Raw genomic sequence first — 576716 nt, 5'->3', positions numbered from 1 at the left:
CAAAATACTCTCAGAATCTTGGACTCAGTGCTAAAAGAATTTTGAGAATACCTTTAGTACAACTTAATTAGTGATTTGCAAGTTAGTAATTATTGAATTTAATTGAATGTCAGGATGTTCTTTAACTTAATGTAGCAACTTTGTTAGCACATTTCAGTGTTTCTAAGTGTTTTACCGACTGTGGGGACCACTTTCAGTGTGTAATGAGAATGTTAATTCTCATAACAGGTATATGGAAAGCATCTCATTACTTGAGGGAAGGTTTCCCGAAAGGAGTAGTTTGTTCCTCCTCCTTATCTGTGGATGGGTTTGGGAAGTCTGTGTTTCCTACCCTTCCATGGTAAAGTTTTGAGATGCAAATACTTCTAGGTATGTTTTAGGAAGAATATTCACACTGTCCACTGGCTTTACAAAGAATTCTATGAATCCTCCTAAGATAAAGGTAAGGGAAAAGTTAATTCATTTTTATTTGGCATCTACTATGTGCGACACTGTACCATGCATTTAAATCCCTGGTTGCATTTATTTAGTCTTCACAGTTTGAAGAAATAATGTTACCTAGCTCTGATCTGTCTGACTTACCTTCCTGATCTGCTTCAGCAAGTTCTTAACCTCTTAACCCTCAGAGTTATTGCTAGTGGATTCTAGAGTTAATCAGGTAAATCTATGTATTAGATAGTAAGTAGTTATTTTATTTATTTTACAAATCCTTATTGTTCAGTTTGCTTCCTTGGATTTGTCATTGTTTACCCACAGTGTTTTATAGGATATTGCCATTTTCTATCAGGAGCTCCCTTGGGCAAAAACATATATTCACCTAAATAAGTGAAGCATCTATCTGTATATGAAGGTAAAATATTATGCAGACTTTTTGTAACTGGCCTATGAAATGAACATGTAGAATTCTTTATGAAAATGGCCAGTTTTCCCTTGGAGTGTTCAGATTTTGGATTTCTTTTTTTTAATGGGTGAAATATGTGGCTGTAGTTTTCCAACAGTCATTTGAAGGCTTTTGTCTGGACACAAAAATCAATAAAAACATTTACTGTAGTTTGACTTGAGGTTTTCATCAAGTGAGCTGATGAGAAGGCAGGTGGTTACAATGAAGCAAGACAAGCCTTAGATTGCTACAGGCATGACTCACTATGAAATACAAGTGAGCAATATATGAAAGCAGCAAAGGATTGAAAGGATGGAATAATTTCATATTTCAACACAAAAGATTGCCTGGGATTTTTTCCTATTCAAAAGGGGAAATATGACCTTCTGTCCTGGCTTGTAAACAAATCTATGCAACATTTTTCAGCATGCCTGCTCTTTCCTACATCATTGAAAAGGTATCCCCCAGCCTCCAGAGAACCCAGCAAGCTTATACCTGGCAAATACATTAATCCCTCCCTAGCCATTTGAGAAGAACCTGAGATCCCAAAGTTCTACTCTTGTTACTGAAGCAGTTTTCAAAACCCAACTGAAAGCAGCTGGATTTTTTTACAAGAAAAACAGAAGGTGAACTGAGTGAGATATGGGCACAGAGATGGATTTTCATGCTCTTAATATGCCTGAGAAACTGTGAGGCAGAGAGTAGGAATATAAGTACCCGTGGTGAATTGAGTTACATCTTTGAATGTCAGGCCATTGAATTCTTTGTGGTGTTTAAGTCCCTTCATAATGAGTTAGGTCATTAGGGAAATATGCTATCCTAATTACCTTTATAATCTTATTGACCTTTACAGATTTATGGGTGCATCATCTTTATTCTGTAGAAATTCTCATGTGATATGGCATAGGATAGTGTTTCAAGGCAAGGGCTTTGGAGCTAGAAGATCTAAATTCACATGTGGCTCTACTACTTCCTAGTTGGTAACTTGTAATTTCCTTGTGTCCCAGTTTCTTCATGGATAAGATTAGAATTGTAACAGCAATTGCCTTTTTAAGGTTATTTGCCAGGACTGCATGAATTAATGGATGTAAAGTTCCCAGCACAGGACCTTGCAACTAGGAAGCACTCTGCATTTTAGTTCTTATTAGGAGGCTGTTCTGTTAGTTACAGGAAGAGGCCAGTACTGGGACAAGTCCTGGCATCCTGATTCTGCCAGATGCTGCCCAAGATGTCAAGGCAATTAACTTCTCTCAATTTAGAATTTTCATCTGGCACAGTGAAGGGAGTGACTGGATATAGCTTATATGACCAATAAAGAAGGGTTTAATGAATTGTAGGATAATAATCACTAACATTTATTGGTTACTGTTTTAAGTGATTTACATACATCAATTCATTTAATTCTTATAATAACCCTATGAGATAAGGACTATTTTTTCACTTCCCATTTTATAGATGAAGAAATTAAAATACAGAGAGCTTAGGTAATTTAACACACAGCTAGTAAGTGGCAGATCTGGGATTAAGTGGGTTAAAAAATAGTGTATATAATATTATCCCATTTTGGGGAAAAGCATTATATATATCAACTGTATTATATATACAAACTGTATTTTTAATATATAAACTGTATTATATATGTATATATTTATATGTGTGTATATATACACACACACATACACACACATATGCACACACACATGCACACCATGTCCAAAAGAAAATTAAGAGAGTTTCACATGATATGAATATTTTATTGGGTGAGAAACATATTGCTGGTGAACAGGGAGACTTCAAACCCAAAAGTGGTATGAAGCTCAGAGGCATGATATTATAGGGTGTCTTATAAAGAAAGAATGAGGAAGTTGTTTAACCTTTACAGTGATTGATTATTACAATGGGGGTTTCGAGACAGAAGAGAATTGGTTAAAAGAGATTATCTTGTACCATGTTAAGAAGACATCTTAGGTTTTATTTATGACTATCAGAGCATTTATAAGAAATAACCTAAGTTAAATTTCATTTACATTCATGGAATAAACAAGATTAAATTTTGCTTATGTGGCTGAACTGGTTTTGTCTGCTCAGGAGTCTTCAAGCCTGTTCTCCTTTTTATTTTATTTTAACAATTCCCTCCTTCTGGTCATTCTCTCAGCGAGCTGTTACTCTTGGATACCACTGTTGAGGTAGTCACTCGGATGGATGGATGGTCATATAGTCACTATTACCAAGGGATATTCTCCAGATTGTTAAAATGTTAAAAGGAAATATACCTAGGAGGTGAAATTTAGGGCAACCTTACATTTCTTCATTTTGCTGATGATGTTTTTAATCCTTGTATAATTGTATTCCTTGAATAATAAAATAAATTTTAAGCAAAAATAAATATGTGGGTTGGACTAGATGAACTTTCAGGTCCTGCCTGAAAATTATATTCTGTGATTCTACATACCAAATTAACACAGCAGCAGGGAGTTTTTGCTGTAGGAAGGTGGACAGTACCTCACCTGCCACTTGGGTTTGAGAGATTCCAGGGATACACCTATGTGGGGAGTGTCACCATTGCCCATGCTGCTGGCGTCAGGAGAATTGCTGATATGGAAAGCCTACGACTCTGTTGTGATTAAAGCAACCAGAGGCTCACTCTTGCTTCCTCTTTACTGTTTTCCAAAGCAGCAGTGGAGTGACAGAAAGGCCTAGGGGAAGCAGTATGTGTGGTGTGTATGGAAGTCATTATTTAGTGACACACAGTTCCTTTCCATCTGAATGGCAAAGTATGTTTATATTAGGTAATTCAAATGTTTCTTTTAAAATGATTGCTAATTAAAATATTCAAGAAGATGGGGAAAACTGAGATATAGATTAACTGCTAGGGTCTGGTTCTACTGCAGTGTTAATGTTTGAGACATTTTCACTCTGAGACACCCAAGAGGCAGGTCAAGGTTGTATGTAGGGCTCAGCAAACAAAAACACCAAATCTGTTCTCAAAATAATTTTATATATGATATTTTAAAAAACAAAGTAACTGGGAAAAATCAGAAACTTGTTGCAATTTCTAAGACTTATTTTATGGTTCTGTACCAGTCATTGTTTAAATGTGTATGAGATGTGTTATCTTAACAGTATTTAGGGTCTCTAAAGGTCTTAAACTAGCTTTAGCATCATCACACCATGTGATTAAAATGACTCTTGGAGACAGAATACAGAATAATGACTGGATGAGCAAAATGTGGGCAGTTGCAAATAATTCTAAGCTGATGGCTGGGATGTTTACTCAAGTATAAGTCACTGATTACTGATCACTGCATATAGCTCTTTACCAAAGGTCAATGCCCTTTTCCTATGGGCCTCACTCCTTGTTTCTGGAACAGGAAAGATAAATGTACCTGAAAGTAAGATTTTTTATATATAACTGAATAAATCTTAAAGTTTCTCTCCTTCAGACGTGAGTAAAGAGGGAAGATATACCTCGTGGGGATTAAAGTTATTCGACTATTCAGTTACCATTTTAAGCTCTCCTGTGACCCTCTTCTTTACCATCAGAGGATAATCTAAACTAGAAGAGGCAAAGGGGGTTGTCTTAGGTTGTTTTTGAGAAAAATGTATCTTTCCTAATTATGTACTTGAAACACAGAGCATTCCTCTTTATTAACTAAATACATTAATTTTCAATTTGGTATGCAAAAATTAAATTTTTCCCATCTGAATGATGGTTGGTCTCTGCATGCTATGTACCATCTGCTTCAATTGTTTAACAAAATAAGCATGAGATATCTATTTCTTTTTTAGAAGAAAAAGAAGGCAAGAGTCAAGAGACATTTTGAAGCAGGATTCTATGGAAGAACAGGATCCTTAGTTTAGAAGAAAAGGAGTTGGATTCAGTTTTCCTATTTTTTCCTCCGGTCTAATATGCAGGAAGCCAAAAATCAAGGAGCAAGTATGTGCTAGGAGAAACGGGCTTGATCTAGGAGATCTAGATTATGAATAATAGCTGGTGAGACACTCGACGAATGTGTAAGGGTTAATAAATAATGACAAAAATGGAAATCAATTAACTGTTTTAATTTGTACCTTGATGAATGATTTGCATACACTTTGGAGCAAGAGACTCAGCTCAGCATTCCCCTGGTCTCCTTTTCATTTTCACTCCTTGGAATAGCAGCTGAGTCAAGTCGGGAAGCATAGAAGTCTTGCTTGCTGGAGAGAGTGCCCTCTAATCACTGTATCCTAACCCTACCAGGATTTAGAAAGAATAAATTTAAAACTGCTTAGAGGGAGATTTAAAGAGTTGACAGAGCAAAGCCAATTAAGGTAAATGGACTTGCTCTGTCAGTGATGCTTGTGATTGTTTATTTCATAATGGAATTAAGCCCTAACATGGCAATACCAGAGCACCAGACCTTTATGTTGTAGATAAGAGTATCGAGGTCTCAGTCTGTGGTTGTTAGCAAATCTTTGGCACTCCCCATGTGAAAACGCATCTTCTTAAAATTTTGAAAAAATATCACCATATAACTCATTCATTTGATAAGTGTTTGCAGGTACTTCCTATATGCCAGGTAAACCGGTTTTCTCTAATAAAGGATCCGGAAAAAATTAGTGAGATTAATAAGTCTCCAGATATGGGGACATAAATCATTCCTTCTCTCTAATTTTGAGAAACATCTCTGATTGGACTTTTTAAAATTTGCCTGATTGTTGCCTGCCCAATTAAGTTATAAAGATACAACAATTTTTCTCAATTCTTGACTCTGATATAACACAGGAATCTCTCAAGTTTTTTCAAGTATCCATTATCGATTGAATATGATTGTGATTTTCTTCTAAGAAACTGAAAAATTCACTGAATAAGTAAGTGTCCCAGAAATGGGATGCTCTGCAGTTGGTTCACGAAGTAAGATTAATGACACCATGGAGTTGGTGATGCCAAGGCCATGTGGAGCAGTCATGGGAGATTAGGTTGTAACCATCTGTTTTCCATGTGATGTCTTAATAAACACCACCCCCTGCACTGACGTGTTATTACAGTTGGCCTCCTGGGTATTTGTAGATCAGGGTACTTGGGCACAAGGAAGGAATTGTTGCATCTCCTTGAATTACCATAAGGAATGTTTGTGGTGTATATTAAAACAGTGGTCCCATTTTAAGGTTTTTGTCTTTCTCTGTCTGACTTACTTCACTTATGATAATCTCTAGGTCCATCCATGTTGCTGCAGATGGTGTTTTCTTAAATACAGACAGCATTATGACAGCTTTGATCAGATGCAGATTAGAAGGGAAAAGCTCACAGGGGGAAGAAAAGGAAAGGAGACAGAGTGAGAGCAGTAAGTGAGAGCAAACAGTCAAAAGGAAGAGAAAATGATTAAAATAGTCACAATAAAAAAGTCAATCTTGACCCATTTAGTTTAGGCGTAAAGATCTTGCCTACCTCAAGTGTAGTAGTATTTTTTTTCAGTAGTAGTATTTTTTTCAGCATCTATAACTGCTGCTTTTTAAAAAAAAATTATTTATTTATTTATTTATTTATGGCTGCGTTGGGTCTTCATTGCTGCACGCAGGCTTTCTCTAGTTGTGACGAGCGGGGGCTACTCTGGTGCGTGGGCTTCTCATTGTGATGGTTTGTCTTGCTGCAGAGTATGGGCTCTAGGTACACGGACTTCACTAGTTGTGGCATGCAGGCTCAGTAGTTGTGGCTCACGGGCTCTAGAGCTCAGGCTCAGTAGTTCTGGCACACGAGCTTAGTTGCTCCGTGGCATGTGGGATCTTCCCAGACCAGGAATCGAACCCGTGTCCCCTGCATTGGCACGCAGATTCTTAACCACTGCGGCACCAGGGAAGCCCCATAACTGCTGCTTTTAATAATGAATTTCAGCTACCACAAATGTTGTTAGGTTTATTTGTTTAGTAAGGCAGGAAATGTGTAATCATTTTAGCCATATTTCCAGCTAAAATTGTGAAGAAAAATTAAAAGCTTGGCTTGAAAACTATTTGTGAACTTTGCTTTTTTGAGAAAATCTTATCTTTGACTCTGCAAGGTAAATGAGTTTTTACTATGCAATAGTTAATCTTTAAAACAAACTCAAACACTGTTCTTTTGTAGCCTGTCTTATTCTTTCAGATTAAATGACTTTTAGATGCCATGAATTCAGACTTGATTTTGCTAGCACACGAAAGGCAGGTCTCCTTTTGGAGATTACTGTAAGAAAATTCTATGTTTGTGAGATCCTAGTGTGGACAGAAAGTATTGCCTGCTTTTTCAGTAAACAAAGAATATTGCCTGCCATCAAGCCCTCAGCTGCTGCAGCTACCCCTTATCATGCTCCCTTAGGGGAATTCAGGATGGAGAAAAACAGGATACTGGCCCTAGATAGTTAAGATGCATATCAAAGGAATACTTTCATTGAGCCCAGACTCTTGCATCTTCCCATACATAGAAGAGCACTAAAATTATTAGCTTGAGATGTCTGTTTTTTTTGTGATAAGCAGTAATCTTTTGATGTTCAACTACTTGTTTTTTTTCTTTTTCTTTTTCTTTTTTTTCCCTTTCAAAAAATCCCATGTATCATGGCTCCTCCCTTCCCTCTTTGGAACAGCCCTTAGAGCTCTCTGAGAGGCTGTCTCCCAGGCTATAGTCCTCAGTAAGTTCCCCAAATAAAACATAACTCGCACTTTTAGGTTGAGCATTTTTTTTTTCAGTCAACACTGAATTTGGAGATGCTGCAGTTTCATGCAGGTGGCCAATGACGTTTACCACTTTCTGTTCTAAAAGTCCATTTCAAATGGGGAGTGCAAGGCGAGGCCAGTGAGAAGCAGAAATGTTGCTGCATCACCACCTGTGTTTACAGACATCCTCTACTCGTTGTAAGCCACCTTGCTTTTAGCAACTTCATAGTTATACACCTCCCTGGCATTTTTCTACTCAATTTGATATCATTTGGTCTTTGCTCTAACTCAATACAGTGCTCTTAAAATGCTTCAGGTCCATTGTTTGAAAGGACACACTAAAGTAACTCATGTCCCAATACGAAAATGCTAAATTCTTTGCTGCCTTTCTGGACATTGCATTCCACATTTCTTTGCAGGCAAGAAAACAGAGCCTAAAGCCTGAAGCTCATTTAGGGGATTGAGAGAATGAAATTTCCTTCTTGATTAACAGTTGACTAATGATGAGTTCCTGTTTTGCCTGGAGGGATATAGCCACTGTTTGAGCTTTTATAAACTCTTAAGTATCTATGTTCCTTTTCGAAAAACCTCATCCAAATTCCAATGAAATCTCCTCCTCTATTAGTTCACTGCCCAGATTTTTTAAATGGGAAAAGGCAAAAGCAAAAGCAAACCAACCAACTGGAAAAAGATTCAGTGAGTGCCTTGAGGCTTTGAGATAAGCTAGAAATAGATCCACACCCTGCTATCCATGTGCATGATACACAGGAAAAATTAGAACAATTAAAAATTTTTGAGTCTTTTTCCTTTGAAAATTTGATTTGTATTCTAAGTTCATAAGGCATGATAAATACTGGGAAGGGAAGTTCTGTGTGTGTGTGTGTGGGGGGGTGGGTGTTTTCTTTTTCCATGTAGTTTCCTGAAAGGCTTTGGAAGTAAACTGGCTTGCTTTGCTGTTTGTGTTGTCACAATTGCTTTCTTGGAAAGATAAGCCACAGGTCCGTTTGAGAAATGGGTAACCATGTTATTGGCATTTACACAGAGGCTTCTGCAAGGATGTTGGCAACCTCAGCTGAAAACCTGACTTTTGTGCTGAAAGGGGTGCTATCAAGTCCTATGGAATTGCCGCAGCCTTTGCTAAGATTTTAGTTCCTCTTATTATTTTCACACTTTTCTACTAGAATACAATTCATGGTACTTGTAAAGCATTAGAATATTAACCCTCTCTAAAAAGACAGAAAGAGACCTGATCCTATTAAAAATAGTTCTCAAATTCAAAATGCCAGGAAAGCCTACTTGTCATTCTCCTTATGAAGTTATTTCAATAAATAAAACTCATTGTGCTTTCCGATATATAATTCAAAGTACCTCATTTATGGTATTTTTAAAAAAACGGGTTTGGGCATATTGTGAAGCAAAGGTATTAATGGCTCAGCATCTCTAAAATCTGAAATCATTTCCAAAATAAAGTTTGAAATATTCCTACTGGTTTGGTGTTCTAAGAAATAGCAAATAAGAACTACAATTCCAACTTTATTTTTCAATTATTGGGATTCGTTAGAAATAATTGTGCGGTGTTGATTACCAAAAACTATAAAACATCTTGATTTTTTCATTATAATAATTTGTAATAAAATGCCATGAGTTTTATTTTTCAATGCACCATATGGTTTTTAGTTCTGAAGTTTCAGCAAGATATAATTCAACAGCAAGTAGTAAAAACAGGCCATTTTAATAACCATTTCAAACAAGTTATTTACTTTCAAAAATGATTGGCCCTAAAATGTTCTCCCTTGAATATTATAAACATAAAATGTAAGCAGAACTTTATATTTTAAAAAAGTGAGCAAAAGTAAATCAATAGTGATGAAAATCATGAAAAATAAAATATTTGGCTTTATTGTGTTATTGCAAACTTTAGAGAATATCCCAAGTTCTGAGTCAATTGCTTATTAAAACAATTATAATTGTCATGAAGTATTTAAGTAGGTATTATGTGTATGGCTTGTAATAGAAACTTTGTGTCTATGCCTCTGAGCTCACATTGTAGTAGAAAAAAGAACAAATCGAAGATCACCATTTATTTTCCCCCAAATGTTATATTGAACCCAGTCCTGTAGACTGTTAAAGTTATAAAACTAAAGAGTTCTATGGTGAAGTACACTTTGGAAATTCTGTGTAAAATTTAAACTTGTCCTTTAATATAAAGCTTCTCAGTTCTATTGCTATGTTAAAGTGAACTCTGGGTCTACAACAGAATGATCATTTATCAAATTTGTTTGACAATTGTATTAGGGTTCTCCAGAGTAACAGAACCAGTAGGAGATATCTGTCTATATATCTATCAATCAATCAATTTATTTTAAGGGATTGGCTCACCTGAATGTGGAGACTGAGAAGTCCCGCAATCTGCTCTTTGCAAGTTGGAGGTGCAGGAGAGCTGATGATGTTGCTCCAGTCCAAACCCAAAGGCTTGAGAACTAGGGGAGCCAATAGTGGGAATCATAACTGTGGAGTATCCCAGGACCCACGAACCAGAGGGCCTACGGTGTAGATACTGGTCTAAATCTGAAGGCCTGAGAACCAGGAGTGCCAACATCTGAGGGCAGGAAAAGGTGGATGCTCTGCTCAAGTAGAGAGCAAATTTGTCCTTCCTGTGCCATTTTGTTCTATTCAGCCTCTCATTGGATTGGATGATGCCCACCTGCGTTGGTGACTGGAGGTCTTTTTTTACTCAGTTTACTGATTCAAATGCTGGTATCTTCCCAAAACACCCTCACAGACATACCCAAAAATAATGTTTTACCAGCTATCTGGCATCTCTCAGCCAAGTCAGGATGCCACATAAAATTAACCATAACAACTTTAGAACTCTTTTCTCCTGACATATTCATGGAATTCCCTGGATGTTCTTTATAAGCTGCTGACTTATACCATATATATATATATATATATAAATATATATAAATATATATATATATATATATATATATATATATATATATATATATATATATATATATAAAGCTGATCCTTGAACAATGCAGAGGTTAGGGGCACCAACCCTCACGCAGTCTAAAGTCTGAGTATAACTTTATAGTCAGCCCTCCATATCTTCAGTTTCACAGCCATGGAGTCAACCAACTGTGGAACATGTAGTACTATAGTATGCAGTTATTGAAAAAACTTCATGTGTAACTGAATTCATGTGTAACTGGACCTGCACAGTTCAAACTTGGGTTGTTCAAGGGTCAACTGTATGAAGGAGCTAAACTTTGCCATTAAAATGGTAGAAGTATTTCAAGGATGAAATTTTTAGATAACTAAATTAAAAAAATATATATCTCCCTCATTTTTAATAGGATATTTTTATTTTATTTTATTTCATAAGATGTCTTTTCTTTCCACAATTGTTGATCATTTATCTAAACTTAGACCATTTAAACTTGACCAAGATGTCAAAGTATATTTTCCTATGATAGTGTAACTCATGAAACCAATAGAATAATGTATTGAACTGGCAAAAGACCTATTCTTGTTAGGGTGAATACCAATTTGACTGAGTCTTAGTGGGAAAGGAGACCATCTACAGCAACAAGACAGAGCTATTAGCACTAAGAACTAAATGATCTGTGCCAGCCTGACTTCATTCCAATAAATATTTGCTCTAAAAAGATAAGACTGCAAACCAGTAAATACTTCCACTGTTTGTTTTAGGAAATTCACGTAACTCATTTTTATCTGAGATAACAATCTGCTTATCTGGAAAAATAGCTCATTTATCAAATAGCAATTTACGTATGAAGACTTACTTCAAGATCTTCATCTTACTGTATTCACCAACACCAAACTATTATGAACTTTGCCCATTCCCATTTTATTCCTCTCCCTACAAAAACTTGAAAGACCCACCTTAAAACCACTTGAGCTCAGAAACCAAAACTCTATAAATCTCACCCTCTGGCTTCTCTCTTCTAGGACACAGCTAACATGGTATTCTGCTTTACTGTAGTGAGTTCTAATAACTTCAGCTTTATTGATTCTTTGCTTGGTGATATTTTTTTTTATTTGTCAATAACATTTATTTCACCAAATATATAATAAAATTAAACAGAGGAAAGATTTTACACTCTTTTGTTTTTACATCTTTATTGGAGTATAATTGCTTTATAATGGTGTGTTAGTTTCTGCTTTATAACAAAGTGAATCCGTAATACATATACATATGTTCCCATATCTCTTCCTTCTTGCGTCTCCCTCCCTCACACCCTCCCTATCCCAGCCCTCTAGGTGGTCACAAAGCACAGAGCTGATCTCCCTGTGCTATGCGGCTTCTTCCCACTAGCTATATATTTTACGTATGGTAGTGTATATATGTCCATGCCACTCTCTCACTTTGTCACAGCTTACCCTTCCCCCTCCCCATATCCTCAAGTCCATTCTCAAGTAGGTCAGTGTCTTTATTCCTGTCTTACCCCTAGGTTCTTCTGGACTTTTTTTTTTCTTAGATTCCATATATATGTGTTAGCATACGGTATTTGTCTTTCTCTTTCTGACTTACTTCACTCTGTATGACAGACTCTAGGTCCATCATCTCACTACAAATAACTCAATTTCATTTCTTTTTATGGCTGAGTACTATTCCATTGTATATATGTGCCACATCTTCTTTATCCATTCATCCAATGATGGACACTTAGGTTGCTTCCATCTCCTGGCTATTGTAAATAGAGCTGCAATGAACATTTTGGTACATGACGCTTTTTGAATTATGGTTTGCTCAGGGTATATGCCCAGTAATGGGGTTGCTGGGTCATATGGTAGTTCTATTTTTAGTTTTTAAAGGAACCTCCATACTGTTCTCCATAGTGGCTGCACCAATTCACATTCCCACCAACAGTGCAAGAGGGTTCCCTTTTCTCCACACCCTCTCCAGCATTTATTGTTTGTAGATTTTTTGATGATGGCCATTCTGACTGGTGTGAGATGATATCTCATTGTAGTTTTGATTTGCATTTCTCTAATGGTTAATGATATTCAGCATTCTTTCATGTGTTTGTTGGCAATCTGTATACCTTCTTTGGAGAAATGTCTGTTTAGGTCTTCTGCCCATTTTTGGATTGGGTTCTTTGTTTTTTGATATTGAGCTGCATGAGCTGCTTGTAAATTTTGGAGATTAATCCTTTGTCAGTTGCTTCATTTGCAAATATTTTCTGCTATTCTGAGGGTTGTCTTTTGGTCTTGTTTATGGTTTCCTTTGCTGTGCAAAAGCTTTTAAGTTTCATTAAGTCCCATTTGTTTATTTTTGTCTTTATTTCCATTTCTCTGGGAGGTGGGTCAAAAGGATCTTGCTGTGATTTATGTCATAGAGTGTTCTGCCTAAGTTTTCCTCTAAGAGTTTGATAGTGTCTGGCCTTACATTTAGGTCTTTAATCCATTTGGAGTTTATTTTTGTGTATGGTGTTACGGAGTGTTCTAATCTCATATTTTTACATGTACCTGTCCAGTTTTCCCAGCACCACTTATTGAAGAGGCTGTCCTTTCTCCACTGTACATTCCTGCCTCCTTTATCAAAGATAAGGTGACCATATGTGCGTGGGTTTATCTCTGGGCTTTCTATCCTGTTCCATTGATCTATCTTTCTGTTTTTGTGCCAGTACCATACTATCTTGATTACTGTAGTTTTGTAGTATAGTCTGAAGTCAGGGAGCCTGATTCCTCCAGCTCCATTTTTCGTTCTCAAGATTGCTTTGGCTATTCGGGGTCTTTTGTGTTTCCATACAAACTGAAATTTTTTGTTCTAGTTCTGTGAAAAATGCCAGTGGTAGTTTGATAGGGATTGCATTGAATCTGTAGATTGCTTTGGCTAGTAGAGTCATTTTCATACTGTTGATTCTTCCAATCCAACAGCATGGTATATCTCTCCATCTATTTGTATCATCTTTAATTTCTTTCATCAGTGTCTTATAATTTTCTGCATACAGGTCTTTTGTCTCCTTAGGTAGGTTTATTCCTAGGTATTTTATTCTTTTTGTGGCAATGGTAAATGGGAGTGTTTTCTTAATTTCACTTTCAGATTTTTCATCATTAGTGTATAGGAATGCCAGAGATTTCTGTGCATTAATTTTGTATCCTGCTACTTTACCAAATTCATTGATTAGCTCCTAGTAGTTTTCTGGTAGCATCTTTAGGATTCTCTATGTATAGTATCATGTCACCTGCAAACAGTGACAGTTTTACTTCTTCTTTTCTGATTTGGATTCCTTTTGTTTCCTTTCCTTTTCTGATTGCTGTGGCTAAAACTTCCAAAACTAGGTTGAATAAGAGTGGTGAGAGTGGGCAACCTTGTCTTGTTCCTGATCTTAGTGGAAATGGTTTCAGTTTTTCACCATTGAGGATGATGTTGGCTGTGGGTTTGTCACATACGGCCTTTATTATGTTGAGGAAAGTTCCCTCTATGCCTACTTTCTGCAGGGTTTTTATCATAAATGGGTGTTGAATTTTGTCGAAAGCTTTCTGTGCGTCTATTGAGGTGATCATATGGTTTTTCTCCTTCAATTTGTTAATATGGTGTATCACGTTGATTGATTTGCGTATATTGAAAAATCCTTGCAATCCTGGAATAAACCCCACTTGATCATGGTGTATGATCCTTTTAATATGCTGTTGGATTCTGTTTGCTAGTATTTTGTTGAGGATTTTTGCATCTATGTTCATCAGTGATATTGGCCTGTAGTTTTCTTTCTTTGTGACATCCTTGTCTGGTTTTGGTATCGGGGTGATGGTGGCCTCGTAGAATGAGTTTGGGAGTATTCCTCCCTCTGCTATATTTTGGAAGAGTTTGAGAAGGATAGGTATTAGCTCTTCTCTAAATATTTGATAGAATTCGCCTGTGAAGCCATCTGGTCCTGGGCTTTTGTTTGTTGGAAGATTTTTAATCACAGTTTCAATTTCAGTGCTTGTGATTGGTCTGTTCATATTTTCTATTTCTTCCTGATTCAATCTTAGCAGGTTGTGCAATTCTTAGAATTTGTCCATTTCTTCCAGGTTGTCCATTTTCTTGGCATAGAGTTGCTTGTAGTAATCTCTCATGATCTTTTGTATTTCTGCAGTGTCAGTTGTTACTTCTCCTTTTTCATTTCTAATTCTATTGATTTGAGTCTTCTCCCTTTTTTTCTTGATGAGGCTGGCTAATGGTTTATCAATTTGGTTTATCTTCTCAAAGAGCCAACATTTAGTTTTATTGATCTTTGCTCTCATTTCCTTCATTTCTTTTTCATTTATTTCTGATCTGATCTTTAGGATTTCTATCCTCCTGCTAACTTTGGGGTTTTTTTGTTCTTCTTTCTCTAATTGCTTTAGGTGCAAGGTTAGGTTGTTTATTTGAGATGTTTCCTGTTTCTTAAGGTAGGATTGTTTTGGTATAAACTTCCCTCTAGAAACTGCTTTTGCTGCATCCCGTAGGTTTTGGGTCGTTGTGTCTCCATTGCCATTTGTTTCTAGGTGTTTTTTGATTTCCTCTTGATTTCTTCAGTGATCATTTCGTTATTGAGTAGTGTATTGTTTAGCCTCCATGTGTTTATATTTTTTACAGATCTTTTCCTGTAATTGATATGTAGTCTCATAGCATTGTGGTCAGAAAAAAATACTTGATACGATTTCAATTTTCTTTGTGGCCCAAGATATGATCTATCCTGGAGAATGTTCCATGAGCACTTGAGAAGAATGTGTGTTCTGTTGTTTTTGGATGGAATGTCCTATAAATATCAAGTAAGTCCATCTTGTTTAATGCATCATTTAAAGCTGTGTTTCCTTATTTATTTTCATTTTGGATGATCTGTCCATTGGTGAAAGTGGGGTGTTAAAGTCCCCGACTATGATTGTGTTACTGTCGATTTCCTGTTTTATGGCTGTTAGTATATGCCTTATGTATTGAGGTGCTCCTATGTTGGGTGCATAAATGTTTACAATTGTTATATCTTCTTCTTGGATTGATCCCTTGATCATTATGTAGTGTCCTTCTCTGTCTCTTATAATAGTCTTTATTTTAAAGTCTATTTTGTCTGATATGAGAATTGCTACTCCAGCTTTCTTCTGATTTCCATTTGCATGGAATATCTTTTTCCATCCCCTCACTTTCAGTCTGTATGTGTCCCTAGGTCTGAAGTGAGTCTCTTGTAGACAGCATATATACGGGTCTTCTCTTTGTATCCATTCAGCCAGTCTGTGTCTTTTGTTGGGAGCATTTAATCCACTTACATTTAAGGTAATTATCAATATGTATGTTCCTAGTCCCATTTTCTTAATTGTTTTGGGTTTGTTATTGTAGGTCTTTTCCTTCTCTTGTGTTTCCTGCCTAGAGAAGTTCCTTTACCATTTGTTGTAATGCTGGTTTGGTGGTGCTGAACTTTCTTAGCTTTTGCTTGCCTGTAAAGGTTTTCATTTCTCCATCAAATATGAATGAGAGATCCTTGGGTAGAGTAATCTTGGTTGTAGGTTTTTCTCCTTCATCACTTTAAATATGTCCTGCCACTCCCTTCTGGCTTGCAGAGTTTCTACTGAAAGATCAGGTGTTAACCTTATGGGAATTCCCTTGTGTGTTATTTGTTGTTTTTCCCTTGCTGCTTTTAATATGTTTTCTTTGTATTTAATTTTTTAGTTTGATTAATATGTGTCTTGGCATGTTTCTACTTGGATTTATCGTGTATTGGACTCTCTGTGCTTCCTGGACTTGATTAACTATTTCCTTTCCTATATTAGGGAAGTTTTCAACTATAATCTCTTCAAATATTTTCTCAGTCCCTTTCTTTTTCTCTTTTTCTTCTGGGACCCCTATAATTCGAAGGTTGGTGCCTTTAATGTTGTCCCAGTGGTCTCTGAGACTGTCCTCAGTTCTTTTCATTCTTCTTTCTTTCTTCTGCTCTGCAGTAGTTATTTCCACTATTTTATCTTCCAGGTCACTTATCCATTCTTCTGCCTCAGTTATTCTGCTATTGATCCCTTCTAGAGAATTTTTAATTTCATTTATTGTGTTGTTCATTATTGCTTGTTTCCTCTTTAGTTCTTCTAGGTCCTTGTTAAATGTTTCTTGCATTTTCTCTATTCTATTTCCAAGATTTTGGATCATCCTTACTATCATTATTCTGAATTCTTTTTCAGGTAGACTGCCTATTTCCTCTTCATTTGTTAGGTCTGGTGGGTTTTTACCTTGCTCCTTCATCTGCTGTGTGTTTTTCTGTCTTTTCATTTTGCTTATCTTACTGTGTTTGGGGTCTCCTTTTCGCAGGCTGCAGGTTCATTGTTCCTGTTGCTTTTGGTGTCTGTCCCCAGTGGCTAAGGTTGGTTCAGTGGGTTGTGTAGGTTTCCTGGTGGAGGGGAGTCATGCCTGTGTTCTGGTGGGTGAGGCTGGATCTTGTGTTTCTGGTGGGCAGGTCCACGTCTGGTGGTGTGTTTTGGGGTGTCTGTGGCCTTATTATGATTTTAGGCAGCCTCTCTGCTATTGGGTGGGGTTGTGTTCCTGTCTTGCTAGCTGTTTGGCATAGGGTGTGCAGCACTGTAGCTTGCTGGTCGTTGAGTGAAGCTTGGTCTTGGTTTTGAGATGGAGATCTTTGGGAGTTTTTTGGCGTTTGATATTACATGGAGCAGGGAGGTCTCCTCTGGACCAGTGTCCTGAAGTTGGCTCTCCCACTTCAGAGGCAGAGCCCTGATGCCTGGCTGGAGCACCAAGAGCCTGTCCTCCACACGGGTCAGAATAAAAGGGAGAAAAAATAGAAGGAAAGAAAGAAAGAGGATAAAATAAAATAAAGTTATTAAAATAAAAAGTAATTTTGAAGAAAAAAAATTTTTTTAAGTAAAAAAAAAAAAAGAAGAAGAAAAAGAAAAAAACCCTAGACGGTCAGAACCCTAGGGTAAATGTTGAAAGCAAAGCTATACAGACAAAATCTCACACAGAAGCATACACATACACACTCACAAAAAGAGGAAAAGGGGAAAAAAATAATATATCTTGCTCCCAAAGTCCACCTCCTCTATTTGGGATGATTCGTTATCTATTCAGGTGCAGATGCAGGGCACATCAAGTTTATTGTGGAGATTTAATTCGCTGCTCCTGAGGCTGCTGGGAGAGATTTCCCTTTCTCTTCTTTGTTCGCACAGCTCCCGGGGTTCAGCTTTGGATTTGGCCCCGCCTCTGCGTGTGCCTCGCCTGAGGGTGTCTGTTTTTGGCTCAGACAGGATGGGGTTAAAGGAGCAGCTGATTCGGGGGCTCTGGCTCACTCAGGCCGGGGGCAGGGAGGGGCACGGAGGGCGGGGCGAGACTGCGGCGGCAGACGCACACCGGCGTGACGTTTCACCACCCCGAGGCGCGCCGTGCGCTCTCCCGGGGAAGTTGTTCCTGGATCACGGTACCCTGGCAGTGGCGGGCTGCACAGGCTCCAGGGAGGTGAGGAGAGTGACCTGTGCTTGCATACAGGCTTCTTGGTGGCGGCAGCAGCAGCCTTAGCGTCTCATGCCCGTCTCTGTGGTCCGCACTGATAGCGACAGCCTGCGCCCGTCTCTGGAGCTCCTTTAAGCAGCGCTCTGATTCCTCTCTCCTTGCGCAGCGGGAAACAAAGAGACAAGAAAAAGTCTCTGGTCTGTTCGGCAGCTCCAGACCTTTTTCCGGACTCCCTCCCGGCTAGCTGCGGTGCAGTAGCCCCTCCTGGCTGTGTTCACGCCGCCAGCCCCAGTCCTCTCCCTGCGCTCCGACCGAAGCCCGAGCCTCAGCTCCCAGCCCCGCCCGCCCCGGAGGGCGAGCAGAAAAGCCTCTCGGCCTGGTGAGTGCTGGTCAGTACCGATCCTCCGTGTGGGAATCTCTCCTCTTTGCCCTTCGCACCCCTGTTGCTGCGCTCTCCTCCGCAGCTCCGAAGCTTCCCCACTCCGCCACCCACAGTCTCCGCCCGCGAAGGGGCTTCCTAGTGTGTGGAAACCTTTCCTCCTTCACGGCTCCCTCCCACTGGTGCAGGTCCCATCCCTATTCTTTTGTCTCTGTTATTTCTTTTTTCTTTTGCCCTACCCGGGTACGTGGGGGAGTTTCTAACCTTTTGGGAGGTCTGAGGTCTTCTGCCAGCGTTCAGTAGGTGTTCTGTAGGAGTTGTTCCACGTGTAGATGTATTTCTGTTGTATTTGTGGGGAGGAAGGTGATCTCCGCGTCTTACTCTTCCGCCATCTTCTCCCTAAACTCTGCTTGGTGATATTTTGAAGAATTCAACAGTGGGATCTAAAAATGGGGGAAATTAAGAATATTTTTAGGGTTTTAGATTCTGAGTAGGGTGATTTTAGGGACTGGGCAGAGTTTACATGTATTAAGTTTGTACTGGTGAGGATAGCAAAGCAAGGTTTTGAAGCAAATCTTGATGAGCAAACTGTAACACTAGTTTTAATACATATGCTCTTTTCATTGGCTTATAAGAGCAAATACATTTCATTGAGCAGGCAGATAATTGTTTTTAACTTGGTCTTAGAGTTGTTTAATATAGGGACAGAGAAGTATGCCTCATCCTTGTGTTTAACAAAAGGACTGAAAATTATGTTTGTTTTAGTTCTCACTCGTGCAGATAGAGAATGAACATGTATTTGTTCATTGAAATAACTCGTCACAAAAGCATTTAAAGATTAAATTAAAATAAGATAGCTAAGTTAGCTATAAAAATTGCTAATATCCTATGGGACTGTAACACTATAACCTTTCAGATTATCTTTTCTACTGAACAGAAATCATGTAATTTCTGTCAACTGAAAGAAAAATGCACAATATAAGAGCTGTAAGTTGAGTTGTGTCTTGCTGAGGACTGTAGCCTGGGAGACAACCTCTCAGATAGCTCTGAGAAACTGCTCTGAAGAGGTAGGGTGAGGCCAGTATATATGTGATTTTGGCTAAGGAGTATGTGCCATCCAGCATACATTGCAGTAGAAGGCTACTGCTAGTTAGAAGAGCAGATATCTTAGTTAATGATTTCAGTTAATGAATATTTTTTTCTAATAGGAAGATGCAAGAATCTGGGTTCATGTAATTTTTTTTTTTTTGAAATATAACTATCTGAGGGCCTATTTTGCCTGTTTACCCAAAGCACAGAGTGCATCATTCTGCTCTCTACACTGAATTCCTTTCGGGTGTACTGTAGGTCAGCGACTGCTGTGGCTAATGACTTAATCCTTGTAGAACTGGATATCAGCAACATTCTTTGTTTTATGCTTCACAATAACTGAATTTTTATCCATATATAAATAGCAATTTAAACAAAGGTACATTCGCCTAGATAACCTAATAGTCCTTGGTTGGGCCTTTTTAAAAAATGTTTCAGTATGACATTAAAAGGGTATGCTACCATTACTTGACTTATTTCAAGTTTTAGATAATTTTAAAATATTGATGTTGTGTCATTGCAAAAAAAAATAAATCCCCTTATTTAACTACCCACTCCACAAAGCCAAGGGTTGTGTCTCATTAAAAGTTTTAGACTACTGCACATAGCACATGCTCAAGGAATTCCTGCTGAATTGCCTTCCTTTCAGTCTCTAAAATTCTGCGGTCCAATGTATTTAAATGTAGCCCTATTGATTTTGAGCTTTATGATTCAAAGTATTTACTATATACTATCTCGTTTCGTGCTTTGCTTTTCTTCTTCCCAGTGACTGCCATTGTAGTTAAGCAGAATGCTTTAGCATCAAGTTAAAGAGAGATGAATGAATCCTAACGGTGCCTAAATGAAGTAATTTTCCTAATTTCGTCTGAATAACTAAAATATAATTTTAAATAGGGAAGACTGCAAACTAAGTGTATAGTTATCTAAATATTTTAAATTGAGAAGAAACACTCATAGTTTTATTTTTTTCAGGGTATAACCATCCCTGGGATGGGTACAAAGTTTAAGGTATGGCTAACAGCTGTTAAACAAACTAGCAAGAGAGTGAAGCAATAGAGGTGAAAATGGTTTCAAGCCAGAGATACTTGTTTTGGATTGGATTTTGATATGTGATTTTAGTCTGAAGAAAACAATTATAAAAAACTGAAGACAACACTGAGCATGGGATGTTTGTGTATGATGGTGGTAGGAGGGGAATATTGGGCAAAAATTGGGGGGAAGTGGTGAGAAAACATAACTGGAGAGAATTTTATATTTCAAAACAATGAAAGTTTGGAGAAGTAAGTGAAACTGCTTTTTTCATAAACTAAAAAGCCAGAATGAGAAATTTGATTTGATTTTACAATGTAACTGTTGCAAATAGGACTGTCACATATTAGAAAAGTAAACTGAACACAGTATTCAGGACATAGAAGGAAAGAGAGCCTTCTTTGACCAGTTGAGAAGCCACGGCAATAACTCAGACAAGAAGCTATGAGAGTTTGGGTTAAAATTAAAGGACACATCTTAGACATTTTGATGGATATGTTTTCAGAATTTGATGACTGATTGGATATAAGAAATGAAAAGAAGATAAGAATCAAAAATAAATCTAGGATTTTTAATATCCATCTCTGAAATGAGCAGTTTGGGCTGTGGAATGGGAACAGAATTGTAAATCCAATTTAGACATAGTAGGTTCATAGTTTGGGACATTCATGTTGTGAGATGGATGCTAGGGGTCTGGGGAAGGCTCAAATTTCACATAGAAATCAGAGCTTAAGATAGAGATTTGAGAATCAGGCATCATTCAACCTGTGAATGTGGGTGATGTTTCTCATGGAAATAATAAATAGCACAGAAACATAAGAGCAAATGGCAAAGTTTGAGGCCACAAGAAAAGATGGAGGATCAAGAACAGACATTAGTTTATTATAAGGAAGAACAGAAGAACAGGTACTGAGGAAAGAATATTAGATTTTGTGAGAAGAAAGCCATTCTTGGCCTTAGAAGTTTCACTTAGAGAAAGTAGCTTCCAAATGAGTTCCCTCAGCAGTAAGGAAAGAGTAGGACCTGGATAATAGAATTAATTTTAGAGAAAACATATTATTTCTCAAACTAGATGGAAAGATGAGAATCAATACAAACTTGTACATTGATGATATATACCATGTATATGGTATCTGAGAAAAAAATTATGTAGATTGTGCTTAGGTAAGACAGGGTGTGCACTTTGGAGTTACGCCATATTAGGGAGATGAAAGGAAGTGTGAAGAAAAGAGTTTTTTTTAATAGCGAGAGTGTATTTGAATATATTTAGTAAATCAGCATGGAGAGGTGACCCGATGCCCTTTCTTCCTGCTCATTGCTATGGGGAACTGGTGGTTCTTGGTGAAAAGCTACAAAGCTTTGTTTTATGAGCATAGAGGTCTTTGGGACAGGAAGGGGTCAAGACCTGAAGTACTTTGTTGTAAAGTGAAAAGTTATCAAAAAGTTTTGAATAGATCAGGAATATTTTAACAAGGTTGTATGGTGAAGAAAGTAATAAGACAGAGAAACACTGGGCTGGTGCCTGAACTGAAAGTTGGAAGGCTGAAGGTCTCTTAGGTGGTTACAGTGGTTACCTGCTTTGACCCGCTGTCCTGCTGGCCACCTAATGTGCTAAGGAGGAACCATGCAAATAAGTAAGTAAAAATCCAAGTTATAAAGACTCTGGGGCTAGATCTATGGGACACTTGTTGCTGAGCATACAATTGAAGAGAGGTGTATCCTCCTTAGCACCTGAGAGAACACTGCAAGACCAGCAGTTGCACTGAAAGGGCCTCCCACCAAACCGCTGGACTATCCTAGGTTTATCAATGACACCAGCCCTACTCCTTACAAGTATTAGAGCTCCATTGTGAGGAACTGAGGTAGGCCAGCAGGGGGCACTGGTCTAAATGTCAGGTCTGACAGAGAGTGGTCTCAATGGGTACATCTGATTTAGTGCAATAGGTAATAAGCCCTAGAAGAATATGTTCGAATGATTAGTTGGGGAGGAGGGGTGTCTTTATGAATCCTTGGAGAGGAACTCAGCAAAAGATTGTTCTTCCTGCCAGTTTGGGCATATAAAGCGGAGTTTTTATAAATTCAACATCAGAACACTTGTGACCTCATTTTGTATCTCATCCTGGAGAAGTGGAACAATGATACAGGCGTTTGTACTGTTACAACAAAAAGCTTGTATATATGCCTGATGTTTAGAACACAGGCTTTGTTTTGACAGATTATACTTAAATTCTGGCTCTACTATAAACTAAAAAGTTGTGTGCTTTTATGTGAATTATTTAAACTCTATGAGAGATTACATGAGAAAAATAATACCTGCTCTGAGATATTTTACTAAGTAACATAGATAGAGGATACAGGTCAACGCCTGACTCAGTGTCTGGAAGTGTGATTGTCATGATGGCGATTATTGTTATGGTTAATTCTAACCACGTCAATCATCTACCATACTGAGTAAATTTCTATTTCTCATAGCTTGCAAATTTTGGAGTTGAACAGGTAATTTTTTGGGGTAACTTGTCTATGTTCATTAACTAAAGTATGTGTCCCAATCAGGGGTTAGTACGTATGTCAGTTTTTGGTGAGGGAGTATTTCTTTCCTACCCTTGATGGTCTCCTTTAATGTGGAGAGATCTTTAACAGTGGAATTCTCCTGGTCTCTCTCCACTCCCTCGCATGCTTTTCTTTATAGAGGATGATTTAATGACTTAATTTGATGGGTGAGTTTGATAACAGGAATTGTTTATGCATTATCTCCCCCACTTCTGCTCACTGGCATGTGAACTGCATGCGAGGATCATGCATTTCCCTCATACAGCATTTCCCATGCTGTATGTACATACAACATTTCCCATGCTGTATGTACATTCTGTGGATAGCCCTGCAGGTGAGGAGGTCAGGACCAGTGTCGGAGGGACTGAGTGGGCAGTCTATCTGATTCTGGAGGTCCATTTTTACATAGCCCACTTGCCCACACATTTAAACCAGATTTTTCACTTTTTCTTGCTCATAGAAATTTTAATTTCCTCTTGGAAGTATTCACCATCCCATGGAACAGGTGGTTAGTTATCAAAGATTCACATATTTTGGAAATGAGGAAAATTTGAAAAAGCTACCACTGAGAGGGAAACCAAGGATTTTGAAAGCAGCCCAGCCATAAATGTTTCTCCCAAACGAAAGCACTTTAGACCTAATCGTGTGTCTCATGTAATAGCAGCTAAAACTCCAGCCAAGGGCAATCTTATGCTTCTATCATTGCTAACATTTTAGAATTTGCAAAGTAGGTCCATAACAGGTTATGTCTTTGAACATTAACCATATTAGTTTTGAAGAGGCACGGGTAATGAAAATGATAAGTGACTTATTAGCTATTGTTTTACATGCAATATCTCTAATTTCCATAAAAATTCTGCAAGTTAAATAGTATGGATCCCATTTTGCAGATGTGGAAGCTAAGGCTTGGAAAGGTTAAGTAACTTCATTAAGATAACAGATTAGTAGGTGTTCAGGTGAGGAGTTTTTCAGCTCAAACCAGGCTTGTGTTCCAAAACTCATGTTCTTTCTATTGTATCATACTTTCTCTTTAAAATATATTTAATATATTGTGAATTCAAGTCCCATTCTACTCTCATTATTTTGCTTAAGGTATTGAGTTAGTTTTCATATTAGTGACATGTGTTTACTTTAATCTGATAGTACCTACAGAGTTATTGCGATTCTTTTTCTAATTTTAACTTCAAAGAATGGAAACAAGAAATGCTCAACTATCTTCATTTCCTCAGCTAATAAGTTTGTGTTGCATAGACCACAATGCTGAACACACCAAATCTGAGGATCAAAAGAATTTTAAATCCTACATTATTTAAAAGTATGCTTTATTTTAAACTCCTAGTGTTGTTCATGTGGTTAGCAGCATGACTAAGTGCAGAGGGCTGTTTTAATGGCTACAGTTGGTCCTTAATGAGGTGGGAAATGTGTGCAAGAGAGAGAAATTATTTTCTAAGAGAATTATCAAAAGAGGAGTATGAACTAATGGCCCAAATAAAATTTGGGATGAATCTGGGTCTGCATGGGGTTAGTTTCATAAAAGGACCGTAGAGACTACACACAACATTGTTCTGAGCCCTAAATGTAAACTGCACACGAGAATAAACAAAAATGATATTTAACCATTTTTTAAAACTTTTCAGAACACTGTCACTTTTACTATCACTGTCACTTTCTAGTATCTTACAAGAAATGAATAAAATTTTAACTGTCCAGGTTTGGTGAAATATTTTGAAAAATTTTCCAAGGAGAAATCTGATAGGTTGATTATCCTTGCTCTTATAAAACTGGCTATTCCCTTGCAGATAGTAACTTTTACTGTTTAATTTGGATAGCTTTGCCTGGGGGAGATGGTCTTGAATAGCTTATGAAACAAGTTTATAGAATAAGGATGATTTTTCTTAAAATGGGCATGATTGTTTCTGTTTCTTGAAAAACAGAACTACATCTTGAATGAGACGAGTTGAACACAGGCAGGGAGACATTGGAGCATCATTTCTGAGAGGACAGGCCATGGCTCAGTTCAGGTGCCAGCTCTCTTGCTAGTGACTGTACAACCTCAACAAATTCCTTCTGATCTGTGAATCTTGTTCCTCACCTGTAAAATGAAAACAATGATATTACCTATTTGTTATATATATAGTTATTATCAAGAATAAATTAAACAGTGTTTTTAACACCTCAGGCACATGGTAATGACTCAAACATGTTGGATATTAGGATAGTGCTATTGGCTATGTTGTTTAACATTGCCATTAAAACTATGTTATAATTTATCAAGCTTTTAGGAAAACTGAAAAAACTGGGTATTGCTCAAAGTAATCATATACTTACTGTAGGGCCAACTAAGCTTACACAGCCTATTCTACATCCTTCAGATATTTTAAATTTAAAAAAAATTAACTATTGTTAGAAATTCCATTTCTCTATTGTTTTAACAATTTAGCTCTCTTAGAGGTTAATTTGACAGTTGTCTAAGATAAATTTTGAAATTTTGTTTTACTATTTAATTGGAATGTATTGTTTTTAAATAAAGTATTTTAAATAAAAAATTCATTTCAAAGAAAAAAGTAATCATTAACTTTTACCAATTTATCATGATTGCCATTCTTATGTATAATCCTCAATTAGAATTGACTTTTTTAATTTTTAGTTTTTAATTTTCTTTAGTTTTTTATTGAAGTACAGTTGATTTACAATATCGTGTTAGTTTCAGGTGTACAGCACAGCAATTCAGTTATATATATATATACACACATACATACACACACGCACATATATATAAATATATATCCTTTTTCTGATTCTTATCCCTTACAGGTTATTACAAAATATTGAGTAGAGTTCCCCGTGCTATACAGTAGATGCTTGTTGGTTATCTATTTTATATATAGTAGTATGTATATGTTAATCCTAACCTCCTAATTTATCCCTTCCCTCAACCCCCTTTCCCTTTTGGTAACCGTAAGTTTGTTTCCTATGTCTGTGAGTCTCTTTCTGTTTTGGAAATAAGTTCATTTGTTTTTTTTTTGTTTTTTTTAGATTCCACGTATAAGTGATATCATATGGTATTTCTTTCTCTGTCTGACTTACTCGGTTTAGTATGATAATCTCTAGGTCCATCCATGTTGCTGCAAATGACATTATTTCATTCTTTTTATGGTTGAGTAATATTCCATTATATATATATATATATATATATATATATACACATATATATACCACGTCTTCTTTATACATTCATCTGTTGAAGGACTTTTTGGTTGCTTCCATGTCTTGGCTATTGTAAATAGTGCTGCAACGAACATTGGGGTGCATGTATCTTTTCAAATTATGATTTTCTCTGGATATAAGCCCAGGAGTGGGATTGCTGGATCATATGGTAGCTCTATTTTTAGTTTTTTAAGGAGCCTCCATACTGTTCTCCATAGTGGAGTGGTTGTTCCAATTCACATTCCCACCAACAGTGTAGGGGGTTCCCTTTTCTCCACACCCTCTCCAGCATTTATTGTTTGTAGATTTTTTATGATGGCCATTCTGACCAGTGTGAGTTGGTAACTCATTGTAGTTTTGATTTGCATTTCTCTAATAATTAGCAACGTTGAGCATCTTTTCATGTGCTTTTTGGCCATCCATATGTCTTCTTTGGAGAGATATCTATTTAGATCTTCTGCCTATATTTTGATTGAGTTGTTTGTTTTTTTATTATCGAGTTGTATGAACTGTTTGTATATTTTAGAGATTAATCCCTTGTCAGTTGCATCATTTGCAAATATTTTCTCCCATTCTGTAGGTTGTCTCTTCATTTTGTTCATGGTTTCCTTTGCTGTTCAAATGCTTTTAAGTTTAATTAGGTCCCATTTGTTTACTTTTGTTTTTGTTTCCATTTCTTTAGGAGACAGATCCAAAAAGATACTGCTGTGATTTATGTCAAAGAATGTCCTGCCTATGTTTTCCTCTAGGAGTTTTATAGTATCCAGTCTTACATTTAGGACTGTAGTCCATTTTGAGTTTATTTTTGTGTATGGTGTTAGAGAATGTTTTAATTTAATTCTTTACAATAGAATTTACTTTTATTAACCACAGGATTTGGCTGTTATTTGGGTGTTTCTACCTAACAGAGGAAATACTTTCATTTGAATCAACTTCACAGCTTTCTGCTTTTTTCTTTCCCAAGGGTATAAAAGACCTTGTGGTGGCATATAGTGATGCTACTGAAAAGACAAAACTCTAGGACCGTTTTCCCCAGCACAGATTTCTTGGCTACTTTTCTTGCTGGAAGATGTGAGAGATGTTACTGTGTTCCCACCTTAGCTTTGTCTTCTTTAGCTTGAAATTTGCAATGGAGAAACTCACTGGAACTGGCTCATTTGTCCAGCTGCCCTCAAGGTCAGGATCTGAATGAAGGCCTGGGACTCTAAGAGGCTTTGCCAAGTTCATACAGCCAGTTGGGGCAGAGCTAAGACACAGCTCTCCTGACTCTCAATCTAGTGCAAGTCTCACTAATTCCCTGAGGCCTCTCAGCTGGCTTCCCAGCTGTCATTCTTCTCCCAGTTTTGGCCTAGGTGCAAACTTTTCTGTTAAAATGAAACAAGCCAAAAATGAAACTCTGACTTTTTCACAAACAGTATTTTTCCTAGCCATCCCCTCTCTGTTTATACCACTGCTTACTGGATGAGAACGTGAGTGGAGATGTAGATCTTGAAAGTAGAGCTACTCGCTGCTCTTCCAAAAACCTGTAAATTAGGAATTTTAGGGATGCAAATATAAGTGCATGCTATGGCTCTGAGAAAGTTGTTGGATAGATTACGTTCTCCTCTTTCTCTGATAAGATCCCTTAGAGTCTTGGCTTTCATCCTCCTTTTCTTTGCTCTAAGAATCTTTTAAGTCATTGATCAGGAGAAATTCTCCCAACCTAGTCCAATTAATTAAGAGAAATTCCTGCACATGTATTTGGAAGGAAAGGAAAGTTTGATGTTCAAATAATACATTTGGGGGCTTTGGATCCAAATGTATTTTTTAAGGAAAAATATTTTATGAAAAGGACCTCTGGTCATCCTAGCCTTAAACTTTTTTTTTTTTTTTTTTTTTGGAAACTTTAGTTCTTTATAGTCTGTGTAAAAATGAATTAGCAAAAACAGATTGCTCAAAGTTAATGACATTTTGAACTCAACTTTGACATATTGGTATGGGTAGTTAAATTTTCTAAACCAACTTTCTGAGTCAGAGGTGGAGGGCGTCATTTCCCAATTCTGGTTTACGAAGTGTCATCCTCATAATGTCTTCCTTCAGAAAGGGAGGCTACTCAAAACGAATAGGAGGGAGGAGTATTGAGTGGAAATGATGATTCATTACCACAACTCCCAACAGTAGAGTCATCCATTCCCATAGTTCATGGTCATCTGTTTTTCTGTGCCATTATGCTAATGAATCACTGCTGTTTACCGTTTGGGGAGTAGCACCTTTCAACACCTGTAAGAAAGAAACACTGTTTGAAAGCTGGCTTCCTGGTTAGAATGCCAAAAAGTTTTGTGACATGCTCTGGTTCCCAAAACCTAGGAGTAGAAAGGACTACATTCATATTCTAAATGTGCAGAAACCGTGCTTCTCTTAGGGAGGGACCAGGTCCTTCCTGCAAGTATCTCACTGGAATGAGAATCTGAACGTGCTTGCATCACTGTCACTGTCAGCAACACAGACTTAATCTGTAATTTGTCCATGTTGACTCTGGCTTGTTAAAAATAGACAAGGACAAATAAGGAGCTGTAATGCTGTGTTTGCATCTTAAAGAGTATTTGTTATGTTTTGCATTTACTCTCTTGGCTTTAAACTTCCCAAGAAGTTTTGGGTCAAGGTAGTAGTTACCTCTTCTCCCAGTTAATTTTGGTCTGCACATTCAGACTTTTGAAATGAACTCTAAAAGCAGTTGATTTTAAAAACATGTTGGAAAATAAAATAATTTAATTTCTGGGGATATCACATTTAACTGTACTAACCTAGAATTGTTTTGCTCAGATGTTTTGTTCAATCATTTTTTTCCTAATGCTGGTATGATGGGGAATAACATACTCCATGTTCAAGTCCTTTGGAGTTGATGGATGAGGTACTTTGCCTCACTACTTTGAATGTTTATGAGTATGGTAATTCATTTTTTGCTTCTCTAATAATGTATATTATTATTGCCTCAGCTGAGCTTCCTGGTCTATTATCTTTCAGTCTGTTGTCATTTAGAGATTTGAAAATTCCATCTCTATGAAGGTACCTTTGAGTGATGGGATTCACTTTGAGAGTAGGATGCAGTCTTTGCAAAAGAAATAGAGAAGATTAGAATATAAAATGGGAGACTAGAACAGACATTGTGCTTCTCTAACAATGCTAGCGTAGCTGAGTAGTCCTAGGATTCTGGCTTCCCAAGTCCCACAACCAGCAGAAACAACTCCCCAGAGAGAATCAGTTTCCAGTCGGAACTGTAAAAGCGTAAGTAATACAATGAAATTGTTAGGGATTAAATGGCAGCTCAGATAATCTCTTTCCTTTTAGGTTGAGTACATTTGTTTTCTAAACAAATGGAAAATGGGTCTTAGAAATATTATTTTAGTTAATGTGGCATTTTTACTTAAAAACCACTTTAAGCCTAGTCATAGTTCCAGATGGTCAGAATGAAAATCACTTAACTCACTATAGAGGTTAAACTAAGATTGATAGCTGTGAATTTACCAGGATTTTGTTGTATTCTAGAAATTCAGAACATTTTAGAACCTCTTATATGTCTGAATATGGGGTGAAGATATAGTAAGTAGGCCTGATATGGCTATACTATGACAAAAGCAATTTTATGTAAGACATTCATTGTCAAGTGACATAAGTATGAAAGATGTCAGCCACATCAACACTTGGTCACCCATAATTCAAGTGGATTCTGTGGCAACATAAATTTTTCATTCATGCTTGCTGGGGAAGATTCATTCTTTCAGAGAGTATTTGTAACAAAGTAACAAAAGGTAGAAATACTGACCATTTCCATGGGGATATTACTTCCTAATCTATTGCTGTGGACTGTTGCTCCAGGGCTGATAAAAATCTATGGAATTTTGTGGTTCTTGCTGTTTGCTGAAAATCAGTATGACATGGCAGCACATCTCAAATTGCAATAGTTTATATAAATCTTTTTCTTGGGGGCTGACGTGTGTCTAAATTTCCCATAATTATTTATCATTCCAAGATATATTAAGGCATCTAATGAATTACCTTGTGGATTGCTTTCAGTCAAAATATAATGTTCCTGCACAGGATGAAGTTTGATTTCATTGAACTGAATAAATATTTATGTAGTGGTAAATACATAGCAGGTATTTTCCAGGTGCTGAAGACACCACCTAGGTCTCAGTAGTCCTCGTGAACTTACTAGAGTAGAAATGAGGGAGGACAAAAGGCTTTTGTGTCTTCAGAATAGATGTCCTCGTGGGGGTTAAAGGGATGCACAAAGTCTCTGAAATATCTTTGAACTATGGGCTTTTTAGCTTTGTAAACTATGGAATATTATGTTCCTTCTCTGAGCCTCATGTCTATGTGAAAGTGGAGGTAACACCTACATTAAATGGTGGTTCTGAGGATTAAACTGAAAATATATAAAGCACTCTGTACTAACTGGCAGAGAGGATGCTCTGTGAAAGGCATTTATTCCTATTATTACTCTAATGTTCTTAGGAGGACCATGTTCATATAAGAAACACTAGGAATTTAGAAAAGAGCATCATGGTTTTGATTTGCTTAGGAATCTTCGTGCTAACTGAGTTAGATTATGAAAGATCTGGGTGGCAGAAAGGACCCTGGCTCCAGCCCACATCTCTTACAAAAAGAAAGGGGGATGAAGGTTTCCTAAATTCTTTTGGAGGTTGAATCACTGAATAGGGAGACCCCTGCTGAGGTAGAGAAGATGCAAAGCGCTGTGCTTCCCTTTGGAGGATTCAGTGAAGAAGCTCTGCTGATACCAAATGGGAGAGTACATACTTTGCCTCTCAGCCACCTCCTGAAGAATCATGCATCAAGCATCCATTCTGTGAATACGTATTTATTGCATGAGTACTGTGTACTGGACACTGAGTGCTGAAAATAGAGAAGTGAAAAGGTAATTGATAAAAATCACTGTTCTTATCATGGAACTTACCTTGTAAAGGGAAGAAGACAATAAACATGGTCTATAAATAATGCATGAGGTATGTTAGAAGGTGATAAGTGCTAGTGAGAAGAATAAATCTGAGAAGAGGGTAAGGAGTGCTGGCAGCGGTTGCAGCTGTCAGTGGAGTGGCCAAAGTAGGCTTCAGTGAGAATGTCTCCTCTGAGGAAGTTTTTGGAAGAAATAACAGGAATGAGCAAGGCAGACAATCAAAGTGAAGAGTATTGGAGGGGAGGGAGCAGGCCTGGTGTGAAGACTCTAGGGTGGGAGCATGTTAGTGAGTTCAGCATCAGGGTCTCAGACAAAGAGATGAGAGCGGAGTAAGCAAACGAGAAGACAGTTGGGAAGGACAGTAAGAAACCTGATCCCACAGGACTGTGCAGACCTTCATAAGAAAGTGGCTTTCATTCCCACTCATGCACGGAGCCAGTGGTGGACTTTGAGCAGATGAACATCATGCTTTGACTTAATTGTTTTAAAGTCTTACACAAACTACTGGATGACAGTAGACTTTGGGGGCGGGAGGCAGGTACACAGTGGGGTAATGAGCAGTAGTAAGGCACACTCTTGGGAAGCTCTTTCTGTTCAGGCAATTGAACACCATAGTAGTTGGGTTATCTTGATGATCAGTATCTCATAGGTCAGGCCATTCAAGGTCAGCAGGAAACCTATTCTACTTGAGCAAGGGAGTGGCGACTTGCAGGAAACACGACAGCCATCCTGTTTGGAGTTCTGATGGGCCACAGTGAGCAACAATGGTAGCAGTGCTTCCAGAACTAAACAGTCGCTGTTCAGTTGGTTCTGGGGAGCAGAAGCACTGGTACAGCCCCTGTGGGATTGTGCATCATTCAGCAGGGAGTTGGGGGGTGATGTCTAAAGGAAAGCATGTCTACAAGTGCTCACCGGGTAGCCCGAGTACCAGAGTAGCCTCCTGTTTGGATGTATCACTATGGATGGGAGCAGGCATTATGGCAGGGTGATATCTTTTGTAATATTAACCAGTAATTTAGGCATCTAGAATATGCAGCATATGTCAAGGCCACTCTCTCACTTTGTCCCAGCTTCCCCTTCCCCCTCCCTGTGTCCTCAAGTCCATTCTCTACATCTGCATCTTTATTCCTGTCCTGCCCCTAGGTTCTTCAGAACCTTTTCGTTTTTGTTTTTTAGATTCCATGTATAAGTGTTAGCATAAGGTATTTGTTTTTCTCTTTCTGACTTACTTCACTCTGTATCACAGATTCTAGGTTCATCCACCACACTACAAATAACTCAATTTCATTTCCGTTTATGGCTGAGTAATATTCCATTGTATATATGTGCCACATCTTCTTTATCCATTCATCTGTTGATGGACACTTAGGTTGCTTCCATGTCCTGGCTATTGTAAATAGAGCTGCAATGAACACTGTGGTACATGACTCTTTTTGAATTATGGTTTTCTCAGGGTATATGTCCAGTAGTGGGATTGGTGGGTCATATGGTAGTTCTATTTTTAGTTTTTTAAGGAACCTCCATACTGTTCTCTATACTGGCTGTATCCATTTACATTCCCACCAACAGTGTAGGAGGGTTCCCTTATCTCCAAACCCTCTCCAGCATTTACTGTTTGTAGATTTTTTGGATAATGGCCATTCTGACCGGTGTGAGGTGATACCTCATTGTAGTTTTGATTTGCATTTATCTAATGATTAGTGGTGTTGAGCATCCTTTCATGTGTTTGTTGGCAGTCTGTATAGCTTCTTTAGGAGAAATGTCTATTTAGGTCTTCTGCCCATTTTTGGATTGGGATGTTTGTTTTTTTGATATTGAGCTGAATGAGCTGCTTGTATATTTTGGAGATTAATCCTTTGCCAGTTGCTTCATTTGCAAATATTTTCTCCCATTCTGAGGGTTGTCTTTTCATCTTGTTTATGGTTTCCTTTGCTGTGCAAAAGCTTTTAAGTTTCATTTGGTCCCATTTGTTTATTTTTGTTTTTATTTCCATTTCTCTAGGAGGTGGGTCAAAAAGGATCTTGCTGTGATTTATGTCATAGAGTGTTCTGCCTATGTTTTCCTCTAAGAGTTTGATAGTGTCTGGCCTTACATTAAGTCTTTAATCCATTTTGAGTTTTTTTTTGTGTATGGTGTTAGGGGGTGTTCTAATTTCATTCATTTACATGTAGATGTCCAGTTTTCCCAGCACCACTTATTGAAGAAGCTGTCTTTTCTCCATTGTATATTCTTGCCTCCTTTGTCAAAGATAAGGTGACCATATGTGCATGGGTTTATCACTGGGCTTTCTATCCTGTTCCACTGGTCTATATTTCTGTTTCTGTGGCAGCACTATACTGTTTTGATTATTGTAGCCCTGTAGTATTGTCCAAAGTCCGGGAACCTGATTCCTTCAGCTCCGCTTTTCTTTCACAAGACTGCTTTGGCTCTTCGGGATCTTTTGTGTTAGCACACAAATTGTGAAATTTTTTGTTCTAGTTCTGTGAAAAATGCCATTGGTAGTTTGATAAGGATTGCACTGAAAGTGGAGATTGCTTTGAATAGTATAATCATTTTCATAATGTTGATCCTTCCAGTCCAAGAACATGGTATATCTCTCCATCTTTTTGTATCATCTTTAATTTCTTTCATCAGTGTCTTATAGTTTTCTGCATACAGGTCTTTTGTCTCCTTAGGTAGGTTTATTCCTAGGTATTTTATTCTTTTTGTTGCAATGGTAAATGGGAGTATTTCCTTAATTTCTTTTTCAGGTTTTTCATCATTGGTGTATAAGAATGCAAGAGATTTCTCTGCATTACTTTTGTATCCCGCTACTTTACCAAATTCATTGATTAGCTCTAGTAGTTTTCTGGCAGCATCTTTAGGATTCTCTATGTATAGTATCATGTCTTCTGCAAACAGTGACAGCTTTACTTCTTTTTTTCTGATTTGGATTCCTTTTATTTCCTTTTCTTCTCTGATTGCTGTGGCTAAAACTTCCAAAAGTATGTTGAATAATAGTGGGGAGAGTGGGAAACCTTGTCTTGTTCCTCATCTTAGTGGAAATGGTTTCAGTTTTTCATCACTGAGAAAGATGTTGGCTGTGAGTTTGTCATATATGGCTTTTATTATGTTGAGGTAGGTTCCCTCTATGCCTACTTTCTGGAGAGTTTTTATCATAAATGGGTGGTGAATTTTGTCGAAAGCTTTTTCTGTATATATTGAGATTATCATATGGTTTTTCTCCTTCAATTTGTTAATATGGTGTATCACATTGATTGGTTTGCATATATTGAAGAACCCTTACATTCCTGGAATAAACCTCACTTGATCATGGTGTATGATCCTTTGAATATGCTGTTGGATTCTGTTTGCTAGTATTTTGTTATGGTTTTTTTTCATCTATGTTCATCAGTGATATTGGCCTGTAGTTTTCTTCCTCTGTGACATCCTTGTCTGGTTTTGGTATCAGGGTGATGGTGGCCTTGTAGAATGAGTTTGGGAGTATTCCTCCCTCTGCTATATTTTGGAAGAGTTTGAGAAGGATAGGTGTTAGCTCTTCTCTAAATGTTTGATAGAATTTGCCTGTGAAGCTTCAGGTCCTGGGCTTTTGTTTGTTGGAAGATTTTTAATCACAGTTTCAATTTCAGTGCTTGTGATATGTCTGTTTATATTTTCTGTTTCTCTTGTAGTCTCTGAAGGTTGTGCTTTTCTAAGAATTTGTCCATTTCTTCTAGGTTGTCCATTTTATTGGCATATAATTGCTTGTAGGAATCTCTCATGATCCTTTGTATTTCTGCAGCGTCAGTTGTTACTTCTCCTTTTTTCATTTCTGATTCTGTTGATTTGAGCCTTCTCCCTTTTTTTCCTGATGAGTCTGGCTAATGGTTTGTCAATTTTGTTTATCTTCTCAAAGAACCAGCTTTTAGTTTTACTGATCTTTGCCATAGTTTCCTTCATTTCTTTTTCATTTATTTCTGATCTGATTTTTATGATTTCTTTCCTTATGCTAACTTTGGGTTTTTTTTGTTCTTCTTTCTCTAATTGCTTTAGGTGTAAGGTTAGTTTGTTTATTTGGGACATTTCTTGTTTCTTGAAGTAGGATAGTATTGCTGTAAACTTCCCTATTAGAACTGCTTTTGCCTCATCCCATGTGTTTCGGGTCATCGTGTTTTCATTGTCATTTGTTTCTAGGTATTTTTTGATTTCCTCTTTGATTTCTTCAGTGATCTCTTGGTTATTTAGTTGCATATTGTTTAGCCTCCATGTGTTTGTATTTTTTACAGTTTTTTTCCTGTAATTGATATCTAGTCTCATAGCGTTGTTGTCAGAAAATATACTTGATACAATTTCAATTTTCTTAAATTTACCAAGGCTTGATGTGTGACCCGAGATATGATCTATCCTGGAGAATGTTCCATGAGCAATTGTGAAGAACTTTATTCTATTGTTTTTGGATGGAATGTCCGATAAATATCAATTAAGTCCATCTTGTCTAATGTATCATTTAAAGCTTGTGTTTCCTTATTTATTTTAATTTTGTTTGATCTGTCCATTGGTGAAAGTGGGGTGTTAATGTCCCCTACTATGATTGTGTTACTGTCGATTTCCCGTTATGGCTGTTAGCGTTTGCCTTATGTATTGAGGAGTTCCTATGTTGGGTGCATAAATATTTACAATTGTAATATCTTCGTCTCGGATGGATCCCTTGATCATTATGTAGTGTCCTTCTTTGTCTCTTGTAATAGTCTTTGTTTTAAAGTCTATTTTGTCTGACATGAGAATTGCTACTCCAGTTGTCTTTTGATTTCCATTTGCATGGAATATCTTTTTCCATCCCCTTACTTTCTGTCTGTATGTGTCCCTAGGTCTGAAGTGGGTCTCCTGTACACAGCATATATATGGGTCTTATTTCTGTATCCATTCAGGCAGCCTGTGTCTTTTGTTGGAGCATTTAATCTATTTACGTTGAAGGTAATTATCGATATTTATGTTCCCATTACCATTTTCCTAATTGTTTTTGGTTTGTTATTGTAGATCTTTCCTTCTCTTGTGTTTTCTGCCTAGAGAAGTTCCTTTACCATTTGTTGTAAAGGTGGTTTGGTGGTGCTGAATTCTCTTAGCTTTTGCTTGCCTGTAAAGTTTGTAATTTCTCTGTCAAATCTTAATGAGATCCTTGCTGTGTAGAGTAATCTTGTTTGTAGGTTCTTGTCCTTCATCACTTTAAATATGTCCTGCCACTCCCTTCTGGCTTGCAGAGTTTCTGCTGAAAGATCAGCTGTTATCCTTATGGGGATTCCCTTGTGTGTTATTTGTTGCTTTTCTCCTGCTGCTTTCAATATTTTTTCTTTGTACTTAAGTTTTGGTAGTTTGATTAATATGTGTCTTGGCGTGTTTCTCCTTGGATTTGTCCTGTATGGGACTCCCTGTGCTTCCTCGACTTGATTGACTATTTCCTTTCCCATATTAGGGAAGTTTTCAACTATAATCTCTTCAAATATTTTCTCAGTCCCTTTCTTTTTCTCTTCTTCTCTTGGGACCCCTATAATTCGAAGGTTGGTGCATTTAATGTTGTACCAGAGGTCTCTGAGACTATCCTCAGTTCTTTTCATTCTTTTTTCGTTATTCTTCCCTGCAGTAGTTATTTCCACTATTTTATCTTCCAGGTCACTTATCCTTCTGACTCAGTTATTCTTCTATTGATCCCTTCTAGAGAATTTTTAATTTCATTTATTGTGTTGTTCATAATTGTTTTTTGCTCTTTAGTTTTTCTAGGTCCTTGTTAAATGCTTCTTGTATTTTCTCCATTCTATTTCCAAGATTTTGGATCATCTTTACTATCATTATTCTGAATTCTTTTTCAGGTAGACTGCCTATTTCCTCTTCATTTGTTTGGTCTGGTGGGTTTTTACCTTGCTCCTTCATCTGTTGTGTGTTTCTCTGTCTTCTCATTTTGCTTAACTTACTGTGTTTGGGGTCTCCTTTTCGCAGGTTGCAGCTTCGTAGTTCCTGTTGTTTTTGGTGTCTGTCCCCAAGTGGCTTTGGTTGCCCCTCTGCCCCAGTGGCTAAGGTTGGTTCAATGAGTTGTGTACGCTTCCTATTGGAGGGGACTGTTGCTTGTGTTCTGGTGGATGAGGCTGGATCTTCTCTTTCTGGTGGGCAGGACTGTGTCCAGTGTTCTGTTTTGGGGTGTCTGTGAACTTATTGTGATTTTAGGCAGCCTCTCTGCTAATGGGTGGGGTTGTGTTCCTGTCTTGCTAGTTGGTTGGCATGGGGTGTCCAGCACTGGAGCTTGCTGGTCGTTGTGTGGACCTGGGTCTTAGCATTGAGACAGAGGTCTCTGTGAGAGCTCTCACCGATTGATATTATGTGCGGCTGGGAGTTCTCTGCTGGTCCAATACCCTGAACTCGTCTCTCCCACCGCAGAGCCTCAGGCCTGACCCCCAGCCGGAGCACCAAGACCCTTTCAGCCACACGGCCAGGTCCGTGAGGAGTTTCTTGCCTTTTGGGAAGTCTGAGGTCTTCTGCCAGTGTCCAGTCGTGTTCTGTAGGAGTTATTCCACGTTTAGATGGATTTTTGATGTGTTTCTCGGGAGAAAGCTGATCTCCACGTCTTACTCTTCTGCCATCTTGAAAGTCGTCTTCAGAGAAAGTTTGATGAATCAGAACAAGCCTTCCAGCCCCCTGAGGCTTCAGGTTTGGGGGTTGGTGAGGAGAAGAGGCAGGGGCAAAGCAAGAAGGGTCATTGCTGTTGGTGTCTGAGAGACGAGAGACCTAGTCCCTGCCCCACGCAAGCTGACGTGCAGCAGTGGTGATCAAACCCTGGAGAAATCCGGGGAGATGTGGTAGCAGAAGTTACTTGTGCCTCTTTGGCCAGGTAGACCCAAGGAGAGGACAAGATCCCTGAGAGGAAAGGCCTGCTTAGTTTGTCTAGGCAGATGTGTGTGCCATAGTCACGAGTTGTCTGTACTGCAGCATGGGGCAGGCGCAGAATGAATGTCAGAGTTTCAAGGGAACCAGCAGACACAGAATTGGTGGGGTGACTGTGTGGAGAGCCCTGATGAGTTCTAGCGAGGCTTATTGGGCCCTTTAGATTGAAATGAGGAAGAATGCATCTGTGACCCACATGAGATAATCACCGAGGTCCATTTTGGATGATGGACATCTCAGAAAGTGGTAACTAATGGTCTGATTTCCCCCGCTCCTTAAAACACAGAAACAACCCCGCTAAAAATGGAACTGCATGGGGCTGTGGTGAATGTCAGGGATTTGTTGAACTAGACATAGAATTTCTTGAACAATTCAATTTTTGAATTGAGGCTTGTATTTGTGATATATTTGTAGAGCCCACCTTCATTTTGACCCTCAGGGTTAAGAAATATGGAAGTAGGGAATTTATTTTTCCCGGTTGTTTATATCCACTCCACAGAAACCCAAAGTGGCTTTTATTAAAAATAAACAAACAGCATACAACAATATTGGGTGGATGCTTTAGGCAAAAGATTTCTTAGATTATAACTTAGGCTCTTGATATTTACTTTTTTTCAGAAGTGAAAAAAGAGAGTAGAGGGATGTGGGAAGAAAGTGTGACTCTGTTAAAGATGGAGGTGCAGGAAGCACTTGGATAAGGGAAGATGAAGATGCCAGTGAGGAGAGTGAAATGAAGGCCCAGAATGACCCAAATTAGGGAGGAGCTGGCTGACTAGAATTAGAGTGATGGAATGAGGAGAGCAAATGAGGGAATTAGTGATGGATGCACCCTTCTATTTGCTAAAGCAGGAGTCAAACCATCTGCCATGGGAGGGGGTGGAGAGAGGTGGACTGGGAAGAGTGGGACGGGGACCTAAGGAAAGCAGAAGTGTTAAAACAGCCATTCTGGAGAGTGTATTATGAAATCAGCAAGGAAACATGATTTACCAAGAAGCAGCAGTGAAACCTCCGTTGAAATTAGATGACATGAGTCTGTAATATGCCAAGGTAGATGTTTGTCTCTTTATTTCCTTAATTAAATTTTGCTTTATTCTAATGGTAGTTCTTTAACTTGTTTTACCACATGAGGAAAAGATGGGTCATTTTTTTCTTTATAAAATATACTTTCTGGTTCTGTAAGAATCTTAAAACCAAATTAGGTTTTAATTCATGGCAAGAGTGTAAAATGTAAGCCTTAGGAACTTTTCATGTAGGTTTATTGGCTTCTGTGTATAATAGATTTATATAGATCCCTTTTATCTTTTAAATATATTTGGCATGTTATCTAATGTTAGTAGTGCTGCAGAAGCCTGGGACAAGAAAGAATGAAAGAAAGAAGAAAGAAAAGAAAGAAAGAGAGGGAGGGAGGAAGGAAGGAAGGAAGGAGGAAAGAAAGAAAGAAAGAGAGAGAGGGAGGAGGGAGGGAGGGAGAGAGAGAGAAGGAGAGAGGAAGGAAGAAGGGAAAGAGGGAAGGAGGGAGAGAGGGAAGGAGGCAGGAAAGGAAAAGAAGAGGAAGGGAAGGAGGGGAGAAAAAGGGGGGAAAATAACAAAGGGAAGGACGGAGAAGTAGCATGGTCTAGGAATTTGGGGCATCCTCCTCACAACTTTTCTCTTGGATATACAAATATTCATCCACAGTTTAAATGGTTGAAGAATTCCTGAGTGAAGAAGTGTCTTTAATTTTATGCTGCTCCTGTACAGGTTTACAGCTTAAACCTATAACCTGTAAGAAAATATTAACCAAAAGTAGCACATGCTGTTCAAGAGCAGGAGCAGGGCATTTGGACTTGGATGGACCTGAGGTTGGCATATAACAGGCTCTCAATAAATAACTATTATTAGTCATTTTTAACAGTTTTCCAGGCCCTCTCGTTTGAGGCCAATTCTTGTATATAGTAGGAGTGGAGGTGAAGGGGAGGAGTAGGAAGAGGCTGTTGAATATTACGTGGTCTGAGTACCACTCTGTGACTACTAGGACATATCAGGGGCTGGTCCCTCTTCCTGTAAAAGGGACACGTAGATGCATTAGCTAGAGCTGTGGGATGAGAAAGGTGAGTGGATGCTCAGATCAATGCTAGGCAAAATAATGAAGAAAACAGAATTTATTACTGATAGATTTTTTGTCACAACAAAACCTCTCTGTCAAAAAAAAAATTTTTTTTTCATCCTTAGCCACTCTTCTGTTGTTGCCTTCACCCCATCCTACACACAGAATCCACAGACTCTTGCCTTTCACTTCTCCAATTTCCAGCCAAACAGACTCAACGGCAACTAAGATTTTCATGTCATAGCAGCATATTGACAGAGAACACCAGCCTGTAGCTTGGACTGCTTTCCTCCCTCACCTTGCCCAGTGCATCACTTTGATTTTGTTTCCAGGGCCTGATTTAGGACAATTTGGCTTATCTTTACTCATAGTTTTAAGGATGGAGGGAGAGAGGTTTCATGCCATTTTACAACCTTCCTCTTTGAATCATATTTGCTTTAGAAAGATAGGAAGGTGGCCTAGACGGCTGATCCTTACACGTAGGAGTTTAATATTCCCTATTTCTTTGTGCTCACCCCTCCTCTACTCACTTCACAGTCCAGCCAAGTCCTGCATCTTCCTGCAACATGCTTTCGTTTGAAGGCAAAATAGATCCTGCAGCTCAGTTTCTAGCAACACATGACTAGACAAAGGAGGCCATTGGGCTGGGAAATTCATCACCCCTATTTGGTTTCTAAAAGTCGCTGGAAGCTTGACAGGGAAGAGTACAGGCCAGTAGAAACTTTACTGGAAACAAAACTCAGTTTCTTACTAGAGCCTTCTTTTGTGAAAAGAAGTCTGAAAAACACCTTGTGAGCACACACTAATGTCTAGTATGTAAATAAAGTATACGTAATAAGTTCTCAAAAGGCTATTAGCTTCTCTCCAATCCAATAAAAGATGCCTCATTCTTGCACTGGACACAAAAGATGATGTTCCTTGGAAATTTTCCAGGTAAACTAGTTTGGAATTATGGGAAGGGCTTTCATGGCGTTAATAATACCTCCTGTTGGGCTGCCCTCGTGGTGCAGTGGTTGAGAGTCCGCCTGCCGATGCAGGGGACACGGGTTCGTGCCCCGGTCTGGGAAGATCCCACATGCCGCAGAGCGGCTGGGCCCGTGAGCCATGGCCGCTGAGCCTGCGCGTCCGGAGCCTGTGCTCTGCAACGGGAGAGGCCACAACAGTGAGAGGCCCGTGTACTGCAAAAAATAATAATAATAAATAAATAAAAATAAATAAATAATAATAATAATACCTCCTGTTAATTCCAGGAAAGACACATTTCCCAGCTACCTCTCACCTGGCTCATCTCAAGAACATTTTTTTTTCCTGAATGTCTAATTTAAGTAATATCTTTCAAATATTTGTATGCAGCACATACAAATGCTTATGATAGGGACTTCCCTGGTGGTCCAGCAGTTAAGACTCCATGCTCCCAGTGCAGGGAGCCCGGGTTCGATTCCTGGTCAGGGAACTAGATCCCACATCCCACAACTGAGAGCCTGCATGCTGCAACTAAAGATCCTGTGTGCCGCATATAAGACCCAGCACAGCCAAATAAATAAATATATATATATATATATATTTAAATGCTTATGTTATAGTAGTGAAAGAAAAATAAAATTCAGTCTCTGCTATGATTTCAGGTTATTTACAATTCTGCCTGAATAAGGATTAAAAGGACTAAAAGGGAGCATGGCAAGTCCCCTGGGATATAGGAGGTTATCAGTAAACATTGATGAGTGAACTATTAATGCACACAAAAAAAGAAACAATGGTAAATTGACTATACTTCAATAAAACATATATATATATACACACATAATGGTTAGAGTGGTGATATTGTTGATAAAATTATTCAATTTTCTTTTAAATATTATATTCATAAGTTAAAAATCAATTGGTTGGATGACACCATTATTAAAACCCTTTATCTTCTTTATAACTTCACACTTTTCCACACCAGAGCTGTTTTTATCCCTTTTATGGACAGTCTCTAGTGATAGAAAAGCAGATCCAAGCACTGGAAATGTGAGAGGTGTTCAGCTGATGGACAGAATACCACATATATATCACTGCATTCTCAAATTCAATATTGGCCAATAGGATGGCCTAATTAAGGGACTATGTGATATGTTTCCAAAGAATTTTAGTCCCCCCAAATACCTGTAATTTAAAACTGCTGCTTAAATTTTATAGATCTGTTCAATTATTTAAGGCTTGGCCCCCAATGAATGCAAATACCTGGAGAAATAATACTTCAAGCATTCTTGGTCTTTGGAACGTCAGTGTAAATCATTTGGGTAAAGGAGAGAAAGAGAGCATGAGGATTCTGGGGGTGGATATGTTGAAGGGAGGAAGTGGTGAAGGAAGGAGAGGAGGAGGAAGGCTAAGTGCTACTCTTCCCAGATTCTTCCCAGAGTTCACTCTGCTTCCAAGAAGAGAGAGTTTTATGCCTGGGTTGCTGCTGGGACCTGGAAAGGTGTTGCCACCGTAGTTCAGTTGGTTGAGAATATGATCAGGGTTTTACAGTGTGGATGCAGCTGTGATTGGGGGTGAAAATGGTCATGTCCAAAATGCCTCCTGGTCTGTGAGATTCCTGAGCCAGTAGTGAGTCCATCGAGGGATTAGGACTTTATACATTTTCAGATGGGATTTGCAGTCATAATATGAAGGCAGGATCACAGCACAGCTGTTAAGAGAGGACTAGGAGAATAGTAAGATCAAATGTCAGGGCTTTTAATACCATTTTCTGCTACAGATTATGAATCTACAAATTCCTAACCCTTCCTTCTCAATAACAAAAGAAATATCTTTGGTATTGATTGCAAGGTTTTGACTGTGCATTACTACACAGTCTCAAAGCAATCCAAATTGTTTTCTTCTGGTGATCATTAATCTGGACTTCCTTTTTAATGATAAACATTTTACTATTAAACAGAAACAGTATGTTGGCTTTCCTTGTGAGAAGTTTATACTTACCTGCTTAATGAATTATGTAACTGACCCTTGTTTGAAGTAATCAAAAATGAGACACAGATAGAACTCACACACCAAGGGGCCTGTCATAGTTGTGTTCCTGGGTTTAAAGGAAGTGAGTGAATGTGTGTGTGTGCGCGCGCGAGAGAGAGAGCGCATGCATACACATATGCATGCATAAGTGTGGCTACTAGGGTGAGAAAACAAGACAGGTGTAATACATAGTAACATTTTTAAGTGTTTACCATGTGCCAGACATTGTTAGGTAAGTACCATTATTTTTTCTATTTCATAGCTTATGAAACTGAACAGTTAAGTCACATGAAAAAATATATATAGATTTTAAACTATAGAAAATGAGAGATTAAAACAAGAGAAATAGGGCTTCCCTGGTGGCGCAGTGGTCGAGAGTCCGCCTGCCGATGCAGGGGGCGCGGGTTCGTGTCCCGGTCCAGGAGGATCCTGCATGCCGTGGAGAGGCTGGACCCGTGAGCCATGGCCGCTGAGCCTGCGCGTCCGGAGCCTGTGCTCCGCAACGGGAGAGACCGCGGCGATGAGAGGCCCGCGTACCGCAAAACAAACAAACAAGCAAACAACCCAAAAAAGAACAAGAGAAATAAGAAGGGAAAGTGAGCAGCAATTCTGTCATGTCCTGTCTTTTTCAGAACTGTGTTTAAGCATGATAAAATGAAAGCAGACAGATTTTCTGGGAGCAGTAACCCTTCCCATGGTCAATATTGAAAAATTAGGTGAGCTATAAATGGATTTTGAATTGCAGGTTGACTTCTTTATCCATTTTATTTGAATCTCACAAATTGATTGATGGTTGTTTATTTTCTTTGTAGTAGAGGTATTGTTATGACATGACGTTGAAATCCGTACCAACTGAGAATGTTGTTTATAATCATGATATTTTTTAATAGAAATAGTCCAAAAAGAGTCTGAAATAAGGGACATATTGCTTTTATAGGCAAAAGAGCACCGTATATTAACGTAGAGCTACATTAAAAAATTATACCCCCAGACTTTGTGTCAGGTCCGAAAATGGGGCATTCAGTGAATAAATTTTGCTATTCATTATCAAACAAGCAAGTACATAATCAGTTTGATTCCATTTCACATGCACAACACATAGCGTACACACACACACACCCACACATCTGCAAAAAAGACTATACCAAAAAATACTAAGTGGTTATTGCTGAGTGGTGTATTGATTTTTTCCCCTCTTTTTGATTGACTTTTTACAACTGTCCACAAAAAAAACAGGCCCCCATTTGCAATAAGAAAACTTATAGAAGTCAGTTTTAACCAATGTTTATCACACTGCTGTCAAGTAAATGGTATTGTACTCGGATCTTTGTAGAAGATACAATAGTGTGTTTGGGAGGCTCCTGACCTCTAGAAATTATTTATTGTGGAGGTAGGTAGGCGTAAAAAATGAAGACAGTATGCCGGTGTCACAGATACTGACTTCTTAACAGGAGAGCAATCCCTAAGGGTTGTGTTGTTCAGGGGAGACTGAAAAGAGAAATAAAGAGATCAGACTGGCATTAAAAGCTAGGTCCAGTCCAAGGGGACACGTGAATAGGAGGCCAGAAATTCCTGCGGGATGTAATGGCTTCCATAAAAACATAGAGATTAGAAAGTACTATATTTATTTGAAGCTCAGAGGTGAGATTAGTGGTGAAGATAAACAGTAAGATTGGTCCCCATATGGTAGCCCTTGAACATCAGATTAATATCTTCTCAGGGCAACCTCTGTAAGTACTTCTAACAGGCCCTTTTCAGAGGGCACAGAAACCACATAAGGCAATCCCAAAGTCTCAGAAGAGATTCCATGCTCCATTCCCCCATTCATTTTGAATTTTGTCCTTCATCCTATCTTTTTGCCATGCCGTTTGATATTAACGTCTTGATTTCAAATTGTCTAATTTGTTTTCATCTATAACTTCTTCAAGATACTGTTTCTTGAAACCTAAAGGCACCACAGGTTAGCAATGCCATGCCCTCAGGACTATAACATACTGTGTGCCAGCCGAAGCCTCGCTTTGTCCTGGCATGCACTTGCCAAAGGAAGAAGATAAGAAAATTTGTTATTTTTTGCTATGTAATAAAATACTCCAAGGCTTAGGAGCTTAAAACAACAAACATTTATTATGACACCAGTTTCGGGGGGTCAGGAATCCGGGAGTGTCTCGGCTGCATCGTTGTGGCTCAGGTCTCGTAGGCTGCAGGTGTTGACTGCTGTCTCTGAGGACTTCGACGAGGGCTGAAGGATCTGCTTTCAAGCCCGTTCAAGTGGCCGTTGGCAGGAGCTTCATTTCTTTGCTATGTGAGCCTCTTTCTGAGGCTGCTCACAAGTTGATGCCCCCCAAAACAAATGATCCAAGCGTGAGAGAAAAAAAGCCACCAAGGTGAAAGCCACAATGTCTTTTACAACCTAATCTCAGAATTGACATATTATCACTTCTGTCTTTTTCTGTGGGTCACAAATCCCTGGAACAACATAGAAGGGAACTACACAAGACTGTGAATACCTGGAGGTGAGGATCATTGGGGACCATCATGGAGTCTGGCTACTATGGATAGTTAGGTAATTTTTCTGAATCATATTATGGTATAAACAGACTATTTATGAAGATGAGTTTGACAGCTACATGCACCATATTTGTGCATTTAACATGATGAAATGGGACCTTTAAAAAAAAACAGATCTGGTCTCTTTGGCATTATTTAGTTACACTGAGAGAAACATACTTCCTTGAAATACCCATTTCCAAAAGAATGGCACAGTGCTATAGGCAGAAATGCCAATTATGAAGCAAGACCTACACTGTGAAGTCTTTGTGAGCAGAGAGCTCTTCAGTGCCCCTGAGGTTGGGCAGACTTTCTTGGGAACATGGAGCAGAAGTGTGGGGTTGCTGCATAGCCCCTGGGAGCATGCACTACTTCAGAGCTCCAAGCCAGGGGTCCAGACTCTCCACTGCTGTGCGACTCTTAAGTCACCCTTTCTGGCTATCTGATAAGTAGCTTGACTGCATTGGAGTAGATAAAACATTTTAATTCTCTAACAGCTTGGGATGTTTTCCCTCTCTTCTCATCTAATGGTCTTTGAGGCAGAAGATTGGTCCCTGCAGAGTTTTGGCGACACAATAATGCACGCTGGAGAGCTGATACCAGTGATTAGCCTGCCTTAGTTATTCTTTTGGCTGATGAGTTTAATCATGGAAGTGGAAACTGAAAATTGAAGAAATAAGAAATTGAGGCTCAGGAAGATTCAAATAAGGCAACCTTTGAATTTCAAAATTTTAAAGCAAAAAAGGACTACAGATAGTTTACACACAAAGAAATAAGTCTATTCGATCATAAGTAACCAGGAAGTTATTTCTAGTGAATTTTTGAAAGCTCAGAATCCACTTGCATAAATAATATATATATTTCAATATAATTCCCAAGAAATAATGGTGTCATCATAATTTCTACCACATATTTATAACCTAGAATTCTTTGATCAAAATGAGTCACCATATGGGGTCAGGTTTTCTTTAATATTTGTAAAAATATCATTCATGGTCCTATTCCATTCCTCATTGGAAAGCCACTATCTTTTCTATGATTTCTGGAAATTTTCAAGGATGTATGCATCCCAATCCAATTCCCAATTCCCACCTCAATCTGATTAGCATGTTCTTCTGTGACTGGGTTGATCCCTACATCCAAGATCAGCACAGAGATGGACCAAAAGTTCTTTTCTGTGATTCCCCCAAAGCCTACAGGACAAGCAGTATGCAACATGTAGTTTTCAGGAGGTTATTTAATGGGGCAGGGGAACAGGTGCTACTGTCAGCTATCACAGAGCAGAGAAGACAACTTAAGATGTACAATTTTTCTTAAAGAATTCTGCAGGGATTTCTACTACTAAGGATACTCTGACCGCAGTCTCCTACCATGTTGCTGGGCTTATTTTCTTTCCAACTGTGGCACCATTCTCACTTCTGCTTTACCTGTTGTTATTATTCTAAAGTTATTGATGCTTCATCCCCTCCCCTCCCCCCCACCCCACATTCATTTTACTTTTATTCTATATTCTCCTTCAAGACAATGCAAGGAAGACTTCTTTCATACCCAAAGCAGCCACAAGTTTTTTTTTTCCTAAACAAAAGGCCATTTCTTCTCATATGAACTAGAGCATTCCCTAGTGTGCGGAAATCCAATACAATCCACACTTGTATTACAGATCAAATTTTCTTCATTCCCAAATGCAATATAAAAGCATGAAATTACAGGCAAAATATTAAGATAAATATGGTTATTGCTCCGTTATTTCTGACACTGGTACTTAAATGCTATTATTTTATTTTATTAATAATAATGTATTTAAACTACTCAAGTTCATTGGAGGTATAACATTTTAAACATTGTACCTGGTTTGTGTGATAAAAATAAGCCTTTCTAACAGTTGACAACTCATGTAACTGCAAGTACCTAACAACTTATTCCTGTTTTGAATAATCATGCATTATTACTTTAAATACAGTGAAAGTCACTCAAAAGGAGGTAATAGGCAGTGAAATGTCATAGTACAGGTTTTTATTATTTGTTACAATAATTCTTTTAAATGTGCAGTCACCTGTTAATATATAGCATTTATTCAGTACATTTCATTTTCAAAATACTTCATCCATATGAATTAATTTATTTCCATAAGCACTTCAGTGAAACAGATGAGAAATATCCTCCAGGTGGGAGTTATGAAAGAGATAAACTGCCCAACATCATACAAAGAGAGAATTAGGACAAAGATATAAGACTTTCTACTGTCTTCTAACCTCGCTTATTATAATATCTATGTCGTTTTCTTTTGAAAGAAAAGAGAAGTTGAGTCTGGAGATTACAGCTTTTCTCAGAGACAGTGATGTTGGCTTGACTCTGTGGTACTTCCTTGGATCTTTTTGGTGATATTCCTTACCCCAACCTTCACTTTGCCTCTGTTTTATTAATGTGGAAGAGAGTGACAGTTTTAGCTTCTCATGCCAAAATACCTGTACAGATAAACGTAAAGAAGCAAAAGCCAAGTTTAGTTATATTTTAAAGCTTCCAAAAGCATCATGGGAGACTCCCCATGCATCAAGAACTCATCAAACCAGATGAGCCCCAAACCAGAGGGGCCCTAAAGTCCAGGCTGTCATAGCTGTGTTTCTACAGAGTATGTTTTGGGTCACTGAAAATTCTCTCTTTATTTAAATGTAGATAATTCTCCAACTATCAAAATTTAATTTTTATTGTATAAGTAAGTGACTTGAGTGAGATGAAAGCTTATAATTCTTTTACTCAGGTAGCTAATAATTGATGATTGTTTTGAACATTTGATATATTTTTAATATTTTAAGTCAGATTACCTCATTCTTCTCTTCAGAATCCTCTGATGACTTTCCATTCCACCCAGAATAAAATGTATGCTTTTATCACAGCCTGTGAAGCCCTCCTACAGCTCTCCCTCTGCCTCTGCCTTTATTCCAGCCACACAGGTCTTCCTGCCCTTTCGTAGAAATGGGAGCACACCTTTCCTCCCCATCCTGCTTAGGGCCTGCATACTTGTTTTCCCCTCTGCTGTGCTTCTCCAGAGGCTGGCTGGCTTTTGGGTACTCTGAACTCTCCAGAGTGAGCCTGCTTTAAATGCACATTGAGCCTTGTTTCTTGACAAAAACTTCTAATACATAGTCCTTACTTTAACAATTACACTCATGTTTGAATGTCTAAAGGTAAGGCTGTGGGTTCTTAGTGTGAACATTCATCTGGAAAGGGTAGCATTCCCATCTAGCACTGAAAATTATATCCTTCTTAAAATTGAAAAAAGACACCCAAATTCTATAAACAGTTTTCTGTGTAAAACATCTTTTGACACTTTTGTCATAAAAATACTCTAAGGGGCTTCCTAGTTTGTCTCCAAATTCCATGAAACCTTTGCAACTGGATCAATCAATCTCCAGCTACAAATCAGAATATTTATTGAGCTACTACTTATGTTCAGAGTGAAGAAATAAAAGTCACAGGTCTGCCTTCAATGTCTATCCTCGTTTCAAGTTACTGTCTCTTTGGAGACATAACATCATAAAAACATAAACAATCAAGCAAACTTCTACCTTTCCCAATGATAAATAATGTCCCAGTATTTTTTTTTTTTTTTTTTTTTTTTTTTTTTTTTGCGGTACGCGGGCCTCTCACTGTTATGGCCTCTCCCGTTGCAGAGCACAGGCTCCGGACGCACAGGCTCAGCGGCCATGGCTCACGGGCCCAGCCGTTCCGCGGCATGTGGGATCTTCCCGGACCGGGGCACGAACCCACGTCCCCTGCGTCGGCAGGCGGACTCTCAACCACTGCGCCACCAGGGAAGCCCTATCGCAGTATTCTTAAAGGTTGACTTCGTCTCTGAATACCTATTAGGAATAAAGTTTACCTATGTTTACACATTCAAGTGTTTGGGGCTAAAACTATTTGATACAGATTTAATGACCTTTAATAAAAATGTATTTAATCTGAATGTTTGCCTCCAGATATGGTGGTTACATTCTATCAGTGTATAAATGTATGATATTCTGAAAATGGGAATGCAACATGGTAAAAATAGGAATATCAATTACCACATGCTCTAACTACACAACACATGGTATGTGGACAAATGACTAGCACAGATACTTAGAAAATTTGAGCTTGCAATAGTGATAGAGTCTTATTCAGTCTTGCAAATCCCTAGGGATGCTGTAGCTGAAAACCATTTCAAGTAATGTAATGCTGCTCCACCCTTTCCTCGAAATGACTGCTGCAATAGACCCATTAACACTACAGGTATTTATATACTGCTTTTCAGAGGACAGGCTCAGGAGACTTGTGCCAAGAGCTCACTGAATGAAATTCTACTGAGCAGCATCTTCCAGGAATTTGAGAATGTCCATTGCAGTGTGATGGATTTCATTGTTGAGCAAAGTGGAAGTGCTTGCTTGGTTAATGATGTCTCTTTAAAGCAGGGCCAGATTATTGTGGAATATTTCCAGGAAACCCACCTTTAGAAACAGAAGGAAAATTCTGATGCTATTAATTAACGAGAGGAGGAGTATTCAGCTTTAATGTCTTGAGCAATTAATCCATTACAGTTAGATCTCTCAACCTTTGTTTTTCCCATTGGGACCTTTAATCAGATCCTAGATACATCAGTAAACTGGGATTAAGAAGATGGGCTCAGACAGCCAGACTCAGTGATAACTCTGTTATGGTCTTCTCTGAAGAGCTGAAAAATGGAAATATTGGTATTTATTGGGTCATGCAGATAATAATGCCAGGAATCTGTTCTATAATTCATAGGTTACAAATTAAATAAACTTGTGTCTGAAACAGTAGAGCACAGCATTTGTAAAGATAACAGTGGTAACCAAATTCCTCTTCTCAGGGAATCTAGAAATCTGGTTTTCTTAGGCTTTTCTTCTGAACAAAGTTTTTCTCTAAAACCAAAGGAATGATTCTTTTTCTAGTAAATAGTTGTAGTTGATTTTAATAGTACTGCCTATATTTATTTTATAAAGACATTTGCTTAATAAATCAAAATGAAATTGACTTAACGATGAGTTTTGCATTGAAGACCTGCATCTGATAGGGTTTCTGCTACTTCAGGATATAGTAAGACATCTGTCTGTGATTTGATATGACCCTGGCATGAGAATATCACGGAGATTTTGGAGGTCTTATGATTGTGCTGAATGGCCATGGGGAAGAGATGACGGTTAGGTAATTGAATGGCAAATCCAATTGGAGGGATGTCTGTAGCATAGTTTCACCATCATTCCTAGGCATTAGTTGATGCACAGCATGCGTGAAGTTTAGCAATGTGATGACAGAAATGGGAGAGTGAAACAAAGGCTCAGGAAAAGTCCTAGAGCTATTTCTGTGAAATTTTATCATTTGCTCCAGGGTTCCATTTATGTGGTCCTCACATCCTTCATTGAGTTGGGCCTCTTAAAGAGAATGGCCAGTGTAGGCAAATCCATATCTTGCGGGGGCATCTCACACAGTCTAGGAGAGAGCCAAGTTTCTTAGGTTTTTCCTAGTGAGGCATGCTGTGGTGACTCGGGATCCCAGTTGAGCTTCAACCCATAGCTGCCGCTCAATCAGATATTTCATTTGAATTCTACAATACCAAGAAAACAAATAATATTTAGTATTCCAACTTTGTTTCCTTGAAAGACAGAATGGGCCATAGGCATGTATTAGGATGCTTTCAGCTTCAAGTAACAGGAGATATATGTAACAATAAGGAAACTATAATGAAAATCTATTATGATATGGAAGGTTTGGGGTATGGCATTTTTAATGTTGGTTAAGCTAGTAGCTTAATGACAATATCAAAGATCCAGGATTTTTCCCCCCATTTTTTCTTTTCTGCTCTGTCACTTTTAGTGTGTCATCTACTTCCGTCATGGTTGCAAGGCAGTTCTACCAGTTCAGGAATGACATCCTGCACAATACTGAAAGGCCAGAAGAGAACACAGTGCCTCCCCTTTTTTTTTTTTTTTTTTTTTAAGAGTAAGGGAGGTTTCCCCGGAAGCCTCTCAGCATTTATATTGACATATCTCATTTGACAGAATTGCACTTTTCTTCTAGTCATAAACTGCAGCAAGAGAAAAAAAAAAGGGTATAACTTGCTTAGACTAATCAAAGGGCCCAGAACCCACTGAAGCTGGTCTGAGGGATGAATGGATATTGTGTAGGCTGACAGGTGGCAGTTTTGTTTGTACTCAGCTTAACAAAGAATACAGTGAGGGGTTTCTCAATCCTGGCACTTATTGACATTTTGGGCCAGATTGTTCTTTATTGTGCTAGCTGTCCTGTGCATTGGGGGATATTTAACCATACCCCTGGCCTCTACTCAATAGATGCCAATAGCAACACACCTCCCAACTTGTGACAACCAAATTGTATCCTCAGACAGGTGGGAGGAGGGGGTCAAAATAACCTCTCACTGAGAATGTAAATTGGTGCAGCCACTATGGGGAACAGTATGGAGGTTCCTTAAAAAAATTAAAAATAGAATTGCCATATGATCCAGCAATCCCACTCCTGTACAAATATCTGGAAAAGATGAAAACTCTAATTTGAAAAGCTACATGCACCCCAGTGTTCATAGCACCATTATTTACAATAGCCAAGACATGGAAGCAACCTAAATGTCCATGAAGTCATAAAGAAGATGTAAGATATATAATCTTATATATATGTGTGTGTGTATGTATCATATATATATATATATATATATACATATATACATATAAATAGAATATTACTCAGCCATAGAAAAGAATGAAATAATGCCATTTGCAGTGGTATGGATGGATCTAGAGATTTTCATACTAAGTGAAGTAAGTCAGACAGAGGAAGACAGATATCATATGATATCACTTATAAGTGGAATCTAAAAAATGATACGAATGAACTTACTTACAAAACAGAAATAGACTCACAGACATAGAAAACAAACTAATGGTTATCAAAGGGGAATGGAGGGGAGGGATAGATTAGGCGTATGTGATTAACAGATACACACTACTATATACATATAACAGATAACAAGGACCTAGTGTATAGCACAGGGAACTATATTCTATATCCTGTAATAACCTAGAATGGAAAAGAATGTGAAAAAGAAGCCACACACACACACACACACACACACACACACAACAGAATCACTTTGCTGTATACCTGAAAATCAACTGTATGCCTGAAAATTGTAAATCAACTATATTTCAGTTAAAAAAAGTGAAAAAAAATCACCTCCCACTGAGATGCACTGCTATAGTGGGAGGGCATGAGAGAGGAAAATTGCCAGTCAGTAGGCTATAGAGTGATGATTTTAGTCTTGAGCCTGATCATATGCTGGGCTAGGTTTTGCATGAGTGACTTGAGGCCAAGTATGTCTTCTCCTGAAGGCTTCTGCCTAAGGTATGGAGCTTGCTGGTCACAGATTTGAAGCTTCCCTTGACTCTCCGCAAGATGACCTGTGAGCCCTCTTGTGTATGGAAATCCTCCAGGTACTGGTCAAAGGCAGGGAAGGTGCTGGTTCAGGGTTCAGTGGGGAAAAAGCAGAGGCTGAAATCATGATTTCAGTGAGAAAAAAACATACTCTGCGTGGGAATGTGAACTGAGTTGATATGATGTAATTTCATTTGGCCTGCTTACCATACAAATGTCCTAGTACTTGATGAATTCTCCTAGCAAATGGTTTAAATGCTGTGGAAGGGGTGCACCTGAACTAAGGAACTTGAAAAATGGTCCTCCGAAATCAGGGCACAACCTAGAGCCCTTGGTTTGAGATACACTTAACTGGAATTGGTAGAGTTTAAAAGTTCACATTTCTTGAGCCTGAAGGTGAAAATAGTCTCCATATTAGATAAACTGAATAGCTAAAATTAGCCAGTTATTTAGAGAGTGTTACTTCAAACTAAAGTAATTCTGTCTGCTTAGGATCCTCTCTCTCTTTATTATATTTTCTCTCTCATTTCTGTAAAGGAAAGCAGTTTAAACTTGACAAAATTATGGCAAATTCGAAAGAGAGACAATTTGGGGATAGAAATAAGCAAAGATATCCCTGGAGGGGAGATAAAATGGTGAAAAGGAAGTGAGGCACAAAAAATGAATAGTCAGAAGGAAGGAGAGAAGACATATGGACAGAGAGATACCAATGGAGTATACCAACAGAGTACCAATGGTACCATCCTGTGCATGATTTTTTCAGTTAATTCACAGATTTTTTAAAATGTTGGTATTTATATTTTACAAATGATAATCCACTACATGTTTTGTGCATTGACAGTTCGGTTGATTGCTCTGTGATTTTAACATTCAATTCCGTATGGCACAGTGGATAAGAGTAGGAGTGTGAAGCAGTAACATCATCACTTAACAACTGTGTGACATTGGGAAATTATCAAATTACATAACATCTCTGTACCTCAAATCCTGTAAAGTGAGGCTGCTAACAGAACCTAGTCCACGGGGCAGTTGTGGGCATTTTCCGAGTTATTTCAGGGTAAATTACTTATCATTCTGGCTGGCATAGAGAAAATGTTTAACAATTGTTGTTGCTGTTTTTAAAATAGTTTTGTTTCTTTTTTTTCTTATTTTATTTTTGGCTGCGGCTGGGTCTTCTTTGCTGTGTGCGGGCTTTCTCTAGTTGTGGCTAGTGGAGGCTACTCTTTGTTGCGGTGTGTGGACTTCTCATTGTGGTGGCCTCTCTTCCTGAGGAGCACGGGCTCTAGGCATGTGGGCTTCAGTAGTTGCAGCACGCTGGCTCAACTGTTGCGTCAGGCGGGCCCTAGAGTACAGGCTCATTAGTTGTGGTGCAAGGGCTTAGTTCCTCCACCACATGTGGGATCTTCCCAGACCAGGGATCAAACCCGTGTCCCCTGAATTGGCAGGCAGATTCTTCACCACTGCACCACCAGGGAAGTCCCCTAAAATATTTTCTTGATTTCTCTCTATCCAACTGATCTTGGTACTTTTCTCAGTTTAACCACTAAATTGAACCGGCTAAAGGTGTCAATTCCCCACTAATTGAACACATGCTTAGTGCTTCTCATTCTAATTCAAAACAGTGGAGAGCAATGTTGTAGTGAAAATGTCTAGATAGGAAACACTGAAAAGTTACAGAATCTACAATGATTAAATTTTGGGGTATTCAGATGTGAAGAGATAACAGAAGCTCAAGAAGAAAAACAAAATTCTGCTAATTATTTTGATAATTGAAACTGACTTTGTTCAATTATAAAAGTTTATATATAAAAATTATATAATGAATGAATATATATATATATTCATAAAACCTAGTAAAACAAGTATCCATGCCCTCATGATACCTTTAAAAAATAAAACATGCAGTGTTGTTCAAGACTCCTCTGTGCCTCTTACTAAATTTTGTGTTTATCATTCTGTTGTTTTGCTTTATAAATGTACAGTATATTAGTAATCCCTAAGCAACACAGTTGTTTGGTTGTACTTTTATTTGAACTTCATATAATAGTATCTGCCCTCTATATTTTTCTGAGACTTGCTTTTTGTTAAGAATCAGCATTGTGAGCATTATGTTTTTGACATTCATCCAGGTGGGCATACAGAGATGTAGTTCATTTATTATCTTTGCTGTAAATATTTTATTGTATGACTTACCATTTCCTATTTATTTACCATTCAATGGTCATTTGGGTTCTTTCTAGCTGTTTGCTTTCACAAAGATGCTGCAATGTATGTGTCTTTTGGAGCACATGGGCAAGAATTTTTGGAGTAGAATTACTCGGTCAAAGAATTTAAATATCTTTGTGGTTACAAGATAATGTCAATTGTTTTCCAAAGTGAGTACACTAATTTATATTCCCACCAGTAGTGTATAAAACTTTCACTTGCTCTGTATTCTTACCAACCCTTGATATTGTGAGACTTTTTAAGTTTTACAAATATGAGGTGTGATGTGCTGTCTTATTTTAGGTTTCTCTGCAGCAAATTTGAGCATTTCTAATTTTTAATTGCACTTTCATCCTTTTTTTCCTGTAAAATGCCTCTTCCTATGTTTTGCCCATTTTAAATCACATCATTAGTCTTCTTATTGGTTTGTATGATATGTTTTTATATTTGGGAGGCTAATGCATTGCCAGTTATATGTAGATGACTAGATATCTTCACCCAAATTTTGACTTGCTTTTGATATGGCTTAAGCTATCTGTGGTTGATAGGAATATTGGTGCCAGTTCTTCACCCACCTGTAATAGGGTGATATGTTCACAGCCTTTGTCCTGTAGCCATGCTTTCCCACTCCAGTAGGGTTATGACACCCAATGAGATATGAGCAGATATGATACAAGCAGAGGCATTAACTGTGCCTGTGTGGTTCAGCCTCTTGCCTTCTTGTGTTCCTGCCATTCTCAACAAGAAGAGCATGCCCTGGTTTAGCTACTGGTCCAAGGAAGATACCTGGAGCAAACGCAACCCAATCCCAAGTCTGGAATCAAGCCCAAGGGATATGTAGCTTACCTGCAGACCCACATACAAGAAAAAGAATGCTTGTAGTTATGACATTTGATTTGACATGATTTATTACACTTCATTACTACAACAACAGCTGAGTCAGAGCTAATGGTCAAAGTCATTAATTTAATATTGCTGAATTGATCATTCCTTTCCTTTAGAGTTTGCATATTTTATGTCTTGTTTAAATCTCATTTCTTCCAAAGTCATAAACATGTTCTTTGTGTGTTGCTCAGAAACATCTTTGCTGTCCCAAGTTTATCAAGATAATCTATTATATGTGCATTTAAGCCTATTTATAGTGGGGATTGATTTTGTGTTATGTGTGAAGTAGCGCTCAAATTTACTTATTTTTTAACCTGAATACCACAGTTGCTTTGGCACAATTTATCCATTCTCCACGATATACAGTGCTGTCTTGTTTCCACATAGAGTTATTTATACCTGTGCCAGTATCACACTGTCTTGATACCTGGAGCTCTTTAGTATGTCTTGACATCAGGTAGGGCAAGTCTTACCTTCTTCCTATTATAGGAAGTTTTAGCTATATTTCTTCCTTCATTTATCATATACATATTACAATCAGCTTGTCAAATTCCTTGAAAACCCAGATTCATATTGGATCTATAGGTAAACTTGGAAACATTGGACAATTTTGCAACATTGTTTCATTATCCAAAAAATCATTTTTTAATCTATATTTTATTTAATGTCTCATAAAGTTTTATTATTTAATTCGTCAAAGTCTTGCACATTTTCAAAAAGAATTATTCTTGGTTGCTTTTAATTTTGTCACTATTTTGCAGGTATTTAAAAAAACTACATTTTCTAAGTGTTTGTAGCTATTGTATAGAAATGCAACTGAGTTGTGTATAAAGAATTTTTTACTCAACAACCAGATTAAAATCCATGATTAAATCTAATAATTTATCTGTATAATACTTTGAGTTTTCTAGCTAGAAAATTTGATTTGCTAATATTTTTTGAGAATTTTTGCATCTTTATTCTTGAGATATATTGGTCTGCAGTTTTCCTATAATGTTTTGTCTGGTTTTGGTATAAGAGTAATGCTGGCCTCATGGAATGATTTAGGAAGTATCCCCTTTCTTCTCTCTCCTGGAAGAGATTATAGAAAATTGGTATAATTTCTTTCTTAAATGTTTGGTAGAATTCACCAGTGAACCCAACTAGACATGATGCTATCTGTTTTTGAAGGATATTAATTTTTGGTTCAATGTCTTTAACAGATATAGGCCTATTCAAATGGTTTTTTCTTCTTGTGTGAGTTCTGGGAAATTGTGTCTTTCGAGGAGTTGCTTCATTTCAACTTGTGTATCAAACTTGTGTGCATAGAGTTGTTCATAAGATTTCTCTTTTATCCTTTTAATGTGATGTTCCCTCTTTCATTTATGATATTAGTAGTTTTTTTCTTCGTTAGCCTGGCTAGTGCTACCAATCTAATTGATTTTTTTAAAGAAACAGGTTTGATTTGGTTGATTTTCTTGATTGATTCCCTGTTTCCAATTTCATTTATTTCTGCTCTAATTTTTATTATTTCTTTTTTTCTGCTTACTTTGGATTTAATTTGATCTTCTTTTTCTAGTTTTATAAGGTGAAAACTTAGACTGTTGATTTTAGATCTTTCTTCTTCTCTAATATATGCATTCAATGCTGTAAATTTCCCTCTAAGCACTGCTTTCACTGCATCCCACACATTTTCATAAGTTGTGTTCTCATTTTCATTAAGTTCAAAGTATTTTTAAATTTCTCTTGAGACTTTTTTCTTGGACCCATGTGATATTTAGAAGTGTGTTGTTTGAACTCCAAGTATTTTGGGATTTTCAAGCAGTCTTTCTGTTATTGATTTCTAGTTTAATTCCATTGTGGTCTGAGAAGAGACATTATTCAATTTCTATTTTTTAAATTTGTTAAATTGTATCCCTCCATTCATTTATTTTTAATATATATGTGTCTTTATATTTATAGTGGGTTTCTTGTAGACAAAATATAGTTGGGTCATGTTTTTTGATCCAGTCTGGCAATCTTTCTTTTTTAATTGGTGCATTTAGACCACTGACATTCAAAGAGATTATTGATATAGTTGGATTAGTATCTACCATATTTGTTACTGTTTTCTGTTTGTGGCCCTTGTTCTTTTTTTCCTATTTTTGTTTTCTGCTCTTTTCTACCATTTGTGGTTTTAGCTGAGCATTCTCTATGTTTCCATTTTTTTCCTTTCTTGGCATACTAATTATACTTCATTTTTTAAACCTTTTTTAGTGGTTTCCCTGGAGTTTGCAATATACATTTACAGCTAATACAAGTCTATATTCAGATAACACTATACCATTCACAGGTAGTGTTAGTACCTTATAATAAAATAATCCTAATTCTTCCTCTGTGGTATCATTACTGTCATTCATTTCACTTATATGTAAATATATATATATATATATATATATATATACACACACACACACACACACACACAAGATATATACATAAGCACACATAATCAAATACATTTTTACTATTATTATTTTGAAAAAACTGTTGTACTTAAATTAAGAGCAAAAAACCCATAAGTTTTTATTTTACCTTCACTTATTCCTTCTCCAGGGCTCTTCTCTTCTTTATGTAGATCTGAGTTTCTGACATATATTATTTTCCTTCTCTCTAAAGAACTTCTTTTAACATTTCTTTCAAGGCTGGTCTGCTATAAACAAATTATCCTAATTTTTATCCTAACTTTTCTGAGAATTTTGTATATTCCTCCTTCACTTTTGGAGGAAAGTCTGTAGGGACAGAATTCTGGGTTTATTTCTCTTACATTTTAAGTATTTCACTTCACTCTTTTCTCTTGCCTTGTTTCTGGTGGAAAATTAGAGATAATTCTTTTTTTTTTTTTTTTTTTTTTTTTTGCTGTACGCGGGCCTCTCACTGTTGTGGCCTCTCCCCTTGCGGAGCACAGGCTCCGGACGCACAGGCTCAGCGGCCATGGCTCACGGGCCCAGCTGCTCCACGGCATATGGGATCCTCCCAGACCGGGGCACGAACCCGTATCCCCTGCATCGGCAGGCGGACTCTCAACCACTGCGCCACCAGGGAGGCCCTAGAGATAATTCTTATCTTTGCTCCTCTATATGTAAGATATTTTTTTCCTGTGGTTTCTTTCGACATTTTCTCTATATCTTTGATTTTCTGCAGTTTGAGTATCATATACCTAAATGGTTTGTTTGTTTGTTTTTGAATTTACCCTGCTTGGTGTTCCTGGATATTTAATTTGATGTCTGACATTAATTTTGGGAAATTCTGTTATTATTCTTATCTCTCTTTCATCTTCTTCTGGTATTGCCTTTACATGTATGTTATACCTTTTGTAGTTGCCCCACAGTCCTTGGATATTATGTTCTATTCTTTTCCTCTTTTTTCTTCTGTTTTGAAAGTTTCTGTTGATATATCATCAAGGTCAAAGATTCTTTCCATATTCCTGTTCAGTCTGCTAATGAGCCCATCAAAGCATTCTTCATTTATCCTCTAGATTTCCTTTTTGATTCTTTTTAAAAATTTCCATCTCTCTGATTACATTTCTCATGTGTTCTTGATGCTGTCTATTTTATCCATTAGTACCCATAGCATATTAATCATAGTTTTCAAAAAAATTTTTTTCTTGTCTGATAATTCCAACATCTATACCATATCTGAGTCTGATTCTGATACATGTTGTGTCTCTTCAAACTCTTGATTTTGCCTTTTAGTACACTTGTGATTTTTTTCCTGATAGCTCTGCATGATTTATTGGGTAAAAGGAACTGTGATAAATAGGCCTCTAGCAATGTAGTAGTAAGGTGTAGGAGGAAGAGAGTCATTCTGTAGTTCTGTGAGTAGATGGCAATCTGCCAGTCTTTTAGTGGGTCTGTGTCTCTGAACTATAAACTACGCAAGTGTCTCTCAGCTCTCCCTCTCCCCCTACATGGAGCGAGATGACCACAGTGGGCTGGAGTTAAGTATTTCCCTTCCCCTGGTCACTTAGGTCTTCATAAAACCCCAGTAGTATAAGCTCTGGTAAAATTGTTTCTCTTGAGAGCAGTCTTTGTTTAGGAAAACAGAATTCTCTGGTGTATTTCAAAATAGTTCTTTTTCCCTTCCCCTTGCCAGAATCACAAGGGGACTTTTCTCTGATATTAACTAGGAGAATCTGGTTGAGTTCCTGGAGGTAAAAATCACAGAGTGCGGGCGCACTTCTCTGTCTGGGTCGCCCTGGAGTTTTTACCTCTCTGACTTGTCTACATGGAGCTTCCATCAGTTTATCAACTATAATTCAGTTTTCCCAAGCACTGGTTCCTATGAGAGTTTTTCCTTGGGGTTCTCTGCTCGGGTAAGTTGTGATTATTTGTATTTGCTTGTCAGTTACTCCAGCTTTATTGTAGATGCAGTGGTTTGCCCTGTGACATCACTCCTATGATGGATCCAAGAAAAGCTATTGATTTCTCAAGTTGTTCACCTTTTTACTTATTATTAGGATGGAGTGACAACTTCCAGGCTTCTTACATGTTGGTCCAGAAGCCTGCAACTCTCTCCATCCGGTACATTTTACATTTCATATTGTTTTATTTCTACAATTTCTATTTCATCTCATCCCAAATTTTCCTGCTGAACGCCTATGATATTTTTTATTGCCTCTATTATTTTGTTATACATCATAAGTATACTTATATTGTTTTCTACCTTTAATAATTCTGAAAGTTTGAAATATTTATGGGTCTAATTCTATTTCTTTATTCTACTTATCCTTGCTCGTGTATTCTTGTCATCTTGTGGTTTTACAAAAATCTCATTGTGAGCCTGTGTTTGTTGAAACTTTATTTGTGAGGAGTTGTGAGGCTTAGTTCGAGGGTATATATTCCTGCAGAGACGATTTGCTTTAATTTCTGCCAGCCACACGGAATCCCTTTGATAACTGAGCCACCGTAATTTCTTTTCTTGGTGTTTTCGTTTTCATTGTACAAGTACTGTAGTTTCAGACCCACAATTACTACATAATGACTGACTTCTACTTATAATTTTCAGGGACTATTTCAGCCATCCAACCCCCACTCTCCCCTCACATACCAAGAGGCAAGATTACACTAGACAACTTTCCTTGCTGAGTTCTCTTGCAAAGCGGTTTTCTTCTCGTTCATCATTTCCCGGGGGATATAGCACATTAGGGCTCCTAGATTAATGGATGGGTGTCCAAAACAACAACTATCCAAATGCCCTGTCTTTTATCTCCCATGTGGTTTTGGAAGTTACAACTCCATGTTGCTGGAGATTGGCAGATACTACCTGGAAGCTTCTGGCTTCAGCCCCTCTTTTCCTCTCTAGAGTCATAGGGCTGCCTCATGTTTTAGCCTTAGTGAAGGAGTTTCTTCATTTTCTTTCACATATATAGTTCAGATATGTACCCAAAATAATTTAAAGTATATTTTGTATACCAATTTTAGATATTTTGTAGTGAACTGCTTTTTAGGTATGTAACTACGTATTTAACTGGAAAGGAAAACTCCTGGACAATTTAATTTTGATATTGTGTATTTCTTTTTCATTATTTTTCCGCTTCACATTAAAAATTAAGTCATTCTGTAGAGCAGGTATTTTAACTGAGTCACACTCCCTATGTACCAATAGTTTGGGGTTATTTTTTATTTCCTTTTCATTTACTTCCTGTGTATTTAACTGATTGTGTCTTTCATGCAAAACACACACACACACACACAAACACACTTAGTTTGTTTTGTGTTTGAGTTAAGGCACAGTACTACTGAACTGCGCAGAGTCAGCTTTTTGACCTGCATCTGTTTTGCACAATAGTGCTGCTGCTTTCATATCCTTATATCTCTAGTGCAAAATTAGAAACATTGAAAAATATTATGTACTAAGTACTCACTTAAATGTGTTGAACTGTTGAACTAAAAGCCTTTAGTGTTGAACACAGGAAAAATTATGGATATGGAGTACTCCTATGCCTCTAAACATTTAAATAAAATAAGTAGATCTCTTAAAATATAGGTATGTAATATTTTGTCTAACTTTTTTTTTGGTCTTAATTAGTTTGATGTCTATGAGGTTTAATGTGTGTGGGAGGAATTCTGTGGATATTTGTTGTAGAAGCAACAGCACAAAATAGCAATATTTAGGTGGGAAAGGGAGGGGTTAACCCTGGTTAATGTAGAAGCAAGTAGTAAAATTTTCATGGAAATATAATTGTAAAAGAGCAGAAACTGTCCCTTCCTTAAAATTCATTAAAAGTTCTGTAATATATATGATTAAGGACTATCAAGGAATTTTTTTAAAGAAACTAATTATTTTCAATGCAGGCAAGGTTAGTGACATCCTGTTTAAAAAATCTTCATTTTGCACATTTTTAAGAAATGCACTACATTGACCATTCAGTGTTTGATCATGTGTTAGGCATTCACCAATGTCAATTTCTCTTCTATTTCCTTGCCCTGGGAGATTTTACTTCCTCATCCTCTTAAATTTATGCCAGGCAGCGTGACTTGCTTTGGCCAGTTAAACGTGAACAGGAGTGATACGTGTCACTTCCAGGCAGAAGGATTTCATGGTGAGTCTTCTGGTCTTTGAGCCTCTTCCCTGTCCTGGTGTTCATAAAAGCATGGGGTGATTTGCAGCTATCTTGAGTCTGATGCAGCCCAGAAATCCGAATCAACACAACACAGCTGCCCCAAGAGTTGCCCAGATCTGCAGATTTGCATGTGAAAAAAATTGAACTTTTGTTATGTAACAGCCCTAAGATTTGGAGTTCTTTTTAATTGCTCTATAACCTAACCTGCTCTGGCTAATACAGGTGGTAAAATATGAAATACTTTAAACAAATACAAAGAGAACACTTAACAAATGCAAGCAAAAAGAGAACAATTGAGATGACATATTTCATATTAGGAAGCACTATCCCTGTTTTAAAACACACCAAGATTTTCAGATAAAATTAACTTTTTAAGAGTGCTTATAAAAACAAGTTGAAATCTAATTCACCCCATTTTCTCAAATTTTTGAGTTTAAAATATGTTTTGGTATATTGTAATATTTTATCCTGAGGTAAGACCTTTGAGTATGTACTAAAATATTTTTCTATGCTAGTATTCTTTGTGAAGTACTATCATTAATTACTGAATTTTATTAGTTTGGTCTATTACTTGTATCTTAGTCTTCCCAGTCCTGGGGTTAGCACTGGAACAAACTTCAGCTGAAATTTTGGAGGGGGTATGATAGGGAACAATATGATTTCGTAATTATAAGTGGAGAAGACCTTCATTTTTGTTTTGTTTTGTTTGTTTTATATTTGCTTGTTTGGCTGGTTGGCATTAGAACTCCCTGTCCATGTTGGGAACTTTTTTCCTGTTTATGTCTTGCTGGGGAAGATTTACTGGCTGATGTAACCCAGTGCTGGCCGTGGATTCCAGTGGCTAACAGTGGGACAATAGGGTTCTCTCCAGACCTTTCCCATAGTAGGAAGTTGGCCATTGTTTCCCAGTTTTGCTGCCTTGACTTCATTTGCCACTTATTTTTCAAGCCAGGTTCTCCAGACATGTAAATGGTTTTGGAAGGCTGTAAGTCCCTAATTTAAGGAATTTAAATAAATTCCTCTTCGTAAATGAGTCAGTCACTGTCTGTCTCTTTTAACTAAGAACACTGATAAAAACCTTTGGCTATGGATGCTGCTTCTTTTTTTTCAGGCACACATTTCTTAGCTCATTTATTCATTCATCTATGTATTCATTAAAGAACTATGCATTAAATGCCTTATAAATATCTTTTTACTGAGATTAAAATTGGAAGCAAGATAGATAGGCAGGAATGTATGAGTTCTTTCACATTCTTAAATCTGCTATTTTCTGTCCTGTATCAGAGCCTGTTCAGATGCTGCTCCTTCTATTTGACTGTCTCTGCACACCACTGCTCTTCTTACATGTAGGCCTGTAATGCTTTCTGGCCACTGCTTCTGTTCTTGTACATATCTAGTAAACTCCTTTTCATCCATCAAATCTTAGCACTAAAGGAAACCATCCCTAATGGTTCATTATGCTCTGTAAATTTCATTCATGCATTTTATACATTCCTTAGTTCTATACATGTGGACTCTTTTCTGTTCCTCTCCATGTTTCCTTTTGCTCATAATGTTATCCTCCCGACCTAGTAAAACTATCCCTTTCATGCCATAGTTACTCAAAACATATTTGCCCAGAGAATGAAGGAAGTAGACAATCAAACAGTGTGCTACATGGTACAATTGGATTAACTACAGAGTGCTGTAAGCTGATGAGGTGGGTGATCTAACCCAGCCTTGGGGGATCAGTGATGTGTAAACTGAGATCTAAATGCAAATCAGCTAGGTGAAGCTGTTGGGGGTGAGAAGAGGGAGAAAAGGGGAACTGAAAGTGTGCTCTAGGTAAAAGAAACAACACATAGGAAAGCCAGGAAGCAAGATATCTGGAATTCCGTGGAACCCCACAGAACATACCACATTTGGTCGCCTGGGACACACTCAGGGCACATGCTCATCGGGAGAGGGTGAGCTCACATGCCCAACATAGAGTTCACATTCCGTCTCAGTGCAGAGTGAAGACAAGTATCCTAGGTCAATCCCAGCAAAGTTTCTGTGGTTTTCTCCTTGCAACGGTTGGTTTTCCTTTTCTCTGATCTTTCCATCCCATCAAGAAGAGGCAGCTATGAAATTGGTATCATAAGTGCACACCTGGCTAGTCCTCTTCAAAGTGAATAGGGGATGCCTGCTATAACCCTCCAGGGTTACATGATGATTAAGCTGACATATGTTTTATCCTGCAGCTCTTCACTCACTCGGAGGCAGGCCCAAGCGCCCAGGTGTGTAGGCTACGCACATGAACCATGGTTGATCCTGGTCTCAATCACCTCTTCTGTTGGAAATTCTGCATTTATTTTCAGTTTAATTTCTTCCATGTATCTATATATTTTGCTACAGTTGTGTATCAGTATTTGTGGTTCACTTATTAATAGTGACTTTTCACTTTGAATTTCTTTTTTCTAAATTGAAGTATTACATATCCAGTACTGATAGTACGATTTCTTTCTTTCTTCCTTCTTTTCTCTCTTTCTTTCTCTTTCTCTCTCTCCCTTCCTTCCTTCCTTCCTTTCTTTCTTTCTTTCTTTCATCAAACATCTTACATCTTTCCTGTTAACTTATTAACCGTAATAAACGTCCATGCTACAAATCAGCAAGCTGGGAGTTGATTCAGAGTGTGCAGACAGTGGTTTCCTAGTGAAGAAGAGGCAGCTGGGTTTTCAGTGTGGGAAGCCAAATCCTTTACCTATTGACATCCTTTACCTGGTGTTCTGAAGTTTATTAATGCCCTCCAGATGCATGGTGAATTTTTCATTTTATTTTATATATTTGGAGACAGTGTTGGATGGCAGAATGAATAGTGAGAAGACTTGTTTTAAAATCTTATTCATGCAGAGACAGTGCAGTTGCTGGAGGGTATCTGCTAGGAGCCTCAGTGGCCTTCTCGGCAGAAGGAGACTAACAGTCCTCACCCCATGGGTGTCATAAGGATTAAATGAGATACTAGCTCAAAACAGGGGTTTTAGTTCATAGTAGGTTTGTAACTAACTTGTTGCTTTCTTTATCTCAGTTATTAACATCATGTTGATTAATTCACATATATGGTTTACCAATATGGGCATTCATTTTTGTAGAAAATTTTGATAAATTCACCATGAAATAAATTTCCAGACTTTCACACTTTAATTATGAAGTTCCTAAGGCTCATAAGTAGGAGACTCATTGTTTAACAATAGACTCGCTTGGTCTCAATTTCCCTGGAATAAGGTTCTGCTACTTTGGGTATTATTTTTTTACCCTCCCACTTTTTTTTTTGCACTGTTTTCTATGATTCATTTTCATTACTTTAAAGGCCAAATATTCAAAGAAAGTGCCACTTTTACCCTTATATTTCTTTAAAGCTGATCCTGATTGGCAAATACCTGTGACAGTGAAAATATGCATTCTCCCTGAGAAAGGACACCTCATTTTAATCAGTTATTCTTCTGTAAATAATAGCAAATGGAAAAGAGTTTGGGGGTCAGAAGATGTTTGTTTTAGCCCTCTCTGAACTTCATTTTTCTTCTCTGTATATTTAGAACTCATACAATTATTTTTAAGCAAAATGATATATGTCAGAACTTTATAACTTAGGAATGACTACATAAATGTTATTTTTTTGTTACAAAAATAAGAATTGGCCCATGTTGCTAGGACAAAATGAAAGTAGAAAAAGACCTAATTAGTCTTTTGTTTGATTAGGATGCTCTTCCAATCAGAATTGAGAAAGCAAGCCCACTGAGTAATTTATTGCCCACTTTGTTTTCCTCTGTTTATTTAATTTAATTTTTTATTTAGTTTTAACAGAACCTGGATATTGTATTTTGGAGAGGACAAGGTCAACCTCAATACCTCTGTTAAGACTGATAAAGTTTAAGACCAGGGCCTTCAATCTCTGTTTCTTTTTAGTTTGTCTGCCTTGGAATACTTGTATTTTTAGTGCACTTTGGACCATCAGGGTTTTCCACTCTGGCACTTTAACTGAAACCATGTAGTTTCTCTCCTCCTTAGGCCAATCAAAGTTAACCTTTTTATTTGCGAATTGAGAACTGGTGCAGAAAATTATTCTGTTGAATGTCAAGGTGTTAAGACAGTCTCAGGCTAGGGATATAGGAGGAACAGCATTGGATACAGAAAGTTAAGTCCTATAGGAGGGTAGATGTGACTAATATTGGTAAATATGATTAAGGTTCATGGGGGATGTGTTGAGACCTAGCATTTTTAAAGGTAGAATTGTATTTGAAAATAATTTAACATTCTTAATATTAAATGTTACACTTGCCAGTTGTGAGGATGTTGAAAAAAGCTATTTTCTTGGTAGAAAGTACCAGACAGTATTATTTTTTGTTTGTTTGTTTTTTGTTTTTTTGTTTGTTTTTTTATACAGCAGGTTCTTATTAAGTCATCAATTTTATACACATCAGTGTATACATGTCAATCCCAATCGCCCAATTCAGCACACCGCCATCCCCACCCCACCGCGGTTTTCCCCCCTTGGTGTCCATACGTTTGTTCTCTACATCTGTGTCTCAACTTCTGCCCTGCAAACTGGTTCATCTGTACCATTTTTCTAGGTTCCACATACATGCGTTAATATATAATATTTGTTTTTCTCTTTCTGACTTACTTCACTCTGTATGACAGTCTCTAGATCCATCCACGTCTCAACAAATGACTCAATTTTGTTCCTTTTATGGCTGAGTAATATTCCATTGTATACATGTACCACATCTTCTTTATCCATTCTCCAGACAGTATTATTGAGACTACAGCATCACTGAGAAGATGTTTTGCTAATCCCCCCCTCAGGGTAGAAGCTGAACCTGCAGAGTTTTAATATAGACTGAACTCTTTTGCTTGAGCCCAGGGTAATGGTTTACTTGCTATCTGGAAGAAAGAAGAGAAAAGCTGAAAAAAGTGGGAAGGGAGCTAGTGAAGTAGTAAAAGGCCAAACTCTACATCAGGTCATAGCAAGTTACTAAAGTCACAAAAAGTAATTTTTTGAGAGTAAGAGTAAACATAGAGCCTGGGCTGATCTGAGGCATCATGTCCTAAGGAAAAATGTGATTCAGAGAGAAAGTAAGCGGCTGAGAACTCACAGAAATCAAAGGCCAAGCTCTGGACCAATAAGAGCCCATGCTAAATTTCACCAGGCCATAGGGAGCTAGGGGACCCCTAGATAGTATCTAAGCTAATAGTAGAAGTTATTTCTGCTTATCCCTTTCTGAGTTCCCTTTCATGGGAAACCAGTGTTCCTATATACTAAAACTCTTCACCGGATACTTTTTTCCATCTCCTGCCTTGACTGACTACTCATTTCCCTTATACTTTTCAATCCACTACAACTTGCCTTCTACCCCTAATAATTCTGCTGGAACCATTCTTATAAGAATGGGAGCATTTGCAATATAAACCCACAACAATTCTGTGATTTAGGTACCATTATTATTCTCATCTGTATCATGGGGATAATAATAGAACTGACTACATAGAGTTAGTTGACCCTCAAATATGCAGTTAGTTTTCAACAGACACTTGCTATTGTTGTTATTATGTTATTGTTGTTGTCATCTGTTCCCTTCTTCAGGAAATGCTGTTTTTCTTAGTTGCTGGGACAGGCTTCTTTCTGGATTTTCAGTCTTCTTGCCTGGACACTTCCTGTATCTCCCTTGCAGCTCCTCTTCCTTTACCAATCCTTGAAAAATTAGTGTTCTTTGAGGCTCTTCCTGAGTGATGAGCCATAAGCGGTAGCTTATCTTCCCACCATTTCAACTATAACTACTTGTCATTTTTTTTCAAATCTTTAGCTCCATGCTAACTCCACAAGATCTAGAATCATGAGTGCAATCACTAAGTCTATTTTCCCAGCTCAGTGAATGGCAATGCCTGCTAGTTGCCCAAGCCAAAAACTGGGTGTCATCAGTGAGACTCTTCCATATTCAATCAATAATTGGACTGGCCAATTCTGTCTTCTGAATATTTCTGGAATCTGTCTACCTTGCTTCAACCTCTGTGTCACTGACATTTCAGGATTGCATAGTCTCCTAATTGGTCTCCCTTTCTCCAGTAAAGAGCCTTTTAAATCCATTCTCTGTGTCACAATGAACTTATCACCAATTGACCCCAGATTAATCTCCTACCACTTTCTCCTTAAATGGGTCCAGCCCTGTCCCTCAAGATGTCCGATTCCCAGTTTAACTCAGGGCTTTGCACATTCTTTTCCTTCTGCCTGGAAAACTACTTCCTTTCCCTGTACCCTTCATTTGGTTGATTCCTTCTCATTCTTCAGGTTTTAGCTCAGATGTTACTTCCTCTAGAAACCCTTTCCTGCATCAGTCAAACTCTGAATGAGATCTTTCTGCCCTGTGCACCTAGAGTGCCTGTTGCAGCTCTCACTACAGTGCCCTGTGATTGCCAAGATACCTGTCTCTCCCACTAGCCTATAAGCACCCTTCAGTACAGAAATTGTATTTTATTATTGTATCTCTAGAAACCAGTGCAGCATCCAGCATATAATAAGTACTTAAGGAATGTGTGTCAAAAGCATAAGAATGGGGAATAAAAACTCATTTACCATTTAAATACATTTTCTAATAATGCATCCCTATAATGGAAGCACATCCTAATTAAAGTATACAGAAGTATATAGTGTAACAAGTCACTCTGTTTCTCAAGTTGCTCAATCTGTAAAATGAAGAGGCTGGATAAGTGTATATATATATATATATATATATATATATATATATATATATATATATATAAATACACCCTTTTCAGCTCTAACATTGTATTATTTTCTAAAGACTCCTCAATGAGAAACTAACAATAATACCACCAAAGAAACCCATTCAATGCTACCTTCCTAGATACTGAATGTAGAACAACTGTCTAATTCCAGATATTCTAGGGTACTTTCAAGTCAAAGATCTATAAGGAACATTCTAGACTGAAGTGTATACCATTCTAAAATAACCAGGACCATGTGCATTTTTGAATCCTGGTTTTATACTATTAGTGGTTTAATGCTGAGCCAATATTACAAGTTTTGTGTCTTTACTTGAAAGTTACAGCAGATGTAGCATAGAGCAGTGAGTCGGGAGTCAGACTGCCTGGACACGATCACTGCTTCTCCAGGTACTCACTGTGACTTTGGCAAATCTCAGTTTTCTCATTTGCAAATTAGAATAACAGTGGTAACTAACATGGTATTTTGTGAAGATTAATGCATTAAGAGATGCAAAATTATTAAGACAGTGTTTGGTGTATAGCATATGAAGTCAACGAATGTTATCTATGGCTGTAGTATTAACTTACCATTATTTAAATTACTTTCTTGCTGACTTAACTTTCAGTTAAGGGGATTTTCAAGATGAGAGGGTCTCCTGCTCTCTGTGATCTCTTTCCACCTGCCTTTGCAGAACAACCCCCTCACTGGACCACCAGATGTCACTGTTTCTGACAGTTTCCAACTTCTTGGCCATCTTAAGATGTTATGCTATTTTGAAGGAGAGATGTGTGAAGTTTCGAAGAGAGAAAAAGTTTTCATATTATGGAACTTTTAATAAAAGTTCCCTAAAACCATATATAACCATCTTTAAAGCATTTTTTCATGTATTATTCAAGGAGTTCATATTACACTCGCCACAGCTGAGATGATGATAATGAGAACCTGAGAATGACTTCTAAATGGATCACTTGGGGTTTATTCATTATTAAACCATTCAACGAAAAACATTTTCATAAGTAGTTATGTTTAAGATAACTTGATAGAAAACGAAATTAAATTGGACATGGATACTACCACTAGATAGAAGCTAATAACAGAGACAAGAGTTACAAATAGCTTAAACCAGGTTAAGAGTGATAAATGCTATTTAAACAAGGAGAAATATTATGCTAGGAAAGGACAGCAAAGGAAAAGATGTCTCTTGGTCGGGCACTAGGGACAGTAATAGGGAGGAGAAGTATTTGAGTGAGATCTTAAAGAACAATTAGGATTTGACCTAGGGAAATGGGCTGGGGATGATTTGTATGTGCAAAGATATGAATATAGGAAAGTACAGAAAATATATGTAGACCAGTAAGAGGTTCATTTAATCTCACAGGTAGGGCATATAATAGAGAGTGATAAGAAAAAAAAATAGTGAAAATATACCTTGGGATCAGATTGTGAAGGCCCCTGGGTGCGAGGAAATAAGATTTAGAAGTGCAGCAAAATAAAGTAGAGCATTGGGGATGTACATAGGTGAGTCTGAATCCTGGTTTAGGCTCTTAACTATTTAAACTCACACCAGAGAACCTCCCAGCCCCACACTGAAGAGGGGGGAGGGATAGAAAGAGCAAGGTATCGGGGGTGGGGGGTAGGGGCTCCCTGAACTGCAGTCAGTTTCTTGACTGGGAAATCTGGGCAAATAACACTGTTGGGCAGTTGGGAAGATGGAGGATAATGCACTGTAGGCACTTGGAACCTGTAAGCTGTTACTGTAGTACTTTGTAGATGATGGTTCCTCTGTTATCAGAAAGAGTATTTCTATATTTAGTGGATAGTAAGAGATAATTGAAATAAAGGTGCCTAAGAACAGATTCTCCCCTCTTCCCTGACAGCATGTAGAGACCTGCCTTGGGACACCCTGTGTCTGTGGTTGAACGAGGTATTTGTATAAATGGAACAAGTGGCCCTGTGACTCTTGATACATTCTCAGAGGTGCTTAAGGATTTGTTGAGATGCTTAACCTGCAATGGTCAGGCTTAAGCCACAGGTACCCCTGCCATGTCCACAGAGGGTGTTAGAACTCTGTTAGGCTCCAAAAGAGACTGCTCCTGTTACAGTTATTAGGCCCTTTACCACTTCCACAAGCTCAGAAAGTGTGCCCTGTTTTGAGAGTTTTCAGAAGTCTGCTTATTTTGTTTTTAAGAATGAAAACCAGTTCATTATTATTTGCTTTCCTTTAGAGAGATCCTATGGTTACATGTTTTGTCTTTTCAATTAAAAAAATAATTATTACAGATCATGTGAACCAAACAGTCATACCAATTGGAGGCTGGAAAAGAGAAAATCTTCACCCTCCTTTTGGTATAGTATGGCTGCTCTAATATTGCCTTTAATGTTTTGCAATGATTCACTTTTCCATTGTCCTGAGTTTTGCCTGACTTCTTTTCAGAGACTATTCTGGAATATTGTAACCGAACTACTAACTCATTTTTTCTCTCTCTGGGGTATTTCTCCTGACAGACTAAATTTTCTTTTCTGAATTTCATATCTACCTCTATTCCCTTGAACCCAGCTAAACAATTCATTTCTTCCCCATTTTGGCTTTTTATAACACATAACCTGTTATTCTACTCCGAGTTTCCTCTGCTTTAACCAAACTGCCCACATTTAGGGGCTTGAATCTTCCCTTATTTCCCTCATCATTTTACTCTTAATTTTGTTACTTGTGCCACTGGAATATCTACAGTAAAAAAGGCACAAAGAGTTCTCTGAGTTCGAAAATTACTTTTGTAGCTATTGTTGCCAAGGAAACCACTTCCACTGTATCTTAGTTTTACTTAGCACATAGAATCCTTTATGTGCTAGATTTTGAGGAATCACTGTTAGATTTCTTTGTCTCCCTATCTTTTTCTGTTAGAAAGCTGGACATCAGTTTCAAAAAGAAGTAGAGGAAAGCAGTAACTGCCCTAAGCATCAACTTCGAACACACAGAGCTTACAAAACACCCAGAGGTAGGCGAAGACACTTGCTGGTGAAATATTTGGAATAAGAGCTGGGGGACTCATATTTCTCACTGAATTTCTGAGTGAGCCCGAAGGATTTAACCTTTATTAATATTATTTAAGTTTCATTTTTCAACATGGCCTGTCTCACCAAATTATTCTTCATAATGCTATCCATTCTTCGGCATGATAGCGGAATATCCTCCCCCATAAATACATGCTTTATGTTACTGTATCCTAGGACATGTTATACAATTATGAAAATGCTATGCAATTATATATTTGCATATTTATATTAACCCATGTCTCTTCCCTCTTGCGTCTCCCTCCCTCCCACCCTCCCTATCCCACCCCTCTAGGTGGTCACAAAGCACCGAGCTGATCTCCTGTGCTATGCGGCTGCTTTCCACTAGCTATCTGTTTTACATTTGGTAGTGTATATATGTCCATGCCACTCTCTCACTTTGTCCCAGCTTCCCCTTCCCCCTCCTCACGTCCTCAAGTCCATTCTCTATATCCGCGTCTTTATTCCTGCCTTGCCACTAGGTTCATCAGTACCGTTTTTTTAAGATTCCATATACGTACACACATTCATTTAAAATTTACCTTGTTTGGTTTTCAGTTAATTCAGTTCACTGACCAGACTCTGGGTTTTGTTTTGGTTTTTTTCTGTCAAATTCTTTAGGAGAAAACTACAGAAACCTAAGAAGTATATCTAACACTTGAAAAAAATAGATATTTGTTGATTGCAGTGCCTTCTTATGAAACAAATCACTACTTTCAGCCTTTAGCTGCCAGATTTTTAATATATCTGCTTCAAATAGCCAGAGGCAGACAAGATTAAAAACAAATGAAATAAGCCTTCTTCGGTTATCACCAATTATGAGTAGGTGTTCACCACGGGCAGGCGGCTACGTGCAGGGCGGAAGTTCCTTCCGGCATCCTCATCACACTTCCCACCCTTTATTATTCCTGTCTATAGGCTTGCATGCTCAGCAGGCAGGGGTGTGGGTATTTCTGCTCACAGGATCTATTTGTTTTTGCACGGATGAGTATTTAGATAAACTGGCAGTTCCTTGTTAAAACTGCAAAGGAGTTGAGAGCGGTCCAGTTCAGCCTGCTCCGAGGCATCTGGGCACACCCATCCACCCTCTTTACATGGCCTGCTGCCAACCTCTCCCCGCCCCAAACACCTCACATTGTGCTTGTCATGGAGCCACACCATACAGTACACTTACACTAGCGTGCATTTGCCTTCATTTACATTTTTACTTTTCAATTCCAGAAAAATTCCATTTCACTTGCTGCTTTGAACTTCATTCTGTCTGAGTCTTTCGTGTCCATTAACGTAGCGGTGAGATGATGAAAAAATGGTTTATCTCCATGAAAAAAATCACTTTTCTGAAATCTTTTTTCGGAGGCTAGCATATGTGTGCACCCAGAGAAACAGTTTTCTGCTTCTCTCCCCACCCCGACTCTGAAATGGGAGACTCTAAATGTTTGGGTGGTTTGTGGGAAAAGGCACCTTCCTAACTGCTTTTGCTTTAGTTTTCTTTGAAGTTGCACAGGGGTGAATAATGTTCTCTCAGCCCCGCCCCACTCCTGGTCCCTCCCTAACCATACCCAGGGAATGAGAAACCCCAGATGTGGTTGTGTATGGCTCATTTCCCAGAGCTGATAGATACAGAGGAATATGTCTCAGCATCTAGTCTTTAAGTATTTTACCTGGCCTGGCCCTTCTGTTATCCCTTAAACTCCCTATTCCCTGTTATACACCAGCTCCCCTGCTTTCCATCCTCTCTGCAGACATCTAGCAGCACTTAACTACAGTCTTGCTTCAGGCACTGTGCTGAGCATTGGCATAAGGACAAAAAAAATTTGGTCCCATCCCTTATGAAAGTGACAGTATAATTGGAGACAGGGACATAAATAGGTATTTGCAATGTGCTGTACAACAATAGGACTAAGTTCAGAGTGTTATGGAAGCTGACTTGAAATGAGTCATGGAGAGTAAATTAGAGCTAGCCAGGAAAAGTGGGGACTTGGTCAGGAATGACCTGTGAAGAGGGAACAGCAAGTGCAAAGGCCCAGGGGTGAGCCAGTGGGAGCCAATGGGCAAATTGGTCAGGAGCTAGAGGTATTTCACTATGGCCAGGCTTTTCTGTTCACCATGAGAAATGCTTATGATTAACTTAGTTGCATTATAATTTTATTACAGTTATAAACTCTACATTCACACTTATTTTCAAGATGGAGTATTTATGGGGCACAGTTACTTGTTCACCCTCAATTACTTCTCTTCTCCAATTGAAGTGGTTATAAAATAATCATCAATTATAGAGCTTCTTTTGTTTTGGGTTGTTCCTATTCCAGTGTTGTCCATGTAATTTGGATAGCTGACATAATGCTCCCAAGTTTGCAGTGCGATATGGACCATGAATTACCAAAATGAATCTGTACAAGTATAGTATAGTGAGAATCCATAAAATGCAATTCTGAAATTAATCAGTCCATTGGAGGGCTTTATAATGAAAGAAGCAGCGTTTGCATTATTTAAGCATTATTGTTGGCAGAGGGACCACACTGTGCTTTAAACAGGACTCACCCTAATAGAATAAGATTAACCATTTATTGAAATAGTAAGGATTGCACTAGAGCAAAGCAAATGGAAAAAAATCTCAAGAGAAACCAAATGGGTATTATATGGGCCAATACCACAAGTTAATCCTCCCTCTTTTCAATCCTCAAACGCAAATGGCAAGTTGTTTTAAGGCAGAGTCTAATCTCTTTTGCATCTGTTCTCTAAAGCCTTGTGTTAGACAGATATTTCGCTACAGAGCTGGCATCCAAACAGGTTCAGGAAAATGAAAATCTAACAGTAGAATTAAACCAAAGGATTGTGAAATTGTTAATCATTTTTTCCCCATTTTTGTATTTCTGATTTCAATTTCCTGAATTGAGGAAGCAAGACTGCAGGAAAGCCGCCCGTTGTCATTAATGGACAATGTTTCATTCTTGCAAGGCCTTTTTCTCAGTAACAATATATTGGACACCTACGGAGAGGAACACAGATCCTGAAATACAGACTACCTGAGTAGCAGGTCCATATCCTTGACTCACCACAGACCACAGTGTGCAGTCCCAAAGTCAAAAAATACATACACAAGATGAAGGAAGACCGGAGTAATCTTTAACACTCCATTGCTAGATGGGACATTACTCCAAACCCTAATTTAGTTTCCTAGAAAGCTAGGCTGAACCGTGTGAAAACTTCTCTTTGCTTTGACATAGATGCCTTTTACCTAAAACTAAATTTCTTCAAAGGGACTTTGTGTCTCACTTCAGCTCATTCTGAATCTTGGCTCTTCACATTGTCACTGTGAGGAAAAGCTGGCCTAGAAAGATGAAATCAGTAGGAAGAGGAAGCCCGAAGAACTGCAGAGGAGCTGGGACAGAGAGGCTAGGACTCGTTTCAAGTGTTAATTTCCTGTAAGATACCAGGGCTCTACCCTTCTGGAAGGAAGAGCATTCAAAGAGCCAGAAAGACACATTTATCCTCACGCAGGTTTGCTTATATCTATAGTACTTTTGTCGGCAAAGTACCCTTAGCCCCTGACCGGGACCACCCTCAGGGCAAGAAGCACAGCAAATCCTTGATCTCTCTCCCCTCAAGACTACTGGAGTACAAGGTGAGGATAGCAAGCTAGGATTAGTGGGTATCAAGCTCTCAGTGACATGCTTAGGTTTGCAGAAAAGCTAGCATAGACTCAGCATCTGGTGTGCGGGCCTGTGAACCACTCTTACCCACCTACTTACTTCTGGAATTAGAATCAGAGGTTCACAGCATGTCAGAGTTGGAAGGGGCCCTACAAGGTAGTCTAGCTAATGAAATGCTTGCATCCCTTTTACTCCATTCTTGCAAGTTATCATTTCTCCTTGAATACTTCTTGAAGAGTGAATGAAGACAGGAAAGATGGAAGGAAAAGGACATTAGCTGGTACTAGAGAGCAGGCTCTGTGCTGAATGTTGTATATATTTTACCATTTAAAACGTGTATCATTTCTGTGAGTTATTGTTGTAGTCAATAAAAATCAACATATATGAAAAACTCAGCTTGCCTAGAGGTACAAGCATAGGCAGTCATGCTGGGATTAGATATCCAGTATTTCTGGACCCCAAATCTCATCCTTGGTACACAGCAACTTTTACATTTTAATCCATGGAACACTCATACTTGACATATTTAAAGGTATTACTGAAAAGGGGTGGTAAAGCAGTTTGGGGAAACACTGAGGTGAATAACTTGAATACATTCTTTTTACTGCAGGAATTCAGTCTTTAATGTGTTGATGTGCTCTGTTACTCTCAAGTGTGATAAAAACATTCTGAATTTATTGCCTTTTTATTTAACATTCACAACAGCCCTGTGATCAGGTGGTGTTATCCCCATTCTACATATACAGGAACAAGGGGAGATTGCTTTGCCTAGAGTCACCAGTTGGTAATGGTAAAGCTGTGATTTTGAACCTGGAGAGTGAGACTCAGGAATCTGAACTCTTATCTAGTACATGGTACTTAGTCCTCTCTATGGCATTTGATGTGTCCTTAGTTTACTTATCACAAACATCACGAGGAACCACCATTCCTAACGACAGCTCAGTGCCCAGTGCAATTCCAGAGAAATCTTGAAGGATAGGAAATGTACCAATGTATTCAATAAATTCCATATAGGTGAACAGAGGCTGTGTAGCAGATGCTCATTATTTAATCTTTTATCAAGTAGCTGACCATTTTGGCCATAAAGTATGTTAATAGTTACATTTTCAGAAGATACAAAAATATTATGGTAAACATTAAAGAGAGAAAGTTTAATGTAATGATTGTTTAAGGAAGCAAATATTTCACTAATAGCCTATTCTTTTTCCTGTGGTTAAGAACTTTTAATTTTAATAAAAGTGGAGGCAACTTTTAATTGAAACTTTTAAAACTATTTTTTTTCCGTAAAAAGTGATAGAAGTTCATTTTATAAAGTTAAAAAAAACGGTTCCTACTTCTACAATCTAAAGGCATCTGTTTCAAATCTACTTTTATTTAAAACATAATTAATCACATTAGAGCAGCGATTATATATGTATATAACTACATGGCAATTATTATTGAGCTCTTGCTAGGTACAAAGCACAGTGGAAGCAGCTTTCAGAGAATCTCTATGATGTTGATGTTTTATGTCTGTTTTGCAGATGAGGTACCAGGCCAAAGATTTCTGTGTTTTGTTTTTAAAAATAAGAAAGAGGAAGAACTGGGAATCAAATCTAGATTTCTTTGAGAGAAAGCTGAAATTAGTCTACCTAAGGAAAATTCACAGCCTAAATGAAGTCATAATAGTAGGTGAAGTGTATGTGTATGTATGCGTATGTGTATACGTATATGTGTGTGTATATATATGTAAACACACACACATACGTAAAATATATATGTATATATATACACATACATACACATATATGTATATGTATACAAATATATAAAAACATAAAGAACATATATATGTGTGTATATATATGACAGCTTACAGGATCATCACTAGGATCTATTAATAGACTTGGTGAATTGGGATGAGGAGAGAAAGGAGTTTAACTTAACTGGGGATAAGGCAGTAGGTTTATGAGTGGAGGGTGCTAAATTTAGTTCTAAATACAGTGTGTTTGTGGTTTCTATGAAATTTACTGATGGAGATGTTTGGTGGGCAACTGAAATGTGAATCTTGGTTTAGAGGTTGCTTGCGGAGTGCTCAGCATATAGACAATGGCTAAAACCATCAATTTAATTGCATCATGAGAAGTGAGGAGAGAGGAATGAAGATTGGACACTAGCAAGAAAGAACTCATTAGATATTATAATTTCTTCTGGAATTATTGACACGTAGTACTGCATATAGATAATGCACAATCAAAGGGATATTTGTTACAGTATGCAATTCATGTTACATAAATGTTACATAATTTTTTATTCACAGTAAAAATATGCTAAAGAAAGAAATCATATGGGGTTTTTATCCTCACATCCAATAAATCTTCAATGAAAGCATAAAATGATAAAACCTCAATATCTTTAATTCATTCACAACAAAATATATATAATCAAAGTAAGAACTTAAGTCTAGTTACAGCAACCATGAACAGGAAATATGACTTTTAAAAAATATTTCCCACCAACCCTGGAGTGAGATGAACCGAAAGAAAGAGGAACCTAACATACAATATTTTTAGTGTTAAATGCAAATGATAAAATAGCAGAACCTCTGCTTGAGTGTAGCCTAATCTCAACACAGTATCCAAGAGTGACGCATTAAAACTTAAGTAAGCTTTTCTCACTCATCTCAGATCCTTTAGTGGCTCTTCTGGCTTTATCCAGAATAAAAGCCAAAGTCTTTACATGCACCTCTAAGGCCTCACCTGAGCAGACTCCCATGAATCCACTGCCTTCCACTCTTTCTCTCCTTCTTGCTAGGTGTGCTCCAGCCACCAGGGCCGGGGAGCTACTATGGAAGATGCCAGGCATGTTTCTTCTTAAGGACCTCTCACTAGCTGTTCTCTCTGGCTGCAGTGCTCTTCTTTTCAAGTATCTGCTTAGCTGCCTCCCTCCCTCACACCTTCAAGGCTTTGCTCAAATATCACCTTTTTTTTTTAACATCTTTATTTGAGTATAATTGCTTTACAATGGTGTGCTAATTTCTGCTTTATAACAAAGTGAATCAGTTATACATATACATATATCCCCATATCTCCTCCTTCTTGCATGTCCCTCCCTCCCACCCTCCCTATCCCACCCCTCTAGGTGGTCACAAAGCACCGAGCTGATCTCCCTGTGCTATGCGGCTGCTTCCCACTAGCTAGCTATTTTATGTTTGGTAGTGTATATATGTCCATGCCACTCTCTCACTTTGTCCTAGCTTCCCGTTCCCCGGCCCTGTATCCTCAAGTCCATTCTCTAGTAGGTCTGCGTCTTTATTCCCGTCTTGTCCCTAGGTTCTTCATGACTATATATATATATTTTTTTTTCTTTAGATTCCATATATATGTGTTAGCATGCGGTATTTGTTTTTCTTTTTCTGACTTACTTCACTCTGTATCACAGACTCTAGGTTCATCCACCTCACTGCAAATAACTCAGTTTCATTTCCTTTTATGGCTGAGTAATATTCCATTGTATATATGTGCCATATCTTCTTTATCCATTCATCTGTCGATGGACACTTAGGTTGCTTCCATGTCCTGGCTATTGTAAATAGAGCTGCCATGAACATTGTGGTACATGACTCTTTTTGAATTATGGTTGTCTCAGGGTATATGCCCAGTAGTGGGATCGCTGGGTTGTATGGTAGTTCTATTTTTAGTTTTTTAAGGAACCTCTGTACTGTTCTCCATAGTGGCTGTATCAATTTACATTCTCACCAACAATGTAGGAGGGTTCCCTTTTCTCCACACTCTCTCCAGCATTTATTGTTTGTAGATTTTTTGATGATGGCCATTCTGACCGGTGTGAGATGATATCTCATTGTAGTTTTGATTAGGATTTCTCTGATGATTAATGATGTTGAGCATTCTTTCATGTGTTTGTTGGCAATCTGTATATCTTCTTTGGAGACATGTCTATCTATGTCTTCTGCCCATTTTTGGATTGGGTTGTTTGTTTTTTTGTTACTGAGCTGCATGAGCTGCTTGTAAATTTTGGAGATTAACTCTTTGTCAGTTGCTTCATTTGGTAATATTTTCTCCCATTCTGAGGGTTGTCTTTTCGTTTTGTTTATGGTTTCCTTTGCTGTGCAAAAGCTTTTAAGTTTCATTTGGTCCCATTTGTTTATTTTTGTTTTTATTTCCATTTCTCTAGGAGGTGGGTCAAAAAGGATCTTGCTGTGATTTATGTCATAGAGTGTTCTGCCTAAGTTTTCCTCTAAGAGTTTGATAGTGTCTGGCCTTATATTTAGGTCTTTAATCCATTTTGAGCTTATTTTTGTGTATGGTGTTAGGGAGTGATCTAATTTCATTCTTTTACATGTAGCTGTCCAGTTTTCCCAGCACCACTTATTGAAGAGGCTGTCTTTTCTCCCTTCTATATTCTTGCCTCCTTTATCAAAGATAAGGTGACCATATGTGTGTGGGTTTATCTCTGGGCTTTCTATCCTGTTCCATTGAAATATCACCATTTTAATAAGTCAGGGCATGGCCTGCCCAGACCATTCTAGTTAATATTGCCATCTGCTCCCTCCCACCTACCCCCAGCCTGGATCCCCCTTACTTTGCCAACTTTTTTTCCCCAAACCACTTATGTCTTCCAATACACTATATAATTTTTATAATGAGCAAATTTAAGAATCAACAACATTAAGATGTACCATTTTTTAATGTATGACTAAGAAGGAAGAAACGCTGCCAATGAAACCATGATTTGCCATCAACAAACCATGATGTGTCAACTGTTAGATGTACCCAGATATTACAGTTGCTAAAAATGTGAAAAAATTTCTGTCTCAGACTTAATGAAATGCGTATTTATTATGTCTAGTTCTTTTTTTTTTTTCCATCTCCCTATGCCAGGATACAAGGTTATAGCAGCAAAGATCTTTATATGGTTTCTTCACTGATATACTCCAGGTGCTTAGAACAATGCTTGGCAAGTAATTGGTTCTCAATAGATGTTTGTAAAATCAATTGTTAAGTTTATCATTTAGAGAATGGTCACCCTGGACTAAGTAAAGATTAAATCCAGAGGTATAATGGATGTCACCCAGAGATTATAAACTGGCAGCAAAGTAGCTCAAATATATTATCTCTGGATGAAGAATCAGTTCATGACTTCAGATGGTCACCTTATAAGTTTGGGGATGAGCATATTTGCAGTTGTACATGGGATAAGTAGATCATATTATGTACATTAGTTATCGCTGTGTACCAGCTTGCCTCCAAACTTAACAACTTAAGATAACACACATCTATTGTCCCATATCTTCTGTGAGTTAGGAATCTGAGCACAGCTTAGCTGGGCCTCTGTTTCAGGATCTCTCGCAGGCTGCAATCAAGGTATTGCCTGACCGTAGTCATCTCAGAGTTTGACTGGGGAAGGATCTGCTCTCAAGCTCATGTGACTTTTGGCAGGATTCAGTTTCTCACGGATCATTGGACTGAGAGCCTCAGTTCCTTGCTGGTTATTGGCCAGAGGTTACCCCTCAGTTTCTCACCAATTGGGCCTCTCCAATATTGCACCTTGCTTCATCAAAGTGTGCAAATCAAGAAGGCAGTAGAAAGAAACTCCTGGCAATACTGAAGTCAAAATCTTTTGTAATTTAATCACAGAAGTGAGATACCATCACCTTTGCCATATTCTATTGGTTAGAAGAAAGTCACTACACTCAAGGGGGATAGATTATACAAGGACAAGAATATCAGGAGGTGAAAATCATTGGGGACCATCTTAGAAGTCTGCCTGCAACATTATGTGAAGGCATCTTTGGAATTACTTGTCTAGGAAGAAGGGTGTATTTGCCTATGAAGGAACAGAGGAGGATGCTTTAGTAGACACATTCCAGAGTGTATATTAAAAGGTGTTTTTAAGTGGGCTTCCCCTCCCTCACTTTCCATCGTAGTGATGGGTTTCTGTTAATAATACCTTTCTGACCATAGCTGATTGGTTAAAGGGTAGACACCTGACTCAAGCCAATTAAATTCTACTCTGTAATTTTTGATTTTGGACTAACAGACTCTAGTTCAGTGTTGCTTTGAGAGATTGTATAATCTTAGGAACTGTGACTTGATCATCATATATAGGACGAAATGGGAAGCCAGAAAAAAGATCTGCAGAGAAGAAAGGACAAAGATGTTTAGGGAACCACCGAGACAAAAACAGAGTGTCTGATGGTTTTTCTGTTCACATTTCCAGGCATTTCTGTAATAACCTTTCATGAGCCTCTTCTATAACGTTAAAAATTTCCACTTTTTTTTTTAACTAAAGCAAGCTCAAGTTGTTTTGGCAACTTACAACCAGAGTCCTTACTAATTATCTCTTCATGAAGACCTTCAAAGTACCTTTGTTACTGTGACTACGAATATGACATATGGTGATGACATTTTCTAACAAAGACATAGGGAAAACTTGAAGAGAATGAAAGAAGGCCTTGAGCCTTCAGTCCAAATTACAACACAATTTAAATTTTTGGCAAAGTGGTTATTATTTCACTACTTCAATCTTTATAAGATTTTAAACGAATACATGTCAAGTAGGGATAGGTTTATAAGACCCCTTGTGGAACTAAAGAGGCAGGAGTCTGCATGGTGAGCGTTGTCTCAAAGCACATCTAAAACATAATGGCTTCTGTCTAGTCATCTCTTATTCATGGTAATACATTTGTTTACTCAAAAACCTGAAACAAAAGAAAAATAGCAAGGTATAACACTAGGTTCTTAAAATATTGGCTGAAACTAACAAAATAATATTATTATGGTTGAATGCTAACTTTATCTGTTACCATGTTTTTGTAAAGGTTTTTCAGTTTTGCTGCAATGCAGAAGAAAAAAATCACAGCATGTTCTAGGAATCTGGAAATACTTAGACTATAAAAGAATGAGTAATAGATGAAGTGTTGTCTGTATTACCACTTCCTCCATTTGAGTTGTTTAATCAGCCTCTAATCTTATTTTGAGTCACCATTAGACACCCAGTCACCTCTTAAAGCAGTGCTGAGCCAAGGGCTGAGTTTGGACCTTTTTAGTGAAGTGTCGGTTCTCTTTCTTTTCGTTCTTGTCTTGGCTTGAACAGGGTTTATGTGTGTGGCTCCTGTTTCATGCTCAGTTCTCTAATACACAGTGAGTACCTAGATCCACATGCAGTAATCTTCCAGGTCTTTAGTCAGTGACTTCTCAGTGGATGGTCGCTGCATAGAATTGACTTGTTTTCCCATTGTTGACTCAAAGTAGACTTCAACAGGTGAGATCACATGCCAAGCTAAAGTAACATATTAAAAGAAGGAATAAAACCCCCAAATGGAACACTTTCAGAACTCAGTGAGTTAGTTATGTTAGAAAGCTTTTCCCTTTGTTCACATTCTCAACTAGAACAAATGTGTTGTCCTGTTTGCTGGAAGGGCTCTGCCAGGCCAAGAGCGCAAGTTTCGGTTAACAGATTTGCACTAACTGTGTGTTCCTGAGCAAGTCACTTCGGGACAAAGGTTTCCTAAGAAAAAGCTCTGGGCTTCTTTCACTGATGATTGACATAATCACATTTGAGGGGAAAACTGGCCATCTGTGAGTGGCATCCGCTGGGATGTGTAGGTGTAAGTGGGCTGCACCCGAGCCTCCTGGGCAAATTTCTGCCAAGCTGTCCTCAGCTCAGAGGCTAAATAGAGATGAAAAACTGCCATGCGATATTGAGATAGAGCCATTGCAAGACCAGAAAATATTGTTAGCTTCATCATAAATCAGAATTGTTATGGAACATGGCAATAACACTTTAATACAGTAATGTCCTGAAGCAAAGTCTGCAAATTCACAATTTTCTCTCAACTTCCAATGCTACCACCTTAGTTTCAGATAATTTCATGTGTCGATCACTAGAGACATTCTAGTGGTTGTACCCAACTGCAGTTCCTAGTACTTCTAACTCAGATTGCAAGGTTCTGCCAGATTAGTCTACATTTATGAAAGCTGTTGCGCAATTTGGGGCCACAGTTTACTTCCAAAGAATGTTGATGGCATCACACACAGGGCTCTTCTGTGTCAACCCCACGGCCCTCTTCCTCCTTCCCATTTATTTCACTTTCTTTTTCTTCACTGCTCATTTCCCCCCTCCCCTCCCTAGTAGGTAAACACACCCTATTACCTTTATAAAATCTGGGGGAAAAAAATCTGAGTTCTAAAAGACATCTGGCCTGGAGGGTTTTGGATGATAGATTTGAGACCTGTACAGCTTTTACTATTATTACTTCTATTTCTAAAGCTGCCACTGCTTTCTCTTTTCCATTAACATGTTACATTTTTGTCCAAATGTCCTTCTCAAAAACTCTTTGCGCTTTCTTTTCAGAAAAGTTTTATGTTTGAAAATTAATAGCATCTCCCCACAAACGTAAAGGGAAAACCACCTACAATCCTACAACATTTTAACAAAATAAGAAATAAAAAGACAAGTCTCTGTCCCCTCTATCCAGCGCTATTCACCAGAATAATTACTATAAGAATTTTGGGTGTAGCATTCTATTTTCTTCATATTTACATAAACATGTGTCTATGCATTATAAATACTCTAAAATATACATATATTTATGAAAATTAAAACATAACTTTGCTACTTACCTTTTTGATTTGACATTCTATTATGATCATCTTTTCAGTTTACCACCAACAGATCTACTCAGTTCTTTTCCATGACTGCCCAGTATTCCAATATTGCATTTGTGGCGTCATTTATTTCATTGTTTTCCCACGGATAAACAAAATAAGCTGCGTAAACAACCTTAAACATGTATTTTTAACTGATAAGGATAGATTTATAAACGTCAAACTGCTTGGTCAAAAATATGTACATTTTAAATGTTAATTTAAAATTACATTTTAAGAGATTATATCAATTTGCATTCTCACAAATAATATTTTAGAGGGCCTACCTCCTTGCCAGAACTTGATGTTATAAAACTTTTTATCCCTTGCCAATCTGATAAGTGGAAGAAGATGTCTCATCCTTGTTTATGTTTACATTTTCCTGATTAGTGCTCTGGCAGACCATATTTTTTTTTTCTGCTCCTATCTCATTCCTCCTCCTCCTTTTTCTTGAATTTCTGGTTTCTTCTTTAAGGAGTTCACTTTTCATTTCCTTTTCTTATTAATTTTTAGGAACACACTGTAAAGTACTAACATCAACTCTTCTATCTTTTGTAAAGTAAAATTCCTGTAGATTTTCCATGGCCTCTTAACGTTCTTTATGTTCACCACAGACACTTTCTTGTGACTAACACAGTCAGCTCTCTCTATTTTCCACTATTTATGGCATATGGATACCCTGTTTTATTTAGGAAAGCCACTTCTATTAAGCGTATGTGTAATTATTCTCCTATATTTTATTCAAATATTTTTAGTTTAATTTTTTAATTTAGGTTTTTAATTTGTCTTGAATTTAACTTTTTCAAATAGTGCAAGGGTTTAGTTTTTAACAGCAGCATAAGGTGTCAGCCAATGGTGCGGGAACAACTGGACATCCACACATGAATTAATCTAGACACAGACTTTACACCCTTCACAAAAATTACCTCAAAATGAATCATAGACCTAAATGTAAAACACTAAACTATAAAATACCTAGAAGATACCATCGGAGAAAATCTAGATGACTTTGCATATGGTGATGACTTCTTAGATACACCATCAAGACACGACCCATGAAAGAAATAATGATAAGCTGAACTTCATTAAAATTAAAAACTTTTGATCTGTTAAGGACAATGTCAAGAGAATGAGAAGATAAGTCACAGACTGAAAGAACATATTTGCAAAAGATACATCTGGTAAAGGACTGCTGTCTGAAATACAGTAAGAACTCTTAAAACTCAACATGAAACAGCCCAATTAAAAATAGAGGGCTTCCCTGGTGGCGCAGTGGTTGAGAGTCCACCTGCCGATGCAGGGGACACGGGTTCGTGCCCCAGTCCGGGAAGATCCCACATGCCGCGGAGCGGCTGGGCCCGTGAGCCATGGCCACTGAGCCTGCACGTCCGGAGCCTGTGCTCCACAACGGGAGAGGCCACAACAGTGAGAGGCCTGTGTACCACAAAAATTAAAAAAAAAAAAAAAAGAAAAAGATCTGAACAGACACCTTTCCAAAGAAGATATAGAGCTGGCAAACAAGCATACGTAAAGATGCTTCACATCCTATGTCATCAGGAAAATGCAAATTAAAACAACAGTGAGATACCACTACACACCTATTAGAATGGCCAAAATCTAAAACATTTAAAATACCAAATGCTGGTGAGGATGTGGAACAACAGAAAGTCTCATTGCTGGTGGGAATGCAAAATGGTACAGCCACTTTGGAAGACAGTTCAGCAGATTCTTACAAAACTAAACATACTCTTAACAAACAATCCAGCAATCACATGCCGTGGTATGTATCCAAAGGAGTCGAAAACTTTATGTCCACACAAAACCTACCATGGATGTTTACAGCAGCTTCTGTCATAATTACCAAAACTTGGAAGCAACCAAGATGTCCTTCAGTATGTGAACGGTTAACTTCCAGACAAGGGAATATTATTCAGTGCTAACAAGAAATGAGTTATTAAGTAATGAAAAGACGTGGATGAATCTTAAATGCATATTACTAAGTGAAAGAAGCCAATCTGAAAAGGCTACATTCTGTTTGATATCAACTATGTGACATTCTGGAAAATGCAAAACTATAGAGACAGTAAAAATGTCAGTGGTTGCCAGGGGTTAGGGGAGGGATAAGTAGATGCATCACAGAGGATTTTCAAGGCAGTGAAAATACTCTATATGATACCATAATGACAGATACATGTCATTTTAGATTTGTTCAAATTCATGGAATGCACAGCACCAAAACAAAACTTAATGTAAACTATGGACTTTGGGTGACTATGATGTGTCAGTGTAGGTTCATCAGTTGTAGCAGATGTATCAGTCTTGTGGGGGGATGTTGATAATGGGGAGGCTATGCTTACATGGGAACAGGGGATGTATGGGAAATCTCTGTACTTTCCTCTTAATTTTGCTGTGAACCTGAAACAGCTCTTTAAAGTGTCCTGAAAAAAAACAAGTATGCTATGAAAAGGGGAACCTTGGACATTCATTTATTTATTCAGCATATAAACATTAGATGAATGCATACTGTGTGTCAGACACAGAGAATAAGGTGCATAATAACAATCTTTGCTATAAAACATCTTACCATCTAACAGGGTTTAGAAAATTAGTGCCCCAAAATAAAGTAGTGTGGTTCAACCCACATACAGAACTGATATAGTACAATGAGTGCTATTCCCATCAAAGGTGAAATCTGGGGAAATTACAAATTTATTGCTGGGATGCTGCTATTTCCACAAAGCATTTTGAGAAATCTTCTGGAACTTCCTTCAGAGCCTTTGACACATCGTAAACATTTTCAGTGGGATAAATTTACAGCTTTAGAATGAATGAATGATATGACTTTTCAAAATAGTCATGTGGATCTATTAGTTCAAATACTTCCCTACTTTTTGCTATTAATTTTCCTTTAGAGACAGTGTTACATTTCTATGCTATGACTGTAGATGCTTTCTGTTTATTTTCCCTTTATATATTCCCAGACTATGTTATTGGTACCATGCAACTTCATGTTTACTACAGATTCTTGAAGAGTTAAATCATCATATTGTATACCTGAACTTACACAGTGTTATACGTCAGTTATATCTCAGTAAAGCTGAGAAAAAATTATTGATGGATTATCTCCTTTATTGCTGTGAAATATCCCTCTCTCTCCCTTTTAAGGCTTAACTTGTTTTGTATTTATTAATTAGTATTGTATGCCCACAACCATGGATTCAAACAACTGCGGGTCAAAAATATTTGGAAAAAAATTCTCAGAAAGTTCCAAAAAGCAAAACTTGAATTTGCTGAGTGCCAGCAACTATTTACGTAACATTTATATTATATTAGGTATTATAAGCAATCTAGTGATGATTTAAAATGTAAGGAAGAAACAAGGTAGAAATTGTTGCCTTAAAAATACTGCCTAGATAATAATGTAAGATGTTAACAATAGGGGAAACTGGGTAAGGGATATATGGGAACTTTTGGTACTGTCTTTGCAAGTTTTTTGTCAATGTGAAACTATTCTAAAATTAAAGTTTATTTAAATAAAACAGAAAAAAATAAAGTATATGGGAGGGTGTATATAGGTTATATGCAAATACTACACCATTTTATATAAAGGACTTGGCCATCCACAAATTTTTTTTTTTTTTTTTTTTTTTGTGGTATGCAGGCCTCTCACTGTTGTGGCCTCTGCCGTTGTGGGGCACAGGCTCCGGACGCGCAGGCCCAGCGGCCATGGCGCACGGGCCTAGCCGCTCCACAGCATATGGGATCTTCCCGGACTGGGGCGCGAACCTGTGTCCCTTCCATTGGCAGGCGGACTCTCAACCACTGTGCCACCAGGGAAGCCCACCATCCACAAACTTTGACATCTGTAGGGGATCCTGGAACCAATCCCCCATGGATACTGAGGGATGACTGTATATATATATAATTATAACCCCTTGTTTTATATTTGCCTTTTACAAATAGCCATAGCTGGATTTTACACTTCTTATTTAGCTGTAGAGTTGCTGTCTTTTAACTGGGGGTTTTAGCCCATGTGAATTTAATGTTTTTTATCTAATTATCTACAATTTTATTTTGTGCTTTATATTTGCCGTATTTTCTCTCGTATTTTTTTCTTTATTCTCTTTGTTTCTCCTCTTACCGTCACATTAATTATACAGAATATTATCATTGTTTTACTAGTTACCCCTAACTTTTATAGTATAAATATTTAAATTGATATTTTCCTACCCAAATCTAAAGTTTTGAAATATAAAGTTTAAGATTAAAAATATAAAGTTTAGAAATAATACACCTTAGCAATAAAGTTTTGGGATTTTAAATTGAGACATCTCTGAAGAATCATCTCAGCTTCCACGTTTTGGGGCATTGACTGAATTTGCATGGCTGTTGCAATTGCATCTCAGCCCAGCTTCCTCCTCTGCTCAGTCCTGCTTCCATTGCTTCCTCATAGCACTCCACAAAAACCGTCCAGAACACAAATCTTAGCAACTCAGAATGTGCTCCTGGAGAAGCCAACCCACAACACTTAGGTTGTCCTCACTCTGAGCAGTTTTATACTGTCTTATAATGGTTTGCACCTATTTTAGCATTTGAGTGGAGTCTTTACATAATTGACCGTCCCTCAGTTTAATTTGACATAAATTCTCCCTTCAGATTTGATGGTCTTACAACATGAACGCAAAACAATAAAAGTCCAATTTTAAATGCCTAGATTTCCAAGAGATTGTTTAAAGATTAAGTTCATTTTTGTGTTTAACATTATTTACAAAGATTTCATGCTCTGTATAAAGTATACATAGCAAGGGCAAATCAGCAAGGATGCAGGATGAAATAATTTGATTTACAATAATAACAGACAGTGGCCACCTGCTGTTTGTGTTAAATATGGATCATGTTCAGTAATGCCATCATTTATGAAACTAGTGATAGTCTCCTATTTTCTATTTCTAATACGCAGAATAGGCATAAATGAATAAAGACATGACAGGTTTGGTGATTAAAAGAGGGACAGAGTTCCAAATTCACCACCTTAGTGAGTTCATTATAAGTTGTTACTTTGTAGCCTAGTGATACAAGGACAGTCAATATGGATTAAACATGGTTATGTACAGTTACCATCCTTTTGACATAAGGGCTACCTAGTGGGATAACACCTGCTTGACTTTACTAAAGAAAATGTAGGGCTTCCCTAGTGGCACAGTGGTTGAGAGTCTGCCTACCGATGCACAGGACACGGGTTCGTGCCCCGGTCCGGGAAGATCCCACATGCCATGGAGTGGCTAGGCCCGTGAGCCGTGGCCACTGAGCCTGCACGTCCAGAGCCTGTGCTCCGCAACGGGAGAGGCCACAACAGTGAGAGGCCCGCGTACCGCAAAAAAATAAAAATAAAAAAAATAAAGTGTAAATATGAGTTTGTACTAGGAGAGATTCCCTGGAACTTGTGGCAGATGAAACCCTTTTATAGAGTGTCTGTGGCCCTGCTCATAGGTGGAAGGGAATGGGCTGCTAAGTGATCCTACAGTTCATAGCAGGTCAAGAGTGACACTTCTCTGGATCTTCTTGCGGGCAGTAGGCTTCATTTCTAATGGCAAAGTGTGTTTTGACCACTAACTATGATTTTCAGTCAGTTTCACATGACTGTACATATAAATACAGAGGGAGAGAGAGACACAGAGACAGACACAGAGAGAGGCTGATGTATTGCAAGGAACTGGCTCATGCAATTACAGGAGCTGGCAATCTGGAATTTGTAGGGTAGGCCCGTAGGCTAGAAGCTCTCCAGCAGGAGTTGATGCTACAGTCTTGAGACAGAATTTCTTCTCCTCTGGGAAACCTCAGTTTTTGCCTAGAAAGCCTGTCAACTGATTGGATGAGACCCACCCAGACTGTTGAGTGTAATTTCCCTTACTTAAAGTCAGCTGATGTAGATGTTAACAGCATCTACGGAATACCTTCACAAGAACACTTATATTAGTGTTTGGTTAAATAACTGGTGCCATAGCCTACCTAAGTTGACACATAAAATTGTCACAGTTCACCTCTTGTCAACTTGGCACCCATACACATATCCTTAAACCAATAAAATCTCCTGTTAGAGAAACACAGCCATACTCCTGCCCGACATGATCCAACTATCCTGCATACAACGCCAAACACACTTTTTTCCCAGAAAAGGATATAAAGTCCTTGGATGATGTTCCTTCTTCTCAATATCTTGTAACTTTATGCTGTGATGGTAAGTTTATTATTAATACATCTTTCATTATATGATAAGGGGACAAGGGAGGGAAAGAAAACAGCCTATGTATGCGTCAACAGTGGATAAGATCTCATATTCATGTAAATCTGATTTGGCAATCCAATACTTTGTGTGAGCTCAAATATTAATCTTAACCTGTGGCCAGACATGTTATTTCATTTCCTGATTAATTAAGTAATAAGACTCTATTGTCAGGTTTTTCTTTCCAGAGTAGTTTGCATACTGTATATCAAACAGAAAATTGCAGTCAATTAAAACATGCAGCAGTAAATAGTAATTCGGTCTCCAGAATTTAAGCAGAGCCCAGCATCATGAGATGTGAAAAAGTAAGACAGTAACAACCAAGGATATAACATTGGACAAGATAGTTGTGGTCTTGTGAAGTTCTACCTAGAGGTTGGGGATAGAGCAGGGTCCCCAATCCCCGGGCCGCGGACCGCTACCAGCCCATGGCCTGTTAGGACCTGGGCCACACAGCAGGAGGTGAGCAGCAAGCAGGAAGCGAAGCTTCTTCTGCCACTCCCCATCGCTCTCATTACTGGCAGAACCATCCCCCCGGCTCTGTCGGTGGAAAAATTGTCTTCCAGGAAACCGGTCCCTGGTGCCAAAAAGGTTGGGGACCACTGGGATAGAGAGCTTTTCGGAGCTCATGTAGATAAAGAAAAGGCACGAGTCTTGGGGGCAAATTAAATCTTGTTAATATCACAACCATTGTTTGTTAGCCTGACTCTTACTGGTTGTGTTTATTTTTCTTTGGCAGTCCGTTGGAGGTTATAATGTTCAGAATATTCCAGAATTTTTCAGAGGTGCCAAATGTATGAGTTTATTCATGATTAGACTGGAGATGGAGCATCACACACCATGAGACTCGGGGTCATGGGGGTAGCAATAATCACAGTAAGAAACTACCCATGTTCAGAAATAGAATGAGATTAGGTTACTCTCTGAGTGAGCACACAGTGGACACATTTGTGTGAGATTTATTCCAGGAATGTTACAAGAAGGAATGAGTTGGCTATTACCAGAAAAAGTGAATTCTGAGGCCATTTTTTAAAGAGGTATGTGTATTACTGAAAAGGAAGGGACTTCCCTGGTGGCGCAGTGGTTAAGAATCCACCTGACAATGCAGGGGACACAGATTCGAGCCCTGGTACGGGAAGATCCTACATGCCCTTGCACCACAACTACTAAGCCTGCACTCTAGAGCCCGTGAGCCACAACTACTGAAGCCCACCTGCCTGGAGCCCTGCTCCGCAACAAGAGAAGCCACTTCAATGAGAAGCCTGCACACCGCAAGGAAGAGTAGACCCCACTCTCTGCAACTAGACAGAGCCCGCGCGCAGCAACGAGGACCCGACAGAGCCGAAAATAAATAAATGTTAAAAGAAAAAAAAGTAACTTAATTAAAAGAAAAAAAAAGGACTTCCTTGGTGGCGCAGTGGTTAAGAATCTGCCTGCCGATGCAGGGGACATGGGTTTGAGCCCTGGTCCAGGAAGATCCCACCTGGTGCGGAGCAACTAAGCCCGTGCGCCACAGCTACTGAGCCTGCGCTCTAGAGCCTGTGAGCCACAACTACTGACCCCGCGCGCCACAGCTACTGAAGCCCACCCGCCTAGAGCCCATGCTCTGCAACAAGAGAAGCCACCGCAATGAGAAGCCCGCGCACCGCAAACGAAGAGTAGCCCCTGCTTGCCGCATTTAGAGAAAGCCTGCATGCAGCAATGAAGACCCAATGCAGCCAAAAATAAATAAATAAATAGGGAAAAAAATGGTGGTCAAAGGTCTTCAGCCATCATGAATGTGATAAAAGGCCACTTCGTTGCCTATAAAATGTAATCCCCACTGTTAAGATTCATTGCAGCTGAGATACCATGATGTATTTTTCAATGTAGATCTGATCTTTATTTTTTAATTAATAATACATGGCAGCAATGTGGGAGAGCCGATCTGTTATTTATATATCTCTTTCAAAGAGTGATTCGTTTATTATATATTCAGACAGAAAATTTCTTTTATTTTATCTGAAGTTAGTTTCTAATAGAAAATATATTTAGATGTTATCATATACCCTGCAAAGGAAAATAGGTATGCTGAAATTCACAGTTCTCCCAGATGTGTGCACGCCCTGCATACTGATAGTTAACAGCAGTTAAATGGTCTAGACTGAACTTTTTCTTAATGCTAAAGATTTTTATTTAAAGATAAGTGGCTGTTCCATGCATCTATTTAGAGCTAGAAACAATAATTAAGGAAGAATGAAGACAGATTTTTAAAAAATTTATTTCCCTAAGTTATTTGTGTACTTTTCCAGCGAAAACTAATATGATTACCCAAACACTGTGCAATTGTAAAAAATGTTTTAACAAGGCATTCTGTAAAAGTTCAATTCAAATTGTGTTTTCTACACTTAAAATGTGAAATACCCTCACCCAATTTTGTCAATACACAAAGAAAGCATCTGCCAGTCTCTTCAATAACTTATAACTTTCTTTAAACAATCATGTAGCACTATTATTAACTTCTTTTCTTATCAGATCTTCTCAGTAACAATAGAAGTTAAATTAGGAACAAACATAAAACTGAAAACTGGAGTACAACAGTGGGAAAAGTATGCTGAGAGAGAGAGAAGAACTTAGCAAGTACTAATCTTCATATGCCTGAAACTGTGTCGTTCATTCAACAACTTTTATGTAGCCCGGCTATGGGCAAGTTACTACTCTAGACAGTCAGGCTACATCCTTGAACAAAACAACATCCACCTATCTCAGAGCTTTCGTTCTATTTCCATATAGTTGGAACTTTTAAGAAGAGCAATAAAAACAAAAAGAAAATCAGGAAATCTTTAGTTCTAATATAGGTGGTAGGACAATGTTGAGTGTCTTTTGTAATCATTGTAATTACTTATTGAAAGATTATTGAACAGAAGCTTTTCAGAAAGTGTTATATAGTAAACATCTTGCATTTCCCCTACAAAATTAAGAGGAAGCCTTATTTTGATTGAGACATTTCCAATGAGTAAGCTCTTCTTTTAACACTGTCTCTACAACACCAAACATCAGATCGAAAATGGAAGTATTCAATTAGTTATTCAGACATTTCTTAGATTCAAATCAACTACAAGAGCGATAGTTTCCTTCATTATTTTCAGTCATAGTGGAGCAGTTGGTAAATTACTTTTTGGGTTGTTGAAGAAGCCCTAAATGACATTAAACAAAATAAAGACTTTTTTTCACATGTATTTCCTTTTTTATTTTTTTATTTTTCTATATGAGCAGAGAGTGAGTTAGTCTTCTGATGTTTCATAGAGAAAAATTGTCTTTTTTAAAAATACCCTTATGTTTAAAATTTGTGCCATTTCTTTCTTTGAGTGGATCTTAATCTATATTTAAATTATTCAATCAAAATAACATTTACCCTTAATTACTGAAGTAATATGTGTTCAAATCAGAAAATTCGGAAAATACTGAAACTCAGAGAAGAAGAGAAAACTCTGAATGTCTCATAAACACTGTTAGGAGTTTTGGTGTGTGTCTTTTTTTCTATTACACTTTTTGTCATAATTGCATATATAATTTCATATTATATCATATAGCATATATAGTTTCAAACTCTTTCTAGTTTGCTTTTTTCCTTTTTCCTTAGCAGTCACAAACATCTTACTATGTCAATAAATATTCATCTATTTGTAGCATTTAGATTTTTCCAGAAGTATAAAAATGCATTGAAATGTGTAAAAATACTGTAGATACTTCTATTTTCTAAGTGTAAATTACTGAAATTGGGAGTTGTGGACAAATAGTATGCTCAGCGTAAAGGTTTTGTGTGTGTGTGCACGTGTGCACGCATTGTGCATGTGTCTTTTCCTAAATTATTCTCCAGAAAGCCATCCATTGCTTCACTGCTGTCTCATCCCCCCCAGGTCTATGACCCTCCATTGTCTTTCTATACCTTCAAAACTTATGTCAAGTTTTTTTTTTTCTACTCATTTCATTTAACATTATCCTGCCTTCCCTCTCACAGAGGAAACAGAAGCCATTAGGAAAACTCCCTCAACTTCACTTCCTCATCTGCAAAGTTATTTATTTATTTGCCTATTAATTTTCCTCCTTGCTCAGAAGAGTTTTCTCTATTGCTTCTGTGAGTGATTTTTCCTTATGCTCTATATCCTATCACCATAGTATCATATCTGAGACTATGTGCCAGCATTTACCAAGGACTTTTTTCATTTTACCTACCTGATTGTATTTCTTGGCAAAAAGTTTTTTTTTTTTTTTTTTTTTTTTTTTTTTTTTTTTTTTGCTGTACGCGGGCCTCTCACTGTTGTGGCCTCTCCCGTTGCGGAGCACAGGCTCCGGACGCACAGGCTCAGCGGCCATGGCTCACGGGCCCAGCCGCTCCGCGGCATATGGGATCCTCCCAGACCGGGGCACGAACCCGTATCCCCTGCATCGGCAGGCGGACTCTCAACCACTGCGCCACCAGGGAGGCCCTTGGCAAAAAGTTTTTTACATTACATTTTTACTGTTATGTAAATATTGATAGAATCACTAATGATATTGCTTTTTTAACTCCTGAAATTAGTAATTTATGTTCTTTAATTTTCTCCTTCCTCTCTTATGCTAAGAATTTATCTGTTTTAGTAGTTGTTTGAAAGAACTAATATTTGGTTTGAAAAGTTTTCCTTTCATAATTTTGTTTTTTGCTTTAATTGATTTCTGTTCTTATCACTGTTATTTCCTGTTTTATATATTCTTTGGATTTAATTTGCTGTTTTTGTTTCTTGAAATAGATACTTGAATTACTAAATTTCAGCTCTTGTTAATTTCTAATATATACATTTAAGGTTATAAGTTTTCCTCTAAGCAAATCTTTAGCTGCATCCCACAAGGTTTTTTTTTCTTTCCCTGTCTTTTTATTTATTCTTTAAATTTATTTAAAAAATTTTTTATTGGGGTAAGTTGCTTTACAATGTGTTAGTTTCTGCTGTACAATATATTGTATTTTCATTTTCTTTCAGTTTGAAATATTTTCTAATTACTTTTGTGATTTTTCATTTACCCACATGTTATTTATATGTGTGTTGCTAAATTTCCCCCAAATTTGGGGGGTTTGCTCTACTTACTGCCTCTCATTCATTTTTAGCTTAACTCCACCGTTGTCGGAGAAAAGTCTCTGAATTATGTAAGTCCACTGATATTTTTTGAAATTTGCTTTATGGCCAGCACATTCTCCATTTTGGTAAATGATCCATGTGGGTTTGAAAAGGCAGTGTGTTCTGCAGCTCCTTGGTTTATATTGGATTTATGTAAATTAGGTCAAAATTGTGTTTCTGTTAATTGTGTTTTTCAAAAATTTTATATTCTTAGTGATTTTTGATTTGCTTATGCCATCAGTAACGAGAGAGGTACTCAAACCTCTTGTGTTTATTGATTTGACTATCTCTCCTTTGAGTTCTGCCCATTTTGCTTTATATATTTTGCTAGAAATACATAGAAAAAATATAGGAAAAAACCTAGAAAATTCCGTGTAAACAAATTTAAGGTTGTTATATCATCCTGCTCTACTGACCCTATTGTTCTTATGAAATATCCTTCTTGATCTTGTATAGTACTTCTTTCTTTAAGGGCAACTTTGTGAGGTATTAGTACTAGATATTAAACACTTTCCTTTTGTTAGTGTTTGCATGGTATTTATATTTCCGTCCTTTTATTTTCAATCTACCTGTGTCCTCAGATATAATGTGAATCAGTTGTAATTAACAAAAATGTTGGTATTTTAAGATACAGTCTAACAATTTTTATTTCTTTGGGATATTATGCAATTTACATTTAAACACATTTAAAGCACAACCATTTGTGTTTAAATCTAAATTTTTATTTCTTATTTTTTGCATCCCATCTGCTTTTTAAATTAATTTAAAAAAATATTCTATTTCCTCCCCTTATTTGGTTTATAGTTAAACATGCTACACAATTTTTGCTATTTTTTCAGTAAATGCTTTCAACCAGGGGTCATCAAACTATGGCCCATGGCCCAAGTCAACATGAAGCACTTATTCATCATAGTCTATCTTAAGTTAGTAACAGCACTCCATGGACAAGGCAAGGTTATCAGGACATTTTAATCCTATTTATCTTCTCTTGTTTTTTGTATTACCTTTTTATGTGTTTTATTTTCATACATGTTTGAAACTTCAAATATATTATAATTACTATTTTACATACTCATTTAGATTTACATAAATAATTACACTTTCTACTCATCTTTTTTTACCTTCCTGCATTGCTATGGTTTTATCTAGGATAATTTTCTTTCTCCCTATGGAAATTTCTTTAGAATATATTTTATTGTGGGTCTACTGGTGATAAAATCAGGATTTTTCTTTTTTGCCTGAAGATATTTTTATTTGCCTTTATTTTTGAATGATATTTTTGTTAATTATATTGTTCTGGAATGACAAAAATGTCTATTATCATTTAAAAGATGATATTTCATTATCCTCAAGCTTCCATATTTTCTGTTGTATAACCCACTGTTGAAATATAGGTGTTCTTTTGGAAGTATTGTGTCTTTTTTTTTCCTCTGGCTGCTTTTGTGTTTTGTTTCAAGCAATTTTTCCCATGATGTGGCTCTGAGTAATTTTTTTCTTTGTTTTTCATGATTGGTTTTATAGAAGTTCTTGAATTTGTGGTTTGATATCTTTCATTTGTTTTGGAAAATTCTCAACCATCATTATCTTCTCAAATATTATGTCTTTTCTTTCCTCTCTTTTGTCATTTCCTGGGACTCCATTGGCTTTTAGGAAGTTTTATCATCACTATGTCTCCACCACCCCTTTTTTCTGTCTATTTTTCAATCAGTTTTATATAAACCTATTTTCTTTCTATTTGCTGAAACCTTAATCTGTAGTTAAATCTATTTAATTATTAATTTCAGATAATTTTTGAGCTTTAAGGTTTAACATTTTTCAGCTTTAAGATTTTTATTTTATTTATTTTATTTTACAGAGATGCAGTTATTCTGAGGAAAATTTTTATTTATTAATTTTTTTAACATATTAATTATAGGTACTTAAAGGTCCAAGTCTATAACTCAAATTTAACGAGATTAACCTAGCATGTTTTCCTATTGCCTTGCACGTGTGTGTTTTCTCTTGGTTTTGGACATTTGTTCCTATTTCTTGATAAGACTGTTAAACTTTATTAAATACTGGATATTGCTTACAAAAAAATTGTAGAGGTTCTGGTTGACACTGTCTTCCAATGGGTAGAATTTAGGGGTTTTGTTTGTTTGTTTGTTTTTTTAGTAGTCAAACTGAGTAAGGTCAGTGTATCTTGAACTAGTTAAGGCTATTTCCAAGCTGCATTTAGTTAAAGGAAATAGCTTTTCTGGATTCTCAGTGTAAAGCCTGAGGTGTTTCTCATGGCTTCTTTTCTCCTGCAGACGCTGAACTCTAATTTTTATCTCCTCAGTACTTGGCGACCATGAGAATTCCTGCTTAAAGTTTTGCCACTTAGCAGCCACTTTCTGCTTGGTTTCTGAACATAAAGTTCTGTGCATTCAGTTTAGAAATCTGTAAATGTATCTAGGAAAAATTGTGATCTGTGATCTGTCTGTTGGATTCATTTTTCTGTGACTTGAATCTTCTGAAATTTTAGCCATCAGTCTTAGTAACCTTGATAATCTTGAACTTTGAATTCTGTTTCCCAGGCCCAGTGAGATGGCTGCAAGCTCTAACTTACTTCCTGCTCTTCTGCACCTATACTGTATGGTGAAAAAAAACAAGTCCCCAAGGGGGTGTGTGGCATCTAATATAGAGCTTACTGCTCTCCTGCTATTCTATTCTCCTAAGGATTTGGTTCCTCATGTACATATTGTCCTATTCTCCAATGTCCTGAAAACCAAACCAAACCAACCAACCAAACAAACAAAAAACAGCGTTTAAAGTACTTATTTAGATTTGCAGTTGTAATTAGTAGGGGTGTAGGGGTTAGTCTGATTCAGCTACTATGACATGGCTAGAGGTGGTATTCCTACCTCAGTAATTTTTACTTTAATTTTAAACTTCATCACTTCTGCTTTTTGAGGTTCATTTTCTTGCTCTTTTTCTGACTCATTACCTTGAAAGCTCTCTTCATCTATTTGCATTCTTTCTTGTATTTTTTTTTAAGACTACACCTCTTCTTCTCAGCTTCACTTTAGCTGTATTCCACAGGTTGTGGTTTCTGGTTTGTACCTCCCCCACAACCTTCCTGAATGTTCTGGAATTTCCCTTTGGGTTTCTTATTTAAACCAAGATAAGAAAAATTGTATTGTTTCAAAACCTCTAGATGCTAGACTGTTTTTGATTTCTGGTTTTGTTAATAATTTCCAATTTTATTATATCCCACATAATGAATACATTATTTACATTTTGGAATTTGTTGAGGCTTCTTTTTCAGTCTAAGATACGAATTTTAGTGAGTGTTTTCATGCCACTTGAAAAGAAAGTGTATTCTCTGTTTTCAAATTACTAACCTCCCACCTCCCGACCCCATCTCTCTCTCTCTGTCTCTGTCCATTTCTCTGTCTCATTGACTGTTTTCTGGCTTGAATTCAACATTGTTATGATCCTTAACTTTCATTTTGTTTGCTCTTATACTTTGTCCAGTATTTTATTTTTAATCTTTCCAAATCAGATTTTTTTCATTGCTTCTTGTATATAGCGCACAATTTTATTTTTCATTGTATTACAATATTTAACTTTAAAGAAGTTAGGCCACTTACTTTCATTGATATTTTAGAGAAATTTGAGTTTAATTTGGCACATTATTTTATACTATGCCTCTGTTTATATAACTTTGCTTTTTAAAAATCTTTCACTCTGTAGTGATTTGCATTGTTTCCTCTGAAAAAAAGATTTTTTATTGTATCTATAAGTTTATATATTACTTTTATACACTGCATATTTAGATTGCATTACTTCTGTATTAGTAACAATAATACAATTTCCATGTCCTCCCTTTTTTTTTTTTTCGGTACACGGGCCTCTCACTGTTGTGGCCTCTCCCATTGCGGGGCACAGGCTCCGGACGTGCAGGCTCAGCGTTCATGGCTCACGGACCCTGCCGCTCCGCGGCATGTGGGATCCTCCTGGACCGGGGCACGAACCCGTGTCCCCTGCATCAGCAGGTGGACTCTCAACCACTGCGCCACCAGGGAAGCCCCATGTCCTCCCTTCTTAACCTTCTCCCAATCTAACAAATTGAGTTTACTATATTATTTTTGGTTTTAGCTACCTTTGTACTACTATATTTACATTTTAAAAATCAACATTAAGTGATATTATTTGACTTCCAGGTACTATAAATTAGGAAATAATTGCATGCACGTACATGCCAAGAACAAACACGTGTAACTCCTTGCCTGTGGACTTTTTCTGATCTGTTGGCAAAATCTGGCTGCCAGAAGTGACTGCTTTTATTTTGAAAAATATTTTTGTATTGCATTTATATTAAAGGACAGTTTGGCTGTGTATGACATTCTTGGGTGAAAATTAAATATATAACACCCTTGTCTTCTTGCGTTTAATATTGCTGAGGAAAAATGTGAAGGCAGCCTGATATTTCCACCACCCCTTTTACATGTACTAAACTTTAAAGGAATACTTTCTATCTTTTAAGTTTAGAAACTTTATTCCAATATATCTAGTGTTTTTTTAAATTTAAGTATGGTTGATTTACAATGTGTTAATTTCTGCTGTATGGCAAAGTGATTCAGTTATACATATATATACATTATTTTTAATATTCTTTTCCATTATGGTTTATCATAGGATACTGAATGTAGTGCCCTGTGCTATACAGTGGACCTTGCTGTTTATCCATCCCATATATTATAGTTTACATCTGCTCCTCCAACCCCTCTCCCTTGGCAACCACAAGTCTGTTCTCTATGTCCATGAGTCTGTTTCTGTTTTGTAGATAGGTTCATTTGTGTCACATTTTAGATTCCACATATAAGTGATATCATATGGTATTTGTCTTTTCTTTCTGGCTTACTTCACTTAGTATGATAATAAACAAATGAGACCTATGTATGATACCTAGTACAATAATAAAGAAATGGGACCTTAGTATGATAATAAACGAGACCTAATCAAACTTACAAGCTTTTGCACAGCAAAGGAAACCATTAAAAAAAAAAAAAAAGACAACCTACAGAATGGGAGAAAATACTTGCAAATGATGTGACTGACAAGGGCTTAATTTCCAAAATATACAAACACCTCATAGAACTCAACAACAAAAAAGCAAACAACCCAATCGAAAAATGGGCAGAAGACCTAAATAGACATTTCTCCAGAGAAGAAATGCAAATGGCCAATAGGCACATGAAAAGATGTTTAACATCACTAATTATTAGAGAAATGCAAGTCACAGCTACAATGAGGTACCACCTCATGCCAATCAGAATGGCCATAATCAAAAACTCTACAAATAAATGCTGGAGAGGATGTGGAGAAAAGGGAACACTTCTACACTGTTGGTGGGAATGTAAATTGGTGCAGCCACTGTGGAAAACAGTATGGAGGTTCCTCAGAAAACGAAAAACAGAATTTCTATATGATCCAGCAATCCCACTCCTGGGCATATATCCAGACTACACTCTAATCCAAAAGGACACACACACCCTTATGTTCATATCAGCACTATTCACAATAGCCAAGACATGGAAACAACCTAAATGTCTATTGACAGATGAATAGATATATTCATATGAATAGAATCTATTCATATGAATAGATATATGTGTATATATATATACACATATACACAATGGAATACTACTCAGCCATAGAAAAGAACAAAATAATGCCATTTGCGGCAACATGGATACAACTATAATATATCTAGTTTAGATTATTCTCAGATATGGTATGCCATTTCAACATGCAGTTCCAATGATATCTGGAAATTTTTCTTCAATGAATCTTTAAATATTTATTTGTTCATTTACTTTGGGACTCTAATTATGCCTATATTGAATATTTTTCTTCTGGCTTTCCTAACTAAAGTTTTCCTTCTGTATTTTAACTCTTCATTTCCATTCTTTTCGGTTTGTTTTACTTATTCCTGTTCTCTATGTACCGTACATATTTTCAGCAGCTTTTATTTTTTTATATTGCTTCCAGTTTTACTTTTATTTCAGTTATGATTTAATTTTTTCCTTTTACTTCTTTCCTTAACATAGATAATCTATGTTTTATCTTTTCCTCATATCTTAATATCTTTTCTGAAGTCTTGTGTCCATGTTTTATATTCCTAATTAACAGGAGGATTACTACATTAAGATTCTGGAATATTAATTCCAAGATATTTTGTTTCAATTTTCATTGTTTCTTGGCAATATTTTTCTGGTGAGTTTTCATTATCTGTCTTGCTTTCTATTCCTTTTCTCCTGTTTTACTCATTATTTTTGTATGTATGCATCCTTATGTGAGGTGATTTTTCTTGTTCATATATTTGAGGAATTTCACTTGGGAAGGGACCTGTGATTTGATCTGGGTTAATGATTACTGTACATATAATACAAAAGTAGTCTTTATTTCTCCCAATCCAATACACAGGAGATATTTTGGCAGATGTTTTTATAGTGCAAAAGGCTTATCTGCCCCTACTCCTATTTACCCTGTGGACAGACTGTTTCTTCTCAGTGGGACTTTCTAACTAATTCTTCGTTTGACCCTGTGTTCTCTGCTTCTCAAATATATGACATATTCATGTCAGAGAAAATTTTGTTGCCAGCCTTTTCTCCTCTGCCCAACGGTTGCAAACAAGAGTTGTTTATATTCAGTGTACTCTTTTTACCATAAAAATATCATCTTATGGTTTTTTTGGGGGGACCAACTGCTGTAAATACCCTACCTCTAGTTTTTTCTCCACAGCTTATTTGTGGTTTTGGGTTTTGCTGACACATAATTTATTTGAAGCTGGGCTTTGCCTGTTTCTTACTTTCTTTGATGCATTGGTTGATATTTAACTGGAGAAGGGGAAACTGTTAACTTTTCATCATCAATTTCAAATTGGATGTCTGACCTACATTTCAATCTTTGATTTTAAGAGCCTAAAGGAAACAGAGAAAACTCCTGGTCCAAGCATCTCATTTTGCAGAAGGTGAAATTCAGGCTAAAGTAAAATGATTCCAAAGGCCAATACCAAACTTATTATAAATAGCAAAATAAAAAGCCCTCCCAGATCTCCTAATTGTCAATCCAATTCCATTTAAGCTACACAAACTATTGCATTTCAAAACTTCTGGTGAAACATGTCTCAAAGTAAGTAACTTGCTAGCAAGTTAGGAAAATATTTGCAAAAATTGGAAATATGGATGAATTTTCTCAATAAGCAAGTGCCAACTTTCATCTAACATTTCCACTAGAATAAAAAAAGATATTTTGATATGGGTCCAAATTAAATATTAAAGTAGTTTTAGGGATTAATGGTGTGATGATCTCAGGTTTTTGAAATGATGGTCAGATTATTACTATTGAACACTGTGCTGGTCAGTGGACGGAGAATGCCTGATTCTGTACTGCCGGATTTATCACTCTTCCTCAGGAGTTATCTGAAGGAAGCAAAATCAAGGGCACTTAATTATTATCTGACGCTTTGCTCAAGAAACCCATGGATTTATTCTGGACTTCTGGGCTACTGTGTGTTTTAGAATAAAACCTCATTTTTCTTTCTGAACCCAAATTTTAATATATTAATTCATCAGTCTATATTTGTGCTAGATGCAGTTCTATGCACTGGGTAGGGAGTGATTGAAAAAAAAAGAAAAAATCTCTGCCTTCATAGAGCTAATGCTTTGATACGGGAGACAGACAGTAATCATATTCATAGGTCAATAGATTGATAGACAAATAACTGATTGTTGCCATAAAAAAATGAAATGAAGCAGTGAGTGAATGTGTCTCCTTCGTGTCCCTCCTGTTACTAAGAGGTGAGCCCATGTTTGAAGAGCTCTGGAGGCTCTAAGGGAATAGGTTTAAGGATTGTAGAACTGCAGGCTCACCTATATACCATTTCAGGTTGGAGGTAGGTGGTATTTTAGCACTTAAAGGTCTACCTTATTAGGATAACCTGAACTTCATCTTGCCTTATGGTTATATACTTTAAAATTTATTTCATAATGTATTTCTGTGCCACTGGGTCCAATTAAGGAACCAGTTCAATTAGACTTCCCATGAGGTACTACAGAGAGTGACAGGGGTGGGAACAACAATATAATGGAAAAAAAGAAACTTCTGTAGTGACATTTGAGTTGAAATTTAATTGATGAGAAAATGAAGACTTGCAGAGACTTCAATGTGGAGTGTAGGAATAACAGGCTTGACATGTTTGAGGCGTAGAAAGGAGGATAGTGTAGCCAGAGTGTTAAAAAGGAAACAGAGAGTGTTGAAAGATTAAATTTTGGTGATGGGCAGGACTCAAATCACAGAGGTGCTTGAAGTCCTGGAAGGTCTGTGGACCTTTTACTTTCTCTATAATAGGAAGCCGTTGGTGGTTTTTCATTTGTTTGCTTGCTTAGTAAAAGAGAAACAGGACTGGTTATGTTTAGCTAATGTGTAGAGAATTAATTGTAAAGGACAGGATGGAAGCAGCAAGATCAGTTACAAGCCTTTCGTAGTAATCCAGGCTTGTGCTCATGGGATAGCAGTGGATATGGAGCCATGTAGATATACACAGGATATTCAGAGATTTCAAAATATCTGAAAACATAGGGGAAGCACTTCATTATTTTTATTACACATTTTTCAGGTTAGTCGTTGTATGTATGACTTTAAGAAGTTTTTCACCTGAAGATTTCTCTAGAGGTTGAAGGAAACTGTTCCCTGATGAGGGAAATTTGGCTCTGGCTTGAATTCTTCCACAGGCCCCCACCCTTAGCTCCTGCCACAACCCATAGACTTTTATTACTGGGGTCTATCATTTCGTGGGCATCTCTTCTGAGGAATACTGGAAAGATGGTTCAATGTTACCCAGGTCTATGGTGACCACCCGACTTCTGCAAACTTTTAGATGCATTTGTATGAAAAACGTAGGGTGTTCAGGATGCTCTCCTGCCACCTCTTCTCCACTCTGCCATCAGTCTTTTTAAAATTATTTATTTATTTCGTTTTACTGGGGTATAGTTGTTTTACAATGTTGTGTTCCTATCTACAGTACAGCAAAGTGAAGTAGAGTTCCCTGTGCTATACAGCAGGTTCTCATTAGCTATCTATTTCATACATATTTGTGTATATATGTCAATCCCAGTCTCCCAATTCATCCCACCCCCCCCTTTCCCCCCTTGGTTTCCATATGTTTGTTCTCTACAACTGTGTCTCTATTTCTGCCTTGCAAACTGGTTCACCTGTACTATTTTTCTAGATTCCACATATATGTGTTAATATACCACATTTGTCTTTCTCTTTCTGCCTTACTTCACTCTGTATGACAGTATCTAGGACCATCTACATCTCTATAAATATCCCAATTTTGTTCCTTTTTATGGCTGAATAATATTCCATTGTGTGTGTGTGTGTGTGTGTGTGTGTGTGTGTGTGTGTATATATATATATATATATATATATATACACACCACATCTTCTTTATCCATGCATCTGTCCATGGACATTTAGGTTTCTTCCATGACCTGGCTATTGTAAATAGTGCTGCAATGAATATTGGGGTGCATGTGTCTTTTTTTTTTATTAATTAATTAATTTATTTTTGCTGTGTTGGGTCTTCATTTCTGTGCGAGGGCTATCTCTAGTTGTGGCAAGTGGGGGCCACTCTTCATCGTGGTGCACGGGCCTCTCACTGTCGCGGCCTCTCTTGTTGCGGAGCACAGGCTCCAGACGCGCAGGCTCAGTAGCTGTGGCTCACAGGCCTAGTTGCTCCGTGGCATGTGGGGTCCTCCCAGACCAGGGCTCGAACCCGTGTCCCCTGCATTAGCAGGCAGATTCTCAACCACTGCACCACCAGGGAAGCCTGCATGTCTCTTTTTGAATTATGGTTTTCTCAGGGTATATGCCCAGCAGTGGGATTGCTGGCTCGTATGGCAGTTCTATGTTTAGTTTTTTAAGGAACCTCCATACTGTTCTCCATAGTGGCTGCCGTCATTCTGATGCCTCCTTATCTACAGCACAGCTTAGCAGCATAAGTTGCTCTGCAGGTTGAATGGTGAGCCAAATTTCAGAGGTAAGATAGACATTTGCCTTGACCTAGTAGAGGATGAAAATGATCAGGGTTTTCACTTAATATCTGGTAGGAGATGCACCCCATGGGAAAAAGTAAGTGAAGGAAAAACAGCTATGTTCTCTGTCTCTCCCAGCTCTCTTTTATTGACTGAAGTCGTAGTGAGGTGGTAATGAGGATGATTTTTGGTGGTGGGGCCAGTTCTCTGCCCAGCAGGGCCTCTTTCTCAATGTTCAATTATGAATTCAACAAATATTTATTGAATATCTACTTTATTTTAGATACTGCAGGAGGTGCTAAGGCCACAGAAATGAAAAGACAACCATAGTCCCTACCCTCAATGTCTGAAAACATCAGCTGCTTTAGTTTATAGTATAAACTTTCATTTCTTATTGTTTCTACCGGAAATCAAATGTTTTAACTTTTTAATGATTGTATATGCTTATGTGGGTTAAATAATTGGAATATGAAAGTGAATTATTTCTTTTTCTATGATTCTATTTTCTTGTTATCGATAATCATATTTACCCTATTTATTCAGTTTAACTTCTCCTCTTTTATCCCAATTCCTTGGCCAATACAAATCTTATCATCTTTTTAATGGAATTTTAACTCAGGACATTGAATAAATGATGGCTGTGATCTTCTTATACATGGGAACTTGCTCATTTTATAGCTCAGTTCCCTGGAAGCCTATGCTATATTTTAAGTTAGGCTGGGAATTAAGCACTATGCTTAAATCACTCGAGTCTGTCAGTAACCAACTATGTTATTTTCTGTGCCTGCACTATCCACAGATCTTTATAAAAGCGTTTGAATTATTTATTGCTGCATAAACAAACGACCTCAAATTTTAGTGGCTTAAAATTTGTTATTTCTCACTATTCTGCGATCTGAGCTGGGCTTAGGTGGGTGGTTCTTCTGTTCCAAATGGTGACTACTGTTGCTTGAATATCCAGAATGGCTTCTTTACTCCTGTCTCCCTCCTTAGCTGTGATGGATGGAATAACTAGGGATTGGCTGGATATTTCTCTTGATCACATGGTCTATCTATCAGGGTAGCTGGATCTCTTTAAGTAGTAGCTCAGGGTTTCAAGGGAGAGCATTACAGTGCAAACCCCAATATGCAAGCCTTTATTAAGCCTCTGCTTGTATTTAGTTTGTTAATGTTCCATTGGTCCAAGATAGTTAAATGGCCAACCCCTGAGTCAATGTCAAAAAGAACTAAATGAGGGCATGTATACTAGGAGGGCTGGTGCATTAGTGGGCCACCAATATAACAGCTACCATAGGTGTCCCTCTGGCCTCTGATGATTCATATTCCCCTAACATGAAAAATATATTCAGTGCTTCCTAAGATCTGCAGTGTCACTCCATGACAGCCTCAGACATAGGCCTGAAACTGAGGCTTCATGTTCAGAATATCATCAACTAAACTGAGTCCAAGTATGGCTGAGGCTCCTGGTGTGACATCCCTCAGATAACTTTTTAAGTGCCTTATCTTTTTTTTTTTTTTTTTTTTTGGTACGAGGGCCTTGCACTGTTGTGGCCTCTCCCGTTGCGGAGCACAGGCTCCGGACGTGCAGGCTCAGCGGCCATAGCTCAGGGGCCCAGCCGCTCCGCGGCATGTGGGATCCTCCTGGACTGGGGCCCGAACCCGTGTCCCCTGCATCGGCAGGCGGAGTCTCAACCACTGCGCCACCAGGGAAGCCCTTTAAGTGCCTTATCTTGATTACAGAGCACCGTAAAGTAAAAATTATCTGCTTCCTCCACCCACCCCAACCCCAAAGCAAACATACAATCATGATATAGGAGCAGGATAATTTAAATTAATACTTCTATTCAAGGGTGGTGGTGGTGTGTGTACAGCATAGCAGTCATTGGTGCATAGCAATTCTGAAATCCACCTGGGCAAATATTTTCAGTTCCCCCTCCTCTGAGATTTAGAGGAAAATCTACTCTCATATCCAAGGAAGAAATCCCATTTAGCTTCTGATGAACACATGTAATGTTTAAATCAGTGGTAGCCTGCATTGCATGTGAGTTCAGTAGAACTCTCAAGAATTTCTCCAGCACACAATACCTAAGTACATGGCTAGAGGATAATTTGGACAAGGACTAGGGGAATCATTACCATGAAAACTTGATTTGATGATACAGGGTTCTTCCTTCTAGGTATCTCTTTCATTCAGTGGTTTCCAAATCTGTGAAATGGCTCAGGTCTGAAAGCTATTTTTCTTCAATATAGTTTGAACAATGTATAGATTGAACAGTATCTTGGTTGGCTGCCAAGTTTTTTCATCCCAGGAGCTCTGTGTTCTATTAGTCATCTCCATAGGTCTCTGAAGGTCAGGCTCCCCCATTTGTCATGCCAGTCTTGCTGCTAATTACATTTATTGTGTCCATTTTGTTTCTGGTGGTTAAAATATTGGATTCATTATTTTGGGATTTTATCATCCCCTTTACTTCCTGGGATCCTCCTTATGTAAAAGCCCTGGCCTTCGGAGGACAACTGCTACTAAGCTTCTTAACAATTCTGGTTCCCCCCTCAGTAACGCATTCTTTTATCACTTTGATAAACAGAGTGTCCCTTGGGCCTCTCTATAAAACATAGTCCTCTCATGAGTGTCTGTCTGCTGTAATATTTTCTCTCTAGCAAGCCTATCTTAAGCACCTTGTTCTACCATTTGTCATAGCAGTTCTACTTCATGTAACAAGAGCCTTCAATTTTTCCAAGCTTCAGAGTTCCAATTAAGCAGTGTGGTAGCACCATCTCCATCTCCCGAGGCTCTCCAGAATGTTAAATACTAAATCACAAGAAGATGAACCCATATTGAAACACCCTCCATTATCCAGCTTTATGTTTCACTTGACTTCATTCATCTCCTTTAGGATCCAGTCCTGAATCTTGCTGGCATATGTTGGCTAGGTCTTCCAGCTCCTTTGACTTATAGACCCTTTCTTCCTTTAGGGGGCCCACCTCTTCCTTTACCTGGTTATGTTGTAGCTAGACCCTGCTTATTAATATGGTGGCCAAGAGAGGAGTGGAGATGAAACATGAGAAGGAATCTTACCTTCTAAGGCACAAGCTTGTGTATTATTGTCAAGCAAGGAGGAAGTGCTGGCCTTTATCTTGAGAAGTGGTGTACTTCTCTGGGCACAGAGAGTTCAGAGGAATCCAGAGATTAACATTTTCTAGGTGCATCAACCCAGAGACTCAGATATCACCATCTCAAGTTTCAGGGTCCATTCCTTCCCAATTAAAGCCCTGATCTTGGCATAGCCGACTTGTTGGGATTGAGAATTCAAACTTCTCTGGAGTTCTGCTACTCATAAAATTAAGTGTGGGCCCTGATCCTAAGCCTTCTCTGACCTTCCGGTACAGCAGATGAGAATCTCTTTATTCTTTATGTGCTGCCCAGGAGGCCCTCTGTCTTTCACAATTTGTTTTATATTGGTGATTAATCACCCTCAGCCTTTGTTTTCTTCTTTCAATGCACCAATGGCTCTTTCTGCAGCTATCCAATTCCATGGTCCTTATCATTACTATTTTTCCCAAACCTCTCATGTGCCTGAGGTACTGTACTCATCAATTCATCCTTTCCACTGGCATCCCATCCCAGTTGACCACTGAAAAAAAAAAAATTAGCAATTACACTGAAACCACATGCCAGGAGCTCTCGGGGCCAGTGATGAAGTCCTCAGGCCTGGAGTGAGATCCAGCTCCAAATTTTACTTTTAGGTCTGCTTCCTAGGGCCATTCCTGGTACCAACTGTCACAGGTTCTCTTGGGAATAATTCTGATATTTACATGCAGGAGGTTTGTTGAGAAATAGTCCTAGGAACAATACATACAAGTGGTAAGGGAAGTACGACTGGGCAAAGAAAGAAGCTGAACAAAGAAGCAGTTGCAACAGAGACCTCAGGCCATACTTCAGGGAGTTCTCATGCTAGATGACCCTTCAAAGTTTTCCCACTTGGGTAAGGAGTCCAGCCCTTGCACTTCCACATTGAACTTCCACTGGAGCTCTTGTACTCCTGGATACAGGTGGTCTTGTAGGCAAGATGAGTAACCTTGAGCAAGGCAACTTCTTTTTGCTAAGGGCAATTCCTGGAGAGCACACAGTTGTGAGTTGTCCTTAGCCCATACTCCCAGAGGTTGAGAGGTGAGTGCCATAGAATTAAGAAGTGTATGCCACAGCATGCAGTAACTGGGCCAACTGCTAAAGTCACTAGGTTTTTCAAGCTGATCTTTTATAGTAGACATTTATTTTTTAATCTACCCACATTCCTTCTTTCCTCCGCTGGGGATACTGTCTACCTTTTCCTGGGAAATGGTTTTCTCTAATCCAACCATGTGCTCTGAATTTGTGTGACCCTCTTTTAACAGATCCTAACTCCTCCTCCAACTATTGTTGGTGGTCTCAAAGACAGGCCCCTGACCTCAGGAAGATGAATCAGCATGCTCCACACCTCCCTCCCTAACTGCAAAGATTAGCTCTGGAATTAATTTAGGTCTTGAATTAATTTAATTACATTAAAGCTCTTCTTTATGAATTTTTTATCATAGTTTTATTGAGATATAATTCACATACCATAAAATTCACCCTTTTAAAGAGTATAATCCAGTCATTATTAGTATATTCACAGAGTCCCACAATCACTTCTGATATCTAATTTTAGAATAATTTACATCACCCTGAAAAAAAACCCTGGACTCAGCGTTCACTCTCCATCTGCCCCTAACCCCACCCCCTTGGCAATCACTAATCTACTTTTTGTCCCTAAGGACTTGCCTATTCTGGACATTCCGTATAAATAGAATGATAACAGCATGTGGTCTTTGGCGAGTGGCTTCTTTAACTTGACATAATGATTCCCTGTTATAGTATGTATCAGTACTTCATTCTTTATATTGCAGGGTGATATTCCATTGTATGTTATACCACAGTTTTCTAATCCATTCATCAGTTGATGGACATTTGGATTGTTTCCACTTTTTGACTCTTATGGATAATGCTGCTGTGAACATCTGTGCCTCATGATTTTCTAAACCTGATACCAGAGAGCAACTCTCAATCCTACTCATTTTGCCTCAGCTGAGCAGGTTTTCAACATTTTGAGGCAGCTATTCTAGAATGAGAGAAAAGAAGTAGAGGGAGAGAGAACAGTCCCTTATTTCAGTTTTCCGCAAGGCCCAGGTACACCTCTCCTCTTCCCACAGTTTGGTCACATGATCTGATAAAATGTTCCATTTTACAAAACCTGATTTGGGCTGGGATTCTATCATGTTCATACAAAAGAGTTCAGGGTAATACATGACTTCTGATAAAACCTTAAAGTGTGCTACCAGCAATGAAGCTGTTTAAATAATAAAAGTCCAAAGTTTAGAAGTAACTCACAGCTGCTCCCTCATTGTACCTCTGTCATCTCTTTGTGGAAATAAGCTGCCTGTGGAAATAAACCCCAATCTTACTGCGCCAAACTCCAAAACTTACTTTGCTCAGAAGTCTTCCTAGTGATATTTAATCACCTCTTCCATTTCAGGCTTAAACAATTTGTTTGTACCTTTATTTAGGGTTTACTTCTATGTGAATTAAATTATCATTAGTTTACGTATCTGCCTTCATTAGGCTGTAAGCTCTTTGAGACCTGGGACTCTTCTTGTTCAACTATGTGTTTCTAATAATTCTCACAGTAATTAATTCAGCAAACACATTAATTTTTACATTATCAGTCACCTATTCTATGCTTAGAACTATGATAGTCCTAGGGATAGAAAAATGAATAAGATCCTTTGAGGGGCTTACATTTTATTATAGGAAGGATATATTAAAATCAGTAAGAATAAACTGTATAAGTGTTGTTATGGTAAAAATGAGAATAAGCACAGGGGACAGGAAGTCACAGGAAGGTGTAGTCCATTCTATCAGATCATATAATCAGGTTTATAGGCGAATCCACTCTTAAGCCCAAGGAGGGAATCCCCTTTAGCTTCTGACAAACAGATGTAATGGTTAAATCAGGGTTAATATGTACCGTAGGTGAGTTCACTAATGAGCTTATTTCAGAGTCACGAAGTGGCCACAAGTCTTCAACTGATCTGTATTGTGATTTCTAGTTCACTGGGACATATATCAGACAGTGGATCTCTTCTCCCCTTGTGTCTGAATAGGAATTAGGTAGCTAGGCCTCCTCCATGGAATAGAAAGCATCCTAAGAGACTCCTACTAGACCATTCTCAGTGGTTTTCTTGTGTGGGAGGGAACCACCGTACCCTTGTGTAATATGTACTTCTGCAAAGGATGAAAAAAAATAACACGCCTACCTCATATGTAGCTTCACTCTTTCCTCTTTAAGGCAGTATTTTTGATGAAAAAAGAAGTTGGTGGCAAGATAAATTGCATTCTACCAGTTAGTCACTGAAATCAGATCCCATTTTACTAAGTACGAAAGGTATAAAAGGGGAAACTGTCAACACTGTTGGTACCTGTCCACTTCATTCAGAGTTTCAAGAGAAGACTGAAAAAAAATTACCACTTGCTAAAGGTATTGTAATAATGAATAAGTTACAGTAGATTTAGAAAAAAAGTGACATTTAGCTCTATGGTACAGTAGCTTTACTGATCTATTATAATTTTTTGTTTGTTTTGGTGTAGGTTGGAATTCACTTGTGAAAATAGTTTCAGTGCACCAAGGAGCACTTGCCTTTTCCTGAATTGAGCTTACCTTTGAGATTATATTTTAATTATTTTAAATCGGTCAGGCATAGGGATAATTGATCCTCAGGGAGAGTTTTCCTCACTATAAGGCTAAGCTAACCTTCCTATGCATGCCCTAATCTTCTAAATATCCCAAATAACCTAGTGCCTGCTCTATAATAATATTATATTTTCTCTATTATAATGTTGGAATACTCTATACTTTATTACAATTTCTATTATTTGTCTTATGGAACACACTCTAAGAATAGAAATTACGACACATAGTAGGTACTCAATATATAGTTGCTGACTGACTGGATAATAATCCATTATAATTGTTTTGAATATTCACTTTTTTTTTTCAAATTCCTTGGTGCTATTTCATGACAAGTATTCATTGTGCCTATAAAACAAAATTCTTTTATTTTTAAGTTGAATTTTTGTTAACGTAATTATTATACTATTAGGATAATTTTATGAATTATATATTTTAGCATATGAAATGTCCATCATTTATATATCATTATTAGAATATTATACATATAGAAAATGCTCAGTATGTATTTATAGAGTGAAAAGTAACTTATTTTTAATCTTAAATTTTTAAATTTATTTTCTTCTATTTGAGTTACTTGCAATATTACTTTCAGTAATTTCCAAAATAAACAGCAGATTTTTTTTTCAGTAGGAAACAAATGTAAGAAAAGTTATGCAAAATATTTGCAGTGGCACAAGACTAAATATATTTCTTAGATCCCTCAGCAAAATTTTTCAAAGTGCTCTCCCATTCACATCTCTAGCCATTAGACAAATTTATCATACCCCTAACTTCCTCTGTTTCTGTGGGTATTCAAGCAACCTCCAGGGAGGTAGCTATACCCGTGACTTAAACTCTTATCTATCTTCTCTCAATATAGTTTTCAACATCCCTCTCCTATGTATATTTGACCTAGAGTCACAAAGAAATCACCCCTTAATAATGTCTTCTCTTTCCTTCAAAAGCATACACGATGTTTTTGATTCCAGGAGATCTTAATGAAGAAATATTTTTCATTGATCCCAATAATGATGGCCTGAGATTTCCCATAGCTATTCTCAAAGGCTTGGGATCCATGAACTCTACTTGAGGTCTAGTAAGAGAATGTAGAGCCTGTGACATTGAGAGCCCTTTGTCCTGAAATCTCAGATGACTCATGAGGGCAGAAGTCCTCCATGGCTGTCCTCTTAAAAAGACGAATTGGGACCACACAGCTGGTCTCTCGGGAGGTGGGGAATGCACTAGCCACAGGAAAGGAGCAAAATGAACTCTCATGGCACCAACATTTCTGTTATTTGCTTTTGGAAAATGAAAACTCAATTTTTTGGTTAGAATTCTCACCATAAAATGCCATTTTCTGTTCTGATATCCCTTTTTAGCTCTTTGTAGAGTCAGTTATGTTAACTGCTTTTTCTTCTCTGAATGAGTGTTTCAGACATTGATTGCAATGACTTGCTTTTCACATCATAATCCAAGATGATAGGGACTTTAGCAGGAAACTTACTTCACTTCCCTCAAATAAATGTCTGCATTATCTTCTCTTCTAAACTGTTAACAGGCTATTCACTGCCTTTTGAAATTGTGTGGTAGATGTGGGAAATACCTTCTATATGCTCTTCTAATTTTTGGACAGTGTCAAGGGGCACAATTCTTAGAACCTGCTGCCTAAGCACACTAATAGCTAGTTACACCATTGGTTGAAACATTATCTTTGCTTCTCTTCCTGTTGAAATTTGCTTTCAAACCACTTCCTGTTGTTGTCTTCTAGTTCCAAACTCCCAAATTCAATGTTTCTTTACTATGATTTATTTATAACAGAAAGTGCCCCAATAATCACATTACTTACAAGAATATCCTTGACCCATCCAATTGTCCAAAGGTATTTTTCAATTACTATAGAACCATTTAGTATTACTTTATCTGGTACAACTCTCCACAAAAACTGAAGCACAGTATCTAGAAGGCAGAGTTTTCGGAAGCAAGGGCTGTATCTTTTCATCACTGTATGTCCAGTGTCCAGCACTGTATCTTGGATATGGTAAGCACTTACAAAAATCTCTTTGAACGACTTAATAAATGAATAAATAAATGAATAATGAAAATGTGAAGAGCAATGTCTCCTTTTATCAATCCTGTAGATTGAAGCTAACAGGTTCAGCTATTGAGAGACCTGTGGTGAGTTAGGTGCTAAGGAAAACATTATAAGTAGGGTATGGAGTGGGACTGAAAACCTTATCTAATCAATATTATAGGGTAAACACAGAAGCAAATTATCAGAGTTCTCAAAGAAAGCCAAAACGAGCAAAAAGAGAAATAGAGAGTTTTTGATTTTTTTACTTTTAAACATTTTATAGTATTGTTTCTTAAAACTCAGATATAGTAATCAAGCTCCGTTCCAGCAGACTCACTTTCACTTGTTAGCACAGGCAGGGGTGAGGATGGGCGGCAGTGGGTGTGGTGGTATCAGCTATGGTACAAGCAGAAAACAACTTGGTTAGTTCCACAAGTCATCCTCAATTGAACAGAAAAGTGAAGACTGAGCACATCTACTCAACCAAGAAAAGAAACGAGTACATGATGCAAACAGCCCTGCAGGAAGGCATATCATAGAGCTACCACATCCACCAATTAACAGTGAAATATTACTCGATAGGGACTTAGCAAATTAATGCTAAAGGGAATTGTATATTCTTTAATATATGTTCATTTAGAAGAATGTAAAATTTTTTCCTTATTAATGAATGTCTCCAAACACTCAATTTATCGCCATAGGTTGGTGTCAGCTTTCTGTTGCTACTCTAACAAATTACCACAAACTTAGTAGCTTAAAACAACACTAATTTATTATCCTACAGTTTGGGAGGTCAGAAGTTCAAAATCAGTCTCACTGGGCTTAAAGACAGGCATCAGCAGAGCTGGTTCCTTTTGGAGTCTCTGTAGGGGAATCTATTTCCTTGTCTTTTCCAGCTTCTAGAGGAGACCTATATTCCTGGCTGTGGCCCCTTCCTCACGTTATTCAAAGCACATTACTCCAATCTCTGCTTCCTCATCCTGTCTCTTCTCTGACTTTTCCTGCTTCCATCTTATAAGTGCTCTTGTAATTACATTGGCTCACCTGGGTAATCCAGGCTGCTCTTCCCATCTCAATATCCTTAACTTAATTCCACCTTCCATGGAATGTAAGGTAATAAATACACAGGTTCTGGGGATTAATATGTGGACATCTTTAGGAGGCCCATCACACAATTAGATTAGTATGAAAGAAGTCAGTTAAATGTGAGGAAGGATAAGAAAATGAAGAAAGCCTCCCAGTAACAACAACAAAGAAAGTATTATTGCTAAGAAATTCCTTCGTACTGTCCTAGTATTCGGTCTAGTTTTGAACTAGAAAATAAGATGTATAATAACACTCTATAAGAATAATGTAATTCAGTGTCTAAAGATCTGGACATGTCCTTCAAGAGAAAAATTCTCCAATAATATATAGCCATGAAGAATCAAAGTACTCTTTCACTTTTACAATAGTTTGCTGCATTAGGAAAGAACCTGTTTTGTCCTTTAAAGGGATCCAGAACCTAAAAGTAGAAATAAAACCAGCAGAATTAGCAAAAGCATCCAGTCTGCAAGGGCACCAGAAATCAGCCAACGGCAATTGCAACAGGGCAACAGCCAAAACAGCCTCAGACATCCAGTTATTGGTGTGAGACCCTTATAATTTCTACCGAGTAGAGTAATAATACAGAGGCTGTCAATATGCTGCTAGAGAAAAAGAATGCAAGGGAAGAAAATCAATGGATCCAAGAGTTTGATATATTGAGAAACTAGAAACCAACTGTGGCTAGCATTTTTTGTCATTGTGTAACAGAGGAAAAATCAGAAACCTGCGATTACACGCTGCTGGTAGCATTCTGCCTGAAAAAGCATCTCAGTGTGAGAATTACTAAGTGCCTCTTCCCTGAGAACAAGTGTGAACCAAGAGATAACCCAGCATTTCAGACAGTATCATTTCCTTAGGGGAGAAAGTAGGGGAAAATAAAGTCAACCGTGACTAAAGATGTGTTTGACACTAAGAAACAAGACCAAAATGAGTGAAAACATTTCTAAAATATCTTTTTGTAAATGCATAGGCAAAGTTAGAATACATGTAAGACCTAGGTCACGGCCTCTGTGTGTGTGATCTCCACACATTTTCTTTTCTTTCTGGAAACAGTGCTACCTAGTCTCAACCAATAGTGCCAATATTGTAAAGAATTATGAGTACGGTTCATGCCTATTTTTAAGGAGATAGATGCTCATTTCTATGAGATTTTTGCTCTGTGGGAAAGTGAGTAGGAAAACAAAAGCAATTTTTTGATATGTATATGTATAACCTTGCTTATGATGTCCATGTAATTTTTAACAATAACTTTATGTGACCTTAAAAGGAAGAGAAGGCTTCTAACTAAGAGGGAAGGCTATAGGGTCAGATGTGGGATTGAATTCCAGCTCTGTCACTTAAAACTTTTAACCAAATGACATGAACACTGTGCAACGCTTACATAGTGCTTGGCACATAGAATACTTAAAACAGAGTAGCTGTGAACAGCAACATTAATAAAACAAGAGTGAACGAATACGTAAAGGGGCTAAGCTGTTACCTCATAACTTTTGAACAAGAGCTGTGTTCTCATTCCATACCTGAAACAAAAACAAACCTAGAATAATTTTTGAATAATTTTTGAATAATTTTAGAAGATTTTTACAGATTTTCTAGCACAAAGTCTTAACCAGTGAAGTAGTTTTAAAAAACAGCCCATGATTTTAAACACATGTTTGTTTTTATTTTTCCATTTACCAGGATCGTATGGATATAAATTGTGGAAGTGAGCATCTGAAAACACACTTAATTGTCCTATGTACTGTAAGTCTTCTATGTGTATTAGAAGAGACGGTGTCATAAAATTGTATAGCTGGCAGAGACTCAAATATAATTATTCCAATTTCCTCATTTAGCTGAGATTATGCAAGGCTCAGAAATATTGAGAGTTGCCCCGGTTGCCCAGATAGTGAGGTGGAGAGTCAAGATGGTATCCGTAGCCTTCTGACTTCCGGTCCGGGTTCTTCAGACATGTGACAGATACAGTTTGCTATCTAAAGCCTGTCCTTCTTTGCAAATCTTTGTGTGCAGGGAGGGAATGAGCATTGTGTATTTCTGTAGAACAAACTGGGATGCCTTTGAAGATGTGGACACTTAATAGGGGAGCGGGAGCTGAAATGTGTATATCACTTTCTCCTCAAAATTTTTGTCAGGGCTTCCCTGGTGGCGCAGTGGTTGAGAGTCCACCTGCCGAGGCAGGGGACATGGGTTCGTGCCCCGGTTGGGGAAGATCCCACGTGCTGCGGAGCGGCTGGGCCCGTCAGCCAGTATCTTTTGTGAAGAAGATACATCACTTAGGGCATTGTCTCCCCAGTGGATTGGTTTAAGAAGACTTATGCTTTCCTGGAACTCTTGACTGAGAGTTTATATGCACCCTGCAATCCAAACCCTCTGTCTTTACCTTATTGTACTGTGGTCTGTTGGTAAACAGGCATTTGTAGAAGACAGTAAACTTGTCAATATGATATTATTTCATAAATTAGATAATATCTTTTGCTCCATTATTTCAAATACAGGAAATCAACTTAAAGTTAATAATGAGGTTAAAGGAACAATTGGAAAGCGGATAAAGATACCTATGATAGTTTTCAAAATTTGCTGACATTTCTCCAAGTTTACTTCATTATGGTATAAAATGTAAAAAAGTAGAGTTATGTGACAGAAAAGTTTAACATTTTGATACTTTGATAGTTGATTTTCTAAAAAAGACTTTGTGAGATAAATAATTGCTACACAAGCCTCCCTCCTAGGTTTCTTTTCTAAAAAGAGAGGGACATTTAGGCGTGAACGATTACCAAAACTTCAAATTGATCTTCAAAAATATTTTTAACTTCAGAACGTAAATTAGTAATTTAGAGATCCTTGAGAGAAGAAGGGACATTTATTTTAAGGCTCTAGGGGAAACTCTTGAGTATTTCACAGTCTTTAAAGCAAACAAGCAAACAAACAAACAAAGGACCTATTTAGATCCATAACATTATTTTTTTTTACTAGGCCCGGTTCTGACTTGGAGCAGGAGTAGGAAATAAATTTTTAGGATTTAAAAATCATTTTATAATTTATGGCTCTAGCTTAAAATTTCTGGGCAAAATGCAATATCAGAAACAAACAGTAAACCAACCCAAAAAACCCTCCAAACAAACAAACAAAAAACCCAACTACGTATCTACATCTTTACACCTTTACTGATACATCCATATCTGTATGTCTATATCTCTTAGTCCCTTTTTGCAGCAAGTGTCTACTTCTGGTATCCCTGTTCCTGGAAGTGGCAGCGTCGTGGAAGCCCTTGAATGGGACAAGAAGGGCTACAGGAACAGGTAACCTAGCTCTAAAAACGTCCTGAGTGAAAAGGTGAGGCGGGAACAGGACCAGAGAGTGTTAGGAGAAACCAAAGCGTCCGAAAAAGGAGGCCCGAGCAAGCCCTTGAGTAGTTTCACTTCCGCGGGGCGCCCAGCGAGGCGAGCCCTCGCCCTGAGGCCCGCGCCCCGGGGCTGCGTTTCCGGACCTCGGCCGCAGCCGCCGCAGTGGGAAGCGGGCTGAGGACGGTCGGGGGCCCGGAGACCAGCTCGCGGAGAACCTCAGACCGGGAGAGGCCGGGCTCGGCGGGCACCTGTCCAGGCGCCCGGGCTTCAGCGGCCGCGATGCTGCCAGCAGCGCCGGGCCGGGCGGGCGGGAGTCGGGAATGGCCCGCAGGCGGCCCAGCGCCCCGAGGTGGGTGTGCGCGCGGCCGGGTGGCCGGAGGGAGGCCGGCCCGCCCCGGGGTCCCGCGGAGACTGTGCGCCTCGAGGCCGCGGGACCACGGCTGCCGCTCCGCCGCGCAGCCGGCTTCTGTCGCGGGCTCCTCGCCGGGGGAATCGGGACGCGACGCGGTGGCAGCGCTCCTTGAGTCTGGGCGGCGTGCCACCGCCGGTGCCGCAGCTTCTGAGTAGCTGGAACTTTCCAGAGCACCCGGGACAGGCTCCTCTAGTTTCTAAAATCAGCTTGGAACGTATTTTAAAGTTATGCATCAGCCTAAAACTTCTGTCAACATGGCAAACGTGCCCTTTGGTAGCATCGCCCGTTTACCTGCCGGGTCTCCCAAAATGCAATCCGGTAAATTTGGCCTGTGACCTGCTAATCAGACAGGTTACTTTCTGTAAAAACTCCTCGAAACACAGATTTTCTTAACTTGTTGGAAGGAAAAGCAGTCCGTTTGGTTGAATACATAAATGCATTTACGGGTCAAACAGAAGTTAAGGCACTTGTTTTCATTCCTTTTTGAAGTATGTCAAATGCATTTGTGAATCGTACAATGATTATAAAAAGTGTTCAGTTTTGAAAATGAAAAAGAAAAGGCTTCACTTGGATATTAAGATTCCTGGAGATGTTCACACTGAGAAGTGCGATAAGAAAATCTGAGTGAAATTCTATTAATTTGCTGAATGGAGTTTCTCATAGCTTATTAGCATTTTGTTAAGTAATGAAATTATGGCTTTAGCTGTTTCTCTTGGCAAGTGTTTTTTTTTTATATATAAATTTTAAAAGACTGCTTTTCAGTTAAAGTGGGGGTATTTATGGCAATGGAAATGACAAGAAAGGAATTATATCTTAATATGTTAACTTTCTAAATGTTAAACATTATTCTGAAAACTGTGGTCTGATGGACTGCATCTGTGCTTGGTTCAGTAAATAAACCAGCCTTGTCTTTTGAACCTTGAGCAGGTTAGCTCTTTTGTAATTTCAATTGAACAATTTAGTTAAATAGAATCAGCTACAATTTGTTTCAAACTTCTAGATGGAGCACTTTAGCCAGAACATGACTATTATTTCACTTAATACTCAAGTAATATTTTGAGGTATTTGCTATTGTGAATAATGCTGGAATGACGTGAACCAACTTTTGTCTCATCCTGAGTATTCCTGTTCCTCCCATGCGTTTCCCCCCATCTCCTTTGGTCCTTCCAATATGGTATTTATTACTTGCTTCATTTGTCTCCTCATCTGGCTCAGGTAATGATACTTTTCTTATACTGAGCTATCTTTTTGTTATAAACCCATGCCATTCCTAGATATGAAGAGTATTCTAAAAGAACTATTTCTGATTAATCCTTTTTTAAAAATTGTATACCTTTCCGTGTGACCTCTGTCTCTGCTTTGGGCAAGTGTCTCCGCGGCATCTTAGACTTTGGCTTAATGTGACACATTAAGGGTCAGTTAGTCCAACTGCCTCATTTTAGACATGAGAAAACTGAGACTCAGGGAGTGATTTGCCCACAGTCCCATAACCAATAACTATTTGAAGATCCCGTTCATCATGTCACCAACAATCTTTACCTACCCACCCCCAAGACTTGTGTAGTGATATGAGTGTAAAATGGGCAAACACAGTTTAAAGTGGTAAATACAGTTTCACGTCTATGAAGATTATATTTCTAGCATTAGGTGTATTGTGTATTTGTAATGACAATATCTTGTGTTTACTGCCATCAGAGAAATCTATGAGTGTCCAGCTTGTCCTTTAATGGAAGCAGAAAAGATTTGATACCCAGAACTAAGACAGTGTGAAAATGATGCACAGTGATGAAAATTCCACTTAGACTTTATTTTCTGGCTTATGTTTAACTAGATACTGTCCACTAGTGTCCAAAAGAGAAATTCCTTCCTTGTTTTATTCCAAAACTAATGATTGTTTAAATTTAAACTGCTACCTTCAATAAGGACTGTTTATTAAAGCACAGCTTGCTCCTACCCCGTAGTTTTTGTATATTTTATTAATATTATTTGATGCCGCTGATGAAGAGAGAGATCAGTTGTTAAGTTAAAAGCAGAAAGCATCTGTCCTGTCTCACAGCTTAATATGTTAACCTTCTAAATGTTGAACATTAACATTCTGAAAACTGTGGTCTGATGGACTGCATCTTTGCTTGTGAGAAACATGGTTTGTCTAAGTCTTTCCTTTGTGTCCTAAAGTTCTTGAAGATTTGAAGCTTTTTACTCTGACTGCAGTCTTCCAACATAGCCAACAAGGTAGATTTCTCCTACTAGGGAAATACCCTATTTAACTCTAGTGGCTGGTAAAACTTGCTTTCTTCAGACCAGCGAGAAAGGTTCTGATAAGCTTACTTATGCTGAGATTTTAAAGAGAGGTAGCTCTCTCAGGGCCTTCTTACTTTAATATGGGATAATTCTGTAATATTTACTTGCTTAGGATTTCAGGCATACACAACAGCATACTGGGCGTCATACTTGGGGTAGCAGAGGGACCTTTTTTGCCACATGTATCTGAACATGTGCTTTAGGTGATCATACCCTACTTATGATGGCCTCTGGGCTCAGACTGCTTCAAATCCAGTCCAGCTTCATTGCATATCTGCTTTGTGATCTTGGATAAATAAATCAATCTGTCATTATCCCAACTGGTCCAGTAAAAAAGCAAAAGTGGGTACAAAGCAACATTTATTTGAAAGAATGTTTTTGAGGATTAAAGGAGAAAATGCATGTGAAGTGCTTTTCAGGGTGCCATAGCAAAGAGTAATTGCTTGATACGTGTTAGTTTTACTTCCTTGGTCATTGGTCAATAGTGTCATATTTACATGTAAAAGATAGAGTTCTTATTGAGAAACTGCCTCATGCTGACTTGGGGAAAAACTTAAAAGAATGAAGCCATCAAACTCCCACACCAAAAAAAATTGGGGAGTATGACTTCCTGTAGTAAGATATTGTCATAATCTTGGGGAAATAGTGTGGTTAATAGTTCTGAGAGGAGAAAAAGAAGGAATCCACAATGAGAATAACTAAGGATAGATGGATTAAAAGGGTTTAAACTAGGGCAGTTACAGGAAAGAATAAAATGGGAATTTAAGAGGACAAAATGAGAGTGTGTTTTATTTCCCCATATCACAGAGTACCAATTGTGACCCAATTAAAAAATAATAAATGTATGTGAAAAAAATAAGCATCAAACATAAAATTGTGGGATACTTCATCAAATTATAAGAAGATGGAAGATCTATTTTACCAAAATATTTACTGTTGGGTTAAAAAAAAATCCAATGTAAAGAATATCATTCCTACCAAATATAAATCACATGTTTTGAGAATTTAAATGGCTGTTACCCGATCATCTAAGTTACAGTTGCTATTTTATTACTTTCTTTGTAAATTATAGAATATCTTATAGTAATTTTGGAGACAACTATGAAATAAGAATAGGAAGGACAAACATTCCGGAAGTTATTATTTAAAAATAAGTTATTATATGGCCTTGTAATTCTTTCCTGTTTTAAATGTAAAGAATAGTATCTAAGTTTTACTGCAGACACTGAAATAGTCCAGGTGGTGAAAATAACAGATATTGTATGGAATTATACCCTCCTGTATTTATTTTTGACTCAGAGAAAAATAATGAGCCTTTTAGACCTTTACCACTGAATAGAAATATCATTGTTGCTTCCAAGTGCTCCAAATTGAGATAATCCAGAAAGACCACTTCCCCTTGTAATCATGAGAAGTGGTTCATCATTGCCTTGTGGTCTTTTATAAGATTTTCTTTGCTCCAGTTTATTAAAATCAGTTTTGTTTTATCATATTAAGTTTGTGCCATATTTTCCTTTCTTTTAAGCTCCTGTACCTCTTTTCCATATTAGTAATTCTCATTGCTTCATGTTTTATGTGTTCCATTTTATAAGGAAGACATCCTGAAAAGTGTAAGAACAGTTCCTGACTTGGAATTTCATTTGCCTGATTTCGTTTGGTCATGATCTACACTGAGGTGTAAACTTCATCCTTTGGTCGGGATCAATATCCTCATTCCCTTTTTGTTTGAATTTATCCGTAGGATCATGTCTAACTTTCAGAAGAAAACATAGTGTCAGACCACTTGAAATTTTGGCCTTCTTTTAATAGCTACCATTTATTACGTTTCTACTTTGAATTCATGTTATATGGATATCACATTACCTTGATAGTTGAGAGCATCAGAGGATTAGCACCTACTTTGGACAAGAAGTTATATTGTTCCATATAATCATATGAAAACATTTAATAATTCATTGTGTTCTTTCATTTCCTAAAAAACTTTTAATTTTTTTTTTAGGGGCTGGGGTGGAGGGTGAAGCACCAACATCAAAGATATGGAGAAACAAATCATATCAAAGTGGTAGGATTCTATAAAATCATGGAACTGGAATGACACATTGTAGAGCAGGGCTCCCCAACCCCCAGGCCGTGGACCATTAGTGGTCCGGAGCCTGTTAGGAACTGGGCCACACAGCAGGAGGTGAGCAAGGGACACTTCACTGCCACTCCCCATCGCTTGTATTACCGCCTGGACCACCCCGCCCCCCGCCCAGCCAGCAGAAAAATTGCCTTCCACGAAACCGGTCCCTGGTGCCAAAAAGGTTGGGGACCACTGTTGTAGAGTATTTCTTGTGACGGTATGAAGAATCCCTAAAATTTATACGTTTTCTACATTGGTCAATCACATTTTATTTAGATTTAGTAGACCCATGTAATTAAAAAATCTCAGGAGACAACTACAGTTTTAATACCATTCATGAACTATTGGGTCACAGTTGGGAAAGTGAGTGAGATAAAACTGAAGCAAAAATCTACTTTGATTTCAATTAAGGAGATAATTTCCTTAACTTCCTCATTACTTTTCAGTAAGAGTTTAGAACTTTCACTACTCCAGGCACTTCTCTGTAGACCAGAGGACCAGAAACCCTTCCTTTATCATATCCTGTCCATCCATACCTATGTAAAATGGGTAGAACCATGGATAGCCCAGATTCCAGAAACAGTTACTGTGGCCAAGAATAGACACTTGATTCAAAGGCAGCCAGTCCATGGACTGCTTAGTGACCAGTGATGTGTGTTGCCTGGCACACACATTTAAAGATTTGTTGGACTCAACCAAGCCCTTCTTTCAAACAAGAGATAATGAGACTGTTGTCAGTGGAAGGTCGATGTTTGATGATATACAGTAGAGGATGGCAGCTAGTTGACTCATGTGCAAGGTAATTAGAAAGAAGACGAGAAGAGAGAATTAAGGAGCACTGAAAGACAGAGGGAGGAGTTTTAGTTTCTGACTCCCCATTTCCAGGCCAAGTAAGACCCAGCTGCACTTGTTGTTCTGATATTGTCTGTTCATGAAATGACTGTGGCATCCTTGCAATGACCTTCTCTTTACGTGGACTAATTTGAATGAGTTTCTCTTCTTTGGAGGAAAAAAAGAGTTTGGGTTAGAATAACTTTATTTCTCAAACACTGCCAATCCTGTTCACATAGCTTCTTCTCTTTTAGAAAGTTGTTATTATTGTTAAAGTGATGTCTTCTATGCATCTTCCATTGAAAGTTAAACAATCTGAGAATTAGGTCTATTTTATGTGCTGAAAGTAGGGTGCCTTATGAGTAAGTCTTGTGGTCCTCTAGATAAGAATATTTGGAGTTTTCTAGCTTTATTGTTGATATTTGAAGAAACTGAATGCAGTTATTTTTGTCTCTAAACTTGAAGTCTCTATAGTTGGTGAGGAAATACTTCATTCAAAGTCAATATAATAAGAGTTAAGCACTGTTAAGAAGTCTAGAGTTTTGCATTATGTACTATAGCTACAGAATTATGTTAATTATAAAATATAGCAGTAGACTTTTTATGTTTTGTTAATTCTATGTTTTTATTTATCTGAAAAATTTACAGCATACTGTTTCTGACAAATTTTTAAAATGTATTTAAATTGAGGCACACAGAGAGGATGCTTATGACATTTATCTTTATAAAAAAGGAAGAGAAGATACAAAAGCAGCGTAATTTACTGGCTATTATCACAATCCCCCAGTATATGATGAAAAATAGCATCACTGACAGGCAATTGTGAAAACTGTATACACACTATCAGTGGATTAATATCAATCTGAGGCAGTGTAATCAGCATTGTACTTCAGAGATTGGTCCTTGATTGAGATTTGTTTTAGTAATAGAGTAGAAAGTTTAGTATCCTCATTAAGTTACAGATGATATGTTAATAATGGGGTTAATGATCATCTTGGAAAACAAGATTAAATTCAGTGTGCTCTTGCCAAACTGGGGAGAGAGGCACAAATTAATGAAGTTCAGGTGTGATCAATTAAGTGTAGTGATGTAGATGAAGGAATTAGGCTCAGAATGATAAAAGATTTTCAAGTTTTGACAAGGGTACATTCACAGTCTTATAATGAGCAACGGGGAGAGTTGCAGAAGAAGAAGCTGGAAAAGTAAAGGGAAACTAAATTACATAAATCTGTGAGAAAAGTCTCCTAAGTAAATATAATGAGTAGCTACTGAAGAGTTTTAAAACAGAAGCATAACATCACTAGATTTTGGTTTTTAGAAGATCACATGAAAGGTTCTTCTTCTTCTGAATCACCTTCTAAATTAATGAAGGTGAAAATAAAAAGAGAATTTCTAACCTAAAAAAAAAGAAGATCATGTAAGCTGCTTTTGGTACAACAAATTGGAAGAGGTCAACAATGGAAGGGTTTTGAACAATTGGGAGTTTATCAACCAGTAAAATATAGGGAGAAGTGGACATGTCTTTTAAGAACTATTACTTACATACTTTTTGTGGTATAGTAGGAGATATAGAACCTGAGGGGGAAAGAGATGTGAAGAATCAATCTTAGGTTTGTGGCATGGAAAACTTGGAGGGTCATAAAGCTGTCATTTACTCCAGTGGAAAAGATTGAAAGAGCAGGAGGAAACAGTAAGGGCATGAGAACATCCAATTTCAATTTTGCGTATATTATCATTTGGGATATCTGGATATATTCAAGTAGCGATGTCAAGTAAACATTTGATATTATGATCTGGAGCTCAGAAAGACAGTTCAGGCTGAATATATAAAATTGGGGAAAATACAGTCTTTAAAACTGCATCAGTAAATAAGATAACAGAAAAAAAAAAAAAACGTTTAGAGTACAAAGAAAAGATGACCCAAGATAAAGAACCATGTAAAGCAAACATTTAAAGCATTGATAGAGCAAGAGGAGTTACCCAATATGATTGAGGAGAGGCTAAAAAGAAAGGGAGGAAAATAAGAGTAAAATGGCAAGAATTCAAGAATAAAATGTTTGGGGAAGGCAAGATGGTGAACTGACTCAAATTCTTTGAATAGGTCAGGTAGATTGAGGACTGAAATTTAGCCAGTGGATCTGGCACCATGAAACTTAAGATGACCTTAGAGAGAGAAGTAAGTAGCTTTAGTAGAGGGGATGAGAGTTGAAGGGTGTAGGCAGATGAGGATGTGGACGCCATGTAGACAGCTTTTTAAAGCGTGGCTGCCAGAGCGTAGAAAGAAAGTAGCCACTGCAGGAGACGTGGGTCAAGGAAAGAATTTTATTTATGTATTTATTTTTTGTTTCAAGATCTGTGCTGCGATAATGATTTATTCATACTCAAAAGCTGATAGCACTACACCAAAGGGGACTTTCTCCTGTGAAAACTTTCAAAGACAAGTTCCGTAAATTCCATTAGGAACACATTTTAATGTACAGATTTTCTTATGTGTTTAAATATTCTGTTTCATTTTTTCCCTTGCTTCTTTCCTTCTTTTTTTCCATGTTTCCAGAGTGCTTCCTCCTCCTCCTCTCCTCCCCTTCCTTCTCCTCCTTCATTCGTTTTCCCTCTCCCCACCTCCTTCTCTCCCTAAGCATCAATGTTAATGGAAAAGAACATATTTCTTTTTATAGAAATTTTGTTTCAATGCTAGATTATTCCATAGCTTAATTTTTTTATTGATCATCCCGTCCTTTTTATCCAAATTGGAATCAACGTATCACTATTACAATCATATCTTTGCATATGCTTCAACTCCCACCCACCTCTTTTTGTCATACCCGCTTGATAAAACAGCAACCCTACATAAGTCTATCCAACTGTATTCGTCTTGTCTGAATCCACGTAACTGAATGTTGCTGAATAAAAGCACATTCAAGCAGGTTGGTATAGTTACACATTTTGACAGTTCTTGTTACGTGTTAGTTGTGTCACAGAAGATTTTGATAATAAATGACAGTGAGCTCAAAATTGCATTCCCTGACCAGGGTGTAGAATGCAGATTTGTTCTGTGATGTCAGATCAGTGAAATCTTACATACTTTCTGTCTGCTGATGGGCAAAAAACACTGTACCATGCTGCCTAACACTGTATACACTAGATAATGTGGCTCTTCAGTGCTTGAAATACAGCTGGTTCAAACTGAGATGTGCTGTAAATCTAAAAACACACACTAGTTTTCAAAGATTTAGTACAAAAAAGTAGAATATAAAATCTCTCAGTCATTTTTATATGGATTACATGTTGAAAAATACATTGCATTTATTGGATTAAATTAAATATATTACTATAATTAATTTTACCTGTTTTTATTTTTGAAATGTAGCTGTTACAAAATTTAAATTACATACGTGGTTAGCATTTGTGACTTGTATTTTCTGTTGGATAGCAGTGCTCTAAGCTTTCAAAAAAACCCCAGTGAAATCCATTAAAGGTTTGATTTCTCCCTTATAAAATATTGTTATATAAATATTACCAGATACCTGTCATAAAAATGGTAACATAATTCACAGTCCCTCCAGCAGTTTAAAGAGACTCTCTTCCCATTCAGGCCCACCCACAGAAGGTATTTTAATAGTGACATTTCATTATTATTTTAACGCTAGATAAAATTTAACTAGCATTTTTTCATATCATTTACTCATATTTCTATTATGTCTTCTGTCTTAATAATTTGTAAGACCACATTGTAAGATCATATTATATACTTTATCTTATGGATCACAGATACTTTTCTTAATCTATCTTAGTCTTTCTAAATGATTTAGATTATGGTGTTTGTTGCCACTGAATATATTTTAATGCTCATTGGTTCAAATATGCTTATATTTTCTTTCCTAGTTCTGTTTCCTGTCTTGGCTGGAGGAGTCTTATAAACCCCTAAATGACCAATGTCACTTTCTACATTTTTTTTCTAGGATTTGAAGTTTTATAGTTGCATGTAGTATGCTTGGGATTTATTTTTGTTTACAGCATGAGGCTGAAATCCAACTTAAGTTTTTCTTTTTTTTTTTTAAATAAGGGCAGCCAATTGAGAAATCAACATTTATTAAAGGAACCCTACTCTTCCAAATGAATTGAAATACCACCACTGCCATACAGCACATTTTCATATATCCTGGCATTTGCATTCGGAGTGTTCTGTTCTACTAACGTATTTGTTTCTTCCCAAGCCAATATCTGCGAAGGAAAGTTCTCCCAAGAAATTTCCTTTTCCTTTATTTTCTTGGCTATTAATAGATATTTATTCTTCTATTTTTCCACTTGCATTTAAAGATTATTTTGTCCACTTCTCCTTCCCATGAAACAATTGGGATGCTGTGTAACACGTAGTTTAGAAGCATTTAATAGAAAATAATGTAGCAGTTTTAAGCAGAAAGAACTTTAAGATAGGGAATTGAGTTTTTACATAATTGATGTAAGGAGTTTGGAAATAGGCTGGGACAATTTTCCTAAGTGTCCCGCTTGGGTGGGGGGCTGGAGTGGGGGGTAGGGGTGAATGGGGTGGTGACGACTTTCTTATCACCATCAGGAAGCTAGGGAATCTGGAAGGCACTGAACCAGATGTTGGCACCTGAAACGCACTGGCGTCAGGACCCTAAGAATTTCTGGCTTATAAGCCATCTCCTGTTTGCTGGATCTGCACTAACAAAAACAGATGCCTTTCAGTTCTTTGGAATTGCATTACATGTATATACTGATTTGGGGAGAATCAACTTTAAATTCTATTAAGTATTCTATTGGATTAATTTGGGAAGAAAATTCTGTGTGAAAAAGGTCCTAGGTTTCAGAAGTATATAGTAACTCGGGTTACTTAAATCAATTGACAAAGTTGGAAACTTTCCACTCACTCATGTTACAACCACGTGAAGGTTGAACTTTCCTGATGTGCTTCTGTGAACAAATGTAACAAGACATTACTTTCTATATTTGAAATGTCTTTCCAGGTAATATTTTATCACAGACTTAGTTCCTTGAATCATTAATTGGAAAAATGTGACCTCTGCATTGAAATTATGAGAAGGAAAATATCTGAAATTTTATTAGTATTAAACTGTATAAGATATTAAAATTAAAAAAAAACACACAATGCCTTTTAAAAAGGAATTTAAGATAGATCTTTGGATATGCCTACAGAATATTAGTTTACAATTTATCAAAACTTTTATTTGTATTATAGACGAAACTAATTTCCTAATCTCTTGGCTGTTTCCTATACATTTTTCCAATTTAACATTGATAAATGTTATTTTACATGATAACTAAGGCTACAAGTTGTGTTCACCTTTGTGAGTTGATTATCTGTACTGATATCTATGTCTTATCTACATCAACTCAGATATGGGATCTGTCACTTGTGTGACTTTGAACAGATTACTTATCTAGGATCCAATTCTTTTATATCTGGAATGGGTAACACCCTATTTTATAGGATTATGATGATTAAATATAATTCTGTGTGTAAAGTGCCTGGAGCATTCATAACAGGTGCTTAGCAAAAGGCAAATATTATTACATTCAGCATAAGCTGGTATTCAGCTTTCACTTTTATTAGAAGAAATGTGTTTACATGGCTCATTCCCTGCACTTCTGGTGTCACATACATATGAATCTCAGGATTGAGAGCCTCATGTAAATGTTCTTTCAGTTCTCCTGTTTAATTTTTCTCAACACTACATTAAACACTGTAATATCTCAAACACATGATTCTCTGCATATTCACTACAAACTGAACTTGATGAAGCCTGTGATCTGTTATGAAAACAAATGTTGTGGTTCTATATGTGAATTGTGTGTTGTCTTCAGGAAAAATAGTTAATGGGTAAAGAACATTTTTCTCATTTTGAGAATTTAATTCTGTTTAAGCATCATATTTTCAAAAATAAAAATGTAGTTAATGTTCATTGCTTTATTCTTGGAGGAGACTTGGTCCACAACTATATCACAGATTATACCCCCCCACTCCCCGGCCCCATGAAGAAAAAACAACACACAGAAAAACTGGATCGTAGTGTAGTTGACTCTTAACTTTTGTGATAAAGGCTCTTCTAATATCATCATATAGTTAAATAATAGTTGATATAGTTGTATAGGTAAAGCTTTAGTGATATATTTGAAATTGTTTAAATTATGTCTGAGCAGTGTATTCCTTATAGGGTATAAATCTATACAGTGTTTCACCTAGACCTCTAAGGGTGAGGAGAATAACAGAAAGGGGCCCCTAAGCAAATTTCTAGTTTTAAGTAACCTACATTTCCTATAATTATGGAAAGAAAGGGACAGCTTTTCTGGTTTTTTTTTTTTTTATGAGAGCCAGTCTTCTGAGAAGTTAGCAATTAACACACATTTCATTTCTGCCTCTCCTTGGGAAAATATAGAAGATTCGTTAGAAAGTATGCTCATATGTAGTACTTTATTATATGACCTCTGAGAATAATTTTCTGATCTGGTGCATATGAAAATCTAGGCTTAGGTTCCTCATTCTGAGTTTAAAGCCTACCTGAATCACCTAGTAGTTAGTCATATGGCCTTAGGTAACTGTTACAGGACCTCTCTGTACCTCACCAAGAAATGAGGAAAGACCGTTCAGTAATACTTGCAGCAGCGTAGTGCTCTGTAATTGATGGCCGTCGTGGCTGCTGCGAGGTGAGTAGGTGAGTGGCCATGTGAGACATCATGAAGCGTGACTCATACTTCTCTTACCTGATGGTCAGTACCTCAAAAACCTGAGTTCATACTTCCAGGGCTTTATTCCTTTAATACTGTGTTGCCCATATTGCTCTATAGCATATATATTCCTTGGAAAAAAGTTGTCTATGGTGGAAAAAGTTTTGAATATACATATTAGAACATTAAAATGACCTGAGAAATTCTGCAATAAACAATGTCTCTTCAATTCCCTTGAAGCTGTTGTTTCACAAATATAGTTAACCGTGGGATGCTTTGTCATCTCCACACTGGTAGAGAAGTAAGTCCTTTTGCACAAAGTTATCATCCCTGTTAACTTGAGAGGATGGCTCTTTCAACCAGAGACTGGTTGCACTCCTTTTAGCTGTTTTCCTCGGTCTCTTCATTCCACTGTGTAAGTGAAGTTCCGACCCTTTGATGTTGACCACATTTTGAATGAGTGGGAGGGAGGGAGGCTTATAATAGAAATAAAAGCAGAAGGAGCTATACAGTAGGGAAATGACATTGGTAGACTGAGTAGTGCACACACAATTTGCCGATTTCTTTCATTCTCTTATTTTTAATTCTGACCATTCAGGTGGGACCTTTGATTACAGGATGTGCTAGAGAAAATGGGAGGAAACTCAGAAGGTGATTCTCTGTTAGGGAAAGGAAAGTGTATGAATGAAATGGAACTGAGAAAGTACACAGGGAATTCTAATATAATAATATTTGGGGATGTATTTATGAGGTTGATATTTAAATAACATGTGCATCTTAACTGAGCAAATGATTTTACAGATATTTTCACATGTTATATCTGTAAACCTACCACTATCTCAGTAATCATGTAAGCTATGTAGGTGCCTTCACATTGTTTAACTATTGGGATTTCATTCATCAGAACATTCTAAAATTAAGAGCATCTTGACTACATGGCCATAAACAGATTACTTCATGTAAGAAATGTCTGTCAATGAAACACATGTTTGATGCAAACGTGTGGGCTATTAAGAGTCACCCAAATAAATTTTTGTTGAAATATTTTTCAACCTAAAACAACAGAAACTGATATAAATGCAAATAATTTAGACAGAGAATGAATTTTATGTCTTGGAGATTGACTAACTTAACAGCCCACATAGAAAGCATTGTTAATATGACAATGACTTTTATTACTGAAATAGATTGGATGCTATCTAAAGGAAGGGGTAACCTCTGGCATCCATTCAGCAGAGAAAAACACATTAATAGATGCTTCCTGATTTGCTAGTACAAAGTGTGACATTACAGTAGCCAATTAAGTTTATGAAAAAGGATAAATAAAGGTGAAGCCATTTCTGAATGCCCTGTTTCTGAATATCCTCAGAGTCCTATATCTACCCTTAGATAACCACCCTGCTTTCCAAATTCTTTCTCAATTGTTTGGTTTGCATATGAGCTGCCTTTGATCGTGAAAAACAGTCTTAAAAATTCACAGAACTATTTATTTTTTATAAATTTTTCAATTAAAAAAATTTTTGGCTGCATTGGGTCTTCATTGCTGCACGCGGGCTTTCTCTAGTTGTGGCGAGCAGGGGCTACTCTTCGTTGTGGTGTGCTGGCTTCTTATTGCGGTGGCTTCTCTCATTGCGGAGCACAGGCTCTAGGGTGCGCAGGCTTCAGTAGTTGTGGCACACGGGCTCAGTAGTTGTGGCTCACGGGCTCTAGAACGCAGGCTCAGTAATTGTGGCGCACAGGCTTAGTTGCTTCGCGGCATGTGGGCTCTTCCTGGACCAGGGCTCGAACCTGTGCCCCTTGCATTGGCAGGCGGATTCTTAACCACTGTGCCACCAGGGAAGTCCTCACAGAATTTTTTACACAAAGATAATTTTAAGGCATTTCTCGATATTATATTAACTTTTTAAATCTGGTAACTAATAGTTTAGTTATTTTTACTAAGATTTCTATAACCATTTAATATAACTAAGAATATTTAATTAAAATATATTCTGGGGCAAATAGAAAGAATATGATTATGGTCTAAAAGTAAATGAAATTTAATATCCTCCATGTATGTCTAGAAGATTAAATCATTGTGCTTCATTATTTTTTCTAAAATAATACATGCACATAATTGAAAATATGTAACAAAGACTGAAAAAGTAGAAAAAAAGCAGTGTATGTACTTCTAGTTTTTATTTTTCTATGTTTACTTTTAATAGTTTTACTCGTTTAGCATTGTAGCTTTAATATATTTACTATTTGTGTATGCACTTTAAAATTACATTTGTATAACTATTTGGTGATATGACATTTGTAAATATGTCAGCTGTGCTCTCTCCTCATATAAATCTGTTGTACAATGTTTTAAAACAAAAGAAAACAGAATATAAAGAAGAAAATCCACAATGATTTATTGGATAAAAGAATAGATCATTGTCCATACAAGATTATTTTAATTAATTTAAAGAAAGACTGAGAAAGACAAATTTGGTATGATTTCACTTTTATAAAAAACAAAACAAATTAAGCAGCATAACAAAACCGAAACAGAGTCATAGGTACAGGGAACAAACAGGTGGTTGCCATAGAGAAGGAGGGTGAGGGGATGAGTGATTGGTGAGATAGATTAATAAGAGGTACAGACTTTCAGTTACAAAATAAATGAGTCATAGGGGTGAAATGTACAGCAAGGGGAATACAGTCAATAATATTGTAATAAGTTTGTATGGTGACAGATGGTAACTAGACTTATGGTGATCATTTTGTAATGTACAGAAATATCAAATCACTATGTTGTACACCTGGAACTAACATAGTATTGTAGGTCAATTATATTTCAATTAAAAACTATGTATACTCTCTTAGTCAATTGTAAGTATACAGTATGGTATTGTTCCCTATAGTCACCATGTTACCTTTAGTCACCATGCTGTACATTGCTTAAGTTTTAACTCTCATTTAAATTATGATTATAAATGAGAATTATAATTTAACCTTCATTTAAATCATGATTCTCTTTCCCAGACGTTTTTCTTAGGATTTCATAAGTTATATTGCCAGTGTTCTCAGACATTTTCCAATGCTTATGTCACTTTAGTCCCTTGAATGTATCATGATACAGTGGAAAGAGCACAGTTTTAATATTTGGAAAGGGTTTTATAGCCAAGCATGTCCCTAGTGTTGTCAGCCATATTGTTTTTTAAACATTGACAATGTAAATTAACACTTCCAAGATGCTTATGGGCCCTGCAAGAACAACAAAAAAATTTAACTTTATTAACTCTTCTAAGACATATTGGGGATGGTTTTGATTGTAGAAAATTTGGGAAATATAAGGAAGAAACATAAAATTCCATTTCAGTGTACTGCCCAGACTTCATCCTGTTTACGTATCGGTACATTTTTTTTAACCTGTATGTATATAACATTTTTAAAAGCAAAATTAGACCTAAAAATAATAAAGAAATAAAACAATACTTTTTAGGAACATAGGAAATTTTTTTTATAGCACTTTATTTGAAGTCAGATAAGCACAGGATCAAATCCTGGCTCTGTCACTGACGGACTTTCCTCTTTTGCAAGCTATGCAACCTCTCTGATGCCCAGGAGGCATTATGTATATTGATGATAATATCAGTTATTCAGGAGAATGATTGGCTCATAACAGTAATTCAGTTAGTATCTCTTATTTTAAAAGAAAAACACGACAGAAATTAAAGTTGGTTTCTCTAGGCACTTGGGAGTGAGGATATTTGTCAAGAAAGAGTGGACTAATGCCTTTATATTCTTGTGTAGGAGTAATTATCCTTCATTTATTCTGCATCTCCTGTGCTAGGGTCCAGGGATATACACAAAGTTGGCTCCAGCCCTCAGGGACTGTATTTAAGTGAAATAGGTTGGGACAAGCTGAATAGCTCTATTTCTTTTTATCTTCACTCTAATTCAACATCAGGTGACTCAAAACCCCTCAGCCTGCATAGATCTGAATAATCCAGTCATGAGAACCAGTTAGCAGGCCGAGAAATGGCTAAGAGTGTTTTCTCTGACTATTCAGGGTGATTCCTGATGCATACCTGCTGTTCCAGAAAGTCACCACTCATTTTAGAATGCAGTCATGAGTACCGTCTCTAGGGACAGAGTTTTGCAAATTTCAGTCATAAGGTCATAAGACCTTCCCCAGTTTTTGGCTATACTACTAATCTTCCCTTTTAAGAAAAAACTTTTCTTTAGGCTAAATTTTTTTAGCTTAAGTATGATATATTTTTAAAAATTATATCACTACCGTAAATGAAAAATCATTATCACTTGCCGTAAGTAGAAGGTGACCATACAAATAAACAGATTGAAAATCAAGTAATTTTGAAAAATTGTAGCTAAGGATAAGCTCTGGGCACTTGGGTCACTCTGTCTTTGATCATGTTCATGAAGTCACAGGAGCTCCAAACTGAGACATAGCCCTTGAAGGAGTCAGGATTGGAGAAGTACTCTAAAGGGAATGACTTTCCCTCTATGACTTCCTGTCACAGTGTCCCAGAAGTTTGCATCCCACCCACTGGCAAATGCTGTCTCGAAAGACAGATTTCACTTTCCAGTAGATTGAAAGGAAGTTTTATTTAGAGCTGACAGGCGTCAGGCACTATGATAAATGCTCCACATACTTCATCTCATTTAATTCTCACAACAACCGATTTCATAAGTGGTATTATCCAAATGTTACAAGTGGGGAAACCAAGCTCAGAGATGTTAATTATTTGCCGAATTTGGCCTCATGACAGCCTTACCCCAAAGCTTGGCCTCTTGACCACTGTATGCCTCTCTGAAGTAAACTCATTTCATTCTCACACAAACCCATATATATATCCATGTCAGGCAGATATTCCTCCCATGTGAACATTTCCCATTTTTTAATCAATAAAGTAGCCATGTATATAGAAAGTCATCTTAATAGAAACATGTAGGACATAGAAGATATCATTACTTATTAGTAGATCCACTTAGAAACATTCTTTACAAGAGATCGAATGGACAACCACAGTTTCCAACTGATGATCATAAAAATTTAGAAAGTTTTGCTACTTTCAAGGTCCTTGGAGATGAATGAACTAATAGGAAGTGAAATATTACAATGAAATGCTAGAAAAAATGTCTTTAATGAAGGCTGTCGGGGTATTTAAAATAATGAAAGCTGTAATACATATGTGATTAAAACATTGTAAAATGCCTGCAGTAGAGTACTTTAAGAAAGCAAGGCTAATAATTTGCCTCTGCCTAATGCTTTGCATCCTCAAAGGAATTTTCAAACCCCTGCTAATTGACTCTTAGAAAATTCTTCTAATGTATCATTTGCTTTGACTCAATAAGAAATTTAAACAATGATCTTTTAAGCTTTTTAATCAAGGTTATCCTACAAACACTGGGTGAGGAGAAGCAGAAAGTATACCTGCACATACATCTATCTGTTTTACTTCAGAAGGCTTTGGGAAAGGGAGGGATGGAACCAGAGCTGAAAGCAGTGTTCAGATGTTGTGGACAGAGTAATGGCACCCAAAGATATCTACATCCTAATCCTCGGACCTGTGAATATGGTATTCACCTGGCAAAAAGGATTAAGGTTGAAGATGAAATTAAGATTACTAATCAGTTTACCTTGAGAGGGGGAGAGTGTCATGGATTATCCAGGTGGGTTCAGTATATTCACTAGGGTCCTTACAAGTGAAAGAGCAAGGCGGCATGTCTCTTGCTGCTGGAGACACGTACTGTATTCTGTAACATCTTATGGAGAAACCCGAACGAACTTTTTGGGCAACCCAATAGCATGAGAAGGACTCAGCCCAATGTTGCTGGCTTGAAGATGGAGGAATGGGGCAAGAGCCAAGCACTGTGGATTGCTTCTAGAGCTGTAAAATGCAAAAGAATGGATTCTTCTCTGGGCCTCCAGAAGGAACATAGCCCTGCCTATGTCTTGATTTTAGCCTAGTGAGACCCATTTCAGACTTCTAACTTCCAGTACTGTCAGATAATAAATTTCTGTGGCTTTTAAGTCACTAAGTCTGTGGTAATTTTTTCCAGCAACAATAGGAAACTAATACAGATTTCTAAACACAGGTGGACTCAACAGGAGCAAAGAATTGCATTCTTTGCATGAATACCACAGATAAGACCCTATCCATCAAACATTCATACACCATCAGCCTAGTTAAAACACTGGATGTAACCATGAAAAAATTAGCTGTTATAAAACATGATATCAGTGTAACCCTTTAGTAGTCATCCTTGGTAAGTTAGATACTTATTCATTATTGAAACATCTCTCTGGAATTCACTGTTGTTTTAATAGAGAAACAGAAAAAGAAAGCTCCATTATTATTTGTTCCCATTCGATGTTTTTACCAGTTTAATAATCCTTGTTGTTAATGCTACTGGCTACTGCTGCTATTACAGTTTTCACTAGTACAGATATGTGAACTTCTGCAAGGTGTTTACTTTTTCAGTGCCTCAGCCACCACAAGTGCAAAATGAGGTAAGAAGAGCGCTTGGTTCACAGGGGTGCAATGAGGTTAAAAGAAATCAGTGCTTGTAAAACACCAGAACAGTCGTTGGCACATATTAGGCACTCACTACATTTTGGTAGCCTTAATTATAATTATAATTATCATCATCATCGTCATCATCCACTGCCATGCATATCAGTGACTGCTGGATGCCAGGCCTGAACCCGGCATTCAGCTTTAGTATTTTATCTCTAGGAATTTGGGGTCAGTATCTCCACGTTTTCAGGTAAAGAAATGGAAATAATTTAACTAAGAAACAACCTAACCAGGTTGAAGAACTTTAAAATGACGGAGTGTGGACTGTTCCTGAAATACTTCGCTAAACTTCTGCTAGGCTTGGTTCTAGATGCCTTCTACTTTCAATACGTAAAGCTCTATTCCATCTCAACCCCTCAGAGGACAAATACAGACTGAAAGACAACTGATTTAGATGGGCGCTCCTTGTAAAAGGTCCCTAATGTTATTCTATGCTCCCACTTTGTTTTAATATCCGAGAACATGAACCGCTTTTTAACACTAGTAGGGAATTATTTTGATGCCATTTTCTCCTAATGATAAAAATCGGGTTGGTGTCAGGCTATTTTGCCATGAAAGGAACCATATGGAATAGTTTTAGGGGTATTCTCTTGTAAAAGTAAATTGTAGAACATTTGAAAAATAGAGAATAAGATAAGAATAAAATTATAGTGTACCACAGCCCTTCACTAAGAAATAAGTATTGATAATATTTGCCTGGAATTGTAAGTTCGTGTGTACATATGTGAAAGAGCTCACATTTTATGTATGGTTTTATACTGTTCACAGTGGTTTGCATATTGATTCATGATACATTTTCAGATTTTTTTTTTATGTCAGAGACTTTGTAAAATTTAGATTTTTTTTGGATGTGTAAATTGTTCAATCCTGCATTTTATGATACTTAAGGATTTATTGGCACTTTGTTTCCAAGACTGTGTTTCTAATTAACCCTAGGACAAATAAGAAGATTCTTCAGCCACAAGTCTTAATGAAATACTAAAATAAACTACCTTGTATTAAGGTAACTTGTAAAGATCCATTTCCTTTTTTTAGTACATAAATCCCATTAAGGGTAGGAATTATGCTTCATAATCTTTATATTTCTTAAAATCTGAACAATTTTAAAAAAAATTTATTTGGCTGCGCCAGGTCTCAGTTTTGGCATGTGGGATCTTTAGTTGTGGCATATGGGATCTTTAGTTGTGGCATATGGGATCTAGTTCCCTGACGAGGGATCGAACCTGGGCCCCCTGCATTGGGAGTGCGGAGTCTTAGCCACTGGACCATCAGGGAAGCCCCTGAACAATTGTTTTTTAGAATAATCATTAAATGATTTTTAAGTAAACATATAAAAAGTATAAATGATTAGGGAATTGATATTGAGGCATTTTAAATCAACATTATGGTACTTATGGATAATAGTGGTAAATTAGCCTGTTGAATTTCAAAATAGCTGATCTGAAAATCCAGGTGATGAGAGAGAACTATAAAATGTTAGAGTAGTGAGGATCAGGATCATTGAGGGGTAAGGATGATGTCTTGTTAAATATGACTGTCCAGAAGTACTACGAATTTCCAGTGAAAGAACTGTACCCTCCAACTGTGTCTATATTTTCAAGTATCTGTTGCTGATTTTCAACTTTGCTTACAGTTTTAAGCTATATTAATATACAGGAATTCCTCAAGTTCAACTGGTAAAATTTTTAGATACTAATATTATCTTACTCTTACAAGCTCAGAGAAAAAATATAAGGGAAAATTCAGTATTTGAATAGCTTTTTCTCTACACTATATTTAAGTGTAAGTAATTAAGCAACCAGATTCAATACATAAAATAGATTACTAAAATTGTTTAAGAATAAATGTAAAACATTTATATTCATATATTCTTGACATAGCTCTGTGTTTAAAACTTTTATATGATATAGAGCTTCAGTTTTTGATGGACAAGTATCCTTATACATTTTAATGAGAGAAGAAATATAGAAAAAATTGTAATAATTCTTCCCAGTTCTTCATTTTCTAAAATCATCTTTCCTTGTCTAGTAGTTTACATTTTTATAAGAATTTATACATAGATCTTATTATATTATACACTTCCAAATGTTGAATATTAATGAAAGCAGTTCCATCAGGAATTCTCAATGCTTCATTATTTCAGTTCAGAAAAGAGTTTAGAATTCAATCTTGTACAAAATGTTAGCCATAGGTAAAGTAATTGGACATTAATTTTTTAAATGTTAGCTTTTGTAACCTGGTTAGTGCCTGAGTTCTAGGCTGTTAATTTTCCTAATATGACACCTGGTACATGAGAATTAATAACGGTAAAATAGCAATTTTTATAAAAGTATGAAGTAGAATACTCTTAAAATTGCTTTTACTTAACCACACATTATTATAAAATCTGCCCCGATCACTATCTATATTACTTTTTATAGTTTTGGATAAACATCATAAACACCATGTTCATTTCAGAATTGCAATCTAAATTTTAGATACGTAATTTCAAATATTGTGTTCTTTGTTTGGAAATAAGTGATTTGGCCCTCATATGACAAACAAAAATCATTTGGGTAAAATAAGACAGATTTTGAGCAAACGAGTTAATGATTTGAGTGAATTGAATTACGCACATGCATTTAGTTCCTTAGTAAATAACATTATAAGCCACTTGGATTTTTTTTTTCCTCATTAGGAAAGGCTAAAATCTTCATTTTCTTTTTTTACATCAGCAAAACTCGAGTTGGAATTATCAAGTATGGTACTAGAAATACTAACAGCATAAAAAAGACTCTACAGCAATTTTCAAACTTGAGTGGACATAAGAATTTCCCCAGTGTTTAGCTGCACAATGGATGATTCTTTCCTGGGTACCAGTCCCAGGAAATAATGATTTTATCAAACTCCCAAAGTGGATCTGAGGCAAGTAGGCCCTTGACCACATGATGAGAAAAGAATGAAGTTGCAATGGGACAGTGTGGCTGTTACTAAGTGCTGTAATGGAGTTGAGGACTTCTACAGAGGCCCCCCAGTATTTTGATCACTTGCAATTGTTTGATCTCTATACAGAACTCATGTTTACTGTGAGCATATGCCCCGATAGACCTTGGATCGCTTCTGCAGGTGGTAGGAGACATACTTTGCTCTGTCTGCTATTTCCCTTCTGGTCAAGAATGGTCACAGGAGGATGCAGACATCAGGAAGGGGTGGGGGACTATATGCTTGCTGGTATTGCTTTCAGCGAATGAGCAGAAATTCATTCTCCTCTTTGTTTCAGTATGTCCATGTATTCTAGTTTTCTAGCCATTTCTAAGATATTTTACAATGCCCACAGAAGAATGTGAATTTTAAGATAAACTTTCCACAGAGGGTTTTGCTAAAGGTATGTTCTTACTCAGTTATATTCTTATATTGTGACCTCATATGTAATTCTGCACATAATAAAACTGTTGAAAGACATTAGTGTCTTTCTGATAAACACTTGCCAGTATAATTAAGTTGCACGATTCCACTAAAGATTGAGGACATGGAGTGTATTTACTGTGTTCTTGGTTTATATACTTCACTAATAGTGACAAAAACGCATTCATTTTCATGAAAGGAATTCAGAAAGAAAATTATAAACTATTTGGTCATTGCTCTCAAGCCATGATTAGCCATGGCTAATTAATCATGGCTCTTTTTTCCTACCATTGCCACCATCCTGTGTTTTGTAAAGAAGAGGTAGAGATGGGAAGTGAGGGAGACAAAGAAACAAGGGAATGCCAACACAGTTTTCTCCTGCTCAGAACGAGGACAGCAAAATTAGATTTGCCAGTGAAACTGAAGTCAATTCTCTTTTTAATCTGATCAACTGATCATGTGCTTCTGTCCACTGAAAAGCCCAAGGAAAGGACTGCAGTTTTATTTCATTTTCTCAGTAACATTGCCTGCAGTGTGCTTTGATACCCAAACCAGAGTTGGCAGTAGATGATGTGGATTTAAGCCCGCCTCTGTGACCTACCATTAGTGTGACCTTGGGCAACTCTCTCAAACTTTCTAACTTGTGTCTTCTCAAAAACAAGTTTAAAATTTTGTTTTTGACTTAAATTGAGTTGAAATACTTTTCTTAAAACTGTAACACTATAAATAGCAAAAAACATAATATTCATGTGAATGCACTTTGTATATTATTACAATTGAATGGAATTTCAGTGTACGTTACTTTGAAATGTGGCACATTTACAATCAAGCGTTGTTACCTGATTAGTTGCGAGGCTCCCCTGTAGCTGCCTTGAAGCCCCTCTGGCTTGGGTCAGCGAATTCTTTCCTGCTCGGGTTCCAGCTGCCAATAACGAAACTGAGTTTGGTGCGAGCAAGACAAGCTTTTTTTTTTTTAACATCTTTATTGGAGTATAATTGCTTTACAATGGTGTGTTAGTTTCTGCTTTATAACAAAGTGAATCAGTTATACATATGTTCCCATATCTCTTCCCTCTTGCATCTTTTATTCAATGGCTTGAATGGGAACGGAGAAGGGGAGCTCATGCTCTAAAGGCACCTTCTCCCCTTTAGAGAGAGGGGAGGGGAGTCAGGGAATTTTAAGGGGTAGGAGGCAGACAGGTCATCAGGGCTTTAGAAAAGGGGTGGAGATTTCCTGGGGGTAGCTGGGGGCCGCTGGGCGCGCACAGGCTTCCAAGTTACTTCCGTGTGTAAACACGGCATCTGTTGTGCCTGGCAGAGCACAAATCCCTCCTTTGGGCAGAGATCGTAGCATGGTAATGAAGCAAAGGTAACTTTCAGACACCTTCAGGTTCCATCTGTGCAGGCACGGCCCTGTGGTCAAGTCAGAGCTGGTTCCGGGCGGTTGACCACTGTATATCTCTCAAAGCATATATCTCTCAACGTACAGCTGCAAAACATCTCTGCCAAACACCAGGTACTTTTGAAACAAACACAGAGGTAAATCAGGGAAAGTGTCCTTTAGCTCTCAGGGGTTGGTATGGAAACACAGAGAGAAATGAAGTCTAGGAAAGCAGTGACTTGCAGCCTGCTTTGCCCACTATATTGAATCTAGCCAGTTCAGTCTGGTTTTGTCACTGGTCTTTGTGGCATCCTGTTGATAAAACACAACTAGACTGTATGGTTAAAAACAGTTTCTGCGCTTGGGGGCTGGGTTGCTTAACATGGGTGACAAAGCCACTTTTCAGTAAAAAAACGTCAGGGACTTGTATTGAGGATGGAGTTGGGGATGGAACAGTAAATATCCTTCTTCAATGCTTAAGTTATTACACAACTGAGAAATAAGACAAAAGGAATAAAGCAGGGCCTCCCTGGTGGCGCAGTGGTTGAGAGTCCGCCTGCCGATGCAGGGGATACGGGTTCGTGCCCCGGTCTGGGAGGATCCCATATGCCGCGGAGCGGCTGGGCCCGTGAGCCATGGCCGCTGAGCCTGCGCGTCCGGAGCCTGTGCTCCGCAACGGGAGAGGCCACAACAGTGAGAGGCCCGCGTACGGAAAAAAAAAAAAAAAAAAAAAAAGAATAAAGCAGAGGGGAAATCGAATATTGTCTTTATTATTGATAAAATTTGCATTGGCTAATGTGGTGTATATCTAACTTGCTTTTGTATAAGCCACAAAGAATATAAGGATATCACTGCATGGAGAAAAAGTAACTTGTAGTCTCATGTTTCCAAGATATATTTTCTTAATTAGTAACCTAGTTAGGGTTAATGAAATGAGCATATTCTTTTCTACTCTTTCTTCTTTTACTCAAAGTAGATCCATAGTTCAGGCCTTTTCTTCAAAGCAACTGGACAGTGAGAGATACTGCCCAAAGTTCTGCCATCTGGGAGAATTTCCTTTCACCATTCTCTTCCAGGGACGACCATGGGTTCCAGGGTTGTAATGCAATAACCATTCACTTTGGCCTAGTGCTGATATATTTTCAGACCCAAGGCACGTAGTATTTGGTTTAGTTTACTATTTTGAGGTTTAACAGTTCCAGAGACATACTTTTTCCCTTCCTCCCAAAATATCCTCATTCTCTGTAAGGATTCTGCCATTTGCTATGTATATGTATTGCCACATACATTCCAGGCTTTAAAAACCCACAGGATATCTCTATGGGCCCACTGGAACCATGATTAGATACACCCCCAAGGCAAGAAGTTATTTATCATTACACCTGACTTCCATAAATTCCCTTTTACCAGTGTGCTGTTGGGCATTTTGGGTCCATGAAAATGGTAGTATACATGGCTGCAAGTCTCTGGGGAATGCTTGGGAAAAGATTTGTTGTATACATGTTTAGCAGCACAGAAGAAGAATCCTTTCTCACAGGGACTTGGTCTTCCCTAAGTTAAAGGGCTCTGAGTCTATAAACCAGATAGGAGGCTGTGAATCTCCACAATTGCAACTTAAGTCAGTTTCTGCACTCAAACCTAGAATGGTTTTGTTTATAAAGGTGAAATCGAACCTTCATAGGCTATGCAGATATTTTATTCCTAAGGACCCTCAGATCAATTAGTTACCATAACAGATCCCTGCAGTGAAAAACGCTTTGGTTACTTAAATTGCCTGTAATAATGAAGTGCTGCCATTTATTCTCTACCAATCCAGACTTCATTATTCCCCCACTGACATCAAAAAGTTCAATCTGGAGGTCCAGTTCTCATCATTGTCTACAGGCTACAGAGGACAGACAGTACAGAGCTTCTCGTGATTGAATTTCTTAATGCTTAGTGAAGGGAATGTCAGAATACTCTAGAGCAAGGGTCAGCAAACTATAGCCAACACGCAGAATCCAGCTGGTGGCATATTTGTGTAGAGCCTGTAAGCTAAGGATAGTTTTTACACTTTAAAGAGTTATAAGAAAAGAAAAAGAAGAGGAGGAGAAGAAAAAGAAGGAAGAAAAGAAGGAAGGAAGGAAGAGGGAGAAAGAAAGAAGAGGTGAAAGAAGAAAGAAAGGAAGGAAGAAAGAAAGGGACAAAGAAAGAAAGTGAAGATATCCTATGTGGCCCACAAAGCCTAAAGTATTTATTATCTAGCCCTTTACAGAAAAAATATGCCTCCTTGACCTCTTCTCACCATCATGGTAGGCAAGTTCTAGCATTGTCATCACATTGATTGTAGGCCATTACAGAGTCCAAGCTTTAATTATACATTCTATCGACTGTTAATGCCACTCAGGTACTTGAGATAACACATTACATTCTGACTCCTGTATGAATATTGATATTCATATATCAATATGAATATTGATATATCAATATATAAATATATCAAATATCAATATGAATATCAATATTCATATTGATGAGTTCAGTTGGATTCAGTCCTCTGTTTTGCCCTCCTTGGTCTAATAACTCTTAAAATCCATTCCATACATACTTTCCAGACTCATGCTGATATATATTGGCAAGGCCCTGTAATAATTTCTGTGTTTGAAATAGTTTCTCTAGAATATTCCTTTCATTTATGGGATCTAACTTTAGTTACTGATATTAAAGGCAATCAGTGAGGGATGCTGGCATGGTTACTGAGAAAAGTTGACATAGCTTGTAAGGCAATTGCCTCAAGTGAAGTTCCGGAAAACTTTTAATTTTATTTTGTTTTTGTTTATTTGTTTTTACAAGGAGTACAGGTTCACTTGGTTAAAAAAGATCCAGGGACATTTGGAGGGTTTTGCCTGCTACTGGAATTGTAGCTCTGTCTTTGTGTGAATGCATGCTCTCTAGGACAGAGACGCCAAATACCAGCCCCCTCCATACCTGTAATCCCTATTGCCACCACAGACACTCTATCTCCTAAAACTTTCCCCTCCATTGACACTCCATCCAATTATACCATTATATCATTGTGGTGCTTTTGCATGCCATAAATTGCCAGCGTACTGTTTTCCCTTGATGAGGGCTTGCTTGTGTTCTCCACAACTAGGAAAGCAATCCAATTCCAAAATCCATCTTATAGAGTCTGTTTCCTGCGGTCACTCCTAGTACCTGTATTTATTAGGATCCCAGCAAGAAACAGTGCCACCATCAAAGATTTTTTAACTGAAAAAATTTAATAAAGTGATTATTTATTAAGATGTGCAGGGCTGAAGAACCCAAAGAGGGATAGTGAAGCATTTGAAGAATAAGCAAGGAGTCCTTTACTCTGCCAGTGAGGGAAGTGGAGGAAAGATGGTTGCTAGAGATGCATGAAAATTGGAACCACGGAAGAAAGGCCATGGAAGAGCCACAAAAGAAAATGGCCACTGCTAAAATTAGAATGGGGGAGTGAGTGACAGGACCAATAAATAACCCTATCATTCCTTTCTCTCACCTTCTGGTGTTCTGATGGTGCTTTCCATTGGAGTGGGCATGGGAGCCTGGGTGATGGAATCCATAGGGAAGAAATCAGTCTGGAGAGATCACAGAAAATATTCAGGTCCTAAGGAGATCATTCTTTTTTTTTGCAATATTTTTTTAAATAAATTTATTTATTTTTGGCTGCGTTGGGTCTTCGTTGCTGCATGCGGGCTTTCTCCAGTTGCGGCAAGAGGGGCCCACTCTTCACTGCGGTGTGCGGGTCTCTCATTGCGGTGGCTTCTCTTGTTGCGGAGCATGGGCTCTAGGCGCGCGGGCCTCAGTAGTTGTGGCACGTGGGCTCAGCAGCTGTAGCTCGCGGAGCCTCCAGAGCGCAGGCTCAGCAGTTGTGGTGCACGGGCCTAGTTGTTCTGTGGCATGCGGCATGTGGGATCCTCCCGGACCTGGGCTCAAATCTGTGTCCCCTGCATTGGCAGGTGGATTCCTAACCACTGAGCCACCAGGGAAGTCCCAGGAGATCATTCTTGAGTGTGAATTGGAGAAATGAGAAGCCCCTAAGATACTGTGTGAGATGATACTACTCCCATATTTAATTGATTCTGATAATGTGTTTTTGTTTTAGGCTAGTCAAATTCTCTGAAATCAGAATTCATCTTACAATTTGTAATATATCATAGTTTATTTGATCACAGTATTCTTTTCTTAGAGGAATATCAAAAAATAGGCTGCCTTATGGTCAGTGTTGTCCAATTCAGTAATCTATAATGGCAGTAAAAGGAGGGAGAGGGTATGGACATTGCAGAAATAGAGTTCCATAAATTTGAACTAAGTAAGTTTGAAACATATTAAAACCTCCTTACAGATCTAGTATCTTTTATGTTTATAATTCTTTAAATGAACTATTAACAATTTGTATTAGTGATAAAAAGTGATAGAGGTGGGAGCTGAACATTTGTAGTTTATATATGAAGGTGTAGGAGGTCTTTGCAAAATAATCCTGTAACAGTTCACGCCATGCTTTCTCTACAGAAAAGAAGAAAAAAAAATTCTCTTTCAAGGTTGTTCTGTGAAGCATAGAAGCATTTATTTGCATCTGAAAAGGAAAAAGAAAGGGGAAGGTCTGCATTTGTATAAAAATAATTTTTGCTGGTCGTTGTTCTTCACCGTAGCTGAAAAGTGTAATCTTAAAATGTGTTGGTACCTTCCTGTATTTGAAAAGAAGAACTAAGTTAATTAACATGTATGTTTATAGAGATTTCCCCTAAAGAAGACCCTAAGAAATGGACATGAGTACAAGCAGTTTATTTAAAGATGAGTCCATGAAGCACTAGTGACAGAATTGGGAATGTGAGACAAGAAAGGGAGAAAAGCCGATACTGTGTATTTTAATAAGCAGAATAATGTGATGAGCAGTTATAATTCAATACCACTGGGAATCCTCTAATTACTGTGTAGAACAAACCTCAGAATTGTCCCACTGAGGGATGGGGAAGCTGACCTGTTTACACTTTGACTTCCATCCCTCATTGACTGAGGGTTGCCTCCCAGCCCTCCGTGCACTAAATCCCCAGCACTTCTGAGCTGCCAGGCAGACACACGGGCTGAGGAAGCTCCCTCAGCTCCAGAGAAAGTCCTCAGGCAGCAGAGCAGAGGTTGGAAGTGGTCAGCGTGCTTAATAGCTGAGCATCAAGCTGAAGCTAGTGGGCCAGGAAGATGTGGGTTGTGTATCAGCAGTATCTGCTACACAGAAATATACAGAAAACACCTGGTACTTTTTGCCACTATGAATAAGTGAAATTAATCAACTTTCCTGGAGGAGAAATATGAGTTATAGTGTATTATGCTCCCTTAATACCTTTGGAAAATCCTCAGTTTTGTTCCCCTGTTGTACTAGTTAGAGTACAAATTAGAGTGTAAGACCAATTCAGTTATATTTACTATATAATTTGAGTAATGATATATATTTGTGTGTGATTAGATGAAGATTAATGTTCATGTTTTCACTACTGAGTCCGTTATGGCTATAACTCATTTCTTTGTAATTTTGTTTCTTCTGCACTTTGGTTACCAGTTGGCAAAATATAATATTGAAAACGTGCATCATGCCATCTTTCTCCATTATGCACAAACATGGGTAAGAGGTGGGATCTTATTCAAAAAGAAGAAAATCTGCCAATCTGAGCTGTGCATATATAATAGGAAGGATTTGGATATATGGCCAGTCTCATTCTTTTGGCAATATGTAGTATAATTCATTCTCAGAGCAAAAACAGTTCTTGATATCAGTTATTAATACACATTTTCTTCAAGCTTGGAGATTTGTTCAGTATTTTGTAAGATAAATAAATAAGGCATCATTATGGAATCTGAAAGAACACTTTATAGTAGTTAGATCTATTTTGCTCCTACCATTGTAGTATAAGCTGTCCTTTACGTTGCTAGACTTGAGATTTACATTGTAAATAATTTATTTGCAGACCTTAATGGCATCTTTAATAACGATTTCCCTTGATCTTGATGACGCTTTCCAGGAATGAACATTCCGTGCTTCTATATTTCAGGTTCTTCCTTTATTGTTTCATTTCACAGCCTATAAAATCTGGCCAACATTAATGACAGTAACCCTCCTTAAACAAGCAGAATAATGATTTAGGTTTGATTTAGTTTAAGTGTATAAAGCAAGTGCATTGCAAGGCCAGTAGGCTCCTCTTGAGAAATCATAGAGAACTATTGTTGAGTCTACAATGTAAATGTTACTCAAGGCCAAGCCATTTTCTAGAATAAGGCCCCTTTATTAATTTTTTGTATTTTGACCCAACATGCTTTCATACAAAAAGATTGGAAGGTAACATAAAGACTAATTACTATCTTCATAACCGTGACAAGTTAATCAATGTGATCATCAGTAAAATAAAAATAACAAGGCCAACTCCATACAGTTTTATGAATATTAAATGAAGTAGTGCATGTTAAGTGCTTAGGAACATACCTGGTACATGGAACATCTCAATAAATAATATCTGAGAAAATTAAAGAGTAAAAGCCTGAGATCATTTAATCCATAGAAAAGAAAGGGCTGACATTTAATGCTAGTCTTAGTTTCTGAAAACTGTCAGAGTTTACTAAGTACAAGTCAAATATAAATTTTAAAGGAAGGCACAATTTCAGCACAAGAAAAAATGGCCATAGAGTATGTGAGAGACTTCCTGTCTAATTTTCTTGGGAAGTTTTGAAAGATAGGTTATGATTGTCTTTAGAATTGATTTCCTATGGTTGTCTTCCTATGGTAGTGTGATATCCAACCATATAATGTGGCAGTATTCATCCTGTACTTCAATACATCCTCATAGCCTAATGTATAATTTTATTGATTTAAGTTTTAGAGTCAGGAAGGAAGTTCTGTGAGTTCTTCATAGACAATGATACTCTTGGAGTATATGGTTTATTTCCTCTTTTTTCCTTGATGGGAAACCAGAGTCCTAGTGAGCTTTCACATACTTTGCATACTTGATATTAACTCGTAGGCTGCTTCATAGAGACTAATCTAGTTCATATCACTGCAAAGAATCTATTTTAATCTTTTAGATAATGTTACTGTGGCCTCTACTGTTAAAGGTTAAAAGTACAGACTGTAGGGTCAGACTGCCTGCGTTGGAGTCCTGATTCCGGTACTGATTCAGTTTTCCCATCTGTAAAATAAGAGTAACATTAGTACCTTAAAAGGGTAAATTTTGAGAATTAAGTGAAATAATATGTATAAAACAACAAGAGTCCTAGTTTATTTTAAGCACTCAATAGTTTATTATTAGTTTTATATTTACCCTAATTATTTTATGACTAAACAGCAGCTTACTCTGGCTGTATGGAATATAAGGAAAACTCTTCCTCTGTTGTTCCTCAAACATAAAAATACTGAATTATGACACTATATTTGTGTTTGTTCAATAACTATTTATTTAGCATTGAAGCTAGGTGAAACACTACATAGAGAATAGCAGAAATATGCTGATGATTCCTACACAACTCGTGTATGATTCCCATATGTTTTCTGCCAGATATTTTTTTCTCATTCTGTATATGTAAATCTATTTTTAAATTTTTGTTGAATATCTGTTCAAAAAATTGTGCTAGGCATTGTGTAGGAATCAGTGAGTTGAAAGAGGCAGCATCTTCCTTGGGGATATTATTTATATCATGAGAAAAGATATAGATAATTCAATAAAAATGAAAAAGCTCTCAAAATCATTGTGGTGGTAATTGGTACATCAGTGGTCTAGAAAATATATGCTCTATATCCAGAGTGAGAAAGATAAGTGTGGAATATAAGAGTTTTGGTGTTTTGTTCTTTGTACTCATGATAATACCTTACAAACTAAATTTTTAAGAATGATTACTTTGTTTTATACAGTAATACAATTTTACAACAAAAATATAAGCTGTATGGAAGAGTAAGAAAAAGGAAATCATACCTCTCTCAAAATTTTATCTCTCATATACAACTGTTGCTAACAGTCAATGGAACTATGGTGTATTTTCAGTAGATGGGCAGGGTTATTTAAAAGTGAGAAATACTCTATGTGCTCTTTTTTTAATAACATAACTTATTTTAAAGTAATATAAAGTAAAACCAAAGGACGTTCATTTTCAGATAAAAATTTTTTTACTCGGAATACTTTCCAAGTTTATTATTGCTTAAGAAAAATGATGATACAAAAAATAGTAGAAGAATTGAGTCACTTTTTATTCAAATTTAGGCAGTGTTAAATAGCTGAATTCTATGAGAGATGATGTTAGTGTTTTATACTTTCTCCTCCACAAATACTCAGTTTTCCCATTCTATGGATACTTTCATTTCATCAAGATTTTTAACATTTGCATTTTGTAGTGCCATCATAATCCCCTTGATTCTTAGTCTTTGATCCATATGTATATGTATTCAACTTACCATGTGTTCTTTTTTCCAAAGTTTTTACATTTTCATTTTGCTTACTTTGGTTCTTCTATTTGCTGACTGGGTTTTTTTTCTTTATTTAAATTTTGATTATAGTTACACAGGCATATTGAACAATGATAAAACACCTATAATGAAAAGCAGCAGTTCTCTGCTCCCCCCCTCCCCAAACACAATTCCATTCCCTATGGGAACCTTAAGAACCTCATTATTTCAAATTTTGTTGTTGTTCTATTCCATGTTTCTAAAAGATGCATTTATACTACTATCTCTTGATTTACTAATTCTATTACCTGTTGTTTTCTGTAATATGCTGGATAAAGATTTCAATCTATTAGTCTATCAGACTCTTTCCTTATTCTCTAGTATATTTAAATCTCAACTTGTAGTTAAATCATTAGTCATATTTTACATTATTATGATTGTCTTAGTCCATTTAGGCTGCTTTAACAGGATACCATAGACTTGGTGGCCTAAACAATAAAATATTTATTTCTCACAGTTCTGGAAGCTGAGGTCACAGTGCCAGCAGGTCAAATTCTGGTGAGGTCCCTCTTCTGGGTTGCAGATTGCTGACTTCCTTCTGTGACCTCACGTGGCAGGAAGTGCAAGGGACCTCTCTGGAGCCTCTTTTATAGGGGCACTAGTTCCATTCACGAGGGCTCCACCTTCATGACCTCATCACCTCCCATTGGCCCACCTCCTAATACCATCACACTGGAGGTTATGATTTCAACATATGGAATTTGGGGGAGGACATAAATATCCAGTCCATACAATGATTATGTACACATTCACACTGTTGATCCAAATAGTATATAATGCTCCTGCTTTCTTTTTTGTTTTGTTTTGCTTTGTTTTTCTGCAATTAATTTTTCTTCTTTCTTTTGTATTTTACATGTAAAAGATTATAATGTACCTATCTTTAATTTTTTTCAAAATGTCCAGTCAGAACTGTCAAACTTCTGTTAGCATTTTTTCTCAAATTTTCAAATATATGATACAATCTTACGATTGTTTTATTTTCTCTGGATCTCCCTCCCAAAATGCTCTGTTCATCTATTATAAGTCCCTATGCCTCTTGAATAGCTACCATCCTTAAACTTCCTTTTTTCTTCTGCTATTTTAATTTACTTTTTAATTGCCATATAATTTACATGCACAATCTAAGTTATACAGATGAACAGATTTTTATATATGTATACTTTGTGTAACAACCACTCAGATCAAGATATAGAACATTTTCAGAACCTCAGCAGGCTCCCTTTTATCTGCTTCCATTCATTAATCCCACTCCCAAATATTCTGATCTGTATTGCCATGAATTATTTTTCTATTTTTGAACTTTTAATAAATACAGTCCTTCAGTATATACTTTTTCTTCTTTCAGTCAACATTATATCTTTGGATTCATCCATGTTGCATGTAGCAGTGGTTCATTCTTTTTTTATTGCTGTGCAATATTCTGTAGTATGAATACACTATAAAATTATTTTTGTAAGAGCGGTTTTATAATTTATTATAATATGCCTTTGAAAGTGCTCTGAAAAAATCTACCAACCTAGTATTTTTCTCCTCTTGAATGACTTGCTTTTCTTTCCTAGATATATGTAGAGGTTTTATAATAATCGTTAAACCAAGTGAAATTTAATCAAGATGTTTTCTCTAACAATTTTTCCATAGAATTGCTTCATTTTTCTTCTGTATTTTAAGGATTTTAAAAATTATATTTTAAAACTTTTAATGCATCTTTTGTTCTCTTCTACTTCAGGTTTTTGGATTATCTTTATATTGAATCTTTTCCTTTTTTGGCTCTTACCCATATATATCAGATTTTTCACCAATTGCTTTAATTTTGTTCTCTCTTTTTGTGTTTACTATGAAAATATGAAGCTTTACTTTGAGGCCAGAAATGAAAATATTATCTGTGTCTAATCTAGTCATTGCTTTTTCTAATTTATTATCTGAGCAATGGTATTGCTTTGGCTCTCAACTTGTCTTTTTATCTATTTGTTATACCCTTTCAAATGATTCTTTTAAAAATATCAAATCAATATGTCTTTAAACTTTGGTTTTATTTAATCAGTGGTTTTTTAATACTGTGAAGGACTGTTCTTGTGTTTTTCTTCCCTGCTTATGATTTCTGCTAGTCTTTTCATGCTGTGTAACTTTCATTATTATGATGATCATATTATTATTGTTAATTTTGTCATCATCATCTCTTTCAATAACTATGAATTTGTATTGCTAATCCTTTCATCTTGCTCATGATTCTCTTAGCTCAGTCTAGGCTTTCTATTTGCTTAATATTGTGTGGGTAAATTATTCCTTAAATTCCCCTCCCTAATGCTACTTTTAATTTTCCATCCAAGCTATAGTTTGAGAGACAAAATCTACATTCCAGTCAGTTTTTATGGCCTGAGAGAAAAGAGGAGGAGAAGAAGATCTGTCCGTGTGACTCTCAAGTTGGAGGTGGTGGATTGTAGTCTCTAATGAGACCCTGTCCGCAAGGCCCCTCTCCAATGCCTAGGGATGCTCTTGAGTTCCTGTGCAATTTGACTGGCTTTACTGACTCAGCTTTGAGCCTTGGCTTGTTTAGGATTCAGCCTTTCCTGCTTCTGCAGACACCCCCGATCAGTTTCCAGCTGGGGAAGAGATTCATGACCACCCTGGTGGTTTTGGTGGTTTAAAAGTTTTTCATCAGTGCTGGTTTAGGGTGTGAGATAGGTTTAGGATTAGTACTGCCTCACCAGAACCTCCGATTTATTTCATCAACAACAACTTTTTAGTTTATGGCATGAGATGATACCCCCTTTATTTGGTTTTTGCTATTGAATTTTTTTCTTTAAAAATTTTTTTATTTTGGTGGTTTTCTGGGCATGGAGTTATGTAATCTCTCTTGATGTACCCATCTTTACCTGGAAGAAGGATTTTAAAGTCATTTAATGTAAATTGTCTTATTTCTTCTCAGAATAATCCGATTCATTAGGTAGGGCTTATTTTTTTTTTAAACCTTCATTTAGTTGGTGAAGAAATGATGGCTGAAAGGAATTAAGTACCATAATCTAGGTAAAATTTTGTGGTTACTGGCAGAGCCATGCCTAGTAGCCCAGCATCCCTAATCCCACAGAATATTCTTTCCATTCTATCTCAAGGTCTCTGATTTATTTCTGTTGAGCTTCCTAGATTAACATTTGTGCATTGAGCACAGTGTACCCTTGCACAGAGCATGAACTCTGTGTTGCATCTGAAGGATTACTTTACTCCCATAAGATTCTGATGGGGACAATATGAATTATATTATTGGTCTCTGGTATCAGCAAATTAATGTATTCCCTAAAGAGTACATTTAATTCTTTGAAAAATAATAATATAACCTGCTGTTAGCATGTCAAATATAAGAAAATTAATTTATTATTTTCTCCTTTCCAGAAAATGCAAAAGACATCATCATGATATATGAAGAAGATGCTGAAGAATGGGCTTTGTACTTGAGAGAGGTTTTTTCACATGTTGTGAAAAGGGAAGCAATCCTGTTATATCACTTGGAGAATTATTCTCTTCGGGATTTGGAATTGCTAAGTTTAAACTCTTACAAGTGTAAACTTTTGATATTATCAAATAGCCTGCTTCAAAACCTATCTTCAAAGAAATGTCAGTTTCTAGAAAACATACTGCATTCACCAGAAAGTGTGGTTACTCTGCTGTGTGGGATGAAGAGTTCAGATCATCTTTACAAATTATTAAATATCTCTGGAGGCAGATGGGAGATCTCAACTGAGCAGGAGCCTGAAGACTACATCTCTGTAATCCAGAGTATCATATTCAGAGGTAGTGTTGCCAAACCTTATTTGTTTGTTTTTATTTACTTATTTTTATAATTAGAAATCTGAAGTTTTTTGAATCAATGAATATCTGATGTTGGGATTAACAAAAGAAAAATGAAAGCCAACTTTATTTAATGGTATGTTACACTTTCCTCAAAATGCATGAAGGTTCTTAATTTTTAGCTTTATTCCAGTCAAGGCTTATCAGTTGTTCAAAAAATGGTTTAAAATTATATTTCTTAGGGCAACCTGTATGAGATCATACTTGGTAGAACAAATATGGTATGCTAGGTTATATGTCAGTTTGGTTCTGGAAGCTGATTTCTTAGTTAAGTAGTGAGGCTTGAGTCAATGTTGTCTACCCTACTATTGGTACCACTCAGTAGCAGTCCAAGGTTTGAAGGTCTGAGTTATTATAGAACTGTAGAATTTCCCTTGTGCTGATAATTGTATGATATCATTACTGTGGTATGATATACTGTTATTTTCATTAATTTTAAATAACAAATTTAGTTTTAATCATTGAAGCATTGCGTTAAAGGGCAGAACACAGGGACCTGTTCATTAATTAATTAGTTTCATGTAATAGTCAAAACTCTGAAGCTTCCTAGTGTTAAAGCTTTTCCCTCCCCCAGGGCTTCAGCCTTGGTGTGGGAGGGGTGCTGTGCTCAGCTGCTTGCCTGGTTTTCTCACCTTGCCTCTTGCCTTTAACTTCCAGTGTTCCAGCTAGGGTTTCCTCTCCCACAGAAAAGAGGTGGAGTTCTTAGCTTCTCCTGGCCACATCACATATTAAGTGCTGGCTCTTTTTCTTGGAGCATATTTCTGGGCTCTGTGGAGATCCCTCATTCCCTGGGGGTGTCTCACCTGCAGTTCCTTAATGAGACAAACGTTTCCTGTCCTCTAAGATCCTAGTTGTGGTGGCCCACCCCATATAGAGCCTTAATATTAATTTCTACAGCTTCTTCATATGTTTCTTTTGGTCAAAGTCACTGAGATATCTCCCTGCTGGCCCTTTCTCACACCTGGCCTACATCTGTCTGTAAAATCATTCGTTTTTCTTCTGCCGTAACAAACTCTGGGCACACAAGACAATCCAAATAGAGCCACCACCATCCTGCCCTCAGAGCAGCAATGCATCACAGCCTCTTGCCTTTAGTCATTTCCAAGCATGGGTCTAGCACGAGTCTTGGTGTCCTGTAAAGCCAGAGATCACCTGTCAGTCCCAAAGGCTCTACTAGAAACCCTTGTCCCTCTGCTTGAGGATGACGATATCCCTCAGTCTTCCCTGTGGAGGATGGTGGGACTCACAGCACATCAGCAACTCTCTTTAAAAAATCCTCTCCCTATTCTCCAGCATTCCAGCCTCTTCAAATTCAATACTTCTTAAGCCTTGTTTTGGTTCTCTGTTGTTGCATAACAAGTTACCTTAAACTTTAGCAACTTCAGACAATGATGCTGTCACAGTGTCTATGGCTGAGGAATCTAAGAGCAGCTTAGCTGGGAGGTTCTGGATCAGGGTATCTCCAGAGGTTGTGGTCAAGCTGTCTGGAGCTATAATCCCCTGAAGGTTCCAGTGTTCACTTGGGGAGGATTTGCTTCCAACAGGAGCTTACATTGCTGTCAAGTTTGTTATTGTTTTTTAACCAACTCTTGGATGAAAGTCACCGCTAGTAGATTCCTGAGGAAAAGCAATGTTTCTGAAATCTTGCATCTTCCAAAGTGTTTGTCTCTTGTCTTATACTTGAAGTGCAGTTTGACCATGTTGCTCTTCTTCCTTCTAGCATTGTAGAATTTAGGGAATTCTTATTTTCCTGGCAGACTAAAGGATTCTTCATTTATATGTGAAGACTAGTGACTTCACTAGAGTGTTATCCTTGTGCTGACTGTTCGGGACCGTTTTGCCCAGGGATGTGGTTACTTTTTGTCTTTATTTTCCTTTCTTTTGAGGGGGTCTTTGCCCCAAGATGTAGATTCAATATTCTTTTATTTCAGGAACAATTTCTTGACTCATATCATTAAATGTTTGCTCTATCTTATTATTATGGTTTTCTTTTTCAGGGATTCCTTTTACATGTATGTTGGATTTATTTTTGTCTGTGATATACCCTACAATTTCTCTCTAATTCTTTTTGATTCTTTATCAATATCCATTTGCTTAGCTTGTATTTATCATTTCAATTCTTGCTACTTTCTTGTGCTTTCAGTACTCTCTCTTCCCTTGTATTATTTCAAATTTCTCCTTCATTTTTATGTTGCTTTTACTTTTTTTGTTGTAACATTTGGTTGAGCCCTGGAAACTTACAATGCATTTCTTGCTCTTATCTTACCAACCTCACCTTGACACCCTGTATTTCTGCACTACATAATTGCTTTAAAAAGGTGATTGCAATTCATTACATTTTAAAAATTCACGGTGAAATGTTTGGTCACAATTTTCCACTCCTTTTATGGCAATATGTTTTTAGTATGTGATTCTCTATGTGTAATTGATTTTCTCTCTTTCTCTCTCGTAGCATCTTTATATAGATCCTGTGCTGGTCCAGTTTTTCTTTTGTATCACTGAACAAAGTGAGTTTTTCTTGGTCTAGCTAAGGGAGATAGAAAATGTGGGTTTTGTTGTTTGTTCTTTTTTTTTCTCCCCCTCACAATGAAAGACTTTACTTCTCTGTTTGTTTTCACAGATATAGACTACTTTCTACACATATGTCTTTTCTATATAGTTCCTCATTTAGCCTCACTTTTTCTGCTTTTTGGAACCAAACCACTTCCATAGATGCTTCTACCTGAAACTATTGCATCATGTCTACAATATAAAAAGGCATGGCCCCTAGCCTTAGTGAAAGCTATGTTTGTTAGTTCTTTTTGAAATCTGATTTTGGAACCATTCTTTTTTTTTTTTTTTGCGGTACACAGGCCTCTCACTGTTGTGGCCTCTCCTGTTGTGGAGCATAGGCTCCGGATGTGCAGGCTCAACGGCCATGGCTCACGGGCCTAGCCGCTCCGTGGCATGTGGGATCTTCCCGGACCGGGGCATGAACCCTTGTCTCCTGCATCAGCAGACAGACTCTCAACCACTGAGCCACCAGGGAAGCCCTACTGTGGTATTCTTGTCAAAATTACATAATCTGAAATTTGGGAGGGTTCAAGATAGCAGTGTAGGAATATCCTAAACTAATTTTTCCCATGAACCCAACAAATCTACAACTATATATGGAATAATTCCTTAAGAAAGGGACCTGAAAACTGGATGAACAGAGCCTCTACAACAAAGGGTAAAAGGACAGTACACTTGGCTCAACAGGGAATATGTCCAAGAAAACTGTTGAACTGTAGGAAACAGAAAACCTGCTCATAAAGGGCTCCCAAACCATGCACTCGACATGAAAACCAGTGCAAAAATACCAGATCGAAAAGCTCACTTACTAATGGAGAGGCCATTAGTGGAGTGGAGAGGGTACCCACTTACTAATCTTAAAGCATCTGAAGCATTTGCCAGAGAGGCAGGAACCAGTTTGGATGCTCCACAGAGACTAAGACACTGGCAGGAGCTTTTTTTTTTTTTTCATCTCAGGCTACCTGTCTAATGCTGGCACTGGTGGTTGCCATTTTTGAATTCTCCTGACCTGTTACCACCAGTGGGCACACCCTGCTGAGAGCCACACCTACCCCTGTACCTCAGCTAGTCCTTAAAGCCAGGCCAGGGCTAGCCCTGCCCACGAGTGTGCTGTAGCAGTGTGGCTCTGCCACAACAAGAAGGTGTACAAAGCCCACACAGGGGCATCTCTTGAGCACGTGGCTCTCTTGGCAAAGAAAGACTATGTCTAAGCCCCACAGGACGTCTCCTCAGTAAGGCCACTCCTTCTAGACTGGGAGAGATAGCTAATTTACCTATTACATAGAAACACAGAGAATTAGGCAAAATGAGGAAAAAGAGGAGTATGTTCCAATCAAAAGGATGAGACAGGGCTTCTCTGGTGGCGCAGTGGTTGAGAGTCCGCCTGCCGATGCAGGGGACACGGGCTTATGCCCCAGATCCCACATGCCGCGGAGCGGCTAGGCCCGTGAGCCATGGCCGCTGAGCCTGCGCGTCCGGAGCCTGTGCTCTGCAACGGGAGAGGCCACAACAGTGAGAGGCCCACGTACCGCAAAAAAAAAAAAAGGATGAGACAAACTTCAAAAAAAGATCTAAATGAGATGGAAATAAGCTATATTTGATAATGAGCTCAAAGTTATGGTCATAAAGATGCTTACTGAACTCAGGGGAAGATAGGAGGAACACAGTGAGAACTTCAACAAAGAGAGAGAAAATATAAGAAAGTACCAAACAGAAGTTATAACTGAACTGAAAAATAAACTGGAGGGTTCAACAGTAGACTGGATGAGGTAGAAGAATGAATCAGTGAGCTGGAAGACAAAACAATGACACTCACCCAGGTAGGGCAGCAAAATGAAAAAAGAATTTTAAAAAGTGAAGATACCTTAAGGGACCTTTGGGACAACATCAAGAAGATGAATATTGATATTTGCATTATAGGAAACCCAGAAGGAGAAGAGAGAGAGAAAGGGCCCAAAAATTTATTTGAAGAAATGGTGGCTGAAACACTTCCCTAATCTGGAGAAGGAAACAGACAACCAGGCCTAGGAAATCCAGAGAGTTTCAAATAAGGGAAATACAAAGGAACTCATACCAAAAGACACATTACAATTAAAATGGTAAAAATTAAGGGTAAAGAGAGAATTCTAAAAGCAGCAGGAGAAAAACAACTTGTTTCATACAAGGGAATTCCATAAGGCTATCAGCAGACTTTTCAGCACAAACTTTACAGGACAGAAGGGAGAATGGCATGACATTCAAAGTGCTGAAAGGAGAAAACTCCCATCCAGGAATTCTCTACCTAGCAACATTATCATTCAGAATGGAAGGAAAGATTAAGAGTTTCCCAGATAGGGGCTTCCCTGGTGGTGCAGTGGTTGAGGGCCTGCTTGCCGATGCAGGGGACTCAGGTTCATGCCCCGGTCCGGGAGGATCCCACGTGCCGCGGAGTGGCTAGGCCCGTGAGCCATGGCCACTGAGCCTGCACGTCCGGAGCCTGTGCTCCACAATGGGAGAGGCCATAACAGTGAGAGGCCTGCGTACCGCAAAAAAAAAAAAAAAGAGTTTCCCAGATAAACAAAAGCTAAAGGAGTTCATCACCACTAAATGAACCCTATAAGAAATATTAAAGAGACTTATTTAGGCTGACAAGAAATGGCATTAATTAATAATAAGAAAACATGCAAAAATAAAATTCTCACTGGAAAAGGTAAATATAAAATAAAGGTAGTGGATCAATCACATAAAAAAAAAAAGAATGAGGGTTAAAAGACAAAAGTAGGAAAATTAACTAAATTTGCAATAATTAGTTAAGGGATGCATAAAATAAAATGATGTAAAATGTGTCATCAAAAGTATTAAGTGTGTTGGGATTTGGAAGGCCATTTTTCTTTCAGTAATAAACCATTATCTTGTCACAGTGGAAAAAAAAAGTATTAAGTGTGTGTTGGGGGGGTGGATAAAGAGATAAAGCTTTAGAATGTGTTCAAATTGCGGTTGCTAGCAACTTAAAAAGGCACCTACTTAGAATTTTATATGTGAACCTCACAGTAATAGCAAGGAAAAAAGAGTAAATACACAAAAGAAATGACAAATGAATCTAAGCATAACACCAAAGAAAACTACCAAACACAAGGAAAGAGAGAAAGAGGAGAAGAAAGGAAGTTAGAGGAACTACACAAACATACAGAAAACAATGAACAAAATGGCAATAAGTACATGCCTATCAATAATTATTTTAAATGTAAATAGACTAAATTTGCCAATCAAAAGGCACAGAGTGCTTGAATGGATATAAAAAAAGATTCACCTATATGTTGCCTACAAGAGGCTCACTTCAGAAGAAAGGACAGACACATACTAAAAGTAAAGGAATGGAATAAGATAATCCATGCAAATGGAAATGAAAAGAAAGCTGCAGTAGCTATATTCATATCAGACAAAATAGACTTTAAAACAAAGACTGTGATATAAGATAAAGAAGGGCATTGCATAATGCTAAAGGCGTCAATCCAGCAAGAAGATACAACGTTTGTAAATGTATATGCATCCAACAGAGGAGTAACAAGATATATAAAGCAAATATTAATGGACTTAAAGAGAGAAATTGAAAGAAATACAGTAACAGTAGGGGACTTTCACACTGCACTTACATCGATGGATAGATCATCTAGACAGAAAAAGAAATAAGGAAACACTTTCCTTAAATGACCCATTAGACCAGATTGACTTAATAGATATATATATTGAACATTCCATTCAAAAGCAGCAGAATTAACGTTTTTTTTCAAGAGCACATGGAACATTCTCCAGGATGGATTACATGTTAGGTCACAAAATAAGTTTCAGTAAGTTCAAGAAGAATGAAACCATATCAAGCAGCTTCTCCAATCATAATAGTATGAAACTAGAAATCAATCACAAGAAAGAAAAATGAGAAAAAATCCCCCAAAACCTGGAGATTAAACAACATGCTATTGAACAACCAATGGGTCATCAAAGAAATCAAAGGAGAAATAAAAAATACCTAGAGATAAATGAAAACAGAAATAGAATGTATCAAAATCTGTGGGATACAGCAAAAATGCTTCTAAGAAGGAAGTTTATAGCAATATAGGCCTACATCAGGAAACAAGAAAAATCCCCAATAAATGAGCTAACTTTACACCTAAAAGGAACTAGAAAAGGAGGAACAAATAAAGCCCAAAATTAGTAAAGGGAAGGAAATAATAAATATCAGAGAAATATATTAGAGACAAAAACAATAGAAAAGATCAATGAGGGCTTCCCTGGTGGCGCAGTGGTTGAGAGTCCGCCTGCCAATGCAGGGGATGCGGGTTCGTGCCCCGGTCCGGGAAGATCCCACATGCCACGGAGCGGCTGGGCCTGTGAGCCATGGCCGCTGAGCCTGCGCTTCCGGAGCCTGTGCTCTGCAACAGTGAGAGGCCACAACAGTGAGAGGCCTGCGTACCGCAAAAAAAATAAATAAATAAAGATCAATGAAACTAAGAACTGTTCTTTGAAACAATAAAATCGAAAAATTTTAGGTAGACTAACCAAGGAAAAAAGAGAGAACTCAAATAAATAAGATCAGAAATGAAAGAGAAGTTACAGGTGATACCACAGAAATACAAAGGATCATGGGACTACCACTAAAAATTATACGCCAACAAATTGGACAACCTAAAAGAAATGGATAAATTCCTAGAAACATACAATCTTTCAAGACTAAGTCATAAAGAAATAGAAAATCTGAATAGACTGATTAGTAGTAAGGAGATTGAAACTATTAAAAAAAAACCCAGGACCAGACAGCTCCACTGGTGAATTCTACAGAACATTCAAAGAAGATTTAATACCTATGCTTTTCAAGCTCTTACAAAAAATTATAGAGGTGAGAAACCTTCAAAACATCTTTTACAAAGCCAGCATTATCTTGATACAAAAACCAGACAAGGACACCACAAAAAAAGAGAAAATTACAGGCCAATATCCTTGATGAACATAGATGCAAAAATTCTCAACAAAACCGTTAGCAAGATTAATTCAACAATAAATTAAAAGGATGATACACCATGATCAAGAGGGATTTATTCTAGGAATACAAGGATTGTCCAATATCTGCAAATTAATTAGCATGGTACATCACATTAACAAAATGAAGGGTAAAATTCATATTATTTCAATGCGTACAGAAAAAAATTGACAAAATTCAAAATATATTTATGATAAAAACTCTAAACAAAGTGGGTAGAGAGAGAGCATACCTCAACATAATAAAGGCCATATATGATAAACTTGTAGCTAACATCATACTCAACAGTGAAAATCTGAAATCTTTTCCTCTAAGATTAGGAACAAGACAGATATGCCTCTTTTGCCACTTTTATTCAACATAGTACTGGAAATTCTAGCCACATATTTAGGCAAGAAAAAGAAATAAAAGATATCCAAAGCAGAAAGGGAGAAGTAAAACTGTCACTATTTGCAGATGACATAATGCTATATATAGAAAACCCTAAAAACTCCACCAAAAAAATTCTAGAACTAATAAATTAATTCAGTAAATTTGCAGGATACTAAATCAATATACATAGATCTGTGGTGTTTCTATTCACTAATAAAGAAATAGCAGAAATACAAAATTAAGAAAGCAATTCCATTTATAGTTGCATCAAAAAGAATAAAATTCCTAGTAATAAATTTAACCAAGAAGGTGAAATACCTATACACTGAAAATTATAAGACACTGATGAAAGAAATTGAGGAGGACACAAATATATGGAAAAATGTTCTGTACTCATGGATTGAAAGAATTAATATTGTAAAAATGTCCATACTACCCAAAGCAATCTACAGATTCATTGCAATCCCTATCAAAATACCAATGACATATTTCACAGAACTAGAACAAATAATTCGAAAATTTGAATGGAACAACCAAACATCCCAAATAGCTAAAACAATACTGAGAAAGAAGAACAAAGATAGAGGTATCACACTTCCTGATTTCAAGCTATACTACAAAGCTATAGTAATCAAACCAGTGTGATACTGGCCCAAAATAGGCACAGATCAATAAAACAGAATTGAGAGCTCAGAAATGAACCTACATATATATGGACAATTAACTTATGGTAAGGAGCAAAGAACATACAATGGAGAAAAATATTATCTTCAATAAATGGTGTTGGTAAAACTGGATAGCCACATGCAAAAGAATGAAATTATCAATAGATCACTGTCTTACACCATACACAAAAGTTAAATAAAATGGATTGGAAACTTGAATATAAGACATGAAACCATAAAATTCCTAGAAGAAAACATAGGCAGTAACATCATTGACATCTGTCTAGGCAATGTTTTTTTTCCATTTTTTTTAACAGCTTTATTGGAGTATAATTGCTTTACAATGTTGTGTTAGTTTCTGCTGTTCAACAAAGTGAATCAGCTATACATATACATATATCCCCATATCCCCTCCCTCTTGCGTCTCCCTCCCTCCCACCCTCCCTATCCCACCCCTCTAGGTGGTCACAAAGCACCAAGCTGATCTCCCTGTGCCATGTGGCTGCTTCCCACTAGCTATGTTTTATGCATCTGACTCTAAAGGCAAGGGAAACAAAAGCAAAAATAAGTAGGATTACATCAAATTAAAACACTTCTGCACAGTGAAGGAAACCATCATCAAAACTAAAAGGCAGCCTATTAAATGGGATAAGATAATTGTAAATTATATATCCAAAGAGGGATTACTATCCAAAATATATAAAGTAACCATACAAGTCAATAAAAATACAAATAACTCAGTTAAAAATGGGGAGAGGATCTGGATAGACATTATTCCCAAAAAGACATACTGATGGCCAACAGGCACATGAAAAGTTGTTCAGCATCCCTAACTATTTGGAAAATGCAAATAAAAACCGCAATGATATATTACCTAACACCTGTTAGAATGTCTATTATCAAAAAGACAAGAAATAACAAATGTTGTAGAAGATGTGGAGAAAATGGAACTCTTGTACACTGTTGGTGGGACTGTTAATTGGTACAGCCAGTATAAAAAACAGTATAGAGATTCCTCAAAAAGTTAACAATAGAACTGCCATCTGACCCACCTGTTCCACTTCTGGATTTTTATCCAAAAAATACAAAAACACTAAATGAAAGATACATTCACCCATATGTTCATTGCAGCATTTTTTACAATAGCTAAGATATGGAAACAACCTAAATGTCCATCTGTGCATGAGTGGATAAAGAAGATGTGGTATATTCACAATGGAATACTACTCAGCCATAAAAAGGAGTGAAATTCTGTCATTTGTAACAACATGGGTGGACTTGAAGGTATTAATCTAAGTGAAATCAATCAAACAGAGAAAAACAAATACCACATAATCTCAATCATATGTGGAATCTAAAATAAAAACCTAACAAAATAAATCCAAAACAAACTTGTAGATACAGAGATCAGATTAGTGGTTACCAAAGAGGAAGACAGGGTTGGAGGTAGGTGAAATGACTGAAGAAAGTCAACTATATAGTGGTGGATGGTAACTGGACTTGCTGTGGTGATCACTTTGTGGTGTATACACATCATGTTATAATGCTGTACACCCGGAACTTATATAATAATAAAAAAACTGAATCTAATCATAAGGAAATATCAGACAAACTCAAACTAAAAGGAATTCCACAAGATTATTTCTTTGTACTCTTCAAAATATTAAGTTCAAGTACCTAGGAATAAACCTACCTAAGGAGGCAAAAGACCTGTACTAAGGAAACTATAAGACACTGATGAAAGAAATCAAATGTGACACAAACAGATGGAGAGATATACCATGTTCTTGGGTTGGAAGAATCAATACTGTCAAAAAGATTATGCTACCCAAAGTAATCTACAGAGTCAATGCAATCCTTATCTAATTACCAAAACCATTTTTCACAGAATTAGAACAAAAAATTCTACAATTAGTATGGAAACACAAAAGACCCCAAAGAGCCAAAGCAATCTTGAGAAAGAAAAGTGGAGCTGGAGGAACCAGTCTTCCTGACTTCAGACTATACTACAAAGCTACAGTAATCAAAACAGTATGGTACTGGCACAAAAACAGAAATATAGATCAATGGAACAGGATAGAAAGTCCAGAGATAAACCCACATAATTATGGTCACCTAATCTATGACAAAGGAAGCAAGAATATACAATGGAGAAAAGACAGTCTCTTCAGTAAGTTGTGCTGAGAAAACTGGAGAGCTACATGTTAAAGAATGAAATTAGAACATTCTCTAACACTGTACACAAAAATAAACTTAAAATGTATTAAAGACCTAAATGTAAGACCAGACACCATAAAACTCTTATAGGAAAACATAGGCAGAACATTCTCTGACAAAAATCGCAGCAAGATCTTTTTTGATCCACTTCCTAGAGTAATGAAAACAGAAACAAAAATAAACAAATGGGACCTAATTAAACTTAAAAGCCTTTGCACAGCAAAGGAAACCATAAACAAAACGAAAAGACAACCCTCAGAATGGGAGAAAATACTTGCAAATGAAACAACCAACAAGGGATTAATCTCCAAAATATATAATGCAAACAGCTCATGCAGCTCAATATCAAAAAACAAACAACCCAATCAAAAAATGGGTGGAAGATCTAAATAGACATTTCTCCAAAGAAGACATACAGATGGCCAAAAAGCACATGAAAAGATGCTCAATATCACTAATTATCAGAGAAATGCAAATCTAAACTACAATAAGGTATCAGCTCACCTGAGTCAGAATGGCCATCATCAAAAAGTCTACAAACAGTACGTGCTGGAGAGAGTGTGGAGAAAAGGGAACCCTCCTACACTGTTGGTGGGAATGTAAGTTGGTACAACCACTATGGAGAACAGTATGGAGGTTCCTTAAAAAACTAAAAACAGAGCTACCATATGATCCGGCAATCCCATTCCTAAGTGTATACCTGGAGAAAACCATAATTCTAAAAGATACATGCACCCCAATGTTCGTTGCAGCACTATTTACAGCAGCCAAGACATGGAAGCAACCTAAATGTCCATCGACAGAGGAACGGCTAAGGAAGATGTGGTACATATATACAATGGAATATTACTCAGCTATGAAAAATAATGAAATAATGCCATTTGCTGTAATGTGGATGGACCTAGAGATTGTCTTAGTGAAGTAAGTAAGTCAGACAGAGAAAGACAAATATCGTATGATATCGCTTATATGTGAAATCTAAAAAAATGGTACAAATGAACTTATTTACAAAACAGAAATAGAGCCACAGATGTAGAAAACAAACATGATTACCAAGGTGGGGAGAGGGGAGAGGGATAAATTTGGAGATTGGGACTGACATATACACACTACTATAAATAAAATAGATAACTAATAAAAACCTACTGTATAGCATATGGAACTCAACTCAATACACTGTAATGACCCATATGGGAAAAGAATCTAAAAAAGGGTGGATATATGTATATGTAAAACTGATTCACTTTGCTGTACAGCAGAAACTAACAAAACATTGTAAATCAACCATTCTCTAATAAAAATGAATTTAAAAAACCCTAAAGGATGAGTTATTGTTCCAGATGAAAGGAATCTAAAGTTACATGAAAACTATATACAGTGAATAATCCTGACTTGAATGCCGAACTAGGAAATAAGGAAATTAATAAGACAATTGATGAAATTTGATTATGGACTATATATTAGATAGCAGCATTGCACAATGTTCAGTTCTCAGAGTTTTAAATTGTTAGATGATATGCAAGAGAATATCCCTGTTTTTAGGAAATACACATTGAAATGTTTAGGAGTAATGGGGCGTGATGTCAACTGTCATGCATACACACAACACACACACACACACACAGACAAAATCATCTATTTGCAAAGACATGTATGTATACAAATGTGTGTGTATGATTATTGGCTAAATATCCTGAGTTATCTCCTACACATATCTGTAGTTCTAAGAGATGAACAAAAAGCAAAATAAGCACATTCTTGTGATACGTGCTGATAGTTGTGCATATTTGAGAGGTGGTGGCTTTTGAAGGAGGACATAGTTCAGTGCATGCACTGTGACACTAGACCTAATTACCCTGTGGTTGGCATTCATGGAGCCTCCAAATGTCTATTTTGTATGTAATGATATAGCCATTCTTACTGTGGGATGGGGGAGGGGGGTCATCTGGCATGAGAAGTCATGTTCACTCTGTATTGTTTACTGATACTTTTCTTCTACATAATATTTTAGCCCTTTATGTCAAGTACCATGTCTTATGTCTTATACTCTGGTTTATTGTGTACTGTGTTTCTTAGTTGAGTAGTTCAAAACCATAAGATGATGATTAGGAATCATAAACTCATACTGAGTTTCTCCCCCAAATTTCCTGCGTTAGGGTGAATGTTTAAAGGAAAAACTTATTATTTTCCATTAAACAAATGTTAAATAAATATATTTCCCACAGAAACCCTATTACTTGCCTTTGAGTCTAGAATAATAGGCATAGCTAAGAGCTGACTTAATTAATAATACTTTTCACCTGATATTATTGTGATGATTCAATTATTTAATACATTTAAAGTACTTACAAGAGTTCCTCGCAGAGAATCCGTGCTCAATAAATATAAACTAGTTTTATTACTTTTCTGTCTATACATTAATTTAGAGGATGGGAGGGAGGAAGGGAGAAATAGAGGGAGAGAGGAAGGACAAAAGAGGAGAGGGGAAATAAGGGAGGAGGAGGAGAGGGGAGGAAGCATCTGAGAGTGGGGGAGAGATGCAGAAGGAGAGAGACAGGTACTCTAGGACTGCAGATAGAGGCCAAGGTGTTATTGATTGGGCAAGTAAGAGAAATCAGAGTTGTGAATGGAAAGCTCAAGGTTGAAAGAATATCAAGGAAAGAAGTGAGTCAAATACCAGGTAAACCGTAAAAAATCTAGGAGAGGTTAGAGTTCAGGAAACAGAAAACAGGTGGGAATTGAAGTAGGATGAAATAGGAAGAGGAGAATTGATTTAAGTCACCAAGGCAGATAACAAAGAATAGCTTCATTTATTTTGGAATTTACACCTACTCCTTGGGTGGGCCCAAGCCAATCAGCAGGTGAGGGCCTGAAGGCTTTGGACCCGCTCAGAAAAAAATACCTTCAGGGAGTAAGAAGGAGGAGATTGGAGAGAAATGACGTTTCTGTTTCTGTAACTGGTCAGTTAGATAACAGCTTGTTTTTCTCACTAGCTAGATGTGGTAAATATGGACAAAAGGATATATACGTTAACGGCAAGCAGGAAGTCTGTTTTCTAGTGGTTCTAGTTGTTCATTTTCACAATTTGACCTGTTTGGGCTTTCTGTAATAAGATGGACGGATTAGAACCACACTCCTCCTAGTTTATTGTTTGTAGTTTTCAAAGTTTAACTTTTTTTGGTAAGAACTTACAAATGTTAAATTAAGGGTTCTGGTTTTATGAAGTAAAGGAAGTCTTCTCAAATTATTGCATGAAGTGAAGGGAGCCTTCCTACCTTGTTCCAACTTTGTGTACTAACAAGAGAAATAAATACACATCATTATTCACTGTGTGGGTCTCTGTACATCTCCATCAGATTCTTCAGAGTAGTGGGGAGGGGGCTGTGGCCAAAACCTCAGATACCTGGCTCCCTCTAGTTCCTCTGAGTAAAATCTCTGGGAGTGAGTTGTGAAGAGCAAGTAGCAGAGGCCATGGAAGTAAACAATAAATGAGTGCCCCTGTGGCTAGTGCACTCTGAAGCTTAAGAACCACTGATCTGGACTAATTGTCTCATGAATATAATCCTTGTTGATGGATAATTAGGTATCACTCAAAGAATTAGAAACAGTGGCTTTGTGCATTTAAAATCAGTATCTCTCCTCTGTTGTTTGAAATAGTTGGAATGCACCTCAATTTATGAGTTTTATTATCCACATAAATTGTGACGACCTATAGAGGTTTTTGGTTTGGGTTTTGTTCAATTAATGTGATTGCAAGTGTTGTTGTATGAACATTTTTTGCACAGGTGTTATTCTGGGGGCATAGGTCCAGGAAGAAAGTTGTGGTCACAGGGTTTGTGCATATAAAAGTTAATGCAAATTGTCTCCCCAAGGCAGTTGTACCAACTTACTTGATAGCAGTATAAGTCCTCAATGCTTCCCATCCTCTTCAATATTTGGTACGCTCAGAATTTTTAGTTTCCAATTTAGTGGATGTGAAAGTGTATTTCATCATAGATTTAACTTGCATTTCCTGGTTACTAGTGAGCATTTTCTCATATATTTACACATTTATATTTTCATATACTTCAGTCTCTAATTTTGTTCTGTGAAATGTTTCCTCATGTCTTTTACTCACTTTGTCTTTTGGTTTATTGGATACTTTAAAAATATTCGGTTATATAGCTTACAAATATCTTCTCGGACTTTGAGTTTGTGGCTTAAGTTTTTAACTTTCATATTTTTGATAAAAAAGTTCTTTATCTAGTTAAGTGTATCAATATTTTTCTTTTAGCTTACTATTTATTATATCCTAAGAAATCTTTGCCTCTTAGATCGTACAGATATCTTCTAAAAATTGGAAACTTCCGACATTCTCATTAAATGACATCCATCTCCATCTGGAATTAATTCTGTGTGCAATGTGAGGTTGGACTCCAGATTATTTTTTCCATTGTGAATTAATTACCTGTTCTTTGAATGTTTCAGTTAAATATATTTTAAGAGTATTACAGTCATTCAGGTTTTCTGAGTCATTTTTGTTGTTTTATTTTTCTAAGAATTTGCTGATCTCACTTGTTTTCAAACTTCACCATTATAAAATTGTTCATAACATTCCTTTATTTTTAGTGTCTGCTCTATATAAAATTGTGTGCTCTCTTTATTTTTAAGATCATTTATTTCTGTTTCCTTTTGTTTTATATCAGTTAATCTTCCCAGAAGTTTGTCAATTTCATTTGTCCTTTCAAAGGACAACCTTTTAAATTTAAAATATTATTTTCTATTATATATTTTTCTATTTTAGTTATTTTTTTATTTTATATTTAATATTTCTTTTTTCTACTTTCTCTCAATTTTTGGAATACTTAGCTCATGGATACGTAACCTTTTTGTTTTTCTATGATAAACATTTAAGGCTATAATTTCTCTCCAAGTACTTCTTCATCTATACCCAACAAGTTCTTACAGTGCTTTTCATTACTGTTCAGTTCCATATGTTTTCTAATTTTATTTTGATATCTTCTTTAGAAGTATTATAAATAAACAGAAGTACGAGTTTTAATTTATCTTCTTGTCATTTATTTCTAAATTTTGTTGTGTGATCAGAGAATGTGGTCTCTATTATTCAGGTAGTTTGAAATTTATTGAGTTCTATTTATGGCCTGGTATTTGACTAATTTTTTTAAAAATTCCATATGTGCTTGTAAAGAATGCTTATCTCTATATTTGGTATGCACTGTAATTTATGGCCATTAGACCAAACTTGTTATGTATATGGTATAGCTTCTTACATTCTTTTATTTTGTGCTATCTTTATATCTGTGCTCTGTCTTTATATATTAGGTGTATATTTTATAAATGATGCCTAGCTGGATTTTAAAAATTCAGCCTTAGAATCTTAGTCTTTTAATGTATAACAATAAATTTATATTTATTGTGATACCTGATGATATGGATTCAATTCTACCATCTTATTTATTGCTTTCTATTTGTTCCATTTTTTCATGTTTCTTTTCTTTCATCTTTTTTTGCCTTTTTTTGGCTTGAGTCCCTCCCCATTCCATCTGCATGCTACTTTATTCTTTCAGTGATATTCTAGAAATTTCAAGATGTATACTTTACAATTAAGTTATTTTTTTAAAATAATTTTTATTGGAGTATAGTTGCTTTATAGTGTTGTGTTAGTTTCTGCTGTACAGGAAAATGAATCAACTATACATATATATATATATATCCCCTCTTTTCTGGATTTCCTTCCCATTTAGGTCACCACAGAGAATTAAGTTATTATTAATAATTATTTTTAACTACTAACTATTGTCTTTATTATCTTTCCTTTCCACTGAAAAATAAAAGCACCATTTGTAATGTTCTAACTGTAATCATCTCCATTTCCAGCTTTTCAGGATAATTATTCTTTCCTAGTTTTTTCCACATTTTTGATGTTTATAGAATCAATATTTGTTTAACTTGAACCATCGATTTACAATTTTCTTTCTATGCCATTATTTCTTGCATCTTAAACTATCTTCCTGGTATCATTTTTTCCCCCATAAAGTATATCTTTAAAGCTTCTCTTTAGTGAGCTCTGTTGGCAATAAACCATCTCAATTTCAATTTGTGCAAAAATGTCAGATTTGCATCATTATTGAAGATAGTCTCACTGGATATAGAAGTTCGGTTATTTTCTGTCAGTTCCTGAAAATATTATTCTACTCTCATTTCACATCCATTTTGCTGTTGAGAAGTTGGTTATCTAACAACTGTTCATCTGTAGGCAATCTATTTTTCTCAATAGCCAACTGTTAAAACCTTCTTGTTGTATTTGAGTTTCTTCAGTTTTATACTGATGTGTCTAGATAATACCATTTTTACTTATCCTGTATGTAATTATTCGAGCTTCTTAGATCTGAGATTCCCTGTCTCATCATAATCTGATAAAGCCTTTACACCTTCAAGTATCTTCCCTCTTCTCCATTCCTCCAGTTATCTCCTGCAACCTGATTAAGCACACGTATGACCTTCTCATTCTCTGTGTGTCTCTTCACCACCCTTTCACATCTGCCCTCACTCTGTTCCTCTTGCTTCATTCTACTTAATTTCTTCAAATTTATCTTTTGGATAACAGATTCTTCAGCTGTTTCTCATCTGCCTTTGAAAATCTTCATTGAGTTTTTAATTTCAGTTATTATATGCCATTACATTTTTCATTTCTTAGAGTTCCATTTGGGTGTTTGATCACAGCCTGGCCCATATTAATAGTCTTTGATTTCTTTACAGCCTCATTTTCTTTTTAAAATTTCTTTTATTAACACTTTTTTTTTTTCCTGAAAATAGTAATATGTGGATTGCTGGCCTGGTTCCCTAAGACTTTTCTTCTTTAAATATTTTTTTCATTGTAATTGTTGTAACATGGAACTTTATCTATATAAATCCACTGAGCCCTGATTCTAATGTATTTTGCTAAGAAAAAAAGATTTAGGTCTGTTTCTGCCGGGAAGTTGTATTTCCACCTGGGATTACTTTAAACTAAATTTTTGGCTTGCAGTTTTTTGGCAGTTTTTAAGGTAGACTCTATCCAGGTCCTAAACCCACGTGAATGCTCTTAGTTTGGAAAATCTCAAGAAATAATATTTCTACTTTTCTATTCCACCCAGGACCAAGGCTGAAAAAGAAAATTGAGTGTCTCAACTTATAAGAAGATTCCTGGTCTGATCTCTTTCTTTCCTCATGCCTTGACTTTGTCTCCTTTGCAATGAGTATGGTGTTCCTTAGAACACAGTACCGCAGGGATCGGCAGAAAAACTCAGAGAAAATATGGGTTCCTGTGTATTCCCTTAACACTATGAATTTGTGCCTATTTATTGTTTTGGCCTCTGAGAAATTTTCTTATCTTACATTCAGCCATTCATGAATGAAAGATTATTGTTATTATTAATATTATTATTTGAAGTGTTTGAAGTAGGTTTGGCATACAGGGGTTGATAGAGATTGAATCTCTAATCTGTTATATCTCTGTAAACAGATTACTAGAAACACTATTTAAAATTGAAAAAATAAATTATCAGTTACAAGTATAACAAGGAGTGTGAACAATTAGAAATTTCAACTAAGATTTCTGCCATGCATCTTGAGACATGGCCTCCAGGAGCCTTTGAACCAAACCCCTAAAACTGCCTTCTTTCCTTGGTTTACCTTTACATGTTTCATTTTCATTGTCAAAATCCACCCATGAAATAAAAAATCTGTAAAGCTTCAGTGGATCAATAGTGAGAAAATTTTAGACATTCCAATTTAAGAGGAAAAACATGTTCTTAGTGATTCTAAAAGGCTGTATATAAAAATTATTTTAAAAAACTCCAGTGAAACAGGAAGTTGTACTTAAATATGTGAGATAGGGATTCCTTAGAAACAGTTGAGATTTAATCAATTTTCAAAATAAACCATACAGGGTTCTTTAACTGAAAAGTAAAAAAATATTTTAATAAATAATGACTGTGTTCTACTTCTCCCATCATACACCAGTTACCAAAGATAATAAGTAGGCACATATCATTATAGAAAAGATGTGATTTAATTAATTTTCATGTTTTGTTGGCATGCATGACCCTGGATTAGGTGTTTGAATTCAGAGTCATATCAAAGAAAAGACTAATTTTTTTAGTGGACTTCATGGTGTAAGAAAACTTACTGATTTATGTTTATAATAACAGCAAATTAGAAATAACTTTGGTATGGCACATTAATTAAATTGAAACATTTGAATTATGGTTCCTTTGCAGATTCATACTCTGGGGATACCTTTTGTGGGAGCTTCTTTTATTAGAAACTATGGTGTTCTGTATTCCCAGTAATAAACCCCCTGGAAAAGATGTCCATTAACTGTGCTTCTTTGTGCTGGCCTTTGGTCAGATGTGGTTAGGGAAAATGTGGCATAAAATCTACTTTTGGCTTTACTGGGTGTTCTTCCTTCTAATGCCTTCTCCTTCAATTTAGTGAGTCATAAAGGGGTTGGGACAGGAGAGGCCATATTATGAAATAAAAGCATAGCCGAAAAAGCATGTTGTAGATAAATCCATCAACCTTAGATTATGTCAGTTACATAAATAGTAACAATGAAGTTCATTACCTCAGTCCATTACAACTTTTCAGTCAATTGCAATGATCAGAAAATGTAAACCTTATATAGGGTGATTGTTTTTCAGCCATTTAATCACCCCATTCAGATGATTTCCGATCAGGTTTATTGTTGCATAATTGCTTGCTAGCTTAGAAAGAAAGCCTTTGAGTAACTCTTGTCTAGTCACATATTTATAATAATGTCTGTTACTCATAAATATAGGGTGATAAAAATGACGAGAAAAGCCCAATTACTTTTATTTATTTAAACTCTTCCATTTGGGGTGTATGTGACAACATGGACAAGTACTGTGAGGCTAGTGAAAATCTGTTTCACTGAGAAAACTCCATGTAGCTTTGAATGACAAAAATTCATGTGTCTGTGTTCTTGTGTAATGAGGCTGGAGAGATAGCCTGAGCTAGATGCAGTCTGAACGGCTTTCTCATACTTCTGTGGAGTTTGAATTTTAACTGCTAGGCACTGTTTTCAAATCCCTTTCAAATGTGGATAAGATATAACCAGACTAGGGTGTTAGAAGAATTATTCTGGCAGTGTGGTATACAGGTAAGAGCTACAATGACTAGGCAAGAAGATACTGTAATGGTATAGGAGAGAAATGATGAGGGCCTGAATTAAGGAATTAATGGGGATATGGATCCGAGAGGACAAATTAAAATGCTACTTAAAGGATAAAATAAACACGTCTTAAGGACAAATTGGATGAAGGACAAATTGGATGTACAGACATTTGAGCGACAGTAGGAAGGTGAGGGTATTGCTCAGATTTCTGTCCTTGGCCCTTTTAGCTCTCCCCAAATGTGGCTTAAAACAGTTTCTCTAAGCTAAGGACATATATGTATGTATGTCCAAATATATATATATATGATTCTAGGCTAGAGATTGTTAAACTTTTAGTTCTCAAGAAACTTTATATTCTTTATATTCTTTGAGAACCCCAAAGAGCTTTTGTTTATGTAAGTTAAATTCATTGATTTTTATTATGTCAGAAATTAAAATGTAGAATTAAGAATACAGATTCATTTTAAAATAATAAATTCATTACATGTTAACATAAATAACATTTCTATAAAATATTTTGAAAAAAATTGAGAGAAGTGGCATTGCTTTACATTTTTGCAACATTCTAACGTCTAGTTTAATAGAAGTCATTTAGATTATCATGCTGGCTTTGGCAACATGCTGTATTTGAAAAAAATTGTCTCCAATTTTTAGTTAGAAAAGAGAGGAGTTATTATTCTTTAATACTACACTCAAACTTTTTTTTAAAAATAAATTTATTTATTTTATTTATTTATTTTTGGCTGCATTGGGTCTTCCGTTGCTGTGCGCTGGCTTTCTCTAGTTGCAGCGAGCAGGGACTACTCTTCGTTGTTGTGCAAGGGCTTTTCATTGCAATGGCTTCTCTTGTGGAGCACAGGCTCTAGGCACGCAGGCTTCCATAGTCGTGGCACATGGGATTCAGTAGTTGTGGCTTACGGGCTCAAGAGCGCAGGCTCAGTAGTTGTGGCACACGGGCTTAGTTACTCTGTGGCATGTGGGATCTTCCCGGACCAGGGCTCAAACCCGTGTCCCCTGCATTGGCAGGCAGATTCTTAACCACTGTGCCACCAGGGAAGCCCTACACTCAAACTTGACAAGTGATAGTTTCTTAAAGCTTAGTTGCAATGTGGACTCAAAATCTTATCAGTGGACTTTTGTACTCTGTTGAATGTACTCAGTTCTTTGTCCTGTCTTGCACCTTAAATGCCTCTTCTATCCATGCATGATTTTGTAACATTATACACTGGTCACATAGAAAGTATTGATTTACTTAGCTACAGATCTTCTAAGTATTGGCATATTTCATTATAAAGTATCCCTAAATCACATCCATTAATATCACCATTGATCTAATCAGAAGAGTATTAAGTATTGGGAAGCTCTCAAGTTCATGGTGTGGATATAAGTTTTCTAATGTTCTATATGTTGCTGAAGTACAAATTTTTTGCTCGAAGTGCAAATTTCTCATTGCCAACCATATTGTCAATGAGTTTTCCTTGAAGTGACAAGTTCACTTCATTGACTTTCAAGAAAATGTCTGCTAGTGGTCAAGTCTGGATAACCATTGTTTGTCTGTTGGTTGTTCTTTCAAGTACAACCGTTGTTTCATTGGGAAGAAGGGGGAGCCTATTGACTTTTTTAGCAGCAAATCGAATCACACAGACACTTTTCCTTAAGATAACTACTGAACTTCAATATGTAGCAGAAGTGCAGTATACATTTTGCCACACAGAATTGTAAAAAGACATGTACTGGACTTTCCCTTCTCACCAAAGGCAGTAATTAGGATCCAGTATGGCTAAACAAAATGGACAACATATATGAAACAACCATTTTCAGATATTGGATGGGAGGCCATTCCGGAATATCAATGCTGAGAGGGGAAACAGTAAGGTGAGTCCTATAATTGCTCCAGCTTTACTACCTGGAGAAAGTTTCCAGGCCACAACAGGGGAAGGGGTAACCCAGGTGGAGTCATTGGTTTCCTAGAGTTCAGGAGATGGAGGTGGGAGTACAGGGAGGCTGAAGCATCTCGAGTTCACTAGGCAGAGTACTGAAGTGTAGAGAGCTGTGCAGAGGGGAGCTTTGGAGAGCTGCAGAGGATTGAAGCTGCTTGAATCTTCAGCTGAATACTAATCAGGCCATGCTTGCAAGGAAACTACTCAAGACTGAAGAACCATCCTGAGGGAGCAGGGGAACCTCTCAGGAGTTCACTCAGATCTGGGAATTGCTTGTGTATCCACCACCAAGAGTGGAAAAACCTTATAGTCCAAGAAACATCAGGGAAGACACTTAACAAGGTATTGCCTGGCCAGTGAGGGCAAAATCAGCCCTCAATGAAAGACTGTTCTGGTCATGCCTAACAAAATTTAAAAGCAAATCTTAAAATATCAAACTGTTTTCAAGTAATGTAGCTGCATCCTAGAACAAAGTTCAAGTATATCTATAGGAACACAGCACCCAAGAAGATAAAGTTCATAATATCAAATCAAAAATATGGATTTTTGATTAATTTGATTTTTAATTAATATCAATATCAAAATAGTGATATTCAACAGCAAATCAAAAACTATCTGGCATGCAAGGAAGCAGGGAAGCTTTATGCATAATCAGTAGAAAAATCAATCATAAAGGACTTCTATCTAGAATATATAGAGAACTCTTAAAATACAGTAATAAGAAAACAAACAATCCAATGAAAAAACTGGGCAAAAGATTTAAGTGGATACTTGACTAAAAGAGATATCGGGATGGCAAGCAAGCACATTAAAAGATGCTCAACGTCATAAGTCATTGTGGCACAAACCACATAACTATTTTCTAAAGTGGTTATACCATTTTACGTTCCCGCCAGCAGTGTTGAGGGTTCCAGTTGCTCACCACCCTTACCAACGCTTGGTCAGTCTTTTCCATGTCAGCCATTCTGATCATTATGTTGTGGTATCTTACTGTTTTTTTTTCTTATACAAAATTAACATTTATTTTAAGAACAAGTGTGTTGTGGTTAATAGCACAATTTGGTGCCACTGCCTTTATTATTCATGCTTAGGCAAGAGTTGTCTTACTCTCCATTACTTTTGCACCATCTTAGGCAAACTGTATCTTAGTATTATTATGAAAATTGTTTTGACCTCGTGGACCCCTTGAATCACGGTTCTAGTCTGCACTTTTCACCCAGACTTCACATTGTTAATATATGTTCCATCCTCAGATTTGCTAAAATCAATATTTTCTTCTGTCTTCTCAACAGCAACAAAAAATTTGGCCCTATTCATGTGTTTCCTATCCTAGTTAAAAGCATCACTACTACCCCTAACACGCCAGGCCTATCACAGAGCCCTCTCTTTCTCCCACATTCAATGAACTTCTCTGCCTCAGAAATGTCTTTGCTTCCCCATTCTCCATCCCCATCGGCCTGGATGATCATCTTCTCTTTTACAGGCTGCTGCTGGCCTGTCTCCTCGCTGTCTTTCTAGAATTCACACTTCATTATGGGGCTCTACATTGCCTATAGAATAAAGTCAGAATGCCTTAGAGTAGCTGACAAGGTTGTTCAAAATCCTACATTATGTAAATTTTTTAAAATCAGCAGCATGATTTAAAACACCGACACTGATTGGCCACTAATTTAGACAATAATTAATTCTAACAGTAAATGTGTAATGACAACAGTACGTTTAGGACAAAGGCCAGTAGAACTGTTTTTGTACTTCTAGAATGTATTAAAGTTTGAAAAATTATTAGCTGCCAACCTTTAGATTCAAGGATTGGATATCTGCTTTTTTTCTTTCTCTAAGAAACTAATAGTTCATTATAACTTCAGAATTCCAATTAAAATGATGGATTGTTTGAAAAGTACACTACTCAAAAAGTCTGAATTATAAATGTGAGTTCAGGTATGTGATGCTTTACACAAGGGTTTTATTTTGTCCCAAAGAGCTTCTGTGACTTGCATGATTTAATAAAGCAGCTCAAATTATTTCTGAGGCTGCAGAGACTAAGGCTTCAAAGTGTTTTCCTCAACTTATGATACATATTGAACTTCTCTTTGAAGAAGTTAATCTTTTTTATTTTAATCAGTTTATCTTTTTGAATTCTATTTGTCATTATTATATTATATTTTACTTTGTTTGCTAAATATCATTTTTTGTCATTCTTATGTATATTGAAGAATGAAACTCAAACAGCAAATTGTTAGTAGAAGCATATTAGTCTTAGACCCTAGAGTGTAATTACAAGTTATTTATTGCTAATGAAATAAGATAAAGGCATTTGGTCAGGATATTTTTAGTTGTACTGGTAATGGCATTTTGAGTAGCTTTTTACCGTATTCATGAGTGTAATGCCCCCATTCCAGATTTTTGCCACGTCCCTTTTTGTATCAAAACTAAGGTGTGCTGTTCTGTATTACTCAGGATCATTATGCTGCTAACCACATAATAGCTAGCTTATGTCATTCCTTGCTGCTTCAAAATATCCCACCTCCCCTTAGATGATTTTCCCTTCATTTTTGCTAAAAGCTGGTCTTCTTTTTCATGTTTCAGTTCCTCATGGGAAATGGTCATCTGCTGCACTGACAGCACCATTCAGAGGCATCTCTGAACATTAACTCTAGTGTTAAAAGGAAGAAAGAGCCCATGAAAAAGCAAAATACCACTGTGTCTTATTGAGTAAAATATCTAGCTCTGAAATCTATGTCAGTACAATCAATATCCTGAAGCCTATGTATCTGAGGTCCATAGAACTCCATCCTCAAGTGATCTTCATCAAATTTGGAAGGAAATGTTACTAATGAGCTGTGTTTGACTTAAACACCCCTTACTCTAGCTAGTAACCAAACATTTCCTAGTCTCAATAATTATTTTTCTAGATAGACACTTTAAATTTTATTTTCTTAACATCAGTAACATTTTCTCATTCATACTTAGGTTTATGCTAGAAGATAAAAAAAATAAGATCATATCAGATCAACAAACAGCTTGATACAAAATGATGCCTCTAACACTAATTTACCATCTGTTTATATTTCACATAGGGAATAGAGCAAGATGCCCTTATATTTTAATTCTTAATTCTTCTCTGAGAAACACAATAGGCAGTTTAAATTATATGGAGAAATAAGTAAAGATTTAAGAAGTCAGACATTTTATGTTACCACCAAATGGGAATTCACTTACATTCATATATTTAGGATATATAATTTTCACTTTAAGTTTGCATAAGACATTTCAGATTACTCTTACTAGTGTCTTAATATTCCTATATATTGGGAGAGTTGAATTTTTTTAAATCCCCATTTACAAATTGCATGATAGCAGAGTTGGAATTACATTTGTTCCCAGGAACTATATTTATTTGTTAAATTTTTATGATTGTACTATTTACTAGGCAATTATGGTTTTCTTTTGAACTGTAATAGGAATGCAGGGAGCAGGTGGAAATTGACACAAGTTCATCTTGTATCCATAATTTTTTTTTATTCTTAATAGTATCATAGTGCTATAAAATGTATTTGTAGGGATATAAATAATGCTCATCAATTTCTTTAGTAGCTTCCCATACGAAGAAGCTTAGCTTTTATTCAACTTTTTGTTAATTCAACTTTTCCTTTTATTCAGGTACCTCAACAGGAATTCTCTTTGACTAATGTTATGGTAATTGAGAACATTAAATTTTCAGCTCTACTAGAATGCCACCCAGTACCCTAACAAGTACTTTATCATTCCTTCCTCTAGTCCCGAGCTTCTTAAGCAAGGGGAATTTTCTCAATCATTGTTCCATTAGTCAAAATGACTAGAACCATACACAATAATTTTCTTATTCAGTTGGCCAAGTTCTTTACAACGCATTGAAATTCTTTTAAAATATGAGAAACTGTGGTTTATATCTAATCTGTAATTGTTAGTCTTTCAAAGATATTTAGAAGTTAGGAAAAAGGAGCTATACAATTTTTTTTCCTACTTTCTTTCTTAAGAAAGATACTATATGATTTCAAATATTTAATTTTATAGATTATTTGATCTCAACAAATATATGAAACCAACTTTGAATTATGGATAAGAATTTTTAAATCCAATTAAAAATATTTTTTAAATTAAAAATTTTTCTCTAGTTATGAAAATAAGATATGCTCATTATAAAATGTCTAAATTGTACAGAAAATATAAAAGAAGCCAGAAAAATATGTCACTCAGAATGACAATACCTGGAGGCAATCACTGTTGACATTTATTTTTCTTTTTGATTGCTTTTAATCTTAGATAGCATTTGAAACTGTAAAATTTTTTAAAATTAATTTTTATTGGAGTATAGTTCCTTTACAATGTTGTGTTAGTTTCTACTGTACAGCAAAGTGAATCAGCCATATGTATACCTATATCTCCTCTTTTTTGGATTTCCTTCCCATTTAGGTCACCACAGAGCACTGAGTTCCCTGAGCTCTACAGTAGGTTCTCATTAGCTATCTAGTTTACTGTTAACATTTTGACATTTTCATTCCAAAGATAAATTCTTATAAGTGTAGAATACAGGCTGTTTAATAGTTGAGAAAGTACTTGCCAAATATGTATGTAGAATCACTTTAAAACAAAATCATAGTTTACGTTAGAGGAAAAGGCGAAGTGTAAGTGGCAAATATCTGACTATACTGCTGAATGAATGTGGGAATAAAATTTCTTAAAACTCTGAAATGATAACCCAGGATGTCAAATTTTGCCATTGGCTCAGGAATGATATGTTAATAACTGTTCCATGAGAAAATGAAAATCTCGCCAAAATCAATGTCACACTCTAATGAAAGATTCTAATATGGGCCAAATACCTCAAAACAATCACACAAAATATTAATATATGGAAGCATAGATTTAAATGGTAATGATAATCTTAGTTACACAGAATTGGGCAAAATATTGATGTAGGGAGAAGCAAAAATAAGCTATAAACAGATGAACTATTAGAAAAATGGAAGAAGATACAAATTTATAATGAAGATTTTTCTGGTACTTCCTATAAAGAATTATTTTAAAAATCCTCATAAAGAAATCATTGACTAGTTCTAGAGTTAAAAATGGTCTCAATATCTTGTCCAACATTGTTATTTGACAGATGATATAATTGAGACCTTGAGACATTACGTTGTTTATGTAGTACCCGTAGTATGCAAGTGGGCAGGAGTCTGGGAACATCTGTGCTGAGTCAGGGTGCTGACTCCTTCCCTCTGAATTCCAGTTCTCCAGTGGCACTAGTGCTTGCACAGAAAGCATATTACTTCTCTTCCATTATTTGTTCATGACTGATCCAGTCCTTTACGCCTTACATTTTAAAAGTACTTATTTTCTAATAGTCAATGAATTTCTATGAGTTATGAGCTTCTGTGAGTCAAGCACTGTTACAAGAACCTTATGCACATTTTAAATTTAATCCACACAAAAACAGTGAGGTCTGGGTACTAGTACCATTCTGATTCTTAAGTAAAAATACAAACATGGGAGGGTAGGCAACTAGGAAATGACAGAGCTGGAATGTGGATCAGATACGTTCAGCACCCAATTTTAAATACATAACTACTGAACAAATTTTTGTTTAATTTGTAAAAATTATTTTTAGGGTCTTTTGGGGGTACCAGCCCATTTTTAACTTCTTAGATGGTTACATAGTCTCAAGTCTAATCAGCGTGTTCTTAAAATTGTCAAGGATTTTCTATTTCAGAGTCTGAGATGAAAACCTGAGGTGGCAATAATTGGAGTGAGCTTTGCTGAGGATAGTGCTGCCACAGGCAGTGAATCCTCTTCTTCTCCATCATCATCATCATTTGTAGAAAGATTTTAGGCTTTCATAGAACACCTCCACATTCTAGATTTAACAGGAGGGTCACACTTGAACATATTTTACATCTTAGGCCATGTGTCTTAATTTACATGTACAAACTTGCAATATATTTTATTTGAAGACAATATTATACAGTCTTTCCATTCCGTTACTTTCTCATACTAAGTGAAATTCTAGAGTTTTCCTCTCTGGAATAGTATAGCAATACTTAAAAACTTAAAACTTTTAAAGTAAATAAGTTTCTGAGTTTTCCATTTGAAACATTTCCTTTTTTATCCAAAATGTATTCTTTTTCATTTTAGGCATCATATTTCAAAATTGCAACCAAAAATCACTATTCTCTTGTCCTGATCTATCATCTTTCCAGTATGCATGCCTCTTTTATTGGAGTTTGTTTTCATGTTTCCTTGGCAGTATTACCTCCCTATTTTGTGCTTTTTATGATAAATGTTCTATGATATTAACCTTGATTTAATAACATAAAATGATACCCCATAGTGTCTTCTTCATCAGCATTTTAGTCATACCAGATTACTCTGATCTTCATGAATGTAGACACATTTTTCATATTAGCCTTTTGATCGCTAGGATATATTTTCACGTTGTTAATTGAAGCATTTTATCATTTTCCTCCTTTATTGTTACATTCAGATATTAGGAATGCTTTTTTTCCCCACAGTCCTGAAACATTTAGATATTAGGAGTGCTTTTTCCATAACCCCCCAAATTCATATACTCCATGTCTAATATGTTTCCCCAGTTCCCATGGTAGTTAGTGCCATATCTGTATAATTTATTTTTCCCCATTATTCAACTTTGCATAATTTTCTTTTGAAATATATGTATTGGCTATAAGGAACAATTACCTTCCTTTGGAATACATGGTTTTTTCTTTGTCTTAGTTCAGTTTCCACTAAATAATGGCTTTAGCCAACTGACATTTATTGAGCTTCTACTTTGCGGCAGGCTTAGAGTTGAGGTGGAAACAAAGATCATCAGCTTCTGCTATCAAGAGCTCACTATCTAATGAAAGAGAGAGGAAAACAAATAACTTGTAAATAATATGATCCATGTGACACTTTCTAATGAAGTGTAGTACATCCAAAAAGCTATGATCATAGGTAAGTTGGAAAAGGTCTTCCACCAGGAGCAACTGTATGATGGGAGTGTTGAAAATTAATTAGGAGGAGAAATGGGACTAGGCACAGCAGACAAAGGAAAAGAGCATACATGAACGAATCTGAAAGACAATGGTTACGTGCAGGGGCTGGGAGATTGGAATGGCTACAATGGGAGTGGAGCATCCTCACAGATAAAGCAAACAAAGTGAATCATTAGCGCCCTTCTCCAGTCTTAACAGAGGCGGGTCTGCCGATGAGGCAAACTTGCTAGAACTTTTTGTGTGTGAGACTGGGGACCCGCGGGGTGTATGTGGACCAGCCAAAGGACTTTTACCTTCAGTGAAAAGTATACCTCTGTGGCAAGAGCACAGGATTTGGAGTTGGATACTCCTGGATTTGAGCCCAGCTCTGTGACCTATGGCAATTTATTTAACTTTTTAAAAACTCCATTTCTTTATCAGTGAAATGAGAAAATAATAGTATGCATTTTAAGACAATTGTGAGGATTAAATGCTATTATGTGTAGAAATCTCTACCTAGGGCACTTGAGACTTAATCTGAACTCAATACATATTACCTCTTATTTTTACCCCAACCTAAATAGCTTCTTTTAGGGTCCTATCTATCAGTAAGGCGAGCCCCAAGGCAAACTTTCCTAGGCTTAACTGCAGAGTCCTCTCATATTAGTAGATCTCACTGAATAAAAGGGAAAGAAAAAACCACCCAAACCTACTTCGGCCCCAAAGATGTACAGACTCAGTTTCTATAATTTTTATTCAAGTTGAAAAAAAGTTATGCTTATATACACTATTTCTGAGAGAGTGAAAGAAAATGAAAGTATTCTTTAAAAGGTTGCTTTTATATGGAAGCAGGCAATTTCAAAGTCATTTTGTCTAGTCACATGAAAATCTGGCACTAAAAACTATAATACATACTAAAATTATTTACATTTTATTTAATTTAGAAATTAAAATCCTCACGTACAGAGTCCTTGGTATTTTATGGAAATAGTCTTGGATTACAGTTTAAGATGCTGATTACTATTTAAAATGTGTAAAATGCTGGGGGACATTTTTTTAAAAAACATACCGAAGAAAGTCTGCTGTCAAAGTTCATGTTCTACTCTAGATGATTGTAAAGAATTTGAAGATACTTGAAGGAAAAAAAAAATCAGAACTGTATCTGCTCCTTCAAATCCAATTTGGAGAAGAATCATCATTACCTACTGATAATGATTCCACATGTTTGGCAGTATAAAAAGAGTCATTTTCTCTGGCAGTGAGAGTCAATCCAACAACATACAGACCTCCCCTGGGAATTCTTTGTAATGTAAAACATCCTTGTGAGATAGTTCAGTGAGCAACAAGACTGGTAAACATATACACTCACATATAAATTGCCCTTTCTATGTAAATTAAGGATCATCAATTTAATGTCAAATGGAATATAATCTTACACTATCACAGGAATTAATGCCTTAGACATTTTCACTGGAGTTTTGGGCCATATGTTGTTTTTAACAGCTCTGAAAATTGTGCATCTTTGATTCTATCAGATCATTCCCCGTGATAAACTGACTGTCATATGCAGGGATTTAACTGTGGGGGGCGAAACAGTATAGTGTAGTGATTATGGGTCTTGGAAGTCTGACTAGCTAGTCCTCTTTGATTTCAGCAATAACTAGCTGTGTGGCCTTGGGAGAGTTCATTTATTGCTCAGAGCCTTATTTTCCTCATTCAAAACATCACCTCCCTCCCTACCTCCCTGAACTCCCTACCAGCCTTCCTGGCTTTAATTACCTTCCCAGCACTTGCCAGCATTGCTACACTCCATATTTTATGCCTGTATTTTTTGCCTCCACCCCTTTAGCTTGCAAGTGCTTGGAAGGAAGGCTCACCTCGGCTCCCTGTATATCATCTGGTACTTAGTTGGTGCTTCATAAATATCTATTCAAAGAATAAATGAATGAATCTATAAAATGAGGATAATATTAGCACCTACCTCATGGAATCTTAGACATTAGAGCACATTAATTGTGTGTTAATGTATGCAAAGCACTAAAACAGTACTTAGCACTTGGTCAATGTTCAGTAGTTTTAGCTGTTATTCATTAATATTCCCGAGGAAGTTTGTTAATAAGTTTGTTAATAAAATCATGAGTATTCGTTTCAGAACAAATCTGTATTTGAAATTCTTTTCCTTTTAGCCCATGAATTGATTATAGCATCCCTTTTCATTTGCTAAACTAGAAGACATCATCACTAAAAACTTTCCAGCTTCCTGATAGTAACTTGTGGCTGACTTTGCTACATTGGGAGTGGAGAGGTCAGGAGTTAGATCCACTTGTTAAAATAATGTAGTCACCCACTGAGGGTTGAACAGAAACTCAAGTCCAGTGGCGAGGGCCAGGGGTTTGAAGTGAAGGGTAGTCTTTCATGCTTTTATTATTTAATTAAATTATTCATTCACAGGAGTTTAAAAGTATCCTATTGTTATTTAAATTTAGGTGATTCAAACATGAAGCCTCTTTTTCTTATTCTTTCCAAGGGCAGAGGTCTCTCACTAGGCATTCTGGGATCCTGCTCTCATCCTTCTAGTATCTTCTCTCCTTTCCTTTCAGCCACTGAGTCATTCACCAAGTCTAGCTACTCCATTAGCTGATGCCCTCCTCCACTGAGCCGTTGAGGAGATTAGATTAGACACACATGCCTTGTTCTTGCTTCCCTGTACTTACCACTCTGGATTCTCCTGAAACGCTAGGATCTGTAGCCACGTCTAAGTTTTTCATTAAAGGAATAATCAAAAGTATGATGGTCAGTTTTTGTTTGCAATTTTGTTCAATAGATATTGATTTTATTTCATTCTGGATAATCTGTTGAAAGTGATTATCATCATACATCTTGAACTTCTTTAGAGAGGACGTAATTAGGGTTTGTTTCATTAAGTGACATTTCAATTCTTTCATCTAAGTGCTTTGTGTATGCAGATGCAGGAAATAACTGTTGACAGCATAGGTAATGCTAATATTGCCTTAGCAACTCTCAGAAAAAGTAAACAATGAAAATGTGTAGGAGAGCAAGAGGCAAGCTTCGTGCTTTCTAAGCTTTGGTGATTTTCTCTAGCTCTGTTCTTTGTTCTGTCTTTAGGGTTATACTGATTGAAGTACAGATGTACTTCCTTAAGACAGTCAGGCAAAGACTGTGGTAGATAGAACAAATTACTGTGCTTCAGATACAAGCCACTCCTCCCCCAGCCAAAAAAAAAGAAGCTAGGTATGGATTTATTCAATCATTAAGTCAGGCAACAAACATTTACATCTGAGATGTATATGAATACACAACATATTATTATGTGTACTCACATAAATATTGAGCATCTACTATGTTAAAAGCCCTGTTGTATGCATCAGAGATAGAGGGGGAAAAAAGAACTAATTACTTGACCTCAAAAACTTGCATTCTAGATGGATGGACAAGAAACAAGGAAACATAAATATTTACATGATATGATTTCAGTTACTGGCTTATGCTGTGATAATGTTATGGAAAGTTAATCACATCAAGGTACACGTTGTTACGCCACACTGCTTCTCAAACTTCAGCATGTATTCAAATCACTTGGGATCCTTTTAAAAAGCAGATTCTGATTCAGTGGGTCTAGCGTGGTGGCTAGGAGTGTGCATTTCTAATAAGCTGCTGGTCTGAAGACAACTTGAGCTGCAAGATATAGTACCATTTCTGTGTAGCAAGTTTGACTAAGAGGTTGGTAGGAAAAGGTAGCTTGAAGAGTGGGTAATGGGTGATGGAATAGAAGGGGAAAAGGTAGGAAAAAGGAGAAAATATAATAAACAGAATGGAAAGGGAAATGCAGGTAAAAGTGGAACACACAGGCCACCAAAAACAGCATCTCCTTACATATACTCTGCCTTGGAACTATTCCTGCATGTTATGAACTAAAATTAAAAGGCTAAAGTACCAAGAGTAAAATATAAATATACATTGATGCTAACGTTTGAGAGAACTTTAGCTGGTAGAGTTTGTGCAGTTACAGTGCCAGGATGAATGTGGGTGTTTCAAACAAAGAGGATTTATCTTATTATTGGAAGCCAACATTTGCTTGGCTATATTGAGTATGTTCATTTTTATATATATTTGTTAGGTAAGAAGTTTTATTATGACCATTATTATTTTTCTTTGGACGTAGCCTTAAATGAAATATTCCTTATTTTGTGCCCCTTATAATGTACCACAGACAACAAAGGTTGTTTAAGAAAGTTGAGGACTAGACTAAATGGTTGGTAAAAATTACATCTTTTTGTTCAGTTTATTTGTTTTCTTTACCTCTTGGAGAAATACCTGTTTAACTTACCTGAGTGTTGCAGAGTGCTGTAGTCTTTGGTATGACATTAAAACTCCAGGAAAGCACGCTAGAATCTGTACTGCCTCAAGCATACTTAATAAAATCAGCTACATTGTGATTATAGAATCATTTACTAAATTATAAATTTGACAAAAACAAAGATGTTCAGTGTTGAAATTCCACGGGTATGTTGCAGTCCTTTCTGAATCATAGTTGGCTATACAAACTGAGAAAGATGGATTTATGATCTTTTGGTTTTTGTTTTGTTTTTGCGGTACGCAGGCCTCTCACTGTTGTGGCCTCTCCCGTTGAGGAGCACAGGCTCTGGATGCGCAGGCTCAGTGGCCATGGCTCACGGGCCCAGCCGCTCCGCGGCATGTGGGATCTTCCCAGACTGGGGCACGAACTCGTGTCCTGTGCATCGGCAGGCGGACTCTCAACCACTGCGCCACCAGGGAAGCCCTGATCTTTTGAAAATAAAAAAAACATTGCTTTTATTCAATTTGATACCAGAAATTAGAAAAGAGAAGGAAACTAATATTGAGTGCCTATCCTAGGCCTGACACATTATACATATTATTAAATGTAATCAAAACAATGCAACAAGGAAGTCATATTTACCCCATTAAATAACTGAGGAGATTGAAGCTTAGAGTGCACAGTACTTTTTCCAAGGTTGCATGAGAAGACAGGAAGTTTCTTTTTTAGCAGGAGACATGTATCTCCTAGATTATTGTTTGTCTATCTCTCTTTCTCTGTTTCCAATTCATTTATGATGAAAGCTGAAACCTGCTTTGTCTGTTAACTATTGATAGGTTTGAAGGGTCATTGGGCATTGAGGAATAACTTTTCATCAAATCACTATAATGAAAGCAGTTCAAGTGTGATAGCAATAAAAGATCCTTTTTTCAGTCTTCACCTAGTTTTGTTAATTATCAGAAAACCTGTCCTCATGCCAAATGAGGATTAATCCATTGAAAAACAAATAAAAACAAAGTATAAAAAAATCTACACTAAAATTATATTTTTTTGGAAAAACAGTATTAAAAAGTTTTGATTTTGAAAAGCATACGGCATGCTTTAAAAATTAAATATATAACAGATTTTGCAACTTAATTCATAAAGGAAAATTTATTTTCTAATGCTTAACTATTTTATTATTTTACTCAGCTTACAATGTAATTTGATTGGTTGCTAAAAATATTACACAAAATTATCTTGCCTTAGGATATCTATGATTTTTTCCCCCTAGCATTATATTTATTTTACAAGAGGAAAGACACCTTTATTCCGGGTGATATTTTTGGAGATTGCTTAGATCACCTGAACATGAGGTGATTTGTGATAAGCTGGTTTATTTCACATATTATCTGCAGAGCAGTGCTTCCTAACAATTTTTACATCATGATACATAAAGAAAATAATCTTTTCTGTAATTTCATTTGCATGTTGTAGAGGAGGGGTAAGGACACATGTGCTCAGTCTGTAAACTTGATCAATTCATTCCTCTATTTGAGAAATGTATATAGTTCAATCTGTAAAACAAATATATTTTCATTATAGAAAACCAGAATAAATATTATATTATATATTAATAATAACTGATATTATTAGTAATACATATAGATATAATAAAATTACTCATAACTCCACCAGCCAGAAATAACCACTCTTGCTATTTTGGGTTTATATAGCTAGTCTGTTCTTATGCATTCAGTAATATGTCTTGAATTTCTACCGCATAGTTCTGTATATGTATACTTTTAAAAAGACTGTTTTTTAGAGCAGTTTTAGGTTAACAGCAAAACTGAGAGGGAGATAACAGAGATTTCCCGTACACTCTCTCCCTCCCGCCCCCAACAGTGTGTGTAGCCACCCCAACTATCAACATCGCTCATCACAATGCTACTTTTTTTTTTTTTACCGTTTAAGGATGAACCTACTTTAACACATCATAATCCCCCAAAGTCCATAGTTTACCTTAGGGTACACTCTTGCTATTGTATAATCTATGGGTTTGGACAAATGTATAATGACATGTACCCATCATTAATGGTATCATACAGAGTATTTTCACTGCCCCCCCAAATTATCTGTGCTCTGCCTTTTCATCCATTCCCCTTCCACCCCAGACCCCAGCAACACCAGATCTTTTCACTGTCTCTACAGTTTTGCCTTTTCCAGAATGTCATATAGTTGGAATCATACAATGTGTAGCCTTTTCAGATTGGCTTCTTTCACTTAGTAATATGCATTTAAGTTTTTTCCATGTCTTTTCATTGTTTAATATCTTATTGCATTTTAGTGCTGAATAATATTTCATTGTGTAGATGTACCACAGTTTGTTCGTTCACCTGCTGAAGGACATCTTGATTGCTCCCAAGTTTTTATGAATTATGAGTAAAGCTGCTCTAAATATCTATGTGTAGATTCTTGTGTGGACATAAGTTTTCAGCTCATTTGGATAAATACCAAGGAGTGCATTTGTTGGATTGAATGTTAAGAGTATGTTTAGTTTTGTCAAAAACCACCAAACTGTCTTCCAAAATAGCCATACCATTTGTATTTCCACCAGTAATTGATGAGAGTTCTTGTTGCTCCACATCCTTGGTAACATTCAGTATTGTCAGTGTTCCAGATTTTGGCCATTCTGATAGGTGTGTAGTACTATTTCATTGTTGTTTTAATTTGCATTTCCCTGATAACATAAGGTGGAGCATCTTTTCATATGCCTATTTGTTACCTGTATATCTTCTTTGGTGAGGTATTTGTTAAGAACTTTGGCTGATTTTTAAATTGATTTGGTCATTTTCTTATTGTTGAGTTTGAGTTCTTTATAAATTTTGGAAAACAGTCCTTTACTAAAAGTGTATTTTGCAAATATTTTCTCCCAATCTATGGCTTATCTTCTAATTCTCTAGATATTGTCTTTTGCATACATAAGTTTTTGATTTTAATGAAGTCCAGCTTATCAATTATTTCTTTCATGGATCATGACTTTGGTGTTGTGTCTAATAATGTATCATCATACCCAAGGTCATCTATGTTTTTCCCTTACATTATCTTCTAGGAGTTTTATAGTTTCGTATTATACATTTAGGACTATGATCCATTTTCAGTTAATTTTTGTGATGGTTGTAAGGTTTTGTGGTGGTTGTAAGGTATCTAGACGCATTTTTTGCATGTGAATGTTTAGTTGTTCCATCACCATTTGTTGAAGAGACTGTTTTTGCCCCATTGTATTGTTTTTGCTCCTTGGTCAAAGATTAATTAACTATGTTTATGTGATTCTGTTTCTTGGCTCTTACTCTCTTCCACTGACCTATCTGATTATTCTTTTGCCAAGACCTCACTATCTTGATTACTGCAGCTTTATAGTAGGTATTAAAGTAGGGTAGTGTCAGTCCTCCAACTTTCTTCACCTTCAATATTAAGCTGCCTAGTCTGGGTCTCTTGCCTCTCAATATAAACTTTAGAATCAGTTTGTCCATATCTATAAAGTAACTTGCTGAGATTTTGATTGTGATTGCATTGAATCTATAGATCAAGTTGGGAAGAACAGACTTCTTGACACTATTGAGTTTTTCTATCCATGAACATAGAATATCTTTCCATTTATTTAGTTCTTATTTGATTTTGTTTATCAGAGTTTTGTGCTTTTCCTCATATAGATATTGTACATATTTTGTTAGATTTATACCTAAGTATTTCATTTTGAGGGGGTACTATTGTAAATGGTATTCCATTTTTAATTTCCAATTCCATGTATTTATTGTTAGTATACAGGAAAGCAGTTGCCTTTTGTATATTAGCTATAGTCACTTCCAGGAATTTCTTTGTTGATACCTTTGGATTTACTAGACAGTCATGTCATCCCAACAAAGTCAGGTTTATTTCTTCCTCCCAGTATGTGTAACTTTTCTTTTTCTTGCCTTAATTGCATTAATAAGGACTTCCAGTATGATAATGAAAAGGGATGGTGAGAGTTACATCCTTGCCTTGAACATGATCCTAGTGGGAAAGCTTTAAGTTTTTCACATTAAGAATGATGTTAGCTAAAGGGTTTTGATAGATAGTGTTTATCAAGCTGAGAAAATTCCCCTTTATTCCTAGTTTACTAAGAGTTTTTATTATGACTTTGTGTTGGATTTTGTCAAATGCTTTTTCTGCATCTATTGATATGATGATATTATTGTTTTTATTCTTTTTTTGGCTTTGATTTGCTAATATTTTGTGAGGATTTTTGCATCTATTTTTATGAGTGATATTGTTCCATAGTTTTCTTGTAATGTCTTTGTCTGGATTTGGTATTAGGGTAATGCTGGCCTCATAGAATGAGTTAGGAAATATTCCTTCTGCTTCTATCCTCTGAAAGAGATTATAGAGAATTGGTATAATTTCTTCCTTAACTGTTTGGTATAATTCACCAGTGAACCTGTCTGAGCCTGGTGCTTTCTATTTTGGAAGGTTATTAATTCTTGATTCAATCTTTAATAGAAATAGGCTTTAGGCCTATTCATATTGTCTATTTCTTCCTCTGTGAGTTTTAGCAGATTGTGTGTTTCAAGGAATTGGCCCATTTTATTTAGGTTATCAAATTTGTGGCATTGGCTTGTTCATAGTATTCCTTTATTATCCATTTAACATCCATGGGATCTAGAGATCTAGAGTGATGTCCCCGTCTTTCATTTCTCATATTATTAATTTGTGTCTTCTGCTTGTTCACATGCTCGCTTGCTCTCTGTCTCTCTCCCTCTCTCTCTCTTCCCCTTCTGTTAGCTTGGCTAGAGGCTTATGAATTTTACTGATCATTTTGGAGAACCAACTTTTGGTTTCATTGTTTTTTTTTTCTTTTTTCTCCAATTTTCAATTTCATTGATTTCTGTTCTAATTCTTATTTCTTTTCTTCTGCTTACTTTGAATTTAATTGGCTCTTCATTTTTAGTTACCTAAGGTGGAAACTTAAATTTGGTTTTAGATCTTGCTTCTTTTCTAATACATGCACTCAATGCTAACAATTTCCCTCTAAGCACTACTTCTGCTGCAGCTCACACATTTTGCTGTTATATTTTTATTTTCATTCAGTTCAAAATATTTTTTTAATTTCTTTTGAGATTTCTTCTTTGACCCATGTATTATTTAGAAGTATGTTGTTTAATCTCCACATATTTGGGGATTTCTCAGTTATCTTTCTGTTACTGATTTCTAGTTTAATTTTATTATGGTCTGAGAGCAGACATTGTTCAATTTCTTTTCTTTTAAATTTGTTAAGGTGTGTTTTATGGCTCAGAATGAGTTCTATCTTAGTGAATGTTCCATGTGAGCTTGCAAAAAAATGTATATTCTGTTTTTGTTGGATGAAGCAGTCTATAAATGTCAATTATATGCAGTTTATTAATGGTGTTGTTGAGTTCAATTACATCCTTACTGATTTTCTGCCTGCTGTTTCTGTCCATTTCTGAGACAGAGGTGTTGAGGTTTCTAACTGTAATAGTGGATTCATCTATTTCTTTTTGAAGTTCTATTAGTTTTTGCATCGCATAGTTTCACACTCTGTTGCTAGGTGTATGCACATTAAGAATTGTCATGTCTTCTTGGAGAATTGACCCCTTTATCATTATGTAATGTCCTTCTTTATCCCTGATAACTTTTCTTACTTTAAAGTCTGCTCTGTCTGAAATTAATATAGCTTCTGTTGCTTTCCTTTGTTTAGTATTAGCATGGTGTATTTTTCCATCCATTTACTTTTAATCATTATATGTTTCTATATTTAAAGTGGGTTTCTTGTAAACAACATATAGGTGGGTCTTGTTATTTGATCCACTGTGATAATCTCTGTTTTTTCATTGGTGCATTTAGACCTTGACATTCAAAATGATTACTGATAGAGTTGGATGAATATCTACCATATTCATTACTGTTTTCTGTTTTGCTCCCCTTGTTCTCTATTCCTATTTTTGTATTCTACTCTTTTTCTGCCATTTGTGATTTTAATTGAGCATTTTATATGATTCCATTTTTCTGCTTTTTTAGCATATCAGTTATGCTTAAAAACATAATTTTTTTTAGGGTTTATCCTAGAGTTTGCAGTATGCATTTACAACTAATGCAAGTCTACTTTCAAGTAACACTGTATTACTTCATAGGTAGTATTATTACCTTATAATAAAATGATCCTAATTCTTCCTTTCTAGACTTTATATCATTGCTTTCATTTATTTTATTTATATATAAACATACACAAGCATATATATGTAAATATTTATATAAGATATGTACATAAGCATACATTATTGAATATATTGTTGCTATTATTATCTTGAACAAACTGTTATCTTCTAGATCAATCACAAATAAGAAAAATATTTATTTTACCTTCAGTTATTCCTTCTTCGATGCTCTCCCTTCATTATGCAGATCTGAATTTCTGATCTATATTATTTTTCTTCTCACTAAAGAACTTCTTTTTTCTTTCAGGCAGGTCCACTGATAATAAATTATCTCAATATTTGTTTGTCTGAGAAAATCTCTATTTTTCCTTCAGCTTTAAAAGATAATTTCACAGGGTACAGAATTCTGAGTGAGTGATTTATTTCCCTTATACTTTTAAGTATTTCAGTCCACTCTCTTGCTTGCATGGTTTCTGAGGATAAGTCAGATATAATTCTTACCTTTGTTCCTCTATAGGTAAGGATTTTTTTCCTCTAGCTTTTTCTCAAATTTTGTTTATTTTTGATTTTCTGCAGTTTGAAGATGATATCCCTAGGTATATCCCATTTTGGGGGGGATTTTCCTAGTTGGTGTTCTCTGAACTTCCTGGATCTGTGTTTTAGTGTCTGACATTAATTTGGGGAAATTCTCAGTCATTACTTTTTGAAATATTTCTTCTGTTCCTTTCTCACTTTCTTCTACTTCTGGTATTCCCATTATGCATATGTTACACTTTTCATAGTTGTCCCACAGTCCTTGGATATTCTGTCAATTTTTTTTCTTTAGTCTTTGTTCTCTTTGCTCTTCAGTTTTCAAGGATTCTATTGCTATATCCTCTAGCTCAGAGATTCTTTCCTCAGTCATGTCCAGTCTTTACTAATAAATCCATCAAAGACATTCTCTGTTTCTATTACAGTGTTTTTAATCTCTAGAACTTTTTTATGGCTCTTCTTAGGATTTCCAACTCTGTGCTTACATTGCCTATCTGTTCTTGCATTCTGTCTAATTTTTTTTTAAACATCTTTATTGGAGTATGATTGCTTTAGAATGGTGTATTAGTTTCTGCTGTATAACAAAATGAATCAGCTATACATAAACATATATCCCCATATCTCCTCCCTCTTGCATCTCCCTCCCACCCTCCCTATCCCACCCCTCTAGGTGGACACAAAGCACTGAGCTGATCTCCCTGTGCTATGCGGCTCCTTCCCACTAGCTATCTATTTCACGTTTGGTAGTGTATATATGTCCATGCCACATTATAGCCCTTAGCATTCTAATCAGTGTTGTTTTAAGTTCCCAGTCTGATAATTCCAACATCCCTGCCATGTCTGATTCTAGTGCTTTCCCTGGTCTCTTCAAATTGTATTTTCTACCTTTTGGTATGCCTTGTAATTTTTCTTGATAACTAGACATAATATACTCTATAAAAAGAACTGCTGTAAATAGGTCTTTAGTAATGCGGTGGTGAGGTGTTGGCAGAGAGGAGGCTTTCTAGAGTTCTGTGATTAGGTTTCAGTCCTTTAGTGAGCCTGTGCCTCTGGACTGTGAACCTCACAAGAGTTTCTCAGTTTTTTTTCTCCCCTTTGGATGGGAGAGGATTATTCCAGTGGGCTGCAGTTGGGTATTTCTCTTCCTCTGGTCAGTTAGAATGTGGTAATATCCCAGTAGATTTGGCTCTAATTAACTAGTTTCTGCCCAGGGCAGGCCTTGTTAAGAAGAACAGAGTGTCCTGGAGTACTTAAAGATGTTTCCGGTTCCACTGAAGCAGGAGGGCATGTTCCCCAGTATTTGCTGTGGGAATCTTATCAAGCTCCTAGAGGTAAATTTCAGAGTATTGTGTTCCCCCCACCTTTGGGCTGAATTCCCCTGGAGTTTTTAACTCTCAGACTTGTCCTCATTGAGTGTCCGGCAATTTGTCAACTACGGTTCAGGTTTCTCTACCCTGGCACTGGCTGCTGGGGCCATTTCCACTCCTGAGTTTCTGCTGTGGTAAGCTGAGACTCTCTATCCACCTGCCTGTCTCTCCAGCCTTGGGGGCAGCAGTTTGTGCTGTGTCCACGCCTCTCTGAAGAATCAAAGAAAAGTTATTGATTTTTTAGTCTGTTCAACTTTTTGTTTGTTAGGTTGGAGTGGCAACTTCCAAAGCTCCTTAAATATGGAACCCGCAGGAAGTCCTATGCTTCTTATTTTACTAAAACGGGAACCTACAAAATTGACAATTTTGTAACTTGATTTTTTTTCATTTATATCATAAACTTGTTCCTTGTTGTTAAATATTCTTTGATGGAATTTTAATTAGTGACAGTATCTTTTATCACATTACACATTTTTTATCTGGTCCCTTGTTGCTTAAACTGCTCCCAGTTTTCTGCATTATAAACAGTGCTTCTGTGAATATTCATAGAGTTAAATCTTTTGTACATCCATGATTGTGTCCTCAGGGTAAAGAAAATAGCTCTTCTTAACCTAATACCAGAGATGAATTAGCAGAAAACATCCTAGATACTGCTGCAGTGGAACAACTTACACCTTTTAAGATATATAAAATGAGATCAGTTTCCTTGTTCTTTCATCAGTTCACAAAGTGATTGAGCCAGTTCTATACCACCTTTCACTAATTTGGTGTGTGTGTGTGTATGTGTATGAGAGAGAAAGAGAGAGTGAGAGAGAGTGAGACTGCTTATGGAAGTGTTTAAAATTGTTAGAAAAATAAAGGCTGTTTTTCATTTCATTTCAAGCAAGACTAGTACTGGGAGAATCTGGAAATCCCAGGTGCTTTTGTACTTTTATTCTGTAACTTCCGTAAGACAGAAAAAAAAAAAAACCCAAAACAAAACTCTCTCCTTCTTAGATATGACATGGAGACAGCTCCTCTCCAGAGGACATCACTTTTGTTACTCTGCTTTTCTGATAGAATTACCTTATGAAACTGCTGACTTCACTTTCTGGATGCAGTGAAACCAGAATTCTAGCCAACTCCATCTATATTGCCTTGACTCTTCTTCCTTTTTATCCTGTCAGTTCCCTTTTGCCAAAGACTACTAGGACACACCTGTCCTTGAACTATTTTTTTTTTGCTAGCTGCAATGAAGAGAAGGCCACCATGGAGAACCATGGGACACCTCAGGAAGACTGTATTAAGAAAAGACTCATTGTAGGATTTAGGGTTGCATTTAATGATTTGAGGAAGGATTCATGGAAGCACGGCTTTGCTATAGTTTGCTTGCTGTCAAAAAGCACATGTAATTTTATGGTTTTGTGTATTAACGACTTATTGAGAAGCAGGGTAACCAGCTATACCAGTATACTTGAAACTGAGGGGGTTTCTGGGACACAGCATTTTCAGTGCCCAAACCAAAAATATCCCAAGCAAACTGGGAGGAGCTGGTTACCCTACCTGGAAGGCGAGAGAAGCGAAAAGAGGCTGAGACTGGAATTGGTAAAGAAGCAACATCACTCACAGGAGCCAGGATTCAGGATGTTTGGTTATTTTGTGGTTTGGACAGTATTCGTGTTTTTGCCTGGATTCAGACATGATTACAAAGTGGTCTGTTCTCTGACTTGATCCGTCATGGTGACAGGTGGCCTTGTCCGATGGTGATGTTCTGCAAAATTGTTGATGTTCCGTAGGAGAACAGGAGGCCACCTCCTAGCAACACCAAGGCCTTCACACAGTATCAGGCCAGTATCTAGCTGTCAGGAGCTGTTTTCCTTTTCTCCAATTCCCTTCTTTGAGGATTTGAGAGATACATTTGAGGTTGGCCTAAGATGACAGTTGTGAGAGTCTCTAGTGGTGAGAGCCTTGGTTCCAGTCATGTTGGTTCTGTGCCCTAATGAAATGCTCTGGGCTTTGAAACATTGAGTAATAAAAGTATTATCCATCTCTCTTAACACAACTCTTCTTCAATAGAGAAAAGTGTCTTAATGATTGAGACGATGCTAAGTTAATAATGTTAAATGTTTTAAAAATCAAATACTCTTTTCCCTTCTTTGAGATTCAAAATTCACATTAGCATATTTTAGTGTTCTTACTGCCATAAAGAAACCCAACTTATTTAATTTAGGACACTTTTTTCACAGAACACATTAACATTTTGATGAACACTAATATTTCACTATTAAACTAGTGTATCATAGAAATACTAGTTTATTTAGTGATTGTCTCCTAGTTATGCTTTTTGTTTTTAAAATTAGAAATATATGTGAAGGGTAAATAATTGTTCTGATTTAAAATGAATAAATTTTCTTAATTATAGGCATTGAAAAATAGTTTCATGTATTTCAGATTTATTGGTTTAATATTAAGAGACAGTATTAAATGGTGGTTGGATTTTTTTGGGGAAAATACTTAACTAGTGGATGAAAATATTATTATGTATTTGATTTAGTTTAGTAGCTTAAGGTTATAATACTAGTTAAATTATGAAGCATTATTTTAATTCTTAACATTGGTTCATTTCCTTTAGCTGTCTTAAACTCAGTTTGGTTGTCCCACATATTAATTGTTTAGCAATTATAAATAAATCAATTGTTTAGCAATTAGTTTTTATAACAATGGAGGAAATAATATGGCCTTAGCTATATTGTAATCTACATTCATGAACTTTCCTCTAGGTTCTGAGGACTACCTTGAGGTCATTATTCCAACAGACCCAAGAGTGGAACATCCTGGGCAAATAAGTGAGAGAAAGGAAATTGAAGAATTATCAGAAGCTTCAAGAAGCACCATATCACAGGCAGTGGTGCTTCCCGCTGAGATTCCATGTGAGGTCAGTAAAGACACCTTGTTATTTAAGTGACTGCATTATTTTAATGGATACTGCATTTCACTAGAATGTAACTAACACTAAAAGCTACAACATAGAGGCATTTTCGTCTACTCTGTTCATGGCCATGTCCTCAGAACCCAGAACAATATCTGGTAGTTAGTAGGCATTTGATACATATTTGTTGAATAATAAAGTATTGAAACATATATGAAAGCATCATTTTATTAAATGTTACTTGACGCGTTACAGACAGATTTACAATTGCTATATATATCAAGCTATTTAAAAGAAAGTTGGATTCATATTAACCAGATCAAGGATTTTATTTTCATAAAAGGAAATACATTCTTGAGTAGACTTTGAAAATACTTATGTTTTATGACCACTGATTTTTAAATTATAAAACATATATCAAAGGCCTACATTATGAAGTGGAACTATCATAGAGCTAGTCCTTTGGGGAATAAAAGTATAATGTTAGAGGGAGTGGATTTCTCAGGAGGTGACTATATGAACACATGTTGCCAACATTTCTTCCTTCTAAGTCTTCATTGGACTGAGCCACTAAAATAAGCCTACTGCTAGAGCTTGACCAAAACTTGGGCTACGTAATCTCCAGACAATAAAAAGATGCTGGTCCTCAGTGTCTATGGTATGCTTGACCAGGAAGAGCAAAAGATACAGGACGACCTTGAGAGCTGCATGAGAGGGTCCTTCAGGTGGACGCCAGTAGGTTAATGTGATAGGAGCTGCACTTGTCTGCTTACTGGGAGGCATATTTTGGGAGAGAATCCCCTGATCCTGATGATACCAGCAGCCCTGGGAGAAGCAGAACGTTCTGTGCAGTTTGGGAAAGCTTAATTCCCTCACCTCCAGACCCCACGCCCAAGCAGGAGAATCGCTGTTTTATTATGTTATCAGTTCCAGAGGAACAAAATCTTCTTTGACACTCCCTTAAAGACCCCAGGAACTGAAACTGTACAGGTTTGAGGGAACTGAGATAGAGGATCAGGCAAAGAACAATTACAACCTACTTGAGGAAGGGAGATCAGGCCAAACAAGCAGAACCAGTGGCTCCTATTGAGTCAGAAATAATGGAAGAGACAGAAATAAATAGAAGAGACTATAAAATGGAAATCAGAACTGTTCTCAAGTAGGTAAAGTCAAAGCAAAAAAAGCAAAAAAAAAAAAAAAAAAAGCCCTCTGGAACTAAAAATTGCTCACCAGGAATTATGCAATGAGTCTAAATAGCTGCTTTCAAAAATATCTGCAAGAGTAAAATTTGAACAATATAAAACCTTTCCATTATTAAATTGCAGAGAAATCAAAATCCAAAAATTAAACCCCACTGCCCTCCAAGCAGAGATAGCTCACTCAGATAGCTGAGCAGGATGAGGGTTCTTTCGGTAACAGAACTGTGGGCTTTTACTGACATGGATACAATTCTTTCAGACCCTCTGCAGTTACATTATTTCAATTCCAAACCTCTCTTGGGTACCCCACTTTTTAAACAGTCCTAAGAGTTGAAAGGTCATATAAGATTATTTTAGCATCAGACCTACACATTAAAAAATTGAAATAAACAAATCCCTGGACCAAAAATAGTCATCCCAGTCAAAACCTTGTATTCTCAGAACCTAGATCTTAGTAGAGTCTGAATCCAAGTCCCAATTTCCAAGCACCACAGGAAAGATTATGTATATCCAAATGAGTGAAAATCATGTTTCAGATTTGCCAGGATAACGTTCAGTCTATGCCAATTGTCTGAAAGCACAACCTTTGAACATTTCTGAGAAGTCTTTGAATTATTGGGTAAGTAGAGACCACTTAAGGATATGGCCTCCTTTCTCTGGAAGTGATATTTTGAGACTTCCCTGCCATCGTATAAAAATCTAGAAATTTACAAGACTATCCTTGCCAGTCACCAGGTCATATTTGAGATGTGCCTCTTTCTCACCCAGTATCTTCAATATCTATGAATTTCCCCTTATCGTTTTATGTTTCCAGCATGCCAGTGCTGAGTTGACTGGTTCAATCTAATGGCACCGTCTTCATTCTCTCTGATGACCAGAGAATTAGCTTTAATCTCACCTGTTGCCTCTTGCTGCAGAACTGCTTGGGTCTGTGGACCTGCTCCTGGAGAAGTGCTCTCCCTGTTCCCTCCTCCGCTCTGGAGAAGCAGCATAAGTAGATAGTTTAACTGAGGCTGCTGTTGCTTTTGACCCCAGGAGCCTGGCAGTATTTTTTTTTTGTGCGTGTGTGTGTGTTAGTTTCTGCTTTATAACAAAATGAATCAGCTATACACATACATATGTTCCCATATCCCCTCCCTCTTGTGTCTCCCTCCCACCCTCCCTATCCCACCCCTCCAGGCGGTCACAAAGCACCGAGCTGATCTCCCTGTGCTATGCGGCTGCTTCCCACTAGCTATCTACCTTACGTTTGATAGTGTATATATGTCCATGCCTCTCTTTCGCCTTGTCACAGCTTACCCTTCCCCCTCCCCATATCCTCAAGTCCATTCTCAAGTAGGTCTGTGTCTTTATTCCTGTCTTACCCCTAGGTTCTTCAGGACTTTTTTTTTTCTTCTTAAATTCCATATATATGTGTTAGCATACGGTATTTGTCTTTCTCTTTCTGACTTACTTCACTCTGTATGACAGACTCTAGGTCTATCCACTTCATTACAAATAGCTCAATTTCGTATCTTTTTATGGCTGACTAATATTCCATTGTATATATGTACCACATCTTCTTTATCCATTCATCTGATGATGGACACGTAGGTTGTTTCCATCTCTGGGCTATTGTAAATAGGGCTGCAATGAACATTTTGGTACATGTCTCTTTTTGAATTATGGTTTTCTCAGGGTATATGCCCAGTAGTGGGATTGCTGGGTCATATGGTAGTTCTATTTGTAGTTTTTTAAGGAACCTCCATACTGTTCTCCATAGTGGCTGTACCAATTCCCATTCCCACCAGCAGTGCAAGAGTGTTCCCTTTTCTCCACACCCTCTCCAGCATTTATTGTTTCTAGATTTTTTGATGATAGCCATTCTGACTGGTGTGAGATGATATCTCATTGTAGTTTTGATTTGCATTTCTCTAATGATTAAAGATGTTGAGCATTCTTTCATGTGTTTGTTGGCAGTCTGTATATCTTCTGTGGAGAAATGTCTATTTAGGTCTTCTGCCCATTTTTGGATTGGGTTGTTTGTTTTATTGTTATTGAGCTGCATGAGCTGCTTATAAATTTTGGAGATTAATCCTTTGTCAGTTGCTTCATTTGCAAATATTTTCTCCCATTCTCAGGGTTGTCTTTTGGTCTTGTTTATGGTTTCCTTTGCTGTGCAAAAGCTTTGAAGTTTCATTAGGTCCCATGTGTTTATTTTTGTCTTTATTTCCATTTCTCTAGGAGGTGGGTCAAAAAGGATCTTGCTGTGATTTATGTCATAGAGTGTTCTGCCTATGTTTTCCTCAAAGAGTTTGATAGTTTCTGGCATTACATTTAGGTCTTTAATCCATTTTGAGCTTATTTTTGTGTATGGTGTTAGGGAGTGATCTAATCTCATACTTTTACATGTCCCTGTCCAGTTTTCCCAGCACCGCTTATTGAAGAGGCTGTCCTTTCTCCACTGTACATTCCTGCCTCCTTTATCAAAGATAAGGTGACCATATGTGCGTGGGTTTACCTCTGGGCTTTCTATCCTGTTCCATTGATCTATCTTTCTGTTTTTGTGCCAGTACCATACTGTCTTTTATTTATTTATTTTTTTGCGTTACGCGGGCCTCTCACTGTTGTGGCCTCTCCCGTTGCGGAGCACAGGCTCCGGACGCGCAGGCTCAGCAGCCATGGCTCACGGGCCCAGCCACTCCGTGGCATGTGGGATCCTCCCGGACAGGGGCACGAACCCGCATCCCTCGCATTGGCAGGCAGACTCTCAACCACTGCACCACCAGGGAAGCCCCATACTGTCTTGATTACAGTAGCTTTGTAGTATAGTCTGAAGTCAGGGAGCCTGATTCCTCCGGCTCCATTTTTCGTTCTCAAGATTGCTTTGGCTATTCGGGGTCTTTTGTGTTTCCATACAAATTGTGAATTTTTTTGTTCTAGTTCTGTGAAAAATGCCAGTGGTAGTTTGATAGGGATTGCATTGAATCTTTAGATTGCTTTGGGTAGTAGAGTCATTTTCACCATGTTGATTCTTCCAATCCAACAACATGGTATATCTCTCCATCTATTTGTATCATCTTTAATTTCTTTCATCAGTGTCTTATAGTTTTCTGCATACAGGTCTTTTGTCTCCTTAGATAGGTTTATTCCTAGATATTTTATTCTTTTTGTGGCAATGGTAAATGGGAGTGTTTTCTTGATTTTACTTTCAGATTTTTCATCATTAGTATATAGGAATGCCAGAGATTTCTGTGCATTCATTTTGTATCCTGCTACTTTACCAAATTCATTGATTATCTCTAGTAGTTTTCTGGTAGCATCTTTAGGATTCTCTATGTATAGTATCATGTCATCTGCAAAGAGTGACAGCTTTACTTCTTCTTTTCCAATTTGGATTCCTTTTATTTCCTTTTCTTCTCTGATTGCTGTGGCTAAAACTTCCAAAACTATGTTGAATAAGAGTGGTGAGAGTGGGCAGCCTTGTCTTGTTCCTGATCTTAGTGGAAATGGTTTCAGTTTTTCACCATTGAGGACAATGTTGGCTGTGGGTTTGTCATATATGGCCTTTATTATGTTGAGGAAAGTTCCCTCTATGCCTACTTTCTGCAGGGTTTTTATCATAAATGGTTGTTGAATTTTGTCGAAAGCTTTCTGTGCATCTACTGAGGTGATCATATGGTTTTTCTCTTTCAGTTTGTTAATATGGTGTATCACGTTGATTGATTTGCATATATTGAAGAATCCTTGCATTCCTGGAATAAAACCCACTTGATCATGGTGTATGATCCTTTTAATGCGCTTTTGGATTCTGTTTGCTAGTATTTTGTTGAGGATTTTTGCATGTATGTTCATCAGTGATATTGGCCTGTAGTTTTCTTTCTTTGTGACATCCTTGTCTGGTTTTCGTATGAAGGTGATGGTGGCCTCGTAGAATGAGTTTAGGAGTGTTCCTCCCTCTGCTATATTTTGGAAGAGTTTGAGAAGGAGAGGTGTTAGCTCTTCTCTAAGTGTTTGATAGAATTCGCCGGTGAAGCCATCTGGTCCTGAGCTTTTGTTTGTTGGAAGATTTTTAATCACAGTTTCAATTTCAGTGCTTGTGATTGGTCTGTTCATATTTTCTATTTCTTCCTGATTCAGTCTTGGCAGGTTGTGCATTTCTAAGAATTTGTCCATTTCTTCCAGGTTGTCCATTTTATTGGCATAGAGTTTCTTGTAGTAATCTCTCATGATCTTTTGTATTTCTGCAGTGTCAGTTGTTACTTCTCCTTTTTCATTTCTAACTCTATTGATTTGAGTCTTCTCCCTGTTTTTCTTGATGAGTCTGGCTAATGATTTATCAAATTTGTTTATTGTCCCAAAGAACCAGCTTTTAGTTTTATTGATCTTTGCTATCGTTTCCTTCATTTCTTTTTCATTTATTTCTGATCTGATTTTTATGATTTCTTTCCTTCTGCTAACTTTGGGGTGTTTTTGTTCTTCTTTCTCTAATTGCTTTAGGTGCAATGTTAGGTTGCTTATTTGAGATGTTTCCTGTTTCTTAAGGTGGGATTGTATTGCTATAAACTTCCCTCTTAGAACTGCTTTTGCTGCATCCCATAGGTTTTGGGTCGTCGTGTCTCCATTGTCATTTCTTTCTAGGTATTTTTTGATTTCCTCTTTGATTTCTTTAGTGACCACTTCGTTATTATGTAGTGTATTGTTTAGCCTCCATGTGTTTGTATTTTTTACAGATCTTTTTATGTAATTGATATCTAGTCTCATAGCGTTGTGGTCGGAAAAGATACTTGATACAATTTGATTTTTCTTAAATTTACCAAGGCTTGATTTGTGACCCACGATATGATCTATCCTGGAGAATGTTCCATGAGCACTTGAGTAAAATGTGTATTCTGTTGTTTTTGGATGGAATGTCCTATAAATATCATTTAAGTCCATCTTGTTTAATGTATCATTTAAAGCTTGTGTTTCCTTATTTATTTTCATTTTGGATGATCTGTCCATTGCTGAAAGTGGGGTGTTAAAGTCCCCTACTATGAATGTGTTACTGTCGATTTCCCCTTTTATGGCCGTTAGTATTTGCCTTATGTATTGAGGTGCTCCTATGTTGGGTGCATAAATATTTACAATTGGTATATCTTCTTCTTGGATCGATCCCTTGATCATTATGTAGTGTCCTTCTTTGTCTCTTCTAATAGCCTTTATTTTAAAGTCTATTTTGTCTGATATGAGAATTGCTACTCCAGCTTTCTTTTGGTTTCCATTTGCATGGAATATCTTTTTCCATCCCCTTACTTTGAGTCTGTATGTGTCTCTAGGTCTGAAGTGGGTCTCTTGTAGACATAGCATATATATGGGTCTTGTTTTTGTATCCATTCAGACAATCTGTGTCTTTTGGTGGGAGCATTTAATCCATTTACATTTAAGGTAATTATCAATATGTATGTTCCTATTCCCATTTTCTTAATTGTTTTGGGTTCGTTATGGTAGGTATTTTCCTTCTGTTGTGTTTCTTGCCTAGAGAAGTTCCTTTAGCATTTGTTGTAAAGCTAGTTTGGTGGTGCTGAACTCTCTCAGCTTTTGCTTGTCTGTAAATGTTTTAATTTCTCCATCAAATCTGAATGAGATCCTTGCTGGGTAGAGTAATCTTAGTTGCAGGTTTTTCTCCTTCATCACTTTAAGTATGTCCTGCCACTCCCTTCTGGCTTGCAGAGTTTCTGCTGAAAGATAGCTGTTAACCTTATGGGGATTCCCTTGTGTGTTATTTGTTGTTTTTCCCTTGCTGCTTTTAATATGTTTTCTTTGTATTTAATTTTTGACAGTTTGATTAATATGTGCCTTGGTGTATTTCTCCTTGGATTTATTCTGTATGGGACTCTCTGTGCTTCCTGGACTTGATTAACTGTTTCCTTTCCCATATTAGGGAAGTTTTCAACTATAATCTCTTCAAATATTTTCTCAGTCCCTTTCTTTTTCTCTTCTTCTTCTGGAACCCCTATAATTCGAATGTTGGTGCGTTTAATGTTGTCCCAGAGGTCTCTGAGACTGTCCTCAGTTCTTTTCATTCTTTTTTCTTTCTTCTGCTCTGCAGTAGTTATTTCCCTTATTTTATTTTCCATATCACTTATCCGTTCTTCTGCCTCAGTTAATCTGCTATTGATCCCATCTAGAGTATTTTTTTTTTTTTGGTGGTACACGGGCCTCTCACTGTTGTGGCCTCCCCCGTTGCGGAGCACAGGCTCCAGACGCGCAGGCTCAGCAGCCATGGCTCATGGGCCTAGCCGTTCCGCAGCATGTGGGATCTTCCCAGACTGGGCACGAACCCGTGTCCCCTGCATCGGCAGGTGGACTCTCAACCACTGCGCCACCAGGGAAGCCCCCATCTAGAGTATTTTTAATTTCATTTATTGTGTTGTTCATCGTTGCTTGTTTCATCTTTAGCTCTTCTAAGTCCTTGTTAACTGTTTCTTGCATTTTGTCTATTCCGTTTCCAAGATTTTTGATCATCTTTACTATCATTATTCTGAATTCTTTTTCAGGTAGACTGCCTATTTCCTCTTCATTTGTTAGGTCTGGTGGGTTTTTATCTTGCTCCTTCTCCTGCTGTGTGTTTTTCTGTCTTCTCATTTTGCTTATCTTACTGTGTTTGGGGTCTCCTTTTTGCAGGCTGCAGGTTCGTAGTTCCCGTTGTTTTTGGTGTCTGTCCCCAGTGGCCTAGGTTGGTTCAGTAGGTTGTGTAGGCTTCCTGGTGGAGGGGACTAGTGCCTGTGTTCTGGTGGATGAGGCTGGATCTTGTGTTTCTGGTGGGCAGGTCCACATGTGGTGGTGTGTTTTGGGGTGTCTGGGGACTTTTTATGATTTTAGGCAGCCTCTCTGCTAATGGGTGGCGTTGTGTTCCTGTGTTGCTAGTTGTTTGGCATAGGGTGTCCAGCACTGTAGCTTGCTGGTCGTTGAGTGAAGCTGGGTGCTGGTGTTGAGATGGAGATCTCTGGAAGATTTTCGCTGTTTGATATTATGTGGAGCTGGGAAGTCTCTTTTGGACCAGTGTCCTGAAGTTGGCTCTCCCACCTCAGAGACACAGCATTGACTCCTGGCTGCAGCACCAAGAACATTTCATCCACACGGCTCCTCAGTTTGGGATGATTCGTTGTCTATTCATGTATTCCACAGATGCAGGGTACATCAAGTTGATTGTGGAGCTTTAATCCGCTGCTTCTCAGGCTGCTGGGAGAGATTTCCCTTTCTCTTCTTTGTTCTCACACCTCCCGGGTCTCAGCTTTGGAGTTGGCCCCGCCTCTGTGTGTAGATCGCTGGAGGGCGTCTGTTCTTCGATTGGACAGGACGGGGTTAAAGGAGCAGCTGCTTCGGGGACTCTGGCTCACTCAGTCCGGGAGGGAAGGAGGTGCACGGAGGGCGGGGCGAGCCTGCGGCGGCAGACGCCGGCATGACGTTGCACCAGCCCGTGGCGCGCCGTGTGCTCTCCCGGGGAAGCTGGCTCTGGATCCCGGGACCCCGGCAGTGGCGGGCTGCACAGGCTCACCGGATGGTAGGTGTGGATAGTGACCTACGCTCGCACACAAGCTTCTTGGCGGCGGCAGCAGTAGCCCCAGCGTCCCACGCCCGTCTCTGGGGTCCGCGCTTTTAGCCGCGGTTCGGCCCGTCTGTGGAGCCCCTTTAAGCAGTGCTCTTAATCCCCTCTCCTTGCGCACCAGGAAACAGAGGGAAGAAAAAGTCTCTTGCCTCTTCGGCAGGTCCAGACTTCTTCCTGGACTCCCTCCTGGCTAAGCCTGGCAGTATTGATCCCTCTGCTGAGTTATCTTTCCCAGCATTGTTCCTTTCCATGGATTTTGGATTTCCTGGACCTTGAAATTTTGTGCTCCTTCAAAAACAGCAGAAAAAAGGTTTTTTTCTTCGTTTTTTTCATGCACTAGTGAAGATGTGCCTCCAGTGTTATATTTATGTAAGTTATTTCCTATCTTTTAAAGAAATACCTAAATGAGTTTTAACAGTTTAATTCTGCTGCTTAATATTGCTTCTTTTCTAGGATTAGCAATATTTGTTCTATTTTAGTATGTGTTAATTTTTTTTCGTTGGTATGGGCCAGGATATTTGCTCTTCTAGCATATTCTTCCTGATTTTGTCTTGTATAGGGTAATTGATCATGAGAGATATGAAATCAGTGAATTCTAGTCCTGCTAATAATAAGCACATCCATTGTTCAAATGAATCTTATCCAGTTTTTGTCCTTGATGAATAATCCACCTGGGAGGCGTTCTTCCATTGGCATAACATCTAAATCAGAACTGGACCTGGTCTATGATTTGCTAGCTTCTTTTCCCTTTGCTGTGTATTTACTCCAAAGTCCTAATTTCATTACTTTCTCAGGCAAATTCCTTCAGAGTAGTGGTTCATATCTGGGACTGATTTGGCTGTCTCTCCCAAAGGGATATTTGGCAAAGTCTGCAGTCAGATTTGTTGTCATAACTGGGGGGTTGCTGCTGGCATCTGGTGGGTAGAAGCCAGGGATGCTGCTAAACATCCTACAGTGCACAGGGCAGCCCCCACAGCAATGACTTCTCTGGTTCAAACATGTCAGTACTGCCAAGGTTAAATCGTGCCCCAGAGCACAGGAAATACATTCGTGCCTCTTAATAATAGGTCACCTTCACATCACCTCGTAATGGCGTCAAGGAGGCAGTGCTCTTCCTCAGAGGCTTGTCTGCAGTCCTGTCAGTTGTTCTATGATCACTTGTTAGAGCTGCATCATCTCTCAAAAGTGATTCAGTCACTGGATTTTTTTTTTAATGGATTTGACCTGAATCTTTAAGAGAGAGCCTATGAATGTTTTCCTCAATGGCCCTCTCGGAAGTACTGTCGTTTGCTCCCAGATGCCTCTTGCCTCTCCTGTGATTTCTCTGAGCCCCAGTCACGGGTCAGTAATGGCCTCTCTATTGCTTCTTCAGTAGCACCATTCTAAAGAGCAGTCAAGAGTGAGCTTATTTTTTCTATCTTGTTTTACCTGTGTAGGCAGGACTTCAATATGTCATTCTCCCTTCCTTTTGATAGAATCTGCTGCAATCGCAGCTTTTCTCCATCCCAAACCTCTTACTTCCTTTGGTATAATTAACTGATATTTCTTTATGTTATTCTCCCACTGCTACTGTTCTGATAAGACTGGAATATGCTTTTAAAAGTAGTCTGGTCACTTGTTGATTTCTTGAGCAAATTTAGTTCTTAAAGTTATAGCATAACCAGAAAAGGCCTTTTAAGGGGACTTACCAGCATTTGGATCTCTATTAATTTCATTGAATCCTTTTCTATCTGAATCCTAGAACATGGCATATTCCCTAATAAAGACCTTCATTTTCTTTGACCTTCACTGATGTTTAGCTTTGTGGCTGCAACCATAATATGAGACTCCAAACCTAAATCTGTATAGACCACAGATTATATAACCAGTGACTCTAGAGAAACTCTGAGAATATATAAAGGGGTGTGACTTGTAGAAGGGCCCACAGGCAAACTACAAAAACTTCAGAGATTAGCTCCTACCTGTTCACTCCTTGGCACTGAATACAGTTTAAAACAATACACAGAAGCTAACAGCACTGCCCCCTTATTTCTGACACCAAGTCACACACTAGTCCTTGGTAGCCAACCTTAACTTAAAGTCAAGTCCTGTGATTTAATTGAAAAATACAGTTAAAGCAGCAAAAGATTATTGTGTGTATCAATGCCTAAAATGTCTATGTTGTGAAGTATTACCCCTTTCGAGATAAGGTTTTACGATGACAAAAGATGTTTTTTCCCTGTAACCAAGTGGTTCTCAAACTAAGCAGCATATAGAGATTACTAGGGGAGGTTTTAAAAAGTAATAATGTCTGAATCCTACCCCCAGAGGTTCAGATGTAAATGGTCTGAGTTACGGCCTGGAGATTGGGAGTTTTAAAAGCTTCCCAGGTGATTCTGAAGGTGAGAATTAGCAGCTAACTCTGGAACCGTTGCCATAACCTAATCCTTGCTCTGCTGTCATGGGTCAGATTAGGGTCAGCTGCAGGGACTTGCACAGCGCTGGCTTAATGAGGCCCCTGCACCTGTGCCTGTAGAGCTAGTGCCTATTAATTATGAATATGAAAGGAGCCATTTGTCTGTGTGCAAGTCATAGTAAGCTGATACGATCCACTAGGATCAAAATCCTTTGTTACCGGTACTTAATGACTCATTAAAGCCTAAAGACACCCATCCTGACAGTCTAGAAACTCCACTACCTGTGTTATATTGTAGACAGAGTTCCAGCCCTTTTGGTGAGGTCTCAAGGGTTGTGACCATTGCAGCGAATCTGTAGAGTTTGGAAGTGATCATTATTATAACTCTTTCTCTTTCTGGATGGTCAGAGCCAAATAAGGGATAAACAGAGAAGTCAGAAAGATTGAGAGCAAAATAACAGCTTCATAACTGATAACACTCAATTGATGACCATTTGAGTGTCCTAATATTTCCTCCATTGAGTTAAATGTGCCCAAATAATTATATCTTTAATTAAGATGCCCATAATAGTTAAAGACAGGGCTGGACGAGTGCAGGCCTTCCCTCCTCCGAAGCCCCCTTCGTGCATGGAGATGCAGGAAGCAGATGAAGCTGTGAGTCCTGAGGGGGATAAGGGGTAGAGCTTGCTCAGTGTAAAACATGTCCTGTTTTTATAGAGGTATTCTATCTGAATTGAAAAATACATACAGATCATCTCTTATGTACCTAATTCTTACAAGATGCCGCAACGATATGAAAAAATAAAAATACCTTCGGGATGTTTAAAATCTATCTGGGAAGCCTAGACACAGGCATGAAAAGCGTATTAAGACCAGAGGGCGTGGCTTAGAAGGGGGTCAAATGAGGAGTACAGGTGCGAAATGTTTCATGATTCCTTCGGAAGTTGTGCGCGAAACCTGAGTTGGACCTCGATGGAGAGGATACATGTGGGGAGATGGAGGGAGAGGAGGAACTCAAGGGCATGCCAGCGTACGTACAAACAGGACCAGCTACCTAATGAGCAGGGCCCGGTGCAAAATGAAAAGGTAGGGACCTCTGTTCAAATTCTTAAGCATTTCAAGCTGCAACAGCAGAACATTAAGGCAAGTGCAGCGCTCTTCCAAGTGCAGGGCCTGTGAAGCTGCAGAGGTTGCATGCCCATGAAGCTGGTCCCTGGTACAAATGAGGTGTCAGCGCCTCCTTGGGGGTGGTCTGTGTGCTTGTCTTTTGTTGAGAACTCTTCTCTGGAAATGGTTGAAAGGTGGAGTCCTGCCCTCTATTAGGGAGAGAATCTGATGCATGAGAAGCAGCCTGTGTGAGCCCTCGTGAATGAGAATGAGTTCTCTAGGTGAATAAACACTGGGAGAGGATATCCGCTAAGGCTCACTAAGTTTGGAAAGCGAGAGGTCAAAGTTGTACAAGAAGAGATGTACTAGGGAAGAGAACTCCGAAGAAGTTTGAAGCCGAGGATCTTGGGATCTGAGCCAAAGTGAAGTGGGAAGCCATTAAAGCTTCAGAGTAAGGGGTGAGATGTGAGCAATGGAGGAATTGAAGAACTGCGCTGGCAGTGAGGTCCTGTGAAGAGGAGGCGGCAGACGTGAGCACCAGGAGGGCTCCCATTCCTGACCTCAGCCCTCAGATGAAGCAGTGCGTGGGGAGGCACAAGCAAAGAAACAGAGAAGTGTTTTCCGACATGTAGGGTGTGTGAGGCCAGGGCAATAGGTGGAATTGGGGGATCTTTTCTCGATGAGCAATTTACTCAGTGTGGAGAAATTTAGTGCAAAATAATCTGTGGACAAATACTGGAGAGTGCTAGACTCCGATGGAGAAATGCCTGAAGTGGATGTGTATCAACTGAAATGATTTTTTTAACATCAGCATATTTGTAGAAACACTTTTTTTTCAGAGCTTTAAAAATGTAAGTTTTATTGGTGGGATTTATGCTTAGGGAGAGAATATTTAATAAGAGAACTTTGAAATTAATGACTTTTGGATAAACACAATTTTATAAGAGCATGTAACTGAGTTTTCTGTTTATTTTGTGAAGGACTGAAATTTAGTTTGACTTTGAAGAAAGACTTTGAAGGGTGATATCTGAGATAACCATAAAAATATATTTCATTTTAGTTATTTTGAAGGGTTTAAACAGCAAGATGTAAAGAGTAGTACAGATTTTAAATTTAGATAGTTCTGGTTGATCTTCAGAATGTAACTCTCTGTATTAGTTACCCTATTTGTAAAAGAGAAAATGATAGCCTTCCATTTTGGTTTTGGGGTATGTGTGTATGTTTGTGTGTATAGGTATGTGTGTGTTTGTTTTGGTTAGGATTAAAGGAAATGGCTTTATATAAAAAGCATAATTCCTAGTATAAAACAGATGCTCAATATAAGTGTTTATTCCTTCTTTTTTTCTATATTAATTCTAATCTTCTTATCCTTAATTTTCTTTCTGGATTGTTTTCAGAAAAGGTTTTCAGTAACCCTTTATATCTTATGTATATAGATTTAGCTTTTCCACCTTAATAAAATCTTGAAATTTTTAGATTTATAACCGTTGTCAACTCAATAGCCTTCACTGATACTCATTGTAAAGAGTAACCAGAGAACCTCTATTAGGTAAGATTAAAACTACACTTGACCCTTGAACAACAGGGGTTTTGAACTGCATGTGTCTACTTAAACATGGATTTTTTTGTTTTTAACATCTTTGTTGGACTATAATTGCTTTACAATGGTGTGTTAGTTTCTGCTTTATAACAAAGTGAAGCAGCTATACATATACATATGTTCCCATATCTCTTCCCTCTTGCATCTCCCTCCCTCCCACCCTCCCTATCCCACCCCTCTAGGTGGTCACAAAGCACCAAGCTGATCTCCCTGTGCTATGCGGCTGCTTCCCACTAGCTATCTATTTTACATTTGTTAGTGTATACATGTCCATGCTACTCTCTCACTTCGTCCCAGCGTACCCTTCCCCCTCCCCGTGTCCTCAAGTCCATTCTCTACATCTGCATCTTTATTCCTGTCCTGCCCCTAGGTTCTTCAGAACCTTTTTTTCTTTTTTTTAGATTACATATATATGTGTTAGCATACAGTATTTGTTGTGAACAGGGGTTTTGGACTGTATGGGTCCACTTAAACATGGAGTTTTTTCAATAGTAAATACCCCAGTACAACATGATCTGTAGTTGGTTGAATTGCGGAGGGCCTAATATCAATTATACGTGGGTTTTCCACTGTGCATAGGGTCGGTGCTCCTATGTTGTTCAAGGGTCAACTGTATTAGACATTTAAAACAATTCATCATAATTAAATTATAAGAGGTCTTAAAGCTAAACCTGTTCAGTCCTCTCATATATAGATAAATACACCAAGTTCTGGAAAGGTAAAGGAAAGGGATTTGGAAAAAAAGATTTGGTTAGCAGCTGAATTACATTCCTTGGAGGTCTGTGAACTGATGCTCATCACCCTCAGATAGAACCTCACACACAGGGATGAGGTGAGAGGAAAGGGAGCTGCTCTGTCCTCACTGTCTTTTCAGTTGCAAAATCTGGTGTTGGGGAAAAAAAATTGAGTATTCAATAGACATCAAGTGGATACACTTAAAATGCTGTGAGAATCACCTTTATATATTTCATTTCTGAATATGGCTGAAACTACGGACACAATGGAGATATATAATTATCATGTGCGACCTTTATCGTTAATAAATGCACTGGGTTCTTTGGTTAATGAAAACTTTTTAAAATGCCTAATTGGGTTCTATTTTTCATTTTATAGAATCCTGGTGAAATATTTATTATTTTGAGAGATGAAGTAATTGGTGATTCTGTGGAGGTTGAATTTACGTCAAATAGTAAATGCATTAGAACACGGCCAGCCCTCTGGAATAAGACAGTCTGGTGTATGAAAGCTTTAGGTAAGAAATTTTTTTATGCTTTAATAAATATAAAACATCATTCTGAGTTTCTTTCAATAAATTTATGGTAAATGGTTTCAGTTCTCTACAGAAACTAATATTGTTCTGCAGGTGTTTCCTGTGTTTAGCTTTCACATACCCATAGCTGTTATTATTAATTTGGATTCGCAAAAGCACAAATGTGTAAATTATGAGAACTTACCATGAGAATTTTACCATGTGGTAAAATGACAGCCAGTAACATCACATACTTTATGTCAGCAGAGAACACTTTAATATGTCAGCTATTAAATATGGAACTAAAATTATTTGCTTTATTTTAACAGGATTAGCAGACTTTTGGATTTTCATTCATGATTTTCTTTTTTCTTCTTTACTTTTTTTGCCATGCAAAAAAAGTATATTTTTTGAGTATATTTTTGTTTTGGAAAGCATAGTTCTTTTTCACTATTTTATCATCATGGTACCATTTCTATATACAATCTTCCCTCTTTTCCTTATTTAAATTATGAACTTAACCATTTTATTATCCAACTTTGCTTCAGCATGATAAGTTGCATTGGATTTAAAATTCCAGATGGAATAGACACACTTGCTGTGATAACTGTACTAAAATCAAAATTTAATATATTAATTTCTGAATGTTTTGATATAAATGCAGGACTACTTGGTTTTTGAATTTATGGTGTCCTTTTATAATTAGAGAATAAAATTACCTAACTTTATAAATGTGGATTTCATAAAATATTTTAAAGTACAAAGATATTCAATCTTATTATAAATTTGGAAATGTAGTAAAAATATTTAAAATTAAAGAATATATCAAGTGCATCCTGAGCTTTTTTGTTTTCTTTTTAGACTGTAGCTATAATGAAATCCATTTACAGCGCATTTACAAATCTTTTCTATTGTGTTGTGTGAAGCATGTGTCCCCTCTATGGATTTCCTTGCACAGCTTAGGTCAGAGTTGGATTATAGAAGGAAAGACTTTACACCGATCATTTATAAATGTCTTAGACACTGCTTCCTGTCATGGACAAGGATATGCAAAAGTGAGATAAGAAAGAATTCTTTTTGTTTCTTTTCCTTTTCTTCCAAAGCCCCTTACTTCCTTATGCCACATTTTTAAATGATTTAATGAGGAATAATTTTTAACTAATTAGAAGTTAAACTAAATCTAGTTAGACTAAATCACTACAGAAAAATCAATATTACAAATTAAGAAGTACTTAGATAATACTTCCCAAATAGCAAATCAAAATGTCAAATAAAATTGTTCACATTAAGATTTTATGTTCAGTTTACCTAGTAGCTAAGAGCAGCGCAAAGAATAAAATGTCAAAGTTCAGTTGTTTTTCAGAAAAGGAGGAAACTGTAATTCCAAATTTTCCAATATATACCAGGCCATAATATTATCCATGTGGTTGAACAGAAAATTTGTAGTAAAAATAAACCAACCAACCAACCATTATTTACCAGTTATGCTAATTAAACCTTTCTAACTCTTTTTTTTTCAACTGGTGTATTATCTAAGTTAATGACAGATTGTCTTACAAAATGTTCGCTGCTATGTAGCAATATACAGGATAGTTCCATGAATAATTATGGGAATACGTATGGGACATGCCTCAGCAGAAATGGTCTTACTTTCTCTGTCTCAAGGCACAGTTTCTTGAAATTTTTTGAACCCTAGCAAGAACTACATTTTACATTATGACCCAGTACATATTCATGAAAACATAATGAAAACAAAAGTTTTAAAAGCAATACTTAGACTTAGCCCTGACATATAAACAGCTTGGAAGTTGCCACTCCCATCCTTACAACAAGAAAAAGCCGAACAAACTGAAAATCAGTGGCTTTTCTTGAAGTCATTGGAGAACTAAGGTTGTAGGGTAAACAACCATCCCAAAATCTGGAGAGAAAGGTAAATCAAGACTGACATCTAAGATCTGCTTACCTGGAGCAGAGGTCACTGGAGCCATAAACTGGTAGGAGCACTTAAATGGTAATTCTGATGAATTGCTGGAAGCTGAGTGTGGACTAGCTTGAAAGTAAGAAACTCCTGGGGGATGTAGTCTTAAGAGGCACCTATAATTTTGTGGAATTTACCACCAGGAACCTCATCAGGTTCACACAGTGAAGATCTGAGAAAGATCCCCTGAAGGGCTCTGCTAGATCAGAAGAAGACTAATGGTGAAATACTCCCAGTATGTTCTCCATAACAAAGGTCTACTTTTCAGGGGAAACCACTTTACCAGAGCCTCATCCCAGCTGAGGAAGGGCATCCATCCTGTTGTAACCCCCTCTAGCCCTCAAGTCTCACTTAAGGTGGGGAAGGGAAAGCTATGCCACAGCAGAAACACCTGTGACGGTCACAGCTGAAAGACACAGGCCCACTAAAAGACTGATTTAATCATAAGATTAGACTGCTTCCCCTTCCCCCAACCTGACCATCACCACAGCAGGGTTCCAGTGTAATGACAGTGGATTACAGTTGAAAGTATGCAAGATGCAGAATCTTTCTGAGGAGGAGTACTTACGGAAGCACAAGGTTAGGAGGGAAGACAAGGACAAGGACTGTAGAGGAATTTGAAGACTCTGGTACCCACAGCTACAGCAAACAGTAAATACAGCCTAACTCCTAGACAGATTACTCTCAGTACACACTTACCTGTTTCATTTCTTATATCTGATACAGCATGTCTAGTTTTCAACAAAAAAGTTACAAAACATGCCAAGAAGCCAGGAAAAAACATAGTCTAGAGAGATGAAACACACATCAGACCAGACAGATGTGACACAGATGTCGGAATTATCAGACAGGGAATTTTATATAACTATGATTAATATGTTAAGGGCTATAATGAAAAGTAGACAACATGCAGGAGCATTTGGGTAATATAAGTAGAGAGAAAGTTATTTTATTTCTTTTCATTTTTTCAATGTTAGAACCTACTAAATTGATGTCGTGATGAACCAATGGGTCACAAACCACAGCTGGAGAAACTACTCTTTGGAACCGCACTGCCCAATATGATAGCCATTGGCCACATCTGGTTATTTAAACTTCGTTATAATTCAATGAAATTTAAAATTCAGTTGCACTATCCATATTTTAGGTGCTTCATTGGAACATATCCAATGAACATATCTCAGGAAGTTTGATTGGACAGGACTGACCATACAGTAGAGTTCCTTTTTCTCTACACCAATTACAGAGTAAGAGGGCGTGCCCAGTGTGCTCTTCCAGGCTAGTGGTCTGTGCAGAATCTGCAGTGTAGTTAAGGAAACACTTAATTGGTGGCCAAGAGGGCTGTTTTTATTCTGTATTGAACCATTTACTGGATAACTTTAGACAAGTCTCTTGATCTTTCTGTGCCTCAGTTTTCTTACGGATAAAAAAGCTTCTCTACTTAACATTTTAAGTCCTCCTTTATAGGATGTTAGGAGATAAGGGAGACAATGTATAAGACAACACTGAACATCCAACTGAGGAACAAAGTGTCAGTCTCTCCCTCTAGCAAATCCCTTACACATGAGTGGCTTTTCTGGAATAACTCACATTCAGCTTCTGAATGGGGTGTGATAAACCATTTCAAAACTTCCTTCTCTTCCTTTTGGGGAAAAGAATTGAGGGCACCGTCTTTCTCTATAAATACTATACTCCTCATTTTGCCCCCCTCTCTCCTCCTAGTCTTCTGTTTACATCTCTTGATATAAAATTTGTCCCTTTTCATTCTTGGGCAGTCATGCTCAGGAGCATTCCTAATTCTGTGTCATCTCATGTATAGTCCCTGTACCCAATGGTGACTTCCAGGACAGGAAATGATCTCAGTCAGTATCTCAGACCATCTAATAATAGTCTATAAAGATTTAAGCCTTTAAAATTTGTTTGTGCTACTTCTTTGAATACAAATTAAAATGGAGGATCTAACCCTAAAGTGGAAACATACCAGGGACCCTTCCCCACTCTCAGGGTTCTTTGGAAGAATATTGATGCCTCAGGTTCAGGAGATGGCCTCCATCTGGCAGTCTCTTTCCAGTCTAGGAAAACTGCTCATGTGACTTCATTTCTGATCACCTGGCTCGTGGCTTAATCAGTCACATTACTTAAAATGTGGTTTGCTCTCTGTAAGTGTTCTCTTGTGCTATACCCAGAGCTTCCTGTACTGAGTCTAGCTGGTGTTGAGGGCTGGTAGGGCAACTTCACAATACTGTCCCAGATGCAGGCTTATTTCTAGTCATCATTCCATAGTCCCTAGGGTGTGGTCACAATCATCATGGAACAAGAGGACCTCTAAGCCTCTTGCTATCACACCTATATTCCAAGCAATGTGATGAAGCTAGGTGTGCTGGAACCATTGCATTTCAGGTTGCAAAATGCAATTCTACACACCTCTTCCCTACTTCACATTCAGTAATATTCCTTTGTGCACTAGTATTCTTGGGCTGCCATAATAAAATAGTGGCCACCTTCTTGCTCTGTCCTCACATGGCCTTTTCTCTGTGCACATGCACTTCTGGTGTTTCTTCTCATAAGTCCTTATTAGATAAGGACCCCATCATTATGACCACAGTTTAACCTTAATTACCTCCTTAAAGGCCTTATCTCCAAATACAGTCATATTGGGGGTTAAGGCTTCAGCATATGAATTTGGGGGAAACACAGTTCTGTCCATAACACCTTGGTAGCTTGAAATTGGCCATGGTGGGAATATTTATACCACAGAAGTTGGCAAAACTATGCATCAGTGCTTTTTTTTTTTTTCTGAGAATCCATTTGTCAGCGCACCACTGGGATAAAGAAATGGAGAGGGCCTCATTAAACTAAGAAGGTTTCTGTAAGATATATCTGCTGGTATTTCATTAGTCAGAACTTAATCCCAAGGTCATATATAGCTGAAAGGAAGAATAGAAAAGCTAGTCTTTTTAGTTGATCAGCAATGTGCCTAGCAAAAAATAAAATCAGAATTCTGTTTCTAAAAGGAAGACATTGGGGTAGGCAGCTAGCATTTTCTGTTAGAGAAGGATACCCGTCTAAGACCAACTAGAATTCTTTACTTCTTTGGAGACCTCCTCTTAACCATTATAAATAAGTGTGTATGTGTGTGTGTTAACAGACTTTCAGCATTGAGGTATATCAAATACTCTGAGGTCTTCTTTTTATCGTTCTCAGAACTCAAAATTTTCTCTACTCAACCCAACATTTTGCCATACTAATATACTTTTTAAATGTATATCTCTTTTTAGCTTGGTAACAATTCAAAGAAAAACAAAATTATGTTGAAGTACAATTATGCCGACCAAGATATCAGGAATAAATAAGTTTATTCTCATGTTAACTTCTAAAGAAATTAGAATATTTTAAGTATCGTATATCAAAGAAGTACCAAGCAAATATTCTCACCATATATCTTTCATGATTTATCACCTGACTTTCTTTCAGAAGGTTAACATCCCATCATAAAACTCCTAATCTCTTTTCTGATAAACAAAGTCAATATTTTCTTTCAAAATCATCTTTATGAAATCTACTGAAATTGATTTCATTTCACTCCAGTAACTCCAGAACCCCCTTTACTATGTATACACAGCTGTAGCTGATGAGGTGGACTTTACAACTTTCAGTTTTTTTGAGATTTCTCTTACATTCTCTATTGGATGAATACTTACTTTTGGAAGAGAGAACTTTTCTACATATATTTCTTTATAATACAGGTTAAGTGTCTAGTCAAGCAATATGAGAGGAGGAAATTTTAGCTTCTTGATCTAGTTAAATATAAGATTGTTATGTTGGCTTTAAATTTTCCTGAGCAATATTATAAGAGGTCCTTTATCCTCTTCAGGAGATAAAGTAAAATTAATGCTTAAACCTTAAGAACTTTTAAATATTCAACATTTCATCAGGTGGTTTCATCAGGTGCCTTGTACTTAATGGCTTATTCCAAACCCCAGATGTTTGCATGACAGTTTTCCAGGAGAATTTGGGAAATATCTCTGTGACAAAGAGTGAAAGTTTTTAAGTGTGTTCTGTGAATGAATTTAAAGAGCTAAATTTTCTTTAATTTTGTTAAAATAAAACACAACCTTTCCATTGAAGTGATTATTTAGTGTTATTCTTTCACAGAGAGCACAACAGTCTCGGGTAACTTTAACTTTCTTGATGTGTTACAGCAACATTTACAATGGGGTATATCAGTCACCTTGAACAACTTGTTCACAAAAAGGATGAATGGGTGGGGTAAATAGTACTTAAATAACAGGGCATTAAACCTTGCCTTCCCAAGGGTTTTTCATTGTTATCAATTGAATAAAAGTTCTATAATTTCAATCAACTCTCCTCTTTCTTTTTCCAAACAATTTTAAGAAACTTTCCTGTAATTAATGGGAACTTTCTTCCTCAGATTAACAACAAATACTTAACTTTTAATGAATGACTTTACTGTTGTAAATTCAAAGTATTACATAGAGATGATTATAGATTACTCCAAAAAATGGAGGTTAGAAGATAAGGAGAAAAGATTTAGTGTTTTGCTTTTATTATAATTTTAACATGTTTTAATCCTTTAAGTTTTTTTAAACAATTAAGTGCAAAATTACATATTCTATTTTGTGGTTTCTAACTACTAAGGATAAAAAAAGAAAACAATTAAGTGTTAAAAGCTAGTAAAATTGTTATGAATTCTTAAAGCCTGACTTCATATTCTCTAAGAGATATAATACTGTGGTACGTGCATTTATAGACTCAGCTCCTAACTCTCTCTTTGTGTTTTATAAGATTTTCCTGCTGGCTCTGTCAATGCCATTGTCTACTGTGATGGGATCATTAGGGCCACAGCAGAGATTAAATACTATTCAACCCCAAAGTCTATGAAATGCCTATTGGGAGCAGCAGGTCCAGGAGATGGTGTGTACCAGGTAAATCGATCTTTCCATGAAGTCGACAATAAGCTAAAGAGCTAATGTGGAATAAACGAATGCATACTTTGGTATAAAGTCTGAATGTTGGTTGAATAAGAATGAATTACTGATCATTAGGAAAGGAAGAAATTGACCTATGTGATGCAGAAATGTAGATGAATTAGTTTGTGTAAGTCAAGTCATTCCAGATAATGTCATTGGGAGACAGGTTATCCATTACACAATAGCTGTTGTCATGGGCTCATTTTCAAGCTGTTGCAGACCAGATAAAGAAAGACAGAAGGATTAAAGAGAACTCTTAAACAATGAATTTCCTCTTTATCCAGATGTGGGCAATACAAGATAAAAGAAGGTTTGAGGTTAAGCACTCAGAAAAAACAAGAGTACCACCAAAAAGGAAGTGTGTGGTGTTAATCTAGTAATTGTTATTTTCATGAGGAAATTTCCAAGCTCAGTGTATGTTTTTCTTAGTTTCATTTATCATTGTTGTCTGACAGTGAAAGTTATTCCTTTAAATTAACAACATTTATTTGGAATTCCAGAAATGCTAAACTTTTCTGAGAACTCTGCAAAGTGGCATTGCAGGTTTTTTTCTCTAGTGTGACAAAGTAGTCCTCAGCAAGGATGACTTGGTGAGAAGTTTCTAACCCTCTCCAAGGCCCTGAGTTTGGACCTTCTCCAGTGAGTGACAGATGATGTGAGTGCCCTGCCCTAAGGGACTCATGGACTTAGAATGTCAAAAGTGCATTTTGATCGACTGTAAGCCATTAGTTTAATTTCTGAATTCTGTTTTATTTTTTGTTACCTGACCTACTTTCAGTGGAGAGAAAGCTTGCTTAATGTGGAACTTCTTTATGTGCTTATTACATCAGATTTTCAGAGTGAAATAAATGTCATTTCTTTTAATAGCTGCTTGATAATTAGAATTATAACTTTGCTTAATGGCCTTAGTTTTTCTGTGGGCATGGGAGGAGACCAGAGGAGAGGCGAAGAAAGAGGTAGTTGAATTGAACATGCGATCTTCAGATTTACCACAAAACACTGCATAAGACTTGTAACAGAACCATCAATGATAGGAATGTTGACAGGTTGTCGTGAAGCCTTATTGTTTAAACCAGTTTGGAACTGGAGGCTTTGTTATTTATTTTGTGTGACATATTTTTCTATTAGAGTTCTCCTTTGTGAATGATACATTTTAGAACAATAGAAAAGGTAAAAATGTCTTAGAGAAGGACAGGGAGTAAAATACCATTTGTCAAACTGAGGAGTCTGAGGACATTCGACAAAATATCTATATTGTAACTGCAAAGCAAGAATAAAAGTAACACATTGAAATACAGATCGTTTCACTTTCCTGTGACACATCTACCTTATCCTCTACTTAAAAAACTTTATTCATTACACAAAGACTAATAACAGCATTATATTGCATTATCAGTATTCAGTCAGCATAGAAGTAAAGTAGCCCCCAAAACACATTTTTGTGTTGGTTTTGCCTTTGGGGAGGAAAAAAATCTTTGTTTATAGTGAAAATTAAATGTAATTTTTGACTCAAACAGTTTTTCAGAATGTTGTAACATGTAAGTCATGATTTCTTCTACAGCTTTGAATGAATAAAAACTTTTTTGAGTAGTTTTTAGGTAACTAGAAAATGTTTTGTTTCATTTTTACCCTCAGTGTCAGAAATGAGAGGTGAGGAAGGGTTTCTCCCCTCCACTGAGCCTTGGTTCCTATAGTAAAAGGAAGATCGTTGGACAGTCACAGCTTGATTCAGACTTTGACTCTCAGGAAAGAGGCACTTTAAACCTGAGGTTTGAGTATGGAGAGGTAGAATTATTCTAAGCTGGTAACAGCAGACCACAGCTTGGTAAGATGCATTAAGAGATTTGGTTTAATATATACAATTTAAGATGGGTTTAGAGGTTTTGCTATTGTCATGAGGGGACCTACACATATTGTGGAATTAGATTAAACAAATTCTGAGTCTGAGATCTCAGACCCGGCAGAGCTACACCATCACAATCCTGACACACATGGAAAAGGCTGCAATTCACTCAGTCGCCATCACATCTTGGACTAGGTATGACACGGGGTTCGTCTCATCCACTGGCATCTGGACCACATGAGGCTTCCCTACCTTGAATTTACCAAGATGGTGAAAGTTGGACTCCACCCTTGATTAAAAAGAAGGATCTGGGCTTTCCTGGTGGCGCAGTGGTTGAGAGTCCGCCTGCCGATGCAGGGGACACGGGTTCGTGCCCCGGTCCGGGAGGATCCCACATGCCACAGAGCAGCTGGACCCGTGAGCCATGGCCGCTGAGCCTGCGCATCCAGAGCCTGTGCTCCGCAACGGGAGAGGCCACAACAGTGAGAGGCCCGCGTACCGCAAAAAAAAAAAAAGAAGGATCTGCAGGGACACAAAGGAACCTTGTTGTGTTTTAGGGTTACTTGGCCTCAATGGTGGTGTCCCAGCCCACACTGTGCTTCTCCTTGTTGGCATTTGGTGGTTCCTTTGACATTTGGCTTTACTCTCGTGTACATTACATTTTAAAAGTTGTCTAAAAACCTGTGCTTTTCCTCTCCAGCATACAACACTGCAGTAATTGTTTCCTTCATGTGCTTCTCTACTACTTTAATTGGGCAATTTGGATATGTTGCACATAGTCCGATGAACATCTCTATTCAAATAACAATGTGCGTTGTAATTTTATTCACCATATTTATTGTGTATTTGTCAGGACATATACGAGCAGATTTAAGGTTGTGTGTGTTTTTTTTTTTTTTTTTTTTTTTTTTGCGGTATGCGGGCCTCTCACTGTTGTGGCCTCTCCCGTTGCGGAGCACAGGCTCCGGACGCGCAGGCCCAGCAGCCATGGCTCACGGGCCCAGCCGCTCCACGGCATGTGGGATCTTCCCAGACTGGGGCACGAACCCATGTCCCCTGCATCGGCAAGCAGACTCTCAACCACTGCGCCACCAGGGAAGCCCTCTCTTTTTTAATATATGTATTTTGTGCTATAAAATATTCTCTCAGCCCTGCTTTAGCTGTGTTTCACAAATTTTTATATGTTATATTTCACTTTCATTGAGTTTAATCTACTTTTTCATTTCCCTTGAGATTTATTATTTGATTCTGGATTATTTAGAAGTATTGTTTGCCTTCCAAATGTTTGGAGACTTTCCCATTATCTTTATGTTATGGATTTCTACTTAGATTTCATGTAGTCAGAAAACATTTATGATTTAAATTGTTTTAAATTTGTTGAGATTTTTTTATATCCCAGGAGATGCTCTATCATCCTTTATGTTCCACAGGCACTTGGAGAGAATGTGTATTCTGCTATTGTTGGATGGAATGTTCTAAAAATGTTGTTTAGTTCCTTGTTGGTTAGATCATTGGATGATAGTGTATTGAGTTTGTCTATATTCTTGCTAATTTTCTGTCCATTTGTTCTATCCATTTTTGAAAGACATATTTATGTCTCCAACTACAGTTATAAGTTTGTCTGTTTCTCCTATCAGTTCTGTCAGCTTTTACCTCACATATTTTTGCAGCTTTGGTGCATACACGTTTAGGATTATTATGTCTTCTTGGTGGATTGATCCTTTTATCAGTATATAATGTCTCTTTCTGTTTTTGGTAATCTTCTTTGCTATAGTGTCTACTTTATCTAAAATTAATATAGCTACTCATGCTTTCCTTTGTCATGAGTCCATGATCTATATTTTTTTTATCCTTTCACTTTTATCTGTCCATACTGGTGATTTGAAGTAAGTTTCTTAAAGAGAGCGTGTCACTAGGTCATGTTTTTAATCCACCCTACAAATCACTGTCTTAATTGGTATGTTTAGACCATTTACATTTAATGTAATAATTGGTATGTTAGGGCTTTAGTCTGCCATTTAATTTTTTGGTTTTAGTTTGCTCTCTGCTTTTTATTTATCTAGGGTTTTTCTTGCCTTACTGTGTTTTACTTAAAATTTTTTTAAAGATTTCTATTTTGATGTATCTCTTGTGTTTTGAGTACATCTCTTTGCACATCTCTTTTAGTGGTTGCTCTAGACAGTGTTACATATACATAACTTATCACAGTCTACATATGTCCTCATTTTACCTGTTTGAGTGAAGTATTGAAATCATCTCCCTTTCTTTCCCTCTACCCCTACCCCATTTATGATATAAAAGCCTTAGATATTCCATCTACATACATTTAGAACCACATCAGATAGTATTTTAGTTTTTGCTTCAAACACTGAACATAATTTAGAAAACTCAAGAGGAGAAGGAAAGCCTATTGTATTTACCTATTTTTTTAATTTACTGTGTTCTTTCTTCCTTACCCCTGTTCCATGATTCTTTTTTTTTTTATCATACCCTTACTGTTTAGAGAATTTGTTTATTTCTTGTTTTAGGGTGTATCCGCTGGCAACAAATTTCCTAAGTTTTCCTTCATCTGAGAATGTCCTAATTTCCGCTTCATTACTGAAGGATGTTTTTGCTAGGCATAAGACTCTTGGTTGAGAGTTCTTTTTCTTTTAGCACTTGACAAATACTGTGCCTCTTCTTTCCTACATCGATGGTTACTACTGTGTTTCTAATTGTTTTTACCCTGTAAGTAAGGTTTTGTTTCTTTCTCCCTTATTTCAAATTTTTTTCTTTGTCCTTAATTGTTGAAGTAACTTATGATGTCTCTCAGCATGTAATTCTTCGGGTTTAACCTGTTTGTGGTTTGCTCAGTTTCTTGAATCTGTATGTTTGTCTCTTGCTAAATTCAGGATGTCTTCAGTCATTATTTCTTTGTGTACTTTTTCATCCCTACCCTCTTTCTCCTCTCCTCCTTGGACTCTAAATTACATGAATGTTAAATTTTTTTGTTATACTCTCACAAGTACCTCAAATGCTATTTATTTTTTTCAGTCTATTTTCTCTCTGTTATACAGGTTGAGTATTTTTTATTGTTCTAGCTTTAAGTTTACTGATTCTTTCCTCTATCCTTTCCATTCTGCTGTTGAGCCCATCCACTGAGGTTTTATTTTGATTATTACATTTTTCAGTTCTAAAATTACAAATTGGTTATTTTTTATACCTTCTCTTTCCTTGTTGAGGCTTTCTATTTCCTTGCTGAGACCTTCTATTTTTTATTTATTTATTTCAAGAATGAGTGTTATTGCTTGTTGAAACATTTTTATCATGGCTGTTTTAAAATCTTTGTCAGATAATTACAAAATTCTTCTCATCTGGTTTTGGCCTTTATTGATTGTCTCTTCATTTAGTTATGAGATCTTTCTGATTCTTGTTTCTTGTATGATAATTGATTTTCTATTGAAATCTGACCATTTCCATTGCATTTAAGGAGAAGAAAAGGAGAAAGTGTAACTCTTCCATCTTCCCAGAAGTAAAAGTCCATAATTCTAATATCTTTTAAAATAGATACGTTATGTATTTTTCTCTCTTAGGAAGAAATACTCATTATAATAAAGTTGCTTATAGAAATAAGTATATATGTATATAACATCTTCATATTCAAATGGAATTGTGATCTATAAATATATATGCAAATTACTTTTTAAGTACATTCATTAATCCCACATTCCATCACAGGGCACTGAAAAAATTCCCTTGGAAAAAGTCATATGTTTACTTCATTATTTTGTAATTATTATTCTGTCTATTTAATTTTTTTGTCTATTTCGTATATTAGTTTTTCTGCTTTCTTTTTCTCATATTCTTGATAAATAGAGATCTATGTGTGCATGCTTATGTATATATGTTTATATTATTTATGTATATTTAATTTTTCCTAAAACCAAACACTATTGCCAATATAATTTTATCATTTTATTCTGCTCTTATTTTTGTATCAAGTTGCTCATTTATAACTAATGTCTTAGGTTGGTTGTGAATTTTGCTGAACAAATATTAAACTACTCCATTTTAATTTTTCTGCTTGGAGAACAGTTGTGCCAACCTCATCAAGTATTCTTAGGGTTGCACAATTTATTTGAAGGAGAGAAAAATTTATGGCATTTTCCAATTTCGATGCCAGTGTTTAGAAATGATGCCTATTTTCATCCTTGAAATTTAAAAAGAAGCGTAACTACTCAAATCAGGTTTTTCTAGTTAGGGTATCTTCTGGGGAGAAATTCTTTGGGGATTATGTTAGTAACCATTTCTGTGACTTTTCACACCTTTGTTTTGTGTTCTGTACAGTTTATTTATATGCAGGTATAATACTAGTAGCATGATTATGAAATTGAAAACAGAAATGATTCAGCTAGTTATCATAGGCTAGAATATTAAATGGTATCTGCACTCTTTCTTAATTAATTAAATATCCCTTTCTGCATAGTGAGAGCTTTTGTTCTGATTCTAAGAACGCTGCTACTTCATTTTAAAAGTTCAATGATATAAGCTGTAGCATTTCTCACATTAAAGTGTCGTAGTTCCTCTGTGTGAGAAATTGTACTTCTAAGATTCCTCCTGGGAACTCATGCTCTTTTGAATTCTCTATATCTCAGAATTTCAGAGCTGAAGGAACCTGAGAGGTTATCTTATGCCTAAATTATACAAGAGTGTAGTAACTGTATTGACACACTAATCTCTACTCATTAAATCTTGTACACTTTGGGGAAGAAATAGTAAGTTTATCTCTTTATTTTAAAATGTCAAGGACAAGATAATAGCCTATGCAGAACTCTCATGGCCATTGACACAAGTTTGTTTGTTTGTTTGTTTGTTTGTTTTCTAAATTATCTTGACTTTTTTTTATAGTGTTTATTTTTACTTGTTGACAGTTTGCTTTATTTATTTATTTATTTTTGGCTGTGTTGGGTCTTCGTTTCTGTGCGAGGGCTTTCTCTAGTTGTGGAGAGCGGGGGCCACTCTTCATCGCGGTGCGCGGGCCTCTCACTATTGCGGCCTCTCTTGTTGCGGAGCACAGGCTCCAGACGCGCAGGCTCAGTAATTTTGGCTCACGGGCCCAGTTGCTCCGCGGCATGTGGGATCTTCCCAGACCGGGGCACGAACCCGTGTCCCCTGCGTCGGCAGGCAGACTCTCAACCACTGCACCACCAGGGAAGCCCGACACAAGTTTTTTTTTTTTTTTTTTTTTTTTTTTTTTCTTTTTGCGGTATGCGGGCCTCTCACTGTTGTGGCCTCTCCCGCTGCGGAGCACAGGCTCCGGACGCGCAGGCCCAGCGGCCATGGCTCACGGGCCCAGCCGCTCCGCGGCATATGGGATCCTCCCAGACCGGGGCACGAACCCGTATCCCCTGCATCGGCAGGCGGACTCTCAACCACTGCGCCACCAGGGAGGCCCCCGACACAAGTTTTTAAGAAACTTTATAAACTAATGTTAGGGTTTTTATAATTTCTTAATTCCTTTTATCAAGTCCTATAGCTAAGACATATTCTTTTTGAGCTTTAGCATAAAGAATGTGCAAATACATTGCCAGTAATGTTTTGCCCCACTGTTCCTATCAAAGACTTCCTGAAAAGACTGAGTAATAATTACTCTAATATAAAGTTTTCACAACATTATTAATAGAATAGGTCCCACTCATATCAATATTCAACCGCATAAGCAGTCATAGTTATGCTGATACTTAAATAAGCTTAATTTAATCCACATAACAAACATATCCATGTTACGTATTATAAGCCTTAAACAACTCCTTGTTGCTTGATGAATTAAAATCTTTTTGTCAGACATACAAGGCACTTTTTTGAAATGCCCACTTCCTCTCTCTCATTCTTCTGCAGTCTTATGGAAATTCCTGAAATCCTTAACCAGGTCATGCTCCATGACACCTCCCTGACTATATGCAATTTGTGCCTTTAGTCCAGAGCTCCTTATTTGCATAGCAATCTCAACTTTGGTCATCTCTTCCATAGAGCCTTTCCTGACTGTTTCTTCCTCTGTGGAATTGAGCCACTTCCCTTTTTGCCTGCCCTGTACCTGACCTGTAGAGATTTTGTATAATAGTACCTAGAACTCAGTTCATTGCCCCAAAACAATGACAAGTCCCTGAATGTCTTGATGGCAGAGCTTGTTGTCTCATCTCCCCTCCATCTGCTTTTTTGTTTTTTTTTTATAAATGATCTGGATGAAAGGGCTTCACATAGTTCATAGCATTAAGTCGATTAATGTTGGGTTTTGCTTTGCATTCCATAGCTATAGGTTGAGAAAAAGACTTTCATCCTTTCTCTCCACTTCTAGGTAGGACTTTTAGAAAATCCAGAAAGACCTGAACCACTTTATTATTTGAGGTGCCCAGATTATTGAAAAATGAAGAAATAGAGTAACATCTTTTTTTTTTCAATCCAGTCATTTAATTTCCGTGACTCCGTATTGGCGATATGTATAATTTATTTGGAAATCATTTCAAACGTCTTTATTGGACACTTTTGTTTCACAGTTCTCTCTCCACCCCATGGCTTTGTTGATTGGCCCACTTCCTCAGCTTTAATCAACTATGTCACACGTCGATTTGGTCCCAGACATTGCTTCACAAAACTCAGTTCAAAAGAACGGTGGCCTTTGCAATAGGTTATGTCATTGGTAGTAGAACACTTGGATTCTGCATGGCTCCTCCCAAAATGTTCAGATTAGGGAAATAAAGTTGATATATAGTTATTTTATAGTTAAAGGGGAAAAATAGGCCAAGATGAATATTCTCCCTCACTTTGACACAGAAATAAAATAATCTATTTAAGACTATTCCATTGCTAACCCTTAAGGTAAAGAATCAGACTCATCATTTTATTATTTCATTTATTAAAATGTAACATGTATTTTAACAGAATTTATTATTGAAACAAATTTCAGTGTTATCATTGACCTCCTGTTATGCTCTTCTAAAATTAGTGAGTATTTAAGTAAATTAACTCATCCAAAAGCAAAGACTTATTTCTTGCATCCGTTCTTCTATTATTCTAATAATTGGCTTTTAGGCAAGTCCCTGATGTTTTGTATTATTCTTTAAAAAAAAGGTGTAAGTATTATTAAAGATTACTCAGTATTTCCTCCAGTCAATAATTTTCTATTATATTACACTAAGATGAGTTTCTCTGTATATACCTGAACTAAGAAAAAATTTCCTTTTCATTTGAAAACAGAATGACATTGATGAACTTGATCATATTCTCACATCAACATTCAAACAGGAGATACCATATTATGAGTTCCAATCACTCCAAACTGAAATCTACCCTCAAAAAGAATGTGAGTATTTTCCAAATGCATCAATTATTCTATTTGTCACATTTCAGTGTATGTAACTACTTAATAAATATTATAGCAATATTTATAATATAAATATTATAGCATTGCTGATGAAATGTTTTGACAATCCCCATCCCTGGTGAGAGAAGTGGTTTTTATTCTAAGGAAATATTTAGATAATGTGTGATGAAAATTGTTCATCATAACATTATTTATAGTTACCAAAAATGGAAATAACTTCCAAAGATAGGTAACTGATCAAATAAATTTTGGTGCATCTGTTAATGCAACCATCATAAACAAATTTTATCATAAATTGATTTGCTGGCTGGAGTGATGCTTTGATATATATTTAATCAAATAAAAGCAGGGTATACAGCAGTAGATAGAGTGTGATCCTGTTTTAAAAAGTATATATGTTTAATAGCATATGTTTATATATATGTATATATATATATACATATATATATATAAATTGATGGTCTGGACAGATATGCCTCTGCTAACAGTTATGTTTGGGTTGTGCAGTTTCGGAGATTATGTTTTTTTAGTTTGCTTTATCTGTATTTTGTACAATGACTACATATTATTTTTATCATATAAATATATATATACATATATAAAGAAAAGCATATATAGGAGATACTATAAAAAAATCATACTTTAAATTTTATCACGAGCTCAGTAGCATACTTTCTATATTAGTTTGTTTCTGCATAATTGGTTGACACATTGTTTATAGTACGTTTATATGCCCAGTATGTGCCAATCACTATGATGGAGATGTAATGGTGAGTAAGATAGGCATGGAGCAAAAGGATATTAGAGGTCTCCTGTAGGCATACTGTAGGACTAATGAGCAGAGATTTTTTTCTGTGCTATTTGAAGCAGTTTTATCATCAGGCTGGCAGGCCTGAGGGAAGCAGGAAGAAAAGAATAGGAGCCTTAAGGCACAGCCGACTGTGATTCACCCAGATGTGCTAGAACCTGCATTATGTATGGTGAGGTTACATTATGGGGAAAGGTCAATGGTAGGCTAGTTTTGAATAACTAATTTGTGATAGTAGTGCAAACTTATTTTTATTTCCCATATACATTTTAACAACACAATTCACTACAAAGTTTAGACATTAGGTTGGGATAGAAAAGGAACATGACATGATCTCTCACTTAAGACACTCATCATTTAACTGGAGAAACAAGATCATATATATGTAATAATAGAAAGAAACAAGGTGCTACACTTCATGAAATTCATTATACTGACAAAAGAATTTTAGAGAAAAGCTGGATTATTCTTCAGGCTATGCTTCCTAAAGGAGGTGGGATTTTACCTAGGTCTTGAATTATGTGTCTCAGTGAGAAAAGAGAAAGGAAACAGGAATTCTAAGGAAGAGAAAGTGTATCCAAAGGTATGAAGATGGAGTTATTACACAACTTTACAAATTCCCTCAGCATTATATTTGTTTAGGGTTGTGGAATGAGAATTGTGGGGTTGGAGAGGAGAGGATGGCTGTGGTCTCTCATTTTATAGATAAAGAATTCAAGGTGGGATTGAAAGTGCTTCTCAGTGTCTCATTTAGGTTGTAGGATACGAATTTTAGAATTGGAAAGGATGGAATAGACTTGGTCCTTTATTTTTATAGAAAAGGAATTCTGGATTGGTTAAATTGGAGCACCTGATCATGTGGATCTGATTCAGTAGGTATGGGGGTACAGTCAAGCTTCTGCTTTTCAAACAAACTTCAAGGTAAAGCTGATGCCGCTCGTGCTCAGACCTTTCACTGAGTATCAAGGGTTTAGAGCAGTGGTTCTCCAACTTGGTGCATATTATAATTAGCTGCAGAGCCTTCAGAATATCCCATGCCTAGGCCACACCCCCCAAATTAATGAAGAATCTGGGAGTGGGTTCCAGCTATCAGTACTTTTTAAAGTTTCCCAGATGATTCCAGTGGGCAGCCAAGTTTATCGATCCCTAATGGCTTCATATTACTCTCTCTTTACAAAGGTTAGAAAGTTAACAGCATATGAAAATTTTGAACCATTCTTAGAAAGTAATGATTATTCTGTATTTGAAAAACTATTTTTATAAAAAATTGCATTTTTAAAAAGAAGCTAAAAATGGAAAGTTCAATATAATCTAGGTGATTCATTCAGAAACCATATTGCTGGGTATTGCTAGATGGCAGATGCTATTAAACCCATAACAAGCAAATAACATAACATTAGGTTCTAATTCGTAGTGGAAGTGCAAAATAACATAACACAAATTACATAATAAAATATGCAAGATAGACATGAATATGGCTGAACTCATGTTTTGCTTGCCTCCTTGGCCCTGTAATCTTGGATCAATGTCAGCCTCAGAATATCTGGTCTTTAAGACCTTGCACCTATATTTTCATAATGTTTAAGTTGAATTGATGATAAGATTTGAGAAGCCTTTATACATAAAGTGGAATTAATGGTAGGTTATTGAAGAACTTCTCTAGAAACACCACTAGAGATATTCTGAGAGGCAAATTCAGCAAACAATGAATTGGGTATATTTCCAAATGTCTGTCCCTGAAGACAGTTCTCCAATTATTTGGTGAAATGTTTCATTTATTAAACATTTATTTATTACTCTATATTTTAGCTGAAATAAATTGGAGGTTAGGACATTGTGAGGGGAAATAATCATAAGGAACTGACAGAGCATACTTTAGTATTGACCTGTCCTAAGGAGGAGACATGGAACTACCCTCAGATACCTATTGTTCTTTAAAAATATGAAATTAAATGCTATGTTAATCAAAACTATTTATCTTATTATTATTCCATCCTCTTTTCTTTTCCAAGTTGATTCTGGTAAATTCTGGATTTAGTCCCTGTCACTTCATTTATAATAAGTAAACTGCTATCCATGCCACTATGTCTTGGTCATTTTCACTTCTGTCTAGCCAATAAACTTCCTCATTTACTTTTTTTTCCCTTAGTCAGGCAAAGTTGAGGGGGGGTGGGAGTATTGCAGAGATAAGATAGAAAGTGTACAGGAAATCAAATCTGCTTTAATGTTCTCTTACCCTGTAATGCTTCATTATTGAATTAAAAATACCATTTTCCATTGATAAGAATTTTCCACTGAAAAAGTTCTCCCTGGAAGTAGAATATAATAAAAGGTTTCCAAATGAACTTGATATATTAATGCAATGTATCATACATGCACTTTGAACATAATAGTCATAGAAATAATTCCTAACAACTTTCTAGTGTGTGAATCATCAGGGCTTGTGAAATCAATATAGGAGATCATAACAGACAATGTTTCTGATATATAAGACACTAGAATAGAAGATATCAGAGTGCATCCCTTAAAATAAGAGTATCGCTGTGAGCAGCTTCCATTTTGGTTGTAGTTGTCTGTATAAACACACATGGTCTGAGCCACCAGGAGATCAGGTTGAATGACTTGACTTGGTGTAGTGGTGAGGTAGAACAGCACACCTGGACTAACACAATTGCTTTAGTCCTTCTGTAGCTCTCCCCTATCTTGAGTTTCAAGCCATATTCCAGAGTCTTATAAGTCTTAAGCTGCAGCAGGTATGTGAATTTCCCTAACTTCTCTTCCAAACCCTTTCAAAGGCTGGGTAATGCTGAGGATCTCTTGTTATTGATAGGAAAAAATAAGTTGTATCGCTTGTTTTTAAAAGTGGCTGGAGTTGCAGGTTAAATCTCCGGAAGTAACAGTCTGGGGAAAAGGAAACTAGGTTACTTTGAGGCAGATCATGTACCTTCATCCAGAAAGGAGAATGGTTTAACAAAGCCCATGCCAGTTTCTAGAAAAGCATGTCAAAATGTTTAACCATTTACAAAAAGTGGTAATATCTTAATCTGAAACAGGACAGCGTGTGATCACCAGCGACATGTGGAAATATTAATTCAGTATATTATCTCCTAAAATGTCTGTGAAATGAGGAGCATGTAACTGGATATTCAGTACACATGTAGTAGTCACTGTGGCCCTAGGATTTATCTTGGACTTGTAATATCTTTAGGTTCACAGAAAATAGCTCATTTGCTATCTGAGTAGAGGAGAACTGAATGTCACTGAGCTGTTTCTTTTTATATCATCAAATAATTTAAACATGCAGAAAAATACAGAAAATAATATAAACAACACCTGTACCTGTCATTTAGGATTGCCAGATCTTAACATTTTGTCACATTTGCTTCAGATCTTTTTTTATAAGAAGTAAAATTCTACAGATATAGTCAAATTTTTCTGTTTCCCTTTGTGATTCCATACACTTGAAAAGTAACCATTACTTTAATTAAACTTATTGATGACCATTCCCTTGCAGTTCTTCATTCTTTTACTACATACATTTGTTTCCTTAATTCATATACAGTCATGTGCAATTTTGTAGATTTTGTGTAAATGATAATCATACTTTTTCTTCAATGTACTATTTTTGCCCAGTGTTAATTTTTTTATATTTATACATGTCTTTATGTAGATCTAGGTCATTCATTTGAAATATTCTATAGCATTGGATTGTTTGACTATACCACAGTATGTATCTGTTCTCCATTATTACCCATTATTATTAATGGGTAATAATGTTTTCAAATGTTTTATTGTTGCAATCAATTCTATCATGAACATTCTTACATATGAATTCCTATGCATATATGTTATAATTCCTCAGGAGATACAATTACCAATAGAATTTCTGAGTTAAACAGGTATGTACTTATTCTGTAGTGCTAGATATTTTCAAATTTCTGTGGAAGATACTTTTACTAATTTATAAATAATTCTACCAGCAGTATTGTGCCATTGTTCCACATCTTATCTATGTTAAGAACTGTAAGTTAAATATATTTTTTGCAGTCTAACAGGCGGGAAGTGGTATCTCACTTTTTTTTTTTTTTTTTTTTTTTTTTTTTTTTTTTTTTTTTTTTTTTGCGGTATGCGGGCCTCTCACTGTTGTGGCCTCCCCCGTTGCGGAGCACAGGCTCCGGACGCGCAGGCCCAGCGGCCATGGCTCACGGGCCCAGCCGCTCCGCGGCATATGGGATCCTCCCAGACCGGGGCACGAACCCGTATCCCCTGCATCGGCAGGCGGACTCTCAACCACTGCGCCACCAGGGAGGCCCTCACTTTTTAATTGACATTGTCATTACAGATATAGTTGAGCATTTTTCTTCTGTTTATTTACATTTCATTTTTCCTCAGTGAATTTACATTTAATAGTCTTCATTTATTTATGTTGGTTATTTTTTTCTTACTGAATTTTGGGAGATTTCTCTCTCTCTGTCTATATATATATATATATATATATATATGTATATATATATATATATATATATATATATATATATATATATATATACTGGATAGTAACATTTGTCAGTTTTATACATTACAAATGCCTATTTAATTCATAGCTTGTCTTTTAATTTATATGTTATATTATGAAGCATATAATTAAATTCATCATAAAACTTGGTATCAGAGCTGATCCCCACCTCATTCTTGAAATTATTTTTGCTCTCCTTATTCCTTTAGTTGCCCTAAAGTTTAGTTGTCCTTTAGTTGTCCTATATTTAGAATCGATTTGTCAAATTCCATGAAATACTCTAATAAAATTGAAAGAACATTGTAGATTAATTTAGTAAAAACTGTCATTTTTATTATACTTAACTCTCTGTGTCATAAGCATGATATTTATTTGGGTTTTTTAACATCTTTCCAAAAAATATTTTTTGAAATTCTTAAAAACCGTTGTTAGCTTTATTTCTGTTTATTTCATGGTTTTGTTAACATCAAAACTATTATTTTAAAACTATTTGTGACTACTCCTTTTCTTGATACCTATGGGATTGAGCCAGGGATCTTCTAAATGTAGCATTGTTCTACATGGAAAGAAAAGTTTTTGAAAATGAGGAATTACTAATCTTATTCCCTGAAAAGAAAATTAGGAACAGATGGAAGCAATTATCAAGGATATTTTACAAAAAACAATTTTTAATGTCTTCCCAAAATATGAATTTCACAATGCATGAAGTTGTGTGGACCTTTCTAGTTTTCATTTTAAACCACTGGAGAAGAAAATTGGGGCAATGAAGAAATCAATGCAAAAGAAAAGAAATGGTGAAGATTATTTCGCATTCTGACATGAGAAGTAATAGATGATAGGAAAAAATGTAGTCATGTAAACTCACTTCAAATTAGTAACAAACACATCACTGTTGGTAAATACACAAAATTAGGAACAGATTCACACATAACACATTATCAAAACTTGTAGAGCTTGAGTGAATTGGAGCTTTGGCATGTAAATTGACTGTAAAATGATGGATTCTTCCACTTCATTTTTTTTGATAACACAACCTACCAGTACAGATTTTCACATATCCTACCAAGGATATTTTTAGCATATTTTCAAGTTAATTTCATGAATTGATGGTTTAATTTGTATTAAATAATAATAAAATTAAACAACCACTTTGAATCCTGCAAAATGATTTTTTACTTGATTAACCAAAAAAAAACCACCCATTTTTTTCAGTATTATACTGCTATTATTCACTTTTACAGTGTTTCTTCAAGGAGTCTGTATTTCTCCAGATGTGAAGTTTGAAAATGAATGCTTATAAACATGACTATGGTTTAAGGATATAAGTAAAAATTAGGGAAGGAGGTGGGGGGAAAGGAAGAAAAATTTATATCGGAGCTAGAATTTGGCTTTCTCTATATTTGAGTTATTCCTCAGACCAGGAAGCACCTCTGACCTTGAGTCTACTGGGAACGTAGGGAAGACAGAGCAATATGTCTTGCAGAATCAAAGAAACTTCCCTGGTCTCAGGCTGCATTGTAACACTGTAGAGATAGGCCATGTGCCATCCTGAGTCCAACAAGCATTGAGGCCAACCCTTGACCACTTTGACCAATGAGTGGTTAACCTTCTCCACCTCTCAACAACATTCATAATTCGTTTCGCATTCTGCTCATTGCCATCACTGTAACATCACATAATTGTGTTGTTACAGTAAGGGAACAGTTGTGTAATAATTGAGGGCTCTGTAGTTATAGATGAAGAAGGTGAGTCTGCAAATGTAATATTTTCTCTCAGTTAAGAAAACTTTGATCAAAAAAGATTCTGTTAAGCGGTCTTATTTATTCATTTATATTACAAGTGTAAGCAAAGTGTCAGACACTCTTCTAGGCACTCCAGACACAGGGGACCATTATAGAAAAATCTATTTTTATGGAGTTTTATTTTAGTGAGGGCAGCAGAAAAACAATAACAAAATAAGCAGTTTTATTTCAAAAGGGATACTGGTAATGACAAAAATACAGTTAAGTGAGAGTATAGGGAGTTAGGAGGTGATGAAAAGTCATGCAAAGATTTTTAAATGGTTTGGTATCATCTAATTTACATTTTAAAAATTGTTGCTATAGAGAACAGATTACAGGTGTATGAGAATGGAAGCAGAGAAACCAGATAGGAGGCCATAGTGGTCTCAGGGAGACATGATGGTGGCTGTCACCTGGTGTTGGCAGTGGAGATGTTGACACTTGCTCTTACTTGGTAGATATTTGAAAGGGACGATGGTGACATATTGTCAAAAGCCCAGGAAGGAGGTCATATGTGGTATTCACAGCCATGGACTGGATGAGATCATTCGATAGAAAAGTATAGTTCAGAGCAAAAGTCTGAGTCCTGGGCAATGCAGTATTTAGAGATCTGGAAGAAAAGTTTCCATAAAAGGAGACTGACAGCAGGAATGCCGGCTGAAGTAGGAGTATGGTGTCTTAAGAGACAAGTGAAGAAAATGCTTCTGAGGGAAGAAAGTGATCAACCATGTCACATCCTACTTCAGAGAGTAAGAGTGGAAAATGCCACAAAATAATTTGTGATTTACAAAACTATTCATTAATACCAAAAATGCCCCCCAGTGGATCCAGGTGTTCCCCAAATCTTTGTGCCAAGAATACCATGTAGATCTTTTGGTTTCTCCTTAAAGTCTGTATCAATGGATAGTGTCTCTAAAGCAAATATTGCGAAGATAAAGAAGTATAGTTCTGATTAACTGCTCCCCAAGACCCCCCAGATTCTGTAAAATATCTAAAAGTAATTGAATATTCAGACCGATTGAGAGCATGCAAGATGTTAACAAGTGAAAAAAAAAAAAAGCACTATCCAGAAGAAACAGAGGAGAGGATTATGTCAAGTTTCTATTAACTGCCATTTGGACTCATTTTCTTTGTAGTGAACCTAAATTTCATTTGGTATATACCTTCCTTCATTTTAAGCATCTCCAAAGTTGAAGACTGAGTTTAGGTATATAGATATTTGGATAAGGAATGAATAGAAGCCTACAGGACAGATTATGAACAGGGCAGTATAAAATACAAGGACCAGGATAGCAGAAGAGGAAAAAAAATGTAACAAATTAGTCTGAGAATCCAAAGTGTGTGATAACAGCAGGATTAACAGCACACGATAAAGAACAAGCTTTCAAGTTCAAGCACTTTGCTCCATTGTCTCAGTTACTTTCACATCATTCCTATCTAGCTGAGAACCAGTTTCTGACTGGAGTCATCCTGGAAGCCAGAAAGATGAGCTTTCTCACAGAAAGTTGAGAATTGCACTTTTACAGAAGAAATTCTTGGCAGTAATGGCAATCTGGGAAATAAGCATGACCTCTGCCCATGATATTTGACTGACTATAAGAAATTGTATCCTCCATGATCATTATCAACAGAATCCAAATGAAGATTCCTTCTGTAAGAATATAATGTGTGATGTTTGGTTGAAATATTGTTTCTAACAATGCTTTACTTCTCACAGTGCTGTCAGATTGTGTTTCTCTAAGAAATAATTAAGGGAAATATCTTTTAGCATTAAACTGTCTGTTCTATTTGAATCTTTTCTGTTTACTACCCATGAGAAGATATTTTTAAAAATGTAAACCATGATAAAAGAGGGACACCCTTAGAGAAACTGAATAGAATGGAGAGAAAGTCTAGTCCAGACATACTTTGTATCCTTTGCAGTTTTATTTCACTCTCTATTAGGTTAATCTCAATTTTATTGGCTATCTACTCTTGCTTATTTATGCAAACCAAGCCCCATTCTTTTTTGTATTGATACTTTTGCTCTCAAACTTTAGTGGGCATCCGAATCGCTTGGAAGGTTTGTTAAAACTCGGATTGCTAGGCCCCATTTAGAATTTCTGATACCACAGATCTGGGGTGGGCCAAAGAATTTTACATTTTTCACAAATTCATAGATGATGCGGATGCTATCGGTCTGTGAATCACCAGGAAACCATTGATTGAACACAGCAGTAAAGGGTGGTACAATTTCTTTTCTGTTCTTTCCTTTCCTTTTCTTTCCTTTTCTATTCCTTTCTTTTCTTTTCTTTGATAAGTTAAGTACCTGAATAAAATTGACATGAATAACATTAAAGTCAAGATAGCAGATTTTTTTAATTCAATCACTCCATGTCCCAGGACTAAAAATCATGGATACAGAATGAAGTAGTCTTAGAGTGATTGTTTATCTCAAAAATGCATTTTTTTGAGTATCATTATTAAAAATAAAAATAAACCCTCATGAATTCTTAGAAGTTTAACACACTTGGCTTCAAACTAGATACTCTTCTAGATACTGAGGGAAGATAGAGGAATGTGAGATAAATAAAATAAATAAAACCCATACACTCAGCAGGCACCCAAGAAGAGGGAAGAGAAAATAAAATCACAAAGATAAGTCTCACTAATGTAGTGTGTGCTGTACTAATAAGAACCAACACTTGCATTTTGTGTACTCTGTGTCAAGAATAATTCTAAGCACCTTACTTACTTTATCTCATTTAATCCCTCTCAACAAACCCATGGTAGGTAATATTTTAAACTCTGATTTACAGATGAGGCATTGAGAGTTTATATCATTTGCTCAAATGGTGGCAGGCCTGGGACTTGGATCCAGTCAGCCCGGCTGAGGTTATTGACCACTCCTCGCCACTGCAGCCCTATACATTGTAAGGAGGTATAGCTCCAGGGGGTCACAGGAGCCCAGAGAAAGAGGGACAGTTGGAGGAAGCTTCCCAGGAAGATAATCTTACATTTAGAGGAAAGGTTATGAATTATTTCCGCTAAATTATTTAAAATTAGTACTTTAATGAATAATTTATAAAGGCAAGTTTGAAATTATCTCAGATACTCTTTATGTTATTTTTTGCAGTCCCAGAAACATGGTGATTTTTGTTTCACAGTGCGTGATTTCCTTCAAATCACCACTTTTGCCTCTATGGGCAAATACTGTCCTTCAGGAAGGAGCCCTGTCTCTTTTTCTCACGGATTTATTCCTAGCGCCTAGGAGAGTTTCTAGCACTCAATAAATATTTACCACATTAATTTGATAATGGCAGCAAAGTTAACCATAGACTAAAATCATTGAAACCCTGGTAGGCATCAGGTATTAGACTAGTATTATTTGAGCTCCAAAAATAAAAGAGCTCTTCTTTGTAGGAATATAAGGCAGCTATACATAATGTCACTTTCTTTTCTTTTCTTTTTCTTTCCTTTCTTTACTTTCTACCTCTTATCTATGGCATCTGCCATTAACAGAATGAAACATTGGCATATGAGCCTTTTGAATGTGCTGCACTGAACTGTGTGCAGTGAATGAGACACAGATGCTCACCTCCTCTGGGTTGACACAAAAAAATGTAGGTTTTTCAAGGTCAAAAGTAATAAGTTTAAATCTATAAGTTTATCATAGGGTTAGGGAAAAAACATAAATAGTGTCCATTACTAACTGATAACAGGAAATAGTCTCTGTAATATTCACTCTTTTTTTTTTTTTTACATCTTTATTGGAGTATGATTGCTTAACAATGGTGTCTTACTTTCTGCTTTATAACAAAATGAATCAGCTATACATATACATATGTTCCCATATCCCCTCCCTATTGCGTCTCCCTCCCACCCTCCCTATCCCACCCCTCCAGGCGGTCACAAAGCACCAAGCTGATCTCCCTGTGCTATGCGGCTGCTTCCCACTAGCTATCTACCTTACGTTTGATAGTGTATATATGTCCATGCCTCTCTTTCGCTTTGACACAGCTTCCCCTTCCCCCTCCCCATATCCTCAAGTCCATTCTCTAGTAGGTCTGTGTCTTTATTCCTGTCTTACCCCTAGGTTCTCCAGGACATTTTTTTTCTTCTTAAATTCCATATATATGTGTTAGCATACGGTATTTGTCTTTCTCTTTCTGACTTACTTCACTCTGTATGACAGACTCTAGGGCTATCCACCTCATTACAAATAGCTCAATTTTGTTTCCTTTCATGGCTGAGTAATATTCCATTGTATATATGTACCACATCTTCTTTATCCATTCATCTAATGATGGACACTTAGGTTGTTTCCATCTCTGGGCTATTGTAAATAGGGCTGCTATGAACATTTTGGTACATGACTCTTTTTGAATTATGGTTTTCTCAGGGTATATGCCCAGTAGTGGGATTGCTGGGTCAAATGGTAGTTCTATTTGTAGTTTTTTAAGGAACCTCCATACCATTCTCCATAGTGGCTGTACCAATTCCCATTCCCACCAGCAGTGCAAGAGTGTTCCCTTTTTTCCACACCCTCTCCAGCATTTATTGTTTCTAGATTTTTTTTTTTAATTTTATTTTATTTTATTTTTTTGCTTTATAACAAATTTAATCAGTTATACATATACATATGTTTCCATATCCCCTCCCTTTTGCGTCTCCCTCCCACCCTCCCTATCCCACCCCTCCAGGCGGTCACAAAGTACCGAGCTGATCTCCCTGTGCTATACGGCTGCTTCCCACTAGCTATCTACCTCACGTTTGGTAGTGTATATATGTCCATGCCGCTCTTTCACTTTGTCACAGCTTACCCTTCCCCCTCCCCATATCCTCAAGTCCATTCTCTAGTAGGTCTGTGTCTTTATTCCTGTCTTACCCCTATGTTCTTCATGACATTTTTTTTTTCTTAAATTCCATATATATGTGTTAGCATACAGTATTTGTCTTTCTCTTTCTGACTTACTTCACTCTGTATGACAGACTCTAGGTCTATCCACCTCATTACAAATAGCTCAATTTCATTTCTTTTTATGGCTGAGTAATATTCCATTGTATATATGTGCCACATCTTCTTTATCCATTCATCCGATGATGGACACTTAGGTTGTTTCCATCTCCGGGCTATTGTAAATAGGGCTGCTATGAACATTTTGGTACATGTCTCTTTTTGAATTATGGTTTTCTCAGGGTATATGCCCAGTAGTGGGATTGCTGGGTCATATGGTAGTTCTATTTGTAGTTTTTTAAGGAACCTCCATACCGTTCTCCATAGCGGCTGTACCAATTCACATTCCCACCAGCAGTGCAAGAGTGTTCCCTTTTTTCCACACCCTCTCCAGCATTTATTGTTTCTAGATTTCTTGATGATGGCCATTCTGACTGGTGTGAGATGATATCTCATTGTAGTTTTGATTTGCATTTCTCTAATGAGTAAAGATGTTGAGCATCCTTTCATGTGTTTGTTGGCAGTCTGTATATCTTCTGTGGAGAAATGTCTATTTAGGTCTTCTGCCCATTTTTGGACTGGGTTGTTTGTTTTTTTGTTATTGAGCTGCATGAGCTGCTTATAAATTTTGGAGATTAATCCTTTGTCAGTTGCTTCATTTGCAAATATTTTCTCCCATTCTGAGGGTTGTCTTTTGGTCTTGTTTATGGTTTCCTTTGCTGTGCAAAAGCTTTGAAGTTTCATTAGGTCCCATGTGTTTATTTTTGTCTTTATTTCCATTTCTCTAGGAGGTGGGTCAAAAAGGATCTTGCTGTGATTTATGTCATAGAGTGTTCTGCCTATGTTTTCCTCTAAGAGTTTGATAGTGTCTGGCCTTACATTTAGGTCTTTAATCCATTTTGAGCTTATTTTTGTGTATGGTGTTAGGGAATGATCTAATCTCATACTTTTACATGTCCCTGTCCAGTTTTCCCAGCACCACTTATTGAAGAGACTGTCCTTTCTCCACTGTACATTCCTGCCTCCTTTATCAAAGATAAGGTGACCATATGTCCGTGGGTTTAACTCTGGGCTTTCTATCCTGTTCCATTGATCTATCTTTCTGTTTTTGTGCCAGTACCATACTGTCTTGATTACTGTAGCTTTGTAGTATAGTCTGAAGTCAGGGAGCCTGATTCCTCCAGCTCCATTTTTCGTTCTCAAGATTGTTTTGGCTATTCGGGGTCTTTTGTGTTTCCATACAAATTGTGAAATTTTTTGTTCTAGTTCTGTGAAAAATGCCAGTGGTAGTTTGATAGGGATTGCATTGAATCTGTAGATTGCTTTGGGTAGTAGAGTCATTTTCACAATGTTGATTCTTCCAATCCAAGAACATGGTACATCTCTCCATCTATTTGTATCATCTTTAATTTCTTTCATCAGTGTCTTATAATTTTCTGCATACAGGTCTTTTGTCTCCTTAGGTAGGTTTATTCCAAGATATTTTATTCTTTTTGTTGCAATGGTAAATGGGAGTGTTTCCTTGATTTCACTTTCAGATTTTTCATCATCAGTATATAGGAATGCCAGAGATTTCTGTGCATTAATTTTGTATCCTGCAACTTTACCAAAGTCATTGATTAACTCTAGTAGTTTTCTGGTAGCATCTTTAGGATTCTCTATGTATAGTATCATGTCATCTGCAAACAGTGACAGCTTTACTTCTTCTTTTCCAATTTGGATTCCTTTTATTTCCTTTTCTTCTCTGATTGCTGTGGCTAAAACTTCCAAAACTAGGTTGAATAAGAGTGGTGAAAGTGGGCAACCTTGTCTAGTTCCTGATCTTAGTGGAAATGGTTTCAGTTTTTCACCATTGAGGACGATGCTGGCTGTGGGTTTGTCATATATGGCCTTTATTATGTTGAGGAAAGTTCCCTCTATGCCTACTTTCTGCAGGGTTTTTATCATAAATGGGTGTTGAATTTTGTCGAAAGCTTTCTCTGCATCTATTGAGATGATCATATGGTTTTTCTCCTTCAGTTTGTTAATATGGTGTATCACGTTGATTGATTTGCGTATATTGAAGAATCCTTGCATTCCTGGAATAAACCCCACTTGATCATGGTGTATGATCCTTTTAATGTGCTGTTGGATTCTGTTTGCTAGTAGTTTGTTGAGGATTTTTGCATCTATGTTCATCAGTGATATTGGCCTGTAGTTTTCTTTCTTTGTGACATCCTTGCCTGGTTTTGGTATCAAGGTGATGGTGGCCTCGTAGAATGAGTTTGGGAGTGTTCCTCCCTCTGCTATATTTTGGAAGAGTTTCAGAAGGATAGGTGTTAGCTCTTCTCTAAATGCTTGATAGAATTCGCCTGTGAAGCCATCTGGTCCTGGGCTTTTGTTTGTTGGAAGATTTTTTATCACAGTTTCAATTTCAGTGCTTGTGATTGGTCTGTTCATATTTTCTATTTCTTCCTGATTCAGTCTTGGCAGGTTGTGCATTTCTAAGAATTTGTCCATTTCTTCCAGGTTGTCCATTTTATTGGCATAGAGTTGCTTATAGTAATCTCTCATGATCTTTTGTATTTCTGTAGTGTCAGTTGTTACTTCTCCTTTTTCATTTCTAATTCTATTGAGTTGAGTCTTCTCCCTTTTTTTCTTGATGAGTCTGGCTAATGGTTTATCAATTTTGTTTATCTTCTCAAAGAACCAGCTTTTAGTTTTATTGATCTTTGCTATCGTTTCCTTCATTTCTTTTTCATTTATTTCTGATCTGATTTTTATGATTTCTTTCCTTCTGCTAACTTTGGGATGTTTTTGTTCTTCTTTCTCTAATTGCTTTAGGTGCAAGGTTAGGTTGTTTATTCGAGATGTTTCCTGTTTCTTAAGGTGGGATTGTATTGCTATAAACTTCCCTCTTAGAACTGCTTTTGCTGCATCCCATAGGTTTTGGGTCGTCGTGTCTCCATTGTCATTTGTTTCTAGGTATTTTTTAATTTCCTCTTTGATTTCTTCAGTGATCACTTCGTTATTAAGTAGTGTATTGTTTAGCCTCCATGTGTTTGTATTTTTTACAGCTCTTTTCCTGTAATTGATATCTAGTCTCATAGCATTGTGGTCGGAAAAGATACTTGATACAATTTCAATTTTCTTAAATTTACCAAGGCTTGATTTGTGACCCAAGATATGATCTATCCTGGAGAATGTTCCATGAGCACTTGAGAAAAATGTGTATTCTGTTGTTTTTGGATGGAATGTCCTATAAATATCAATTAAGTCCATCTTGTTTAATGTATCATTTAAAGCTTGTGTTTCCTTATTTATTTTCATTTTGGATGATCTGTCCATTGGTGAAAGTGGGGTGTTAAAGTCCCCTACTATGAGTGTGTTACTGTCGATTTCTCCTTTTATGGCTGTTAGTATTTGCCTTATGTATTGAGGTGCTCCTATGTTGGGTGCATAAATATTTACAATTGTTATATCTTCTTCTTGGATCGATCCCTTGATCATTATGTAGTGTCCTTCTTTGTCTCTTCTAGTAGTCCTTATTTTAAAGTCTATTTTGTCTGATATGAGAATTGCTACTCCAGCTTTCTTTTGGTTTCCATTTGCATGGAATATCTTTTTCCATCCCCTTACTTTCAGTCTGTATGTGTCTCTAGGTCTGAAGTGGGTCTCTTGTAGACAGCATATAGATGGGTCTTGTTTTTGTATCCATTCAGCCACTCTGTGTCTTTTGGTGGGAGCATTTAGTCCATTTATGTTTAAGGTAATTATCGATATGTATGTTCCTATTCCCATTTTCTTAATTGTTTTGGGTTCGTTATTGTAGGTCTTTTCCTTCTGTTGTGTTTCTTGCCTAGAGAAGTTCCTTTAGCATTTGTTGTAAAGCTGGTTTGGTGGTGCTGAACTCTCTCAGCTTTTGCTTGTCTGTAAACGTTTTAATTTCTCCATCAAATCTGAATGAGATCCTTGCTGGGTAGAGTAATCTTGGTTGCAGGTTTTTCTCCTTCATCACTTTAAGTATGTCCTGCCACTCCCTTCTGGCTTGTAGAGTTTCTGCTGAGAGATCAGCTGTTATCCTGATGGGGATTCCCTTGTGTGTTATTTGTTGTTTTTGCCTTGCTGCTTTTAATATGATTTCTTTGTGTTTAATTTTTGACAGTTTGATTAATATGTGTCTTGGCGTATTTCTCCTTGGATTTTTTTCTGTATGGGACTCTCTGTGCCTCCTGGACTTGATTAACTATTTCCTTTCCCATATTAGGGAAGTTTTCAACTATAATCTCTTCAAATATTTTCTCAGTCCCTTTCTTTTTCTCTTCTTCTTCTGGAACCCCTATAATTCAAATGTTGGTGCGTTTAATGTTGTCCCAGAGGTCTCTGAGACTGTCCTCTGTTCTTTTCATTCTTTTTTCTTTATTTTGCTCTGCAGCAGTTATTTCCACTATTTTATCTTCCACCTCACTTATCCGTTCTTCTGCCTCAGTTATTCTGCTATTGATCCCATCTAGAGTATTTTTTATTTCATGTATTGTGTTTTTAATCGATGCTTGATTCATCTTTAGTTCTTCTAGGTCCTTGTTAACTGTTTCTTGCATTTTGTCTATTCTATTTCCAAGATTTTGTATCTGGGAAATAGAATCTTGGATCATCTTTACCATCATTATTCTGAATTCTTTTTCAGGTAGAGTGCCTATTACCTCTTCATTTGTTAGGTCTGGTGGGTTTTTATCTTGCTCCTTCTCCTGCTGTGTGTTTTTCTGTCTTCTCATTTTGCTTATGTTACTGTGTTTGGGGTCTCCTTTTTGCAGGCTGCAGGTTCGTAGTTCCTATTGTTTTTGGTGTCTGTCCCCAGTGGCTAAGGTTGGTTTAGTGGGTTGTGTAGGCTTCCTGGTGGAGGGGACTAGTGCCTGTGTTCTGGTGGATGAGGCTGGATCTTGTCTTTCTGGTGGGCAGGTCCACGTCTGGTGGTGTGTTTTGGGGTGTCTGTGGACTTTTTATGATTTTAGGCCACCTCTCTGCTAATGGGTGGCGTTGTGTTCCTGTCTTGCTAGTTGTTTGGCTTAGGGTGTCCAGCACTGTAGCCTGCTGGTCGTTGAGTGAAGCTGGGTGCTGGTGTTGAGATGGAGATCTCTGGAAGATTTTCGCCGTTTGATATTATGTGGAGCTGGGAGGTCTCTTGTGGACCAGTGTCCTGAAGTTGGCTCTCCCACCTCAGAGGCACAGCACTGACTCCGGGCTCCTCAATTTGGGATGATGTGTTGTCTATTCATGTATTCCACAGATGCAGGGTACATCAAGTTGATTGTGGAGCTTTAATCCGCTGCTTCTGAGGCTGCTGGGAGAGGTTTCCCTTTCTCTTCTTTGTTCTCACAGCTCCTAGGTCTCAGCTTTGGATTTGGCCCCGCCTCTGCGTGTAGGTCGCCGGAGGGCGTCTGTTCTTCGCTCAGATAGGACAGGGTTAAAGGAGCAGCCTCTTCGGGGACTCTGGCTCACTCAGGCCGGGAGGGAGGGAGGGGCACGGAGTGCGGGGCGAGCCTGCAGCGGCAGAGGTCGGCGTGACGTTGCACCAGCCCGAGGCGCGCTGTGCGTTCTCCCAGGGAAGCCGCCCCTGGATCCCGGGACCCCGGCAGTGGCGGGCTGCACAGGCTCCTGGAAGGGCGGTGTGGGCAGTGACCTGCGCTCGCACACAGGCTTCTTGGCAGCGGCAGCAGCAACCCCAGCGTCCCACGCCTGTCACTGGGCTCCGCGCTTTCAGTCGCGACTCGCGCCCGTCCGTGGAGCCCCTTTAAGCAGCGCTCTTAATCCCCTCTCCTCACGCACCAGGAAACCAAGAGGGAAGAAAAAGTCTCTTGCCTCTTCGGCAGCTCCAGAGTTTTCCCGGACTCCCTCCCGGCTAGCTGTGGCACATTAGCCCCCTTCAGGCTGAGTTCTCGCCACCAGCCCCAGTCCTCTCCTTGCGCTCTGACCGAAGCCCGAGCCTCAGCTTCCAGCGCTGCGTGCCCCGGCGGGCGAGCAGACAAGCCTCTCGGGCTGGTGAGTGCCGCTCGGCACCGATCCTCTGTGTGCGGATCTCTCCGCTATGCCCTACCCAGGTATGTGGGGAGTTTCTTGCCTTTTGGGATGTCTGGGGTCTTCTGCCAGCGTTCAGTAGGTGTTCTGTAGGAGTTGTTCCACGTGTAGCTGTATTTCTGGTGTATCCGTGGGGAGGAAGGTGATCTCCGCGTCTTACTCTTCCGCCATCTTACCCGGAAGTCCTCTGTTTCTAGATTTTTTGATGATGGCCATTCTGACTGGTATGAGATGATATCTCATTGTAGTTTTGATTTGCATTTCTCTAATGATTAAAGATGTTGAGCATTCTTTCATATGTTTGTTGGCAGTCTGTATATCTTCTGTGCAGAAATGTCTATTTAGGTCTTCTGCCCATTTTTGGATTGGGTTGTTTGCTTTTTTGTTATTGAGCTGCATGAGCTGCTTATAAATTTTGGAGATTAATCCTTTGTCAGTTGCTTCATTTGCAAATATTTTCTCCCATTCTGAGGGTTGTCTTTTGGTCTTGTTTATGGTTTCCTTTGCTGTGCAAAAGCTTTGAAGTTTCATTAGGTCCCATGTGTTTATTTTTGTCTTTATTTCCATTTCTCTAGGAGGTGGGTCAAAAAGGATCTTGCTGTGATTTATGTCGTAGAGTGTTCTGCCTATGTTTTCCTCAAAGAGTTTGATAGTTTCTGGCCTTACATTTAGGTCTTTAATCCATTTTGAGCTTATTTTTGTGTATGGTGTTAGGGAATGATCTAATCTCATACTTTTACATGTCCCTGTCCAGTTTTCCCAGCACCACTTATTGAAGAGGCTGTCCTTTCTCCACTGTACATTCCTGCCTCCTTTATCAAAGATAAGGTGACCATATGAGCGTGGGTTTACCTCTGGGCTTTCTATCCTGTTCCATTGATTTATCTTTCTGTTTTTGTGCCAGTACCATACTGTCTTGATTACTGTAGCTTTGTAGTATAGTCTGAAGTCAGGGAGCCTGATTCCTCTACCTCCATTTTTCGTTCTCAAGATTGCTTTGGCTCTTCGGGGTCTTTTGTGTTTCCATACAAATTGTGAATTTTTTTGTTCTAGTTCTGTGAAAAATGCCAGTGGTAGTTTGATAGGGATTGCACTGAATCTGTAGATTGCTTTGGCTAGTAGAGTCATTTTCACAATGTTGATTCTTCCAATCCAACAACATGGTATATCTCTCCATTTATTTGTATCATCTTTAATTTCTTTCATCAGTGTCTTATAGTTTTCTGCATACAGGTCTTTTGTCTCCTTAGGTAGGTTTATTCCTAGATATTTTATTCTTTTTGTTGCAATGGTAAATGGGAGTGTTTTCTTGATTTCACTTTCAGATTTTTCATCATTAGTATATAGGAATGCCAGAGATTTCTGTGCATTAATTTTGTATCCTGCTACTTTACCAAATCCATTGATTAACTCTAGTAGTTTTCTGGTAGCATCTTTAGGATTCTCTATGTATAGTATCATGTCATCTGCAAACAGTGACAGCTTTACTTCTTCTTTTCCAATTTGGATTCCTTTTATTTCCTTTTTTTCTCTGATTGCTGTGGCTAAAACTTCCAAAACTATGTTAAATAAGAGTGGTGAGAGTGGGCAACCTTGTCTTGTTCCTGATCTTAGTGGAAATGGTTTCAGTTTTTCACCATTGAGGACGATGTTGGCTGTGGGTTTGTCATATATGGCCTTTATTATGTTGAGGAAAGTTCCCTCTGTGCCTACTTTCTGCAAGGTTTTTATCATAAATGGGTGTTGAATTTTGTCAAAAGCTTTCTCTGCATTGATTTAGATGATCATATGGTTTTTCTCCTTCAGTTTGTTAATATGGTGTATCACGTTGACTGATTTGCGTATATTGAAGAATCCTTGCATTCCTGGAATAAGCCCCACTTGATCATGGTGTATGATCCTTTTAATGTGCTTTTGGATTCTGTTTTCTAGTATTTTGTTGAGCATTTTTGCATCTATGTTCATCAGTGATATTGGCCTGTAGTTTTCTTTCTTTGTGACATCCTTGTCTGGTTTTGGTATCAAGGTGATGGTGGCCTCGTAAAATGAGTTTGGGAGTGTTCCTCCCTCTGCTATATTTTGGAAGAGTTTGAGAAGGAAAGGTGTTAGCTCTTCTCTAAATGTTTGATAGAATTCGCCTGTGAAGCCATCTGGTCCTGGGCTTTTGTTTGTTGGAAGATTTTTTATCACAGTTTCAATTTCAGTGCTTGTGATTGGTCTGTTCATATTTTCTATTTTTTCCTGATTCAGTCTTGGCAGGTTGTGCATTTCTAAGAATTTGTCCATTTCTTCCAGGTTGTCCATTTTATTGGCATAGAGTTGCTTGTAGTAATCTGTCATGATCTTTTGCATTTCTGCAGCGTCAGTTGTTACTTTTCCTTCTTCATTTTTAATTCTATTGATTTGAGTCTCCTCCCTTTTTTTCTTGATGTGTCTGGCTAATGGTTTATCAATTTTGTTTATCTTCTCAAAGAACCAGCTTTTAGTTTTATTGATCTTTGCTATTGTTTCCTTCATTTCTTTTTCATTTATTTCTGATCTGATTTTTATGATTTCTTTCCTTCTGCTAACTTTGGGGGTGTTTTGTTCTTCTTTCTCTAATTGCTTTAGGTGTAAGGGTACGTTGGTTATTTGAGATTTTTCCCGTTTCTTGCGGTAGGATTATACTGCTCTAAACTTCCTTCTTAGAACTGCTTTTGCTGCATCCCATAGGTTTTGGGTCGTCGTGTCTCCATTGTCATTTCTTTCTAGGTATTTTTTGATTTCCTCTTTGATATCTTCAGTGACCACTTCGTTATTAAGTAGTGTATTGTTTAGCTTCCATGTGTTTGTATTTTTTACAGATCTTTTCCTGTAATTGATAACTAGTCTCATAGCATTGTGGTCAGAAAAGATACTTGTTACAATTTCAATTTTCTTAAATTTACCAAGGCTTGATTTGTGACCCAAGATATGATCTATCCTGGAGAATGTTCCATGACCACTTGAGAAAAATGTGTATTCTGTTGTTTTTGGATGGAATGTCCTATAAATATCAATTAAGTCCATCTTGTTTAATGTATCATTTAAAGCTTGTGTTTCCTTATTTATTTTAATTTTGGATGATCTGTCTATTGGTGAAAGTGGGGTGTTAAAGTCCCCTACTATGGATGTGTTACTGTCGATTTACCCTTTTATGGCTGTTAGTATTTGCCTTATGTATTGAGGTGCTCCTATGTTGGGTGCATAAATATTTACAATTGTTATATCTTCTTCTTGGATCGATCCCTTGATCATTATGTAGTGTCCTTCTTTGTCTCTTCTAGTAGTCTTTATTTTAAAGTCTATTTTTTCTGATACGAGAATTGCTACTCCAGCTTTCTTTTGGTTTCCATTTGCATAGAATATCTTTTTCCATCCTCTTACTTTGAGTCTGTATGTGTCTCTAGGTCTGAAGTGGGTCTCTTGTAGACATAGCATATATATGGGTCTTGTTTTTGTATCCATTCAGCCACTCTGTGTCTTTTGGTGGGAGCATTTAGTCCATTTACATTTAAGGTAATTATCGATATGTATGTTCCTAATCCCATTTTCTTAATTGTTTTGGGTCATTATTGTAGGTCTTTTCCTTCTGCTGTGTTTCTTGCCTAGAGAAGTTCCTTTAGCATTTGTTGTAAAGCTGGTTTGGTGGTGCTGAACTCTCTCAGCTTTTGCTTGTCTGTAAACGTTTTAATTTCTCCATCAAATGTGAATGAGATCCTTGCTGGGTAGAGTAATCTTGGTTGCAGGTTTTTCTCCTTCATCACTTTAAATATGTCCTGCCACTCCCTTCTGGCTTGCAGAGTTTCTGCTGAAAGATCAGCTGTTATCCTTATGGGGATTCCCTTGTGTGTTATTTGTTGTTTTTCCCTTGCTGATTTTAATATGTTTTCTTTGTATTTAATTTTTGACAGTTTGATTAATATGTGTCTTGGCGTATTTCTCCTTGGATTTATCCTGTATGGGACTCTCTGTACCTCCTGGACTTGATTAATTATTTCCTTTCCCATATTAGGGAAGTTTTCAACTATAATCTCTTCAAATATTTTCTCAGTCCCTTTCTTTTTCTCTTCTTCTTCTGAAACCCCTATAATTCGAATGTTGGTGCATTTAATGTTGTCCCAGAGGTCTCTGAGACTGTCCTCAGTTCTTTTCATTCTTTTTTCTGTCTTCTGCTTTGCAGTAGTTATTTCCACTATTTTATCTTCCACATCACTTATCCGTTCTTCTGCCTCAGTTATTCTACTATTGATCCCATCTAGAGTATTTTTAATTTCATTTATTATGTTTCTAATCGTTGCTTGATTCATCTGTAGTTCTTCTAGGTCCTTGTTAACAGTTTCTTTTATTTTGTCTATTCTGTTTCCAAGATTTGAATCATCTTTACTATCATTATTCTGAATTCTTTTCAGGTAGACTGCCTATTTACTCTTCATTTGTTAGGTCTGGTGGGTTTTTATCTTGCTCCTTCTCCTGCTGTGTGTTTTTCTGTCTTCTCATTTTGCTTATCTTACTGTGTTTGGGGTCTCCTTTTTGCAGGCTGCAGGTTCGTAGTTCCCGTTGTTTTTGGTGTCTGTCCCCAGTGGCTAAGGTTGTTGTTTCAGTGGGTTGTGTAGGCTTCCTGGTGGAGGGGACTAGTGCCTGTGTTCTGGTGGATGAGGCTGGATCTTGTCTTTCTGGTGGGCAGGTCCACGTGTGGTGGTGTGTTTTGGGGTGTCTGTGGACTTTTTATGATTTTAGGCAGCCTCTCTGCTAATGGGTGGCGTTGTGTTCCTGTGTTGCTAGTTGTTTGGCATAGGGTGTCCAGCACTGTAGCTTGCTGGTCGTTGAGTGAAGCTGGGTGCTGGTGTTGAGATGGAGATCTCTGGAAAATTTTCGCCGTTTGATATTATGTGGAGCTGGGAGGTCTCTTGTGGACCAGTGTCCTGAAGTTGGCTCTCCCACCTCAGAGGCACAGCACTGACTCCTGGCTGCAGCACCAAGAACCTTTCATCCACAGAGCTCCTCAATTTGGGATGATTCGTTGCCTGTTCATGTATTCCACAGATGCAGGGTACATCAAGTTGATTGTGGAGCTTTAATCCGCTGCTTCTCAGGCTGCTGGGAGAGATTTCCCTTTCTCTTCTTTGTTCGCACCCCTCCCGGGTCTCAGCTTTGGATCTGACCCCGCCTCTGCGTGTAGATCGCCGGAGGGCGTCTGTTCTTTGATCGGACAGGATGGGGTTAAAGGAGCAGCCGCTTCGGGGACTCTGGCTCACTCAAGCCGCGGGGGAGGGAGGGGCACGGAGGCGGGGCGAGCCTGCGGCGGCAGACGCCGGCGTGACGTTGCACCAGCCCGAGGCGCTTCGTGCGCTCTCCCGGGAAGCCGTCTCTGGATCCCGGGACCCCGGCAGTGGCAGGCTGGACAGGCTCTCCGGAAGGTAGGTGTGGATAGTGACCTGCGCTCGCACACAGGCTTCTTGGCGGCGGCAGCAGCAGCCCCAGCGTCCCACGCCCGTCTCTGGGGTCCGCGGTTTTAGCCGCGAGTCGCGCCCGTCTCTGGAGCTCCTTTAAGCAGCGCTCTTAATCCCCTCTCCTCGCGCACCGGGAAACAAAGAGGGAAGAAAAAGTCCCTTTCCTCTTAGGCAGCTCCAGACTTTTCCCCGGACTCCCTCCTGGCCAGCCATGGCACACTAACCCCCTGCAGGCTGTGTTCATGCCTCCAACCCCAGTCCTCTCCCTGCGCTCCGACCGAAGCCCGAGCCTCAGCTCCCAGCCCCGCCTGCCCCGACGGGCGAGCTGACAAGCGTCTCGGGCTGGTGAGTGCTGGTCGGCACCGATCCTCTGTGTGGGAGTGTCTCCGCTTTGCCCTACCCAGGTACGTGGGGAGTTTCTTGCCTTTTGGGAGTTCTGAGGCCTTCTTGCAGCGTTCAGTAGGTGTTCTGTAGGAGTTGTTCCACATGTAGCTGTATTTCTGGTGTACCTGTGGGGAGGAAGGTGATCTCCGCGTCTTACTCTTCCGCCATCTTCCTAAAGTTACTTCACTCATTTTGTAAAGAAAAATGCAAGCAAGGGTTAGCTTCAGTCACACACACACACACATGCACAGAAACTTGCTTTTTTTAATTGTAAATTGAATAAATTAATCCTTAAGGAACTCCCTCTTACTTTTGCAGCCGTTGTGCATGATAATTTTCAAACCTAGAGTGTCTATCCTCTGAAACTCTTGACAGGTCCAGAACCCCCCACCCCCATACTACCCAGTCACTACCCTACCTGCAAGCCATCTCCCTGTGCTTCCTAAAGGGAGTCCTTTGCTCTCTGGATTATGCCATTACCAGATAGTTACAGAATATCTTTTTAGTGTCGGTGCAGGTGTAAAGATTCACTGCATGACTCTGGGAAGAATAGGAACTCAAAAATGTAAAAGAACTTGGTTTTTTATGTCTTGTTATGGTTTACCAAAAACACCACAGTCATTTTCCTCACTGAATTAGTCAAGATTCTCCAGAGAAATGGAATGAAGAGAATAGACTGAGAGAAAAAGACAGAGAGAGGTTTACTTTAAGGAACTGGCTCACGGGATTGTGAGGCTGGCAATTCTGAAACCTGCAGGGCGGACCAACAAGCTGACAGGTCCAGCAGAAGTTGATGTTACAGCCTTGAGTCCAAAGGCAGTCTGGAAACTGAATTCCTTCCTCTCTGGTGAACCTCAGTCTTTTCTCCTAGGGCCTTCAACTGATTGGGTGAGGCTTTCCCACATTATGGAGGGTAATTGGGTTGGTCACATTCTACTTACTTAAATATTAATCACATCTAAAAAAATGCTTTCACAGTAACATCCAGGCTGGTGTTTGACCAAACAACTGGGCACCATAACCAAGACAGTTGACACATAAAATGAACCATCACACTCCCCATCATCCTATTGTTCAGATGTCAGCAGCCCTAAACAACTGTAATCCACCCACACACATTTTGGGATCCCCAGCAATCAGTTTGAAAAATGCTGGTCAATAGATTTGCAAAGCAACTGTAACCCAGTGGATAGAAAAATCTCTCAAAGTAACCTATCCTGGTTTACAGACTTGAGGCAGTGTGGATGGTGTGGTAACAGCTGCAGTTTGGGTCATGTACATACTATAAACTCTTGGTCAAGGAACAGTAGATATTGACTCCAGTGTTGTTACCACGTTTTGCTTAGTGTAGAAAACTAAATAATTGCCTCCTAAAGATAGATATTATCCACATCCTAGTTCCTAGATCTATGACTTTGTTACCTTACATGGCAAAAGGAGCTCGGCAGCCCTATTTCAGAATACGTCCTCTTCCACAAAACAAGTGTTCTGTGGTGATTATTAATGTTTAGTGACACAGGAGCTACGTTCATAACTAATGTGCTCTACTCGAAGACACACATGTCTCGTTTGATTTAGCGCTCTGTAATCGTGTTGCCAGCAGCCACCCCATCAACACCCCCACCTGTGCTGCTCCGTGACAGTGGTCTGTCCCCTTCTCTAATGAATACTCTTTCTCTTCTACCTTGTAACTTTGTAGCCATAAACCTGAATGGTATCTTAAACCACCTCTTTCCTTCAGAGCTATAAAGTCAATCATCTAGTCCCGTTAACTTTTCTTTGGAAATGTCTGGCATCTCTGTCCTTGTCCATTTTTACCGCCACCACTCTCATTCAGGCCTTCCTCCTGAACAAGCTTTCTAGGAGGTTTCCCTAACATGCTTCACCTTTCTTTCCAACCATCCTACACTTAGGTGCTTCCCAAATCACTCTCAGATTCCATCTGTCCCTATATTACATATGCTGGTGTTCCCAAAGCTCTCTCTCCAGCCCCTTTATTGCCCAAAAAAATTTCCCAGATTTTTTCCTGCCTTAGTTCACGTTTATTATCAAAATTATTTACTATTGGGCTTCCCTGGTGGCACAGTGGTTGAGAGTCCGCCTGCCGCTGCAGGGGACACGGGTTCGTGCCCCGGTCCGGAAAGATCCCACATGCCACGGAGCGGCTGGGCCCGTGAGCCATGGCCACTGAGCCTGCGCGTCCGGAGCCTGCGCTCCGCAACGGGAGAGGCCACGGCAGTGAGAGCCCCGCGTACCGAAAGAAAAAAAATTATTTAATATTTTTTAAAGAATAAATCAGGTTCTCAAGACTCCAAGAAGTCCTTTAAAAATGCCAAATACGCCTTACTAATGAAATCACGCATCTCTGCCAGATAAGTTGATTTACTGCTTGGTGGTATTACATTCCTTGGCTTTCCATGTGAAACGCATACAAGGACATTGGGTAGCTTTCTACCTGTAAGGCATGGCCTGGTGGTAGTCAGCCATCTGATCCCAACCCAGGCCCAAGTTGTTTCCACACTCTTGCTGTTCCAGGTTTCCTGGGTCTTTCTAGGCTCTTTCCTGGCTTCTTTCTAGGTTCTTGGTCCCTTTGCTGTTAAGAATCAGAAGAGACAAAATTGGTAATTTTCAAAAGGTATTTTTTAAATGAACACAGAGGAACACAGTACAATCACACATGGATATACATAAGGTTTCTAGAGATTTCTTATTTTAACCAGAGGTTAGCCACAGATTGGGCTGGTTAAACGTGGATCAGCTCCACTCTTTATTTCCTCATCGCTGTCTGGGTTCGGTAGTGGAAAGTGGACTATAAACAACCCTATTCAAATGCTGTGAGATTTAAATTTAATTAATACCAATTCCAAGAACTGCTAATTAGAAATGCACTTGCCTCTTTGCTTCCTCACATTACCTCCAGACATGGACTCCAAGCTTCCCACTCTTATATTTTTTGTAATATGAGAGATAACAAATTGCACCAAAGGCCTTTAATGGACCATTATTTCCCATGTGCATTTAATTTACAGTATCAAGATTTTAGAAATACGATAATCTTGGTAGTATTTTTGGTTGCTTGAAATTCTAAATAGGATTAAATGTCTACTCTTTCAACAGACGGGAAGAGTGACACCTCACATGTTGTATGTGTGCTTCTCCTGTCACAGAGCAATCAGATTCATAAACCCAGCAATGCTCTGTCTTACAGATCCACAGAAATACTAACATTTCATCAGACTCCAAATCCTGTGATGAAAGGAATGAAAATCATTACCTTTCTTCAACCTTCACAAATATCATCCTTACTCCTTTAGTTGGTATCTGATTAGCATCAGGGAAAATTACCCTAAAACCATCTGTGGCATGGCCTCTAGCTCAGAAGAATGTCCTAAATCCTACAATTCTGTAGGAATCCAACCTTATAATTTTATAAATGAAGAAACTGAGGTGCAGGGAAATGAAAGAACTTTCACAAGCACCATGTAGTTGCTGGGATTAGAATGCAGATCTCCTGACTTTTTATCTTCTCTTTTTTGTGTGCTTCATTGTTTTGTCCTATAGTGGCCACCTGGTCCTCATACATTGAGTGAATAAAGATTTACTATTCCAGATAGTGATTTAAGAGAACAGTGGATTACATGGTCATGCACTTCCAGTTTGCATACTCATCTTACTTAAAAAATTTTAAAGCTAACCCAGGACATATTCCCATTTTATTATTCTGGTGAGCTAGGTTAATGTTTTGGAAGCTTGGTTTGATAACTTCAATCTAATTATTGGCCGTCGTTTATAGGGATTATATGCAACTGTTGGAAATGGCTCAGCCCAAACAAACATTTCTTTACTAGGTTCTAGCTCATCTGTTTATTTTTATTTGCAAAAACTAGTGAAATTGGATTTTCATTGAAAAATTCCCCTGCCAGACACTTAATTCTGTTCCTCTGAAATTACCATTTGACAGACATTGGCTGAAACAACTGAAAACTGAAAATTTATTTTGTCCGGAAAAAAAGTCAAAAGCAAATTGGTCACACCTTAGTGTGAGTTATGACTTCTTTATTCACACCTTGATAACAGAAACAGATGTAAAGAATTATATCTTCATTAATTAAATGAAAATTGCCGTGAAATGAAGCAGATGTTATACTGCAGATTAAACACATTCTAAAAAGTTTTTTTTAAATATCTTCTTAAGGAATCTATTATTTTAATCTAATAGGTAAGATTAACAAACCTTGCAAAAGAAATGCTGTGAGTTTAAGAAAATAACTAAATGGTCTTTAGGTCTCATAGGACTTCTGCTTCTGATTAAGATGTACAACATCATAAGAGTCTGTTGTTCTTATTGTAATAGTAAGAAACAAGCAAGATGATCTTCAAAATCACAGTTTCTTTTTTAAATACAGCAGAAAATGAATGACGAAAGAAATCTAAATGAACTAAATTCCAGAAAGGGAAAAGTCCTTCACAAAAGAGAAGAAACTCATGACTTCTTTCATCCCTTACAAAGCAGGAGGATAAGAACTCACTATAGATGAGGAGTAAAGAGAAACCACCTGAACATTTAGCAAACATTTAATGGCTATACTTAGGCTACTGTGATGGATGAAAATCCCAAAGAATCCCTGTTACAGAGTGGGTCTGTATCACCCACTAACTCTCTTTTGTAGGCTGTCATAAGTGCACAGAGCTAGTATACCAATGGCTGGACAAGGGCAGTAAGGTTGAGAGGTATCCTTAAAATCCCTGAGGACCACTAGTGGCTGCTAAAGAGTGAGAGTGGGACAGGGTTGCTGAGACAAATCCCATCAAAGCTTTTGCCATATGGAAAGCAGCAGCAGACAGATTCTAAATACAAAGAGGCATAAAAGTGGAAAAAACACCTCCAAGCTATTGGGATAATAAGTGTCTGCCTTAACTGAGTGTATACAGAGGCCCCCCCCAAAATCTGAGCAAGATATTCTTTAAAAAATTTTTTTTTATTTTTAACATCTTTATTGGAGTATAATTGCTTTACAGTGGTGTGTTAGTTTCTGCTTTATAACAAAGTGAATCAGCTATACATATATCTCTTCCCTCTTGCGTCTCCCTCCCACCCTCCCTATCCCACCCCTCTAGGTGGTACAAACCACTGAGCTGATCTCCCTGTGCTATGCGGCTGCTTCCCACTAGCTATCTATTTTACGTTTGGTAGTGTATATATGTCCATGCCACTCTCTCACTTTGTCCCAGCTTACCCTTCCCCCTCCCCATATCCTCAAGTCCATTCTCTAGTAGGTCTGTGTCTTTATTCCCATCCTGAGCAAGATTTTCTGATGTGAAAAATTCTGGAGGCAGAACTGGAGAGAAAAAAAAGAGCCATCCTGTGACCCAAAGGCTGGCAGCCAGTCTGTAGAGCAACAGAGATTTCTTGAGTCTCACCAAAGCTCAGATCCCAAGCTGTGCTGAAGAAAGTTATGATTCTGCCCTCAAAATATTTGAAGCCAGTGGTTAACTAAATCGAAGTAAAGCCTCAGAAAATGACCAAGTTCTGCTCACTTACAGATTAATTTGAATCAGCTTCCAAGTCTAGTTGTCTGACTGAAGAAAGGGTATGCCTTATTCTGGGGGTAAATATTATTTATTTCAGTCCTTGAGTACAATGTTCAGCATGCAATATAAAATTACAAGGAACACAAAGAAGGAATGAAAGATGACCTGTGGTCAAGAAAAGAGACAGTCATTAGAGGCAAACACAGAAATGTCCAGATGGTGAAATAATTCGGATAAGAACATTAAAATAACTATGATAAATATGTTACAGAATCTATTGTAAAAGTTGCACAACATGCATAAAGAGATGGAAATTTCATCAGAGCATTGGAAATTATAATAAAAAACAAAAGGAAGTGCTAGAAACATAAAATATCAGAAAATTTTTAGATATTTCATGGGCCTAATTGTAGAAAGAACAGAAGAGAAAAGAATCAGTTTACTTGAAGACAGTCAAAGTATTCAAGCTGATAAAGAGAGGAAAAATCCAGAGTCTAAGTAAAGCCTTAAAAAAAGAACAAGCTCAGCTCATCTACATATTAATTTGGCTCAGTTTTGACTCAAGATCTATGAGATAATACTACATGATCAAACATGTATAATTGAATTCTCAAAGTAAAGATGAGAGAGAATGAGGCAGAAAAATATTTGAAGAAATAATGGCTGAGAATGATCCAAAATTGAGGAATGACATTAACCCACAGATTTAATAAGCTCTGCAACCCCTAGTAGAATATATACAAAAATATTATACCTACACATACCATAGTTAAAGGTGTGTATAGGTATAACATTTTTGTATATATTCTACTAGGGGTGAAAATCAAAGATAAAGAGAAAATTTTAAAAGTGCCTGTGGTAGGGGTGGGGATGAGGATGCGTGTGTTGAGGAAAGCACATACCATACAGAAAACAATTATAAGAATTACGTCTGACTTCTCATTAGAAATAGAGGGCAGAGGACAATGGAATACAAGCGTATATACTGTATGATTCCATTTGTATGAAATACAAGATGAAATAAAATTTATCTGTGTTGATAGAAATTACACAGTAGTTGCCTCTGAAATGGGGAATTGACTCGAATGGAGCAGGAGGGAACTTGTGATGGTGATAGAAGTTTCTTTAGCTTGTTTTGGGTGATGGTTACATGGGTGTATACAACTGTCGAAATGCATGAAACCCATGATCAGTGTATTTTTAAATATAAATTATACTTCTATATTTTCTTCAGAAGCCAATTGAAACATCAGTATCTTTTAGCAAAAACGTTAGTGATCATGTGATCTAGAATGAAATTAAGCACTGAAGAATAGCAAGGGACAGCATGTAATACTCCCCTGGGTCACAGACACATTATTTGATCAGCACTCCTTCTCTGACACTGAGTCTATGCCCATAAGAGAGTATAGCCTCCCCCAGCAAGTTTTTATTTTTTAAGATAAAGAACTTCCTTATCTTATGCTGTTACAAACATGCTTGTTCCCCACACAGAGCAATCCATTCATATCTCAAATTCTCATAATAATCCAATCAAGGCTAAAATATAAAAGGTATGATTTTATAAAAAAGCAGCATACTGAAAAACCCAAACTATTTCTTAGCATAATCATACTTCTGTTGATATGAATACCTTTATTCATATATAAATTTCATATGTATAGTAATATAATAACATATGTACATACTGAGTGTATTTAATTTGATGTTCTGGAAAAAACAGTGCTAGAGATCACAATCTAATTAGTATTAAAATAATTAATACAGCTCCAATGAATCATTTAATTTTTTGAAATGTTAACTCTGTCATATACTAATATAAAAAATACCTTAAATTAGAAATTTTCTAGTTATTGGTCATGTATATTAGCAAGCTGAGCATCTCCTACATAATGAAGATAAGCAGGCAGAATAACCTCATCCAAGAAACTGAAAGGTACTGCTGTAGTGATGACATTGGGGCAGGTTTGAAATGGATTCATCAATTTGTAGAAGACCAACTATTCCGGGGTCAGTCTCTCAGGATGGTAACTACTTTGGAATAATGAAAAGAATGAGTGATCATAAGCTTGGGGCAAAGGTGAGTTAGGACAAGGATGCTTTAAACTATTTGATGCAGAAGAAGGAGAAGGAAACTAATAATTTATTGAATACCTGTTATGTTTCAGACACCTTTCTGGGCACTTTTTATATGTTGTCATTTAATTATCTCAGTAGCCCTACAAATGTGGATGAGAAAGCTGGGCTCAGATACTGAGTGTCTTGCTGAAACTTCACATAGTGAATACATGGCAAAGCCAACTAACTCTAAGCCCGTGCTTTTATAACTGTCATATTCTGTATTTCCCAAAGGATATAAAGATATGGTAATTTAGAGGAAATTTCACCTCAACAGAAGTAATAATGTCTAATGATAAAACACTCTATCATTAGAGTTATGCCAGCAGTAACTAGAAGGTCATCTTTTATAAACTCTAGGAATGGAATTCTGTTACTGGGTAGGAAACTGGAAAAATGTCCTCCAAAACTCTTTCATGTCTCTGACTTCACAAAGCATTCTAGAAGATTAATGGCTTTTCAGCTACAACTAAAAATGAAATAAAGAAATGGAAATTGAAGGAGCCAGCCTTCAAACCTGTACTCCCTTTTAGTATCAGCAGCATAATCTTAAATCAGCAGAACTTCTTGGTTTTTTGTGCTAGAAAGCATGGTTCAGAGTATCAAAACTGTTAAGAAGTGAGCCCTGGAAAACCACGTCCACTTGGTTCTTTTTATTCTTCCTGGTGTACAAAAATAGAGAGACTTTTAATGAAGTTTATTGTAGTTGTTTCTAATATTATATTACCTTAAACTTGAGGAATTTACTGACAGGGGAAATTGGTGAGGTTAGAAGGTGAATGTATTCCTATAATGATTAAACACTTATGTAATGAAAATATATTTTAAGGTGCATCAAGAGTGATTTCAAAGTACAACAGAATAACAATGTGCAAGAACAATGCATAAGGCATTTATTGGCAGGTGATGATGTTTTTTGTATATTGTATGGTATGACAAAGAGAAAGATGACCAAGGGCATGTAAAAATCTGACATTATCATGCAAATATTTTTTCTTTATTAACTTTGGTTTGGTTTAATTGTAGCAGAAATTATTTTATAATTCATTTAAATGAAAATAAATAGATTATATCTTAATTCCTTTTGGAGAAAATACATTATTTTTATTTTGAAAATTGGTACCTACCTTGAACAGTTTCAGCTTCTATAAGCTCATCTTCATAAAATATTTGATAATTTTTTAGTCACTGCTCACCATATAAGAAGGGACAAGTGCATTTATCATTGAAATACTATCCTAGATTTACCTACAGTCATTTAAGTTCTAACACATTTTGAAGGATAAAATATTTCCTTACTATAAGTTCTTAACATGTCCTGAAGGTTTTTGTTTTGTTTTGTTATGTTTCCTGTTAAAACATACAAACTAACAAACTAGATAATTTATTCAGCCCTGAAACACCCAAGTGAATTGAAAACTCCAGGTTTAAATCCCTTCTCTTTTCCTTTTTTTTTTTTTTTCTCTTGGTCTACAAAACAGCAAAGAAGTAAATGAGGCCAGATTCACAGTTTTCCAAAACATTATGAGGTGGCTGTTTTCATTGCTTTAGAATTTTGCTGGAAGACAATTGACTTTTGCTTTGATGCCTTTGTTTCTGTTGCTCTAAGTCTTCACATTGCTTGCTTCTAATAATGCCAGAGCTATTAAAGTAAGCTGGTGTGTAATTTCTATAACACAGTTTTTCCAGCTAGGTGTGAAAGTGTAGAATAATAACAAACCACCACTCATCGGGGTGTGTGTGTGTGTGTGTGTGTTTTGGCATTGTGATAGCAGTATACATTCATCGTTTTATAGTTACGCATAATTAATACACGTCTTCTAACTAATAGCTAACATGTAATTAGGAAATTCAAATTCCAGAACATTGATATGAAACCTGTAAAATCCTGATGGAAATTTCCATATTGAAGATTTGTATAAAAGTGCCTATTTGCTGTTGCAGTTACTTTTTGAAAGAAAAATTTCACATAAAAATCTAACATAACCCACACCCCGAGGAATTTCATGTTCACTTCAACTTCAAAGAGAAGCAAACTAGGCATGGCAGTTGAAAACACAAAAAGTTGTATAGATGATTTTATTTGTTATTTAGTGTTTGGTTAATGTTGCAGTACATTGAAAGAGGAGTTATTACAATGTAATGTTTTTGTTTTGTTTTACATTTAGGAGGTCCATATGCCTTTCTAAATTAAACCTACCCAACACATAAGGGGGAGGCACTAATGCTAGTGAGAATATTAGTTTATATTTGCTTTAAGATGAGAAATAGAAAGAGGGAGAGTCTGCATTGCTAAAACCACTGACAGTTTCTTATTTGCAAAATCACACTAAAAGTCTGCTCTGCTTTGTGGGAATTACTTTTAGGAGTAGATTGTGTTTGACTTTTTCTTATGTGGTTCGAGATAGATAAAAAATTATCCTATTCTTATGCTTATAGATTCTTATTTCAAAGAACTTCCAACTCTTCTCCACTGTGCAGCAAAATTTGGCCTAAAGAACTTGGCTACTCATTTGCTTCAATGTTCAGGAGCAACTTGGGCATCTAAGATAAAAAATTCGGAGGGTTCAGATCCGGCACGTATTGCTGAAAGGCGTGGTCACAGAGAGCTCAAGAAAATCTTCGAAGACTTTTCAGTAAGTTTTTTTTCCATTTTATCTCTAAAACTCTTTTTATAAAATTAATATGTATGTATGTGTGTGTGGGTACCTTCACATTGCTCTTGAAAATGATGCTACTATACAGCTCGTTTTTAGCGTCTGTTGGCCCTGAGTCACTCCTTGTCTTAAGCATTTTGCAAGATTATTCAACTTGTTTTCATATGCCATAAACCAGCTCTGACTCCACACTCCCACCCCTAAATAGCCTCTTTGAAACTTATCTGGTCTTTCTGGCTTCTAAATAGCCTGTTCAGTATTGGATAGGAGATGTTAGGAAGGAAATGAAAACCTATTACTTTTCATCTTTTGTTCAAAAGTCTAAGTAAGGCGCTGTTAGGCACGTAAAATGAGATAAATATTTACTAGGTTAAAGGAATATATTTTGATAATTATTCAAAAAGTCTACCCAATGAAAAGCTAATTCATGTTGTTTAACTTTGTTTCTGATATGTGATTGATTCCCTTTCTCTCTCTGTTAAGTCCCAGTTCTTTATTGTGTGTGTTGAAACTCCAAATTTCAGAACGCCCTTTGAAGGATATTAGTTCTGTAAGAATGCAACCAAGGGACGATTGAAGGAGGGGATACTACCTTAGTACATAAAACACACTTTGTGTTTCCATAATCAACCTTAGAAAAGCAATTATTTTCTGTTTGTAACAAAGGTATGCACATTTTGCTCGAGAAAGTGAATTATACTTCTGATGACTCTTAGGAAAATATAATAGGCAATTATTGTGTTGGTGAATATGTCAGAATTTGTCGTTGGATTCTCAGAAGATAATTTTATTGCCAAAGAACGGTTAATATAGAACATTGAAATGCTTCTGGTCATTTTAGCATATATTCCGATTATTAGGTTAAGTAAATGTAATATTGGACTTCTAAAAACCATCGGTATTTCTGATTTCCAGAGAACAAAATGACAACCAATCTAACTTTTTTCTCCACTTTTAAGAAATAGCAAATAGTTATCAGAAGAGCATGGGTATCATCCACCATCTGGAACTACTTGTATTTAAAATACAAGTATTTATTTTATTTACAATAAATACAGAAATTAAGTTTTGTAATAAAATTAATAAACTACTTTTTTATATTCTATGTCCTTCAAATGAGGAATAAGCATAATTTTTATTCATGGAAAGGTTTTAGATAGTGATTGTCATATATCTGATGAATGTGTTCATTTTCGTTATTATCCACTGTACATAGTCATTGACCAATGCAACATGGCATCTATCTCAGGTAAGTCGATGAATCAATTCAGCCTTGTAAGTTGTCCCACAATAGTCCTATTATTCCTACATCCTGGGTACTCAATTCTCTACAACCTTATTCTCGAATTTTTAACCACTGGTGAACTGAAGTTAAAATTTCCCCTAGAAGTCTTCAACATCCAGGGTTACTTTCCAAGATGATCCCTGATTTTCAGAGAGTGACGCTTCCACTTACGGTTCTCCAATGAGGACTCAGCTTTTAACAGATGCAGCCCCTTGCAAAACTGCACATACTTCATAAATAACATAGTACTAAATAATAATGACAGTAGATAAGAAAGCAACTATGAGGGTAGGATTTGATGGATGTGGGAAATGATTTTTTTTCTCTCATCCTCTGGGTATTTATACCTTTACTCCTGCAATAATAGCATTGATACAAGTAGATTGGTATCACTGTCTTTAGGTGACTCTTCTTTCATAGTGGTTGCCTTCTAATTTTGCAGTTGTACTTGATAATTATTCTATGAAATTTGTTAAATTATTTCATGTATTCTGTCTCGTCGTGAGCTGTTACCTTTTGCCCGCATGTCTATAGTAGACATCGACATTATAGGTAGGACGACAGATCAATTATTTTGCAGATGTTCTGCTGTCACTAAGGAAGTGACTATGGAAGTGTGTCAGATGAACACGTGTTGAGACTTTATAGTATAAATCATAGCAGCTATGTCTTTTTAAAATTATATCTAAACTTAATAGAGAAAAAATGTGCAATCTATTTGCATTGCTGAAATACTTTATTGTTTCTTTCATAACATTTACATAGCTTTAATGTTATAACCACATTCTGATAAATCTCAGATTTGTCACATATGCATTCAAATTTTCCATGAACTATTTTTCAGAATTGTTGAAAGGAATAGATATTCTTTCAGTTTGCAGTTTATAATCCACCAATTGACCATACTTCTGTACTGAAGAAATATATATACTTTTAAATTCAGACATACCCCCCAACTGATTTACTGATTTCTTCATTTCTTCCTAATCCTCCATCAGTGAAACATTGTTCATTTTAGAATCTCACGGGGAGTTACAACACAGTGAGTTTGGTCATTGATGAATAAAATGGGTAGGTAGAAGGAAAAAGTCGCTCATGACTTTTTAAAATAAAGATAAAAAGAGAATCATTAGCAAGCATTCATAAACGAACAAGTGCCATCCATATCTTATGTTAGCTAGATGAATAAGGAGAAAGAAGGAGGAGCCTCAAATCACATTCTTGATATTTCTTCATGGCGTTTTTTACTTTGAAAGGTTAATAATTTATATACAATCTATGAATAGAGACTTTTGATTATGAATGAGTAGCTTTCATGTTTTGATAGTTATCTAATTAACAACTACACTTGTTTCATGTTTTCAGTACTATTATAGATAATAATACCATACATTTCTATAACCCATAAAGTCTTTCAAATAAACTACTCAATTTTCAGTTTCTGACAATGCCTTCTAGAAGAATTAATATGAAAGGCGGATGGACAAAGAGCAACAGGATTGGTGTTTAATTCCACAATTGAGTGTGAACCACAGTTTGCTTCATAGAATTCTTGAGGAAATCTCAGACTATTTCACATAACAAGTAGGAATACTGACAACTAATGCAGTCCTCTAAAAACTTACCTTTTAAGTCAGAAATACCTGAGAATTTGCAACTAAACTGGAACTTGGCCACAAATTACAAGATACTTTGTGATTTAAGATAAAGTGTACAGCAACAATTAGAATGTGTTTTAAGCAAAATAATATGTGATATTTCTTTGTGTTATCTTGAGTATGTCACCCAGTTTACCTCCATCAGTTTTAAACACTTCAGAAAATGATTAGATCACGTGTAAGTACACAGGGAAATACATCCTCCTCTGGGCCGGCTATGGAATTGGAGAACCAACAGATGTTTACTAGGAACAGTATCCACTTAGTATCTTTTCTCTTCCACCATAGTGTTCACTCGTATAGTTTGGTGTATATATTAATAAGATCTTAATCATACTTAATCTTCACGAAAATTTCGGAAATAGAAAGTCACTTTCTCTAGCTGACTTTTCAGGAGGACTCCTAACTGGGAATGTTTCTGTTGCTCACGTCTGTGATGGGATTCTTGTGACAGCCTGCTCTCATTGACTTAGCCTGACACTGCTGTTTGACCCTGTGGACGGTGGGCTAGTGTGGGCTAGTGTGGGCTAGTGTGTGTGTGGGTGTGTGTGCGTGCGCGCATGCGCACCAGAGAGAGAGAGAGAGAGAGAGAGAGAGAGAGAGCACGAGGTTGATTCTGTCGCCCTCTAGTGTCTGCCTGATAGACAGTGACCCTGATCCTTTTCAAATGGTCAAGCGTTTGGAATGACAGTACAGGAGAGGTAGATGTTGAAGCACCGGGAGTATCCCTAATATAGAGCAAAGACTGACTGATTGGTGTGGGAACCCCTTACTCGGAAGTTAGGCTTTATGCTTAGACCAGTGAACATTCACCTTTCTTGGCCCATTATTTCTCTCAGTCTTGGCTTTGCTCATTTGGTACTTCCTCTAGAGCAGCGGTCCCCAACCTTTTTGGCCCCAGGGACTGGTTTCGAAGACAGTTTTTCCATGGACGGGGTGCGGGGGAGGGAGGGGGGACGGCGGAAGGTTCAGGCAGTAACGTGAGCGATGCGGCGCGGCAGACGAAGCTTCACTGGCTCTCCTGCGCCGCTCGCCTCCTGCTGTGCGGCCCGGCTCCTAACAGGCCCGGACTGGTACCGGTCCACAGCCCGGGGGTTGGGGAGCCCTGCTCTAGTGGATTATTCCATTTAATTTAGTAAATATTAGTATATGCTAATTCCCTCTAAATGGCCGCATACCCTACTTTGCCTATGTAGTTTTTCTTTCTCGTAAGTCTAGAAGCTAATGATGAGTAGTGGGCTCCCTTCCCCTCCCACCATCAGGTGCCCACGAGGTGCTCAGCATGTATTTACTCATTGATGGGACGGAAGGCAAGTGTCACATTTAAGGACTTGTTTGATCTCACTTACCCAGTAATATGCTTAACTGGATCCCATGTTTTTAAACAATATTGCTCATATTCTTTCTATATTCAGGATATTTTTTAAGTTTAGGTTTAGTATATTCACAGACAAATAACACAACTGCTATCTTCAGCATTTATTTTTAATACACCAGCCTACAATGAATTTTAGAAGTCTGGCCTTTGTTCAATACTGATGTTCTGTTAGAACTGAAGAAACTGGAACAAGTCACATAACTGCACTTGAGTGCATGCATTACAAATTCATGTCTCAGTTATGCTTTTGGAGCTACTTAGCAACCTCTTTCTAAAATCCCATTAAATGCACCATAGCGGTGCATTACAGAAGTTTATTCTTCCCCAAGTCCTCAAACTCAGTTTTGATGCCCAACTCTGCAGCTCTAAACATCCTGTTAAAACTCCCTCACCTCCTTCCTCTTCTTTTTTCCTCTAGTCATGGGGTCTTGGGATTCAGCCACATTGGATTTGAATCCTAACTTCATCACATACCACATTTGCATCCTTGGGCAACCTCTTTGTTTTCTCTCAGCTTCAGTTTCTTTATTTGCAAATAGGAAAAATAATTCCTTGAAGGATGTTTTTAGGACTTGATGACATAAATATGAAAACATTAAAAGTATAGTAGATCCATAATAAATGATATTGCATTCACCTTATTTTCTTTTGATTTATTGTTATTCATATCAACTTGAGACCTCACCATCAATCATATCCTCTCTTTCTCCTGCATCATTAATCTCTCCCATTATACTGACTCTTCCCTGAACAAGCATGTTCAAATACACACACATGCACACACACACGCTCCCAACAACCCTGCCTTCTCTTTGATCTCTTTTTCAGTACCAGAACTAACTGAAAGAATGACTTTTCGTTTCACTCATTTCTTTCCTCCTAACAATCCAAGCTTTGCATTCAGCCCACTACTGAAGCTGCTCTGCCAAAGGCCATTAATAAGCTACCGTAGATCAGACCCATTGGATTCCTCTCAGATGTTCTTTGGCTCAAGCTTTGGCACTGGATTCCCTGACCCTGTCCTCTTCCTAAATCTCCACTCACCCTTTGTGACTTCCTTCTCTTACCCCATCAGTTAAATTTCTTTCTACATAGTCTTCTCTGGTGATTGATAGCTAAATCATTGTCTTTAACCTGGACCTTCCTCCTGACTTAAAGTTCCAGTTTTAGTTGCAAGCTGAATGTGTCCACATGGATATGTTACAGGCCTCTAGAGCTCAACAGACCCAAATGATCTTTTTCTTTTCTCCTGGCTAATGGCATAATTATCTGCCATATTTACTTGGCCAAAATTTGAAAGTCATTTTCAACTCCTGATTAGACAGCCACAAATGCATATACTATTCCCCATTTTTCAGATGAGGAAACAGATTTATAGAGATAAAGTACCTTGCCCAAAGTCACCCTGCTAAAAATATGTCTGAGTTAACCCTGAATCCATTCTCATAGCCTCCCTCTCCCTCATACAACCCTGATCCACACCATCCATTCAGTTACCATATCTTAACAGTTGTACTTGCACATCATCTATCACATCTGTTCCCTCTTTTTCCTTCTCTCTGTGGCTCCCTTGGTTTGTACCTTCATTATCTCTCTTCTGGTCAGCTGTGCTAAAAAGCCCCCTAGGAGGTCTTTCCTTCCCAGTCTTTTTGGCCTCAAACCATCCCATATCAGGCCGCATACTGAGGACCCACCACAGCATAGCCCAGCTTACTATTTTAGCCTCATCCTTAATTGCACATCTCAGCTGCCAAAGTCCATTTGTCCTTCCTTCATTTCATTATTTCAAGCTATTCCCTTTACCTAGAAGTCCCTTCCTCCTTAACAAAATACCCTGATCTCTTAACCATGCCCCAATCTCAGCTCAAACACCACCTATTCCAGGAAACTTTCATAGAAAGAGGCTGTAGGTGTGTACTTCCACTGTCTAACTTTAATCTCCATCACAAATTTTAGCCTAATCGAGGAACATTATGTGCTAGAGTCTGAGAGCCACCTATCTGAGATCGGTGGCTCTGGAGCCACCTGAGTCTAAATACTGACTCTGCTACTTTCCAGCCATGTGCCCTGAGTAAATCACTTAATCTCTCCTTGCTTCAGTTTCCTCATCTCTAAAATGGAGATGAACACCTTTTTTGGTACAATTGTTATGCTAAATAAATATAAATACGTGTAAAACATGTACAAGAATACCTGACAAGTAATAAGCACTCTAAAAGTTATATGTAATTATGTATTGTTCTCCTGTTGTTCTGTTTCTGAGGACCCATTCTTTTGTGGGACTTTTGATAGTTTAAAGTATTAATAAGTACTGGTGAACGGTTATTTATTTTTATTTACTTGTTTGTTTTGCATGTCTGTCTCTCCAATACATTATGAATTCCATGAGGGCAAGGACAGTTTTATCTCTTTTACCGCAGTTTCCCTAATATCTAACACAATTTTTGTCCAACACTATGGGTTCACTACATAAGTGTTGAATGAATTAATTAATCAATCAGTGTTGATTACATTAACTTTCCAGTTCCTGGAGGCAAGTTTCATGCTCCGTTTATTCCATATTCCCCACAGCATCTAATATAGTGTCTTCTAGGTTGTAGATAATAAATGTTTATTGAATAATAACAATAGTAAAGGCTCTTACCCTAAGGAGAATTGCTGTATGCGGGCTTCTCACTGTTGTGGCCTCTCCCGTTGCGGAGCACAGGCTCCGGACGTGCAGGCTCAGCGGCCATGGCTCACGGGCCCAGCCGCTCCGCGGCATGCGGGTTCCTCCCAGACCGGGGCACAAACCTGTGTCCCCCGCATCGGCAGGCGGACTCCCAACCACTGCGCCACCAGGGAAGCCCCCTAAGGAGAATTTTTTTAAGTGTTATTTGGATAATTTTATCCAAGATGAGAAATAAATATTATTTTCTTGTAGTTCTTTAAGACAAGTGACTATGGGGAAAAAAATCCGGATAGAAGAAAAATAAACCAAAAAAAAAAATTCTTGTAGCCTCCAGGAACTTACCATTAGTGAAAGAGACATTTAAAGCTGTTCATTATCACAGTACAAGTGGTTTTGATCTTGGTAAATATTCCAGTGTTTTAGTGTTAATACCCACACTTAATCTTCTTGAGTCTCTCTTCAGATCCTACACAAACAACTTTTGTCCTTTAAGAACTAGATTCAGGCCAATGCAATACATTAAAACATTATCCACCACATTTATCATCTTTTATCTAAACATCTAGAGGTATTTTGTGATTTTATTTCTATATTGTTCTTACTAAAATTTATTTTCTTAGGAATAGAATATCTAGATATTCCAGTTTTCTAATTTGTAAACTATCTGCCCTAGCAACAGTAGGCATTTACATGGCAAGGACCACCTGATAAATTATGTGATTGTTATTTTATTGCAAATGAAAAGAGAGGGAAAGAGATCATATGCTTCTCTTGTGAATATGAGAGAAGTAAGCAGTTTCATTTTATATTTGTTATTGTCAGTTTAATAAAGTATGTAGTTAATGAACAATTACTAAGCATGAGGATACTATTCATTGCATTCGTTAAGTAGTGGCATAATTATTGTGAATGACTTTAATGAATGCCTTTTGAATAATGGAATTATAAATACCATTGGTTTGGGGGAAGTCGTAAAGAACATTCACATGAGAATACACAACTATGAAAATACACAAGATCAGAATAGAGGTCGTTTTGACTTTTCTTGATTGTGAACATGTGCCATGAAATTACGAATTGGCTGTTCATATTAAGTGTACTGATTTAAGATGCATGATATTAGTGGCCTTGTTTCTATAACATAACCTGAAATGTGTCTTAAAGTTCATGCAGTGCAAGCTCATTCTTTTTGTTCCATATAGATCTGACTCAAGAAAGGAAGGGAAAGAAGAGAAAACAAGCTAGCCTTTATTGAGTACTTCTGTGTCAAGCATTATGCTTGGTGCTTCCACATTAGATCAGTGTACTAATCTGTGTGAATTAGACATTTTTACTCCCATTTTACAGATCAGGAAATTAAGGCTGTTGATTGGGGATGTGCACTAATCTGGCAGAGCTGTATTTCTCATCTAAGCCCAAATAAGTTCCATTTAATGATTTTTTAAACTACTGCTTATCTCTTTCTTCCTTAAAATCAAATACTACCAATGTATTACCTTTTATTTTTCATCTTTAGTATTTATATTCTGGTAATACACAAGTAGACTGATGACTCTGTTGAACTTTATATGAAAAAAAATAAATGATGGTAAGCATTGGAGCCTAGGAACCAAAGAGGAGAGAAAACTGTCCCTACGGGAAAGGGATTAAATTCAATTGGGAAATTATTTAAATTGTGGTTTTAAACGTTTTTGTTTCACTATTTTGATTTTTAAAAGTGACTTTTTAAAACAAATATTAAGACTTTTTCCTTCAAAGCAATTATGTAAGAAGTAAATTGATATTTATCCTGTATTATAGTGTATTGTATTTAAGTGAAAACAGTGTCTAATGGAGCAGGGTGTAGGCATTTCTGCTTGGAGTTAGAGGACTTGTCTGGAAAGAAGCAATTATGGGATTTGTAGGGAAACACACAAATTCAGCTCCCGATTATAATTACATTTTCACTTAACAGGAAAAGGATATTTCTTTGTAAAAGGAAAAATTGTGCAATAATCTCACTCCGTAAATCATGAATGCTTAAGGCTGAAGCCCCTTGGTGGCAGGGTGCTCAATGAGCAAAGTACCTCAGGCAAAAGAAAGTCTCACTGGTGCTGAAATTGCTCATGACAAATAAAGTGATAGCTAGTGTCCCAGAACATGATGAAATAGATGAACATAAAAATGTCCAAAACATCTTCATAAATATTAAAGACCCTGAAATGGCAGGATGGTAATTGGAACAGTTGAAATCACATGGAATTTTTCCTAAGAATATAAATCATGAACAGAATTTTAAATAAGGAGCATTTAATGGAGAAACATGAAGGATGCATCTGGGTGAAAGGAATGGAATGTACAATTGTGGGGAGAAGGCAGAGCACATGTAACCTCTGAGTTCTTGGACCAGAAAACAGTCATTTTATGTGATTTTTTTCATGGAATACATATTCTCCTTTGCCTTGCGTACAATAATGACCTAGGTAGGACCATAGATCTTTTTTTAAAAAAAAATCTTTAACATTTAATATGGGATTTTAATAAAATATATAATAAGGAATCCTGTTTTTAGAGCCTAAAAGAGCTTTTACACACATTCATGGTAGGTATTTAAAAATCCAGACAAAAGGTTTTTTGGTTTTTGGGTTTTGTCTTGTTTTGGGGGTTTTTTTTACTAAAAATAAAAGTGAAAAATGCAATGAAATAAATCAAGATATTTTTCCTTCCTTTAGTCTACTCTTTTTGTGGAAAGATTTTCTTTTCTAAATGTTTGTCATTATTCATCACTTCAAGGGAGAGAAAAAATAACACAGCATAGGAAGAAAAAAAAAGATTGCAATTTAGTGGTACTTTGATCAGAATATCATAAAATAAAGCACCTTGTGAGACATACAGACACACACTCCAACTGAGAGGGAGAGAGAAAGAGAAACAGCAGTTGCCATTTAAAGGAATTATTAAGAGAATTCCCTGGCGGTCCAGTGGTTAGGACTCGGTGCTTTCACTGCCAGGGCCTGGGTTCAATCCCTGGTCTGGTCGGGGAGCTAAGATCCCACAAGCCACAAGGTACGGCCAAAAAAAAAAAAAAAAAAAAAAAGGAATTATCATTATCGTCCAAATTATTATTGGTAATAATAAAAGTAAAATTTTTGAAAACAGATTTGTTGAATTTTATAACTTTTATCTAGTAGCAATCAAGGTAACCGAACATCTGCTAAAGATGTATTTTGTTTCTCTTACCATATGTTATATGTATATTTCTAAGAATTTAATGTGGTACTTATTCTTTATTCAGTTCTTATTCTTTATTTATATATTCAACTTCAATATATGAACAAGTTGTTGATATTTTAAGAACAAAATATGTGACTATGCATCCATTTTAATTTCTGAGAAATGACAGAGTTTGTTTTCCTTTCTTAAAATGATTAGGTTATGAATGCCACATAAATCAACATCCACATTTTTAAGCTCTTACTAGATCAGAAATTTCTTTTTAGTGGATCACTTATCTATGCCAAGCTGAGATTTTCCTTTATAGACTTAAACCTGATTATACAGAGATCCTGTCCACTGTTTTATAAATCTGTGTCTGGGCATGCAATCTGAATAACGAATACAGAAGACAAAATTCCATGATAAGTATTTAAAACTGAATACCCACTTTCTTTTATGTAGCATTCATAAACCAACAGTAATACAGAAATAAATAAATTTTATATTTGATATCTTCCAATGAGAAAATGCATCTATTTACATTTTCCTTTTAATTTAAAAATAACACATGGTTATTTTAGAATATTTGGAAAATACAGAGAAATATAGAGGTTATTTATAATTCCACTGACCACTTTAAACATGCGTTTCCTTACATTCATGTTTGGAAATTTAAATAAATTTAAATGACTCAAAACCCATTATTTAGCTAAAAGGTTCTCATATTCTAATTACCCCTAGAACTTTTAGAGTAAGAGATTTCTTATGCCTTTCCTAATAGTGCATAACTCCATGCTCTGGCTTCTTTTTTATACTTCCACATTCTGGGTGTAGCATCCTCTTCCAGTTCTCCCAGATCCCAGACAATGTTGACCTTTTCCTTAGATTCCCACACAAACACCACAAACACCATTCACAGAGACCTCTGTGTCAATAGCAAATTTTAGTGAAGGTTTAGAGGCATAGAGGGAGTTTCTCTGTAGCAATGACCCTGGCACTAATCTTGACCCATAATAATTAGCCTTTTTGCCTCCAAATACTGCCCCACACAGGCCTTACGTCTCTGCTTTTGCAGACTCTCAGGAGTTTAGTCATCTTCTTTCATTCTTGTCCATTTAGGTCTTTAAAATATCACTTTCCTTCTTCAAACAATTTATCAAGGAACTCGAAGAAAGTCCTCTTTATCCTCAAGAAGAATCCTGGTGTCAGCTGTTAGGAGACATATATTTGCTCCATTTTATTCTTACAAATTTGTTGTATTGCAAAAACGTTTTATGTCCTGCTGTTTTAATTCAAAATTATATTCAACTCCTTTATTTATTATTATATACTTCTTGTAAACATGACAGCCTAGTTTTTAGTAGAAATATAATATGAGATGAATCCTTTTGGGGGATAAACCCAAGAGGTTACTGCTTGCATTGTTTGCCTTCACTTGCTCAGAATGTTCATCGGAGAAGAATCAATCAAAACTCCGACATCTGTGCCAAAAAGTAGGCATGGCCCTACCTGAAATGTGTAAGAGATTTTGAACAAGTTAGAAACCCCAAATGATGCCCATCAGATGCAAAATAACAAATTTTGATATATCAGGGCCACAGCACCAAGCACAGCCCCAAGACTGGCTCTGGGTGCTGAGCCTATGCAAGTGGGAAGTGGCTGAATTTCCCTCCCTAAGGACAGAAAAATCACTACATCCAAGTCGAGCAGCTTTGCTTTGGACCTCTTAGAATTCTGACTTTAGGACTAGAAGCGGATTTCCTTGATAAAAATTTGCTACCCTAGTTTGGATTTAATACCCTTCTTATAAGACTGATATTTACTTCTAGGGAGTAATCCCTGACTGATTTGAGGAAAGGAAAGAGAAATCATGACATTTAAGAGCACTTAGCAGTCATGTTTATTTAATCACACAATGTGCTGCTCTGATAACGTTTGAGCCTAGACAAGCATCACCATAAAGAGAAGAGAGATTTTATCTAATACTTACTTGATACTGATTCAGTATGAAAATTGATTCAAAAGTGAAAAATCCAGCCTATCGGTGAGCTGCTTGATATGCATGATACCAAAGTTTACTAGTTATTCATTAAAATTTTGTATAAGTGCCTTAGGTTTTAGAAATTGAAATTACACAAGAACAAAAATTCTCATCGTTTTGATTTTAGCATTTGCCAGAAACATGCCCATTAAACTCTAAAATCAGATGAAACATGTATGGGGAAAAAAGAAGAGGAATAGAGGGGCAGGTGAGAGAAAGAAACAGACATCTGTAGAACAGAAGAAATGGGTAAGGCAGCTGTCTGTGGTATTTCTGCCTACTCTGTTACCCTGAGAAAATACTTGACTTTTAATTAGTATTTTTTTACATGTTTTTCAGGAAAGACATTTCTCCTGGCCACTAAGCCCAGTGTATGTCACTGCTTAAAATAGACTTGCCCTGAAATGGTGTTAGTTTGGCTTAACAGAGTCAAGCAAAAATCCCATTTGTAATTCTCAGTAAGAACTATTTACAGATGTCCCAGCTGCTGTTTCTTCACTGTGTTGCTATATAATAAATGATTCATATTTTCATAAATTCCTAGAAAAACTAACAGTATCTGTATACTTTCTCTTTATATACACACAGGTTATAACCCTAAAAAAAAGTTTTCTCGGGTTTTTATCCCTTATTCTGCTTCCCATACAGAAAGAGACAGAATCACAAGGGTCGGGACCATACCCAGATAGTCTCCATGGCATTCTGATTTTGGGGGGAGGGGTGGGAAATTGGGGCAAGCGCCCTGGGGAAAGCAAGATGAGTAAAGTATGTGAATAGTCTTTGAGTGTTTTTTTTCCAACTCAAGTTATTGCATTATCAGTTTGTGTTACCCTAAATGAAATGAGCTCTCGTTAAACTCCAAGAAAGCAAAGATTTTGTAATACAAATACAGTACACGTTTTATGTTTCCCACTTTTTGAAAAGGCACAATGTATTATTTCCATGATTTGGGTTTTCTACATCAGATATGCTATATTTTCATTAAAAACGTGTATACACACTTTTCTCAGAATATCAAAATTGTCATCCTCCTTATTCCAAGGTCTGTTTTGTCTCCTCTGTTTCATAATTGTGAAATAATTTTTTTGCTTCAATTAATCAGGATTTATTAAAATGTTTTATTGTTTAAAAAATTGTTTTCAGAATTAATTCTGAAATTATATATCTTTTGATAAACACTATATATAGATATAGATATAGATGTAGATATACAGTTATATCTTTTGATAAACACTAAATGGCACTTTGTCCTAGCAACAGCTGAACCCTGAGAAGTCACACCTCATCATCCCAGACAGAGAAAAATATTACCCTTTTGAGATGTCATAATACCATTCCTGAATGAGATTGACCTTGCAATATTTGGTTTGAATATCTATGTACCCTCATTTTGGGGAAAGTATTCTTTATATCCACTGTAAGCCCCCCAGTCTACAATTTAAGCCCATTTCCCATTGTCCTAATGTCATATTTTATGGAAAACAGCTGGGCAGCAAATTCAGCCACAGCAAATGCCTATTTTGGAAGAACTTATAATATCTCTGTTCTCATCTTCATTGTTCCAAATGCTTAGAATCAGTCATGGTCTATGAGAACAAACAACGATATTATTTTGATTACCTATTGACTCAGTACATAGTGATTTTAATGCTTATTAAGTTAAAGGTAATTGAATACCCACAGGTAACAAGGCAATCCATGAAAGTAATAGAGGGAAGTAGTATATATGTGCTTACAGTTCTTCTGGAATAGGGATAATTAATATGTCGTTAAAATTTTTTTCAAGGTTGAAACAATATCTCATTCTGAACAGATAATTCATTATCTTTAACGTATTTGCTTCAGACACTGGTGGTCTTCAATATCCTACCAAGGGTCACACTCCTGCATGTGTTGGCTAAACGGTCTTTAAAGTTCCATGGAGCCCTATGTTTTTATAATCCTTAGACTTCCAATTTCTTCTGAACTTAAGTTCTTTTGTTTCTTTCAAACCAATTAGCTTGTGTAGAACAGAGTAATCTAGAGCTGTCACTTGTACGCCTGCTGGTCAAAAGGAAATGCAGTTTCAGTGAGGACACAATTAATCATAAATGTTAATTAGAGTAATCAGTATTGACATTGTAGCTTTAGAGAGTGGACCTCATGAAATAAACACAATGGCATTGTGCTTTCAGAATAAAAGTATGCAAAGGCAAATTAATTAAAATTTCATTGGAAAAATATCCCTTGGAATTTCTTCTCTGTTAATTGGCTTGAATTCATTCATTCTTGATGCTTGAGGATAGAAAAGGGTGTTTAATATAATTCAATGTAGATTGGGTATGTACTTTTCTACTGGTATCATGGCATGGTTTCTACTTTAAATTTATATAAAGGTCTTTCCAAGGTCAGATTACTTATGAGAAAAGTGCAGAACTAAATATGTAAATATTTTTAAAGGAATATTCAAAAAATATCATAGCTCTGAGCCAAGCTATATGATTTCTTCTTCATCTCTCTTATGTAGCAACACCTTCCTTGTGATATATATGGATGTGAGAAATTAAAGATTATGTCTGACTTATTTTGCCTCCAAAAATATAATATAAAAGGAAAATAGGTGGTACCAGATGAAAGCTAAATTTTTGGATTTGTTTTTTAAGTAAATTAATCAGCTCTCACTTTCTCTCCAATTTTAGTTTGGCAAGTCAATGTATTGATTGATTTAACAAATATTTGAGTACCTATTAGATTCCAGGTATTGTTCTAAACACAGGGATTTCAAAATGAACTAAAACTCCTGCCATCATGGGACTCAAATTCTAATGGGGAAAAAGACAGATTGTAAGCAAATAAAATTTAAAATTTAAGACATATAATGTGTCAGATGGACATTACTGTTTAAGGCCAAGAAGAAATAAGAAAGACCACCTAGTTTAGGGTGGTGTTTGGGAGGAGTTGGGGAGAGGGCAATTTTGAAATGAGTAGTCAGAGGAGTCCTCACCAAGAAGGCAGCCTTTGGTAACAGCCTGAAAACCATGAAAGCCATGCAGATATCTGGGAGAAAACTGTCCCAGCAAGAGAAAAGAGCACGACAAATGCAAAAGCCCTGAGGTGGATGTATCTGACATGTCCAGAACAGAGCAAGTTGGCCAATGTTCCTGAAGCAAAGTGAATGAGAGAGAAAGAGAATAGTTGGGGTCAGAAAGGTAACAGATGTGTAGGGCCTAATAGGCAATGTTGAGGATCTTGGAGAAAGAAAGCCGTTAGAGAATTCTGAAGAGAGACGTGTTCTGATTTGACACTTCGGCTGCTGTTTTGGCAACAGACTGTAGAGGGCAAGGGCAGGATGGATGAGACCTGATTGGAGACTATTCCAATATTCCAGAGAATAGATGATGAAATGATAATAGCTTAGATCAGGATGACGGTGGCAGAGATGGTGCGAGGTGGTCGATTTGAAATATACTGGTGTTTTATAGGAGAGCCAACAGATCTACTGATTCTTTGGCAGTGGGATATAAAAGAAATTGAGTAGTTACTGACATCTCCGAGGATTTTGGTAGAAGCAGTGGAAGGCATAAATTGCTGTTGTATTGAGATGAGGAAGATTGTGTGAAAAGCTGGTTTGCTGAGGAAGATTGGTAGTTTGGTTCGGGGCATAATAAATTTAACATGCCTATAGATATTCCAAAGTTTAGAAGTTGAGCTGATAGCAGACACCAGCAGAAAAGACCAAGAATGAGCAGCCTTTGAGGTGGGAGGAGACATCAGGAAATCTGTTGTCCGGAAATTCAAGTGAAAAAATAACTTGACAGAGGAGACGGTAGTCACCTGGGTCACATGCTACTAATGAGTCAACTAAGATAAGGACAGAGAACCAGCCTTTGTATTTAGCAGTGTACCTGTCAAGAGCAGTTTGTGTGAAGTGCATTGAGGGGCGGGGGCTTGAAAGGTAGAGGTGGGAAAGCCTTAACATTGACCCTTAGAGGCTCAAGTGAGGAAAGAAGGAGTGGAATCAGGGACTAATGAGGATAGAACAATTCTTTGGGGTGTAAAGATAAAGCACAGAAAAGATACTGTAGCTAGTAGGGAACATGGGGTCAATAGAGGTCTTTGTTTTTCAAAAAATCAGAGTGTTTTCATCTGTCAGACATTAATATCCACTCACCTTGACAAATCTTATACTCATATCCTTGATTTGATCATTAATATCCACTCATATTGACAAATCTTATACTCAAATCCTTGATTTGAGCCTATGGCTGAGACTTCAGCCTAAGCAAGCACATTTCTCCATTTATTAGTGTTTAATTTGCTTTTCTCAGAACTGCCGAGTCCACTTATTGAAATCTGGCTCTCACTAAAACATCAGTAAGCCAATTAATCCATTTCCTTAATGAGAACTCTCTATTACAAAATGGGTAACTGCATAGATTTCTATTGAATCTATCAATCTTGCATTTGGTGGAGAGAATGCCAATTATCCAAGCAATCTGGTTCATTACTGCAGTATTGGACTGTGTTGCTGAACAAGCCTGCAGCTTGATTACAATAGCACTGTGGGGTGGAGGGCTTGGAGTTGATTATTTGTTGAGGACCTATTACATAATAGGTTGGGCTGGAAACTTTGTGCACATTCCCTCGTTCCTCGTTTACCACTAGTCTCTGAGGAACTGCTACTTATTTTACATTTTGGGAAACTGAGATTCACAAGTTGGAAAGTTAGTCAACTCTGGGGCCAGAATTTTCATCCAATGGCCTTGAGAAAAGATGTCTAGCTGTAAAAATAATAAGAACCTGCTAACTTCAGGGTCCCACTGCATGAATTCTGTAATGATTAAAATGATTCTTTCCAAGTTTAGCATAGACTTTGAGTGGATCAGCACAGAGGGAGGCAGGGTGAGCTAAATTTAATAATAAATACTCAGAGAGTGAGTCAGGTTCTCACCTCCCATCTTCTTAGACGTTCTTTCCTTGACATTCCAACCTTATGTCTGGACCATGCTCCTAAATAGAATGTCAACCTCATCATTATATTATTATCATCATAATCATTCCCAGTTATTTACTGAGCACTCATTCTGTATCTAATATGATAGGATTGTTAGAGAGGGAAGGAGAAAAGAGAAAACTTTGTACTTTTATTTCTCTCTGAAATCCACTTCATCAAACATCAGAATGTTGTAAGGTTCAAAATATATATATGAATGGTCTTTGGAATTTGTAAAGCTTTAGCGATGTTTTTTGTATTACTGTATTATCATCATCTTTAAATTTCCCCATGAATATATTTTAATATTTCAATCACTTTGTGAGAGAATTATTTTAACACTTAGTCTTTTCTAACTAAAAAAATACATATATGCTCATGAATATTCCATATTTTGAATTTTTTTCTTTCCTGGTTAAGATATAGCTCCTGAAGTAAATATAGAAAATAATATTCATCAAATTTCTTCTTAAACAGGTTAAATTGTAATATCCCCTCAGACATAATAAAATGGATATGTTTATTATGTTTTATTTGAGTCTGTCTCTTACTCATTAAGTCAATAGAGGTCTTCCATTCCCAGAAAAATTTAAGTGACAATAATTTGAGTAATGGCAATTGGCATTTAGCAACATTTAACTACCATTAAAAGCCCTTCTTGTTGCTTAAAAGCTAGTTGGTTGTGGAAAGATAGTAAATGAATAAATAAACAATGTAATTTCAGAAAGTGATAATGCTGTGAATATTTTTAATTAAGGAATAAAATTCAGTTGAACTCCAGTTATAAAAAAAAATGGAAATTTGTTAAACCATGCTCAATATCACTTAATATTAGGTTTCATGGCATCTTCATAACAAAATCATTTATTAATATAACTAATATATTAATAAATGCAAGCCTAGAATCCATTTCCTTTATCACACTATATATTTGATGAGAGTATATCAGAGTTTATAATTACCTATTAATGTATGTGGATATTTGTTTAATATCTCTCCCACCAAAGCGTATGTTCCACAGAAGTAGATGTTTGTTCACCACTGTATCTGCCATGCCCAGTACAGTGATGGTCTCAGGGCAGAAGCTGTCTCTCTCTCATACACACACACACGTACGTATATGTACATTATATATATGTTGCATAAAAGAATGAATTCTTTCTACAAATATTAAGTGTGTACTATGTGTTGGATATTGTTACATTTATAGTAATATAAGACCGACAAATCATTCCTCTCATGAACTCCCGTTTAAATAGGGAGATAGACAATAAACAAGGTAAAAGTGTTCTTTATTATCTGTCTTTCTTCAAAGTTCTACTGTAAACTTTACCTCCCACATTCAATCTCTAGCAAGCAATTAAGTACTTTGGAAGAAAAGAACAGGTTAGTATAAGAATCAGAAATAATAAAATTAGCAAAAAGTTATACAGAACTTACTCTGAACTGGTAGCGATTTTTACTGCTTTATGATAACAGCTCTGTTTTATTATCCCCACTCACAGATGAGGAAATGAAGCACAGAGTGGTTAAGTGACTGCCCAAAGTCACACAGCTGGTAGGAGGTAGAGCTTAGAGCTAGGATGTGAACCCAGGCAGTATAGTTCCAGTTTTCATGCTTTAACACTACGCTAGACTACATCACAATACTTAGGAAATGCACACTTAACCATTTTTTAGTGTGTTCTCTGACAACTTATCCCACCCTAGATCTGACAGAAGATCTTTCTGCAGAAAATTATTGTTGTATATTATATAGGATTCAGTTCAGATGGGTCCAAATTCAGTTTTACCTGTGTTCTATGCAGATAGACTAAAGTGCCTCTAAGAATACAGAAAAAGAAAACACCAAATTCTAGTTTTAGTAGTTCAAATTAAATTAGCTAATGGCTGTTACATGCTTAACTTTCTAGCACTATCCTTTGCTCTTTTCTTGAACTACTTCATCACTATAGTTTTACTGACTCAAGAGTATTGTGATGGTTAACTTGACTGGACTGTGGGGTGCCTAGATATTTGATCAAACAGCAAATGGGTTTTTTTGGGTGAGATTAACATTCAAATGAACAGGCTGAGTAAAGTAGGTTGCTTTCCCTGATGTGGGGCAGGGGGCCTCATCCAATCAGTTGAAGGCCTGAGTAGAACAGAAAGACTGACTTTCCTTTTAACTGAGACATCAGCTTTTTCCTGCCATTGGACTCAGATTGAAACATCAGTTCTATCTGGGCCTCAAGCCTGTTGGCATCCAAACTGGAACCACACCGTCAGCTCTCCTGGTTTTCATGCCTTTGGAATCCAACTGGAACTACATCACTGGCTCACCTGGGTTTCCAACTTGCTGACTCACCTACAGATCTTGAGGTTGCCAGCCTCCATTATCATGTGAGCCAATTCCTTGTAATCAGTATCTTTCTCTGTAGATGTACATCCTATTGATTCTGTTCTCTAGAGAACCCTGACTAATACAAGTATTAATTTTATTTTAACTCTTTCTATAATCTTTTTTTTCTGAATCCCTCAATGGTACAAATCAAGATGAAGAAATAATACGAGTGCTAGATAGTCCTATCACGTTATAGTTTGCTGTTGAGGCTGTAACCAGGTGCTGAGCCCTTCACGTGGTAAGAAAGGGCTAGAGGGCTAGAGATGCAATGAGGGATATACAGAGTCCAGAAGGCAGAAAGAGAGGAGACAGGCGGGCCACAGGAGAAGCAATAAAAATCCATAACAATTCAAAAGTAGCTAACTAAAATTTTCTAGGAAAAGATCATGGAAAACAGAATGTTCCCTTAAAAGAAAATGTAATTTAAGATTTTCATAGAGGTTTTCAGGTACCTCCTAGGAGGTGTTTGAGAAAGTAGGGGAACCTATTTTAATGCCCAAAGAGTTTTACTGACCGTCAGTAGATGGATGAAGAATGAGCCTGTCCAAAATACCAGTGGAACTTTTAAGAAATAATAACAAAAGATTTTCAGCTAATCACACTCTAACCTCAGTAAACATAGAATTCAACTTTTTTCCATATTCTCTATGATTTCCTTAACCCTTTGGTAAGTAGATATATGAAATGGAATTGAAACAGTGGCCATATCACATATGCTTTTATGTGTGTGTGAATATGTCTGTATATCTTCATAAGTGTGTGAATATGTCTGTATATCTTTCTTGTTAAAAGATAAACTGGGGGGCTTCCCTGGTGGCGCAGTGGTTGAGAGTCCGCCTGCCGATGCAGGGGACACGGGTTCGTGCCCTGGTCCGGGAGGATCCCACATGCCGCGGAGCGGCTGGGCCCGTGAGCCATGGCCACTGAGCCTGCGCGTCCGGAGCCTGTGCTTCGCAATGGGAGAGGCCACAGCAGTGAGAGGCCCGCGTACCGCAAAAAAAAAAAAAAAAAAAAAAAAAAAGATAAACTGGGGCACGATCAAAAGTCAATTCCAATCAGGCAGCACCAAAGCAGGAACGGTTAGGAACACTCCAGTGACAGGAGCTGGAGGAGCCACTATTACAGAGAAAGGGCAAAAGGGAATTACTGATTGGCTATAACTTAATGACCAGTTGGATGTGACTGGTCGTCCTTTTTGATTCTGTACCCTCGAGGCGTTTGCAGGCTTAGGCTTTGGTTTGCCACAAGTAGGGCACAGTGGCCCTGGAGCCACCTCAGTGTAATGGCCTCCTCATTTACTTACTTAAACAATCTATATGTGTTCATAAAATTTCTCTCAGGTCCTCTGACAGTGAAGTCAGAATTTGGACTTTTACACAGGGACTTTTTTTTTTTTATGGTTTCAGATGAGTTGTCCTGTTGGAATTCCATGTCCTTAACTATTTACGTATTAAATGTTTTAACAAATTGTAGTATGTCAGAAGGTGGGAGGGCTGTCATTTGGCAAGATACAACTACCACCAGCATCATTGCCGTAAAGCACAGCTTCACCAGCTTCTAAATGTAAAACTGAACATGAAATTACAGCTGATGTTGTAAATACTTGTCATCCACTAAATGGCCATTTCCTACCTTAATGAGCCATCTCTCCTCCATGCCAGTAATGTTTTTATATTTCTGAGAGAAGAAATAGGTGAGCCCACCCATTCTTCCAGGAAATGTATACATGTACTAGAGGACAGACATAGAATATAAAGGTGTTTCTTTTCAAAGAGAGTTAAGCCCACCCCTCAAATACAGATAAGAAGCAAAACAAGAGACTTAGTGGATAGGCAAAACTTCTAGGATAAGATTCTGAAGCTACGTGATAAGAATAATCATTAACATAGGTCTGGTAATGATATTTCTATAGGGCTATCTGATATTATTGTCTTTTTCCTGTGATTTTGAACTGACCTGTGATGTGGAGCTACCATAATATAATCTGGAGAATGTACAATGAAAATGTACACTTGCCTCCATAATTTATGCTGTGAATTAGTTATACCGTAAACTCTGCTCGCCTCAAATGTAAGCGTGGGTTCTAGACATACTGATCCCATGAGTAATTGGCAAATGGCTGTTGTGAAATTTATCAAAAACAATGGTCCATGGTGGGGATAGGGCTATAGAAAGGGAGATTATTTGGAGACACTAATGGAAACAATGTTTAGAGTTTTATTTACGTTGGAGCAACAGGTAGCATATTCAATGATCAGAGGAGAGTCAGGTAAGGAAAAATAAAAAAGAGTTAAGCATGAGAGCACCCACTGGGAGTAATTTCTTTTTCAGAGAAAACAAGTCAGTAGAAGAAAAACATATTAAAAAGCTGCAAGGTTTTATATGGCTGTAGCATCAGCACCTGTGGACTAATACAAAAGGTTGTTAACCTTAATGAGAAAGGTGCGTGTTTCCCAAGGCAGCAGTTCTCACTGCTGTGTTGCAGTCTCTTCACAAGGATGTCACCAAATTTTGAGCCACGTGTATTTTAAAAAGTAATTTAGTATATGTGGTGTTACAGTGATGACCGTCAAAGAGAATGTTGAGCCAGGTAGCACAATGTAATATAGAGGCAGAAACAACTTACTGCAAAAGTAAGAGTAAAGGAAGTAACATCAAGACTGTACTAATGGAAGGTCGAATATTTATTGAAAGAGTGACAGTTCTTCCCCATCAGTTCAGTGGGGAGCTCGTCAGGGCAGGAAATAGTTCCACTCAGACCTCATGACAGGCCACCAAATGGATAGCTCCATGACTGTGGACACTTTTATAAACTCTGTGAGACACTGTCATTCTGCAGTCAGGATTCTCCTGTAAGTATGGCTGGCTTGTTTAGAGTGAGTTGGGTCTTTTTATCTATTCCAGTTTGCTGCCAAAAAAGCTGGTGTCTGAAAGTGTGTTTCAGTGAAACCACATAAATACCGTGGATCCTGCCTCAGGACCTGGATGCCACCAGCAGGCTGCCCAGTGTATATGTGAAGGTAAAAGGCAAGGGCAAAGCCATGGACATGGAGGTGGAGCCTCTTTCTGCTAGAAAGAAGGCCAGGCATATATTAGCATTAACTATGGTGGAGCTTCCAGAACGAATTATAAAAACCTTTAAGAGTCTACTGAACACGGCTTTATAGTCACCAAAGGAGACTGTCACCTGCAACTTACTTGTTTAAAGTGGGTCTTCTCATATCTCTCTACCCAGTAGTAACTAGATGAGTAAACTGAGGTGTGTATGGGACATGCTAAAAGGCTGTAACAGGAAATAGACAAGTGGGAGGAGTAAAGGGGAAATGACTTGATGGCTGTACTCTTTGAAAGAGAAACTCTTGATCTTTTTGATGGAAATGAAAGAAAGTTATGAGCAGTGAGAGCCTCCATGACCTGCATTCCAAGTGAACCTTAGAAATCAGAGCTACTCCTTTGTTGTAGGTTTATGAAGAGATTTTTAAATGTCATTTCTGTCAAAACAAGACAGTCAGAGTTTAAGAAGCCTTCTTGATTGCTGTGATCAGTGGCCTTATGGCCATAGCTTAAAAACAACCAGATGAAACCTAAAAAGTAAAAAACCACTAACTCACCTACACACTTCAGAACAATTCACTGATAAGTTGAAGATTCCGTATGTAGCACCGTGGCACCGACATTATAAGGCCACTTTAAAACAACTTTGCCGGGGGAACCTCTTCCAAATTTCATATGTATTCACCAATACCACAATTCTTCATTGGCCACTTATTTTATGAGCACGTTTACCTACCCCTTTCATAATCAGGACCATGGTTAACTCGCTCACCTTCTTTGGGAACTCGCTAAAATATCATCTCAATGAAGGCTTCTCTGATCACTCTTCCTTAAATCGCCAACCCCACTCCCCCTTCACCTGGTACTCCAGTTCCCCTTTATTCTGCTCAGCTTGCCCCCTTTCTATGGCACTTATCACTTTCTGAGATACTACGTAGCAGTATTTATTATCTGCTTCCATCCTTCTCCTTCCCCTATTGAGAATGTAAGTACTTATGAGGACTTTCACTGAACTAAAAAAATTTCTTTTCTTTCATTGAATTAAAAAAAAATCTAAAGTTGAAGAAAGCAGATTATCTAAATTAGCATAGTAAAATTGAACACCCACACTGAAATTCTAAAAGCAAAGCAATGAAGAACTTACAAGCAAAGTTCTTAAGGAGTCAATCAGGAAAACAGCTGTGTCAGAAAATTGCCTTGTGGATGTAAATTGAAATGTAAATCTTTTGTGAGCTGTTAATTCTCTGAAAAATACATTTGGCTCATTAGTGGGGCAGTGGGACTCCTCATTAGCTGAGTGGAGAGAAATATACCATGAGGGCCCTAACCCAAGGCCCATAATCTACTTTTTGAAAATTAAACCTACTATTTTAATTTTTAAAATAATTTACCAAGATAAAAGAGTGGGGGAGGGTTGAAAGAAAAGGGTTCTTCCTTGAATTCAACACATTTATTATTCAATTTATCATCACATGCTGTTGAAAATTTCATATATGTGAAACAATTGAGAGAACCCATCATAATTCCCTCAAGTAATTAGTTTATGGAGGGCCTTAGGTTATAAATGAAATGTGGAACAAACCCACTCACTACAGTCATATTAAGAAGTTTAATTACCCAGAAACAATCTGACAACACTTGTAATCAGGCATGATTAAGTGAATGGCAGATAGCTCTTGGGGAACTTTTGTCTGTAAAACCCATTCCCTGTATTGACTAATGACTGACGACACTGTATTCCAAAGCTGGTCTCTGAGGCCTTTGCGTGCAGAGTGTGAATATGCTCTCTGTTCATACTCCCGTGCTTTTTAAAAATTACACATGGCATCTAATAGTCAGTCCCCAAGATACAACACCCGTCTCTCCTACTTCCTGCGCCACATGGCCTAAGTTCCCTTATGTCGTGTTCCTGAAACTCAGACCAAGCAGTAGGTACTTCTTACCCACCCTTCTACCTGAGATGTATTCTTTCCTGAAATACTATGGAATGAAATCTTAAATCTTTTGCCGAAATCTTCATTCTTTCAAGATTTTGAATTGATGTAGTTTTTGTGCCTTGACAAGAGCCACTTTCCTTCCCAAATAGGTTCTGAAAAAGTCTCTGTCCCTACTCAGAATCTCTACATCTGCTGTCTTTTAAATGTTCCAATATTCCTTGTGGTATAAGGCATTGTGATTTGGGGGTCTGTGGCAGTAAACCTTACGGTAATCTCAAAAGTAACTCCTGACTATCTATAACAAGATAACCTAAAAAGTAATAATGATTTCTTAAAATGTATGCAGTTTTCCTTACTAGTTGTAACAGGGTAATTAACACTAATTATAGCAACAGACAGACTCCAATGTCTTATGGCATAATACCCTATGTGATACATATCACTTGTTCAACATAGGCTGGCGGGGTTTGGAGAGAAGGAGCTGCTCCACGCAGTGACTCAGAAACCTAGGCTAATGGATGCTACGCCATCTTATACCAGCAGCACATGGAAACGTGGCTTCTGAAGTTGCAATGGCAGGAGAATAGAGAGATGGAGGTTCAGAGGCCTGGGCTCTTAACTGTCTCTGCCCGGAAGTGACTGACATCACTTCCTCTCACAAATCATTGGCCTAAACCAGTCACATGGCCCCAACCCAACTACAAGGGATTCTGAGAAATGTAGTTAAAATCATGGAATATTTGGTGAGAACTATCTCTGCCACAGATGTTTTGCCCATCAGCTGTGGGCACAAACTTAGGATAAAGCAAACTTCAAGCTTAACGTCATTTTAATAAAAATGCATATCAAATGTGTATAGAAATTGTGAAGGCATAATCAAAGATAAAATAAAATACATCAATAAGAAATTTTCAAAAGTAACTCTAAAACTACTGAAACCCCTCTCCTCTGACAAGTTAGTTTCTCTGGTGCTACTCAGATATACTCTAAACGACACAATTAAATGAGCAAGAGCAAATTCAACTCCCAGTTTCCCTATTGACCATTGGACATGTCTGTAAACCAAACTGCACAGAGCTCGTTTTTCTGTTGTCAACTCATTCTAATTTATTTTTTCGATTATTGTCCCTAAGAGATATATTCTTTCAACTTTCTCTCCCCTGCACATCATTATGAGGCATTTACTTATTTCTCTAGATAAATGAATGTAATTAGAGTGATTAATGATTTGTACATTAAATATTACAATAGAAGGGATTTTTCCCTTCACTTTTTCAGATAGAAAAAGCTTGATTTGTAAAGTAATTTTATTAATTAAAAAATAACCTTTATATTTTAGAATACTTTTAGATTTAAAAGTTATGAAGATAGTACAGAGTTTCCATATACTCCCCATCCAGTGTTCTCTGTTATTAGCATTCTATATTAGTATGGTACTTTTGTCCCAATTAATAAACCAATATGGATATGTTACCATTCACTAAAGGACATACTTTATTCAGACTTTCAGATTCCCTTAGCTTTTACCTAATGCCCTTTTTCTGTTCCAAGATCTCATTCAGGATATTACAATGTGTTTAGTTGTCATGCCTCCTTAGACTCCTCTTGGCTGTGACAGTTTCTCAGGCATTCCTTGTTTTTGATGACTTCTCAGTGTTAGGGATTCCTGGTCAGGTGTTTTGTAGGTCAAGTCCCTCTGTCCTTCCAGAGGGACTTGACCAATGTTTCTCTCAGGATTAGACAGAGGATATGGGTTTGGGGAAGGAAGACAAAGGTACAGTGCCAGTCTCATCATATCACATCACATCGATGGTACAGACTGTCAGTGGGACTCACCGCTGTTGTTACCCTTGATCACTGGGGCAGTGTTTGTCAGGATTCTCCACGGTCACGTACACCCCAGTCCTACTTCATACTGTCCTCTGTGGAAGGAAGTCACTATGCACAGCCCCCAATAAGGGGTGGAGATTGATGCTTCACCTTCTTGTTTTCCAAACCGAGTCCTCACCAAGGCCTTCCACCCCAGTCAGGGTCACACTGCGGCGGTGACTCACCCCAGGGGCATGGCCATGTGTCTACACTCTACCTCCTTGAGAGTGCAGTATTTATATAGAGTATCAGAATCCTTCTGCACAGGAGGACTGCCTGTTTTCCCCCATTTGGTTATTTTATACAATCATTTATATCAGTCTGGACTCATGGATGTTTATTTTATACTTTGGGCTATAATCTAATACTACTTTATTTTGTGTTCAAATTGTTCTGCCTTTGGCCATTGGGAGCTATTTCAGTTGGTTTCTTTGTCCCTTTGATATACCCATCATTATGCCTTTTTTTTTTTAACACTTCTTTACTTTCTGGCATTATATTTTGTATATTGTGCTGTGTGTTGCCTGTCCCTGTCCTAGTATCAGCCACTTCTCAAGGTGCTATGGTTTCTTATATTAGAGAATGGTACTAGAAATCGAGATCTGGGTACAGCCCATTGCTCCTGGGTTAGCGTTCCTTCTGGGCCCTCTCAGCTGATAAAGCAAAGAAAGATATATTCATTTAGTTTTGACTGAGGTCGCCCTCAGGTTTACTGGGATTCCCAACAATTCTTGTCTAGAATAAAAGACTTTTCCTTATCTGAGTTACTTTGACATTTGTGGAAACCCACAAGAGGATAAAAAAGAATTGCCAGTTCTGAAAAATAACTGTGGGAGTCCTGTCCTAGAGGATGGTATCCTTCATTCATCAGAAGTATAAAGTGGGACTATGGGACTATATATAAAGCCAGCATTGAAAGTGTGAAAAGTGTGATAACCATATATATGTATTTATATAGTAATATATGTATATATTACTATGTGTATATATGCTATATATATACCAATATATATTTTATAAAGGTGATAAACATATATATACAGCTTATATATCTTAAATATATGTTTGATTTATATATATTTGATAAAGGTGATAGTGAGAAATTTTCTTTCAAATAACAATAGGAAGGTTTAAATTTTATTACAGATTTTTCTTTTTTTGACAATTGAATTAATACTGCTGTTATTTCCCTGGTATTTCTTTGGAGTTGTTTTTCCTCTTATTCTTTTGTGTTACTGGTATGGCCCCTCCTGATGATCCACTTGTGGGGTGGCTGAGTCTCCTGAGCCATGAAAATGGAACAGTGGAGTATGGTTTTTACTGTACTACTTTGAGCCCCTCCAGTAACTGGCTTCATGTGAGAGTAATAGAAGTACTTATTTATATCATGAGGTATGCCCAAGAACCAAAGAGAGATCAGGAAGAATGAACACTGATGTGCCAGTCAGCAGGGCTGAAACATCTGGGTGACTACCCGCCTCAGCATTTTCATTTTTCTGGTATTACTAAAATTGGCAACCGGGGACTCTATTCAGTCTAATTGACTGTGCAGCTGCATCACCCACAGTCATTCCATAAAATTTTTCTCCCTTCATAGCCTCAGAGCCTGCTTTTAGCGCCATCAGGCAGTCCTCTCCATCACCATAGTGGGAAACACCTCTAATAAACCACATAAGAGGATGTAGCCTATGGTGGGCATCTTGAGCCTGTTCTTCTTCAGAGAGTTCAAGAGGCCCAAAGTTCTCTGTAGACTCTTATATGCTGAGGGTTGAGCTACAGAGCTAGAATTGAGAAAGTAACATAAATAAGTGAAACAACCATTCACACATCTCGACATTGCTCTCTTATGGAAAATAAATGTGTGCAAGCTGAAAGGAATTCTGAAATTGTTTTACATTCTAAAGTTGTCACTGTATGGAGAAAAGTTGAGCTCTTTCTTTAAAAATATGAGTCCTAAATAATGTATAATTCTCCTTATAATTCCATAATTTAGGGTAAGCATTAATATAAAATCAGACTTTGTAACTAATTCTGTACATAGACCTCGGAGATAGCATGCAGGGAGATAAAAGAGGGAAAAGGCAGGAAAAAAAAATGGAAATGTGTCATTTTTTAAGCATTTGAGATTCTTTCTATTAAAAAGGAATTATTTCATTCAACAAATATTTATTGAATATCAGGGTGCCAGGTACCTTAAGGATACAAATATTAATGAAGTGGACTCTGTCTTGAGTGATATGACAATCTGGTATGTTTATAATACGTGTGATAAGTATTGGTAATAAGGACATCATCCAAACACTCTCAGGCATCATCCAGCCTCTAAATTGTTTTCTGATGAACCAATCGGAGTAGGCCAAGAAAAGAAGTAAAGAATGGACATTCTAGGCACAGTGAGTAGGATGAGCAGAGGCTAGAAGTGAGAAAATATGATTTCTTTGAAAAACTGAAAGTGTCTTTAATAGCAAAGTAAATACGTAGCATGTGACAGGAGAATTTGCAAGAAAAAAGGCTAGAGAGGTGAGCTTAAAGTCAGCCTTACCAACACGTTCATACTTAGTCCTTGGGACAGTGGAGACTGTTAGGGGGTTTGGGGAGGAGAGTGATAGATAGTCATCGAGATGCAGAAAGCACATTCTGGCCACACTGTGGAGAATGTGTTGTATGGGAAATCAGATGCAAAGGGACCAATCATGTGAATGAGGAGGAGGCTGAACTGAGATAGCTACCGAAGGGAAGATGGGATGTGATCCAATTAGCAAGGCCTTAAGGTGCCAGGACAAGAGGTCATGGTGGCTGCATTGATATGGGGGTGGAGGGGCAGAAAGTTTCTGGCGTAAGTGCCTGGGTAAACGGTGGGGTAGAGTGAACAAAGGGGAAAGAGAAGATCTGAGAGGGAAGTATGGGCTCAATATGGGACAGGGACAGGTTGAGTTGAAGTGCCTGTTCAAATTTAGACCCTAGTGGGATGTCTGATACCGAGATCTAGATCTAGATTTCAGGTGAAAGGTCTAGCCTGCAGGTAGTGGTATATTGGAGATAGTGGAGAATTTAGTGGGAATCAGAAAGGTGACTGCAACAAAGCACGCTCGAAAACAATGAATAGAGAACACATAAAATATTTCATAGCACAGTGATTAAATGCTCAAGCTCTGAAGCTTTACTGCCTGGTTTTTTAGGTATTCAATACTATTTAGTAGATTTTCTGTTTGAGAAAATTAATTTCTTTGAGCTTTAGTGTCCTCTGTAAAATGAGGATAATAGTTAAGAGGATTAAATTATTTAATATATATGCAATTTGCTCTAATTTGTGCCTGGTGTTTGTTGATAACCAGTAAATGTGTATGTGTGCATAGACCCTAACAGATTTGAGACGTCTCAATGTACTGAGTTTCTTTATATAGTCAATGTGTCAATTAACAAATTTTAGTGTATGGAATATTAGTAAAAACTACATGAGGACTGTAAGACATGGTACCTGCCAGGAAATTCAATATTTTCAAGGGTTGCAAAAGAGTAAAACAGTGGTGGATGATGATACATTTTCCCAGTCTCCCTCTTCCCCTCAACTTCAGCCACATCAGACTTCCCTTGGCTTCTGCGGTGCCGTGGTCTCCCCTTCCTTAGGAAGGGCCTTAGGACCTTTGCACCTGTTTCTTAAGACACTTAACAACCCTGTACACTTGGCCAACTTCCACCATCCATATCTCAGCCTAAGCATCCCTTTGTCTGACTCTAGACTTAATTAGGTTCCCTGTTATGTTTCCCAGAGTCTCTTATTCTCCTCAGAGCACTTTAGTTATTCATAGCTATTCAAGAACTCTAGGAAAGGAAAAGAAATCTGTGTGTATGAGAGGAACCAGGAAGAAGCCAGTGTGGACAAAAAAATGAAAGCATTTCAAATGAGTAGTAGTACGCAGGTCCCAGACATTTTCTAAAAAGATGCTTCCATTTTCCAAAGGATGTGGCAAACTTGTAGATGGGAAGAATCTTATCAGAGTTCCCAGAAGGCTGCCTTATTATACCTCTCCTCTAGCTTTTGAGGTTGAGGTGCTGTGCTGTTGATATATGTACTAAGGGCCTTTCACGTTCTGACTAAGTCAAAACCACTTGGAAAGTTTAAATAAGTATAATACTATGATGGATCATGACTAAGCTTACTTCATTCGTAGTTCAAAATGATTTTTATTATGGCCACATGGATTTAACTTGAGTTGACTTTGGGAAGTTCGTGTCTGTCGCTGATAGTAATTATTTTTTTCTTCTGTCATTGTGCAGATTATTATCACAAATTTTCATTTGTTTTAGGGGCAGGAGGGACAAATATTTTTTGCATCCCTACTGTGTCCCAGGTGCTGTGTCATGTACTAAGTATATGCCATTTTATTCACCATTCAAAACAAACTGATGAGGTTTTATTATCTCAATTTTACAGATAAAACTCACTCTTTACTTAAATGATATAGCATTTATGCTGAAAGATGAATTCTTTCAAGTCAAAAATGATTTAGTGAACCATGAATCAACAGAATTCACGAATCAGTAACAACAAAAAACACAGCTAGAAATCTAATACCAGAGTGAGTTGTATGGGCTAATGTTCTAAATCAACTCAAAAGAGAACTTTGTGTCAATATTTTTAAGGCTCTTTTTCAGTTTTTGAGGATCCTCCATACCTTCTATGCTCTGGCATTGTACTAGGTCTCATGAGGAATATCAAGTAGTAGCAATAAGGAGACATATAGGTTTTGCTTGTAGCACCTCATACTTTCAGAAACTTCTCATTTGATAGTTCATCATTCGGAGGGGAGCAGAACAGCATTTTATTATCATATGTAATTCTTTATTCTAACAAGAAACAGAAGCATTTGGGAACAGAAGCATTTGGAAGACTGTGTGTTATTTCTGTCTTTCCCCCAAGTTGATGTTTGTGACTTTGGAAAAGAGATAAAGCAGATATGAGAAGTGAACAGATAAATACACTAAAGCCTTCAAAGAACAGACTTTAGTTTTCTTGGCCTGCTGCATGATAACATAATGCCTGTCTGCTGCAGAGGGATGAAGTATCTCATGGAGACTCAGAAGAAAACATTTAAAGCGGGTACATCCAGTGTCAACTCAAAACTACTGTAATCTGATATTTGTTGGGGAAGGGATGGAGGAAAAAAAGGAAGGTGAAACACTAAAACTGAACATTTGAGATGTTAAAGGCCAGTGCATTTTGGATATTTCAGGACAAGAATATTCTGAGCAAGAATACAGCACTTAGTCAGATAGTGACTGCTTCCCTGTGTTTGTCTCCTTTACCTTTCCTGTTCTCAGGGCGTCCCATCCTTAGTGGATACCTTTGTGTTTGGCTGCTCCCTTATCTGCCAAACTCTGCCATCCGGTGTGACAAGGAGGACACTAGGTGTGACGTTTATTTCTCACAGTAAACATCAGTGGTAGAAGAGAGCCCCAGTGCTTTTCAAGAGAGAGAGTCCAATGGCATGTTCATAGAATGTGTAAAACAGAAGTTTTAATCATGTAAAATCAAAGCTCTATGTAAAATTCTGCCACATCAGGTGAAAACAATGAAAAAGATTTTACCAGATAGGATGCACAAGTGGAATATGGCAGTGGACGGAGGGCAGGTAATAAGAGGTGATATAAATGACATACCTAAACGGAACATTTCATATTGCACTGTCCTCTCCACTACACTTGTACTCCTGACCCCTCTTACCCTGCTGGGGTCTTTTTTCTCCTGTATGCCTATTACCTATTAACATACTAGACAGTTTTCTTGTTTATGTTGATCATTTCCCTCCGTTAACCTATAAAATCCACAAGCACAGAAATTCTGCTCTATTGTGTTCACTGTTATATCCAAGTATGTAGAATAGTGCCTGGGACAAAGGAGACTCACTGTGTATTTGTTGAATGAATGAATGAAGGCGAGAAAGCGGAGACTAGCAGCCTATTGAAACATATTTGGGCAAGCACAAGAGAGGACAGCGATACAATGACATCGACACATGGCCTCCATACCACCCAGCCAGAAGAATGTGGAACACCCTCTCCTAATGAGTATTTAAGACTGGCAAAAACACAAGGTATATTAGTGAGAGGGGACTTCATTTATCCAGATAGCGTAGGACCCTGTTCCTTTAAAAGTAAAACAGGATACATTCGTCCCTTACCCTGCAGGAAAATTCATCCCTCAGAAGTTTGAACTAAGAACAATAATAAGCAAATTTAATTTCAGATTATTAAATAGTAACAATAATCACAAGCAGATAATAAACATAATCCAGTAATTAACACAAAACAATGAAATGTTAACCTTCCAATCACAATAAGAAAACAGAGAGAAGAAATTTTGTAAATAAGTAAATGAAGGTTTATAGTAGTTCTCCAATGAGCTCATATTTTAAAAGAACGTGTAGAGAAGATCAAAGGAGAGGTGACCAGGCCAATAAGGCCAAGTTTTAATAAAGATTAGTGGAATTGGGAGATTGGGATTGACATATATACACTACCGGTACTATGTATAAAACAGATAACTAATGAGAACCTACTATAAAAAAAAATTAATTAATTTAAAAAGAAACTACTGGCATGAGTCTGTGCATGTACCGCCTTGTGTTTGGCACGTAGCAGATGCTCTGAAGGATTTGTTAAGTTGCATTAATTAAGCCTATAATTGAGGAAAATATTAAAGCCAAGCAGAGGAATTTCTTTACCTATGTTTTGACATAGAAAAATAAAGAAAGGCCGGGTACTCTACTTGGAGTAGTTGCTCTGATATTAGCAGATGACAAAATACAGAGACTTTTGTTTCCATCTCCTCTGACACGGTGAGGCATATTCACACTAAAAAAGTCAGAGCAACATGAAGGATTTAAATACCTAGCAGGAATTAAAAACCATCTCACTCTTTTAAATGAATCCAAGTCTGCAGTCAGTCGGATTACATGCCAGGTCATCAAGACAAAGAGATCACTCCTGGTAATCTTTGAGAAAATATGGAAATTGGAGAGGTGCCAAGTTTGGCAAATAATCTTGACTTTCCAAAAGTAGCCTCATACTTATGGAATATCAAATACAATATCAAGGGCTTCCCTGGTGGCGCAGTGGTTGAGAGTCCGCCTGCCGATGTAGGGGACACGGGTTCGTGCCCCGGTCCGGGAGGATCCCACATGCCACGGAGCGGCTGGGCCTGTGAGCCATGCCCGCTGAGCCAGCGCGTCCGGAGCCTGTGCTCCGCAACGGGAGAGGCCACAACAGTGAGAGCCCCGCGTACCGCAAAAAAAAAAGTACACACGGCTTACCAAAATGAAATGCTGGGGGAAAATAAAAAGCAGTAACATGCCACATGACTTACCTGGGATCAACTTGTCTCTAGAGCATCTTATTAATTTAACCATGGACAGGAACACCTATAAAATACATTTAGTTTAAGGAAGTAAAGTGTATGTGTGTGTGCCTGCACAGGTGAGACCCTAAGAAATATTTTTCCCAGTGTTGCCGGGATTGCTGGGTTCCTTGCCTCTGGATGAGCTGACTGATGAAGAAAGGTGATAAAAGTTGTGACTGGTTGGACCCACTGGTGGAGATTTTCCATTATTACTCTGTTCCTAGTTTCTTTCAGTAATAACTCTAAAATACAGAAGCCACACAAGAGAGGCAATGAGTATTAAATTCCAGGAAGATGATTTTTATAGTGTGCACTGTGGGTGAATATTTGAAGAGTAGAGTAAGAGGTACCGGATGCACATTAAAAATGATGTGAGTTCCTGAGTTTCTGCAAGTTTAAAGAGAAACTGAGACCTAAACAGATAAAAGTATTGAGGCTGGAAATTGTCCAGTGACTCCTGTCATCATCTGGCATATCACCCCCAGCTGTGCTCCATTAAGGGAGGACACCTTTGTCCCGAGCATAAATGTTCTAGCTCTTTCTTTGAAAACCAGCCAAATTACAGCATCATAGTGGGAAACGTTGAAGTCAAATTTAAAGTTTAAAAAAAACACTAAATCTGCACCCCTAGTGTGGGCTGCACATAGTATAGTGAATTCCTTCTAAAAACTACAGAATGAAATAAGGGTGTGGAGTACCTTTTACAGTGGAGAAACCTGGTAAACACCAAGTCAGGTGATGATCAAGGATAACACCGACCTTGGTGAGTCATGCTGCTGGTCTGCATCATTGATGCGATGTGATGTGCTGAGGTTGGCACCGCGTCTCTGTGGTCTTCCTCCCCCAGACCTATAACCTCTGTCTGTCTAATCATGAGAAAAACATCCGACAAGTCCCTCTTGAGGATCATTGTACAAACCACCTGACCAGTAATTCTTATCACTGAGGAGTATATACACTACCAAATGTAAAATAGATAGCTAGTGGGAAGCAGCCGCATAGCACAGGGAGGTCAGCTCGGTGCTTTGTGACCACCTAGAGGGGTGGGATAGGGAGGGTGGGAGGGAGACGCAAGAGGGAGAAGATATGGGGATATATGTATATGTATAGCTGATTCACTTTGTTATAAAGCAGAAACTAACACACCACTGCAAAGCAATTTTACTCCAATAAAGATGTTAAAAAACAAAAACAAAACAAGTAAAGTTTGAGAAATGGTTTCACCCAGGAGGAACCTTAGGAGACGTGACAACTAAATGTAATGTAGTATCCTGCATGGGATCTTGGAAGAGAAAAAGAACATTAGGTAAAAACTAAGGAAATCTGAATAAAATATGGACTTTAGTTAATAGTAATGTATCAGTATGGGTTCACTAGTCAAGACAAATATACCATACTAACGTCAGATCTCAGTAGCAGGAAACTGGGTGTAGAATACATGGCAACTCTCTCCTACCTTCACATTTTTTCTTTAAATCTAAAACTGTTTAAAAATGAAGAGATTATTTTAAAAGACCGATTCTAACTTGCACGTTGGTTAAGAACTCAGATGTTTTTTTTAAACAAAACATAAAAAATGAGTTTTTAGAACAATGTGGCTAATTTTTTATTGCTAATTATGTTATTTTTCTATTTACCAAGGACTGTTTTCATAAACTTCAGCCCAAACACCAATGTACAGGGAGAAGTTAGAGATAATTAGAAGCATTTGCTTTAACAATTAACACTTCATGTTGAAGTATTTTATAACTTTTTTCTCATTTTTGCATTATTATTCTACAGTTCCTTGAACAAAATCTAAAATATTTTTATTTTTACCATTTAAAATTCCAAAGGTCTTAGCTTAGAATATCCCTTTGTAAGAAACACAAATCCTTAGATTCACTCACTTATTTAATATAGACATAGACCGTGAGGAGAAATCAAAGAAAGAAAAATGCTGGTTTTGACATTTTTTACATATTGTTTTTGCTGTGATTAAACTCAAGTCCAAGAGGATACCTAGAATTGTTCCTCCACTCTTTCAGTGTGGAGACTAAGGATAATTATTAAATTGCTACAAAGCAATAGAAAAAAACCTAAAAGTATTTGTTGGGATTTTCCTTTGGCAATCTAGCCAAAATTAAATAACTGTCAATACAAATGATTTGTTTTTGTTTTTAGTTTTTATACTCCGAGCCTATTCACACTTATAATAGAATGATAAATTCATGCTCATCCATAGGAGAATGTAGAACTTCTTCTATTCTGAGCTCAGCTATAGCAAGTGGATGGCCATGTGTTCATTTAGTATATATCCCTCTAGAACAAAGTGAGTACCTGATGGATGCTTCTTATCTGTGTAGTTTCTAGGCCATCTACTTGTGGCTTTAATCTATTACAAAAATAAATAAAGGATCCAAAGTACTACAGTACATTATATCTAAGTATGCATGCCTTTGTATGGGTTCTATTAGGATAACAGTAATTCTAATTACTGTGATTATCTGTGTTTACCTTCAGAGTGAAGTTTCCTGAGAACAAGAACCATCTCGTATATACAGTATATTCCCAGGAACTGCTCTTAATAAAAAAATAAGACTTTAGCAAAAAGGATATTTATATTTAGTAATTCTATAGTAGTTATCATGAAAATGGTAATAACAGTAGAAATAAGTATCATTTATTGAGTGCTTAGTATATGCTTATAGTTTGGTAAAACATCCATAATATCGTAAGGCCTGAAGACAGAAATTTGTCTATTTGGGTTACTGTCCTGTCTCCAGCATCTAAAACATTAGCACATAAATATTTGTCAGTAAATATTTGCCAGATAAATGAATGTCAGGCCTTGGTTACAGCAAATTAATGAGGCAGGTGTTTTGTGTTGGACATATTAGTGAAAGTGGGATAAAAGCAGTTAATAAACCTTTTCACAGTTAAAGCAGATCCAAATCCACGGCTTGATGATGTCAATCCTGTACTCTTCCCACATTCTTGCATTGCCTTGTCCCATTCATGAGAGGTGATTTTTGAATATAATTAAAATTAAGTCAATCATTTTCCTGGCTTATTATTTTATTTTTTAATGAACTGACAACCAAAGAAAAAGAACAAAAACCCCTATACTAAGAATTAATGGTCAGTGAGTGGCTAGGAGAGGCCTTTTGCCTACCTCTGCAGCAATAGAGGGCACCTCAAATCTATTTAAACAAGTGAAATGGAGAGGTTGGAGGTGAGTTAGGGTTAGTCAAGGTTAGTTCCTACACCAAGGCTTAGATGACAGAAATGAAATGAAATAAACAGATTTTGTTACCTGAAGCTTTACTATGTGTAAGAACCCTGGGGGTCATAATGTTCTTTCATCCATAAAGTTGATGTTATTAAGATGAGAACAAAGGTAGCATAAAATAATAGGTGAGTAGAGATTGAAATGTTCCCATCTGTTTTTTCCCATCTCTTGTCATATTTATAGAAAATGCCTTGTGCAGAACACTTAATCTTGAAAGCGTGAACAATGAGAAACCTGCCCACAATTACAGCATCTCTGTTCTTGCTCAGTGACTATCAAGATCACAGTATGGCAGGATTGCTGGGAGAGAATACACTGATTAAGAGATTTGTAGAGCAAATGATCATAGCATTTTGAAATTTTGCAGCAGACTTGCTAGCCTGCATTATTACTTGTTTTCTGAATCCATTTAGCAAAAAAAGCCAAGTGTTCTGAACTAGAGCAGATGAAGTATGCCACCAACCGCCCTTCTCCTAATACACCTCCCTCCCTCCCATCTTGATTGCGGACACTCGATATCTAATAATTCATTTTCATATGAATTTGTAAGTTCTGACTTTTAAAAAGTAGACAGATTGCCTTATGTTTTTTTTTTTTTTTTTTTTTTTCTTTCTTTTTGCGGTATGCGGGCCTCTCACTGTTGTGGCCTCTCCCGTTGCGGAGCACAGGCTCCGGATGCGCAGGCCCAGCGGCCATGGCTCACGGGCCCAGCCGCTCCGCGGCATATGGGATCCTCCCAGACCGGGGCACGAACCCGTATCCCCTGCATCGGCAGGCGGACTCTCAACCACTGCGCCACCAGGGAGGCCCTGCCTTATGTTTTTTGAATGACAATATGGTACATTTGTTGAGCCTCATATTTCTCTGCTATGTTGTACCTCCTGCCTTCTATATTTGTGTCCTATGGCTGTTACAACAAATTACCACAAACTGTGTAGCTTAATACAACAGACATTTATTCTCTCATGGTCCTGGAGGCTAGATGTATGAAATTAAGCTGTCGGCAAGGTTGATTCCTTCTCAAGGCTCTGAGGGATAATCTATTCCACGCCTCTCTGAGCTTCTGGTGGGTGCGGGCAATTCTTGGTGTTCCTTAACGTCCCATGATGTTCTCCTTGTGTGTATCTCTTGTGTGTCTTTGTTGTCATGTGACCCTCTTAAAAGGACATCAGTCATTGAACGTAGGACACACCCTAATCCAGCATAAACCCATCTTAACTCTATTACATCTGCAAAGACCCCATTTCTAAACATGGTCACGTTCACCATGGAGTTAGGCCAAGTACCAGGAGTTAGGACTGAAACATATCTTTTGGCAGGGAGATAATTCAACTCACAGCACCCTCCCCATGAAACCTCACTTTGAGGAAATAATGAAGGTGATTTTTGCATTCTGGCAAATTTAAGACTCGTTTGTGGGGTCTTGCTCTTATTTCTACACAGAGTGAAAATGTCAAGTTCAAACGAAGCCCTTGGTAAACATCATATAGCCTGGAAAAGGTGATGGTAAACTCCAAGGTTGCAGAACTCTTTTGTCAAGGGGGCAAACTAGGAAGGATTGAGAGTGGGGAGAAGCTGAGTAAGGACTTGGAGGGCTGGTATGTTGACAAAGGAAATACCAAGATGGTAGTAGAGAGAAAGAGATACCCATGAACATAAATGCACTGAGTTTTGTGAATTTTTCTAAGTTGATTGTCACCACAATTCACCAAACATGTGATCAGTTTTCTGAGAAGAATGTTTGAAAACCACATGCAATTACTTGAAATATAATCGAAGCATTTCATTTAATGCCACACACATTACAATCACCAAGGGAGGGAATCTTGCGTTTCATCAAAAAGGAATCTCCTACCACTAGATGAAACAGCAGTTTTGAGCACCAGGAAAAAAAATTCTAAATTTGTGTTTGTCTTTCATGGAGAGCCGTGTATGGTTTATAGAGCCAAACATTCAGAATGTGAAGGTCGATGGGGGGTAGGCATGAGTTGGATTAATTAATGAAAAGGAAAGAAAGAAACCTTTCGTAACGAGGGATTATGTTAATAGGTTGGCTCCATGGGTATAAGCTGTGCAGTCTCATTTACAGCTCATAAATACTACAGTGGCAGGTGCTCTAGAAAGGAGGATGACAGATGAGCTACTGCACATGCGGGCGCCGGTGCAGCAAGGGAGAGCATGTTAGAAGTTAGACCAGCCAGAAACGGCAACGAAGTCATTACCAGGAGAGACTCTGTAGTTAACACAGGAATACATAGCTTTCTGACACAGCCATTGTATTTACTGATGGACCACACTTTCAAATGGATCGTTCAAAAGATCGATTCTAGATTTATTGAGAAAAAATAATTTTATCGGGTCTAGGACTAGGTCTCTTCCTGTTTCTCGGTGTTACTGACATAAACTTGATTTTCATTTCCTAGTACAGTTTAGATGTCCTCCTCTCTATCTGTAATTCCAGCACGTCACTAGAGCCATGTATTTTACCACTTCAGTTGTTATTCCATTATATGAAACAAGAAAAACGGTACCCTGTGTGTTGTCCTAACATCAACCTCTTGAAAGATGATGCAGTATGGTTATGTAACAGGAATTTGATATTTGGTTTCTTATTAAGGAGAAAATTGTCTCTTTCCAGGCCCTTTCCTTAGTTAAAATTATGTAAGATCATTGACGTTTTTGAGTTCTAAAACGTCTCCTCTTAGAAGTAACATATAAGAATCTATATATAAGGCAAAATGAGCTAGAAAATTATTGAATAATAGCTTTATAATTAAGAGTCTGTGTTTATATCCCAGTTCCATAAATTAACCATAAGTGTTTCCTGAGACAAAGCACAGAGTAACTTAATCTGCAAAATGGACATAACAGTGCCTATTTCATATCTCATTGCGTAAATTAAATGAGATCATTGATGTAAATTGTTTACCACAGTGTCTCTATAGTGAGTGTTCTATAACTGTTAAAACAAAAAGAAAACTAGAATATTTCCAAAATAAGCATTTTTAAAATAACTTCTATGGGATTTTTAAAATGCTTTCCATTTCATGAAAAATAACATTAAACATTTTAAGATATAATTTTCTATATGATATTTTGGGAATAAAACAAAATATAATCTGGGGGCTCAAACTAAGCAACACTTTTCTAATAACCAACGTGATACAACTTGGAAATGATTTTCTTCGCAAGGAACATGTTCCTTGTCACTGGAACGTTTGTGCAGAAGCGGAAGGGCCCATGTGCAACCCCCTTGTAGATGGAAGGCAGAACTAAATGACCTCTGCCTCCCCTCCTCCTGTCCTGTGTTCCATGGAAACCAGGCCTGTCACCTTGATTTTATCATCTTTACCTTCAGAACATCCTAAATATTCAGGCAATTTTAATACCACCTTATTTTCGCTCTAGTTTTTTATTCTTCTTTTTAATTACAGTTTGAAAACCCAGAGCAGAGGACTAAAACAAATGGTCCTCACTCACATCTAGGAAGTCCTAGACATGATCTATTTCAGGCATTTTGGGCAATCCCCTTGGTAACACCGCCACCAGTAAAAGTGCATCTAGCTGGTCACAACCTGGAATGTAGCACTTTTTAAAGACCAAGTCCAGCCCTGGAGAAGTGCCAGGCTAACTCAGAAGCTTAACTTCTCTCCTTATCTGGAGAGCAAACTGAAAAACATACCAGCATTCATCACTCCCGCTCAGTCTCCGCCTTGCTCTGCCTAATTCCCACTGTAGAACAAAGAGAATGATGAAATCTGCCCACTTGAACTTTGCAGGAAAAATGCTCAATATTTTTTTTTTTTACTCTTGGGAGAAGAATCATGTAGAAAGGAGAAAGGAGAAACCTGAAGAGTCCTCATAGTACAGATGGAAAGTTGACAATTATAGGGGGTGCACGTGAGTTGCTCGATTTAACAGCGAGGTCTTTGCTAGAACCCAGTTCTCCTGACATCTTGATCTTTCCAGACCCCGTTGCTGCTCAGTAAGAAAGAGCATTGCCCATCATCTCCTTCCAAAGGTCCCATGGCCATTTTTTTTCCCTATGATGACATGGTTAGTGAGTTCGTTCCCTCCCATCAGTAATAAGCTTAATTTTACCAGAAACCATATCTGCTAATGAGACGATAAACACAGAATCTCCTTTAGCTCTGTATTGTTTTACTCAAAGTAAGAAATGTCTTCGATGAACTGAACCGTTTGAGCTGTATGTCTGCATTTTACCTTTCTTTATTAAGCAGTATAACTACCTTGGTCTGTTGTGTTCATCTTCTTCCTCCTTCAGTCTCATAGCCACTTTCAGGGTTCCCTTGATTGGAAGGATTACCGCATTGAAATTAGCTGTATTCCTGTGGTCCCTGAGTCCTGCTACCAACAAAGCAGCTTTACTCTTCTAAAAAATAAGAAGAAGTAAGCTTTACTTATGTGATTATTCAGGGCCCAACAGACACTAACTGCGTGTCCTTTCTCCAAGGATGGCACCACTATTCGGGCAATGCACAGCCCTTTCTCCATTGAGTTGTGGTTTGTGAGTCTCCCATGACTCATTGGCTGAGGGCAGTTTACACATCAGGAAGAAAATGTTGGCAGAACTCACCCTAGGAACTTAGAAGGGAGGCTACTGTGGTATTGTCCTTCTAGTTTCTCAACATTGCGAGATGATGTGGAAAATGTGAAAGTATTCCAGTTTTCCACTTACAGTGAAAACCTTTTTTTTTTGCATTTTACTTAATGTATCGACCTGTGTGTTTGAAGATCTTTCTGCTGTAAGTGCAGTTAGAAACGCAGACTTTGAAACCAAAACTTCTTTCTCCACTTCATGCACATGGAAACTATCCTTAGGTTTGCTATGTAGGCATGGATGTTTGTTTATTCTTACCAGTTAGTTATTATCTGATAGGTGCTGGGCACTAGGCTATGTATTTGATTTATTGAATCCTCACAGTAACCTACAAAAAATCCACTGCTAGCCCCATTTTTTATAGAGTCTTTCAAATTAAGAAAGAAGCACAGTTGCTAGGTAGTTTCCTAAAATAGACTTGCCAGTTAAATAGCAGAGATTCAAAAACAAGTCTCAGATTAAAACCAAGACCCTTTTTACTAACTGATGCTAAAAACACTCACTGTCTTTTTCTCTTTGCTTTGCAGAATGCCCCAATACTTTTTTTTGCTTAAAATAATTCTTGCTGTTTCTGATAGCTGTATGCCAGCTTGGCCCATCTGGTGCTGTTTTCCCAGAATTTCACAGTACTGCCTTTCTATTCAAGATACACTTTAACATTCCCTTAAAACATTTCTTATTCTCACCTTGCAGTGGTCACTCTACCGTGGTCACCTTGCTGCAAACTGCATTCTGACGAGCTGACCATGTGGGCATGAGGATGTCAGCAGGAACCCGAGCAATTGTGTGGGTAATGGATACTGACATCCATCCTCTACACATGCTGGGCTCGGCAGAGTTCTGATGCAGCAAGCACTGCTTCGCTGCACAGTGGCTGCATTCCAGAACTCGAGTGGTAGACTGAGCGGCAGTGCAGGTATTTTGAGAAACTCTTACACCTCAGCTAGCTGAGAATATATATGATCAGAGAGTCCTTGAGAGGACTAAGTGGTGTGTTGATAATTTCCGTGGATTATCTTATAAAATCAGCATTCTCCTATGGATTCATGATTAGGGCACAGAAAGTTGAAGGCACACCCTGTACAGAAGAGAAACATTATGCCTAACTACAGATGTTTACTTTCCATACTAAGCTATTATTATATTCTGCTTTCTAGAGAGTAGATTTCTGATGTTCTGATTCATGCAGGCAAGGAAAACTGAGATAGGGCATCTTTTTAGAATTTGAGAAATCAACTATAACATGAAAATGGCCATAATGCCAAGGCAAGACTAAAAGTGTAACGAGTAACAGCAATACCCATCACAAGATCATAAAAAGATCTCCAGGCATTTCTCCAATATATTCACCCGTACTACCTGCAAGCACCCTTAGCATTAACAGGAAGGGCATCCTTGTGGGCTAGTTAGTCAACTGTGGTCAGTCAGTCCACCAGAATGGAAGTGATGCTTGCTCCCACACAGCTTCTCTGATCAAGGCTGCAGACGCAAAAGTCTATCCATCATGAACCAAGTAACAAGAAAACCCTTATGTGGGGAAACTGCTGCACAATTTTAAAAAACAGCATACAAATCATGGTGTAAGTAGCAGAGATTTTAAAGTGGAGTACACCCCCTCCCACAGCAGCACTCGTGTCACTTTTAGAAAATGTACGCATTACCATTTCTGATCTCGTCCTCAAGCATCAAGATTCTGACATTGACCCGTTCATTATATGTTAGAACAGGAGGGGACTGTAGAAATGGGTGAGTGTACTCCCTCACTTTGTAGATGAAAAGCATGAAGTCCAGATGAACAATTACAGGCAGACCTAGCAGTAAAACCGCTAAGTCTCCTTCATTGTTCATTTTAGAAAGGAAAATAGGAAGACATTTTTACTGGAAATTGCTAAATCACCATAGTCTGAAAATGCAAGCGGAATTTATTATGGAGTGTCTGAATCCCTTACTACGCTGCAGTAGGTTGACTTGCAAGAAAAACGGATGACAAAAATTGGGTCATCGTGGTCCTTCTGCTTGAAGACCTTAAAATAAGGTCAAGGTCTACTCAAGGATACATGTAGATAATTTACAAAGCAGTACATAAGCAAATACCAATTGATACGGTGAGCCTGAAGGCCACAAACAGTAAGAACCTTTGGTCACTGAGATCTTGTCTTTTGGTTAAGAATGCTGGCAGTTGCATTGAATTCCTTATCTATGCATGTTCACAGCCCACAAGTATGGTGCTGACCATGCAGATGATTACGCAGTGGGTAGTGGAGAAGCGGCAAAGGTCTGAGGGGCTACAGACTGCCCTGGAAAAATTAATAGAGGTAAAGCAGAGGCAAAGGGAAATTTCTTCTACCTGTGGTAGAGGAAAGTGGAGGTGATGGGCAGAATCTGCCTTCCCTGTCTGATTCTAAGCTATCCTTTGATTGCTCTGTCTACCTTTGCTCAAACATACCAAGTTTTCAGGAATAATTAATCTATCGGCATTTTTAAAGGCCTAAGTATGTCCCATTAACCATCAACAAGCCAAGTCCTTGTTGAATTTATCATGTATGTAGGGAACAGGGCCTGAGAGTAAAGAGACAGAAGTTGAGTTCTGCCTCTACTACTAGCAAGCCCTTTGACCCTAGGCACCTCTCAGAGACTCAGTTTCTTCACCTATAAAATGGAGAGATTTAACTGGCTGATCACTAAAGACATTTTTACCATCTCATCTCTGTCTTTCTGACTTGACAAGGAAGAGGAGGTAACATTGATCAAATGCTAAAAATATATGGAGGGTAAATAGTGATGCTCCTTCTTAAATCCCTTTCCCCCCGTCTCTGATCACCTGTGTAGGATTACATGGAAAAAAAATTATGTGCCAGTAAATGTGAAACTGTAAATAAAAGCATTGTGTGGAGGAGATCCATAATGGAGTTAATATCTTTCATTATTAACAGCAGTATCTTGAGCATTCTATATTCAGGATACAGTATTTAATGAGCTCGGTTAGGTGAACGGACATATTTAATAAAATGGTGACAGTGACATTGCTTTGAGAGCACAAAGGTAGCATTGCAGCGTCCAGACTCTCATGTTGCCAAATCACCTGTTATGATGAGGGTCTTCTTATTCAGCTACTCAGGGGAAGTCTCCCATGCATGCAGGCATTAAGTGCCCACCCTGAGAGGACTGACAGATTCATTTCCCTGGTGAGTTAAATCATATTTGTTTTAGTCACTCCCTTTATTCAACTAAGAAAATTTCTCCTCCTCTGAGAGCCTCCTTAATCCCCTTCACAGTCACAATCTCCCTGCTTTTTCTGTGATCACACTAATCTCACTGTCAAACGCTTATTCTGAATTAGATTATATTGAAGAAAATCTAAAGCAAATAAATGATTTTTTTAAGTCAGTTTGCTTTAGGTGAAAATGGAAACCAAAGGCTTCAGATAGATTAGAGAAATGTGTCTCGTTTCATTTATGTTCTTTACTAGAGAGAGAAGGTAATAAATACAGCCCCTGCAGTGCAATTTAAAATAGCAGCATCCCCTGCCTTCTCCTCCATGTCTCAGCTCCATCCAACTGGATCCCTTAAGAATGGGAAGCAGTTTACCCTGCTTCGTGGTAATATTGAAATGTCTCCTGAACAAATTGGAAAATTGTATAGGCAGGCCTATAGGTGCCTCTTTATGTAGATTCAGTCACCGGAAGTAATTTTGCTATCATTGCTGTTTCATCCTTTTAATTCCAATTCACTGCTGACGCCTCACTGATGAAATAATTAGAATGGTTACAAGGCAAGTGGAGGTATAAGTCAAATACATAATTGGGGGGCTATCACCCACTCCCTTGTAATCTGTCTTCTCTTATCACTCATTCCCCTCGATTGTCGCCTCGAAGGTTATCAGCAACTCCAGTGTCAACCACCTTTGCTCAGGTTTGCCTCAAGTGGCCTTCTCTGTAGCATGTGACATGGCTGACGTTCCCTAGACTCTCTTATGTCAGCCCAGTGGGAAGTTTTCCTCCATTGTCTCTGCTTCTCTTACTCTGCATTCTTTCCTGCCTCTCCTTGCCTAAACACACAGGTATTGCCACTGTTTGCCTTTGGACAATATTTCTTTTCTGCTTGTTCCACCACCAGAGGAATACTGCCCACTATGATTCAACTCTCCTCTTTAGGCAGATGACCCCAAGTATTTGTCTCTCTCAAACTCTCTGGTGACCTTGTCTTCCAATCGCCTGCTTAATGAATTCATCAATCTGATCAATTTACATTTAAAAAATTAGTTCAGCATCTCCACCAAACCAGTTCCTCACTCCTGTTTCCCTCTTTCTTTTAATGACTCCACCATTTTCGCAGTCATCTGAAGTTGAATGGATACTTTTGAACTGTCTTTGATTCTTGCTTTTTTTTCACCAGCTTTGACCAATTAAAACCATGCTGTAAACAACATTCTGCAGTTTGCCTTTTTTGATTTGAATATATGGTCAACATTTGCCTTGCCAGTATTTTCTTTTTTGATGAATGTATAGTATTCCAGAGCATCAGTATACAGTCATGTTCCTTTAATCTCCTGTTGGTTGTTGTTTCCCATCTTTTTTATAAGTAATGCTACAATTAAATCATAATTGACATATTTATATGGAACTGCTGTGTCTAAAGGTATAAACAGTTCAGTTGTGGAGAAAATTGTCAAATTTACCCTCAAAGCATACAAATTTTTCCTGTTCCAACAGTGGCTTTGTTATACATACTGTCTCTAGTGATCTGAAATACCATTTGGCTTTCTAGTGTACATGTTAGTCTTTTGTGGACTTACAATATGCCTTCACTGATCTTTGTTGAGACTTTTGCTAGTGCCATACAATCCTACTTACTATAGTTTTATAGCATTTTCATATCTGCTTAGCAGTGTAGTCCCGTATTAGTCTTTCTTTTCAAAACCTCCATAGCTGTTTTCTAAGAATTATAAGGCCTCCTGCAGTTACAACTATTAACTGATCTTTTGACTTACTTGCATTAAATTTACACATTTTTGGATGTCCACAGTATTGAATCTTTCCATTCAGAAGTAGGATATATATTTTTCCAATTATTTGATTTCTCATAACATCCTTCATTAGAGATTTGTAATTTTCTCCACTTAGGGCATGGACTCTTTTTTTTTTTTTTTTTTTGCGATACGCGGGCCTCTCACTGTTGTGGCCTCTCCTGCTGTGGACGCGCAGGCTGCGGACGCGAAGGCCCAGCGGCCATGGCTCACGGGCCCAGCCACTCTGCGGCATGTGGGATCTTCCCGGACCGGGGCACGAACCCGTGTCCCCTGCATCGGCAGGCGGACTCGCAACCACTGCACCACCAGGGAAGCCCAGGGCATGGACTCTTGTTATTAGACTCCTATCTAGCAACGTTGTTTACACAATGAAATTTTTATTATATTTTCTAACTGGGTATTATTGACGTATAGGGTGGGTTTTGATGCTGTTAGTTTAATCATGGATTTGCCACCCAACCTAACTCTCTTGTTTATTCGCTGACTCTTGGGCTTCCATATTTTTCATCAAAAGATTCTGTGTATTTTAATTTATTTTACTATGAGATCTATTACTTCTCAAACCGTAAACACAATAGCGGCACCAATGATTTTCATTTTGGGAAAAACAAACCTTCAACCAAACCAATTATCTGAGGCCTGTCCTCGTCCCCTGTACTGAATCGACTCTCCCATGTGCTTCCATTCACCTGCAGTGCTCTTGTCCTCACTTCTCCATTTCAGTCTGCCAGAAGTCTGTCCATCTTTCAAGTTCTTTCTCTCTCATAATGCTTTCTTAATATTCTTAACATCACTTCAATTTTTCCTCCTCTGAAACCTCATCCTACGTTGACAGCTCCCATAGCTGTGTAGGAGTTGGAGAAGGGGGCTATCTTTTTTCATCTCCGAATCTTCTGCAGCATCAAGTGCTGCTTCCTTATATGTTGTTAGAGAGCTCAGTAGACATGCTTTATTCAGTCTAATACATCAAGTGTTCAGAACCTAGAATCTTAGCCAGGGGTACCATTATCTATTCATTCCATTGCTGTACCATAAATCATGGATGGACCAAAGTTTGTCTGGCCATCCATCACCGATGGGGTAATTAGATGATGAGGTCAACAGAACACAGGCTTCTTATATGCTCATAAAAAATGCTATTTGATTTCTTCCTGGTGAATAGTCCTTTCACTTTACCTGAAAAATACACCCTCACAGCCCCACAGAAACAAAAAATTCTCAAAAAATCTTGACTGATCTGTAGAACTGGAGTTGTAATTCCTTTCTCTTCTGGATATTAAAATGTTCTGCTTTGGGGGAAAAAATGTTCATTTTATTTTTACAATTTAATTTTTTATTTTATAGGTACATAATGTTATTGTATATTGCAGGTTTAGCTAGTATGTATCTTGGAGTTCAATTATGGAACTTACAAAATCCATTTATATTAAAAGCTGTAATGGTATCTTTTTTTTTTTTTTTTCCGTATGCGGGCCTCTCACTGTTGTGGCCTCTCCCGTTGCGGAGCACAGGTTCCGGACGCGCAGGCTCAGTGGCCATGGCTCACGGGCCCAGCCGCTCCGCGGCATGTGGGATCCTCCCAGACCGGGGCATGAACCCGCGTCCCCTGCATCAGCAGGCAGACTCTCAACCACTGCGCCACCAGGGAAGCCCCAGGGTATCATTTTTCACAAACACTCTGCATTAAATGATGTCTTTACTGAAACAATTTTTTCCTTTTCCTTAGGGATGGAAAAGCTCAACTATTTTTTATTAGCTCAACTAAATAATAACTATTTTATTTAGCTCAACTAAATAACAACTTTTTTTTTATTAGAGATGAGATTAAGTTAAATATAAGTATTCTAAAGAAGGGATACACAAAATGCTGACTTAGTTCTATTTATAATATTTGAAGCCGTCTACTTTTTAATCTGCTTTTTTTTCTCAGAAACATAGGGAAAGCATTTTCAGCCTAAAACAACAGGCTCGTTGAAATCCAGAAGGAACTAATAGCTTTTGCCACTCTCCATTGCAGTGTTTCTGCATTACATAACCATCTAAACAAAAAGCAGTGCCACAAAGTATACAAACAACTAGGTCTGGATTCAAGCAAATATGTCAGGTAGTGTTATAACCCCGGGTGATGGCAAAGCCTGTTCCTTCTCAATTAAGTGGCACAATACCACAAGTATAAGGTTTTCTTGAGACCTCAAGAGGGTTTCAGACTAGTTTTATATGCCAACCTATTCTTCATTTAAAACAAGCCCCTAGCTAAGACACTGAAAAACACTAGACACATTTCCCTATGAAGCCACATAGAGTGCCTGTGAAGCAACAATTTTTATGGTCTGTGAACCTCAAGTCTCAGCAAGTGGTTCATGTCATATCATAACGTTGTGGAACTTCTCTGCAAAAACCGCAGCTCCTCATTTTGATTGGACACTCATGGTGATAGACCTAGAGGGTCTATCTCTATAGACCACCGTCTCTGATTATCTGCCAGGGTTGTCATATAAGTTCCAGTAATTTCCAGCTGTTATATGGAACTGATATGACCTTTCTTCAGAATTTTTCATTTTATAATAGTGTAAGACATGCTGGAATAATGCACTTTCAACTAATTATAGCCTTATGATCTTTGGGAAGGTTTGATAGCCCTCTTACTGCAAAGGTTCATGTCTCTTTGTTTTGTGGCATGCTGTTTAATCAAACCCAAGTGAAAGGATAAACAAAAAATACCAAGAGACAATTTGCTTTTCCTAACAGAAGTTGATTTTTCTTACCCTTTCGTTCTTCTATTAGAGTGGCAATAAGATTAAAATTCATACTTCCTGAAAATTATGAGATACCAGTCAAGAAGCAATTTTATTTTTAGTCAGCCGCTTCAAGGAGGCTGTTCAAATATAGTACCTGTAAACATTCACTGAGTAATTTACTCTACTTTCCCTTTTTCTAACAATCTTTTTCTCTTCCTTTTCTTTTTTACAAAACAGTCATGATATAGGGAAATTTTTAAATGAGCGCTTGATTTTGGTTTAGGAAATGCTTATTAGTCTTGCTTTTAATTCCAGGAATCAAAGCAAGAGCTTGTTACTTAGGAAAGTAATAAATGGACCACAAGAGTGTAATTTAAATAATAAGAAGAATAATGACAGATTATTTAATCTGGCTATGATAGACATCATGGAAAGTGGTTAATGTATCAATAGAATGTGGTTAATGCAATTCTTTGACTTCTTAAACGTTCTAAAAGGGTCGATAGGAACAGCAAGTAGTTTTCCACTTGTGTATCAGGGCTTATTTATTTTTATTCAATGATATTTCATTAGGTCTTTGGTTTAGAAGTAGATTGGAACTTCATGTGATCTCAGACATACTTCGGACTGCCAGTCACAGCTCACCTTGTGCCTTGGCTCACAAAGCCGGAATAAATCACATGAAAACATCTTCAAAGATAAGAAGTATTGACCATTTGCCAAGCTGTGAGACTTGAAAGATGGGGGCTCAAGACCCAGAGTCAGCTCCGGAAACAGTGTAGCTTAACCTGTCATTGAGAACACCTGGGTTTCAGCGCACTTGCATTCCACTTAACAGGCTACAAAATACACACAGCTTTTCTATGACAAACATTCTCCAAATCAGGATAAGAGAGCTTGTTATAAACTTGTCACAAGGAAAATAAACATTTTTCAAGTCCCAGACATGAACCACAGAACAGTCTAGATGCTTTGACTCAATTTGTCCAATTCATTAAACATTAATTGAGCACATATTATATTCTAGACAATATGCTTGCTGCTAGGAAGAACTAAGTGGGTGGGACTGAAATGTTGCCATCAAAGAGATTACGGTTGAAATGAGAATCATAATTTTAACTAAGCACTTACTATGTGCCACGCACTATGTTGTCCTTTACACGCATTAAAAAATAATTTATTCTTACAATAGTCATATGATATAGGTGCTATTACATTCCTCATTTTATAATTGAGAAGACTGAGACACAGAGAGGCCAAGGAAATTACTAAGGGTATTCAACAATTTAGAACCAGGATTCATGCCCAAGATTATGGCTTGAGAATTCACATTCATAATCACTTCACTGTCTCTAGAGAAATAGTTACAATTCAATGGTGTCTGTCAGTGTGGTTCTAGAAAACTTAAGAGGCACAGAGCTGCACAGAGGAGAGGAGAGACTGATTTCATCGAACTGAGGCTGGGGTATGGAGGAGGTATTCAGAGAAAATAACATTAAATTCAGTAAACCCACAAGATCTTTATAATTACCCTTATTTTGTTGTTTTACGGAACAAGATGTTGTTACTCTGAAAGTTTTACGGTCACATAGCTCACATACAACAGAACCAAGCCTCAGATCCCAGGCTGTATGAATTCCATTCTCATGTCTTTTGGTTTAAAACTTAACTCAATTGTTGCTGGTGAGGAAAGGACCGAGCTGAGGTAGTAAGCATGAAAAGTAACTGGGGGAATAGAAGGAAGAGCATTGTTGGGAGACGTGAAGTTAAAATTAAGCAGTCCTTTGTTTCTACACTTTTAGAAACAAAGGACTTTTAGGATGAGTCAGAATAAGATACAAAAGCATAAAACTTAGCTGTCTGCAAGCAACCGATTGCAAGACATAGCATTTTGTGAAAGCAGGAAATGGAGGAAGCTGGCGGTGGCCTGGCCTGGAAGTAAGGGGAACGCTGGTAAGCAGGGGAAAGCATATGAGTCTCTGGAGGAGAAAAGACATTCATACAACCTTTGAAACAACAATTGCGTGTCAGTGTGAGATACACAGATAATAAGAAGACATCCCCACACAAGACTACGTGTGGGAGCGGGTGGCGGCATTAATAATTCATTGAGAATTATGTCAAAATGTCAAAATTATGACATTTTGACATATGTCAAAATATGTCAATTATGCAGTTCAAACTGCCGGCAAAAAACAATTTGATATAACTTTGGGGGATAGAATGATACATGACAAATGTTAAAATAAGTATATAAGGAAGCCACAAGTTTGCTGGGAGGCATTTGCAGAGAAACTGTTAAACAGACACAGGATGAAAACGGTATATTCACTTTAGGCACAAGATGTAAAGAACATTGAGCTGTGACTACAGATATGGCACTCTACTGTTACAGACTCTCCCAAGCAGGGCTTGAATGGATTTGGGTTTATGTAGAAAACTTCAGGGGTGAAGTGGAAATGTGCAGAAAAGTTGCTTTTTTTTTTTTTTAAGTGGACAAAATGTAGTGTCAAAAGTAGACTGCAGAGTGTAGCATCAGACAGAAAGGAGCTTTCAGGCTGAGGTCGGGTGCTGTGCAGCTTTGTAGAGTCGAGTGTGACAGGATGCCCCACTGAAAAGTAACCAGAGAAGTAACAGGGTGAGGGGTAGCGGGGGTCTGTGCTTCCGGGAAACAAGAGTTCAGGGCATTGCTGAAGAAGAAAATGAGACCAATTTGAGTATGAAAGGGAAACTTTTTAAATTGCAGAAAATTACAGAGAAAAGAAACAAAAGTCCATAAGGATTCTTCCCTCGCATAGCATGAAAATGCTAGACAATTTCTTATGTAGGAGGCAGAGAGAGGAACATCCAAATAGATAAAGCTCTCACCTGAGAAAGAGAAAAACTGACTGCAAAATAATGAAAGAATCTTTTGAAAAGAACGTGATGCTAAAATGTTACTGAGAACGGGAACGCCCAAAGGTGACGGCAGCAATACAGAGTAGACGAGAACTCATGCCCCTTTCCCACACGTGTGTGATGGTTGAAGGTTTCTGATGGCAAAGAAACCTGTTCTGAGATAATGTCTTGAGATTTGAGCTCATCAGAAGGAGAGCGGCCTCTACCACAGACTGTTCTCAGTATGCTTGGGAATGACTTGGATTTTATCTTTATCTTGTATTTGATAAAGATTAGATATCCCGCCTCCTCTGGGAATTGGATCAAAATACAAAAAACAGGGTAGGGCTGGGGTCCTAAACTATATCCTTCTCTATACTTGACCTCGAAGAAGTGGAAATGCAAAGACCTGGGGGGGAAAAAAAATCAAACTAGAAAGTTAAGTCATCTGAAATATATATGGAATTTGTATTTTATCGTTTGCTAATATAAGTGAAATTGGAAGGAAATTGTATCTTTGGCTAATGAAAATGCTTAGATGACTAGTTATGAATTAATTTAAAAGTTGGCATAATGAAAAGCATATGGATAAAAACGAAGTTTCAGACATCATTTGATTAGTGTAAATAGCTAAATGTATCATGATAAATGTTCTGTGAACTAAGAAAATTATAGTAGGTTATTAAAAGTTAACAATTTTATAACAACACACTACCTTCCATTCCAGATGCTGTAAGATATGTCCAAATTCCTAAAGTTTTTCTCTGAATAACATTTCACTGAGGCAACTAGCCAGTTGAATAGGAAACAATCCCTCTCACTAAATTTGGTGTCCAAATTTATTTGAGCTAAGCATACAAGAGTAGTTAGAGTCTAAAGAATTGTATTATTGAGTGAAATAGACACCCTGTTGTTACTAGGAATGACTGGAAACAAATCTTCCTTAGTGGGTAGATTAAGCAGAGAGAGAGTGGTAGTGTTTCCCCCTTTCCACATCAGCAAAACTGTAGGTAGGGACCATGTCAGACTTCCTCTATCATGCTAATGTACAGATAAATACAATCAGAGGTCAGCAAAATTCATCATTTCTCTAACTAGGCCATCACGAAAGGAGTGTGTATTTAGGGCCTGTTATTTGCATAGAATAGTTTTAGATACTAAGCTAAAATAGCTTCAATAAGATGCCTTCTTTGCCTTTGCACTGCTCTAGGTCTGGAATAGAAACAGAGAAGGGTGATTTTAAGTAAGATTGTACAGGAATATATTGTTGTATTAGGGAGAGTACTGAGCCCTGTCTTTTAAGTCAGAGAGTGTTGAGTTTTAAAGGATTTTACTAGCTATGTGACCTTGGGTAAATTTCATCCCTTTCAGCCTCCATTCCTCTGCTCAGTTCCTACCATTCCACCTGACTGGCCTTCCCATTGAATCCCTGCTGCGGTCAGGCAGTTACCCCACAGAACTATTGTGAAGATTGGAAGAGCTGGCACATATGAGGAATTCAATAAATAGCTACTTGATATTGTCATAGCAAAGTAATAGAGACTGGAGTTTTAGGATTATGGAGTTTTAGGATTATGGAGATGGTTTTAGAATAGTTGAGGAAAGACAGTTTGGCAGTTGCGTAGTGAAATATGGCTAAAATATTCAGGTATTATCTATAAGAGTCAGGAGTGGGAAAATTAAAAGAAGTTAGTGTGGAAAAGTTTCAGAAATGAGCAGTCCCCAACCTTATCATTTTCTCATATCTTTGTCCCATTGCCACCATGAACTCTCAGGCAGGGGACAACAGCGACAACCAAACAAACAAACCTGGAAATGAAACCTTGTTTGCCTCATTTTAGATGAATATTGACTTTGAGAAAGTCATCTTGGCCTGTGCAGCTTGACATTTTAATTAATTAGAGAATGGGAAAGGAAGACTAGAGGTCAGTGCATTCACTGTATTGAATTTCCACCGAATGTGTTTGCATAGCCTTCCAGCCAGTCTCCACAATCCTCACTTGGGGAATCTCTTGGGACCCCACCTTATTCCCCAGATAGATAATGTTGGCTTAGAGAAAAGCAAACTGCTGGCAAGGGAAAAATCAGTAAAATCTGGTTGTCCCTTCCTTAGGTTCAACCTAGAGTGAGATAGGATAAGGAAATGTGATTTTCTTAAGCCTTTGTTTTGTCTATGATTAGTTAAAAATTTTCTGCATAATAGTATTCTGAACATCAGCCCCCAGTAACTGGCACACAGCTTGCCCCACGTGTGGCCAGCATGCAGGTGGGTAGTGAAGCTGCCACATGATGGATGACCAGATGGAATGTTGAGCTGAACAGCTCATGCCATGTGATACAGACTGTGCTGTACAGTATAAAAAGGAAGTGGCAAGAAACACAGTATAACTGAACAGTGTTACCCAAGAAACCTCGAGCTTTCTCAGTATTCAGGGGACTACTCTCTGGGCCATAAATAATGGTGAAGGACAATCAAGTAAATTAAAACTTTATGGGGCACTGAGACAGTTGGTATCTTTTACAAAAAATGCAAATGTGCCTCCAAATATTCTATTAAGCAAAATGTCTCAAAAATAGAAAAAAACATTTTAAATAACAGATCTATTTTGTAGAAATTCTAATGCAGCAACATAGACATGGAAAACTTCTGAATCAGCCAAAAATCAGGTTATTAAAAACAATAAGACCAACTTGCTTAGTATCTTCTCATCTAAAACTCTCTTAGATTTTTACTTTATAGAAATACTTAATCTTCAAAAAATTTACAGAGCAAATTTCATTATGATCTCCATTTCACAGAATAGGAAACGAGTTTATATTAAGTGACTTGCTCAAAGCTATATGGTTAATAAGTTGCATAGTTGAAATTTAAACATGACTAAGTCCAGAGCTTGCTTAACCACTAAAATCTTCTGCCATAGTTGCTGGACTCTTCTGCCTGAGATATTTTTCAAGGGAATAGATAATCAGTAAATAGAGTGTTTCATGTTGTGGAAATTCTAGGGAGTGTTAAATTCTCCTCTGGTGAAGGAAGGTAGTCATTATGCATTACTTTCATTAAAAGTTTGAGTTCACTCGCTCTTTTTCATATTATGTAAAAATCCCTAGGGTGACATATAACCTAGCTCATTTTGGGGTGATTGTTACTATGAAATATTATTGATATTCACAAAGGGAAACAAAAGTAATATTACTTTTTGTATCTAAAATGTTTTCACACAGTCTGTGGGTTGGAAAAGACAATACTATTATATTAGTTCCATTTAAATATGGCAAAACTGAGTCACAGGGAAGCTCATTGACTTCCCTAATTCTAACTAGTCATTCAGCTTAAGCTCACTATGCTCTTAAAGAGTTATACTCCAGTTATTATAAATTATTTAACAATGAAGGGTTTTAACAGCACAGCTTTTTTACTTTTCCTTCGTATTAACAAATATTGCTTTGCTAATTGAACTCAGTGCCTGGTATAGGGCAAGTGCTTAGTAATGCTTATTTTCTTAATGAGAGAAAGAATATATATATTAAACAAATTTAAATAATAAATATCCCTACTTATAGGTGTTTAAATACTTTGCTTCCTTTCCATGTAATAATCCTGGTTTATGTCAAAAGACCTGAATTTAACTGAAACAAGCTAAACAAACTATTTGCTTACTCTTCTATTTATCATGGGGACAATTAGCTGTTAGCTCCTTTCACTCCTTTCTACTTTAAATATTCCTCTCTTGACAGTACAAATATATTTCTAAACATCCTACCCAAACAACAACAAATTTCTAACATACTGGATAAGAAGCAGGGGAATGAGTTAAATGTTCACGATACCCCCTGCTTTTTCATCAGTTTAGTCACTATAGACAGTGTAAGTTTATCTCATTTCATCACTGAATTCTGAGCTTGAAATTAGGTTTGCCAACAATGGACAGATAATAGCAAACTTCCACTGCAGCAAATAATTCTGTGGTCTCAAATGGTTTGTGGTAATGGATTTTGTCAGTAATATTATGTGACCCTACATCTAATACTTTAAACTGTATATCTCATGTTCCATCTTATCAAGATTCTAGACTACCCCTGATGGTGCTGACTTTTTCATTTATGACAACTTTACCTCGAGAACATAATTCTCTAAAAACTGAAACATTTAGGTATAGTACCTGAAACATTTGAGGTCTCTTTCATAGCCTAGAGACCTGAAAGAATAAACATGGCTCCCTAATTGTTTAATATAAGTGAGAGATACTAGGGTGGAGTTTGAGGGGGAATCTGCTTCATTCTAAACTCACTTTCAGGGATGTGAATGAAAAATTCTCCAAAATACATATCAGGAAATGCTGACCTCACAAGCAGTTACTTCCATAACAATGGGAGTGTCCATCTAAGATGATTTTAAATGAAGTGTGTAAGTGGTTTTGGAGATAACGTTTAGATTGGCATGAAACATGTTTAGCTGCTTTCCCTTTTATTCAAATTGGGAACAAGTGATATAAACTACTCATCTGGCGAAGTCCATCAGTTCCCAGATTTAAGACGAGTTCTTCGTGAAAGTGTAGACTAAGTCATGCTCGCCATGACTGACCCCTATGTTTGCTCTGGTATTGCAGTCATTACAGTTGACTAGAGATGTGCAGGCCGACTGCTATCGTTCAGAACTTGACTCTGCCTCTTACTAGTTATTTGTCCAGAGGCAGTTCTGTGTCTCATTTTCTCATCCATAAAATGGCAATGCTGGGCTTCCCTGGTGGCGCAGTGGTTGAGAGTCCGCCTGCCGATGCAGGGGACACGGGTTCGTGCCCCGGTCCGGGAAGATCCCACATGCCGTGGAGCGGCTGGGCCCATGAGCCATGGCCGCTGAGCCTGCGCGTCCGGAGCCTGTGCTCCGCAACGGGAGAGGCCACAGCAGTGAGAGGCCCGCATACCGCAAAAAAAAAGGCAATGCTAATAATAGGACCTGCTTCATAAAATTGCTGTGAGGATTAAATAAGTGAATACATTAAAAGTTCTTCTACCAGTGGCTGGCATTAACACTCAAATGTTAGATATAATTGTTGTCATTTCTTTTATTTACTGTCCTTTCTGATAGGCTCTGAGCTCCTTGAAGACCATTTCTCTTTCTGCCTTTATCCTTAGAAATGAGCACAGGTCTAGATGTAGCAAATGAATAATCACTATTGATTAAATTAATAAATAAATGCACAAGCCTTGTTATAATGAGAGTGGAACCAATGACTGATTATAACCACTAATGGTGTTTGATAACTTTTCTTTTTCTCTGCCAATTTCCTTGTTTAGATATGCTATTCTTTCTTGTAAGCCTTTTTCCAGAAAGTCTTTTCTCAAAGACATTTTTACACAATATATGTTCCCCCCAAAATGGAAAGAATCAGGGTAGACATTAATTTATTCAGTAAATAATTTTTCAGCACCTGGTATGTATATAAACTAGCACTGAAGGGCATTTAAAGAAACATCTCAGGTACTCAGTGTGTCCAAAGGTCTCAAGTATCTGTGGTCTTAAACAGTGAATTAGAGATATTGCTCTTTGCTGCCTCTTTTCAGTATTCTAAGTACAGTGTGGCTGTCTGTGGATTTACACTTCAATGCCACAGGGAAAATCAATAGTAATAACACAAGATGCTGAGAGTAGGGGTTAGGTTTCTCCATTTTCTAAACTAATCTTCTGATACTTTCCTGTGAGCTGGGAAAATACTGAATTATCCAGGATTCAGATTAATGCTGGCAAAGAATATACAAAAATAATACATAAAAAGATGGCTGAAGGTATTTTATTTTAGTCAGTTTAGTGGAATATATAATTTAGTGAGTACGTGTAGATTTGGCATCCTAACATTTTATTTAATTTTCCAACCAAAGTAAAGTGTTGATTTGGCAATTTTCTCCTTTGAGTGTTAATATTTCTAAAATGGAAAATTTGGGTAAGAAAGAATCTGGGTTTATCCCCTTCACATGCCAAATAAACATCACATCTTAATTGTCAGCTACAAATTTCATTTGATTCTCACTAGAATGCCATATGCTTTGTATGAATATCATAAAATTTTATCTCTGAGTTTAATTTTATAACTAATGCTTTTGAGAAGCTTATTCTTTAAGAATAATGGTGTTAATAAAATAAACTGTCTACAAGCTTAGTAAAAACAGACTTTTTTCATAGGTGCAATTTTTTAAAGGTTTAGTAGTGTCAGAGTTTTTATATGCAACCTGAATCTTGCACACTGGAATATTCAGGGTAGGGTTATATTACATGATGCAATATTCAACTTATTCCTACTGTAACAATAAAATTAACCATGAGTCAGGAAATACTATGAATCAGAGAGTCAAATTATTTTAGTGTTGTGAAAATCATCAGGACTTTGTGCACTTAATCGAGATTGGTGCATATAGTCAAAGATGGAGAGAGCCTTTGAGTTCCAAGAAGTGCTGTATCAGTCAAGATGGGCTAGCTACAATAAGAGACAACACCAAATTCTCAATGGCTTAAAACCACACTCATTGACACTGCACGTTGAATGTAGTTTAGGCTGCTGGGGCCCTCTGCTCAGCAAAGTCACTAAGGAACCCAGGCTGGCAGACTCCATCACAATTCATATCTCCATACTTCCTGCCTCTCAGGGTAATTGAATGTGGTGAATCACGCACTGGCTCTTAATGCTTCCTGACAAAGCAAGCCACATAGCCAAGCCTAACTTGAAGAGGAAAGAGAAGTATAGTCCTACTTTATAATGTGCCCGAAACGAGCAGCATCAAAATTTTGAACAGCTCTTATGACACTAATTAACCCTAAAATTGTCCTTGTCACTGTGGTGATTAAGTGCTGTTATTTGCATCCTTTGATCATATACTCTGTTGTTATTTATAAAATTAAGATATTTCTGTGCTGTGGCTCATTCTTCTACATTATTGGCTGTTCAATTAATTTGAGCAGAATCACAATTCTTAAGAACCTAGTGATTTTCAAACAAGTGAAATAGTTCCTCTAATTTCTTTTTTTCATGTATTTTCTGACCTTATATCAATAAGATCACATGAATTCCCATACTGAGTCAGACCCATGGTCATTGCAGCCAAAAATCTCATCCTTGGCAAAAAATGAGTCACTTCTATTGTTTCTCCATTGTTCTTAAAGAAAAAGGATAGAACTATTACAAGATGTGCTACTTTAAAAATTAATGATTCTGTTTAATGTTCATAAAGATGACTAGGCCCTTACCAAAAGATCAAACATTTCTTTCTTAAATTGCAATGAATCCCAATGAAAAATACAAAGTATTAAAATTTAGTTTTAAAGAAATATTTCTAAAACAGTTTTGAAAGTAATAATGTAAAAAAATAAAATAGGTACTTTTGAACAAAAGTAAAACAATACTTTTACTTATCCATTTATCCAGTTGACTCCATTTATCTAGTGACTCCATTTATCCAGTTTTGTAATTCCAGCCAAAAAAATGATGGACTTTTTTTTTTCTTTAACATCTTTATTGGAGTATAATTGCTTTACAATGGTGTGTTAGTTTCTGCTTTATAACAAAGTGAATCAGCTAGACATATACATATATCCCCATATCTCCTCCCTCTTGCGTCTCCCTCCCACCCTCCCTATCCCACCCCTCTAGGTGGTCACAAAGCACCAAGCTGATCTCCCTGTGCTATGCGTCTGCTTCCCACTATGGACTTTGTTTTTAGGATCACAACATTTTAAAACAGAGAATCCCTCTAAGGCCACAGAACTCAGCCCAATAATTTTACAAATGTGAAAACTGAGACCCAAGAAATATTCTGGCGAACAGGATAGAACAAATCCCTGCCTTCCTAATGTTAAATTCTAGGGAGGAAAGATATCAAACTATGAATTCTACAATTATGAATACATACAATAATATATATGATGTGCCTGGAGTATAGTAACTGCTCAATATTATTGTTACTCCTTATACATAGTCCTCTATTCTGACTTTTCTCCTAATATTTTTGTTCCCAAGTATACTTGACATATAGACGTTTAGCCCCTGATTAGATACTTCCAGGTCTATAGAGCTTTCAAGGCTGTTAGAAGGCTTTTTTGGTTATATTTTTTAAATATGCTGAAAGAACTTAGATATTAGTGAACATAATTTGTCACAGTTTATTCTGTTTCTTCCTAATTTAAAAAAAGGTATAATGGCTTGACCATAATAAAAATGTCATTATGTTTCATTAATTTTATTATTTAATGACCCAGGACACAGAATTCTGCTTAAAATATCTTTTCTATTGAAATACAGACTTAGATTCAACATGTTCCTTGGAAACACTAAAATTAATGTCACATCTAACTGACATCACCAAATTTCAAAAATTGAGGTACTGTGACATTTGTTTTTATTAGCGTGATGAATCACTGTTCCTTTAATGTTTAGCTTTCTTTTTTTTTTTTTTCTTTTTTTTTTTGCGATATGCGGGCCTCTCCCTGTTGTGGCCTCTCCCGTTGCGGAGCACAGGCTCCGGATGCGCAGGCCCAGCGGCCATGGCTCACGGGCCCAGCCGCTCCGCGGCATATGGGATCCTCCCAGACCGGGGCACGAACCCGTATCCCCTGCATCGGCAGGCGGACTCTCAACCACTGCGCCACCAGGGAGGCCCTAGCTTTCTTACTTAATGCAGACTTGATAGATATCCTTGGGAAAGAGGCTGGTGGATATTTATGTTTGGAATAACACATGTCTTTTGCATCTAATTAGCTTTTTGGTGAATTATCAAAGAGTATAGGACATGCAAAAAGAATCAGTAATGAAAATATTGGGCACAATCAGTCTTGTAAAATAGAAACTCAGTATACCTGTGAAATATCAGACAAGAAGAAATTCATTAAGTAAATGTTTGCAAGATAATAGCCAATATAAAATCCTATTATTTGAAAAGAATTGTAGCATTGTTATATCTCTCTGCAGCAAAGGTTTTTTTAAGGGAAAAAAAAAAGACTGCCTCTGGTAGCATTTAAAATTGTATAACATTGGGTTTTGGTTATATAAAATTAATTTGTATAAATGATTTCAAAGGAAACCAATAAAGCTATGGATATAATCCAGAAAGAGAAAAAAACAGTAACAACCCTTTATTGTTCTGAGTAGAAAAACTACCTGGCTCTTATTAAAATGCTCCAGGTGATTCACACTGCTATTAAATGTTTCCTTTTCATAGAGTCAGTTATCAGCATTTTTAAAGAATAAATTGTTTTCAAAAAGACCTACAAACCAAGAGAAAATTATAAAGAAAGTCTTAATAAATGATGTGAAATTTGCTATTTTAGTTAGGTCATTAAAACAAAATCTCAACTGTCTGATTTTGATTGCCACCTTCTTAGGGGCTTCTAATTTATATATTTACATATAAATGTAAATATAGATTATGTAAATGTATAAATAAATACATGTATTTTGATAGAGATTGCCAGATTGCCCTCTATACATGATGAAGTACTTTACTCCTTTACAGGTCAGTGTAGAAGAGTAGCTAATTTCCTTACTATGACTTATCAAACTTTTAGAATTTCGCCATTTTCATAGAGGTCAAGGGATATCTCACTTCTCTTATTATGAATGAGATTAAACATCTTTTTGTATGTTATCAAACAATTTGCATGAAATTTTCTGTAAACACTATTAATATTCTTTGCCCTTTTTGCTGTTGTTTCTGGACTGTTAGTCTTTTCCTTCTCCATTTTGAGGAGTCATCTAGATTTGGGGGAAACTAGCACTTTGTCTATAATATAAACTGTAAAAGTTTTTCCCAGTTTGTCCTTTGTCATCTAACTTTACTAACATTTTGGTCTATGAAATAATTTAACATTTTTGGGTTGCTAAGTTCATCAGTCATTTCATTTTGTTGTTTATAGGTTTTTGTGTCAATGTTAGATTATTGAAGAGATTATTAAAATAATTCTGCCATTTTTCCTTCATAACTTTTATGTTTATGTTTAAATCATTTATCCACTTGGAATTAATTTATCTTGGTTTAATGAGTGAAGCTGGGATCTATTAGATTTTTTTTCCAAATGGATATCTAATAGTCCCAACAATCCCTAGTTCATTTTTCCCTACTGATTTGCTATGCCACCACTTCATGTAATGTTATAAATATCCATGCGTATTTTGGTAGATTTCTGTAATTTTTGTTGTTCTGTTCTGTTGCTCTCTCTTTCTCTTCTTGAACCACTCATTAGAAATGTGTTTTAATCTCCCTCCATCCACTGCTCTTTTTCTTCTCAAAATTTTATTAGATATTCTTATTTAATTTTTCTTCCAAACTTTAGAGAAACCTTGTGTGGTTCTGAAAAATAAAATACCATTGGGATTACTTTGATTTATAAATTAACCTATTTTTAGATTGACATAATTGACACCCTTATGATGTTAAGTCTTCTCCAAAACCACAGTGTCATTCCATTTATCCTCATGGGGTTTTTTTAATGTCATTAAGAATAGTCTTATATTTTTCTGTGTTTTCCTCATTCTTGTTAAGTTTACTCCTCAGCAGTTATTTGTTTGTTGCAATTACAAATCACATCTTCATCTGTATCTTGTGACAAGTTATCATTTATATATAATAGAGATGATTTACATGTATTGATACTGGTACCTTACTAATTTATTTTTTCAGCTTTATTGAGGTACAGTTGACAAAATTGTAATATATTTTAAGTGTACAAAGTGATGCTTTGATATATACTTACATTGTGAAAGGATTCCCACAATCCAGCTAATTAACACACCCATTACATCACATATTTACCTTTCATGTGTGTGAGAACACTTAAGGCCTACTCTCTTAGCAAATTTAAATTGTACAGTACAGTATTAGCAACTGTAGTCACCACGTCATACATTAGATCCTCAGACGTTATTTATCTTGTAACTGAAAGTTTGTACGCTTTTACCAATCTCTCCCCATTCTCCCTCCAACTACTGGCCCTGGCAACTACTATTCTACTCTCTGTTTCTTTGAAATCACTTTTTTTTTTAAGATTGCATATAATTGATACCATGCAGCATTTGCCTTTATCTGTCTGGCTTATTTCACTTAGAATAATGCCTTCCAGTTTCATTCGTGTTGTCACAAATGACAGGATTTTCTTATTTTTTAAGGCTAAATAATATTGCATATTTTATATATATATATATATATATATATATATATATAAAACATATATCATATCTAGATTGTTCCATATCTTGGCTATAGTGAATAATGTAATGAACATTGGAGTGCAGATAATGATTTCATTTCCTTTGGATATATATACCCAAAAGGAGATTACTGGATCACATAATAGTTCTACTTTTAATTTCTTGAGGAACCTCCATACTGTTTCCCATAGTGGCCGTGCCAGTTTACATTTTCAACAGTGCGCAAGGGTTCCCTTTCCTCTACATCCTTGCCAGCGTTTGCTACTTTTTGTCTTTTTAATAATCAACATTCTAATAGATGTGAGGTGATATGTTGTGGTTTTGGTTTGCACTTCCTGATGATTGGTAATGTTGAGGTAATGTTTCATGTACCTATTCACCATTTGTATGTCTTCTTTGGAAAAATGTCTATTAAGGTCCCTTGCCATTTTTTAATTGAATTATTTGGTTCTGTTGCGACTGAGTTGTATGAATTCATTGAATATTTTGGATATTAACCCTTTATTGGATATGTAGTTTGAAAATATTTTCTTCTGTTCCATAGGTGACCTTTTCATTTTGTTGACTGTTTCCTTTGCTATGCAGAAGCTTTTTAATTTGATGTAGTTCCTTTTTTTTTTTAATGCTTTTGTTACCTTTGCTTTTGGTGTCAAATTCAAAAAATCATTGCCAAGACCAATGTCAAGAAGCTTACTCTCTACGTTTCCTTCTAGGAGTTTCATGGCTTCAGGTCTTACATTCAAGTCTTTGATCCATTTAGAAATGATTTTTGTGTATAGCATAAGACAGGTATTCAGTTTCACTCTTCTAAATGTAGAGATCCAGTTTTCCCAACACCATTTATTAAAAAGACTATCCTTTCCCCCATTGTGTATTCTTTGCACCTTTGTCAAAAATTCATTGACCATATATTCATGAATTTATTTCTGGGCTCTCTCTTTGATTACATTGACCTATGTATCTGATTTTATGCCAATACCATAATGTTTTGATTACTATAGCTTTGTAATATAGTTTGAAATCAAAACTGTGATGCCTCCAGCTTTGTTCTTTTTCAAGATTGCTTTAGCCATTCGGGGTATTTTGTGGTTCCATACAAATTTTGGAATTGTTCTTCTATTTCTGTGAAAAATGCATTAGAATTTTTATAAGTATTGCAGTGAATCTGTGGATCACTGAAGATAGTATGGACATTTTAATACGATTAGTTCTTCCAGTCCATGAACACATAATATCTTTCAATTTATTTGTCATCTTCAACTTTTTTCATCAGTGTTTTAGAGTCTTCAGTGTAGAGATCTTTCACCTCCTTGGTTATATTTATTCCTAAATATTTTATTCTTTTTGATACTATTGTAAATGGGATTGTTTTCTCCATTTCTCTTTCTGCTGGCTTGTTATTAGTGTACAGAAATGCAGCAATTTTTTTGTATATTGATTTTGTATCCTGCAACTTTGACTGAATTCATTGATTACTCCTAAATATTTGGTACAATTTTTTGGTGGAGTCTTTTGGTTTTTCTATACATAATATATCATCTGCAAATAGTGACAGTTTTACTTCTTCCTTTCCAATATGGATGCATTTTATTTCTTTTTCTTGCCTAATTGCTCTGCCTGGGCATTCCAGTACTATGTTGAGTAAAAATGATGAGAGTGGGCATCCTTGTCTTGTTTCTGATCTAAAGGAAAAATTTTCAGCTTTTTATCATTGAGCATGGTGTTAGCTGTGGTCTTGCCATGAATGGCCTTTATTATGTTGAGGTTCATTCCATCTATATCTAATTTGTTGGGCATTTTTATCCTGAAAGCATGTTGAATTTTTTCTAGCGCTTTTTCTGTGTTTATTGAGATGATCATTGGTTTTTATCCTTCATTCTTTTAATATGGTATATCATCTTTGTTGCTTTATGGATGTTGAACTATGCTTACATCCCAGGAATAAATCCCACTGGAAAACCAATAAAGAAACATTAGATTTAGACTACATGTTAGATCAGGTGGACTTAGACATATATAGAACATTCTGAACAGCAACAGCAGAATACACTTTCTTCTCAACTTCACATGGAACATTCTTCAGGCTAGATCATATGTTAAATCACAAAACAAGCCTTAACCAATTTAAGAAGATTGAAATCATGTTGAGCATCTTTTCTGACCACAGTGGTATGAAATCAGTAATCAGTAACAAGAGGAAAACTGGAAAGTTTACAACTATCTGGAGATTAAATACCACACTCTTAAACAACCAATGGATCAAAGAAGAAATCAAAAGGGAAATAAAAAAATATATTTAGACAAATGAAAATGGAAACACAACATACCAAAACTTGTGGGATACAGCAAACGCAGTTCTAAGAGGGAAGTTTATAGTAATAAATACCTACATTAAGAAAAAAGAAAGATCTCAAATAAACAACCTAACTTTACACCTCAAAGAACTAGAAAAAGAACAACAAACTCAGCCCAAAGTTAATGGAAAGAAAGAGTTAACATAGATCCAGTGGAAATAATTGAAATGGAACTAGAAAGACAATAGAAAAGATCAATGAAGCTAAGCTGTTTTTTTAAAAGATAAACAAATTGACCATCTTTTTAGCTAGATTAACAAAAAAGAAAGAAAACTCAAGTAAATAAAATCAGAAATAAAAGAGGAGTCATTACAACTGACATCACAGAAGTTTAGGGATAATAAGGAAACCACTATGAACAATTATACACCAACAATTTAAATAGCCTAGAAAAAATGGATAAATTTCTGAAAATATACAACCTACCAATACTGAATCATGAAGAAACAGAAAATCCAAATAGACCAACTACTAGTAAGGAGATTAAATCAGCAGTCAAAAATCAGTCCAGGACAGATGGCTTTACTGGTGAATTGTACCAAACATTTAAAAAATTAGTACCACTTCTTCTCAAACTCTTCCCAAAAATAGACTAAATTCAACAATACATTAAAAGGACTTTACTAAATTATTTTTATGTTTGTTTTATACTGTACTTGATCTTCATGAATTTTTCAAAGATACGTCATTTGTAAATGGTAATAGTTTCCACCCTTCTTTCCAATTTTTGTATATTCAATTTTATTCTCATTCATTGTAACTATTAACTCAATGCACTGTTATTTAACAGTTGTGATTGTGGGTATCCTTGCCTTATTTACAACTTTAGTGAAATACCTTTATTATTTTCCCATTGAACCTGATACTCTCTTTGGGACTTAAATAAATATGTTTATCATGTTGTGTAAGTTTTTATTGGTTTTTATCTTGGAGTATTTCATCGAAAATGCATATTCAATTTTGTCAGACACCTTTTTAGTATCAATGGAGAGAAGCATATTATTTTTCTCTTTAGACTAATTAGTGTAATAAATGAATGGATTTAATATCATTGAACTACTTTTGTGTTCCTGGATTAAATCTCTCTTGGTCATGATATATTTTTCTTATAAGGTGCTGATGGAGTCTAACTGAGAAATTGTGTTATTTTAATATTGAAATTCATGAGTATAAATGTTCCATAGCATATTTTTGTGTAGTCATTGTTGGGTTTTTGTACTCAGTATTTAAATAGAATTTGGAAATATTTCCTTTTTTCATATGCTCTGGCACATTTTAGTAACACTGGCATTGTACAATACTTTTAAATATTTATCCTGATCTATGGCAGAGGGTTTTTGGTGAGAGCTTCTTCATATGTTAAAAAGTTCTGCTTTCTTCATCATTTTTTCTTCTGATGTATTTTCTTAGCTATCACATTAGTTCTTTTGTTAAAACTTGACATTCAGTGAGTCCAATTTTCCCATAAAACTTTCATCTAATTGCAAAGAGGCCATAGTTGTTTTACAGACTATTCAAGTTTCAGCTGCCACAAACTAAGATTGATAGAATGGCTATTCTGTGCACTTCTGGGTATACTCCTACCTGCCCCCCTTCTGCTTTTCTAAACTAGGTATAGTCAAGTGGGGATGAGGAGTATGGTTCTGCTACTTCTCAGTTCCCCAGTGTACCTCCTATTATAGAAAAGGCATTTGGCCCTCAAAGTGGCCCCCTCATCTCAAAGAACTATACTTGTGTGGTTTCTCCCTGGGATCTGCTGCAGCTGAAGTCTCTCCAAACAGTCTCTCCTCCACTTCCCTCACCTTCCTTTTGATGGCATCTATAAGAACTCAGTAGCTTTTAGCTACCTTTTATATTTTTGGTGTCTTTCTTGTAGTTTCATTAACAATAGAGGTAATTAATTTTGTTTTTCTTTCTTGTTATTTTTGCATGATTTCCAGGAAGACAGGGAAAATGATGAGTTACACAGCCATGAACCAGAAGACCTAACTGTAGTTTTTTAAAGATAGGATTTTTAGCAACCCATGTGGCATTGATGGTCTATGACACTGGCCAGTTTTCTTTTAAAAATAAAAAATGATTAGACTTCTTGGTTACTTGAAATTCCTACCATTTGTGAAGTCTAATTAAGAATTGCTTTTTTATCTCTTGTGCTATATATCACACCTAAGGAATACTTTAGCCAAATAGGTACACTTTTACTCTGTGATTAACAAATACGATTTATTTAAATGCCTTTTAACAGAAAGTGTGAGTGATCAATAAGTTTATAAAGCAATTCTTCATTCAACAGAAGTACTTACTACATATTCATGAAATGTGGAGCTTCTATCACACATTGGGATTATCATATGTTTTACTATACCTGATTTACTTGTAACGTTTCAAAAACATCATTACTACGTAAAGAGAGAAGCAGTTGTATTATATTGCATATACTGACAAATATATTCAATGGATATAATCATGAAGTGTGATTTTTAAAACACCTCCCAAGCAAAGCCACAAATTAAATAGATTTTATATAGTTGATAAACTTACTCTAACATTACTCTCATATGCAGGCACAGAATTTCATCAAAATTATGTAGAGACTTTCCCCCCAAATTTATTTTCTTAAATAATGAAAACTTGTGATTGGATCATTCTGTGAGTGATTTCCAAAGATTTCATTTTACTTTACTTTTATTCTAATTCTCTTTCAAGGCACACTGTAGATATTCTGTAACAAGTTGTGATCTGGCTCCACATTTTAGGATGTATTTTTCTTCTTATTCCTAACCAGTAATGGGAATATAATTACTATTTTTCTTCTTATTCCTAACTAGTAATGGGAATATCAAATTTTATCTATCTTAAAATTTTCTGCACATAAAGTACAAAACCAATTTATAGATAATCTGAAGTTAGAACAGATTTTTTTATTTTAAAATACACATTTACCAACAATTCTCAAATATGGTGTTTACATTTAACCATGTTATATGTTAGGGAAAACTACATAAAATGTGTGGAAATCTTTTAGAAGTTATTAACAAATTAGCATTATGTTCAAAAGCTTGGACTTCTCAGCCATACTGCCTGGATTTAAATATTGTCTCTACCACTTAGTAGCTGTTGTGACTTTGTAAATTAGTAAATCTCTGTATCTTAATTTTCCTTGTACATAAAATGATACCTTCCACAATTTATTCAAAACAAATTTAGACTCAGCCATAAAAGGAAACGAAATTGAGTTATTTGTAGTGAGTTGGATGGACCTAGAGTCTGTCATACAGAGTGAAGTAAGTCAGAAAGAGAAAGACAAATACCGTATGCTAACACATATATATGGAATATAAGAAAAAAAAAAGTCATGAGGAACCTAGGGGTAAGATGGGAATAAAGACACAGACCTACTAGAGAATGGGCTTGAGGATATGGGGAGGGGGAAGGGTAAGCTGTGACAAAGTGAGAGAGTGGCATGGACATATATACACTACCAAATGTAAAATAGATAGCTAGTGGGAAGCAGCTGCATAGCACAGGGAGATCAGGTTGGTGCTTTGTGACCACCTAGAGGGGTGGGATAGGGAGGGTGGGAGGGAGGGAGATGCAAGAGGGAAGAGATATGGGAACATATGTATATGTATAACTGATTCACTTTGTTATAAATTTGAAACTAACACACCATTGTAAAGCAATTATACTCCAATAAAGATGTAAAAAAATAAAATAAAATAAAAACAAATTTAGAGAAGGATAAAGTGAGTTAAAATATATAAAGTACTTGCAACAGTGCCTGGCACAGAGTGGTAGTTATTACAATTTCAGGACACCACCTCCAGATAATTAGAGGCCTCCTGTTGTAACAAGACCAAATTATGAATACCTGATTTATCTGAAGCATAGCATAATCTTCACAGATATTTAAAAGCTAGCCATGAGATTAAAGGAAATAGATAGATCTGATTAAAGACTTCCCACCAAAAGAAATTTTTGGATAAAGGAAAGAAAAAAAGCTCTAGATATTTAACACAGAAGGGAATCATTTAGCTTGAAACATTAGATCTGTCAGTGCTTCAAAGCCTCCCCAAATTATCTTATTCACTTTCAACATTATTTTAATTCATTTGCCATCAAGTAACCTAGTTTGGGTATAGGCATAAGAGAAGAGAAGTGCTCAGAGGATAATATAAAAGCCCAAAGTACTTGAGAATTAAAATTACACAGCCAATCATAATATGTTTCCAGTGTATTAAATCACAGTTATGTTTACAATAGGTAAGAAAGGGGAATATATAGTTACATCAAGCCATCCTGACATCAGATATGAAGTACATCCAGTTGGAGTGAGCAGAGAATTTCATTTCCATTACAAAAAACCTAAATATTTATTAGTCATAATTTTACTGAAATGTTGTGTCCAGCTTAGAGTGCCAAATTCCAAAAGGACACAAAAGACCTGAGACAGCTGAAAAAAATAGGAAAAAAAAAATTAATAAATCTTTAGAAAAGAGGTCCCAAGATGAAAGTTAAGGGATTATGGTGGTTAGCCTACAAAGTAGAAATCACAAGCAATATCATCCTTCTTTTAAAAATATGGTGGAATTTTATGAAAATGATACCAAGCAATTGTTCTCTTTGTATATAAGACAGCTAATCCCAGCTTCACGGCCACTAGGTTACCATGAAAGACTCAGTGATGAAATTTCCTTATCCAGAAAACAGGGATAATTTTTAGTTTACCACTGACCTTGCAGAATTATTGTACACATAGCATGCAATTTGAAGAAAAAGTACTGTATAACTATGGGATGTTATTATTACTTCCACTGGTAGTTTTATAGAATAACAATCATTCTTAAGAAACCAATCATTAAAGACAGAATTTCAAATAGATCTAAGATGCTGATTATCACTGTGCTAAACATGAAAAGGAGATTCTGGAGTGAGGAATAAATGCCATTTCATTCTCGGAGACCTTTAAAAACAGAAACTATCCTCCTAAGTTATTTTAAATATCTCTCTACATAAGAAATGGGAGGGTGGAACAAGATCCTTTGAGTATCTTAACAGCTATGAAATCATATGATCATGAATGTGGCCTGAAGTGACAACTACTAGGACAGATGACATCCTATACCACCATTGATCTGATGAAGATTTGCCCATATACACAAGCCAACATTTTATTTTGTTTTTTGAAAGTTATTATTACTTAGTACTGTTGAATTCCCACAGCAGAAATTCATGCTGTTGGAGAAAGAGTGTTAAATTTTAACTTGTGAGCTGGAAATGAGTGTTGCTTGTCAGTGTTACTGTTTTCATCACTGCTGGATTAGTTGACTTTGCCATATACCACAAAAATATTTTTAAACTGTTGCAGGTCAGAATATTGGCATGTGAAATCATGTGTTTCCATTAATGTTGTTATCAGTACAAAATATCTTCCAATATGAAAATGAAATTAAGTAATTTTTTTTTTTTTTTTTTTTTTTTTGTGGTACGCGGGCCTCTCACTGTTGTGGCCTCTCCCGTTGTGGAGCACGGGCTCCGGACGCACAGCCTCAGTGGCTATGGCTCACGGGCCTAGCCGCTCCGTGGCATGTGGGATCTTCCCTGACCGGGACACGAACCCGTGTCACCAGCATTGGCAGGCGGTCTCTCAACCACTGCGCCACCAGGGAAGCCCAAAATTAAGTAATTTTTAAAGTAAAAAACTGTGTTCGACAAACAGTAGAAGATTTCATGGTCCTGACATTAATTATAATAGCATTTACCCCTAGCAAAATAAGTCTTTGTATATTTTCTGCATTTCTTAAAGATGTATATCTTATCAGATTTCAAAGGACTTGAGACAGCTTGCTAAAAGTCAAGGAAGTATTCAAGCATCAAAGAGTATATCTAAAAGCATTAATTCATTTATTCCTTCATTTACTTGCTCATTCAACAAATATTTGTTTATCTACCAATCACTGTGGTGGGAAGCTAGGGATAGGAAGGTGAATGAAGTATGATCCTTCCCTTCAAGAAACTTGAAACTCTCTGTATTACAGACCCATAAACAAATAATTTAAGATGTTCCAATAAATGTATTTATAAGAGGTGAGGTATATGAGAAGGCCTTAAATAAATGTATGTAGAAGGTGCTATGGGACCCCTGAGGCAGGTGTTTCAGACATTCAGGATGCACGTATTCTCTGAATAGCCAAAGCAATCCTGAGAAAGAAAAGCAGAGCTGGAGGAATCAGGCTTTCTGACTTCAGACTATACTACAAAGCTACATTAATCAAAACAGTATGTTTCTGGCAAAAACAGAAATATAGATCAATGGAACAGGATAGAAAGCCCAGAGATAAACCCGTGCACCTGTGGTCACCTAATCTATGATAAAGGAGGCAAGACTATACAATGGAGAAAAGACAGCCTCTTCAATAAGTGGTCCTGGGAAAACTGGACAGCTACGTGTAAAAGAATGAAATCAGGACACTTCCTAACACCATACACAAAAATAAACTCAAAATGGATTAAAGACCTAAGTGTAAGGCCAGACACTATAAACCTTAGAGGAAACATAGGCAGAACATTTTTTGACATAAATCGCAGCAATATCTTTTTTGATCCACCTCCTAGAGTAATGAAAATAAACAAATGAGACCTAATTAAACTTAAAAGCTTTTGCACAGCAAAGGAAACTGTAATCAAAATGAAAAGACAACCCACAGAATAGGAGAAAATATTTGCAAACAAAGCAACCAACCAGGGATTAATTTCCAAAATATACAAACAGTTCATGCAGCTCTATGTTGAAAAAGCAAACAACCCAATCAAAAAATTGGCAAAAGATCTAAACAGACATTTCTCCAAAGAAGATATACAAATGGCCGAAAAGCACATGAAAAGATGCTCAATATCACTAATTATCAGAGAAATGCAAATCTAAGCTACAGTGAGGTATCACCTCACACTGGTCAGAATGACCATCATCAAAAAGTCTACAAACAATAAATGCTGGAGAGGGTGTGGAGAAAAGGGAACCCTCCTGCACTGTTGGTGGGAATGTAAATTGGTACAACCACTATGGAGAACAGTATGGAGATTCCTTAAAAAACTAAAAATAGAGCTACCATATGATCCAGCAATCTCATTCCTGGGCATATATCTGGAGAAAACCATAATTTGAAAAGATAGCTGCACCCCAATGTTCATTGCAGCACTATGTACAATAGCCAAGACATGGAAGCAACCTAAATGTCCATCAACAGAGAAATGGATAAAGAAGACGTGATACATATATACAGTGGAATATTACTCAGCCATTAAAAAGAATGAAATAATGCCATTTGCAGCAACATGGATGGACCTAGAGATTATCGTACTAAATGAAGTAAGTCAAACAGAGAAAGATAAATATCATACGATATCACTCATATGTGGAATCTAATTTTTAAAATGATATAAATGAACTTATTTACAAAACAGAAACAAACTCCCAGATTTTGAAAGCAAACTTATAGTTACCAAAGGGGAAATGTTGGGGGCAGGGATAAATTAGGAGCTTGGGATTAACATACACACACTACTATATATAAAATAGATAACCAACAAGGATCTACTAAATAGCACAGGGAACTCTACTCAATATTCTATAATAACCTATATGGGAAGAGAATCTGAAAAAGAATCAATATATGTATATGTATAACTGAATCACTATGCTGTACACCTGAAACTAACACAACATTGTAAATCAACTATACTCCAATAAATTTTTTTAAATGCACATATTCTTGTAATTGAACTTAAGTTTTAGACAACAGAAACAAATGGTGTTAATACATGGAATAGACATTTCTAATTGCATTCCTGCTAGTTCCCTAAATAAACCAAATGACCTAGGCAAACACAATTGCTCCCTGCTTCCTAATCCTGCCCCTTACATTTTCTCATCTTCGTGGAATAACAAATGAAAGAAATCACTAGCTTCTGAGGTCAGACAAATCAAGATTCAAGTTACATGGATCTTGCTGAGCATTGGTTTCCTTATTTTTAAAATGTGGATAATAAATTCACCTCTGTGAGTTGTTTTGAGGACAAGAAATAATAAAAGTAAATGTACTTGGCATCTTGTAAGCATTCAATAAATGGTAGATACTGATATTATTGAGATGTTGCCATGCTGTACTCTCTGTACTGGAATACCTCATCACCATCTACTTGATAAATTTTTTTTTCTGACTCTGAAGGTCTACGTTTCCTGTCAAATTTGCTTCTCACTTACACATTCTTCTCTTGTGATTACTGCTCTGCAGCATAGTAAACTTCTCACATTTTATACACTGTAAGATCCCTAGTACATATATTTTCAGTTGAATTAAGCTCACCTAGCCTAGAAATAACAAAGTTAAGAGTAAAGAAAAGAGATGCCAAGAAAATATTCAGTGATCTACTAAAGTCACACAACTGGTTAGGGGCAGAAGTGGGCTAGAGCCAAGCTTCCTGATGCTTGGTCTAAATGACACTGTCTCTTAGGAAGCATGGCTATTTATCTTCAGAGACCAAACTTGTCCTCAACCCTCACTTATCCAGCCCTTGTAAGGAATTAGGCAAATGGCTAATCAATCCAATTAACTATAGCAAATACTTATAGCATTTACTAATATTTGCAAATTGATGTGTGTATATTATATATAATATATATATATACTTAATCTATAATATATACTTATCTATATATATACTTTATATATTATATATATACTTAATCTATAATATATATATATACTTAATCCTCATAAAACTATGAAGAGGGCATTAATATTATGTCCCCACTTATAAATGAGGAAACTGAGTCACAGAGAGGATAAATTACTCCCTCAAGGTCATGCTGCTAGTGAATGGCAGAGCCAGGATTCAAACCCAGCCTCCATGGTCTCCACCAGAGTCTCCTGACTCACGTTTTTCATATTATCTTACATACTGATTTAAAAGTCTACAAATACTAAACTATTTCATACCAATAAAGCTTATCTCTTGTGAATTATTCTCTCTCAGTGACCTTGGGGTCCTTGTACGGTCAGTCCCTGTTACTTTTCCAAGTAATTCTTAGCACTTCGTAAGTGCAAGGAAGCCTTTCTGATCACTACAAATACTAAAAACAGAGCAGAAACCATATTCTACCCCTATTGCTCTTATTTTAATTTGAATCTGATACAGGTTTATGGGAGTCATCAGACCTCTTCCAAACATTTACACTCCTTCTTCTGGACAGATGGTAGTATTTTTTTTTTTACCCACCCCTTTGAAGTCAGGTATAGACGCCAAGTTTGGATGATCAGTGAAGTGTGAGTAGTAGTGATGTGTATTGCCTCTGGAAGAAAGCCTGAAGACCCAGTGCAAGATTCCCCACACTTCTTGCGCACTGTGGAGGTGATCATAGCGGCAGACGTTGAGATAAGCCTGAGTCCCAAAATAAGTAGGTAGAGCAGAGGTCACCTGGCAACTCATAGTGAACACATGCAGTGAAAAACAAATCAACCTTTCTTGAGTTAGGCTCCTGAGATGTTTGTGGTTACTACCCAAACTAGTTTATCCTGACTCTTTCAGGGTTTAATTACCATTAGAAACGCTTTATATAGTTTATGTATTTATCTAAAATAGTTGTAGAATAGTTAGCAAATTACATGACATCGTTTGACTCAAATTTTATGATTTGTGCGTTTTCACAACATATGTCTTCTATACATGTAGAGCATCAAAACACTTCCTAGGAGTTAAGACAGCTTTCAAAGACCTCATTAGAACTGAAATAGCCTGTACTTTCACTTTCAGGGATGTTCCCTGAGATACGAAGTTATGCATAATTACACGTATGATCGTGCCATTAATGTTTTTGTTATTGTGGTTATTTTTGAGTTGCTCTGAATGTTTTGTTCACCCCTCTCCTTTATCTGCAGACTGCTAGGCATAGGGTGCTACACAAAAGCATTTTTCAAAATGTTTCTTTTTTTTTTTAACATCTTTATTGGAGAATAATTGCTTTACAACGGTGTGTTAGTTTCTGCTTTATAACAAAGTGAATCAACTATACATATACATATATCCCCATATCTCCTCCCTCTTGCCTCTCCCTCCCACCCTGCCTACCCCATCCCTCTAGGTGGTCACAAAGCACCCAGCTGATCTCCCTGTGCCATGCGGCTGCTTCCCACTAGCTATCTACCTTACGTTTGGTAGTGTATATATGTCCATGCCACTCTCTCACTTCGTCCCAGCTTACCCTTCCCCCTCCCTGTGTCCTCAAGTCCATTCTCTACATCTGCATCTTTATTCCTGTCCTGCCCCTGGGTTCTTCCTAACCACTTTTCTTTTTTTTAGATTCCATATATATGTGTTAGCATACAGTATTTGTTTTTCTCTTTCTGACTTACTTCACTCTGTATGACAGACTCTAGGTCCATCCACCTCACTACAAATAACTCAATTTCATTTCATTTTATGGCTGAGTAATATTGCATTGTATATATGTGCCACATCTCCTTTATCCATTCATCTGTCAGTAGACACTTAGGTTGCCTCCATGTCCTGGCTATTGTAAATAGAGCTGCAGTGAACATTGTGGTACATGACTCCTTTTGAATTATGGTTTTCTCAGGGTATATGCCCAATAGTGGGATTGCTGGGTCATATGGTAGTTCTATTTTGATTTTTTTAAGGAACCTCCATACTGTTCTCCATAGTGGCTGTATCAATTTACATTCCCACCAACAGTGCAAGATGGTTCCCTTTTCTCCACACCCTCTCCAGCATTTATTGTTTGTAGATTTTTTGATGATGGTGTTCTGACTGGTGTGAGGTATTCAGAGTGTTTTAATACAACTTGATGACGTTTTCAACTACATTTCCTTCCCACTATTATACTAGCTGTTGACTATAGGTGTGGCACATAACGTGTGTACATTCATCTCAGCCTCCAAGAACTGTGTTTTGACAAATCTTTAGAGGACTCTTTCAGGGACTGCGTCAGTTGTTGACTCATTCCAGCTTGGATCATTCTTGAACTTCATTTTTATAATGGTCAAGCCCTTGATTATTCAAACTCATTGAAGGAAACAGCACTATCCATAAATTCAAAACCAGAACTGATCCAAAAGGCATTAATATTGGATCTGGAGATCATTTTATAACATTTTATGAAGGCAACATCTTTATCTCCCCAGTTTTGTAGCTCCTGGCCTTCCCTGGACATATATTAAATGAGCGTGGAGTGGGACCCAGCAATGTCCTGGAGGTGGGAAAGGCCACCTGCCCCTGACATTTGCCACCTCATTTTGTCTCCAAGTTGATGTGTCTATTAAGAGGGTATCTAATTCCTCCTTCTCTGCTCTGTATATATTTATCCAGAAGCTTCATCTTCTGGAAAGACCATCCTTTCCAGTTCTCAGAAACATCCTGTATGCCAGGAAGAAGCCATTCTAAATTCAGATTTTGCTATCAGGTTTTATTATGTTTCCATCAAATTTATCCTAAGTCAGGGAATTTCTTAAATGATCGACTCTCTTTCTCCTTTTGTAAACTGTGGTGCTTTATACCAAGTCACACAGTGTTTTTAAACTGATGGGTAGTTGAATGCATTAGCATTTAATGAACATTATAATAAGCATTAGAGTAGAATGTTATGTGAACACCCTAAAGTAGTGATTCTCAACTCTTGGCTGCACATTTGAATCATGTAAGAAGCTTTTAAAATATAGATTCCTGGGCCTCATTTACAGAGATTCTAGTTAAATTGGTCCAACATGGTCCCTGGGAAATCAGTATTTTTAAAGCCCCTTAAATAATTCTCATGGGCAGCCAAGGTGGAGAGCCATTGTTCAGATCATCTCTAGGACAGAATTGCTCTTCATTCCTCGCATTAATAGAGTGTTATGGATGTGCTTTGGATCCTCCCAGTTTCAAACATGGGAGATTTTATTCTATTTCTTGCGTAACATAGGTACTCGTTTTCCTCTTGTCTCTGGGCTTAACTGTTTTTCAAGGCGTTGGGCAGCCTGAAGAAACTCATTGCTTACAGCTCCTAAAATTACAGAATAAAATTCTGCTGATTAAAATGACTCTCTAAAATAACATTTACCAATGCCTATCAGGTAAAGAATTCCAGAAACACATCAGTAGACAACAGAGTTAGGTTTATTACTTGCTGTAGCCTGAGAGACTGTGCCTCACGGGTAACAGTGAAGAAGGCATCTCAAAAGGGATAGTGAGGATACTTACAGGATTCAGTCTTGGCACAATTCTGACAACGTTGGTCAGAATTTGCAAACTGGGGAGTTGCTAGAACTGTCCGTGGCCTTATCTTTGGAACTCATCTTTGGGATGAGTTATCATGAGATCAGTTTGTCGATAGTCTTATCTTGTGACAGGAACATTTGGATGAACTGGTGTTAAGAGTTTGAGCTACAGTAGTTTATGATGGACATCACTGTTCTGATTTGGTCCAGTTTACCCTTTTTGAAAATTGTGAGTTTTCAGACTCAGCTCAGCTGAACTGTTTTTCACATTGTAAGATTCATGGAAAAAATAGTTTTCCATCATAAATCGAGTAATTAATGTTTAGCTATCTATAGCAATTGATGTTATATTCTAGGTAAAAATAAAATACATGAGTCATTCAAATCTGTTTAATAGTTTTTTATCTTACTGATTTTTATACCAAGCAAAATATTGTTTGCTCAAAAACAAAATCAGCAAGGTAAGTCACCTTACCTTGTTATTTCTAACTTGAATGTTGATAAAGTTCTGTGTGCCATCAAGGGTTGGGGTTTGCAATCCTTAAGACACTTAGAGAAAAATATCAAGGGGATTGTGCCTCACTGAGAGTGTTTTTCCTACTAATTTACCCTAAAATGCAGAGAAAGGGTATAGATTTAGAAGAAAAAAATTGTAATAAATAATTATTTTGTTTTTGGAAATTCAGTATGGCAATTCAGGCCATATCCCTACATATAAAATGATAGGGCCAAATTTAGGAGTCATTTCAAATAAATGGTTAGTACCATTTCCTACTGACAATGGTGTCTTTTATATAAAATGATAAACATGGTGTTCGATGTAGTACTATAATATAAAACCTTAAGTGTGAAACACACTGCAGTTGCTTTTTTCTGTGTTCTCAGCAGCATGACTTTGGAAATCAGGGTGGAGCTCTGAATGGGACACCAGTTACCACTGTGTGATCTTAGCACAGGTCCAATGACCTGTGGTTTTAAATTTGCAATTTTTATTTTAAAAAATTTCAGATTGAACTCATTTCAGACTTGCAAAATGTCACAAAAATAGTACAAAGCTTCATAGCTTCCCAAAATGTTAACGTCATACACAACAACATTAAAATTTTCAAGATCAGGAAATATTGATACAATACTATTAACTAACCTAAAGAACTTATTCCATTTTTGTCAATTGCTATCAATATACTTTTTCTGGGCCAGGATCCAACCCAGAATCACAGAGTACATTTAGTTGTTACAGGAGCCTCCTTAATCTGGGACAATTTTCCTTTCCTTTTCATGACTGACACTTTTGAAAAGTGCAGTTATTTTGTATAAAATCTCTTTGTTTGGGGTTGTCTGATTTTTTTCTCTCATGATTAAATTTAGATTATTTATTTTGGGTAGGAGTGCCAGAGCAGTGACTTTGTACCTTCCTCAGTGCGTTGTACCAAGGGACCTGATGTTGCTTATTCTCATTACTGTTGATACTAACTTTGATCAGCTGAACAAAGTGGTGTCTGTTGGATTTCTCCACTGTAATGCTGTTATTTTTTCCAACAAAGAAGTATTTTAAAATGATCATACATGCTCTCTCTCCCTCCTTTCTTTTTTCTCCAAATGTGATGTGAAGTGGTGATAGTGGAAAAATGTAAGAGCCACTAATAAGCTAGTGAATTCCCTTTATTATTTTTCCTGCCTATTCTATATCTTTTCGAACAGTGAATTATTCTGAATAAAAGACTCTATTTTATAGGAAAGTCTGTATGAATATGGTCTTCTACAAATTGTCCTGGGTAATTTGGCCTGAGGACACATTAGTGCCTTAAAATTTTGGTCCTAAATAAATCCCAGCCCTGGCAGCAGCCAGCATGAAAGAAAAAATAATTACATTCTGCTCCATTCTGAAACTTAAAGCCTTCAGAATAAAACTGAAATATTTCTTTCTAGCTATTTTATTACAAAAAATAATTAAATAAAGAAAATTGCATGCAGTGCAGCATAGAAATTCATTATAAATTCCTTGTATTTACTTAAATAACCCTTTCCCCTGGTTTTCTTTTTCAACTAAAGCAACACATGCTTAGTCTCAACCCATCCTACAATTCTTGAATAATTTAAAGAAAATACCTTGAAAGCAGAATCACTTAGAATCCAATATACATTTGGCAGTGCAGATGAAGGATTCAGGCTTTATACTTGGACAACTTGAGTATGACTGAAACTGATCCAAGGTTCACAGAGGCCAGAGCAGTGATTTGACACTGTCAGAAAATGGGCAATTAATGGCACTTAGGCTGACTGCAACCAGAATACAGTCTGACAAGAGGAAAAGCCATGTGCTTTGCAGCTATGAAGCGAGTTGTACAAGAATGCCTACAGGGAATGGAATGGGCTGGAGCACTCCCTTAAGTCAGCATCATGGGCAAGGAGCGGGAGAGGGATAGGGGAGCCACAAGCGTGTCAGACAGTCAGCACGGGGGGATGCTGAGCCTGAAGCTCCCTCTGCTTAATTAACAAGGGGAAAAGATGGTCAGTGGATTCTGAGCACAGAGACTAAAGATTGCCTGAAATCTTCCTATAAGTCACTCCGTTTAAGTAAGTTATGTCTTAATACATTATTGGGGGCTAAAAAGGTAGTAAAATTTAGGAGCTTTGATTTAAATATTTCAAAACAATAATGAATTATGTTCCCTTCATGCTTAATGTTTTCATGGTGCTTTCATACTTAGTATCTCACTTAATCCTCCTAGCCCCCATGTGAGTTAAGTATACCCACAGCCCCTCCATTTTAAACATGGAGGAGCTCCCTTGGAAAGAACTTAAGTGGCTTACATCAGGTGACATAACCAAAATACCAGTATCAGGAAAAATGAAAATTATCATGAATTTTACTCACATATTTTAACACTGAAGGTATTTTTTTTTAACTAAAGGAGGTTAGAAATACTGAGGTCTGTCGACCAGTAAATTTTGACATACATTTGAGGTTTATTTTGAAAGCTTAAGCACTGACTCAAGATATCTCATCCCATAAAAAGAAAAGAAAAGAAAATTAACAATTTCATTTATACCAGAAACTACCAGTCTGTGGATAACAAAATGTGGCTAATTCCTTTGTCAAGAAATTGAATCGTCTGTACAATTCAAAAACAAACTTTTATTAAGTCATCAAAGAGATGCAGTCAAAACAGCATTTTCCTTAAGTATGAACAAATCAGAACATTAATGTAACTAGAAGCAAATGAGTACTAGTTCAGCTCCCTCATTTTGGAGATAAGGAAGCTGAAGCATGGACAATTTAAATAGTTCTTCGCTGAGGCCACACAACCAATGAACTGGACTGGAGCTCAGTCCCCTCTGATTTCAAGTTCAGTATTATTTGCATCCTAACACTGTAGCTTTGCCCATGTATGTTAGCTATGTTAGCTGTAGAGAAGGTCTTCTGAACATAGCATGTGACTCTACTAAGAGTCTCAAATGACAAAGGAATATAGATATAAAGATGCATGACTTTCCAAAAATACTAAATATGTGGCATTAAAATAGGAAGATCTAATAGAACATTGACCAATTTACAACACATTTAATTATACTCTAGGCACTGGAATAAGAAAGCTGAACAAGTTAAGGTCCTTTCCTTTGAAAAGTTCAGCTTCTAATAGGACAGACATATAAACAAATAACACCAACATAATGTAATAATAAATACAAATTGAAGTTACCCAGACTGTTAATGAGCTAGGGTGCGTTAGGAATCTGACAGTAGTGGTGGTGGAAGAAGGGGCCAACAAGAGGTGAAAAAAGTGTTCTGGGGCTTCCCTGGTGGCGCAATGGTTAAGAATCCACCTGCCAATGCAGGGGACACAGGTTCGAGCCCTGGTCCGGGAAGATCCCACATGCCACGGAGCAACTAAGCCCATGCGCCACAACTACTGAGCCTGCGTGCCTAGAGCCCGCAAGCCACAACTACTGAAGCCTGTGCACCTAGAGCCCGTGCTCTGCAATAAGAGAAGCCACCGCAATGAGAAGCCCAAGCACTGCAACGAAGAGTAGCCCCCTCTCTCCACAACTAGAGAAAGCCCGCGCACAGCAGCAAAGACCCAACACAGCCAAAAAATAATGAAATAAAATAAATTTTTTTTAAAAAGTGTTCTGAAGCTCTAAGCTTTTGAGTTTAAAAACCAAATATACACTGTGTGCTTGTCACAAAATAGAATGGTGATGTGATGGGCAGAAAGAAACCAAAAGACATGATTAAAATCTACATAATTTGTTTATTAAAAAATATGAAAGCAAACACAAAATTTACATAAAACAATAGGCAATGAGATGGTAACCAATTCCCCACATCTCCTCAAAGGGCAAAATACTACTACTGATAACATCATCTACACAGACCGAGGATCATACCAGTTAAAGAAGTTTGTCTTTTCTATATTTGTTATGGAGTTTAAATTACCTCTAGCCCGTCCTCCATCTAATTGTAATTGATGATTAGAAAGACTGAATACATTCCTGCCTAGGAACTAGATTCAGGAAAACAACCCAGAACATTTCTGAGTTCTTATCATGAGACTGGATAAATCAAAGGTCAACTTCCTTGGCATAACTATCATTTAGCAAACTCATATTTCAGGTCCGCCTGAAGTCCATTTCACATATGCAGACACCAGTTCTCACAATTATGCAATTTTTTCCCTTTAGTGCCAACCAATCTGTGCAAGGCTATCCTATTTTAATTTCATGGGGCAAGATGACTTTAAGCTGTAACTCGAGATAACAGAGAAGCAAAAACTATAGGTGAGCTAAGGTTAGCTTCTGAGAGTCCATGGGTAGAATGCAAAATCTAACTTAGAAGTCTAGAAAACATAAAAAGTGTTAAGAGATGTGGTTGTAAGGCATGAGGATAAGCCAGAAGTCAGTGTCACATCTAATCTATAGACGTGTTAGAAGCAGAGCAAGTCAAACCATCTGAATCTGATGTTGACAGGCCGACTTTGGAAACTGAAGCAGGTACCCAGCCCATCCAGATGACTTCATCAGAACATAACTTGTTTAGGAAGAGCTTCATCTCTAGACTTACACCTGGAGGTCCATCTCCACGAATAATGAAGGCATGACCTTCTGAGGCTGGCAAAGAAAAGCAGTGATCAGATTGGCACTAAATTGCTTAGTGGTTGAGCAAGCATAGGGAAAGACAAGGAAATCTGGATTTAAGGGCGCTGAGAAAGACTAGTAGAAGTGATTGACCTTGGGGTCTTCATTGTTTGATGATTGCAGTTTAAGCCGTCGTAAGACCAGCAAAATGGAAGAAAAAAAGAAATTGAGGGATCACATTTTTAAATGAGATTAAAGTACAGGAAAGACAGAAACAAAGTGTTCAAAATTATGGAGACAGTAAAAGGATCAGGGTGCCAGGAGTTAGGAAGGAAGGAGGGATGAACAGGTGGATTTTTAAGATGGTAAAATTACTTTGTAGGAGACTGTAATGATGGATACATGTCATCACACATTTATTCACATCCACAGAATGTAACAGTGAACCTTAATGTAAACTATAGACTATGGGTGATAATGATGTGTCCATATAGGTTCACCAGTTGTAACAAATGCGCCACTCTGGTGAGTGATGTTAAGGGGGCAAGCTGTGCATGTGTGGAGGGAGGGGATATATGGGAGATCTTGTACCTTTTGGTCAATATTGCTGTGAACCTAATACTGCTCTAAAAAAGGAAGTCGATTTTGTTAAAAGCAAGAGTTAAAAGAGGATGAGAGGATAGGGCTTGAAAATGGGATTTCAGAGTTTCCGATGAAGGGTAAGGATGCAGAACATAGGCAGAGATGGGCAGAAGAGACATGGTTAACCAAATTATTATCATAATTTTAGTATAATGTGGTTGTGGATTGAATAGCCCACCCCTACCCTGCCGCTTCTAACCTTTCCCAATCTGCAGAGTGATTGCTTTAAAAGGCAAAACCAGCAGAGCATCCAAAAGAACGACACCACTACGTACCATTTTACTTGGGCTATATGATTTTCAGATTACACATCCCTGGGAAAGCTTCCAGAAGAAGATCCATATACTCTTTAGCCCCAGACCATAGTAATTAATAACTGCATTAGTGAAAAAGCAAAATGTTTGACTCTGACTTTAGAGGATATCAGCATATAATCAGAGAGTATCCTAGGCACTGCTTGGCTTTACAAGAGAAATTCAATTAGTTTTCTTGTTCAGCTCATAAAAAACAAAACAAGCAAAGCAACAAACAAAAGTGGTATTCTTTGGCTCTGAATGAACATGAAAGACTTTATGATTATAAGTTTTTCTCATGTAAAGAATTTTGATGTCCTTAAATGCTTCAAAATATATTGCATTCTGTGGGTTCTCTACAAATCTAATAAATATGTACCCTTTCCCCCATGAGTTCTGAGATACTTCTCTTAATTTTCACCTTGTTTATGTTAAAACTTACTACTGGCTTCCCTGGTGGTGCAGTGGTTGAGAGTCCGCCTGCCGCTGCAGGGGACACGGGTTCGTGCCCCGGTCCAGGAAGATCCCACATGCCGCGGAGCAGCTGGGCCCATGAGCCATGGCCGCTGAGCCTGCGCTTCTGGAGCCTGCGCTCCGCAACGGGAGAGGCCACAACACTGAGAGGCCCGCGTACCAGAACAAAAAACAAACAAAAAAATAACTTACTGCTACTGTATTTTCACAGAACAAGCGTTGTCATTTGCAAACTTTCCAGAAAAAGAATTATTTGCAAACTGTTTGACATATAAAAGGTGGAATACATTTTCCATCCAAATCTTTTTACTCTTAGGAGAAACATAGGCTCTCCAGAAACATTAAGCAAAGAACATCTAGATCCAAACATCCCATGTTTGAATCCTGGCCTCACTTATAAAATGAGGTTACACCTCTATTAGCTTTTACAAAGTAGATTACAGAATGCAGTATGTTTTGAAACATTGAAGATCATCAAAATACAAATTCTTTATGCAGGAAAATTTAGACAAGATATTTAATTTATCCTTGCCCCCATTTTCTCATTTATAAAAGTGAGATGGTAATGTTATTTAATTCACAAGGTTCTTGTGAAGATAATGAGTTAAATCATGTAATGGGCTTTGAATAGCACTCGGCATATAGTAAGTATTCAATAAAATTAACTAAAAATGCCTTCTTAAGAGTGGCTTTCATATACTGAACCTCAGTACAAGGTAAGTACCAGGATTTTTCATACATTAGGCTGTTAATCTTTATTACAACCATTAGGTAAACAATATCGTCATTTTGTATATGAGAAAATAAAGGCTTAGGATGGTCGTGTAACTTGCCAAAGTCTACCAACTGGTGAGGGTCTAAGCTGGGATTTGAATCCTGCCCTCTAGGTTCCAAAGCCCATCTCCTTAGTCCCTTTGCTATCCTGCCTTTCTTAGGCTTGTGCCTGTGAAAGCCTTCTCATTTGCCTCTTGAACGAAAACAAGTGTGGAGTGAGTGATTACAACAGTTTTTTGCAACTGTGGTCACTTACAGTTTAAACTGAATGACTTTGAAGACTGCTGGCAGGCATGCCCATGCACAGTGTCCCAAACAAGCCCTTTGTTTTCCTAGTCAGGTAAATTGTTTTTTGGTTTGGTTTGGTTTTGATTGTTTTTTGCCTTGTACATTTTTAGATCTCATGTCTAAGGGTTAAAGAGAGACAGACAGAGAAGCTGAAAGTGTCTTCTGCTATATCCCGCAGGAGTATCATGTTCTTGACACTGTTTTTAAAAATGAGCCCAGGAAATGGCTTTATTGGCCCATAGACAAGTGATCATGTGGAACTCTAACTCATACAAGCCTCAGCCATGCTCTAAGACCTCTTGAGACTTGCCAAGCATTCCACAAGTGCTTTACACAAACCAGTTCCATGTATACCTGGAAAAAAGAAAAAAAAATACCCACCAAGTAGGACTTTTCAAAGATAAACAAAGACGATGCATTTGTTTGTGTACATGTGCATGTATGCGTTGAGTTGGGTCATCTCTTTCTATTTAACAGACCCAGTCTTTAAAGGCTATACAGAGAATAGGTTGCCACAAAATCCTCACCAACACCTACGAGTGTGCAAAACTCTGTCTGAAGTCTGAGAGCAGTTGAACAAGACCCTTCTTGGCACATAGATGCGTAAGATATAAACAATGCTTTCAGCCCAGATTGGTGAAATCCTTCAATTTACAGATGAAAAATTAGAGGCTCAGGGACGTTTAGGGGTTGTTAAAAATTATGTGGCTGGTAGATGGTCAAGAGAGGAATTGAACTCAGGTCTTATTCCAGGTGTGTGCTTTTCTTACTGAACCATGTTGCCATTTTAGTTCAATGAGAAAACAAACAAAAAACAATGACAAAAAATCCCCAGGAGACAACAGGAAAGGTTTGGGAATCATATACCGATCACCATATGCAATGGACTCTCAAAATAAACCAATTATAACTGAAAAAGAAGGGTTACAAAATAATGTAGATATTTATTGGTAAATCCTCCCTCCCACAAAACTGTAAAAGTGATGACATAGGAAATATGGGCACAAGTATTTCGTTCATTCAACTAAGAATATCTTAGATTTCATGATTTTAAATTCAAAGTTTTTACCATTATCTTATTAGTCTTTTTACAGAACTTGTGTTTAAAGACATACGCATGACAGGCATAGCAATTTGTAGAAAGTGTATTAGAATAGAACCTAGCAGCATTATTCAGCGTTTGTTTTTCTTTGTACATGTCTCTTTTGAGGATGACTCATTCTGCATATCACTCTTCCCCACCTGGCTTCTGGTGGAACATTTAAATTTCAAATAAATATAGAGCAAGATGGTACATTTCCCAAAGTCCATAGCATATGCAGAATAACCGGCTAGACATCGAAAGGTTATGAAAGTAAATCTCTATTACTTAAGATTGCAGCACTATTTACAATAGCCAGGACATGGAACCAACCTAAATGTCCATCGACAGATGAATGTATAAAGAAGATGTGGCGCATATATACAATGGAATATTACGCAGCCATAAAAAGAAACAAAATTGAGTTATTTGTAGTGAGGTAGATGGACCTAGAGTCTGTCATACAGAGTGAAGTAAGTCAGAAAGAGAAAAACAAATACCGTATGCTAACACATACATGTGGAATCTAAAAAAAAAAAAAAAGGTACTGATGAATCTAGTTGCAGGGCAGGAATAAAGAGGTAGACATAAAGAATGGACTTGATGACATGAGGTGGGAGGGCTAAGCTGGGGCGAAGTGAGAGAGTAGCATGGACATATATACACTACCAAATGTAAAATAGTTGGCTGGTGGGAAGCAGCTGCACAGCACAGGGAGATCGCCTCGGTGTTTTGCGATGACCTAGAGGGGTGGGATAGGGAGGATGGGAGAGAGGCTCAAGAGGGACGGGATATGGGGACATGTGCATGCTTATGGTTGATTCGCTTTGTTGTGCAACAGAAACTAACACAGTCTTGTGAAGCAATTATACTCCAACAAAGACCTATTAAAAATTTTAGAAAAATTAAAAGATTCAAGCATGTTTTTTATTTTATGACAAAATCTAATCCTATGATTTTCTTCAACTACTTGGATACCTAAAAAACTGTATTTAGGGAAATAACAACACTTTATACAATGGAGGACCAATTGCCCCAGTTTTCCTGGAAATGAGGTGTGCCCTGGGATTCAGGACTTTCGGTGCTAAAATCTGGACAAGCTCAGGTTGCTCACCCTATAGTCATACAGATTTGGGAGGTATAAACCCACAGTCCCTCAGAAAGCATTGTTCATTCCTCCAGACAGCTAATCTGGACCACCTGCAAAGGCACAGTCAGTTTTCACGGAGTCTTGTAGATTATTTTCTATCTTCCTAGATCACAATTTTTATGGAATCTGTTATCTGAGAATCTAGTCATTGATTCTGCAAAGGACCTGTCTGTATACGTTGTATGCATTCTTGAATGCTCTGGGTTTGAAAGAATATAGAAGTAACTCTGAAACAGGACAGACCCTAAAACAATTGGGGTAAGTTTGATAGAGTCTTCTAATACTTTTTGGTTAGGCTTTCACCAGTGGTAGCAATCATGGTTTCTTTCAGACAATTTACTTTATTTGCTCTTAAATTACTAGCTTAGTGAATCCCTATAAAACCCTTCCAGTTTTCTGATTCTAGAGTTCTCTATTACAGAAAGCAATAGGAAGAGAGAAATAACAGCTGAGAGAGTAAGTGTGGTACACTGGGGCATGGGGCTGTAGAGATTTCAGGGCCTGAGATTTTTAAGTGTATTGCCAAAGCTGATCCAGCATATTTCGTTGCCAGCATTAATAATTATTTGGCACTAAAGAAACACTTGCTGATAGAGCATTTTATGGTATGGTGTTTTATTATCTCTGTCTTGGAAAATGGTAGCCACTGATAATCTAATAAAGAGGAGAAGCTCACTTCATTAATTTATTATAGCCCAGAATCCTAGGCAGGGTATTTGATTTCAGGGAATATTCTTTATTTCTGCCAAATTAAAAAGCTGGCACAACCCAGTAGATGATGTAAAGCTTTTGGTTAAATGCCTTCCAGATTCTGTTTTCTAACAGATCCACCAAGAACTTGCAGCCTAAGCTTAAGTTGTTTCTTCCATTTTTATATTTACTTTGTTTCTCCCAATTTATTGTACTTTAGTAACAAACTCATACTGGTTGTATTAGGTAGTTTTGTGTTTACCAACATGGTGCCATAGAGTCAGAGACCTGGGCCCTTATGCTGGCAATGCTGCTTATCACTGTGTGTGACCTTGGGCACATCAGTTAATCATCCCAGGCCCCTGATTTCTTCATCTGTGAGATAGAAAGTTTGGACTAAGGTCTCCTCCAGCTTTAATATTTTATGGTTCATGTTTAGATGAAAAGGTTGTGGATAACTAAGTATGAAAGAAAATGCCTTTCAAAAATATCAAAAAAAAGGAATATATTTTAATTTTGTTAAATTCCAATTAAAGATTGAGTTATTTGATTTTAGTTTGCCATGTATGTATATAAAGCCTAGGGGCTGTTGTGGTATATGCTGCAGAAATGCTTAATGCAGTTTACTGTTCCTGAGGGAAACCTCTGGTGGATTTCCGTAAAAGCTGGGATTCACTCATAACAGGACCTTTTGCTTTTGGATGGGGTTGTACATTATCCCAACTGCTCTGCTTTGTCCTTTGTGAGAATTTTGCCATCTGCCTGTTAGCAATTATTTGTTTTCTTAATTAATTGATAGATTCTATGATTTTTTTAAATGGTGCACATCAGTTTTTTAAAAAAAGCAAAAGGATGTGAGCTACATACTGTTGCACACTCTTCATGACAATGGAATCAGAGAAACAGCATGTTACAGCTCAGAGAGGCCTTAGACAGCAGTTAATCCAACTCCCTCATTTTGTAGATGAGGAAACATTTGCTCATTGTTGGCAAAGCAGAGAACCTGTACCTACTTTGTTTTTTCATTATATCACCAGTAAATTATATCTTTCTCATTCTCAGGAGTATGTGTCTTCTGATATTTTTTAATTCCTTTGATTTCATAACGATAGTGAAACTAGAAGAAGCAAAACCTTTAAATTATTTTGTTGTATGAAAGTTTTGTGTGGACACAGTTGAAAAGCCGAATAGTCCTACAAGGTTTATAACAGAAAATAATAGATGTGCATTCTATGCTTTCCACTTGCAATTGTAATGCCCCAGAGGCACCCCATTCATTTCTTTGAGCTATTCTTTTTTATGTTTGCATTCATATTTCTAAGTAAATATTTTATACTATTAGCTCTTGATTATTAGACATCCTCTATTGACTTGCTGTTGTAGAATACAAGAATTTAACTCTTTTCATGCACATCTCCTTCCAAACTTAACTTTCTCCCCACTCCACCCCCTCCCCATCTTCTCAATATAGTTATAGCATTCATTTTGGTTAGATTATGTTCCATGTTTACATCTTATAATTATTTAAATAATATTTGTAGCTGAGCCATCCAGAGAGCAATTATTACATTTCCTATCTGTTCAACATTTTTCTCCCTGGAATTAATATGACCTAGTTTTTATTGCCGTTATTTGCTTGCTCACTTACTATCCTGCATCACCATCACTAATTCATGCCCAAGCCCTCTGACACAGATGTAAATTTCAACTCAGTATATTCAAAATCATCAGATAATCCATCAGTTTTATCTGTTCCTGAGCCATTCTGTTCTAATATACCCAGATAGCCTTCCAAGCCCACTCGCGTCTCCCAGCGTTGCTATCCTTTGGTCACTCATTAGCTCTCTCGCATTTGAATTCTCTTTTTCCTTGATCCCATATCTTCTTGTTTCCTTGTTTACATCTGTATTTTGAGAAGTACATTCATAGCATCCTGAGAAAGGATGCATGGAATATACAGTATTTTGATGATCATAGGGCTGAAAATATGTATATTTCAAGAACATCCTTACTTAATAAGTTGGCTGGATATAAAAATCTCGTTTGCAAATTATTTTCCCTTAGAAATTTTAAGAACTTGCCCCATTATCTTCTAGTTTCCAGTGTTGTCCCAGATTTCTTTGTGAAATGCCATGATTTTGATCTTTATCCATCATTTTTACCAGACACTCAGTGGAACACTCTCAATATCAAAACTCTTGACTTCCAGTTTAGAGCTATTTTGATAAATTATTTTTTGTAAAGTTACTAAACTGACTAACCAGAACTTCATCTCACAGCACTGGCAGACGTACTTTTTCAAGCCTCTGCATGTGTCAGTCTGCTTATACACTAAATTAATTTCCTATGGATGCTATAACAAATTACCGTAAACTTGGTGGTTCCAAATGACATAGATTTATCTTCTTATTGTTCTGGAGGTTAGAAGTCTGAAATAAATTTCACTGGGCTAAAGTCAAGATTTTGGTAAGTCTGTTTTTTTTCTGTGGGCTCTAGAGGATGATCTGTTTCCTTGCCTTTTCCAGCTTCTAGAGGCTGCCTCCATTCTTGCTTTTCTTGGTTCATGGTCCCTTTCTCCATCTTCAAGCCAGCAGTGCAGCATCTTCAAATCTTTCTCTGCTTCCACCTTCATATCACCTTCCATCTTATAAGGACCTTTTTGATTATATCATGCCTCCCCAGATAATCCAGGAGAATCTCTCTATCTCCAGAACTCTAATTTAATCACATCTGCAAAGTCCCTTTTGCCATAAAAAGTAAAAATATTCACAAGTTCTGGGGATTAGGACATGGAGATCATTGGGAAAACAATAATCAACCTACTATACACACCACTGGCTACAACAGATCCCATTCCTGAACTTAGTATCAACTGGTTGTGAAACAGACATTACCTCTATAGTGAGAGGAACTGAAGAATAAAATGGCAAAAGGCATCAATATAACATGGAGTGAAGAAATGGGACCATTCGTGTAATTAATCAGTGACATATGTTGAGTATGTCTGCATTTATTTAGATCTTTTATGATATATTTAAATACAGATTTATAATTTTTACCATGAATTTCTTGCACATGTTTTGTTAGATTTATTCCTAAATACTCAATATTTTGATGGTTTTTAAATGGTATTTTAATTTTTTTCCCATTTTTTCTTTATCGATGGCATAAAGAAATGCAATTGATTATTTTATCAATTTTGTATCCAGTAATTTTCTAAGCATTCTTATTAATCCCAGTTTTTTTTTTATTGTTCTTCCCTTGTTTTGCTGACTAAGATCAAGAGACAGTCTTGAATGAAACAGTGGTAGCAAGAAGCCTTGTTTTGTGCCACTGTATTTCAAAATTAAGTATGATGTTTTGTACAGGGTTTTTGTTAGTATTGTTATCTTTTATCAGTTTATGACCATTTTCTTCTGTTCCTAATTTGTTAAGCAAAAGTATTTCTTCTAAGATTAGATTCATTTAAGATATAGAAACTAATGTTTATATTTTGATAAGTAAATGCATTGAATCTCAATAAGTTCTTACTACAAAGCCACTTCAGCTCTTAATATCTTACACATATATCTTGAGGTTTATTTAATTTTGTTTTAAATCACAGTCTTCCAAGAACTTATATGAATCACTCACTAAATGTTCTCTTTAGTTAAAGTGAGGCTCAAAATGGATTGTTAACTGTGTCTACCATTGACAAATAGAAAATAACAACTTCTAATAATATCCTTACTCCATTTACCAACTAAAAAGAACTGCATCATGAAAGAGTCTTGGAATTTTTTGGTTCCCATTTAGAATAGTCACAGCAGAGGACTGCCAAGGCTGAAGTTTCCTAATGAAGTTAACGCAAAAGACTGTGAATATGTTGTTTTCCAGATTTAGAAAGGAACAGAATCTTATCCAATTCAAGTGAGCTTCCCCTCTTTCAGAGAAGTTGGAAGTCAATACAGCATTAATGCCTCAGCAAACAATTTTTAAATTCCCTGAATATACAGCTACTCCAAAATAACTCTTCTTTACTAGAGTTTCAATTTGTTCATTTATTTATTGTTCAGTCATTTAGCAACTATCTTTCAGAAACCTACTGTGTATTACGGACTATGTATGCTCTGGGATTTAACAGTGAGCCTGACTTATCTGAACATTAAGCAGTTTCCAATTTAGTTGGTGAAACAAACAAATACAAAAACAACTACAATATAGAACAAGTGCTACTATAGAGCTCGATATGGAATGTTATGGGAACACAAAGGAGACTCAATATCTCAGTCTTGGGAAAGAAGAAAAGGTTTTTTAATTTTCCTAGGACACCTAAAGAATAAATAGGATTCAGCCAGACAAAAAGCAGGAGAAGCCATTTATACAGAGGGAATAGAATGTGCAAAGACCCAGAAGTGAAAGTAGGAATAGTATTTTTAGGGAAATTACTCATATAATCTGAGGCTTAGACAAGTGCAGATAATCCCGGAAAGGCAAAATAATGAAGGACCTTATAAATTGGGTAATCACAGAATGTATTATCCAAACCAATACACTTTTGAAAGTGAAAGAGATGATACTAATAATTATGCCATAAATAAATAAATCAGAAATTGCAACAAATTGGTACTATTCCAGGCAAACCAAGACCTAACAAAGCCATCCTTATAAGTGATGTAAAATTCTCTTCTTTATCCTGAGGCTATTGAAGAATCATTGAAGGGTCTTGAAGTAAGAGGGTAGCGATGTGACATAGTTAGATATTCATTTGACAAAAATTGCTCTTTCTGTAGTAGGGATTACGTGTGGGTTAGGGAAGCAGAGGGGTGCAAAAGAGAAATGGAGAAGGGGAAACAGAGGCATGTGTTGCAGTAATTCAAGTAAGTGATGAGGTTGCCTCTGGATGTAATCATGGAGGTGGTAAAAAGTTGATAAGTTAAAAAAAAAATCCTGAGGGGGCTTCCCTGGTGGCACAGTGGTTGAGGGTCCGCCTGCCGATGCAGGGGACGTGGGTTCGGGCTCTGGCCCGGGAGGATCCCACATGCCGCGGAGCGGCTAGGCCCGTGAGCCATGGCCGCTGAGCCTGCGCGTCCGGAGCCTGTGCTCCGCAATGGGAGAGGCCACAACAGTGAGAGGCCCACGTACCACCAAAAAAAAAAAAAAAAAAAAAAAAAAGTTGATTAATTTTGTAGATATTTAGGAAGTAAAATTAACAGGAGTTTCTGATTGAGTGTTTGAAGGATTTAGTAGTGAAAGAGGAGGTTGGAAACAGAAAGCACAATGTCCATGTTTCTGCCCTGTGCAAACTGATTGGACTATAGGACCTAAAACACAAGGAAACAGCCACTGAAGATGTTGTTTATAAGGACCTGCACTGTGTTTTGTGTAGAAATGTTGTGGACCAGGGTACTTTGGTGGGGGGGGGGGGGCAGGATTTGTTCCAAAGTGTTAGACTAAGACCTAAATTATCTTCTGAGCTGTCCCAGTGAATGGCTACAGTTGATGCTGGAACAGAAAGACCAAAACCAGTAGCTGGAATGCCAAGCCCATGAAGAACATCAAACAAAGGCACACAGGAGCCAAGGAGTGTGTGATTACAGGCTGATTTCTAGAATATCAAAGGAGCAGTCCTGAAGTCTGTGTGAATAAAGCAACATGTCCATTCCCTAGGCACAGACAAAGGACAGGTCACATAATCTGAGTGAGAGTTTGGACAATGTGTAGAGAAGTCCCTTAAAAAAAAAACCAAGGTTTTTTCTTTTGTTGCCTCTTCTTCTCTTAAAGGCTCCAGATAATACAGAGGAGCAAGATGAGAGAACGGGTTTTAAGAAATCATAACAACAAGAAAGGATTAAAGGTCAGAGTGAGGATGGCAGTCAACCGCAGCGGATCATTGTCAGTCTCCAGGGAGAAGGGGAAGGACTATAAAGAGTTTAAAAATCATAAACAGAAGAACTATGGCCAGAGTGGCTTGGAAGCCAGGATCTGGAAGGATAAAACAGGAACCAGCAGGGATGAAAGTTGGGCCGAATTCCTCATGAAATCAAATTAGGTGACAGGATGTCACTGGCTGAGTCTATCACAAAACCCTGGAAACAAAATTTGGAAGCTCAATGATGTTATCTGAGTGATGGATACAGGACACCAAAACCAAGAGAAAAGCCCCTTGTTTTATTCCTTTATGTTTGCTCTCCAACCCATATCTTGGAAGCCTTACTCTTCAGAGCAGAAATATGGCATTTGGGCTGCCTATCTTCCAACTCCTCCATTTTTTTTTTAATTTTTTTGGCTTCACACCTTATAAAGGGGTAGGCAGTGCCAGCAGCATCTAACCTTTCCAAAATGCTTTCTCAATTCATTTCCTGTAGCACTTCTGCTTTTTCTCTGTGTACAAATCCTATCCTGCGTCTTTGTTCACCTACATGTTTTCTGAACTTTATATCTTTCATGAATATGGTCTTACTTGATATGCTGCATAGTGGCTAAAGACCTGATTCTGCTAGCTGAGAGACTTAGTTTTTTTCTCTTTCTTGTTTTTTGGAGTTGTTTTTGGTTTTGTGGTTTTGTTTTTTTTTTTAACAATGGCAGGTGGACATAATTGGTGTGCATGAAAGACTTAGTTTTTATTTATTTATTTATTTATTTATTTATTTTTGCAGTATGTGGGTCTCTCACTGCTGTGGCCTCTCCCGCTGTGGAGCACAGGCTCCAGACACGCAGGCCCAGCGGCCATGGCTCACAGGCCCAGCCGCTCTGCGGCATGTGGGATCCTCCCAGACCGGGGCACAAACCCGTGTCCCCTGCATCGGCAGGCGGACTCTCAACCACTGCGCCACCAAGGAAGCCCCAAGACTTAGTTTTTAAATCCCACTCCAATACTTATATTTGATCTTGGGCTAGTTACTTAATCTCTCAGTAACTTGGTTTCTTCCTCTATGAAAAAGGAGGTAACAATAATACCTAAGAAGTTGAACAGTTTTGAGGATACAAGTGATGATGTATGAAAAGCACATGGTACAGTGCCTGCCACATAATATAGACCCAAAATATTAGCATTTATTATTACTATTGTTACCTTTGCAAACTTATGTGATAGTATTAATACAAATACATATTTTATTATGTATATATTTAAACACACATACACATAAAGAGATTTTAAAGGTTAAATGACTTGTTCAGGGTTATACATCTCTAACTTGCAGAGCTTCAGTACACAACTTTTGACCTCAGGTTCAGTACCTCACTGGGCAAACCTGAACACAGCACTCAAAGCAATTTCAGGGAAAATGTCCAGACCTTCTCTCAGAATTCAACCTGAGGGTGTAACCCTACTAACAAGGGCCATGCTCTTGCTTTTACTGGCAGTGGTGGGCAGGACAATGGGCCCTTTCTTGTCACCCAGGTTATTTTCAAGTTCTCTTATTTGCCATCTAATCCTTAAAATTGGAAAGAACACACTCAGTTGACCAGTTATGCATATGTGTATGTGTTGTCCTGGCTATACATTATTGTGTAACGAACTACCCCAAAACTTAGTGGATTAAGACCATAATGATGACTGATTTCGGTCATAAATATGAAACTTGGGCAAGGTTCAGTAGGGGAAGTTCATCTTTGCTCCAATGACTTCAGTTGGAATAGCTCAAGACAGGGTTGGAGAATATACTTTGAAAAATGGTTCATTCATCTGTCCAGCAATAGGAGCTCTGGGCTGAGAGCTCAGCTGGGCTGTGAGCTGAGGTCTGTTCCTTTCCATGTGGGTGAAGATTGCCATGTTTCCCACACTACCTCATAGCCTGGTCCCTGGGTTTAAGAGTGAACATCCTGAGAGAAAGTCAGGCAAGAGCTGTATCACTCTCATGGCCTAGCTTCAGAAGTCACATAGAGGCACTTCTGTGCTACTCCTTACTGAAAGAGATCACATTTTTTTTTTTTTTTTTTTTTGCGGTACGCGGGCCTCTCACTGTTGTGGCCTCTCCCGTTGTGGAACACAGGCTCCGGACGCGCAGGCTCAGCGGCCATGGCTCACAGGCCCAGCCGCTCCACGGCATGTGGGATCTTCCCAGACCGGGGCACAAATCCGTGTCCTCTGCATCAGCAGGCGGACTCTCAACCACTGCACCACCAGGGAAGCCCGCCCACCCCTTTTTATGGAGAGAGAACGTAAGCACTTACTCTTGGTGAGGGAGTGACAAGGTTCTGCAAGAGCATGTGGAGTGGGAAAAATAGGGGAGGGGAAATATATATGCACACACATACATATATAAATATGTATTTATGTATACATTTCATATTCAAACATACACACATATTTACATATATACTTATGTATTAATAAGTGTTTCATATTCAAATAAGTATGTATTTCATAGTCATATATATACAAATTTATGTGAACTATTTGAGCTATTAAAATAAACAATCCCATTCTGACACTACCAATGTCCCTTTTTAAAAATAATTTATGGGGCTTCCCTGGTGGCGCAGTGGTTAGGAATCCGCCTGCCGATGCAGGGGACACGGGTTCATGCCCCCATCCAGGAGGATCCCACATGCCGCGGAGTGGCTGGGCCCGTGAGCCATGGCCGCTGAGCCTGCGTGTCCGGAGCCTGTGCTCCGCAATGGGAGAGGCCACAACAGTGAGAGGCCCGCGTACCGCAAAAAAATAAATAAATAATAATAATAATTTATGTTTATTTGTTTATTATTTGTTCAGCCTCACTAGAATGAAGTTCCACAGAAGTAGGAACTTCATAATTTATTTACTGCTATATCCTTATTATTCAGAATACTGCCTGGCACATAGTAGGCACTCAACTTATTTGTTGAATGAATGAATGCATGAATGGATACCGTCTCCAATGTACAGGGCCAAAAATTCACCAGCATAGATGCTGGCTCTCAGGCTGGCCACTGGGACACATCTGTTAAAGGAAAGGTTGGTGGTAGTCTCTTCCACAGAAAACAGACTTGGCAAATGACAGAGAAAGAATGTTACTGAAGCTCCTGACACCTGCATTTGCAACCCCATGGAAAATATAACTCTGTAATCACTTTTGCTCTGCATTTTATTTCTCTTTCGTAGACCAGCCATTGCTACAAGCTTCAGCAGAGGGATTTTTTTTTTTTTGATGGCAGCTGTGAAGTATTAAGAAAAGGGTAGTGACAGGTATAAGGGTTTTATTTGCCTTCCACAAGATGCAAGGCGTGATGCCTCATACAGTCATAGTTAATAAGTTCCCTGTTTTGCCTTGAGGGGGTTTCAGTAGCTCATAATAGTATTTATTTCAGAAAGTATATCTTTTGGCACATTAAGGGTCAAGTAAAAGTAATGTGAAAAGAGCTTGTTTGGCTTTTGAAAAATTAAAGCCCTCAAAGCATGGAAAGCAATAAAAGATGATTATGTGCCTTTGTCAGATATGAGATACGTTATGATGAATCCCTTATGATAAGTACCTCATAGCTTTGGTTGTAAAGACTTATATCGCCTGCTATTTGCGATCTCCAGTTGGATCCCTGACACTCAGAGGTGCATCCTCTATAGGCATTTTGGTTATGATGAAATACTGCCTAATAGTTACAGTGGGGGGACAAAGATTAAATTCATGAATTACGTAATGTTTCTCTGGTACAGTATTTTTTAAAATCTTAAATTTTGATTAAAAGTGCAAAAAGAATAACAAAATGCTAAAATATGATATTTAACCCTATCTGAGAATATCAAATGTCTCTTTACTCAAGATCTCTAAAGATGCCATGAAGAATATTTTTTTATTAAATCCCCCAAAAGAAACTTTCATTGAGAACTGCAACATAGCAATAATTTATGGATTCTTATAGTTTTTTTCCATTAATATCAGCATCAATATGATCACATATAACCATATGATAGATGACCAGGACACATTTATAAAATAAATGCATATGGAAAGAAGATACTACTTGTTAACCAGTATTAGAACATGATCTTTCAGACCATTTTCAAGAAGTGCTTATGGATTTGAATTATTACTTCCAAAAATTCTGTGAACTGGTAGATAAAGAAGAGAGATGTGAACCTTATCCTTGAAAACTTTATTTTCTAACTTGGTTCTAGTGGACATGGTATGGGAGAACAGCTAAGAACAATGGAAAGATCTAGTTGGCACAGTGTTTGATTTTGGAAAACAGACACCTTTGGTTGAAACATCAGTAACGGAGTTCACTACTAACATCAACAACATTGTCATCACCATGATAGATAACATTTATTGAGTATTTTACAATGTGCTGGGAACATACTAAATGCTATCTGTATTGTGTATATTAATGCATTTACTCATCACAACATTCCTCTGAGGCAGGTACTGTTAGTAGCCCATTTTACAGATGAGCAAATTGAGGGAAAGAGAAGTTAAGTGTTTGACCAACATCACAGGGCTATGAGAAGATGCAGTCAGTCTTTGAACTTAGCTGTTGGCTCCTGAGTTCATGCTCTTAACCACGTTGCTCTGTTGCTTCAAGAAGGCACACCACTGACTCTAAAGAAAAATATAGAGTTCTAATTCAGGAGGTGATATGATAGTGAAATTCAGAATGCCGTCAGGGATCAGGGTACAGGAAATAAATTGCAATTTCAGACTTGGCACCTGCTATCACACTTCACCTGCACCTGAGGTGGCTTTTCCCCCATTGCATAATAGTAACAATATTTAATCTATGACAAGAATTAGCTCAGGTAACCTTTGAAACAACCCTAAGTAGTACGTACGTGATTTATAGATGAAAACTAGTTCTGAGAAAGATTAAATAACTTGCTCGTAGTCGATAGGAGCCACTTTGAATTTAGGTCATCTCACTCCATATCTGTGCTTGTAATCACTATCTTCATGGGTCTCCCTCATGGATGCAGAATAGGATCCTCAGCAGAGCCTTTCAGAAATACTGTTGGCTGAGTCCCACCTGTAAATATTCTAATTAGTTGATGGTGGGTGGGGCAAGGAAATAGGTAGTTTATGAAAGCTCGGCATGGGAATTTGATGTGCATCCAAAGCCAAGATCACTACACTATTTGATACTGTTCCTCATCTTAAAGTTATCTTTGGTCTCAACCTCCTAAAATGCAACAATCTACATTATTCTCTCCAGGGTGGGTTAAGGTATGAACAGAACACTTAAGTGGTTGAAAATCTCCAGTGCTTTCTTATATGGGTTTTATCCTATAAGACATGAACATTAGATGTGAAATGGCATTCTTTACCCAGCCACATATGACAAGGTAGTTCTGAGTAGGATGTATTAATTTTTTTTTTTTTTTTTTTTTTGCGGTATGCGGGCCTCTCACTGTTGTGGCCTCTCCCGTTGCGGAGCACAGGCTCCGGACGCGCAGGCCCAGCGGCCATGGCTCACGGGCCCAGCCGCTCCGCGGCATATGGGATCCTCCCAGACCGGGGCACGAACCCGCATCCCCTGCATCGGCAGGCGGACTCTCAACCACTGCGCCACCAGGGAGGCCCAAGGATGTATTAATTTTAACTTCAATTTTTTTCTGATGTTCCTGACAGGTAATCTTTCCATAATATATGATCTATTTAAATTGCCTTCTTAACTGTATTTTTATCTTTAGTACACCTGACCCACACATTTTTAGTTAGTGCAGCTCTGATTCACAAAAGGATAACGTAGGGGTCACCTGAGTCATGCTGTATTACATTTGGCTAAAGAAAGTGTCTCATCAAACTACAGCTAGCAGTAGAGACTTGTTAACTCATATAAAAGCCCATCTTTCTGTGGTTTGTATTTATTTCTTTTTAAAAGTGAGAGGAAAAGAAAGAAAACATTGAGCTAATGGGCAAGTCTGAAAATAAGTTAATTTAAGGATGAAGAAATACAATGCCTAAATTATAATACCTGACATCTGGATTATCATGTGTTAAGTATTTGATGAAGTGAAAATGCGTATCTGGATAGCTTATTTGACCAGAGAAAAATAATTGGAAGAAACAAGCACAAATCCAACATCTCTGTTTCAGCAAATGACCTGTCTATAGGCTTTGCACTGGAAGGGTTGATAATAACTACAGAGACTGTCAAACAAAAGTGGGTACTGTGTTCCAGAGACAAATCAGTGCTAAATGGCTAAGTGCTTTGACTTATCTTTGAAACGTTGGCTGAAGATTCAGGAAGTAAAAAAGAAAGCATGGGGCTTCCCTGGTGGTGCAGTGGTTGAGAGTCCACCTGCCGATGCAGGGGACACGGGTTCGGCCCCAGTCAGGGAAGATACCACATGCCGTGGAGCTGCTAGGCCCGTGAGCCATGGCCGCTGAGCCTGCGCGTCTGGAGCCTGTGCTCTGTGACGGGAGAGGCCACAACAGTGAGAGGCCTGCGTACCGCAAAAAAAAAAAAAAAAAAAGCATGGTTATAAAATTTGCTTTCGTAATGGGGGTCAGTGAAACAAGGTAATCTGAAACCACAATTTTAAATTAATTAATCTTCCTGTCACAAAATGTCCCATCATAAAACAAATGTAAATATAATGTGCAGAATTTTACTTATATTTCTCTTTTTATTACATCTATCAAAAGATAAATAAAGTCTACCTGACAAAAATGTTTCTCCCCAGGAAAGGGTTACACTTTCTGGAAAATTCAATTGCTGGTAAATAAACAGACAGTAAAATACAGACTTTTCTATCATCAGGAATATTCAGAGCTATCTTTTAATGACTTTGAAGTCATAGAGGTCATCCTTCATCCTAAACTGTATAGCAGAATTTTAATTGATTACTAGATTTTTTTGGATTAATGCCATAATTTTCTCTCTTACTCAAATTCTCTAGAAAATAGACTATTAGTCAAAGATAGAGGATATGAATTTCAACTTCATTTTTACCACCAACATAAATTTTTAAAACTTTACTATCATTTATAGAACATTGATCTGTAGTCAGACATGATTTCTTCATTGAGTAAAAAGCTTCATTTCTGAATATCTATTATTTTCTCTACGTCTCTTTTAATGTCATATGTACCTGGTACAAATAGTTTTAACAAAAAGCACCATGTTTGTAGTATAAAGAACGCTGGACTTGGATCCACTAGATACAAACCCAAAAATCCTGGGTTATCCTAGATTTGAATCTTTGCTTTATATACTGTGAGCCAGGCATCTCTTCATCTATCTTCAAATCTCCTCCTGCCTGAATTGCAGGGTTGGTATGAGGATGGTGATACGTGTGAAACTGCTTTGAAAATCATTAATTACTTTATAAATGTAGAGAACTGAAATCAAGACCTTCCTAAATCATGGAATCTGCATCTCTCATTATTTGACAGCAAGACAGAGGGAAGTGCCTCCAGCCACATATCACGTATATCTCAGAAAGGAATTGTGGATAAAACCATGATTAGAAGACACTGGCTTCATCTAGTGACCTTGAACAGTCATTTAAAAACTTCCCTGCTTCTGTTGTCCCATTTGTAATATGAGTATAGTAACAGGTAACTGTATATATTCCTTGATTTGGAAGGAATAAGAGCCACACGTGTTTAGTTCTGCGCTACCAAGGAGGCACAGCCCATTAAGTTATCAAATGACAAGGGCAGGGGGGAACCTTCAAGATGGCAGAGGAATAAGATGTGGAGATCATCTTCCTCCCCACAAATACATCAGAAAAACATCTACATGTGGGACAACTGCTACAGAACACCTACTGAATGCTGGCAGAAGACTTCACACTTCCTAAAAGGGTCTTGGTGCTCTAGCTGGGTGTCAGGCCTGAGCCTCTGAGGTGGGAGAGCCAAGTTCAGGACATTGGTCCACCAGAGACCTCCAAGCTCCATGTAATATCAAACAGCAAAAGCTCTCCCAGACATCTCCATCTCAATACTAAGACCCAGCTCCACTCAATGACCAGCAAGCTACAGTGCTGGACACCCTATGCCAAACAACTAGCAAGACAGGAATACAACCCCATCCATTAGCAGAGAGGCTGCCTAAAATCATAATAAGGTCACAGACACCCCAAAACACACCACCGGGCGTGGTCCTGCACAACAGAAAGACAAGATCCAGCCTCATCCACCAAAACACAGGCACTAGTCCCCTCCACCAGGAAGCCTACACGACCCACTGAACCAACCTTAGCCACTGGGGGCAGACACCAAAAACAACGGGAAGTACGAACCTGCAGCCTGAGAAAAGGAGACCACAAACACAGTAAGTTAAGCAAAATGAGAAGACTTAGAAACACACAGCAGATGAAGGAGCAAGGTAAAAACCTACCACACCAAACAAATGAAGAGGAAATGGCAGTCTACCTGAAAAAATTCAGAATAATGATAGTAAACATGATCCAAAATCTTGGAAATAGGATGGAGAAAATAAAAGAAACGTTTAACAAGGACCTAGAAGAACTAAAGAGCAAAACAACAATGATGAACAACACAACAAATGAATTTTAAAATTCTCTAGAAGGAATCAATAGCAGAATAACTGAGGCAGAAGAATGGATAAGTGACCTGGAAGACAAAATAATGGAAATAACTACCACAGAGCAGAATAAAGAGAAAAGAATGAAAAGAATTGAGGACAGTCTCAGAGACCTCTGGGACAACATTAAATGCACCAACATTCGAACTATAGGGGTCCCAAGAGAAGAAGAGAAAAAGAAAGGGACTGAGAAAATATTTAAGGAGATTATACTTGAAAACTTCCCTAATATGGAAAAGGAAATAGTCAATCAAGTCTAGAAAGCACAGAGTCCCATACAGTATAAATCCAAGGAGAAACAGGCCAAGAAACATATTAATCAAACTATCAAAAATTAAAACAAAGTAAAAATATTAGAAGCAGCTAGGGAAAAGCAACAAATAACATACAAGGGAATCCTTATAAGGTTAACAGCTGATCTTTCAGCAGAAACTCTGCAAGCCAGAAGGGAGTGGCAGGACATATTTAAAGTGATGAAAGGGAGAAACCTACAACCAAGATTACTCTACCCAGCAAGGATCTCATTCAGATTCGACGGAGAAATTAAAACCTTTCCAGGCGAGCAAAAGCTAAGAGAATTCAGCACCACCAAATCAGCTTTACAACAAAAGCTGTAGGAACTTCTCTAGGCAGGAAAAAATAGATAAGGAAAAGACCTACAGAAACAAATGTAAAACAATTAAGAAAATGGCAATAGGAACATACATATTTGATAACTAGTTAAATGTAAATGGATTAAATGCTCCAACCAGAAGATATAGCCTGGCTGAATGGATACAAAAACAAGACCCATATGTATTCTGTGTACAAGAGACCCACTTCATACACAGGGACACATACAGACTGAAAGTGAGAGGATGGAAGAAGATATTCCATGCAAATGGAAATCAAACGAAAGCTGGAGTAGCAATTCTCACATCAGACAAAACAGACTTTAAAATAAAGACTATTACAAGAGACAAGGAAGGACACTACATAATGATCAAGGGATCAATCCAAGAAGAAGATATAACAATTGTAAATATTTATGCACCCAAAATAGGAGCACCTCAATACATAAGTCAAATACTAACAGCCATAAAAGGGGAAATTGACAATAACACAACCATAGTAGGGGACTTTAACATCCCACTTTCACCAATGGACAGATCATCCAAAAGGAAAATCAATAAGGAAACACAAGCTTTAAATGATACATTAAACAAGTGGACTTAATTGATATTTATAGGACATTCCATCCAAAAAAAAACAGTATACATTTTCTTCTCAAGTGTTTATGGAACATTCTCCAGGATAGATCATGTCTTGGGTCACAAATCAAGCCCTGGTAAATTTAAGAAAATTGAAATAATATCAAGTATCTTTTCCAACCACAATGCTGTGAGATTAGATATCAATTACAGGAAAAAATGTGTAAAAAATGCACACACATGGAGGCTAAACAATACAGTACTAAATGACCAAGAGATCACTGAAGAAATCAAAGAGGAAATCAAAAAATACCTAGAAACAAATGACAATGAAAACACGATGACCCAAGACCTATGGGATGCAGCAAAAGCAGTTCTAAGAGGGAAGTTTATAGCAATACAATCCCACCTCAAGAAAGAAGAAACATCTCAAATAAACAACCTAACCTTACACCTAAAGCAATTAAAGAAAGCAGAACCAAAAAACCCCAAAGTTAACAGAAGGAAAGAAATCATAAAGATCAGATCAGAAATAAATGAAAAAGACGTTAAGGAAACAATAGCAAAGATCAATAAAGCCAAAAGCTGGTACTTTGAGAAGATAAACAAAATTGATAACCATTAGCCAGACTCATCAGGAAAAAAAGGGACAAGTCTCAAATCAATTAGAAATGAAAAAGGAGAAGTAACAACTGACACTGTAGAAGTACAAAGGATCATGAGAGTTTACTACAAGCAACTATATGCCAGTAAAATGGACAACCTGGAAGAAATGGACAAATTCTTAGAAAAGCACAACCTTCCAAGACTGAACCAGGAGAAAATAGACAATATAAACTGACCAATAACAAGCCCTGAAATTGAAACTGTGATTTAAAATCTTCCAACAAACAAAAGCCCAGGACCAGATGGCTTCACAGGTGTATTCTATCAAATATTTAGAGAAGAGCTAACACCTATCCTTCTCAAAGTCTTCCAAAATATAGCAGAGGTAGGAATACTCCCAAACTCATTCTACAAGGCCACCATCACCCTGATACCAAAACCAGACAAAGATGTCACAAAAAGAAAACTACAGGCCAATATCACTGATGAACATAGATGCAAAAAATCCTCAACAAAATACTAGCAAACAGAATCCAGCAGCACATTAAAAGGATCATACACCACAATGAAGTGGGGTTTATCCCAGGAATGCAAGGATTCTTCAATATATGCAAATCCATCAACGTGATACACCATATTAAAAAAATGAAGGATAAAAACCATATGATCATCTCAATAGATGCAGAAAAAGCTTTCAACAAAATTCAACCCCATTTACGATAAAAATCTTCCAGAAAGTAGGCCTAGAGGGAACTTACCACAACATAATAAAGGCCATATATGACAAACCCACAGCCAACATCGTTCTCAATGGTGAAAAATTGAAACCATTTCCACTAAGATCAGGAACAAGACAAGGTTGCCAACTCTTGCCACTATTATTCAACATAGTTTTGGAAGTTTTAGCCACAGCAGTCAGAGAAGAACAAGAAATAAATGGAATCCAAATCGGAAAAGAAGAGGTAAAACTGTCACTGTTTGCAGATGACATGATACTATACATAGAGAATCCTAAAGATGCTACCAGAAAACTAGAACTAATCAATGAATTTGGTAAAGTAGCAGGATACAAAATTAATGCACAGAAATCTCTTGCATTCCTATACACTAATGATGAAAAATCTGAAAGAGAAATTAAGAAAACACTCCCATTTACCATTGCAACAAAAAGAGTAAAATACCTAGGAATAAACCTACCCAAGGAGACAAAAGACTTGTATGCAGAAAACTAGAAGATACTGATGAAAGAAAGATGATACAAACAGATGGAGAGATATACCATGTTCTTGGACTGGAAGGATCAACATTCTGAAAATGACTATACTACCCAAAATAATCTACAGATTCAATGCAATCCCTATCAAACTACCAATGGCATTTTTCACAGAACTAGAACAAAAAATTTCACAATTTTTATGGAAACACAAAAGGCCCCAAATAGCCAAAGCAATCTTGGGAAGGAAAAATGGAGCCGGAGGAATCAGGCTCCCTGACTTCAGACTATACTACAAAGCTACAGTAATCAAGACAGTATGGTACTGGCACAAAAACAGAAATATAGATCAAGAGAACAGGATAGAAAGCCCAAAGATATACCCATGCACATATGGTCACTTTATTTTTGATAAAGGAGGCAAGAATATACAATGGAGAAAAGACAGCCTCTTCAATAAGTGGTGCTGGGAAAACTGGACAGCTACATGTAAAAGAATGAAATTAGGACACTCCCTAACACCATACCCAAAAATAAACTCAAAATGGACTAAAGACCTAAACGTAAGGCCAGACATTATAAAACTCTTAGAGGAAAACATAGGCAGAACACTCTATGACATAAATCACAGCAAGATCCTTTTTGACCCACCTCCTAGAGAAATGGAAATAAAAACAAAAATAAACAAATGGGACCTAATGAAACTTAAAAGCTTCTGCACAGCCAAGGAAACCATAAACAAGATGAAAAGACAACTCTTAGAATGGGAGAAAATATTTGCAAACGAAGCAACTGACAAAGGATTAATTTCCAAATTTTGCAAGCAGCTCATGCAGCTCAATATCAAAAAAACAACCCATTCCAAATATGGGCAGGTGACCTAAACAGACATTTCCCCAAAGAATATATACAGATTGCCAACAAACACATGAAAGGATGCTCAACATCACTAATCATTAGAGAAATGCAAATCAAAACTACAGTGAGGTATCACCTCACACCAGTCAGAATGGCCAGCATCAAAAAATCTACAAACAATAAATGCTGCAGACGTGTGGAGAAAAGGGAACCCTCTTGCACTGTTGGTGGGAATGTAAATTGATACTGCCACTATGGAGAACAATATGGAGGTTCCTTAAAAAACTAAAAATAGGACTACCATATGACCTAGCAATCCCGCTACTGGTCATGTAACCTGAGAAAACCATAATTCAAAACAAGTCACGTACCACAATGTTCACTGCAACTCTATTTACAATAGCCAGGACATGGACGCAACCTAAGTGTGCATCTACAGATGAATGGATAAAGAAGATGTGGCACATATATACAATGGAATATCACTCAGCCATAAAAAGAAATGAAATTGAGTTATTTGTAGTGAGATGGATGGACCTAGAGACTGTCATACAGAGTGAAGTCAGAAAGAGAAAAACAAATACCGTATGCTAACACATATATGGAATGTAAAAAAAAATATTGGTTCTGAAGAACCTAGAGGCAGGACAGGAATAAAGACGCAGATGTAGAGAATGGAGTTGAGGACACAGGGAGGGGGAAGGGTAAGCTGGGACGAAGTGAGAGAGTGACATGGACATATATACACTACCAAATGTAAAGCAGATAGCTAGTGGAAAGCAGTCACATAGCACAGGGAGATCAGCTCAGTGCTTTGTGACCACCTAGAGGGGTGGGATAGGGAGAGTAGGAGAGAGACGCGAGAGGGAGGGTATGTGGGGATATATGTATATGTACAGCTGATTCACTTTGTTATAAAGCAGAAACTAACACACCATTGTAAAGCAATTATACTCCAATAAAGATGTTTAAAAAAATAAAAAAGAAAAATAAAAAAAGAATGCATGGCAGGAAAAAAAAGTTATCAAACGATGTTACTGTGAAACCCATATATTCTTACCTGTAACATTTTCATCTTACAACAGGTTATTTCTCTGAAAGATTGAGCCTAAAGCAAGATTCTCTGATTCTAACATATCTCCATTCATCCCATTTTTTATTTCTCAGAATACAAGAAATGTCTATATTTTCTCTGTACTTGTATCGAAGCCAAATGTGAGGACATAGCTATCTCCTGCTTCTCAAAGGCAGCAGAGAAAATGAAAAGGGAAGCCTGCAGTCATTGTTGCTGAATCCCACCTGTTTTCTCTGCCCCAACCTCACTGTTTCCGTTAGCACTCCTCTGTCGGTATCCATACAGCTATGGTATGGTTTTATAATGTCTTGTCTGTGCTTTCAAAGGCCATTGGTGCAGTTTTGCCCATCTCTTCTTTGGGGACTGAGAATGGGCCTTCTGTTTCCTCGTAACTTGGACAATAGCCAATACAGTATGGCCAACTGGACAGACAGCCTGGCTCCCTGCGACCTGACCTGAGGGCCAGAAATACTGAGGAGACAGAACTGGGCAACTGGGGATTCGTGCACCCCATAAAGAGACATCTGTTGCTCCTACCCTCTAGTCAAACTGAACGATCCAGTGTTTCCCAAACACAGCCTGTGCTTTCCCACGTCCACATTTGATTATGTTACTTTGCCTATGATGCCCTGCCCCTGCTTGTCAATATTTTATCATCTTTCAAAGATGTCTCCAGTGCCAGCCACCACCCTGAGATTTGTGCGTTTCTTGCAAAATTTTGTCAGCTGTCTCCCCTATGAATCTCTATGGCTCTTGATTCATTGCCCTCTTAGGTAACTTGACACATTCTTTCTTGTATACACTTGTTTACTTATTTCCCTATTGTTTGGGCCCTCTAATAAGAGACATTAAGCTGTATAACCTTGGACAACTTATTTAACCCCACTAAGTTTTTTTTGGCTCATTAAATGAGGATTACAGTAGTAAACCTATTTCATAAAACCGTTTTGAGGGTAAAATAAATTAACTTAAGTACAGAACTTAGACCAGTATCTAGTACATTGTAAATGTTATGTAAGTTATTATTTTTAATAATAATATCAATACTATTGTACCTATCATATGTATTATAAATATGTATGTGGATGTCTGTGTTTTTAAAGAGAAACAACTTACCCTTCATTATATTCCCATTGCCTAATCTAGTTCTGATGTTTAGTAAGCTCTGAATTAATGTTTTTAAATAAGTAAAGGAAAAAATAAAGCCCTGTTGCCATTGTTGCAATTCTCTAGAGATTGAATTCTGCCTAAACTGAGATGACATTGCTTTAGTATGATGAATTTCTAAGCAATTCAATGTTTTAGTGAGGAACATATCTTTTTAAAACTTCAAAATGTCCTCAAACACAGGGTATAATATGTAATTTTTTATTCATTCACTTAGCTCAGCTGTTAATTTTTTATTCATTCACCTAGCTCAACTGTTAATAAATGCAAATCTCAGATAAAGTAACTCAATCCTTATCTTACTGTTTTACCTACATGATCCATAACAATGTAAAGTGGTTCAAATATCTAAACAGAATGCTAATATGTAACGCTAGAAAGCTAGTTGACCTAGTGATTCAATAATTATATTTGTACGTGCTAACTCATTGTTGGTTTCTATAGATTTTTATCCTAAATAGTTTCACTGGCAGTTGCAAACAAAATGAGTAACATTAAATCCACTATCTATTTGCGTGTGAATTTCTTTTTAATTTGTAATGGACTTATTTTTTAGAGCAGTTTTAGGTTTACAACAAAACTGAGAGCAAGGTACAGAAATATTCCATATATCCCTGCTTCTACACATACAGACACTCTCCCCCATTATCAACATCACTCACCAAAATGGTACCTTTTTTTTACCGAGGGTGAACCTAATTTGATACATCATAATCACCCAGCATCCATAGTGTACCTTAGGTTTCCTACAGTCTTGGGGTTGTACATTCCATGGGTTTGGACAAAAGTATAATAACCTATATCCAAGATGAGAATATAATACCAAGTATTTTCATTGCCCTAAAAATCTCTGTGTTCTGATTATTCATCTCTCTCCCCACCCCACCCTTGGCAACCACTGATCTGTTTATTGTCTCCATAGTTTTGCTTTTTCCAGAATGTCATATAGTTGGAATCATACAGAATGTAACCCTTTCAGATTGACTTCTTTCAGTAATATGCATATAAGTTTCCTCCATGTCTTTTCATGGCTTAATAGCTTATGTCTTTTTAGCACTGAATAATATTCTATTTTCTGGATGTACCACATTTTATTTACTCATGCACCTACTGAAGGACATCTTGGTTGCTTCCAAGTTGGGGCAATAATGAATAAAACTGCTATATGTGCAGGATTTTGTGTGGACATAAGTTTTCAACTTCCCTGGGCAAATACCAATGAGTGACATTGCTGGATTATATGGTAACATGAGTATGTTTACCTTTGTAAGAAGCTGCCAAACTGTCTTCCAAAGTGGCTGTACCATTTTGCATTCCTATCAGCAAAGGTAGAGTTCTTGTTTCTCCACATAATTGTCAGCACTCGGTGTTGCTAGTGTTCCAGATTTTGGCCATTCTAATAGGTGTGTAGTATTATCTCATTGTTGTTTTAATTTGCATTTCCTGGATAACATACGGAAAAGATGTGAACCATTTTCTCCTGTGCCTGTTTTCCACCTGCATATCTTCTTTGGTGAGGTGTCTGTTAAAATCTTTGGCCCATTTTTTAATTGGTTTATTTTCTTATTGAATTTTAAGAGTTCTTTGTATATTTTGGATAACAGACTTTTATCAGATGTATCTTTTGCAAATATTTTCTCCCAGTCTGTGGCTTGTCTTCTGTTTCTCTTTATTTTGTCTTTTGCAAAGTAGAAGTTTTTAATTTTAATGAAGTTCAGGTTATCAACTATTTTTTTCATGGATCATGCCTTTGGTGTTATATCAAAAAGGTATCACCATGCCCAAAATCATCTAAGTTTTTCCTGTTATCTTCTGTGAGTTTTATAATTTTGCATTTTACTTTCAGGTCTATGATCCATTTGGGGTTAACTTTTGTGAAGGGTATAAAGTCTGTGTCTAGACTCACGCTCTGCATGTGGATTCCCATTTGTTCCAGTACCGTTGGTTGAAGAGACTCTGTTTGCTCCATTGTATTGCCTTTGTTGCTTTGTCAAAGATGAGTTCACCATATGTATAGGGAAATTTATTTTTAATTTAAGGAGCTATTTTAAACTTTATATATTCTACTGTGAAACCATTCTTCAGGCAAATGTCATGGCCTGCTATTTGGAATTGAAAACTGTCTACATTAAAAACCAGAAAAATCTTTCTCAAAAGATACGTAAAGCTGAAGATAAACTGCATTAGACAAATTTATCTAAACTTCATGTAAGGTTACACACTCATGGAGTTACTTCTAGTGAAAATGGATATTAGACACACCCCGATTTCCATTAGACTAGCCCTGATTTCCTTTAGACTGTGAATTTGAAGATTAGGAATTATTTTCACAAGTGACTGGAATCTGCCAAGTAAATCACTGGAAGCTTGAAAATTCTAAGCTATTACCTCACAAGACAGTTTGCAATTCTCAGTGGCAGAATGAAGTGGGATGAGGCTCTTTTTACAGTAATTACAGAATATAAACAGCAGCACCCTTAGTGTTTTGATTGGGGACCCCACAAAATAAAAGTTATTTCAAGTTAAAAGCTTTCAGATTTCTGGGCTAAAGAAAATGACGTTTTTCTCCCAAAGTGAACTTACTGGTTTTATTGATTCTCTTCTAGTTTGATTTTACATGCTGGCATAGGGGAAATACATTTCTTTAATATATAACAGCGTTGTTTTTCCTACCACAGAAGTTTTCCATTTTATTTTACCTTAAATGCATGGCAAATTTACTTTCAACAGGTTTGTTCTATTTTTAACTTATCAAATCTATTCTTCTACAGCTTTGGGTTGTTTTTGGTACATAAAAATATATTTTTGTCTAATTTTCCTTAAATAGATCTATATTTAGGTAAGATGTAAGTGTCCATCCTGCCAACGTACTCATCAAAATTAAGTGGAATGATAAAGATCTTCTGATAAATGATTCAAATGGAATCTAGTAAATTGAGAGGGGTGAAAATGGCTTTTAATAAGCCAAATTATTTATTGAGGGTACATATGTGTCTCCCAGGTTTCTCTGATTATGAGATACTGCTCTGCTACTAAATAATATTGATAGTGTTGCTAGTTAAATTCCACAGTTTAAGTGTAAAATTGTAAAATGGGGATACTTAAGAGTATTATGGTGTGTTGCAGTATATCAAAAATAATATTAAATCCAGATATATAAAATAAGTATTAACACTTTTATCTCTAGTGACTTTTCCCCATAAGAACAGCCTCTTCTGAATTGTAACCTGCCTTTTATTTGCCATCCCACCATGTCTTCATTAATTTATGATTCACCTTTTCTGACTGTTGATCTTTCATGTTTTAAATTCTCTGATCAATAGAATTGACTCTTCTAATTCTGTATTTTAAGCTAGAGATTATTCCAGCCATATAAATTCCTACTGGGGATAGATTTACAACAGTATAAGCTTTAAGAATCTTTATATTTAATTTGTTCAAAAAACACTTATTTTGTGATAGTAATAATGTAAACTAAAAGGGTCTTTTGTCTCATTTGTCAAATAACACTTATTATCTAGCAACTGAAGAGTATAATCTTTGTGGGAAATTGCTGAGTCTCTAAGTGGTGTTTTATGTTTGCTTCTGGCTTAGATTTCAGAAACCACTTGCTTTTCTGTTTTTAGATAAATGACATGTGCAACAACTGTGATGATGACAGTGCTAACCTTTTATTACTCAGATTGGATTTTTCCATTTCGTTCTCTTTGACCCTCACTCAAGTTATCAAAGGCTCAGAAAAAAAGAAAAACAAAGGTGGCTGTTAGTAATAGTCAACATAAATGTAAACCCAGCTATCTCTTCACTGACTCCTAGCTGCCAACTTAGAAACATGCAAATGTATCAATTATTTAGTTTCTATTTAGTTTTGCTCCAAATAAAAGCATGTTTTTTAAATGTGATTTAATTGGAGTATTTAAAACACTGTAATTATTTATACTTTTAACATAGTGGTATTTTGTGTTTCCTCTACAGAATTTTACCTTTTTTTTATCTTATGATTTTGAAACTAAAACCAATTTGAAGATTTTAGAATTGTCAGTAGCAAAGCTTTACACCAGTGTCTGTTATATGCTATTATTCTTATTATAGGAATAGAAGATCAGAGTTAAGGTAATTAATGCAGCAGTCAGGTTCAGGGTTCATTAAAGCCAAGTTCTTCAATCAGTTCTTGACTACTCAACTTGTTTGTACTCTGTATCTCATCCATGGCCAATTTCTCCTTCCCTGCTCTTGGTACACCCAGGAAGAAACACCCTTCTGAATTAGCACCTGTCCTCCCTCACATCATTTTATGCTGAAAGAAGGCAAACTAGTTTTAACATTAGTCTAAAACAGTCTTCATTGTAATATGAACATTGTAAAATCAAATAAAAGTCATTTGGGAATTAAACACAGTAGAATCATTTGAGAGGCCCCTCTCCTCACCAACCCAACTCTTAGGGTGTATTACATATTATAGCCTGTGGAAATGCTGCCCCAGGAGAATTTCAATCTACAGCTTACACAACCATACCCAGAAGCCTTGATTAGTCTCCATTAGCTTAATTGGTCTGCTATTGATCCGTCATCACATCCATCTTGTGATTCCTCACACTTGAAAACAGAGATAATTTTTTAAATCATTATAAACTACAAAGACCACTATTTAGAGATCTTTATTTTCATTCTTTACATTCCAGCTTGAACACAACTGACCTTTATTCAATATTAGAATTGAACATAAAGTTTGATGCAAACATAATTTAGTAATATGAAAAAATAGGGCAACACAAAAATTCATCCTGTACTAAAATAATGATCTTAATGAAGATGATACAGATAACAGTTGTTGAGTACTTTCTATGTGCTAAGTTCTATAATAAGTATTTGATATGTATTTTCTCATTTAGTTTTCACAATAACCCTGAGAGGTAAGGTACCTTTATGCTTTTTTTTACATCTAGAGAGACCAAGAGAGAAGACTATACTTAAACTCATGTAAATAGTAAATACAAGAGTAACATTTGAATCCAGATCTGTGTGACAATACATCTGGACTCAAAATCTTAACCTATATAACCTACATGTATTTTTAGATGGACTGGTTAACAGCAATATCAATCATCATCATCACCATCATCTGGAGATATCTCCAACATACCATAATTGGAGTAAAATAAACAAACATTGACTCCACTCTTTCTATCGAACTTCACAAAAATCATCCCCAAAATTCACCTATTTCTTTAATTGGGCAGCTTTGCTCTTTTGCCTTCTGTATATGGCTTAATCAATCTTGGTTTTGCTTGCACCATTCTCTTTACCAGGAACATCCACATCTTTCTTCTTCCATCAATTCATTTATTGTTTATCCATCTATGAGCTCAACCAGCACACATTAGCTGCTAAGGACTAGATTCAAAATTTACCTCTCAAAGTCTACCCATCCTTCAAATTCTAGCTCAAGTTATTCCACCTAGAACGATTTCATTCCTTTCATCTCCTATTACACCCTTTAGTCAAACCAAACACTTCAGGGACTACAATTGTTTCAAGCATTTTACTTATATTTTCCTTGCTAAATATCCTGGGAACATATTATATGTTACATATTTTGTATACCCCCGGAAACTTGCATAGCATTAGGCACATAGAAAACATTTAATAAATTTTGATTGACCAAGGTTAGAAATAGTTCTACATGCTTGAAAATGTTAGATGACATGTCTAGACTACACACTAGGAATTTGCCAGGGCTGAGTTGTTGCATGTTTTCATAAAGTCAACTCTACCAGAAACTCATTCCTCTTCAAACATGTTTTAGTTGAGCTCTGAATACCATTCTGACATTGAGGAAGGTTAATTAAGAATGATTCTCTGCCTCTTTTGACCTTCGATTTGTGTGATTACACCCTCCTAATTTTCTCTGACATTTTTCTCTGTCTGTTTTTCTTTCTTGTACCAAACCTCTTCTTTCTGCTGTCTCTTCTCCATCTAACTTCATTTCTAAATAGTGGACATAAGTATATGGTTTTTGTTTTCAGAGTATTGTTCAGAAGCACCTAATACCCAATTAATCCATTTGACTTCATGGCAACTTGTTTTAAATCTTTTCAATTGTTAGCAAAGAATATTGTAAAATTTGATTAAATGTAATTTATAGTTTGACATTCAATTGCTTATATCTAATCACTTTTTTGTTATAAAGTTAATTTGGACTTTGTACTTAGTTATTCCAAAATTCAATTCTATCAACCTGTTTGTTTTTCATTTTCTTTCTTTTCTTTTTTTTTACATCTTTATTGGAGTATAATTGCTTTACAGTAGTGTGTTAGTTTCTCCTTTATAACAAAGTGAATCAGTTATACATATACATATGTTCCCATATCTCTTCCCTCTTGCGTCTCCCTCCCTCCCACCCTTCCTATCCCACCCCTCTAGGTGGTCGCAAAAAACCAAGCTGATCTCCCTGTGCTATGCGGCTGCTTCCTACTAGCTATCTGTTTTACATTTCATAGTGTATATATTTCCATGCCACTCTCACTTTGTCCCAGCTTACCCTTCCTCCTCCCCATATCCTCAAGTCCATTCTCTAGTAGGTCTGCGTCTTTATTGCCGTCTTGCCGCTAGGTTCTTCATGACCATTTTTTTTCTTTCTCAGATTCCATATATATGTGTTAGTGTACAATATTTGTTTTTTCTCTTTCTGACTTACTTCACTCTGTATGACAGACTCTAGGTCCATCCACCTCACTACAAATAATTCAATTTCATTTCTTTTTATGGCTGAGTAATATTCCATTGTATATATGTGCCACATCTTCTTTATCCATTTATCTGTCGATGGAAACGTAGGTTGCTTCCATGTCCTGGCTATTGTAAATACAGCTGCAATGAACATTTTGGTACATGTCTCTTTTTGAATTATGGTTTTCTCAGGGTATATGCCCAGTAGTGGGATTGCTGGATCATGTGGTAATTCTATTTTTAGTTTTTTAAGGAACCTCCATACTGTTCTCCATAGTGGCTGTATCAATTTACATTCCCACCAACAGTGCAAGAGGATTCCCTTTTCTCCACACCCTCTCCAGCATTTATTGTTTGTAGATATTTTGATGCTGGCCATTCTGACCTGTGTCAGGTGATACTTCATTGTGGTTCTGATTTGAATTTCTCTAATAATTTGTGATGTTGAGCATCTTTTCATGGGCTTTTTGGCCATCTGTATGTCTTCTTTGGAGAAATGTCTATTTAGGTCTTCTGCCCATTTCTGACTGGGTTATTTGTTTTTTTGATATTGAACTGCAGGAGCTGTTTTTGTATTTTGGAGATTAATCCCTTGTTGGTTGCTTTGTTTGCAAATATTTTCTCCCATTCAGAGGGTTGTCTTTTCATTTTGTTTATGGTTTCCTTTGCTGTGCAAAAGCTTTTAAATTTAATTAGATCCCATTTGTATATTTTTGTTTTTATTTCCATTACTCTAGGAGGTGGATCAAAAAAGATATTGCTGTGAATTATGTCAAAGAGTGTCCTGCCTATGTTTCCTCTAAGAGTTTTATAGTGTCCGGCCTTACATTTAGGTCTTTAATCCATTTTGAGTTTATTTTTGTGTATGGTGTTAGGGATTGTTCTAATTTCATTCTTTTACTTGGAGCTGTCCAGTTTTCCCAGCACCACTTATTGAACAGACTGTCTTTTCTCCATTGTATAATCTTGCCTCCTTTGTCATAGATGAGGTGACCATAGGTGCATGGGCTTATCTCTGGGCTTTCTATCCTGTTTTTGTGCCAGTACCATACTGTTTTGATTACTGTAGCTTTGTAGTATAGTCTGAAGTCAGGGAGCCTGATTCCTTCAGCTCTGTTTTTCTTTCTCAGGATTGCTTTGGCCATTCAGGGTCTTTTGTGCTTCCATAGAAATTGTAAAATGTTTTGTTCTAATTCTGTGAAAAATGCCATTGGTAATTTGATAGGGATTGTGTTAAATCTGTAGATTGCTTTGGGTACTGTAGTCATTTTCACAATATTGATTCTTCCAATCCAAGAACATGGTATATCTCTCCATTTGTTTGTGTCATCTTTGATTTCTTTCAACAGTATCTTATAGTTTTCTGAGTACAGGTCTTTTGCCTCCTTAAGTAGGTTTATTACTAGGTATTTTATTCTTTTTGATGTGATGGTAAATGGGATTGTTTCCTTGATTTCTCTTTCTGATCTTTCGTTCTTATTGTATAGGAATGCAAGTCATTTTTGTGTATTAATTTCATATCCTGCAATCTTACCAAATGCATTGATGAGCTTTAGTAGTTTTCTGGTAGCATCTTCAGGATTCTCTATGTATAGCATCATGTCATCTGCAAACAGTGACAGTTTTACTTCTTCTCTTCTAATTTGGATTCCTTTTATTTCTTTTTCTTCTCTGATTGTCATGGCCAGGAGTTCCAAAACTATGTTGAAAAGTAGTGGCGAGAGTGGACATCCTTGTCTTATTCCTGATCTTAGAGGAAATGCTTTCAGTTTTTCACCATTGAGAATGATGTTTGCTGTGGGTTTGTCGTATATGGCCTTTATTATGTTGAGGTATGTTCCCTCTATGCCCACTATCTCGAGATTTTTTATCATAAATTGGTGTTGAATTTTGTCAAAAGCTTTTTCTGCATCCATTGAGTTGATCATATGGTTTTTCTTCTTCAATTTGTTAATATGGTGTATCACATTGATTGATTTGCATATATTGAAGAATCCTTGCATCCCTGGGATAAATCCCACTTGATCATGGTGTATGATCCTTTTCATGTGTTGTTGGATTCTGTTTGCTAGTATTTTGTTGAGCATTTTTGTGTCTATGTTCATCAGTGATCTTGGTCTGTAATTTTCTTTTTTTGTGATACCTCGTCTGATTTTGGTTTCAGGGTGATGGCAGCCTCATAGAGTGAGCTTGGGAGTGTTCCTTCCTGTGCAATTTTTTTAAAGTCTGAGAAGGATAGGTGTTAGCTCTTCTCTAAATGTTTGATAGAATTTGCCTGTGAAGCCATCTAGCCCTGGGCTTTTGTTTGTTGGAAGATTTTTAATCACAGTTTCAATTTCAGTGCTTGTAACTGGTCTGTTCATATTTTCTATTTCTTCCTGGTTCTGTCTTGGAAGACTGTACCTTTCTAAGCATTTGTCCATTTCTTCCAGGTTGTCCATTTTATTGGCATATAGTTGCTTGTAGTAATCTCTCATGATCCTTTGTGTTTCTGTGGTGTCAGTTGTAACTTCTCCTTTTTCATTTCTAATTTTTTTGATTTGAGTCTTCTCCCTCTTTTTCTTGATGAGTCTAGCTCAAGGTTTATCAATTTTGTTTATCTTCTCAAAGAACCAGCTTTTAGTTTTATGGATCTTTGCTTTTGTTTTCTTCGTTTCTATTTCTTTTAGTTATGCTCTGGTCTTTATGATTTCTTTCCTTCTACTAACTAGGTTTTGTTTGTTTTTCTTTCTCTAGGTGCTTTAGGTATAAGTTTAGGTTGTTTATTGAGATTTTTCTTGTTTCTTGAGGTAAGATTGTATTACTATAAACTTCCCTTTTAGAACTGCCTATGTTGCATCCCATAGGTTTTAGGTCATCGTGTTTTCATTGTCATTTGTTTCTAGGTATTTTTTATTTCCTCTTTGATTTCTTCAGTGATCCATTGGTTATTTAATAACATATTATTTAGCTTCCATGAGTTTGTGTTTTTTATAGTTTTTTTCCTGTAATTCATTTCTTTTTTTTAATATTTATGTATTTTCTTTAGTTATTTTTTGGCTGCATTGGGTCTTAGTTGTGGCACACAGGATCTTCGTTGAGACATGTGGGATCTTTCGTTGCAGTGCGTAGTCTTTTCGTAGCAGTGCTCAGGCTTCTCTCTAGTCGTGGTGCACACAGGCTTTTCTGTAGTTGTGGCACGCAGGCTCCACAGCACATGGGTTCTGTAGTGGTGGCATGTGGGCTCTCTCATTGAGGTGCGCAAGCTCAGTAGTTGTGGCGGGTGGGCTCAGTTGCCCTGTGGCATGTGAGATCTTAGCTCCCTGACCAGGGGCCGAACCTGCGTTCCCGCACTGGAAGGTGGATCTTCTACCACTGTACCACCAGGGAAATCCCTCCTGTAATTCATTTCTGATATCATAACGTTGTGGTCAGAAAAGATGCTTTATGCTACATTTTAAAACTAACTTGCTTGGAGAACTATATAAATTATTACAGTTTTTTTGTGGCACATGCTTTTAGCATTATATCAGTGTGTGAACAAGAAAATAAACTAGACATCCACAGATTCCTTTCAGATTTTGGATTCCATAATTTTAAATGAAGATAACTGTTTTTTTGCTTTTACAACTACAACCTTAACAAAGGAATGGATTTTAATTTTATCATTCACATTTTAGTGAAAGATGGCTGAATTTAAACCAAGCATATGGCCCAATAAATGTGTTAGTACCTCACAAATGCAACCACAACCGTGATGGATTAAAAACAAACATAATCAAAATAGGACTAGAGTGTAGTTAAAAGTGTCAGGTGCCCAAGCTTGAAGTTCACAACTCTAGTTAGAGCTGATGGGCAGAGACTAAGACCAGAAGCTGTCAGCACCAGGACTGGAGCCCTATGTGTCACCACTCAGGGAGATTGGCTTGAGGGTGGCCTCAGGTTGAGAGAAGAGCTGGGTGAACACACTGAATGAGTCGAGGTCAGAACAAGAGATGTTCCAGCTACAGAAGCCAACCCTCCAGAATCTTTCTGAAAGCTAAATTTTTTCAGATTTGTTTTCCTAAGTTTGAGGAAATAGGTTTCAATATTCCTGCTGTTTTTTTCTCCCTTTTTACTAACTTTCAGATGAAACCATCACCTGTCCCCTTGGCACCTGTTCTTTTCACTGCACCAGATTGTTTTGTTGGTTACAATTAAAAACTTGAATTTCTCATTGTGTACAATGAGACTTCTAACCTTTGTCCACCTGGTTAAATTATCTTTTCATCACTTAATTTTTTATATTAAGATTCTGTCTTAAAAAATAGAGCATATATCCTTAGGTTGTTCTAACGAAACTTTGGTTCATGCTAAGGAAAATGTCCACTTTTTCCCCATCTGAGTTTAACTGCTCCACAACTATTTGATTCTTCCTCATTTCTCTTTCAATCACAGACAGAGTTCCTATTTAGTTTTTACATTCAGGATTCCATTTCCCATAATATAAAAAGAAACTTTCATGAGGAATTATATAAGTCTGCTTCTAGGCCATATTCCTGGATGGCCTAAGGAAAAACAAATTCTCTTAAAAGATGTCATGAAAACTAAGATATACTTTTACAGTATGACCTTGAAAAATTTTTTGAGACTTGTATGTTTGCTGTCATGCACAGCTTTTGTATAACTTTGTTCATTCTTAACATTTAGTAGGAAAGATCTTTATTATTTCAATTGGAATATTAATGCAGATTCTGAAGCCTAGTGCGTTCATTTTGGGTAATGAATAAAATATTACAAGGTCAATTTGTTACTCTTCAGAGACATATATATATATGTCTCTGAACAGACTGTCATGTGCTTTAAAGCTGGTAAAATCATTTATAATCAACACTGTGGAAAGTTGGACAAAAGTTGGGCTAATTACAATATCTTCAGAAGCTCCTAAAAATATTTAGAAACCAACTGCCATGTGAAGATTGTTCACTCCCTTAAGATCAGAATATTATGATTAATTGTACTGTACTAGATGCCAAAGCCATGTGGAGCTTTATATACCTCAGTCAACAAGAAGTTCTTTTATCTTTGATAAGGAATGATTTAAATTTTATCAAACATTGTGTGCTACAAGGACTATATACGGCCTAGAATATTACTCTGAGCATGTTCAGCTAATAGATTTTATTGTTTAAGCTGGATTTTTTTCATTTAGAGAAGTGGCAATCATGGCAAGTGTCAAGATAATTTTTTAATCCAATCTCCTCACCCAAAAAGCAAACAAATAAAACTTTCCCCTGGTTATTTCTTAATTTTACATTTCACCTGTAAGGATTGAGTTTATGGTAATGAAATAAATAAAATATTGTATTCTAATCATTTTATGATTTATTTCCCCTCCCAATAAAAATGGGATATTTTTGGAGGTGTGAATTGTGTATCTTTTAAACTTTTAACTATTTACCTTAATTACTAATAGAGTATTTAGCACATAGTAGGCCTGCATAAATATTTGATAAATTAATGAATAAAGTCAGACTCTAGCCCCAGGTAAAGAAACTTATTAAAGAATTAAATATTTCTTCCTCTGATTCTTATCATCTCTGTTAGCTTGTAAATCATAGAGATGTTTTTAATAATAAAATCATACTGCCACACTCTGATCAGAAAGTTTATATTCCAGTTCTTTTTCTGTCAGAGCAGAATGTCCAAAGGCACACAGTTCAGAAGAATTAAGTTAAATAATTATTGGCTCATTATTGATGATTCCCGCATCAAATCAGTATGGTCACCGTGCTTGCTTAAGTGTGAATGACGAAAGGAATATCTAACATATGCAGATTACATTTATTGAGCACTTACTATGTGGTAGATGTAATAATGCGTTTTGCTTACATTTTCTAATTTAACCTTCCCAGCAAATTGATAGTATAGATATTACTATCCATATTTTGCAGGATAGAATATTGAAATTTAGAGTAGTGCCCAATGTCACACAGCTAATAAATAATAGAACTATGTTCTTAGACTGACTTCAAAACCCATTCTCTGTCCACTGTACCACACAACAAAGTATTAAAGTGATTAGATGTCAGAGTGCCATCATACTTTTAAGCCATCATTGATTTCACCAGTTATTAATATATCATTAGATATAACACATTTTTCCAAAATAAATATGATTGTAAGTGTAAGGAATTCTAGTAAGACACAATTGTTTTTTAGTGTAAATATATCAAAAGATCCTTTCATTCCTGAGAAAACAATTACTTTCTACATATCCTGATTATACAAAATATCAGTTTTACATAATATTTATGAAAGTGCCCAAATCAAATTTGGCTTTTTTTTTTTTTTTTTTTTTTTTTGCAGTACGCGGGCCTCTCCCCGTTGTGGCTTCTCTCATTGCGGAGCACAGGCTCTGGACGCGCAGGCTTAGCAGCCATGGCTCACGGGCCCAGCCGCTCCGCGGCATGTGGGATCCTCCCGGACCCGGGCACGAACCCATGTCCCCTGCATCAGCAGGCAGACTCTCAACCACTGTGCCACCAGGGAAGCCCCAAATTTGGCTATTTTTAAAATTTGGAAGCCATTTCCTTCAAGACATTTTTAGACTTGTGTGTTTGTTTGCACAAATGTCATAAAGCTTAAGGTATATATAACATAAAAATGATTCCATTATGTTTCAACCTCAGTATGTGACACACACACACCTCTACATACTTGCCCACAGACTCTTTATTAAGAGACTGATTTTGAACTCATAGTGTCTAGGCTTGTGAATAGTATAGCGGAAATTTTCACATAATTCCTGAAATCTTTGTAAAACATTCTTGTTATTCAACTAGTAAAAACTTCCTTGATGTGATTTTAAGAGTATTATGGATTTTTTAAAATGTATTCTTGATCTACCTTGTGAAATACAGAGGTCAGGCTAACTGAAAACAAAAAATGACCATATCAACAATGCTTTTAATACCAAAGCGTACAAATACCAAGCATATAAATACCAACCATCAATATCAAAGCATACAAATATCAACCAAATACCAATCTCCCTAGTAAAGTTAAGTGATTTTTTACATTAGCATTTAATTGAGTCCACAAAGGGGAAAATATAATTTAAATAGAAAATAATATGAAAAAGAATATATATATTCTGTTATATAGATTATATATATATTCTTTGATTTCCACTGGAATCTTGAAAGTAAAATTTTCTTTAATATTTTTATAATGAGCCTGATGCAGAAGCTCATTTTCTTTTTTTTAATTGAAGTATAGTTGATTTACAATGTCGTGTTAGTTCCTGGTGTACAGAAAAGTAATTTAAAGGGACATTCCAAACGTAGAGCAGATGGACTAATCATTCCAATTTTATTAAGAACAAAAGCATACATCATTTGAATAATCACTTGGAGTTCATGGTAACGAAATGTGACCTATGTTAGTGCAACCAAGCTCTGTCTCTTTCTCTGCATGCTTTTGTGAAAATAGAGCTGTCACTGGAGTTACTTCGCTTTCTCAGCAAACACCAATATGTTCCACTACTTTAGACCCCATGCCTCCTTCAGAGATTATAAGCAAACACTAGCAGTTCCAGAGGAAAAAGAGCGGGCTTCTATGCTTTCTTAGTAATTCTCCCTTCTAAGTGTAGTGGAACTGATTTCAGAAAGACAAACATAAATTCCCTCACTCAGTTTCCTTTTTCTTGTTAAAGATGGAAAATAAACCACTTTAAAATTTCACTGTCTTATACTGTATTATAATCCTTGATGTAATTAAGAATATCTTTTGAACTGGTAAAAGATACCAGAAATGTTCAAAGGAAGCAAAGCTCATGGTTTTTAAAAGAAACAGTTGCCTTCATTTTTATTCAGGAGTTATTTATTGTAAAAATTTCATAATTATTGCTGTGAATTTTAAAGTAATTTCAAAAAAGTTCCATTTAAAAAGCTCTTTATTGTAAATGTTATATTGTTCCAGTTACATTTTTAATACTGTGTCATTGAAAAAATTATAGATGGCCCAAATATAATAGCTAAGATATGTAAGGTATTAGCTGTCAATTTGGTATGTGTGAAAATGCAGATTTATTAAGATTAATACATATTATTGAAAATTACATTCTTTTTTGTCTTCAGATCCAAGAAGTTAGCAGAAATAATGAGGAAGAAAATGACTATGAAGAGGATATTACCTCATTTTCTACATGTTCTCCTAGTAAGTGTTCCTATATGTTATGTACATAAACAACATTTGTATTAAGGTATATGTGACTGATAAAGTAAAACTGAAGATAGCATAGAAAAGCATGGAGAGCATGGAAAGATGTTTAATTAACTGAATGACTTTTAGTGTATCATCTGGTAGAGATATTACTACATTATCTTGCTAATTTAAATATTTCTAATAAGTTCAGTGTTTAATAATCAAACCAGCAGTTTTTCCCACCCAAAGAGAATACACAAGTCAGGTTGATATAAACATTCTATTTGACAACTATATATTTTTTTTAAACAAAGTCACATTCTTATCAGACCTTGGTTTTCTCAGCTAGGAAATGAGAAGTTTGTATTAGGACTCTCTGTGCTCCCTGCTGGCTGTAATAGAATGTAATTCTATATTCTAGAAAACTAATAGAGAGTCTTTCTCCATGTACATAACGCTACCCATCATGCCTGTTTCCACTGGTATACAGCAGCTTGCTCACCATCTTCACCAGCAAGTCTGATAGGCGTTTCCCACCCATTTCCAAATCTGAAAACCTGAATTCCCACCACTCGCAAATCTACTCTACCCGCTGACTTCCCCATCTCAGTAAACGAAGACTCCTTCCTTGTTCAATTCAGTCCAAAAACTTCAGTCACCCTTTTTTACTTTCTGTCCTACCCCGTATCCAATTTGTCAGATAATACTGTGGACTGTACCTTCGCAAAACAGCCAGATTTTCCTCACCCTTTCATTGTTACTTACCCTAGTCCGTGCTGTCATCTGCTCTCCCCTGGCTTATTGCAATAGCACAGTGGCTCTCAATGAAGCACTATTTTCTAACCCCAACAGAGGATATTTGTCAATGAAGATTGTTTTTTTTGGTCGTTATTTTGAGAAGGGAGTTTTGCTAGAAATACTGCTAAATATCCTGCAATGCACAGGATGTGCCCCATGAAACACAGGATTATCTTGCCAAAAATGCCAGTAGTATGCCGTTAAGAAACCCGGCAATAGCTTCCTCCCAATTCGCCCCTAGTATGCTGTGCTTCAAAAAGGAACTAACCACTCTTCTGCTCCAAATTCTCCAGTACCTTCCCATGGTACTTGTAATCCTTATCATCACCTATAAGGCCCTAGATAATCCTGATGGTCCCATCTCTGACCACTCTCTCGCTTGTTCACAGCCACAGTGACATCTCACACATCAAGCAGGCTCTTGCCTCAGGTCATTTGCACTTTGAACAGTTCTCAGATGATGCTCCACTAAATGTTATTGACCACCAGTTTTTCAAATGATGGGCTGACCAGCAAAGCAAATAACATTAAACACAATGCCTTAACTAGCATACTTTGGCAAAATCGGTAAACTCTTCAAACACTATTGCAGAACACAAAATTATGCTAAATATTAATGTAATAAATGCACTGTTTTGAAGTTATACATTTTATTATCTTTTTAATGACATAATGATTTGTTATAATTTTTAATGATAATGAAAGTGATGATAAAGGCCATCATTGATAATGACCATATATTTATCATGCCACTTAATCCTCTGAAGTACTACCTATAGTAAGAAGACATTATTTCAGTTATTGGTACAGCACAACCTCATTTCTACAGACAGTTTGGACCTGGAACTGTCTCATATACGAAACTCTGTGTGACTGGACCCAAGCCTCTGACTCTTTCGTTAGAGTGAGGGTGAAGCATAGAACACCCTAAGTCAGCAGATTTCCATTGTTATCACCATTGCTATGAAGCTTGCTAAAACTCACTGACCAACCACATCTGACTCTCCAGGGCTGTCTTCCAGGTTTGGGCATATTTGACAAGGACCAAGGAGACTCTGTTGCTTGCTTAGACAGTGTTTATGTAAAATATAAACACCGAATACATAAACATAAGAGTGGCTACAAGTAATTGCCTGTAGCGTGAATGTAATTCTAAGCTGATGATCGATTTTCCCAGACTGAAATAGCGAAGCCCCTTTGCAAGCATCAGCAATGATTTCTTCTCAGCCTCTCCATCATTTACTCCATCAACATTTCTAGAGACTTCTGTGTTTCAGGCTGTGTTTGGGGTTACAGCCAGAAAGCTGAATGAGGTCTGGGCAGAGATCTGTGCAAGAATGAAAGTCCACTGCTCTACCCAGGCTGGTAATTAAAGAATCTTGGTTTGCAGTTCTAATACTGGCAGCTAGACGTTTCTTCTTTCTCACATGAAAGAAAGAGAGAAATTAAAAAATAAAATTCATGTAGAAATATGTAGTACTGTCATGGGCATGATTTTCCCACATGACTAACTTTTCTCTCATTGCTGAAAAATGTCTACAGTGTAGCTCTTCAATTAAAAAAAGATTCCTCTTTGTACTCTGCCATTTGTCTTCTTTAGCTATATTTTAGTTCAGCGACACTTTAAAACAACAATTATTTGCTTTTCTATTGCACTCATGACAGCAATTCACATTTTCCCTCCAATACAGAGATTCCAAAGTTCATTTTAAATTTGTCTGATTACTTTATTTAGAGCAGAATTTCTATAAAGAAAATATAAAGAAAAAAGTTTTAAGATTTAAAGTTACTGCATTATATTTTTTCTATTTTCTTCCTGAGTGGTTAGAGAGCATTTTACTGTGTACAGTATAAACACAAATAATGGAATCATGATTCTTAGAATGGAGGAAATTTGACTGAATCATTTGGTTAAGTTTCAGGATAGAAAAGCTTTTTTGGTGAGAGAACTGAGCCTTAAAAATATTTACTTACTATTGGTTATTTGGATGCCTTCCCCATCAAAAAATATTAACATTTTTCTCAAGTAATATTTTCAAGAATTAAGATGTCATCTGGTGATAAATATGTTAAAATAATAACTAAATAAAAATCACAGATTCTTTTTATTGCACTATTTACAGGCAAGTTAAGATTTTTGTTCCTTGCCTTTACCTTTTCCATCACTTACTTATTACTTATTAAGCTAGTTATATTGTTTTCTAATAAAAATATGGTAATGCAGTCATATATTGAATCTGATTAAATAACTCTAGAGAATCAGAATATTTTTATATACAGGTAGTATCAGAATATTATATATCATTATGTGTATGAGAGTGTCATAAACTGAGGTAGCAAGATATAATGGAGCTTTGTTTGGTAAATATTATAAAAGCCCAAGAATGACTGTTCACCAAAATTACGCATTTGTCAGCTTTCCCCTGTATCAGATCATAAAAGTTTAATTAGCATTACCCCCACCCCACTTCTGTACAAAGTTAGAAAATATGAAATGCCTCCAGATGGTGTGTTTACATGCAATCATACAATCTTCATCATAAGCAGCCATACGGAACCCAGTTCTCCGTCCTGAAAGCTGGCGGCCGTCCAGGCAGAGGGCAGAAAGAGCAGAGGTGAATGAAACGGCAGAGGAAGAAACAGAGCGTGAATCAGTCACGGAGGCCGAGCACCGCCCGCCGGAGGGTGACAGTGGGAGTGAGAACCAGTATGACGACTTGTACACGTTCATTCCTGGAGACAGCCCAGAAAATGATTCCCGAGGGCCCCTCGTGAGCAGCAGACCCCCTCTCCCTCCACCGCGACCTGTAACAGCTGCCTTCCAACTGGAAAAACCTCACTTCACATTACAAGGTAAGGTTAAGGTTAAAACAACAACTACAAAACTTTGACACGCTTACATAGCATATAGTGGCGAAGCCATACAAAGATCGACTTTTAAACCCCAGAGAAGCTTTCCTCCTGTTCTTTAATAACTAGGGCCTCAGAAATCAGGTAAGAGATGCCTCCCACTAACTCCTTCCTTTCTTCCTTCCTTCCTCCTTTCCTCTCTCCCTCTCTGCCCCCCCCCCCACTTCACTATTCCTCGCTCCCATTCTTCCTCTCTCCCTCTCTCTTTTTCTTTCTTTGTTCTTCCAGGGAAAAAGTCTCATTACAAAACTTTCTGTAAGTAAAGAAATAAAACTTGGAAGGAGTCTGTAATTCTTCACATAAAACGAACCTCAAGCATCATGTGGAAAAGTAAGCAACAGCTTTGCTTTTAAAAAATACTCTGTTTTTCTGACAAAAGAGAAAGGCTAATGTGTTATAGATTTGAAAATGACCTTGGACACTTGATTCAGTTGGTAGCTGCAGGGGAAGCAAGTGGTAAAGGGTCTATCACATGCTGCATTGAGACCAAAGTCAAAAAAATCTGTCTTGCTCAAGTGGAAGAACAACCGTTAAATGGCTGTGACAGTATTTCTTCCCAGATGCAGGAACTAAGGTGTGTCATGGGGTGGGTGGTGGGTGGGAGAGGAGGGCAGGGAACCCAGAGGAGCTTCCATATGAGGCTTATCTGCCTGGAATGTTCAACAGCCTGACAGACTTCCATGCTCACTCCTAGAGTCACCAATTACCACCCACTTTATTGATCACTATTTCATGTTTACTTTCCAAATTCATAAAATGGTCTTACAAAGAAAATTTAATAAGAAGGATGAAGGAAATATCTATTATTAAAACCCCATTTGTTACTCTAGTTGTCAAGTCCTAAAAGGCTATATAAAGTCTATAAAGACGGTTTTAAAAGTGAATTTTGAAGCTATGAAATTTAGCATTTGTGTCCTTGAAGGCCTTATCTCTATAAAAGTTCAAGTTGATTAACGTGAAACTTTGCTAAGATTATGCACTATATTTAGAGATGGAAAGTACTGCTTAATGGAAAGGATGAGAAGCCTAATGGTACTTCTCTGATTCATTCACCCATTCAGCAAACGTTTATTGATCACGTACTGTGCCAACCTCTTACAGACTGTTGAGATAGATCAAGGAAGTAGGGTTATCAATACCGGGAGCGAGGGAGAGATGTAGCTTAGTAGTCCGCTGACAACAAAATTCTAGTATATTTTTCTCACTTTTACAGATGTGGATAATTTTATATAATGATTAAAATTAATTATTAAGAAAGCAAAATTGTCTTATATCACATTAAAGCTCTTAAAGGAGCTAATATTAAATCATATTTTTTCTAATGTCAGTTTCCACATATGGTATGTTGGTTAGGAGGTCTAAAATTACTCCACAGAGAGTAATTTTCACCAGATATCTAGGACCAGAAGTATAATGTTGGCTAATACATCTTCTGAAAAGTACCAAATATAAAAAGCAAATTAATACAAAAACCCCTTCCTTTTATTTAAAAACTGTATTTTTACATTTTCAATTCAGCATTACTTTTAATACATTTTTTTCATGGTGCTAATATTGGAAGTAAATGGAAAGTAAAATACCAATCTTTTTTCTTAAAATTCTTTGATTAAGTTCTTTGAAAGTAAGCTGGAAGCTACCACTTATTTTTTGCCAGAGACTTTGTTTGGGTTCTTTGACTTTAGCTAGTGATACCTTCAGGAATTGTTCTTTAAGAGTACCTTCCATGTGCTCTCAAGTAACTGAAAAAGAGGGGCCACCTCATCAGTGCCCTAAGCATCAAATTCCTTATGATGGATTTATGGACATAGTCATTGGAGAAAACAATAATATAGAACATTATAGAACACTTTTCAGTTTATAAAGGACATCCAGTCTCTTTTTATCTTCACAACAAACTTTCAAGGCAACAATCATTATAATGGTCTTTTGACTAAGACCCAAGACCCTAGGGCCTGTAATTAGAATGTGTCAAATAATTCCATGAACAAGTTTCCTGGGATTTTGAGATTCTTATCTTTCTTACACATTCTTTCCCAATTATTTCAAAAATTGGAATTACAGGAGTGATATATTTTTAATCGTTATTCATGAATGTACAACCTGAGTTGAGAAAACTCAGGTCCAACTCCAACATGAAAAGTACAATCTTATACATTGGGAAATGAAAAGTGAAATGTATTATTTCTAGTGCAAGCCCAACTTTAGAAAGAGTTGGGGAAGGAGGTGGGTGGAGGAACAAAGAGAGTTAACAGCTCAGGAAATCAGTTCATAAAAGTAAGATAGTTGACACATTCCACTAAAAATGAAACAATGTGCAAGTGTTTCCCACACACTTAATCTAGTTTCACCTGGGATGCTGTCAGTGAAACAAATCATGAAGTCAGAATCTCAAAACCATATTATTCATAAGGGAAAAGGCAAGTCGTAGAGATTTTAAAGTTAGTGCCAGGCATGTTGGTGTTCATACTTCTTGCGTTAAACTAACTGAAACAAGCTAAGACTCTGTTGAGAGATGATCTTGGACTCTCCTCTGGTCTCTCCTCATAAGCCTACCCAAAACAACTGCTGACTCTTCTTATAATAATATCCTTTTATTCTGCTCTAACAGCTTGTCTTTCTCCCTATCTCCTAAGTTTTTCCACTAAAATATCCATTAAGTAAACTAAAGTTTTTGGTCAGATTCTCACCAAAGAGAAGGGAGACTAGTTCTCCTTTAGTTCACGGGCATGAATCTCAGAACAACATAGAAAATTAATGATTTTTCAGTCAATAACTGAAATCCTTTCCATTTTTATTGTTCTCAATAATACTTCAAGCAAAACACTTGTCAAAAGGGCACATTTAAAAAAATATTTCTCATTGGTCCGGCAGAGAGAGCCATCCAAATTCTCTTCAACTTATTTATTGACACAGTATACAGTATCTTTGTCTTCTAAATAAACTGCTGCTAGAATATTTTAATACATTCCTATAAAAATATGTAAAGATTTTATTGAATATAAAAACCATGGAAGACTGTTCTTTTCATATGAATTAATCTTCAAGCCATTGATTTTCCATGCCATCTTTTATGTCATGAACCCTACTTTCAGTGTCCTTTATCAAAGAATGAGGTATAAGTTGGCTTATAGAAATCAAGAGAGCCAGAGTGAGACGTAGTGTAAGAAACCAAACAATGGTGGTTTTGGCTATTCCCCTCTGTCATTTTCAGAGAAATTGAATTTTAGGCAAAATACCCAGTTTAATCCCTATAAAAGGTAATATGACTTCAAATTTAAAAAAAAAACCTGAGAGCATTATGCTTGAAAAACACAAGCTTTCAAAGCATTTGGAATTTGAGGCTTAGTTTTATAATTTGATTTCGATATTAAATCATTCATAAACTATGTGGAAAATATTTATATGCTTATTTATATATTTTCAAAGAAATCCAGGTCTTTAACAAACTTTTTCTGACAAATTAACAGTTACAAACTGCCGGAGGATCTGTTAGTAAATTACATGGTTCACTTTTCTCTTTTGGGAATTTATAGGATATTATATAAATTGTTTGGGGGTGTGGTTCAAGCAAGTGACAGATGGACACCAATAATGCTTAAGGTATGAGTAACCACCACCTAAATGTTTCATAAGCAGGGAAAACGTTGGAAGGCCAAATGGAAAGAAGTCAAAGTTGGTGTGATTCCAGTGCAAGACATGAAACAGGAGGTGAACCCAGAGGAGAAGAAGAACAGAAAGAAGATGAGAAAGATCAGGAAGAGGAGGAAGACCCGTACACTTTTGCTGAGATTGATGACAAGGAATATGACACGATACTGGCCAAGAGGAGTACAAAGAAAAAACTTGGAAGTCGGTCATTCATTCTGAACAGACCTCCTGCTCCCACACCACGACCCACAAATATCCCTCCAAAAGAGGAAACTACACCTTATATAGCACAAGGTAATTTGTTTTGTTGCTTCTGTTACTGTTTGTGTGTGTGTTTTTTGGGGGGCGGCCTCTTTTTGGGTGGGATCTAAAGCCCCAAAGATGAAAAGCATCTTTTTGACTCATAGGTAGGCTGTATTGGACCATTTTTAAATTTAAAAACACGATGAATATAGAAAATCAGAACAATATGTAGGGCTCTGGTCTGTCATTGTGGATTAAGGAGGATAATTTTGACAAACCATCCAAAGCGCATGAAACCATAGTATGTGTGGAGAAACACTGTTTGATGCTTCTTCCATGATTCTGGAAGAGGGAAGCTCAACACCTGTGAATAATGTGCAACACACGAAGAGAAGGTAGGTACGTTACTTTTTGCCCCTCATTCCATTTAAGATAACTTTAAAAACCTAAACAGTTTTGAGTACTAGTTGCTTAGATATGCAACCCCAGTTCCTCTGATAATTGCACTTCACCCCAATGATTAAGATTCACTTCATCCATGATAGAATTTCTACTTCATTTTAGACTTCAATTCTCCTTTCTCATCTCAGTTAAATCTAAATAAAAAATAGCAAATCCCTAGAGCTTTTTTATATCTGTAACCCCAGCAGGATATACTGACTTTGCTGTTCTTTCCTAACACTCTTGTACTCTCTGGTTTGGTGCACTCCATGAGTCCCTAGTGTCTAAGACATGAATTTGATTCATCAGTGTATCGCAGGCACATGCACTGAGTGTCTTTGGGGGTTAAGGTACCATCCTAGAGACTGAGAATGTGGAATAAAACAATGTCTGCATCCTTGAGGAGTTCTAGGCAACAGCTATGCAAATAAATATACAGTACAATTTGACCCTTTATTAGAGATTTTTGAACAAAATGTTTGGAATGAAACAAATTTTGGGGTGACAACTAAAGCTGAGAGGCAACATATTATACATTCAAATAGCCTAAACCGGGTACCCAAACAGAGTATTTAAATATATACCACAGATCCACTCAAAAAGAGAACAGTTACTCATCTGTGCTTAACATGTTCAAAAGAAACCATTCTATTGTTTGAGCGGTATGTGTTGAGAGGTTTGTATAAGAAAATGTAGCAAGTTTTTTACCAATGTACTAGATACCTACTTAACAGTGATCTACTGCTGATAATGTTCAAGACACTATTATAAAAAAGGAAACAATAACAAATTAATAAAGGTTTCAGCTAAAATAAAATGTCAGCTGGAACAATTATCTAGATTATTAAGGGAGGGAATAAGCTGTAATTAAAACTTCTCAGATTGTCTACGATAGTGGCTCTAGGATATTACAGTCAGGCCTTCATATCCGTGGATTCCACATCTGAGGATTCAACCAACTGCACATAGAAAATATTCAATAAAAGAAAATTCCAGAAAGTACCACAAAGCAAACCTGCCTCCAGGGCAACTGCTTACATAACATTTATATTGTATTTACAACTATTTTTATAGCATTTACATTGCATTAAGTATTATACGTAATCTAGAGTGACTTAAAGTATACGAGAGGATGTGCAGAGGTTATCGGCAAATACTATACCATTTTAGAAAAGAGACTTGAGGATCTGCAGATTTTGGTATGGGGGAGGGAGGTCCTGGAACCATTTCCTTGCAGATGCCAAGGGACCACTGTACTAGCTCTTTGACAAGGTTACTAAATCCCAATAAATAATTTTGAAGAGGGAAGTTAGATATATAACTCAATAAAAGAATTTAGTTATATTCTGGAAATTTTTGAAGAGGTACATCATCTTCTGTATCTCAATCTCTAGGGAGTTCTCAGGACCACAGTATAGACTCCCATGTTGCGTTTCTCTGCTTTTTCCTCTTTATCTTGTCATCCTTCTATCAGCTGTCATATTCTTATCTTCCATGAGTGCATTCTTGTTTTCCATTTGTTCTTGTTCTATATCATTCTTTTCTCTTTAGTGGTGGTGCAGGCAATGAAGTTCAATACCTTTGTCATGGCTTTTGTTTCATTTTGCTTTGATTTGAGCTTTTAAATTTCTGCGATTTTTATTTTTCTTTAGTTCTCATATTGTATTATCTTTGCTTGTTGTTTGTTTGTTTCGTCTGGAATGCTTGATACCCCCATAAAATATCTGACTATTCTTAGCGATGCTTTCATGTTTAAGAATGAAGCACCAAAAATCTGAATGGAAACTCTACTTGCTAACTTGTGGACTGCACTGTAGGGTAAGGAGGTAACCAGCTTTTTCATTGAATTAGCCCAAAGTGTTAGTTTAGATAGATCTATTCTCTACGTTTTTCAATATTTCTAGAATAAATTCCAACTAACTATAGCCTACATTTATATACCTGGTTGCCAGCACACTGATGTCAGAGTGTGGGAAAAAACTGGGAAGTTTCACCACTCAGAGTGCACTATTTAACTTGTTCTGCTCTCCCTGTTTTCAGTTCAGTGTATAATTCCTTCCACCCACTGTGCCTTGTGTGCCATGGTCAGAACTACTTCTATTCAATTTCTCCAAGAACAAACTGTCCATCATAGATGATTGCCTCATTTCATTAGAGAAGGAATTAGGGACAATGACTGCTTTAGACTGTCAACCAAGCCCCATATTAAATAAGAGAATTGAGATGGTTTTCCTCCTCATTCATATATTTATTAATTACATAAAGATTTATTGAGTACCAAATGACAAAGTCTTTCTGTGTGTTAATTATGTAAATCCCCTACATAACAGTGGTACAATTTGTCATTTTTACACACACACACACACACACACACAGGAACTTTAAAGAATCTTAGAAATCTTAAGTTTCTAAGAACTTTTAAAGGCTATTTATCTCATCCCAAGCCCCAACACCCTTCAACATTTACAAGAAATCTTTCATTCAATTACACATCTAATTTGTTCTCACAACATTTGTGTTATATGCAGACAGGAATCAGTGTTACATTCTGTGATTTTGTTTTTGTTTTTGTTTTGCACCTAAGTATATAAAAGCATGTATGGTTATTTTCTCCATATTTCAGATTAGTAGCAAAAACTGAACTGTAAATGAGGTCATCAAAGTCCCTTTCCATTATTTCTTCCTTTTCTTTCACTGGAATATACTTGCTTGCTTCTTCCTTTTATGCTATTGATTGTTGATCATTCTGTGCTCACATTAGGAAAACATTACCTCATCAGCCAATTCTTTTGTGATGTTCTTTGCATTTCACAGGGTAAATGTCTTTCATCACAGCTTCCTTTTTTTTTTCCTAGCTCAGGCAAATCTATTAAATAGAATATCCACCATTTCCCAGAAAGCCATCCATTCAATTAGAAGAACATTAATTTACCCCAATTCTTGCCAGAGCACAGAAGTTGTAGCAGAATGCTGGCACATCCAGGGTGTGTTACAGTAGCCAGAAGAGAAGGATGTGGAGTAGGGGATGGAAAAAGAATGCAGGATGCATAATCCCAACTTACTATTTCAGAAACTCAAGAAAGTTATAGCAAAGTGACTAGGCAAATAAACCAGAGAGATACAGGACAATAATGTTGGCTTTTGTGAGATAATGGGATATAGATAGATATACAGACACATATATATATACTCATTACATATATATATATATATATTCCAAACCTATATATATATATATGTAATGCAGTGTATATATATATATATATTGGTTTCTACCCTCAGTTCCTGACACAGAGCTCCTGAAACCCTTGTAATTTCCTGGGTGGTAGGCGTGTTTTTCTAATGAGGTGGCTCTCAGTGGACTCCTGGATGGCTCCTGGAGGGGGGTTAGTATGGGAAAGTCCAAGCAGTAATTAGAAGCTTGGAATCTTCAGCCCTAATCCTATTCTCTAGAGAAGGGCAAAGGACTAAAAATGGAGTTAATGATCAATCATGCCTATGTGAGGAAACCTCAATAAAACCCTGATATATTAGGGGTTTCCAGGAGCTTCCAGGTTGACAAACAGGTTCACATAGGAAGGGTGACACACCCAAGCTCCATGGGTACAGACTTACCTGTACTGGGGACTCCCAGACCTTGCCCTATACATCTCTTTATCTGGCTGTTCATCTGTATCCTTTATCATATTCTTTAAAATAAGTGTTTCCCTGAGTCCTATGAGCTGCTCTAGCAAATTAAACCTGAGGAGGGGGTTGTGAGAATGTCCAATTTGTAACCAAATCAGACAGAAATTGTGGGTAACCTGGGAATCTACCACTTGGGATTGGCATCTGAAGTAGAGAGGAAGCAGGCTTGTGGGACTGAGCTCTTAGTCTGTGGGATCTGACACTCCCTCTGGGTAGATAGTCTCAGAATTGAATGAAATTGAATTCAATTGTAGGATATCCAAATAGTGTTGAAGGGCTGCTTGGCGGGGGAAAATCCGCTCACGTTTGATGACCAGAAGCGTCTGAAATGAAGTGTGACAGTAGAGGAGACACACGGGAAAGAAGGCCCAGGAGGAAAAGTGGGTTTTCCCAATGCTGCTTTGCAAGGAGGATTCGGATTCACTGATATTACCTAAGTAAATAACTTCATATATCTGAGATGCAAACTCCTCATTGTAAGTTGGGAATAGAAATAACATCTACTTTAAGGATTGCTGTAATCTTTAAGGGAGATAAAATTAACAACTACTCAGCACAATACTTGGTATGTGATATACACTCAATAGATAATAATTAAAAGCAATTCTACTTTGTCTCTCCTCAGTTTCTGGCCAGACGGTGACTTTGATTAACTTTAAATTCTAGAAGAAGTGTGTGCTTCCTGGATTCTGGAGAGTTAGAAGTTAAGGAAACTATTACAGATGGAATTGGGGTCAGGATATCCTTTCCTCTAAAGGAACAAGTTGGCTTAGTCTACTCCTTATGATAATAATTATTAGGCAACTTTCATGATAATTTCTAATTCATGAAATAATCCTGCATAGTTGGCATTAATAGACTCATTTTAGAGATACAGAGGGAATTCCCTGGTGGTCCAGTGGTTAGGACTCCGTGCTTTCACTGCCGAGGGCCCTGGTTGGGAAGCAAAGATCCCACAAGCTGCACGGCGTGGCTGGAAAAAAAAAAAAAGAGGTACTTTTCCTAAAAAGCAAGGTATACAATAAATAAATAATTTAAAAATAGAGATACGGGGGCTTCCCTGGTCGCACAGTGTCACGAGAGTCTGCCTGCCAATGCAGGGGACACGGGTTCGTGCCCCGGTCCGGGAAGATCCCACATGCCACGGAGCAGCTGGGCCTGTGAGCCATGGCCGCTGAGCCTGCGTGTCCAGAGCCTGTGCTCCGCAACGGGAGAGGCCACAACAGTGAGAGCCCCACGTACCTCAAAAAAAAAAAAAAATAGAGATACGGAAACTGAAGTTCAGTGAGTTTCAGTGTCTTGCCCATGATGATAAAACTAGGAAGGGGAATATGTGTGATTTGGACCCGACCCAGCTCAATCTGGCTACCACATTTGTACACATGGTAGGACAAATCTTCTTTCTTGATGTATTTATTTCTGGGTCATTAGTTAATATTTATTTCTTCCTTCTAACCCATCAGATCCATAAAAGAAGAGACCAACCATTTGTTTTTGCCCTTCAAAACCTCATCTGTTTTTGTATCTTTGGTGCCAAGCTCATTGCTCAATTCATAGCAGAAACCATGAATATTTGACGAATATTAATTGAATGAATATAAGGACGAATAAATGATACAAGTAACAAGAACTACATCAATGTGGGTAGGAGACTTCACTAACACTACAGAGGATGGTCAGAAGAATATATCAACCTAGTAATTCCTAAATTTCCCTTTTTAAAAAAATTTTTATTTATGTATTTTTTATTTTTGGCTGTGTTGGGTCTTCGTTTCTGTGCGAGGGCTTTCTCTAGTTGCGGCGAGTGGGGGCCACTCTTTATCGCGGTGCGCGGGCCTCTCACTGTTGCGGCCTCTCTTGTTGCGGAGCACAGGCTCCAGACGCGCAGGCTCAGTAGTTGTGGCTCACGGGTCTAGTTGCTCGGCGGCATGTGGGATCTTCCCAGACCAGGGCTCAAACCCGTGTCCCCTCCATTGGCAGGCAGATTCTCAACCACTGCGCCACCAGGGAAGCCCTCCCCTCTTTTAAACCATCTAAGTACTCCTAATGAAGAGGGGATCCTGTACCTAAGGGGACAAAGTTCTAGGATATTCACTTATAGCTAAGCATTCTGCTTTCACACAGCATAACATACCAGAGAGAATCTCTATTTCCACCATCACCACCATCTCCTATCCCCAGAAATGTAACTTATTAATACATAATTGAATCCATGGTTCATTTTATTAAGAGATATGTTTCTGGATTTTTTATTCCGTTCTTGTTATACTAAACCTAATTTTATATTAATAACAGTGAAAAGGAAAATTCATTTTTCTTAAAAAGTTTTTGAAGTCTGCCTGCTTTCAAAAATCATATTCTCTCCATCTTTTTCTCCCTATAATATTGGAAAGGATCAGGTTCATTAAGCTTCAAGAATATAGAGGAATTAACATGGATTCACAGTCCTTCTTAGTGACAAAATTCTTGATTTAAGACAAATCAAAGAAAGAAATGAGCACTTTTCATAATATAGATAGATGGGTAGTAAAACTATATCCATAAATCATGCAAAGAGATGACTGCCTATTTGGGAAATTTTTTCAACATCAAAGGACAATTTCCCATTTTCCCCTCACACAATTAATAAAACCAAGATCGTTCTTCAGAGTCCATGTTGCTGATTTGGGGTAGAATATAATTTCCCTTTCAATTTTCAATTGCTACTGAGTTGCCCTTGGCATTTTACAGGGCAACAAAGTTGTCTACGACCTTTTTGAGAGCTACTCAGCTACTGGGACCCCAAAATGTCAAGTACAACTCAGTGGCTCTCAGAAATTTTCCACTTGCAATTCACTTGTACTTGAAATTGATCACATACAATGCAATGGAAATGCAAACAGAAAAAAAAAAACCTTGTAGAATCTCTTAGGAAAATTAATCCATATCATCATAAATGAGGCAGGATGGATTGGCCTCTATCCTCATTAGTGAAGAAATACTGTCAAGTGGATTAAAGTAAGCCTTAGATCAAATGCCCTAGGTTCTACTTTCTGGCCTGGTGACCTTGTCCAAACCATGAGCTTTAGGACTTTGTATATATATCACAGGTGGTCTCAGGATAGAGGACATATTTATCATCTATTTGTAAGCCCAGTGTCCCTGCCTTCCCCATGATCCTCTGCCTACCTCCTTTTCCTGATAGAGTACTGGCACAGCTCTGACAAGGAGCAGTTGTTCAGACCTGTGCTCACATTGGGAATTCTGGTCTTTTTCCCGTTAACATACGATGCTCCTGGAGTCTCTGTTAAATCTGTCTTTTAGTAGAAGCCCAATTGGCCTAGAGTAGCAGTTGTTAACGGGTGGTGATTTGCCTCCCAGGAGACACTTGGAGACATTTGGCAATGTTAAGAGACATTTTGATTGTCATGGCTAAGACAGTACTGCTGGCATCTATGCTAGGCCACAAAACACGTCTCAACAAATTTAAGAGGATAGAAATTATATCAAGCATTTTTTCCAACCACAGCGGTATGAAACTAGAAATCAGTTACAGGGGAGAAATGGGGAAAACACAAACATGTGGAGACTAAGCAACATGCTACTAAAAAAAAAAAAAAAAAAAAAAGGGTCAGTGAAGAAATCAAAGAGGAAGTCAGAAAATAAAATGAAATGAAAATAAAAACACAACGTTCCAAAATCTATGGGACACAGCAAAAGCAATTCTGAGAGGGAAGTTTAGAGCACCACAGGTCCACCTCAAGAAACAAGAAAATCTCAAATAAGCAGCCCTGTCCTTTTGAAATTTTCAATCTGCATTTTTGTAGTTTGAGTCTTATTGGCAGAACTAGTATTTAATATTTGTTCAACGTGAACGTGACCAGATCCTACTGGTTACTTCTTAGGACAGCAATATTTCCTGATATAAGAGAAAAGAAAGAGGCCAGATAAATTACTCTTGGTAATCACCAAGCATGAACCAAAAGGTGAACTCATCGTGGCTTCTAGAGTATCGCAGTGACTTCCTAACAACCCAAACCACTTCTCTTTGAAACAAAAGGAAAATTACCAGGGATGTTACTGGAGGAATGTCTACACTAATATCATTTTTTATTGAATACAAGTGTTCAGGAAGTAAAATCAAGCAGTGAGCACACGTGAAATCATATGGGAGGAAACGAGCCCCTGCTCCAGTGCTCTGGAAGCAGTAGGTGTTCAATACATGTTGCCTGCCTGGTAGCAAAATGAAGGAAGACCTGCCTACCCAGTGGTGGAGTAGAGACTTTGCTAATAAACTCATGACAATGGCCTCAAGCTCTGATTACACAGAATTCCATAAATCAATGGCTCTCTTTCTCTCAATGTCCCAACTTCCTGGATAAGAAACACTTCAAGAATAGAAATATTCTTATTTGCATCAAAAAGGAAAAATAGGCAAATAAAAACAGTTTGTATTCTACTCTAATGAAAATTCAGTTCCTTAGAAGTAGAAAAAGTAATTTAGAGTGAGATTTCCTGGTTTGGGAGAGGATTTTTATGGGAACACGTCTATCAGACTTAAAGTTTCCATTACAAACTGGAAAGAAAATTAATGTTTTCTCCTTAGGAAACCAAAGCATTCATTGATATTTCCACTGCATTAGAACTTCTATGCTATTTTCCTTCCTGCAGATATGTACTTTCCAACTTCCCATCGCCACCAATCTCCCGAGTACACTGTAACCACATCCATGACCTCATGTGCGCTGGCTGATCATTTGTAGACTCTCCCCTCCCACTCCCCAGAAAGAAGCCACAACTCCTGACTATATGTCTGCAGTCAGTAAACTACTTTCAGTTGAAAGACCTTCACGTTATGTGCCTAATGTGACTGTTTCTGTTTGTGGCCATGACACCCCTAGCGTGCCTATTCAAATGTGGCGACCTGTGTTTGATAAATTTGTTGAAATTGGCAACCCATAACTACTGCTAACAGAATGAAATGGTGCTTTTAAGCTGACTGGAGTGCTCGGTCTATCTTGATCCATTTGCAAAGAGGCTACATCTCTTCTCTGAGCTTGGATTTGATCAGTCAGTATGACTACTCTTAGGGTTAGAACATTCTGTTCCCTGCCTTCACTGGCTAGACAAAGGGGTTGTTTACACTGCTTTCCTTTACCTCGCTCGGCCTTTTTGTAATTACCATTCACAGGGTGCAAATTGGGGGAACAAGGTAGGAAGAGTCAGGCTACAGAGGTTGCATTATGACCCTTGCCCTTCTGATTGTTTCTTATCTGTGTCCTCTCTCATGAGTAGGCCCTAATGACACATTTGACTTTTGCTTAAAATAATACACCAAAATGGAGGACAGTATGGAAACGGACCGCATTTTATTTACCTTTGCATCCTTAGGACCTAGCACAGCACTTAGCTACCTAGTTAGCAAACTAATGAACGTTTGCTGCGTGTTTAAGAAACATACTGCTGCCCCCGATACTGAGGACCGGAAGCACAATACAGACTTGTCTATTTCACTTTATGTCAAATCCCTAGTTTCAAGAATTATCATCAGTGATAGGTATGCAGCTCTAAACAGCATTTCACTTCACACTTCTAATGGGCATGGAGCATCAAGGGGTTTGTGGTTTATAATGCATATCTTTATGAACGCATTTGGCTACGCATTACACAGACTCTCCATTAGCTTAGCCACTTACAAAATAATTCCAAATAAGCTTGATCAGATTTTCAAAGACGGGCAGCCCTGGAAGAATCTGTTTGCTTGAACTAGGCCACTAATGAGGTTGGCGTGAAGAACGTTCTTGCAGAAGCAACCTGGAAAGACAAATAGTGCAAGTGAATTCGTTACATTTCACCTTCTCCTCCTCTTCTGCTCTTCTGATAGTTCTGCTTTGCTTAACATTTTGAATATTTAATACTATGCTCATTTTTTTCCATTCGGTGTCATTTCTAGAGAAAATTTTATAGAAGTCATTCCACCAAATATTTAAAATAAATGGGGGTGATATTTGGGGCATTTGCATTGTTTGAGATTATTGTGAACCTCAAAAATTTTTTCTTTATGGACTCTTTTAATGTTTAAAGGTAGTGACAGCTACTAATAATGCATTCATTAGTCTTTCTCATCAAATTCCAATTTTAGGTAGGAAGAGAAAAATAAGGTTTCACTAGGGCAGAGTCATCAAAATTGACGTTGTTTCATAATTGCCTTCATAGCATCATTTGAACGTTGACGCAATAAAATGCGGTCAAAAATAATATTCTCCAGGAATTCAAACACATAGGGACAGGACTGTCTCCATATATTATGAAAAACTAACATTGGTCTGTGATTTAACTTGCTAGTGTTCCTGTTAGTCTAAGCCCCCAGTAAAAAGAATCTCCCCCTCAAAACATAGCATTCTATTTAAATTCGTGTTCATTTGAGAATTTATCCAGGCCATTTGGCCTGGAATGACTTGGGGAAAAAGAACTGGTATTGTTTTGGAATATAAGAACCGAGTAAGACACTAGAGGTCATCTCATCTAAGCCTTAACTTTACTGGCAAAGGAAATAAAGGCCCAGAAGGAGAAAGCCATTTTCCCATGCCATGAATGTTGATAACATTAAGACAAAACTATACCCCTTCCACTGTGCCAAGCAGATTAGCATTCTAGTATATAGGTTGTTTTTCAGTTGCTCTATGTTTAGAACAGAATCTCATCTTACCAAAAATCCTGTTGTATAAAAATACATACCTTCCATATATAAATCTGAATGATCCATACCCAGTGCTTGGTTCTCCCTATATCATGGATTTTATAGTTACCTCTCATAAACGTTGTGTGGGTGAGATAGTAAACATAAAATGTATAAAGCTTTCTAGAGCAGATTTCGCTGGTAGAAGCAATTTAAATGTTTCAGCTAATATTCACTGTAAAAAGAAAGATTAACAAAGTCTGGAATTTTATATCTATGTATTCTTTGCCTAAGGCTAATAGAGCATGTGTCCTTGGTATGCATGTTTGCATCGGTGATCATTTGGATGGGCTAGCTCTTTCTTCAAGAAACAAGTTAATATAGGTGTCTTCCCAAGATTAATTTATATTCAAAAACACGTCCCAACTTTCATAACAATGAGAAACAGTGTGTTTGGCAATATGCTAATTGAGTTCATGTAAGGAAATGAGGCTTGTCTATAGGTGAAAGGAGGATAACAGTTGTAGTGGGTGGAGCTGGAGGTGAGTTAGGAGGGGATTTCAAGGGAGGTGATTGTGGTAGAGAGGATTTTTGTACTATGGGGCATGACTTAGTGCCCATCCTGCTCTTAATGAGTTCTGTTATCAGCACTTTCATCATCATTCTACTCAGAGTACCCCTACTCTCCCACCCCAATCCTCCACCCCATCCCAGGCTGTTCTAGCTACAAACGCTGCTGAAATGTCAACAATAAATAAATATGCTGCTGTCTTCTTAATCTAGAAACTGAGCATGTTTACCTGTTTAACATTTACTGTATTTCACAAAGTCTGGACATTTGTTGTCAACAAATGTATTTCAATAAAATATAAGGTGTAAAATGATTTTTAACAAATGAATGCCAAAAAGCTGGAAAAAAAATTCTAGTACTCCATAGCTTCAAAATTTATCAGAGTTCTTAAAACTTATCAAATAATATACTTTTTATTGGAAGAATTTATTTTCTGAATTTATCTTTGGATTCAGATTATTTCCCACATTAATGATGCCAGATTACAGCTTTTTTGTCTGAGACAGTCTCAGTTACTATCTTAACAATACTGGCGAAAAAGCACAGAGTGTCTGCATGTTATTAAAATTTCAAAAGTGTTTTATTCTTTCAAGACTTTCAGAACTGGCCAATGAAAAAAGTCAAGCACCACTTATAAAAATGTTTTTATTATCCTAAAATATATTCACATACCATGTATCCATCAGTATATTTTATTTGAGAAAAAATGTAAGCCACAAACCCAGAACTTGCCAGTAAGTTATATTTAGCATGTTTTCGAAATACTAACTTGAAGCAGAAAATTGGTTTTCAACCAAAAATGTTATTTCATGTGTATAGTTTCTCTTAAACACATCATACTTTGAAAGTATTTTCGCTTCTCCTGTTTGAAGGACAGAGCAGAGTACCCTTTTTCTTGACAACAGCTGGCAAAGTATATGTGCTTAATAAATAATTATTGATTTGATATGGCTTAGGGAACTTTCTTAAATTTGAAAAAAATGCTATCTGGATTCATCACAGATATGACCTTGATATTAGATTGGTTTAAAGAATACTAAGACCAAAGGCAAAGATCCAGAATAACTGCTGGGGTGCATCTCCCAGGCAGAGTGCTGAAGCACCATCCCCACTCCCACTCTGATGTGCCTCAGCCAGATTGTCCTAGGAACACCTGGGGAGCTGCTAGGAAGAACAGGAGACCCAAGCATGTTGGAAATGCCCTAAAGTTCTTTTTTAACCCCCTCTCTATAGCTCCTTTATCTTTTTTTTTTCTTTTGACGAGCATACTTACTTTACAATTTCTTTCAGATTGTTTTATTACATCTAGTTCTTGGTATGCTGTTTTGCTAGGTTTGTCTCATTGTGGTTTGTCTCCTCATATGATTTGTAATTTTTTTGGTTGAAGTATAGGTGATATATACAATATTCTGTAAGTTACAGTTGATACATACAATATTCTGTAAATTACAGTACAATATAGTGATTCACAATTTTTGAGTTAGACTCCATTTATAGTTATTATAAAATATTGGCTATATTCCCCGTGTTGTACAGTACGTCCTCAGTTATGGACGAGGAGAGCAGCAGTGCTGTGAAGAACCAAAGCAATAGTATGAAGTGCAAGGCTTGAGGGTCCAACTCAACATCTCCACTAACATCTCCACTATCACTGCAAAATTACGTAGCCCTTTTATATGTTAGTTATTTCCACCTCTCTCATCTATAAACATATGACATCAGACTAAATCTCCAAGGCCTCTTTCAGTTCCCAAACCCTATAGTTTAGACTACCCATAAAAGATAAATGGAAGTCTGGGATGTTCAGTCTCTAAAGTCAAGCTCTAAAGGCTATATAGACTTCCTCGTTAACAAATACCAGAAGGTATACGGAACTTTGTGGGTGCTCAATAAATATTAAACAATCAATTTTATCTTTCATCTGCTGACTGGGGTAATGCTGACTTGTCTCACAGAATTCCATGTAAGAAATAATAAATGAGAACAAAGTACTTCTCAGATAACGAAGTAATTCGAATAAGCTGCTTTAATAGGTCTGAGGTCGAGCTAGATGATGCAAGAATAAAGTATCTTTTTTATTATTACATCTGGGAATCCAGCAGTCTTTTCATCTGTTTAAGAAGCAACAGTCTTTATCCTTGCTTATCACCAAAAAGTCAGCATGAGTAATTTCTGTGCAAATGGAATTTTTCATGTGATTTTTAGCATTTATCACTTTTAACAAAATGCAGCTTTTATCTTTACCTGATATCAAAATGGAATCATATCTTGATTTAAACAGTTTAATGAGGCGTTCCATCAGCATTATACTACTCTGTGTGAAGAAAACGCTTTTTGAAATGACTGATAAGCTGCACAAATGAGAAAATTGTAAATTTAGTAATCCTCCTACTCAAAAAATAATACAAATTCAGGAATTGTTACTAAGGAAAATGAAGTATTGCATTCTAATTTCCTACAGTCCTCCACAGTGTGTTCTTTTTTATGTTTATGTTCAATAGATAATCTGTGTTCTATTTTTTACAGTGTTTCAACAAAAGACTGCCAGAAGACAATCTGATGGTGACAAGTTCCATGGCCCTAAGAAACAAGGTACTAACATGAACTTCAGTTTATTTAATAATCTCTAAGTAAGAGTTAAAGAAATCTTATGAATACTGAGTAAAGTCTCCTGCTATAGAAGTAAATAATTGTGTACTTGGCTAATTTTACTGTTAAGTCAGTCAGTGTCTTACCCAGATATAATTTTTGCATAGTAAGATTAATGCAAGAAAATTACTTTAATTAACAAAGCCAAATTATTTTAATTAACAAAGGCAAGAATTTAACAAAGGCCTTACTAGGATATTTGTGGTGATGTTGATAATGCTGTTTGTTATCAGAGCTCCAGGAGTATCAAGTAAGACAAGTTCTCTAACATGCCTCAGAGACCTCTGGAGAGAAGCCTCTGGAACCTAACTTGGTAGGAGGGGCAGATGATTGATGCCCCCATGACGGGGACCAGCATGGGTTTTCTGTGCTCTGCATTGAGCTCCAGTCAAAGATTGTCTCACTATTCTCTTGCCTTAGGTAATGGACCCACCATTTATTGGAACAATTATTTGTCATGCAGAAAAGAGCTGAACACTGTAGCTCAGAGGCATCTCACACAGGAGGAATGTTTTCCTCTTGCTCCATAAGGAGGCAGCTGCCTCCAGTCTTTCCTGACACACTTGGTTCCTATTGAAAAGAGGTACTCTGGCAGGTTATTTATTATGATGTTTTTCTGATAGTAAATCTTTGGTTAAAGTTCAGAAATGAAAAACATAAAAGGTGGCAGAGGTGGAGGTAACACTGGATGACTCTGATAATCAAAGAGCATGTACAGATGCTTTTAACCTCAACCCACTTTTGAAATAACATCACTCCAAAATAATATTACCTTGAAATTGTTACTCATAAATCATTGAGAGAGACATTAAAATAAAACTGGGAAGTTATTTCACCAGCAGCCACTGACCACTTCCATAGCCTCTTTGTGTGCCATCGTGAAAATAGCAAAGTGCTGATTGCGCCAACTTCTGACACCCACTGACCTATTAAATACGGAACCTCATGGACTTGCTCCTGGGATGCTATGGATCATCCTCCAAACAAAGGTGTGTCCTTAAATGAGTGATCATCACCCATCACTTCAAGTGGCATTTCTCACGGCAGCGAGGTTGTACTTAGATCATTCTTCCAATTAAGTATGTGGTGTTTGAATGCAGCACATGATGGACCTGAACTTCCAGTCTCCTACAAATCACTTGGATAGACTACTTATAAATTTGTATGCAAAAAAACTCTCCTTATGGGACAATTTTTCATTTCTAGTGATTTCTTAGTTTGAAGGGAAAGATGTATCTTTTTAAGTATACTATTAGCCTCCCACTGAGCCTTTAGCTCTCTCAAGAAATAAATGCAGAACTCCACGTGAGAGCATTGTACAATTAGGATCAAACAGTTATTGAAGAATTAAAGTAGAGAAGATTATTCCTATCTGGACTCTTCCACATACCTCACAGAGCTTTGAAAAGAATAAAGAGGGGACGCTTTGAGCTCTTTGGGAGAAAGTTTCCCTAAAGCATTTTTAACAAAGTATTCAATTATTATATTTTAATTAGATTATGTTAGAATTAGGAGGAGGATGTGAAGAAGGCCACAGGAGATGAAAGAAGGGGACAAGTAGCAAGTGTAATGAAGGGATCCTCAGAATGCCTGATCTGTCATCCTCTGGTTGTCCCACAGAGAGCAATATAAGAAAAGGCTGCTAAATGTTTTTGAAGCCTAGAAGAAACCTATTAGTATTCTACCATATGTATAGAAAAAATAGTCCCTTCTGTACTCAGAATAAAAGGGGGGGAGAGAATGGTGAAAGGAAACAAGAACCTAAATTATAAAATATTTTACTGGATTAACATCTGTCCATATCTTGTTACTTAATTTGCTTCCTCAAGATCAATGATGACCAGATTTTTTTAATTCTTGGGGGCTAGAATACTGAAAATTCTAATCAAATTTTTGTGTGAATTTTTCACTCTCTAGATATTTCAATCCAATTATTGATGATATTTTTGATTAGTCACCTTAGAGCAGTTCCCCTAGATTCCTTTAATTGTGGACATTAGTAATTCAGCAGAATGGAAAAGATTATTGTTCTGTTTTCAAGGAGTAGAGGGATATTAAATCCTATGAAATGTTAGGGGGAAAAAACCTTCCTGCTAACTGCAGTCTGCAGGGAAATCAGAATCTAGCATGAGAAAAACATAATTAAGAATAATGGGGTGGGGGGCTTCCCTGGTGGCACAGTGGTTGAGAGTCCGCCTGCTGATGCAGGGGACACGGGTTCGTGCCCCAGTCCAGGAAGATCCCACATGCCGCGGAGCAGCTGGGCCCGTGAGCCATGGTCGCTGAGCCTGCATGTCCAGAGCCTGTGCTCCGCAACGGGAGAGGCCACAACACTGAGGGGCCCGCATACCACACACACACAAAAAATAATAATGGGGAAGGCTTTGAAATTAAAGAATTAAGTACCTAATGGACTTCCTCTGTCCAGCCATTTTTCTCTAAATCTTTTCAGATATTTATGACCATCCAGACCATGGGACATATAGACAATCAAAACTACTTATTCCTAAATTAATGAATACTCTTCAAATACCCTGGGATTTCATGGTGTAATAGGAAAAACAGTGCATGCTTCACCAACGATAATCTCTTTATTTGATAGAGAACAAAAAGACCCTTTTGTGAAGTGTTTGTCAGCGTCAAGATTTTTTAAAGGGACTGGACAGGTTCTCTAAAGGTTAAAGAAATTATTCAATTATTTCACTATATGCTGGAAGGAAAGGGGATTATGAGAGCCAACTATTTTCCCACTGAAAGTATAGGCATTTCAGATGCCCTATGATGAAGACTGCCAAGGGATTGCCAGGAAGTTACATTATTGCTAAGTCAAGGAATTTTCCTGAGGAACAGAAAAAAATTCATTGGCACCATTTCCATGGAAACTCAACAGATTTCTTCAACTCAATTTTCACATCCTGGAAAAAATATAAGAAAAATGCTGAGGACTTTGGATCACAGATAAAAGTTTCCATCAAAATACATTTTTAAAATCAGTTTTTCCAAGTTGCTTTTAAAATTAGAAAAACTTTACATCAGTGCCAGCGTGTTGTCCCCAGAATGTGCTGCAACCACACCTCCACCCACTTCCCAAAACTGAGCCTCACACAGCAGTCAAGGGTTGGTTCTTCAACGTGGCAAACCAGAGAACTGAATTTGTCAGTGGGTTTGGAATCAATTAGAGTTTTGATGTCTGAGTCCTGTTAAATAAGCTCGTGGAGGACTGATTTATAACCCCCAATCCCAATGGATTAAATCTGTTTTAGGGGAAGATTTCTTCCCAGTGACAAGAATGCTTGTATTCATTAGACCCTTGCCAAATATTAATAATAAAGTTTTTATAAAATATAATTCGTAATTAGAAGACTACTAGGTGAACATGATCAAGTCAAAGGGTGCTGGAGGAAAGTAAGGGCTTTGAGGACATGGAAATATATGGTTAATTTTCCGTGCCTCACAAAATCATATAGCAGTCTAGGGTCAAGATTGCTCACGTCTCCCAGACCTGTTTTTCTCTGTTACATCTTTTTCTTAGGCTATGCCATGGGGCCTTTTCTATCTTCACCGAAATCATCCCCATTTTATCAACATAGTGGCACCTCAGAGGTGAAGAATGGCAATTGATGATGTTTAGCATTCTTAGCATTCTTAACTGCCTCTGTGTGATCATGGTTCATGGCCACAGATATGCCCAGCCATACAGTGAAATAATAATCATCTCATCAAGCACGTGTTGTTGCTGTCATGCTTGGAAGGCAAACCATTTTTTTTGAGGTGTGGGGTTAGGTGGGAGGTAGGAGGAGCACGTCCACCCTAACCAGCTGCCTATACCAGTGACTCTCAATCCCAGATGAGCATAAGAGTTATCTGTGGAGCTTCTAGAATTTAGTTGCCTAAGTCCTACCTTAGACATGGACTACAAGTAGAACACATGAGAATAATAATATGCTATAATAATAATAATCTCAAACCAACACACAAAAAACAAAATCTAACCAAAAGAAACTGTTTGAAAGGCCATATGGTGGTCAGATTTGGCCTCTAAATATGTTATATTTCAAAAATAATGTGCACAATATAATTTCAGTTTTTTGCCATGTTTAAACCATGCTTAAATCCATGTCTCATGTAACAATTCAAATCTCCAGCCACTCCTTATTGTATTATTGTATCATTTGCTACAAATTACTTTTGATATTTTCATTTGTTATCATGCTTTCCATATTGTCTTACATTTGAGACACATTTGTCTTAACTCATAATTCTATTAGAACTGGGAAAATAAAAGACGTATCAAGAGAATCATGCTGTGAATAAAAACACAAAAGAGAAAATAATTATTTTTGATAATGAAGACTATTCAGATGTGTTTAATAAGCAGGCACTGAATCTTATCTGCTCAGTAATTCCATCTTTCTGGCCCCTGTAGGTTTACAAGTTTGCAATCTCTGATATAGTCTCTGCCCACTAATTCCTCAGTGCAGACTGCAAAATTGTTATCGGCTGGTCTTTTCAGGGGGTGTGCATGCTCTTGGGAAAGATATAGTCAGGGAACATATCTTGTATGAGCTCTGTAAGTTCCCAGTGCTGCAGCAGTGTGATGAATGTTAAATAACAGAATTTTCTATAAGTAGGAGACCTGGAGAAATGCAGATGGTGTTACCCTTATGTGGGCAAAAGAGAATGCTTGTCCCTGAGGTATTTTCATCCGGCTACTTTTGCCAGTAATTGATATATTAAAAAGAAAAGAGGGAAAATTATCAAAATATAGTTATTTGTACTCCATAAAAGAATAATGGCTTCAATTCTCCTTTTCAGTATAACTGACATTTCCATTTGTCATGTTCATAGGAGTTTTTTGTTTGGCTGGTTTCTGTTTTTGTTAAGGTCATACCTGGAAAAACTTGTGTAATAGCTGAGCTCTTGTCTAAAATGGTGATGTGTCAACAGCCAGCAGTGGCCTCTCAGAAATGCCTGTGAAGGAAAGGCATCAAAAAGATGGAATTCTTAATAATAGTGGAAACAAAGACTGGAATAAAGCTAATGCTGGAATATGGGACTAATTCCAATTAACTCTAAGGTTGAAAAAAGGGGACTGAAGCAAATAAAATCAGTAGTCCACCCGCTGACCCCTAGCTATCACTCTACTCCACAAATGCTAATTTTTTAAAGTTCTGTCCACTCCAGCTCTGGTCTTTCTATACACATGCAGAAAAAGTAGTTCTCCCAGTAGAAAGCAACCTGAGACCCTGCAGTAAAGCTCTGGGAAGGAAAGATGGATGGGCAAGAAAACTTACTGTTTATTCAGGGAGTTAGTTGCTTGCAGACCTGTCGGTACATAGTGCCAAAGAATCATGTTCCACCTATTTGTGACAAAGCTGCACTAGACAAAGCTGCTAAGTCCTGGGATCTTGAGTTATGAGTTGCACCAAAGTCCTCTGTAGTCCTAGAGCAGAGAACAAAATTTGATCTGAACACAAGGAATAGAAGCAAAGGATAAACAATCACCAAATCTCTTGTCAAACATCATTCTATAGACGCGTTCTCTTTTAAGAAGATTGAAGGAGAGAACAAATAAATGATATGAGAACTTCAAAAACCATGTCAAAGGAAAGGAAGGAGAATTTCATCATGAAGACTCAAGATCATTATACTTCTGTAAATGACTTCCTTAATGAGTAAGGTTGTCATATATCTTCCCAAGAAGCACCAAGCTATCAGTATGGAGGTAGTGGGAAATATGCAAGTGTGCCCCCCCAACACACACACACAAAATAAGAACATCCCAACTAATGATGTGTAATTGTTTTTAGAAAATAACTGTAAAGAAGTATGAGTTATCTTGAATTTTCATTTATTAAATTAAGCTAAACCATTCAGCTTTCAGGATCAGTGCTAGATACCCACTGACAATATACAGGAGCCAAAAAAGAAAATTTCAGAGAACTGCAAACTCATAAACAAATTGAAAACATAGAGAAGAAACATCAACAGAAAGTCAGGGGTCGAGGTCAGGCTGAGATGGAAGCAAAACAGATGAAAGACATTTTAGCTGAGATGGCAGGATGAGGTGAAACATGTGACATGAAGAAAATGGATCAAGTGACTAGAGCACATATGGCAAAAATAAAATTAACTTGGAAATTAAAATTTCAATAGCAAACTAAAATCCACGTTGGTTATAACAAAAAGGAGTGACAGTGGGTAAAATCAATTATTGAAGTTGACAACATAATTGGAAAAGGGTTTGTTCCCAATACATGGAAATACTAAAAACAGTCAAAAGACATGGAGAACAGAAATCCAACTCATGTATAATAGGTGTTTTTAAAAATAGGTGTTTTTAAAAATAGGCTAGAAAATACAATCAGTGACATAGTTTAACAAAGCTTCAGAGAACAGAAGAGTGGGGGAATGAATATGCAGACTGTATAGACTCGCTGTGATCTAGCAAAAAATAAGGAAATATACCCACATTTAAAAGCATCTTAGCAAACCGTTTTAGTTATAAAGATGAAGAAACAACCCTAAAGTATTGAGGAAATATGTTAACTTAGATTTTCTTTTAAAAAATCAAAATCAGTTTTACAATTTAGAAAATGATGTAACAAAAATTTGAGATAATGGACTACATGATTTATTGGGAAAACGTTGCAACTTATATTTAGTCAGCTAATGTGTTTGTGTAAGAAGACCAATATATTTTTTGGATGTCCAAGATTTTAGAAAAGATAGCATTTCTATGTCATCATGAAAGTATTCCCCCAAATATCTTCTAAATAAGTGAGAGATACTTAGCAACAGAAAGAGACTTGCAGACACAGAAAACAAACTTACGGTTACCACAGGGGAAAAGGGGGTGGGGGAGGGATAAATTAGGAGGCTGGGATTAACATATACACACTACTAGGTATAAAATAGATAACTAACAAGGACCTACTGTATAGCACAGGGAACCATACTCAATATTATGTAATAACCTATAAGAGAAAAAAATCTCAAAAAGAATGTATATATATCATATATAACTAAATCACTGTGCTGTACACCTGAAACTTACATGATATTATAAATCAACTATACTTCAAAAAATTTTTTTAAAGTTATGGCATTAAAGAATTTGCTGAATAATGAATTCAATAAAACATGGAATTAAATTTAAATAATTATTATAAATTTATTTATAAAACATCTGAATGTAAAATATTGGTGATAAAAATATGCAATGCAAGAGATCATAATTTTATTGCAATAATCTAGGTCCAGTGCTCAAATAATATGAAAATGCCTAGGAACTAGAAAATAATTTAAAAATAAAGTAATGCCCTATCAAGTCTTTACTAATCAAAAAATATAAGGTAAAAAATCTGAAATTTATAAAAGTAATCATTACTTTAAAACAAAATATATACCTTCTAAATCACTTAATATTATATAATTATATAATACATATACACTATATCTATCTACCTAATCTTTCTAGCACAAGACAAAAACTAAAAAAAAAAGGCAAAAAAAGATACAAAATAAGGTTATAATTAGAACAGCAGTTATGAAAATACATGTGTCAGTTAAACATCCTCAAAGAGCAGTCACAGTCACTGAAGGCAAATGGCACTGTATGAAGCGTTTATATACCATAGATCAAGTCCTCACAGCTTTCTTATGAGGTAGATATTATTTTCCTTTTTAAGATGGATTGGTTATCTGTAATCAAGGTCACAGAACTAATAAGTGGTAGAGGTGGAATTTCAGTTTAATTCTTTTTGACTCTGAAGCCCATGTTTAGAATCTCCTACTATCTTGTTCTTCCAGGTTATCATAGTAAGAACAACCATCTCCACAATTTCCTGGACTTTTGCACAAGACTGGAACATTACCGAGCATGTTACACATATTAATTCCTTTAAACCTTGCAACAACCCTCTAACTAATGGTATTATTTACCTTCATTTTATAGACAAACTGAAGCTTGCAAAGGTGGGGTGAGACAGATCTGAGATTTGTACCCATGATTACCTGGTTCCAAATACCACATTATATATTCTTTTATAAAAGATGCAGATTCAAATTTGGATAAAAGACAAAATCAAACTATATCCTGCTTTTTGAAGATATACTGTAAAAAAATACTAAAGAAAAAATGAAAATTTATGGTCATTAATGGTTGCTTAAAGAAAAAGAAATAAATGAGTTGTTTTCAATCTTAATTTTAGAAAAAATAGAATTCAAGGCAGAAGTATTAGACCAAAAAAATCATTTTATTTATTTAAATTCTAAAATCCAAATAAAAGCACGTCATCCATGTTCTTTTATGTGGCAAATATTAAAACATTAAAAATATTTAAGTAAAATGTGGTAGAATAAAAGAATCTGACAAAAACCACAGTAGTAGTAAGAGGTTATAAATACTTGAACCTTTGTTAAAACAGTAAAAATGCAAAAACAATAAAATAGGGTATATAAAAAATTAAGATAATGTTAAGTTTGTACTTAATAGACTGTACACTTTTCAAAACCCTTAATTGATAATCTGCTGATTTTTTAAAAACTCAATAAAAATATGACCTATTCAACCCACTTCTAGATCTCAGTATACTTTTTAAAGAATTAATAACAGAAATGAAAAACACCTGAAGAAATTCTTAAAAACCTGTGAAGGCAAACAAAATTAAAACACAGTTGAATGCTTAGCAAGCAAACTATAAACAGAGGCAACATCATAGCTGTACATCTTTAGTTATTAAACAAGAAAAGGAAAACAAAGGAACTAGATACTAGTAAAAAAAATTATGGAATAAAACCAATGTAATAAATCCAGTAAAAAGTTAAAAATTAATGGTAGAATTTTTAAAACTCACAGATGTGAAAACACAGGAAATTTTAACTAAATCTGAAAGCTTATTTTTAAAAATAAATTAGCAAATGCTCTGACAAATCTAACTAAGAGAATACACCAGTAAGAAAACCAGTCATGAGAAGATGTTAGTATATAGAATCAGAGGAATTGTTTGATTTCCTTGTGTATAAAAGTATATGATTTTCTCATCAAAAAGTCTACAAATAATAAATGCTGGAGAGGGTGTGGAGAAAAGAGAACCCTCCTACACTGTTGGTGGGAATGTAAATTGGTGCAGCTACTATGGAGAACAGTACGGAGGTTCCTTAAAAAACTAAAAATAGAACTACCATAAGACCCAGCAATCCCACTCCTGGGAATATATCCGGAGAAAACCATAGATTGAAAAGATACATGTACCCCAATGTTCACTGCAGCACTATTTACAATAGCCAAGGTATGGAAGCAACCTAAATGACCATCAACAGTGGAATGGATAAGGAAGATGTGGTACATATATACAATGGAATATTACTCAGCCATAAAAAAAGAATGAAATAACACCATTTGCAGCAACACAGATGGACATAGAGGTTGTCATACTAAATGAAGTAAGTCAGACAGAGAAAGACAAGCATCATGATATCACTCATACATGGAACCTAATTTTAAAAAAGATAAAAATGAACTTATTTACAAAACAGAAACAGACTTACAGATATTAAAAACAAACATGGTCCCACTTAAGGGGAAACGTGGTGGGGGGAGGGATAAATCAGGAGCTTAAGATTAACATACACACACTAATATATATGATTGATAACCAACAAGGACCTGCTGTAGAGCACAGGGAACTTTACTCAGTATTCTGTGATAACCTATATGAGAAGAGAACCCAAAAAAGAATGAATTTATGTATATGTATAAATGAATCACTCAGCTGTATACCTGAAACTAACACAACATTGTAAATCAACTATACTCCAATAAAATTTTAAAAAATATATATATATGTGACTTTTCAAAGAAAAATACTAATTAACAAAATTATGTCAGGTGATAATGTGTCAATGTAAGTTCATCAGCTGTAACAAATGTACCCCTCTGGTGAGCGGTGTTGATAATGGGGGCGGCTACTCATATGTGGGACTGGAGGTATATAGGAGATCTCTGTACCTGCTACTCAGTTTGACTATGAACCTAAAACTACTCTAAATAATAGAGTGTGTTAATAAAACAAAGTCAGCTTATTAAAAAAATTATGTCAGGTGATGAAAGGAACTTTTTAAATACTACTAGACCAATAACTAAGGAATATTTGTATTAAGTTTTAACTCAAAAGGTAACCCAGGACAAGTTTTGTCACTGAGTTATTTCAAACTCAACTATTTAGGAAAATAAAGAGATTAACTCAGCACCACTTGCCATGTGTATTAAGGTCTAGTACTTATGCAGTGCTTAAAGCTACAGTATTTAGCATTACATTGGCATAAGAATCACTTAACAGTGAAAGAATGGTTTAGGTTATAAAATTACTAAAAGTTTTTGTGCTTTTTTTTTTAACTTGAATAATGCAAAATATTATCAAAAGTGCATCAAATCAGTCATTCCCTTATCCAACTGGTGAGAGGTACTTAACAACACACTTCCAGGAAAGGAGTTGATCACTAAGTATCAACAGCTTTAAAAGTGTACATACTCAAAAATTAGACTTTCAGGAGTCTATCCTAAGAAAATAAATAGCAATACAGCCAATGATTTATGTTAAAGACTTTTAAGCACCAATAATACATAACTGTGGGAAAAACTGGAAACAACAAAAAAATAGCCAACAGTAGGAAAATGGTTAAATACGTTATTGAATATACAAATTTCAGAATATAATACAGCCACTAGGACTCATGTTTCAAAGAATATTTAATGGCATGGAAACATTCTTAGGCTATAGGAATAAGAGAAAAGAGCTGGAAACATACCAGTATAAACCTTGTTCAGAAAAAGAAAGAGAAGAAAAGAAAGCAATGTACACTTAAAAAGGAGAAACATCAAAATGTTAATACTCCACATTTCTGAGTGTAGTAGTGAGTGATAGTCATTTTCTTTTTTAGTACGGCTGTGTTTTCTAAATGGTGGTGGGGCAGGGCGTGGGGACTCACCTTCTGAATGTACAATTAAAGTGAAATGGCAAAGAATATATTGTTAATGAAAAAATTATTCTGCCACTTGTCAAACAGTAAGGCCAACTTTATTCAGGGGATTATATACAACAATATAGGGATTGCTGCTACGGGATTTTACAGTATGGGAGAGAGTAGCCTCAACTCTGAGTGCCACAAGGAAGAATGCGGATTTGTAACTCAGGAGCAGAGTGTGTGGGAGGGGTGAGAAGTGGATGGGAAATTACTAAGAACATCAGGGGCGAGAGAGATTCTCCCTAAACTGACTGAACAGGATTCTTACTCCAGGCAGGCCAAGTGATCAGATCACATCTGGGGGATGATGGAAGATAAAAGAACCCAAACAGATATTGAAGGTGATCAGATATCAAGGGTGGGGAATTTTGGCTAAAGCAACAGCAGGATTCTTATGAAAACTGAGCAATGCAAAGACAGACATGGAAGTACGAAAGGTGAGCCCTAGTTAGGAAAAGGACTCAGGAGCCTGACTAAAGTTTAGTCAAGGAGAGAACCCGTCAATAGCAGCTGTAGGTTAAGGAGATGTGGACACTTTGCTTGGAAGTTACAAGTACATCAACACTACAAGTATCTCCTAATTTGCTCATGTGACCCTGAGCTTACTTGCTGCCAATTTCCTAGATACGGAACAAAAAAGTAACTTCAGATTTAAACCTTGGTCACTGATTTTTTTTTAAGTCCTATTACTTTCAAGTTTGTTCCAGTTGCTCACAGAATAATTCGGTAAGATAGGACAGTATGGTATGGCATGGTATAGTATATCTGGCATAGCTTGGAAGGGTGTATTCCATGGAGAAACCTATTCGCGAAGTGGGAGAAATTTCTTATTGTAAAAGCAATATAGTATTTCAGAAAGTTGGAAATTAGAAAAAGGTAATCACTTCTGATACCATCAAAATAGAACGACCTGTATCATCTTTAAAACTGTCCCTGCTTGCTTTATTATATGCACAACATTTTTACGGTTAAAATTTTACTATATATACAATTTTGCATCCTGCTTTTGTACTTGTCCTTGTATAATAAGCCCGCTCTCCATTGCACTTGGTCTTCTAAATTATTATTATTACTTCAATGACTACCTAATATTTACTAAGTAAATATTTCACATTTTAAGTTCTTTGGTGTTGGCCAATCAAGTTGTTGACTTTCAGTTTTTCAGGAAAAATGTTCTCCTAGTCAGTCACTTGGTAGTAGAAAGAACTTTTATGAAAAGCTCAGTTTGCTTTCTTACCTAATCTCTAGATTCATATGTCCACCAGACGGGTTGCTTGATGTTAATTTGACCAAAACTTGATCAAATGGAAAATCTTGTAAAGAAGAATTGATCTGAAAGGAACTAAAACTTTAGAAACTGTAGTTTGTCTTGAAGCTTTTACGATAAGAAAACAAGTCTGCCGTGTGGGCAAATAGCAGTCTGACAAATGCTTTTCAATGAAAATTATGTTAAACTCATACTAACTCTTATGAAAATAAACTAATAATAAATACAAATTTGAGGAGCAAGGAAAAACCCTTCCACCCCCCATAAAATAGTCATCTAAATGCAATAAAGAAATTTTGCACAGCCTTCCAAAAATTACAGGTTGCATGTTTTGGTTTGATTAGTCTGCCCTTAGGAAGAAAGGAGGTAAAAGCCCTAATCATTTTTCTTTGCAGCTTGTCATGCCTAATAGTAATTTATCAAGACAATTGGTTTTAATGTTTTTAGTGTGGGGGGAAAAAAAAGAAAAAGCAGATGTATGTAAAATTAGTCTAGTTGTAAACAACTCACTTCAGGGACTCAATCTGCCTACAACTTCTGCCACTCCTGAATTTTGTTCCTTTTATTTTTTTTTTTTTTTTTTTTTTTGCGGTACGCAGGCCTCTCACTGCTGTGGCCTCTCCCGTTGCGGAGCACAGGCTCCGGACGCGCAGGCTCAGCGGCCATGGCTCACGGGCCCAGCCGCTCCGCGGCATGTGGGATCTTCCCGGACCGGGGCACGAACCCGTGTCCCCTGCATCGGCAGGCGGACTCTCAACCAGTGCGCCACCAGGGAAGCCCTGAATTTTGTTCTTTTGTTGTCTCTGCACAACCACGCAAAACTGAATCCTGCCTCCCCCCAAAAGGTCATCTTACTTATATTTTCGTAGCTAAAACGTGAAATATGAAGGGATAATTGAAATGAATATTATTAAAAGAATTCAATGTTTTTTTTTAATTCAGCTAAACGTGCACATATAGCAAAACTGAAGTTGGTACCATTTTCCGGGAAGGCTTGGCTTGAGATAACTTCTATAAGAGCAGAAAATCCAGCTGCATGGGTATTTGCGATAAAAATGGATTCACACTTAGGCAAAGGGACGGCAGAAGTGAGGTGCTAGTGAAATGGCATAGCTGTTAAATGACGATGCTAAGCCTCCACACTCTGGCAGGAATGGCACATGGAATTCTACTGCAAACAGCATCTTACGAATTGAACTGGATTGTGGGGACCTATAAAAAGCAAGTGGTGTAAGAAGCAGGATCTCAGTTGTTACCTGTGCTTTTGGCTGCTGAACCACTGAGCCCTCTGGCTGACTTTTGCTTCTCCAATTCTCCTGGGATTTCATGTTCTGTCATCCCTGAAGGAAAAGATTTAGAGTATAGAATCTGTTGACATCTTGTTAGTTCTGGGGGAATAGGACTTCTGAAGTGAAAAGACAAGCCAAGAAAGCCCCCGTGGGAATCAGAATGATTGGCCATGGAGCAGTTTTATGTGCATGTGAACCTTTACAAAAAAAAAGAATTGTCTCTGTGCCCCTGTTCCAAGATTCACTGCTGGAATCTCAAAACTGAAAGGGACATGAGAGGTCATTCCAAGACTGCCCCAAGGCTCAGGTTCTCATCAAATACTAAAAACTGCTATCAAGCACTTGAACTTCTCATTTCCAGACTAACCAATCCTATCAATGAATCTTTATGACTATAGAATTTGAATGCCCTCCCCATTTCACAAACCCCATCAATCAGGTCTAGATACAGTCTAATTGATCTACTTCTTTCTTGAAAAAGAGTTCCCAGTAATGAGCAATTTCTCCAGCGAAATGCCCAATTTACTACCAGCTTGCCTACAGCTTGGTGGGACTACCTCTTCTCTCCTTCTAGACTCGGGGCATATTTGGATTTGATAGTGCATACGACCTGTGCTGCTGCTGAGTCATCCAGTCCCTGCTGAGATAATGCAATAAGTATGCTGGACTGAGGAGAAATATGTAAATGAGAACTCAAATGAGTTCTGCAGCCAGGCAGGCAGTACAAGTGTGAAGTCGTCCAGAGACTTACAGGGAGTAACAGAGATTGGGGTAGCCTGGAGAGTACACAGAGTCCCTGAAAGCATACAGCTTCATTTATGTCTTTAAGCACCATCAGAACACTGACTCACCCGCGGTCTGCAATTTGCTCTCACTGTTCCTCAGGCCAGTGTCTGGTGTGGCATTAGCAGCCACACAAGAGACATCAGACCATCGAATGTTCTCATCGTGCCGAGCAAATTTTGGAACATAGCATGTTCCAAAATAAACTCTTTTGAAAAGGAAGCAGGTCACTACAAAAGGACCAGCAATTATTTATTTTAATCTTTCAGGAATAAATTCTCAAATGATCCTGCACCTCTTGTGACATTTGGATGTTGGTTGAGATCTTTCTTCCCAAAGCTGGAGAGATTGTGTTTCTTCCATAAATATTTATTAGTAATGATAGTGTTAGCTCTTTCTTATTTAGCTTACTATGCAGCAGGCCCTATGCTAAGTATTTTGTGGACCTAATTAAAAGTAATCCTCACAGGGCTTCCCTGGTGGCGCAGTGGTTGAGAATCCGCCTGCCAATGCAGGGGACACAGGTTCGAGCCCTGGTCTGGGAAGATCCAGCATGCCACGGAGCACCTGGGCCCGTGAGCCACAACTACTGAGCCTGCGCGTCTGAGCCTGTGCTCCGCAACAAGAGAGGCCGCGATAGTGAGAGGCCCGCGCACCACGATGAAGAGTGGCCCCCGCTTGCCACAACTGGAGAAAGCCCTCGCACAGAAACGAAGACCCAACACAGCCATAAATAAATAAAAAAAAAAAAAGTAATCCTCACAAAAGAACATGAAGTTGGCACTGCCCATCACCAGCCTAGTGCAGAACTTTTGCTGTTCTTTCTCTCCTCATCCCTTTATGTTTTTCAGTGATGAGACATATTCTTTTCATCCATAACACTAGGTCTGAGGCATGACCATCCTTAGAAAGAAACTCATTAAAAAATTTGTACTGATTTATTCTGTAACTGCTTATAGACTAGCTAGAACAAGAAACTCAAACTGCTTATTTTTGAGTGCTTTTTTTTTTTTTTTCCAGTTGTCATATGCAGACTTCTCATTAAAACACCTTTCCCTCATATTGTAGACAGATCTCGGATGGAGAGTCAAGCCTTTTCCACCACAAGGGGCTGCCTTGCAGCTGGGCAGGAGGAACTCATCCTCCTGCAAGAGAAAGTCAAGAATGGGAAACTCTCTGTGGACGAAGCCCTGGAGAAATTTAAACACTGGCAGATGGGAAAGACTGGCCTGGAAATAATTCAGCAGGTAATACAGACCCCAGTCCCTTCTGGAGCATTCCCTCAGGTGCAGATCTCCAGCATCTTTGTAAGCCTCTTTCTCTTAACAAGAAATACAGGTAACTGTTTTTTGTTTTTAACTAGCCACACACAAAAAAGAGGTTTTAAACTACCAGTTAGAAGTTCGACAATACCCAGATTTCATGTTTACAAACCATCGATGAACTCAATGCTGAGACCATGTATATCAGAGCTAATACCTAATCAACTTATAAGGCTGTCCTTAGTACAGTGCATGTTTTATGAATTTCATTGCTGAAATTAAGGTGAAGCATCTTTACACTAACATGCTCAGAATTCTGAAGAATGTATTATGTAGACCAGACTTAAAGGGAACAAGAAAATGATTGAAATCATATGAGACAATAGTCCTAAGTAAAATTTAGTAAGTTTTATCTTCTCCTTAACCTTTGGAAAAATAAATATATATATACATATATATCAGGATTTGCATGTATATAAATATATACATACATAAATATATATATCAGGATTTGCATATATATGAATATATATATCAGTCAGGATTAACAGAGAAATTATGCCAAGAGTATTAACTTCAGATAAGCTTGTCTTCTTTAAACATAATTTACATCCTGAGAGGGGACTGCAGTAGGTGGTTCTAAGAGAAAAATGAAAACAAAATATACCCTGTGTAATATAATATACACCCCATGACATTCCTCAGTGAGGGGTATCAGGACCATATTCTAGCTATCCATCAAGCCTTCCCACTCCCAAAATATTTTACCAGTTTTTTTCTTCTCATCATATAAAACCCCAGTACCTTAAAAGCCAGTTCTCAGGCAGCTGTTGGATTAAACACATTTCATTAGCTACATTAGGCCTAAGTATAAATAATCATTAATAGCATAATATGCTACCTTTCCCAAGGATCATTTTTATTTAAAAACAATGCTTAAGCAAACATTTTTAAACGACAGGGAAATGAAGTACAATGGTGATTCAAGCAATGTGGCATATAGACAGGATATAGTTTAGGCAAGGGACTTTTCCGATGCATCTGAGATCACAAGCCTTGTCAGAAATCACCTGTCTCTATGGATAGCTCTTGTTGTGGTTAGGTGACTGGACCTGGTCAAGATTTTGCAGTGTTAAGCAAGGGCAGTTCTTTTGCCAAACAGATGCTAAGAATGCTGATTGTAGAGTTCTGTAACGGATCGTTGTTCATGGTCAGAACTACAGTATTGCTTTCAATCCACACCACTGCCATCACCATCAGGCATCCTTCTTATGCCGAAATGGGTAAAATGTGCCTAAGTGCAGACCTACAAGTCACTTTCCTAGCAATGCTAGAGAATAAGTTATATACGTTTTGTTAAGTCAGTTGTACCTCATCCTTCTTAGACCCTTCAATCATAAAATTTACAATTTAAAGTGATCCAACCTAAATACTTTCTTGGTAAGGGTTTCACTAGTTTATTAAACCCTTGGTTGTTTATATGTTATTTGTGTATTTATATTCAATACTGTTTTAGAAAGAATTTAAGGTGGTCTATACTCAACTACTCTGAGACCAATGTGGCTTATCTAATATATAGGGATAATGGGATCATGAATACAGTAAGCAAAACAAAACAAAACACTTTAACCTGTAAATGCAAGAACAAACACTGAGATTACTTTCCATTAGAGTCCAAAGTTTGTGACTCTGACTGAGGACTGTGGGAGGAATCAGTCAGTTCTTTTCCATTTCTTTCCCAAATTTATTGAGATATCATTGACTTTGTCTAAATTTAAAGTATATAACGGGTTGATGTGATATATTGCAAAATGATGACCACCATAGCATTAGCTAACACCTCCATCATGTCAGAAAATTACCATTTTTGTGTGACGAGAACATATAATGCTAACTCTCTTAGCAACTTTCAAGTTGCTAACTATAATATATATATAATACAGTACTGTTAAATATAATCATCCTGCTGTACATTAGATCCCCAGAGCCTTCTTATTTTATAACTGGAAGTTGGTACCCTTTGACCAACATCAACATCTCCCTCCCCATTTCATCCACTCCTCAGCCCCTCATAACCATCATTCAACTCTGTTTCTATGAATTTGGGTTTTTTAGAGTTCACATATGTGAGATCATACAGTATTTGTCTTTCTCTATATGACTTATTTCACTTAACATAATGCCCTCAAGGTCCATCCATGTTGCCGCAAATGGTAGGATTTCCTTCTTTCTCCTTGCTGAATAATATTCCATTGTGTGTGTGTGTGTGTGTGTGTGTGTATACATATATAACACATCTTCTTTACCCATTCATCTGTTGATAGACACTTACATGGTTTCCATATCTTGGCTATTGCAGTGAACATGGAAATGCAGCTATTTCTTTGAAATCCTGATTTCATTTCCTTTGGATAAATACCCAGAAGTAGGATTGCTGACTCATATGGTGGTACTAATTTTAATGTTTTGAGGAACCTCCATACTGATTTCCATAATGGCTGTACCAATTTACATTTCCACCAACACTGCACAAGGCTTCCCTTTTCTCCATAACCTTATCTCTTACCTCGTGTCCTTTTGATGATAATCATTCTAACAGTTCTGAGGTAAGATCCTATTGTGGCTTTGATTTGCATTTCCCTGATGATTAGTGATGTTGAGAATTTTTTCATGTATCTGTTGGCCATTTTTATGTCTTCTTTGAGAGATGTCTATTCAGTTCCTCTGCCCATTTTTTAATCAAATTATATGGGATTTTTTTGCTACTGAGTTGTGTGCATTCTTTATATATTTTGGATATTAACTCCTTCTCAGATACATGATTTGCAAATATTTTCCCTCAGTCCATAGTGTGCCTTTTCATTTTGTTGACTGTCTCTTTTGCCATGCAGAAGCTTTTTAGTCTGCTGAGTCCCAGTTGTTTATTTTTGCTTTTGGTGCCTGTGCTTTTTCAGTCATATTCAAAACATCATTGCCAAGACCGATGTCAGAGAGCTTTTTCTCTGTGTTTTTTCAGTCAGTCCTTAACATAAGGGCCTGAACAAAAGTCAGAACAACAAAAAATGAATGTTCTCCATGTTTTCCCAACACACACTCATCCCCATATACTTTTCAATATTACTCTTGTAGTTGACAAAAATGTTCATTTGTATCCTGAGGATGAATCTCTCAGAGGTAGCTGTGAAGTTATATTATTCTTGACAGAGTTATTATCCTAGGAAAATAGGAGAAAAAGTGGCACAAATACAGAGTTAAGAGTAGAAGAGTTTCTAGGATAATGAAGACCATGTAGAATCCCTGGAGTCAAAGGTGAGATGGCTGAGAAAACCTTGCCTTTAGCTCTCCTCACTCCTGCTCACAATCAGTGAGTCCCTTGCTCCACTTATAGGAAGGGATCTTTAAGGCAGTGAAAACAACTCTAGGAAAAGTGGTTTCTAAGCTTCAGGGGCAACCCTTAGGAAAGGTGCTACTCTAGGTTCTCTTCTAAAAGCAGATTTTTTTGAATGTTAGCTTGCTTTACCTTTCAGTTAAATAGTTAACAGATGTTCAATGTAGAATATTGGGAAAGCAAAGAAAGGTCACAGGTGAGTTAAGAAGGGAATCCAGTTTGTGTATCATTTGCTACCATGTCCCTGGCTCTTAGAAGGAATTTCTAGTAAGGCATGTACCCTACAGAGGCTGGAGATGGGCTCAGACAGCAGCAGACCATCACTGTGTTGGCCTCCTGCTTTTGGACACCGAATAGCCAATGTAGATGCCTCAGGTGTTCGACTGGGAAAACAGCTCCCAAAAGAATTGGGCTCTGGGTTTCTACCCTGATTCTACCACTTATAACTGTGTGATTTGGGAAAGTTGCTTAACGTCTCTGTAGCTCAGTTTCCATATCTGTAAAGTGAGATGATGATGACATTTTATATCCACTTGATGAAGTTGTGAGGATTAAGTAAAATAATACACGTAAAGTATCGAGGACGGTGAGTTCCAAATTAACACTAAGTAGAAGTGGTGGTACTGGTGATAGCGGTTAAAGTTTTCATCTTAATCCGCGACAGATTTGTGAATCTTGACTTCTGTCTCCTGGTTGTTCCCTCATTAAGGAAAAACTACGCCAACTACGAGATTGCATTATTGGGAAGAGGCCAGAAGAAGAAAATGTCTACAGTAAGTAAAATTTGCCTGCTATTCAAAAATAATAGAGTGGAAAATGCAAGGACGGTGGAGTCAAACAGGCCAGAGCTCAAATCTATACTCTGTCACTTCCCAGCTGCTTAAACTGGACAGTGTCTTAATCCTTGGTATTCAGGGTCCTTGTCTGTGAAACAGGAATGATTATACATATATCTGGAAGTGGTCGTCCAAGTTAACAGATAAAATACTTTTCACCTTCTCTGGCCCATAATGGACCTTCAATAAATGCTAGTTACTTCCTTTCCTTTGATTTCTATGTAAGTTGCAAATAAGATAATTCTGCTCCAGTTGTTTGGTGTTTTTTTGTTTTTGTGTGTGTGTGTGTGAGTGTATGAGTCATTATATAGGGTATTAAATTATTAAGGAGTCACACTTTTTTTAAATAAGGTAGAATATTCTCAATATAGTCAATTCTCACAACTGTCCACATGTGGATCATTTTAAATTATAAATTTCGTGTTGCCTTGTCCTGAAGCTATCATGCTTCTTTGCAACGCAGATTCTCCTTGCTAATAATTAACAGTCGCTCCCAGGGGGGAAAAGCATTCATTTGAATGGTAACACAAACCAAACATTATTAAGACGGTAAATCTTCTCCAAAGATAAACAACACATTCCAAAATTGAAAATAAATTACCTTGTCACTCTCTGATCACTGTCCCCAAGTCCCTACCCCTGCACAAATAATTAAACACGAACAACCACTAGCAAAGCTTGAAAGCTTCCATCTCTTCCATTTTCAATAATATTGCATAGCCTTTAGCTAGTACTTCATGCTGAAATTCACCATGTTAAAATTCGCTTTCTTTTTTACATTATTGGGTTGTTATCTACTTTTCCATAGAGAATTCTTTAAGCTCTCTTAGAAATGTTTTCTAAAACAGAAATATACTTTCTAAAATAATTAAAGTCATAAACACAAGACTAATTTACAAATAACTGAGTTCTACAGACCTCCACTGTAATGTGGAATAAGAGTAAAATTTTAACAATGTATAAAATTACAAACAATATAAATAATTTTACTAAGAAACATTAAGTAGTAGTAGTAGCTGATATTTATTAGCTATCTATCTGCTATACACTTAATATTATCTTATTAACAACCCTTTGAGATAGGCATTAGTCCCAATTTATAAATAAGGAAACGGAGAATCTGAGAAACTAAGAAGCCCCTAAACACACAGATTAGAGACTACAACCTACGTCTATTGGAATCCAAAGTTAATACTCCTAATCATTAGGAATTAACTAGTTCCCCTTCCAGCCAAAATGGCATTAGTAGTACCAGACAGATCCTCCCACTGTAAGAATACAAATACTGGGCAGAAAAATGAGGCAGCTGATTTCAGGGAGTAGACAATAGGCAGCCTAAGACTGTAATCTCAGAGAAAAACAAAATGTATGAGCTATCTCTCATGATTGCCCAGTAGACTGATTTTCTGGCTACAATCTGTGCAAAGCAAGCAAGCAGTCCTGTCAAACTGAGGGGTGCAAAGATCAGAATTCAGGGCAGCCAGAGCTGCTGGGATGTGTATGGTGGGTCACTGAAGAGGAGGTAGCTGCGTAGAGAGGTAACCGCAGAGGGAGTGAGGGACTCCAAACGTCTGTGGCTGAGAGATGAGCTGTACATGTGCAGGGCGAGACCACTCAAGGCATACAAGATAACTGCTTTCAGCACTTTGAAGGCAGAACAGAGACACTGGAGATTGAGCAGAGCCAGGAAAAAGCCAAACCGGGGATGTTTGAGTTCTGCCCTGCCAGAGCAGAAAGGTCTCCTTAACACTTTGTTAAAACACCTGGCATCCTGCTGTGACACCCAAGAAGTATAATGAGTAAGGACTATGACTTAGAGTAAGACCTACTCTAGACATGCCCCAGCAAAGCCTCAAACCAAGCCCCTACAGGAGCCCCACAGAAGACAGAGTTTGTAGGCTTAGTCCTACTGAGAGCCTTAGAAAACACCTTGGGCTAACTATAGGTCAACACTGAAAAGAGCAGAAAACCAAGCTTACCACAAGTTCATGCCAGTAATCAAACTGCCTGCTAAAACAAGAACCTATACTCATCGAAGGAATATTACAGAATCCAGAATATACAGCAGATTATCTTTGAAGTCCAGTGTTCAGGGCTTTTTTTTAATAAAAGAAGAGGTATAAAAAAAAAGAAAAATGTAATTAATAGAAAAGAAAGCCATCAATAAAAACTGAACCTGAGATGATCCTGTTGTTGACCTTAGCAGACAAAACTTTAAATTATGAACATATTTAAATTAACGAAAAGTATGGTTTTAAGGAGTATATAAATATGAAATCTCAGCAGGAAAATTGGAGCTATATAAAAGAACCAAATGGAAATTTGTAGAAATTAAAATTACAATAAGAAAATGAAAAATTTATCAGAAGAGCTTATCAGCAGATTGGATATAGCAAAAGTAAGAGTTAATGAACTTGAAGACAGATCAACAGAAATTATCCAATATGATGAACAGGGAGATAAAAAGACTTTAAAAATGAATGGAGCCTAAGAGACATGTAGTACAATATAAGACACTCTAGCATACATGTAATCAGAATTCCAGAGGAAAAAAGAATGAGTTTGGGCCAAAACATTTTACAAGAAATGGCGGTCAAATACTTTCCAAATTTAATGTAAACTACCTCCATACTGTTCCAAGAACTTCAAAAAATTCCAATTAGCATAACTGTTAAGAAAACTACATCTGGGCAACTTGTAGTCAAACTACTTCAAGTCAAGATAAAGAGAAATTCTTGAAAGCAGCCAGAGAAAGAAGACACTTTACATATAGAGGGAAAAGTATAAGCATATTCCATATTCACTACATATTCACTAATTGCTTATCAGAAACATGGAGGACTAAAGACAGTGCAGTAATATCTCTAAAGTGCTAAAAGAAAAACAAATGACCACTTAGAATTGTATATCCAGGAAAAATAACCTTCAAAAATTTGTTGAAATAGAGACATTTTCAGATAATCGAAATCAGAGAATTCATAGACAGCAAAACTGCAATGTAAGAAATGCTAAAGAATTTCATACAAGGTGAAGGGGTTATTGAAGGGGTTATTAACAAACAAAAACTCAGATCCACACTAAGGAATAAAGAACACTGAAAATTTTACAAAGCAGATAGAAATAAAATATTATGTTTTCTTTTTTCTCATAAATTATTTCAAAAACAACTGTTTAAAGCAAAATAGTAACACTTAAATTAAGGTTTATAGCATATGAAGAAGGAAAAGATGTGAAAACGATTATGCAGATACAGAGGGTGCAGATAAGTGGAATTATACGGTTGCAAAATTTTTGTAACATGTAGTTCCAGGTATGGAATATAAAGAATCAGTTATAAAGAAGAGGAAAGATTAAGGTAAGAAAGATGAAGTGTCAAGTGTAAGACATGAAGCATGAAGAAGTACACTATTGTCTCTAAATAGACTGTAAGTTAATGGTACGTATCTTAGTTATAAAGTAGATAGATAGATAGATAGATAGATAGACAGGTAGATAAAGAAACTAATAGAGGAAATAAAATGTAACACTGAAAAGCTATTTGATTCGCCAAAAAGTAAAGCAGGAAAGTAGCAAAAACATAAACAAAATGGATTAGTAAATAACCAAGAACAAGATGTTAGTATTAAACTGAGTCATATCAATAATTGTGTTAAATGTAAATAGATTAAAAGTATCATTTAAAAGGTAGACATTTTCCAGCCTGATAAAAAAGTAATACCCAACTTTGTGCAATCTAAAGGCCATGCACTTTAAATATAAGACACAGATAGGTTAAAAGTAAAGATGGTAAAAGATCTACCATGCCAATAGTAAGCGTAAGAAAGCTGGCATGGCTATATCAATACAAGACAAGATGAATTTCAATACAAAGAGTATTACAAGAGACAAAAGAGGATATTACAAACTGACCAAAGGGCAGTTCACTAGGAAGATACAAAAATCCTAAATATTTTGTGTACCTTAAACTGTGTATGTATTTATGAGTTTTCTCAAAACTCATGAAGCAAAATTTGATAGTACTCAGAGATGTTTTCACCTATTTCTTAGTAATTGATAGAAGAAATAGAAAAAAAATCAGTAACAATATAGAAGATCTAAACAACACTGTCAACAAACTTGACCTAATTAACTTTATAGAACAGGGCATCAAAAAAAGTTCGGAATACATGTTTGTTTAAGGTGTACATGGAAAGTTCAGCAAGACAGAACACGTACCGGACTATCGAAAATTTTCAATAAATTTAAAAAGATTGAAATCTTCAGAGTATGTTCTCTGAAAGATTTCAGTCTTTTGAAATCTTTTATCTCTTACCACAACAGAAATAAATTAGAATTTAATTAAGAAATTAGAAAAAAAATCTCTCAAAATAGTTAAGAATTAAATACAACATTTCAAAGTAACCCATGGGGTCAAATAAGAAATCACAAGGAAATATTTCAACCTGAATGATAATGAAAACACAACATTACAAAATTGTGGAATGCAACCAAAACAGTACTTACAGGGAAATATATGGCTATAAATGTGAAAATAGAAAAGATGAAAAATTTAAGATCAATGATCTAAGGTTCCACCTTAGGAAACTAGAAAATGAAAAGCAACTAAATCCAAAAAGAGCTGAGAGGAAAACATAATAATAAGATCAAAAATCAATGAAACAGAGAAATAATAGAGAAAATTAACAAAACCAAAAATTATTTTAAAATGTTAATGAAATTGATAAGCCCATGGCAAAAATGATCATGCACAAAAGAGAAAACAAGAGTCCTATATCAGGAGTTAAAGTGAGGCTATCACAACAGATCCTACAGACATTAAAAAGATTCTAAGGAGATATAATTAAGTTTTTGCCAATACATTAAACAACTCAGACAAAAAGGGCAAATTAATTAAAAATAAAACTTACCAAACCTGACTCCAAAGGGGAAAGAAAAGAAAAACCCTACACTTCTGTGAGTAATCTCTTTGTAGTCTGACTTTTAGAACTTTGTTAATGTTTTACATACTCAACAAACTAGGATGGGGACTGAGAAGGGGACAAGATGGAATATATAAGCAGAAGAAAACGAACCTCACAGTATTACAAATAAATAACATATCCACACTAAAGGGGGATAGAAAAAAAACAAATAAATTTAGAAAACAGCATATTCTAAGACTAAAATTAAAAGAAAAAAAAACAGTACATAAAAATTGTATTCTGGGCTTCCCTGGTGGCACAGCGGTTGAGAATCTGCCTGCTAATGCAGGGGACAGAGGTTCGAGCCCTGGTCTGGGAAGATCCCACATGCCACGGAGCAACTGGGCCCATGAGCCACAACTACTGAGCCTGCGCGTCTGGAGCCTGTGCTCCGCAACAAGAGAGGCGGCGATGGTGAGAGGCCCGCGCACCGTGATGAAGAGTGGCCCCCACTTGCCACAACCGGAGAAAGCCCTTGCACACAGGCGAAGACCCAATACAGCAAAAATAAATAAATTAATTAAAAAAAAAATTGTATTCTATACTCCAGTTAGTAGGTCTTATTTCTCCACAGGGGTATAGTTGAGCAATTTCAAAACTACTTTATGTATATTCTAGCATTGAGTAAACAAATAAATTCACTATTGATAATGAGAGCCAGGTTTCCTATTGTCAGAGAAAGGAGTTACAACTAAGGAAAGAAGGAAGCCCAGAATGAACCTTGTAGTATTGGACTGGAATTGGAGGTAAAAGCACAACAACTCATGGTTGTTAATATTGGGTTGGCCAAGATGTTTGTTCAGGTTTTTCCATAAGATCATATGGAAAAACCTGAATGAATGTTTTGGCCAACCCAATATACATGTTACACATAAATATAGAAATATAGTTGTATATATATTTCCTTAGCTCTGTCTGCTGAGAGCACCTAGAAACAATGACAGCCCAGCAACATTGAGCACATCTAGTACCTAGATCTTAGTTCACAAAAAGAAAAATAGCTAGTAAGCATGTGAAAATATGCTCAACATCATTAATCATCAGGAAAAAGTAAATTGAATTACACTGAGGTACCAATACACAACAAATATAGCTAAATTTGTTTAATATTGTCAAAGTTAAGCAATTAGAATGTGGAAGAACTGGACATGCACTGCATGCATTGCTGATGGGAGTGTAAAGTGTTGTGACGACTACAAATATTAAATATTCACTTACTATCGATAGATAACCTAGCTATTCAAGAGAAAGAAAAGATGGAAAATATGTTCATTCAAAAACATGTTCATGAAAGTTCATAGCAGTTTCATTCATAATAGCCAAAGTGGAAACAATCCAAATGTCCAAAAGATTAGGTAATTATATTGTGATATATTCACACAATGGAATACTACTCAGCAGTAAAAAGGGATACCTACTATCACACACACAACCAGAATGCATCTCACAGATAATATGCTGAGTGAAAGATACCAGATGCAGAAGAATACCTGCTTTAAGATCCCATTTATCTGGACTTCTAGATAAAACAAATCTATAGAGATAGAAATCAGCTCAGGGGCCATCAGGGGTAATGGTGAGTGAGAATTGAGGTAAGGGGGCACAAGGGAGTTTTCTGTGGAGATGAAATGTTCTCTGTGCTAATGGGGGTGATGGGTATATGCTATATAGATTTGTCAAGAGTCATCAACCTATACACTTAAAAATGTGTGACTTGTACTGTATGTAAGTAGTTCTGAATAAGGTTAATTTTTAAAAATACTTGAATAGCTCAGGCTAAAAGAATATCAAAGCAGAGTAGGAATAGCATCGACATATGTATACTACTAAATGTAAAATGGATGGCTAGTGGGAAGCTGCTGTATAGCACAGGGAGACCAGTTCGATGCTTTGCGACGACCTAGAGAGGTGGGATAGGGAGGGTGGGAGGGAGGCTCAAGAGGGAGGGGATATGCAGATATACATATGCATATAGCTGATTCACTTTGTTGTACAACAGAAACTAACACAGTATTGTGAAGCAATTATACTCCAATAAAGATCTATTTTTTTAAAAAAAGAATTCATCAACAACAAAAAAAAGAGTAGGAAGCTTTTATTAAGTGTCAAATATATCTAAAATCATAATAATGTGGGGCAAGTGTCAGAAGGAAAAAAGACAAAAATTTAAAAAGACATAGTTTCACACTTAGTGGCTGGAGGTTAGTATTTTTTAAATCACGTTGTGAAACTACATAGTCACTTCAAGGACAAAAGTAGTCAAACAATAAGAAGAAGCAACCTTAAGATAAATATTGAGCAAAACTCAGTAGAATATGCTTTTTTTGTCTTGTAGATAAGCTCATCATTGTGCACCATCCAAATGGTAAGTGGTGTTTATAGAAGGATTTAGGACTAAAACAAAGCTCATAGTAAACCAACTTTTATATTAATGTAAACCTAATGTGATTAAGCTGGTCACTGTAAAAACTCACAGATATTTTATATTTGTAAGCAAAACCACTTGATATCCAAAATAAATGTGAGAAGATTCTAGAATAGCAATGCTAGAGGCGTTGTGATATAGTAAAAGAAGGACCTGCTTTGAACTCTGACCTGGCTCTTCACGACTTACTAGCTGTGGCCTTTGGCTTAAACTCTTTAAGCCCCAGTTCCCTCATTTGTAAAATGCAGATAAGAAGTCTATCAGCTCCGTGATTTGTGTCCACCTAGAGGGGTGGGATAGGGAGGGAGGGAGGGAGACGCAAGAGGGAGGGGATATGGGGATATATGTATATGTATAACAGATTCACTTTGTTATAAAGCAGAAACTAACACACCACTGTAAAGCAAGTATACTCCAATAAAGATGTTAAAAAAAAAAAAAAAGAGGGCTTCCCTGGTGGCGCAGTGATTGAGAGTCCGCCTGCCGATGCAGGGGACACGGGTTTGTGCCCCGGTCCGGAAGGATCCCACATGCCGCGGAGCGGCTGGGCCCGTGAGCCATGGCCGCTGAGCCGCGCGTCCGGAGCCTGTGCTCCGCAACGGGAGAGGCCACAACAGTGAGAGGCCCGTGTACCGCAAAAAAAAAAAAAAAAAAAAAGAATTCTATCGTGGAGATTACTATAAAAACATGATGATTTGTGTAAATGGAGCTAACCGCTTGATAAGTGGGAGATGTTGATAGGACAAATGAAATTGAAATGGCACGCAATAGCTGGAGGGGTTCCCTTCAGTGTGATGGGGGAGGATGGGTGCAGAAGGTAGGGAGGGTAGAGGGGAGCTGCAGGCCAGCTGGGGGCTGTCCCATGAGCTCCAAGCACTGCCTGCAGCCTTGAAGCACAGGGCTGACTGCAGGAATGGAGAGGCACGTGGCTGGGATGGAAAGTGAGAAACCTGTGAGAAAAGCAGGAAGTAGCATGGGCCAAGGTGGAGCAGTAGAAACAAACTTTTACTTTAAAAAAAAAAAAAAGTGTGCTTTGCAATTGCCTGATTCTGGTAAATGGGGAAGAGAAAAAGAAGAAAAAGGCATAATCAAGTGGAGCTTGTTATTCGAAGATGCTGGATTGTTTCTGAGCTGAAGCAACTCCTTGGGTATCCTATTCTAGCCAATCCCTATGTGTAGGAGAAATTAATACATACTTGTCAAGGGTGCTATTTAAATATGCCCTTTTTGATCTCTTTAATATTTTTTTCTTTACCCATATCCTATTCTTTGCATATATATTTTTTAAGTGCTGAATAAAGGAATTATTAAATGTGTGAACAAGTGAAGAGACAGTAACAGAGTCTGTATTTCTAGGTAATGAAAATGCCCACAATGAAAATGTGTCGTATAACATACCCTTTGGCAATAAGGTGGGTTGTATATATCTTCATTTGTATAAAATGCAAAAAAGAATTCTTTGCTGAGAAAGAATATGAAAGCCTTCTATGCTGACGATGCTTTGAAACAGTCCAACAAATGTGAACTAAATAGGTCACATAAGCATTTGTGTGCAAAATCCATGAGCAATAATTTAAAGAAATTAACTGTTCTGAAAAAAAGCAAAGAAAGAACCCAAAGGAAAAAGGCACCCAGGCCAAAGTGTGGATGAATTCAACAGACCAAATAAATCTTAGAGGAGTTATAAACACATCTTCTTCAGCAAAAGGAACATGATGAGCCTATTTGAACCACGATTTATACAATCCTTAAAGTCTAGTGTTAAGAAAAAATGTAATGCCAAAATATTGTTCATATAAATATGCATTACTTCACGTTGTAAAGTTAACCGCAAGTAAACTGCTAACAAGAAGCCAGAAATAACACTAAGGAAAGACAGCAGCGATGGAAAGCCAAGACCAGTTCAAGACAACACCACTGATGTCCTGTCCACAAATTTTTCTTCATAAAAATCATGCTATTCCAACTATCTACGTATGTGATGTAGGACATTTGCACTGTTACCCAGGGTCATCTGGCAGCTGGATTTCTTGCTAAAATCCAGAATTAAGGCCCATAACAAACCCATTTTAGTTTACCAAATTTTAATAACCCCTTAAGCTCTCTTATGCTCCAAATAAATCATACGTAATTATAGAAGTCATTCACCCTTAAGAACTGCTTGAAGTATTTGTGTTTCTGGATCAATCTGTGGCCCACCAATGAGCTATAGACCTAATGGGTCTACAGCACATAATGGACCTAACGGGTCTACAGCACACAGACTCATGAGACTCATTTGACTGTAGCAGAATTGTGAGGTACCACCTAGCCCAGGAGTTTATGAAAATATCTTTGTTAAAGATTATTCTACAAGATCTGGAGGACGATCTTGAGAGCAAGATTTTGGATAAGAGGAAAAGAATACAAATTCCCAAATGCTTAGGCTATTCTCCCTCAAAAAGAAAATAAAATTTGAACTGAAGGACTTTGATGTAATTGAGCTTTACAATGACTCCTTCCTTTAAAGATGGAGGACTGTCTTGCCAGTTGCCTCTACAAAGCCGTTTTTCTGTGACTGTGAAAGGCAACTCTGACTTTATCATATTTCTTTGTTCAGACTTAAAATGGAGAAAGGCTAACTCTATTTTTTTTTTCCTTAGCTTCCTGCTCGACTCCAAGTTGAAAAGGAATTTGGTTTCTGTTGCAGGAAAGATCACTAAACAAGGTAAAATATCAGCTATATACCAGCTATATTTTTTTTACAAAACCTAAAGCAGGCTTATTAGGAACTTGAAGGAATCATTTGTCTAGCAAACAGAATACCTTAAATATTTCATTGTCTTCTCCTGAAAGGATAAACATGTGTATTTTTCAAGGTAAAGGTGATTGTTCTTTAGAAAGATTTATTATAGGGGTGATTTTATGCTAGGTAATCAATTTCAGATGATGATCTATTTTTCACTAATACATTTCCTGTGATCTTATTTTCAGGTTATTATAATAAAACTCAAGAATATGCAGACACCTTCTGGGTGAAGCAAGCTTGCACTGGATTGCCTGCTGTCTTCAGGACAAATCTATACTATGAAAGCAGAAGCAAGCTTTTGAATTTCAGAATTTGTTATTGCCACAATTTATTGGCATTATACCTGCTTCAGATGAGTATATCAACATTAAAATTGAATACTGTAGAGCAATTGCATTCTTTGAAAATTCTTGCCTTTTACAATGCACTTTGCCACTGAAGCAGCCATTTCCCATTTTTAAAATTAAAGAAAAACAAGAGCAGAGAAGTTAAATGCTCTGTAGCAAAGCTACTGGGCCTGTTTAATGGGCTAACCTTAATCGTTTACTCCCCGCTACACTTAGAATAAGCATAAAAAATACAAATTTGTTTTGTACATATTTGCTTTTCCAGTGGGTGGTCTATTTTCTGAATTTATCACATTCAGAGCTCTAATTATTATTGTCACATCATGTTTGCAGCAACCTTCCTTTTTTTAGAGCCTGTTTGCATATAACCTTGAGAACATTATTTTTTTAACTTTCTGTGTCTCAAATTAATATACATTTCCACAACCTATATTCTCTATTAAAAGGCTTATAATTTCATCATCCCATTTCTTAGAAGCAATTTATGAGCTTAGAATAGAATGCGGTTTTATCATTCTACGATTTCTACCCACAGTTGCTGCAAATTAAATAAATGTTTAAAGCTATGTCTGACTTTTCAAAATAAATGTATGAGAATTACACTAAATTCTTCTGCTTACCAGTTTACAGAGAGAAGACTACCAAATATTTTTTAATTTCACTGTGTAGGGCCCATAAAGTAAACACACAAATGATTTTTTTCTAGCTTCTAAACAGTGATTTATAGGGATATATATTTTAAGTGATTCTGCAAAACATTGCCCATAAGTTTCTCATGACCACTGACACTCTTAAGCTCAAGTTTTAAAAAATAGCATAGTAGTTTGATCAATCCCTAATGGAAGGTGCTTCTTGATTATGATATTTGGAAATTTGGCCCATAGTTTCACATCTAAGCTTTCAAGAAATGGAATGCCCTTCCACATACTGAGCCCCCATTTCTTTGGATTGTCCCACCCAAAGAGTCATGAAAAGCAATAGGAAAACCAACTGCTTTTGTATAATTTTCTTCATCTATAAAATTCAAATGTGTCTATTATCTCTAAAGTAAGAATTTCCATATAGGCCTGGGACTGGTGCCTACCATTCCACTGTCAACTTTATTCTTATTAAAAACGTGGAATCCAGTAACAGATAAAATGTCAACTTTTCTAATTACAAAGCAATTAGATCATTTCTTACCTGAGACCCAATTCAGGGTGGAAGTGGGAGATAAAGCATGAATGTTATTCAGTTTTTTAACATGGAAAGAAATCTAAAGTCAGCACCTCTAAGTTCTATCCTTCTGAACTGGGCTAGTTTAGAATAAAACCATGGCAAAAAGCCCCTTTAATAGTCTCTTTCCCTAGATACTCTGGTCCTTGAAATCTTATTACTTTGTCATCACAAAGAAAGGGAGGAAAAGAAAACAAAAATAACTGAGGACCTCCCTATGACTACTGAACCATGGTCCCTCCTCTCCTTGACTTACTAAACTTGTCCAGAGCATAGAAGACAGTTAGAGAGGTTTGGAGTTGGGGGATCAGAGAAGTTCACATCATGCCTGTTGCATTGAAGGAAGAGATGAAAAGTAGAGAAATGCAAAGGTGGAGGAAGGGTAATCCAAATTTAGGAATGATCCCAGATAAGAATATCCAGAAGGAAGCAATATTTTTTAATCTCTGGGCTTTATTCTTAACATACAGAATACCGTCTATCAATTTTTTTTTTTTTTTTTTGGCGGTACGCGGGCCTCTCACTGTTGTGGCCTCTCCTGTTGCGGAGCACAGGCTCCGGACGTGCAGGCCCAGTGGCCATGGCTCACAGGCCCAGCTGCCCCGCGGCATGTGGGATCTTCCCAGACTGGGGCACAAACCCGCGTCCCCTGCATTGGCAGGCAGACTCTCAACCACTGCACCACCAGGGAAGCCGTCTATCAAGTTTGAGCCACGCTACAGAAGTTTGTTTTTAGTGATGGAAGAGATCATATGTCAGGATCTAGACTAGTAGACTAGGAAAATGTGAACTTTCCTTGGAGATGTGGGGCATTTGTCTGAGAGCCCTAGTCACTGCCAGAAAGGAAACACCTGTATGGGAAATCTTCTGAAGATTTTGTGCTGATTCTGGAAGCCTGAGCAACCAGTAGGTAATAAAATACCTTATCTTTCCTATCATCCCTTCCTCAATTTGGATTTGTCCCCAATCCATTACTCTTAATGTACATAAGAACCAGCCTCTTCCTCTTAAATTTACTTGATCTGACTTCTAGACAAATTTGGACTGGTATTAAATGTTATCAAAAGAATTTTATGTTTAAAATTAATTCCCTTCTTTTCTACTTAATTTTCTAGGATAAAGAAGAAGAAGCCTCTAGACCAGTGGTTCTCAACTAGGGCATCTGGCAATATCTGGAGGCACTTTTTATTGTCGTGACTTCAGAGAAGGTGCTCTTGGCATCTAGTGCGTAGAGACAAGGGATGCTAATGAACATCCAATAAACTACAAGACAAAGAAATGTCCTGTCCAAAATGTCAACACTTCAAGGTTGGGAAACTCTGATCTACACTATAAAGTAAAATGGGATTAACACTTAAAAGAATGTTATTAAAATAAAAATAGTTAACTTTATATGGAATTTTCTGGAAGTGGAAACCCGTGTGATAGCATAAATCAGTGTTTTTATTTTGAAGTGCATATGGCGTAACTTAAATGGACCATTAAGTACTCAAAAGAATAGATGACTCATACATTTTTGTAAATCAAACATTAGATTATTCTACCAGTGGAGACTCCAATTTTTAGAAAATGAGACTGTTCTCAGTATTGTTCTAATGAAAATGACCTTGTTTCTTAAGTCATTATTATATCCTATTCATGCTCTAAGCACTTGCTCATCTGAGTTCCTTCTTCTAATGCTCAGGGGGTCTGATTTTAATAACTTGGATTTACCTGAGTTTTACTGCATATTGTTTTTCTAAATGGGTAAATATTTAGGAAAGAGGTCTGCTTATGAGCCTGATCTAGTCACTCCCAGCTAATTAGCACAGGGCTGGTATGAGGCCCCCCTTGCAGTACTTTCTGTAACTGTACCTGCCAACCATACTTGTTGGCCTTCCTTATTTTGTGCAGCTGACCTCTAAAGGCAGGGACTGCCACACAAAAGACAGCAAAAACAAGATTCTAAATAAAACAGACCTGGGACTTCCCTGGCCGTCCAGTGGTTAGGACTCCGTGCTTCCACTGAACGGGGCACGCGTTTGATCCCTGTTCGGGGAGATCCCAGAGATCCTGCAAGCTGTGAGGCTCGGCCAAAAACAATAATAAATAAATTAAATAGGCCTCAAATTTATAACTTACAGTATATGATTTCCTCAATATTCTCATCTTCAAAATTCAGATTCTTACATAATTTTACAGGTATTAAATGACATCATGTGCTTACATGAGAAGTGCAGTATTGCATTCAAGAGCATGAACTTTGAGGAAAGACCAACGTAGTTTGAATATTGGCTCACCTATATCCTAGCTATGTAAACTAAGCCAGTTTTCCAGTTTCCCTGAGCCCTATTTAATAATCATTAGTAAAGTGGGGTTATCAATACCAGCATCAGCATAGGTGGTTTGAGAATTAACAGTAAAAATATTTAATTAATTTTTCATCCAAAGAGGACACTTTTGATGGTAAAATGGAGTACTGCTAATGATGGTGATAAAAAAAAAAAAAGGCAGGCATACCTCCAGCATAAGCTGAGATACACGGTCACTCCGCTTAAGTGAGACATAGGTGCTTAGTATATTTTTGGTTCCAAGTAAATTCTCAGTGAAGATAGTTGGCAAAAAATAATCCTCTTTGAAATGTGAATACAGTGTGATACACTAGGCTGACTTGTTATCTGACTGGCTCTTGGGCACAGCCTTATAGCATATGATTCAAATCCACATCATTATTTAAAAAACCAATGTTTACAAAATGTTGAATGACTACCTGGATCACCCATAAACATGAGAAGCTTCAAGTAGAAACATCCATCAGTGGTGAAGTCCAGTATTTCCCAAAATGTGTTACAAGGAACTCGCGCATATGCAATTTAAAAGGGTTTCTGTGATCAAGTGAGATGAGAAAGTGCTATGTATTTTAGTCCCTTTTAGAAGAGCATATTAGACATCCAAGTATTGAAGACTAACTAATCCTGCAATAAAGAAATCTATACTGTTTGAAAAACACTGAGTTACATTTTATGTATATGTAAGCTGGTCTCATTTTCCATTTAACGGGAAAAGAAAAACTGGATGAAGGATGCCTGCTGTGATATATTGAGACGGAGTCTGAAACCTGCGTTCAGTGGGAAACAGTGTCAAAATCGGTCAGTGATGTTTGCCATGAAGAATGATGGGGGAGGGTAAGGGGAGTGGTGGCATGCATGAGACTTCTTTGGCATTCAGAATTTGCCCTTGGCTATTAGCATAAAGTGAAAGATTAGGTTCCGAATTTTGCAAATAATAAAAGTTGGTTTCAGTCAGAATAAAAATGACTTGTCTTCAAACAAATGAATTAGTGAACAGGTCTCTGAGTACAACACTGTAATTTCTGTTGTATGTTTTTTGGGTTTTTGTTTGTTTGTTTGTTTTTTGTTTTGCGGTACGCGGGCCTCTCACTGTTGTGGCCTCTCCCGTTGCGGAGCACAGGCTCCAGACGCGCAGGCTCAGCGGCCATGGCTCACGGGCCCAGCCGCTCCGCGGCATGTGGGATCCTCCCGGACTGGGGCACGAACCCGCATCCCCTGCATCCGCAGGCGGACTCCCAACCACCGTGCCACCAGGGAAACCCTGTATGGTTTTCTGTATATCTTCAAATCAACATCAAATTTGGTTCCACTCAGAAATAATGTAAGACCATCCAGAGATGCTGTGCAGTGAAGTGTATCAAACACTAAAGGAATTTCTGAATCCATGGAAATGAGTGGGATCGTTTTGCTCAAATTGCCTTTTTGCCTTCTATTGCAATAGGTGACCCTCAGAGAGAGAAATTAGCCTTCAGCAAACTAACCAACAATGTCTGATGGATTATTTCTTTATTTCTCAAGGTAGGGATGGACATGTTATATCAGCTATGATAAAAGTGCTATGGGGGCTTCCCTGGTGGCGCAGTGGTTGAGAGTCCGCCTGCCGATGCAGGGGACACGGGTTCGTGCCCTGGTCTGGGAAGATCCCGCATGCCGCGGAGCGGCTGGGCCCGTGAGCCATGGCCGCTGAGCCTGTGCGTCCGGAGCCTGTGCTCCGCAACGGGAGAGGCCACGACAGTGAGAGGCCCGCATACCGCAAAAAAAAAAAAAAAAGTGCTATGGTTTTGCCCCTAGCACTTTCTCTTTTCTTCACTTGAGAAAAAGAAAGGCAAGGGGTTCGGGGAAGTGTAAGCTGAGGCTGTTTTGGCATTCATGCCTGGCACTCAGTGAGAGCATCTGCAGTCACCCTCAGGAGTCTTAAGCATCCTTGCAAGACATTGGCATTTGTCATAATATTGCAAAATGAGATGTTTTGTAACTTAGACATGGCAAGTCATGCCCAGTACCTCCCAGATCTTCTGCATCAGCAGACTCAGGGAATCCCAGCAGATGACTTGTCATTAACACTGTTGAAGAGCATAAGAACCTTACTTACGATCACCATATGTTCTCTTCACCCTGATTTCCATATATTATAGTAATGTGACTGAGATATTTTATTTATTTTATATAAATCTTATTTTATTTTATAAGAACACTTACATTAGGTCTACCCCCTTAACAAATTCTTAAGTGTAAAATACATTATTGTTAACTAGGTACAATGTTGTACAGCAGATCTCTAGGGCTTATTTTGAGTGAGATGTTTATACACCTTCACAACTGGATTTTGGTCTCAAGAGATATTTTAGGATTTAACAAAACAAACCATCTGTGACTATAAGAGCTATCTGCTTCCTCACCTTCTTGAAAAAGATAATACAGAAACAAACATTATCCTTTCCTGAAGAATAAGCTAGTTCTTCAACCAGAAAAGTAAATATCTGAAATGGAAACGGGAGAAATAGCAACATTCTTCGGAATATGGCAGAAAAATTATTTCGAAAAAAAAATTTTTTTAAACCACAAAAGAATAGCAATAGTTTAAGACCAGAGAAAATAGCAAGTGCAAAAGCCCTGTGGCACAAAGAAACAAAGAACATCTGAGAACCTAAATACAGCCAGTATGACCACAGCACAGAGGGCAAAGGGAAACATAGAATATGATAAGAATAGATCATGCAGGGCAATATTAAGGATTCTGTTTCTTCCAGAAAACAATGGAAATCATAAATGAGATTTTAGCAAAGAGAATGTCACATTTGCATTTTGAAATGAACACTTCAGCTGCACTAGGGGCAACAAACTGGAGAGAATATAACAAACCAGAGAGGAATCAATTGTCCAAGTACAAAGCCTCATATTTGTTCTTAGTTTTGAAGCTACATGTGTTCTATGCTATATAACAACCTGCCACAAACTCGGCAGCTTAAAATAACACATTTACGATCTCAGAGTTTCGATGTGTCATGAATCTGGGCATAGCTTAGCTGGGTACTCTGCTCAGGGTCTCACAAGGCTACAAACAAGATGTCAACCCGGCTGAATTTTCATCTGGAGCCTCAAATGGGGAATAATCTGCTTTCAGGTTGTTAACAGAACAATGCATTTCCTTGTGGCTGTATGACTGAGGGCACCTTATTTTTCTGGCTGGAGGCCACCCTCATGTCCTAGAGGCCTCACGCGAGAACTTACCACATGGGTGTCATCAACATCTTACTCCATCAAGCCCACAAGAGTCTCTCATCTCAAGGGGGCCCAATCCCTCATTTAGGGCTTTTGCCTGAAAGAAACAGGCTCACCCAAGATATGTCTTTTTATTATCTCAAATTCAACTGATTTGAGACCTTAATTATATCTGAGAAACCCTTCACTTTCCCATATTCTGTCACAAGTCAAAAGTCCTACCTACACACAATGGGGGAAATGGTTAACACCAAGTGTGGACACCAGGGGGTAGGAATCAGGGTGCCACCTTAGAATTATGTCCACCACACCACCAAACATTTAAATTTTAATATCACAAACTACTGAAAACTAGTTCCAGGAACCAGTGGGACCTTCCCACACAGTTCTTATCTTTACACATTAATAACATTACTGAGAGAAGATTCCTTTCCTTGAGATATCCACAGTGCTTCTCCATAGTACAGATTTATTCTATTTCTTATAGTTACCCACCAAGAAATGTGAATGCCCTGTGTTCCTTTGATATGTTTCAGTAAAGTGTAATATCTCCCTTAGTATTTTCTGTGCCTGTTGCCACCTGCGTCTGCTTTTACATTTGTGTTTAGCTGTTTTTCTCCAATATCACAATCCCTCAGTATCAATACACATCTGGCATTGAAAACACAGAACTGGGAACCAAAAGAGTGGTGTGAATAATAAGCTATCTGTATGACTTTCTTGAACTTAGTAAGTTTTCAATACATTTGCCTATGTGGGATTCTTCTGAATTATGCAGACCCAACAGGGGATCCAACATGGCTAGCAATGATACCCAAAACAACCAAAAAATTCAGAAAACTAAAATTTCATCCTCTAACTTTTAAATCACTCACTACTCCCCTGGTAATCAAAGTGGTACTTTAAATTATATTTAATACTCGGAGCACATTTTTAAAGCAGCAGTGAAAATCCACTGAAATATTTTAAGCAGAAAAATTCATTCTGACTGCAGAACAAAGAATGGATTGTAAACAGGCAAGAGGAGAAAGTCAGGGGGCTGGTGTGGTATTCACAAGATACTGGCGGCTTGGATTCGAGTGATAATTGAGGTGATAAAGGGGACTATTTTAGACACATTTTGGTGGCACTGTCAATAGTGCTTGGTGTGGGTTTGATGTGGAGGTAAGAAAAAAGAATATGAATAAGGCTGGAATTTTTTGACTTGAACAGTTTCGTGGATGATGGTATCATTCGCCAAGATGGAGAAGACAGGGGAGGGTAAAGTTTGGTGGGTTGTATTACATTGGTCAAGTCAGTGAATCTAATTCTCAGTTTCCTCATGGGTAAAATGGAACTGACAGTAGTAGCATTTCATTGGGTAGTTTTGAAGATTAAATAAATAATGCTTATGAAACACCTGAAACTTGGTAAACGCTCAGTAAACACTGAATTATCATTTTCATCATCATCTTCAGTCAGTACTTATCTTGAAGTACAATAAACAAGTAAAGCTGGATTCAGTATCATTAGGGACATTACAATTGAGGTGGTAATAGTTCTCTTTGTGCTAAATATGGAAGCTAAAATTTTATTTTAAGATAATTTTTGGATTATATGTCTAAAGTCCTTTAATCCATGGGGATCTGTATCACATTTTGACAGTTAAGCTTTCGCCACTTGTGAGGTTTACCTGTGAATGTAGAATAGTTTGGGGAAAGCTTCCTGATATTTTTGTTCATCTCCTAAAAAACTTACTGGAGGCTATCATGAGTCTTCAAAATAGACCAAAAGTGCCGGATGTGCATTTAGCATCCATTTTCATCCCCTTCTATGAAGACCCTGTACTTAAGGTTCTGGGAGGCTAATGCAGACGTTTGTCAGGCTCTCCAGCAGGAAGGGGCTCCATGTGATATACGTTCCACCAACGAGATGGTCTCATGGGAGATATGGAAGATGCAGGTGAGAGAGAGGGAGCACCTCCCTGCTGCTGTGGAGGCCGGCCAGGAGGTCGGACTCACGGTGGTGGTGGTGGTGGTGGCCAATGCAATCCACACCCGAGGGTCTAGTCACCAGCTTCACGGGTTTGAGGCAGCTGTAGTACCAGTGATGGTAATAAGCACAGCTGCTTCCTGACTTCTGGATCTTGGCGACAGTAGTGTTAACCTAAGCCAGCGCCTCTAGCTCTTTGAAAGATTTTGTAAGCTCTTCATTCCTTGTATTAAATTCCTTTTTGATTCAAATATCTAGAATGGTTTCTGTTTCTTCAATGGAACTCTGACTACTACAGAGTCACATCAAGGGTCTAATTTAACTCCGTTTTTCACTCGTTTTTATCCGATAACATTTTTCTTGACTGAAATTTCCGATCTATTTACCCCACTGCCCAGTTTTCACTTCAGGCACTCGATTCACATTTCAGGTGCTTACTTGGTGTTTGTTAAATGAATAAATGTTATGAGGTCATCATCTGGGTTATCTGCTTCATAAAATAGTAACTTATTCCTCCTCCAACTTTCAAATCAATCTAATACAATATTATCAGATTACTCAGATATTTATAATCAGAATAAAATCCTTTTGAACTTTATATAATCTAAGCATATATATAATACCTTACAGAATAAATTTAGTAAACTTAAATGCCAGTATTACCAAAGGTACAGCCAAACTTTCTTTATTCATGGACTACCTAGTTATGGAATTTCTTAAGGATATTTAGTTAAAGCAAAGGACCTTCATTAAACTCACTTTTTCATCAAAATCTAAAGATACCAAGTTACAAATTCAGGAAGAATTTCACTTACATCTATAATCAAGGCAACAGCATTAAATTATTCATTGATTAGTTCTTCTTTTGTTAGCTCTCTTCTTGACATAAAAGTTTTAGATTCTGTTGAATATAATTACTTCCTCTTTAAATATGTTCAAACCCTCATTATTCGTAACCTTATAATCTAACTTTAACCATACTCTGAAGGTCCAGATTGCAGAAAAACAAACTTTACAAGGCCTGGCACCAAATGAAACATTTATCAGATCTGTGGCTGGATTATAAAACTTTTTTAGCTTTAAAATATAGTGGATAGGGCCTCCCTGGTGGCGCAGTGGTTGAGAGTCCGCCTGCCGATGCAGGGGATACGGGTTCGTGCCCCGGTCTGGGAGGATCCCATATGCCGCGGAGCGGCTGGGCCCGTGAGCCATGGCCGCTGGGCCTGCGCATCCGGAGCCTGTGCTCCGCAACGGGAGAGGCCACAACAGTGAGAGGCCCACATACCGCAAAAAAAAAAAAAAAAAATATATATATATATATATATAGTGGATACACAAAGGTAAAAAAAAAAAAAAGTTTTTAAAAAAGTCAATGAATTGAATACTAATGGGTGACCCAGGTTAGTTTGAGTCACAATATCATTTGCTCAGATGTATTTTCCTTCCTAGGCTGTGAGGCTGAGCAGAGTAAAGCATTCCTGACACCAGCACTTAAAGGAGAGTCCTGTCCATCAAATGCAGTGGTCCAGTGAGGAAACTTGGTATAGCCTTCTGATCCATTTTATTTACCTCTGGACTAAATACTAAGATTTTCTTAAGATCAAGGGCCATTATGGGTTTGATGAAGAAACAATAGACAGCTGGGAATAAGCTCTTCTTGAAATGATGAGTTACCTGACAGTCCCTGAGCACCAGGTTTGATGTCCTCAGGGGAAGGGCATGACCTTATCAGTGTTGCCAGAAAAATATGACACTGACCTTTTAGCACAACATTGTTACATCTTTGTTCTCCACAGAGAGGGGATAATAGCAGATTGGACACTGTATTCGTCATCCCTTATTGAAAATACATTTAACTTTTGCCTTTAAGATGTCTATTCTTCTTTAGCCAGCAATCCCCTCTCTCATACAGATTTACCACACGAAGAATCCTTTGATCCTCACTAAATCAGTCCATCATGGAATATTTTTTTGTACTGTTCTCATTTTTATCCATACAAATTTACCCACCCAGTGCATACTAGGGCATGGCAATACAATGGAATGTTAGTATTTAACCAACATTGGCATTCGATTTTAACATACTTTTTAAAACAGTTTCCTTCCACTACTATCAGCCACCAACATGGGGCACAAATAACACAATCATAGTTGGTGATTTTAAAATGGACACTTTATCAATTGCCTATTCTACAAACAGCCTGCATAGAAAACAACCGTAAAACCCCCTTCTTATGCACTATGAACCTTAGTTAACTCAAAAGTATGTGAGGGCTTGCTGCTGTTGACTGAACTCCCGCCCATGAGTGCACTCATCTTTGGGTTATGTAGGTGGCTCTGCTGATCTTACCTGGGTTTGCTCACATATCTGGGTGTCAGCTGGCTATGCTAATCTGGGATGACCTTGGCTAGCACTTCACAACTTGACTCTGCACTGATCCCATCCACCTGCGGCGTATCCCTCGCACAGTCTTATAGCAACTGAAGAGAGCAGGAGAGAGATGACAATTGCACAAGTACTTTTCCTGTTGTTTCAAGCCTCTGTTGTTGCCACTTTTACTGCATGCCACTGCCCAAAGTAAGTCACGTGGCTGACCCAAAGTCAATATGGGAGAGAATAAAAAGTTATACGGTAAAGGATGTGGATACACGAAGGAAGAAAACAAAAACACTAATTAGAAAAGATATATGCACAACAATGTTCAATGCAGCATTATTTACAATAGCCAAGATGTGGAAGCAACCTAAGTGTCCATCAACAGATGAATGGATAAAGAAATATATATATAGTGGTATATTAGCCATGAAAAAAGAATGAAATTTTGCCATTTGCAACAACATGGATGGACCTGGAGGGTGTTATGCTGAGTGAAATAAGTCAGAGAAAGACAAATACTGTATGATATTACTTATATGTAGAATCTAAAAAATAAAGCAAACAAATGAATATAACAAAACAGAAACATACTCACAGATATAGAGAACAAACTAGTGGTTACCAGTGGGGAGAGGGAAGGGGGGAGGGACAAGATAGGGATAGGGCATTAAGAGGTATAAATTATTATGTATAAAATAAAGCTACAAAGATATACAGCACAGCAAATATAGCCAATATAACTTTAAATGGAGTATAATCTATAAAAATATTGAATCATTATGTTGTACACCTGAAACTAATATTGTAAATCAACTATAATTTTTTAAAAGGATTAATTTTTAAATTTTTAAATCAACTATAATTTTTCACGGAGGGGTGAAAAAAAAATCAGCCTCCTTAATACAATAAATCTACCACAGGTCCTTCTTAATATCAGTTTACTGTATTAAAATGCATATAAAACTAAAAAGAAAAGCTACATTATGAAAAGTAGCAGAACCTAAATTAAAATGATAAGGACACATTGGAAGAAATACTTGCATCTCTAATGTATAAAGATCACATTCAAATTCGTAAGAAAGGCATCAAGATTCCAATGCTAAGTTCCCAAAGGACAGCAACAAAGAGTTCATTTAAGAAGTAATGCAAGTACTGAACAAATATACAGATTAATGTTTATACTCATTTGTGGTCAAAGACGTCAGTTAAAGCTAACCTGAGATAGAATTTACAACTAGTATATTGGCCAAAAAAAGCCTAATCTTTCTTATTTATGAAATTGAGGATCTTTGCAATCCCTGAGAAACTGGGATTATATTAGTTTGGTGCCACAGACCTTTCCTCCTGGCAACAAACATTTGTCACATTTAGCTATCCAGTATCTGAATCTCCCTCCCCTCTTGCTATTAGCACTGCCATCATCCATTTGAGAAAATTCCCAACTGACTAGGATTTTGAAATCACTCCCAGCGATTTTCAGGAGAAAATCATTCCAATGTGCTCGCTCCCACTGCCGCCTCCCTCTTCATAAGCCGAGGGTGGGATATTCTTCTTCAACTTGCCCTGGACACAGTTTCCTAAATTCTGTCCATCACTCATTCCTGGGATGCTGATTCAACAGTTGAGGTCAGATTAATCGTCATGCAGGGACAGGATAGAGGTCAGACTGTTCTTGGGGCATGACCTTGGCTGCAGTTCTGCCTGCTTATCCCTCAGAGGACCCCTATTTCCTGTCCATTCTCCTGGTTCAGTCCTCCAGGGTCCCACTTACTATGTCACTTCCCAATATCTTCACAATAAATTTTGCTCAGATGGTCAGGTTTGTTTCTGTGCTCGTAACCAACACTCTAGACTGGAGAAATCCAAACACAGAGATTCTGGTTTCGATGTATCTCCCTAAAAGATATGAAGTCCTAATCCCCAGGACCTGTGAAGGTGACCCTATTTGGAAAGAATCTTTGCAGATGTTATCAAGATAAGATGAGGTCATACTGGTGTAGGGTGGGCTCTTAATCCAATAAGATAGGTGTCCTTTTAGGAAGAGGAGACAGAGGCCCACAGGGAGAGAACACCATGTAAAGACACAGACTCTCGAGGGAAGATGTGATGTGCTGCAAGCCAAGGGCCACCAAGACAGGAAGAGCCAAAGAAGGATCTCCCAGAGAGGTTTCTGAGGGAACATGGCCCTGGCGACATCTTACTTTCAAACTTCTGACCTTCAGAATTGTGAGACAATACGTTTCTGTTGTTTCAAGCCCCCAGTTTATGGTACTGTGTTACAGCAGCCCTAGGAAATATATAATTTATTACTAATGATAATTATGAACCACTTATCATATAAGAAGCTCACTGCATATCTGGAACTCAAATCCTTTCCTAGATAACTGCTCATATGACATTTTCACCCACCCAACCCACGCTTTTGCACATAGAAAGCATATAAATAAGAACGTAGTTAGTAGATAGAAGCATGCCAATGAGCAGGAAGCACAGGGCACGTGAGATTACCCTAAGGAGCTCAGTACTTTCTAGCGTAGCCTCCTCTCCCAACACTTTATCTTGTTATCAACTCGTGAGTAAAATGTCCCTCCTACCATCAACCAGGCCACGTTTTGAATACTCTGTAAATATTTACCAAAATAAATTAAATTGAGTCCTTGACAAACCAAGAATTAGGTACTACGTAGTAACACGAGAGTTTTTAGGAGATCTGGATTTTCACCGTAACAACACCATCACCAACCCTGAAATGTATATAAATAGGAAAAGCAGGTGTGACATGTCTTCAGTTCTATTCATGTTCAACGTCCTGTAAAACAACTAAGCTAAGTTAAATGGAAGGACATTAAAACAGAAAGGACATAGAGATACTCTCTAAAATGAGTTTGTCCAGAGGGGCTTAAACACTGTGTGCAACTGTCTTATCAGCTGAGTAGACAGCAATCAGTGTAATTAAAGTGGGCAATGATAAGATTTTTAAACTTCCTTTAAGTTTTATTATATTTGACAGTCCAATTTGCCTGTAGGTCACTGGGCAAACAAAAATGTGTGTTATAGGTATTATGCTGGCTTTTTTATTTTCTACTGGGATTTTCATTATATATTAGCTTCTCAGTCATTTCAAAATTCCTCGAATTTCTTTCTGATACTGTCATTTGATTTAGCAACTGGATAGAAGCAGCTGAAAGCATTTCTTGATCTTAAATTAGAGTTGGCCATGACAAATGTTCCTGCAAAAATATAGGATGAATCCCACACATTTATCACGGCATCTGGGCCATGTTTGTTTCTGTAGGACAGAGGAGAGGGTAGAAAGGATTCTTATGTTGGTAAACTGAAAGTCTAAGAATTACACTTGCCATCTGGGATTGCTTTGACGAGAATACTGGCCTGTTCCTCCCACTTAATTACCAAAATGAAGTATCATCATGCAAAGACAATGATCTTCGTGATCGAGACTTAAGGAAAACCAAAAGAGTAAATACTTTGATTTAAATATGGTTGGATTTATTTACTGTGACATTCAACAAGCTTCTCAAGTTTTTAGCAAAAATTTCATGCACACAATTAGCCTATACAAACAAGAAGTTACGTAAACCCAACATAATTAAAGCAATTTATATAGGGCATAAACTTCATGATGTTTTACAGTCAACTTGTAAGTAAAGAAAGCAACTAACAGAAATAACTTCTCCCAGCAAAAACACTTATGTGGTTTGCAGAGTTCCAAAATACCAGTCTTTAAATATGTACTATTCCACCAAGTGCCAAAAGGAGAATAGCAAACTAAACAGAGCAAAATATGGCCTCAATTTAGAGATTTGGTAAGGAAGTAAAATGAAGACCTGCTTTTATGTGTGCTGGCATAAAGAATCAACGGAACTTCTCCAGCATTATAGTTTCATTAACTCATTAGGGAATACAATTTCGAATAAAAAGCTTAGGTTCACCTAAAACTGTTGAACAGTTAACTCAATGGTAATACTTCTGGTATTACATCTACCGAGTTCCAGAAATACTCAAACTTTTCCACTGCAGAATCCTCCTTGTTTCATAATAGGAATGGTGTATTTCTAAGGCCAGATGGGCAATTTAGAAGCACGCTAAATGGCTGCCTGAGGTCATAATCAGAACAGGGACTCAGAAACACTGCCCTTTATGGAAATAATACTAATTTAGATTTCTTCCTATTAGCTGTGTGTCTGAGTAAACCTTAGCACTAGACCCACACTACAGCCCCTTATTGAGCTGATGCCCACCAGCAATATTTCAAGGAATGAGCTGTCAGGCCCCAAACTTGCTTTGACAGAATTGTTACAACAGTAAACATCTGCCCTGGGCACCAACCTGACACAATCCTTTGACAAGGGGTTTCACTCGTGCGGTGAAGAGAACAGATAGGTATGATTCTCACCTAAAAGACTTAGTGGTAGCTTAATTTAGAAATGATACGGATAAAAACTAGTAGTAGTATCAATTAATTTTCTGATTCTGCATCCCATAACAGAATAACCAATTGCTTTTCGGAATCAAGTCTCAAAAACATTTTTTTAATTAACTGTACTCTTTTCAATACCAGTTGTAAGGACACTAATCATCTTAAGGTTCTTAGTAATTTACTTTTTACTCCAGGAATTTTCATCTTTGGAAAGCATCCTTGCCCATTCAGAGGGGATTGGCCAAGTTATTTGGAAGAAACCCTGGGTCTGCACAAATAAGTATTGTGTAGTACATACATCCAGATTCAATTCTGGGATGAAGGATGGAAGGGCTGGCTTTAGTGGACATGAGGCTAAATTCTAAAGCAACCTACGTTGGAGTGGGAGACCTGTTCAAAGCAGCCATCCCAATGTCAGTGTTTTAAGCTCTTGTCTTCACCCAAAATACGCATTTTTTACAAAATCTCGAAAGGTATCATTTCAATGCTAAAAACTGCCTTCCTGATCCTTCTTCACTGTTCTTTCCTCCCAGACTGAAAAGATTCCGTCCTGGTGAGCCCTAATAGGAAGAAGTGAGCAAAGCCCAGGAGTCACTTCAGGGCAACTTAAATCTGCCTTGCTATCTAGCTTTACTGATTCACTACTTTTTAGAAGCAGATGAAACACTGTAGGTGTCTGCAGGCTGAGCATTCCTCTCAGACATGCTGGCCCAGTGGTGTGCTTGGGTTTAGAGCTGAGTCTGAGGTCTCAGACTGAGGTCTCAGATGCTTCCTCTTGATGGGACTATATTAGAATTAGAATGCTGTTACCACCATCTTGGGAAGAAGAACCAGGTTTAGGGGCAGAAAAGCCACTGATGTTCTTCCTACGCAGAGTCAGCATTCCCTCCCTTGCCCCACCACTGTGTCCTCTCAAATAGGCTCCAAGTTGGGGGTTTGGGGGGAGGGTCGTCCTTCCTAACAACTGTCCTTGATCTTAGAGATGAGGATAGACTTACATAGTAAATGGTGTGTGACTATGTGCTAGCGAAAAATATTATCAGAAAGAGCCGTACTTTGCACGGCGTCGGCTGTGGGTCAGAGCATAGTCACGACTCAGGCAAATTTCCTTTAAGTCCTACATCTCATGGGAAGAGCCCAAATGAGCAGAGCAATTCGGGTACAGACGCCAATGACAGAGAAAGAAAGGGATGAGGCTTAACGAAACATCGACTAAAACTCTCAGGCCTCAACATAGGAACACAAAGTCTAAAACTAGCAAATATGCATGAGAAAGGACATGAAATTGCTAGACTTTAAACAGGAGTCAGACATGGGGGTGTGGGGAAGGGGAGGCTGGGATGAAGTGAGAGAGTAGCCTTGACATATATACGCTACCAAATGTAAACTATTTAGCTAGTGGGAAGCAGCCGCATAGCACGGGGAGATCAGCTCGGTGCTTTGTGACCACCTAGACGGGTGGGACAGGGAGGGAGGGAGGGAGATGCAGAGGGAGGAGATATGGGGACATAGGTATATATATAACTGACTCATATACATATAGCTGACTCACTTTGTTGTACAGCAGAAACTAACACACCATTGTAAAGCAGTTATACTCTAATAAAGATATATTTTTAGAAAAGAAATGAAAACCAAAAAATAAATAAATAGGAGTCAAACATAAAATTACGGTGAGTTAGCCACAGGAGGGCACGGCTCAATGACTCCTTCAAGAGAGAAACTGCTGCGAAGAGCGTGGGATGCTGACAGCTCAGATCCCAGGTTTCCGGATCAGCTTGGGCACTCACACTGAGGCCACGCCCCCCCAAACATGCATGAGAAAGGACTCCTTTAATAATCAGCGTTGGCTCTGGGAGGCCCATCATCCTCACCGAGACTTTCTGGGAGTGGCACTGCCTTCCACTCTTCCAACCTAATGATTCTTCCTTCTCCCTGTTTTTTCACAGGTGTTGGGCATGCAGTGCAGTCTAAAACCTCTCCTTGCTCACCTGTCCCCCTCCCCTTTATTTTTCACAGGCAATGCCCCCGGTAAATCGTTTGCACTTCTAATTCCATTATGGTGTCCACTTACTGGAGGACTTGAACAGATGCCAACAAATATATAAATCAGTGTAGTTCTGGCTTGTCTTGCTGAGAGACAGAACAATAGCTGGAAATGTTTATTGAATTGTAACCATGGAGGAAAAAAAATAAATCACCACCTCTCCTCTCTACTGAAGCATACACCATGTCCAAAGTCTCATTTCTTTTTTAAGCGGTTGCTTCCCCTTAACCATTTCAAATAGAATCTTCTCTTTTCTTGGCCTTCCTACTGTATCCATTATTCCATCTCTCTCTCTCTAGCTCAAAGTAAAATATATTCTGTTGATATTGATGCAGAAGTTATATGGACGGGGAGCAAATTTGTAAGAGACTTAAGCATTATCTAAGAATAGGTATTACTTAAGAACAGCTATTTATACTAGATTCACACTAGATACAGGCTGGATACTAAACTGTCATGCTTTTGTGTTTTGTGCTTTTCAGTACCTGGTGAAAGAGGTGAGTGCACATTTAGAAGTTAATTTAACCTAAATAACCTTGGCTTCTGAGACGGGTAATGCCCCAAAGCTTGTAATTCATTTGATCACAACTATCAAATAATGTCTGCATTAGGACTCATTCAGGATTGTAAATTTGCTCTTGGAAAGGACATCTGGAGGCAGTTCCATCCTATTTTCTTTTAACATCTTTATTGGAGTATAATTGCTTTACAATGGTGTGTGTGTTTCTGCTTTATAACAAAGTGAATCAGCTATACATATACATATATCTCCATATCTCCTCCCTCTTGCGTCTCCCTCCCACCCTCCCTATCCCACCCCTCTAGGTGGTCACAAAGCACCCAGCTGATCTCCCTGTGCTATGTGGCTGCTTCCCACTAGCGATCTATTTTACATTTGGTCGTGTATATATGTCCATGCCACTCTCTCACTTCGTCCCAGCTTACCCCTCCTCCTCCCCATGTCCTCAAGTCCATTCTCTATGTCTGCGTCTTTATTCCTGTCCTGTCCCTAGGTTCTTCATAACCATTTTTTTTTTTTAGATTCCATATATATGTGTTAGCATATGGTATCTGTTTTTCTGTTTCTGACTTACTTCACTCTGTATGATAGACTCTTATGTCCATCCACCTCACTACAAATAACTCAATTTTGTTTCTTTTTATGGCTGAGTAACATTCCATTGTGTATATGTGCCACATCTTTTTTATCCATTCATCTGTCGATGGACACTTAGGTTGCTTCCATGTCCTGGCTATTGTAAATAGAGCTGCAATGAACATTGTGGTACATGACTCTTTTTGAATTATTGTTTTCTCAGGGTATATGCCCAATAGTGGGATTGCTGGGTCATTTTGTTTGTTTGTTTTGTTCTTTTCCCATACTTCTTTAGCAATTATTTTTCAAGCTTCCATTCATTCCAGGTTTGTCTACATCATCAACCTTCCTTTCCTGCATGGTTCATGACTCTAAATTATCCATTTGCATCACTTCCTTATAAACTTTATTTTCTTTGTAAACAGAGAGAATGGAACCCATAGGCTAATCAACCTCCCCATGTCTGTGCTGCAGACACCAAGGATGAATTTTTATTAGAGAGTAGAGTGGGAGGACAGCGAAAAAGCGCCTGCTCCATCCCCTGAGCACCATCTGCCTTCGAGGGCACAGACCATGCTCACCCAGAGGGCTCTCCTGCCCACAGATAAGCCCACACTCTGCACCACGGACAGCTGTGCGAGGAAGAGGCACTAAAGCTGAGAAGAACGTGGAACTGCACATATCGGTCATCAAAAGATGCAGAATAAGCCCCAAAGGAACAGAAATATGAGGCTCATTTTAGGTTTTAAAATCAGCTAACTCCTCTAGCAAAAATGAGAGTTTTTCTTTTTTAAAGCCTATAGAATCTCTAGTTCCCAATCTGTTCAGAGACTTACCTCCCTTTACAAACTCACAAAAATAGATACACAACCAACCTCTGCATCTCAGCATAAGAAATAGAAATTGCTGCTTTAAGATTTCTTTGCAAATCAACATCTTAAATTAGATATGAGGAAGCAAGTCACCTTCTCTATCCTTTAAGAAAGGTGCAAAAACAAGATGCTGTCTGGAGTTGATATGAGAAATCCCACTTTTCCTGACTCTAATGCAGGAAGGGTATCACTGACAGGGAAATGAAAAGTCTGAAGGAAATTGACTGAAGAAGGCGGGCGAGCGGCGGGGTGGGGCGGGGGATACCAAAAAAAAAAAAAAAAAAAAAGAGAGAAAGGAATGGGAAACTAGTGTAAGATCCATGCTACTACTCCTAAAATGACACAAAAACACACTTAGACCATGTTGAAAAACTACATTATTAATAAAATGATTTCACCATTCTAACAATATATAACAGATTTATCTGTGACTTTAAATTTTAGACTGCCTACTCTTGTTTTGATCATTATGTTATCTAGTTTTTATTTCTTCAGAAGATTACTGAAATGTATACCAGAAAGATATTCTCTTCATCTTGGGGGGGGGGAAGGTCCAGAAATAAAGTCAGTGTCCAAGTCTTTACTCTAAGTCAATAGCAGATCTGCAACTAGAGCTCAGAACTACCTCTTGTTGGACTCAGACGTAGCCATAGGATGACTGAATAGAGAGCCAAACATTAGTCACAATCAGGAGCTACTTTGTTAATGGAGCAATTTTGCCCTACACATGTCCTCAGTCCCTCATGCAAGTTGACATCTGGTGGCTGCTCCTCCTATGCATGACCTCTATCTGGGCATCAGCAGTGGAGACAGTTGGTCCCTAGCTAAGATCTCTGCCACCTAAGATAGTACAGAGATGAAGTTTGATGCAAAGCTAAAAGCTCTATAGAAATTATCATTGCCAGTGTTCAGTTGTTTTTTCTAAATATTGACATATCAGAACTAAAAACTATCCTCTTCACTAAATTTGATTCTATGTGAGACAGACAATCATAACATGAATTACTTTCTGGAAAAACGATGCATGGGAAGATGCTGAACAATCATTTTCTATTTGGGAGAATCAGAGGTGTAGTTCAGTCTCTCATATGGTTTCTTCCCACCTATTTTGTAAGTCCTAACTCTTCTTACCACCTATGGCCTGGCCAATTCTCCATATAAGTTTATAACTACATCCTTAATAAGATCTAGATTGCTAGTACCACAAGACCATTGTCAAGCATTCAATAAATAACTTTGAGTATCAGTACTACCAAATAGACAATCAGAAGGCTGGGAGAAGCCACGTGTGTGGCAGACTTCAGACCCTTTCTCATTAGTACATTAGCCCAGTAGCAAAAATTGATTTATCAAAATAATTATTAATATCTAAATTATCTGAACAATTACAAATTAGTGATTATCTGAATTACCGTATTTGAAAATTATTATTAATATTATTAACAGTTGTAATTTATTGTCATCAATTCTCTAGATTCTAAAAGAGATTCCGGCAGAGAAACATCAAGAGAGATGGAGATGTGAACGATATAGAAGCCATAAACTTTGCGAAACAAGCCACCAGAAATGGGGCATCTGAAGTATGGAAGAAACCTAAATATAGGGAGGATCTTAGAGAGAATCCACGTCCACTTCACATTTCTGCCTGACTCTCATTCTATCGCTAATCTTCCATGCTCGTGGCTGGTTTTAAGTGTTTCAAGTATATTTTTTCTGAAATGGGCTGATATAGAACCACTTTGTATTCTTTGCCTTTTGTTTTAAGGAGACTCTAGATTGAAAAGTAAAAAGTCTTTGTCCTTGATTTTAAATGGACTGAACTGCACGTGAGAATAGAGTGCACTGCTTCCTCCTCCTCTAATGTTTTCATAATTAGTGACCTGAAAACAAAATAGAAATGGTGACATATCCACAGGACAAGTTGATACATTGAGTTCAGAATTCTTGATGTAACACTAAGTGACAGATGACAAAAAAATATTGACATATTTGTTAAATAGAAACCTAACAGAAGTCAATGTTAAATTATTCTACTCTTCTCATCAAGTAATTCAATTGAAATTCACTCCTAGTCTAGGGGAGACCTTCAAGATGGCAGAGGAGTAAGATGCGGAGATCACCTTCCTCCCCACAAATACATCAGAAATACATCTACATGTGGAACAACTCCTTCAGAAAACCTACTGAACGCTGGCAGAAGACCTCAGACCTCCCAAAAGGTAAGAAACTCCCCACATATCTGGGTAGGGCAAAAGAAAAAAGGAAAAACAGAGACAAAAGGATAGGGACGGGACCTGCACCAGTGGGAGGGAGCCGTGAAGGAGGAAGGGTTTCCACACACTAGGAAGGCCCTTCGCGGGCGGAGACAGGGGATGGCAGGGGTAAAGCTTCGGAGGCATGGAGGAGAGCGCAGCCACAGGGGTGTGGAGGGCAAAGCGGAGAGATTCCCTCACAGAGGATCAGTGCCGACCAGCACTCACCAGCCCGAGAGGCTTGTCTGCTCACCCGCTGGGGCGGCTGGGGGCTGGGAGTTGAGGCTCGGGCTTCGGAGGTCGGATCCCAGGGAGAGGACTGGGGTTGGCTGCGTGAACACAGCCTGAAGGGGGCTAGTGTGCCACGGCTAGCCAGGAGGGAGTCTGGGAAAAAGTCTGGACTTGCCTAAGAGGCAAGAGACCATTGTTTCGGGGTGCGTGAGGAGAGGGGATTCAGAACACTGCCTAAACGAGCTCCAGAGACAGGCACAAGCCATGGCTATCAGCGCAGACATCAGAGACGGACATGAGATGCTAAGGTTGCTGCTGCCGCCACCAAGAAGCCTGTGTGCAAGCACAAGTCACTGTCCATACCTCCCCTCCTGGGAGCCTCTGCAGCCCGCCACTGCCAGGGTCCCGTGATCCAGGGACAACTTCCCCGGGAGAACACACGGCACGCCTCAGGCTATTGCAATGTCACACCTGGCCTCTGTCGACACTGGCTCACCCCAAATTCTACACCCTCCCTCCCCGCCGGCCTGAGTGAGCCAGAGTCCCCGAATCAGCTGCTCCTTTAACCCCGTCCTCTCTGAGCGAAGAACAGATGCCCTCAGGCGACCTACATGCAGAGGCGGGTCCAAATCCAAAGCTGAACCCCAGGAGCTGTGCGAACAAAGAAGCCAAAGGGAAATCTCTCCCAGCAGCCTCAAGAGCAATGGATTAAATCTCCACAATCAACTTGATGTATCCTGCATCTGTGTAATAACTGAATAGACAACAAATCATCCCAAAATCAAGGCGGTGGACTTTGGGAGCAACTATAGACTTAGGGTTTGCTTTCTGCATCCAATTTGTTTCTCGTTTTATGTTTATCATAGTTTAGTATTTAGAGTTTATTATCATTGGTAGATTTGTTTATTGATTTGGTTACTCTCTTCCTTTTTTTATATATAGATATATACATTTTTTTTCTTTTTCTCTTTTTGTCAGTGTCCATGTGTATGCTTCTTCATTTGATTTTGTCTGTATAGATTTGCTTTTACCATTTGTCCTAGGGTTCTGTCTGTTCTTTTTTTTTTTTTTAGTATAGTTTTTAGCGCTTGTTATCATTGCTAGATTTGTCTTTTGGTTTAGTTGCTCTCTTCTTTCTTCCTTCCTTTTTTTTTCTTTTTTTTTATTACTTTAAAATTTTTTTATTTTTAATAATTTCTTAAATTTTTATTTTAATAACTTTATTATTTTCTTTCTTTCTTTTTTTCTCCCTTTTCTTCTGAGCTGTGGGGCTGACAGAGTCCTGGTGCTCCGGCTGTGTGTCAGGCCTGTGCCTCTGAGGTGGGAGAGCCGATTTCAGGACATTGGTCCACCAGAAACCTCCTGGCTCCATGTAATATCAAATGTCAAAAGCTCTCCGAGAGATCTCCATCTCAACGCTAAGACCCAGCTCCACTCAATGACCAGCAAGCTACAGTGCTGGACACCCTATGCCAAATGACTAGCAAGACAGGAACACAACCCCACCCATTAGCAGAGAGGCTGCCTAAAATCATAATAAGGTCACAGACACCACAAAACACACCACCAGACGTGGACCTACTCACCAGAAAGACAAGATCCAGCCTCAACCACCAGAACACAGGCACCAGTCCCCTCCACCAGGAAGCCTACACAACCCACAACACCAACCTTAGCCACTGGGGTCAGACACCAAAAACAGGAACTACGAACCTGCAGCCTGCAAAAAGAGACCCCAAACACAGTAAGTTAAGCAAAATGAGAAGACAAAGAAACACACAGCAGATGAAGGAACAAGATAAAAACCCACCAACCAAACAAATGAAGAGGAAATAGTCAGTCTACCTAAAATCGAATTCAGGGTAATGAGAGTAAAGATGATCCAAAATCATGGAAATAGAATGGAGAAAATACAAGAAATGTTTAACAAGGACCTAAAAGAACTAAAGAGCAAACAAACAATGATGAAAAACACAATAGGGCTTCCCTGGTGGCGCAGTGGTTGAGAATCTGCCTGCCAATGCAGGGGGCACGGGTTCGAGCCCTGGTCTGGGAAGATCCCACATGCCGCGGAGCAACAGGGCCCGTGAGCCACAACTACTGAGCTTGCGCATCTGGAGCCTGTGCTCCACAACAAGAGAGGCCGTGACAGTGAGAGGCCCGTGCACCGCGATGAAGAGTGGCCCCCACTCGCTGCAACTAGAGAAAGCCCACGCACAGAAACGAAGACCGAACACAGCCAAAAATAAATAAATAAATAAAATTAAAAAAAAAAAAAAAAAAAAACCACAATAAATGAAATTTAAAATTCTCTAGAAGGAATTAATAGCAGAATAACTGAGGCAGAAGAACATATAAGTGACCTGGAAGATAAAATATTGGAAATAACTATTGCAGAGCAGAATAAAGAACAAAGAATGAAAAGAATTGAGGACAGTCTCAGAGACCTCTGGGACAAAATTAAACATACCAACATTTGAATTATAGGGGTCCCAGAAGAAGAAGAGAAAAAGAAAGGGACTGAGAAAATACTTGAAGAGATTATAGTTGAAAACTTGCCTAATATGTGAAAGGAAACAGTCAATCAAGTCCAGGAAGCTCACAGAATCCCATACAGGATAACTCCAAGGAGAAACAAACCAAGACACATAATAAGCAAACTATCAAAAATTAAATACAAAGAAAAAATATTAAAAGCAGCAAGGGAAAAACAACAAATAACATACAAGGGAATCCCCATAAGGTTAAGAGCTGATTTTTCAGCAAAAACTCTGCAAGCCAGAAGGGAGTGGCAGGATATATTTAAAGTGATGAAGGACAAGAATCTACAAAAAAGATTACTCTACCCAGCAAGGATCTCATTCAGATTTGATGGAGAAATTAAAACCTTTACAGACAAGCAAAAGCTAAGAGAATTCAGCACCACCAAACCAGCTTTATAACAAATGCTAAAGGAACTTCTCTAGTCAGGAAACACAAGAGAAGGAAAGACCTACAATAACAAACCCAAAATAATTAAGAAAATGGTCATAGGAACATACATATCAATAATTACTTTCAATGTAAATAGATTAAATGCTCCAACCAAAAGACATAAACCAGCTGAATGGATACAAAAACAGGACCCGTATATATACTGCCTACAGGAGACCCACTTCAGACCTAGGGACACATACAAACTGAAAGTGAGGGGATGGAAAAACATATTGAATGCAAATGGAAAACAAAAGACAACTGGAGTAGCAATTCTCATATCAGATAAAATAGACTTTAAAATAAAGACTATTACAAGAGACAAAGAAGGACACTACATAATGATCAACGGATCAATCCAAAAAGAAGTTATAACAATTCTAAATATTTATGCACCCAACATAGGAGCACCTCAATACATAAGGCAAATGGTAACAGCCATAAAAGGGGAAATCGACAGTAACACAATCATAGTAGGGGACTTTAACACCGCACTTTCACCAGTGGACAGATCACCCCAAATGAAAAAAGCAAGGAAACACAACCTTTAAATGATACATTAAACAAGATGGACTTAATGGATATTTATAGGACATTCCATCCAAAAACAACAGAATACACTTTCTTCTGAAGTGCTCAGGGAAACAGTCTCCAGGACAGATCATATCTTGGGTCACAAATCAAACCTTGGTAAATTTAAGAATATTGAAATCGTATCAAGTATCTTTTCTAACTACAATGCTATGAGACTAGATATCAATTACAGGAAAAAATCTGTAAAAAATACAAACACATGGAGGCTAAACAACACACTACTAAATAACCAAGAGATCACTGAAGAAATCAAAGAGGAAATCAAAAAATACCCAGAAACAAATGACAATGGAAACACAACCACCCCAAAACTATGGGGTGCAGCAAAATTAGTTCTAAAAGGGAAATTTATAGCAATACAATGCTACGTCAAGAAACAAGAAACATCTCAAAAAAACAACCTAACCTTACACCTAAAACAATTAGAGAAAGAAGAACAAAAAAACCCAAAAGCTAGCAGAAGGAAAGAAATCATAAAGATCAGATCAGAAATAAATGTAAAAGAAATGAAGGAAACAATAGCAAAGATTAACTAAAAGATGGTTCTTTGAAAAGATAAACAAAATTGATAAACCATTAACCAGACTCATCAAGAAAAAAAGGGAGAAGACTCAAATCAATAGAATTAGAAATGAAAAAGAAGAAGTAACAACTGACACTGCAGAAATACAAATGATCATGAGAGATTACTGCAAGCAACTATATGCCAACAAAATGGACAACGTGCAAGAAATGGACAAATTCTTAGAAAAGCACAACCTTCTGAGACTGAACCAGGAAGAAACAGAAAATGTACACAGACCAATCACAAGCACTGAAATTGAGACTGTGATTAAAAATCTTCCAACAAACAAAAGCCCAGGACCAGATGGCTTCACAGGCAAATTCTATCACATTTAGAGAAGAGCTAACACCTATCTTTCTCAAACTCTTCAAAAATAGAGCAGAGGGAGGAACATTCCCAAACTCATTCTACGAGGCAACCATCACTCTGATACCAAAACCAGACAAAGATGTCACGAAGAAAGAAAACTACAGGCCAATATCACTGATGAACATAGATGCAAAAATGCTCACCAAAATACTAGAAAACAGAATCCAACAGCACATTAAAAGGATCATACACCAGGATCAAGTGGGGTTTATCTCAGGAATGCAAGCATTCTTCAGTATACGCAAATCAATCAATGTGATACACCCTATTAACATACTGAAGGAGAAAAACCATACGATCATCTCAATAGATGCAGAGAAAGCTTTCAACAAAATTCAACACCCATTTATGATAAAAACCCTCCAGAAAGTAGGCCTAGAGGGAACTTACCTCAACATAATAAAGGCCATATATGACAAACCCACAGCCAACATCTTTCTCAATGATGAAAAACTGAAACCGTTTCCACTAAGATCAGGACGAGAAAAGGTTGCCCACTCTCACCACTCTTATTCAACATAGTTTTGGAAGTTTTAGCCACAGCAATCAGAGAAGGAAAATAAATAAAAGGAATCCAAACTGGAAAAGAAGAAGTAAAACTGTCACTGTTGGAGATGACATGATACTATACAAAGAGAATCCTAAAGATGCTACCAGAAAACTACTTGAGCTAATCAATAAATTTGGTAAAGCAGCAGGATACAAAAATAATGCACAGAAATCTCTTGCATTCTGGTACACTAATGATGAAAAATCTGAAAGTGAAATTAAGGAAACACTCCCATTTACCACAGCAACAAAAAGAATAAAATACCTAGGAATAAACATACCTAAGGAGACCAAAGGCCTGTATGCAGAAAACTAGAAGACACTGATGTAAGAAATCAAAGATGATACAAACAGATGGAGAGATATACCATGTTATTGGACTGGAAGAATCAACATTGTGAAAATAACTATACTACCCAAGCAATCTACAGATTCAATGCAATCCCTATCAAACTACCAATGGCATTTTTCACAGAACTAGAACAAAAAATTTCACAATTTGTATGGAACACAAAAGACTCTGAATAGCCAAAGCAATCTTGAGAAAGAAAAATGGAGCTAGAGGATTCAGGATCCCAGACTTCAGACTATACTACAAAGCTACAGTAATCAAGACAGTACAGTACTGGCACAAAAACAGAAATATAGATCAATGGAACAGGATAGAAAGCCCAGAGATAAACCCACGTACATATGGTCACCTTATCTTTGATAAAGGAGGCAAGAATGTACAGTGGAGAAAAGACAGCCTCTTCAATAAGTGGTGCTGGGAAAAACTGGACAGCTACATGTAAAAGAATGAAGTTACAACACTCCCTAACACCATACACAAAAATAAACTCAAAATGGATTTATGACCTAAATGTAAGGTCAGACACTTTAAAACTCTTAAAGGAAAACATAGGCAGAACACTCTATGACATAAATCACAGCAAGATCCTTTTTGACCCACCTCCTAGAGAAATGGAAATAAAAACAAAAATAAACAAATGGGACCTAATGAAACTTCAATGCTTTTGCACAGCAAAGGAAAACATAAACAAGACGAAAAGACAACCCTCAGAATGGGAGAAAATATTTGCAGATGAAGCAACTGTCAAAGGATTAATCCCCAAAATTTACAAGCAGCTCATGCAGCTCAATATCAAAAAAACAAACAACCCAATCCAAAAATGGACAGGAGACCTAAATAGACCTTTCTCCAAAGAATATATACAGATTGCCAACAAACACATGAAAGGATGCTCAACATCACTAATCATTAGAGAAATGCAAATCAAAACTATAATGAGGTATCACCTCACAGCAGTCAGAATGGCCATCTTCAAAAAATCTACAAACAATAAATGCTGAAGAGGATGTGGATAAAAGGGAACTCTCTTGCACTGTTGGTGGGAATGTAAAGTGATACAGCCACTATGGAGAACAGTATGGAGATTCCTTAAAAAACTAGAAGTAAAACTACCATACAACCCAGCAGTCCCACTACTGGGCATATACCCTGAGAAAATCATAATTCAACAAGAGTCATGTACCACAATGTTCACTGCAGCTCTATTTACAATAGCCAGGACATGGACGCAACGTAAGTGTCCATTGACAGATGAATGGATAAAGAAGATGTGGCACATATACACAATGGATATTACTCAGCCATTAAAAAGAAACAAAATTGAGTTATTTGTAGTGAGGTGTATGGACCTAGAGACTGTCATACAGAGTGAAATAAGTCAGAAAGAGCAAAACAAATATCATAAGCTAACACATATATATGGAATCTAAAAAAAAAAAAAAGGTCATGAAGAACCTAGGGGCAGGATGGGAGTAAAGACGCAGACCTACTAGATAATGACTTGAGGACACAGGGAGGGGGAAGGGTAAGCTGGGACGAAGTGAGAGAGTGGCATGGACATATATACACTACTAAATGTAAAATACATAGCTAGTGGGAAGCAGCCGCATAGCACAGGGAGTTCAGCTCGGTGCTTTGTAACCACCTAGAGGAGTGGGTTAGGGAGGGTGGGAGGGAGACGCAAGAGGGAGGAGATATGATGATATATGTATATGTGTAGCTGATTCACTTTGTTATAAAGCAGAAACTAACACACCATTGTAAAGCAATTATACTCCAATAAAGATGTTAAAAATAAAAAATTCATTCCTAGTCTAATATTGTACATCTGTGAATTTAATGTGTTTTTCAGGTAATGTCTTGTACTACCTAGTGCAAATGTAATGCATCTCCTGATGCAAATGTAAAATCTGTTTACAATTATATTTTTCCTGTTTATTTACTCAACATATATTTATTGAAAAGTTACTGTGTTCCAGGCACTGTTCCAGGATTAGGTATATAGTAGCGGACCAAATTGACAAATCTCTTGCCCTTGTAGATCCTTACATTCTCCCAGGGGGGAACAGACAATTAAAAAAATAAATCTATAATAACTTTATGCCTAGTGGAGGTAAGAACTATGAAAAAAACAAATCAGGGGAAGGAAATAGAAATGACAGAGCTGCCTTTTCATATATCATGGTCAGGGGAGGAAAGATGATCAAAAAGTGAATAGAATGAAGAACCAAGCCCTCCACTGATATAGTGGGAGAGCTTTCCAGACACAGGAAATAGCATGTCCAAAGGTCTAAAGTTGGGAATATGATTAATATGTTTGATGAAAATCAAGTGTGCTTAAAGTAGGGTGAGTGAGGGGGAGATTGTAGAAATGTCATCAGAGAAATATTTGAAGGACAAATTACCTAGAGCCTTAAAAGTCATGATATAAGGAATAGGATAATCATTAAGCCTATATGTTTCAGAACAAGGCACACAGGGCAAATTGACATGAGGACTTTTAGCTGCTACAGTGATCAATGGTCCTTGCACTTCAAGAGTTGACATTTGGCTCCCAATAACATTTTGTAATGAGCTACAAGCAGAAAGGAAGGGGAGGAGAATGGAAAATTTAGGAGAGGAAATATGTTTGGATTCATGGTAGAATACACTTTCCTCACCGCTGTGAAGAGTAACCCACCTCATTATTAGGAAAGGTGCTCCTATGACAGATTTTCTTTACGTGCTAGAATTGCTCTTACGGAGTTCAGGTCCTGGGGGGCTTTTTCTACTAAGCTAGCAACCTGGTCCTCTCCCGCAATAGAGTTTTACGATCTAGTCAGCACAGGTTGAAATCATCAGCTGTGTTCTGTTCTATATATAATTTCTGTAAAGTATAGACAATTATATCTTAATGGTGCCAGGAATCACACCACTGGTTAAAGCAGAAAGTGCATTGAAATCTCCTTCTTACAAGATGAATGAAGATGATGATTTAGAATCTAGTCTTTGAATGAGGGAGAAGAAAATGCGTTTCCCTACTCTACAATAGTTCTCAGGCTCTGGTCATTTCTTCTGCAGGTGATCACTGCTCCTTAATCCAATTTGGATCACCCATTTTCCTCATTAATCTATTGCGGAGAGCTTCAGTAACAACATTAAATGCTCATGACCCATAATAGCACATTTACCAGAGACTGAGGAATCTCATTGGCAAATTACTTAAGATATAGACTTTTGCTTAAGGGAAATAAGAATTTGTTCCATACATGATCCAATCTATACATTGAAATTGAAAGAGAACCCTGAGACCAGTAATTTGCCCATCTGATTCAGAAAGCCAGCACATCAGTTGAAACCAACTTTTGTCTGCCACCAATAGGTGTTTGCCAGTTATCAAGTATAAATATCTAATCACCTTAATAATGTGCTTTCTTTGGACAATGCTCTCCCTAAACCAAGTCCCAAATGGACATACAGTTGCAAGAGCTAATGAAGGCACTCTCTTGAGGACATGCTAAGTCGGGCGGTATTAATTTCAGACTGAGTGGACCAGAGACACATTCTCAGATCAGCAGTGTCAGTTTTCCACACATCTTAGGGGGTGCCACACATTTCCATTCTGGCCCCACATTTCCACATTTCCTCTGAATGTTGCTCTCCCACAGATAGTGGATGCTTAAGTTAGCCATGTTTGCACTGCATGACCCTGCCCCATCCCTGGCCACAATTTATTGAACAAAATAATCACCTGACCCAAGAGAGACAACTTATTGACTCCACAGAGGCCAGTTAGAATGTCTTCAGATCTCTGAACTGAGACACAGAGTTGGAATGTGGTCCCAGCACCAGAATGAAAGTCCAGGAGCCTCCTAGATCTACCCTGAATTCTTCCTGTGGATTTATTCTTCAGTATTTCCTTGTGTTCCACAAGCTACTCTAGGAGTCTTGCTTCAATTTGTTTAATTCTGAGAGGAATTGTTGTGATTCGAAGCAACAAAGCTTGATAGATAACGTCACCATACAAAAAGCTATGGAAATCCTTGACTCTGGTAGTCTCACTGATGGATTCAGCAGTGTAAACCTAGCACACACTGAGTACCAAGCACTATTCCACATACTGATGATACAGGGGAAAACTAGACAGAACAATTAACTGCTTTCACGGAGTTTACGTTCTAGAATTCTTGCACAGCAACTCTTTTCCTGACATTTGGTCCAGATGACTACATAAAAGCCTGATTCTTTTTCTCGTGGTGTTTATGCCTAAATAACAATGATTCAAGGATGATAAAATATCAAGCAGATGTGTTTGTCTTCCTTAATATTCTCCATAATACCTTGTTGGGCACTCACTAATTTAGCAAGCAGCCTATGAGCATGTGTTTTTTTTTTTTAATTTATTTATGGCTGTGTTGGCTCTTCGTTTCTGTGTGAGGGCTTTCTCTAGTTGCAGCAAGTGGGGGCCACTCCTCATTGCGGTGCGTGGGCCTCTCACTATCGTGGCCTCTCCTGTTGCGGAGCACAGGCTCCAGACGCGCAGGCTCAGTAATCGTGGCTCATGGGGCCAGTTGCTCCGCGGCATGTGGGATCTTCCCAGACCAGGGCTCGAACCCGTGTCCCCTGCATTGGCAGGCGGATTCTCAAACACTGCACCACCAGGGAAGCCCCTGAGCATGTGTTTTTTTTTTTTTTTTTTTCTTTTTGCGGTATGCGGGCCTCTCACTGCTGTGGCCTCTCCCGTTGCGGAGCACAGGCTCCGGATGCGCAGGCCCAGCGGCCATGGCTCACGGGCCCAGCCGCTCCGCGGCATATGGGATCCTCCCAGACCGGGGCACGAACCCGTATCCCCTGCATCGGCAGGCGGACTCCCAACCACTGCGCCACCAGGGAGGCCCTGAGCATGTGTTTTGATGTCAAACTAGACCCAACTTCGTGTCCTCGCTCGATATTTACAAACAATGTGACCTGTGTTTGTCTCAATTTCCTCATATACACAAATGGAGCTCATAATGACAACATCAATCCAGCCTGTAAGAGTGAAATAAATTAACCTCCATAAAGCACTTACCATGCGCTTGACACAAATTAAGTAATCAGTAATTTGTAGATAATACAAAATAGAAAGTACATAGTAAATGATTCTGAAATAAAGGGAGGCATGCTAGATAGCCCCTCATGTATTTACCCCTCGTTCACGGGGAGAGAAAGTACAGCTCTTCTTGAGCACATTCTCCCAGGGTTGAAACATTCCAGACAAGGAGGCAAGTCTCTGGGAGTCATCACAGGATAGCTGATTTTCCAAGTGCTCACTTCTCCTGCTGGCTGAGCTTCTGCAGCCCCCTGTTGCCTTTGCACTCTTGCTTCCATGTGAATGGATCATCTGGGCAAAGGAATGGACCACGTGGTCTGTCACCATCATACAGTGTAACACAGGTTTCTCATCCTCAGCACTGTTGACATTTTGAGCCAGATGATGTGGTGAGGGCTGTCCTACACATTTCAGGATATTTAGCAGCATCTCTAACTGGCCTCTACTTACTAGATGCCTACAGCACTCCCAAGTTCTGATAACCAAAAAGTGTTTCTGGACATTGCCAAATGTCCCCTTGGGGGACAAAATCACCCCCAGATGAGAATAACTGTGTAGCCTGATCATCAGGGTGAAGGATCATCTCACCGGCCAATTCACCTAGAGTCTAAACATTATATGGATGCTTCAAAGTTGAGAAATGCAGCTCTTTTCAGGGCAGGGGTAGGGAAAGGTGGTCCATTTATATGGCTGGTTCTAGAAGCAATGGGAAATGAAGTCCAAAGGTACAACATTTTTTAACATACTTGTGTCTACAGACAATTGTCAAGACTAAAGAGAGGGACTCAGAGTGCATGGATTCCCTAACAGACCTATGAAAATTGCTCAGAACAGCACTACGGAAACCTCTCAGCTGTTTACATAGCTCTGGAAGTATTTCTCCAAAGGGGTGCATCTTTTTGGGGTTTTTTTCTATTTCCTTTTTTCTTTTCTAAATAGTTTTACCATCCTATGGAGAATACCAAACTTAGCCAGGTGCCTGAAAAACCTTTTAGTGATTGAAGAAGTGATTTGCTTTACCTACAGAGGCTTACAGTGGCTTGCAATGTTGACTTAAAGGATAAGACTTAAATGGTTAGAGACCTGTGCTCTCTGACAGCAGCTGATTTGATACCTCAGAGCTGGTGCCATTGACCTGTTACACTCAGGCTTCTTTTCACACAGACCCTGAACTCTTTTGCTGTCAGAATATATAGATTCGAATGTATTAGAGAAAACTCATCACAACACTAAATTAAAAGTGCTCCATAAATGGCTCCCTGGTTTCAAATGGGATATTAGTGCTGTTCTGAGAGTGGCAAGTACCCTTTCACACCTGCCAGGACAAGAGAATTACCTGCTCTAGAAAGGCATTGATCTGAGTGTGACTGTAAAGCTTTAAACAACCGCTCCCCCAGACCTCCAGGTCTATGATGGAGTTTGACATATTCCAGCCATGTCAGAAACACTTTAAGGTCCCTTCTGAATCAGAGCTTCCTGGCTGAGTTTTCTGGGGCTGTCTGCCAGACTGCATCTCAGCTAACATCCTCAGGACACACTTGGAGCTCTTGACGATGCAGCCTTCATAGGAAGAGAGTATATTGTATGCTGCCAGGAAGTGAAGGAGAGAAAACCATTCTCTTGCCCATCTCTGACATACCAAGTCAGGCAAGTGGCCAAAGCTTGCTTAAATTGGGTTCAATAACCTAGTGTTATTCTTTAGATTTTTTTTATAGCTCAGAAGCTTGACATTTTTCCCGACTCCTAGCTTAATATCTGTTTTTCATTAAAACAAAGGGAAATATATCTTTTGATTTTGCAAGTTCCCAACAATGCTAACTCCAAATATTTCCTACTATGTGTGTGATGGCAGGACAAGCTGTGTTCCAGTTCTTTACTATTCCTGACTCCCAAGGAGCTGAAAGTGGTTTGGAGTCTTTTTTTATACGACTGGCAGGTGGGGCAGAGTTGCAAGGAGAAACATTATTTGTTATAGAAAAGGAAGAGAAAAAGTATGTGAAGGAATAAGAAAGAATGAAACTGTACAATGAGTACTTTATCACTATTCTAACATATCTAATCACGTGGACAGCCAAGTACTTCCTCCCAATCAGTTTGACATTAAACGCTGTTCTTACGGTATAAAAAGATTTACTTTTCGGGCTTCCCTGGTGGCGCAGTGGTTGAGAATCTGCCTGCCAATGCAGGGGACACGGTTTTCGAGCCCTGGTCTGGGAGGATCCTGCATGCCCCGGAGCAACTAGGCCCGTGAGCCACAACTACTGAGCCTGCGCGTCTGGAGCCACAACTACTGAGCCTGTGCGTCTGGAGCCTGTGCTCCGCAACAAGAGAGGCCGCGATAGTGAGAGGCCCGCGCACCGCGATGAAGAGGGGCCCCCGCTTGCCGCAACTAGAGAAAGCTCTCGCACAGTAAACGAAGACCCAGCACAGTCAAAAATAAATAAATAAATACAAAAAAAAAACCAAAATGGTTCTTTAAAAAAAAAAAAAAAAGATTTACTTTTCCCTGGAATTCCCCAAAGTTATAGAGTACTTAGAGAAAAAGATAAGGTACTTATTAGATACTTAGATTAAAAAACTATAACCAGAAATTATGTTTAAAACAATTGGCAGATTAATTTCCTTGCATTTTCCATCTCTCTTTCTTGTGTATATTTGAGGGAATAGAGTTTCAGGAAACCTGGAGCCAGCAACTTCCCAGTCCCTACATCTAACTTCATGATGGTTGGAGACCACAGCAAAACAATATCACTCTGTTCTCATCTCAGGCCATCCTCCCTGCCACACTCACAGGTGAAGTTTATATCATCAGCCTAAGGAACATGACTTCCACTACCTATTCTTCTCAGTTGTTGAGAGCATCCAGTCAAGGAAATCAAAATTAGAAGTCAAGTCTGATCCATGTTGGGATCAGGTGTCCCCTTTCTGTACTACAGCAGTACTATAGCTGTGGGTTGCTAAGTCAGAAATGTTTGTCCAGGTCAAATGAGGACCATGTGAGCAGATGCACAAAACTCCACTCTCAGTGGAAGAACAACTCCAGAGCATGTCCACAGACAGGGGTCAGCAGAGGCAGCTCTGGGAAGAGAAAAAATTGGGCTGTGACACCATGGAATGACTTAGCCACTGAGAAGAATACAATCCATAGAACACAAATATCACTTACATTGTGAGGTGATTACACACGTTTTTAGCTGTTGTTTTTCTAAGTGACCATACGAAACATTGCCTGTCATAAGATACGTGGTAAAGCATAGGCAAGAGAAATGTCAACTGAATCCCAAGTTCAATTCTATTCTACCATGCCGAATGGAATCTTATGACTTCATATCCCATACTTCACTAGCTGCTGTGCCAACAAAATTAAAAACTCATTTGTTCTGCAATTGCAACCGCAATTGTAATTCATTCTTTTTATTTACATGTAATACACTTACTAAATATGTGATATGTGAAAAGTAAGACACAGCAGCACCAGATTTTGCTGTCATCTAAAACATCTCTTTATTTTTCAAAGTCATAATGATTCCCTTATCATGGCTTTCTCATAACCTAAATGATAAATCTTCTGTAAATGATTTTCTAATCACTTCTCCAATCTTATTCCTGACTTAGCTCTAGAAGAGGAAATAAATTAAAATACTTTGATTAAAAAAGTGATTTTCCTTTTCAGAGTCCCATTCAACTAGAAGCAGCAAAATGTTCTACCATGACTTGGCAGCCACCCCATCCAAATGAGAGTCAACTGGACTTGACAATCTATTAAGCTCTGGCTTTTTTCTTTTCTAGTGACATGTGGCTTTAGGCTTTGGAGTCCAGACAACTGTTACCTCTTCTACATTGAAACACTGCTTGATCAACTATTCCATTTCAAAGGCTGACATACTTCAGGTTGGAAAAAATGGCTATTTTATTTCTACTGCCCAAATAGTCACTCTATAACCTCCAAGAATTCTTCTTAATTCATCTTATTTTCTTGATCTCATTCACAGAGAATTGAACAAATATTTACTGAGCCCCTGGGAGTCAATCGCTGTGTTACATGACAGGGATACCATACACACAGGACTGAATTCCTTCTTCCCAATAGATATCTAGGAAGACAGATAAATACAGAGGGAATTGCAATGCATCATGACCCATTATATTCTATAACTCAGGTGATGCTAACCAGCATGCTCTGTGAAGTAATTATGCTCAACTTCATTTCTGTCTTCTTTATAAGTTAGCACTATCCAACAGAAATTTCTGCAGTGATGGAAATGTTCTATAGCTTCAATGTCCAGTACAGTAGCCACTAGCCACATGTGGCTATTAAGCACTTGAAATGTGATTAGTGTAACAGAGGAATTCATTTTTAATTTTATTTCATTTTAACTGATTTAAATTTTAATGTAAATAGTCTCCTATGGCAAGTGACTACCATGTTGGACAGCACATGAATAGATAGAGATCCTTGGCGCTATAAACCGTATTATCTGATTTAGCTATAAATTAGCCTTTGAACTGTAGACATCCCAGAGAACTAATTGTTACAGGCACTGTGTAGTACCAGGGGGAAATTGCATCAGATGATTCAGCCAGATCAAAGTCAGCTTCCTATCTGGATTGAATCTATACATGTCTTTCCGGTAGCAATCCATCAGTGGGTTACATAGGATTGAAGACATAATTCTTTTACTAGATTAGCTATGTCAAGGAAAAAGAACCTGGAAAATACAAAAGTAAATGAATAGTCTTGCTTTATGTTTGCACATGATTCCTGCCCTCCCACCTCCAATCCAACAGTAAATTGATACAAGTCTGAATTCACTCCAAATTATGGAGCAAGGAAATGTTTTACTTAGAGAACTACTGAATGTTAAATGTGCTCTGAAAATAAAAACACAGATTTTCGTACAGGATTTCAACATTTAAACTACTCATAACCAAGGCACTGACTGACAGGGTACCAAGGGATAAAGACAAAAGGGACTTTTATACAGGCAATGAATCAACACAGGAGAGACAGGTAAAGATGCCTTATATTGTGGGTGAGGTGATGAGAGGCACTGAAGGTAGGTCTCGATTTGAATCCTAGCTTTGATGTTTATAGCTGGGTGCCCTTGGGATACTTCCTTCAGTGTGCTCATCCTCTGTAAAGTGAGGATAATAATATCTACCTCACAGATTGTTGAGAGAACCATAAATAATGTGCTCTAAATTCTTGGTGCATCTCAAGAACCAGTAGTTATTATGATGATGACAGGTATATAACTATAAGGGTTACAGTCACAACAGCCAGTCCCATTTGAATGCCACCAAGCCACTATTAAGTTTAGGACACAAGAGCCTCTTTTTTATAAGTGAACAACTACAAATAAAATGAAGTTCTGTCTCAAGCCAATAGGAGATTCACAAATGTACAGTTAAAACAATACTGAAGAAATAGCTCCCTCGACCATGAGTTTTACTTGTTATGGTCAAAATTCCTTTCCCCTGCATTAATACTCTCTCAAATTCAATACAGAATTTGTAAGACGTTAAAGAGAGAAGTGGTAAAAGTGACTGGCTAATCAAAGAGCTGGAACAGTCCTTGTTTTTATTTGAAATTCGAATCAAATATATTATTTGGAAAGTACAATTTAACCTCAGAGAAATTATCTAAGAAAAGAGTTATCCTAGAATCAGCATTTGAGCTCCTCCCACTCCTGCCCCAGCACTTTACCCATTTGACTCTGACACTACAGGCCGCCTTTCTAGCTTGTTATCAAACACTGAGGAGCAATATTGGAAAAACAGTTCACAAGGACATACGGATGACAAATGTATACTCCTACTGACAAAGACAGAGAGGCTTAGAACCCTGCCCACAGCTCTTAGTTAGCAATCTTTCTTCTTTCAAATGTGGCTCTTACATTTCTTTTACTAATAGTGAGATTATTTCAGCAGTAACCAGGAGATGACAATTTGCAGGGGAAAAAGTAATGAGCAAATAGTGCCTCTAAACCATGTCCTTTGCACAGCCATTCTGCACTCTAACACACAGCAATTAACATCACAATTGTGCTAAATTATCAAATTATTCTCAAAGTTTGCATTAAAACTCTTTTCCCAGGCTTCCCTGGTGGCGCAGTGGTTGAGAGTCCGCCTGCCGATGCAGGGGCACGGATTCGTGCCCCGGTCCGGGAAGATCCCACATGCCGCGGAGCGGCTGGGCCCGTGAGCCATGGCCGCTGAGCCTGCAGGCCCGGAGCCTGTGCTCTGCAACGGGAGAGGCCACAACAGTGAGAGGCCCGCGTACCGCAAAAAAAAAAAAAAAAAAAAACTCTTTCCCCATCTCTCTCCCTCTTTACCTACACTCTTATAAATACAAGTACTTACGCAATTTTTTGAAAGTCGTAGGTAAATGAAATTCCTTTTTTTTTTTTTTTTCTTTTGCAGTACGCGGGCCTCTCACTGCTGTGGCCTCTCCCGTTGCGGAGCACAGGATCCGGACGCGCAGGCTCAGCGGCCATGGCTCACGGGCCCAGCCACTCCGCGGCATGTGGGAACTTCCCGGACCGGGGCACGAACCCATTTTCCCCTGCATCGGCAGGCGGACTCTCAACCACTGCGCCACCATGGAAGGCCGCAAGTTTTAAAACTAAACCCTACATGTTGAGAGTACTGATCAATTAAGTAGGAAAATTTGTCATAATGTTTATATAAATAGAAATACAGGGTAACAAGGTAATGTGAGAAAGATCTTGAGTTAAACAACCTGGAATTATATCCTGCCTTAGCTTCACCATTTCTTAGCTAAGCCATCCTGGGCGAGTTATGCAAGTGTTTTAAACTTCAATTCCTTCATCTTCTAAAAATGGAAATAACAATAGTATCTATTTCATAAACCTGTTGTGATGGTTAAAAAAACAGTGTATGTAACTATTATATATTGAATGTATAAACAACAAGGTCCTACCATACAGCACAGGGAAATTTATTCAATATCCTGTGATAAACCATAATGGAAAAGAATATGAAAAAGAAAATGTACATATATATGTGTGTATATATATATATGTATAACTGAATGACTTTGCTGTATAGCAGAAATTAACACAACATTGTAAATCAACTACACTTCAATAAAATAAATTTTTTTAAAAAACAATGCATGTAAAACCCTTTGCACAAGCCTAACATAATAAGGATCAACAAACGGATAGATATCATTGTTAATATATTTGGCATTATGTTTATGCAGCCAAACACATCTTGTTTTATTTTTCCAATATCTAAAATAAAAAGTACCAAACAGAATCAATAATTTTTAAAAATCCACATCTAAATAATCATAAATTACAAGAATATCAGAAACAAAGTGAAAATTATATAAGCTATACCCTAGAGACAAAGAGCAGACGACCATAAAAGGAACAATAATAAATTGATATCACATGTCCAGGACACTGGAAGCAAGGAGACAGTGAAGTAACATTTTCACACTGTAAAAAACCGAATACTTGAACTTAAAATATATCCTGCTAAAATATTAATTTTTAAATGAAAGTGAAATAAAGATATCCTCAGACATAGAAGAACTCAGAAAATTTAATGCACAAAAATCCACTTTTAAAATGTTCTTGAAGGAAGCACTCATGTAAAAAAGAGAAATCAATGTAAAAATACTTTCCTAAGATATGAGAAACAAGTATGATAAAACAAATTAGTACCTTTTTTGAGGTGCAATATATATAAGCAATTACCAAACAAGAAGCAGAAGACCAAAACATAGTCCAAAAAACAAGAAGAAATATCCGTAAAATCCAGAAAGTCAATGTCTAAATGGGGAATTCCCTGGCGATCCAGTGGTTAAGACTTCACGCCTTCACTGCTGTGGGCCCAGGTTCGATCCCTGGTTGGGGAGGTAAGATCCCACAAGCCCCGTGGAGTGGCAAAACAAACAAACAAACAAACAAGAAACCCTGAGGATGGAAACAGAGCAAAGGCAGTAAGAACATTTCAAGGACATGCCTCCTTTGGGGAAAAAATAAACATATGTATTGACCTTCAACCTTAGGAAAAACCACTCAAAAAATAAACAGAATATACAACTTTCAACTTATACTAAGAAAAATTCACCTATTCAGTGAAACGTAGGGCCAAAAAACAGAAAAAAAGATAAATATGCAATTAGCAAATAAGGTCTCAGAAATAAGAACTAATTAAAATAAGTGAACTGAATTCACAAATTAAATTAGTGACACAAATTAAAAAATAAGAAGCAGTAATATGTTATCTATAATACATCAATTTTAAAGGAAAAGAATATTAAAAGGTTTAAAGTAAAGAGATGATATTTCAGGCAAATTTGAACGAAAGGACATTTATGGAAGCAATATTAAAAACAGACAGAAGACATAAAAAACATACAGCACCAGAAGGACCATTATATACTTGAAGAAGTAAGAGTAAATCTAAAATATTATATATATTATATATAACATATATAATTATATGTTTTCTATAGCATATAATTATATATATTAATAATATTTTGTTATATACTATATAATAAACATATAACACATAATATGACTATATATTATATATAAGTATATACTCATATATAACTATATAATAGGTGATAATGTACGATATATTTATGATAGTTATAGACGTGTGTGTGAAGTAAAGCAAAAGCAGACAGAATTATGGGGAGAAATAAATTAATTGATACCACTTGAGCAATCTTCTTGCTAACATCATAATTTATTCCCTCTCTACTGAACCATTTCCATTAGCATACAAAATCTTTTTTTATATTGTTATTCTTTTTATTGAAGTATAGTTGATTTACAATGTTGTATTAGTTTCTGGTATATAGCAAAGTGATCCAGTTATACATATATATACATATTCTTTTTCACATTCTTTTCCATTTTTCCATTATGGTTTATCACAGGATGTTGACTATAGTTCCCTGTGTATATAGTAGGACCTTGTGGTTGGTCTATCTTACATACAGTAGTTTAAGCATACAAAACCTCTTGATGCCACTTCCCTCCTTAGCTACCTCTCCTCTCTGCTCCCATTTATAGTAAAATTCCTCAAAACAGTGTCTATACTCCCTGCCTCCCTTCCCTTTTTTCCAGTCACTCTTGAACATTCTCCAGTCAGCTGTTTATCCCCACCTCTCACCCAGACTGCTCCTGTCAACGTCCCCAGTTACTGTGACAGTGCTGCGTCAGGTGAACCAGATCCGATTCATCTTCACATTTGACCAAAGCTCATCACTCTTTCCTCCTTGAAACGATTATGTCACTTGGCTTCCAGGACACCATTCTCTCTCTTAGCTTTCCTGCCGCAACCTTGGCTGTTCCTCTCCGTATCCTTTGCCAGTACTTCCGCTTCCCTCTATGATCTAAACATTGGTGAGCCTAGACTCCAGTACTGGGCTCTTCCTTATCTGCACTAGTTCCCAAGCTGACCTCATCCAGTCTTGTGGCTTTACAAACCACCTATTTGCTAAGAACTTCAGATTCCTATTTCTACCTCAGACCTCTCCCTGGAGCTCCAGACTCATATATCTGACCTCCTATACAACATCTTTACTTGCATATCTAGAAGGCACCTCACAGCAACACATCCAAAATTAAACTCCTGTATCTACAGCTTCAAAACCTTCTCCTGTAGGAGGCTTTCCCTTCCCAGTAAATGTCACCTATGTTCTTCCACTAGCTCAGGCCAAAACTCTGGTTTGCTTCCTTTACTCTCCTCTTTCTCTCATGGCACACTCAATGTATTGGCACAGTCTGTTTTCTTAGCTTAAATATATATCCTGATTCCGTTCACTTCCACTCTCCTCAGTGGACTAATGTGCGGATTAAATGAAATAATGTATGCAAAGTGTCTGAAATGTGGTAAGCACTCGATAAATTTCAGCTACTGTTAATATTATATTCACATAGAGTTATTTGTGTGTCTTACCTTCCCTGCAACACCAGCACTGTTTAGCATGAGCACTGGGCACTATGCATTTTTTTCTTCTGTAGTGAATAGCCCTTACATATGTCTTTATTTATTTATTTATTTTTATAAAAGGAGAAAAAGAGGAAGACTGTTTCTTTATTTAAGGTAAGAAAATGAGAGTCAGGGGCATTCTGTTCTTTTCTAGCCTTTAGAATATCATCTCAAAAAGATAAAGAAAACAAAGCATGCAAGTAGAGGCTTTACTGGGACTGGGTGACGTATGGCAGAAATATTGAACCCAAACTCTAAATATACTGCCCCTCTTAGAATCTGGTATGCTGATTCAGAAAGAGACAGCACAATTCAGTCAATAGGAAAATTCAATAAGCTTAATAACAAACTGGAAACTTTAAGGCCTAATAACTTACTAAAATACTTATAACAAGTTATTTCCCTTTTGTCTCTCACTTTCTGTATCTGTAAAATGGGAATAACAGTTCTTGGTTTCGCGGCACAACTCCTGAAGAGATTAACGAAGACGACAGTGCTATACAAATGCTTATTTTAAAACAGAGGTAAGTGGTGGTGGAACAAACGTCTGGCAGAATGCCCAGTGCTCTCAGGGGTCAAGTGGATTGCACATTGATAAGTTATCATCAGTGTTTCAAAGAACAGCGCCACCAGCAATTAACATCAAAAATATCACAGATTTTTGTCCTTCCCTCATTGGTCACCTTGATCATTCCTACCTGTGGCCAGAAACTGCTAACGTCTTGAATGATAATTTTTCATTACTTACAGATTGACCCAGGAGAAAACAGAGTATGCCTCTGAAAAATAGAAATCATATTGAAATAAGTGGCTCCCACCTGCTAAAAATTAAATATCATGGGAAAAAAATGAAACTGTACTCATATGAATAACCACCAGGCATCATGGAAATTAAACAATATAATCCAGCTTGATCTTTTTAGTGATTTCCTTAACAGTCTGCATTTCATGATTTTGGGGGGGTTCTGTAAAATGTATAATTAAGCAGTGGTGGCACAGGGGGTAGAAGCTGGCACTGAAACTGTGCAGGAGGGCGGTGCCACGGTTTCACAACATTAACACTCAGAGTGACATTCAAGAAGCGCTGCTAATAGGCATTCAGGGTTCTCAGAGCCAAGTGTTCCCTTTTTTGCTCCCGTGAATAAGGTGGTAACTAAGGGAAGCACACCGTGCCAGAGTAGAGCAAGCAAGAGGCAGAATTAAAGGGCAGCAACTGAGAGTAAAGGCTTTCAATGAAGGATGGAGCGTCAGCCCTCTGCCTGGGCAAGTCTAACCATTAGGAGGGTAAGGAGATCCAAAGATGCAAATGAGCTGGTGAATTGCAGCCACGAAGACTATTATAGTTAGAGAAGACTTCCTGGATATCAAGGTGGTCCTAGCTCCCTAGCAGAGCATGTACAGTTTCTCTGATCCTCTCCAGCTCCAGCCTGAACCACAGCCCAAACCCCAGGCCTCTGACCCTATGGAGCCATCTCTTGTGTCTGGGTCTCTGTGCCTGCTCTTACTTCTGCTTGGAATTGCCCTTCTCACTCCATTTCCTAACCCTTCCATCTCTGGCCAACTTCTACTTGTTCTTTTGCTCTCAACTGAACACTGATTTCCAGGCAGGCTTCCCTGCCCCTTGCCCATCCCTCACCAGCAGAGCCTTTCTAGCTACTTCGGCAACGCCATGTGCAACCTCTGCACAGTATACTCATCACTCTTTATTACCTGTTCATGTGATTTCCCCCAGGTGATCTGCATGATCTGAGAGCTTGAAGGTCAAGCTGTTCTTCCCAAAGTATCCCCGGCATCTTACCCATAATAAATGTTCAATAAATAACTGTTGAATATTAAATGCTAATAGGAGAAGAAGGCAGGCTCAAGTTCTGGAATTGGATAAACTGTCTTGGAATGCTCACTGTGACACTTAAAAATTGTGTGACCTTATCAAGATAGTCCTCTTTCCTATCAAATGAGACATAATTCGTGTTGTTGCACAGTTTGTGGTGTCCATTAGTAGAAGGTAATAGATGGAAACCATTTAGTTCACACATGGTTAACCGATGCGTGGTAGCTTTTAGACAGGAATATTATTAGAGATAGCTAAAGTTGGATTTAAGGGTATTTCTCTACCTTATGAGCAGGGTCCATTTAACTCATAAAGTACAGAGGTTACTATAAGTACATGGTCCTTCTTTAAATTTTCCTTAAGGAGGTTCATTCAGCAGGTTTGTGCTTTTTAATTTCCTAACCGTTATCTCTTCTCTGGTTTCAAACAACAAGCTACAAGGAGTCTTGGTTAAAGCAAAAACATACAAAATATGGGGTAGGGTGGAGTAGAGGTAGGATAAACAGAGAAATTGAATCCTCCATAGGGAGAAAAACACAAAGAAATCTAGATTTTGAAGTATATGTCCATGCTCACGTCTTCTAACTCCTTTTCAAAGGTTTAAAGAGACCATTTTTTATCATGTGATAATAGTGGCAGCTTCTTAGCATAGAATTTAAGCTTAAATTTAGAAATGGGAAAAGGTGTGTAACAAAGACAGCAATTTTTTTTCTTTTTATACAGCAGCAGGTTCTTATTAGTCATCAATTTTATACACACCAGTGTATACATGTCAATCCCAATCACCCAATTCAGCACACCACCATCCCCACCCCCCATCCCCTGCAGTTTTCCCCCCTTGGTGTCCATACGTTTGTTCTCTACATCTGTGTCTCAACTTCTGCCCTGCAAACCGGTTCATCTGTACCAATTTTCTAGGTTCCACATACATGCCTTAATATATGATATTTGTTTTTCTCTTTCTGACTTACTTCACTCTGTATGACGGTCTCTAAATCCATCCACGTCTCAATAAATCTCTCAATTTCATTCGTTTTTAGGGCTGAGTAATATTCCATTGTATATATGTACCACAACTTCTTTATCCATTCATCTGTCGATGGGCATTTAGGTTGCTTCCATGACCTGGCTATTGTAAATAGTGCTGCAATGAACATTGGGGTGCATGTGTCTTTTTGAATTATGGTTTCTCTGGATATATGCCCAGTAGTAGGATTGCTGGATCATATGGTAATTCTATTTTCACTTTTTTAAGGAGCCTCCATACTATTCTCCATAGTGGCTGTATCAATTTACATTCCCACCAACAGTGCAAGAGGGTTCCCTTTTCTCCACACCCTCTCCAGCATTTATTATTTCTGGATTTTTTGATGATGGCCATTCTGACTGGTTTGAGGTGATACCTCTGTAGTTTTGATTTGCATTTCTCTAATAATTAGTGATGTTGAGCAGCTTTTCGTGTGCTTCTTGGCCATCTGTATGTCTTCTTTGGAGAAACGTCTATTTAGGTCTTCTGCCCATTTTGGGATTAGGTTGTTTGTTTCTTTAATATTGAGCTGCATGAGCTGTTTATATATTTTGGAGATTAATCCTTTGTCCGTTGATTCGTTTGCAAATATTTTCTCCCATTCTGAGGATTGTCTCTTCATCTTGCTTATGGTTTCCTTTGCTGTGCAAAAGCTTTTAAGTTTCATTAGGTTCCATTTGTTTATTTTTGTTTTTATTTCTAGTACTCTAGGAGGTGGATCAAAAAAGATCTTGCTGTGATTTATGTCAAAGAGTGTTCTTCCTATGTTTTCCTCTAAGAGTTTTATAGTGTTCAGTCTTACATTTAGGTCTCTAATCCATTTTGCGTTTATTTTTCTGTTTCGTGTTAGGGAGTGTTCTAATTTCATTCTTTTACATGTAGCTGTCCAGTTTTCCCAGCACCACTTATTGAAGAGACTATCTTTTCTCCATTGTATATCCTTGCCTTCTCTGTCATAGATTAGTTGACCATAGGTGCGTGCGTTTATCAATGTGCTTTCTATCCTGTTCCATTGATCTATATTTCTGGTTTTTTTGCCAGGACCATATTGTCTTGATTACTGTAGCTTTGTAGTATAGTCTGAAGTCAGGGAGTCTAATTCCTCCAGCTCGGTTTTTTTCACTCAAGACTGCTCTGGCTATTCAGGGTCTTTTGTGTCTCCATACAAATTTTAAGATTATTTGTTCTAGTTCCGTGAAAAAATGCCATTGTAATTTGATAGGGATTGCACTGAACCCGTAGATTGCTTTGGATAGTATAGTCATTTTCACAATATTGATTCTTCCAATCCAAGAACGTGGTATATCTCTCCATCTGTTGGTATCATCTTTAATTTCTTTCATCAGCGTCTTAGAGTTTTCTGCATACAGGTCTTTTGTCTCACTAGGTAGGTTTATTCTTTTTGTTGCAATGGTAAATGGGAGTGTTTTCTTAATTTCTCTTTCAGATTTTTCATCATTAGTGTATAGGAATGCAAGAGATTTCTGTGCATTAATTTTGTATCCTGCAACTTTACCAAATTCATTGATTAGCTCTAGTAGTTTTCTGGTGGCATTTTTAGGATTCTCTATGTATAATATCATGTCATCTGCAAACAGTGACAGTTTTACTTCTTTTCCACCTTGGATTCCTTTTATTTGTTTTTCTTCTCTGATTGCTGTGGCTAGGACTTCGAAGACTATGTTGAATAATAGTGGTGAGAGTGGACATCCTTGTCTTGTTCCTGATCTTTGAGGAAATACTTTCAGATTTTCACCATTGAGAATGATGTTTGCTCTGGGTTTGTCATATATGGCCTTTATTATGTTGAGGTAGGTTCCCTCTAGGCCCACTTTCTGGGGAGTTTTTATCATAAATGGGTGTTGAATTTTGTCAAAAGCTTTTTCTGCATCTATTGAGATGATCATATGGTTTTTATTCTTCAATTTGTTAATATGGTGTATCACATTGATTGATTTGTGTATATTGAAGAATCCCTGCATCCCTGGGATACATCCCACTTGATCATGGTGTATGATCCTTTTAATGTGTTGTTGGATTCTGTTTGCTAGTATTTTATTGAGGATTTTTGCATCTATATTCATCAGTGATATCAGTCTGTAATTTTCTTTTTTTGTAGTACCTTTGTCTGGTTTTGGTATCAGGGTGATGGTGGTCTCATAGAATGAGTTTGGGAGTGTTCCTTCCTCTGCAATTTTTTGGAAGAGTTTGAGAAGGATGGGTGTTAGCTCTTCTCTAAATGTTTGATAGAATTCACCTGTGAAGCCATCTGGTCCTGGACTTTTGTTTGTTGGAAGATTTTTAATCACAGTTTCAATTTCATTACTTGCGATTGGTCTGTTCATATTTTCTATTTCTTCCTGGTTCAATCTTGGAAGGTTATACCTTTATAAGAATTTGTCCATTTCTTCCAGGTTGTCCATTTTATTGGCATAGAGTTGCTTGTAGTAGTGTCTTAGGATGCTTTGTATTTCTGTGGTCTCTGTTGTAACTTCTCCTTTTTCACTTCTAATTTTACTGATTTGAGTCCTCCCCCTCTTTTTCTTGATGAGTCTGGCTAATGGTTTATCAGTTTTGTTTATCTTCTCAAAGAATCAGCTTTTAGTTTTATTGATCTGTGCTACTGTTTTCTTTGTTTCTATTTCATTTATTTCTGCTCTGATCTTTTTTATTTCTTTCCTTCTGCTAACTTTGAGTTTTGTTTGTTCTTCTTTCTCTAGTTCCTTTAGGTGTAAGGTTAGATTTTTCATTTGAGATATTTCTTTTTTCTTGAGGTAGGCTTGTATAGCTATAAAGTTCCCTCTTAGAACTGCTTTTGCTGCATCCCATAGATTTTGGATCATGATGTTTTCATTGTCATTTGTCTCTAGGTATTTTTTGATTTCCTCTTTGATTTCTTCGTGATCTCTTGGTTATTTAGTAATGTATTGTTTAGCCTCCATGTGTTTGTGTTTTTTATGTTTTTTTCCCCTGTAATTCATTTCTAATCTCATAGCGTTGTGGTCAGAAAAGATGCTTGATATGATTTCAATTTTCTTAAATTTACTAAGGCTTGATTTGTGACCCAAGACGTGATCTATCCTGGAGAATGTTCCATAAACACTTGAGAAGAAAGTGTAATCTGCTGTTTTTGGATGGAATGTCCTATAAATATCATTAAACCTATCTGGTCTATTGTGTCAGTTAAAGCTTCTGTTTCCTTATTTATTTTCATTTTGGATGATCTGTCCATTGGTGTAAGTGAGGTGTTAAAGTTCCCCACTATTATTGTGTTACTGTCAATTTCCTCTTTTATAGCTGTTAGCAGTTGCCTTATGTATTAAGGTACTCCTATGTTGGGTGCATATATATTTATAATTGTTATATCTTCTTCTTGGATTGATCCCTTGATCATTAGGTAATGTCCTTCCTTGTCTCTTGTAACATTCTTTATTTTAAAGTCTATTTCATCTGATATGAGTTTAGCTACTCCAGCTTTCTTTTGATTTCCATTTGCATGGAATATATTTTTCCATCCCCTCACTTTCAGTCTGTATGTGTCCCTAAGTCTGAAGTGGGTCTCCTGTAGACAGCATATATATGGGTCCTATTTTTGTATCCATTCAGCTGGTTTATGTCTTTTGGTTGGAGCATTTAATCCATTCACGTTTAAGGTAATTATCGATATGTATGTTCCTATGACCATTTTCTTAATTGTTTTGGGTTTGTTTTTGTAGGTCCTTTTCTTCTCTTGTGTTTCCCACTTAGAGAAGTTCCTTTAGCATTTGTTGTAGAACTGGTTTGGTGGTGCTGAATTCTCTTAACTTTTGCTTGTCTGTAAAGCTTTTGATTTCTGTATCGAATCTGAATGAGATCCTTGCTGGGTAGAGTAATCTTGGTTGTAGGTTCTTCCCTTTCATCACTTTAAATATCGTGCCACTCCCTTCTGGCTTGTAGAGTTTCTGCTGAGAAATCAGCTGTTAACCTTATGGGAGTTCCCTAGTATGTTATTTGTCATTTTTCCCTTGTTGCTTTCAATAATTTTTCTTCGTGTTTAATTTTTGCCAGTTTGATTACTATGTGCCTCGGCGTGTTTCTCCTTGGGTTTATCCTGTATGGGACTCACTGTGCTTCCTGGACCTGGGTGGCTATTTCCTTTCCCATGTTAGGGAAGTTTTCAACTATAATCTCTTCAAATATTTTCTCGGGTCCTTTCTCTCTCTCTTCTCCTCTGGGACCCCTATAATGCGAATGTTGTTGCGTTTAATATCCCAGAGGTCTCTTAGGCTGTCTTCATTTCTTTTCATTCTTTTTTCTTTATTCTGTTCCACAGCAGTGAATTCCACCATTCTGTCTTCCAGGTCACTTATCCCTTCTTCTGCTTCAGTTATTCTGCTATTGATTCCTTCTAGTGTAGTAGTTTTCATTTCGTTTATTGTATTGCTCATCTCTGTTTGTTTGTTCTTTAATTCTTCTAGGTCTTTGTTAAACATTTCTTGCATCTCTCGATCTTTGTTTGCCTCCATTATTTTTCCAAGGTCTTGGATCATCTTCACTCTCATTATTCTGAATTCTTTTTCTGGAAGGTTGCCTCTCTCCACTTCATTTAGTTGTTTTTCTGGGGTTTTATCTTGTTCCTTCATCTGGTACATAGCCCTCTGCCTTTTCATCTTGTCTATCTTTCTGTGAATGTGGTTTTTGTTCCACAGGCTGCAGGACTGTAGTTCTTCTTGCTTCTGCTGTCTGCCATCTGGTGGATGAGGCTATCTATGAGGCTTGTGTAAGTTTCCTGATGGGAGGGACTGGTGGTGGGTAGAGCTGTTGCTCTGGTGGGCAGAGCTCAGTAAAACTTTAATCCGCTTGACTGTTCATCAGTGGGGCTGGGTTCCTTTCCTGTTGGTTGTTTGACCTGAGGCAACCCAATACTGGACCCTATCTGGGCTCTTTGGTGGGACTAATGACAGACTCTGGGAGGGCTCACACCAAGGATTACTTCCCAGAACTTCTGCTGCCAGTGTTCTTGTCCCCACAGTGAGCCACAGCCACCCCCTGCCTCTTCAGGAGACCCTCCAACACTAGCAGGTAAGTCTGGTTCAGTCTCCCCTGGGGTCACTGCTCCTTCCCCTGGGTCCCGATACACACACTACTTTGTGTGTGCCCTCCAGGAGTGGAGTCTCTGTTTCCCCCAGTCCTGTCGAAGTCCTGCAATCAATTCCCACTAGGCTTCAAAGTCTGATTCTCTAGGAATTCCTCCTCCCATTGCCGGACCCCCAGGTTGGGAAGCCTGACGTGGGGCTCAGAACCTTCACTCCAGTGGGTGGACTTCTGTGGTATAAGTGTTCTCCAGTCTGTGAGTCACCCACCCAGCAGTTAAGGGATTTGATTTTACTGTGATTGCACCCCTCCTACCGTCTCATTGTGGCTTCTCCTTTGTCTTTGGATGTGGGGTATCTTTTTTGGTGAGTTCCAGTGTCTTCCTGTGGATGATTGTCCAGCAGCTAGTTGTGATTCTGGTGTTCTCGCAAGAGGGAGTGAGAGCACGTCCTTCTACTCCGCCATCTTGGGTTCTCTCTCAGAAGAGACAGCAATTTTAAATGACAGCCTCAAGGAAGGTCGAAGTGGAATTCTCTTGGCATTTTCTGCCCAAGTTAGAACAGCTACCACCTGAGTTAAGAGCTCTTTCTCTATCGATCACGGAAGGGAAATACACTTTCCAAGGACAAGTTTCCTGGCCGGTTTGTTTCCAAAGTTATATGTTGGGACTTGCAGTTGAGAACACTTTTGAGGAGGGTTTCACTTAAATTCACCCTGGCTTTTGTTGTTATTGTTTTATTTTTATTTTGTTTTGTTTTGTTTTAGGAAAAGCTCTCTTCCCTAAACTGTCTTGACCATGGTAAATTATTTTCTATCAAAAAGTCTGTAATTATATCAAGAATACCATGTGGAGCTCAGTGGCAGTAACGTGAGCAAAGTATTTCTTAATAGGTGTGATTTTTCCATTACAATGATTATAAATGACAAGCTCAAAGACTAGAAATACAGACTATAAACATACACAGGGTTTGTCGTCACGGTTGGAGGCACTCAGCATACTGGAGAGCCCAACCATCCTGGCTCGTTGGATCTTCAAGACCACATTTGTCCTGTGCCCTGCAGAGTTCCCATTCATAGCTCTGTGCCTGGCACAGGGTTTATGCTCAATGAACATTTATGGAATTGATCAAATGTGGTGTGTTGAGCTGGTTCTAAGCCTGACTCCACAGCTTGCTAAGCGCTCTTGTCCAGGTTATCTCCCTCCTCTGAGTTTCAGTTTCTTTCTAGGCACAGTTAAACTGATACCGTCTACTCTATATCACCGTAGTGAGCATTAAAGTAAGACGGCACATAGAGCAGTTAGTGCAGTGTCTGGAATCACAGGTGTGCAATAATCGGTGCTATGTTTATTGTGATTCTTTCAGATATCAAGAATCGATCGTGGAACGTTTTAGAGCTGGTTTTCAAGTCATCACAACAGGCAAATGAAACATATCAACAGGTATAGACGTGCAATTATAACCATCTCAACCAGCTAAAATGGATAATCCTGGAATAAAATAAGAAGTGCAGTAGTCAGGCTCCATTATATTTGATGATTGGTGGAGTTCTCTGAGGCTTTCACAGAAATGGACCATAACCTCAACTCTAGAAGTCCTCTTTTGCACATACTCAGCAGTCATCTCAGAGTTTCGAGATGACTGCTGAGTATGCCTAACAAACTGATAACTCTCCTTTTTGTGGAATATTATTTTACTGGTAACATCCCTTAGGAAAAAGAAAAACAACAATAACAAAAACACCTCCTGCATAATAGAATGAGATTATGAGCTTTGAAATAACAGACCAGTGTTCCATTCCTAACTCCACTACTAAATTATGGGGTACTGGGCTTCCCTGGTGGCGCAGTGGTTGAGAGTCTGCCTGCCGATGCAGGGGACACGGGTTCGTGCCCCGGTCTGGGAAGATCCCACATGCCGTGGAGCGGCTGGGCCCGTGAGCCATGGCCGCTGAGCCTGCGCGTCCGGAGCCTGTGCTCCGCAACGGGAGAGGCCACAACAGTGAGAGGCCCGCGTACCGCAAAAAAAAAAAATTATGGGATACTATTAGGCAGGTTAGTCTTTCTAAACCTCAAGTTTCTCATCTTTAAATTGAGAGTAATTGTTACCCCAGATTGTGGAGAGCAGTAGATGAAATAGTGTATGTAATACATACATGTAATAGAGTGTCTTTGTGCTTGTCAGATAGTAAGTGCCCAATAAATATTCTCTGTCATCAACATCAACACTGAGGAAATATGAGTAGGTCTTGATTGGCAAGACACCGATGTTACCTGTTTTTAGCTGAATCTAGACTGTCTTTAAAAATACTCATATTCATTGATCTGGTGGGAAAAGGAGACAAGAAGACAATAGAAAGTGTGAGAATGTCTAGATCTTGGTATATTCTACTGAGTTTTGTCTGACAACTTAACCTTTATAATCCAAAAATGGAACAGAGTCCATCAGAAGTTTGCCCATGGCTTGGAAGTCTTCTCCAGAATTGTCCAGAAGTGTCCAAGCAACAAGAATAAAGCTTGATCTTAGACATGTACATGAGAGCCAATCCCAGCGTGTTGCTACAAATTGTCTATTTTTTTCACACTGGAAGTGTTTCTCCAATATAAAATAGTCACAAATCAAAATACTACCACCTCAAAGCTGAAATGGTAAAACAAATGGAAAAGGAAACCACCACCACTAATAAAATGACCTCTTGTAACCCCACCATTTCCATAGAATGAAGCTCTGACCTCCACAGCTCCTCTCTGCCAGTTCTCCATGACCTACTCCACCACCCCAAAGCCTGCTGCTCCCAAGTCTGTTCAATCAGTCTTTCATCCTCCCTCCATCATTACCCACTCCTTTTCACTGACAGCCTGGCTACCCATATGAGTGAGGAATCACATGGTAACTATCTTTTGAGATTTACCTTGATATTCAAAACAGAAAGAAAAAAAAAACAGAAGCATAGAGAAAAGATAATATGGGAATGGGAGCCAAGATGCTGACAATATCATTGGGATACGGGACCTGATTGGCCAAGAATGAAGAAAACCAAAGGTCCTTAGAGGAATGAACTTTCAGCTCTACAAAGAATTTTGGTTTAATCAAGTCTGAAGAATAAAGGCCATATAGTATATACAGGGCAAAAGTTTGAAGTTATATGTTATCATCCGAAAAGGGATATCACAGGGGAAATTCTTGGCAGTCCACTTTATGTTTGGCTGAAAAAGTTCAAAGCCATTTGTTGCTGCCATTGCTGTATTTTTCCAAAGTCATTTCCTATTGATTCAGCACACCAGGAAATCATGGCTGGGTTCGCTTTGCCAAATATGAGTTCTACTCTGCTGACTGGACAGCATCCAAGAGCCACATTATATTGGAGACAATAAGCACCTTGCCTTTGAAAGGAAACATTTGTGTAGGCAAGGAGGGAATGTCTCACAGATTTCTCATCAGTTCTGGGGCTGATTTTTCTGGGGCTGAACTTTCCATCCTACTCTGCAATTTAGGCTGTTGGTTGCCTTATCTCAGAGACAAGTTCTCTACTCTGGGATGGGATGACCCACTTGCTTACTCCCCTTCCCCACAAGTTCCCCTAAGGGATCCCAGGATCTTGGCAAACAAGTTTGTCAAAAACTATATACTTTATAAATAGACTCTGGATGGGAGAATAACACAGAGGTAGATGCAATATTCAGACACCCCTTTTGTATAATAGGATGTTTGACAGCACAGTAGGGCACAAAATAGTCAGAGGAATTGAATATCACCTTAAAATGATTTCTGAGTTTCAGGATATTTATCTGTAACGTGAGGACAATAATGCTTGTCTTTTTCACAGTGTTGTTGTGAAGAAAAAAGAAAAATGTGTACAAAATCACTATGCAAAACAGACAAATGAAGGAGATTATTTTGTTAGCCTGAAAAGAATTGCAAGTTTCAATTTTGTCAACAGGAAATTTGTCCTTTAGAGACTGAATATTAGAGAGCAAACAGCTTGTGCAAATGCATTTCCCCAGCTTGCTGCTTTTACAGGTAAAAAAAAGGAATTGCATAACTGTTTTCATTTTACTTTTATAAAACCAGGCACATAGAGCTGAGCAGACAATTAATTATCTTGCTGGGAAGTGTAGCAGAGCCATATCAATCATTTGGAAGCTCCCAGATGACAAGGCCAGACTAATGACTCAACTTATTTGACAACTGGCAGATGACAGGCTGGCCAAAACCAAGAGCTTGAAACATCAGAGAGGGTCCAAAGTAAATCTCTGAGATAGCTCCAAATCCAATTCCATCCATTACCAATCACACCTGCCTGCAGCTAAGGTATCTGCATTATGCCATTGCTGTTGCCTGGAGTGCTATGCTAGGAAAAGAAGGACAAATTACAGAGAAAATATATTGGAATGATGCAGAATGGCTGATGTTTTCCAAGGCAAGTTGATTAGCAATTACAGAACCCAACTCTACAATAATCCTCAAATCCCACCTCAATCGTGTCTCTAGAAAAGAACTTTCATTTTCATATAGAGTTGACGATTAAGTATGTAATCTCCATCCACAAACTTTACTAAGAAGACCTGTGTACTAAACATCACTTAGTCCCAGGGTTACAAAGGTGACTTCACATCCTCATGATGGAGACAGACCTTTCTTTGTCAACCACAAGATAGTGGCATTATGGGCAAGGTGCTATAGGAACCAAACTGTAGAATTTATTTCTCCCAGGACATGAAGGGAAGTCCAAGAAAGGCTTCATAAAGCAAGTGCCATGAGCTGAGTCTTGAAAGATGAGCAGAAATTTGGCAACAAACTAAAGGGAAAATGAATTGTAGAGATGGGATATGGAAAGTGCAAAGGCAGGAGAGAGCGGCTAAGCCCAGGGAGTTAAGGTGGTGAGTGTAGTGTGCAAAGGCTAGTTTAGCCCCATATTTTCAGTCATGCCTGTCAAGTTTCTCAGGAAGAAAAATTATTTTCTGGGATTCTGGCAGTAATTGTAGTGGGAGTTGGGGGAGAGGTGGTGAAAGATTTGACAGAAGTAGGACAAACCTTAAGAATAACTGAACTAAGTTTTTCTGAAAGTGAAGCTTCTAAATCTAGAGCATCTGTGGTGACTGTTAGAAAAGGCAGGGCTGTTAGGAATGCCCCTTAGTTGGAGAGCACAAGACAGAACTGGTGCTGGGAATGAGTTGCTTACTCCTTTGAAACTTGCATGAAGTACATCTTTTCTATGACATTCCTTGTACCTCGGCTTCTACCTATGTCTGCTCCTGCATTTGGGCTGGGCCTCCCATTATATTTATATTCATCCTCTGGTCAGCACCACCTAAATCATTGTCAAAAATGAAAGCAAGTGATCCATCCAAGCAACAAGGCCATCCAAGTCGAGGGACTTCTGGAACTACGAATGATCTCTGTATATTTGATGGTAAGAAGAGCAATCTGTCCTTTTTTTTTTTTCAGGTTGCCTATGGATCACTGACAGAGCAGTGATATTAGGCCTAGAAATATTTCTTAGAAAAATGGTAAGAATAAAATGTAAAATTTTAAATACGTTTGGTTGTTGTATGTGACTTTTGTCCCACCAAGTTTTTGTAAAACTAATGAAATACATTATAAAGAGGAAATGAATTCCTCCATGTATACCACTAGAGCTATCTGATCCAAGTTTCTAAAACATAAAAGTATTTGAACACAGTGGCCAAATAATTTATTTCTAAATGATTTGTACCAAGATTCTTGGTCCCACTACATATGATCCTTATTAAGACTCCACTGAATAAAAAGGGACAGATGGACACTAGATTACTAGTTAACAACTAGCATCAGCATAAATGAGGGATTTTTTATTTCTCACAAAAATAAGATAGCTTGACAGTTTTTTATATCAAAGGAACATAAAGGTAAAATGAGTTCATTGCCTAAATCATGCTTTTGTACATGCATAAAACCTTTAAAATTTTCCTAGGGAAAATAAACTTCTAGTTCAAAAAAGACCAGCTTTGGAACTTGAAAAAATAAGGCTATTTCCACGTTCAGAAAAGACTGAGGATACTTAAAGAGCTAATTATTGTTCCAAAAGGTGACATTCATCCAATCCTGATAAGCAAAACTGACCACAAGATTTTATCTCCAGCTAAGGGGTGACAACTTGGAATGCCAAAGTGGTGGTTGTAGATTAACAGAGAATTATGTTGAAAGAATTATAAAGCTGTATGTGGGCCTGGCAATGACTCCTATGGGCTCAGGGAAGGGCCACGGGAACACATTTGCCCTCCCTAAGCTGGCCCTAAGCTAAGCCATCCCTGAGTTGACATTTCCCCTTGCCCGCCTGTCTTCCAATGAATTCATTCTTTGGTTTCTTTCTCTCTCTGAGTTTGGCTGCTCATCAAATGCTAAGTCGGCATTGTTCAATCAGGTAACTCCCCAAGTAAAGTGAAAGCTCCCAAGGGCAAAGATGCTGAAGATATTTCAGAATTTGGTACAGTGTATGCCATTTAGCAGGCACTAAAAGACAATTTTGCCTTCCACCAAAAGTCAACCATCCAACTCTGGAATATCATAGTAAGTATGTTACTCTGCTGTAACAACGATTACAAGTAAGATACAGACTGCAATGCACACGCCAATGGTTTATGACATAGAAGTGACGTTAACAGGGATCTGCACTAAAAAAAAAAAATTAAATGCAGGAAATAATTTGGTAAATATAAAAGAAATGGAGAAAAGGAACTGATGGTTGTTGAATACCCTCAGAAATTTCAAGTATAGTATCTCATTTACCTTTGCATCAGCCCTGTGAATAATAATAGCTAACATTTGCTGAGAGCTTACTATGTGCCACATGGCTGTTTTAAGTGCTTTATTGTCATTAAGTCATTTAATAGTCATTTAGTTTTCACAACTCTGTGCAATAGTTCTATTACTATCCCATTTTACAGCTGACAAAACTGAGTCACAGAAAAACTAAATGAGTCACCCAAGATTGCTCAGATAAGTGACAAAGCTGGAATATGAATGCAGGCAATCCGAGGTCAGAGCCCAAACTCTTTTTTTTCTTTCTTTCTCTTTCTTTTTTTTTCTTTTTCGGCGCCACGCGGCTTGCAGGACCTCAGTTCCCCAACCAGGGATCAAACCCGGGCCCTCAGCAGTGAAAGCAGAGTCTTAACCACTGGGCCACTGGGGAATTCCCAGAGCCCACACTCTTAAGTACCCGCAGAGCTTATTTTTCCAATGAGGACACTGAGGCTTAGAACAGGGAAGGCACTTGGAGAGTTAGTAAGAAGAGTGCTCAGAATTAAAACTCATATCTGCCTAACTCCAACCTCCACATTCAGTGGACCACTCCACACTACCAACCACACAAATAAAATTTTTTTGAGTATTTAAATTATATTATGCTTAAAGAAGGTGAAAACACCAATCCCTTGTTAGATTTTTTTTCTAATTAAGCTTAATTCTATAATTAATCGGATATAAAACAAGTAAAGGAAACTCTCTTCTAGTTCACTAGACACTAGGCTTTTACCAGCTGGACGCCAAACCCTAAGTGGCATTCTCTGTGACCAGAATCAATTAAGTGTGCTTCAGACAATAAAATGTTTAAGAAAGAAACAGTTTCAAGAAAAATAAATAAATGCAATTGTTTTCCTAAAAAGATGGAGATGCTGAGCAGAGGATGAGGGAACAGTGAAAGAGGCATAGTGAAGCCCTTGATGGCTTTATTATTTCACCTTCCATTCAGGGGATGGAAGGACATTTTCAACTCAGTCTTTCAAACATAAGTAAATACTAACTAGAATCTGAAAATAAGTGGAAGCAATAGAACAAACTAGAAATAAGCATGCAAAATGGGCAGAATTGGAGAAAGAAGGATTATTTAAGTAAATTGAATATGTTTGCATTCACATAATAGCATCCTGATGTATAATTTTTATATTCAGAAGTGTTTTTCCAGTAGCTGCAATATAAAGGAAAGTGTATTATTCTCTTACCGAATAAGGCCAAGTCTCTATCAAGTTAAATCCTTCCTCATTGTGTCTGGGTCCTCCAGAATCCCAATGCAAGGACATTTCAACATCCCCAAGCTATCATTTCTTTACTGTATAATCAATCTGTAGTTCTTCCAAAATTTTATCTTCATAAACAATCAATAAACTAACAACATAACCACCAGTAGTCAACTCTGAATTGCTAAGTATTGCAACACTGGATTTTGTTAGTCATATGTTGTGAGTGTAGAAATCAAGATTAAGTGTTTCAGCAGTCCCCCTTTCTAAGTGGAGCCTGTCATGTTTCAAGACTCAAGAACTATTCATAAAAGCAGAAATGCCAACGCTGCCCAGAAAAGAAATGTCTGTTATGTCTCCCAGCATTTTCACTGTCTATCAGGATTCAGAAATGACCATGATCAAACAATTATTTTAAAAATAAGAATACCTCCCAGCCAAAATCACTGAATGTAACTGATCTTTCTCCCCGTGCATTTTAAAATGAAGATGTTATGAGGTCTGATACAATGACTCTCATCTAAATATGCTCTAGGGGAAATACTTCCAGCTTGCCCCTCTGCCCTGGTCTCTTGCTGGCAATTAACTTCCTCAGCCCATTTTAGTTGGTTAACTCCTGGATCATTTCGGCCTGCAAGCCGTATCATGCGTGCACTGTGCTTTCAGCTAACGCAAACCTCCACTGACGTAGAGTCTCTCTCCATGTCTCTTAGGTCAGATTCCTGAGTGACAGAAAATAATGGATTCGACACCCTCAGCCCCAACCCTATATGCTAGGCCTATATCCTGCCTCTGGAAAAGCCAGAGTTCCATCCTTTCTTTCTTTACCACTGATATCATTAAGAAATGAAAAACAAGATATTCTGTTTTTGCTTTGCTTCCATGAAACTCAGAGAGAAGTTAAAGGCCTAGATTATGATCACAGGAAAACTATAGCAAATTCCCACATTAAAAAGTTTTTCTGATACCAAAGTATTCTGTATTAAAGGTAATCCGGGGGCTCAGGGGAAGATGGCGGAAGAGTAAGACGCGGAGATCACCTTCCTCCACACAGATACACCAGAAATTCATCTACACGTGGAACAACTCCTACAGAACACCTACTGAATGCTGGCAGAAGACCTCAGACCTCCCAAAAGGCAAGAAACTGCCCACGTACCTGGGTAGGGCAAAAGAAAAAAGAAAAAACAGACAAAAGAATAGGGACGGTACCTGCACCAGTGGGAGGGAGCCGTGAAGGAGGAAAGGCTTCCACACACTAGGAAGCCCCTTCGCAGGCGGAGACTGCGGGTGACGGAGGGGGGAAGCTTCAGAGCCACGGAGAAGGGCGCAGCTACAGGGGTGCGGAGGGCAAAGCGGAGAGATTCCCGCACGGAGGGTCTGTGCCAACCGGCACTCACCAGCCCGAGAGGCTTGTCTGCTCGCCCGCCCGGGCGGGCGGGGCTGGGAGCTGAGGCTTCGGTCAGAGCGCAGGGAGAGGACTGGGGTTGGCGGCGTGAACACAGCCTGAAGGGGCTAATGCGCCACGGCTGGCCGGGAGGGAGTCCGGGAAAAAGTCTGGAGCTGCCGAAGAGGCAAGAGACTTTTTCTTCCCTCTTTGTTTCCTGGTGCGCGAGGAGAGGGGATTAAGAGCGCTGCTTAAAGGAGCTCCAGAGACGGGCGCGAGACGCGGCTAAAAGCGCGGACCCCAAAAACGGGCGTGGGACGCTGGGGCTGCTGCTGCCGCCGCCAAGAAGCTTGTGTGCGAGCGCAGGTCACTATCCACACCTACCTTCCGGAGAACCTGTGCAGCCCGCCACTGCCGGGATCCCGGGACCCAGAGACGGCTTCCCGGGGAAAGCGCATGGCGCGCCTCGGGCTAGTGCAACGTCACACCGGCGTCTGCCACGGCAGGCGCGCCCCGCCCTCCGTGCCCCTCCCTCCCGGCGGCCTGAGCGAGCCAGAGTCCCTGAAGCAGCTGCTCCTTTAACCCCGTCCTGTCTGAGCGAAGAACAGACACCCTCCGGCGATCTACACGCAGAGGCGGGGCCAAATCCAAAGCTGAGACCCAGGAGCTGTGCGAACAAAGAAGAGAAAGGGAAATCTCTCCCAGCAGCCTCAGAAGCAGCGGATTAAAGCTCCACAATCAATTTGATATACCCTGCATCTGTGGAATACATGAATAGACAATGAATCATCCCAAATTGAGGAGGTGGTCTTTGAGAGCAAGATTTATGATTTTTCCCCTTTTCTTCTTTTTGTGAATGTGTATGTGTATGCTTCTGTGTGAGATTTTGTCTGTATAGCTGTGCTTCCACCATTTGTCCCAGAGTTCTATCCATCCGTTTGTTTTTGTTTTTTAAATTCTTTTAATACTTATTTTTTAATAACTTTATTATATTTTATCATACTTTATTCTATTTTACTTTATCTTCTCTTTCTTTATTTCCTACCTTCCCTCCTTCCTCCCTCCCTCCTTTCTTTCTTTCTTACCTTCTTTCTTTCTTTCTACTTCTACTAATTCTTTCTTTCTAATTTTTCTCCCTTTTATTCTCAGCCGTGTGGATGAAAGGCTCTTGGTGCTGCAGCCAGGAGTCAGTGCTGTGCCTCTGAGGTGGGAGAGCCAACTTCAGGACACTGGTCCACAAGAGACCTCCCAGCTCCACATAATATCAAACGGCGAAAATCTCCCAGAGATCTCCATCTCAACACCAGCACCCAGCTTCACTCAACGACCAGCAAGCTACAATGCTGGACACCCTATGCCAAACAACTAGCAAGACAGGAATACAACCCCATCCATTAGCAGAGAGGCTGCCTAAAATCATAATAAGGCCACAGACACCCCAAAACACACCACCAGACATGGACCTGCCCATCAGAAAGACAAGATCCAGCCTCATCCACCAGAATACAGGCAATAGTCCCCTCCACCAGGAAGCCTACTCAACCCACTGAAACAACCTTAGCCACTGGGGACAGACACCAAAAACAACAGGAACTACAAACATGCAGCCTGCAAAAAGGAGACCCCAAACACAGTAACATAAGCAAAATGAAAAGACAGAAAAACATACAGCAGGTGAAGGAGCAAGATAAAAACCCACCAGACCTAACAAATGAAGAGGAAATAGGCAGTCTACCTGAAAAAGAATTCAGAATAATGATAGTAAAGATGATCCAAAATCTTGAAATAGAATAGACAAAATGCAAGAAACATTTAACAAGGACCTAGAAGAACTAAAGATGAATCAAGCAACGATGAGCAACACAATAAATGAAATTAAAAATACTCTAGATGGGATCAATAGCAGAATAAATGAGGCAGAAGAACGGATAAGTGACATGGAAGATAAAATAGTGGAAATAACTACCACAGAGCAGAAGAAAGAAAAAAGAATGAAAAGAACTGAGGATAGTCTCAGAGACCTCTGGGACAACATTAAACACACCAACATTCGATTATAGGGGTTTCAGAAGAAGAAGAGAAAAAGAAAGGGACTGAGAAAACATTTCAAGAGATTATACTTGAAAACTTCCCTAATATGGTAAAGGAAATAGTTAATCAAGCCCAGGAAGCACAGAGAGTCCCATACAGAATAAATCCAAGGAGAAATACGCCAAGACACATATTAATCAAACTGTCAAAAATTAAACACAAAGAAAACATATTAAAAGCAGCAAGGGAAAAACAACAAATAACACACAAGGGAATCCCCATAAGGTTAACAGCTGATCTTTCAGCAGAAACTCTGCAAGCCAGAAGGGACTGGCAGGACATATTTAAAGTGATGAAGGAGAAAAACCTGCAACCAAGATTACTCTACCCAGCAAGTATCTCATTCAGATTTGATGGAGAAATTAAAACCTTTACAGACAAGCAAAAGCTGAGAGACTTCAGCACCACCAAACCAGCTTTACAACAAATGCTAAAGGAACTTCTCTAGGCAAGAAACACAGCAGAAGGAAAATACCTACAATAACGAACCCAAAACAATTAAGAAAATGGGAATAGGACATACATATCGATAATTACCTTAAATGTAAATGGACTAAATGCTCCCACCAAAAGACACAGAATGGCTGAATGGATATAAAAACAAGACCCATATATATTCTATGTCTACAAGAGACCCACTTCAGACCTAGAGACACATACAGACTGAAAGTAAGGGGATGGAAAAAGATATTCCATGCAAATGGAAACCAAAAGAAAGCTGGAGTAGCAATTCTCATATCAGACAAAATAGACTTTAAAATAAAGACTATTAGAAGAGACAAAGAAGGACACTACATAATGATCAAGGGATCGATCCAAGAAGAAGATATAACAATTGTAAATATTTATGCACCCAACATAGGAGCACCTCAATACATAAGGCAAATACTAACAGCCATAAAAGGGGAAATCGGCAGTAACACATTCATAGTAGGGGACTTTAACACCCCACTTTCAGCAATGGACAGATCATCCAAAATGGAAGTGAATAAGGAAACACAAGCTTTAAATTATACATTAAACAAGATAGACTTAATTGATATTAATAGGACATTCCATCCAAACACATCAGAATACACATTTTTCTCAAGAGCTCATGGAACTTTCTCCAGGATAGATCATATCTTGGGTAACAAATCAAGCCTTGGTAAATTTAAGAAAATTGAAATTGTATCAAGTATCTTTTCCGAACACAATGCTATGAGACTAGATATCAATTACAGGAAAAGAGCTGTAAAAAATACAAACACATGGAGGCTAAACAATACACTACTTAATAACGAAGTGATCACTGAAGAAATCAAAGAGTAAATCAAAAAATACCTAGAAACAAATGGCAATGGAGACACGATGACCCAAAACCTATGGGATGCAGCAAAAGCAGTTCTAAGAGGGAAGTTTATAGCAATACAATCCCACCTTAAGAAACAGGAAACATCTCGAGTAAACAACCTGACCTGGCACCTAAAGCAATTAGAGAAAGAAGAAAAATCCCCAAAGTTAGCAGAAGGAAAGAAATCATAAAAATCATGTCAGAAATAAATGAAAAACAAATGAAGGAAATGATAGCAAAGATCAATAAAACTAAAAGCTGGTTCTTGGAGAAGATAAAATTGATAAACCATTAGCCAGAATCATCAAGAAAAAAAGGGAGAAGACTCAAATCAATAGAATTAGAAATTAAAAAGGAGAAGTAACAACCGACACTGCAGAAATACAAAAGATCATGAGAGATCACTACAAGCAACTCTATGCCAATAAAATGGACAACCTGGAAGAAATGAACAAATTCTTAGAAATGCACAACCTGTCAAGACTAAATCAGGAAGAAACAGAAAATATGAACAGACCAATCACACGCACTGAAATTGAAACCGTGATTAAAAATTTTCCAACAAACAGAAGCCCAGGACCAGATGGCTTCACAGGCAAATTCTATCAAACATTTAGAGAAGAGCTAACACCTATCCTTCTCAAACTCTTCCAAAATATAGCAGAGGGAGGAATACTCCCAAACTCATTCTACGAGGCTACCATCACCTTGATACCAAAACCAGACAAGGATGTCACAAAGAAAGAAAACTACAGGCCAATATCACTGATGAACATAGATGCAAAAATCCTCACCAAAATACTAGCAAACACAATCCAACAGCACATTAAAATGATCATACACCATGATCAAGTGGGTTTTATTCCAGGAATGCAAGGATTCTTCAATATATGCAAATCAATCAATGTGATACACCATATTAACAAATTGAAAGAGAAAAACCATATGATCATCTCAATAGATGCAGAGAAAGCTTTCAACAAAATTCAACACCCATTTATGATAAAAAACCTGCAGAAAGTAGGCATAGAGGGAACTTTCCTCAACATACTAAAGGCTATATATGACAAACTCACAGCCAACATTGTCCTCAATGGTGAAAAACTGAAACCATTTCCACTAAGATCAGGAACAAGACAAGGCTGCCCACTCTCACCACTCTTATTCAACATAGTTTTGGAAGTTTTTGCCACAGCAATCAGAGAAGAAAAGGAAATAAAAGGAATCCAAATTGGAAAAGAAGAAGTAAAGCTGTCACTCTTTGCAGATGACATGATACTATACATAGAGAATCCTAAAGATGCTACCAGAAAACTACTAGAGCTAATCAATGAATTTGGTAAAGTAGCAGGATACAAAATGAATGCACAGAAATCTCTGGCATTCCTATATACTAATGATGAAAAATCTGAAAGTGAAATCAAGAAAACACTCCCATTTACCATTGCAACAAAAAGAATAAAATATCTAGGAATAAACCTACCTAAGGACACAAAAGACCTGTATGCAGAAAATTATAAGACACTGATGAAAGAAATTAAAGATGATACAAATAGATGGAGAGATATACCATGATCCTGGATTGGAAGAATCAACACTGTGAAAATGACTCTACTACCCAAAGCAATCTACAGATTCAATGCAATCCCTATTAAACTACCACTGGCATTTTTCACAGAACTATAACAAAAAAATTCACAATTTATATGGAAACACAAAAGACCCCAAAGAGCCAAAGCAATCTTGAGAACGAAAAATGGAGCTGGAGGAATCAGGCTCCCTGACTTCAGACTACACTACAAAGCTACAGTAATCAAGACAGTATGGTACTGGCACAAAAACAGAAAGATAGATCAATGGAACAGGATAGAAAGCCCAGAGATAAACCCACGCACATATGGTCACCTTATCTTTGATAAAGGAGGCAGGAATGTACAGTGGAGAAAGGACAGCCTCTTCAATAAGTGGTGCTGGGAAAACTGGACAGGGACATGTAAAAGTATGAGATTAGATCACTCCCTAACACCATACATAAAAATAAGCTCAAAATGGATTAAAGACCTAAATGTAAGGCCAGACACTATCAAACTCTTAGAGGAAAACATAGGCAGAACACTCCATGACATAAATCACAGCAAGATCCTTTTTGACCCACCTCCTAGAGAAATGGAAATAAAACCAAAAATAAACAAATGGGACCTAATGAAACTTCAAAGCTTTTGCACAGCAAAGGAAACCATAAACAAGACCAAAAGACAACCCTCAGAATGGGAGAAAATATTTGCAAATGAAGCAACTGACAAAGGATTAATCTCCAAAATTTATAAGCAGCTCATGCAGCTCAATATCAAAAAAAGAAACAACCCAATCGAAAAATGGGCAGAAGACCTAAATAGACATTTCTCCAAATAATATATACAGATTGCCAACAAACACATGAAAAGATGTTAAACATCACTAATCATTAGAGAAATGCAAATCAAAACTACAATGAGATATCATCTCACACCAGTCAGAATGGCCATCATCAAAAAATCTAGAAACAATAAATGCTGGAGAGGGTGTGGAGAAAAGGGAACACTCTTTACGGCCGGTGGGAATGTGAATTGGTACAGCCACTATGGAGAACAGTATGGAGGTTCCTTAAAAAACTACAAATAGAACTAACATATGACCCAGCAATCCCACTACTGGGCATATACCCTGAGAAAACCATAATTCAAAAAGAGTCATGTACCAAAATGTTCATTGCAGCCCTATTTACAATAGCCCGGAGGTGGAAACAACCTACGTGTCCATCATCAGATGAATGGATAAAGAAGTTGTGGCACATATATACAATGGAATATTACTCAGCCATAAAAAGAAACAAAATTGAGCTATTTGTAATGAGGTGGATAGACCTAGAGTCTGTCATACAGAGTAAAGTAAGTCAGAAAGAGAAAGACAAATACCATATGCTAACACATATACATGGAATTTAAGAGAAAAAAAATGTCATGAAGAACCTAGGGGTAAAACAGGAATAAAGACACAGACCTACTAGAGAATGGACTTGAGGATACGGGGAAGGGGAAGGGTAAGCTGTGACAAAGCGAGAGAGAGGCGTGGACATATATACACTACCAAACCTAAGGTAAATAGCTAGTGGGAAGCAGCCGCATAGCACAGGGAGATCAGCTCGGTGCTTTGTGACCCCCTGGAGGGGTGGGATAGGGAGGGTGGGAGGGAGGGAGACGCAAGAGGGAAGGGATATGGGAACAGATGTATATGTATAACTGATTCACTTTGTTATAAAGCAGAAACTAATACACCATTGTGAAGCAATTATACTCCAATAAAGTTGTAAAAAAAATAAAAATAAAATAAAAAAATAAAGGTAATCCAATGCAGACTGTGATAAAATGGTTAATATGTTCTGGTATGTTTCTTGTATTTGGTACTAAGAACATATGTATATTTTATAGATACACAGACAAGTGGGTTATTTTAAAATGTGCTACTCATTTATTCATTCAGTTTTGTCATTCATTAATATTTATTAATCCCTTCTAGGGATTACACTTTTCTAGGTGTAGGGTTCAGCAACAGACAAAACATATTCCTTGGCCCTGTGAAGCTTACCTTTTAATGGGAGAAGAGAGAAGATAGCAAGATAAGTAAGGAAATGATATAGTATGCTGGACTAATTTCTAAGAAAAAAATAAAAGAAGGAAAGAGATATGGAGTATTGGGGGGGATGAGTATGTTTTCTTCTAAGCATTTACTAATTACATAAATTTATAGCATGATTTTTTTTTTTTAATCTTCTAACAAATTGGCCATATAGTCTTTCTCTCTCCATGACATATGCCGTGGGAAACTTTGAAATACCACAGGGATCTAAGATGCAAAATAACTCCACGTTTAGAAACTGAAAGTTTATAAGCAGAAAATTATGTGTTCCTTATTGCTGAGGAATTATGAGTCTACCTAAAAATTAAAGGTTTTTTCTATTCAGTTGATCCCTGGATTGTACTAGAAGACAGTCTGTTGAAGCAACATAAAATGTCAGTTTGCAAGGGATGAACAACTAAGCCTAACCTTTTAGAGTTTTCAGACTTCTGGTTAAGTTTATCTGCTTAACCAGAAGCAGATAAAACCGGATTTTCTTTTTATTGAAGTATAGTTAGTTTACAATGTTGTACCAATCTCTGCTGTACAGCAAAGTGACTCAGTTATACACATACATACATTCTTTTTTTATATTTCTTTCCATTATGGTTTATCTCAGGAGACTGAATATAGTTCCCTGTGCTATACATTAGGACCTTGTTGTTTATCCATTCTAAATGTATTAGCTTGCATGTACCAACTACAAACTCCCAGTCCATCCCTGTCCCTCCCCTGCCACCTTGGCAACCACAAGTCTCTTCTCTATGTCTAGGAGTCTGTTTCTGTTTTGTGGATAGGTTCATTTGTGCCATATTTTAGATTCCACATTTAGGTGATGATATCATATGGTATTTGTCTTTCTCTTTCTGACTTACTTCACTTAGTACAAAAATCTCCAGCTGCATCCATGTTGCTGCAAATGGCATTATTTTCTTCTTTTTTATGGCTGAGTAGTATTCCATTGTATAGATGTACCACATCTTCTTTATCCATTCAACTGTTGATGGACATTTAGGTTGTTCCCATGTTTTGGCTATTACTAAGTTCTAAACTGTTCTCTCCTTTGATAGCTAAGACTGTAATCTGAGTCTCTCTATATATGTTCTGCAAAAATTTGAAGAAATTCACTCTAAATGTAGCCAGATTCCTTTAATACAAGTGTTGTAGCAGATTATTGGCTGGAACTTTCCCTTTTGTCCTTAAATTGCAGCTAAGTCCTAGAACTGAAAACAGGGTGTTGTGTACCACATTTTATAAAGAGAACCACCAAAATGGGGCCCAGGGAGTCCCCCTCAGGATTTTCTAAGAGATCACAGAACTGCTGAGTATAGTCACCCCACTCTTCAACCCTCCTCTCCCAAGTCTATAAAATCAACCGGCTGGGAAAGGGAGGAAAGACCTTGGGGTCCTCAGAAGCCTGCCAGTTCTGTTGCCTACTGAAGAACAATTCTCTTCCTTTTCCCATAAGCTTCCTCCTTCTCCCTAAGGCTAAAACTGTAAAGACTCTGAGCGATTCCATCACAGTGAAACTCTCGTCTCATTCCTCTGTTGGCTGCTAAGGCAGAAAGACTCCCTGACCTGCTCCAGAACCTCCCCTGGCCAAAGAAAAGAGAGTCAGAAAGACAGGCAGCAGCAGAGCAGCCTGTACCTCCACTTGAACTCTGAAGGGGTGGCTGGGCTTAAGAAGTCTTGTTGGGGCCTTCACTGAAGAGGCCCAGCTATGCAGTGAGGTGATCTCAGCAACAAGAGGCTGTGGAGTGGACCACCTATGGCAGGAGCTGAGAGAGGGTGGAAGAGGTTGGCCGGACTGGATTCCCCAGGCCAGGAACTGTGCATTGGGAAGAGCCTGAAGGATCCTCCAATAACCCACATCTGTCCCTCATGAGTGAGTGAGCCTGGCTTTGGATCCTTGCCCCACTGAGAGCACCAATTCTCAGGTAGTATTAATCATAGGAGCAATGATTGTTGAAGAATAGGGAAAGTTGACTTATGAGATGCTCACCCTGTCACCTCTCCCTTCTTCCCACTCCAGCACAGTAAAGGAAGCCTAGAAGAAGCAAACATAGGGAGGTTTAAATCGACATATGGGTTGTGGCACTGGACTGAGCTTTAAGGACAAAAAAATAACTGAAAAATTGTCAAATCTGCCCAATGCCAATAAAGAACTCACTATTCAGTGGGGAAAAGGGATTCAACCTGTCACAATTGAAGTGGAGGCTGGGGAAAATAATAAAACACATTCACCAATAAAAGTATGGTGCATATAAATTAACTGGTCGTGTAAAAGTATGAAATAAAGGCATGCCTTTGGGTTCAAAAACCAAGACAACATAAATGCCTGGCTCAGTAATGTTTGTTGTTGAATGAATCCATGAATAAGTTGATTTAGATTCGGTATGAAATCATTAATAATTAAACAGCTGTAGTTGAATAAACGAACTATAGCCTCACCAATTTATATCTCTACAGTCTGATCCTTCCATCCGTGGTTCCAATAAATTGCAAATGCTGGCTGAGAAGTCACAGCTTTCCTTTTAATGGATAAATCTGATATTTAAAGCATGCCTCTCTAAGTAGGGCTGTTAGTAGCTGAAGAATATTGGTGGAATAAATCATCGTTTCCAATCAACCCCCAAATCATAACCAGCCCTCTTTCTCATACAATAACCAGTTTACTGTTTGGTTTTTTCTAGTCAAATGCAGAGGAGTAGCTCTTGATTAGTGTAAAGATGACTGCAAGATCCTTCAGAGTTTTATGAAATACTCTTTAATCCCTCTCCTCTTTTCAGTAGGCCATCTGCATTGGGTGACAACTTGCTTATACAACACTATCTCTATAAAGGAACTTACATTAGGTAGAAGCTAACTCTCCACTCATTATCTGATAATTCCAAACTCTGACATACAGAGATTTAATTGATTTGCCCAAGATCACATAGCTGGGCAGTGATAAAATTGGGACTAGATTGCAACTGGTCGCCTCCCCACCTCACTCCTGCCTGCAACTCAGACCAGTCCTTTAAAATATACTCGGCCGAAGTAAACCTGCTAAGTCAAGCAGCTTATGCTAAAGCTGCTAGGTAAGTTTCCGCCCTGTTAAGTCTCCTTAAACTCATTTACATTAAAAATCGTTACAGCTTTCTCAAGAGACATTAATCACAGATGTTCATATAGATTAAATGGCATAAAGAAGAAAGAATTTTCTAGTACTCCATTTCCAATTTTAATCAAAATAAATTGTAGGTGTCTTGTAGGCAACTACTCCTCACGCCTCTCTTTAGTTTTCACTCCATAATCTAATATTCCAGGATGGAAAATGCTCCCCAAAAGATTTAAATTATTGCAATTTTTCTTGACTGCAACAAAAACAAGTAATTGAGGTAACTGTGCCCTTTTTTAAGTCTGCAAAGAGGACTCAGGGAGTGCAGAGTTTTGAAAGCTACTTGTCATGCTCCCATTACTATACCAATTAATGGACTAAAAGCCCAGCACGGAGCCATCTTCTGGCTTCTCATACACAAAATCATCAGGTTGCTTTCACCTTGTTTTTCTAAGGCTTTAAAACCAGATTTTGTCAAGTTCTATGTAGTCCCAAATCCTCTACAGCAGGTACCAAAATAAATGCATAAACTCCTGCAGATACACACCGCTAAAGAAGAGAAAGGTTTGAATTAGGGCTTTGCCTTAAATCAAAGGCTGCCTTGCTGTAATTACCGCCACAACTGAGATAAGAAAGTGCATCAACAGCTCTGCTAATATAAGGTCTGTACTTCCACTGGCGGCTAACACACCTGTCTACTTTCTCCTGAATTAAGGCTGTTCCAGATTTCTCTGCAAAAGACTTGGATTTACTGTAGTTGCCATATACAGTATAGCGCAGACTTCATTGAAAGAAAACCCTAATCAAATAAGAGCAGTTGAGGAAAGTTTAGGCAGGAATATAGAATTGTAATTAAGTCAGAAATATAGACGAGAATCCTTCAGAAGCAGCTTTGGCCAAAGACAATGGCTTTGTAAAAGAAAAAACAATCTATGAAGCTATGGTTGCTATAACACTAACTCAACGAGGCTTACTTTTCTAGTAAAGGATCTAAGAGTTTAATGAGCTCAAAAATTACCTTTAGACCCTAAAGGTAAAAATTAAGGTCAGAAGAGTTGAAAAGTTAACACTGGTAAAGGCCTTCATGACAATTTACTCAGAAATCTTTTTGAGACTAAATTCAATACTGAAAATAGCAGCCAGTTAAGGGGCTTCCCTGGTGGCACAGTGGTTGAGAGTCCGCCTGCCGATGCAGGGGACATGGGTTCGTGCCCCAGTCTGGGAAGATCCCACATGCTGCAGAGCGGCTGGGCCCGGAAGCCATGGCCGCTGAGCCTGCGCATCCAGAGCCTGTGCTCCGCAACGGGAGAGGCCACACAGTGAGAGGCCCATCCCAAGAAGGACTTGTACAAACTGTAGAGGAAAGATCAGATCATAGCAAATATAAGGCTGAAGCAAAATTCTAGAGCTGGAATACCTTTACTCTAATGTAAAGGTAAGAGTAAGACCATCATCAGAGTTCACAAATCTATTTAGAATCCAGTAAGCAGAAAACATTAAGTGCCCAGTGTAATACAACACCACGGGATCCATTATGGAAAGACTACAGAGTAATAAAAAAAAAAAAGTCACTTGCCTAAGGGAAATTTTAATTTATGAGTTGGGAAATAAGGGAAGAATAAATATAAAAATGAATGTAGGTACGCAAGTGCTGAAAACACAGAAACATACCTTCAATTACACTGTAGGTTGATGCCTACTGGAGAAATCACGCAGGAGAAATTCCGTCTTTCTTTCTTACTCTTTCTGTTTTTCTTTGCCCCACTGCTGTGGCCCGTCGCGAAGCACAGGCTCCGGACGCGTAGGCTCAGCGGCCATGGCTCACGGGCCCAGCCGCTCCGCAGCATGTGGGATCTTCCCGGACCGGGGCACGAGCCCGTGTCCCCTGCATCGGCAGGCAGACTCTCAACCACTGCGCCACCAGGGAAGCTCCTGTCTTTCTTATTCTTAGTTTTATATAACATTATTTGTATAAATGAGGGGAAAATGAGTGTCAGAGTAATGTGCTTGTGTTACATATCCTCATTAGGGATGGCAGACTAAACTTATTAGCATGTGTTCAAAAATTGGAGATTTCAAAAGATATATGGTAAAAGGGCACTCTGTTATCTTATTCCTAAAGGTCTCTTTTAAAAATATCAACAAAAACCTAAGAACCTATGGAAACATGTTCCAAGACTCTCAACTTTTTGACCCAGGAACAGGAGCTGAAAATGATGTCATTTGGCCCACTGATAAGATTCTGATTTGGTATAGTTCATTTTCAATTTGGGGGAAGGCCATATTTTTTTAAATTTTTAAAACTTTTAAAGCCCTTAGGTGGAACATGCTCTCTCCAGCTTGCTATAGACACTACCAGTCCCAATTATTTACAACTGGCCTAATTCTCTCATTTATTTTTCACCTGCCAGCCCCATGTCTATATATGAAATTATGATTTCTATATTACAGTTACCAACTTCCTGGGCTCCAATTTTTTAAGCCTATACACACATACATACATACATACATACATACACATACATGCACATACCTACAAAATATTTAGGAAAATTGGCTGGTGAAAGTTTTGTATGATCTGACCTTGTAATATGCTCTTTTTTTAAAAAGCCAATAAAATCTCAAGTTGCACTAAGAAATGTCCAATAGACATATTTCTAAACTTGAATGGACCATCATTTTCGATTCTGAACTCCAGATATTAAGAAAAGAACTTTGAAAAATAGGAATATGACTTGGATGTAGAAGGTCTGTAAATCATGTTTTAAGTGAACATTTGACCAAATTATAGATAGGTAACCTTCAGAAAAAAGTGTAGGAAAAACTGAAAAAATTGCCATAAGGAGGAATATAGAGATTTGTTTTACTTTACTATGTAGAAAGCAGAACCAGAACCAAAAGTTAGTTATGAGAGTATTAGGTTTAAGAAGGTTAAAACTTTATTTAATGTAGCTATGAATTTTTGAGCATTATAGCCATTCCAATAATAAAGTTGGTAATCTTAGAGATGATGCATTTTCTCCCCATACAGATATTTGGATGAGTGGATACACTGAGTGAGAGGTTACACTAATTCAGTACTTTACAGTTCAGTCCATCAGAATCATCTGGGAATCCATTTTTTAAAAATTAGATACTACTGGCCCCATTCCGCTAAATTAGAATAGTTAGGAATAAAACCTAGGGGTCTCTTATTTTTTAAAATCTCATCAGTATATATCTGATAGTGTTGGTCAAATTAGTGTTTGGGTCTCCAACAGCAGTGCAATACATCTGTACTGCATGACTTCTGTCATTCTGCTAAAGTATAAAAATCTAGAATCATATAAAAGTCATTTTTTTCAAGATCTGTAGTTCAAGGTCATACAGCTTCTTCTGTATGTTTATTTGGATGACCTAGAAAGTTATACCATCCCTCTGAAACCTCAACTGCAGTATTAAACTGTTGCTATAAATATTTATAAAACACTATCTTTCAGCAAGTCTTTCCCCTACCAACAGAGTAAATTCAATATTCTTACGAACATACTTTGAAAGAATGAATGAATTGAATAAGACCATACTTCTCTGTGCACGTATAAATGCTGAAAAACCATTGTGTCTCCATTATACAATTCTAATCTTTTAATTATATTGCTTACATTTTATAAAGAGTGAGAACCAGCCTGCATGCAAAAATGTAGGCATCCATATTTAAGGCAATAGTCATGGGCCATTGGGAAAGTTTCTTTCTCTGCATTTTTATGAGGCTTAAATACTTATTTTGATGGAGATTAATGTTCCCTCTACAATTAAGCACAAACCAAGAATTCACTGTACCTCCCTAATTATCAGTCTGTACTTAACTCATCACCAGCTTTAGATGAGCATGTTGATAAAGTGTCTTCTGAATTGAGATTTCATTTTCATCGTGCTCTTAATTATGTGTTTCTGCTTACTGTTTACTTCTTGTGAATTGTAACTTGACTACTTGAAATTTTTTTCATGTAGTTAACTTGTGCCAAACTGACTAGTTATTACAGATATGGAAGAGTCTTCAGTTGTGACAAATAGGAAAAGAAGGAAAACAATTAAAAGTTCAATAAATCTTTGAACCAGATTACAGCTAACATACCTTCCTGCTCTAAAAGTCTAAGACCCAGTGATATCTAAATAAACATATTGATTCTAACAATATAGCCTTTGGTAACTGACATAAAGAGCAAGTAAAGAGGAAAAATAAGCTTATGTTTGAGACACAATAACCGTGGCCACCAAACTGAATATCTGGTCAGCTGAAAGATAGAGTATATGTGCAAATAAAAGGAGACGGGCCCTGGGACTTCCTTTGTGGAAGACCCTGACTATTCAATCCTAATCTCTTCATTAGATGATTTATCTGAGTGTTGCTCCAAACCGTGGAAACTAGAGGTATTTGGAGTCTACATGAATATTAATTCAACCAAGTGGGTCCCACGGACATAAATAAAATTGCCACAAACTGGCAAATACATTAGTTGCAGAACAGAAATATGCTAAAGGATATTTATCTTTTGCTGTATTTCACAGGCAACAAAAGGGGAAATTATCTTCTACTAGTTCTTCATTTTGAGGCACTTTGCTCTAAACATGTTAGGGTTTCAAGGCTTGAGGGTGGCATGTGAGAAAGGATTAAAGTAGTAATTAGAATTAAGTTTGTCTATGAATGATAAAAAGTACAAAATAATATTTACTTTAAAAACAAATAAAGTTTCTTTCTCTCTCAAGTAAAGTACAATAAGATCCTTCTAGTTTGTGGCCCACTGGTTTGGTTTCCATTGTCAAATTCACCTCATGGCCCAAGATGGTTACTCCAACTCCAGCCATCATATCCCATTCCAGTAAACAGGGGTAAGAAAAAGGAAGGATAAAGGCATATCCTCACCCATAAAAACACTAAAATTTTTCATAAGTTCTTTAAAGTTTTCATCACAAAAAAATTTTTTTCTAAATATGTATGGTGATGGATGTCAACTAGACTTACTGTAGCAGTCATTTCACAATATATGCATGTACAGAATCATTATGTTGTACACCTGAAACTATATAATGTTTTATTATCAATTATACGTAAATGTTTTAAAAAGGAAAAATAGGCAAGTTGGACTTCATCAAAATTAAAAGTTTTTGTGTTTCAAAGTACACTGTCAAGAAAGTGAAAATACAATCCACAGAATGGGAGAAAATATTTTCAAATCAGATACCTGATAATGGTCTAGTGTCCAGAATATATAAAGAATTCTTACAACTCAACAATAAAGAGACTACACAATAAAAAATTGGGCAAAGGATTAGAATCCAAATCTTTGGATTCTGCAAACAATATCTTGTCAATAAACACAAGAAAAGCTGAGCAACATCATTAGCCATCAGGAAAACAATCAAAACCACTGTGAGATACCAGTTAACACCCACTAAGTTGACTATAAGCAAAATGATGAACGGTCACAAGTGTTGGAGAGAGAGAATTTAAAATGTGATGCACTGGGCCTCCCTGGTGGCGCAGTGGTTGAGAGTCCGCCTGCCAATGCAGGGGATGCGGGTTCGTGCCCCGGTCTGGGAGGATCCCACATGCCGTGGAGCGGCTGGGCCCGTGAGCCATGGCCGCTGAGCCTGCGCGTCCGGAGCCTGTGCTCCACAACGGGAGAGGCCACAACAGTGAGAGGCCCGCATAACGCAAAGTAAATAAATAAATAGATAAAATAAAATAATTGAGAAAAAATATTAAAATGTGATGCATTGTTTACATTTGAGTGAGACTCTGGGTGAAGAGCATACAAGACTTCTTATTTATTTGTATAAAACACTTCATGACTTTCAAAAAAACACTTCCCAAAAGTTTCTCTACAGTCCTCTACTTACATCTCATTGGCCAAAATTTAATCAAATGACTACTGGGCTACAAAGGAAAAAATAGCCTTTTTTTCTGATTGGAATAACCCAACACCCACTGAAAATTTGGAAATTCCATTACTGAGGAAGAAGGGGAAACTTCTGGTGACCATGAAATTTATCTTCCAAACTGAAACTCTGTTGAGTTGCAAGAGGGCACCATTAATAATTATTCTAGGACAATACATATAGACAGGGACGTATGGTCACCTTAGGGAGATCGGATATCAGGGACCAGTAAGCAGTTTCTGTTACTGTTAATAATACTGGTACCATGTATGAGCCATGTAGTTAGCAGCCATTTGGCTTTTTCCTTATTAATTTATTAAATATTTACATTTACAACATTAATCCTCACAATAACATTCTGAAGTCAGTATTTCTGCCCCCATTTTAATGGTTAAAAAACTAATGTTCAGGGCTTCCCTGGTGGCGCAGTGGTTGAGAGTCTGCCTGCCGATGCAGGGGACACGGGTTCGTGCCCCGGTCCGGGAAGATCCCACATGCCGTGGACCGGCTAGGCCCGTGAGCCATGGCCGCTGAGCCTGTGCATCCAGAGCCTGTGCTCCGCAGTGGGAGAGGCCACAGCAGTGAGAGGCCTGCATACCGCAAAACATACAAACAAACAAAAAAAAAAACCTAATGTTCAGAGAGGTTATTTAACTTGCCCACAACCACACAGATAGTAAATGTCAAATCTTGGAATCAAAGTCACCGTTTTCTGAGTTCAGAGCTCCTGTTCTTTCACAACCCTGGTTCCAGCTGCTACCAACCTATGTAAAACAAAGTTCTTTGGCCTCAAATGCATTATGCCAAGTTAAAGATGTCAAACATAAAAGAATGCATACAATATGATTCTATGTGTATAAAATTCTATCAATACAAAAAGCAAAACTAGAGTGATAGAATGCAGACCAATGGTTGTGGAGGGAGGAATCAGTGAGGCGATTATCTGCAAAGAGGCAGGAGGGCAGGGCAGTTTTAGGGGTGATGGAAATGCTCTGTCATGATTGTGCTGGTAGTTACCTGGTTGAGTTCACTTATTGAAACCCATTGAACTGTACACCTAATATTGATAAGTTTGATTGTATATAAATTATACTTCAATAAAACTGACAAGAAATAAATAGATACAGAGGTGATGGTGATAATAGATGATAAATAGATACATAGATAGATAGATAGATCCATCAGCTGATCTTTGATATGGCCCCCAAAAATGGTGGTCAAAGGTATCAGAGGTGTGGGTGGTATGAGTTTACAGCTCCCTACTCACAGCGCAATATTCGCATTTGTCTTATTAGAAGTGCAGACTGAATAGGATATCCTCCATTTCACTAGCCCTTGTGTGTTTCCGTGGCCTCTCAAATGAGCTAGAGTTCTTGGTTGGGTCTCTTCTTCCGGAAACCCCAAGAGATCTCCTCTCTCATAATACAATTCTTCTAGGTTCCACTTGCTTCTACCCAACCTGATCACATGGTTACATTCTTCATTGTTTTTCTTTCTCCACCTGTTTATTTGATTATCTATGTGTATATAATTACTGAATGATCAAAACTATAGATCCTCTAGGAGCAAAGGAACAAGCCTCGTAGTAACTGTAATGCTTCCAAGAAAATACCTGGACCTTCGGCAGCAGAGTTGCTACAGTCCTGTGTTGCTAAGGTCTTGGGAAGCACCTTGCATGCTGGAGAGAGGAGTTTTTTACCCAATTTGGTCACCAAATGAGAGCTCTTTGCAGGGATTTCTATAGATATTGTGCAGGGGAGATGCCATGAAAACCAGCTTCAGTTAAGATGAATCTGGAAAAGTTTTATAGGATGAATTAGAGGAGGGAGAGATTGTAGGAGGTAAAATCAATTGGGAAGCCTTCACAATGGCCCAAGTAAGAGAAAATGAGGGCCTCAACAAAGTGGGGCAGTGGGCGCAGACAGGCAGGGTGAAGTGAGAAGAAGAGCGAGGAGGAGGCCGCAAAAGATGCTTCTCCCTCCACCCACTGCCCTCTGGACCAGACCCAGGAGCGCAAGGAGGAGGAAAAACAGCGCAATCTGACAAATAAAGGTGTGGGTGGGCCCGGAACAACTTATTGAGATACTGAAATTGTGGTTCTCTCCCTATAATTTACATTTTTTTCCATCCTACTCCCAGTATTTAGGTATTTGTTTTTGTTTTTGTTTTTTATTTTTTGCAACCATGTACATTTCTGTCACAGCAAGGTAGCATTGAAATTAAATACCTTGCAAATTCTTCTTTGTCAGACTAACTGGCTACCATCAAGAAGGTTATTATTATCCTGTTGTCCTCTTTCTGTAAGTCCAACTTCTCTCTTTAACTTTTCTGATTACTTTATGTGTGCTGTTTCCATTGCCTATACAGCTGACAACATATAGTTTTCTGTTTCTTTTCTTTTTTGTTGTTGATTAGCCAAATTTTGTAGCAGGTTTATAAAATTTAACTCCCTGTATAACTCAGATGTGAAGAGAAAATGAAAGTTCTTTAAGGGTTCTCTACTTAATCTGGTTCTCTGTTTTAGCCCCCTCCCCACTGGGTAGCTAGACAACAAATTAATTAAATTCAGTTAAAACTTAATCTCTTCCAGTAGTGTTGACTGTCCCTATAAAATATTCAGTGTTTGAAAAAAAAATCATTTAGTCCCTGAGCTAGCCCAGCTCCCTGCACTTCCCCCTGTGATGACATGTGGAACATGGTAGGTATGAGGAATAAAGATTTTGAGTCCTCCTGGAAAAATAAGGAGTCAGAGTCATCAGTGCAATGTTCTCTGCTTTCCCAGGTCTCCATGGCAACACCCCTGGCTCCTGGGTGCTGTTTGCCCTGCTGCTAAGCTGCATAGCTTCACTCTGTGTCAGTGGGACTCTGGTTTCAGTCTCCCCTAGCTTTGACAACCCCTAGTACTATATCCTGGTTCACCCTGTCTCACCCCTGCTCCCACTGGCCACAGTTTTCTGCATGAGACCTACAGCCTCCTTCCAGTCCATGGGCCAGGTGGTCCCAGCCCCGCTCTGCCTGCAGAATCTCCTGGTGGGCCCCTGCCTGGCTCTCGGGTTAGTTTCTCACTGCAGGCCCCTGAAGGCAGCTCAGGAAGGTCATACTGTAAGGTCTCCCTCTTCTGACAACCACACCGTGTAGCTAAAGTGCTTCAGCCAGGCCCAAGGTTATTGCAAGACGAAGCTCAGAGGTGATTTCCTAGTCCTGAATAGGTAGCAGAGAGAAAAGCTGCCTGCCTTCTTTGCCTTTGGCATTACCCTCAATAACCCATCTCCTTAGGAGTTAGTGGGGTAGACAGCCCAGTGCCACTCTGCCACTCATTAGAGGCGTGATCTTGGGTGAGTTATGTACCGGCTCTGTGTCCCAGTTTCCTCAACAGTAAAATGGGAATTAAATAGTAATTTACCTCACAGTGTCATTGTGAGGACTGAATTAACTGATACATATTTATATACATAGAAGTACTTAGAACAGAACCAAATGCATAGATGCTATTTAATAAGTTAACTTTTTTTTTTCCTTCTCACGAATTTTTGTGATTAAAAGAAGAAGAAGGGTTTTATTTCCTTCTTGACTGATAGCCTCTTCCGGACTCCAGCCAATCCTAATGGCAGCTGTTACATCTCCTCTACGCCACCGGAGAGCTCGACCGACAGATTGAATCCTCCACACTTGGTTGTGGGGATGCTGGAGGAGATAGGGGAACCTGGAAAGGTCTCTCTCAAGGTAAAAGTCTAGAACTATGATCCTGCTCCATGATCGTATGATGGCATAATGGAGACTGAACAGTCTCTTGGTCTCTCCTTGGAGTTCCTTCCCTAACAAATTATTGGGATGGCCAAAAAGTTCATTTGGGTTCTCCATAACATGTTACAGAAAAAACCCGAACGAACTTTTTGGCCAGCCCCATATAATCTCTGCCCACCTACCTACCCATACCCATCCTCCAGGTAATTAGATGCCCAGGCAATTTAGGTCAGAGGTCTCTGGAAGGCAAAAGAGAACAGCACATCTGACATTTTAAATGCTAGTTCTTTTCATTTATATTCCCAGCCTCTCCCTCTATACCTTAAAAGCTGACCAAATAATCAGAATTATTTTCAAATTTCTCCAACCTACCAAGTTTAACATTGGTACAGCACACTCTTCAGTTTAAAATTCAGTAAATGCAATCTCATCTGTTGTCAATAATATGTGCCAAAATATGCATATATTACAAACTATCTCTTACTTTTTTCCCCCAAGATATTCTCTGTATGATTAGATGTTTCATTAAAACTGATTTATTCTGGACAAATTATCAAAGAATAACAAAAGAGCTCAACAGATACCATATAATGTGACTATTTAACTCTTGCTGAAAGCAGTAAGGCTAATTGTCATATTAAATAGAAAGGAAACAGCAAAAAAATCCGCAAATCCTTAATGTAACTCAAAACTCAGGAGTAAGTTGTAATGGGCAGTGAACATAACCACATACCAACCACCACTATTAATTTATAGTGGTAAGGATTGACCATATATAACAGTAGCCCTCTAAATTGAATAACGTTTTAATATGCAAGTGGAAAGCTCTTGCCGTAGAGGTCAACAGAATATTGGTAATGTAGGCTCAATTCTGATAAACCAAGTCTTGTGCAGGCTGAGTTATACTGAATCACTGCTCTTCCAACAGGATTATGGCATGGAGTGTAGAATTTCTGAAAGGAAGTGCTCCCTTGAGAGTGTGTACCACTTAAAATACCTTCTGTCACATGCATCCCAATGTTCATAGCAGCACCATTTACAATAGCCAAGCAACCTAAATGTCCATCGACAGAGGAATGGATAAAGAAGATGTGGTTTATATACACAGTGTAATATTACTCAGCCATAAAAAGGAATGAAATAATGCCATTTGCAGCAATATAGATGGACCTAGAGATTATCATACTAAGTGAAGTCAGACAGAGAAAGACAAATATCATACGATATTGCTTGTATGTGGAATCTAAAAACATAATACAAATGAATTTACTTACAAAACATTTCTAGACTCACAGACATAGAAAACAAACTTATGGTTACCAAAGGGAGAGGGATAAATTAGGAGTTTGGGATTAACAGATACACACTATTATATATAAAACAGGTAAACAACAGGACCTACCGTATAGCACAGGGAACTATATTCAATATCTTGTAATAACTTATGATGGAAAAGCATCTGAAAAAGAAAACACATATATATGTATAAGTGAATCACTTTGCTGATTAGCTGTACACCTGAAACTAACATCACATTATAAATCAACTATACGTCAATAAAAAAGAAAGAAAAATTCAATAAATAAATAAATTGAACAATGTTTGTCTAGCACACTGAAGGCTGAACAGCAATTTGTGAGGGCTAAATGTTAAATTATTATAGGAGGTGCATCATCATATTACAGTACGTTCAGGATCTCTTTTGGAAAAGACAGGCTATGAAGAGAAGCTGGCCTACTTAGGTGCAGCTTATCCATCCATGAACCCTCAGGGTGCATTAAGCTACATCATAACAGCCTATGCCAACCCCTGCCATCAGTCCCAGGTTCCATTCTAGTAGGCTCAATTAGAATAGCTGGACATAATTGTGACAGTAATTGTCACCAGGGAGCAAATTTGGATTTATTTATTCAACACTGTAGTGTGGAAACAAGGAGTGACATAGGGAGTTTGGGGAGAAAAAATGATCCAACAAAACCTTGAATTTGATGAAATGTTTGGAAAATAAGAATTTAAAAGAGATGTTATTCAGTCTAGAGAAAAGGACCCCGAGGGGATGTTTATCCGCTATAAATTTCAGAGTAATTTCAACCATTAGCTTTGGAACCACAAAAACCCAAACTTAAATTCTGACACTTCTGCTTACCAGCTTTATGGGTTTGGGCATATTGCATAAAGTTGATGATCCTTAACTTCCTCATCTGTAAAATAGAAATACCTATGTCATTGGAAGATTAAATATAATAATTTCAGTGTAACAATGTTGGCGCTGCCCCTATTATCCCAGCTTGGGGAGCTCCTCTCAGCACCTGCTAGACATATGAGGTTCTTTTTGATCGTCCTGGGCTGCTATATGCCAGTTAGCCTCATGGGACAGCTGGGCAGTGAAGCAATAAAGAATGGCGGCACTGGCCGGGTGCTGTTCCCTTTTCCAAGGAAAAGGGAGTTAGCTGGAAAGGGCTCTTAGTCACTAGGAAAGTGGAAATTAAAACCACAATGAGATACCACTTCATACCTACATGATGGGTAAAAATTTTTTCAAAAACTGACAATACCAAGAGATACCAAGAATGCAAAGAAACCAGAATTCTTGTACACTGGTGGTAGAGTAAAATGGTATGGTTTTGGCAAACAGTTTGGAATTTTCTTATAAAACTAAACTTACCCTTACTGTATGGTACACAAGTTCTGTTTATGGATATTTACCTAAGATTAGTTAAACTACAGGTCAACGAATGACCTGCTTGCTAATGATCATAGCAGCTTTCTTCATAACAGCCCAGAACTGAAAAGTACTCAAATGCCCATCAATTGGAGAAAGGATAAAAATATTGTGGTGTATCCATATGGTACAATACTATTCCTCAAGAAAAAAGAACTAGTGATACACGCAACAACATCGATGAATCTTGAAAGCACAGTAAACAAAGGAAGCCACAGACAAAAGTTACATGCTATATGATTCCATGTATATGACATTCAAAAAAATGCAAAGTCTTAGAGACAGAAATCAGGTTATAGTTACCACAGTCTGGAGGACTGGAGAAGGGATTGACTGCAGTGGGGCACAAGGCATCTTCTAGGTATGATGGAAATGTTCTATATCACAGTTGTACTAAGATTAATATACCACAGTTATATGGTGGTATAACTAATATTCATTTGTCACAATGCACCAAACTCATATTTTAAATTGTACAGTTTTGCCATATATAACTTACAGCCCTATAAACCTGACTTTTTCAAAAGATCTCATACCAAAAGAAGACAAGTAAAAGAAATATGAGAGCTAGAAAGAAATTAGTAAGTTGTAGATTTAAACCCAAATTTTGATTAAAATCTCAGTTATGTGATGTTTATGAAAGACAAATCTAAAACATAATCTTATAGAAACTTGAAAAGTAAAAGGGAAAAAAATACATATATATGTGTGTGTGTATATATATATACGTGTGTGTATATATATATATTTCAAACACTGGAAAGAGCATAAATTTAAAAATAAAATAAAAAGAGAAAATAAAGGTCAGCATAACCAATAACTGATTCTTGGAAAAAAATGTAAAACTCATAAATATCAAATGAGACTAATCAAGGAAAAATGAAAGAAGGCACAAATAACCAGTGTCAGAAATGAAAGAGTAGACATGACTACAGACCCTGCAATACCAAAATAGGATACTGTAAACAGGTTTAAGCTAATAAATTTAAACATGTAGATAGAAAGATCAAGTTTCTTGAAAAATAGAACTTACCAAAACTGGGCAAAAAATAAATGTATTATTCCTTTACCCATTAAAGAAATTTAATACAAATCTTCCCACAATTTAAGAACATTAAAATTAAATTCATCTGTACCAGATAACTGGAAATACATAGGAAGAAATACACAAATTTTACACAAAAATTTCCAGAGATTAGAAAACAATGGTGTGTTAGGAGGCTTCTGAAATGACTCTCAAGAATCCCTGCCTCCTGGTATTGTCACCTTGAGTAATCCTATCCCCTTGAGTGTGGACTGGACCAAGTGACTTGCTTCTAATGAGCAAAATATAGTAAAATGATGGGATATCATTTCTGAGATTAGGTTACCAAGATTGTGACTTCCATCATCCTAGTTTCTCTCGCTGGCATTCTCTCTCTCTCTCCTTACTCAATTCAATGAAGCAGCTGTTCTTTCGTGAGCTGCTCTATGGAGAGGTTCACATAAGAGGAACTGAGAGTGGGCCAACAGCTTATGAGAAACTGAGACCTTAATCCAACAACCAGCAAGGAACTGAATCTTGCCAACAGCCGTGTGAGTGAGCCTGAAGTGGACCTTTCCCAGTCAAGGCTTGAGATGTTTATAGACTTATGAGAGTCTGAGAATCAGAAGACTCACCTAAGCCTTTCTTGGTCCACAGAAACTATGAGATAATACACGTTGTTTTAACTCACTATCTTTCGGACTTATTTGTTACACAGCAACAGATGACTATTACAGAGGGAAACATCTGCAGTTTTACTTGGAGGCCTACCAGGCTTTTAATCTCATATCAAACAATCATGGAATGTAGGTTGGCCCTAGAAGGGAGCATGACCTTAGGCCAGGCAGCTCTCTTCAGCTGAGGGGAAGTTCCAGGGAGACTCAGCTGAGTGCCATCAACCTCTAACACCCCCAGCAGCTAAGAAACAAGTGCTCCAGTCCCAGAGGGAGGAGCTGGGTGGTGCACCATGGCACCCGCTGCTGATGAGATGTGTATTAACATCATAAATCTAACAAAACATGTAGAAGCTCTCAACTCAGAAAATTATAAAATGTTATTAAAAGAAATCAAAGAAGACCCCAGTCAGTGGGAAAATATGCCATGGATATGAATTAAAGGCTCAATGTCATATAGATGTTAAATCTCCCCAATTTGATCTAAAGATTTAATACAATCCCATAAAAATTCCAATGCTCTATATGTGGAACATGACAAACCAGTAGTAAAACATATACAGAAATGTAAAAAGGTGAAGGGCTAAACTTAGCCAAGACATTCTTAAAGAGGAAATGGATGGGAGAATTTGCTCCATTGAATATTAGCTACAGTAATTAAAGCAGTAAGGTATTGGCATAAGAATAAAAACAAAAGCTCAAAAGAATATAATAGAAATCTTAGAATTTATCACAAATGGGCATGTGATTTCTGCAAACATAGCACTTCATAACAGTGGAGAAAGAACATGTCTTTCCAAAAATGGTTCTGAAACAGATAGCCATATGGACAGCTATAGGAATAAAAATGTTACTAGAACCTTACCTCATGCCAAACACAAAAGTCAATTGCAAGTAGATTATGTAGCTAAGTGTGAAAGACAAAAAACAGTAAAATTTCTAAAAATTAATAAGAGAGAATATCTTTACAACCTTAACTTAGGATAAGACTTCTCAAACAGGACACAAAAATCTTGAACCACAGAAAATATTGATAAATCTGACTATATCCAAGTTCTTTTTCAAATGTCACCACTAACAGAGCAGAAAGGCAAACCACAGACAGTGAAAAAGTATTTGAAATACATAGAGCCAAAAGAGGGCTTATATCTTGAATTTATATCTTTTTAAACATTTCTGAAAATCAAAAGAGAAGCTCAAACTATTCAGTAGGAAAAATGCTCTTGAGATTGAACAAGCAATTCGTCAGAGGTTATTCAAATAGCCAGTAAACAACCTCATTCATAATGATGTAAATACAAATTAAAACCACAAAGTAATATCCCTATACTCCCATTATTAGACACTGGGAAAAAAATTTAATGACAATACCAAGTGTTGGAAAGGCTATGAAGCTAAACGGACACTACTCTTGGTAGGAGTAAAACAGTTTGTCATCATCTTGACTTGAAACTACACAAACCCTATTACTCAGCAATTCAACTGCTAGAAATGTACTCAACAGAAATACATGCACATGGCCACCAAGAACTATGCATGGGAATATTCATAGCAGTGTTATTCATGACAATCCACAATTAGATATAAACCAAATGTCCATTAATAGTAAAAGGACAAATGAAGTTTGGTATATTTATATACAGAATACTATATAAAAATAAACAGCCTCCTTTAGGCTATAAAATGAATAAGATCTTGACTCAAAGCAGGGCCCTGCAAGCCTTCCCAGGGACAGAACCCCTGCCCCTTGTGTCCCCTGCCTCTTGTTTGTAGAAAAACTTTAACTTCCTAGGCCTTCCCCAAGTTCCAAAGAGCAAATTAAATCAGAGAAGTGAAAAAATACAAAAATAAAGGAAAGTAGTCAAGCAAGAAAAAAAAAATAGTTTAGTCATAAGACAAAGTCAAGGATCTTTAGTTCCTCCTCAAGGGCTACAGATCATATCCAGAGCTCTATCCTTGAGCCGCTCTGCAGATACTAAAACCCTCACCATGTTGTAGGAGTTAACTGCATGCTGACCACAAGCACAGGGACCCCAGACCAGTTGGAACCAGAAGGTTAATGATGCTGACTCCCAAAATACCATCCAGTTACCTCACCACCAACCAATCAGAAGAATGTCCACGAGCTGATCAGGCACCCTGTGACCCTCTCCCTCACCTCGCCTTTAAAAACCCTTCCCTGAAAGCCATCAGGGAGTTCAGGTCTTTAGAACATGAGCTTCCCACGCTCCTTGCTTGGCCCTGCAATAAACACTGTACTTTCCTTCACCACAATCTGGTGCTGTAGATTGGCTTTTCTCCTCATCAGGTGAGTGGACCCAAGTTCAGTTTGGTAACAGTCTGAGAATCTAATGTATAACATAGTGACTATAGTTGATAACACTGTATTATATAATTGAAATTTGTTAAGAGAGTAGAACTTAAATGTTCTCACCAAAAAAAAAAGACAAGTTAAAAAAATTTCCACATCCTGCAATACGGATGAATTTTACATTGAACAAAAGAAGTCAGCACAACAGAATTCATATTGGATTATGCTATTTATATGAAGTTCACAAACAGGCAGGACAATACTACAATGTGTGAAAATGCACGTGTGCGTGGCAAACTCTAAAGAAAAGCATGGATGTAGTGACAATAAAAGTCACGATAGTTTTTAACTTTGGAACAGAGAGGAGTAGTAAGGAAGAGGGAGCACAACGGGAGATTACAGAGTTTGGCAATTTTGTATTTCTTGATCTAAGCGGTGGTACTTAATGTTGGTTTGAGACTAAATCCACCTCTACTTCAAGGTTTGTTCACTTTTATTTATCTGTGTTACATTTTACAAGAAAAATTTATTTTTTTAACTGAAGCATAACTTACAATATGATACTAGTTTCAGGTGTATTACATAGTGATTCAATAGTTTTCTAGATTATGCATCATCACACATTTACTATTCATATTAATATGTGAATATTATCTCTTCACTTAATATATTGTAAATATATTCCCTGGTGAGTATATGTTTATTAACCTTATTTTTAAAGCCTGCACCGCCTTCCATTGTATGGATATGCCATAATTTTTTTAATCTTTTACTTATTGAAGGATATTTAAATTGGTTCTGATGTTTGCTTTTCCAGGTGCTACTTCATTGAACGTTCTTGGATATATATTCATACTACTTTTTATTTTAATGAATCACTCTATTACTCTCACTGAGTCCTTGAGGTTTTTAGCTTTTCACTCACCGTTTCTCTCTCCAGCACAACTTGGTCATAATTTTTGGAGATTCCAGTATCAGTGTATATGAACCTACCAACACCCTGCCTTGCCTCTTGCTTCCTCCACCCTTCTCTCCTCCAAAGACCACATCTTCCTAGCCTGGCCATTCTTTCCCACTGTCATGCCTTAGAGTCCAGACCTTGTCTTAGCCAGTACTAAGCACCACACTCTCAGACCATCACACCTACCTCCAACACTTCCCGGCTTCACCAAGATCTAAAAGTCATGAATCAAACACATTTCATACTTGCCCCCTTCCTTCCTGTCTCACTTCCCTACTTGCCCTTGTTAAATTCCATAACCCATCATCAGAGTCCTCCCTTGCTTACATATACTTCTCTCTCATTCCTTTCTCACTGAATCATACTCATCTGGCAAAACCCTAAATCTGAGAACAGCCATATCTCCACCCATACTGTGCCTTTCCCCATGTACATAATGGAAACTGAGGAAATATATTTTAAAAAGGCTGATATGCCTCATTTTAAATTATCTAATAGAAATTATCTAATAGGAAACAGGTCTTCCGTATGACAGGTTGGCAACAGCTAGCAAGCTGTCAGCCCTTGGTGCGGACCAATTATCCTCCTGTATTTCTCCAGTCCATTCACGCTTCCAGCCTCCTAGAAAACTACATCCCACTTTCTTTTCTCTCTTAAACCTCCATGCCTTCCTCCTCCATCCTCACTCTCAGCTGAATAATGTGCTTCCTATTTCACTGAGAAAATTAATCAGAAAGGAATCTCCAGAGGTGCCCACACCACAATTATTCTACTACCAACATCTGCACCCACATAGTCTGCCTTCCCACCCATTACTTCAGATAGATTGCCCGTTTCTGTCTAAAGGCAATCCCTCTTGTGCTCTAAATTCTATTGCCTCTCGCCTACACAATCTCATATGTTCAGCAATTCCTCCGTCTCTCTTCCATCATCAGTTTTCTGCTTTCCACTGTGACACGCCCACCAGTGTACAAACAAAAACTGCTATAATTTCTACCATCTAAAAACCATGGAAAAATATCTCTCCTTGACCTCACATCCCCTTCCAGTTATCCCTCATGTAGCTGCTCCTATATTATTACAAAGCTTCTTTAAAATTTTCCTCTACGTGCCATCTCCAATTTATTCCCATTTTGTCTTGAACCCACTATAATATAATAAGACTTTAACCCTCTATCACCACTCCTCTCAAAACACCTCCCATCAAAGACACCAATGGACTCCTCTTTGACCAAGTCACTGGCCAACACCTGGACCAGTCAGCCATGCTCCCTTGGAAAACCTCTACCCTTTGGTTTCTGGAATAACATACTCTTATGATTTTCCTCCAGCTTCACTGACCATTTATCTTTTCTGTTTCATGCACACTCCCCATATCTAAACTTTGGAGTCCCTTAAGTCTCAATCTTTAACCATGTTCACTTCCTAGATTTTTGTATATATGTATATGTGTGTGTGTGTATATATACATATACATATTGTATATATATACACACATATTGTTTATATATATACATATACATACATATATGTATATAGAGAGTTCTACTTCCCAAATTTATATAAATAACCAAGATCTCTCTCCCGAACTCCATATTCATATATCAACTGCCTACTAGACAGATCCATGTGAATGTCTAATGTATAATACATGTCCAAAGCAGAACTTCCTTTTAAGCTACCCTTCCCACTGCTTGCCCCACTTCAGTAAAGAGTGCTTCATGCTTCCAGTTCCTCAGACCAAAAGCCTTGGAGTCTTAAGTCCTCCCTTGTTTCTGATTTCTCAGCCAATGCATGAGCAAGTCTTACTGGATCTATCTTCAAAATATAACCACTTCTCGGGCTTCCCTGGTGGCGCAATGGTTGAGAGTCTGCCTGCTGATGCAGGGGATACGGGTTCGTGCCCCGGTCTGGGAAGATCACACATGCCGCGGAGCGCATAGGCCCGTGAGCCATGGCCGCTGGGCCTGCGCGTCTGGAGCTTGTGCTCCGCAATGGGATATATATATAACCACTTCTCCCTACCTCAACTGCAACCACCCTGCTCTGAGCCATCATTGTCTTTTATCTGGATAATTGCCATCACATCTTAACTGGTCTTCTTTCACCCCACAGACAGTCTATTCTCAACCCAGAAACCAGAGTGATCCTTTCAGAATTGTAGACAAGTTCATGCAGCTACTGAAAACCTTCCAATGCCTTTCATTCCACTCAGAGTAAAAGCCTCATTCCTTACAATGTCCTATGAGGGCCTGTGTAATCTACACTCTGCAACCTCTCCGTCCTCATCTATAACCACTCTCCTTCTTTCTCTCCTCCAGCCATACTGGCTCTTTAATATCTACCAAACAGAACATGCACTTGCTTCTCCCTCCGCCTAGAAACCTCTTCCACTAGTTATTGCCATGTTGCACTTCCTTCAGCTATTTACTCAGTTACCTAACTGATAAGGAATTTCAGAGCTACCCTTTCAAAATAGCTCTTTTTTCCTTCCTTTCACTTCCTTCGTTATATGTACTCCATAGAATGTAACACTATATGTACGTGTGTGTGTGCTTGTAAATATACAATACATATACATAAAATTTATTATATATATTATCTATCTCTGCACTCTGGAATGCAAACTATGTGACTAGTTTGTACATCTTGTTCATATTCCCATAATCTACAACAGTGCCTAGCAGTAGCTGAGTCCCCAAAACCATTAGTTGAATGATATAATGTACACATTCATATTTTTAACAGACACATATCCTTCATCGTTTAAAAGACTGCCTCTGTCACAGATGTAGAAAACAAACTTATGGTTACCAGGGGAAGAGGGGAGAGGGATACACTGGGAGATTGGGATTGACATATACACACTACTGTATATAAAATAGATAGCTAATGAGAACCTGCTGTAAAGCACAGGGAACTCTACTCAGTACTCTGTAATGGCCTGTATGGGAAAAGAATCTAAAAAAAAAAAAAAAAAGAAGAGTGGATGTATATGTATAACTGATTCACTTTGCTGTATACCTGAAACTAACACAACATTGTAAATCAACTATACTCCAATAAAAAATTTTTTTAAAAAGACTGACCCTGCTTTACTTTGGCACTTCAATACAGCCTCCTCCTGCATTTTGATTCTTTACACTTAGATTTAGGAAGGAAAAACTCTTTGATTATTTTCTAGAGTTGGCGGTTTAATAAATGTCCTCTGTGTAGTTGATTCATTTTAAAGCCATATATTTCCTTGTCTAATTATTGACAGGGACAGGAAGTGGAATTAATGGCTAATCTTTCAGGATTCCCCTGAGGCATTACTGCATGAGGCAACAGAGGTTTTTCCTTACTTACTAGGACACATTTTCATGTTCTAGTGTATATTTAGACACTGAACCCCTTTTAAACTAATGGGAGGTCTGTGGGCCAAACATTTATAGGAAACGAAAGGAAATGGCATGGTAAAAGCAAGCTGTGAAAAAAGGTCTTCTAGCTTGCTGTTACCTAATCTGTCACATGAAAGACTTATTTTAACATTTCTATTAGATAAGATGAACAGAAAAATACCACGCACAGTATTCTTTCCATATTTTTGCTCTTCTTTCTACGAATGCTGCCTCTCCACTTGAGTCATGTATTGGGGTAAGAAAAAAAGTGTGGAATATGATTTTTTCAACTAAATCAGAAATGCCATCCTACACTTAATGACTAATTGCAAAAGAACCAAAAAAATTTTTTTAATTGCTAACACAATTTTGGTAAAGCTTGTAGGTGTAAATTTGTCAGTAAATAACTAACCATGTTATTCAAATTTTCAATGAAAAATAGCATTTGGTTACATTGGTTGTAATTTGATTTGGTTTATTGTTTCACTTTGCTTTTTTAGGAGACCTAGAGATTTATTCTAATATTGATCATTCTCTTAACTTCCGAGTATACTTAGTGGATCTAATCCATATCCCTGCCATAGCCACACTTCTTTTCTTCTCTGTTCTTGCCACCTTCTTACCTGCAGAGCAGATTATCAAAGGGAGTAAAACTTCTTTACTTCTTTCTCCAGCCATTGCTAATCAGTTCTCTCTGCTGCAAGCTCCCTTCACTGCTCCAAGATAATAATCCCAAGCATATCCCATACCTTTCCAATCTCTTTCAGCCTCAAAAACAATTTCACTTAAGTAATTGTGATTCACTTTAAGAGGATAAAAAAATCCCATCCAGTCTAAATTAGGACGTCAATCTGACTTTCATGCCAAAGCTTCACCCCTTCCCACGGTTCAGACTTGATCATTGGATGAGGTAACTGTAATCACAAAGTGATCTTCTCTGTTTCCTCCTTCCTTCCTGCATCTGCACTATCTTCCACTGCAGGTTCTCCCTGGGTGAAGGTAGTAGATAGAGAAGATTACGAAAATAAGAATGTCTTATATAACAGGTGTAATATAATTAGCCATAGTAATGCCCTCATGGGGCACATTTGTGCTTTCTTTGGGGACCCCTCTAAAGGACCTCCAGCATGTAAATTTTCACCATATGAGTGACACATGTCCAGCTGACTTGTTGTAACTGCCCTCAGTTCTTGCCCTCTTTGCTGTACCTCTTGGCGTCTCTCCCTGGGATTCCGTCTCCCCAGAACACTTCTTTCTTGGATGAGGGCTCAGTAAGACAGCAGGAATCCTTCCATGGCAGGCACACGGACCACGGGAGATTAGTGCATTTTTAACCCATCTAATCGTAAGATACCATTTGGTAGGCCTTTCTCTCTTTTTTTTTTTTCTTTTCTTTTCTCTGTTTGTTCTATTATTGCAAGTTGTTCCAGCCAGCTTCATGGCTTAAAAATTCTCCAGGCTGGAAGCAGGCAGAAAGCAAACACCATTTTCTTAGTTTATGTATGTCTCTGCTCTAGGGAACCTGTCAAGGTCTCTAAAGAATTTTCCTGCCAGATTCCAGTCTGGTGGGAACATTAGGAAAGCTTAAAATTTTCTACAGCTACATAAGCATTCAGCCAGGAAGTAAGATTCTAGTCTCTTCTACTTCCTGGCATCTCCAGTCTCTAAGACTTATTCAATTGGCTTGAGATAAGTGCCAGAGTCCCATTCCCCACTTCCTTGGGAGGGGAGAGGAAATGCCATAGTACTCTTAACTCCGTGACACACCTATTTTTGCTACTTTCTCTCCAATCACTCTTCAAAGTTCCTATTCTTTTATGCAAGATAGAAATTAATAGTTGTATTAATAGTCCCTAGAGAGGTTCTGCTATCTTTCAGTAATTTAGTTACGGATGTTGTAAAGCATCTCTCTTTAACCTGTGAATATACTTACCTTTCTCAGGTTTATGTCCTCAGTTGAAATTCTAAGACACCAGGAAAAAACCCTAGTTAACATCCTGTGTCACCTATATCGCTGCTGCAGAATCTGTCATTCTGTCTTAAAGTCAAAAGCATTGTGTAGTAGGCTGAATAATGGCTCCCAAAGGTATCCAAATCCTAACCCTAGAACCTGTGAATATGTTGCCTTAAAAGGCAAAGAGAACTTTGCAGGTGTGATTAAATTGAGGATCTTAGATAGTGGGAAGCAGCCGCATAGCACAGGGAGATCAGCTCGGTGCTTTGTGACCGCCTGGAGGGGTGGGATAGGGAGGGTGGGAGGGAGGGAGACACAAGAGGGAAGGGATGTGGGAACGGATGTATATATATGACTGATTCACTTTGTTATAAAGCAGAAACTAATAATAAAAAATTTTTAAAAATTGAGGATCTTGACTGGAAAAATTATCCTGCATTATCTGAGTAAGCCCTAAACATAATCACAAATGTCTTTATAACAGGGAGGCAGAGGGAGATTTGACTTCAGAAGTAGGAGATGTTATGGTAGATGCCAGAGTTGGAGTGATGCAAGAAAGGGTCAGGAACTAAGAAATGCAGGCGGCCTCCAGAACCTAAAATATGCAAGGAAACAGATTTTCCCCTAGAACCGCCAGAAGGAATCAGTCTTGCCTACACCTTGACTTTAGGCCAGTGAAACTGGTTTCAGACTTCTGGCTTCTGGAACTATAAGAGAATACGATTTTGCTGTTTTAAGCCACAAAGTTGTATTAAGTTGTCACAGCAACCATAGTATATGAGTACACGTTATCTCTCTTAGGATGCACTTCACTATAAGTTATTAAAATCTCACATATCTCATTTCACATATCATATCGGCAGGCGGACTCTCAACCACTGCACCACCAGGGAAGCCCCAGCCCCTTATTTTTATTTTGAAATATCATATTCATATTTTTATAATAAAATGTTTCCTTTGAAGAAATGAATAAGCATATACCAGAATCTTGAATAAGCATAAAAATAATAGGTGGTGGTTCCATTACAATAATGTAGACACTAGGATGCATTTCTGCCAGTGTGAATCAATTAAGTTAGAACTGAGATCAAAAGATACTGTATTATATTTCTTTATTTTTCTCTCTTTTTCCTCACTATAGTTTAATTATATAAAGTAGAATTCCAAGAAGATGACTGCCAGGAAAGTTTTATTATCAACCTTTCTTGATGCCCTTTTGTTAAATAGCTTGTAACATGAAATCCTTATTCATTATCTAGATTCTATTTTAAAGATTGATTTTGAAAAAGGTTTCATATTCTTATAACTTTCCATCTTTGGTAATTTCATGTGCATTTGACATTTTATTAAAAAGAAATCATTCCGTTTCTTGATGATTCACTGAGTTCCTCAGATCAAACATTCCTTTGTAAGGATCTGTTTATTATTTGAACACATGGCCCCATATAACCATACACACCCAAATACATGCAAAAAATTAATAACTAAAGATAGTCTCCCTGGCCATCCTCTCTCAGTATGCTCCCTCTGGGCCTATGGGCAAGTCTGGCAAAAGGCAAAACACTAATGTAGAGCTCACATAACTCCTCTTCTGTGCTCCTACTTGTTTTTCTCCCATTTTCTCCACCCACTTCACCCACCCATTCTGACTTCCTACCAGAAAGATGCTATATCTTCTTTTTGCACCTCTCTGTGCTCAGCTAAATGCAGTACTCAGCACTCCAAAATCATATGATATAGATTTCTAGCATTACCAACATTTGAATTGCAAGCTCTTGAAGAATAATAAAATCCGAATCCAAAGTTATTAGACCTCCAAAAGTAGCACTCAGGCAACGTGACAAAAACTTTGCAGGGCCCTTAAATTACTGGCGTAGAGCTCTCTGCCTTCTCATCTACCCATAAAGCTGACTCTTCCTATCATACCTAGAGGAATAGTAGAACAAAACACCATATCCACTACCCAATTTCCCCAGAGAATGAAGGGGAAATAGGACTATTACCTCCTTCTCTATTCTCTCAAATGCAATAACCCCTGCCACCCACAGTCTTACCTGTACATATCAAAAAGTCTACTTCCATGACCCTTTTTAAGGATGCAGGATTTAGATCAACATCCTTAAAAATGTACATACAATGCACAACCATCAAAAGAGCAGAGATAGATTTATGCTTTTCAACACAGAATGGAAGACCAAGTCTGGAAAAAGACCCCATGATGATAATTTGTGAAAAATTCTGGCAGCTACATTAGCTTTTGCTGAGAATTGCAAAATTGAATCAAGATAGATTGCAAGGGCAAAAGAAAATTTAAATGTCAAGCCAGGAAGGACTGGTCTGACATCTTTTAACATAAAACTTGTGGGACAATTTGCCTCAGCAGACCATAACAACCAGCAAAGCTTCCTGAATAATTAAAGCAGGGTATTAAGGTGAGTGTTGCCTACTTGACTAGCTTTTTAACGTGAATGAATCTAGTTTGTTTTGGAAGCAGGAGCCTCCCAGAATGTTTATATTCTGCATTAGTAGTATATACTGAATTCATTTTTCACTGCTCTTTCCTTCATTCTGTATTTTACAGAAAATTTTGATGTTAAAAAACAGTTTCATCATTCTCAATGGTGAAAAACTGAAAGCATTTCCTCTAAGATCAGGAAAAAGACAAGGATGTCCACTCTTGCCACTATTATTCAACACAGTTTTGGAAGTCCTAGCCATGGCAATCAGAGAAGAAAAAGAAATAAAAGGAATCCAAATTGGAAAAGAAGAAGTAAAACTGTCACTGTTTGCAGATGACATGATACTATACATAGAGAATCCTAAAGATGCCACCAGAAAACTACTAGAGCTAATGAGTGAATCTGGTAAAGTTGCAGGATACAAAGTTAATGCACAGAAATCTCTTGCATTCCTATACACTAACAACGAAAGATCAGAAAGAGAAATTAAGGAAATTTCAATTTCATAGCACCATAGCAAACATCATTCTCAATGGTGAAATTAAGGGCACGAACCCATGTCCCCTGCATCGGCAGGTGGACTCACAACCACTGCGCCACCAGGGAAGCCCCAATTTTCATACTTTTATCTCCATGCCTAGACCTTTCAAATTCCAGACTTGTATATTCAGCTGCCCCCACTGCATCTTCACTTCAAAGTCTAATAAGTATTTCAAAGTCAACATATTATAAACTGAAGCCCTGCTCTTCCCATCCAAACCTGTCCCATTTCTGGTTTTTCCTACCTCAGTTGATGTCAACTCCATAATTCCAGGTCCTTAGGACAAAAATCTTGTAGTTGCCCTTGAATTCTTTCTTATCTTTATATCTCATATCTGCTCTGTTTGGAACTCCTGTGGCTCTGCCTTTAAAATATATTCAAAATTCATCATTTCTCAACACCTTAACTGCTATCACCTTGGTCTATAAACTACTTTCAGGACCTCATGATCCAGACAATACTGATGAAAGTTGTTTTGCAGTAAGAAACACCATACTCAGAAGTATGATGTATAAAAATTGAGGGACTTGCTATTCTTTGTTTTTATCTTTTATTTTATTTTTTATTGAAGTATAGTTGATTTACAGTGTTGTGTTAATTTCTGCTGTACAGTAAAGTTATATATATATATATATATAGATATAGATATATAGATATAGATATACTTTAAAAAATATTCTTTTCCATTATGGTTTATCACAGGGTATTGAATATAGTTCCCTGTCCTATACAGTAGGACCTTGTTGATTATCCATCCTATGTATAATAGTTTGCATCTTCTAACTCCAAACTCCTACTCCATCCTTCCCCCACCTCTCCTCTCCCTTGGTAACCACAAATCTGAAGAACTTGCTGATCTTCACGCAGGCAAAATCTTAATAATTTTATCATATCCTTTATATACCTTACAGACTCTTGGATAAATGTACTTTAAAGTAAAAAACTTTCTTCAATTCCATTTTCTAAGATGTTTCATCTTTTAAGAAGAAAGGAAACTCACCTGCCTTTGAAAATTATAGCAGCATTTCATTGCTTTCCATGGCTGGCCAAATCCAGAAAAGCCCTGGATGTGTTTCTGGCCAAGGTAGATGCTGATATGTGTGGATTTAGATTGCATTTACTTCAGCCTTTATCACACTATATTAACACATCTCTAGTGATTTGAATAAGAAACTTAAAGTACTAGATCCTGATTATGTAGGCAGGCAAACACCAACCCACAATATTTTATGTACTCCTTCATATTCCTCCCAAATAGCTAGATATTTCTTGACCAGAGTAATAGCATTAGGTTAAATTTGATACACTGAAATCACTTTTAATTACAGAGAAGACTGCTTTTGACTTTATTATCAATCTGATCTACCATGAAGATGGAGAAAAGTGAAATTTGCAGCCCAGGTAGTGATTGTGTCAAAGTTCCTGCTTCAGTTGATATGATGAACTGTGTCTTGAGGTTTTCTTTACTGCTACAAAGTTTTGTATTTCTAGTTGCTGGTTCTGATTTTTTCCTTCCTACTGCATCCTCCTGAGGATGTCTGTTTGAGATAAATATTCTGGAAAAAACTTTCTTTGCTATTCTTTAGCTACCTTTCAAAAAGCTTCCTTCATGGTTTTTTTTTAACAGAAATATTTAAAATTAATTGCTATGGCTTGCACACTGGAATTTCCCATACCAACCCTAATGTTTCTCGGAATATTGATGAGAATGCACAGCTTGTCCTCAGTGATGGTACTAAACGATTTTTTGACTAGTCTCTAAAAATATCCATCGAAGGAGAGAAAGAAGATCCCTTGAGCTCTCTGAAAGAGAACACCACTAAGAAGATTTTTAGGAATAGAGGCAGCAAGAAATGAATACATACATAAATAAACAAATAAAAGTGAAGTACAGAAGGTCTTAATATTTAGGATGATAGGTTTGAAAGAGCAATTAGAAGGGGGAGATAAAAATGACTCTTCTTAGGCACATCCATTGCTATTCCTTCAGTTTAGGATTTTCCATGAATTTTTAAGCAAGGTAGGTCTGAAGAACCCACAACAAAGGCAGACATTATGATCTCAGCTCTTAAGTTTATATAGCCCAGTGTTTGCCCTGCTCACTCAGCACAGGCTGCAATATCCCCTTTTCATTTGGGATCCGACTCTCCAACTCAAAGTCATCTTCGGAGGCTTGCTTGGAATTGAAGACAGCAACTGCTCAGACAGATTTAGCATCTCCATAAAATAGATGACAATGTTTTTCTAGATACTTGAGTAAAGTGGCAGGTGGCATTTCTAAAAGAGGCTTTCCACAGCTACTTTCATCTCATCTTTTAAAATACCAAAGGTGCAGGTACCAATTGGCCTCTGGTACACGTTAAAGTAGTGCCCCTCTTATCTATGGGGATATATTCTAAGACCCGCAGGGGATGCCTCCTGACACCACAGATAGTACTGAATCCTATATAAATTATGTTTTTTCCTGTACATACGTACTTATGATATAAGAAATTAACAACAAAATCAATAACAAAATAGAACAATGATAACAATACACTGTAATAAAAGTTATATGAGTGGGGTCTCTCTTTCAAATATCTTATTGCACAAATGCAATGCCTTTTCCATTTTAACTAAGCACTCATCACACTGTGGCTTTAACTTTTGCAGTTTGAGGTATGACAGCAAGATTAGCATGAATTTCTTTTTTCTTCTTCACAATTTCATGGACTAAAGATTTGTTCTTACCATACAGCTTAGCACCTTCAGCATACAATGTTTTTTTCTTTCCTTATTAGGTTGAGAACTTTCACATTTTTGGTTAAAAAAAAAGCACTTTGTGGTTTCTCTTTGGCATATCCGAATTGCCCACATCACTACTCTGGGTCTTTGGTGCCATTATCAAGTAAAATAAGGGTGACTTGATCAAAAGCACTGTGGTACCACAAAAGATGATCTGATAACTAAGATGGCTGCTAAATGACTAACCTGTGGGATATGCTGGACAGAGGGATGGTTCATGATATGAGCAGGAAGGAGCCAGATGGTGCAAGCTTTCATTACAGTAGTCAGAATGGCGTGCAATCTAAAACTTATAAATTGTTTATTTCTGGAATTTTCCATGTAATATTTTCAGACCAAAGTTGATAGCAGGTAACTGAAACTGCAGAACGCAAAAAATGGATAAGGGAGGGCACAATCATATTCCAACAGTTGATGCTGGGCTGCACATAGACATTAAGTGTGGTACCTCTGGAGCTAAACTAGCTGGCTTTATCTGCAGGCTCACCAATTACTGGTTGTATAAACTTGGACACATTAGATAACTTCTCTGTTTCTCAATTTCCTTACCTATAATATGGGAATAATGGTAGTAATAGTGTTGATATCTGCATCATAAGGTTGTTGAAAGGATTAAAACAGCACCTGCAAATAAATGTTGGCTAATATCATTGGGATGAGTAGTTCAAATTTTAGCAATGAAAATTTTAAATAAAGGTTAAAGCCCAATTATCTTCTCTAAAATAAGGAGACATTTTGAGGGATGTAGACTGTTTTAACCTCCAGAGTTCTGAAAAATACTAAATTGAAAATTTTTACCAATATTGAAATAAACCATGTTGTGAGAAGGGATCCTGACGTTCAGAAATAGATGCTGAGACTTTCATAGGGTAATCACAGTATTTTTCTCTGGAGAAAGTTCTGAAGCCCAAAACTAACATCAAAATAAGTTTTGTATAAGTCTATCATGTAATCCTGATGCTTAAGAGCTTGAAATTTTTAATTGCCAGGAACAATAAAAAAAAAAGCACATGTTATTTTGAATTTGAGCTCCTATTACTAATAGGTAACTAGGATAGCACTGTGTGTTTGTTCCAAAATATAATGTTGACAGCCACAAAGTCAACAAACACAGAACACAATTATCCACGTTTTCGATTGTTCATGGCAATTAAAAACTTTAAGCCCTTGGTTGCATTCCCATGAGTGTCCCTAGAAACTCAGTTTCTATTCAATGGATTGCTCTCACCTTAGTGCCCAAGCAGTATGTTCTCAAGGAAAAGAAACTGTTGTTCAGTTTGTTTCGATTGAATTGATTTCAAAAGATTATTAAACACCTACCATGTGCAAAGTTAGTGCCAAGGACTAAGAAGAAATACCAAGAAGAGACAAATGGAGAGACAGATACATTCATTAACAAATATTTGTTTAGAGCTGACACTACACAGGAAGCTTAGTCTATATAGTGCATAATATAACAATATGACATGCTTGATGTTATAACAATTTCCAGTATCTGACGTCAATGATTCAATGAATCTGAGATATTCTGTTAAGTTGTTTTATAAGTGCTATCATATGGAGATTTTCTGTCCCTGGTTCTCTTCTCTAACTTAAAGTGATTGCTTCCTCCTCTGAAATCCCAATGAACTTTTTTCTTACTTAACTCATCAAGACCTATGATATTTTTTTAGTTACTTAATTTGCAAAATTGAATCATTCTTAAGTCAGTGTCTGAAATCAGAATTATTAGGTAAAATTCTCAGCTAAAACCCTTACTGTGTAACCTTGAGCAGATCATCTAATCATTTTTGTGCGCCAGTTTCCTTGCATTTAAAATGGAGGTTAGTTTCAAGATGGCGGAGTAGAAGGACATGTGCTCACTCCCTCTTGCGAGAGCACTGGAATCACAACTAACTGCTGAACAGTCATCTACTGGAAGACACTGGAACTCACCAAAAAAGATACCCCACATCCAAAGACAAAGGAGAAGCTGCAATGAGATAGTAGGAGGGGCGCAGTCACAATAAAATCAAATCCCATAACTGCTGGGTGGGTGACTCACAAACTGGAGAACACTTATACCACAGAAGTCCACCCACTGGAGTGAAGGTTCTGAACCCCAAGTCAGGCTTCCCAACCTGGGGGTCCAGCAACGGGAGGAGGAAATCCTAGAGAATCAGACTTTGAAAGCTAGCGGGATTTGATTGCAGGACTTCGACAGGACTGGGGGAAACAGAGACTCCACTCTTGGAGGGCACACACAAAGTAATGTGTGCATTGGGACCCAGGGGAAGGAGCAGTGACCCCAGGGGAGACTGAACAGACCTACCTGCTAGTGTTGGAGGGTCTCTTGTAGAGGTGGGGGGTGGCTGTGGCTCACCATGGGGACAAGGACACTGGCAACAGAAGTTCTGGGAATTACTCCTTGGCGTGAGCCCTCCCAGAGTCCACCATTAGCCCCAACAAAGAGCCGGGTAGGCTCCAGTGCTGGGTCACCTCAGGCCAAACAACCAACAGGGAGGAAACACAGCCCACCCATGAGCAGACAAGTGGATTAAAGTTTTACTGAGCTCTGACCACCAGAGCAACACTCAGCTCTACCCACCACCAGTCCCTCCAATCAGGAAGCTTGCACAAGCCTCTTAGATAGCCTCATCCACCAGAGGGCAGACAGCAGAAGCAAGAACTACAATTCTGCAGCTTGTGGAAGGAAAACCACATTCACAGAAAGATAGACAAAATGAAAAGGCAGAGGACTTTGTCCTAGATGAAGGAACAAGATAAAAGCCCAGAAAAACAACTAAATGAAGTGGAGATAGGCAACCTTCCAGAAAAAAAATTCTGAATAATGATAGTGAAGATGATCCAGGACCATGGAAAAATAATGGAGGCAAAGATCAAGAAGATGTAAGAACTGTGTAACAAAGACCAAGAAGAATTAAAGAACAAACAAACAGAGATGAACAATACAATAACTGAAATGAAAATACACTAGAAGGAATCAATAGCAGAATAACTGAGGCAGAAGAATGGATAAGTGACCTGGAAGACAGAATGGTGGAATTCACTGCTGTGGAACAGAATAAAGGATATAGAATGAAAAGAAATGAAGACAGCCTAAGAGACCTCTGGGACAGCACTAAACACAACAACATTCACATTACAGGGGTCCCAGAAGGAGAAGAGAGAGAGAGAGGACCAGAGAAAATATTTGAAGAGATTATAGTCGAAAACTTCCCTAACATGGGAAAGGAAATAGACACCCAAGTCCAGGAAGGGCAGAGAGTCCCATACAGGATAAACCCAAGGAGTAACATGCCGAGATACATAGTAATCAAACTGGCAAAAATTAAAGACAAAGGAAAATTATTGAAAGCCGCAAGGGAAAAATGACAAATAACATACAAGGGAACTCCCATAAGGTTAACAGCTGATTTCTCAACAGAAACTCTACAAGGCAGAAGGGAGTGGCATGATATATTTAAAGTGATGAAAGGGAAGAACCTACAACCAAGATTACTCTACCCAGCAAGGATCTCATTCAGATTCGATGCAGAAATCAAAAGCTTTACAGACAGGCAAGAGCTAAGAGAATTCAGCACCACCAAACCAGCTCTACAACAAATGCTAAAGGAACTTCTCTAAGTGGGAAACACAAGAGAAGAAAAGGACCTACAAAAACAAACCCATAACAATTAAGAAAAATGTAATAGGAACATACATATCGATAATTACCTTAGACATGAATGCATTAAATGCTCCAACCAAAAGACACAGGCTCACTGAATGGGTACAATAACAAGACCCATATATATGCTGTCTACAAGAGACACACTTCAGACCTAGGGACACATACAGACTGAAAGTGAGGGGATGGAAAAAGGTATTCCATGCAAATGGAAATCAAAAGAAAGCTGGAGTAGCAATACTCTTATCAGATAAAATAGATTTTAAAATAAAGAATGTTACAAGAGACAAGGAAGAACACTACATAATGATCAAGGGATCAATCTGAGAAGAAGATATAACAATTATAAATATATACGCACCCAACACAGGAGCACCTTAATACATAAGGCAAATGAAAACAGCTATAAAAGAGGAAATCGACAGTAAAACAGTAATAGTGGGGGACTTTAATACCTCACTTACACCAATGGACAGATCATCCAGACAGAAAATTAATAAGGAAACACAAGCTTTACATGACACAATAGACCAGATAGATTTAATTGATATTTATAGGATATTCCATTCAAAAACAACAGATGACACTTTCTTCTCAAGTGCACATGGAACATTCTCCAGGATTGATCACATTTTAGGTGACAAATCAAGCCTTGGTAAATTTGAGAAAATTGAAATCATATCAAGCGTCTTTTCTGACCACAACGATATGAGATTAGAAGTGAATTACAGGGAAAAAGAACATAAAAAACACAAACACATGGAGGCAGAACAATACGTTAATAAATAACCAAGAGATCACTGAAGAAATCAAAGAGGAAATCGAAAAATACCTAGAGACAAATTACAACAAAAACACGAGGATCCAAAACCTGTGGGATGTAGCAAAAGCAGTTCTAAGAAGGAAGTTTATACATATACAAGCCTACATCAAGAAAAAAGAAAAATCTCAAATAAACAATCTAAACTTACACCTAAAGGAGCTAGAGAAAGAAGAACAAACAAAACCCAAAGTTAATAGAAGGAAAGAAATCATAAAGATCAGAGCAGAAATAAATGAAATAGAAACAAAGAAAACAATTACAAAGATCAATAAAACTAAAAGCTGGTTCTTTGGGAAGATAAACAAAATTGATAAACCTTTAGCCAGACTCATCAACAAAAAGAGGGAGAGAACTCATATCAATACAATTAGAAATGAAAAAGGAGAAGTTACAACAGACACTGCAGAAATACAAAGCATCCTAAGCGATTACTACAAGCAAGTCTATGCCAATAAAATGGACCACCTGGGAGAAAGGGACACATTCTTAGAAAGGTATAAGCTTCCAAGACTGAACCAGGAAGAAACAGAAAATCTGAATAGGCCAATTACAAGCAATGAAATTGAAAATGTGATTAAAAATCTTCCAACAAACAAAAGTCCAGGACTAGATGGCTTCACAGGTGAATTCTGTCAAACATTTAGAGAAGAGCTAACACCCATCCTTCTCATACTATTCTAGAAACTTGCAGAGGAAGGAAGACTCCCAAACTCATTCTATGAGGCCACCATCACCCTAATACCAAAACCAGACAAAGATACTATAAAAAAAGAAAATTACAGACCAATATCACTGATTAATATAGACAGAAACATCCTCGACAAAATACTAGCAAACAGAATCCAACAACACATTAAAAGAATGAGACACCATGATCAAGTGGGATTTATCCCAGGGATGCAAGGATTCTTCAATATACAGAAATCAATCAATGTGATACACCATATTAACAAACTGAAGGATAAAAACCATATGATCATCTCAATAGATGAAGAAAAAGCTTCTGACAAAATTCAGCACCCATTTATGATACAAAACTCTCCAGAAAGTGGGCATAGAGGGAACTTACCTCAACATCATAAAGGCCATATACGACAAACCCATAGCAAACATCATTCTCAATGGTGAAACTGAAATTGAAATTGAAATCCCACCGTGGAGCGGCTGGGCCCGTGAGCCATGGCCGCTGAGCCTGCGCGTCTGGAACCTGTGCTCCGCAACCGGAGAGGCCACAAAAGTGAGAGGCCCGCGTAGCGCAAAAAAAAAAAAAAAAAAAAAAAGTATGAAAACTGTCAGCATTCGAGTGATATTTAAAGCCTTAAGAGTCAATGAGGTTGTCAAGGAAGTGAGTACAGATGCTGAAAAGAAAAGGACAACGAACGCTAGGGGACATTCTAATATTACGTGCTCAGGGAAAGCAGGAACACCCAGCAAGGGAGACTGAGAAGAGGTAGTCCATGAGACAGAGGGAAATCATGAGGGTGTAATGTCTTGAAAAACAAGTGGAAAATGGGCATTAAGGAGAAGTAAATCATTCATGAGTCACAGCTGTTCTTAGGTCACGTTAAGAACTGAGAACTTGTGGGAGGGAGACACAAGAGGGAGGGGATATGGGGATACATGTATACGTATAACTGATTCACTTTGTTATTCAGCAGCAACTAACACAACAATGTAAAGCAATTATACTCCAAGAAAGATGTTTTTTAAAAAACTTGAGAACCCTCTATTGCACTTTGCAGTGTGAAGTTATTGATGACCTTGATGATACTAAATTCAAAAAACAGGAGAAAAACCTTAACAATTAGAACACTGTATAATTGGATTTGGTAAGTGTGGTAGGCAGAATAATGATTCCCCTCCCCCACCCTTCCCCCAGAGATCTCCTGTCCTAATCCCTGGAATCTGTGAATATGTTCTGTAACATGGCAAATGGGAACTAAAGTTGCAAATGGAATTAAGGTTACAAATCAGCTGACCTTAAAACAGGGAGGTTATTATGGACTATTCAGTGGGCCCAGTGTAACCACAAGGGTCCTCAAAAGTGCGAAGAGAGGCAGAAGAGGAGATCAGAGTGATGCAATGGGCTCGACTCACCCTTGATAGCTTTGAAGATGGAGGAAGGGGGCCATGAGTCAAAAAATGCCGGTGGCTTCCAGCAGCTGGAAAAGGCAAAAACAAATGGATTCCCTCTTAGAGCCCTTGAAAAAAGAATACAGCCCTGCCAACACCTTGATTTTAGCCCAGTCAAGGCTCTTGTCAGACTTCTGACCCACAGAACGGTAAAATAATAAACTTGTGTTGTGTTAAGCCACTAAGTTTGTGGTAATTTCTTGTAGTAGCTCTAGAAAACTAATACAGTAAGAAAGCTGTTCATTGTACCATCCCCTTCTCTTAGTTTTCAGGCTTTAAGGCCTCATGGCTGTCACAGTTAAACTATAAAGGTATTTGTGGTTTCGTGCGGCTGATGCTAATTTTTCACAATCAATCTAAAGTCAAGTTACAAATTTCCAAGCAACTGATGCATAATGACGATAAAAAGCCCCATGTGAAGACAATTATTGCTAGGCCTCCCAAAGTCCTAACTGAATTAGAAATGTTAATTCAAAGTAGAGATTTGAGAGAGAGCAGTTAATAATAGTTTTCTCATGTTCTTGGGGCATCTGAAATCTTACTGAATTGTGTCTGACAACAAAAGTTTGGACCAGCGATATACTTCACTGGAATAAAAGCAAAACACATCACAATGCGAGAGGGGGAAAATGAGCAAATAATGGCAGAAGTCTTGAAATAACCAAACTGTATAATGTGAAGGAGGAACAGAGAATCCTTGAAACAGAAGGCAATTCAGGCACAAGGCAAGCATAAAATTCTACATAAGTACTTACATGAGATTATAGTCTCCTTTGGATTTTCCCTGTATCAGAGAATCATATCATCATCCACCAGTGGCCCAAATCATCAACTCTGGCATCAGCTTTATCTTCTCCCTCTTATCTTATAGAGTCGGATCCATCATCAACTCCGGTCACCCCAACTCCCTCATCTCTCTCTATTCTCTCAGGTGTTCATCTGGATTGGACCACCTCCATCTCTTACCTAGTTTACTCCAAAGCTTCCTGACTTCTTTCCTGGCCCCTAGGCTTCCCCTTTCCAGGTCATTCTTGAGACTTCTTCTGAAATGATCTTCTTAAAGCACAAATAAACCACATATTCCCTAGTTAAATCCTCCAGGGGCTTCTGGAGCCTTTGTCATGAAGTTCAAACTCCTTAGCATAGATTATAGAGTAGTTCTAATAATGTCCTCTTTTTTTTCTCCTTCCCCCAACCTGCTACCCTTTTCCTGAATTATAATAAATTCCATATCGTTGCTGGGATCCACCACAATTTTTCTAGCCACCGATCCTTGCATCGGCAGTTTTCTCTGCTCAGACTACACTTCTACACCCTCTAACTTCCCCTAATGACCTTCACCTGGCTAATCTTATGCATGATTCAGATCTCAGCGAACAATAGTGGTTTTTCCAGACAGCCTTCCTAGATCTTAGAAATCAAGTTGAATGCCACTCCTATGGGCTCCCCAAACATCCTATAACCATATATCATATTGTAATTGCGTTTTTGTTTTCCTGTCTCCACACTAAAATGTTAACTCCTTGAATGAAAGGACTTTATTCTAATCAAAGTTAACTACTGCACCAAGCAAAATGCCTGACATATAGTTGGTTTTTGATAAATGTTTTTCAAATGAGAGGTAAAAAAAATAGTTAACGTATATTTGCAAAGAAAAAAGTACAGAATTCACTCTGTTTCCATCTGACTAAATGCTGATATTGTTTGCTAGAATGAGGTAACCAAAATTTAGCCTAAGAAGCCAGCACTGTTAGAAATTTTGTAGTTATTTATCCTCAGCCAAATGTCAAATAAGTGTACAGCACTTAACGCTACCTTTTTCAAATGGGCCTCAGCAATACTAACCAATAATCATAAGATTTCCTGCTGTTTCCTCAGTAAACAGTGCTGAATGCTAGTCATATCACTAAGAGGACTTCACAATTTCTTCCCCCTTCCCACTTCTGCTGAGGGTTTAATTCACCAGATGCTCTGCCCTCACCAGCCAGGCTTTCTACGATAAATTTCCTCTCTCCGGTCCTACCATTCCCCTAGGCTTAATCGAACTCATGATCAGACACAGATGTTGACTATGTATCTAACAGGTTTGGCTTCTAAATTCTTCTGTAGTCACAGATAATATGTCTTGTCTTTTACCATCTTGACTGTATTAACCAATAGGAATAGCTTGATCTGGCTTCTAGTTAAATGTCCTTTGTAAAGTCACAAAACCAGTTTTTTTCATTTCTCTAGCTATAAATTTTCATGACATTGGGATATTTGGCAGTTTAATAATTTGACTGTAGAAAACATTTGCAGCTGAACAGGATACTGAAATAATGTGACTATTCCCTGAACGCAATCTTTCCCTCCCATTACCAGTACAGGTACAGCAAAGCAGTGGAAATTTTGCAGTTCTGCAGTGTAAACATTCTTAGATATTAGACAACATTGTGAAGGACCAAAGTGGTGATCAATCTCAGTAAGTACTGTTTAGAACGGCTCCGAAAAACAAAATGTGCCCTCTGTATGCCTTTACATTTTAGCACCAAGAAACTAAATGCTTATTGCTACTGGAAGTTAATAATTATTTTCCAATCATATATTGCACACTGTGTGTTCTCATTCTTTTTTATGTGGTTTTTAATCATAGAAACAGAGGAATTTTACAGTTCCTGCTGTCTGGAACAAAACTACATCATATTCAGTAGTTTGCAACCTAATAACAAAAAATTAAGCAGAACAAAATCAAGTTTATAAAAGAAATCTACGAATATTTTAAACAAGCAGTCATGTAATAAAGGACTCATTGAATTATAGTTTCTCTGTTCTTTGTAAGGAACTAGTCAACTTTTCTGCAAAATAGGTGAGACTGAATTTCTCTGTGACTCAACACACATTTTAATCATCCTTGTATCACAGCTGACAGCTCTTTCCTGAAAAATTTGGTTCTGAGCAAGTTAATCAAAATTCCACTTCCAGAATTATGATATTTGGTATTGTTTCATTAAGTTTTATTTTTAGTAAGGCAGAAATTTTCACATGTAGAAGGCTCCTGAAAAGTATCCTTTGAGTTCTCTTTTCTACCACTAAGTCATATTAAAGCTTTGCTAAGCAGACTTACTGCTGGAACAAATCATTAATTGAAAGGTAAAACCTTAAGATGCCTACCTCTGACTCCAGGATATTTGATATTGCTTTGATTCTAAATAATTAACTCAACACAGAAAAAAAAAGCACAGTAATAACTATCATCACTTGACAACTACCGTGTCGTGTCTATGTTTCCATGGAGATAGAGTTACTTGATTCTCTCACCTAATAATCATCATTTTAAAATCTAACCTGAGCATCTATGTCTTTGGATCAATCAGTTTTATGCATTTATATTTATTGTAATTACTGTTACGTTTGGATTTATTCCTGACTATTTTACCCCCCTATTTACCATATTTTCTTTTTTCCACCCTCTCCTTTCCTATATTCCATTTGATGAATGAACTATCCTTTTGCTGGTTTATTTCTATACTTCCGGTGGTTACCACTAATTTTTTTGATAGCACACGTTTACTTTCTCTTATCACTTTTTTTTTTTTTTTTTTTTTTTTTGCAGTACGCGGGCCTCTCACTGTTGTGGCCTCTCCCGTTGCAGAGCACAGGCTCCGGATGCACAGGCTCAGCAGCCATGGCTCACGGGCCCAGCTGCTCCGTGGAATGTGGGATCTTCCCGGACCGGGACACAAACCCGTGTCCCCTGCATCAGCAGGCGGACTCTCAACCACTGCGCCACCAGGGAAGCCCTCTCTTATCACTTTTAAGCCTATCCATAGCTAAATTTTTCCCTTTTAAAATGTCAAGAGCTAGCTCACAGGGCAGATTTGTGTGAATTAGAGAAAGGCAACTCTCCCTGAGGAAAAAAATCATTTTAAGTTAGCCTGGGGATTTTTCTGGAGCCCTGGCAGGCAAGCAGCCCTACCTCCCTATATGCACATGTGTACTTCTCTTGGCAGTTCAAGTGACCCATTCAACTCAGATCTCACCTCCATCCCACCTATTAGCTAGTAAGACAATCACGTGAGGGCCAGAACTCTGGCCCTAATTATCTCTCTGAGTTGTCTCTGTAATGTAAATGATGCCTCTTTGGTGGGATGCCATTAAAGCAGCATAGACCTGAAGCTCCCTATGCTGTAGGGTTGCCTGAACAAGGCGAAAGCTTCAGCATACACTTACAACCTCTGGCCTCTCCACAACACTGCGGTCAGCATATAAAATGCTTTAGGTCTGGATTGCTTGGCATATATTTTAGCTTGTTTTCATCCTTCATTGTTTAAACAGTGAACCTTACCAAGTTAGTTACTCATGCTAACTTCCCTTATCTCAAAGTATCTTAGATTTATTTCTCTTCTTGTTTGAGTACTTTGTCCTAGAGCAGGAGTTGGCAAACTTTTCTGTAAAGGACCAGATAGCAAATATCTTTAGTTTGTAGACCATACATTCTGTCGTAACTACTCAGCTCTGCCATCGTGGCAGGAAAGAAGCCATAGATTATACACAAGCGAATGAGTGGCACTGGGTTCTAATAAAATGTATTTACGAAAACATGTGATGGACCAGTTTTGACCCATAGCCCATAGTTTTCTGACTCTTGTCCTAGAGTATGTTCAGAAAGGCTCATTGTGTGGTAAATATTCTGAAGCACTGTGTATGTCATGATTCTTTATGTGCATTTAAATAATCCAGCTGGGAAAAATTCTAGATTCAAATGTCTTTTTATTCAACACTCTAAAAATAGTATTCCATTATCCAACGTTGCTATTTTGCACAATCTGATAACAATGAAATCCTTGTTAGATGGAGAGGATCTGCTTTTAATCTCTGGAAACTATTAGAATTATTCTCTTAGACTTAGTTTTTCTTACATTTCACCATCATATGCATGGGTATAAGTTATCATTTTTCTATTCTATTTCCCACTGCATAAAATCTGTCAATTCATTGCGTGAATATCTTTCCTTCGTTTAAGGAAAACATTCATTGTTTTTAAATTATTTCCTTCTATTCACTGTTTGTCTTGCCATCTGAAACACCTCTTAACAAATATCAATGCTACTTCTATTTTCATTAATTCTTAATTTTTTGTCATGTGGTCCTTCTCTTTATCCCTTTCTGATGCCTTTGGAGTAAGGTCCTGGACCTCATCTTCCAGCTCTCTCATTTATCTTCCATTGTATCCATTTAGCTTCTCAATCCCTCTACTGAGTCCTTGATTTAAGCTATCATATTTTTCATACTAAGCCTTTCCAGTTGAATTGTATACATGACTGTTTTTGCCTTCATATGTCCAATTTCCTATATGCATTTTAGGGGAATTACTCTACCTATGTGTAACATAAAATCTGATTAAGCAGGGCTTAAACAAATTAAGCTGTTTACTTTTCACAAATAGCAAGAGGTTTGGAAGTAAATGGTTGCTAGTAGTTCAAAGTGTTAGGGTCAAGATCTCTTCTTCCCACTGTCTTTCCCCCATGGTGGCTAGATGGTGAATGCCTCCAGACATCTTCCAGCTGCAGGTAGCTGGAAGGGAGGGCAAGGAGAAGGAAGAAGAAGCAATACCTTTATCAGGCAAAGACTTTCCCAGAATTCCTCAGCGGAATTCTTCTCTCTGATTAGCTACCACTGTGTTGCATATCCAACTCAAGCTGCAAGGCCATCTTGATGTTAGGTTTTTGGCTTCCCAGGCTCTAACAGTAGAGGAAGGTAAGACAAAAGCTGGTCAGAAAGGATACTGAGTGAGCCTACAATGCACAGTATCTGCCACAATCCTTATTTCTCTGAGATTTTGTTTGCTTATTTTAAATTCTTTGTTTGGTCTGTGTATCTGTTCATCTGGTGTAGTTTTTAAATTTGTGGTATTTTTTAATGATGTTCTCAAACTTAAAATGTCTTAGAAAGACATCCTTTAGAAGAAAGAGGTGTTAGAGACCTCATCTAGCAATAGATGCCTCAGAGGAGAGGTGTGAGTCCAGGGCCTTTATTTAATGGGAAGGAGGAAGATACCCTCACGGGGTTGTTCTGGACTGTACTTCTCTCCTGGCACTGTTCCTTTGCATTTGCAGTCTCCCACAGTTAAAGGGATCTGCACCTACTGTTCATCTCTCTCTACCCCAGCTAGGCGTGGTGTTACCCAACTACCTATTGCTAATGCTGGCCTGGCAGCTGGTAAGCAAGCTAAAGACAGGTCACATAGTGACAATTCTCTGGAATTGTTGAAGACCAGCAACCTTGCAACCAGAGAGAGTGGGGGTAGGATAGGGCAAATTAAAAATCCACAAAGCTGGGCTTCCCTGGTGGCGCAGTAGTTGGGAGTCCGCCACAGGGGACATGGGTTCGTGCCCCGGTCCGGAAGGATCCTACATGCCGCAGAGCGGCTGGGCCCATGAGCCATGGCCACTGAGCCTGCACGTCCGGGGCCTGTGCTCCACAACGGGAGAGGCCACAGCAGTGAGAGGCCACAACAGTGAGAGGCCCGAGTACTGCAAAGAAAAAATAAAATAAAATATAAATAAATAAATAAATAAAAATAAGATTGACCAGTAAGTTAATCAGAAAGAGAAATCTCATTTTAGGGAAAGAGGAAAGGCATCAACTTTAACTAGAAAGAACAGAATAAGTTAAATTATTAAATTCAGGTAACTATACTGGCCAGCCATAATTTGGAGTGGGAGAGAAACACTGTGGGGAGAAAACCTGTAGAACTGTGAAATGGTTTCTATTCTTGTCTTCTTTTAATGCTGAGAGAAAAAAAAGGAGCACAGAGGGAATCTGACCAAGTACACCTAAGACTGCATTGTACAGACTCCATTTCTAGTTGCTTAACAATAGGAAATCCCCAACCTTACAGCATTATAATGAGAAAATCTACAAGAAAATGTAGTTAGCAATAAATAGCTGCTAAGTATTATTGTACGGTCTAGTGAGCTCTCCCTTAGTGAAAAATCTGGGGAGGCAGTGGAGAGATTTGTGCCCCAGGCACAGAATGACAAAACAAAAGAATGAGATTCATCTGTAAGGTGATCACGTATCCTGGTTTACTAGAAAAGGTTTAAAACTGTCTTGACTTAATTATTAATAGTTCCTCTTTTCACTTTCAGATATGTCCCAGTTTGGACAATAAATCATACAGGCCATATATGCAGTCACTCTACTTACATGTGACAACTTGAGCCAGTCACCTAGAGAGGGAGCTTTTTGACCCCCTGGCTTCTCTCCCTGACTGCCCTCAGAATCAGTGTGGCTGATAAGTCATATCAATTCCCATCCTCAACGTCACAACTGGTCTGATCAAGTTTGCTTGGAAGGAATTCCCAGATGCTCAGGAAGCCCAGCCTTGTTTTGAACAGGGGTTCAGAACAATTGGGAAGCTCACAGCTGGACTTTGCTCTCTCTTCCCAGCCTTTGCCATCACCCTGAGGAAAGGGAACAGGAGGGAGGGGAGCTGACTGGAAGTCAATCAGTGAATTCTTTACAAACGCAATGCTTCACGTTTTTAACCTTCTGGAAGGTATTATAAATGTGGACACATTTTGTTCTAAACAGAATACTTTTTTTTAACATCTTTATTGGAGTATAATTGCTTTACAATGGTGTGTTAGTTTCTACTATATAACAAAGTGAATCAGCTATACATATGCATATATCCCCATATACCCTCCCTCTCGCGTCTCTCTCCTACTCTCCCTATCCCACCCCTCTAGGTGGTGACAAAGCACCAACCGAGCTGATATCCCTGTGCTATGCGGCTGCTTCCCATTGGTTATCTATTTTACGTTTGGTAGTGCATATATGTCAATGCCACTCTTTCACTTTGTCACAGCTTACCCTTCCCCCTCCCCACGTCCTCAAGTCCATTCTCTAGTAGGTCTGTATCTTTATTCCCATCCTGCCCCTAGGTTCTTCATGACCTTTTTTTTTTTTAGATTCCATATATATGTGTTAGCATACTGTTTCAGATTTCAGTATACATGTGGATTAAATGTTAATTAAACGATTTCTTCTGTCTATTTAGTTCTCCCAGGAACCCATAAAATCCTTTCTTTCTCTCCTTGACCTACTGTTAAAAACCTGTCCAAATACCCTCTCATAAGAACTTAGATATAAGTATTTATTATCTCATCCCCATTGGCCCTGCTAGAGGCTTCTGTCAAAGTTACTTTGATCTACTTTATCTTCCTCCTTCCTCGGTGCTTGTTAAAGGGCAGCAAACAACACATGGCTCATCCCACTACAGAATAACTCTGCCGCACACCCAGTAACGAGGACCATCAATTGATGGGTCAACAAAATAGAGCCTTGTATTTGAAATGTAACAAGCACCTAGAAAGATGGAAACCTGGAGGACTCAGGAATCCTATGAGCACAAGCACGTTTTCTTAGAAAACATACCACAATATTATCAGTTTTAACTACAAAATAATAAATATTATTATATATTATAATACTAATTGTCCAAATTTACAGTCATTCTACTTACATGTGATAACTTGTGCGAGACATGTAGTTATAGTTTTATAGATAAGTCATTGCAGTTACTCAGCAGTGTAACTGCACACCAGTAGGTATGATTTTTTGAGTAGAAGGAATGTCACTCTAACTCCTCCTTCAGAAGAAAGACTTCAGGGAAATGATCAACCAAAAGATCTGAGACCAACTGGTTTTTAAACCACTGAATGCATTCTAACCAATATGGAAGAGAAGCTACCAAAGAAATTCAAAGCTCCCTTGAAGAAAAAAGGGAGGGAATAAATAAAGAAAAAAATTTAATGAATGAATGAACAAAGAGATGTTCATTGTAATTTTAGTGAAAGGGAAAGAAGTTTTTTTCTTAATTTTTACCACACTAGTATTATGAAGATCAATATTTTTGTCATTATTTACAACATGTAAAATCTGTCATCCTCAAGTTCTTTGGATTAGATTATCTTCTTTCCAAAATGGTTTTAAAGGAGCAAATAAATGAACGCAGTGAATTAACACAACCTATTCTGGGCCTGGGATTCTATCTGTTTTTCATAAAATGCAATTTAATTTTCACAAGGTGATTATGCACAGCTCTTAGTAACACTGGATGCAGTGCCTGCCCAGCAGGGTGCCTCTCCTATAGGAGTAAAACCTAAGCATCAGAAGTTAAGATTTTAATAAATATCTGGTCCAATCTACTATTAAAGCCAAAAAACAAACAAAAAAAGATAACACAAATTTTGGAAAAGTCTAGGAGGCTTAAATTATCTAATCAATGTTTTTTCCTACATATCTCTTTTATTTTTTTTAATAAATTTATTTATTTATTTTTGGCTGTGTTGGGTCTTCGTTGCTGTGCGTGGGCTTTCTCTAGTTGCGACGAGCGGGGGCTACTCTTTGTTGCAGCGCGCGGGCTTCTCATTGCCGTGGCTTCTCTTGTTGCAGAGCACGGGCTCTAAGTGCACAGGCTTCAGGAGTTGTGGCTCACGGGCTCTAGAGCACAGGCTCAGTAGTTGTGGCACACGGGCTTAGGTGCTCCGCGGCATGTGGGATCTTCCCGGACCAGGGCTTTAACCTGTGTCCCTTGCATTGGCAGGCAGATTCTTAACCACTGCACCACCAGGGAAGTCCCTTATATATCTCTTTCATTTTCTAGTGTTTCTTTTCTAGAATTCCTTAGAGAAAGATAGGTCAAAACCTAAATTCAGAAGAGAATTTTCTCCACTGAAAGGCAAAGCTAAAAAAGGGTTTTAAATGGGAATTCTCTGGCGGTCCAGTGGTTAGGACTGTGAGCTTCCAATGCTGCGGGCTCAGGTTCTAAGATCCTGCAAACTGCGCGGCAAGGCCAAGAAAATAAAATAATTAATTAATTTAATTTAATTTAAATTAGATTGTGGTAATGGTTGCAAAACTTTAAAAAAGGGGGGGGCGTCATTTTAAACTAAGGGAAGGTATTTGACCTCATTTCAACGAATGTCTATAGTACACTTATCATGCCTAAGACTCCAGGCAAGCCATCATGAAAGGTAAATATAAGTACAATACATGCACCTGTCTTCTAGAAACTCTTGTCTCAGAGGAACAGGGTCATGTATAAAAACTCCACTGCATACATAAAATATTGACAAAATATTATGAGTATAATAAAGAAAGAAACAAAAGATTGTTGGAAATGGTAGTAGTCAAAGTGAACTTTAAAGGATAAGCCAGAGTTCATCAATCAAACGTGCCCCTGACAAGTCAATTAAAACACAGGTCTGGCACACACGGGTCCCCAAGAGTAAGACTAAGACATGTTGGTGTTTTCCAGCATAAGATTCTATAGGCAGGATTTTTTTCCTAACACCTAGGCCAATACTATCCACAGATATGAACTTAAGAAGTTACTTAGATAATAATCATTTTACTCATTTTGATCAAATAACCCCACTTCCTATTTTATACTTTCAATCGGTAGGTAAGAGCAAATGGAAAGTATTTTAAAGTGTGAGTCCTAAGGATGAAATAATCTGGTACGATGTTTAAACCAATAGGATTTGGACTTAAAATAGAGTTCAAATCCTTCCTATAACACCAGCTATTTGATCTTGGAAAGGTGACTTAGTACATTTTGTGTCCCAATTTCCCCACCTACTAAAAAAGTAAGATGATATCTGCTTCATAGCCTTGTTGTAAATATAAAAGTAATAATACATCCAATATTCTCATCCCTACTTTACAATTAAGGAATTGTTACATTTCTCCAAAACACATTTTATTACAATTTTTACCGAGTTACCTGTTTGTGTTCATATACTGATTGTATCTGCTATTTACTTTCCAGTTTATTGTTTCTTAATGCCATGGACAAAGGCCAAATATATATGGGAAATATATTTTGGTCAACTCAATGCCCAAATATGTATTTCTTGGAAATCACAACACAGTACCTTATCCGTTAACTCTGAGAATAAGTAATGTGGGAATTGAAGAGAGTTATATATGTGGATATAAGTTAACTTCAGAAAGGTTTAATGGAGAAGAAACTGTGCTGCAGAAAAAGAATTTGGTTTTGATTAGGGCAGAAATGGAAGTCAGGATGGAGAAGAGATGGACCCATGAACAGCACTTCAACCTTGCCTCCCAGCAGGACTTTTCCAAGTTCCAGAGAAACTTACAGCAAGGTCCTTTATCCTCTTCCAGTCTATCCCTGGGCTATGCCTTAGCAGAAAGGAAAAAGTTACACAGAGGGTTCAGGAATCTAGTCCCGTTTTAACTACTTATCATTTGTATGACCTTGAACAAAACCCCCTGTGCCTCAGTGTTCTCCTCTGTGATACTGGGATAGCAAGGCCAAGGCTGCCTGTCATACAGGATCAAGTGGGTCAATGAATACAAAACCCCTTGGGAGTGTGGGAAGAGCAACACACACGTCAGTTATTATTGCCATCCCCACTGTCTCTCTTGTTATTTGCAAAAGCAGAGGGAACTGAAGCCTAGATATCTTCTATTATCTTCGAAGCCACAGAGCTATGTGTGCAAGATAAGCTTTCTTTTACTGACGACATAGATTTGGGCTTGCATAGTGGACACAGAGCACCAGCTTACCAGCAGTTCACTTATACAGTCAGATAGCCTTTAGGGACAATTTGAAAAATCTCCTGGATGAACGCATATCTCTTCACTGATTGGCCGTACCACCTGTTTCCATGGCAATTCTGGAGCCATTCCACACTCACCCACCTTCCGTTCCCACTCACCGTAACACCCCTTTAACAGCAAGGGACAGAAAGTTTAACAAAGGAGAAGCATTTTAATAAATGGAGGTATAATTTAAATGGAAACTTTTGGCATTTTTTGAGTCTCCAGAGTTTTCTATATGTTGCAGTAAACTCATAGTTCTCTCCTCTAAGGGTAATGGAGGAAAGCAGACACTTTTAATAAAATTCCTTATGAGAATATTGAGAAAACATTGCCCCATACATCCTCTGCCATATTTTATGAATAGAGATCACTAGCCAACATTCAGTTCACCTTGTTCTCACAGAACAGAAATGGATGTTCTGAGTTCTCATTTGCCACACACACATCTTCATGTCCATTTCACACTCTTCCTTCTACACATCTTAGCGTCAACCAAGATGTGTCTTGACGGGAGGGCAGTCTAGAATTCGGGCAAGGATCACAGCCACACCAAGACTGGTATGTCAGGGTTCTGGGCAAGCTCATAGAAATCCTATGAAATAGTAGTATTTTTCCCATTTTTCCATTTGGCATTACTGAGGTTCAGAATATCTGGTTAACTGACAGTGTTGTAGGGTATGAGCCAGGATCCAAACTCACATACAAGTGTGTCTTGACCACACAGACTTGACCACATCCTTGGTGGCTGTACTCCCAGTACTGTGTGATCACCACAATTTTGAAGGCTGCTAAATGACTCTGGTTCTTAGTTTGGGTTCCCCCAGAAATCAGAACCTGAGACAAAGGCTTGGGAGCAGGTAGTTTATGTAGGAACTGATTCCAGGAAGCAGAAGCAGAAGTGGAGAGAGTAAGAGAGGTGAGAGGAAAAACCACTCTAAGTTGTTTTTCGAGGTCACAGATGGATTCCTCCAGGAAGGAGTCTCGATTCTACCAGGGCCTCTGAGAAGCAATATGGAAAGCCTTCTAGAATTATCCAGCTGACAATGGGAGGCTGGAGTGTTTATGCACTACTCTCCCTCCCCCACCCTCATTGGCTGAGAGTTGCCCCTGGGCAGCTAACTCTCCCACAATTCCTGGCTGCTCGTGTGCACAACGTAAGAAGCTCCTAGAGTGTCAGCGAAGACCCTGGGGTAAAGCACAGAAAGACCCATAACTGGCCTCCAGGTGGAGGTTGGCTGTGTTGATTGAGACTGAACTTCTGGATATCTGCCACCACAGCTGCTGCTAAAATCAGAGCTGCACCTAGAGACTGTGTGGCAGACACCAGGGGTGTCAGCTGCACCCGAATTCTAGGATATTTTACAACTTGCTGAAATAACTATTGGTTTAGCCTTGTGACTCGCACACTCACATCTGACATGAACGTGACCTGAATGACAGTTATAGAGCAGCACTGTCACAGTACACACAGCTGATTCAGCAGTAGCTTCTCTGGAGTGGTGATCGTGTTTCAAGTGTGGGCTCTGTGTTCCAGGATCCACTCCTAGTTTCATCACTAGAAAGTCTGCATGCACAAGTCACCTAAACTCAATGTGTTTCAGTTTTCTCACCCATAAAATGGACATAACAAAATCCACCTCATAGTTTGATGTAACGTTACATGAAATAATACATGTAAAGCACTTTGAAGAGTGCCTGGATAAAGCAGGTGCTCAAAGGGGTGGATAGAATTTTATGAATAACTTGCAATTACCAACATTTCCATCTCCTCTCATAGCAGGAGGTTAGTGCATTAAAAGCACTCTATGTCTTCCCACTCATGATTATAATACGCTAACCAGAAGCTTAAAAACAAAATAACAAGTCCAAACACCAAACACCACTGTGACAGGAAATTTCACGACTCCAAACCCAACATTTTCTTAGCACTTTGTCTCAGACTAATGAAAAGTGTTTGGTGGCATTCCTTTCGCACACAAACTAGAGCTAAAAGGAAAGATTTCAAAGGCTCATATTTCCACAGGGCAAAAATCCTTTACTCTGGTGGAATAACAGCTGGTTAGAGAGGGGAAAAAAACAGCCACTACAGGAGCTGAGTAGCTTCTGGTCTCCACGGTAGCAGTGTATCATACTCTGATCCTTTTAATCACCTAATTCCCTTAGGATAAAGAAAAGAGCAAGGAGACAAAAGCATCAAGACAAAAAAAAAGAAAAAGAAAAACGTCGCAATTTGTGGAATGGATGATGATAAGTCAGCAAACACGGCCAGGAGGTGACTCTAACCACCTACAGTTATGTGACATTTCCTTAGAATTACTCTTTCACTGAGGGTGATAGGTTACTATTGATCAGGCAGAGGTTAGTTGAAACTACTCATTCCCCCCCACCTTGTATGCCACAGCACGTATGAAAGATGGCACCCTGGGGACGGGAGGGGGGCAGTTTGCAGACAAGCCACAATTCATAGCAGGATGACTGGTCGCCACAGGAGTGAAATTCACGATACTTTTCTTCTTACTGTAAGCCTTCGTTTGATTTCTAGGAAAGATGCTGAACAACTTTTGAATGATCAGAACAGCATCTCAAAGCCAGACTCATGGAGCTCTGCTTCAGGACCCCTGGGGGCATTGTTACAGCACAGATTCCCAGGGCCGATCATCAGAGATTCTAACAGAGCGAGCCTGGCGTGGAGCCAAGGAAGCTGAATTGAACAAGCAGCCTCAGGGGGTCCTTATGCACCCTACACTTGGAAACCACTCATGTAGATCTGGGGAGTTACTCAAAAATCTAACTTTAGCTAACTTTCCTTCCCTCTGCTGTTCGTGTTGGCATTCAAAAGATCATTTATAAATGTGACAGATTCTACTGTTCTATAGATGACCTACAGAGATAATCCATTTTTGAGACAAATAAAACAACAACAACATAGGGAAGCATTCAAAACCACTGAAGTGAAAGAGAACAAAAATCTGTTTTGGAAAAAATAGCCATAAATTCACAATGAAAAGCGTAAACTTTGGCTTCACTAATTTTATTTAATTCCCTATATCACCACACCAATTATAGTAATGCCCACCTAATTAGCGTACAGAATATCTTTTCCTTTTTATAAGACAGAATTCTTATGTTAAAATACAGAAACCTAGTGCTGTAAACCACTAACTTATTTCAGACCTTCTGAAAAATTATACAAGTTACATTTAGATGCCCATCCAATTGTATTCAGAAATTCAAACGTTTACCAAGTACCTTTTAAATGCAAGGCAGTGCTCAATGTGCTGGAGTTAAAGGAAGTCAAAAACTCCTGCCAGGGCTTCCCTGGTGGCGCAGTGGTTGAGAATCTGCCTGCTAATGCAGGGGACACGGGTTCGAGCCCTGGTCTGGGAAGATCCCACATGCCGCGGAGCACCTAGGCCCGTGAGCCACAACTACTGAGCCTGCGCGTCTGGAGCTTGTGCTCCGCAACAAGAGAGGCCGCGATAGTGAGAGGCCCACGCACCGTGATGAAGAGTGGTCCCCGCTTGCCACAACTAGGGGAAGCCCTCGCACAGAAACGAAGACACAACACAGCAAAAATAAATTAATTAATTAATAAACTCCTACCCCCAACATTTTCTTAAAAAAAAAAAAAAAAAAACTCCTGCCATCATAGAGCTTACATTCTAGGAAGAAAGAAAATAAAAGTTAAGTAAAATAGCTGCCACGTCAGATGGTGAAAAGTGCTACCAAAATATATAAAGCCAGGAATGAGATGGTTGCAGGTTTTTAAAACTGGTATGAAAAACCTTAAAAAAGATGATGACAATTGAGTAAAAATCCAAACATGATGAGGGAGCAAGTCTTACAAATACTGGGGGGAAATGTTCAAGGCAGAAGAAATAGCAAGGGCAAAAGCCCTGAGGCAGAAGCATACTTGGCCTCTCAGGAACATCCCCAAGACCAGTGTGGCTGGAAAGGAGTGAATGAGGGAAGAGTAGTAGAAGATGAAGTGAAACATAATATCATTCAAGCAGAAGAGGAATATATCATGACCTTTGACTTTTATTCCAAATGAGATGGGAAGAAGCTACAGGAAGATTTTGCACAGAGAAATTACACGAGCTGACTTAGGTGTAAAAGGATCATTCTGGCATCTGATCTGAGGATAGACTGTAGGAGAGACAATGACAGAAAAAAGGAAACCAGGTAGAAGGTATTCCAGGGGTGAAATGATGCTGGATAAGACTAGAATGGCAGTTGTGGTGGTAAAAGAAGTGGTAAGATTCTGGAAAAATTTCAAGGCAGAGCCAAAAGGATTTATGGAAGAATCTGGTGTGGGCTTAAGAAAGAGAAGGGTCATGGTTTCATCTGAGAAATTGAAAAAATGGAGCTGCCTTTTACTGGATGTGGGAGACTGAGAGAAGCAGGTGTTGGGACATGGTACTATTAAATCATCTGTTAGACATCCAGGTGGCAATGTCAAGTAGAGAGTTGGATCCATGAATCTGAAGTTCAGAAGAGATACCTGGGCTGGAGGTATAAATGTGTGAATCTCCAATCTGGTTGATCTACACTACGTAGTAAGTGTAAATAGAAAAGGGAAGTTCAATGTCAAAATACTGCTGCACCTCAACATCTAAAGGTCAGAACTGAATAGGAACCACCAAAGGGACTGAGAAGGAGTGACCAGTGAGGTAGTAGGAGTGTCCTTGAAGCCAAGTGATGAACACATTTCAAAAAGGTAGGAATGACCAGCAATGTCAAATGCTTAGGGGTCAGTCACATGAGGACTGGGAATTGACCATCAGTATTCACAACAGGGACGTGAATGCTAATCTTCACTAGAGCAGTTAGATGTGCCTGTGGGATTAAAATCCTGATTTCATTGAATTTGGGAGAGAATAGGAGAGGAGTTGAAGAGAAACAATACAAAAAATTCATTTCAAGGTCTGACCTAATGTGAGGTCATGAAAGGTGACCTTTTCCTTTTCTTTCTTCCTTTCTTTTTTAGAATATGAGACTTTAAAGAATAGTTGCAGTCTAAGAGAAGATTCAAGTAGAAAGGGTCAATTTGATTACAAAGGACAGGAGGGAAGAATTGCTGAGCAATGTCCTTGAATGGAGGAGAAGGGATGAGATCTAGCAGGCAAGTAAGTGGAGGCATTGGAATTTTTTTCTTTGGTAACAAATTATTCATCAATAACATTAGGAGAGAAAGCAGACGCATATAGCTGTGTAGAAGTGGTTGCAGCAGCTTATGGGAGTCCTTGCTGTTTGATGTTTTTCTCAATGAAACGGGAAATAAGCTCATCCGTAAGAAGAGGGATGGTGAACGGGTTTTGGAGGTTTGAGCAGACAGAGAAGGATGAGAACCTGGCTGTGGTCCTGGAGCCTGGGAAGGGAATGGACTTGGGAAATATGATACGACTGCCAGCAACATGAGGGGTCATTTTGATGAAAGTAAAGGGAGACTAGTCAGCCATTGCGGCCTAAATATCTAAAGAAAGTGTAAGTTTAAGTGTCCAATCAAAAAAAAAAAAAAAAACAATCTTTACTAGCCATCATAAAAAGCTTTCCAATTCACTTAAGAAATATCTCCTTTTTTTTCTGCGGTACGCGGGCCTCTCACTGTTGTGGCCTCTCCCGCTCCGCGGCATGTGGGATCTTCCCGGACCGGGGCACGAACCCGTGTCCCCTGCATCGGCAGGCGGACTCTCAACCACTGCGCCACCAGGGAAGCCCAGAAATTTCTCCTTTTAAGCTTGACAAAAATCAGTTTGAGTATTTCTCACTCTTCCTCAGCAGTGCTGAGTCATGACTATTACCCCTGCCTGCTAGATGTGAATTTTGGAGGGTTTGTTGCTGAATCTATCAGTCTTTCACTTTATAAGACAGTGAGGAATATTTTTTAAATGCCTCACTCAATCCAACCTCCATCTTTTATTCTATGGTATAAAAATCTCTATGGTGTGATTTAGACTAACATACTTTCTAAGTTTATTCCTACCAATACTATGCTAAATGCAAATCAAAGGAAATCACTCTCAATCTTGAGCTTTTGAAGACTCAGATAGTTATACCAAAGGATGATGTAAAATTTCCCAAAGCTGAATTAATTTTAGTTCAAAACCATATGGCATATTACATATAATTTACTAATGGCAAAAGAAATCAAACTCAGATTAACCATGAAAGGATTTTACAGCTCAGAAAGTCAGGATATTTTATATGAATCACAGGAATTCCTAAAGTCAGTCCTGCTTCTGAATTCTTCACAAATCATGAGTTTCCATTCATTGCTTCTAATTAACACTGCTTCACATCTTGCTGCATTTCCCATTCATCCATTGGTTGCTGGAGAGTGACTCAGGTAAGCTGTGATAGAGGTATAGTTGGCATTTAGAAAAAAAAAATCGAGACTTATCGCCGCTTTGCAATTTCATAGACACCACCTGCCGTCACCAGGAACAACTGGAACTTCCTCGTCTTATCCACGGTGATACCTCAGGTGCCTAATATTACTTTATTGAAACATAAAATTGGCAAGAGAGGGAATAATATCAATGCCCACCTTACAGGACTTCAATATATATTTTTTTCATTTTAAGATGTCTTACAAGTTTATATTCAAGTGAATATGCTTGTTTGTGGCATATTTTGATCACATATGTAGTCACTTGATAATGGGTATTTATTGTCCGAGCCCTAATTATAGCGCATCCTTATGGAAAAGGGGAATCCGCCTTGCCACTCTGTTAATATGATGCCATTTCAGGGACTGCCTGTGTCTCTTTTGTGGATCCTTTAGTTGACTGGCTAATTGATTAAAAGACTGGTCTATGTCTATGGTGATGTGCTATAACAAGAAATAAATATTTCCAAGCATATACTAGTTTCTTAATAAATATTACTTCATCTTTGCATTTTTAAAATGTCTTCAAGGTCCATTCACCAATGAACATATCATCGAGTTTATATTTCTCCTCTATTGTGGGTCCTCTGTGTTGCTTTGACTTTAACTTTCCATTCATAAACCTTTCTTTCTGATGATCCATTCAAACAGAAAGTAGCTTAGATGCTGGATAGAGTATGATTAGAGTCAGATTATCCAAGCTTCAGTCCTGACTCCAGCACTTGGTACCTGTGTGATCCTAGGAAATTGACTCAAAGTCTATGAGCCTCATTTGTTAAATGGAATAATAATGCACACATCATAATGTCATGGTGTGGACTAAACACACTAATTCATGTAACATGCTTAGCACTGTATGCCTAACAAATAGGAAGAATTCAATAAGCTTTATATGTTTTTATATATTTATAAATGTACTTTATACACACACATATTATATATAATACAATTATATATATGTGTGTGTGTGTATATATATATATATATATATATATATATAGAGAGAGAGAGAGAGAGAGAGAGAGAAAGAGAGAGAGAGAGAGAGAGAGAGAGAGAGAGAAGTTACTTTATCCAGACTGCCTAGGTATATGGGAAGTATTTAGAATGGGTTGATTCCAATTCTTCCATTTACAAGTTGTTTAACCTCTTTGAGACTCAGTTTTTCAGTTGTTAAAATGGGATAATTCTTACCTCAGGTAATTCATAAAGGCCTCCTAATATAGTCCCCCACACTTCACAGGTATTCATTAAAAGGTGGTACTAATTACTATCTATATTCATTTGCTATATCTGTCATAACAAAATACCACAGAGTGGTTTGGTTTCTTCTGAGGTCTCTGTCCTTGGCTTGCTGATGGCCATCTTCTCACTATGTCCTCACCTGGTCTTTCTTCTGTGCACACACCATCCTGGTGACTCTCTGTGTGTCCTAATCTCTTTTTATAAGGACACCAGTGAGATTGGATTAGGGTCCACCTTAATGGCCTCATTTTAACTTAATTACTTCTTTTAGGGCTCTATCTCCAAATACAGTCTCATTCATACACATACATGTAAGTGTGTGTGTGTGTGTGTGTGTGTGTGTGTATGTGAATCTGTTTGCTGTATACCTGAAACTAACACAATATTGTAAATAAACTATAGCTCAATAAAAAAAAAGAATCAGAATACTGTGAAGTGAGAAAAAATTTTAACAGATATAAGAGGAAAAAAATTTTTATCAGAATTGATAACATTAACTTGCCAAAACCAACTTTGGCACACACCATAACTTGCCTACTCAACAGTCATTTGCTCACCTTTGTGCCAATAAAACTAAATTGTGTCCATCCCCTTCAAGAAACCATGGCCACAGAGGAAGCTGAACTCTCCAGACCCTGGGGGTGAATCATGATTGGCTTAAAGCCAAACATAGTTATTTCACTCCCTTTTGCAGTGACTGGCCTAGGTGTAGACCAAAGAACATGAAGGTGAGTCTACAAAGAGCTGTGGAAAAAGGAATACATACAAGAAAGAAGTCATTTCTTTCAAGTACTGTTATATGAGGATATGATTCTTGGAGCTCCTGCAGCCATCTTGTTCTCCAGAGTAAATTCCTTTTCTTTCTCCCCTCTGAGACTGTGCACAAAATAAGAGAACAAAGCTTCTGAAATCAGAGACTAATTGTTCTTAATACGGAAATTAATGTAAAGGAATTGCTGAAAGACAAACAACCTAGATCACTTTGACACTCAGCTACAAGAAGATCAAGAGCAAATTACTGGGGAAAATATATGATTCCAGACCAGGATTCTTGAAGAATTGATAAAGGAAATGTTCATATTAGTGAGAAAGGTAAGAAATTGTTCTTAATTCCTTTTAAGAGCATTATCTTTGAAAATTATTCTTCTCTTTAATGCTATTTGTATAATAAGATTAATATACTGAATTGGAAAAATTTTCTGTTCACACAAAGAGAATTCAAACAGTAAGTCACTATGATCTCTTGCAAAACCAGCAGAGACAGGGTAGCCCTACTGTTGTCGACAGCACCTTGCCATCATTTGGCACCATTTTATTTGAGAATTAAAACTCCAGCTTAAAAATATTATGAAAAGATAGTAATTATTAGACTAGTATTCCCCTTTAGTCTGGACCAGTCACATTGGGGTATTTTTAAATTATGAATGAATCTAAATTTTACACGGCTAGAAAAGTCAACTTTTTTCACTGCTCTCTCCCTTTCATTTTCAAATTCACCATGACTATGTGTCCACGTAAGTGAGAGGTGGGACAGCTATACGTTCTCATGATATGTGGAAGACATGCACTGCAAGAATCTTAGCATCCAACTGGGAAACTCTAGGCCCCAAGGGAACAGAGATTGGGTCTGTCCTGCTCACCTCAGTGTCCTCATTGCCTTGAGAACACAATAAATGTTTGTTAATGGGTGAACGAATGGGATGAATGAATGGGAGCTAAAAAGAAATCAGAGCTACCATTAAATACTAGTTCCCTCTATCCCTCACCCCACACCCAATTATTGTACTTAACTATTGATTAATCTTCACTGTACAACCTGATTTTTGCTTACTCCAAAAAGATTCTGTCAGTCATGACCATTAAATCCCAATTCAATACCTAGATTTATACTTACAATCACTTTTACCAGTGTTTCAAAATTTTTCATGTGTTTCTTGAAATAACTTTACATGTCCCTACCTGTCTATCTGTGATCTGGCATCGTTTTACAATAGGCCATTTTAACTACATTCAATAAATAAGACTATGGTTCTTCACAACTGCTAAGAAAGATGAATTTACCCCATGATGCTGTTTTCAAGGAGCTGGGAACAAAAGATGTGACAAAACAGGTCAGAAAAAAAAACTGATCATGTTGACGGGGCTCTGTAACACAGTAATCACACAAACCAGAGTGGCAAGATGATCACAGGCCTTTGGCGACAGGACTGATTATCTTAAAGAGCAATTTAGCAAGACAGGACAGTTCATCTTGTTCAGTGAATGGAAACTGTCAGAGTTTAAAAGCCATCATTTTTATAGCTTCTGTAGACTAGCATACAGAAAAAGGAATCATGAAGTTTAAATCCAGGTGATAATTTATTTCTGGTAAACACATTATTAAATAAGCACTTAATTTTAATTTGAATAAGTTAACACTCCCCTCCTGGACCCATACTATCCCTGTTCCCTTTTGAAGGAATGTGGTAAAGAGTGAGGGCAGGGAGTAGTGGGGGAGTAAGAGGAAGGCTCTTTTGGTCACCAGCTGATAACCACTCCCTCTTTTGGCACTGATTCTAAAAAGCTCTTAGAGTCAGATTGTCTCTTGGAGCAAAGGAATTTAATTAAAATATGGAAGATTATTCTTCACCTTGGAGGAAAACAAATATTTCTTGGCTAGGTTATAGACTTAGAGGCAACTGGAATGCCCACTCTTTGCAGTAGCCTGGATTAATGATTTCTGTCCTTCCAAATCTTCATGGAAGCCCATCTGGGCCAGTAGAAAGGACAGGCAGAATCAGCAGTAATGGAACAAGAAACGGTTAAACCTTCTACATGGCAATTCAGTGCTTTTAATGTAATTACACCCAATGATCTCATCTTCAACTTTCTTAAAAAACACCCGCTAGCATTTCAGAGCAAGATTAGAAATATAAATTAGCACAGAGAAAAGAAGAGAGTCAGTATGGCATGCAAGACAGCAGTGCAACTTCTGAAATGAGACCCATCTGAGTACAAAACCCAGGCCCCCCATTTCTGCTGTGTCTACTGGGGAAGCTACTTACGCTCTCCAAGCCTCGGTGTTCCCTGTACGTTAGCGGAGATAAGCGTTCCTATTTCACAGCATTGATTTAAAGATCACATGAGATTATGTATGTAAAGCATTCCCAGAGTGCCTGCAGTTGGTAAGCACTCAAGAAATATTACTTACGATTATGCTACTACCAATAATGACCTATATTCCCATCTCACAAAGAAGCACTGTCAACATTTTAGCATGTAGTCTTTCATTTAGTTTTCTATGTGTAAGCTCCCCATATTTTTTAATTCAATAATGGAGACCATAGTATGCTTAAAGTCTGCAACTTGCTTTTTAAAAACAATCTTTCCATGTCAATAAAGTTTCACAATACAATTTCCAGTGGCTTCATAATAATCTGTTTTGTATATCTGCAATCATTTATTCCACTGATCCCCTTAACGCTAAGCATTTAGGATGCACCCAAATTTTTGCCATGATAAACAATCCCATGATTGTTGCACATAAATACCTCAATATAATCCTCACTGGGTTAAATTCCTAGAAGTTAAATCACTGGGTCAAACAAAGTGTACGTGCACTGTTTTAGATTTTTTGACACATTCTGGCAAATTCTCTCCCAGAAAAGCCTCTCACTGAGAATACCTGAAATTCACTTTTTCTGAAACTGTACACAACACTGGGTATTGTAATTTTACTTTCAAAGAGAAAAAGCACTGCCAATATCGTAGCAATGAGAAAGTGGTTCATTGCTGTCACTAAAAAACAAAAGCTCTTTAAATATTAATTGAAATATCCTAATTACTATTTTCCAGTTGAAGTTTATTCTAGAGGAGGAATCGACAAACTATGGCCCACAGACCAAATCTAACCCACAATCTATTTTTGTACAACCCACAAGCTAAGACCTGTTTTTACAGATGAGCATTTGCAATTGATTTGATGACAGGAAATACTACCTTGAACTCCAATTAAGCAAAATGTTACTGAAAAAAATTCAATTCTTCTCATTAGCCAACCTGTATTACAAAACCTTGTATGTACTCAATAATCCTTATCATTATATTTTGAATTTTGTAAAAAAAAAAAAAAAAGATATTTTGTGGATATTTGTTTTCTCTCATGTTATATAAGTATGTAATAGTCTCAATTTTGTATCTTGGCCCACAAAGTGCAAAATATTTACTCTCTGGCTGTTTACAGAAAAATTTGTCAACCCCTCATCTAGAGTGTTCATTAAAAATACAAAAGTTTAAATATATTTTTAAGTATTTCACCTAATATACTAGAGTGACAAATTTAACAAGGGCATTCGTTTATTCTGCATGTCAGTACTTTCCAAACCTGCAGTTCTCAGGTGTCCCAGAGACGATCTCAGGAGGAAAATGAGGGCAAGAGAAGCCAAGTCCCCATACTTGAACCATTTCTATTGCCTTTTCTTTCACATCTGGGTCCCAAATAACATTTCATGTAAAAATTAATTTCACTATTTAAAAAAAGAGTCTGAAAGCTGCTTCCAAATACGGAACAGGGCTTCACTTAAGCCACAGGTTGCTTCTGTGTATTCTCATCTAGGGCCTGTTGACAGGAAACAGTTCCCAGCAGGCCCAGCCCATCAGCTTTCAGACCAAACTGCTCCACTTCTTAAGAGGTTATATTTCTGATTGATGAAAATAACTAATGATCAATGCAAATAAATCTAAATTAGTACTAGTCACATTTTCTCCTTTCAGGAGGAGACTAATCTTGATTCATGCAAACTATTTCACACTTAAAACTGTTAAGCAACTATTCCCACAGCAAGGGAGGCAAGATAGAATGTACAAGGAGCGAATAAGCACAGAACAGAAAACGTTAAGCCTAACTTTCTTTCAGTTTTCTGAGCCATTTATTTAGGCTGTGAGAATAAACTTACACTGACGCTGTTCCTTCTCTCTGTGGCAAAATGTAATGCAATGGTTAGGAGCGAAAAAATAAACACAGGAATAAGGACTGGGTTGTTTTTCCATTAACTGTGACTTTTTTGATGATTGTGCATTTCCAGAAGGTTTAGCATAATTGCCTCTTCTCCCTTCCTGAAGCTCTTTTAGATACATCCTGACACATTCCCACATGCATAGCTCTTCTACCCTCTGGGTGCAGTTTGGCAGAGAAATTCTTTCAACTAAGCAAGAAAGAAAATAGTCTGTTCTTTACCGGGTTCACGCTATTGAAAGTCAACAACAAAATCGCGTATCAGTTCCATAACAGGAACTCTGGGTACTAGAATTTAAATTTCTGTAATCAGTTTATATCAAATATCTTCAATCAGGTAAATCAAGACAATGAGAATATAATCAATAAAACTGTCAAAAGAGTAACATGATAATGGCAATAATAACTAATGTTTGGGTGCTTACTGTATAGCAGGCCATGAACAGGTCATGAGAACCAGATTCGATTGACTTTCAATAATAATAACACTCACTTATTATAACCATGCCCTGTTCTAACTCCACTGTGTGTATTAACTGCTTCAAGGTAATGGCACCAATGAGGTAGGCGCCATTATTATCACCATTTTACAGATGTGGTTTAGCAGATCGCCATGCTTATGGAGCTAGTCACAGTGGACCTGGATGTGAGCCTGGGCCTCTTAATCCCAGAGCCATCCACAATGGTGCTCATCCATGACATTCTTTTGCCTCTCAAACCTGCCTGATGATGGAAGGTGAGATTATAGTAAGATAAGCTCTAGTCTTAGCTGTCACTGAAATACTGAAAAGAACAGCTAAAAAAAAAAAAAAGATATAGAAACTGCTGAGAATGAAATAGGAGGTAACTACTACAAAGGGTGCATTTGACCTCTGTCTGTTATCTTCAAAAAGCTTCTAGAATAAAAACCAGAAAGCTGAGCTCGATCTCAGTCTCAGTACATTGGACCAGTAGATGAAGAGGGCAAGAGTCCTCAGATCTGGCCTACATGGAAGGGATGACCACAAGAGGGGCAACAGCTAAGGACCTAGCAGTTCCTCCCAAACGCTGATGCAACCACAGCATTGTCAACAGGCACCGGGATAAGTAGCAGATGTTATAAGAATCACAAAAAAAGGAATGAAAGTAGTCACCATTTCCAAAGGTGTATTCTAAGTGATCCTACTAAGAATTATCCAAATATGGGGGGGAAAAAAAGGCTATGTGGGTTGATGATATGGGGAGACGCTGGGTCAAAAAGAGTTACACTGGCTTCTTTACTGCAGGACTTCTAGAGTCTTTGATATACTCAAGTGAAGCTCCATGGGATGACTACAATATTCAACACTTCTTAAACCTTTTGAACACAGAATTCTTTCTTCTTAGCAAAAGATGTTAACATTTTGTAGCTTACCCTTTTTTCCATGGAACACAGTTTGAATGATTAATCAACCTTTATTCTTTCTCTGTGGTGAAATTATCAGAGTGCATTGCTGGGGGAAGGCCTTGTGCTGTGTGTCCCAGGTGTTCACATCCACACACACTTGACATGTAAATTAGTGTTATAAATCAGCAAAACCAGCTGCCTCATCAGGTGCACTGCAATGTGATCCATAAACAGTACTGTTGAAACTAAAGGTTCTCTTAACTAGCTGAGTTGGGGAGGGGAGATTAACTGTAGACAATGTGTGTACGTATTATTTCTGCTGTATATGGAGAGAGGTACCCTCACGTTCATCAGAAATTCAAAGGATTCCAGGATCCAAAAAAGTTTAAGAACCAACTGTACTTTACACAGTAAAAATAATCTTTGCAAAGGTGATATTAACACTGAATCCCAGGAGGGTGGAAATCAAGATGGCAGAGTAGGAGGACACTGGCCTCCCCTCCCCTCACAAACATGCGACAGTACAACTTGCATATAGAGCAACTCCCACTAAAGTCAACTTGGGGACTAGCAGAACAGCTCTTCCATAACCAAGGTGGTAAAGAAAGATCCACATGGAGTCAGATAGTCATGGAGGAGAAGCAATCTGGCCAAGACCCACACCCCTACCAGGGGACCCAGAAGAAACGGGGGATACCATAGGCTTGGGCATCCTCCCTGGGGAGCAAGGGGTTCGAGCCACTTGTTAGGCATCCCAGCCCTGGGGTCTGACACTGGGAAGACGAGTGCCCTCAGCTGGTTTGAAACCCAGTGGGGCTTACTAGAGAGCTGTAAGTACCCCAAGACTCGGCTCTTAAAGCGTGCACACGGGCTTCCCTGATGGCGCAGTGGTTGAGATTCCGCCTGACGATGCAGGGGACACGGGTTCGTGCCCCGATCTGGGAGGATCCCACATGCCGCGGAGCGCCTGGGCCCGTGAGCCATGGCTGCTGAGCCTGCGCGTCCGGAGCCTGTGCTCCGCAATGGGAGAGGCCACAACAGTGAGAGGCCCGCGTACCGCAAAAAAAAAAAAAAAAAAAAAAAAGGCTTACCTGGTGGCGCAGTGGTTGAGAGTCCACCTGCCAATGCAGGGGACACGGGTTCGTGCCCCGGTCCGGGAAAATCCCACATGCCGCGGAGCGGCTGGGCCCGTGAGCCATGGCCGCCGAGCCTGCGCGTCCGGAGCCTGTGCTCCGCAACGGGAGAGGCCACAGCAGGCAGAGGCCCGCGTACCGCAAAAAAAAAAAAAAAAAAAAAAAGCGTGCACACGTGCACACGTAGACTTGCTTACTCCCAGTCACAACGTGGAAGCAGAAGATAAAAGACTACGTGGGGCTCTGCTGGCTTGTCAGGACTGCCACAGTGTGCCCCGCCCCCAGCCCACTCAGGGGTCGTGCTCCAGCCCCTGTAGCACCGTTACTGCACCCCACGGAGGCAGGGACCGCCATTGCCAAAGACATTGCGCATGCTTGGAGAGAACAAGGCCGGCTCAGACCCCAGCCCTGCCTCTGATCACAGTAGAGGGAGCCATTGTCAGCGTGCACGTCACTGCGCACAATGGGGAGGGGCAAAATGAGCTCCAGGGCGGAGACTACCCTCGCAGGTGAGCGCCTGCCTGTGCACGTTTGGGAGGAAGTGAGGACAACGCCTCTGACTCCAGCCCCGCCTCTAACCAAGGCACGCACACTGGGGGGAAAGTGAAACCAGCGCAGAAGTGCAGCCCCAAAACCAAGGCAGAGACTGCCGTCCCACCCAGGAGAAGCCCAACTCCCTCAGGGCTCCTAGTCCAGCCCCTCAGGCCCCGATCTCTTCCCCAATAGCGCTGAGACAACCGCTGAGCATGGGAGAAACCCTGGCTTACACCCGGCTCTGGCCTCAGCCCCTCCAATTCCAGCCGTGACTTCCACCGAGGCGGTAGCTGCCAGCACACCCCAGGGGAAGACACAGCCCATGCTCGCTTCACATTCAGCTCGTCCACCACAGTCACTGGGCTGACACAGACTGCATAGGGACACTCCCACACAAGGACACAGCGTCAAGACTGGGATAGGTAACTGTTTCAGGTAATTTCATAGAGACAGAGAAAGTTAAACAAAATGAGAAGACACAGGAATATGTTTCAAACTTTGATGAGCATAAAGTGCTTATTATTATTATTATTATTATTGTAACATTGAATCATATTTCCGCTATCAGAGGCAGTATAGGAAAGGAAAAAAATCTGTAGCATTTTGAGTAATGTGCGTCTGAAAACCACCACAAACTACAAAGAAATAGGAAATTATCAAAGAAGAATTAAAACCAAAGCAAAGTTCTCTGTCAGGCAAGATCAACATGACAGTTAAGTCATTTCATGAATCCATCTGAATCCAGGCAGGAATTCCACTGATCTTAAGTACCTATTGCAAAACACCAACATTTTAAGTGAAAATAACATTTAAGTATTTATCTTCTAAAATAATATTAGTAATATTCCTGCTACACGTATATACTTTCAAAGAAAGCAAATCTAGGGTAATAGCTAAACCTTAAAAACACCCTCAATTAAAATTCTTTGTAAACAATAATAAGCTCTATGGTCTTGTTACCATGAAATAGAAACTGTTATCTCTAGGTGATATTCGGAAAATGAAGAAGCTGATAAAATAATACAAGTTGAGTGTTTACCACTTACCAGACATGTTTCATGCATGGCCACTTTTAACCCTGCAAGACAGAAATTATTATCCCTGTTTTGCAGATAAGGAAACTGAAGTTCAGAGAGGTATAACCAAGCTCACATAGCAAGTAGATATCAGAGGTAAGATTAAAAGTCCAATCTCTCTGATTCCAAAATCCTTTCCCCTTCAACGCATCTGTTCCTTCTATGGTTTTTTAAAAGCTAAATAATTAAAATTAATGAACTAAAAAACAACTGTAGAGAAATATTTTTAGTGATATAAGATCAAATCTAAAAACTTAAGTACCTGAAATAAACTCACAGTAAATTTTTAATAAGGAAATATTTCTATAGTTATCCCAGAAAGTTATTTTTATAATTACATCCATAGGAGAAACTTCAAAAGGAAAATTACTTTTAACAGAAGTACCATGTAGTAAGTGGCAGTATAAGTGGTAAATGAAAGAAATAATATAACATAATTTAAAATAGCAGAAGTACTTAATGGCTAGTATTTATTGATTGATTGGCAATAGACCAGCACTGAAAAAAATACAAGTGTTATATTTAATAAAATGTTCTCTGCTCAATATTACCTATTTTTATACAGATCTTGAAATAGCAATGGCAAGTTCTGTATTTTAAAACCAGGTTGAAGGATGATCTAGTTTCTTTGCACCCTCTGAGCCCTTCTTAAGAAAGTTTTTTACCTTCACTAGTTCTGTGAGGGTAGCTCACAAATCATTTATTTCAGTTTGATAAACAAACCATTCAGGGAAGACACTTCCCATTCTTTATTTGTCAGCAGAGAAATACCAACTTCAAAAATACCTTTCCCTGAATATCCATCCACCACCATTTCTCCAATGAATGAGTAAATGAGATTCCATACCAGCATCCCAGGTTGGAAACTCCAAAGTGTTGTCAGGAGATCATTCAAGCCCATGACTCACAATGCAAATGGAAGCAGGACAGCCAGTTGGGATTTCCACCTGGAAATTAAGAGCTGGGTAGCTTATATGAGTATAATGAATTATCCTCTTCCCCCAAGTCCATAACCCATTCCCCAGTGGAGGTGTGAGTTAGTTTAACAGCTTAAAGACACAGGGAAGCCCCATGAAGATGAGGGAATCTTAGGAATCTTAACCCCATCAGCAGAAGGTAGGGGGATGCAGCACCTGCACAGGGACAGCTCCATGGGCAGTGGGGCTGTTCAAGGACAGGAAGTTCCACAGGGCCAGCTTTCACACCCACTGCCTACCTCCAAGTCCAGGAAATCCCACCCTCTTTGATTTCCCAGGCCTCCTGGTGTTAAGCATCTTCCTTTTCTCTCTTCCTCTTGGAGATGATCCCAACCTCTCAACCTCACCGAAGCTTCTCCTCACCAAAGCAGAGATTGGAAATGACAATGATTCTTTGGTTCCAGATTCCAGTCCCAAAAGCCAACTCCAAAAAGTGAGAAGCCAGAGCATCAGCCAGAAACTGCTTCTTCTTCTTCTACCCTGGAACAATCAGGCAATCCCTGAAGCACCATTAAGTAAGGACCGGAAACCTATGAGAAAACTAACAGACCGGTCTGTCTGTTTGGCTTTTCTCATAAAATTTAGCTATTTAAATGTCATGACAGGGGTCATGGCTGGCTGAGCTCCTACGCCTACGGGTGACAAGAGTTAGATAACACACTT

General features: G+C 37.6%; 1 protein-coding gene and 1 long non-coding RNA gene across 8 annotated transcripts; one reads left to right on the top strand and one right to left on the bottom strand.

The window, feature by feature from the left end:
* Positions 1 to 119538: 119538 nt before the first annotated feature.
* On the top strand, positions 119539 to 442442 carry BANK1 (B cell scaffold protein with ankyrin repeats 1). 7 transcript variants are annotated; one of them, XM_082602768.1, is made up of 17 exons: positions 119539 to 119613; positions 155257 to 155655; positions 199828 to 199982; positions 214961 to 215099; positions 221881 to 222020; positions 231142 to 231247; positions 265308 to 265504; positions 389578 to 389656; positions 392987 to 393295; positions 396986 to 397294; positions 411127 to 411192; positions 426685 to 426863; positions 430976 to 431039; positions 438399 to 438428; positions 439845 to 439900; positions 441131 to 441195; positions 441462 to 442442. In XM_082602768.1, exons 2-16 carry the CDS (start codon positions 155277 to 155279, stop codon positions 441188 to 441190), a joined length of 2268 nt encoding a protein of 755 aa, XP_082458894.1. In that variant the 5' UTR covers positions 119539 to 119613; positions 155257 to 155276; the 3' UTR covers positions 441191 to 441195; positions 441462 to 442442. The 7 variants fall into 7 exon arrangements, with proteins under 7 accessions (XP_082458894.1, XP_082458892.1, XP_082458891.1 ...); XM_082602766.1 differs by lacking the exon at positions 119539 to 119613 and adding an exon at positions 119773 to 120007 and having other exon boundaries at positions 392990 to 393295; positions 396989 to 397294; XM_082602765.1 differs by lacking the exon at positions 119539 to 119613 and adding an exon at positions 119773 to 120007 and having other exon boundaries at positions 392990 to 393295.
* On the bottom strand, positions 424830 to 523489 carry LOC309792871. The gene is made up of 3 exons (XR_014291821.1): positions 523433 to 523489; positions 522689 to 522745; positions 424830 to 424884 (listed from the first exon to the last, which is right to left on the bottom strand). It is a non-coding gene; the product is annotated as an uncharacterized lncRNA (long non-coding RNA).
* Between the last annotated feature and the right edge of the window lie 53227 nt (positions 523490 to 576716).

The sequence above is a fragment of the Mesoplodon mirus genome (genome assembly GCF_964341445.2).
Source record: "Mesoplodon mirus genome assembly, chromosome: 2".
NCBI lineage: Eukaryota > Metazoa > Chordata > Mammalia > Artiodactyla > Ziphiidae > Mesoplodon > Mesoplodon mirus.
Note: the sequence above shows the minus strand (reverse complement) of the source record. Positions and strands in the feature narration are given on the sequence as shown.

Excerpts from the sequence above, each read along its gene's own strand:
- BANK1 (XM_082602763.1), top strand. The coding sequence starts at position 119,938 with ATGCTGCCAGCAGCGCCGGGCCGGGCGGGCGGGAGTCGGGAATGGCCC. Across the intron at positions 265,505-389,577 it reads AAATCTTCGAAGACTTTTCA|ATCCAAGAAGTTAGCAGAAA; the intron begins GTAAGTTTTTTT and ends TTTTGTCTTCAG. Across the intron at positions 397,295-411,126 it reads TACACCTTATATAGCACAAG|TGTTTCAACAAAAGACTGCC; the intron begins GTAATTTGTTTT and ends TATTTTTTACAG.